General features: G+C 29.8%; 7 protein-coding genes, 1 long non-coding RNA gene and 4 pseudogenes across 32 annotated transcripts in view; 7 read left to right on the top strand and 5 right to left on the bottom strand.

The window, feature by feature from the left end:
- Window positions 1-83115, top strand: part of LOC142326450 (glycine dehydrogenase (decarboxylating), mitochondrial-like) — a 158763-nt gene extending 75648 nt beyond the window's left edge. Inside the window, exons 1-12 of one of the 6 annotated variants that reach the window (XR_012756789.1) lie at window positions 40638-40708; window positions 41812-41887; window positions 45062-45238; window positions 56439-56584; window positions 56759-56900; window positions 58588-58798; window positions 60496-60603; window positions 63838-63983; window positions 66890-67068; window positions 75233-75506; window positions 79546-79646; window positions 82532-83115. Coding sequence is in view for 2 of the 6 variants with exons in the window: in XM_075368975.1 (XP_075225090.1) it covers window positions 45062-45238; window positions 56439-56584; window positions 56759-56900; window positions 58588-58798; window positions 60496-60603; window positions 63838-63983; window positions 66890-67000 (1041 nt within the window). In the remaining 4 variants the exon portion in view is untranslated. Of the gene's footprint in view, window positions 1-40632; window positions 40709-41811; window positions 41888-45061; window positions 45239-56438; window positions 56585-56758; window positions 56901-58587; window positions 58799-60495; window positions 60604-63837; window positions 63984-66889; window positions 67433-67452; window positions 67737-75232; window positions 75507-79545; window positions 79647-82531 lie in introns of those variants that run through there. The other 5 variants (XR_012756790.1, XR_012756787.1, XR_012756788.1 and 2 more) reach the window with 5 other exon arrangements.
- Window positions 23147-37422, top strand: LOC142326457 (uncharacterized). The gene is made up of 3 exons (XR_012756791.1): window positions 23147-23844; window positions 34995-35073; window positions 37380-37422. It is a non-coding gene; the product is annotated as an uncharacterized LOC142326457 (long non-coding RNA).
- A 1777-nt stretch (window positions 83116-84892) lies between the features above and the next one.
- Window positions 84893-97663, top strand: LOC142326555 (glutamate receptor ionotropic, kainate 5-like; the record flags this gene model as incomplete). Its single annotated transcript, XM_075369130.1, is given in 4 exon segments — window positions 84893-84950; window positions 88409-88480; window positions 88483-88572; window positions 97587-97663. Coding segments are annotated over 4 exon segments (297 nt in total), but the record flags the coding sequence as incomplete, so codon positions are not given.
- A 7997-nt stretch (window positions 97664-105660) lies between these two features.
- Window positions 105661-119231, top strand: LOC142326552 (glutamate receptor ionotropic, kainate 2-like; annotated as a pseudogene).
- Window positions 119232-171277: 52046 nt separating this feature from the next.
- On the bottom strand, window positions 171278-196888 carry LOC142326615 (protein cueball-like). Of its 3 annotated transcripts, none has more exons than XR_012756806.1 (5): window positions 196750-196888; window positions 193087-193596; window positions 190709-191057; window positions 173178-173382; window positions 171278-172629 (listed from the first exon to the last, which is right to left on the bottom strand). XR_012756806.1 is itself a non-coding variant. In XM_075369205.1 (5 exons), exons 2-5 carry the CDS (start codon window positions 193539-193541, stop codon window positions 172562-172564), a joined length of 966 nt encoding a protein of 321 aa, XP_075225320.1. In that variant the 5' UTR covers window positions 193542-193596; window positions 196750-196888; the 3' UTR covers window positions 171278-172561. The 3 variants fall into 3 exon arrangements, 2 of the variants coding, with proteins under 2 accessions (XP_075225320.1, XP_075225321.1); XM_075369205.1 differs by having other exon boundaries at window positions 173289-173382; XM_075369206.1 differs by having other exon boundaries at window positions 171278-172602; window positions 173289-173382.
- LOC142326616 (uncharacterized) lies at window positions 196678-201496 on the bottom strand. The gene is made up of 3 exons (XM_075369207.1): window positions 201373-201496; window positions 198670-198832; window positions 196678-196892 (listed from the first exon to the last, which is right to left on the bottom strand). Exons 1-3 carry the CDS (start codon window positions 201458-201460, stop codon window positions 196688-196690), a joined length of 456 nt encoding a protein of 151 aa, XP_075225322.1. The 5' UTR covers window positions 201461-201496; the 3' UTR covers window positions 196678-196687.
- A 2383-nt stretch (window positions 201497-203879) lies between these two features.
- Window positions 203880-365713, bottom strand: LOC142326454 (uncharacterized). 16 transcript variants are annotated; one of them, XM_075368998.1, is made up of 7 exons: window positions 227059-227144; window positions 221804-221954; window positions 220049-220219; window positions 217434-217678; window positions 210865-210954; window positions 205623-205773; window positions 203880-204038 (listed from the first exon to the last, which is right to left on the bottom strand). In XM_075368998.1, exons 2-4 carry the CDS (start codon window positions 221894-221896, stop codon window positions 217562-217564), a joined length of 381 nt encoding a protein of 126 aa, XP_075225113.1. In that variant the 5' UTR covers window positions 221897-221954; window positions 227059-227144; the 3' UTR covers window positions 203880-204038; window positions 205623-205773; window positions 210865-210954; window positions 217434-217561. The 16 variants fall into 16 exon arrangements, with proteins under 16 accessions (XP_075225113.1, XP_075225114.1, XP_075225115.1 ...); XM_075368999.1 differs by lacking the exon at window positions 205623-205773; XM_075368984.1 differs by lacking the exons at window positions 203880-204038; window positions 205623-205773; window positions 210865-210954; ... (2 more) ...; window positions 221804-221954; window positions 227059-227144 and adding exons at window positions 237236-243912; window positions 258356-258606; window positions 262170-262390; ... (1 more) ...; window positions 353232-353611; window positions 365594-365713.
- On the top strand, window positions 230738-273045 carry LOC142326452 (methyl farnesoate epoxidase-like). 2 transcript variants are annotated; one of them, XM_075368981.1, is made up of 5 exons: window positions 230738-230882; window positions 235957-236208; window positions 245708-245859; window positions 249427-249687; window positions 272920-273045. In XM_075368981.1, the coding sequence occupies exons 1-5, from the start codon at window positions 230804-230806 to the stop codon at window positions 272938-272940; spliced, it is 765 nt and encodes a 254-aa protein (XP_075225096.1). In that variant the 5' UTR covers window positions 230738-230803; the 3' UTR covers window positions 272941-273045. The 2 variants fall into 2 exon arrangements, with proteins under 2 accessions (XP_075225096.1, XP_075225094.1); XM_075368979.1 differs by lacking the exon at window positions 272920-273045 and having other exon boundaries at window positions 249427-249786.
- Window positions 308976-309602, bottom strand: LOC142326500 (cytochrome c oxidase subunit 2-like; annotated as a pseudogene).
- Window positions 316258-319289, bottom strand: LOC142326676 (cytochrome b-like; annotated as a pseudogene).
- Window positions 316563-317582, top strand: LOC142326499 (NADH-ubiquinone oxidoreductase chain 1-like; annotated as a pseudogene).
- Window positions 341011-443527, top strand: LOC142326453 (uncharacterized). 2 transcript variants are annotated; one of them, XM_075368982.1, is made up of 6 exons: window positions 341011-341313; window positions 342607-342822; window positions 428251-428508; window positions 436297-436422; window positions 438658-438858; window positions 443288-443527. In XM_075368982.1, the coding sequence occupies exons 3-6, from the start codon at window positions 428287-428289 to the stop codon at window positions 443384-443386; spliced, it is 648 nt and encodes a 215-aa protein (XP_075225097.1). In that variant the 5' UTR covers window positions 341011-341313; window positions 342607-342822; window positions 428251-428286; the 3' UTR covers window positions 443387-443527. The 2 variants fall into 2 exon arrangements, with proteins under 2 accessions (XP_075225097.1, XP_075225098.1); XM_075368983.1 differs by lacking the exons at window positions 341011-341313; window positions 342607-342822; window positions 436297-436422; window positions 438658-438858; window positions 443288-443527 and adding exons at window positions 393445-393649; window positions 409970-410116; window positions 414655-414801; window positions 419340-419486; window positions 421692-421915 and having other exon boundaries at window positions 428251-428385.
- The last annotated feature ends 3652 nt before the right edge of the window (window positions 443528-447179 follow it).

Below are 447179 nucleotides of genomic sequence, written 5' to 3'. Positions count from 1 at the left end.
AGAGGGAGAGAGAATGCGAGAAAGTGTGATAGAGAGACATTACCGATAGAGGGACATTGACATGTGACAATTTACTGTACATACACATTATCTCTCACACACGCAAACACACACACACACACACACACACACACACACACATCCGCAAGCAGAGAGAGAGAGAGAATGCGAGAAGGTGTGATAGAGACATTACCGATAGAGGGACATTGACAATTGACAATTTATTGTACATACACATTATCTCACACACACACACACACACACACACACACACACATCCGCAAGCAGAGAGAGAGAGAGAGAGAATGCGAGAAATTGTGATAGAGAGACATTACCGATAGAGAGACATTGACAGTTGACAATTTACTGTACATATACATTATCACACACACACGCTCACGCGCGTGCACACACACCATCACGCAGTGAGAGAGAGTAAGCGAGAAAGTGTGATAGAGCGACATTACCGATAGGGCGACATTAACAATTGACAATTTACTGTTCATATACATTATAACACACATTCACGCACGCACGCACACACACACACACGCACGCAGAGAGAGAGAGAGAGAGAGCGAACGAGAAAATGTGATAGAGAGACAATGACAATTGACAATTTACTGTACATATACATTATCACACACACACGCACACGCTTACCAAATATTAATCTTATTCCTGTATTCGAACTTGTGACATAAATTTTTATATAAAAATAATAAAATGGCGGACAATGGCAGAACGAAGAAGAAATTGCCGTTACTAAGGATATTTTTCGTTTAGTTTTTCAAGTAAAATCCGAAAAAGTATTCCCAGCCCAGTATTTTAGATACACTCTTTACACTCACGTAATCATCCCTATTAAAATATAAAAATTAAATCTTTATGGTTTAATTTTATTAAAGAGCTCTTTAAATTTTAAACAACCGCGTTTAATAGTATTCTTATCGATGTAAGACAGTTGAGGACATTTAATTTTTAAATATCTGCTATTTCTACAACGTCATAATCCGTTTAAAAATTAAAGCTCTTTGGAAGTTGATTTAATATTTAAATACCACGTAATAATAAATACGATATGTATATATCTTAGTTTGGGAAAAATTTAGTACTTTTTTACCAGATCCGAATTTTCGGAAGAAAATTGCAAATATCTCGAAAACGGTCGGTCCTAGCGCTCTGAAAAATTTCCTCAACCCCATCCGCTCCCGGTAGTTCCCGTCAGATGATATTTTCAAGCGCCCCCGGGACGCCGTTCGGAAATCGGCGAGGGGGTGCAACGGGGTGCCGCCGTAATATCTCGGCAACCGCTGGTCCGATTTTTACGATTTAAAAGACTTAAGTATCAGCAGGTCGAGCGCTAATCGTTTAACTCATCGGGTACACTCTTGATCGACCGGATCTTGGTTATCCGGAAATTAATTCGTTTATAGCCTTGTGTTTTGATCCCACTCACCCGACGTAAAACGTACTGATCCGATATTTCGCTAAATACGCTCAAATCTGTGCGCTAGCGATTACCGCGTCAAGGTGCATCAGAAATGTACAACGAGGCCTCGAGTCATTGTCTGTGATTAGGCATCGACCTCACTCCCAAACACTGATCAGAGCAAAGAGAGAAGGGTATGTTTTTATGAGAGGCTTACTAACTTTGTAAATCTGTTTCGAGGACTTTGAGTAAATTAAATCGTAGGACAAAACTGAGGTTGTTGCAGTCAACACTTGTTTTGTTAGCACGAGGATAGTATTTTTGACGTTTAAAGACACAAACAAAAATGATTTGAGTGCATCGTCTAATTGAAGTTAGATATAGGGAGAATTTTCGTGGAAACCTTCGGTGTTAACAAAGGCCGGACCTAATATATCCCATTTAATATAAAATATTACGTCTGGAAATTAATTTATAACAAAATTCATTTTATATTTAGGTATTTTCACCTATATTAATTAACAAATTAATACCTTATTCTGTGTTAAAGAACATAATTTTACAAAATTTTTTTCTTAACTGAAAAAAAATAAATAACGGTGCAAAAAACGAAAGAAGTCTGTTAATTTTCGACTACATTGGCAATTTTGATGACGTAATTTGTTTTTATTAAATAGTATTTTAATACATGTAAAAGTAAAAAAATCGTTTTGAAATTGGTTCCTTCTTTTATTTTAAATTCAAATATATATTTTAAAGCGATTATATATTAAAGATTACTATGTTACGGCAGGAGGGATTCATTAGAACAATTAAACAACTGTAATACAATTGACCAATCAGAGACACAGAAAAGTAATTAACTTGTTTTCAATTCTTATAACAAAGTTGTTTATCTCTTTAACGACGGATTAAGAGATGTCACGAGGTAGTCGCTCGAGTCTGTAACGAAACTCTCCGATATGATTGACCAATCAGAAACGCAGAACTGTAATTAACTTGTTTTGAATCTATCTTGTGACGTCGTACGAAGTAAGACATCTCTCAGTTCGCCGTTGACCGTTGCTGAGTGCATGTCGTTTATGTGGTAAATATGAACAATCTTCTAGAAAGGTAAACCACATAATTTAGGACATTATTTTAAAGTGAGGGACATTTATTTTATTGCATACAACATAGTTTTATTTTTTTTAATGTATCGGTTTTTAATTAAACATTTTTTTTCTTTATTACAGTTTAATGAAAATTAACATTTAACGTAGAAAGCACGTTGCCACAGTTTATATCTACTTTGCATGAAATTTTGTTTTTTAATGATTTTTTTTTAGTTTAAAATCTATTCTAGATAAATAATAATCTTCCATTTTACAAAATTTGGTTTATTCAAAAAAAAAAAAAGGGGTGATGTAATCTTTTTTGAAATGGATACATCAACGTGGCAAAATTTTTATAAAATTAATTACCGATGAATTTTATGTAGGAACTAAAATGAATTTTATTCAAGAAAATGCTATAAAATGTATTAATATTTTCAATAATTTTATAGGAATTGCCTAATTTTTATATTACATCTGGATAGATTACTTGTATAAATAGTTAAGTGTAATCTATATGTACTGAATAGACAAGTTTTTTCTTGCGCTTGGCTACCTTTAATGTCTACTGAAAATAAGTACAAATACCTTAGTACAATGAATATCTTGTAGGAACTATCAAATTTTATAGTTTCATGTATCAAATACTTTAATTATTATTGCTGAAACAGGAAATATTTTTTAGAAACTGTATTAAAAGAACAGTTTGTATTTTGAATTAGGAAAATAACAATGTGCAGTTTTATATCATATTTAAAATACACTTATTCCTTTTTAGTTTTTCAGATCATAATAATTGTGTTGTCTCCCCGCTAGAACAATCAGAATCTTCTTTCATACAAAATCATTGAACTAAATCTTTTTGGAGATCCACACATGTTCACATCTACGATGTTCAATTTCTTTTTTCTGTAATTCTCTAGAAAATTCTAGAAATAAAAGCCCCAATTCTCACTTGTACAAATATTTTCCATTATTACATAGGTATTCTTCATTTATTTCTCAAGAGTTTATAATAATAAGAAATTATCTTTTATCTTAATTAAAGATAATTTAAAATTTATTTTTGTTTCCCATATTTCTAAATTTTTCCTGGACGTCAGTTGTAGTTAACTGCATTCATTTCTGGGTCTCTCGATTGTAACCTGAAAAAGAAATCTTTTGTAAAGCTGTTTTATTGTGTAATCAACCAAACCTGTTTTAGCTAAATTTATTTTAATTTTTTTCAGCTCACTAATAAATAAAAACAGAATATTCAAATCCAAATAATACTTGTTCTAATCCATTTTCATTTGATCCATTACCATTTGTAGTGAATTGCCAACCGGCACTCAAATTTCTGAATACTGTAATACAATCAAAAAAGTTTAATCTTATTTTTTAATTATTTTCAAGCAGGTGCAAATTTTTTATTTATTCTGATTATACAGATGACTAGGTAGAAAGAAAAAATAAGGGCATAATTTTTTAATTACTCATTTTTCTTCTAAGTGAATTTTATTCTACGCTTTAATATATTTTTTATGTAATTCTTAACTTTGTTAGGTTAGATACTTTAGCGGTTAAGGTACTGATGTCATATATCTCTTTTGTCACCACATTCATATAAAAAAGTTAGCGAATTATTCAAAATAATTTCTTCATTGAAATCATTTACAATTTTTTACTCTGCTTTTTCTTTCAGTTACAATTATTTTACTGAATTTATGTATAGCCATTTGTAAAACTTCATACAGGAAGAAAAATACAATCCCAGTTTATATTCCTACATTTAAGAAAATAGTCAAATGATCATATACTGTAAAGGTTCCATTTATTTTCATAATAACAAGTAGTACACTATAATCTTGTTCTTTATGTGAATTCTCTGTTTTTTAATGAAATGCAAACAATACAATTTTTTTCAAAAATATTAATAAGCATTAGTTTCCTAACCTTTTAATTAAATATTTAAATTTAACCTCTTTGGAGAGAGATAAATGTTTTTACTATGTATATTTCGTATACAAATTATGTTTACACAGTTTTGTTGGCTCAAACAGTAATTTTAATAATATACATAAAATAATTAGGTAGCTTGTAATTGCATGTACTTGTTATGTAGCTAGTAATTTCATGTAGCTTGTAATTGCATGTTCTTTTTATGTAGCTTAGAAATATAACTGTTTTATCATAAAAAATAGTTTTACTAACATTGACTAACATTAATTACACTAATTAATTTAAGTTTAGTTGATGGGTATTTTATGTATATCATTCATTCTGCTGTATTTGAGTTGAATATCTAAATTTAAATGTAATATAAATCGATTATCAATTATTAAATTATAACTGGGTCTTCAAAGAGGTTAAATTATAATTGATTTTAATGAAGAAGATATATTAACCACTTAACAGGCTTTTTATACAATTTTTCCAGTATTCTTTAAATTAATTATTTTTACAGCAATTTTTTTTAAATAAGGAGAAATTTGTGATTTGCTAATTCATAGTATTGGCTTTGTTCAATCGTATTTGATCTGTTTATGTAAAACATCCTTGCATCTTATTTTCTTTGTGGATTCACTTTTATTTTATAATTATCCTAAGTAATTTCTTAAATAAATAACCATATTTAACAAAAAAATTAATTCTAAAATGACCCTTTGATTATCTACATATAAACAAATTTAAGAATACAAATCAGATTTTTTGGCATTCGTTTAAAAAAAACTTTTCACCCTAACCATCTAATGTTAAATAAAACTATTTTTGACACCATCAAACAGTATTTGAAAGTATACTGGACTTCTACAGAGAACCATCAAGGAACTATTACAGTATATCCATCAGGAATCATTTTAGTTCTATTTAAAAGGCCTATCACTATTACCGTTGACATTTTTACAACCTAAAAATACACTATATTAAACCTTTTATATGAGCAAATTATATATATAAACCCCCTGGTTTTAGTCTTCTAGAATATATGCCATATCTTGCCTGGTGGTTATCCACTGAAATTATTAGTTTATTTCTATAAATGTATATTTTTTATAAACAATTTTCCAAAACCATGTAAAACTGAAATCGAGCACATTCTCTATCTTATACGGGATTAGAATTTGTAATTTAATTGGTACCTGTCACCTGCTATTAATCATTCTGCACCTCCCACTGTTCACATATAGAATTTCTTTGTAATTATATTTCATATTGTTGATGAAAAAAGATCTCCTTATTGATTACTGAATAATAAAATTTAATTTTTTTCTATAATCCTACAGATACAGGTAACTTCAATATTACATTTAGTATTTGCATTATTACCCCCTTTTCACTTGCATTGTCATTAATCGTAACTTGATCCATTTGCTATTCATTAGCAACTTTACCTTTTTGTCAATAATATAAATTATAGACTTTTAATTCCAACCAGGATTGGCAATATTATGCTGTGAAAATGCATTCTTAGAGAATCTTAAATGGGATAATCAAGAGGTCTGGATAGTAATGCATACACCTGCACAGGTACAAAAGGGAAAAAAAGAAATATGAAAAATACAAGTAAATTCATTATGATTAAAGACTCTCTGAGTAATTGATTTCTTCGAAAAATCTTCTATTTTTAATATTGAAAATAATAGAAAAATCCCTTAAGATATATTTCTTCAAATCGATAACATTTTTCTGTTGAAATTATGAAACAAAAATCTTCTGGTTAATATTTCCCTAGTTCAGTCTTCTAATACGGTTTCATTTTTAGAAATACAGTTTCAAATTATTTAACTGTAACAACACACAGATTAGATTGTATATACAGACAGAAAATTTGATATGTCATATAGTTAAGGGTGTATTGTTTTAAATTTTTTATCAACTTAGCAAGTCTGATATGCTCTGAAACACTTCAGGGTGTATTGTTATAATTTTTTTATCAACTTAGCAAGTCTAATATGCTCTGAAACAGTTCAGGGTGTATTGTTTTAAATTTTTGATCAACTTAGCAAGTCTGATATGCTCTGAAACACTTCAGGGTGTATTGTTATAAATTGTTTATCAACTTAGCAAGTCTGATATGCTCTGAAACACTTCAGGGTGTATTGTTATAAATTGTTTATCAACTTAGCAAGTCTGATATGCTCTGAAACAGTTCAGGGTGTATTGTTATAAATTTTTGATCAACTTAGCAAGTCTGATATGCTCTGAAATACTTCAGGGTGTATTGTTATAAATTTTTGATCAACTTAGCAAGTCTGATATGCTCTGAAATACTTCAGGGTGTATTGTTATAAATTTTTGATCAACTTAGCAAGTCTGATATGCTCTGAAACACTTCAGGGTGTATTGTTATAAATTGTTTATCAACTTAGCAAGTCTAATATGCTCTGAAACAGTTCAGGGTGTATTGTTTTAAATTGTTTATCAACTTAGCAAGTCTGATATGCTCTGAAACAGTTCAGGGTGTATGGTTTTAAATTTTTGATCAACTTAGCAAGTCTGATATGCTCTGAAACAGTCAGGGTGTATGGTTTTAAATTTTTGATCAACTTAGCAAGTCTGATATGCTCTGAAACACTTCAGGGTGTATTGTTATAATTTTTTTATCAACTTAGCAAGTCTAATATGCTCTGAAACAGTTCAGGGTGTATTGTTTTAAATTTTTGATCAACTTAGCAAGTCTGATATGCTCTGAAACACTTCAGGGTGTATTGTTATACATTTTTTATCAATTTAGCAGTCTGATATGCTCTGAAACACTTCAGGGTGTATTGTTATAAATTGTTTATCAACTTAGCAAGTCTGATATGCTCTGAAACAGTCAGGGTGTATGGTTTTAAATTTTTGATCAACTTAGCAAGTCTGATATGCTCTGAAACACTTCAGGGTGTATTGTTATAATTTTTTTATCAACTTAGCAAGTCTAATATGCTCTGAAACAGTTCAGGGTGTATTATTTTAGATTGTTGCTTCACACGAAGCAAATCTTATATGCTGTGACAGTTCAGGGTATATTATTTCAACGTTTTCCTTAACGGGTAGGAGATTCAATGTGCTCTTGCACAGTTCCGGGTGTATTATTCTCATCTTAGCTTATCAGTTACCTAATATGATACACAATTACTTTTAATTATAATTCTTGATTACATATTGACTTTGTAAATATCTATGTTGTATGCAATGAATAGTTTTCGCAAGTGCCGGGTACATAAAGCATTCGTGCCGCGTCAACCGCGTCGCGACCGTACTTCATCATCCCGATATCGTTCATCGGGTTCGGTTGGGGGGTGCTGTGTATATAAATGTGTCTATATATTGGGGGGTGATATATAAATATGTTAATGTTAGAAATAGTTATTCATATAATTCATAATATTTAGTTATTCTATGTTTATTATGTTTCTTTGTGTTTTCAGCTCATCACTTCACTACCAGTGGCTGAAGTCCTCCTTAACTCAATTTAAATTCATAAAAAATTAAATGTTATAATTTAAATTTATTATTTAATTTTAAATTTAATCACATAAAAATTCCTTTGTATAGTTTAAATTGCTTTATAAAATTTTATTTGAAATATTAATGAGTGGGTTTTTAAATTTCCTTTTTTATAAATTATTTAAACTTTATTCATTTCATTGATAAAATTAATCATTTAAATAAGTCAAGAAATTAAAAAAAATAAGTAAATATATAGAGGCAATTTCTTAATTAAATGCAGCTTTTAAATCTGGTTCATGTAGGATATATGTTTATTTTTATATATATATTTATTTTATTTGATATTAATTATTTTACATAAGTTTTTTCTTAAATTGTTTTAGTAGGTGTTAATCAAATTGAAGGTTAGAGCATTTTTATATCTAATTACAGTTAAAAAAATTTTTTTTTCTCTTATTTGAAATATTTTAAATTAATACCCCTTTGCTTTCCCCAATCAACGTTCAGCCAGCCACCTGCTTCAAAGAAGATGCATGCTTGCATGTTAGTTTAATTTTTTCAAACCAGAGTCAGCTGATTTTAGAGGTGCCATAATAAATTATTTCACTTTATTTGCTTTTTTTTTATTAAAACAATTAACTTAGTTGCAAAATTTACCAATTTTTTGTGGTAAAAACCTAAGTAGAATGATTATTTGAAAAAAATCCATCTACCATAACAGTAATCCAAATTACTTCAAAATTTAATAATTTTTTTATGTAATATATTTGCCTTGCATATTAAAAAGGCGTGTACTGATTCTGGTTTTTAGTGTGTAATTATTTTATTTTCACATATTTTGAAATTGTGGGGTAAATAAAGTGATTGGTGAAAATAAAGTGTGAAATTAAAGTGCGATCAATATCAAAGTGAGAAATTAACGTTATCTTCCTCACTACAAAAATTTACAAACTATAAATAAAAATGAGACTAGAAATAATACAGATTACCAGATTACATTCCACATCTCATCAACTCTTCACTTCATGCTGCATCCTATTTCTTCAGACTACCAGATCGACCGATTCTTTCAGCTGCTCGATGGATTTGATCTTTGGATTAGCCTTGGCGATAAATGTATAGCTGTTACCAAATGGTAAAATATTAAGGTACTACTAATTCTTTACTACACCATATAATTTCATGATAATACTAGTATTTATTAAGACTCCATCCGTTTATGTAATGTTTAGCTTCAGTTAGAGCAACCAAGTATTGGAGATACTCACTCTGTGAATTCAACCGGCCATTATCACTTGCCTTGTACCAGGGGCCAAGGTCAGGGCATTAGCCCACTGTGGCTAGTCTAGTGGTAACTCGTCATTGCAAGTCAAATGATTTCAAAGTCGAGAGTTCTAAGGTTCAAATCCTAGTAAAGACTTTTAAATGGATTTGAATATTAGATTGTGGATATTAGTGTTCTTTCACGGTAGGGTTTCAATTAACCACACATTTCAGGAATAGTCGATGTGAGACTGAACAAAACTACACTTAATTTGCATTCCTACATATCATCTTCTTAAGTAATACCTTATGGTGGTTCCTGAGGCTAAACAGAAAAAGAGCGGGTCAGTCCATTAGTTTAGACTCCAGTTTATATCACTGATAGGTAACTTTCTCTTTTGATACTGCAGGTACTTTTATTTCTAAATTTTTAAAAAATTTTAGGTAGATCTGTCATTAAATGTCATGCGAAACACAGAAATTTTGTGTGGCAAATTACAACATAATGCAATAAAGGAAAAAACAGTATAATAAAGAAAATAAACTTAATAGTGTTACATATCAAGAAATGCCAGTATCTGGTCAATGCCTAATTTGTCTCTGATAAATATTTTATTTGAAATATAAACCACCAAAACACAGTAATTAGATAAGTTACACTTGCCATATTAATTTCCACAGACTGTTTTTTTGCAGTACCCTGCATCTCCAGTATGTATTAAATTCTATTTTTATTACATTAAAACTTATTTGTTTTAATGATATCTATTTTTTATGATAAATTATAATGTTATCTTTTGTGAAATTTTAAATGATATTATGAACATAATTAGGGTATACAACATACCCTATTGTACAGGTACAACGTATACCAAAATGAAACGACTAGCACTAAATAGGGAATCTTAAAGAGCTGCATCAAAAACCAGTCAAATGACCTAAGACAAAAAAATGAACATAAATGTACTGTGAAAATTTATAATTTATAATTATTTAATTAAATAAAATATTTATAATTTACACAAAAATAATACAAATAAATTAAAAAGAATAAGATAGAATATAATAGCAAGTGAAGGTGTAAGATACTGCACAAACCGGTTATTGGAACATAAGTATAAATAATCTAATTACTGTGTTTAGGTGATTTAAATTTCATATAATGTTAAATTTTATATATATATATATGTATATACAAATTTTTATGAATTTTGTTACAGCAATTAAACTTAATAACTTATTATGTACATTTCTTGGCTTACAATATTTAAAGAATATTTTGAGTATTTATCAGTTAACAACTGTACATCATTTGATTTTTTTTCATCATTGTTAATAAAATTGAAATGCAACATGTACTTATAATTTAACTCAATTATTCTTTTTGTAGAAGACAATTATTCTTTTATAATGTAAAGAATAGCCATGAAAAGCAACTGATTTTGTTTGATTTCATGTGTAAAATAAATGAAATAAGAATCAAATTATTGTCGTGACAGTCATCTTTTCACTTAGATACCTCCTTAATTATAATAAAAATGAATTTTATATATGTTTACAGATAGAGAATGGGTTTTGATAGATGAAACAAAGCAATATCTTCATTTAACGTATTATTTTAATAGAAAATATACTGTGTAAAAATTTAGAAGTGATTTCACAAGTTTTTTTGTTTTTGATAATGGAAATTCTGTTTAGTCCTTTATTGTTTTAATTGCTTTGACAATGAATCTCTTGCCTGACGGGGGCTTGAAAATTTAATGAAACCATGCTTGCACCTCTTTGTCAAAATTTGTTGAATATACTTATAAAGTAGATGGCACATAAATATTTCATGAATTTTAAATACCAGAGCAATCAAAGCAAGTGGAAACCTATATAAAATTGTAAAAAATAATGAGAAAATAAATGATGCATTTCATTCTATAAAAATATTAAATATGATTTTAAAAAAATAATATAAAAATTAGTAAAAGGATCAGGTGGTATACCGATATCCTGTATCGATTTTTGTTACCATTCAACATTATTCTTAGCTGAAAATTTTAGCTCGGCCAAGTAGGTTCATATAACACACATTCCTGGATGCGATATAGATTTGTTACCATCTACATCAGTGAACCTTAATTCAGAATAATGTTTTTGCATTTATTCTTGGTAAAGCGCTCTGATCTTGTACGAGAGGAATCCTTGCTGCCTTAAAAGGGGCTTAGAGTTTTTTTGAGCGAGTTGTCTTGTTTAGCAATCTTCCTTTCTCACCTTCTAACTTCAACTTTCTTCCTTTATTTTCTTCTACCTTGATCTATTAAAAGGGTGTTTTTCAATGATTTCTCAATGGATATCTACCCGATGCGGGGTCCGTAAAAAATTCAGTGTTCTTTGTATCTATCTAGTGTGGAAGAAGGTAGGTACACAAGAAAAGTGTACCTACCTAGCTAGTGATTCTATTTCTGTAAAAAATGTCTATATAAATACTTGTACCTCAGGTTAAATATTTAAGAAGTAAAAATGGACCACCTAATCATTCCGAATAAATATTTTTGTTAGAAAAAGTTAAGTGCTATCATACATGAAATGAATAAAGTAACTAAAACAAAACTATTTAATTTCACAACCGCTAATTGAATTTGTCTTATTTTCTTTTGTTTCAGGTAACTCAACGGTTCATTTAATATTCTAAGGGAGAGCTGCCATGTAAGTGGCCCTCCTTACATTGTGGTACTCCCTTTTATTGTAGGATAATTTTCTACTAAAGGTACTTACTTTTGTTATTATTGTTTAATATTATAAATTTTCATGTTAAAAATAAGTTGTGTAGTTTTTAAGTTAATAGTATAATATTCTTATAAAATCGCGGTAGGTGCCTAGTCCCAGTAGGGTCCCCTGATAGGAACTTTCCTTTAGGGAATTTTTTATGTCTATTTTTGTGCATGTTTCTATTTCAGGTTCAACATAAATTTTACATTAAAATTACTTAGATAAGCAGTGTAAATTAAGTTTTATGAAAATAGATATAAATTTTGTATATGCTGTGTATGTTTTTTCAGGTACAATGTAGATATTATTTTATTATTAGTTAAGTCGCGTCCGCGATCCCAATGCCTAGTCCCAGTAGGGTCCCCTGATAGGAACTTTCCTGTAGGAAATTTTTATGTCTATTTTTGTGTATGTTTCTGTTTCAGGTTCAACGTAAATTTTACATTAAAATTACTTAGATAAGCAGTGTAAATTAAGTTTTATGAAAATAGATTTAAATTTTGTATATGCTGTGTATTTTTTTTTTCAGGTACAACGTAGATATTATTTTATTATTAGTTAGTTAAGTCGCGTCCACGATCCCAATCCCTAATAGGGTCCTCCTCCCTAAGGGGGAGGTTTTTAGTCGGTGAGAGCCCGACACTACCGTCTGTTGCGGGCGCAGACGGTGGCTGGTAGAGCTTTTCCTCCTCCTACGCAAAACAAAAAAAAAAAAAAAAAAATTAACAGTTCATATTAAGTGCATTACTAATCTTTTTGCCAAGTGATTTTGAGTTGTAGGTGCTGTACTGGGAGTACTTTTAAATTCATGGAAGCTGTGACAAAAAAAAATGGTTACTGATTCTCAAATATAATATTGAAAGCGGAAAATGGTTATGGAAGATAAAAGAAAATTTTAGTTAAAGTGACTATCAACCGTAGTTTCAAATCTGGATTGAATAAAAAGTAAGTACTGTAAATGTATAATAGAATTTTTAAAACGCAGCAAAATATAAAAATCACATCTAGAATTGGGCATGGTATTTTAACAAATATTGGGTGCTGAATTCAAAACTTATAAAATTTTGTGTAATACATTGCATTTTTAGATACATACGATTTATTTACCAATAAATGCATAATCAGTGTCATACCAATATTTCAAAAAAGTTATTATTTTTATGTATTCATTTGTTTTCAATTTGTTTAAATCAGCTAAGTTTTTGTTATTCAAATACAGATGAATTGAAATATATTCAATAGAGTTTTTAAACGATTAAATCATTGGAACTAAGTTTTTAAAATAAGTTTACAAATGTTTTCTCGCTTATACGATGTTTTATCAGTTTCTCTAAATAAAAACCAACAACAGTCATCAATCATTCTAGCGTCCCATCTTCCTTGGTAGTGATGCTGACGGAAACGGTCTCCTTGCTCATCACTGACAGAGCACAAATTTTCAGGAAAAAAGTCTAGGTGAGACTTTAGGAAATGAATTTTTAATGACATCCTACGTACTAAATATTTGTAGTTTTTTAACAGCTTATTAACCATAAACATAGTTTTCATCTTTTCTGTGGCCTAAAAAACACCAACAATGTCTCTGAAGGACTTCCATGCAGCTAATGCATGATAAATAACAGGGCTCGTCGTTTCCTGTTGAACCGTTCAGTTACTGAGCATCATATAAAAATAACACGAGGCACCCAGATTTTATCTTTATCCCTGAGTGCGCAATCCAGAAATAAGTTTTTCTTTGAGATTTATGCGTACATTTACCTCTAATGTAACAATAATTGTCTGGATGATTTGAGCATCCATCAACTTTTTAGAGGCCATGTAGCAAATAAAAATGAGAAAAAAATCTCTTCAGTATTATAAAGAATTTATGAAAATATAGCAAAACACTAATAACTGTGTGAACACAACACACAGTATAGACAATTGAAGTTTTGACTGAATATAATTTTAAGCTCTGTAGTAGGCAACAACAGATGTCTGTATTATTTGGCTGTCTCAGCGGACAGCCAAATCACCCAGCTTTTGACCCAGTTCTTAAGAATCCTAATATGAGGGAGTATGAGGACCGTCCACGTTGTACTGCGCCTGTGGGTGTCCGTACACGACGTCTGCTGCAGCATATGAGTGTTGACTCTCCCTCGTTCTTTCCATCATGTCCGTGCTCGAACCCCCCGTGGAGAATACACCATGTAAATTTTACGTTTGATCTTACAACATAATATAAGCGTTCCACGCCACCTATTGTTTTCTGGCAGATGTTTCAGTTTCTCCTCGCCAAGTTGAACCCAGGCGTGGTGATATATACTGATGGGTCGAAGCATGGCGGTAACGTTGGTTGTGCTTTTGTTATCAATGAACAGTCCTATATGTTTGGCCTACCCGGTGTTACGAGTGTGTTCACCGCAGAACTACTCGCTGTGGATAGGGCTCTAAGTATCGTTGGCCCTAAATATAGGAGCATTCTTATTTGCAGTGACTCGTACAGTGCTCTCCAGACATTGGAAAACCTTTATTCCAAACATCCTGTCATTGACATTTATGATAAAATCGCTGAGTTAAATAAACGCAACAGGGAGGTAGGTTTTTGCTGGATCCCCAGCCACGTTGAAATTCTAGGTAACGAAAGAACAGATTCTGCTGCCAAGGAAGCGTGTATTCAGCCTCCTTTCACCACCCGAGTTAGTACCTTTGATTTTATCAATCATATAAAACAATCACTGCGAGCGAGGTGGCAAAGTGACTGAACGGCTACCGTCGATAATAAACTCCAATGGATTAAGTGTTGCCATGGGGCTCCTCTTGCAGAAACTCTCGTCGTGAGGAAGTTGTCCTCTGCCGGTTACGGTTGTGACATACGAGGATCACACACGAATATATAGTATAATGTCAGGAGAAATGTTTTAATTATTTAAAACAAATAATTTTTATTGTCTATTTTACATCTACAATGATATTAGAATACAAGAATTAATTACATTTTTAGTAAGTAGAAGCAAAGTATATAATGTGCTAACACCAATCAGCTATGATTAATCTAATTACATATTCATTCATTTAATAGGTAATAGGTAAAAGAGTAGTCGATGAAACACATGATGTTACTGTTCCCAACTGTGAGGTACATTTTGTGAATAATTTTCTTTGACCTAGCAGAAGTCTTATCTTCAGTTATTGAATTACATAATCTGTCGCAATCATAATGTACTGATGCATATAAAGCACAAAAGAGGTAAGAGGTACAATTGCTTTCTATTTCATTAAGAATAATGATTTTCATACACGACCAGTCCCAGTGGTGAACGGAGTGAAGGTGTTGCTTGTAGAGCTGAAAGATTTTCTGCGTTTTAGTGGGCTTGGCCTACTCTGTGTAGAAGATGATGGGCAATTGTTTCAGTCCTCACTTTCCTTACTAAGCCCGGCATGAAATGCTTTTTTCTTGAGAATGCCAATGCTATTTTGTGGGACATGCATCTCGTATCTTGTCGCATTCAATCTTTTGTTTACGGCAAATGACATATATATATCTGATTATAATTATTTTATTGATTTATTTTTTCAAAGTACAATTTCTTTCTAAGTAACTAGAAATAAAAAAAAAAATTATCATAACAGTTCCGGTTCCTCTATCGTTTTTTAAAATAAATATTTAAATATCAATCAGGTTTAAGGTAATTCTTGATTACAAATCAATATTCAGCTGTTCTTCATGATTTTCTGGCACCATGACTATGTCACTCATAATATTAGTATAATCATGAGATTATAATCTACAGATTTTAGTTTAACTGTAAGTTTGCTCACAAAAAATGAATTACAAAACAAATCTCACAGTTGGAAACAGCAATATCATATCTTTCATCAATTGCTCCTTTACCAGCACTAAATAGATTGAAGGAGTGGTTGAACAAGTCATTACATTGTAAATTCCTGATTTGTGAATTCTGTGCTATACAAGTCATGCGAGATACAAGTGATACCATATAAAGTTGATTTCTTTAAATTTACGATGACACTATACAACCAGTCAATGTGATGAACAGAGTGAAAGGACCAATTTCAGGGCTGAATATCAGCTATAGTTTAGTCAGCTTCATGCTGGTATGCAATAATTTTTGTGGGAAAGGCACCAGGAAAACCATTAAAATATCCATTTTCCTCAGAAAGCCTAACTATTGATGTTCAGTTTTTATTAAGATTGGCTCAGCGTTTTTTTGGAAATAGATATGTGTCATGTCAGGTTATCTGTTGAGTTATGACTGCTTCAGAGACATAAAAATATTAATTATTGTGAACTAGATTCCTTGAGTCGATTGGAATCCCTTATTCGTCAAATAGATTCCATGAATATCGATTACATCTTTGAGCTTTGTCTTGGATAAAATTCTGGATTTATCTCTTAGGCTGAGGCAATAGCTACTTTCTTAATCGCCCAAATTATTATATTAAAAGCACAACAGACTAAACTTAGATGTCTTGATGAATTAATTTACACTTCTTATAATTTAATTCACCAAATTTCTTCATAACAAAAAGCATAAAGTTAAATTTTATAATTTTAAGGTGAATTGAATTTTGTGTTAACTAAATATCATTAAACAAAAAATTATACCAATACAACTTATAGACTTTGTTACTTATTTGTAATTTAATAATAACTAAATTGGTAAGTTTTCTTTTTCAGCAATGTCAGATGGAGGACTTTTATCCCAGAATTTAGCATAAATAGAATTGTCATTTTCATCAAATTAGATTGGAGAGGAAACAAAAATCTGTGAGTTTTCAATTTATTTATTACAATATATAAAACGTGCAATGCAATAAGTAAAAACCATTAAAAATTTAATGTAGCAAGCGGTAACATCAATGTACATTTAAGAATGTCCAGCAGCTCTTACAAAGGGGAAGACATGTGTAAGGAAAGACTAGAAGGGCTCTAGCAAAAAGAAAAAAAAAGTTCCATAGGTTTTTTTAAGTTGAGAGAAAACATTAAAAAAATTAGGAAAACTTGGGATTAACTCATCGATTCTTGATTCGATATTATAATATTTAAAGGCTTAACTCTATGTAAAGGCTTAGAATGTAATTAAATTCCATTGTATGAATAACAATTTGTCTTTATAATCAATACAATATTAGTAATGAAGCGATTAATTTGGATAACATCTAAAGTTCCAGGTTGTCTTTCAAATTACTTCATAAAAGAAATGAAGCATATTGTGTGTCGGTTTTAATGTATCTACCAAAGAGAGAAACGATCTGTTTAATTTTCATGAGAAAGTTTTTTATGTTTTTTGGGGTAAGAGTGACATCTTCACTTTCACTGTTGGGAAATGATATTTATAACCCCTGATATTCTTTTGCAGAATTTACTAAATCTGCTATATTATAATTTTCAAACCATACAAAGATCACTTATTTTATTTTTTTTTTGAATAAGTGTTAAGAGAATAAAGCTCACAGAGACGAAAACCCTTTAAATCATTAATTCACTTTCAGGTGTGATTTTTAATTGCAACTTACCTGTAAATTATAGTAGTAAATAATTTACTTTTTTATCCACTAAAACTTTGTGTACCTGCACTTACTCTGCCTTAACTTAAAATTATATTTTAATAAATGATGTCATTTTGTGATAATAAAATTCATAACAGTTAAAATTTATTATTTTTCATTTTACCTTCAAATAACTTTTGTGAACAAAAAGAAAACAAAAACATTCCGATCAGAATAAAGTCGCAAGTTAGGTTAAATAATTCGTTATAATATTAAAAAAAAATCAACCTTACCAACAATTTATATTTTATCCCTAGGGCTTTAGGCCATTTGACAATCCTCAAGAGTAATTTTTTTGTACTTTTAAAAAATTAAAAACATAAATAAAATTTATTAACTATTAATAACCTAACAACAGTCTTCCTTGTTGCAGGGAAATAAGTTAGCCATCGTGATAATTATTAATTTAAATAGAAAATCATCTTCAAATCTGATAATGCTGCTTTATTAATTTATTATTATTACAATATGTATGAAATTTTTGGATATTGCTTGTTTTATAATAATCTGTGGAAAAATCTAATATTTTAATAAAATTATTTGTAATTATTTTTATAATTATCTGTAATTATGTTCATTCTATAAAATGTGATTAGCATGATTGGATTTATCGAAACAATTTTTCTTTATACTATTATTGTTCTTTAGCTCTAAAAGAAAAAGAACGGTTGCTCCTACACATATATTCTGGCCAGCAGTTTTCACGTTTTAAACTATAGCCAATTTGTCTAAGATATTTATTTATTTGGGGTTTATTATTTTAGTAGAATCGCTATTGTTTATAAAATTTAATTTTTTTGAAATATTTAACTTAAAAAGTAATAGAACTTTAAATACATCATTTTTATTTTTTTTGAAATTGATATTATACCCCCTGGGTTGGTCTAGCGGCGAACGCGCGTCTTCACAAATCAGCTGATTTCGAAGCCGCGAGTTTTCCAACATACAAATCCTAGTAAAGGCAGTTACTTTAACACAGATTTGAATATTAGAAAAACGGTATAAAAAATACCGTTGATACGGTATCCAGATTTACTGTTATCTGGATACCGTTATCAACGCTAACCAGATAACGGTACCGTTATCTGGTTAACGGTACCCTTATCGATACTGTTATCGGTGTCTGTACCGGTATCGGTACCGTGGATAACGATGTTCTTTGGTGGTTGGGTTTCAATTACCCACACATCTCAGAAATGGTCGACCTAAAACTGTACTAGACTACACTTCATTTACACTCATACGTATCATCCTCTGAAGTAATCCCTGACTGTGATTCCTGTTAGCAAAACTGTATAAAAAGAAATTGAAATCAAGTTATATACAGAGTGTATAACAAAGTTCAACCAGGATATTTGTAACATATTCCACTTGTGAAATTAATGGAAAAAGTTCAAATAAACATACACCCTTAAATGCTTCGTTTGTGAGTAACGGCTAATGACAGATTTCACTCATGATTTCAGCAACCTCGGTGAAAGAGGTCATTCTGACATTTTTTCGGCATTAATTAGGGGGCAGAATTAGTGATTGCTATGGATTTTTACCTTAAAAATTGAAAACAATACCTACCAAAACTGTATCTACAGTAGTTTTTAAGTAATCTGTGATGAAAATCAATGAATTACAGTAAAAAACCCGTTTTTATGTTTGATGTACAATAACTTTGTTAAATGGGTAATAAACACCTAAAACCTTTAAATAAAACTTGTAGAGAATTTAATTCTGAACAAAATTGTGCAAGATAAATCGAACAAAACAAAAAAAGTTTAGAAAAATTAAAATTTTATTTTAATTTTTTTTAAATTTAAACAGTACAGTAGATTTTACCTACCAGTTTATTAAAATATTAAATAAAACCCAGCAGCTTCAAAACATTTCGTGGCTTGCTTCTGTACTGTTCTTGTAGCTCTTTATAGTTCTTCAGGGCTATCCTTAAGTATGTCAGCAGCATCCATAATGCGAACAATTAATTCCTCACAAGAATGTATTTTTGTTTTTTGTACAATATTTTTCACCCATCCCCAGACGCAAAAAGATCTATAAAAGGTTTTAGATCAGGCGATCTTGGTGGCCAGGAATATGAACCTCCATGACCGCTCCATTTCTTAGGGAAATGATGGATACATTATGCATTAGGTTTATTTATTTTTGTAACGCAGGTATTTAAATGCCTATTTATATATTTTTGCAGATTTCATCAAATGTGGGATCATCATGATTTATCTGTTAAGTTGTTCCCTATCACAGTTGTAAACTTCATCAAATTATGATTATTTTTGTTACCTTCATCAGTCTGTAAATATCAAAGATCTTAATGATTAACTAAAACGCTGTTTACAAGCGTTTACAATATAAAAACCATTTACAAAATAACTAACTTAAGAAGATGCATTAATTTAAGAATACTGTGTAAATTCGAGTGAGTCATAATACAGTAATATTATTAATATTTGAAAATATTGATTCTTTCGAATACTGTTTTTGATATATTGAAAATTACTTGACCTAACATAATTGTATACAACAACATTAGGAAATTATTTAAACATAAAATTATTGGTAAATAATTATTAAAATTAATACAGAAAGTCAGTGTTTCTAGCAAAAAGAAAAAATATCTTAATTTATATTTTGTTTCATTATTAAATGTATTATAATGTTATAAATCCTTATTTGGAAATATTGTGGAGAAATCTTTCATTAAGATTATAATATTTAGTTATATATTATATAAAATTAATCTTTCTTTCTCCATTGAAAGTAATATTGTTAATTATTATTGCAGGAACAATACTTTTTTATATTTATTTGGTTAATTTCTTTCTGATTTTGTTGTGTGTTAAATTTATATTAAGAAATACTTTATTACTGAAAAACTATTATTAACTTATTTACTTTTATTAATTTTTATACTATTTATTTATGTAATTACATTAATTGTTATTTCTTTTACAAAAGAAACTAAATAATTTCCGATAGTTCCTTTTACTTTCTTCATCACTAGCATTCTTATATTTTCTACGTTCATCCATCAGCTGAAATATATCGTCTGAAACCCAAGGTTTTCTACCGGTTCTCTTTATTCTGCCTAAGTTTGCTTCTGCTGATTTAAGAATTTCCTTTTTAACATTCTCCCATTCTTCTTCTACATTTTCTACCTTATCTTTTTTACTCAGACCTCTTGCGATGTCCTCCTCAAAAATCTTCTTTACCTCCTCTTCCTCAAGCTTCTCTAAATTCCACCGATTCATCTGACACCTTTTCTTCAGGTTTTTATATCCCAATCTATATTTATTTATCACTAAATTATGGTCCCTATCAATGTCTGCTCCAGGGTAAGTTTTCCAGTTGACGAGATGATTTCTAAAACATTGCTTAACCATGTATAATCTATCTGATACCTTGCAGTATCACCTGGTTTTTTCCATGTATATATTCTTTTATTTTGATTTTTAAACTGTGTGCAATTACTAAATTATACTTCATGCAAAACTTTGTCCCCTCTTTCATTCCTTTTGCCCAGCCCATATTCACCCATAATATCCTTCCTTGCTTTTTCCAGTGCTTGCATTCCAGTCTCCAAGTATTATTAAATTTTCATCCCCTTTTATGTGCTTAATTGCTTCATCAATTTCTTTGTATAAACTCTCTACATCATCATCATCATCATGAGCACTTGTAGGCATATAGATGTTAACAATCGTTGTCAGCCTAGGTTTTTTATTTTATCCTTATTACAATGATTCTGTCACTATGCATTTTGAAGTACTCTACTCTGTTCCTATCTTATTCTTCATTACGAAACCTACTGCTGCCTGCCCTTTATTTGAAGCTGAGTTAATTATTCTAAAATCATCTGCCCAAAAGCAGTTTTCCTCTTCCCAACGAACCTCACTAATTCCTACTACATCTACATTTAATCTATCCGTTTCCCTCTGTAAATTTCCTGATCTACCTACCCTTTTTTAGATTTCTAACATTCCATGCTCTGACTCGTAGAATGTTATTTTTTAATTTTCTGGTGACCCCTTCCTTAGTAGTCCCCAACCAGAGATATGAACGGGGGACTAGTTTATCTCTGGAATATTTTACCAAGCAAGGCACTTTCATCTTTGTTATGAAAATGCAGACTTAAATTTTTTTGGAAAAGCAGCTGTAGTTTTCTATTGATTTCAACTGCACAGTACTCTGAAGATTGAGTGATGACAATATAGCCGTTTATGTCCTCTTTACCTACGCCCTTAACAACTACTGAAAACTACTGCTGCCCTCTTTCAGGAATCATTCCTTAGTCTGGCTCTCAACAGATGCCTCTACGATATGGTTGCACCTTTGGTCCAGCTATTCTGTATCGCTGAGCACTCAAGCCCCCTCACCACCGGCAAGGTCTCGTGATTTGTAGAGGGATATAAGTTAAAATAACTTTTACTAAAATTGTTACTGATAATTACCAATTTTCTAATCATTTATCAATAATTACTCTAACAAATATAATGAGTAAACCAGGTTCATATAGATTATACCTGTAGTTCAACCTTTACAGGCCCTAATGTGTTTTATTCTGTAATATTAAAAAAAATTGATTGGGGATAATAAATGTATTTAAACCAAACCCAAAAGACAGAAATATCTGCATTTTGTAAGCTATTTTAATTAAAATGAAAATATTTACAAAGATCAATTTAATGCAAGTGAATTTATAATGTACATGTTTATGTCACCAAAAGCATTCTGTATAAATTACGTTTTAAAATATATACAACATTAATACTTATAAAAATCAATGTAATACTATATCATGATTTGTGAAGATTTATATGAATTTATATCGATTTGTGAAGGTCATTATACTAGTTTTATTAAAAGAGGAAAATATATATATTGTGAATGATATGATTCAACAAAAAAAGTTGGCCAAGAAATTTCTCAAATATGGTACTACAGATATTCTAAATAAATAAACAATTAATGAAACCCATCTTACCAGCACGTTGAAATCAATCCATGATCTTTCGGCTTACTTGAAAGCCATCATCAGGAGATAAAATTATTTAATTAAAATTAAAAATTTAAAAGCTCACATGTAAAAGTAATGACTGTATGGTCTTACCAGTATAGCGAAGGAATACTGATGTAGAGAACATGGAATACAGGAATAATCCACCAGAGTACATGTATCTTCCTTCAGTATAGTGGTAGGACCACACAGTTATGACTGTTTTAAATTTTAACTGTGATCTTTTAAATATTTTAAACTTTAATAAAATAATATTATCTCCTGATGATGGCTTTCAAGTAAGCTGAAAGATCTAGTTCATATCAACAAAATTTCTGTAATGTAGATAAAATTGTTTTTAACAAAATGATACTGATATCAAAAAAGATTAAGAGACTACATTTCTTTTATAGCATTAATAATACATAACTCATTGCTATGAATCGAATAGAATCGATTCGTAATTGAGAAAGATTTGGTTTCCCGTCTCCTATCCATTTCATTGTTAAGAATCGTAGAAAGAATCTGTTTCTCCTGCAAACCGATTCTCGATTCTTTCGTTCAGTATAAAGAGTCGAATCGAAGGAACGACTCGTTCACGATTCTTCCCATTACTAGATAGCAGTCGATCGTCAATTCAAATGATCGAAATTTTCAGGTTAATTTTCTAGTATTGTAAATAATGTGAGGGAGAGCCATTTTCCTAGATGAAAAAAATAATTACTGTAAATAATATTGTTTCAGCGTTGTGTATGATTTTTGTCTTTAAATATCATTTTTTGTAATGTATATAGTTTATAAAATGATTTATAAATAACATGTGATTTTTCAAGTATCCTAATTTATGTTGACCGGTAATTCTTATTTAACGGCTACTAATAATGTCACGAGCAATTTTTAGACTTAGTTTAAAAAAAATTACTGGTTTTTTAAACGTTTGTGATGGATTACATAGAAAAGTAATTTTTAATAATAGGACGTGCTTTCATACATTCAATAAGAATTTCTCTTCTAAGAGAGATGATGAAAAACTATCGGCTCCTAACCGTTTTGAAAGAACTGAAGACAAATCAAAAGAAACTTATTTAGAATTATTGAATCATTTCAGGGTTAGGGAGACCCATAAAAGAGGACATGTGGAATTTATATATGCTGCCATGAAAGAATTGCATATGCATATGAATGCATATGAAAGAATTCGGTGTTGAGAAAGATTATGCCTAAAGGAATATTTGTTGCCCAAAATATTCTTCAAGTTGAATTCATGCATTATCCTAAGCAGCAACAGTGTATATTAGTAGATCTTTTAGAGCAGATGGAATACAATAGTAAGTATTTGCTTATTATAATAATGTGTTTTATATTCTTTGTAATGTTTTATTATTTGTTCTCGTGGAATTTGTACAATTCTACAAATCCTAATGTTTCAAAAATAAAATCTAATAGAATTATTAATAAGTTTTAAATTACGAATGGGTTTAGCAATGTTTTCTGTATTTCAGTTTAAACCTGCCCTGACAGTCTTATTTTTGGAAAATATTTTATTGATCTCTATTTAATACCTTGCCTATCTGTCATTGTTAAGATTCATGCTGGTATCTTAGGCAAAATTTATGGCAAATGCAATGCTTTTGTCACATCAAATTCAATAATTTGAAAGTGTGTTTTATTCCTCAAATAGATTGTTAACATATTATCAGTCATTGTTGTAGTGTACATTATTCACTTTTTCGTTTTTTTTTAAATAACACTTTTTATGATTGTTTTCATTTTGAATTTTATTTAATAAAAAAATGTTAATTGAAATATAGTAGATTCAGTTCATTCTGAGCAAGACTGCAAAAATAGAATATAGATTTATGTGTTATGCAGCAGTTTTATTTTGACTTTAATAAGGGAATATTTAATTAAACAAAATAAAAAATATCATTTGATGAGATCACTTGAAGTTAAAGGAATACAGTGAAAGGTAAGTTTGACAGATGGTACAGAAAAAGTTATATGTATGTTATCAAGGTAGTTGTAAATTTTATATCCTGTCTGTGAATGTAGTGATTTAAAACTTATAACCTCTATGTCTACAGCCTCTCAATGTATTATGACATGTTCTTTTAATTTAGTAAAAACTGGGTAAAATTTGCATATTGATGAAAGAGTCCTTCTAAATTACTAATGACTGATCCTTAGCACAATAATGTATACCATCAAAATCATTATCAAGAAAGTATGTCGTTTATTACAATTCACGGGAAGTGTATTGCAGACTTGAAAAAGCTGGATTCTAATCATATTACACTTTTTCTGTTTATGTTTAGCCTCCAAAACCACCATAAGGTATTATTTCAGACGATGGATGATTGAGAGTGATATGTATGAATGTAAATAAAGTGTAGTCTTGTACAGTCTCAGGTAGACCATTCCCGAAATATGTGGTTAATTGAAACCCAACCACCAAAGAACACTGGTATCCACAATTTAGTATTCAAATCCATATAAAAGTAACTGCCTTTACTAGGATTTGAACTTAGAACTCCCAATTTGAAATCAGCTGATTTATGATAAGTTCACATTAGACCAACCCAGTGGTTTAATCATTAAACTTAGATAAAATAACTATGTCGATTCAGCCAGAGTATGATGCTCGTACACAAAACATGGAAAAAGTTGTGGGTAGTTTAAAGTGCTATAATATACTGCACAACAGTACAGTTAGGCACCATTTCGATTTTCATTTAGCAGAGTTCCCTTGTTACAGCATATACCACAGATTATGCTTTCATAGAGATCTCTGGCTGTCATCAGTCGACTAATAACATACTTAAATATCACAAATCAAGTTTGTTAATTATATAACTAATATGAGTATAACTGTAAGTAATTGTCCAATACAATTAGGGGGGAAATTGTACACTTCTTTGTTATGGATAAGTACAAAAAAAAGGTTTTTCAGTAATTATTTAAATACAATGAGTTTTTTTATCTACTTGGCAAAATCATTCTTTTAGCAAAATTGTCTGAGTTGTCAAGTATGGTATGAATGACTGAATCTTGTTGAAATGACTGTTACAGCTTACCAATATGTGATTCATTTAACATTATATGTGCTAATGATGCATTATTGCAAAACTGGGAACGCTACTTAAAGTGTTGCTAAATAAGTACTTCTTATTTTTAAATTAATAATTTACTCATTTTATTAATGCTGTATCCAATAAATTACAAAGTTGCGGATATTCATATAAAAAGTAAAATTTGAAATATTATTGCCATGTTTATAATATTTTTATATGGAGTTTTTTTCTAAATTTCACATTCGGTTTCAGTTTTTATTATCTTAATTAATGCTGTAAAGAAATTTAATATTGAATCTTAATTAGGGCAGGAAACTACATAATATACAATTGGCTAAATACAAAAAATATATAAAAAAATGTAAAGTGCAAAGAAGACAATAAATTCCCTTGGAGCACTTATTTAGTGAGTCAAATTGGTATTGCTTTTAACACGTTTTTCATGATTTTTGAGAGGTTGTTACATTTTTATTAGTATAATACACAAGAAACCTTTTTACTTGCCATAAACACATACAAAAACACTGTAGGTTGTGCAAATTTGAGATTTTTATCACCAGCCCACTCAGTTATTGGAAGCCAAAATTTGAATTTTAAAAAAGTTAGTTTTCAAAAATTCATAACAGTAGGGGTAAGTATATCACCATTAAAATTATTTATGGTAGAACTACTAACATATACCTACATATAAAGAAACATTTTTACTTGCTATAAACATCTACAAAAACATTGTAGGTTGTGCAAATTTGAGATCTTTATCGCCTGCCCAATCAGAGTTATTGGATGCCAAAATTTGAATTAAAAAAAAAAAATTAGTTCTCAAAAATTCTTAAAAAAAGGGGGTAAGTATATCCCATTAAAATTATTTATGTTAGAACTACTAACATATACCTACATATAAAAAAATCTTTCAAACTGTGCATGCCATCCCTGTCTATTGAAAAGAATTACCAAAAGTGAAATTTCACCGTTTTTCATGTTCAACTTTATTAGTAATTTTCTATCTCTCTTCAGTTTACCTATCTAAGATTGATGGACCAATCTTTTACGTTGAGAAAATATGAATAAATTGCTTTTTGTTTCATCCTTCCAGGAACAATAGTTTTTTTAGTTATGATTTTTTCCATAAACCCTTACAATCAGAAAAATAGGTATGCGCATTTAGCAAAAATGGCCGCCACAGATAAACTGCTTAAAAAAATAGTTTTAATGTCCTGAGATATGTAGGAAACAATTGGGTAAGTTTCAATTTTTTTTGAGTTGGTCAAGCAACCACCCTTGGGTCACTTCAAATAGATTGACCCAGTTGCGTTATCCATTCACTGTTCAGAGCAATAGAACAAAACTTTAAAATTAACCTGATAGAAACAGAATAGTTATATAAAGATCTAATTAAAACATGCAAATTTTACTCTTAGTGGATAAAAGCCATGGCCACACTTGTACAATCTGAAATGCATATTAAATTTGAAAAAAATAACAATGAATTAAATGAACTAATACATCATAGATCAAGTATAATATTGTTGTCTGTTTCAAGATGGACATCATTATTCACATGCCACTTAATAACAGCACTTATAAAGGAGTTGCATAATGGTGCTTAGAGAACCTTCTAGTAGTAGTATAATTCTGTATATTAAGAAAGTAAGTTGTTTCTTAAATTTTTTCAAAGAATTTGTAGGGTTATTTTCAGAGATATAGGCTATATTTAATTTATAAACTCAAGAACTTAATTAGCCAATCTCCATGACGGAGTGATAGGATCTTCGCTTTTCATCCTGAGATCCGGGATTCAAATCCTGTCAGGCATGATATTTTTCATACGATACAAAATTCCATTTCCATATTCCATGTAAAAACTTCTAAGTTTCTGTGTTATTTCATCAAACAATAATAATAACCACTATTGGTGGAGAAATTATATTTACTGGAGTTTGATCTTAATAAAATAAGAACTATTCAGCTTTGTATCAAAACAAGTCTCATCACTGTTTAAATAATTTTGTTCATTGTTTAATGGTGTCAAATAGTAACTTTTACTATTTAAAGTACGTTATGTGGTGAAAATGAAAATACTCTATTTTCTGAGTGGCTGTCTCTTGACTTGACTTTGATTGCTTGCCATTAAAAACGTACTGCACATATAACCATGAAATTTTTAATAAATACTTTTTAAATAAAGTAAAAATAAATTTTTAGTTTATCATACGTTAAAGATATCAGATCTAAATCTTAAACTGTTTTAGAGTTGTTATTCAATTTGTAAAATCATTTTATGTTCATTCCTTTTTAACACTGGAATAGGTTCATTGTCTTCATTATTATTTTAAATTCGTTTACATGATATTTTATAAAAGTTAACACTAACTTGAATTTTTTTTAGAGATTTCTATGTATTGAGAAATAGATGTATTAATGAATTACTAAAAATTGTGCTGAGAAGTCAGTTCTTTCCCTCAGTTGTCTTCTTTCCAAACTTATTCTGTTATAAGTTTCAGATAATAGTAGTTGTCGACTTGGTTTTCTTATTGTATTTCCGTTTCTTTTTTAGCGATTCATTTATTTATATATTCTACTTTTCCTGGTTTTGAGAATCTGATTGGAAATGCTTCAAAAATAAAAGAAAAAAGTAGCACTTAAATTAATTATCATCTGGGCATAGTATGCATTCCTTTAGGTAATATACATTCATCCCACATATAATCCCTTAGGAAATCAGAATATTCAGAATGGGATCAGCCTGTAACAGATCACATATTTTGGCATTGATGTACGCAAATATGTGCTGTAAGAAATTGCTTTTCCTTGATTTATTAAAGAACTACTTGAGAAAAGGTGCAGGTCTCCTTAAAAGAAGTTATTCCTTGCCCATTCTTTAATTTACATGATTTGTGAAATGATTGTTTAACAAAATTATCAAGATAACTAGATGCTAGCATATTGTTATACAAAATTATTTTCTTCAAGTCTGTGACATTACAATAACCTATTGCTATTGTAACAATCTATAACAATAGCTCAGGCTATTCCTAAGGTTATTTCATTAACTGAATTTCAGCAACCAAATTGTAACAGTAATATGGGCTTTGTGTCAATCGATAGCGAGTGAGGCCCATATTAACAGTAGTGTATTAACACTGAAAGAGAACATGTGCAGTATATGGGAGTTTTTGTTAGAGTTTGAGTTATTAAAACTACTTTTAGAAGTAAACTGCTGGTCATCAATATGTGTATTTATTAATATTTATTAAAGCACTCAGCAACAGGTTATGGGCCCAGATATGTAACTGTGAACAAAGGTACAGAGGTCATGAAAATTTTGTTTAGTTGTGACCATGTGGGTAAATATGGAATCACAGCAGTTTATGAAGTTAAATGAAAATAACTGGAATATTTGGAAATTCCAGATGAGAGTAGTATTGATAGCTAAAGATCTCTTTGTTATTACCAATGGAGATATACAGAAACCAGATGTTTTGAAAGCTGCAGAATTGAAAAAGTATGAAATTTATAATGTACGTGCACAGGAAGTGTTATTAATGTGCGTGGAATCCAGGCCTTAGTCGCACATTTTAATGTGCAAGACTGCAAATGAAATTTGGACTAAACAGAAAACAATATATGAGCATCAATTAAGTATGAATATTCATTTATTACAGCTACAATTTTTTAATTTGAAGTCTGAAAATGGTGTTATGGACTTTCTATCAAAAATTTAAAATTTAACTGTTTCTCTTAAGCAATAAGGAAGAAATACCTGAAATCTGATCTTTTTGTAATCTGGTTATTACAAAAATAATTTTATCTTTGATCATTTTTTTTGGTTGGAAATCAGTGGGTGAAAATCAGCAAATATTGCTTAAATATATTTATTTTATACTATATTATGACAATTAATACTAACAATAGAGAAATTATAAAAAGAAAAATTAGAAACTACAGTGAATGTTACGTATGAGGAGAAATTTGAAAACTGTTTTCTTCTGTTAGATAAAATAAGATTTAAATTATGAGTTGCATATAAGAAAATTTAAATTATGAGTTACATATAAGAAGATTAAATTTTTATGTAATATACAATATAACAATATATACAATACAATATATACAATATAACAATACAAGAAAATAATCAACTTACTCTAAAACCTAATGAATCAAGCATAGAAGTCTGATCTTGTTCTCTTGGTCCAATATGTCTAGATGGAAATCCTTCAGATTTTGGTATCAATTCATCAAGTTTCGATCTACTATAAAATTTCATACAATTAGAAAATGTTCTATTAATGCCAAGACTTTTAAATAATACACTCCTATTAATTACATTTTTATTATATAAAACAGAATATAATCGTAATTGTTTAAAATTTATTTTGTTTGTCATATTGTTTAGCATTTTTTAAAATAAAAATCACCCACTTTATTAAATTAGATAATATTTAATTAAAACGAATATTAAGTAAAATATAATCAAATAATAACTAGTAATAAAGCAAACCTGAATTACAATAATTAAATTAGAACTAGTACTCAAATATTTGTAACATAACTACTGTTATTTTATACATTTATAATTATATATTATTATCATACTGATAGTTCAAAAGGTTAATATTAAAAAAAAACTACTGATATTAGTCAATTTAAAATACTATAACTGCTGTTTAATCTTTTTTTCATCTAATTTACGTGGTTAAAAATATTGTAAAAAAAAATAATTCACCACTAAACCTCAAACTTTGTACGTGAGAGTATGGAATAGACATTTTTTAGTGTATGAAAAATACCACGCCTGACCAGGGGATTCAAACCTAGGACCTTCTGAATGAAAGACTGAGATGCTACAACTTCTCCATGGAGATCAGTGAACCAATATTTTAATTCACATATATGTAAATAATGCATCATTTTATACAAAAAGAAAAAATATATATATTTTTTTTTGTACTGGATTTTTAGCAGTTTACAACCATTATATGTTTATGTTCAAAAGTATAATAATATATTACATATTCAAAAAGGAAAGCTTTAAAAAACTGGCTCAGTTGTGGTGAGATTACTAAAAGGTAAAATAGCAATAAAAAATAAGGGCTATAATTCAAAATAAATGATAAAATAAAACTTTTATGCATTGTTCTCTTGGTCCAATATGTCTAGATGGAAATCCTTCAGATTTTGGTATCAATTCATCAAGTTTCAATCTACTATAAAATTTCATACAATTAGAAAATGTTCTATTAATGCCAAGACTTTTAAATAATACACTCCTATTAATTACATTTTTATTATATAAAACTTCAAAAAAAAAAAAAAAACTTCAGATAAAGTGACTTAGTACAGTGAATTTTTAGTCTCTGTCTATTGATAAGATTTAAGGGTCTGTCTCCAAGAAAAATTCTTTTAATGGTTCTTCTATATAAAAATTAAAAAGTAAATAAAATAGGGTTCATTTATGACTCATTCCTTACTTCACCTTTTCTACTTTTATTATAATTATTGGATTCTTATACAACTTATATAACTGTTTATATTTCATATTTTAATCCCATCATTCTTGAACATTTTATTTCATTTTAAATAATTTTTTTTAAGATTATAAATGTCACATTCAGATTTATACAAGCTAACCTTCTAAAATTAATCGGTAGACTAAATTTGCATTTTGTTCCCGTGCTTTTCCAGAAACCAATTCGGGTTCATCTTTATTTTGTTCTAATCTTCTATAAATTAAAAAGTTTACTGCAGAGATATTAAACTTACATTCAGATTGTTTACTGTTTCTGCTTACTTTGGTATCTTAAAAAATAGATCATTTGTTAAAATCTGAGAGAACTTTTCAAATCTAATAAATTGCACTTTTTATACTTTTTGCTTACACACTTATTATGTATAAAAACAATTTGTTTGGTTTGTTGGAAAGATTAATATTTTGTTAGAAATTAATAAAAGTTATTTTTAAAATACTGAAAATATTTCTTCCAAAGGTCCTTTCAGAGCAAAATAGTCTTCACTGGAGATAGTCATCTTCACTGGAGATACTGCTGATGTTTATAATGTTGCTCATTTAAAAACTCAGGATACTTCTTAAGTTCATAGTTAAGTCTAAAGAAGTATGAGTACCAGTGCACATTCATATTTATCAGATGACTTTGCAGCTTTTATAAGATCTGGTTGATTTTTCCCATAATTATAACATTCAACACAGGTTTTGTTGAAGTAATACAGACAAATTAGTAAGTTTTAAACTGTTTCACTGAAAGGCCGTTGGCTCATTAGTCCACTGAGATGACATCACTGAAAAAATTCTCTCCACGTTTGCATGTGAGCTGGTATTAAAAATAAGTATTGGAACATTTTCAACAAGTGAGAATACTGATGCTTATCCATACTCTCAAAGCACCTAATCTACTTTTCACTTGAGTTTAAATTCTCCCATTTAGGCTCTCCTTCGTCATGCTGTTTGTCCATTAAAACTGTAACCGTGCTCTTTAGGCAAAGAAACTGATCATAAACCTCACTTTTTGGGAAAGAAATGTTTTTGAGGTAAAATATGTCTGATTTTTTTCTATTTGATCCCAATTAGGGATTGGCTTTAGCATTATCCAGTTAAAGGTGGATAAGTGCTGAAGGGACTCACTCCACTTATCCAATTAACCATAAGCTGTCTGGAAAAATTCCTTACATTCCCCATTAAACATCTTATCACTTTCTTTCTCTTTAACAATTATTTGCTTAATTTTAAACGCAATAAAGAGAGATTCTTTTTGTTCTTTAAGAGCCTTCAAAGTTTTGTCGAGAATTGATTTAACCTCAATAATTGAATATTTGAAGATTCAATTGTTTTTATTTTTTTTTATGAAATAAAGACAGCTGCTTGTAGAGAAATCACATATAAGCCTCACTTAGTGTGGTTGAGAAAAAGTCCATGCGCATTTTAGGGGATTTTTCCTGATTGAGGAACTACACCTTCAAAGCTTCCTGTAAACTTAAAATTCATTCAACTGCAGGCGTAAGAGATACCCATCTTGTTCTTGAGTGGTAAAGCAACTGTTTGTAAGTTATATCAACAAACTCACAGAAACTTCAGTTCTGCTTGTGTAGAGAAGTAGTTGAACAGTTTGACAGCTACTGTGTCAAAATCCATTGCAAGGACATCAGCTGCACAAGAAACTGTATTGTGCAATGTGTGTGCAGGGCACCCAATCCCTTCTATGTCTTTCCGCAAATTACCTTGCAGTTTGTGGAAAATGTTGTTTACCCCTTTGTGGTTCGCACCTCCAAAATTAGCCTTTGTGTTATCACCACAAAATGACGAATATTTATCTAAAGGGAGGTTTACTTCAGTTAGGCTTGCTTGTTAAGCAGTAGATGGTTATGGTATCTGAACTGTTATCTTTCAGTGATGAAACCTTTATTATTTTACTGGTAATATAATCATCTTCTTTAAAATATTGAACAACAACAGGAAATATTTTTCTGCTTTATGGTCACTAGCATCAGTTGAAACTTCATAATATGGAATTTCTTCTAATTCTGAAACCCAAGTACTAACTGAATGTGAAGAAAGCATGTAACTGATAAATGAGTAGCTTTAGTGCGTGCTGTTTATTGTTTTACTGCAACCTTAGAGTCGGGATAAATATTCGGATTTAACTTATTTGAATAATCAACTGATTTAAAAGAGCGATGCTATTTTACAACATGGTACCTGCTGTAAGATCAGCAGTAGCTATGATTATTTCTTCTTTCGAATCCTTTTTCACAAAAAAATTCGCCAATCATCTTAGAAGAATTCACACCGTACATGCTATTTTTATGTTTGTTTTTAAATGGTTTAACAGATCAGCTCTAATGCCGTGACTTACTGAGATGAACTTGTTGCAGAAAGAACAATATGCTTCTTCTTCATTCTTCTCCTTTTTAATAAAAGTTCACCTTAGAATATTGTTCTCTGAAATGACATTTTCATTTTGGCATTGTACATGCAAACGCTACACTAACATGCAGCAACTTAAATATGTGCACAATGAAATAGCCTAAACTCCAAAATAACAGTAATGACACAGACTGTCTGTGAGCAGTGAAGTGACTAACCTTGATTTGGCTTTTGTTTTGGTTTGACATCTGCTGTCTGCTGTCTGCAGGCAGGCGCGCAGGTCAGAAGTTGTCAACCCTCAACGCATAAAATTTCCCTAAATTAGAGTGAAATTTGTCTTCCGAAAAATAATGTTTACATTATTTACCAAACCGGGATAATTTAATATCCTGAAAATCCTTCTCGGGACACCAGGACGTTGAGGATAAAACAAGTGACAGTCTCAAAAAATCAGGACGTACAGCAACTCTATTCATGCAGGATGGAGCCAGACCACTCACAGCTAATGTTGGTTTAGACTTTTTGCATGAAACTTTTAACGCAAATGTCATTTCAAACTGATTTCGTAATCGTTTTGTGTGCGAATAGAACTGCCCCCGAACAGTCCTGATTTGAATCCGTGTGATTATTTTCTTTGGGGATTAAAGAAGGAAAAAAATTTTCCTAAACATCCTTGTACAGTGATGGAACTGTGGGTCCCGATCATCGAGGCGTGCAATGAGATAACTGAGGATATTTGTCGTCGAGTTACTAACAATGTAGGAGTTCATGTTGATGAATTTGCTAGATGTGATGGTGGTCATATTGAACATATGATAAGCAGAACATAATCTCCAGGTATATACTAAACACATTGTATTTTACTTTTCTGTATCGCGATTCAAATAAATATTTTTTAACAAAACCAAATGTTAGATAATTTCTTGCACCACTCTGTATACATACTCGTATATATTAAAAATAACGGCAAAATATTAAAAAAAAAAAATAGATTAACAAAAATTATTAGGTAATGACTGCAAATAGAGTTTCTCAGTATTAAAGTCATATTCTTAATGTCTGTCTATTTTGTCTGTATAGTAATATATGGCTAAAATACGACTGTTTCATTAACTGATAAACATTTTATCCAAATTCATCCTTGCAAAAAGATGAATTAAATTAACTTAAAATCACATATTTGGTCATTTCTTTTATCCTTTTATTTATGTTAGGGCTTTTATTGTATGTACTACTTTTCAATAGCATACTAATATAATGGTGTTCATTACTTTGCTAATGATGTTTTCTTGATCATGTTGTTGCATTCTCCTGGTGGTTTTCTGTAAATTCCTAACTGAAGTTTCTTTTCAATTTTTTTTTGATGTTCATATCCAAAATTATTTTCTATTTCCTTTGTGTGTACTAAATTTTTATGACAGATATTGAGTCTATATCAGTCTGAATTAATTTAGTTTGTAATTTAAACTTTATGAATAAATTGCACTATGAAATAGAATATATTGATTTGTGGTTTATTATTTTTTAGTCATTGGATGAATTAAGCAGTAAGGCGGTTCCTGATAATATAAATCTGAGAAGACCATTACATTTGGATGAGCCTTTAGGTAATACATTTTTAATGGCTTTATGTATTTTTTAAGAATTTTATTTAAATCCTTTTGACAACACAAATGTTTTCAGCAAAAGTGCTGCTGTCATTGTTGCACTATGATTTCAATTAAAATTATTAGTGGTAATTTTTTTTTAAAACCACGTAAATAAGATGTCATCACACACACACACACACACACACACACACACACACACACACACACACACACACACACACACACATACATACATGCATACATTCATACATTCAATCATACATATATATATATATATATATATATATATATATATATATATATATATATATATATATATATATATATATATATAATAATGTTATTTTTAAACAAATAACATTAATTTAGTTGACAAACAGATCTGGTTCAAAGATAATTTGGATGACAACTTATTTTCATATCATTTTCATGACATATATATATATATATAAAAGAGATATTCCAATTAACATTTTATTGTAAAATGTATCTGTTTCATTTTTAGTTAATCATAAAATGATATGAAAATTCTTTATTGGGCTTTATGTTTTAGAGACCTAACAAAATATAATAAGCATTAGTATTGCAATTAGTCAAAATTTTGGGGATCTAACTTCTTTAATTTCTGATTGTTTTGAGTTAAAAAAAAAAGGGTAAAATTCTGTAGGTGTGTATTTGTTTGGGTGTTGGCATTTATCTACCATAATGTGTCTAACATACATTCATGAAATTTCATATGATAACCTGCATATACGTAATATCGATGATGTTAAATTTTAATGAAAATTGAACAAGGTGGTGGAATTAATTACAGCTAAGAAAGTTTTGTAACCGTACTTTCAATTAAAAAGAATTGTAAAACAAAATATAAAAGCACAAACAAACAAAAGCAAATAAAAATTTCACCAACACCGATCAGGATTTTTAACATAAATGTGCAGAGCTGATTTAGTGTAAAAGATTTCAAGCCATCAGTTACTGCTATTACTTTGCTTTGTGATCTTGCTACTACTATAGATATTATTAAAATATTTTAAAGTTATAAAATTGTGAAAATCTTGCAGTTTATTTGAATTTTATCCCATCATATTTTTGTTTGTTTTTTGATGAATCAAATATTTTTTATACTTCTGTTGATGCAACACATAATGTCTCTGGAACTCAAAACTTGTTCCACAAGTGCAATCTGTGAATTGAGATATACAGAATGTTGAGGGGATATCTTGAGATATAGCAGGTTGCAGTTCATATCTGAATAATGTCTTAAATTTTGTGACATAAATGAAATGCCTCACTAAAATCCTACATCCTCCCAGGATAAGTAGGGTATCCTGAGAATGTCTTAAAATTCAAGTAAATATAGAAAATCCCTGAAAATTTTTAAATTTATCTTTTTAATTTATCAATAATAAAATTAATATTATTAAATTTAAGTTTACAGAATCCCTTTGATTCTTTGAACTCCCATTCTCACAGAATTTATGTAGCATAATTTAATTATAGGGAACAGAACTGGTTAACGGGCTATCAATGTTATTATATTGTTATATGCGACTATCCTTGAATATGTTGTCATCTAACAAACAGAATAACATAAATTTTTCCCTTGATCGTTTAAATTTGAGGTGACCATTACTATTTTCTACCCAGCACATTAAATCGAAAATTCCTAATCCAAATTGAAAACAGTTTGTTGGTCTTTTCTTATAGTTAAGGACTCTTTGTAATACTTGAATAACTCCCAAATAAAAGTTCATAATGCTTAAACAGTTAGTTTAATTCTTTTCTTTGTAGAGAGGGGCAATTCCTGCAATACCCTGATTGCAGTATCAGGATGTTGGAAAGTTTTGTAGATTACTTCTTGATTGACACTTAGTACTGATGAACTAATTATTGTTTTAAATGTGTGATTTATTTTATCTATTTGTATATCTTATGTATTGTGGCATTTGCAATGTGAAATATATATTACGCGATGAATTGAAATAATTGTTTATAAAGTATTGTAAAAGAATAATTAATAAAGTGCAACTTTCAAATATATAAAATACTTGTTAGAAAACAACTGACCTTGAAATGGTTCTGACCAATCAGCAGAGATGGATTGGATGTATATAGGTGGTTTATATCTTAAAAATTAATTATATTTAAAATAGTTAATCTGCAAATGAATTAATTCATTTGCAGATTAATTCGATTTAGGGAGGTGCACAAAGAACATTTATTGGGGATGGATATGAAGTGCTTTGTACTTAACTTTATGGGATTAATTTAAAAATTATTATTCATATTTAAATTTACAGGTGAATATGAACTTATAAAAAAAATTAGAAAAATTGCAGAACTTAACCAAGTATGGCGGTCATATATTGGTATGGGATACCATAATTGTTGCGTCCCGCATACTATAATGAGAAATATTTTTGAAAATCCAGGCTGGTAAGTCAATTTATCTCTGTATTAAATGTTCATGGTTTTCTTATTTTTTTAATCAGTACTTGTTATTTTTCTTTTATTACAAACCTATATAATGCAGCATTATAGTAGAAATCTTTTTTCAAAGTATAGAACAAAAATAACTTCTTACAACAAATATGGCCGTAAAATAATTTCCTGAAACATATAAGTCAATGATCCCTAAGATAACACGAAGCATTGTGAATTACTATTAAAATACTTTAAGAAAATGCCACAAATTAAACTTTAAAGATAATAAAAAATAATTTTGACCTTACCTAACAAAAGAATAAACAAAAACATACTTTCAGAATACACCAAGAACAATAGATAATTAACATGCTCATCCACAACATCTTAAGTAATCAGCCTCATAAACTATCTGCTTAAGTATAATCTACTCATGTCCCCTAAAGAGCACATAAGGACTCTTCACTACAGAATGTCTAACACCTAGATTCTCATTCTGTGTAACAGCACACTCATCGATAGTCTTATACAAAATTAATAAAAATACTAAAAAAGGTAAGTGAAACAAAAAATACATCATATTAATATATATAAAACATAAAGAATCGGAGAAAATAGCTTATAAATTAAAAAAATCTGGATGCAGTGTGGCTTTTCAAACATTGATCAGACAAAATAAACAATTTTACACAGAAAAGAAACAACCTGGAATATTTCACTATTCTGTAGTATGTAAACTGAATTGTTCAAACCACACAATTTTCTACATCAGTCAAACAGGGTACAATTTCATTCTAAGATATAATGAATATTATAAAAGCTTTCCACATCAACGTAGAACCAATATTTGCCAGTAATCGACCGACATTAATAATAAACTTGATATTCTTAATTTTCAGAAAAGAATTGCTTATTAACATACTCAAACATTATGAAATAGAAGAAAATTTCATTCATAACTGCATTGCTGGGACTTGAAGATTAAAATGTTTTATTTTAAATAATGAAAAAGACAAACAAATGTTTTAAGACTGAGAGGTGTTGCTATCATCAACCATATCACATATAAAAATGTAATAATTTTAAGAAGTGAAATAAACAAAGGTCAGGGATAGGGGCAATTACTTTTATACCGAGATTTTGAATACTAGATTTTGGATATCGGTACTCTTTGGGAGTTAGGTTTCATCTCAGAAATGGTTGATCTGAGATTGTACAAGACTACATTTCATTTACATTCATACATATCATCCTCATTCATCTTCTTAAGTAATACCTTGTGGTGATTCCGGAGACTAAACAGAAAAGAAAAAAGAGATAAGGGCGGGCAATAATGATCAGATGAGGAAGCGGTTATAATGTTACCAGTTGTAAATAATTACAACCATTGAACTCAGTAAGTCAGGTAAACAAAAAAAGAAGATACTTAAGAAGCAAGAAATTCATCTCCTGAAACCAGAGTTAATGGAAAAAGATGAAGAAGAAACATTGATAAAATCCAGTTTCTCTTCTTCATCTCAGTCTGTATACAAGAAAGGTGACTGCCTCAGCATTTCTTTGCAACTCACTTAAAGAGAGTGTGTTATCCCCTTCATAAACTAAGGCCCCATCAGGTGCATCCCTGCTAGACCAAAAGATACTGCCAAGGCCTTCAGAGAACAGAGGAAGAAAGGATGCAAAAATTTAGCAATTCTCCCAAGGATAACCGTAGTCAAAATTTTCAAACTTACACAATCTAATAAGATCAGAACGCAATACAAAATTCCATCCAGTTTATCTACTGGTTGTAACGAACCAGCATCTACTTGTTGTAACGAATACCATGATTCAATTTCCAGAAAATGTCATTATTTGTATATATATATATATTTCACTTTCTTGTGGACACGATAACTGCCATAGTCTTGTGCCAGTCACTTTCAAATTGACACAAAGTATAATGACCCAAAATTTTGGTCGAGTTGGGGATTTTACCCAAAATGGGTAAAATCAAGCCATGGGGGGAAGCTTTTTCAAAAAAACAAAATATCTCTGTAACTTTCTTATTAAGTAAAATATCAAATTAATTTAAAGTTCCTACTATTCTTTGGATAATGGCCTAAACCTTATCTAAGTAAAGTTTTTTGATATCACCAACCATTGGCCCAGTGGGTGGGAAGAATGGAGTTTCGAAGACAAAAAAAAATCATACCTCCCTTAGTAGATACAGTATCAAATCGGTTGAAAGTGGTCTTCAGTCCTCTAAACATTACTTAAAATATTTGTCTGAAACAATGACCAACCCTTATGACAAGGGATGACCAAAATTTTGCTGGAATTGTAAGATGACGAGGGGGGCTTGTCATATGCTAAACATGTGAAACCTTTTTCACGTGCAACCATTGTCATATTGAGTAAATTTGTAGTTTTTCTTAACTTTAAGGTGGAAATCGTTTTTATCTCTTACTTAGCACCGGTGAAATATACCTCCGCCTTTCAGCATGTCGAAAGGAATTTTTTATAACCTACTCAGCGTAATCTTGAGAGATTTTTGATATGTTTATTTCAGTAGTTAATAGTTATGAAGTACGTATAACTTATTTATTTTTTCCTATCGATATAAATTTGATAGAATACAGAAAAAAATTAGTTTTTATTTAAAAGTGATCTAATCGCATTGCTACAAGCCTTGTAGCAATATGTTTAATCTGCTCAGAAGACCAGTTTTCTCATTATGTAATTAAGATGTAAAAGCTGTAAAAATATACCTTTCAAATAGTGTTGGTGGTTTTCAGTAAGGTTTATAAATACAGATGGTTAATGGCTAAATGCAGATGGTGGGAATAAGTTAATAATGAGTTAATGAAGAAGTTGATGAATGACATATCATGAACTGGTTTGAACCATCAAGAGTATTTACATTATAAATGGTTAAATGTGTTTGTCTCCTACCATAGCAGTTCATAATATTAATAATAATAATCAAATTTTATATCAATTTTGCCATAATATTGATCATCTTAAAATATATTTTTTGATATATTGTTTATATAACTTTTTAAATAAAAAGTTTATCCTATAAAAGTTTTGTTTTATTTTGAGTTAATATTCCTTAAAATGACTTTTTATCTGTGTTTTTTAGGTTGGTATTTCACTTGAAACTGTATCGCATGATGATGTAAGCGATTTGCTTTGGATCTTTGGATGTGAAACATCGTTAGAAGAGGTATAGTATATATTTTTAAACTACATAAACAATATTTGAATTCATTTACTATTATTTTGAAAAAGTGTAAATTTTAATGTAATTTCATAAACATTTTAGTACATTTTATGAATATTTTTTAATGCATTAATCTATAATTCTTATGTTCACACTGAAATTGTTAATGAGTTAACACTTTCAGCCGTACATCTTGCTCTAGTAATATGTTAAAGTAAATATGAATGACAAATTTAGTTCTAAAACTGTGTCAGTGACCATATTTCTTTCTTTCCAGCCAGGAGGGCTGGCTTTACCATTAGTTTGGCTTGTTGTGCAATCCCTTCATAGGAAACAAGAGTCCTTGACTAATTCTTCAGGCAAGGTCTTACTGATACCAATCTGTAGGTGGTAGCATAGTACATAGATGGAACCAGGGCAGCTGACCGTAATACTTACCTAAGTTCCTAAGTAAGAAGGATAAGGATAACAAAAGGGTAGGGAACAGGCAAGGAACAATCAACCGATTGGTCCTGATTTGGTTAGTTTACTGTCTTCTCAGGAATGATAGTTTCTTTTTTTACTATTATAATAAAAATCTTGCAGTAGGGGGCTGCATATGTTGAGAATTTTAAGTGAAGGGGATTTACACAAAATCAGATAGCAAATACGATTGTCATTTTGTGTACGATGTGTGTGCATACGTTAGTACTGTTTAAGATATAAATAAATATTGTTACAAGAAATGTCAAGCAATTTACCTCTTTGTTTCCTTGCTCTACCTTCAATTAATGCTTTTTCCTTCTGGTATACTCTGATCATCCTCTCTATTCCGTACTCTACCCATTAAATAATAATCTATTCAAAAGCATTCAAAATCGTGTTTTATGAAACATAAATAATGTTCAGACATTGTATAGATAATGTTATGTTTTAGTTGTTAAATCTTTGTAGGGTTGTATTTTTAAATAGGTGTTCCAATTTTTTGTTTCTTTTATATAGAAAGAGAGATTGTAAGATTTGTAGATTGTTACCTAACCCAAAATTTAGTTATTTAACACCTATCTAAATAATTTTTTTCATGACTGAACACTAGGAATTGTAATAAATATTTAAAAATTTTTCAGTATTTGGAACCTTCTAAAAAGAATCCATTCCTCACCAAAGCACTATTTCCTCTTCATGCCTGGACCACAAAAAAATGTAAGATTTTATTTATTTTTATTTGTTAACAGGAAAATAAACTGATTATTGATATAACTTATGTCTGAAATTTTTTCAAATCACCAGAAAAATTATATACAATTAACCTAATTCTTGTAGGGATTAGAATCTTATAATTTTTAAGAAAACCTTTTTTTAGAAAATTTCTTTTATTATTCATTAGTGTTATTTTAGAGAAATAAGGGGACATTCATTATGAAAGTACATTTTTAAAATTTTAATATGCTCTAAAGAAATTAGAATAGGACATTTTAAAAGACTTGATTTTTTAACATAAAAGGTTGAAATATTCAAAATTAATAAAATATGCAAATTACTTTAATTAGGTTTCTTAAAAATGTAGTGAAATCCATAGAAGAAATTGGTTACAAAAAAGTAAAAACTGATTGTTGTAATTTTAAACATTATATAATAAGAACATATAATAAACAAGAACTTACTGATCCCTGTCTTTAACCAAATGTGATACACTCCTATTTTGTGGAGTCACATGATCTGACAAATATGTGCTATTAAGTAAACATCAAAATCCTTTTGTAACATATTTTTTATTTAATTGTAGGAATTGTTTATATTAAATAGCGTGTAAATAAAACTATACAAAGTATTCTAAAAAGTTAAAAATATCTTTGAAAATAATTTATTAGGTGTAACAGAGAAGAATCTTTAAAACACAAAGTCTGGTTATATTAAACATATAACCATAAACAAGAAGTAAGATAAACAGTTTCATTTCTAATTATCAAATAAAATTATAAACTAGGTGAAATTAATAAAAAAAAAATTTAATTGCAGTTAAATAAACTATTTTAAAATTCATCTCGTAAATATTACATAATGTTATGAATGATTTGAATAGTATAGTGTACTGCCTAGAAAATCAGGTATATAAAGGAACATATTTACCAACAATATAGGCTATAAGAAAAACTAAAGATTTCTTTCTATAAAGGTTCAGTGTAATTAAAGAAACACATCTGTAACTGAGTAGAGCTGCCCTGGAATTACACCAATCATTCATATTAAACAACATTTTTCTAATTTCCATTTGTTTTTTTTTTTACAAAGATATAGTTATTATGCCATACTCTATGTGCTTAGTAAAGGATGTTTTTTTATCTTGTATGTAAAAAGAATTTTCCTTTTATTTCTTGATACCTGAAGTTTTTTCTGAATATCAGATCATTTTGGTAAAATGCCTCGTTCTTTAAGACAAGTCAGATCAAAGATTAGATACATGCTAAATACAATAAACAGTTTCAATTTGAAACCAAACTCTTTGTATATGGTGTGTGTGTGTGTGTGTTTTGGTGAAATCTGTTCAAAAAGTATCATACCTATCTTTTTCTTGAAAATTACTTGAATGTGATCAGTAAAGTTTGGTAAAAGTGCAGGACTATGTGCCACGTGTATTTTTTGTAATTGCATAGAGGATGTCATTTGTTATTCAGCAGCTATTGCATGCATGAGTTTTGCAGGGCTTGTTGCAATTTTATTTTGTGCATAATGATGATATACACTAAACATTATTATATCAAGTTCTGCCAAAAGCTTAGTGAAACACAAAGAAAAACGATTAAGAAGATTAAGCAGACTTTTGGGAGTGAAGCTACAGGGGTAATAAATATTACAGAATGGAATAATAATTTTCAAAATAGTGACACTTCAGTTGAGAGTGAACAACACACCAATAGGATATTAACAAGCCGAACTCCAAATATCATTAACAATATATGCAATTTGACATGGAAAATCATCTGTTGACTAAGAAATTACAAAGGACATTGGGATTAGTGATGAGTTCACCTGATTTTAAAGGATGAATTGAGCTTGTAGACACAGACCATGAAATTTGTGCCAAAGTTGCTTTACTTGAGCAGAAAAAGATTTGTTTTGATGTTGCATAGTAGTATACCAATGTGATCCTAAATCTGTTAAGACCATGTTGTCGATGAATCTTGGGTATATGGATATAACCCAGAAACGAAAGCTCAGTTGACAGTTATCAGGATTTCCATGCACACTGGAAAACCTGGAATTTGAAAAATCTTTAAGTTCTGGAAATTTCTTGGAATTTGAGCTTATTTGTCATAAAATATTTATTACTGATGTAGAAATTTTGCAAAATTTTACTTATTTTTCCATACTATTATTTTAACCAAGTTCATTTTTTAGTAGAATATATTCTGAAAATAAGGGAGGTTGAAAGATATCTAATTTTATTATTTCTATCATTAGTTTTATTATCTTTGTCAATCAAAAAAAAAAAAATGACAAATAAAAAAAGTATGAGTTTCATAAAATACCTTGAAATTTTTATCTATGTCTCCACATACAACAAACAATTTTTCCACATTCACTAAATGTGTTTCACTGACTTTATTAAATTTAAGTTTCACTGACTCTACTAAATTGAAGTTGTAGAAAAAAATTGATGATCAATATCATTGATGCTTTTTTTATGCTTAACAGATGTGTAGGATTTTGAGTGTAATTTTTTAGCTGTTACTGATCTTTTTAATGCCTAAATAAATCACCATCATTTCCAAGGCCAAAGAAAGCAAGACAAGTGAAAATGAAGCTGACTGTTTTTTTTTTAATTTCCTCAGAGTTGTGCAACCCAAGTATGCCCCAGAATTCTAAACTATCAAGAAACAGAACTCTCTAAAGGATCTCCATTACCTTTGTCATGCAGTTTGGTGCAAGAGATTGGATCTATGGAAATTACATAAATGTCAGTTGCATCATAACACACACGCCTATTTGTCACATGTAATCCAGAACTTCAAATACAGAAAGTATTTATTCTGTATAGCCAAATACAGAAATCCTCAGTTCACTAGAACCTAAGACATATTTTTGAAATCACTACTCACCAGATATGGCTCCTTGTAATTTCTGGTAACTTCAAATGCTTCTGAAAGTGTTCTGATGTCACAGCTGGGAGATATAATGATGAATGTGATAGCACAACTTGTAGAAATATCAAAAGAGATGTACAAAAAATATTTTCAGTATTATGATAAGAGGCTATTTTGTAGGAAACAAAGATTTATAGCCACTTGGTCAATGGTCAGACAGATTTTGAACAAACCTTGTATTTATGTTTTATTTTATAAAGTTTAGTAATAATTATTAATTTTCTGTTTTTAGATTGCTGAAAACAGTGATATATTAAGCAACAGTATTTTGAAGACAGAATTCAAAAGAATGTCACAGTTTATGACTCATCCTATTTTTAACACTTATCATTCTGAAACAAGAATTGTAAGATATATGAAGTCACTAGAAAACAAAGATATTTCTTTAGTTCATTCTATGATTCCACTGGTTTGTATTTTCTGATTTGTCTAAATAAACTTAGAATAGTTAAAAAATTGTTCTATGCAGTTAGGCTCTAGGAAGTGTTTTTTTCATTTTTTCCAGGAATAAAAATATTAACCCACCGGCTTGGTCTAGTGGTGAACGCGTATTCCCAAATCGGCTGATTTGTAAGTCGAGAGTTCGAGCAAACTCGAGAGCCCTAGTAAAGTCTAGAGTCCTAGTAATGTCAGTTATTTTTACACGGATTTGAATAATAGATTGTGGATACCAGTGTTCTTTGGTGGTTGGTTTCAATTAACCACTCATCTCAGGAATAGTTGAACTGAGATTGTACAGGACTACACTTCATTTACCCTCATACATATCATCCTCATTCATCCTCTGAAGTATTATCTGAAAGGTAATTACCGGAAGCTAAACAGGAAAAGAAAGGAATAAAAATTTAAAAAAGTGAACAGAATTAAAATAAAGTTTAGTGCTGTCTCTAACATTATTTTTATCCTCTGTTCAAGATTTTATCTATGTTGGGTCATCTGAAATACTTCTAATTTTTGTCCTGCACTATCTTTCACCTGCTGCTGCACATTTGCAGTGTTCTTTTTTGCAAGTTCTTACATCTTCCACTGCTATCATAAACCATCTTATTGCTCTAACTGTACTTCTCATTGCTTACAGTCTCATGTTTACTCCATCCTTTTTCTCTTCTCTACTATACTTCTCTTAAACTGATTTGGCAACCTCTGCATTACTTTTCTTTTCATTATTCAATATCAATTACTTTTATTATATTTCATTCTAGCCCTGCTAAATGAACCTGTTAGGTTTTCACAATATTTTGTATTTCCTCTAGATTATCATAATTGATTTGGCTGTTATTTTCTGCTTTTCCTAGCATTGTTATTCTTCCCGTTCGTATTTGGCAAATATCAAAGTATCGCCATTCTCAAAACTACTTTTAGCAATCACTTAATGCCAAAAGTAGTTTTTAGAATGGAGGTACTCCATAACGCATCGACTACAAATGAGTGACAGTGCTAGAAAGGGCAAAAAACAATATTCAAATTGACCTGTCAGGTTCATTTTACCTTGTATTTTCTCCGCATAAAAGGACTAATTCTAGCTGAGATTTGTCACCAATAAATTAGTGATTACAGTACGGTAAAGATATTACGAGTAGACAAAGCATGGAAGATCAGTTCATTTAAAGAAAGAACAATGGATGTTAATGATGAACAAAATTCACTGATGAGCTAATAAAGACAATTTCAGTGATAGACATTCAGTAATTAATCGGTATACTTCTTGAGCAGGGCTTGGTAGAATTAAGAACTGTTCTTTATTAGATCTCGACTAAAATTGTAGGCTATTAGAAATATTATGTAGAGTGTACCCAAAAATTTTGCTGACATTTATCTACAAGTTTTTTGTTTTTGTTTTTTTTTTTGCTACGGAAAACAAAGAAAGCTTTCTAAACTTTACAGTAATAGCAGATGAAACAAAGACTATTTTACCTATAAATAAACTATTTAAACATCTTGGCAATTTGACACTTCCTGGCAATTTTTAAACAAATATATTAGGGAATTTGATAAATGTTACAGCTTACAATGAACTAAATAATTTTGATGTATGATTAAAAACGTGTAGTAAGGAATTTTGGTTTAAGGTTAGCCTCCAATTCCATACTCTTATTTACTATACAAAGTTGTTGGAGACCATCAAGTGAGAAATTTTAGACAATTCCTCTAATAGATGTAATCTTATACAAATAACTGTATGTATATACGTGACATAATCTTAGTGGCAAGGTGCAAAAATGAGATATCCAGTCTAAAAAATACTAGGAAGATTAACAGTATATTATGAAAAACAAATCACTTAGATTCAAATCCTGGGAACACCTCATTTTGACCTACATTTTTGTAACAGAGAACACGTCTTAATATAAGTAGATAAATGACATTCAAACACCAAAGTATACGGGTGTTATGATGGACTTGACCCTATTTGTTATGCATCATTGTCTAAGTTCAAGGTAAATTAGTGGAAAAAATTGAATTATTTGTTAAATTAACAGAGGGGAAGTATAATCAGAAGTCCTTTGCTTGATGACTTTAGTGCTTTGTTTTGCAGCAGGTGGTTATCCAACATCCAAACAGCAAGTGTCTGCATATATCATGCATTTGTTTGGTACTGAATAAATACATTTGAATAGTTAGTAGGTGCTTGAGATTGATACAAATTCAGAAAAAATTATTTTTTGGTCAGGGTAGCACTTCTATACTTCAATTACCAATTACATTATTACTAGCAAAGAATAAGATGAGAGATTTAAGACTTGCATTCTACAATCATTTCATTTCTACCTCTCCTTGTTGGCCTAAGAGTGATTTTTTTCTTTGAATGAATATCATTCATCGGATCAATGAGGCTCATGGTTCTGAAAGGCTTATCATATTGAGGCTCTCATGTTGTTATATGGAGAAACTGTTCTGTAGGGTTTGAACTGATGGTTGTAGGGTTATGAATGGATAATGGTACCTTTTATAAAACTCTTCTTTTTTACCTATTACTATTCCTTGGGCAGTAGTGGGCTCCAAGAGAAAATCAGAGTGAATTCCTCCCTGTATTTCTTCTGCCATCTTTGTGTGGATAATTCTGACCGACATCTTTGACATCAAAGCTGTTGGTCTGTAGCATAGTTATCATGATGCCAAGTTCTCTCGGGCATGCTTTACTGTGCTGCAAGAACTGGACACTTGAAAACCATGTGTTCTGCGATATCCTCTCTTCTGCAATAATTACACTTGGCTGAGGGATTCAATGCTTATGTAAACAAGTATGCTTTAAAGTAACTGACCGATCAGGAACTGAGTTAAATAGTACCCCCAGTTTTCCATGCTTTGTGGTCCAGCCATCTCCGTAGATCCAGTATTAGTCCCTATGTCTATCTTTTTTCTTTTTTATTTGCTTCCAGGACTGTTGTTAGATATTGATGTCCAGCTATCTTTTTGTCAACTTATCCTATACCATAAACAATGTCTGGACAGCATTAATTAACTAAGAGCAGACAATTCTGAATGCAGAAACAATATGGTAGAGTGTGATTAAATCTTAAAAGGATGCTGAAGAAGATTACTGTACTACCTGAATGAACAAATGAAAGACTTCTTTGACTGAAGCATAGGTCTGATAGAATAATTTCAAATCCTGACAGCAATTTTCCATGCTCTCAGTTTACATATGCTCTGCTTGAATAGTTCCATGTCACATTATTCAGAGATAAGAAATGGTTTTCAGTATGGATGGGATGGAAAAGTAATTTTGTTGAGTGTATATTTGAACTTGATTTAATAAAATTGTTAAATAGTAGTAATATGCTACTCTCCTCCTAGGAAAAGTCTTTGATCTCCAGAGGGATTATGGGTGGAATGGGCATCTGTTGTACTTTCCTAAGCTTGTGGGTACCAATTTTTTAGTGTTTTATTTTCTTTTTATCTCTTCCTGGGTAAATTCCTATTTATTATCACTCCTTTTTATCATTGATCTTTCCATGTTCTGTGAGTTTAGGACAGGTGCACTTAAGTCTAATATAAAAAAGGTACAGTTCTAAAATTACTCCCCTTCATGTGATTCATGGATTTAACAAAGATGTCGACTTGTGTTTTAAATGCATGATTTATGTTAATAAAAGCATTTTTTAATCTTTTATACAGGGTTCATGCACAATGAAACTGAATAGTACTACTGAAATGATGCCTTGCAGTTTTAAGGAATTTACTGATTTACATCCATTTGTACCAAAAGAACAAGCTCAAGGTTATCAGCTTATGTTTACTGAATTAGAAAAGGATCTTTGTGAAATAACTGGCTATGATAAAATATCCTTTCAACCTAACAGGTAAAATTTCTGTGTATAAATTAAGATTAAGACCAGTTTTCTCAGATTAGAATGCCTTGAATGTTCAATATGCAAATCATTGTTTTTAGTCTTTTATTTTAATTTCAAATTAATTAATTTGTTAATTAATTCATATGTATTTTTCCTCTATACTTACTCTTATGTATTCATATAGATTATTACATTAAAAAATTAATAAATTTAATAATTTAATCTAATAGACCTAATAAATAAAATCTATTTTACTAAAATAAAGCAAATCTAAAAACATAATTACTGAAGTGTTTAAAACTAAAAAAAATCTGACAACACAGGTTTCTGATACACGACTTACACTTACAGTAAAATTTAAAATATTTATTATTTTATTTAAATATAATATTTTTTTCATTTATTTAATTCAATGATTCTAACTAAAGTGCGCACGCAAAACGTATTTAATTTGCGCGGGTGTGGCGATACTAGCTGCGACGGTCGACACTAACTAAACTAATGTTATTTCACAACTTACATAGAGCAAATTTTGCTTGTACTGTCGGCAGACTGGTGTAGCCAAAAGGCTTAACACACCGGTTGTACGAACAGATGAAGTTCGGTGCTGATTTTAAATAATTAAAGTCATAAGTTGATGTTATTGTCAAATTCCATATTATATTTGAAAATACTTATGTATGAATAAATTAAATGTTTAATATACTCGAAATATTAAATGAATTATTTATATATTATTAAATGTTTATTGTAATTGAATTATGAACTGGAACTGCTATTTAATGCAATTATACAAGAATAATGCGATTGCCATTTGTAGGCGCCTGGAACTGAACAAGAGTGATGACTGAAGAATGAATAATGACCACAAGAATGACGATGGACTTGCTTAAATAATGTTGCTGGATCCGCTGCTTTGTCAGGAGTCGAGTGCATTCGAAAGGAGCCGAGTGATGTATAAGGAACTACTGAATTGTCAGCAGCCAAGTGCGTATGAAAGAAGCCGAGTGCTCTGTAAATATTCGAATGAATCTGAACGAAGCCGAAGATATTTAAATTTAAAAATCCTATTAAATACATTAAAGCTCCAACATTTAAACGATAATAACAAAATATGAATTTGTAAAGAATATTTAAAAATTAAAGTAACCTAAGTCTGAATACAAGGTACCGAGTCAACCGGGCGATCAAGTTCCGAGACCCGGCCAGATGAAGTTACTTTTTTACACTTAAATATTATTCATTTATTTAATTCTACCACTCACCTGTGACATCACAACATTGCAGACGACTACAATAGTGATGCTGCAAAAAATTTTTTTTTCAAATATTATTTTTAATTGTTAACAAATGTGTTAGAAAAATATGACCTTAATTAGGCGAAGTCTCGAGGTACTGAGGATGATCTTGTTCTGCAGCATCACCTCTTGACCGTTTAAGTTGAAATTTTGACCAAGTTTTGGTCAAAATCGGTCTGGTAGTACTGGAGATATAATGGTGATTTGGTGATTTAGAGGCCAACACCAAACACACAAAAATTAACGTCTGAAAAATTTCTATCTGGTTTTTAGGTTCCTTAGGTATCAAAATGTTAAGATCCAGTGAAAACTGCATATGCCCAAATTGGACTGATTACAGTACTTTACTTTCTAGAACTACAGCTCTGCTATAGCACTTTCTAGACAGGAAAGTAAAAGATAAAGGACTAAATGTTTTTTAGGGAAATTTTTTAATCCTAATTTATTTTAATATAATTTTGGAATATTTAGCAGTTATTTTTATCTAAAAAATAATTGACTATTATTTATAATAATTGAATATTATTATGTATGTGTTGTTCATTTTTATTTAAGAAAACAAACACTAAACCATGTTCAGGGTTGAATCTGATTATTTCCTTGCAAATTAAACCAGATGCAATGAAGAAATACTCTGAATAAAAGGAGCAGTATTGCTCTTTTGATAGTAGGATAAAATATTCAGAAATAACATTTTTAAGCAAGGATTCCAATGTTCAAAGATGTTTTGAGAGTTTTAGAAGCATACAATATGCTTTTCTGTTGGATGTAGTGTTCAGTGCTTAGGACAGTGCTGTAATGTAGAAGTTTTATGTTGTAGTGTTATATTTGAGTTGTCAAATCTCAAATTCTTTTTAGTATTACTTGTAGGATAAATGTGTTACAGTTTATGGGAAAAAAGGAATATTAAGAAATAATTTTAACTGTTATTTTATTAGTTTTATAAAATTTGACAACTTTGTGAATTGAATGCTTCAGTATTTGTGTAACTCTTTTTTTTTCAAAGTATTACTTTTAATTCTATTGGTCTCCAATTACCTTTGAATATTTTTCATCAAAATTAATTTATTTCCTTTTCAAATTAAATATTGTACTCATATGGTAGATGAGAACTTCATTACAATCCTGCACTTTACAACATGATATTGTCTTTGACAAATGAGACTTGACATATATCTCATTACTTTCCTTTGTCAAATATCTTGTATCGTCATTGACAATACACAAACTGTATTTTTAATTAAAGTTTTTGAAATAATCTGAATAATTCTATTCTAATAGTAGGTTCAGGTAAAATTTTGGATGAAAGAGCAGAAAACTGAATTTTTTAATTTTTAAGAAAAGTTTTATTAACATTTTTTGTTGTTTGTAAAATCAATAATCTTTGAAATATTTGCAAAAAGATCTCATTTTACCTCCGTTTACTGCTCACTCTTTCAACTTCTTTGAACTACATATTGATTAGGAGTCTGCAGAGAATCTTAATAACCTCTAAATTCTTAATAAATATTAAAACTATACTTTTAAAAGAGAAAAGTCAATTTCTCCTAATTATTTCCGTACAATCTCTTTTTGGTCTATTTTTAATGTACTATAATGAATTAGGCAATGTTTAAAATTTCCCTTGTGTCACAAACAGAGAAAGAAAGCCTTATTTAATTTTTACCACACCTATGATGTTGTTTTTAATTTTAAAGGTCAAATGAATTATTTTAGTTTTCAAAGTATATTTAGATATATTTTGTTTTATAATGTTTGTTTACAGTGGTGCCTAGGGTGAATCTGCTGGTCTTAGAGCTATTCAGACATATCATGCATCACTTGGTGAAACTCAGCGTGATGTCTGTTTAATACCAGTTTCAGCTCACGGTACAAATCCTGCGTCTGCACAAATGGCTGGTTTCCAAAGATGGCAGTATTGAAATAGAACAATTAAAAGAAAAGGTTATATTTTTATTTATGTTATATCATTGTTACTTTAAATCATTGCCAGGTCCCTCATTCCTAATCTATTATTTTCAGAAGATTAATTTTTAATGGTGATCAATTTCATAACTGAAATAATTTTAAATTTATTTTATAAACTTTAGCCCCCTATGAACATAAAAACAGTTCTTGTGTGTGTGTTGGCTAGGAGAGAAGAATACTCATCCCCTTCTATGTTATTCCTGAAATCTTCTCTCCTTTTGTCTGTTCTTTTGAGAAACTGTTTTTTGTCTGTGGTACTTCTATTACAAAATGAGACTTCCTGGTTTCCCTCTGGATAACAGATTTATTAAGTAGAAAAAACCTGCAGCTAAAATTCTAAAAAAAAATATTTGTGTGGAAATTGTTTATTTTTAATCTTTTAATTCCTTGTCCCCAAAAAATGGTTACTTAAACATATACACAGCATGTAAATAACAAAAATACCTCCTGCAACATAGGGAAGAAATCCTCATTTAAAATTTAAAAGAGTACAGGTTTACTTTTTATCCTATTTAGAACAGTACATCTTGAGTGAGTAAATGGTAGAAATTCTATTTTTTTTTGTTGAGATGAATAGCCTGTGTTGGTAAATATTTTAAATGAAGAAATAGAAGATATTGTGAAACAGAGGATTTCAACCATGTACATTGTTAAGAATGCAAATACATTAACGAAGCCTTCAATATTCATTAGCTTATATGTCAAATAATGAATATTATTGAATTTGTTAATACAAGTAATGCCATTCATGTGGCACTTGTATAAATAATATAACTGACAAAAATTGAGGTAATGGGCATAAATCAAAATAAATTAAGCCATTACAGCAAAAGCCTTATTTCTTTTAGTTTTATGTGGAATGTAAAGATAATATCGAATAAAATACACCTTAGAAAAATTATTAGTAGACATAACTTTAATTATACTTACAGTATGTAGATAGCACTCACTTCAATGAATTATTCATTCACCTACCTATGAAAATTGTGGTACAATATCATTTTTTATTATGTTGCTGATATCTTGAGAAAAGGTTACTTGATTTGAATAAACGAGATACCGAAATAAAATTTAGTCTCTCTTTTGAAGATTTTACTTGCTAATTATGGCTATGTTGTTACATAATGCGATTTAGTCAGCTTCTCAAAATTCTACTATATGAAAGTGTCATTAAAATGACATGCTCACTATTTATGATTTGCTCATTCCCCAGTTCTAGAGTTACCTGGATAAATTTATGCTTAGAATGATCCTTAAATCAATAATACCATTGATAAAAGGATCATTTAGCTTGGCCCATTGTTTCTTGAATTTTAAGCAAACATCATATAAAAAAATTTTAACACTTACTGTTGTTTGCTGCTTTGGTCTGCTGTACTGTTTCATATTATGCATAAATTGTAGATATATTGTCTCATTTGTAAGCTAATTTGTCATATAATTTCTTTTTAGAATGTAGTGTAATGATGATAAATGTGTCGTAAATGAGTTCATTAGTTTCATCATTAATTAGTACACTAATAAAATGGTTTTTTACAAGCCCGCCGAACTGTGAATGTGTCCAAACACAAGACATATTTTCTAGCAATGTAATCTCTTTGGAGATTTCACTGTACTCAAAAAATCTTAAAGAAAGCACTCTTTTTTGAATTACGTTTGATTCACTCATCACAGTTTGATGAATATTATCACATTTTTGGATTGCTTCTCTTTTAATGCAATTTATAAATGTGGAGATAACATTTTTAAAATAACATCACTGGGTGATTTGGATGATGAAATGATGTATTTCATAACTCTTTTCTTTTTAAAAAATCTCAGCTAATTTAAGAATGGATATTTTCTTGCAACAGAAACACCTATTTCATGAAATTCAGAACTAAGGTAATGAATTTAAGGAATCAATTTCTTTTCATCTGTTTATAAAATCTAGAAGCAGCAGAATTTAGGATGCCCAAGGAACACCGCTATCACTTTCAGGTCTCCACAAATGTTTCTAATACTGAATCATTACCGACACAAGTTTCATATTTTCTTATGACTTCTTCATATGAGCTAAAGAAATTGAGAGGATATTATTTCGAACATGAAGAAGGACTGTTTTCAAACTAGGCTTTGAGGAGTCTGTAAAAAGACGTCATTGATCAGAATTGCGCATATGTTCAAAAGCTTCAAGTAAAAATTCCACATCATTACAGTAAACTTTCTTGACAGCCTTTATATATAAAAGAATAATTCTTTATATTAAAGAAAATACTTGAATTTTTTTTTTATTCTACTTCAATATTTTGTCTAGGTGATGACAAACAATATAATCTAACGTAGTATTTATATAATTTAAATGGAAGGTATTTTAAATATTTATTTGTTACAGTTATGCAAAGATTAATATGAGTATTGTATGTATACACAAATATGAATGTGTATATATATTTCCTAAACAACATTTTTTGATAAAACTAATTGATTTTCTAGAACTCTATTAACAATAATATTTTTTTAATTTTGAATAATCTAATTATTTTACAATTTTTCTTTTCATTTACAGCTGGAAAAATTTAACAAACGAGTTTCCTGTATTATGATCACATATCCATCTACATTTGGTGTGTTTGAAGATAATGTAGCTGAAATTTGTGAAATGGTTCATAATTTCGGAGGACAGATTAGGTTTTATATATATCATTTAATTAAAAGACTTACCGTTTACAAACTTTATCGAGTTGAAAATTAGATGTATAGAAAATTAAAGATATGTATAAAGGACATTAATTGTGAACACATAAAACAAATACATCTATTTATGCATAGTAATAAAGTTTTTATTAAATGGATAACTGTTTTTTGTCGGTCAACATGAAGAAACAATATTTTTGTTTTTATGTGTTTTAAACAGATTAAAAATGCTTATTTTTTAAAAAAATATATTGATTTTTCTCCAAATGATTTTTTTTTAGGGCTATTATGTGAAACTTATTGCCATTTAATGCTGCAGATGGTACTACAATTAACAAATCCATATTGAAGCGGTTAGGACACAATTCTTAGAAGGCTGAGCTTTACTCAATAATACTATAACCATTGGGCTAAATTTTGGCTATCAGATAGGAAACAGAGTCATAGTTCCAGTACATCTACATAGTTGGTCCAAAGGTTATAGCATCTTAACTAGGAGCTCAGACCTTCACCTAATGGACCATTAATGAAAAGGATGGTTTAAGGAAACCCACTTACATATAATAAAATAATAATTTGCAAATATACTGGTAGTTCAGTTTACCATAAATAATTCTGTTTATAGTACAGTCATATTCTAGGTGTAGACCTTATATTTAACGGTACAGTTGTTTTGCTGAGCAGTACTATGAAACAATAATGTTTGTTATTCTCTGCCAGATGGCCAAGATTATCAGCAGTTTTATTTTAATTTTTCTTTCTTTCACACCTTTTATTCACCCCATTGTTAACTGAAATTATGAAAGTAGTTATATACACAGTCATGTTAAAATAGATAATTCAGTTTAAAAATTAATCTAAACATTTTACAAAGTAAATTTATTAAGAAGTACTAAAATAGTAGTTTTTGTAATGGCACATTGAAATTGTTTACCAGAAAAAAATGTTAACACTTAAACAGTAGATAAATAAAAACTTTGTTCTTAAATATGCTTAAACAATAATTTGTTGCATAACCTCTTAATGAAATTTGAAATCACTTTACCTGGAAAAATAGCCAAAAAATTGGTACATTTTATGTTTAATTTGTACAAGTTTTATTCAAATAATTGAAACTCTCAATAATAATACAAAAAAGAACAAGGTTTAATATAATATAAAACTTAATTTATTCCACTGAGTGGTTTTTAAGATATATTTCTTTATAAACAACCTTTTTCTTTTGCAGTAATATATTAGGAAAGTATTTTCACATGCTGTTAAATGCAGGTTTTATTATAAGATATTATAAGATATTATGATATTAGCCACTTCCTGATTCTATTTTATTGAATAATTTGTCTAATTAAATATTTACTGATCTGTTTTATAGGTATATCTAGATGGAGCTAATATGAATGCACAGGTAGGTCTTTGTAGACCAGGGGATTATGGATCGGATGTATCTCATCTTAATTTGCATAAAACATTTTGTATACCTCATGGTGGAGGAGGTCCTGGTATGGGACCTATTGCAGTGTAAGTGATTGAAATTGTAATTTACTAACAAATATGATTGTAATAGCGGGTTAGTAACTAAAATTTAATTCACTGTAGAATACATACTCATACCAATGCATGTAGTGCAGTAATAGTCCATGCATTACACAGATTTATTAAATAATTTTATGCAATTTTTTTTTTTTTTTTTAGTAAAGCTCATTTAGCCCCATTTCTACCCAATCATCCTGTTATTGATTTAACTGGGGAAGAGAAATCACAAAGTTTTGGTGCAGTAAGTGCTGCACCTTTCGGCTCATCTGCAATTTTACCAATATCATGGGCTTACATTAAGGTAATCAATTATTCATACTGTTAAATATATATATATATATATATATATATATATAAAGAATTTAATAAAATAAATAAATTAACTTTAAAGTAATATAAAAATATTACTTTTATATTCATTTAAATTAAAACCAACACAACATAAATTTTTCAAAAAGATTAACTAATTATATATGATTGCTTTAAAACAAAACATTAAAAAAGTAAAATTAATAATAAATCTAATTTTAATACTTATATAGGTAAACACCTGCTTTATAGTACAATGTGGAAAGAAAAAAATTCTATACAGAAATGAGAAATGGGAATTAAAAAAGCCCAATATTTTCAAAAACAATTAAAATTTTATAAATAATATAATTAAAAAAATCTAATTATGCTGATCACATTAGGGAAAATAGACAAATTTTCAAATATAGAAAACATGCAAACATTGATAACAAAATCTAAATCTGTTACTCTCCAAAAAATGTACATCACAAAATTATGATTTTTGTCAGGAGTATGAAACCTCATCATTTATATATGATCTATATATTAAAAAGAAAAAACAGCTAACCACATTTAAAATAAGCAGATAATTTTCTTCAGTTCAGAGGCAATTTGTATCTTACTCAAGATGCTTTATATCTATCTACCTACATACATAATTTACCTTATGCGCTTTAATCTCTATTCATATTTTTACTTTGAACTATTTTGCTATTACGGCTGTGTATGAATGTATCTTTTCAATATAAGTATTTGAAAAATACAATATGTAATTTCTTTGAAGTTTCATTTACGAATTTAAAGACGTTTTCAAATGGAATATTCCTTTTGTTAATTATATTTTCCAATTCAAAGAAAATAATAAACTTGAAGCTCTTTGTACCTGATTGTAATATATTAATTATTGAATGGAAAAAAATCAGACAAATTTTTAAATTAAAAAAAAAAACATGTCTTTTTTGTTTTTACTTCATTCATAGTAATAATAATAATTCCCTGTTCAGAGTTGAAAGAGAGACAGTAACAATTCCTGTCTTTTTTATGGTGGAGACATATGTAAAGCACTAGAGGTATAAAGGCACCCGTAAGAGTTGTTTTCTCTGAAAATAATGATAACTGTACACCAAGTTCATGTGGTAAACAGAGTGAAGGAGTCATTTGTAGGGTTGAATATCGGTAGCAGTTTGATGGGCTTAGTGTATCGATATGCCTTATTTATTTGGCTTGAAGAGAAGGCAGTGGAAAATCACTTCATTCCTCACTTTCCTTAGTAGTAAGCTATGTATGGTATTTTTTTTTTTGGAGAGTGACATTTTTGGGAGAAACTTGAAACTCATGTCAAGTTTTGCCTGTACCCATTTCATTTATGACACCTAAAATTTATTTATTTTAGCAAACAGCCTAATTATAATTACAGTTACAATACTAATGAAAGATGAATTTTGTAGCATATGAAAAATGTCAGGCCTGACTAGGATTAGAATGCAGGGCCTCTATGGTGATGAATGCAGGACTTTCATGGAGATCAGCATAGTGGTAATAATAATGATGATGATAATTATTTAAATCAAGACTGAAGATGCTGTAATTATTGAAATAATACCTTCATTTCATGAGTTCTCTTATGTTATTGTATTATTTTTTCATTAATTTGTATTGATTTATACTTTTATATTATTTTTCACTACTTTTTTCAGATGATGGGTGCAAAAGGTCTTCGTAAAGCAACACAAGTTGCAATTTTAAATGCAAATTATATGAGTAATCAGTTAAAAGAATATTACAAAACTGTTTATCGCAGTCCTAAAAGTGGTTTAGTAGCACATGAATTCATTATTGATGTTAGAGAATTCAAAAAAACTGCCAACATTGAGGCTGTGGATATTGCTGAACGACTTATGGATTATGGTAAGGCATGAATGAAATATTTTTTTTTCTGTATTATAAATGGTCTGCAGCATTACAACTCATTTGTATCGAACACTTTTTAGAACATTTAAAATAGCATAAAATAAAACATATTACATTATAGCACTTAACTGTTAGGTGAAACAAAAAAATGATGATACAAGAATATGCTCTTCATGACATAGAGAGCTACTGAAGAAAACATATTTTTATAGTTTTTTCTTTTGTATTGTCAAAATTCAATAATAATGAAATAAGTATTAGTACAACTGAAACTATACAGGCTTTTAGATTTAAATCTGGTATGAGTGAATCAAGGAAGTTTGCTTTTTATTTTGAAAAGCCAGTCACTTTTTTTCATTTTTATCTTCTTATTTTATAATGATTGCTAATCTTTTTGTATTTCTATGTCTAGAAAGTACTGTTTTTATATTTTATTATTATAATAGGGCTATTGCATATTCTCTTAATCACATTGATCAAAAAATTTTTACCTACATTTTTAAGGACAGGCTGTGTTGGTGTAAGGCTTTTCTATCATCCGCTACGATCGATCTGGCTTAAATTGTATTATACGTTTAGGAAATATAAATCGTGTAATATAGTTTTTGTTTGCAAATATTTAAAAAGGCAGGAATAAAAATTCTGAAGAACTAATGATTTAGTGAAAATTATTGTTATATTTAATGAATTGAAAATATTCATTTGAAGCAACAATACTGATTTATGTTTGATTTCAACAGTTCCATTATTTTTTATTACAGTATGGGAATAATTTGCTTTATATGAAAATAATTTTTAAACATTTTTTTCAAAAGAACATATTCTGTTAATGAAATTTATGAGTTGTAAGCTATTTACAAATGAAAAAAATATATATCATGCTGTTGCATGCTACCAGTTTGATAAAGATATTAGAGGATTACACATATTAAAATTCTTACAAATGCAATTTATTTACTCTTAAGTATCTTACTACTTACAAAATAGATAAATTATATTTCACAAACAATAATTCTGATTATCTGTGAAATTTAGAATAATTAATAAAAATGCATACAAAACTAAAAAGTGAGGTTGCAGCGAGATTACAGTTACAGACTCCAATAAACTTTATACAAAGATATTTTACTTTTACTATTTACATAAGAAAGTGACTTATTTTTATAAACAAATAATGTCTTCTGTACTTGGTGAACAGCTTCTTGTAATCGATTGCAAAACAGATTACTGTTACAATTTCACTCATATGCTCAAATGTTACCGCACATATTCATTGAATGTTATTGCACACTCTCTGTAGCTGGCCTTCAGTAGTATCTATAATGTCAAGCCTAGGGCTTATTCTGATGTAACTGCAGCTGAATCGTATCCCTTGTTCATTCAAGGGTAATGGCTTCAAAACATCTATTGTCCAAACCTTACACACTATTTTATAAGCTTTTTCCATTGTTCCTGTGTTGTTTCTGCATTTTTCTTGATATAAACTATTAAATAATAATAATTTATAAAAACCACTTATCAACAACTTTTAAAGGAAAGTTGTAGGTAAGAGGTTTTTTAAATTATTATTATTATTGTGTAATCATACCAACAGGCCATGTTTAATAGAATTATTATATAAATTATTGTAGGTTTACATTCTTAAACATCTTAAATAATTATTAAAATTAACATTTAATGTTTTTTATTTTTAGGATTTCATGCACCGACTATGTCATGGCCAGTTCCTGGTACTCTTATGATTGAACCGACTGAATCTGAAGACAAAGAAGAATTGGACAGATTCTGTTGCGCACTCATCGGTAAATACAGCATTTCTGATAAATAATTTTTTTTTCATATAAGAAATATTTGAATGTCTTATATAAGATTTGATTTACAAAATTAAACCTTCCTTAATAGTACAAGTTTTAAGCGTGAAACCTGGATAGTAATTATATTACTTAAGTATGGTATAAGAGAAGTGGATCAAAAAATAAGTTACACCCTTGCTGTTCTTGAATTAAAGGGGTATATTAATGTCTTACGGTGGCAGCACTGGTTATGTTGTTGTCTTTACACTCCCTTAGCAGCAATTCTGTATGACATTCGGTACGTGTGTAGTATCATTGTCAATATGGCATGTCCTCTAGAGGTTTCGTCCAGTAGTATGATTTTTGTGGGCAAAAAATTACAGTTGTGAAATTCATTGCCAAATTGTCGAGGTATACGAAGAGAATGCACTGTCACCCCATGATCACAAAATGGTGCCAAATGTTCAGAAATGTAAGAATAAATGGGAGTGACGAACTGTGTGCTGGGCGTCCTTCAACTGTAAGCACGATGGGTAACATGTGAATGCAATGATTTTGAGTAACTGGTGCATTAAAATTAGAGAGATTATAAGTGAACTTAACATCAGTTACGGTCCTGTGTTTGCAATTATTTAGCTTGGTTACCATAAGATGTGTGCATGATGGGTGCCACATCTGTTAGACCGACAACCACAAACATCAACATTCGATTCTGTGGGAGTTGTTTACAGTAAATTTATGTCTCGAGGAACAATGAATGCTGATCTTACTATGAGACTAAAAAAATTGTGTAAAGCCATTAAAGATCAAAGACCGGAAGATTGAGCGATGGGGTAGGTTTTCTTCACGACAATATTACTTCTCATTCAGCTTATGTAACGTAGAGTTACTGCAAAAATTCAAATGAGAAGTGTGGTTTTGGTGATTATGCCAAAAAATAGATAAAAATATGTAGTTTTTTGTTCAAAAAAAAAAGAAAAGTTTTATAAATATGTATTTGTTTCATAGAGGGGGTTGTAACTTACTTTCTGATTGTCCCTTGTATTATAAGAATCCGTTTCACTTTATGATATTTTGGTTTAATACCCCTAATTTAAGAAAGCCTCTCTATCTTTCTTTTTCAATTGTTCTTTATTCCTTCTCTTCTTCCTTGGATGAATGTTAAACACTGGTCACTACGTTGGTTCCTTCTAGTAGCTGTTTCTGTTTCAAGTTTCTTGTGGTGCCTTCTAGTAGCCTGGAGGCCAGCTATTTCTCTACTTGGGCTCAGTAGAGTAGCAAAGCTTTTGCGCCTGTGGATTATGTTTATGTTGAAGTTACATGAAAAGCCAAATTAATTAGACCTAAAATACCCTTCAGTTCAATTTGCCCAGTCTTCTATTTCTCATAAAATCTATCTGATCACTTGGTAATAGTTGAATTACTGTTGCCTGATGAATAAAATTTTTATGTGTTTTGTTGAAAATTATATCTCATAAAATAATGAAATTGATTTTCAGCCCAACAAATTGAAACCATAATGATTATCTTGGGCTTCTAGTGTAAGAACAAAATTACAGAAAATACATGACTATCAGATTGCTTGCTGGTACCCATATGTATAAACAAAAGGACCGATAATTAATAAATAAAAATATTAATTTTGATATATTTATGTTAATACTATCTTTGCTAAATAAAGAAGTCTTATTATTTCTAACAAAAATAACAATATCCATATCAACCAAACCAAACATTTTCCTCTATGCAGCACAGTACTTCAAGAAACAGAAATCAAAATATGCTTTCATTAATAACTCATTAATTATTTTTAAAAAATTCAATTGATGCCTTCTAAATTTTATTTTAATTTCCATTGATTTTTTTACTTTATTATTATCTCATATACACTTAATATTTTGATGTATTAATTGTTTCTAATTTAAAAATAAACAAAAATTACATATTTTTTGATGGGATACTACTTAATCAGACCCTTTATTTGTGAAAATGAGGGCCATTTATTGATCTGAAGCTGCTTTTCATTCATTATATAATAATCATTCAAACTCTAGCTTACAAATTACAAGCTGTTCAATCTGTTGTTAATGTACTGTTGTCAAACTTCAAAACAGTGACTGCAATGCTAGGCATTCAGATGTCAGTGGGAGTACAGTATACCTACGTGCCTGCACAAGTGCCACTCATTCTTCACCAAGTAGCCGACTGTGCAACTCTCCCACCACAGCAGTCCCATCACTCGCAGGCACCTATAAAAGAGCGAATTTTCAATTCATCATCAACCACCGCCTGGAGAAGAGGAAGAAAGAAGTTTGCTGGCTGTCGGGGGCCCAGCATGGGATTGCTCTGGGAGAACCGCCTCAGTGGAAGATGACCGACACTTTGAGGCTGTGTGGGGCCGGGGGGCCATCACTGCTGCTGAGGGAAGAGCTCAGGCAAGCTGCAATTCTCCGACTACATTTGAGCCGAAATTGCTGGAGACCAGCTTTTCCTCAGGCTATCTCACAAAAGACCCCTATCAGGGCCATCATTCCAAAAATCTCAAATGGCACTTTTCAGGACTACCACAAGATTTTAAGGTACCATGCATTGTTGAAGCCATTTGGCGACAGAATATAGCCTGTAAATTTTTAATAGGATAAAAATGGTTATCCAACCATCCATCTAAGCAACCATTTTGTTGCTTATCAAAAGTAAAAAACTCATCTTTTACAGTTTCTCAATATATCAGAAGTGTTTCTTAACTGAGTGGATAATTTAAAAAATAAAATATATTTATTATTTTGTCTTTTACTATTATTAAAGCTATCATGCAACTATAATCAAATAATTTTTTTTTTTTTAAATGAATGAGTAGAAATTTACATTCTTTTTTTGCCCTGCATTGTGATCTAATTATATATACACGTTTGCACACACATCATATTTAATGTTAACATTAATTTATAAAAAATAAATTTAATCTTACATTGATTTAAACTGCAATAATAACATGTTGACATTATTGGTATGCATTCCTCAGTTCACATTTATTAGCAAACATGTCATGGGAGTTGATTTCAATTATCATTTATAATTTTGTGGTTTTTTTTTAATATTATATATTCCCACAAATTTTTAAGTAAAGTTGTACCAGATTTAATGCTAGAGAATGTAGTTGTTCAAAGTAGTAGCACAGTAATACTTTGCAATTTACACTAATGGATTTTCTAAGTTGTTTAAATAAGATGTTTGTTTTAATAGGTATCAGAGAAGAAATTGCTGCAATAGAAAATAAACAAATGGATATAAATCTAAATCTTTTAAAACTATCACCGCACACACAAGAACAAGTTATGGCTGATGAATGGAATCGACCTTATAGCAGGATACAAGCAGCATTTCCAATGGTATATTTTTACTTACTCATAGGAAAAAAAAATATTTTAATTTAAAAATTACTGTAATTAAACATTCACAACACTTACTGTACGATTAGATAACGAAATTCTTATTAATATTTTAGCTAGCTGTGTTATATATATATGCATGTGGGTGTAATAAAAATTTAATTTTAAATACAACTACCTTTTTATATAGTTACTGAAAATAAATAACATTTATGTTTGAAAATATCGCTAGAACACAAAGCCAACAGACAAACTGACTGCCGTTTGATGAACTAAAATTCTTCAAATATATAATCAAACTTCTCATGGAAAATACACAACTTTCTCATAGAAAATAGAGCACCGTAAATTTCTTTTTGTAATGTCTTTCAATAATACAAAGTAATTTCAAATTTAATTATGAGGAGTGTTAAAATTTAAATTATAAATTGAATCTGGTGCGAAATATAAGAAATAAAAGCTGAAGTAGTAGCACATCTAATGGCTGGAAACAAGCATTAACCTATTCCAACAGTTCAGCACTTAGCTGTTATATGTTATTTCGTTATAAGTGGAAAAGTTTATTATTACAAAATTTCTTACAAAAGAAAATATGAAGCTGTCAGAAATTTACATAAGACTTAAAAGATATTATAGTGAAGGAAATGTTGACAAATGTAAGCATTTATAAATGGAGTAAATCTTTTAAGACTGTCGAAACATATAGAGAATAAACCTCACTCTTGTTGTTTGAAAACATCGGCAACACAGGAAATGACTGACAGGGTTAACACAATTATTCAAAATGACTGTCGAATTACAGTGAATATTGCTTCTACATTTGATATCAGTGTTGTCAGTCTGGATAGGTCTATCAAAAATCAACTCGATTATCAGAAAATAGGCACATTGCATTTTACAAATTCTAATGGACAAACACAAACAGATATGCCTGTTTGTTGTTGGTAGCAGTCTACTTACATTATCATTCCTCTTTTTACTTCCTTGGACAAAGTAAGAAAAGTACTGTGATCGCAAAAAATTTCGGTTTTTAGATTTCAACGGAATTATCCATTTTGATCATCCCTAAATCCATTTTAACTAGTTTCGGCGAGACATCTGTATGTAAAAAAGCATGAATGTATCTTGATAACTCAAAAATAATTAGCCTTTTGATTGCAATCGACTGAACCAAAAGTGTAAAAAAAAAAGCCAAAAATCCAAATGTTTTGTATTTTGGACTCTTTCGTAACTGCAGTATTATAAGCCCTCAGAATTTTTCAACGATATATTGTAAGTAGTACTTAATTTTATTGGTTCCACAGTTATAGCCAAATAAAATTTAATTAATGAAATATTTGGATCTTACAAGGGGAAAGCACATCGGTTCAAATCTGAATTCATATACATTTATTCTTTTTTAACTTTTTTTTTTAATTTAAATATATTGATTTATTAATAATTGTTAACCTCTGACTGTAAAAACAAATTGCAATAAAAATTCAATAACAAAAAAAAAAAAATTAAAAATAAATTGGAAGTTATTAGTGAAATAAAACTTTACATTCTTTTCATTTTAATTCAAAAATTTTTACACAGGCTAATAATTATTATTAGCAAATCAATATAATTAAATTTAAAAAAAATGTAAATGAAGTCAAGATTCCAACCGATGTGTCCATGGTTACAGATCTGACACGTTCTCACTTACACTACACAACTACTTGAGTGGCGTGTAACAAAATTAATATATAAACTGAAATAAAATGCTGATATGTACATCACAAAAAAATGTGGTCAGTGTGGTGTCCACCACAATGCAATTCTGTAACTGTTCACTTTATATAAAGTATTGGAGGATTCTATCTACATTCAAATGAAATAAGTTTAAATGAAATGCAGCAAAAAATGTGTAGATATAATTTAATAGGCTTACAAGGAAGTCATGTGGTGTTCACTTTTTTTATTTTTTATCGAGATGAAGTCTCTTACTTTTATATTTCTTGCAAATCGTTTATTTTTTCATATAGCTACATTGTTTACAGGTTTAATTTTAAAAAAAGTAAAGCTAACTTTAAAAATCATACTACAAACCAAAATGACTTTTTGACTTGTTCAAATTTCAGTTTTTGAAGTCGTTATTAAATTATTCTTAATTTGGTACAAAACCTAAGTCATTCTTTAAGGAGTTACAATAATGATTTTTTATTTAATTTTTCACTGTTTCAACCTGTCTCCTTGAATATTTATTAGTTTTCTATGCATTAGACATTAACAGAGGGGGAACAATTCTCTTACCTTATCAAAGAGTTACGAAATGATAAATTCCCTGATAAATGATAAATGCCATGCCTGACGGATTCGAACCCAGGACCTCTGTATGAAAGGCTGAGATGCTACCACTCACACCATGGAGGCCGAGGCCGGCCATTTAGAGATGTAATTTTCAATGAATGTACAGTATGTTATTAGATTCAATTATGTATGTATGTGTGTGGACACATTTTTCTTGGATTTTGATTTTAGATTACTAAATTACACAAATGCAGCCATTCGTTACATGAATTAGCCATTGGGTTTACCTCAACATGGTCACCAAAATATAAATTTTGTAATAATCATTACACAATAACGGGGTAAGCTATCAAGTTGGTTCAAACATGGTAATGTAAGGTTTACTAAAATGCATAAAATATATAAATATCAATTTTGTAGATCAAGTGTTTTGTTCCACCCCCAAAATGGTGGAAAACTAACTTTTTAATAATTGAAAAAAAAGGTATGCCATAAAACCTCCAAAGCAAGAGATAAATAAATTACATTAACTTATTAACAAGTATGTTGTGGCAAAATTAAAAGTTAAGAGATTATAACTTTGTATATTTTGTATATTTGTATATTCATATTTCATTTTAAATTCTGTACAGGAATTTGTTCGACCCGATAATAAAATCTGGCCAACAGTTGGACCTATTGATGATATATATGGAGATAAACACCTTGTATGCACTTGCCCTCCAATATTACCAAGTTTTTAATATTGGGATACTATTCAAAAAGAAATAAGTGCTTGAGAATGGAATATCAAGATGGAAAAATTATAAAAGTGAGAAAAATTGTAAATATTCAATCAATTACAATTTATAACTTTTTACAACATAAATGTTAAAAAATGTTTCAAATCAATTTCAGTGTACTTTATTTAAGGTTAAAATTATAAAAATTTTATCCGAGTCTAAGTTGTATTTTCTTGGTGGTAAAAGCTTCTACAGAGTCTGCCTCTGTCGATGCTGATTGCTGTAGTAATAATGATGTTTGAACTTAATTTTGTAACATTTTTTTTATTAATTACATGCTCAAAATTAAGTTGTGTTTTTGTAAAACCTCTTTTATTATTATATATATTTTGGATTATTCACAAGTGTATTTAATTTGTGTCCTTTATTGTTTATTTAAGATCTTTTTAATTATGAATTCCTGTGCATTTTAGATTTGTTTCAACAAGCCAGTTTGTGAAAGTATACTCAATGGTGGAGTGAAATGTTTTAATGAGCTCTTATTATGAAATACTCCATCTGTTTTGTCAAATGTAAAACTTATTTCAGTCTCAGCAGTCAAAATTTGTACACCACAGGAGAACAAAATTGTTTGATAATTTGTATATTGTTTTATAGTTCTCAATGCGATGTTAACATAAATTATTTTAATGAATTTATCTTTTTTGTAATTTATTTTGTTTTTAATAATAAAATTTGTGTAGGAGTTTGTCTAATAGTGTACTGTAATGGTCATTTGCTTTAATTAAAAATTTTATTCATGTAATTTATCTCTGTTAAGTGGAATGAAGTGTATTAGTCTGAAAGTTAGAAGTTTATGATATTGAGATGACTAAACGTTATGTATGACAAATTTTTTCAGTTATAGTAAGTTTTCCATACATTTTAAATGTACGTTTGCATTCATGTTTTTTGACTGTAGGTCCAAGATGTTTGTACTTTTGTCTAAATAAACACATAAAGGTATATATGTATTGTCTTGCCGAGAGCGAATGAATGTGATGAAGTAAATGTCATGCGGTTAATTTAGAGCAATAGTTGTTAAAGTTGGGTGGTGGAACCACTGTTGGCGGGGCTTGACTGTGCTACTGAGGTTGACTGTGCATGGTAGTCCATGCAGCCATGAGGTGTGGCACTGTGTTGCCAAGGGGCGGTCTTCAGGTATGATGTTTATAATGGGCGATGGGATGTAATCTGAATTTTGTTATTACATGTAACACATTTTGAATGGTATGAGTTTAGCGTTGTAATGACTCATTACTTAGTTGATGGTTGAGGCATTTAGTCACAAGCATTGGTATTAAAATTGGAACTAGACACAGAGTTCGCGCTTCCACGGACTCACTTAGCAGTTCAGAGGGTGATATTGTAGGAAAAAGAGTGAAGCTGTCCGAAAGAAGCCTAAAGCGAAGGTGTTGGCTGATATAATTTTTACTGTTGTAAATGTCTGCCGAGCAATTTGCATCGGTGGCATCCCGACTGATGACTGTGAGATGTAAGAGGGTCTAAAGATAGCCTCCGGTAAAGCCCCTCAGGGCTCAAAATGGAGAGGGTGGTGTGGCGACTGGAATTGCCACAAAGTGGGTGTGTCTTCCCCAATGGGATTGGGATGCAAAAAATTATTCATAAATTACAAATCTTATAGCTTAGCTTGAAATAAAGAGCAAAAATATTGGTTACAGCAAGATGGATGCTCTGTGTCACACTTCCAATTTGGCTATGGAGTTGCATGAATTTTTTTATAACTGTAATTTCTTGTGGAATACGGTATCTGTGGTCTCAAAATTTTTCTCACCACCAAATTTCTATTTTTGGTTCATTTGAAAGTTACTATAACAAGAACAACATACACACTTTGGTGAATTTAAAGAAAATATCAAAAGATAGCATTTCTGCTAGCTGAAGTCAGTGCTGCGGTAACTAAGAAAAATTGAACTGGGCATAAAAACAAGTCGATTTCTCCATCAGTGCTCAAGATGGATATTTTGAACATTTTTATGACATGTAAAAGGAAAAATACTAAAATTATACTATGCTTAGTTTTAAATATTAATAAATTACGCTTGTCATTAAAAAAATTATTTTCAAAACACATTCCTTTCACAAGTCTAAAATTACTAATAACATGGTCTTTGGAAGTTATTTTTATCCTCCTTAGTCCACCTTTGTTGTTCAATCACTTTTTTACAGTTAATTTTAGCTTGCTTAGGTTATAGTTTTGAATATAATTAATATTTTTAATGAAGCGCAGCATAATTTGTATGAAAATGACTATATCAAGGACATCCAGAAAGGTTTGGCTGATGGAAAATTACAGACTTTATTAATAAATAAAATAGAAGTAATTTAAATAAAATTAAATTAGTTTTACTTCCTTGTACGAAGTAAAGAAAGTATTGTGATCATGAAACATTTTGGTTTTCATATTTCAACAGAAATATCAATTTTGACCATCCCTGAATCTATTTTGACTAGTTGCGGCATGACATCTGTATGCACATATGTATTATGTATCTCATATAATTAAAAAATGATTAGCCGTATGATGTTGAAATTTTGGATTTAGGACTGTTGTAACATCTAACTGTGCACCTCTCCTTTTGATTGCCTGAACCAAAAGTGTCAAAAAAAGCCCAAAATAAAAATAAAATTGGTGTTTGGACTTTTTCTTAACTGCAGTAATAAGCCCTCATTGATAGCTTTTTAACGATATATCAAAAGTGGTACTTATTTTCATTGGTTTCAGAGTTATAACCAAATAAAATTTTTATTAATGAAATATTTGGATCTTAGGTTCACATCGGTTCAAAACAGTCTTCATCTCCTTTTTCTTTAACTTTTTTTTAAAATTTAAACACATTTATTTATTAATAATTATGTTAACCTCTCACTGTAAAATTATTTTTATGATGAATAATAATTCAATAACAAAAAAAAGATAAAATATTAGAAGTTTTTTATGAAATAAAATTTTATGTACTTTTCATTTAAAAAAAAAAATGTGTAAATGTAATTTAATTTAATCTGTGTACAAGGAAGTCATGTGTTGTCCACATCAGATATTTCTGTTATGATAAAATACTGACCTATTGCTAGTAAAAAAATTCAAGGATTACATTACTATTAAAATGTAGAATTCTATCTTTAACTTTATCGCACTTCTTAATTTTTTTTCGTGATTGAACACTTTAGGTGTTTGTTCTATTAAATTGAATTTTTTCTCTCTTAAAAATGTATGAAGAATTTTTTAAAAGAAAATAACATCGCATATATAGTATATAAACTTAATTATAACAAAAGTAATAATTTGGGTTTTGTATGTTAGCAAAGATGATGGTCTGAATTATTACTTCAGAATGCATTTCTGTTGCTGAAGTAATTTCAGGATGGCAGTATGAACTTTTACATTGATAACAATATAGTAAAGGTACTGTAAGAATTTAGACTTTGATTAAAGTAACAACCCACCAGAAAGTAATGAACTTAGATTTTATTTTGCAGAAGTTATTGTTTCAACTAATATGCTACCATAATTTATTTTTACATTGAAAATAATCTGAAGTTTTAGGTAAGTAAGCCACTGCTCTAGTACAAAATATAACATTTCAATTTGATTTTAAAAATAAACTTTTGTTTCCACATATTTTTATATTTTAATTTTCCTGGCTTTAAAAAGTTTAATATTATATTTACTTTTTCTGTCATCTGTCACACTGGTTTGATGGTATTCTCCATTTTTTTCTGTACTGTGCAAATCTTTTAACTTTGACGTATTTATACATCCTTAATCTCTGTTTTATATTCAAATATATATTTTTCACAGCTTTTTATGTTCCATACATCTTTCTGTTACTAAATTAATTGAACGTGGATATCTTAATACACAGCCCATCAATCTCTTTAAAAAGTTTTGTCACAAATTTTAAATATGATTAACCTGAAAACCTAACTTTTCACTTTATAGAAGATAATTTTGATAATAATGAGATCTTTATCATGCTGATCTTTATGGGAGCATGAAAAAGTCTTTCTTCTGGAAGGTTCTTGTTTTTAATCCAAGTCAGGGTTGACTTTTTTCATACACAACAAAATTCATCTTTCATCCATAAAAAAGTATAGCAATTAAATTTGGCATCAGCCTGTAATTAAAAGCATAAATAAATTATTCCCTTAAATATAAAAATAAAGGTGGTAAAAGGTATCTAATTTATTAAAGAAAAATTTACTTTTTTGTAACATTTTATCAAACTTATTTAAAAGAAGCATTTCTTTAAAAATAAACTGTTTTTTTTTTTATTAGTCAGAAGTAAGATAAAAAAACAAATTAATATATATCGATAACAAAATAGGAAATAAAACATTAAATTTTTGTTTACAAAATAATAAAACATTTTTTATTTTTTAATATTAAAATACCATTCGAATTTAATTTAAATTAAATGACTTCACACATAAATAAATGCATACACAACAATGTGTATTAAAATATGTGCACGTTTTAATAAATACTATCCAGAATTAAATTTTTTTTCGTCACATTTTTTTGTAATAAATGCATTCATTATTATTTATAAAAAAATTACTTATCTCTGCAGTGTAACATTTGAAAATCTGTAACAACGAAAAGTAATACATATATTTTAAGGATTTCATTATCTTTTTTAAACGTCCTTTTAAGGATGCTGCTCTTTGTGTGAAATAATCATTACAACACAAAATGCATATATGTTGCAAAAAAAAAACCAAACATGCACGGATACACCGGTCGAATTAAAAATCATTCATTCTAAACGAAGGATACATTGATAAAGAAGTACACACAATAATCAGTTTTTATTGTAATCTTATTGCTTTGTAGCTATTAAAAGTTAGCAAAAATGATTTAAAGGAATACAATGTTTATATGAACATCATCTTTTATAGTACATATGATTTTCAGAACCTTCAATCCGATTAGCAGTACAATCTCCCTGTAACACATGGAACAGTACTTTTCATGACATATTGGAACAGTACTCTCACTAACATTTGTTTGCATTTTCATTCATTTGGTTATGTGAACATAATTTATTTTGATATATATTGAAAGGTAAAAAAAAAAAAAAATTAAATCAAATTACTTGCATAGGAAATATATTTACCTTTAAAATATTTGATTATTAACATTGTTTTTATCAGTCAAAAGATGACCTAAAATCATGCCATGCTTGAACAACATATTTACGGTTCTGCCAAATGTAATAATTTCCATAATAATACCATCCTCTGAAAAAGAAGATTATATGCATTCAACACAATATACATAATAACAAATTTATACTAGAAATTACTTATGATTACAATAGTTACTGTTATCAAATCCTCTGCAATAAGTCTGCTAGGAAAAAATTGTATTATGTTAATTACTCTAATAATCAAACCAGCCTGTATATTATATTATTTGATGACACAATATATTACATAATTTGTTGATTTACTATCTTTTTATGCTTATACATATATATATATATATATATGTTACAACTGTACGGTTAACGCATAAAACAGACAGCTTCTTTCAACTCAGCACATTCCCAAATCGGTACCAAAAAACCCCTTCAACTTACTTGTTTTTACCAGTTATCAATGATTTGAATTTTCTGTTTTCTTTTTCCATCATAATTTTTTAATAAACCTTACGCCCCACAAGTATTACATGCTTATGTTATCATGCAATAACACAATGCTCTTTGTTAGGTGTCATTGATTGTATATTCTGGTGTGCAATTTCTATATCATTTGATAGAAGGCTAGCGCAGCATTTGTTATGTGCTTCCTTTTTGAAAGTCGATCAACAATGTACCGAATTGATCCCGAATAACTATGGTGATAAATATGCCTAAAAAGCAAATCCTGCTTATACTTTCAATTGTGACAACAGATGTACTATACAAAAATGATTGGCATTTCATTTCTAAAGTGCTATGCAATACTCATTTTCATTACCATAAACAATCAAATTGAAAAATTCATCATTTCTTCTGTATATTATGACAAAAATGCCACTAGTTTATGGTCTTTTATTAACTAATATGAGTAGTAACATACATAAATTTTGTTATCATCCAACTCTTGATAAATGATTTTATAAAAAATTGCTCTAGAAAGAACTGGACAAATCAATCCAAATCCAAGATACTGACATGAAAGCTTAAAAGATGTAACACTGTCCTTATTTCATGGTGACAATGATAATTATATCATATATACTTTAAAACTAGATTATTTAATTAAAATTCAATATAAATGACCACGTAAAATCATTTCAAGATGGTAAATTAAAATAAACATTGGGGAAAAAACAACCCAACCTTATACTGTAGAAGAAAGTAACATTATAAATGGTCATTCAGTAAAAATTTTAAAGTGAGAAAGTACTATATTTAAATCCTACTCGTGATACTATTTATAGTATAAATTTAAATTTTGGTAAAAAGTACTCATGTGATAATCCACATAATATTACAACAGTTATGCATAAGCATATATTCTACGGATAAAAATCTTATTTAATATAATTAAGCTATATTAATATGATATTTAATATACTACACACAAAAATTAAGATGTTTTTCTCAAAAACACTCGATTGATTTTTATTTCCAATTAATGTACACTACCTTCAATCTTCTAAGAAGAGTACATTTTAATTGTGATGCAGTTTTAATCATTATAGTTTTCTGTGATAGCTCTAGTAATGTTTTAATAATAAGCTGCAATGATTGAAAGAAAACTAAAATACGTACTATGGACAAATCTTCAGTTTAATATATACTTTAGTGGAAATATTAAATGTATTGTTGCCAATATCCACAATATACAATGGAACGCCAATTTCCCAGATGTCCAACTATCTGGACTCCTTACATCTGCACCAGGCAATTTTAAAAAAGTAACACGTTATTAAAAAAAAATCTAAAACATAAATTACAATCACATCCACATCTCATAAAGATTGATTCAATAGTTGTAGCATAAAACAGCAAAAAAAATAATAAATAATTTATTTTTTATCCCTTAAAATGTTAAAATTCAAAAAATCTAAAAATGGTTTTAAGATAATTATCTGAAGAGTATATGTAAGCCCAAATCGAATGAATATCTCGTTTAGTATAATCGGAAATGGGGAAAATTTACAATCATTGTCAACATTTTTTTACCTCTCATCGCTTTCAAGATAGAATTAAAAAAAAATCTGGTTTTTAAATACTTTGCTACCAAGAAATTGAAAAAAAAAAAAAAAAAATTAATATTACCCCATTTTAACTCTTTAAACTCAGAATCTAAAAAAAATACTTTCTTAATGTGATGTGCAGTTACATCATAAGAAGAATGTGTATACAAATTTTCATTAATTTATCTTCTGTAGTTTTTGATTATCAGTAAGTAAGTAAGGACATATTTTATTTATATATATATATATATATATATATATATCGCATGTTTTCAGTTCATATAATAATCTGGTTTGATAATTAAGGATATTGAGAGACAGTACACGTACAAATTTCTTATAAATACAATTTATAATAATGTAACTCTGGTGCTGTTAACATAAGTATCAATATTGTTAGGGATTGTTAATATCATGTCTGCAACAAAACAATTGTTTTATCAATTACAGAAAAAAGAGAGATCTTAGAAAAATTGGATAATGGTAATCAGATGAATATGGTTCAGGAACATCCACTCTTTCAGATATTTAGATAAGTGGAGAAACCATTATGATTAATGTTTTGCAACTCAAAAAAGAATAAAGTATTTCCAGTAAGACAATGAAGAAAGCATCAAATGATGAGGGGAATTGAGCTCTTTTGGTGATTTGTTCAAAAGTGATCTCTTGATAAACCAATTAGTGGATCAATTCCAGTAGAGAAAGCAATTACTTTAATAAGAATCTAAATGGGAATGAAAATATTATTGCAAATACAGGTGGCTTCAAAATTTTAATCAGCATGATGGAATTTGGGAACTTTAAATTCATGGAGAATCATCAGCAAACATCCCAGTAGCAAATGAATTTATTCAACAATTTTCTGATTCTTTTAAAATATTATGATGAATACTTTGCTTATAAAGTACTTTGTAATTAGAAATTAGATTTTTATTTCTTGTACATATATCTTTTGTTATGTTCTTGTATGTTATGTAAATCTTTGTAATTTTTATATCCAGGTCTGAGCACAGGAGGTAACTCTCAGCTGAACTGATTCATTCTATTTATAGAGGTCTATCATGTTACATTTGAGTACCTGAATAAATTGAATTTAATTGAAAATTGTGACAATATGTCCTTGAATGGAAAGCTCTTCCTAAGATAACTTTTTTCCCAGCAAAGAAGAATCAGCTCCAGGCTACAAAATATTTGACACTGTTGGTTGGTAGTAACACAACTTGAGATCATCGATTAAATCTTATACTGATTGGATTAGTCAAAAAGATCATAGAGGTGACCGCAAGAAATTTTTTTTTTTTTCTAGCAAATTTTTTCAGATTGATATGATTATTTCTATTTAATCTTTTCCTGGACAGACAACTAAATGTCTTTATCAACACCTGGACACTATATTACTAGAATGAACAATTAGTTAAAAATACCAAACTTAAAAATTAAATTACAGAGTTATAAAAGAAATAAAATCAGCAATTAAAATGCTCAATATCAAAACAAAAATATTTTTTATACAGTACAGCATAATGTGAAGTGCCTATGTCATATGTTAAAGGCGAAATAAAATCACAATGACACAATATTAAAAATATAAATTTTTTTTGTCTTCAGTCATTTGACTGGTTTGAAGCAGCTTGCCAAGATTCCCTATCTAGTGCCCGTCATTTAATATTGGTAAATCCCCTACATCCTACGTCCCTAACAATTTGTTTTACATATTCAAAGCATTGCCTGCCTGCACAATTTTTTCCCTTCTACTTGTCCCTCCAATATAAAAGCAACTATGCCAGGATGCCTTAAGATGTGGCCTATAAGCCTGTCTCTTCTTTTAACTATATTTTTCAAATGATTCTTTCTTCAATTTGCCGCAACACCTCTTCATTTGTCACTTTATCCAATCATCTGATTTCTAACATTCTCCTATTACACCGCATTTCAAAATCTTTTAATCTTTTCTTCTCAGGTACTCTGATCGTCCAAGTTTCACTTCAATATAAAGCTACACTCCAAACATATACTTTCAAAAATGTTTTCCTGATGTTTAAATTAATTTTTGATGTAAGCAGATTATATTTTTGACTGAAGCTTTTTTCACCAGTGCTATTCGGCATTTTATATCGCTCCACCTATAGTAATTCTACTTCCCAAGTAACAAAATTCTTCTATCTTCATAATCTTTTTCTTGCCCTATTTTTATATTCAGTGGTCCATCAACATTATTTCTACTACATTTCATTACTTTCATTTTGTTCTTGTTTATTTTCATGCGGTAGTTCTTGTGTAGGACTTAATCCATGCTATTCATTGCTTCTTCTAAATCTTTTTTACTCTCAGATATAATTACTATGTCATCAGCAAATCGTAGTATCTTTATCACTTAACCTTGTACTGTTACTCCGGATCAGACTTTTTCTTTAACATCATTAACTGCTAGTTCTATGTAAAGATAAAAGTAACGGGGATAGGGAACATCTTTTTTCAGACTCCCTTTTTTATTACGGTTTCTTTCTTATGCTCTCAACACTAAATTTTTTTAAAATGCAGAACATTTTATTCCAGTCTACATTATCAAATGACTTTTCTATGTCTATAAATGCCATGACAATACAAATATAAATGCCATATATGCGACAAGTTGGTGGATCACACTATACGACTCCTGTTGTATTGCCCAAAGGAATTCTTGCATCCAATCTTTCCCAACTATCCATCTGCTTGGCTGACTCTGAGGCAAATCACAATTAACAACTGAGGTAAAAACTGGTCTATAACTGCTTCTAAAGTTTTAGGACATGTAGTGGATAAGACATGAAAGTAGGGATGTTGAACACAAAGGCAGATCAACAAATGAAAATGTACCAGATGAAGATGACATAAGTGTGTATGACCCATTGTTCAATATGCAGAGATAAAAGTTATGCGTCATTCAATCAACTATAGTACCTAAAGAAGAACATAATGATGAATAGTAAAGGTGTTGAAATCACCAATTATTAGGCAGGACAAAGGTATTTGGGAAAGCAGATTGGAAAGATCGTCTTCACTGATACTGGAATTTGGGGAAAAGTATAAGTTGCAGATATTCATTTTAAATGATGCCAATACTTTCACTGAGCTGCAGGGATGTTTATAGCCAGGGGAATCTGTGCGGCTAATCAACCTCCTTCAGGAAAACAGCCACACCTTCATGTCCTCTACCTACACTTAGCCGCATCTCTTATAGACCTAGCTGCGAGAAGACACTTCATTATGGGGAAGGAGGTGAATTTCCTGCAGACAATGTACCACAGAATTTTCTTCCTTTAGTAAAAAAAAAATATAAACCCTGCATGTAGATTATCAAATACGATCCAGTTTTTCTTTTTGGTGTTTATAACCTTTAGGAAGTAATTTGCTTCTTCAGGCACTTCATTTGTCACCATATCTGTGAAGAGACCTCGAGATGTGGTGGGGACCTGGAAACCTTGTAGGGCAGAGATACCATACCAGGCAACAATTTTTTTTTTTTAATACATCCCTTCATGGGGATTTTGATAGTTTGCTGCATATTTGGTACAGCAGGAATTTTATTTGGTGATGTACTGATTGAGTGATTTTCAATAAACTGCTCACTATCAGTCTTTCCACCAAAAATATCCTCCTTTTTCTTGCCTAAAAAGAATTCAGTGACGAAAAAGCAGACGTAAGGAATTTTATCTGGTCTGACAAAGCCTAGACCAATTTGGTCGGTTCTTTCCATGATGGACATGCATTCTCCTTTTGCACATTATTAGAAAGAGCCTGGACAAAACTTAACAGTGCGTTGTATAGGATTCCTCATGTTGAGGGATTTTCTATATTCCTGACAAGCTACACAAAAGGACACTTTCTGCTCGGTACAAATTTTTAATAAAGCCTGCACAGAAGTGCACACTCTGCACAGAAGTGACTGACTGCGATGATAGATCTTCTGATATTTCAGATAATTCAATACCAGCCAACTCATGGTAAAAGATCACTCTTAGAAAGATACACTCTCCTGCTGGAATTTAGTGTATTATTATTGGGCTCCACTATCACTTTGTCCTTCCCCATGCACCTAAGGGCTAGCAGTTTCCGACTCTTGTTATCATTACTTACCTGGGCACCATTACTAAGTTTTTTAATAAATTTCGAAGCCAGAGCTGTTATTATGCACTTACTTATTACAAAGAGAGAAACCTTAGAAAAGGATTTAACTTCCTTGTTACACTTTACTAAAAGAAACCATACATTAAATAATTTAGCACTCTCTGTTACATTACTTGTTTCTTTATCGTTCGATACCTCTTCAGCTGAAAAGGTTGGTCGAAGTCTTTTCAAACTCCCAGTTTGTTAGTTTTTTCAAGAGGAACAACAAGTACTGAAATATTATTAACTAAAACTGAAATTTTGTTCCCAAAGGACCAGCGATTCAACAGAAGACTCCAGCACAGCGTTCGCATACTGGAGAAGGTAGGGTTATGTACAGTTGGGTTCACCCTGGTTTCAGAGGACATGAAAAGAACTCTTTTGGCTGATAATGAAGATGTACGTGGCATAATTAAGATAATCAAAGACATTAATCTAAAAGATTGCTGTTTTATGTGGCCTATGCATGGAACTCTGACAGAAGGGTGATATTAGCAAAGAATGTGGAATGAAATTTTAAATAAAACAATGCCAACAATACTGATGTAATGCATCGTGAAGATTTTATAACGTAAGGAATTTTACACAAGAGATTTCATATCGGGCAATACAGACTGTGATTTCGAGAATGTTGATGAATGGATCATTAGTGATGACAATAACCCAGGGTACTAAATTTTGTGCAATGATGAGATTGTAGATACCATATATGATCAGCCAACAGCTCAAAAAAAGGCAATGACTTACATCCAGGGCTGTCTCAAAAATACCTTGGCAAGGAAAAATAAATTTTTTCTCTGTTATTTTTCTTTTGAATTTTTTTAAATTGCACAAATTTTATAATTTTAATTTTGATTCCAGACGTGTCTCATGATTAGTTTATTCTTTGATTTTAATTTAAATTGCAAAGGCCTACTAAAATGTATCATCATATGTATTATGGTTTTGTTTTTTTTTTATTTTGATTGCTTTATTAAATAATCATGATATTGATATCAGTTTTTAATAAAAACAGCCACAATTCTGTGAAGCTCAACACTTCCAGTAACCCATCCCAACTCAACTTTATTACATACCTAGTAATTAACCTAGTAATTATATTGCTTAGTATTTAACTAATAATTATTGGATTTACTATATTAACTGTACAACCTTATTTTCTTTGCAGGAGGAGTTTTTGTTGTACTTCTTTGTGGTTTAGCTATAGCAGTCATTGTTGCAATATTTGAATTCTGCTACAATTCAAAACGAATCACAAAAATGGAAAGGGTAAGATAACAAATTAAAATTATACATTGTCAGAGGTATATCTAGCACTTGAAAACAATACTTATATAATGATCACAAAAATATAATGAAAAAATTAATAATGTACACATTCCACATAACATTTTGCATCCATAAATATAACTAATTTCTACACTGTCAAGAAACTACCAGCATACAACATTAATGGCTTAAAACATTCAATTTATTATATCTAATAGTGGATTTACTCATTTGTAGTCTCCCTGCTGAAACGTTTTGAAAAACTTCACACAATACACAATGAAAAACATACAAATAAAATATTATCATTATGTTCATGATAACATAAAAGGAAACTAAAACTGTAAACGTTATCAGTCATCAACAAATTATTGTATATTCTTATCTGGATAAATAAAATATAAATTTTAATAAATTTAAACAAATTATATAAATTAATAAATAGTAATTTATATAATTTAATAATTATATAATAATATATACATATATATAATTATAATATATTTATTATATTAAGTTATATTACACAGAGTGAGCAACATAAAATCGAACCCATGATGAAACCGCTACCCAACACTATTTATGAAAGACTCTCACACAACTAGCGCGACGTGGATGTATATGTTACTATTGATTGTTGCTGCTGTTTTTCAGTTGGTTACGTGTCAGTGCAGTATATGTTTTGTTGCAGTGTAGTTGTGTTTGTGTAAAATGCCCTATTATATTCGTTCTGGATCATTTGAAGATTCACTTCAAGTATTCTTAGGAAAATTTCCGAATGCCTGTATTCCAACGAAGAGTAGCAAACACAATTTAGTTAAAAAATGGCATACAACAGGTTCGGTTTCAAATACAAAACAAAATAGGCAACCTTCTGTTAGGACTCCACAGGCTGTTGCTGATATTGAAATGAGAATTACTGCCAGTCCAAAAAAAATCGCTACGCAAGTTATACCAACAATTTGGTGTTAAATACACATCTTGTCATAAAATTCTTCATGAATTAAAATTGAAACCATACCGCATTACAACTGGAGACAGACAAACCAAAATGACTTGATTATTGCAACTGGCTTCTCGAAAACATTGTTGTTGAGCAGACAGACCTGATGTCATACTTTATGTCAGAAGAGACATGGTTTCATATATCCGGCCATGTTAATTCGCAGAACACCAGGTATTGGATGGCAAAGAATTCTCATGAGATATTCTAGTGCCCACCTCACAATGAGAAAATTGGTGCAATTGAACTGTGCTCCGAATACAAACATAAAAAGCAAACATGATCAATTGACTTATGCAAAAAAAAGTCATTTACAAGCACAATGTTGAAACCAGAACTGTACAGTTTAATAAAACTACAAAGCCACGGGCTACATTATCTAAAATCGTTACTGTTTTAGCCAAGAAGGGTCACAGAGTATTGAAATTACCTCTTCATTCTCTGAAAGTAAATCCGATTAAAAAAAAAATTTTGGCAGTTAAGAGTATGTTGTGAAAAAAATGTTAATTTTAAATTAGGTGATGTTAACTGCATTAATTGAAGAAAGAGCAAATTCATTATTAATGCTAAATAAAAATCGAAGGTACAACCATGTCAAGAAAATAGAAACATCTTGTTTCTGAAAACTAATTGAAAATGTCATTATTAATGTAAATGATGAAAAAAAAACCTGTATAATTTACGTAACTGTGCATTAACAAATATTGAAATTTAATCATCATTTGCAAACTAAAATCAGTAAAAATTCAGTATTCTTCAATGTGTAATTTACATTTTCCAGTTGAAATGTTCCCATTCTTATTGGATTTTCATTTCTGGGGAATGATAAAGGACAAAATTTTCCAGGCAGTAGGATTTAAAGCTAATTTAATTTTTCTAAATACTAACTATGAGAACCCAATAAGCCATAGGAAAGAAATGCAAACGATTAAATTATCAGCACACCTACACACTAAATGTAAATTGTTTTTTACCATGCCAGAAAGTCAGCCCTCTTGGTCCTGAATGTCTACACATTAACATAGATCTTATTGAGGGATGAGAAATCCAGCAATATCTTTTAACAGTCTTAGACTAATAAAAACTGATCTATTCTAGGTTAAAAGCTTTAAATTACTGCCACCGGTTCAAAATTTATTTTCACAATGCATCTAAGAACTGAAAATATCTCAGTTTAAAAGACTAGTATATTCTTTAAGTTCGCAGATGACATTGTCTTAAATGACTCTTATCAAAACTCCTATTTCCACCTTGCCTATAAATACACCTACCAACTGGATAAAGTTAAGTTAAATGATTTCTTGCATCAATTTTGAAGTTATTCAGACAAAACAACTCTGTCTTTGAAGGATTCTAAAAATGAAATCTTTCATGTCATACAAACAGATTTAATATATAAAATGTTTTTTTTTTTTTTAGCACAACTATGAGTAGTTTAATAGTATAGTTTTATACTGAAGGCAACTTCATTAAGGTGATCTCCTATCCAAGAGCTAACAAATGCAACCAATTTCACATAGAACAGTAAGAATAGCAGGTCATTCAAATGGTTAGTACAGTGTACCTTCATGATACCATTCATTCCCTTTTCATCTGTCAAATGCTCTAGTACATTCTTAATAGGATTTACATTTTTACAGCTATTTTAAAAAACCACTACCTGCACAATGTTGTGAAAACAGGCCTAGTAAACCATACTCATCACATGAACAATGTCATACATAGCAAATCAGCCTACCGTGAAATAAATAATATATTTTACCTCTTTTAGCTTCACATCTTTACTTCCTGAATGAGAAATTAACTAGTTTTCTTATGTTTAGTGAATAAAAAATATTAAAACCATGTTTCAAAGCTTTTTTCAGGTTGACTACTGTTTCAGAGAACCAGCATGGCAGTTTCCCTAGAATTACCACCTGATCTACATTTACACCAAAATAACGATCTTGAAATTCCTAAGGTTCATCAGAACTCTTAACTGTTCTTACTGTGATCTTGATCTACAGCTTCAATCTGTTGTGAAAAAACTGAATTACCATATTTGTAAAATATTTGTGAATCCGGTGATAACAGAAATAAAAAAAAATTTTTTAATTTATTTTTATAGCTATTGTGTACTGAGAGTACAGAATTATCCCAGTAGTTAATATATTAATCCAAATTTTAATAATAGTTAATAACCTACTAATTGTTGAAAATGTATACTTTTTAAAACAGTATGTTATATACGTAAATAGAATGTAAAATAGCAAAACAACAGTATACTTATTTTGTAGACAAAGCAATAGAAAACCAAATTTAGCTGCTAAATATTGAAACTGTGTTCACTCTTTTATTTTGTTTGCATTTCTCTGATGAAATCATAAATGTAAATATGCGATTAATTATTAAACAAAAAATGTTCTGTATTTTTAAGTACCATACAGTTTTATAAAAACAAAATTAAAATTTGTAAATATACATTTTATTGAAAATAGAACTTGTGTTATCATTTTTTATATATTAATATAATGTCACTGTTTATGTTTGTAATATTATTTTTTAATGATTTTTATTTATGGAGATAAATAATGCTTATTCAGATGTCCACTAGGAGCACTATGTAAGAAAAAAATACAGTAATATATTAATGGTGAAATACACATTATATATATTACTATTTAATATTATAGCCTAAATTTATATTGTTCATAAAAATTAAATTTATTGCCTTAACTCGCCATAATTAAAAATGTCATATAAAAAAAAATATTACTTATTTACAATACCAGCAGCACCTCTAATTTTTTGTGTGAAACAAATTTATTAATAAAACTACAGCATTATCCCACATTCGATTGTTATACTTTTGAACTGGATCCTTGGTAAGAGATCTTTACCTTTATTTGCTGGAGCAACAGTTTATACAAAATAGCATGAAGTTGCTGTTTACTTATATGGATATCAAATTGACAAGATCACTTGATCCTGTCCACATACTATAATTTTTTTTTTAACAAATTTAGAATTAATTGTGAACAAAAAATTACTCGCTTCTATAATAAACTAAGTATCCACTAGTTTGAAGACATTTGGCAAGTCACTTAAATGTAACAAGTAATTAAAATCCCTCATCTTGTACAAGAATATGCAGTTTTATTTAACTATAATTGAACTTTAAAATAGTTTTATCATAGCAGTTTTATTTTTTAAACAAATTAATTAATGATTTGCTAATATGATCTTAGTACACCAGGTTTGTTTAGTAGGATTGATGTTAGAAACGTAACTCATCTACTTTTTACAGATTAATGACATTTATTTTTTATGGCTTTATCTTTCTAACAAATTAAACAGCAAAGTTTTTGACAATACAAACTAAAATTAAAACAATTATAAGATTCAGTTATGGTAAAAACTGACTAATTATTGTTCTTACTTAGATTTCAGTAACTATAATCTGGTTATTTTTATTGGTGCCACCAATTTATTTTTTATTTTAAAAATTGAATTGCAGTAAACTCTTTATGTTTAATTAACAGATAATTCTCCAACAGTTTAATTTAATTTAATTTCAAAGTGATCCTTTTAAACTACATATGTTTACAGTTGTAATTTTTTTGTAAATTACAATTTCAAACAGGATAGTGGATGAGAGATTATTCGCATTATTCATTAAAAAGAGTGAAACAAGTGAAGGGCTACATCAAATTAAATTAATTTAAGTAAATCAATAATGATGTTAGCATTTGGCTGATTAAGAAAATTATATAAATAGAATTGCTCTTACTTCAAATAACTTATTCAAAATAGTAGGATCAAAACTGAAATCTATAAAAGAATGTAGAAGTTAATATACATAAAATTATAGGTGTAGCAACTATTGTAAATACGAACTAAAAATATTATCATAGAAAAATTTTAAACAGCTATTTTAGATGATATTTTAAAATAATAGAATTCTGGATTAATTTATTTTTATTATGCTTGAGAAGGATACAGTGGCAAACTAATTGTACTGATTCCAAAAAGAAACAAACTCATTATAATAAGTATCCCAAATGTAAGTGTGATTTTATTTTCAGAGATAGGCTCATTTCAAAGCACATCTGACTACATTGAGATACAGATTTTTATTTATGAGGAGCAAAGAAAGGATCTGTTTAAAAGAATAATCCTCACACCCTGGATAAACTGAAAAATAGCATCACTGAATTTGTTAAATATAATTGATCCTTTGGTCCATAAGCATGTATTTTCAAACATGTTGAAATGTGTTCAGGAGAGCATAGAGGAAAATGGTGGCCATATTCAGATTCTTTGTAAATAAAAATTCACTGTTGTTAGTATTATTCCTGTTTCTATTATTATTACTATTATTTGAATACAATTAATTAAATTTTTATAAACACTGGTGTCCAGTTATATAGAGACATCCATTGTATGGTGGGTATCATAAACCTACAGCAGTAAAAGACAAGTCACTCACTAAAATACCATATTTCATTTCCAAAAATAATTACCACCGCATGTTAGGCTTCAAAAGGAAAATCAGTGAAGTGATTTGTCACTAGCTTCTTTACGAAGGTAATATATTGCTGCAGCATGTTAAACTTACCAAAATGCAAGTGATATTTAGCCCTTTACTCATTTCACCACAAAGGATGATCCACCAGAAAAATGAAAGGTGGATTATATGTAGCTTCCATTCAAAATGTTCTTCCATTCATAAAAAAAAAGAATGTGCCAGTATAAGAGCATTAGTGAAACAGGTTCAGTTAGATAACTGAAATTATTGGCAAATTATTGAAATTTATTGGCAAATTTTGAAAGGAAGGTTTGGGAGGTTGTGGATATGAATAAACAGAGCAGAGAGATCATGAGTGAACAACATTTTTGTTTAAAACTTTAACAAAACAGACCCAGTTACATAAAGTGTTTTTAAAAACTTACTTCAAAACTTTTTCAGTCAAATTTGTGACCATCCTCACTGATTGGTTCTGATGTTTTCATATTAGAATCAATTATACTGAATCATACTGAATTACACTGAATACATTAGAATCAGTTTCTAGTGGTAGTATATTTTAATTAGACAGATATTGAGAATGTAGTTCTCAATTATGAAAAGTACATGCAGTTTGAATCATGTTTGTTCATTAAGTATATATTGATTTATGCATTTTTTATGTTTATTCTTTTCATAATGTTCAATTGTGTAAAGATTACATCTTAATAAGGATGATTGAAATTAAAAGAAGACATGAAAAAAAAATGTGTTTTGAGAATAGTCACATAATTTTGTCCCAAGATATTGCGGACACAAAACCAAATGGTTCAGGATATGTAAAAAATTAAAACAAGAAAGTGTTCTATCCAATGCACTACTCACCATCATGATAAAGGAAATGAATAGACATTTTACAAAAATTATTTTCAAATGATATGAAGGAAAAGAATAAAATGTACAGATTAGTCAGAATACTTGGAAAGAGGTTATGAGCAAGCATAAGCCAAAATTGATTTTATCATCAGATAAATGATGATATTTCATACAGTAATATATATTTGTAATGAAATTTCATAGTTAGATTCCCAATCTTGAAATAAACAAATTTTAATATACTTTTTTTAACCTAAAACAACATGTGAAGTGTTGTAAATGTCTATTTTATTTCATTTTTATTTTATAATAGTCAAGTAAAAGATGTTTAAAATTCTAAGATCAAATTTTTTGTCACAACTTATAAGAATTGGTCTTATAAACTTATATTCAAAATCATACTGTTCTACTTTCATGAGATGCTTAAATCTTGGCTCATTCATTTCTCATAAACTTCCAAAACTTAATCTAAGATCTATTGTAACAGATACACTGAACTTTTTGTGACAGAGCAATACTAAATCTTTTTTTGTTTTTATTGTAATATTCAACAATAAAAAATATACTTAATTTCTTTCTATTGTATATTTACTTCCATAAAAAAATCTAGTTGCTAATATCATGACCTAGACAACTTCAACAGAATTTTTCTTTTTGATAAAACATAAATTTAACTTTTATAAGTGATATCATTCTAGGGTAAAGTGCATTGATGGTGTTTTGTGAAAAAATGATGAAATTCTGTTTTCTAAACTGTTTACCAGTTTTAGTTCTTTCACTTATTTTGTATTTGTTTATTTTTTGTTATTGTTTTGCGGAAGATTGAAAACTGCCCTCAGTCAGATTCTTTTTATTTTAAACAACATTTGTTTACTTATTCCACATAATTTTCTAACTTTTCAAACATTAATCTAATGATTATAGATTATCTTGATTAGTTTAATCTAGATGATTATAGGAGTGATATCTCTAAAGTAAAGACCGCTGGAAAATGTCTCTCCTTAAGATTGTCCTTAAGGATGTCTGGATCAGTTGGAAGACCCTTCTAACAAACTGAAACTTCTATAAATCACTAAGCATTAGGGAAAAGCCCAGGAGTGAAGCATTAATTTATCAAAAGAGTGAAAGGTATTGTAAAGGTAAGATAATAGTAACATGTATTGTTTTTTGTTTTTTTTTTCAATTACAAGGAAAGATTGTAAATAATTGGTGATTTTAAATAAGAGAGATTTGTAACACCTTTAAGTACCTCACTTAGTTCATCCTACATATTCAGTGTTGCCTCTTAATGTATTCAGCTGTTGATAAAATATTATTACGAGGGATATCTCTAAAGTAAAGACCGATGGGAATGGGCAATTTCTCTCCTTAAGGTTGGCGAACCTGTGTCATTCATGGCACGCTAGTAATGTACATACTGCAATGTTGTCTATAAGTTGTCGCATTGTAGTACCTTTGATTACATTTGAGTTTTTACGTTATAAAATAAGTTGTAAAATCAATGTTGCTACTGACTGAAATACGTGGAGTCACACATTTTTTAAACCATCAAAACATTAAGCCGGCTGAAATTCATAGGCAGTTGATTGCTGTGTACAATGGTATGGTACTGTAATGAATGAAAGAAACGAAAGAACCTGTAAGTTGAGTTTGAAATGAATATATATCAATAATTTGAATAGGTGTATTAAGATATATATATAAAACCATAATGGTTGTAGGAAACCTGACATATTTATTGATTATGTTATCATAATATTAAAAAATATAATGTTTATTAAAATATAGTAATTTAAATAATAGTCAACTATATTTTTTGTTTTATTTACCAAAGTTAAGTTGTCCTTGATTTTTTTTTCATTAACATCTCCAAACTTTTTTTATTAACTTCTCAGCCATTTCATATGTTGTTTAAGTAAATTTTTAAGTACAGAATTAAGAACAAATGACTAATAATTTTAACAAAAAAAAGTGGAAAATGTATTATTAACGCTGTTAAGCTGTGGGTGTTTTGTGCCTACTGAAAAATTACAGTTGCTGGAGATGTTAAGTTTTACAAAAAAGCTTCTCAAATTCAAACAAAGTTTCAATTTGATAAACCACCAGACAATGTTTGATGAAGGAGCCTTATAAAAACTGCAACAGAAAGCAGCACTTGTTTAAATTAATAGCAACTTTCATTATTTTAGAATTTTTTTTTTTTAATTTTTATTATTCAATAATGGAATTATTTCCATCATAGCTGAGGATGCGGGATCCTGCAAAAGTACTTTCATGGAAAAATTAAGGTAAGATATGTCTAATCTCAATATTCTTTTAATGATCTGATAAATAATCTAAATAAAATGTAATTTATGAAGTCATTTTTAATAATAATAATAATTTTTGATGTTGTAGGTTCTCCATGGCGTGATAAAATTTCCCTTGCAATACTTGAATTACAAGAAAAGAGTGAGATTCAGATGCTTTATATAAGTGGTGGAAGAATCCTGGTGATACTTGCACCAGAAATGAAAAAGGAAAAGAATCTAAAGCAAATGCTTTAGGAGTTGATAATATTGGTATAGTTAATTGAATATTTGTTATTATATTATTCTCAATAAAAAAAATCAATCAATTTTCAGAAATATATATATATATAAAAATGTGTGTGTGTGTGTGTGTGTGTTAATATTACATATATAATATTCACATGTTTTTTTTATCGTTTTATCAAAATTTATTTCAACTAAATAAATGACTTAGTAAATAGTTATTCATCAAACTTAGTAATATCCACTGCACTGAATGTTTATAAATTCATGCAGCCCTAAAATGGTATGGAACTAACTAGTAATGTAATTACATGATTCTAGGTAAGGTTTCTGTTATATAAATGAAGATCAAAACAAGTACGTCTTATGATATATCACACTTAAATCTGATTAGTAGTCTCGTAGTATTAGAACAAACATTAATATTCATAGCACATACCTTTTGTACAACATTATTTGATGATTCAGTCTTATTAAGAATTTCAGAATGAATCCACAGTTAACTTTCTTCCTTGTACAACTATCCACAAAATATCTCAGTAAACATTTTTCAATATTGCTCATAAAGCTACAAAGCAGCTGAAGTTATGTTTATATCAGATTCTAGTAGCATATGAACTTAAAATAAATTGGCAGTTACTAAAGGCAGTTTTAGATCTTTCATTTGTAATAATGTTTATGTTTTGGGCAATGTATTTTATTCAGATGAAGCATGGTTTCAGTCCAAATACAAAACAACTGATTAAGACTTTTTGAGAGTCCCATTATTTTTCAGAAAAAAAACTTATGTAAACTTTGTAAATCATTATGTACTGTACAATTTCTTGGTAACGAGTAGTCAGAACAATTTTTTTCACAGAAATATTAATTGTTGAACATTATCAAGAATTGAATCCTTCAATCTCTGTAAGTGTCTTGTAGAGTCTACTGCTTCATATTCCATGAATCTCTTACCCTCACATTATTATTATAGGAATCATGAAAGGCAGTGTTTTTAAGAAGAGTCCTCATCCAAAGGATGAATTGAAAAATAAATATTGTAATTCACAACTAAACTTCAGAAAATCTATATAAAGTTTCATCAAGCATACAAACAAATTAATACCTGTATTAATGCTCACAGTAAACACTGTATGTTGAGTGATCTAAGGAAATAGTTTAATATTTAATTTATATTTTACTGTGTAATAGAATTGATCTTTTACCAGCAAATGAATTGTTTTAAACTTGGGTGGCTTAATTTTATGAAGACTGTATATAGTTATGACAATTTTGTCAAGTAAAAAAAAAAATGTAGTTTTGAACAAAATAATTATTGTATAATTTTTACTTGATGTTGTAATTGGAGATGTTATCTATTACATAACTAGAAACTACTTTGTAATTTTTTTAATGCTTAATCAATTTATGTAGTCAACATTTTTTCCTAATAAATCCTTGTTTATGAAATTAATGATTTGGCATGTTTTAAGCCTGTTTTAATTTGAGAAAAATGTCTTTGCGTGTAATGTATTTTTAAAAGATAGGTTGTGGATTCAAGAGAAAAATTGTTACATTTGTTCCAAATACCCTCTTTATTTTAATTAAACAACAATATTCACTTTTAATTGAGAGTTAAAATATTTTTTTTTTTAAAAACCAGTATACATCCAATTAAAATATACAAAGATGAGAGAGCAAGTTACTGTCAAAAGGCCTAGATTTGATTCAAAGCTTGAAAATAACAAATTTTCATCATTCATTCTATAATTAATAATTCATTCTACTTTTTGTATAAGAACAGAAATTTTGTTTCATAACTTTTATGTTGAAATTCTATTTTTAATAAAAAAATTCTAAGAAAACATACTAAAACAGAAGCAGTAAAATAAATTTGATGGACAATAAAAAAAAAAGCTGAGTTAGTAGTGAAGTTGTAATCCCCACTTTGAATTTTTTTTGTTTTTTACCCCCATCATGTACCACCATGTTTATGGTGTCATATAATCATTCATTATTATCACCTGTTAATCATTCATTATTAATGGCATAAATATTTTTAACGCAAGAGAAAACAAAGAGTGGCGCAAGAAGTACTATATTACCTACAAGCATTGATCTGAACTGCTACTTACCAAATTAAATCATAATGTTTCAATTCCTGATAACTGATCATCGCTAATATCATCACAGCTAATATTTAAATCATAATTCTCACCTAAATCACTATCTTCAGTATCTCCATTTACGTTAATAACATTTCAATGGCATTAAAGGTTCCAGAAACAAGATATTTCTATTTTCTTGACATAGGTCACACCTTGATTTTCATTAGACATTGGTAATAAATTTGCTCGTTCTTCAATTAATGCAATAGCATCATCTAATTTTAAATTAACTTTTTTTTTTCACGACATACTCTTTTAAAACTGCCAAAAATGTTTCATTCAGATTTAATTCTGGAGAATGAAGAGGTAAGCTCAAACTTTGTGACTTTTCTTGGCTAAAACTGTATCGATCTTAAATAATGTAACACACAACTTTGCAGTTGTTATAAACTGTTCAGTTCTGGTTTCAACATTATACTTGTAAATGACACGTTATTTTGCGTAAGCTAATCAATTATGACTGCTTTTCACGTGTTCAAATTCAGAGTGCAATTTAGATATATGTTATGGTATGAAGCATTATCTCAGATGATGAATGAGTTAGAGGGAATATTAGGAATTAATTGTTTAATTAATGTTCATAATTAACATAATTCATATCATCATGGTAATCTCCTGTTATGTGTGAGATTTAAATATAAGAAGCGGGTTTTTGACAAAACCATTTTCAGAACCAGCATGAAAAATGCAAGAACGCTTGCCCTTAGAAATTTGAACACCAAGGTTGTGGTCAGAGCTATCATTCCACAATATTTTTTTTTGTTATAACTGACATGTAGGATTCATCCGTGTAAACTATAGGTCTATTTCAGTTATAGTACTCTATAATAGCTCTTAAGTAATGTACTCTCAGATCCCAATTTTCTAATTTTTCTACTAAATTTTTACCATTTAAACCAAGTCTTTAATAATGTGCCATAAAGACCACAGACTTCCTTTAAAATTGATTTTCTCTTTTGCGACTGGTAATAGAGATTGAACAATAATGAGTTCACCAGTTCACCTTTATCAGTGTAAAAATTATAAATCGTTTCACGAATGACAGTTTTATCAAAGTTATTCACGGACATTTTGATTTATTATTTTTTTTTTTAGTAGTTGGGATTAGTTTTTGCTTCATTTAAAATCTTTGAATCCTACTGAATGAAATTCTTGTAGCTTGTGCGACATGTTACTGAACTTAAGAAGATCCAGTGCCTCTTCTGTCATAATATTAAAAACATTAAACATGACCTCTCTTGTCTGGTTGTGGATAAGTAATCTTTTTCTTGTATACCCCACTACTTTCACCTTCCATGACAAAGCTCTAATCTTTTAAAGCTAATATAATACATTCACACAGACACAGTAATAAGCACATTACAATAGTGAAGAAGCAACTGAATGAATGCATACCCCCACCTCTGAAAATGTGTTTTGTCTATGGAAACGCTTCAAGGACAAACTTGTTGTTGCTGTATTCAAAATCTGTAAATGCTATGAACATATTTTTGTATTTTTAACTTGCCTTCCAAACTTAATTTGAGAACTAAGATTACTCCTTGTATTCTGTTTTTTCTGAAAGAGAACTGGTCTTCAACCAACATAACTTCCACTTCTAGTCTAGTTTTATCTTCAATAAGTTGTACTTAACTTGGAAGCACGAAATGTTAAATGTTCAACATTTCTCATTTTTATCAGCTTCTGTTTGCTTTTGCAGAATTAACATAATGCTTTACTGAAATCCAAGAGTATTGCTCCAATCTCAAAAATCTTGAATTCAATGTTAACCAACTAATCCAATATTTTTCTTCAGACAGAATTATATACTAGATAATACAATAACATCTGTTACATATAAGATAAGAAGAATTTTGTACATTTAGACACAACCAAACAAAAACATATAAAGTAGAAAAAAAATAAAAATTTAAATAATTTAAATAGAATGTAAAAAACACAATATGATGACTTCAATAGTACCCATGCTTGAACGATTGTATGTGTGCTTTCGCGCATATATGCACGTGCACATATGGAGGATATTCAATAATTAAAGAGACAGATTGATGTAGCAATGAAACAGTTTGTAGGAGGAGTTTTGTACTTTCATGACTTTAGGTTGGCATCGCTGCGATGAGCTGAGAACAGCTGATGGATAAAAATTGTTTTATTTATAACTTCAATATTGCATTTAACGTTGGCATGTCCACTTGAAATTTCCATATAAGTTAAAAAACATTCAGTGATCCATTTTTTTGCTTTCTGAAGGTGAAAAACCAGTCAAAATCTTTTCTCGAATGATTTTACAGTATGGTGAAAGTTGTATCAACTGCGGAAATGTTTATAGGTGGGTAGAACAGTTCAAAAATGGTTGAACCTTAGTGACTGACGAGCATCATCCTGGTCGGCCAGTTGAAGTGTCAACTCGTTCGCTTGAAACCCGCATTGATGATTATTCGTCATGACCGACGTATTACAGTTGAACATATAACAAAAACAGTTGCAGTAATGTTGGCACAGTTCATAACATTATCAGTAACAAGCTCAAGTACAGCAAAACAAGAGCAAGGTGGGTCCTGAAAGAGTTAACACAACAACACAAGGAAACAAGATTCAAAGTGTGTACAGACTTGAAAGAACGCTATGAAAGGGAAGGTGACCCTTTTCTAAACAAGATTTTAACATATGATGAAACTTGAGTTTACCATTTTGAACCAGAGTCCAAAAGACGAAGTATGGGATGGAAGCACACCAGCTCACCTGTCCGAAAGAAATTCAGAATCCAAGCATCAGCGGAAAAAGTCATGTTGACCGTCTTTTGTGATTATTTGGAAAATCAGTTTACAATAAATAGTGTCTACTACTTAGACATGCTGATGAAGTAAAGCCAGTAATGAGAGAAAAACATCATGGATCTCAAAGAAAAGGTGTGATATTGGTATACAATAATGCTCACCCTCATACCACCCAGCGGACCCAAGAAACCATTGGAAAAATGGGTTGGTAGATACTGTCATATCCTCCTTACAGTCCAGATTTGGCTTCCTTGGATTTTATTTGTTTGATCCAGTCAAGGAGGCATTACATGGAAAAATGTTCAGCAACAATGAGGAGGTCAAAGAATTTGTGGGAAAGTGGCTCAAACAAAAGACAAAGACGTCTTTGCATCAGGTATAAAAAACTAGTTCATCGTTGGGACAAGTGTATTAATGTTGGTAGGGATTATGTAGAGAAGTAGTAAAAGTCTCATTTTGTAAAAACACACAGTTTTTTCTACATCAATTTGTCTCTTTAATTATTGAATGTCCCTCATATAAATATATATATATATATATATTACATTTAATCTTATATATTCCACTTAAATTTTCTCCATAATTATTATAATCCCTTAAATATTTTAAAATATGGTTGTTAGGTTTGTATGTTTTCTTATATTTATCTTTATCATAAACATCAATAATCTTTTTCTATGATCTTATTCGTATACATGTATTGTCTGAAATAGTTATTAGTAAGTTCTTTATTATAATTCCACTGAAAAGTAAAACTATTTTGATGTTTGGTTGTTTGTTTTTTATAAATTCTTTCGACAATTCAATTATCAAAGCCATTGGAAACTGCTATTTATTTTATTGTATTTATTTTGTTTTTGAGTTTATCTGGGTTATTTTTGTGTATTGAACACTGAAAATGAAATTTTTATATGTGCCAGTTTTTTGTGAACATAGATGATTAGATTCTTTTTGTGTAGCGGTGTGATTTATGGTTGGTTTCCTGTAAATGGCTGTTTCTATAATACTGTTTCTGTTTATTTCAATTTCAATGTCCAAAATTGTATTTTCCTGTTAATTTCCATTTCAAAGTAAATTTTAAGTTATTATTATATTTATTAAGTACATTTAAAATAGTGATATGTTCACCATTTGTAAATAGATTGAATGTGACCAATATATCCTCCACATAACTAATCTAGAATAATATTCTTGTTCAAAATATCAGCAACTACTATGTTTGCTAAATGTTGTAAGAAAATTTCATTTGGTATTTTGGAGTGATAAAATACTCAAAACTTCTATTGTTATACAATTCTGATGGTATCTAGGTTTATTGGCATAGGTTGGATGTTAATTCTTATTGTAAGTAATAAGTATGATATTATTTCATTTACTTTAGCTATAGGTAACACATTGCCTTTATGTTACTTATTTTTTAAATTTTTTTATTCATTTAATACAATTAAAATAACAAAATAGAAACTCCCATTTAGGTTTTTCTCAGGAGTATCTAATTTCTCTTCACCTTTAAAAGAGCTAGATATAATAGAAACTTTAATAATGTTACTGGTTTTTAAGTACAATTAACAATTTAGTTGATATAAGAATTTTTTTGTCAGGATCCCACACCTTCAGTCATGATTGAATTCATTTAATTAAATTGTACTTAAATAAAGATATTAAAAAAATTAAAAATATACTATATTATTACAATAAACCATGTACATGATGCAATGTTTGTTACATAATTATGTAAAGTCTAATTAAATAAATTCAATCATGACTGAGGATGCGGAATCCTGTGAAAGTACTATCGTAAAATCAAGGTAAGATTTGTTTTATCTCTATGATCTGTACTAGGTGGTTTATGTTAATAAGATCAAAAATATAATTTAACAGTACAGAGAAATAATATGAATCTCAAAAAGATATATGTATATATATATATTTCAATAATAATATATACATATACATATTAAGTATTAGACAAATGTGGTAGTAATTGGTATGTGTATATTATATATTATACATGGCTCAATCAGGATATTGAAAGACTGAAAATTGAAAATGTTTATATAATTACAATTTATTAGTGTAAGAAAATAAATAACATAAGACAAATCATTAATAATGACAATGAAATTAAGAATAAAACAATATTCTAAGACAGTGATTACATTCAAAACAGAATGTATAGTAATTGTCAAGATTTATTTACAGGTCGTTAAATATAATTCAGTCCCATTGACAAAAGACATTAGTATGATCATTAGTCGTAACACTTTTAACTACTAATCTTGTATTGACTACAATAGCACAACAGATAAGACAAGTTTAAAGTTCTTTCACTGTAAATACCTTTGCTATTCACAAACAAAACTACCCTAACAGTTTATGAATAAGATTTAGTACATTATCTCTTTCACTTATAGTCTAACAGTAACTCAGGGAACCATTTCTTTTTTTTAGTGAACTGGAATTACTTGTGACATCACCTTAATCACGTAGAACTTTGTACACACTAAAAATTTGCTCCTTCACTAACCTCCTCGCAAAATACTCTCTCGCAGACTGACATCTTGCAGAAGTCACACACAGACTTGATTCTCTTCTCGCAGATATGTGGTTAATTGAAACCCAACCACCAAATAACACTGGTATCCATGATCTATTACTCAAATCTGAATAAAAGAAACTACCTTAATTAGAATTTGAACCTGGGAACTCTCGACTTCAGAATCAGCTGAGTTACAATGACAAATTTTACCTCTAAACCAACCAGGCAGATTGTTCCACCTCGCAGATATGAATGTCGTATCAGAGGTAATTCCTCTAGAACTTTTCTCTACATAAGATATCTCACACTCTAATAAAGGACTTCCATAGACTACTCGTTCCATTTCTTGTTTTACAATTATGCCTAGATTCCTTTTAAAATTTTTCTATCTATTACTCATTGCTTCATTCATTCTAAAATAATGAAATAATTGATTAATTCAAGTTCTTTAAAATATAATTTACAATTATTTAGATCTAAACAATACTGAGAATTGCATGAAAAAAACATAAAAATTATTAGCCTGCAATAAAGTGCTTTCATCACCAACAAGCTCCTAGTTTTTAATTTTATAGCTACATACATAAATATACTGGTAAGATGAATTTATTTGTCAATCAAAATTTCTTTGAACACATTAAAGACTAACATAAATTAAAATTCAAAACGATCTAATTTCATAAAATCTATTTTTTACAAATACAAAATAACAAACATTAAAAATGATGAACCATCACTCTTAATGAACCAAACAATTTTTTAAGATTTTAAAACACTAAGAGATTTTTTTTTAAAACTATTATCCTGGCTATAATTAATTTGCATTTTTAAACCCAGATCTGAAAATAAAACTTGATACTCAGTCTACTGTTACATGCAAAAATGATCAGGGATAACATTTTTTCTTTTCTTTTAATATTTTTTTTTTTTTTTTTTTTTTTTTTTTTACATTAAATATTTTTGATTGTATAGTAGTGATCCTTATAATCAGTTTTCAAGAACATAATGTTTCATAATACATATCAATTTGACAAATTCTGATGTTAACAGATCTGAAAGTATTTTTCCTTTATGCAGCACTTTGCACCTACTTACACACATTAATCCTAAGTTGAGTTTAAGGCCTAAGCATTAGGAACTAGAAATAAATTTGAATAGGAAATCCAATTATAAAATACCTTGGCAAGGAAAAATAAATTTTTTCTCTGTTATTTTTCTTTTGAATTTATTTAAATTGCACAAATTTTATAATTTTAATTTTGATTCCAGACGTGTCTCATGATTAGTTTATTCTTTGATTTTAATTTAAATTGCAAAAGCCTACTAAAATGTATCATCATGTGTATTATGGTTTTGTTTTTTTTTTTTATTTTGATTGCTTTATTAAATAATCATGATATTGATATCAGTTTTTAATAAAAACAGCCACAATTCTGTGAAGCTCAACACTTCCAGTAACCCATCCCAACTCAACTTTATTACATACCTAGTAATTAACCTAGTAATTATATTGCTTAGTATTTAACTAATAATTATTGGATTTACTATATTAACTGTACAACCTTATTTTCTTTGCAGGAGGAGTTTTTGTTGTACTTCTTTGTGATTTAGCTATAGCAGTCATTGTTGCAATATTTGAATTCTGCTACAATTCAAAACTAATCACAAAAATGGAAAGGGTAAGATAACAAATTAAAATTATACATTGTCAGAGGTATATCTAGCACTTGAAAACAATACTTATATAATGATCACAAAAATATAATGAAAAAATTAATAATGTACACATTCCACATAACATTTTGCATCCATAAATATAACTAATTTCTACACTGTCAAGAAACTACCAGCATACAACATTAATGGCTTAAAACATTCAATTTATTATATCTAATAGTGGATTTACTCATTTGTAGTCTCCCTGCTGAAAGGTTTTGAAAAACTTCACACAATACACAATGAAAAACATACAAATAAAATATTATCATTATGTTCATGATAACATAAAAGGAAACTAAAACTGTAAACGTTATCAGTCATCAACAAATTATTGTATATTCTTATCTGGATAAATAAAATATAAATTTTAATAAATTTAAACAAATTATATAAATTAATAAATAGTAATTTATATAATTTAATAATTATATAATAATATATACATATATATAATTATAATATATTTATTATATTAAGTTATATTACACAGAGTGAGCAACATAAAATCGAACCCATGATGAAACCGCTACCCAACACTATTTATGAAAGACTCTCACACAACTAGCGCGACTAGTGGATGTATATGTTACTATTGATTGTTGCTGCTGTTTTTCAGTTGGTTACGTGTCAGTGCAGTATATGTTTTGATGGAGTGTAGTTGTGTTTGTGTAAAATGCCCTATTATATTCGTTCTGGATCATTTGAAGATTCACCTCAAGTATTCTTAGGAAAATTTCCGAATGCCTGTATTCCAACGAAGAGTAGCAAACACAATTTAGTTAAAAAATGGCATACAACAGGTTCGGTTTCAAATACAAAACAAAATAGGCAACCTTCTGTTAGGACTCCACAGGCTGTTGCTGATATTGAAATGAGAATTACTGCCAGTCCAAAAAAAATCGCTACGCAAGTTATCCCAACAATTTGGTGTTAAATACACATCTTGTCATAAAATTCTTCATGAATTAAAATTGAAACCATACCGCATTACAACTGGAGACAGACAAACCAAAATGACTTGATTATTGCAACTGGCTTCTCGAAAACATTGTTGTTGAGCAGACAGACCTGATGTCATACTTTATGTCAGAAGAGACATGGTTTCATATATCCGGCCATGTTAATTCGCAGAACACCAGGTATTGGATGGCAAAGAATTCTCATGAGATATTCGAGTGCCCACCTCACAATGAGAAAATTGGTGCAATTGAACTGTGCTCCGAATACAAACATAAAAAGCAAACATGATCAATTGACTTATGCAAAAAAAAGTCATTTACAAGCACAATGTTGAAACCAGAACTGTACAGTTTAATAAAACTACAAAGCCACGGGCTACATTATCTAAAATCGTTACTGTTTTAGCCAAGAAGGGTCACAGAGTATTGAAATTACCTCTTCATTCTCTGAAAGTAAATCCGATTAAAAAAAAAATTTTGGCAGTTAAGAGTATGTTGTGAAAAAAATGTTAATTTTAAATTAGGTGATGTTAACTGCATTAATTGAAGAAAGAGCAAATTCATTATTAATGCTAAATAAAAATCGAAGGTACAACCATGTCAAGAAAATAGAAACATCTTGTTTCTGAAAACTAATTGAAAATGTCATTATTAATGTAAATGATGAAAAAAAAACCTGTATAATTTACGTAACTGTGCATTAACAAATATTGAAATTTAATCATCATTTGCAAACTAAAATCAGTAAAAATTCAGTATTCTTCAATGTGTAATTTACATTTTCCAGTTGAAATGTTCCCATTCTTATTGGATTTTCATTTCTGGGGAATGATAAAGGACAAAATTTTCCAGGCAGTAGGATTTAAAGCTAATTTAATTTTTCTAAATACTAACTATGAGAACCCAATAAGCCATAGGAAAGAAATGCAAACGATTAAATTATCAGCACACCTACACACTAAATGTAAATTGTTTTTTACCATGCCAGAAAGTCAGCCCTCTTGGTCCTGAATGTCTACACATTAACATAGATCTTATTGAGGGATGAGAAATCCAGCAATATCTTTTAACAGTCTTAGACTAATAAAAACTGATCTATTCTAGGTTAAAAGCTTTAAATTACTGCCACCGGTTCAAAATTTATTTTCACAATGCATCTAAGAACTGAAAATATCTCAGTTTAAAAGACTAGTATATTCTTTAAGTTCGCAGATGACATTGTCTTAAATGACTCTTATCAAAACTCCTATTTCCACCTTGCCTATAAATACACCTACCAACTGGATAAAGTTAAGTTAAATGATTTCTTGCATCAATTTTGAAGTTATTCAGACAAAACAACTCTGTCTTTGAAGGATTCTAAAAATGAAATCTTTCATGTCATACAAACAGATTTAATATATAAAATGTTTTTTTTTTTTTTAGCACAACTATGAGTAGTTTAATAGTATAGTTTTATACTGAAGGCAACTTCATTAAGGTGATCTCCTATCCAAGAGCTAACAAATGCAACCAATTTCACATAGAACAGTAAGAATAGCAGGTCATTCAAATGGTTAGTACAGTGTACCTTCATGATACCATTCATTCCCTTTTCATCTGTCAAATGCTCTAGTACATTCTTAATAGGATTTACATTTGATACAGCTATTTTAAAAAACCACTACCTGCACAATGTTGTGAAAACAGGCCTAGTAAACCATACTCATCACATGAACAATGTCATACATAGCAAATCAGCCTACCGTGAAATAAATAATATATTTTACCTCTTTTAGCTTCACATCTTTACTTCCTGAATGAGAAATTAACTAGTTTTCTTATGTTTAGTGAATAAAAAATATTAAAACCATGTTTCAAAGCTTTTTTCAGGTTGACTACTGTTTCAGAGAAGCAGCATGGCAGTTTCCCTAGAATTACCACCTGATCTACATTTACACCAAAATAACGATCTTGAAATTCCTAAGGTTCATCAGAACTCTTAACTGTTCTTACTGTGATCTTGATCTACAGCTTCAATCTGTTGTGAAAAAACTGAATTACCATATTTGTAAAATATTTGTGAATCCGGTGATAACAGAAATAAAAAAAAATTTTTTAATTTATTTTTATAGCTATTGTGTACTGAGAGTACAGAATTATCCCAGTAGTTAATATATTAATCCAAATTTTAATAATAGTTAATAACCTACTAATTGTTGAAAATGTATACTTTTTAAAACAGTATGTTATATACGTAAATAGAATGTAAAATAGCAAAACAACAGTATACTTATTTTGTAGACAAAGCAATAGAAAACCAAATTTAGCTGCTAAATATTGAAACTGTGTTCACTCTTTTATTTTGTTTGCATTTCTCTGATGAAATCATAAATGTAAATATGCGATTAATTATTAAACAAAAAATGTTCTGTATTTTTAAGTACCATACAGTTTTATAAAAACAAAATTAAAATTTGTAAATATACATTTTATTGAAAATAGAACTTGTGTTATCATTTTTTATATATTAATATAATGTCACTGTTTATGTTTGTAATATTATTTTTTAATGATTTTTATTTATGGAGATAAATAATGCTTATTCAGATGTCCACTAGGAGCACTATGTAAGAAAAAAAATACAGTAATATATTAATGGTGAAATACACATTATATATATTACTATTTAATATTATAGCCTAAATTTATATTGTTCATAAAAATTAAATTTATTGCCTTAACTCGCCATAATTAAAAATGTCATATAAAAAAAAATATTACTTATTTACAATACCAGCAGCACCTCTAATTTTTTGTGTGAAACAAATTTATTAATAAAACTACAGCATTATCCCACATTCGATTGTTATACTTTTGAACTGGATCCTTGGTAAGAGATCTTTACCTTTATTTGCTGGAGCAACAGTTTATACAAAATAGCATGAAGTTGCTGTTTACTTATATGGATATCAAATTGACAAGATCACTTGATCCTGTCCACATACTATAATTTTTTTTTTAACAAATTTAGAATTAATTGTGAACAAAAAATTACTCGCTTCTATAATAAACTAAGTATCCACTAGTTTGAAGACATTTGGCAAGTCACTTAAATGTAACAAGTAATTAAAATCCCTCATCTTGTACAAGAATATGCAGTTTTATTTAACTATAATTGAACTTTAAAATAGTTTTATCATAGCAGTTTTATTTTTTAAACAAATTAATTAATGATTTGCTAATATGATCTTAGTACACCAGGTTTGTTTAGTAGGATTGATGTTAGAAACGTAACTCATCTACTTTTTACAGATTAATGACATTTATTTTTTATGGCTTTATCTTTCTAACAAATTAAACAGCAAAGTTTTTGACAATACAAACTAAAATTAAAACAATTATAAGATTCAGTTATGGTAAAAACTGACTAATTATTGTTCTTACTTAGATTTCAGTAACTATAATCTGGTTATTTTTATTGGTGCCACCAATTTATTTTTTATTTTAAAAATTGAATTGCAGTAAACTCTTTATGTTTAATTAACAGATAAATTCTCCAACAGTTTAATTTAATTTAATTTCAAAGTGATCCTTTTAAACTACATATGTTTACAGTTGTAATTTTTTTGTAAATTACAATTTTAAACAGGATAGTGGATGAGAGATTATTCGCATTATTCATTAAAAAGAGTGAAACAAGTGAAGGGCTACATCAAATTAAATTAATTTAAGTAAATCAATAATGATGTTAGCATTTGTCTGATTAAGAAAATTATATAAATAGAATTGCTCTTACTTCAAATAACTTATTCAAAATAGTAGGATCAAAACTGAAATCTATAAAAGAATGTAGAAGTTAATATACATAAAATTATAGGTGTAGCAACTATTGTAAATACGAACTAAAAATATTATCATAGAAAAATTTTAAACAGCTATTTTAGATGATATTTTAAAATAATAGAATTCTGGATTAATTTATTTTTATTATGCTTGAGAAGGATACAGTGGCAAACTAATTGTACTGATTCCAAAAAGAAACAAACTCATTATAATAAGTATCCCAAATGTAAGTGTGATTTTATTTTCAGAGATAGGCTCATTTCAAAGCACATCTGACTACATTGAGATACAGATTTTTATTTATGAGGAGCAAAGAAAGGATCTGTTTAAAAGAATAATCCTCACACCCTGGATAAACTGAAAAATAGCATCACTGAATTTGTTAAATATAATTGATCCTTTAGTCCATAAGCATGTATTTTCAAACATGTTGAAATGTGTTCAGGAGAGCATAGAGGAAAATGGTGGCCATATTCAGATTCTTCGTAAATAAAAATTCACTGTTGTTAGTATTATTCCTGTTTCTATTATTATTACTATTATTTGAATACAATTAATTAAATTTTTATAAACACTGGTGTCCAGTTATATAGAGACATCCATTGTATGGTGGGTATCATAAACCTACAGCAGTAAAAGACAAGTCACTCACTAAAATACCATATTTCATTTCCAAAAATAATTACCACCGCATGTTAGGCTTCAAAAGGAAAATCAGTGAAGTGATTTGTCACTAGCTTCTTTACGAAGGTAATATATTGCTGCAGCATGTTAAACTTACCAAAATGCAAGTGATATTTAGCCCTTTACTCATTTCACCACAAAGGATGATCCACCAGAAAAATGAAAGGTGGATTATATGTAGCTTCCATTCAAAATGTTCTTCCATTCATAAAAAAAAAGAATGTGCCAGTATAAGAGCATTAGTGAAACAGGTTCAGTTAGATAACTGAAATTATTGGCAAATTATTGAAATTTATTGGCAAATTTTGAAAGGAAGGTTTGAGAGGTTGTGGATATGAATAAACAGAGCAGAGAGATCATGAGTGAACAACATTTTTGTTTAAAACTTTAACAAAACAGACCCAGTTACATAAAGTGTTTTTAAAAACTTACTTCAAAACTTTTTCAGTCAAATTTGTGACCATCCTCACTGATTGGTTCTGATGTTTTCATATTAGAATCAATTATACTGAATCATACTGAATTACACTGAATACATTAGAATCAGTTTCTAGTGGTAGTATATTTTAATTAGACAGATATTGAGAATGTAGTTCTCAATTATGAAAAGTACATGCAGTTTGAATCATGTTTGTTCATTAAGTATATATTGATTTATGCATTTTTTATGTTTATTCTTTTCATAATGTTCAATTGTGTAAAGATTACATCTTAATAAGGATGATTGAAATTAAAAGAAGACATGAAAAAAAAATGTGTTTTGAGAATAGTCACATAATTTTGTCCCAAGATATTGCGGACACAAAACCAAATGGTTCAGGATATGTAAAAAATTAAAACAAGAAAGTGTTCTATCCAATGCACTACAAACCATCATGATAAAGGAAATGAATAGACATTTTACAAAAATTATTTTCAAATGATATGAAGGAAAAGAATAAAATGTACAGATTAGTCAGAATACTTGGAAAGAGGTTATGAGCAAGCATAAGCCAAAATTGATTTTATCATCAGATAAATGATGATATTTCATACAGTAATATATATTTGTAATGAAATTTCATAGTTAGATTCCCAATCTTGAAATAAACAAATTTTAATATACTTTTTTTAACCTAAAACAACATGTGAAGTGTTGTAAATGTCTATTTTATTTCATTTTTATTTTATAATAGTCAAGTAAAAGATGTTTAAAATTCTAAGATCAAATTTTTTGTCACAACTTATAAGAATTGGTCTTATAAACTTATATTCAAAATCATACTGTTCTACTTTCATGAGATGCTTAAATCTTGGCTCATTCATTTCTCATAAACTTCCAAAACTTAATCTAAGATCTATTGTAACAGATACACTGAACTTTTTGTGACAGAGCAATACTAAATCTTTTTTTGTTTTTATTGTAATATTCAACAATAAAAAATATACTTAATTTCTTTCTATTGTATATTTACTTCCATAAAAAAATCTAGTTGCTAATATCATGACCTAGACAACTTCAACAGAATTTTTCTTTTTGATAAAACATAAATTTAACTTTTATAAGTGATATCATTCTAGGGTAAAGTGCATTGATGGTGTTTTGTGAAAAAATGATGAAATTCTGTTTTCTAAACTGTTTACCAGTTTTAGTTCTTTCACTTATTTTGTATTTGTTTATTTTTTGTTATTGTTTTGCGGAAGATTGAAAACTGCCCTCAGTCAGATTCTTTTTATTTTAAACAACATTTGTTTACTTATTCCACATAATTTTCTAACTTTTCAAACATTAATCTAATGATTATAGATTATCTTGATTAGTTTAATCTAGATGATTATAGGAGTGATATCTCTAAAGTAAAGACCGCTGGAAAATGTCTCTCCTTAAGATTGTCCTTAAGGATGTCTGGATCAGTTGGAAGACCCTTCTAACAAACTGAAACTTCTATAAATCACTAAGCATTAGGGAAAAGCCCAGGAGTGAAGCATTAATTTATCAAAAGAGTGAAAGGTAAGATAATAGTAACATGTATTGTTTTTTGTTTTTTTTTTCAATTACAAGGAAAGATTGTAAATAATTGGTGATTTTAAATAAGAGAGATTTGTAACACCTTTAAGTACCTCACTTAGTTCATCCTACATATTCAGTGTTGCCTCTTAATGTATTCAGCTGTTGATAAAATATTATTACGAGGGATATCTCTAAAGTAAAGACCGATGGGAATGGGCAATTTCTCTCCTTAAGGTTGGCGAACCTGTGTCATTCATGGCACGCTAGTAATGTACATACTGCAATGTTGTCTATAAGTTGTCGCATTGTAGTACCTTTGATTACATTTGAGTTTTTACGTTATAAAATAAGTTGTAAAATCAATGTTGCTACTGACTGAAATACGTGGAGTCACACATTTTTTAAACCATCAAAACATTAAGCCGGCTGAAATTCATAGGCAGTTGATTGCTGTGTACAATGGTATGGTACTGTAATGAATGAAAGAAACGAAAGAACCTGTAAGTTGAGTTTGAAATGAATATATATCAATAATTTGAATAGGTGTATTAAGATATATATATAAAACCATAATGGTTGTAGGAAACCTGACATATTTATTGATTATGTTATCATAATATTAAAAAATATAATGTTTATTAAAATATAGTAATTTAAATAATAGTCAACTATATTTTTTGTTTTATTTACCAAAGTTAAGTTGTCCTTGATTTTTTTTTCATTAACATCTCCAAACTTTTTTTATTAACTTCTCAGCCATTTCATATGTTGTTTAAGTAAATTTTTAAGTACAGAATTAAGAACAAATGACTAATAATTTTAACAAAAAAAAGTGGAAAATGTATTATTAACGCTGTTAAGCTGTGGGTGTTTTGTGCCTACTGAAAAATTACAGTTGCTGGAGATGTTAAGTTTTACAAAAAAGCTTCTCAAATTCAAACAAAGTTTCAATTTGATAAACCACCAGACAATGTTTGATGAAGGAGCCTTATAAAAACTGCAACAGAAAGCAGCACTTGTTTAAATTAATAGCAACTTTCATTATTTTAGAATTTTTTTTTTTTAATTTTTATTATTCAATAATGGAATTATTTCCATCATAGCTGAGGATGCGGGATCCTGCAAAAGTACTTTCATGGAAAAATTAAGGTAAGATATGTCTAATCTCAATATTCTTTTAATGATCTGATAAATAATCTAAATAAAATGTAATTTATGAAGTCATTTTTAATAATAATAATAATTTTTGATGTTGTAGGTTCTCCATGGCGTGATAAAATTTCCCTTGCAATACTTGAATTACAAGAAAAGAGTGAGATTCAGATGCTTTATATAAGTGGTGGAAGAATCCTGGTGATACTTGCACCAGAAATGAAAAAGGAAAAGAATCTAAAGCAAATGCTTTAGGAGTTGATAATATTGGTATAGTTAATTGAATATTTGTTATTATATTATTCTCAATAAAAAAAATCAATCAATTTTCAGAAATATATATATATATATATATATATATAAAAATGTGTGTGTGTGTGTGTGTGTGTGTGTGTGTGTGTGTGTGTGTGTGTGTGTGTTAATATTACATATATAATATTCACATGTTTTTTTTATCGTTTTATCAAAATTTATTTCAACTAAATAAATGACTTAGTAAATAGTTATTCATCAAACTTAGTAATATCCACTGCACTGAATGTTTATAAATTCATGCAGCCCTAAAATGGTATGGAACTAACTAGTAATGTAATTACATGATTCTAGGTAAGGTTTCTGTTATATAAATGAAGATCAAAACAAGTACGTCTTATGATATATCACACTTAAATCTGATTAGTAGTCTCGTAGTATTAGAACAAACATTAATATTCATAGCACATACCTTTTGTACAACATTATTTGATGATTCAGTCTTATTAAGAATTTCAGAATGAATCCACAGTTAACTTTCTTCCTTGTACAACTATCCACAAAATATCTCAGTAAACATTTTTCAATATTGCTCATAAAGCTACAAAGCAGCTGAAGTTATGTTTATATCAGATTCTAGTAGCATATGAACTTAAAATAAATTGGCAGTTACTAAAGGCAGTTTTAGATCTTTCATTTGTAATAATGTTTATGTTTTGGGCAATGTATTTTATTCAGATGAAGCATGGTTTCAGTCCAAATACAAAACAACTGATTAAGACTTTTTGAGAGTCCCATTATTTTTCAGAAAAAAAACTTATGTAAACTTTGTAAATCATTATGTACTGTACAATTTCTTGGTAACGAGTAGTCAGAACAATTTTTTTCACAGAAATATTAATTGTTGAACATTATCAAGAATTGAATCCTTCAATCTCTGTAAGTGTCTTGTAGAGTCTACTGCTTCATATTCCATGAATCTCTTACCCTCACATTATTATTATAGGAATCATGAAAGGCAGTGTTTTTAAGAAGAGTCCTCATCCAAAGGATGAATTGAAAAATAAATATTGTAATTCACAACTAAACTTCAGAAAATCTATATAAAGTTTCATCAAGCATACAAACAAATTAATACCTGTATTAATGCTCACAGTAAACACTGTATGTTGAGTGATCTAAGGAAATAGTTTAATATTTAATTTATATTTTACTGTGTAATAGAATTGATCTTTTACCAGCAAATGAATTGTTTTAAACTTGGGTGGCTTAATTTTATGAAGACTGTATATAGTTATGACAATTTTGTCAAGTAAAAAAAAAAATGTAGTTTTGAACAAAATAATTATTGTATAATTTTTACTTGATGTTGTAATTGGAGATGTTATCTATTACATAACTAGAAACTACTTTGTAATTTTTTTAATGCTTAATCAATTTATGTAGTCAACATTTTTTCCTAATAAATCCTTGTTTATGAAATTAATGATTTGGCATGTTTTAAGCCTGTTTTAATTTGAGAAAAATGTCTTTGCGTGTAATGTATTTTTAAAAGATAGGTTGTGGATTCAAGAGAAAAATTGTTACATTTGTTCCAAATACCCTCTTTATTTTAATTAAACAACAATATTCACTTTTAATTGAGAGTTAAAATATTTTTTTTTTTAAAAACCAGTATACATCCAATTAAAATATACAAAGATGAGAGAGCAAGTTACTGTCAAAAGGCCTAGATTTGATTCAAAGCTTGAAAATAACAAATTTTCATCATTCATTCTATAATTAATAATTCATTCTACTTTTTGTATAAGAACAGAAATTTTGTTTCATAACTTTTATGTTGAAATTCTATTTTTAATAAAAAAATTCTAAGAAAACATACTAAAACAGAAGCAGTAAAATAAATTTGATGGACAATAAAAAAAAAAGCTGAGTTAGTAGTGAAGTTGTAATCCCCACTTTGAATTTTTTTTGTTTTTTACCCCCATCATGTACCACCATGTTTATGGTGTCATATAATCATTCATTATTATCACCTGTTAATCATTCATTATTAATGGCATAAATATTTTTAACGCAAGAGAAAACAAAGAGTGGCGCAAGAAGTACTATATTACCTACAAGCATTGATCTGAACTGCTACTTACCAAATTAAATCATAATGTTTCAATTCCTGATAACTGATCATCGCTAATATCATCACAGCTAATATTTAAATCATAATTCTCACCTAAATCACTATCTTCAGTATCTCCATTTACGTTAATAACATTTCAATGGCATTAAAGGTTCCAGAAACAAGATATTTCTATTTTCTTGACATAGGTCACACCTTGATTTTCATTAGACATTGGTAATAAATTTGCTCGTTCTTCAATTAATGCAATAGCATCATCTAATTTTAAATTAACTTTTTTTTTTCATGACATACTCTTTTAAAACTGCCAAAAATGTTTCATTCAGATTTAATTCTGGAGAATGAAGAGGTAAGCTCAAACTTTGTGACTTTTCTTGGCTAAAACTGTATCGATCTTAAATAATGTAACACACAACTTTGCAGTTGTTATAAACTGTTCAGTTCTGGTTTCAACATTATACTTGTAAATGACACGTTATTTTGCGTAAGCTAATCAATTATGACTGCTTTTCACGTGTTCAAATTCAGAGTGCAATTTAGATATATGTTATGGTATGAAGCATTATCTCAGATGATGAATGAGTTAGAGGGAATATTAGGAATTAATTGTTTAATTAATGTTCATAATTAACATAATTCATATCATCATGGTAATCTCCTGTTATGTGTGAGATTTAAATATAAGAAGCGGGTTTTTGACAAAACCATTTTCAGAACCAGCATGAAAAATGCAAGAACGCTTGCCCTTAGAAATTTGAACACCAAGGTTGTGGTCAGAGCTATCATTCCACAATATTTTTTTTTGTTATAACTGACATGTAGGATTCATCCGTGTAAACTATAGGTCTATTTCAGTTATAGTACTCTATAATAGCTCTTAAGTAATGTACTCTCAGATCCCAATTTTCTAATTTTTCTACTAAATTTTTACCATTTAAACCAAGTCTTTAATAATGTGCCATAAAGACCACAGACTTCCTTTAAAATTGATTTTCTCTTTTGCGACTGGTAATAGAGATTGAACAATAATGAGTTCACCAGTTCACCTTTATCAGTGTAAAAATTATAAATCGTTTCACGAATGACAGTTTTATCAAAGTTATTCACGGACATTTTGATTTATTATTTTTTTTTTTAGTAGTTGGGATTAGTTTTTGCTTCATTTAAAATCTTTGAATCCTACTGAATGAAATTCTTGTAGCTTGTGCGACATGTTACTGAACTTAAGAAGATCCAGTGCCTCTTCTGTCATAATATTAAAAACATTAAACATGACCTCTCTTGTCTGGTTGTGGATAAGTAATCTTTTTCTTGTATACCCCACTACTTTCACCTTCCATGACAAAGCTCTAATCTTTTAAAGCTAATATAATACATTCACACAGACACAGTAATAAGCACATTACAATAGTGAAGAAGCAACTGAACGAATGCATACCCCCACCTCTGAAAATGTGTTTTGTCTATGGAAACGCTTCAAGGACAAACTTGTTGTTGCTGTATTCAAAATCTGTAAATGCTATGAACATATTTTTGTATTTTTAACTTGCCTTCCAAACTTAATTTGAGAACTAAGATTACTCCTTGTATTCTGTTTTTTCTGAAAGAGAACTGGTCTTCAACCAACATAACTTCCACTTCTAGTCTAGTTTTATCTTCAATAAGTTGTACTTAACTTGGAAGCACGAAATGTTAAATGTTCAACATTTCTCATTTTTATCAGCTTCTGTTTGCTTTTGCAGAATTAACATAATGCTTTACTGAAATCCAAGAGTATTGCTCCAATCTCAAAAATCTTGAATTCAATGTTAACCAACTAATCCAATATTTTTCTTCAGACAGAATAGTATACTAGATAATACAATAACATCTGTTACATATAAGATAAGAAGAATTTTGTACATTTAGACACAACCAAACAAAAACATATAAAGTAGAAAAAAAATAAAAATGTAAATAATTTAAATAGAATGTAAAAAACACAATATGATGACTTCAATAGTACCCATGCTTGAACGATTGTATGTGTGCTTTCGCGCATATATGCACGTGCACATATGGAGGATATTCAATAATTAAAGAGACAGATTGATGTAGCAATGAAACAGTTTGTAGGAGGAGTTTTGTACTTTCATGACTTTAGGTTGGCATCGCTGCGATGAGCTGAGAACAGCTGATGGATAAAAATTGTTTTATTTATAACTTCAATATTGCATTTAACGTTGGCATGTCCACTTGAAATTTCCATATAAGTTAAAAAACATTCAGTGATCCATTTTTTTGCTTTCTGAAGGTGAAAAACCAGTCAAAATCTTTTCTCGAATGATTTTACAGTATGGTGAAAGTTGTATCAACTGCGGAAATGTTTATAGGTGGGTAGAACAGTTCAAAAATGGTTGAACCTTAGTGACTGACGAGCATCATCCTGGTCGGCCAGTTGAAGTGTCAACTCGTTCGCTTGAAACCCGCATTGATGATTATTCGTCATGACCGACGTATTACAGTTGAACATATAACAAAAACAGTTGCAGTAATGTTGGCACAGTTCATAACATTATCAGTAACAAGCTCAAGTACAGCAAAACAAGAGCAAGGTGGGTCCTGAAAGAGTTAACACAACAACACAAGGAAACAAGATTCAAAGTGTGTACAGACTTGAAAGAACGCTATGAAAGGGAAGGTGACCCTTTTCTAAACAAGATTTTAACATATGATGAAACTTGAGTTTACCATTTTGAACCAGAGTCCAAAAGACGAAGTATGGGATGGAAGCACACCAGCTCACCTGTCCGAAAGAAATTCAGAATCCAAGCATCAGCGGAAAAAGTCATGTTGACCGTCTTTTGTGATTATTTGGAAAATCAGTTTACAATAAATAGTGTCTACTACTTAGACATGCTGATGAAGTAAAGCCAGTAATGAGAGAAAAACATCGTGGATCTCAAAGAAAAGGTGTGATATTGGTATACAATAATGCTCACCCTCATACCACCCAGCGGACCCAAGAAACCATTGGAAAAATGGGTTGGTAGATACTGTCATATCCTCCTTACAGTCCAGATTTGGCTTCCTTGGATTTTATTTGTTTGATCCAGTCAAGGAGGCATTACATGGAAAAATGTTCAGCAACAATGAGGAGGTCAAAGAATTTGTGGGAAAGTGGCTCAAACAAAAGACAAAGACGTCTTTGCATCAGGTATAAAAAACTAGTTCATCGTTGGGACAAGTGTATTAATGTTGGTAGGGATTATGTAGAGAAGTAGTAAAAGTCTCATTTTGTAAAAACACACAGTTTTTTCTACATCAATTTGTCTCTTTAATTATTGAATGTCCCTCATATAAATATATATATATATATTACATTTAATCTTATATATTCCACTTAAATTTTCTCCATAATTATTATAATCCCTTAAATATTTTAAAATATGGTTGTTAGGTTTGTATGTTTTCTTATATTTATCTTTATCATAAACATCAATAATCTTTTTCTATGATCTTATTCGTATACATGTATTGTCTGAAATAGTTATTAGTAAGTTCTTTATTATAATTCTACTGAAAAGTAAAACTATTTTGATGTTTGGTTGTTTGTTTTTTATAAATTCTTTCGACAATTCAATTATCAAAGCCATTGGAAACTGCTATTTATTTTATTGTATTTATTTTGTTTTTGAGTTTATCTGGGTTATTTTTGTGTATTGAACACTGAAAATGAAATTTTTATATGTGCCAGTTTTTTGTGAACATAGATGATTAGATTCTTTTTGTGTAGCGGTGTGATTTATGGTTGGTTTCCTGTAAATGGCTGTTTCTATAATACTGTTTCTGTTTATTTCAATTTCAATGTCCAAAATTGTATTTTCCTGTTAATTTCCATTTCAAAGTAAATTTTAAGTTATTATTATATTTATTAAGTACATTTAAAATAGTGATATGTTCACCATTTGTAAATAGATTGAATGTGACCAATATATCCTCCACATAACTAATCTAGAATAATATTCTTGTTCAAAATATCAGCAACTACTATGTTTGCTAAATGTTGTAAGAAAATTTCATTTGGTATTTTGGAGTGATAAAATACTCAAAACTTCTATTGTTATACAATTCTGATGGTATCTAGGTTTATTGGCATAGGTTGGATGTTAATTCTTATTGTAAGTAATAAGTATGATATTATTTCATTTACTTTAGCTATAGGTAACACATTGCCTTTATGTTACTTATTTTTTAAATTTTTTTATTCATTTAATACAATTAAAATAACAAAATAGAAACTCCCATTTAGGTTTTTCTCAGGAGTATCTAATTTCTCTTCACCTTTAAAAGAGCTAGATATAATAGAAACTTTAATAATGTTACTGGTTTTTAAGTACAATTAACAATTTAGTTGATATAAGAATTTTTTTGTCAGGATCCCACACCTTCAGTCATGATTGAATTCATTTAATTAAATTGTACTTAAATAAAGATATTAAAAAAATTAAAAATATACTATATTATTACAATAAACCATGTACATGATGCAATGTTTGTTACATAATTATGTAAAGTCTAATTAAATAAATTCAATCATGACTGAGGATGCGGAATCCTGTGAAAGTACTATCGTAAAATCAAGGTAAGATTTGTTTTATCTCTATGATCTGTACTAGGTGGTTTATGTTAATAAGATCAAAAATATAATTTAACAGTACAGAGAAATAATATGAATCTCAAAAAGATATATGTATATATATATATTTCAATAATAATATATACATATACATATTAAGTATTAGACAAATGTGGTAGTAATTGGTATGTGTATATTATATATTATACATGGCTCTATCAGGATATTGAAAGACTGAAAATTGAAAATGTTTATATAATTACAATTTATTAGTGTAAGAAAATAAATAACATAAGACAAATCATTAATAATGACAATGAAATTAAGAATAAAACAATATTCTAAGACAGTGATTACATTCAAAACAGAATGTATAGTAATTGTCAAGATTTATTTACAGGTCGTTAAATATAATTCAGTCCCATTGACAAAAGACATTAGTATGATCATTAGTCGTAACACTTTTAACTACTAATCTTGTATTGACTACAATAGCACAACAGATAAGACAAGTTTAAAGTTCTTTCACTGTAAATACCTTTGCTATTCACAAACAAAACTACCCTAACAGTTTATGAATAAGATTTAGTACATTATCTCTTTCACTTATAGTCTAACAGTAACTCAGGGAACCATTTCTTTTTTTTAGTGAACTGGAATTACTTGTGACATCACCTTAATCACGTAGAACTTTGTACACACTAAAAATTTGCTCCTTCACTAACCTCCTCGCAAAATACTCTCTCGCAGACTGACATCTTGCAGAAGTCACACACAGACTTGATTCTCTTCTCGCAGATATGTGGTTAATTGAAACCCAACCACCAAATAACACTGGTATCCATGATCTATTACTCAAATCTGAATAAAAGAAACTACCTTAATTAGAATTTGAACCTGGGAACTCTCGACTTCAGAATCAGCTGAGTTACAATGACAAATTTTACCTCTAAACCAACCAGGCAGATTGTTCCACCTCGCAGATATGAATGTCGTATCAGAGGTAATTCCTCTAGAACTTTTCTCTACATAAGATATCTCACACTCTAATAAAGGACTTCCATAGACTACTCGTTCCATTTCTTGTTTTACAATTATGCCTAGATTCCTTTTAAAATTTTTCTATCTATTACTCATTGCTTCATTCATTCTAAAATAATGAAATAATTGATTAATTCAAGTTCTTTAAAATATAATTTACAATTATTTAGATCTAAACAATACTGAGAATTGCATGAAAAAAACATAAAAATTATTAGCCTGCAATAAAGTGCTTTCATCACCAACAAGCTCCTAGTTTTTAATTTTATAGCTACATACATAAATATACTGGTAAGATGAATTTATTTGTCAATCAAAATTTCTTTGAACACATTAAAGACTAACATAAATTAAAATTCAAAACGATCTAATTTCATAAAATCTATTTTTTACAAATACAAAATAACAAACATAAAAATGATGAACCATCACTCTTAATGTACCAAACAATTTTTTAAGATTTTAAAACACTAAGAGATTTTTTTTTTAAACTATTATCCTGGCTATAATTAATTTGCATTTTTAAACCCAGATCTGAAAATAAAACTTGATACTCAGTCTACTGTTACATGCAAAAATGATCAGGGATAACATTTTTTCTTTTCTTTTAATATTTTTTTTTTTTTTTTTTTTTTACATTAAATATTTTTGATTGTATAGTAGTGATTAGTGATCCTTATAATCAGTTTTCAAGAACATAATATTTCATAATACATATCAATTTGACAAATTCTGATGTTAACAGATCTGAAAGTATTTTTCCTTTATGCAGCACTTTGCACCTACTTACACACATTAATCCTAAGTTGAGTTTAAGGCCTAAGCATTAGGAACTAGAAATAAATTTGAATAGGAAATCCAATTATAAAATACCTTGGCAAGGAAAAATAAATTTTTTCTCTGTTATTTTTCTTTTGAATTTATTTAAATTGCACAAATTTTATAATTTTAATTTTGATTCCAGACGTGTCTCATGATTAGTTTATTCTTTGATTTTAATTTAAATTGCAAAAGCCTACTAAAATGTATCATCATGTGTATTATGGTTTTGTTTTTTTTTTATTTTGATTGCTTTATTAAATAATCATGATATTGATATCAGTTTTTAATAAAAACAGCCACAATTCTGAGAAGCTCAACATTTCCAGTAACCTATCCCAACTCAACTTTATTACATACCTAGTAATTAACCTAGTAATTATATTGCTTAGTATTTAACTAATAATTATTGGATTTACTATATTAACTGTACAACCTTATTTTCTTTGCAGGAGGAGTTTTTGTTGTACTTCTTTGTGGTTTAGCTATAGCAGTCATTGTTGCAATATTTGAATTCTGCTACAATTCAAAACGAATCACAAAAATGGAAAGGGTAAGATAACAAATTAAAATTATACATTGTCAGAGGTATATCTAGCACTTGAAAACAATACTTATATAATGATCACAAAAATATAATGAAAAAATTAATAATGTACACATTCCACATAACATTTTGCATCCATAAATATAACTAATTTCTACACTGTCAAGAAACTACCAGCATACAACATTAATGGCTTAAAACATTCAATTTATTATATCTAATAGTGGATTTACTCATTTGTAGTCTCCCTGCTGAAACGTTTTGAAAAACTTCACACAATACACAATGAAAAACATACAAATAAAATATTATCATTATGTTCATGATAACATAAAAGGAAACTAAAACTGTAAACGTTATCAGTCATCAACAAATTATTGTATATTCTTATCTGGATAAATAAAATATAAATTTTAATAAATTTAAACAAATTATATAAATTAATAAATAGTAATTTATATAATTTAATAATTATATAATAATATATACATATATATAATTATAATATATTTATTATATTAAGTTATATTACACAGAGTGAGCAACATAAAATCGAACCCATGATGAAACCGCTACCCAACACTATTTATGAAAGACTCTCACACAACTAGCGCGACTAGTGGATGTATATGTTACTATTGATTGTTGCTGCTGTTTTTCAGTTGGTTACGTGTCAGTGCAGTATATGTTTTGTTGCAGTGTAGTTGTGTTTGTGTAAAATGCCCTATTATATTCGTTCTGGATCATTTGAAGATTCACTTCAAGTATTCTTAGGAAAATTTCCGAATGCCTGTATTCCAACGAAGAGTAGCAAACACAATTTAGTTAAAAAATGGCATACAACAGATTCGGTTTCAAATACAAAACAAAATAGGCAACCTTCTGTTAGGACTCCACAGGCTGTTGCTGATATTGAAATGAGAATTACTGCCAGTCCAAAAAAAATCGCTACGCAAGTTATCCCAACAATTTGGTGTTAAATACACATCTTGTCATAAAATTCTTCATGAATTAAAATTGAAACCATACCGCATTACAACTGGAGACAGACAAACCAAAATGACTTGATTATTGCAACTGGCTTCTCGAAAACATTGTTGTTGAGCAGACAGACCTGATGTCATACTTTATGTCAGAAGAGACATGGTTTCATATATCCGGCCATGTTAATTCGCAGAACACCAGGTATTGGATGGCAAAGAATTCTCATGAGATATTCGAGTGCCCACCTCACAATGAGAAAATTGGTGCAATTGAACTGTGCTCCGAATACAAACATAAAAAGCAAACATGATCAATTGACTTATGCAAAACAAATGTCATTTACAAGCACAATGTTGAAACCAGAACTGTACAGTTTAATAAAACTACAAAGCCACGGGCTACATTATCTAAAATCGTTACTGTTTTAGCCAAGAAGGGTCACAGAGTATTGAAATTACCTCTTCATTCTCTGAAAGTAAATCCGATTAAAAAAAAAATTTTGGCAGTTAAGAGTATGTTGTGAAAAAAATGTTAATTTTAAATTAGGTGATGTTAACTGCATTAATTGAAGAAAGAGCAAATTCATTATTAATGCTAAATAAAAATCGAAGGTACAACCATGTCAAGAAAATAGAAACATCTTGTTTCTGAAAACTAATTGAAAATGTCATTATTAATGTAAATGATGAAAAAAAAAACCTGTATAATTTACGTAACTGTGCATTAACAAATATTGAAATTTAATCATCATTTGCAAACTAAAATCAGTAAAAATTCAGTATTCTTCAATGTGTAATTTACATTTTCCAGTTGAAATGTTCCCATTCTTATTGGATTTTCATTTCTGGGGAATGATAAAGGACAAAATTTTCCAGGCAGTAGGATTTAAAGCTAATTTAATTTTTCTAAATACTAACTATGAGAACCCAATAAGCCATAGGAAAGAAATGCAAACGATTAAATTATCAGCACACCTACACACTAAATGTAAATTGTTTTTTACCATGCCAGAAAGTCAGCCCTCTTGGTCCTGAATGTCTACACATTAACATAGATCTTATTGAGGGATGAGAAATCCAGCAATATCTTTTAACAGTCTTAGACTAATAAAAACTGATCTATTCTAGGTTAAAAGCTTTAAATTACTGCCACCGGTTCAAAATTTATTTTCACAATGCATCTAAGAACTGAAAATATCTCAGTTTAAAAGACTAGTATATTCTTTAAGTTCGCAGATGACATTGTCTTAAATGACTCTTATCAAAACTCCTATTTCCACCTTGCCTATAAATACACCTACCAACTGGATAAAGTTAAGTTAAATGATTTCTTGCATCAATTTTGAAGTTATTCAGACAAAACAACTCTGTCTTTGAAGGATTCTAAAAATGAAATCTTTCATGTCATACAAACAGATTTAATATATAAAATGTTTTTTTTTTTTTTAGCACAACTATGAGTAGTTTAATAGTATAGTTTTATACTGAAGGCAACTTCATTAAGGTGATCTCCTATCCAAGAGCTAACAAATGCAACCAATTTCACATAGAACAGTAAGAATAGCAGGTCATTCAAATGGTTAGTACAGTGTACCTTCATGATACCATTCATTCCCTTTTCATCTGTCAAATGCTCTAGTACATTCTTAATAGGATTTACATTTTTACAGCTATTTTAAAAAACCACTACCTGCACAATGTTGTGAAAACAGGCCTAGTAAACCATACTCATCACATGAACAATGTCATACATAGCAAATCAGCCTACCGTGAAATAAATAATATATTTTACCTCTTTTAGCTTCACATCTTTACTTCCTGAATGAGAAATTAACTAGTTTTCTTATGTTTAGTGAATAAAAAATATTAAAACCATGTTTCAAAGCTTTTTTCAGGTTGACTACTGTTTCAGAGAACCAGCATGGCAGTTTCCCTAGAATTACCACCTGATCTACATTTACACCAAAATAACGATCTTGAAATTCCTAAGGTTCATCAGAACTCTTAACTGTTCTTACTGTGATCTTGATCTACAGCTTCAATCTGTTGTGAAAAAACTGAATTACCATATTTGTAAAATATTTGTGAATCCGGTGATAACAGAAATAAAAAAAAATTTTTAAATTTATTTTTATAGCTATTGTGTACTGAGAGTACAGAATTATCCCAGTAGTTAATATATTAATCCAAATTTTAATAATAGTTAATAACCTACTAATTGTTGAAAATGTATACTTTTTAAAACAGTATGTTATATACGTAAATAGAATGTAAAATAGCAAAACAACAGTATACTTATTTTGTAGACAAAGCAATAGAAAACCAAATTTAGCTGCTAAATATTGAAACTGTGTTCACTCTTTTATTTTGTTTGCATTTCTCTGATGAAATCATAAATGTAAATATGCGATTAATTATTAAACAAAAAATGTTCTGTATTTTTAAGTACCATACAGTTTTATAAAAACAAAATTAAAATTTGTAAATATACATTTTATTGAAAATAGAACTTGTGTTATCATTTTTTATATATTAATATAATGTCACTGTTTATGTTTGTAATATTATTTTTTAATGATTTTTATTTATGGAGATAAATAATGCTTATTCAGATGTCCACTAGGAGCACTATGTAAGAAAAAAAATACAGTAATATATTAATGGTGAAATACACATTATATATATTACTATTTAATATTATAGCCTAAATTTATATTGTTCATAAAAATTAAATTTATTGCCTTAACTCGCCATAATTAAAAATGTCATATAAAAAAAAATATTACTTATTTACAATACCAGCAGCACCTCTAATTTTTTGTGTGAAATAAATTTATTAATAAAACTACAGCATTATCCCACATTCGATTGTTATACTTTTGAACTGGATCCTTGGTAAGAGATCTTTACCTTTATTTGCTGGAGCAACAGTTTATACAAAATAGCATGAAGTTGCTGTTTACTTATATGGATATCAAATTGACAAGATCACTTGATCCTGTCCACATACTATAATTTTTTTTTTTAACAAATTTAGAATTAATTGTGAACAAAAAATTACTCACTTCTATAATAAACTAAGTATCCACTAGTTTGAAGACATTTGGCAAGTCACTTAAATGTAACAAGTAATTAAAATCCCTCATCTTGTACAAGAATATGCAGTTTTATTTAACTATAATTGAACTTTAAAATAGTTTTATCATAGCAGTTTTATTTTTTAAACAAATTAATTAATGATTTGCTAATATGATCTTAGTACACCAGGTTTGTTTAGTAGGATTGATGTTAGAAACGTAACTCATCTACTTTTTACAGATTAATGACATTTATTTTTTATGGCTTTATCTTTCTAACAAATTAAACAGCAAAGTTTTTGACAATACAAACTAAAATTAAAACAATTATAAGATTCAGTTATGGTAAAAACTGACTAATTATTGTTCTTACTTAGATTTCAGTAACTATAATCTGGTTATTTTTATTGGTGCCACCAATTTATTTTTTATTTTAAAAATTGAATTGCAGTAAACTCTTTATGTTTAATTAACAGATAAATTCTCCAACAGTTTAATTTAATTTAATTTCAAAGTGATCCTTTTAAACTACATATGTTTACAGTTGTAATTTTTTTGTAAATTACAATTTTAAACAGGATAGTGGATGAGAGATTATTCGCATTATTCATTAAAAAGAGTGAAACAAGTGAAGGGCTACATCAAATTAAATTAATTTAAGTAAATCAATAATGATGTTAGCATTTGGCTGATTAAGAAAATTATATAAATAGAATTGCTCTTACTTCAAATAACTTATTCAAAATAGTAGGATCAAAACTGAAATCTATAAAAGAATGTAGAAGTTAATATACATAAAATTATAGGTGTAGCAACTATTGTAAATACGAACTAAAAATATTATCATAGAAAAATTTTAAACAGCTATTTTAGATGATATTTTAAAATAATAGAATTCTGGATTAATTTATTTTTATTATGCTTGAGAAGGATACAGTGGCAAACTAATTGTACTGATTCCAAAAAGAAACAAACTCATTATAATAAGTATCCCAAATGTAAGTGTGATTTTATTTTCAGAGATAGGCTCATTTCAAAGCACATCTGACTACATTGAGATACAGATTTTTATTTATGAGGAGCAAAGAAAGGATCTGTTTAAAAGAATAATCCTCACACCCTGGATAAACTGAAAAATAGCATCACTGAATTTGTTAAATATAATTGATCCTTTGGTCCATAAGCATGTATTTTCAAACATGTTGAAATGTGTTCAGGAGAGCATAGAGGAAAATGGTGGCCATATTCAGATTCTTTGTAAATAAAAATTCACTGTTGTTAGTATTATTCCTGTTTCTATTATTATTACTATTATTTGAATACAATTAATTAAATTTTTATAAACACTGGTGTCCAGTTATATAGAGACATCCATTGTATGGTGGGTATCATAAACCTACAGCAGTAAAAGACAAGTCACTCACTAAAATACCATATTTCATTTCCAAAAATAATTACCACCGCATGTTAGGCTTCAAAAGGAAAATCAGTGAAGTGATTTGTCACTAGCTTCTTTACGAAGGTAATATATTGCTGCAGCATGTTAAACTTACCAAAATGCAAGTGATATTTAGCCCTTTACTCATTTCACCACAAAGGATGATCCACCAGAAAAATGAAAGGTGGATTATATGTAGCTTCCATTCAAAATGTTCTTCCATTCATAAAAAAAAAGAATGTGCCAGTATAAGAGCATTAGTGAAACAGGTTCAGTTAGATAACTGAAATTATTGGCAAATTATTGAAATTTATTGGCAAATTTTGAAAGGAAGGTTTGGGAGGTTGTGGATATGAATAAACAGAGCAGAGAGATCATGAGTGAACAACATTTTTGTTTAAAACTTTAACAAAACAGACCCAGTTACATAAAGTGTTTTTAAAAACTTACTTCAAAACTTTTTCAGTCAAATTTGTGACCATCCTCACTGATTGGTTCTGATGTTTTCATATTAGAATCAATTATACTGAATCATACTGAATTACACTGAATACATTAGAATCAGTTTCTAGTGGTAGTATATTTTAATTAGACAGATATTGAGAATGTAGTTCTCAATTATGAAAAGTACATGCAGTTTGAATCATGTTTGTTCATTAAGTATATATTGATTTATGCATTTTTTATGTTTATTCTTTTCATAATGTTCAATTGTGTAAAGATTACATCTTAATAAGGATGATTGAAATTAAAAGAAGACATGAAAAAAAAAATGTGTTTTGAGAATAGTCACATAATTTTGTCCCAAGATATTGCGGACACAAAACCAAATGGTTCAGGATATGTAAAAAATTAAAACAAGAAAGTGTTCTATCCAATGCACTACTCACCATCATGATAAAGGAAATGAATAGACATTTTACAAAAATTATTTTCAAATGATATGAAGGAAAAGAATAAAATGTACAGATTAGTCAGAATACTTGGAAAGAGGTTATGAGCAAGCATAAGCCAAAATTGATTTTATCATCAGATAAATGATGATATTTCATACAGTAATATATATTTGTAATGAAATTTCATAGTTAGATTCCCAATCTTGAAATAAACAAATTTTAATATACTTTTTTTAACCTAAAACAACATGTGAAGTGTTGTAAATGTCTATTTTATTTCATTTTTATTTTATAATAGTCAAGTAAAAGATGTTTCAAATTCTAAGATCAAATTTTTTGTCACAACTTATAAGAATTGGTCTTATAAACTTATATTCAAAATCATACTGTTCTACTTTCATGAGATGCTTAAATCTTGGCTCATTCATTTCTCATAAACTTCCAAAACTTAATCTAAGATCTATTGTAACAGATACACTGAACTTTTTGTGACAGAGCAATACTAAATCTTTTTTTGTTTTTATTGTAATATTCAACAATAAAAAATATACTTAATTTCTTTCTATTGTATATTTACTTCCATAAAAAAATCTAGTTGCTAATATCATGACCTAGACAACTTCAACAGAATTTTTCTTTTTGATAAAACATAAATTTAACTTTTATAAGTGATATCATTCTAGGGTAAAGTGCATTGATGGTGTTTTGTGAAAAAATGATGAAATTCTGTTTTCTAAACTGTTTACCAGTTTTAGTTCTTTCACTTATTTTGTATTTGTTTATTTTTTGTTATTGTTTTGCGGAAGATTGAAAACTGCCCTCAGTCAGATTCTTTTTATTTTAAACAACATTTGTTTACTTATTCCACATAATTTTCTAACTTTTCAAACATTAATCTAATGATTATAGATTATCTTGATTAGTTTAATCTAGATGATTATAGGAGTGATATCTCTAAAGTAAAGACCGCTGGAAAATGTCTCTCCTTAAGATTGTCCTTAAGGATGTCTGGATCAGTTGGAAGACCCTTCTAACAAACTGAAACTTCTATAAATCACTAAGCATTAGGGAAAAGCCCAGGAGTGAAGCATTAATTTATCAAAAGAGTGAAAGGTAAGATAATAGTAACATGTATTGTTTTTTGTTTTTTTTTTTTCAATTACAAGGAAAGATTGTAAATAATTGGTGATTTTAAATAAGAGAGATTTGTAACACCTTTAAGTACCTCACTTAGTTCATCCTACATATTCAGTGTTGCCTCTTAATGTATTCAGCTGTTGATAAAATATTATTACGAGGGATATCTCTAAAGTAAAGACCGATGGGAATGGGCAATTTCTCTCCTTAAGGTTGGCGAACCTGTGTCATTCATGGCACGCTAGTAATGTACATACTGCAATGTTGTCTGTAAGTTGTCGCATTGTAGTACCTTTGATTACATGTGAGTTTTTACGTTATAAAATAAGTTGTAAAATCAATGTTGCTACTGACTGAAATACGTGGAGTCACACATTTTTTAAACCATCAAAACATTAAGCCGGCTGAAATTCATAGGCAGTTGATTGCTGTGTACAATGGTATGGTACTGTAATGAATGAAAGAAACGAAAGAACCTGTAAGTTGAGTTTGAAATGAATATATATCAATAATTTGAATAGGTGTATTAAGATATATATATATAACCATAATGGTTGTAGGAAACCTGACATAAGTCACAAGTCACTTAAAAAAATTACTTGGTCATTCCCAAGAATAACAAACATCTCACACCAAACTAGGCAACAGAGAAGTTTTTCTCATAAAATGCAGGCATTATTTAGCCCTACAAGTAACACCTTTATTGTGTTCACCACAAAGACTGGCAGTAAAGTGATTACTCTTTGAGAAAGCAACTCTGGCAGATATCTCTTGTGTTTTAAAAATGCAATAAAAACTGAGACAAATAATTACAAGCAATCAATTATTGTACCACCCACTGCTGTGAAACTGTCCTTTATATTAATTTGAGATATAAAACATTAGTAATGACAACTGAACTAAATTTTATAATAAAATGTTTTCAGTCATCTTGGTGACAACTTCACTAAAAATGGTAATTGTTCAAAAACATATTATACAGTTTGTGGTTTGGTGTGTCACTTTATTACAACAAGTATTCCATGTCAGGCTTACATTAGTGAACCAAAAATACAGTTGCATATATATGGCACATATCAGGTACAATGGGCCAAAACATGAAGTGAAAAACTTGCCAATTCAAAATATGAGAATGAATAAGCAAGCATTGTATATAAATATGTCATGTCCACTTATGGAGCAGGAACTATGTTTCTGAGATTACATAACAGTTTCCAGTTTTAGGGTCAACATCATAAAAAACTGTACTCCTAATAAAACTTATCATCATGAAAACCAATCCCTGGATTGAAATGGATCATGTAGTGATCAATTCACCACTAGAAATTATAAATTCAGACCAACAAACAGAGGTATGAGAAAGAAAGAAATAACTAAATAGGTTAAAAGAATGAGAGGTCGCTAAAACGTAATCCACACTCGCTCATAACTCTCAAAAGTAAAGAAATAGCCAAATAAAATAAATAAGGAAAATAGTACAAAAAAAAATACTACAAAAACCTTAATTTATTTTTCCTCATATCACCAATTACAGCTACAAATTGGTCGATGACTTTTGGATAGTCAGTATAAGCCACGATGCGACACCCACTTAGCAACCTTAACTGCAGAAGTGAATCAAATTCCACCACTCACAATAAGGGACGCAGCACACTGTCCGGTTTGATAAAATGGTTGCTAAAATGCATCCTTTCATCGACTATTTTTCGTGTTCGCGACATCGATACGCCGACTCGCCCCCTCACCATCAAACGGCCTTTGAGAACCATCATAGAGGGGTTCTCTGAGCTAAACGATGTCTTATATTGATGACCCTTTAAACAACATAGAATGCTGCAATAAGGAGGATAAAAATCCTCCTCTATGAATCATGAGACCTTGCCGTTGGTGAGGGGGGGGCTTGAGTGCTCAGGTATACAGAGTAGCTGGACTGAAGGTGCAACCATATCGGAGAGGTATCTGTTGAGAGCCAGACTAAGGAATGATTCCTGAAAGAGGGCAGCAGCTCTTTAAATAGTTGTTAGGGGCGTGAGTCACAATGATTTAAACGGCCATATCAACATCACTCAGTCCTCTGAGTACTGCCCAGCTGAAAGCAATGGAAAACTACAGCTGCTTTTTTTCCAAGAAAATGTGGCTCTCTGCATTTTCATGTAGCAATGATGGAGGCGCCTTCCTTGGTAAAATATTCCGGAGGTAAACTAGTCCCCCGTTCGGATTTCTGGTTGGGGACTACTAAGGAAGGGGTCACCAGAAAATTAAAAAATAACATTCTACGAGTCGGAGCGTGGAATGTTAGAAGTTTAAAAAAGGTTGGTAGGCTAGAAAATTTAAAAAGGGAAATGGATAGGATAAATGTGGATGTAGTAGGAATTAGTGAGGTTCGGTGAGAAGAGGAAGGCGACTTTTGGTCAGGTGATTTTAGAATAATTAACTCAGCTTCAAATAATGGGCAGCAGGAGTAAGTTTCATAATGAACAAGAAGATAGGGAAGAGAGTAGAGTATTTCAAAATGCATAGCGATAGAATCATTTTAATAAGGATAAAATCAAAACCTAAACCGACAATGATTGTTAACGTCTATATGCCTACAAGCGGCCATGATGATGATGAGGTAAAGTGTGTATACGAAGAGATTGATGAAGCAATTAAACACGTAAAAGGGGAAGCTTGAGGAAGAGGAGGTAAAGAAGATTTTTCAGGAGGACATCGCAAGAGGTCTGAGTAAAAAAGATAAGGTAGAAATGTAGAAGAAGAATGGGAGAATGTTAAAAAAGAAATTCTTAAATCAGCAGAAGCAAATTTAGGCGGAATAAATAGAACTGGTAGAAAACCTTGGGTTTCAGATGATATTTGCAGCTGATGGATGGACGTAAAAAATATAAGAATGCTAGTGATGAAGAAAGTAAAAGGAATTTCTTAATTGCCGATAGGCAATTAAGAAATGCTATAAACAAGAAGTGCAAACTGGCGAAAGAAGAGTGGATTATAGAAAAGTGTTCAGAAGTGGAAAGAGAAATGAACATTGGTAAAATAGACGGAGCATACAGGAAAGTTAAGGAAAATTTTTGGGCACATAAATTAAAATCTAATAATGTGTTAAACAAAGATGGTACACCAATATATAATACGAAAGGTAAAGTCGATAGATGGGTTGAATATATTGAAGAGTTATACGGAGGAAATGAATTAGAAAATGGTGTTATAGAGGAAGAAGAGGAAGTTGAGGAGGATGAAATGGGAGAAACAATTCTGAGATCTGAATTTAAGAGAGCATTAAAAGATTTAAATGGCAGAAAGGCTCCTGGAATAGACGGAATACCTGTAGAATACCTGCGCCGTGCAGGTGAGGAAGCGATTGATAGATAATACAAACTGGTGTGTAATATTTATGAAAAAGGGGAATTTCCGCCAGACTTCAAAAAAAGTGTTATAGTAGTGATACCAAAGAAAGCAGGGGTGGTAAAATGTGAAGAATACAGAACAATTAGTTTAACTAGTCGTGCATCAAAAATCTTAACTAGAATTCTATACAGAAGAATTGAGGAGAGAGTGGAGGAAGTGCTAGGAGTAGACCAATTTGGTTTCAGGAAAAGTATAGGGACAAGGGAAGCAATTTTAGGCCTCAGATTAATAGTAGAAGGAAGATTAAAGAAAAACAAACCGACATACTTGGCGTTTATAGACCTAGAAAAGGCATTTGATAAAGTAGACTGGAATAAAATGTTCAGCATTTTAAAAAAATTAGGGTTCAAATACAGAGATAGAAGAACAATTGCTAACATTTACAGGAACCAAACAGCAACAGTAACAACTGAAGAACATAAGAAAGAAGCCGTAATAAGAAAGGGAGTCCGACAAGGATGTTCCCTGTCTCCGTTACTTTTTAATCTTTACATGGAACTAGCAGTTAATGATGTTAAAGAACAATTTAGATTGGGAGTAACAGTACAAAGTGAAAAGATAAGGATGCTACGATTTGATAATGATATAGTAATTCCAGCCGAGAGTAAAAAGGATTTAGAAGAAACAATGAACGGCATAGATGAAGTCCTACGTAAGAACTATCGCATGAAAATAAACAAGAACAAAACAAAAGTAATGAAATGTAGTAGAAATAACAAAGATGGACCACTGAATGTGAAAATAGGAGGAGAAAAGATTATGGAGGTAGAAGAATTTTGTTATTTGGGAAGATGGACGAAGCAGGAGCGATATAAAATGCCGAATAGCACAAGCTAAACGAGCCTTCAGTAAGAAATATAATTTGTTTACATCAAAAATTAATTTAAATGTCAGGAAAAGATTTTTGAAAGTATATGTTTGGTAAATAGTACAATAAAGATATTGTTGTCAAAGATTGAAAACAAGTACTGGATCATTGTTAAAAGTTACACTATTGTTAAAAATTTTGAATACTACCCGGTTAAGAATAGTAGATTTTTATTTTAAACCGATAATCAAGGAGAGAATAATATTCTGTTAGTAAGCCTGGAATTAGCTTGTTGTACATGACAAGGACTTGTACATGAGGAGGGCTATGATACTTTTGGGAGTTACTGGTGTTCTCACATTAGAACACTCATAGTTCTAATGAGGGAACACATAGTTCTCAACTTGGTTGTAGTTTTTATTAAATATGTAGGAATAAACATTGTTCTTTACTTGCTACCCACAAAAGCATCCAAAAAATTAAAGATAAAAGTAAAGAAAGTAGTTTACAGAAATTGTACAATAATTCATTAAGGTTCCTTAAAAGAATATTTTCTTCGGTGGTATCAACATGCAACAAGTAGATGAAGTATAAATACAAATTTAATTCATGGAATGCGATAAGTTCTATATATCCATTATTCAGTTTCTATTATTTTAACACCGTATAATTTTTATTTAATTGTCAAATCTTTATAACAATTTAAAAAAGAAACAATAAAATATACTTGCTATTCCTAAAAATGAGATAAATAACCTAAATCTATCAAAAGCAGATTTTTTCAAGTAAACAGTTTTTAATCAAACATCACATTTTTGGAATAGAAAAGAATTTTTTGAATTATCTTCATCAGAACTGGATTATTTCATACATTTCAGATTCATCTCTCATTTGTAAATGTATTTGGGGTGTTAGTACTTAAGGAAATAAATAAAACTACCTCTTTGATTAATATAATGGTAAATAATATTACTTATCAAAGTTTAGAAAGCTCAGTTGAGCAGGGTTGTAGATGGCTTCTGACTGGCTTCTTGCTACCTATGGTGACCTGTCATGGCACTCTATCCCCTCCAATGTTTTATGAGCAGTTTCAGCTCTACATTAGACACCTCATGTGGAAATACTGCACATTATATGTTAATTTTTTCTAAACTTTGATGGGTAATAAATTACAAAAGAGAAGCATAACAACTATACAAGCAGAAAAAACTAGTGATGTTTTTAAAAGGTGATGTAAAGCAGAATGTTGGAAATTAGATGAAGATGAAATTAGGCTGAAAAAGTATAAACTAAACTGACTTTGATCGACGGAAGAAATTTGATGATTGTGAAAAATATGACGTGATGATGAGATGATACGTGAAAAAGGGTAAGTAAGTTATGGCCTTAACTGAATTCATTCTGATTTTGATTACGTCGGTGCAAGAAGAAATACTGATAGCAAGTTAAACCTTTCTTACTTTTAGGATTCCTGTAAGGGAAGATACAGTCCTGGAGAAAACAATAAATATCCCAACCTAAGGAAATGCCTTTGCGTGTTAATCATATCTTTTCTTCAACCTCAGCCTTCCCTAATCTTAAATTTCTTTTAATCTGGATAAGAGTACAATGGTAAGGTTGATAAGGTCAACTGCAGCACTTCATTATTTGGAGGCCATTGGTAAAGTTGTTTCTGGAATAGTTAGGAAAATACTGACTCTGGGTGTGAGATAATCATTAGAAATCATAAAACAGATTTACAGAAGGAAAATTTGTAGATTTACACCAAAATAGTATACCTAGTTTGGGCTGAAACATATGTTTTTATAATGTTGCTCTCCATTTTACCTGCGAAGGTACAATTGTACAATTAAATAAACTGTTGATTAAAATAAACTGGTTTATAAACCCATTCCTTGGAGAAAATCAGCTAACTATAATAAAATTGATGTACATTTCCATTTGGGTAACTAGAAAATTAAAATATATCCACAGATATTTTAAAAATAAACTCTAATATTTAAAGAGATATATTCTTGATTGTACATTTGTGTATTTGTAAGGTAAGATTTGGATTCACAAAAAGGCAATTAATCACATCTAATACATATTACCAATCTCCTTTTGATGAATCCTTGCAGAATCCCATTTGCAGATCCTGATTAACAGGAGTTGAATAAACCATACAATCATGAAACTTTTTATCTAAAATAAAATAAAGGTATTCAGATAGTACTAGTAGCAATACTTATCATTAAATTGAATATACTAGGGAAACACTTTTTGAATCCTTTGATTCACGAATGATCTCTGGCGACCTGATTTTACAGAATTAATTTTTTACTTTTTGTACTTATAACTTACATGTTAGTGGAAAAGTTAGTACCTTGAGTTGCCTAATGTAAAAATTATATGATTTGTTTGTCTAGTTTTATGTACAAATCAAAGTTTATTTTTCAAGTTATTTCTCTAAATATTTCTATTTTATTTCTTTGAGATACCCAAGATAAAAAATCTTGTATTATGTTTTTAATAAAAATGAGTACCTGTAATTACTAATGTTATTGAGAATAAATCTGCCTTGTTCTTTAATCATGCTGATCTAAATCTTTTGGAAATTTTGAAGAAATGATATGAAGTCCAAAAATTTGCGATGTGCCCTGTTATGTTACAGTGAACGCACGATGCAGAGTTAAATGTAAACACTTTTTATATTTGTTGTTTCTGTTTTGTAATTGTAAATCATTTCTTGGTAGTAATTTGGTACACAGCGATTGTTGCATTATTAATGCACAAAAGAATAATTTGTTAATTTTTTTTACAACTTTTGATGGTTTACTTACTCTGCATATTTTATCTGTAGTTTGTTCATACAAATCGTATTCTTTTTAAAGTAGTTAAAATATTAAAGCAATAAAAACAGAAATTGTATAACATTCTGTTCCTCAAAAGAGTAGCAGACTCTAGACCACATGTTTCAACATTATTTAGATAAAATCTGTTACAAATTGGCCACAGATTTTTGGCACAAATATTGAGTTTTTTGCATTTTCTGACCAAGGGATCCCAAAAAACAAAACAGAAAAAATAGCAGGTAATGCTTATATGTAGAACATTACCCCCTAGCATTAGTAGATATGTTTGACTGAATAAACTGATTTTGATGAACTTTTGTACAGAAATTCGTATATATGGGGCAATTTGTGGGTAAACATTTTGGAGTCAATAAATCCAAGGGTTGGATAGGGGGTTTGGGGGTCAATTAACACCAAATTTTGCAAATATAACTCCACTTTATATTAAGCTCAATATATGATATCTTACAATTTAAAAAACAATTTCCCCAAATTCAAACAGATAGCTTTTTATTTACTGAATATTTTTTAACAGATAATTCACCCCATCCCTAAAAAAAAGAAATCTTATATAACTTTTTATAGGTTGTACATTTTTTTGTAGGTTTTTTTTAGTTTCTTCCATTTAATACAGTAAACGTAGAAGAATCCAAAAAAATGTTTTTGGAAGAAAAAATATAAAAAATACCAATTTTTGAAATCTTTAAAAGTCTTTTTTGGTTTATTAAAATACAAGATGATAAATTTTACAAAAAAACTTCATCATAATTACCTCCAAACCAGAAAACAAATCTTAGGAAACTTTTTTCATGTATAATTATTTTTTCCCTACGTTAGAGTAAATAGCAAATGCAGGAAAGTATTATAACTGTTCTTTTCTTTTTTTTGTTACTTGCATACACCATGCTTGCTTGTTTTTGAAATATCAATCAAATATCCTAGTATTCTAGGAGTGTATTCTAACATAGTGCTAGGAGTTTTCAGCACTCGTCTTCACTACATAATTCAGTCAGTTGTGCACCAATCCTAAGCTTTGTAACAGATTTCAGAGACCCACAGGCTGTTATCAAGCATATATTTATTAGAAAGGGAGGAACCTTTGCAAAGGATTTACCTCCCTCGTTGCATTTAACTACAAGAAACCATACATTTGTTAACTTACCTGGTACATCTCTTGTATCCATTTGATTAGATGGATCTTCAGCTGACGCCAATCGAAGTCTCTTCAAACTCCCTGGTTAGTTGTTTTTTTCAAGTGGACCAATAATCACTAAAAGATTTTTATTTGGAACTACCATGTGGTCTCCATGAGTACCGGTGATTTTACGACCACTTCAGCAGAGCGTGCACATACTGCTGAAGTGGTCGTACTGCTAGGGTTTATTAAACCCCAGCTTCACGCAACTGCCCAGAGAACATCGTTCAAGACTCACTTTTTACTACCTTATACAAAATAAAGGAAATATTGTGATCACAAAAAATTTCAGTTTTCATATTTCAATGGAAATATCCATTTTGACTAGTTTCGGCATGATGTCTGTATGTAGGTACATATGTATCTCGCATAGCTCAAAAACAATTAGCTGTAGGATGTTGAAATTTTGGATTTATAATTGTTACACTATCTAGTGCAACTCCCCTTTTGATTGCAATCGACTGAACCAAAAGTGCCCAAAATTTGGATTTTGGACTTTTTCTTAACTGTAGTAATAAGCCCCATTGAGAGCTTTTCAACGATATATCATAAATGGTATATTTTCATTGGTTCCAGTTATAGCTAAATGAAATTTTAATTAAAGAAATATTATGATCTTAGAAGGGGAAGACACATCTGTTCAAATCAGACATCATCTCCTTTTTTTTAAATTATATTGACAAAAAAATGCCAATGTACAAATAATACTGAACCTAATATTCACATACAATCAGCTGGTCCATCTACTATTGCCATTTCTACATCAAATAAATTTAGTCTTCTTGAAAACAATGCTGACAACGAAGGTTGTCATGCAAAAGTATTAAAACTTGAGCCTATTTTTGCAACAGGCGTTAATGCAATAACTGAATTGAAAAATTTTCTGTCACAATTATTCCCAATTGTAATGTTATTAAATATAAATTGACAACAATGAAATCGAGCCATACGGTAAAAGTTCTGCCAGTTGATATTGAAATACATAAAATTATTATGTCAAAAATGCTAGAAATCAATGTCAGTCACTATACATATAAACTTAAACATGAAAGAGCATATAGAGTGGTCATGTGAGGCATGCATCACATGGAAGATAAATCAGTAATCATTGATGAATTAATGAAGTTAGGCCATGAGGTTAGAAACATTACTAACGTTCTACATTGTCAAACGAAGGAATTGCTGCCACTTTATTTCATAGATTTGGAGCCCAAATCTAATAATAAAGAAATTTTTGACGTGAGATCTCTCAGCTATACAATTGTAAAATTTGAAGCTCTGTATGTTAAAAAGAAGTGATCCAATGCAAACGTTGCTAATGGTTTGGGCATACCAAAAATCTATGCAGTCGTCTACACTGTTGTGTAAAATGTGGTGCAAAACATGCCACAACAGTCTGTTGTTTTATTTTGTAATTTTATTTCTGTAATTTTATTATTATACAACATTTTAAAATTAAACATTAACGTTATTATTATTACCATAAGTAGTAAAAAAAAACCACAGCAATGTTTAATACAAAAATTAGCCAACATTCAAAACTATATCAATAATTAATTAATTAAAGTAAACAAAACTTTTAACTTTATATCTAAGGGAAGTTTCTACCTTGTCAGATAAAAAATTTTTTTAATAAAATATATATATTTACAAAAATAACTGTAAATTTTCAAGTTGAAACTTGTAATATTTCCAACATTATGAATCAATGTAGTAGAGATGCGGGTAAAATTTCAGAGCATGATGAGTGACCTGGCATCTCAAATGTAAGCCTCTTAATAAACAGTACAAGGTTTTGGAAAAGATAGGACAGCCATAACCTAAACAGGTCTGGAGCTGTCCTACCCTTTCCATAATATGTTTTTACTTTGAACAGAATATATCGAGAATATAGTAGAAGTATTAGAATAATGGTTTCAGACACACATTTCAAAGTTTTTATTTCAGTATATTTCAAAAGGTTACTAGCAAAGGACGCTCATTAGAGTTTTTTGTTTATTTTCACGGTTACAACATTTTCTGTTAGTATGAAAGGAAAAAGTGAAGGCAATTCACATTTAGTACAAAAAATAAAATAAATTTTTTTTTACAGAAATCAACACATGAAAGAAAGAACTGTCAGTACTTGGAACAAAAAAAATTAATAAAGATTTGAGGTCACTGTCGACAACATGCATGGAAGTATAATATTACACACTTCACGTTTGTTTATATATTGAAAACATCACTAAAGAGTAAGAAATGTGAAAGTGAGGTGAATCTTTATATAAAAGCAGAACAAGGCTTTGCATTCAAGATCAATTTGACTGTGAACTTTATATGCGTTTTACTCTAAAACATAATCAAACATTTTGAGAAAAAAACAATATTTTTGTTTATAGCCATAACTCCGCAAAATTAATTTTTTAATTCCATTGAAGTCTACTTTTGTGTTGTTTACTTTTTATAAAACTTTGATTTCTTAATTTCAGATAATTCCTTCAATAATTAAAAATTCCACTATCATCCACCACCATCAAGTTCAGCAATAAGCCCACTTTGGCCAGCTCTCCTTACCTTTGTATTGATAAAAAAATTTTGTGAATTTTTTTTAGTCAACTACTTTCATTCAACTATTTTTATTAGTTTTTATATATATATTTTTTAAATTGCCCATTTTTGAGGCATAGAGGTAGAAACATCCCTTAACAATATATGATAAATAAAATTTATTATAACAATATCTTATAGTATTTTCTTTGTCTTTTTTTCTGCATTCATATTTAAAATTACTCAAAAAAATGTATATAACTGACAGGCTAAACGTTCAGGGCTCACTTTGCTCGCCTGACTATCTAGCCAGGATCCTCAATGTATACGTATCCTCATGTTTGTGAGAATATTAAGTATTTTACAGATATTCATTAAAGAAAAAAATATTAGAAACTTTACTTAATTACATTTCTGCTGCCATTGTGACAAAAATATAATGAAGAAAAAGGGTTAATACATTTATAAGTATGTAAATGTATTAATTAAATATGTATGATGTATGTATCATATTAAATACGTTTTAAGAAGCATAGTGCTTCTATACTTATTTTTATGAAATTTAAAAAAAATGTCTACCCATATTTATTTTAACAAAATGCAAATAAAATAAGTATAATAAATGTTAACGTAAATAATGTACTGTTTATAGTACATAATACCCCGCTAGATGGTTACTATTATCATTCACAATAAAAATCTGAGCATAAATAGCAAACCAATGCACAATCATGTTTTTTTTATTGGAGAGACAACTGAATTACTGAGAATTTTGTAATATACATTCTACAGTGCTGCATATTTTGAAAATACAGTTCAAATGAATTAACAATTAATAAGAACTTACTTTAATAATTTTAAATAAAATAAAAATTAATTAAAAAGATTTATTTCAAAAAATGAAACTGAATAACCTGAAAAGTATATTAAGTATATAGCAAAAAATCCTTTAGCAGAAAAATAATCCCTAAAATTGCGTGGAGGTTACATTCTAGTAATCATTAAATAAATTATATTAGTTAAATGAAAATTTGGAATTTAGGTTATCATACTTCAGCAAATATATACAGAGTAAACCATGACACTCACAGATATTATATCAGGTAAAATATAGGCAGTACTGGTAAGGCATACTAATCAAAGGTTAATGGACAAGTAAATCGCTTATTCCTAATAATTATACATCAATATAAATTTGTATAACGTATATATTACATTCAACTCAGAAATAAGTTGAATGAGATCCGAGTTGAACTCAGAAATGAATCGGACTTAAGCACTAAAATATACAGAAGATATTCATTCCTTAAAGATTAGGCATTTTCAGGGATTACCTAAGATTTCATAATTTCTTACTTCAAAAATTAATAGTATATCCTGAATACTAAAAAGCTGATATATCAAGAAGTTATAATTACTTTGTTGAGTCTCCAATGAAATCTTGAAATTCATGAACTTCTTGTAAAATGCAGTTACCTCTAAAGTATGACCAATTAGCGAAAACCTAATGGATATCCACCATTCAGAGGTTATAGCAGAAGTATTGATGTAAATACTTTTGTATTTAATTTGATCTTGTAATATATGATGAGATTAATAGACATCTTTTGAGATTTCCACAGTTTCATCTTTTTTTAAATGTTAGCAAACATAAAATATTTTGACAGATCAAGATTCACAGTTTAACCATTTGTCCCCCTTTCAAGTGAAAAAGAATAATGAAGAGAACCAGTGTATTTAAGTAGAAAGATAAAGAGTAAAGATTTTTTTTCTCTTTTTTCAGGAGAAACAACTGAACATATCTACTGTGTTTTAAAACTTTTAGCATTAGTTACCGATACAGAATACCTGATATCCAATAATTTCTTATTTTAATGTTAAAACTGTAATTCAAATTCTGAAAGGTTTTGAAACATCAGACTGAAAATTTTATATTGTCTTTGTTTAAAGTTTTATACAATTGAAGCCAGAGCCTTATATTTTAAGTTTCTCGGATGAATTAATTTTAAAACTAATTATAGCTCACAAAAATAAATTAAACTGGTAAGAAATTACCTGCCATAAATTACATAAACAAAAGCTGTTTAATACATTAACAAAACTGAGTTCCAGTCAATGAAAGATAAATTATTACATGAAACACACACACAAAAGCAAATATACACAATCAATAGAAAATACCTCATCTAAATCTGAGTTACAAGTCACTATTACACAAAATAAATAATTTTAAGCTCCTTTGCTTCTTAACTTCTTTATTGTAACTAAAACTTTAAAATTAAATATATAAGAATATTCTTTACTTAACAACCATATGTGTTCTAATGAAGTCTGTGACTTGAATTGCATTAACAGCAGATTATCATCTAACTACTACTAAGAATATTAATATAAACAGTATCTGAAAGGACTCCATTAAAGGAACCAATATTAATAAAGACCACGTGTCCTTTATTTTATTAATAAAAAAAAACAGTCAAAAATATTTGTCTTCGTTGTTAACAGTGTAGCATCATAAATTGTATCATTCTTTCATTGTTAGTGAAAGTCTGTAAGAAATTATGAGAGCCTATAAAATTAACAAAATACAGTTGTGAAAAATACATCTATTTCCATGATAAACATATTAATAATTTGATATTAAAGGGCATATTGTTATCATTCATAAAAATAAATCCAATTCTATTTTCAATTTGTCTATTCTTTTATAGCAGTTAACAACTGCATATAAGGTAATGGTATAAAGTAGTCTCCAGAGTTTCTACGCTCCTCTATATCAGAATATTTATCACTGTTAATGATAAATTATCTAAACGAGCGTCAACAAAAGCTTTTAGAAGTTGAAGATACTGCTTTACATCATTATTTTATCGATAAAACATAACTGCTACCAAACAAATTTTAAAAAAGGATTAGAAATATTTTTTCTCAATAATATTATCAGTTAATAAAGTGCGTTTACTCAAACTGTTGCTGATCAAAATTATAACTCACTAAGAGCTGACAACCTACTATTAAGACTGAAAGGGAATGCTACTTTTTATTTGAGTATACAGAGAAATCAATGTTCAGGGATTTGTACTGGAATCACATTTCCGATTTCACATGGCAGATGCTACACAAAGGCTAAACTTTTACGAAGGCAGTAAAGGCAGCTACTTTTATAATGATTTGAATACTAGATAATAGATACCGGTGCTATATGGTGATTGGGTTTCAATTAACCATACATCTAAGGAACGGTCAACCTTCATTTACATTCACATATATCATCCTCATTCATCCTCTGGTTCCAGAGACTAAATGGAAAAAAGAAAAGATGCTTCACAAAGAATCTTTGCAGTGTCAATCTTCATGGGCACTGCTGCTAGAGAAAATAATTAGAAGATAAAATATTTTACATAGGTACTTAAAAAAAAATTTATACATTATTTTAAGATGAAGCGACAACAAATGAATCAAATTATGAACTTATTATATTTTTAAATATAAGAGTAACTGCTATAACTATCTCTCCCAATTATAAGAAAACCTTTCTAATCCTAATAATTTAAAAAAATAATAATAAATACTGAACCATAGTGTTAGTATGTCACAGAATATTCTTTACTTAACAACCTTATGTGTTCTAATGAAGTCTGTAACTTGAATTGCATTAACAGCAGATCATCTAACTACTACTAAGAATATTAATAGAAACAGTATCTGAAATGACTCCAATAAAGGAACCAATATTAATAAAGACAAATGCCAATGAATTAGACAACTTGGGAACTAATATAACTTAAATTCTTCTATGCTTTATTTTATATTTATCTTTGATAGATTAACTAAAAAAAAATTATTGAAAAGGAAAATAAATAGAATACAAATTTTATACACATATTTAATCTGTATGTGTAATTATAAAAATTGAACTACTAAAATGTAAGATACCTCCCTCCTGGTTTAAAAAAGGAAAACTACTATGGGATTTGAAATCCTGAATTACCAATATTTATTACTCGTTATGTTATATTTATTAATAATGGCTACTGGACAAGACTAATTTAAATCACAAGTGGAATTTACTGTATTGTAAGGTGTAGTAAAATTTCAATATAAACTCTTTATTTGAATCAATAATTTATTTATTTGTAATAAAAAAACATTTCTCTATAGAACAGATAACCAACATATTTTCACACTAAAAAAAGTTTATTTAAATAGATGGGAGTGACTTCAGTTTCTGAAATATTAATTATAAACTAATCTGTATTAAATCTACGTAAAGATATTTTATAATAAAAAAAAGTACTTTATATACATATCCAAAATGAAAAAAAATATTTTCAGATAAAGATAATACATAAATTTTAATTATTCATACAATATTACAGTACTAGCTGGCCCAACAAGTAGTATATTTTGTTATCCTATTTAATTTTAATTTTATCATAAGACGTCATATATGTAAATTATAAATTTGAATATTTTTATATTAAATTTTATATGTTATATATTTTTTTATTATTATTTTAAGTTTAATATGTAATTTGATAATAAAAATTTTATGAAGAAGAATTACAACAATTACAATTACTGTAAACATTATGAAAAAATAAGGTGAGTGTCATTTTACTTTAATTCTGTACTTACGTGGATAAAGTTGAATTATGTACACATGTGTATATAAGTTTACCATATGCGACTTATTTGTTGAAATATAAAAATTTCACTACAATTGTGTTAGTTCAGTATAAATAGTATAACAATAAAATAAGAATTCAAAAGTCACTGATGGGCTTATACATATGTAAAAGGCATACTATAGTCGATTTTTCATGTTTTTCAAATTATATTCATTTCTCTAATATTACATAGCAAAAAATAAATTTGATATTAAATTTTTTTTAAGTACTGATATAACTGTTGATACAGTGGTAAAACAGTAATTTTACATGTTTATAAAGAAATGAATTGAAAAAAAAATTTTAATACGTTACCAATAAAATTGATAAGTAAAATATATGTAACCATCTTTTTCTTAAAATTAAAAATTTCACATCAACATAATAAATGAGAAATTCATCAACATAATATATGAGAAATTGTTGGGAACTGTACATATTAAAATTAAAAATTAAGTTAATTTTAAAAAAGAATTTGTAGTACAATATTAATTGAAAAGTATATGATCATTCATGCCAACTGTTTTTCTTTTTAATCAATACTCTTTTTTTATTTTTATATATATGAAACAGAAATTTATTCATATTTTTATAAACAATTATAATTATTTTTCATTAAATCACAGCCTGTATTTTTTTTTAATATTAATTTAAAATACAATCTAATATTAATTAAACAATTATCCTAAAATAAGTTAATAAGTAATTCAATAAACACACGTTTACATGAAAATTAATTTTAAAAATACACTACTTATATCCACATCAGAAAATGTGGATATGTTCTTGTAAAAATAAAAGTCCTCCTTATCAGTAAATATTTTATAAATCTTACATTAAATACTAGACCTGTCAACAAAATTTAATTAAAAACTAAAAAAGAAGAAATTTACATTAAACACAGAAAACCTACAACAATAGTTTAAAATATATATAAAGAAATATGTATACATGTTTATTATTTGTCTGTTTTTAAAGGCTTTTAATTTTTTTGGTTATACATAATTAAATACAAACAAGATAAGTTTCCCTTGCAAATTTTTCAATATTTTTTTACATACAAGTGATTTCTTGAAAGAAAAACAGGTTAATTATAAAAATTAGAAACATGTAAATATTATCGATGAACCTTTATTGTTTTTTTTTTTTTTTACCAAAACCAGAACACATTCATTAGTCATCTCCTCTTGATAATAGCAACCAATATCGAGGCGTGTGTCAAACTTATTCATGAACTTTGATAATAGTCTTGTTGCACTTCTACTCCAGTAGATCATTTAACCACCATGAAAAAGCTTATTTTAAATAATAATCACCTACTTAACTGTTACCACCCAAAAATTTCTATAATTATGTGAATGGATGGTTGCAGTCTTCAGAACTGTAATATACACTATGATAAATGTCTGATAACATTCCATGAGAGTCAAAAAGCTAATATATAACTATTCTAAGTTAAGATAGTACAAAAACATTATTGGTCTTCCTCCCGTCTCTAAATGATCATTTTCTGTAGATAAGTTACTTAACAAAATATAGGTATTAAACATATATTTTGTTTTTCTACTAAAATGTTCCTTTAATTTTTTGTTTTTTTCCCTTACTCCTCACAATTTTCCTTAAGAGTTTTCTGATTACAATTCATTAGCAGATTTGGGTGTTCATCTTCAGAAACTCGATTGGCATAAGTGAAGTGGTATGGGCAATGCTAGTAGGGTGATGGTGTGATGCGTTCAAGGACTGATTAGAAGCAGAAATTCAGTTGCCTTATTGTATTCGTGTAGTTACATTGATTCACTGTTCATTGTTACTGATATTTATTATCAGTATTTTTCAATACTAATTATTTTTATGAACGGTATTTTTTAATACTTTTATTATAAAGTTTTTTCAATATTAATTTTTTTCATTAACCAAATTTTCAAATACTGTATCTTACTGATTCATCCAAGATGCAGCTTAGATTGGGAAAAGCAATACCTCTAAAAACCAAAGTAAATGTATAATAAAATGTCTACAGCAAACTAGTCAAAGAAATCATATACCAGCACATGCAAATACCAGTACATGCAGAAATCAAGCTCGCATACGAGACCTTTTTGAAGTATCTGATCATATTAAATACCAAGTGATAACAGAATCAAACTGGCAGAAAATGAGAATTTTAGTACACCGGGAAAAACTCGTAATAGAATGAAAATGAAAATTAACATCGACATCTTCCAAAGATGTGCATTATGTAAAATCATATGCAATTTTCAAATACAACATAAAGCCCTACCGACATTGAAAAACAATTATTAGTTTTAAAACCAAACACTCATATCTGCAGATAAATTGCAATAATGAAAGTTTAAGAAAAATTCTTAGTAGGATAGGAAAACTTATACTTTACTTTCATCTAAAAAGATGAAAGTAAACTGAAAATAAAAGGAAAATTTTAATAAAAAAATAAAAACATATTAAATATATACATACTAAATGAATAGACTGTCTAAAGAAAATAAACATTTACAAATGGGAAGGAAGACCGATTCGGATGAATCTTATATTCACTTACTTATGGGAAAAGTTATGGTTGCACCAATGGCTCAAACAAAAAGGCTCTAACACAGGAGAAATTCAAAATGCTCTTTAACATTGTGCCAAAGAAAAAGGAGAATACCAGAACTATATGAATGCCGATAATTACAAAAAAATGACAGAATAAAGCTAATCCCAAATCTTCCACATCGATCGGTTTTTATAATAGATAATGCTTGGTACCGAACATAAAGTTGTACAAGGTGTCAAATTCAATCGGCTAAAAACATAAACTGTTATAGTGGTTTCGAGAGAGAAATGTTCTGTACTCAGCAGATATGTTAAAAATATAACTGTACGAATTAGTGCAAATTAACAAACCCAGTACGGAGTACTACTTCGATAAAATATTGCAGGATCACGGTCACAACATAATAAATAAGATTGCCACCCTACCGTCCTGAAATTAACCCAATTGAGTTGGTTTGAGCGAACATAAAGTCAGGTAGCGAACAAAAATGTCTTTCATTGGAGAAATATAAATGATATAAAAGAAATTCCTGAGAAAAAGTTTCTGAACTGCCAGCGGAATGTTGGAAGCAATGTTGCAAACATGGACTAACAATAGAAAAAAATTATGAAATAGATAGGGAGTTGCCGACATGCAAACTGACAGCACCAATGAGTCATACTCATCGAACAATGTGAGATCTGATGATATAGATGGGATTGAGCCGCTTGATTAAAAAATCCTGATCTACCCTAATTACCTGTTAACTAAATAAACAAACAAAAAATTGTAAAGAATAAATGAAATTTCAAAAAGAAATAAAAATTGTAATTGTATAACTAAAAAACTAAATAGTCTAGCAATTTAAAAAAAAAAAAAAAAAAATTTAGTTGATTGAACAACAATAAATATAAATAAAAATATCAAAAGGGAAATAGTTATGTATCTGTGAGCATTCAGTGCACTGTTGAGCATATGCATGTACACAATACATACTTGTGTATGTATGTGTGTGTGGTCGACCCTTTGTTCCACCTAGCAGTACATACCAACCATCACCACCCTGCGCATTGACTTGTATGTTTATGCTTTCTTAACTTACAACACTTGTAAATTTTATATTAATTTATTTGTAGTCGATAAAAAACCACAATATGACCACAGTGCTAATGAAATTTTTTACCTTATTTTACAATCTCTGCACATCAAGTCATTGGTTATGATTGAGGATCATCCTAAAAGGTGTTTTATCATATTTATTAATTCTACTGTAATAAAACTTATAATTCTTTAAATAATCATAACACAAAACCTCAAAATCGTGCCTCTGTGTTTTCGTTCAAATACATTTTATAAATTCATAAACTATACCAGAGTAAAATTTCAACATTAGTTAGTAATTCTGTTTTATCTTCTTAAAAATAACAAAACACATAGAAAGTGGTAATCTACAATAAAACAAACTGGCTGACCATGAATCCAAAGATTTAAATTAAATTTACCAAATTCTACAAAATAATTTACTAACAGCTGTTACTTCCTTCTAAGATAACCCTTGTATGTTGGTCGAGTTTTATCATATATTTACAAAAAGGTATATGTATATATATATATATATACTATAAACATATAATATATAGTATAACATACTATATATTACAAAATGTAGTTAGTGTGTTATAAAAAGGGAAATAGATATGACATCTACAAATAATATAAACAATTCATTCTAAGCAAATAGATGATAGTTTTAAGCAAAATACAAAAGTTTTTTTCTTAATGTAATTTCTTTTTCTTCCTATTTTTTTTATAGTATTTCAATATTTGTTAGTGTAATATAAACTCAAGGGATAGTTTAAAACAAAACATTTAAATTATGTTGACAAAAACTGAATTATTAATATCTTTTTGGTTAATGTTGGCTACTGGTTAATACAGGAGTTTTTTTTTTTATTTACTTTAAAAGTAAACTAATAACTTGCAATTAATTTTATAATTTCACGACTGCTGGAATTATAATACTTCTATCTAATATAATTAAATATAATTGTTACGTTTCAGAAGGAAAAGGATTTTACATGCCAACTGAAAAATTAAAAACAATTATTTTTTTCTAATGGCTTTCCATTACTTAATATTACTTGTCAAATGAGTGTCCAGTATTACTTAAGAATGAGAAAAATATTTCTAGTACAGTTCTGCTAGTTAACCACGAGAAATAAGTATTTTAAAATGTATCCTTTATACTTCAAATTTTTAATGTCAAATTTTTCTTCATAAAATAGCTTATCATTGACATAAAAGGACTATGCAATTTATGAAGTGAAATATTTTTGAAACTAAAAAGAATTGATAATTCTAACAAGATTTACCAAGCGCAATTTTTCCAATAACAATCTGTTATAGTTACCAAAAAACATGTGCTCTATTCTAAACAAGTAATCAGTGTACTTGTACATTCTTTATGGAAGAAGCTAAAAAAATCCATTAGACTTAAATAGGAAGACTAAATGAGAAAAAAGTGGTATTCTATTCAGAAGAAATATAAATATAAAATTAAAGCCACAAAACTCAGAAACATATAGTAGTATATCTATAACATAACTTGATATAACTTAGAATCTAATTAGATAAATCTATATATTCTATGACTTCTAAATCATATATTCAGTATTTTTAATTGAATTATAGTTGAAATTTGGCTTTACCAAATAAGTATGTTATCTATTTGGTTTTTTGTGGAGCCACAAGATACTAAACAATAATTAAACAAGCCCTTAAATTAGTCCTCAAGCAGTTCCCCTCTCCACCAGATCACACTAAGAATGCACCGGCTTCATAAGTCCTAGCAACCTCTACGATAGAGTAGGGTCCAACATACATGAACAGAACACAAAATTAAGAATAAGAAAAAGAGTCGATGGATGCAGAAAAAACAATCTTTTCATAGATGATAGCTTAAGATTCCCTTCAAGTCGCGCACAGACATCCCATACACGACATCCTTGGACGATCAGAAAGTTTCACCCAAAATAGAATTTATGCTATAAAAAAATGTATATTCCTCCAGATATTAAACAGCCACACAAAACAAATAGGATTTGACAAACATATGATTTTTCCGATCCCAGAATTTGTGAACAGTCGAAGTAACAGATCTAACTATAAACTATTCATTGAGAAGATCATTAAAGTGATTCCATTCAAATAGAATCGAATAACAATAATTAAGACCGATAACAGTAGATATCATCAGCACAATACTAACTACAAGAAATGAAAAAATATAAATAATACCTTTAAAAACAGTAATTTTTACAATATTTTTAACTGCATAAAAAGAGGCGATTCAAATTAATATAATTAATCCCGTACTTCTTAACATTACTTTCTTGTTTAAATTAGACAAAAAAATTAGATCTTTCAATTAAATATAACTACTACAATAATTAAATCATAAATCTATATAACTAAAATTATATCAAAGTTTATACAGCAGTAGGCTTATTAACTACAGACATTCATAAGCCAAGTAGTAACAGATTAAATGTAAAAATAAACAAGTATTTATTTAGTTCAATTTTAATAATTAACAAAATGAACAATTTACGTAAATAAAATGAAAAAAAAGAAAAGTAACAAAATAGCTGATTATGATCGATTGGAACTGAAACTAAAATTTTTGAAATGAATGTTTATAAAATTCACATCGATGTAAAGTAGTTTTTAGAAAAATAAATAACAGACATTTGTTTAAGAAAAATTTTTGTTCAATAAATCAATAAATATTGTTAGGAAGATCCTGAAATTCAAATCAGTAGATAGAACAAACTGCACAAGTGAAACTTTGACAGCTAAGTTTATTTTTTTAATAACAAACACGGGATTCTTCTACCCTTCTTCCTGTCAGCCACTTTTATAAATTTTTACTTTACTTAGAAATAATTTCTCTTCAAGCGATACGCAGACATCCCATACCTGATATCCTTGGACGATCACAAAGTTTCACCCAAATCTATACATTATCTTCAACTCATAAGTTATTTCAAACAAGAACTGATCCTAAATAATTAATGATAACTAATATTTTATTATTCACTTACTAACAAATAAAGAATTGTTGATTTTTGGAAGTTCCTAATCATTCTTTCAATCTAAAAGCAAATCCATTATTTTTAAGATATAAACGTATTTGCAAACCTTTTTCAGTATAACTAGTTTCAAGGCCACAAGGGAAAAATGTAAATGTACACTTTTTGATCTCGACTAAATGATATTTGTCATATGCAAGTTTTAATGTAGAATTTTTCTCTATATTTTGAAATGGGAAAAGAGATGAGAGTCCTTTTTAATAATATATTTAAAGGAAAGAAAGATGGGCAACCACCACACCTGTGAATGTCAGTAAGAAAGATGAAGGTCCAACTGCTTTTCAGTTAGTAAAGTCAGCTTCCTCCTACTTCTGTTTTGTTTTAATGTTATTTATTGTTATATTTGTCTGGCATGAAAGCGAGTTAGTTTATTTTTTCTTCTATATTCTTTTATATTATAGTTAGCTTTTTGTTTATTTTTTAACGGTATAATTTATTTTTATGACAGATAACTATGAAAAATATACAGGCGCTAGTACCAAGGAAAGGAAACTGATTAGGAAAATTACAAGATATGTAAAAAAAAAAAAAGGTTAACTAGAGCTTGATACTGCTAAAGTGTTTTGAAATACCATTTCTACTGAAAGACATAAGCTTATTTCAGAATTTAAGAAAATAGCCCCTGATGATGAACAGTCTATATATCTGGATAGCTAAATATTATGTAAACCTATTGCGTGCCATCATTCCTTTTTTTACTTAAGAATTTTCATTAGTATAAAAATTATTTAAGAACAGAGAGGTGATTATTTTCAATATCAAGTACATGCTCTTAATGTAACTTTAATACCTCATTTGTTACATATTATGGACACTCACTTTTATGCGTCATTTTTCATGTTATTGGTAAATTAATTATATTCATTTAACTCTTGTTTATAACAAATAATAAACTTCAACTGTATATTAATATTTAATTCAACTATTAATAAATATTTTTATTATAATTATCCAATAATAATAATAATAATAAAATAATAGCTAAAAATACTAATTTCATGTCTCGTAACAATAATTTTCTCAACATTTTGATTTTCAGACCATTATAGCATTACTCCTCTGCACTCTCTATATAATGAAGTATACCTTTTGTTTAATTTAACCAAAACATTCCTTCTAAAAAGAAAATATTTGCTTGGTAGTAAAACTATTTAGTGATGCAGCTTAAAAAAAACACATAAAAAAAATTAGACAGACCAAATTCCCATAAATAAGAATTTTACTGTATTCATAAAGGTGATTCAAAGCACATCTTGTTGGAGGTTTCTCAGCTTGCAGACTCAATAAGTGTGGTTGTATAACAAATAATAGATGTTACGGACAAGTTAATAACAAAAACATTATTCAGTGTGTACAGAAATAAGTAAACATGGATGGAAATCTTTATACTTTCAGAAAAACATCAAATTTGGCTTTTTGAAATTTATTTTATTATTAAACTAATAAAAATCATTATTTAAAAAAAATAAATAAATGAATTCTGTCATCGACCAAGGATCAAATAATATATTGCTACCTGACACTTTCAAATTAACATTTTTGTTGTCTGATTTAATAGTATTTAAAGTCTGCAGCTTAGGAGGCAAAAATAGAAATACCATAACCTTATAAATTTGGTAGATAACCATAATCATATTTAAATTCAGGAAACTAACATAACTTTACTTCCTTTAAAAGAGATTAACTAAAGTTAAACTTATAGTACTAAAATATAAACTTAGTTTAAGCACTCAGATTCTAAGCGCAAATGCCCAAGAGTTAAATATCCTAACATTATTAAGATCGCCAAATAGAAATAAAATATGAATAAAAACATTTATTGTTATTTTCCATCAGAAATAGTAGTTATACTGTTATATTTTTTTTTTTTTGTTAAATAAAAAATCAGTAACTTATACAACTTTTGAGAACTATAAAATTTGCTGTTGTAAAGATTCCTTTATAATACTTTACCTTGATTTTTACAAAGTTACACAAATTTTTAATTATCAATTAAATTAAATTAGCAGATAAATAAAATTGTTTTTTATAATTTTTTTTTTTATTGTCTACATACTAAATCGGCATATATTTCGTTAAAATAAATAAACACTATCTTAAATTATAACAATCACAAAAGTCAATCATTTTTTGTTTTAAATGATTTTAAGTTTTAATCGTCTAAGTACACAGAATAATACTCATTAAGTAGTTACTTCGATTTTATAAGACAAATTGCCTATTATTGCTGCCATGGGTAAAAATTAAACCTAGTACAGTCTTTAAGTACTACTACATTAAACAAATACTAAGGCCTCATTACAATGTATCTTTTGTTTCGACCAACTTATTTTTAGCACCAAACCACTTTTATATAAATAAAAACGCGAAAACACATTAACACTTCACTCCACGGTCTTAATAGTATTTTATAGTAAACTTTCACAGAAAATAGGAACAGGCTTACATACACCTCTATCTATGTTTGCATTGTCTTAACTTTGTTGAATTTAAGGCTAAAATATTTAAAAATATAATTTTACCTAAAAAAAAAAAAAAAAATTATATTAACTTACGAAAAAATCCTCCTCTATGAATCATGAGACCTTGCCGTTGGTGAGGGGGGAGCTTGAGTGCTCAGGTATACAGAGCAGCTGGACTGAAGGTGCAACCATATCGGAGAGGTATCTGTTGAGAGCCAGACTAAGGAATGATTCCTGAAAGAGGGCAGCAGCTCTTTCAGTAGTTGTTAGGGGCGTGAGTCACAATGATTTAAACGGCCATATCAACATCACTCAGTCCTCTGAGTACTGCCCAGCTGAAAGCAATGGAAAACTACAGCTGCTTTTTTTCCAAGAAAATGTGGCTCTCTGCATTTTCATGTAGCAATGATGGAGGCGCCTTCCTTGGTAAAATATTCCGGAGGTAAACTAGTCCCCCGTTCGGATTTCCGGGTGGGGACTACTAAGGAAGGGGTCACCAGAAAATTAAAAAATAACATTCTACGAGTCGGAGCGTGGAATGTTAGAAGTTTAAAAAAGGTTGGTAGGCTAGAAAATTTAAAAAGGGAAATGGATAGGATAAATGTGGATGTAGTAGGAATTAGTGAGGTTCGGTGAGAAGAGGAAGGCGACTTTTGGTCAGGTGATTTTAGAATAATTAACTCAGCTTCAAATAATGGGCAGGCAGGAGTAAGTTTCATAATGAACAAGAAGATAGGGAAGAGAGTAGAGTATTTCAAAATGCATAGCGATAGAATCATTTTAATAAGGATAAAATCAAAACCTAAACTGACAATGATTGTTAACGTCTATATGCCTACAAGCGCCCATGATGATGATGAGGTAAAGTGTGTATACGAAGAAATTGATGAAGCAATTAAACACGTAAAAGGAGAAGCTTGAGGAAGAGGAGGTAAAGAAGATTTTTCAGGAGGACATCGCAAGAGGTCTGAGTAAAAAAGATAAGGTAGAAATGTAGAAGAAGAATGGGAGAATGTTAAAAAAGAAATTGTTAAATCAGCAGAAGCAAATTTAGGCGGAATAAATAGAACTGGTAGAAAACCTTGGGTTTCAGATGATATTTGCAGCTGATGGATGAACGTAGAAAATATAAGAATGCTAGTGATGAAGAAAGTAAAAGGAATTTCTTAATTGCCGATAGGCAATTAAGAAATGCTATAAACAAGAAGTGCAAACTGGCGAAAGAAGAGTGGATTATAGAAAAGTGTTCAGAAGTGGAAAGAGAAATGAACATTGGTAAAATAGACGGGCATACAGGAAAGTTAAGGAAAATTTTTGGGTACATAAATTAAAATCTAATAATGTGTTAAACAAAGATGGTACACCAATATATAATACGAAAGGTAAAGTCGATAGATGGGTTGAATATATTGAAGAGTTATACAGAGGAAATGAATTAGAAAATGGTGTTATAGAGGAAGTTGAGGAGGATGAAATGGGAGAAACAATTCTGAGATGTGAATTTAAGAGAGCATTAAAAGATTTAAATGGCAGAAAGGCTCCTGGAATAGACGGAATACCTGTAGAATTACTGCGCTGTGCAGGTGAGGAAGCGATTGATAGATAATACAAACTGGTGTGTAATATTTATGAAAAAGGGGAATTTCCGCCAGACTTCAAAAAAAGTGTTATAGTAGTGATACCAAAGAAAGCAGGGGCAGATAAATGTGAAGAATACAGAACAATTAGTTTAACTAGTCGTGCATCAAAAATCTTAACTAGAATTCTATACAGAAGAATTGAGGGGAGAGTGGAGGAAGTGCTAGGAGAAGACCAATTTGGTTTCAGGAAAAGTATAGGGACAAGGGAAGCAATTTTAGGCCTCAGATTAATAGTAGAAGGAAGATTAAAGAAAAACAAACCGACATACTTGGCGTTTATAGACCTAGAAAAGGCATTTGATAAAGTAGACTGGAATAAAATGTTCAGCATTTTAAAAAAATTAGGGTTCAAATACAGAGATAGAAGAACAATTGCTAACATTTACAGAAACCAAACAGCAACAGTAACAACTGAAGAACATAAGAAAGAAGCCGTAATAAGAAAGGGAGTCCGACAAGGATGTTCCCTGTCTCCGTTACTTTTTAATCTTTACATGGAACTAGCAGTTAATGATGTTAAAGAACAATTTAGATTCGGAGTAACAGTACAAGGTGAAAAGATAAGGATGCTACGATTTGCTGATGATATAGTAATTCCAGCCGAGAGTAAAAAGGATTTAGAAGAAACAATGAACGGCATAGATGAAGTCCTACGTAAGAACTATTGCATGAAAATAAACAAGAACAAAACAAAAGTAATTAAATGTAGTAGAAATAACAAAGATGGACCACTGAATGTGAAAATAGGAGGAGAAAAGATTATGGAGGTAGAAGAATTTTGTTATTTGGGAAGATGGACGAAGCAGGAGCGATATAAAATGCCGAATAGCACAAGCTAAACGAGCCTTCAGTAAGAAATATAATTTGTTTACATCAAAAATTAATTTAAATGTAAGGAAACGATTTTTGAAAGTATATGTTTGGTAAATAGTACAATAAAGATATTGTTGTCAAAGATTGAAAACAAGTACTGGATCATTGTTAAAAGTTACACTATTGTTAAAAATTTTGAATACTACCTGGTTAAGAATAGTAGATTTTTATTTTAAACCGATAATCAAGGAGAGAATAATATTCTGTTAGTAAGCCTGGAATGAGTTTGTTGTACATGACAAGGACTTGTACATGAGGAGGGCTATGATACTTTTGGGAGTTACTGGTGTTCTCACATTAGAACACTCTTAGTTCTAATGAGAGAACACATAGTTCTCAACTTGGTTGTAGTTTTTATTAAATATGTAGGAATAAACATTGTTCTTTACTTGCTACCCACAAAAGCATCCAAAAAATTAAAGATAAAAGTAAAGAAAGTAGTTTACAGAAATTGTACAATAATTCATTAAGGTTCCTTAAAAGAATATTTTCTTCGGTGGTATCAACATGCAACAAGTAGATGAAGTATAAATACAAATTTAATTCATGGAATGCGATAAGTTCTATATATCCATTATTCAGTTTCTATTATTTTAACACCGTATAATTTTTATTTAATTGTCAAATCTTTATAACAATTTAAAAAAGAAACAATAAAATATACTTGCTATTCCTAAAAATGAGATAAATAACCTAAATCTATCAAAAGCAGATTTTTTCAAGTAAACAGTTTTTAATCAAACATCACATTTTTGGAATAGAAAAGAATTTTTTGAATTATCTTCATCAGAACTGGATTATTTCATACATTTCAGATTCATCTCTCATTTGTAAATGTATTTGGGGTGTTAGTACTTAAGGAAATAAATAAAACTACCTCTTTGATTAATATAATGGTAAATAATATTACTTATCAAAGTTTAGAAAGCTCAGTTGAGCAGGGTTGTAGATGGCTTCTGACTGGCTTCTTGCTACCTATGGTGACCTGTCATGGCACTCTATCCCCTCCAATGTTTTATGAGCAGTTTCAGCTCTACATTAGACACCTCATGTGGAAATACTGCACATTATATGTTAATTTTTTCTAAACTTTGATGGGTAATAAATTACAAAAGAGAAGCATAACAACTATACAAGCAGAAAAAACTAGTGATGTTTTTAAAAGGTGATGTAAAGCAGAATGTTGGAAATTAGATGAAGATGAAATTAGGCTGAAAAAGTATAAACTAAACTGACTTTGATCGACGGAAGAAATTTGATGATTGTGAAAAATATGACGTGATGATGAGATGATACGTGAAAAAGGGTAAGTAAGTTATGGCCTTAACTGAATTCATTCTGATTTTGATTACGTCGGTGCAAGAAGAAATACTGATAGCAAGTTAAACCTTTCTTACTTTTAGGATTCCTGTAAGGGAAGATACAGTCCTGGAGAAAACAATAAATATCCCAACCTAAGGAAATGCCTTTGCGTGTTAATCATATCTTTTCTTCAACCTCAGCCTTCCCTAATCTTAAATTTCTTTTAATCTGGATAAGAGTACAATGGTAAGGTTGATAAGGTCAACTGCAGCACTTCATTATTTGGAGGCCATTGGTAAAGTTGTTTCTGGAATAGTTAGGAAAATACTGACTCTGGGTGTGAGATAATCATTAGAAATCATAAAACAGATTTACAGAAGGAAAATTTGTAGATTTACACCAAAATAGTATACCTAGTTTGGGCTGAAACATATGTTTTTATAATGTTGCTCTCCATTTTACCTGCGAAGGTACAATTGTACAATTAAATAAACTGTTGATTAAAATAAACTGGTTTATAAACCCATTCCTTGGAGAAAATCAGCTAACTATAATAAAATTGATGTACATTTCCATTTGGGTAACTAGAAAATTAAAATATATCCACAGATATTTTAAAAATAAACTCTAATATTTAAAGAGATATATTCTTGATTGTACATTTGTGTATTTGTAAGGTAAGATTTGGATTCACAAAAAGGCAATTAATCACATCTAATACATATTACCAATCTCCTTTTGATGAATCCTTGCAGAATCCCATTTGCAGATCCTGATTAACAGGAGTTGAATAAACCATACAATCATGAAACTTTTTATCTAAAATAAAATAAAGGTATTCAGATAGTACTAGTAGCAATACTTATCATTAAATTGAATATACTAGGGAAACACTTTTTGAATCCTTTGATTCACGAATGATCTCTGGCGACCTGATTTTACAGAATTAATTTTTTACTTTTTGTACTTATAACTTACATGTTAGTGGAAAAGTTAGTACCTTGAGTTGCCTAATGTAAAAATTATATGATTTGTTTGTCTAGTTTTATGTACAAATCAAAGTTTATTTTTCAAGTTATTTCTCTAAATATTTCTATTTTATTTCTTTGAGATACCCAAGATAAAAAATCTTGTATTATGTTTTTAATAAAAATGAGTACCTGTAATTACTAATGTTATTGAGAATAAATCTGCCTTGTTCTTTAATCATGCTGATCTAAATCTTTTGGAAATTTTGAAGAAATGATATGAAGTCCAAAAATTTGCGATGTGCCCTGTTATGTTACAGTGAACGCACGATGCAGAGTTAAATGTAAATACTTTTTATATTTGTTGTTTCTGTTTTGTAATTGTAAATCATTTCTTGGTAGTAATTTGGTACACAGCGATTGTTGCATTATTAATGCACAAAAGAATAATTTGTTAATTTTTTTTACAACTTTTGATGGTTTACTTACTCTGCATATTTTATCTGTAGTTTGTTCATACAAATCGTATTCTTTTTAAAGTAGTTAAAATATTAAAGCAATAAAAACAGAAATTGTATAACATTCTATTCCTCAAAAGAGTAGCAGACTCTAGACCACATGTTTCAACATTATTTAGATAAAATCTGTTACAAATTGGCCACAGATTTTTTGGCACAAATATTGAGTTTTTTGCATTTTCTGACCAAGGGATCCCAAAAAACAAAACAGAAAAAATAGCAGGTAATGCTTATATGTAGAACATTACCCCCTAGCATTAGTAGATATGTTTGACTGAATAAACTGATTTTGATGAACTTTTGTACAGAAATTCGTATATATGGGGCAATTTGTGGGTAAACATTTTGGAGTCAATAAATCCAAGGGTTGGATAGGGGGTTTGGGGGTCAATTAACACCAAATTTTGCAAATATAACTCCACTTATTAAGCTCAATATATGATATCTTACAATTTAAAAAACAATTTCCCCAAATTCAAACAGATAGCTTTTTATTTACTGAATATTTTTTAACAGATAATTCACCCCATCCCTAAAAAAAAGAAATCTTATATAACTTTTTATAGGTTGTACATTTTTTTGTAGGTTTTTTTTTAGTTTCTTCCATTTAATACAGTAAACGTAGAAGAATCCAAAAAAATGTTTTTGGAAGAAAAAATATAAAAAATACCAATTTTTGAAATCTTTAAAAGTCTTTTTTTGGTTTATTAAAATACAAGATGATAAATTTTACAAAAAAACTTCATCATAATTACCTCCAAACCAGAAAACAAATCTTAGGAAACTTTTTTCATGTATAATTATTTTTTCCCTACGTTAGAGTAAATAGCAAATGCAGGAAAGTATTATAACTGTTCTTTTCTTTTTTTTGTTACTTGCATACACCATGCTTGCTTGTTTTTGAAATATCAATCAAATATCCTAGTATTCTAGGAGTGTATTCTAACATAGTGCTAGGAGTTTTCAGCACTCGTCTTCACTACATAATTCAGTCAGTTGTGCACCAATCCTAAGCTTTGTAACAGATTTCAGAGACCCACAGGCTGTTATCAAGCATATATTTATTAGAAAGGGAGGAACCTTTGCAAAGGATTTACCTCCCTCGTTGCATTTAACTACAAGAAACCATACATTTGTTAACTTACCTGGTACATCTCTTGTATCCATTTGATTAGATGGATCTTCAGCTGACGCCAATCGAAGTCTCTTCAAACTCCCTGGTTAGTTGTTTTTCTCAAGTGGACCAATAATCACTAAAAGATTTTTATTTGGAACTACCATGTGGTCTCCATGAGTACCGGTGATTTTACGACCACTTCAGCAAAGCGTGCACATACTGCTGAAGTGGTCGTACTGCTAGGGTTTATTAAACCCCAGAGAACATCGTTCAAGACTCACTTTTTACTACCTTATACAAAATAAAGGAAATATTGTGATCACAAAAAATTTCAGTTTTCATATTTCAATGGAAATATCCATTTTGACTAGTTTCGGCATGATGTCTGTATGTAGGTACATATGTATCTCGCATAGCTCAAAAACAATTAGCTGTAGGATGTTGAAATTTTGGATTTATAATTGTTACACTATCTAGTGCAACTCCCCTTTTGATTGCAATCGACTGAACCAAAAGTGCCCAAAATTTGGATTTTGGACTTTTTCTTAACTGTAGTAATAAGCCCCATTGAGAGCTTTTCAACGATATATCATAAATGGTATATTTTCATTGGTTCCAGTTATAGCTAAATGAAATTTTAATAAAAGAAATATTTTGATCTTAGAAGGGGAAGACACATCTGTTCAAATCAGACATCATCTCCTTTTTTTTTAATTATATTGACAAAAAAATGCCAATGTACAAATAATACTGAACCTAATACTCACATACAATCAGCTGGTCCATCTACTTTTGCCATTTCTACATCAAATAAATTTAGTCTTCTTGAAAACAATGCTGACAACGAAGGTTGTCATGCAAAAGTATTAAAACTTGAGCCTATTTTTGAAAACAGGCGTTAATGCAATAACTGAATTGAAAAATTTTCTGTCACAATTATTTCCCAATTGTAATGTTATTAAATATAAATTGACAACAATGAAATCGAGCCATACGGTAAAAGTTCTGCCAGTTGATATTGAAATACATAAAATTATTATGTCAAAAATGCTAGAAATCAATGTCAGTCACTATACATATAAACTTAAACATGAAAGAGCATATAGAGTGGTCATGTGAGGCATGCATCACATGGAAGATAAATCAGTAATCATTGATGAATTAATGAAGTTAGGCCATGAGGTTAGAAACATTACTAACGTTCTACATTGTCAAACGAAGGAATTGCTGCCACTTTATTTCATAGATTTGGAGCCCAAATCTAATAATAAAGAAATTTTTGACGTGAGATCTCTCAGCTATACAATTGTAAAATTTGAAGCTCTGTATGTTAAAAAGAAGTGATCCAATGCAAACGTTGCTAATGGTTTGGGCATACCAAAAATCTATGCAGTTTACACTGCAGTTTACACAACAGTTTACACTGTTGTGTAAAATGTGGTGCAAAACATGCCACAACAGTCTGTTCTAAGGCTCCACAGGTTCAAACCTTCTGCATCAACTGCGGCGATCAACACCCAGCAAGTTACAAAGGGTGTAAAATCTATCAACAGAAACTAAGGTCTATTCTCCCAAACTCGCCCTATCTTCCAGAATTGCAACTAATAGCTATTCTACTGATAGTAATAATTATACTAACATCAGTAATAACAATTTGAGAATTAAAAGAGATGTTTGTGTAACGAACTCTAGTAACAATGGTTTTCATAATTATAATAATAGTAATATTAGCGATAACAATAATAATAGGGTGAATATTTCTGGTCTACCTATGCTGAAAAAGTTAAAATGAAAAGTCCCTATGATCAAAAAACTATTGATAACCAACATTTTCATCAGCTCATAAATGTCGTGTACCATATGTTTCAAAGATTTGAGCAAATGCTTGAAAATATGATGGATAGAATAATTGGACTATTCATGAATCATCTTGAGAAAAAATGAACAACTATCTCAGATAGCAATCTGGAATGCTAATGAGTTGTCTGATAAAATTCTGAATATACTTTATGGAAAGTTACAAAGACATTCAAGAGACCCTGGCAGTTTATTCCTCCTCTCCATAGAAATAACAGAGCGTGGGCAAGTTTTCAAGATAAGGCGAACTTCTTTGCTGAGCACTTTTCAGGCGTGTTCCAGCCCAATAATAATGAATCGGATCCAAATGAAATTAGGAAAATTCCCAGAATTTTTAATTTCTTCCTTTCAAATGTCCTTACCAATTAAACGTTTTACAATCCAGGAGGTTTCTTCAGTGATTAACAATGAAGTACAACCAACAAAAGTGCCGGGATATGATGTAATCACCGGTCAGGTTCTTCAAGCATTACGTCGACAAGCAATTTGTTTAGTCACTGTAATTTTTAATGCTGTTATTTGAATTGGTCATCAATTTCACAAATAATTATTATACCAAAACCGGGTAAAGAACCAACAGGTGTTAAATCTTATAGGCCTCTTGAGAAACAATATCCTGATTTGACATATCGATTCAATTAAGTGGTTTTATAATCCAGCGTTATGAAATTCTCCTCAATTTCATTACTTTTCATCGTTAACTTTTAAGTAACAAACTACTGGGTTTGTAGCTTCTTAATGTTCATTCTAAATTTAGCTTATTTACTTATTGCTCAATTTTATCTCTGAACAGATTGTAAAGTTACTGTAACATTATAATAAAAAAAAATTATATTGATTTATTACTAATTATTAACCTCCGATTGTAACAATATGACAAATAACAATTCAATAAAAACAATTTAAAAAAATATGAGAAGTTATTAATGAAATAAAATTTTATGTACTTTTCATTTAAAAAAAATGTGTATATGTAATTTAATAAGCGTACAAGGAAGTCATCTGGTGCCCACATCAGATTTTTTTCCAATGTGGGAATAGTACATAAATTATACAACAATTTGAGAGCTGACCAACAATTTGTTTCATGTTACTGAAACAAAAATTCTTATACCTTCCAAAATTAAAAACACATCTGAAAAAGGTAGAGATTCCTAAAGGAAACCACCCAGACACCTATCCTCGTATTGAAGGTACAGAAGAGAAAAGGCAAATTGCTGAAATATTTAACGAAATTCAATAATAAAAAAATTATATTGTTAACAGTAACTTACCGAGCAAATGTAAATTGTGCACACACACACACACACACACATACATATATATATATATATATACATATAGTATAATATAAAAAATGATATACTAGAGAAAATCATCATCTTCATTTATGCATTTTTTTATATTTTGTTCATATCATATAAAAACAAGACAAATCATAGCTACAAGTGGTAACTGCAAAATATAACAACAGAACAATAAAAACATGATAAACAATTATTTTATCAGGAAATAGGCATAATACAATTGCAAAGAAATGCAATTTAAAACAATATATAACTAATACTATAAATAAACAAATATGTCCAAATACAAAACATTTAATTCAGAAGTAAAAATAGAAATGAAAATGTTAACCTTAAATTAACAAGTTTTTTCTCAAAATTGTTAAAATATCTGGAATGGTTACTTTCTTTTATTAATTTCTTAAAGTAAAAAAAAAAATTGCATCATATATTAAGCAAACTTATGTTGAAGAAAATTTTAATTTTTAGGACAATAATTTTTAAACTATTGTCCTTAAAATTAAAATTTTCTTATATTATTAAATTAAACTTTAATACATTAGTTACTACATAAAACAGTTCAGATATTAAATAAATGGAAGACAAATTATTAAAAATAATACTAAGATGCATTATGATTACTTTAAAAATGAAAAAATAAGTTATTAATAATTAAAATAAAAATTTAAAGAATTAAGTACTTGCATGAACAGAAATGTTAATATAAAATATTTTTCCAAATAAACACAATCAAATATTAACTTTGGCACAAAGCCCTGTACAATGATACTAAGAGTTGCATTAGACTAAGAATTTTATTAGCCAGAGCATTTCCTATCAGAGTCCTACATTATACCAGTTTTACTGAAGACATCGCTTAATAATATCAAAATACTCTTAATAAATACAATTAAATTTATTTGAAATAAATACATACTTAGAAAGTATAACTTAAATAAAAACTTCTAATTACAAATGTAGAATTAATGAAATAGTAATAAATAATAAAAAAAGTAATTTTGATAATAAAAAAATACAACCTTATTTTTCCTGATATTACTCTGTTATTAAACCATATTTGTAAATGTATTTACTGACTATTATTATTTAACCAGTCATTAATATAAAATTAATGATCATGTCAATCAGCAATTACTGAAATTTAATACTTGAAAAATATATATATATATTTAAAATTATTTACAAAAATCTTACATACACAGCAATAATTTAGTTTTTATTATTATACAACATTTTAAAATTAAACATTAACGTTATTATTATTACCATAAGTAGTAAAAAAAAACCACAGCAATGTTTAATACAAAAATTAGCCAACATTCAAAACTATATCAATAATTAATTAATTAAAGTAAACAAAACTTTTAACTTTATATCTAAGGGAAGTTTCTACCTTGTCAGATAAAAAATTTTTTTTATAAAATATATATATTTACAAAAATAACTGTAAATTTTCAAGTTGAAACTTGTAATATTTCCAACATTATGAATCAATGTAGTAGAGATGCGGGTAAAATTTCAGAGCATGATGAGTGACCTGGCATCTCAAATGTAAGCCTCTTAATAAACAGTACAAGGTTTTGGAAAAGATAGGACAGCCATAACCTAAACAGGTCTGGAGCTGTCCTACCCTTTCCATAATATGTTTTTACTTTGAACAGAATATATCGAGAATATAGTAGAAGTATTAGAATAATGGTTTCAGACACACATTTCAAAGTTTTTATTTCAGTATATTTCAAAAGGTTACTAGCAAAGGACGCTCATTAGAGTTTTTTGTTTATTTTCACGGTTACAACATTTTCTGTTAGTATGAAAGGAAAAAGTGAAGGCAATTCACATTTAGTACAAAAAATAAAATAAATTTTTTTTTACAGAAATCAACACATGAAAGAAAGAACTGTCAGTACTTGGAACAAAAAAAATTAATAAAGATTTGAGGTCACTGTTGATAACATGCATGGAAGTATAATATTACACACTTCACGTTTGTTTATATATTGAAAACATCACTAAAGAGTAAGAAATGTGAAAGTGAGGTGAATCTTTATATAAAAGCAGAACAAGGCTTTGCATTCAAGATCAATTTGACTGTGAACTTTATATGCGTTTTACTCTAAAACATAATCAAACATTTTGAGAAAAAAACAATATTTTTGTTTATAGCCATAACTCCGCAAAATTAATTTTTTAATTCCATTGAAGTCTACTTTTGTGTTGTTTACTTTTTATAAAACTTTGATTTCTTAATTTCAGATAATTCCTTCAATAATTAAAAATTCCACTATCATCCACCACCATCAAGTTCAGCAATAAGCCCACTTTGGCCAGCTCTCCTTACCTTTGTATTGATAAAAAAATTTTGTGAATTTTTTTTAGTCAACTACTTTCATTCAACTATTTTTATTAGTTTTTATATATATATTTTTTAAATTGCCCATTTTTGAGGCATAGAGGTAGAAACATCCCTTAACAATATATGATAAATAAAATTTATTATAACAATATCTTATAGTATTTTCTTTGTCTTTTTTTCTGCATTCATATTTAAAATTACTCAAAAAAATGTATATAACTGACAGGCTAAACGTTCAGGGCTCACTTTGCTCGCCTGACTATCTAGCCAGGATCCTCAATGTATACGTATCCTCATGTTTGTGAGAATATTAAGTATTTTACAGATATTCATTAAAGAAAAAAATATTAGAAACTTTACTTAATTACATTTCTGCTGCCATTGTGACAAAAATATAATGAAGAAAAAGGGTTAATACATTTATAAGTATGTAAATGTATTAATTAAATATGTATGATGTATGTATCATATTAAATACGTTTTAAGAAGCATAGTGCTTCTATACTTATTTTTATGAAATTTAAAAAAAATGTCTACCCATATTTATTTTAACAAAATGCAAATAAAATAAGTATAATAAATGTTAACGTAAATAATGTACTGTTTATAGTACATAATACCCCGCTAGATGGTTACTATTATCATTCACAATAAAAATCTGAGCATAAATAGCAAACCAATGCACAATCATGTTTTTTTTATTGGAGAGACAACTGAATTACTGAGAATTTTGTAATATACATTCTACAGTGCTGCATATTTTGAAAATACAGTTCAAATGAATTAACAATTAATAAGAACTTACTTTAATAATTTTAAATAAAATAAAAATTAATTAAAAAGATTTATTTCAAAAAATGAAACTGAATAACCTGAAAAGTATATTAAGTATATAGCAAAAAATCCTTTAGCAGAAAAATAATCCCTAAAATTGCGTGGAGGTTACATTCTAGTAATCATTAAATAAATTATATTAGTTAAATGAAAATTTGGAATTTAGGTTATCATACTTCAGCAAATATATACAGAGTAAACCATGACACTCACAGATATTATATCAGGTAAAATATAGGCAGTACTGGTAAGGCATACTAATCAAAGGTTAATACTTGCCCATTAGGGCAAGTAAATCGCTTATTCCTAATAATTATACATCAATATAAATTTGTATAACGTATATATTACATTCAACTCAGAAATAAGTTGAATGAGATCCGAGTTGAACTCAGAAATGAATCGGACCTAAGCACTAAAATATACAGAAGATATTCATTCCTTAAAGATTAGGCATTTTCAGGGATTACCTAAGATTTCATAATTTCTTACTTCAAAAATTAATAGTATATCCTGAATACTAAAAAGCTGATATATCAAGAAGTTATAATTACTTTGTTGAGTCTCCAATGAAATCTTGAAATTCATGAACTTCTTGTAAAATGCAGTTACCTCTAAAGTATGACCAATTAGCGAAAACCTAATGGATATCCACCATTCAGAGGTTATAGCAGAAGTATTGATGTAAATACTTTTGTATTTACTTTAATCTTGTAATATATGATGACATTAATAGACATCTTTTGAGATTTCCACAGTTTCATCTTTTTTTAAATGTTAGCAAACATAAAATATTTTGACAGATCAAGATTCACAGTTTAACCATTTGTCCCCCTTTCAAGTGAAAAAGAATAATGAAGAGAACCAGTGTATTTAAGTAGAAAGATAAAGAGTAAAGATTTTTTTTCTCTTTTTTCAGGAGAAACAACTGAACATATCTACTGTGTTTTAAAACTTTTAGCATTAGTTACCGATACAGAATACCTGATATCCAATAATTTCTTATTTTAATGTTAAAACTGTAATTCAAATTCTGAAAGGTTTTGAAACATCAGACTGAAAATTTTATATTGTCTTTGTTTAAAGTTTTATACAATTGAAGCCAGAGCCTTATATTTTAAGTTTCTCGGATGAATTAATTTTAAAACTAATTATAGCTCACAAAAATAAATTAAACTGGTAAGAAATTACCTGCCATAAATTACATAAACAAAAGCTGTTTAATACATTAACAAAACTAAGTTCCAGTCAATGAAAGATAAATTATTACATGAAACACACACACAAAAGCAAATATACACAATCAATAGAAAATACCTCATCTAAATCTGAGTTACAAGTCAGTATTACACAAAATAAATAATTTTAAGCTCCTTTGCTTCTTAACTTCTTTATTGTAACTAAAACTTTAAAATTAAATATATAAGAATATTCTTTACTTAACAACCATATGTGTTCTAATGAAGTCTGTGACTTGAATTGCATTAACAGCAGATTATCATCTAACTACTACTAAGAATATTAATATAAACAGTATCTGAAAGGACTCCATTAAAGGAACCAATATTAATAAAGACCACGTGTCCTTTATTTTATTAATAAAAAAAAACAGTCAAAAATATTTGTCTTCGTTGTTAACAGTGTAGCATCATAAATTGTATCATTCTTTCATTGTTAGTGAAAGTCTGTAAGAAATTATGAGAGCCTATAAAATTAACAAAATACAGTTGTGAAAAATACATCTATTTCCATGATAAACATATTAATAATTTGATATTAAAGGGCATATTGTTATCATTCATAAAAATAAATCCAATTCTATTTTCAATTTGTCTATTCTTTTATAGCAGTTAACAACTGCATATAAGGTAATGGTATAAAGTAGTCTCCAGAGTTTCTACGCTCCTCTATATCAGAATATTTATCACTGTTAATGATAAATTATCTAAACGAGCGTCAACAAAAGCTTATAGAAGTTGAAGATACTGCTTTACATCATTATTTTATCGATAAAACATAACTGCTACCAAACAAATTTTAAAAAAGGATTAGAAATATTTTTTCTCAATAATATTATCAGTTAATAAAGTGCGTTTACTCAAACTGTTGCTGATCAAAATTATAACTCACTAAGAGCTGACAACCTACTATTAAGACTGAAAGGGAATGCTACTTTTTATTTGAGTATACAGAGAAATCAATGTTCAGGGATTTGTACTGGAATCACATTTCCGATTTCACATGGCAGATGCTACACAAAGGCTAAACTTTTACGAAGGCAGTAAAGGCAGCTACTTTTATAATGATTTAAATACTAGATAATCTATACCGGTGCTATATGGTGATTGGGTTTCAATTAACCATACATCTAAGGAACGGTCAACCTTCATTTACATTCACATATATCATCCTCATTCATCCTCTGGTTCCAGAGACTAAATGGAAAAAAGAAAAGATGCTTCACAAAGAATCTTTGCAGTGTCAATCTTCATGGGCACTGCTGCTAGAGAAAATAATTAGAAGATAAAATATTTTACATAGGTACTTAAAAAAAAATTTATACATTATTTTAAGATGAAGCGACAACAAATGAATCAAATTATGAACTTATTATATTTTTAAATATAAGAGTAACTGCTATAACTATCTCTCCCAATTATAAGAAAACCTTTCTAATCCTAATAATTTAAAAAAATAATAATAAATACTGAACCATAGTGTTAGTATGTCACAGAATATTCTTTACTTAACAACCTTATGTGTTCTAATGAAGTCTGTAACTTGAATTGCATTAACAGCAGATCATCTAACTACTACTAAGAATATTAATAGAAACAGTATCTGAAATGACTCCAATAAAGGAACCAATATTAATAAAGACAAATGCCAATGAATTAGACAACTTGGAAACCAATATAAATTAAATTCTTCTATGCTTTATTTTATATTTATCTTTGATAGATTAACCAAAAAAAAATTATTGAAAAGGAAAATAAATAGAATACAAATTTTATACACATATTTAATCTGTATGTGTAATTATAAAAATTGAACTACTAAAATGTAAGATACCTCCCTCCTGGTTTAAAAAAGGAAAACTACTATGGGATTTGAAATCCTGAATTACCAATATTTATTACTCGTTATGTTATATTTATTAATAATGGCTACTGGACAAGACTAATTTAAATCACAAGTGGAATTTACTGTATTGTAAGGTGTAGTAAAATTTCAATATAAACTCTTTATTTGAATCAATAATTTATTTATTTGTAATAAAAAAACATTTCTCTATAGAACAGATAACCAACATATTTTCACACTAAAAAAAGTTTATTTAAATAGATGGGAGTGACTTCAGTTTCTGAAATATTAATTATAAACTAATCTGTATTAAATCTACGTAAAGATATTTTATAATAAAAAAAAGTACTTTATATACATATCCAAAATGAAAAAAAAATATTTTCAGATAAAGATAATACATAAATTTTAATTATTCATACAATATTACAGTACTAGCTGGCCCAACAAGTAGTATATTTTGTTATCCTATTTAATTTTAATTTTATCATAAGACGTCATATATGTAAATTATAAATTTGAAAATTGTTATATTAAATTTTATATGTTATATATTTTTTTATTATTATTTTAAGTTTAATATGTAATTTGATAATAAAAATTTTATGAAGAATTACAACTTAGAATGTGGGTTGCCACGAAGGTACTACTGTAAACATTATGAAAAAATAAGGTGAGTGTCATTTTACTTTAATTCTGTACTTACGTGGATAAAGTTGAATTATATACACACTATTTAGTTCAGTATAAATAGTATAATAATAAAATATGAATTCAGAAGTCACTGATGGGCTTATACATATGTAAAACTGGCATACTTTAGTCGATTTTTCATGTTTTTCAAATTATATTCATTTCTCTAATATTACATAGCAAAAAATAAATTTGATATTTAAAAAAAAATTTAATTATATTTTTTTTAAGTACTGATATAACCGTTGATACACAGTGGTAAAACAGTAATTTTACATGTTTATAAATAAATGAATTGAAAAAAAATATTTTAATACGTCACCAATAAAATTGATAAGTAAAATATATGTAACCATCTTTTTCTTAAAATTAAAAATTTCACATCAACATAATAAATGAGAAATTCATCAACATAATAAATGAGAAATTGTTGGGAACTGTACATATTAAAATTAAAAATTAAGTTAATTTTAAAAAAAAATTTGTAAGTACAATATTAATTGAAAAGTATATGATCATTCATGCCAACTGTTTTTCTTTTTAATCAATACTCTTTTTTTATTTTTATATATATGAAACAAAAATTTATTCATATTTTTATAAACAATTATAATTATTTTTCATTAAATCACAGCCTGTATTTTTTTTTAATATTAATTTAAAATACAATCTAATATTAATTAAACAATTATCCTAAAATAAGTTAATAAGTAATTCAATAAACACACGTTTACATGAAAATTAATTTTAAAAATACACTACTTATATCCACATCAGAAAATGTGGATATGTTCTTGTAAAAATAAAAGTCCTCCTTATCAGTAAATATTTTATAAATCTTACATTAAATACTAGACCTGTCAACAAAATTTAATTAAAAACAAAAAAAGAAGAAATTTACATTAAACACAGAAAACCTACAACAATAGTTTAAAATATATATAAAGAAATATGTATACATGTTTATTTGCCTGTTTTTAAAGGCTTTTAATTTTTTTGGTTATACATAATTAAATACAAACAAAATAAGTTTCCCTTGCAAATTTTTCAATATTTTTTTACATACAAGGGATTTCTTGAAAGAAAAACAGGTTAATTATAAAAGTTAAAAACATGTAAATATTATCGATCAACCTTTATTGTTTTTTTTTTTTTTTACCAAAACCAAAACACATTCATTAGTCATCTCCTCTTGATAATAGCAACCAATATCGAGGCGTGTGTCAAACTTATTCATGAACTTTGATAATAGTCTTGTTGCACTTCTACTCCAGTAGATCATTTAACCACCATGAAAAAGCTTATTTTAAATAATCATCACCTACTTAACTGTTACCACCCAAAAATTTCTATAATTATGTGAATGGATAGTTGCAGTCTTCAGAACTGTAATATACACTATGATAAATGTTTGATAACATTCCATGAGAATCAAAAAGCTAATATATAACTATTCTAAGTTAAGATAGTACAAAAACATTATTGGTGTTTCTCCCGTCTCCAAATGCTCATTTTCTGTAGATAAGTTATTTGTTTAATACATATATTTTGTTTTTCTACTAAAATGTTCCTTAAACTTTCAGTTTTCTTCCCTTACTCCTCAGAATTTTCCTTAGAGTTTTCTGATTACAATTCATCTGCAGATTTGGGTGTTCATCTTCAGAAACTCGATTGGCATATGTGAAGTGGTATGGGCAATGCTAGTAGGGTGATGGTGTGCTGCGTTCAAGGACTGATTAGAAGCAGGAATTTGGTTGGCTTATTGTATTCGTGTAGTTACGTTGATTCACTGTACATTGTTACTGATATTTATTAAACGAAATATAACATCGACATCTTCCAAAGATGTGCATTATGTAAAATCATATGCAATTTTCAAATACAACATAAACCCCTACCGACATTGAAAAACAATTATTAGTTTTAAAACCAAACACTCATATCTGCAGATAAATTGCAATAATGAAAATCTAAGAAAAATTCTTAGTAGTATAGGAAACCTATACTTTACTTTCATCTAAAAAGATGAAAGTAAACTGAAAATAAAAGGAAAATTTTAATAAAAAAATAAAAACATATTAAATATATACATATTAAATGAATAGACTGTCTGAAATATTTTTGAAACTAAAAAGAATTGATAATTCTAACAAGATTTACCAAGCGCAATTTTTCCAATAACAATCTGTTATAGTTACCAAAAAACATGTGCTGTATTCTGAACAAGTAATCAGTGTACTTGTACATTTTTTATGGAAGAAGCTAAAAAAATCCATTAGACTTAAATAGGAAGACTAAATGAGAAAAAAGTGGTATTCTATTCAGAAGAAATATAAATATAAAATTAAAGCCACAAAACTCAGAAACATATAGTAGTATATCTATAACATAACTTGATATAACTTAGAATCTAATTAGATAAATCTATATATTCTATGACTTCTAAATCATATATTCAGTATTTTTAATTGAATTATAATTGAAATTGGGAGGTCTGGCTTTACCAAATAAGTATGTCATCTATTTGGTTTTTTGTGGAGCCACAAGATACTAAACAATAATTAAACAAGCCCTTAAATTAGTCCACAAGCAGTTCCCCTCTCCTCCAGATCACACTAAGAATGCACCGGCTTCATAAGTCCTAGCAACCTCTACGATAGAGTAGGGTCCAACATACATGAACAGAACACAAAATTAAGAATAAGAAAAAGAGTCGATGGATGCAGAAAAGACAATCTTTTCATAGATGATAGCTTAAGATTCCCTTCAAGTCACGCACAGACATCCCATACACGACATCCTTGGACGATCAGAAAGTTTCACCCAAAACAGGATTTATGCTATAAAAAAATGTATATTCCTCCAGATATTAAACAGCCACACAAAACAAATAGGATTTGACAAACATATGATTTTTCCGATCCCAGAATTTGTGAACAGTCGAAGTAACAGATCTAACTATAAACTATTCATTGAGAAGATCAGTAAAGTGATTCCATTCAAATAGAATCGAATAACAATAATTAAGACCGATAACAGTAGATATCATCAGCACAATACTAACTACAAGAAATGAAAAAATATAAATAATACCTTTAAAAACAGTAATTTTTACAATATTTTTAACTGCATAAAAAAAGCGATTCAAATTAATATAATTAATCCCGTACTTCTTAACATTACTTTCTTGTTTAAATTAGACAAAAAAATTAGATCTTTCAATTAAATATAACTACTACAATAATTAAATCATAAATCTTTTTTTTTTTTTTTTGTCTTCAGTCACTTGACTGGTTTGATGCAGCTCTCCAAGATTCCCTATCTAGTGCTAGTCGTTTCATTTCAGTATACCCTCTACATCCTACATCCCTAACAATTTGTTTTACATATTCCAAACGTGGCCTGCCTACACAATTTTTCCCTTCTACCTGTCCTTCCAAAATTAAAGCGACTATTCCAGGATGCCTTAGTATGTGGCCTATAAGTCTGTCTCTTCTTTTAACTATATTTTTCCAAATGCTTCTTTCTTCATCTATTTGCCGCAATACCTCCTCATTTGTCACTTTATCCACCCACCTGATTTTTAACATTCTCCTATAGCACCACATTTCAAAAGCTTCTAACCTTTTCTTCTCAGATACTCCGATTGTCCAAGTTTCACTTCCATATAAAGCGACACTCCAAACATACACTTTCAAAAATCTTTTCCTGACATTTAAATTAATTTTTGATGTAAACAACTTATATTTCTTACTGAAGGCTCGTTTAGCTTGTGCTATTCGGCATTTTATATCGCTCCTGCTTCGTCCATCTTTAGTAATTCTACTTCCCAAATAACAAAATTCTTCTACCTCCATAATCTTTTCTCTTCCTATTTTCACATTCAGTGGTCCATCTTTGTTATTTCTACTACATTTCATTACTTTTGTTTTGTTCTTGTTTATTTTCATGCGATAGTTCTTGCGTAGGACTTCATCTATGCCGTTCATTGTTTCTTCTAAATCCTTTTTATTCTCGGCTAGAATTACTATATCATCAGCAAATCGTAGCATCTTTATCTTTTCACCTTGTACTGTTACTCCGAATCTAAATTGTTCTTTAACATCATTAACTGCTAGTTCCATGTAAAGATTAAAAAGTAACGGAGATAGAGAACATCCTTGTCGGACTCCCTTTCTTATTATGGCTTCTTTCTTATGTTCTTCAATTGCTACTGTTGCTGTTTGGTTCCTGTACATGTTAGCAATTGTTCTTCTATCTCTGTATTTGAACCCTAATTTTTTTAAAATGCTGAACATTTTATTCCAGTCTACGTTATCGAATGCCTTTTCTAGGTCTATAAACGCCAAGTATGTTGGTTTGTTTTTCTGTAATCTTCCTTCTACTATTAATCTGAGGCCTAAAATTGCTTCCCGTGTCCCTATACTTTTCCTGAAACCAAATTGGTCTTCTCCTAACACTTCCTCCACTCTCCTCTCAATTCTTCTGTATAGAATTCTAGTCTATCATAAATCTATGTAACTAAAATTATATCAAAGTTTATACAGCAGTAGGTTTATTAACTACAGACATTCATAAGCCAAGTAGTAACAGATTAAATGTAAAAATAAACAAGTGATTTTTTTAAGATTACAAATAGTCTTTTGTCTACATAAACTACACAACACTCAATGAAGGAAAAATTAATAACTGCAGTGATATTTACTAAATGTAATACAAATTTTTACAAATATAATGCATACAATATAATACAAACATTTCATTGTACGTACAGAATATCAGACGAGATCCGACTTTAACGTCAGGTCTTACTCGTGTTACAAAGCATTATCTCAACTAACAAACTATATTAATACATGAACATAATTTGCAACTTCTTGGAAGTATTCAGGTCAGTACACAGACACATTTATTTGTAAATAAAAAATTAAACTATAAAATTTGAACAAGTACTTAGAAATATTTCGTACTGAAATATGTAATTTAAAACATAATGAATATTTTATTTATTTAGTTCAATTTTAATAATTAACAAAATTAACAATTTACATAAATAAAATGAAAAAAGAAGAAAAGTAACAAAATAGCTGATTGTGATCGACTGGAACTGAAACTAAAATTTTTGAAATGAATGTTTATAAAATTCACATCGATGTAAAGTAGTTTTTGGAAAAATAAATAACAGACATTTCTTTAAGAAAAAATTTTGTTCAATAAATCAATTAATATTGTTAGGAAGATCCTGAAATTCAAATCAGTAGATAGAACAAACTGCACAAGTGAAACTTTGACAGTTAAGTTTATTTTTTTAATAACAAACACGGGATTCTTCTACCCTTCTTCCTGTCAGCCACTTTTATAAATTTTTACTTTACTTAGAAATAATTTCTCTTCAAGCGATACGCAGACATCCCATACCTGATATCCTTGGACGATCACAAAGTTTCACCCAAATCTATACATTATCTTCAACTCATAAGTTATTTCAAACAAGAACTGATCCTAAATAATTAATGATAACTAATATTTTATTATTCACTTACTAACAAATAAAGAATTGTTGATTTTTGGAAGTTCCTAATCATTCTTTCAATCTAAAAGCAAATCCATTATTTTTAAGATATAAACGTATTCGTAAACCTTTTTCAGTATAACTAGTTTCAAGGCCACAAGGGAAAAATGTAAATGTACACTTTTTGATCTCGACTAAAAGATATTTGTGATATGCAAGTTTTAATGTCGAATCTTTCTCTATAATTTGAAATGGGAAAAGAGATGAGAATCTTAAGTTGTCCTTTTTAATAATACCTTTAAAGGAAAGAAAGATGGGCAACCACCATACCTGTGAATGTCAGTAAGAAAGATGAAGGTCCAACTGCTTTTCAGTTAGTAAAGTCAGCTTTTGTTTTAATGTTATTTACTGTTATATTGTCTGGCATAAAAGCGAGTTAGTTTATTTTTTCTTCTATATTCTTTTATATTACAGTTAGCTTTTTGTTTATTTTTTAACGGCATAATTTATTTTTATGACAGATAACTATGAAAAATACACAGGCGCAAGTACCAAGGAAAGGAAATTCATTAGGAAAATTACAAGATATGTAAAAAAAAATTGAGGTTAACTAGAGCTTGATACTGCTAAAGTGTTTTGAAATACCATTTCTACTGAAAGACATAAGCTTATTTCAGAATTTAAGAAAATAGCCCCTGATGATGAACAGTCTATATATCTGGATAGCTAAATATTATGTAAACCTATTGCGTGCCATCATTCCTTTTTTTACTTAAGAATTTTCATTAGTATAACAATTATTTAAGAACAGAGAGGTGATTATTTTCAATATCAAGTACATGCTCTTAATGTAACTTTAATACCTCATTTGTTACATATTATGGACACTCACTTTTATTCATCACTTTTCATGTTATTGGTTAATAATTTATTTTCATTTAACTCTTTGTGTATAACAAATAATAAACTTCAACTGGATATTAATATTTAATTCAACTATTAATTAATATTTTTATTATAATTATCCAATAATAATAATAATAATAATAATAAAATAATAGCTAAAAATACTAATTTCATGTCTCGTAATAATAATTTTCTCAACATTTTAATTTTGACCATTATAGCATTAATCCTCTGCACTCTCTATTTAATGAAGTATACCTTTTGTTTAATTTAACCAAAACATTCCTTCTAAAAAGAAAATATTTGCTTGGTAGTAAAACTATTCAGTGATGCGGCATAAAAAAAAACATAAAAAAAATTAGACAGACCAAATTCCCATAAATAATAATTTTACTGTATTAATAAAGGTGATTCAAAGCTCATACCAAAGAAAAAACAAAATATAACTTAATTGTTTATTAATCAAGTACATTTCATAATAATCTTCAAGTTACAATTTAGCATGTAACCCTTCTTAGCTAACATTAACATCTTGTTGGAGGTTTCTAAGCTTGCAGACTCAATAAGTGTGGTTGTATAACAAATAATAGATGTTACGGACAAGTTAATAACAAAAAAATTATTCAGTGTGTACAGAAATAAGTAAACATGGATGGAAATCTTTATACTTTCAGAAAAACATCAAATTTGGCTTTTTGAAATTTATTTTATTATTAAACTAATAAAAATCATTATTTAAAAAAAATAAATAAATGAATTCTGTCATCGACCAAGGATCGAACAATATATTGCTACCTGACACTTTCAAATTAACATTTTTGTTGTCTGATTTAATAGTATTTAAAGTCTGCAGCTTAGGAGGCAAAAATAGAAATACCATAACCTTATAAATTTGGTAGATAACCATAATCATATTTAAATTCAGGAAACTAACATAACTTTACTTCCTTTAAAAGAGATTAACTAAAGTTAAACTTATAGTACTAAAATATAAACTTAGTTTAAGCACTCAGATTCTAAGCGCAAATGCCCAAGGGTTAAATATCCTAACATTATTAAGATCACCAAATAGAAATAAAATATGAATAAAGACATTTATTGTTGTTTTGCATCACAAATAGTAGTTATACTGTTATTTTTTATTTCTTATTGTTAAATAAAAAATCAGTAACTTTAAACAACTTTTTTGAGAACTATCAAAATTGCTGTTGTAAAGATTCCTTTATAATACTTTACCTTGATTTTTACAAAGTTACACAAATGTTTAATTATCAATTAAATTAAATTAGCAGATAAATAAAATTGTTTTTTCATAATTTTTTTTTTTTATTGTCTACATACTAAATCGGCATATATTTCTTTAAAATAAATAAACACTATCTTAAATTATAACAATCACAAAAGTCAATCATTTTTTGTTTTAAATGATTTTAAGTTTTAATCGTCTAAGTACACAGAATAATACTCAATAAGTAGTTACTTCGATTTTATAAGACAAATTGCCTATTATTGCTGCCATGGATAAAAATTAAACCTAGTACAGTCTTTAAGTACTACTACATTAAACAAATACTAAGGCCTCATTACAATGTATCTTTTGTTTCGACCAACTTATTTTTAGCACCAAACCACTTTTATATAAACACATTAACACTTCATTCCATGGTCTTAATAGTATTTTATAGTAAACTTTCACAGAAAATAGGAACAGGCTTACATACACCTCTATCTATATTTGCATTGTCTTATCTTTGTTGAATTTAGGGCTAAAATATTTAAAAATATAATTTTATCTAAAAAAAAAAAAAAAAAAATTATATTAACTTACATAATAAATATTAATCTACTTTCTTATAAATGTTGCACTAAAATAACGCAAGAATTCTAGAAAAATAAATACCTAACAGATTTTCTTCAAGGTTAGTGCATTCAAATTGATCCGATTAATTACTTGATTTTAAAAAATAAGCCTATTGGAATAAAACTAAAAACATACTACAAACATTCAAACACATTTATAAATACACACCCATACACCAGTTGCACGCACTAAGAATATGCACACACATTCACATAAAATAAACACATTAAAAGCGCATTAGGTATCATGACTCTCATTAGTATGGCAGTTGGCAAATATCAAATTACTTCTTTTCTTTGTAAAGGCAGTATAAATTATACATATACATATATAATTTTAAAAGAATACAGCATACAATCTGGAATGTACAAGGAAAATAAAATGCTGTATTTGAGACACTTGCTTTGGTATAACAGCCTGATTTCTGTAAGAATCAGATCTATTAAAATAAAATAATTAAAGATAAGACAAGCAACATACAATCCAGCAAAATTCACTCTCTCAAAAATTAATAACAAATTAAATTCCAACAATAACAATTGCAAGCTCAAATGCTGCAGAATTTCAATTTTCATCAGTATAAATCATCACCAGGAAGATCAATTCCTGACAAAAGATTTCTGTTTTCTTCTTTTTTATATTTTTCAACACTACGAGGTTTCCGAAAATCAGGCTCAAAACAAGGCTGAAACAAACAACAGTGGAATTCTTAATTATTACTTTTATAAAATAAAAACTAATTTTTCAATTTCCATACAAAATAAAAAATTATAATGATCATTTTCAAAAAACTTAATTTACATAATAATATAGCTAATAGATTACACATATACTACAATTGGAAATATGACTGCTAAACTGGACTTAAGGACAACTGGTTTGTTCATCTTACTTGCTGTTCCTTAAAATCATTAAAACAAGAATCATAAAATTTTTAAATAACAAGACAATCATAGTCACCACTTTTTAATATTCAGAAAGCAATAAAGCTTTTGGATTTACAAAATATAATTCCAGTGAAACTGAAAAACTGAACGACTAGTAAGAATTGAAATTCACCAAAAGAGTTGAAAATCTAATATGAGAATAGTGTAAATATACCAGGAGAAAAATAAAAATGTTTTGATTTATTGACAGCATTGTTTCTGGCAGAAACCAAAAATTCAATTTCATAAGGAAAGAAATTCAGTTTGGGAAAAATGAGAATAAAACAAATATACTGAAATAAATGAGGAATTAAATAATAATACAAGAAAACATAATACACCAAAAATTCTAGAATTTTGCTATTTAGGGTATAAAACTATGAAGATGGACAGAGTAATGCACACTTCGAAAGCAGAATGAGACCAGCAATGAGAGTTTTTAAAAAGAATTAAATATAAACCTAAGAATTAGAGACGATTTTGAAAATATTTTTGTGTGGAATGAAACACTGCATGGCAGTGAATCATGGGTAGTAAGATAGCAAAAGGAAAAGAATAGAAGCATTTGAAATTTTGTGTTTACAAGAACTTAATCCTTGTCTCCCAAAACCATGCAGCAGATATATATATTATATACGAATTCAAAATGTACAAGCAATATCTCAGTAGTTAAACCCTGAGGGATTCTGTCACTCTCATGTGCAAATGCAATTGTTGCTTTAAGGGTATAGTACATACCCTTAAAGCAACAATTGCATTTGCAAACTATCACTGTAAACTATCACTTGCCTGGCACTGTGGCATGCCAATGATAAGCAATTAAAACAATTAAAAATTTTATTGCGCCTTTCTTAGTGATGCTTAATAATGACAGCATCATTTGTAATGCTTTGTACCATTATTCAGTTCAGGGAAAGATGGTATTTCAGTATAAGTTATCTTGTTGCTCAATACGGTACACAATACAGTTTTATAACTCATTTTGTAACAATTTTATTCAGTTTATTTTCATCAGTTTTAATTAACTAATTAATCCTGTGTTTTTGTACCAATCAGGTTTAGTAATGAATGATTCTGTCGTGAAACATAAACCAGTAAAGTAGCTCTGAAAAAAAAAATCAGCATTGTATACAAAACCTTAAAACAAGAAAATCCTGAAATTGCAGTCAGAGACATTGCTTGGAAAGCAAGTAGTACAACAGGCGTTAGCGAAAGAACACTTTTTAATACAATAAAGAAACTCAAATTGATGGTAAACATGTTACCCGTAAAAAGATTCGAAAGTGTCCAAAAATGATTGAAAAGTTAGACAATTTTATTAAAATCCTATCAGGAAAAAAGTTAATACATTTTATTTCAATAACGAGCTTCCTAAATTGAATAAAATATTAAATTCTGTGAATACTGATTCTGAACTGCTGAATCTTTCTAGAGGTACATCACTACATCGTGTTTTAAACTCAATGAATTTTCAAAAAAAAGAAGCGAGCAGACGACAGTAGTATGAAAATATTACTGTAGATAATATACTGATAAATTTGGGAAACCAAGACAGTAGTTCAACAGAAAGCAACTTATTATGTATTAAAGAAATATATTGAGAGGTGAACTATTTTTTCCTCTTTTACTTGATGAAATTTTAATATAATGATAATGTACTTTTTAAAAATTGTTTATTTTTAAGATAAATATATCACTATCACAATTTTCTAATTTCCTTATTTCAGGTTTTTTTACTCGGCAAGTATTTTTTTCAGACGGATTGCGCTAAATTAAATTAGTATCATCATACTGTTATGCAAGTATATATATATATATATATATATGTTTGTTACGTTAAAAAATTTTCTTACAAATTTCTTTCTTCTTCTATTTGTCTTTAGAAAGCTTAATTTCAGATTTTATTTTAGGAAACTTAATTTCAGATCTAATATTCAATAAAATCTGAAATTAAGCTTTCTAAAAACAAACAGAAGAAAAATTAAATTTATGAGAGAATTTGATGAGAAAACTATGTAGGTAGATCAAGAAGATAAAACGAAAATAAAAACTAGAATATTATATAATAAATAATATCATTAACAAAAATGCTGCTGTGTTGCCAGTGATTACGTAGAGAACCAGATAAAATATATATTAAAAAATTTAACCTAATCTTGTCATATTATAAGTTTTTATAATCAGATGACCATATTTTCAAGTTAGCCACTGCAATACAAGGTTGCTTACCAGCCAGTTCTGTATAAGAATTAAAATTTAACATGATCAAGGATTTTGTAATTACAAAATGGGGCTTAGTTCAGTAAGTAGATATAAATTAAAATAAAAAATAATAAATTTCATTTAACTATAAAAAAATAAAATACTGTAGATCTAAATGAAATTTTAAAAATACAAAAATTAATGACGAAGCAATAAAAACAGTTAAATTAAAACTTAGCCACTAAAGTTGTCAGCAGAAATGGCAAAGTTTTATACAAAGAGAAATATATACTTAAAAGGTAACAGGTACTTAAAAGGTAACAGGTATACAGTAATCTAACAGAAAGTCAAATGACGTTCCCATAGATCAGGTTGAGGTGGAAGAGTATATAGTAGGGACTGCAATTGTAAAATCTTAAGTTAAATAAACAAATATATAGATGGACAATAGAAAGCTGTAGGAATAGATAGCACTGTCAATAAAATAAATTAAGTGTCTTAATGGAGGGATTACAAGAGATGGTGAAATTATACAATGTAATCTACAACAGTGGGGTGTGGCCGCAAGACTTTCTTAATTAACAGATTCCAATTTTCAAAAAACAGTATTAAAGTTTCAAAATTTATGTGGCAATTAATTTTATTTTTCATTCAGCAAAGATTTTTCTGTAAATTCTGATCAAAAGACTGAAGGAAAAATTATGTAAATTGTTACACAACAATCTGAATTCAGGAAGGAAAGAAAGCAAGGGATGCAATCCGGCTACTAAGAATTATTGTTGAAAAGTATTTGGAGATTGGTAAAGGATATATTTAAGATATAAAAACAGCATGTGACTGTCAAATGGAAATATTAAGAACTCAAAGTACAGATTAAAAGACAAAAGATAAAAGAACTAACCGAATCAGAAAATGGCCATAAAAATAAACACAAAAACTTATAAACAAATACATTCATAAGAGAGGAAAAAATTGTATAAGGTTGGCAAGATGATAGATGGTTATTTTTTTTTTTTTGTTAGGAAATAAAACTATCTGTGTTTTAACTTCTACATGAAGCACAGAACATTCGAACAGATGATTATAAAATTAGAAGATGCTACGGCAAATTATTGAACAAAAATGAATGTTAGGAAAGCTAAAGTAATGACAATAGGAGACACAATAAGCTACCAATAACTGCACAGTAGAAGTAAAGATTTAATAAATTAAGCAATAGTTACGAGGCAGCATGGTTAACAGAAGATTGCAAAGTTGAAAACAAGATAACAATGACTAAGTATGTGTTTAATAGAAATCGTTATTACATAGTAAGAATGAAAGAAGAGGTTTTTTTGGATTTTTTTTATTTTGAGTGTTCTTCAGTACAGATGTGAAAGATATGCACTAGAAAAAAAGAAAAGGTACAGGCATTTAAAATGTGGGCATGGTGTTAGGAGAAGATTAAATGAGTAGAAAAGTGAAGAATGAAGAATAATAAGGAGAGTTAATGAAACTAGCAATAATGTTCTTAATAAGAACATTTCAAAATGGGAAAGCTATAGCTTGGGACCTTACATCAGAGGAGGAGTACTGATTAAAGCAGTGCTAGAAGGATTAGTAGAAGATGCAGAATAAAGGAAGGAAATCAGAAAATAGTAAAAATTCAAGATAATTTAAAAGGAAATGGGAGCTATCAGGATCTTAAAACTTTTGGAGGAAATAGGAGCAAATGATATAAGTAATTTAAGTTAAAATCAAAAATATAAACATAAGAAACTAAAGAAAATTAAAAAAATTATGTTATAATTTAACAGAAACAGTTAAGAGTTATATTAGATATTATTTTAACTGATGACTTGAGATTTAATTGTTTTTAAGTAACAAAAGCAAATAATAAATAAATATATTTAAAATAAATGTTTAATAAATACATTTTTACAGTTATCCATATCTACTATTCATGCAAGACAAGTGTGTGTATTATATGTATGTGCACTCACTCATGCATACACATATGTATGAACATGTGCATATCCAAAAACACATGTTTTTTGACAGAAAATACACATAATTACATGTAACACAATAAGAAAAACACATAATAAACAAGAATAAGAAAAACACATAATAAACACTTAAAAATTCTAAGCAAAGTAAGGATCTTTTAAGCAATCTCAAAAATTACACCAATCAGTAATCTTCAATTAATATTAAATAAAAAAACTGCTGTATTACTCACGTCACCAAGAACATTTTTAATTATAAATAATAAATTTATACTTTAAACAAAATTAAAAATAGCGGAGGAGAATTTTGATTTCTAAGTCCACAGACCCTTTTGACAATATATACTGATAGTTTGTCTTCTGGTTACTGGTTTTACTATTATGTGAGCTTATTTGGTAACATGTAAGGTGGTTAACCATGAGAAAAAGTAGATTCAATCATGGTAGACTCTAAGGTATATTTTTTTAAATTTCTGCAAAGCACATCCAATATAGTTAAATTGTAATATCCAATGAGTGATGTAATGTGGGAAAATTAAATTTCAGATACAAGGAAATTCTGGAAATGAAAATGACACTATTTCATTTTACAATTAGTAATAGACTTTAAAATTATTTCTGATGGAAATGCAAAAATACGAATACACTTGAACAAAAAATAATTATTATCATTATCTTCTTCACATAACAAATTCTACAACATTTCTAGGTTAAATCACCAACTTTATTGTCCAATATTTTCACTTCTCTTTATACCTTCAAATAATTCTAACCCTATATACTTCAAGTGAACTTTCCCTTTTCACATACACTTGTCCAAATGAAAATTAATTATTGATTTTATCCCCACCCTTGCCAAAAAAAAAAAATCATTATATAGATCATATACCAATACACTGATTTTATTTTACTATTTCAATTCGCCAACGATTCCAAAAGCTCTCTGTTGAAAGTTCTTCAACTTTCTAAAGTTTCTAATCAATAAAGTACATTATAAACAATAACTTAATCCAGAATTTACACAATAAACCTACTGCACAATTTACAAAATAAATACAATTTTATATCACAAGTAAAGATACAGAATTAAGAAAGAAACTTAAGCAAACAGAAAAAAGTATCCCATTAAGACAAAATGTGCCGAAAAGTCAAAATAGTCAAATAGAAAGGTGCTTCATTATGCTGTGTGGCATTCATTTATATAAACATTTATTTTACACTTAAATAAATAAATATGTTAGTAATTTTTTACATAAATAGATATATTTCAAAGAAGTAAAACAGTTTCAAACATATTGTGAAATGATTAGTCTTAATAATTAAGAAACTACTTCATAAACTTTTATGAATGAAGCTTTTATACCTTAGTATTATATATATAAACTTATCTTAGTGATAAAAAATAGTGTTTTAACTGCTATCCATAGTTACCATATACATCAGTTTTAGAAAATTTAAAATTCATTAATTAATAACTTTCCTTGAATTATAATTACGATATTTACATTTCCTTTAATAAGATATTTTATGTAAATAGTTTCATCGTATTAGGTTTGTTCAAAAGGTTTTTAACTAGTTGCACACCACACAATACTACTGTAACAAAAGGCAATTGCTATCATTATGTATCCTATTGAAGCTGTGTAAACTGTTTTACTTCTTTGCTTTGTATTTTCCACCATGTAAGAACTATACAATATATTACAAAACATCATAAGAAGAGTAGAAAGCGACAGAAACCAAAAGAAATAAACCCAAAAAGTCTAACTTTCTTTTATCTATAGCTCTGCGCTTACCAAGAAAAAATAACAATTTTCTTTGTTATATTGCATTCTATGACCTGTCAGTACTTAAAAGTCTGGCTCCCCTATTCTTGCCTAAACAATTAAAAAGAATAAATGCAAAAAAAAAATAATTAGAAAATAGTTTTCTTTGGGATAACTTGATAAATATCACTTAATATAATAAATTTTGAAGCAAATATTTTACAACAGTGATACTGACTCCCATGAATATTAGATACTAAAATCAACACCATCCAATCACCCAAAGTAATTCCATAAGTACAATTGAAAAATTCAATGTTCTAAGAGAATTAAAAACAGAATATTCCTCAAAAAATTGGTAATGATTCATGTTACTTCAAATTTCAGTATTAAAATTCCTGTATTTTATTTTTTCAAATTCCAACAATATTTCAGAAGTAATGGAATCATAAAATCACTGTCTTGCCTGAGATTTAATAATAAATTAAATCAACGTTATTATTTTGAATAGATTTTGTTTGATGTTACTCAGGCAATTACATCTCTCATATTTATTACTATAATGAACCATAGTTCATAATAGTAATAAATATAAAACCATATCCTACCCTACTAAACGGCATTTGTATGTGTGTGTTCCTTAGCTTAGCACTGAAATGTACTAATCACTAGTGGAAAATTCATTAATTCATTAGTACATGTCTCGTAGTGGTCAGGTGTATACTTGTTATATTATTACATATCAAAATACATATGTATATAAATATATATATATATATATATATATATATATATATGCAAAATATATATTGAAGGTTTGGGAAAATTTAGTACTTTTTAACGAGATCCGAATTTTTGGAAAAAAATTGCAAATATTTTGAAAACGGTCGGTCCTAGTGCTGTGAAAATTTTTTTTGACCCCTCTTGTTATTACCCAATCACACCCAGTGGTACAGTCAGATGATAATATTTTCAAGGGCACTGTTCAGAAATCGGGGAGAGGGTGCCACTGTAATATCTCGGCAATCGCTCATCCGATGTTCACGATTCAAATGGCATATGTATCCGCAGGTGTTTTAACTATTGTTAACTATTTAACACATCAGGTACACTCTTGATCAACCAGTTCTTGGTTATCTGAAACTTAAATCATTTAGCCATATGTTTTGACTGCATTCAGCCAGCAAAAAAACCTACTGATCCGATCTTTCGCTAAATACACTCAAACCAGTGCGCTAGCACAGCTGTAAAGTATAAACTTATAAAGACTAAACAATAGAAAAAATATATATATAAAAAACTTTTTTAAAACCACTCATATTTTAAGTAGAAAATAAAAAATATTTTTAAAACACCACTCTTAAATTAAATGCACCAAAATGTAAAAAATAATTTTAATATGTGGTATCTCAGAATAGAATTGACAACAAGCTTTCGTAGTGATATGTAAGATTATGTGAATGTCATAGCTTCAAATTAAAAAATTTGACGTTTTCGCCAATTTTTTCTTATGCATGATGAATGGCCTAAAGACTTGGTTGCAAATACGCATACAAAAAAATTGGCAAAAACATCAAATTTTAAATTTGAAGTTATGATTTTCACATAAGCTTACAATATCACTATCAAAGATTTTTATCAAATCCATTCTAAAATACCGTCCTAAAATTATTTTTTAACTTTTAGTGCGTTTAATTTAAGTGGTGTTTTAAAAAACTTCACATATTTTTTATTTATGCGATTGTTTTTCTTCATAGAATAGTGAAATATAACCAAAAAGTAGGGACCAGAATGTACCGATCACTAGCGGAAAATCCCGATTCGTTAGTATCAATTTCTAGAGTTAAATTTCTAATCTAACTTTCGTTATATCAATTTTCATCATTAAAAAAAAAAAATTTTACACATGAGATAATCAATTTTGGAGATGCCACCTGTCCATAAAGCCTTGCTGCAGAGGCGTGCTGTAGGCACAGCCAGCAGCTAGTATCTTACATAAAACCAGCCCACCTTTAATAAAGATTCAAAGCTTTCTGTTCAGAGTGGAGGCTCAAACGTTAAATGACAGTATCAATGTCCTTAAATCTATTGAATGTACAACATTCAGTCAAGGCGCCATTTGTTCATAAAATTTTTCTGAGTTGTGTTACTCAACACTAATAGACAAAAAAGGAGTAATCAAGAATAATATTGTTTTGAATTCTATTAAAAAAAATAGTGAACAACTGATTCTATTTTCAATGTTAATATAATCATCTGCTTTCCGTTCAAATTTCCAAAGTGTCAGAAAATTATGGCAAGAATATATACATTTTCATTCATAAATAAACTGGTCGAGTTCAATAAAAAAAAAATAATAAACCTCACAATTCTTAACATGTTCCTTTTTGTAAGTGAAAATAATGACTAAAATAAAAACATTCTAAATGTTGGAAGATTTCATTTGTAAAAATTCATGAGCTATACTCTTACACCTGTCAGCTGTTATAATTTGGGCTTCAAATTGGGCACAAAAGTGTCACAATTTTTCCTCATAGAAAACATGGAGATTTTTGTATGGTGCTTTGCAAAATTGTATTAATGATCTTATTCACAAGTAAAATTTGATCTTATTCAGATAAAAATTTGGGAAATCTGTTAAATTTAATGTAAGTATCAGACCTGTCCACTCCATTAATCACAATTAGCTAAATTAGAACAAAATGTGTTTGAACTGAGTTTCAAGACAGTTGACTGAAAATGCCTTGAACACTTGAATTTACATTTGTAGTGAATTTAAACAACAGTTTTCACTGGAAAGCAATGTTTTTTTAAATCGAATAATAATTTGTGATGAAATCTGGCTTCATCATTTTAAGCTAGAATACAAGGCCCAAATTATTGCAATTATTTGGAAGAACATGTGAGTACTAGTGTAACATGCTACAAAAAGTCAAATTTGCAATACGGAAGTAGCATCCTGGTTCTCTCAAAAGATGTAATTCTTCAGCACAATAAAGCACATCTCCAACCACTAAAAAGACATGGGAAGCTATTCAAAAGTTGGCTAACGAGATGTTGCCACATTTACCTTACAATCCGAATCTTACATCTTTTTTGTCCTCACAAAGAGTTTTGTGAGTTTACCGAATACAGCAACAATGAACAAAATACAATAATGAATATGTTCATTATTAAAATAAATGAACAAAGTCAAAGAATGATTTTAATCAAGAATGTGTTACAAGAATGGTTAAAGCACTGAGGCGAACAATTATTTATTATTGGAATAAGAAAGTTCACAGAAAAATAGTTTAAGTAGCTTATGTAGCTGGGGATATGTATAAAAAAAAAAACAGGATCAGTTTCATAATACTTAAATAAATAATAATTTTCTAGTCATTTATCTGTTTAATTATTGAACACCCTTCAATATACAGAACACTAAAAAAAAAATTGAAGTAAAGATACACAACAGAGCACAGAGTGTTCACAACAATTAAAATGAGTAATTTATCTGTGCACATGATGCAAAGATTCAAGAATTTTCCAAATGAATTTTTTTACAACCAAATATAAACATCAATATATATTCACAGTACAAACATTAAAAAAGCTGCATACTAATTCAATGATTTAAAATAAAGAGATAGCATATGTCCTAGGTTTGTCTTGCTTAGCTCCACAAACTCGCATGCATAACTAACAAAGGACTAATTAAGATTTCAAAAAGCAAACAACTATGGGAACTATGGGAAATTTTTATAGAAAAATTACAGAAAAAAGTTTTCAAAGCACAGAATACAATAAATCACAATAACAAAGGTTTGTTAAGGGACTAACCAACATACAAACATAAACAAAAAAAAAAAACCCGAAAAGAGAAAAAAAATAAAAGTAAAAATCCATTATTAGAAATAATGAATAAAACAAATAGTGAATGTATGTGTGTATGTGTGTGTGTGTATATATATAAACTCAGCAAAAACAATTCTTTTGTTACTGTATTTGTCCATATTCCCCTCTGTACTAATATCTCAAAGAGACATGAAAACAAACTGTTACCACCAAGAACAGTACAGAATACGATGACGCTTCCTATCTTATTTGGAAGAAAAATTTTAACTGATGATCAGGGAAAACCACAAAAGCACTATTAGAAAAAAAATAATAAGCATAAGGTAGGAAGCACTATCGAATTCTGTACTCTTGGTGGTAAATGATCTTTATACTTTTGTCTTTGATATATATATATATAAATATATTAATATAGGCAATTAATAAAGGTCATATTTTTAAGTAAAATATGTTTTTTGATTATATTTAATTCTGTCCAATCACAAGGAAAATAAACTTAAAAAAATTACATTTAAATTAATTATTCACATATATATATATGTGAATTAATTAATATATATGGTATATATATATATATTAATTTAGTAAAATTGATTTTTAAATTGTCCATATTTTCCTCTGTACTAATTAACTCAAAACAAAAACAAAATTCAGCAATTTACCACAGTACAGAACCAAATAAGAGTTCTTACTTTATTTTTCATTTTTATTATTCTCCCTTACGTATCATTTTTGATGAATTCCTAATCATCAGTTGATTAAAATTAAATTTCAAAATTACACATTAAAATACAAAGTTATTACATGTATAAAACATGTGGTCGAATAATTAATTGTCTTTTTAAACATATTTGTGGCTAGCCGCTGGCAGAGTATAGTGCTGTATTTAGCAAGTGAGTACCAGTGGTGTACAGAGAATTTTGTTACGGGAGTGTCATTATTAAAACTGTTTACAATTGACATCAGTATTTTAAATTTTGTGTGTTATTTTATTATTATTATTACTATGATCATTATTATTATATCATGCTATGATATATTCATTTTGATATGTTCAAACATATCATAATCATAAATACTCTAATAAAATCTATAAATTATTTTTTTTACAGTCTTAGGCTACAATTTTTTTTAACAACTTTTAACATCTATTTCATTCTGAATAATAAAAATGCTTGTGCCAATGCCACATGTCATTACTACACTTAGACTACACAATAATTATAGATTTTAGTCAATGGTTATTTGTATACGATAGATAAGACACTTTACATAACATATAAAATCCATGGAAGCAATCAAATATAATGAAATACATTTAATTAAACACAATTTGGACTCACTGAGGTTGAAGAATGAAACTGGCACTGATGAATTCACATTGTATGAAGGAATTTGAATAAATTATTGAATGCGGTTGTCTTAAAAGTTCAAATCAGTACTCTACTATAGTGTATTATTGTTTTGAAAAATCATTGTTCAAAAAGAGTACTGGTAGTTAAATATAGCATTTATAATGTATGTGGCTTACAGTATGTACATTACAAATGTTACATTTGGAAATTTCAGCACTCACAATATAATGTCAAAACAACATTTCTTTTAAATTAGTTCATTTAACACATCTTCTGCAATTGGAGTGTAGTTTCTATATAAGTTGAGGAGTGCTAATCCATACAAATATGTATTTCCAGTAGAATTACGCATTGAGAAACATCGTTCATTTATATATGTGAACAATGGAAGTGCAGCTAATATTTCTAGCAAAGTGAATATATTTGGTATTATGTTGGGACTGCACATAGTTAACCCATCTATGGCCGTTTTCAGTTGGTCTCCCTTTTCAAGACATGCAATTCTTCCTTACCGTAATTTTAATCCATTACTCGGATCTTCCTGGCAACCACTTCTTATGCCACTGGTGTAGAATTCTGTGAGCGAAGTGAAAGCAGAAACCTGAGACAGAAAGTCTGGGTTTGTAGGTAAAAGGTACTGAAAGTCTTTCAATATTTCCATTTTGATATGCTTTGAAGGGTTGCAATAATAGGGTTATACAATTCCATCACTGCGGTCACAGAATTATACCTTTCCAACCAACGTGTTGCGAAAACTTGAGTTTTTCACTGCATAAAGCTGTAGTTTCCATTTCACATCACCGATTTTAAAACATGTTTGCCTTTTAGGGGTATTAAGATATTTGTACAGACTCAATATTGTACCCATACAGTTTTTAATTGCAGTTACTTCATAAGCACTGGATACAGCTAAGTTGAGGCTGTGTGCTAAGCAGTGGACATATAGACGACATTATTTCCTTTACATGTGCCTGGACTCAGTTTACTTTTCCTGACATGGACATAGCTCCATCATACCCCTGACCACAAATCTTATTTATGTCTACATTTAATAACGCAACTTGTCCAATATTGCCTTTATGATTCCTTTTCTGGTCACATCATACAATGATATGAATTGTAAAAAGTTTTCCTTCACAGTGAAATTTTCATTATCAACGTAACTAATACACAGAGATAATTCTTCTAAGCCTGATATGTCTGACGTCTTATCGGTGAGAACAGAGAAGCAACTGGAGGTATTAAGTTCTTTCACGAAATTTTGAACAATCAGGTCGTTGCACTCTTCAATTATTTCATTCTGTATTCTAGGTCTGGTGTACTGTGCATTTCCAACACATAACACATTTTTTAATACAGTATCAGTCTTACTTGAAAAGTGAAGAAGACCCCTGAAATTGCTATCATTTTCTTCTAGTTCTTGGTCGACCTCGACTTCTATTCATCCTAAATCCCTCTGGCCTCGCACAGCGATACAATATTTCCCGCAAAACAAAAAATACTCTCAGTAATAAGAATAAGTTTTTTCCTGTTCTCCAGTTTCTTTTGAGTTGTTGAAGTATATATTAGCACATCTATAGACTTTTTCTTCCCGCATGAAATTTCGGTTAAGTACCGGCTACCTCCAAACTTTCTTTGCGATAAAGACACTTCTCATGTTCTGAAAATCGCTTGATGGCATCCTTCCAGTTGTCAAATTTCTCACTACAAAGTTGACCTAAGGGTTACTTGCCAGATTCAACACCGCTTCTTGGAGCAAAAAGTATACAAAATTTACAAAACTCCATTCCTTAAATTTGGAATATGCAAGCCACTTCCAACAGTAAAGCCATTTAAACCGAAATGGCAGATTTCTCTTTCCTTTTGTTAGAAAAATAAACCTGGATTTGGTTCCTAGATATTTTTCAAGACATCCAGTTTTTTCATTAGACAAGTCTCTTCCTATGTAAACACCAATATCATAAGCGTGTGGTTCACTGGAACTTGAAATGTTGAAGCTTCCAAAAACCAGAACAATACACTTATCACTTCTAAATGATTCAACAGGTATATCAACATTATTGAGCGATGGTGATGTACATTCAACACAAGCTGAGTTTTCACAGAAGGGTTACTAGTTTCGAGAAGAACATTTGCGACAGCATCATCACGTTGTAGCAGCAAAGAAATATTTGGCAATGTGAAATTTTCACTAACATTACAACAATCGCTACTGATACATGACATTTTGCTAAAAAATTGTAAAACTGAACTTAATATCGGTCGCTTAGACATATTAAAGAACATGGAACGATAATGTGAAGTTTATATTTAAAAATATGAACTGCATAATGCACAAAACGTTAAACGAATGTTCCACAACACAATCTGAACTCAGACTAATGAGCGAATACCACTCGACAATGTACAATATTTCATATATGCATTGCTGCCAATGCAGAGCTGTCCCGACAATATGTTTTACAACAAGTAATTTTATATGGTGTCGGCCTTATTTTATTACAAGGTCAGCATTACTATTGTACCTTCTTAATAAGTGGCACAGCTTTGATGGTCTTTCCTCTCTTTCAGTAGATGAGGAGGGGTATATGCTGACACCCACTGCGCCAGTGAGAGTACTGCCACCTTCTAAGAATGCTGAATGAAGGCTACTATGTTGTACATAGAGTGATGTACTGAACGTGTTATAGCTCCAAGTACAGGGATTAAATTATTGAAGATGCAAGAGCGGCAGACTGGATCTTATGTCAACAGATTTTGTTACTCTGAGTGAGAAATACAAGGAGAGAATTCAATGGATTTTTAAAAAGATACTCAAATACATATGTGTAAATCTATAGTATGTTTATTTTACAGGCCTAATATTAAAAAGTACTTAAATCTTCAAAAGGGGGAGTTCAAACCCAGTAACCCCCCTTATGTACACCCCTGGTGAGTATAGTGCTGTATTTAGTGGTGACCACAAAGATGTTTAAAAAATTTTAATTATCTGTAATAACATGGTATTTTAATGTGTAATCTTGAAATTTTAATTTTAATCGACTGATGATGAGCAATCCTTGAAAGCAGTAGCGATACATAAGGGAGAATTAAAAAATGAAAAAAAAAGGTAATAGTAAGAGCACTGAACTTTGTTTTTGCTTTTGAATATATACATACTGCATATAAAGTAACAAAATTAAAAGAAAAGCATAATTATGAAATACAGTATATCATTCATCGAAGTAAATCCAGGTGGGATTAAAGGTGGAAAAATCCTTATTTCAATAAAATCCATGACTCATAAAAAAATTAAAAATCTGAATTGGAGTTGAACAGCTTTTAAAAATTTCTCCACCAGTCACACCATCATCTACAACACTACAAATGCTATGTGCCAGTTTGAACTTTCCTTAAATGTATTTAATTAATTAGAATGTGGCAAACATGGCAGTTACCTAGCAAAAATTATCTTTTTTTAGTTTGATGACAAAATCTTTGTAAAATTATTTACTAACAAGAAAAATATATAAACAATAAAAATGAAGTTAAGAGAAAATACTGGTTTCCTTTATACAACAAACATGCTTTAATTCCAGGTGTTTTTCTTCTTTAAAAATTATACATGGAGTATCAACCAAATTGCTGTTAATACTAATGGATATTATTACTCCATCAATGAATTTTAAATTAATAAAACAAAAAAAAAAATTGATGGGTCTCTTGTTTATTAAGTATGATTAACAATATTTTAAACATATTTACGTGTATATTTTTAAACTCATTCAGATTGTATTAATTTAAAAAATTAGAAAATCGTACTGAATTTTATATGATAAAAAATACTTCATACTGATAAGTTCATTTTAAATCAAATAGTATTGTTTAGTTATAAAAATATATTATTATGATTATATATTGCTTTTAATTATAGATAAAACACAGAAAAAATAGGACAGTAACACTAAAACTACATAAGTGACCGAAAGTATTGTCACTGAAATACAAAAAAATCTGACGAGAAAATTGTAATATTTTCCTGGCATTGGTTACTTACTTAATCTTATATAGTAGAAAAACAATTAAATATGAAAAAGTTACCGAAATTTCTTTTTTGGGGTGCAGGTAATTAATGATCAAGTTTTACTGTAAAATTATCATTATAAATTTAAATAAACCAAAAAAACTTTAAAAAACCCAAAACTTTTTCTGCTCCCCACCACCAAAATCACCTTCAAAGAATTTTTCTTGATTTTCTGTTTACTGTGTTAAATGGACAAAAACAAAATTCCACTAAATTGTAAACCAATAATAAAAATAAAACGTTACCTAAGATTTCTTTTATGGGGATCGGGATGAATTATGAAAAGTTAAAACTGTATTAAAAGTTTATTAACTTTTAATAGTATTAAAGTTTAAATAAACACAAAAAAGTTTTAAAAATTAAAAAAAAAAATTTAAACTTTGATCGGCTCCCTCCCCAATATCGCCACCAAAGTATTTGTTTTCTTCTTTTTTTTTTTGATCGCTTGCACTACTCCTAATCCTAGGAAGACAAAAAAGCTAAGCTAAGCCAGAAAAAAATTCTATCATTACTACTGAACAATAATAATATACAAAATATCAAATATATAAAAATGCAAAGTCAAAGTCACGGTGCAATAAAAAGTTTCTTTATTTAAAAAAGAAAAATCCATTACCATGATCGATAACAAACAACCATTACTGCACAAGATAAACACCTCTTTATCAATTTAACAAAAACAACAAACAAAAATTTGAAATAAATAATTATCCAAACACCACCAAATCATACAAACGTATGAAATTAAATCCAATAACTGAACATGAAGCGACTAAAATATTATCATAGATGTAGCATAAAATTATTAAAAAATTTGATTATTTTCGTAATACGTAATTACAGCTAACTGTTAAAAAGTAAAAGAAAAAAAACCAAAAAAATTAGAATAAATGCAACCAGATCCTTAATGATCTTAATGATACAAACAAAAAAGGCCCTTTTCATTATACACTTTTAATTAATAATTTCATTACAGGTATTAAATTTTTTTTTGTTTTTTATTACTATTTTTTTTATAGTTTTTAATAGAAAGAGTATTAATTATCAATTACATAAAATCTTAATCAAACAAGACATCATTATGTTATGTTACAGTAAATGCAACTCTTAGCAAAAAAAAACATCATTACAACATCATCTATAACATCATTACCAAAACTAAAATGCAGCACAATGATGCTAGATATTAGAGAATAAGTATTTTAAGTTCTTAATTTTAAGATTATAATAAAAATAAAATATATAACTTCGCATAATAAACATTTTGCTTCATAAAACCAGATATCAGTACACGGACAGTAAGTCTATGTACAGTAAATTTATGAGCAACAGGCCCAACTTTACCATGTAAGCACCTCAGCTATTAGTTTGGTTTTATTTGCAATCCTTAGTCCTTTGACAGTTTCTCGGGCAAAGAAGGTCACTGCTCTGCTAAGTCCCAACAAAGAAATGGATACTTTTCTGGCCAAGAGATGGTTGGATAAACTGAGAGATGGTTCTACCATTACAAATGAAAGCAACCGATCCAATTTCAATAATACTCGCGCAAAAAAGAAAGAATAAAAAACAAAAAGGAGAAAAGCAAAAGGTTAAGCAACCATGAGATTTTACCTTTGTTCAAGGTAGATAGATAGTTTACAATCTTACCATGATCCTGCTGCAGGATAAAAAAAATACTTTTTAAAGTGAAGGAAAATCATTAAAATATAGCATGTATACCATCTATTGTATTTGATTAAAGCAAATGTAAATGAACAGTTATTTTGTAATTATAGAATAAACACAACAAAGGGATAATTAAAGCACCCGTGTTATTCTTAGAACTTAAAAAAAATTATTACAATTATACATATACATAAAACAAAAAACCTTACCGTTTCACAAATGTTCATATTACAACAATTCTCAATAGTGATTTCACACTGTTCAGTATTTTGTGGTAGTGACGTTAATGGTGTAACATTCTTGTTCACAATAATTCTTTTCTTAATACGAGGACGTTTTCTTAATGACAAAACCTTAAATCCAAGTACAGCTGACAATCCCATTAAAATCAGGCATACCAAAGCAAGAATACCTATAGAAATTTCATATAACTTTGTATTACATTTTACATATTCGCTACTCACTGACGGCAACAGTTCCATTTTAGTAGTATTATTATTTCTATCACTACTTACAAATTTATCTGAAGGACTCTTCAAATTCATAAAATCTGAACACCTGCAAAATAATGAATAAATAATGGGTTATTTTACAGACCGTAAACATTTTCACATAAGTTAAGCAAAGTTTTTGTTTAATATTGATAAATTAGCTACAAGAACAAATTTTATTTATGCGGTGGATAAATTACATAAATATGTGCACAAGTATAGAACGAGGGATATCTGTAAAGTAAAGACCACTGGGAAATTGCTCTCCTTAAGGTCGGTGAACCTGTGTATTTCATAGCCATGCTACTAATGAGCACACTGCATTGTTGTCTGTAAGTTGTCGCTTTGTAGTATAATCGATGTTACAGCCAACTGTGAAATACATCGAGTCATATGTTTTTTAAACCATCAAAACATTAAGCCGGCTGAAATTCATAGGCAGTTGGTGCTGTGTAAGGTTATAATGTAATGGATGAAAGAAACGTTCAAAAATGGTGTGAAAGGATTAGAAATATCAGAATTAATGTGCACGATGAAGAATGTCTGAGGAGGCCCTCGATAATAACAGAGGACCTGTTGAAATTTGTCAATGATGGAATCAGAAAAGATCATTGCTCAACGATTTCTGACCTGGCCCTTCTTTTTCCTGGTGTTTCAAAGTGGCGATTATATAGAGAAGTAAAATAAAGTATGTAGTTTAAGAGAAATAAAAATATTTAAAGTTTACAGAATAAGTTTTTTTAATAATGAAACTGTCTTTACTTTAGAGATAACCTCTCGTATAAAGCATAATAAAATCTTTCAAAAATTTCATGTTTTATTTTTTTATTATAAAAAAATAAAAATAAGTTAACTTTATCAAACCAGACAAGAGAACTATGTTACACAGCTAACATAAGATCTTATTGTGCTTCTTTCCTTTAATAATATTATTATTTAATAATCTAAATGATTTATTAAAGATTACTTTAAAAAGGTTGTTTTATAAAAAAAAGGCACTTTTGCAAAAAAAATTTCTTAATAAAAATATGTACTCAAATCTTTTCCACTTTTCTTTTTATTTACTACTTTTTTTGCTCTGACCAAAATTTTTTTCAGTTTTCATCTATCTATCCAGGCAAATGCTGAAGTATTTCCCTTTTTGTTTTCAATGAAATAAGCTTATCAACAATTCGATCGATATAATTTTTCTTTTCTAACCTGTATAAAGTATTTTTATGTTTACTGAAATATCATATTTCAAAATAATATTATATTATCAGAATGCTGTATAATATAAGGTAGAGCTCTCTAAAAGCCAGGTAGCTATGTTCATACCTTCAAGTACTCAAAGCTCAATCTCACAGTGTGTGTATCACCCCTAACAAGTATTAAGTCACACCCTTAACATTAAGACACGTAAAGAACGATTTAAATCTGAGAAATATTATAACTTAACCTCAAGTTGAGCAATAAAAATAAACAAATAAATAGAAAAATGTTACTATAAACAAAAATTACATATATTCTCATGTTACTTTTTGACAAAGACCTGCACAAATTCATGTATTTGACATCAGTTTGTCTATTTCCTCTACAAAGAATGGCGTCGCTGAAGTACCTATCTGTCATCACTTTTGAAGTATCAAGTAGCCAGCCAATTCTTCAATTTTGTGACCAGATGAAAATCAGACAGTGCCAAATCTGGGGCTTGAAAGGGGGATGGTAAGAAGCATGCAAATTAAATTTGTTTAGTAAACCCTTAGCGGTAGAGATGTCATATAAAAAAATTAATTCCCTTCATTAGCATCCATTACTATTTATTACGTATCACTCTCCCAAGCTATGTTAATGTTTCACAATAAACATCTGCTGTTATTTTCATCTTCATATAAACAAAATTCTTTTGATCCTATCTTGTTTTGTTTTGAATTTTTTGAACTTGTTTTTCGAGTACATTCGCACATAAAAAACCTTTTTTTTTTGTAGCTGTGTAGTGATTAAAATAAAATAGTTTAAATTTCATATGCATTTATTTAAATTTGTTCTCATACTTCATATTGCTTACTGCTTAGAAAGAAAATCAACTTTTAACAAAAGAAGAAAAAGTACTATACCTGCAAGGTGAAGGAGGTTTTGCTAAAACTTCGGGAATTTCATGACTAGATGACATATCAATTATTTGTTGTTCATCAAAACCAGCTACCATTAAACTACAATGTGCAATACAAAGATGCTGCATTTTCACATGTTTATCACAGCGCTCTCCAGTGAATTCATCACTACAATTACACCTCGATATCTTTTTATTATCAACTGAACAATCACCACCGTTATAACAATAACCAAGACACACATCGATATCACATCTTTCTCCCTTCCATGTTGAATTGCATTTACATACAGGTTTATTATTTATAATAACACAATCTTCTCCATGTAAACAATAATTATGACAAAGAGATAATTCACAATGATCTCCACTAAAGCCTGGTTTACATATACATTCACCGGATGATTCTATTCCGTTATTGAAACATAATAATTCTCCTTTTTCAACACTTTCACTCATACCCTCCAAAAGCTTATTTTTTTTTATCTACAACCTCTAATATGTCTTCTTCAACCTAAGGAAGAAATAAGATCAATTAACACAATATATAATAAAAATAAATTTAATGCAAAGAGTAATAAAGAATAAATACACTAAGTCCTTTAATATCATGGTTTCAACTGCATATGAGGTCTGTTCAGAAAATAACAGAACTTTATTTTTTTAATCTTTATTATTAATTTTACAAATAATTAGTCCTTGTCCCCTTCAAAGTACTACCGTCACCTATTCACACACTTTTCCCAGCGTTGTTTCCACTTCACGAATTGTTAAGCTTCATTTGAAATGGCCTTTAAGGTGTGTGACAAATTTGTATTAATGTCATTAACAGTCACAAAACAGCATCATTTCATAACAGATTTTAATTTCAGAAATAAGCAAAAATCACAAGGAGCCAGGTCTGGCAAGTAGGGAGGCTGAAGGAAGACTGATTTTTGGCATAACACTGACAAATTGACAAAGCTGAGTGTGCGGGAGCATTGTCATACTGAAGGAACAATCAGTCATCTCACCACAACTCTGATCTATTTTTGCAAATTTTTTCACATAACCATTGTAAAACACCTTGACAGTATGCATGGTTCAGTATTGCAACTTCGAGGCGAGAATTCAAAATCCATGATTCCATTAAAATTGAACAGCCCTAGTATTAACTAAACGTAAACCAGATTTTCTCATTAGAAAATGTGATATATGAATCTTAGAATATGACTGAAATATTTGGAAATTAAATATATGAAGCTCACTTAATAAAGCCACATCACCTTAAGAAAAAATATTTTTGATAAAACTTACAGACACAAATCACATAATAATGATACACACAGAACTTTAATTAAGAACATGATCATCAATGTAGGCATGATATAATATAATGACATTAACCAAGGTCTTACAGGTACATTTAATAGCAATACTGACTTATTTATTTTAAGACTAAGAACATATCAAGTGAATGGTTTGATTCTAAAATAAGAACAATGAAATACTAAAAAGTTCTGTTTAAAACACTATTTATACTAAAAAAGTTAAAATGGATTACAGTAAGCATTAATAATATAATACTAGACTTATTAAAATGAACAGAATTTGATTTGTAGTAGATCAGATGATATAAAATTAATAGTTAACAGTCTACAAAAAATTACACAAGAACTCATCGATAAGAAAGATAAGCATGAAATAAAAGATGAATATCAATTTTAAGTTATTAAAAAAAAAACAGAAATATAAATTTAAAAAAAAAAAGAAATATAAAATGTCGTTAAAAAAACTAAAGCCAAAACTGCACAAATAATGAATTGTACATTTTTCTTCATAGGGATAGTAATTCACCAAAGGAGAAAACAACATTTGAAATGAAACTCTACTAGTTGCTCGCATAAAAACATACTAGAGGATCAACTGAATCACTTGTCAGTCTGTATACATCAAATCATTGAGTTAACTGAAAATGATATGTTCAAGAATGGCTTAATCAGCATTTTTTCAGAAGACACATAGATTATACCAACAAGGCAATGAAAATGAAAGATATTTAGTCCTGTAATATGAAATCCTTCTAAGCCAAAGGAACATGTAGCATTCTCGTTCTCTCTTCTCTTGAGTATAGGATTTGTTAGGCCAGGTTTCGCATCTTACTAAGGAAACAACCGGGCATTAAGAATTGGAACAGTAGTACTGTAAAAAAAAAACCGAACATAAGAAGAGTACATTAAATAGGAACAGTAGGCATTTGGCAAGTCTTTCAAGGTCAATTGCGTAAATGCCTGACCTAAGATATTTTAAATAAACTTTTTTTTAAATTTCTGAACCTGATGCAGTCTACAACACAAAGAATGTCTCAAGGAATAGTATGTAGGAAACAAGGTGTAACATAAAATGCCTGTCATGCTTAATAAACCGGTTTCTATATTACTAAACTTCAACATTCTATGGAGTCACACAGCAAGCCACTGACATTAGTGGCTAATGTCCAAAAAGTAGTTGATATAAGCATTAAAAAAAAAACAAATTATGTTTCTAGCATAGTCCTTTGTTGGTAAGAAATCTACTTAGTTCATGGCAATCATAGCACAATGAAATTCAGACAATACCGGTTAGTGAAGGCATCATTTATCTTGCAGGAGGCATGATAAATGATGTGGACAGTTTTTGTTATGTATGACCCATTTGGTGTTTCTAAGGGGTGGCATAAACCATAAAACCACATTAACGATTGTTATTTTAATCTAATCAACGTAACAAAGGCGAGATATAATGTTCTGTAGTAGTCTCTCTGCTGTGACTGTTGAACAGGACATAATATATATAGCAAAATCATCAACAAATAACGAACATGAAACAGGTGGCTGCACACATTTAGTAATACTGTTGATTGCTATAGAAAATAAGATGGCACTTAAAACACTTCCTGAGGTACTCCATTCTCTAAGATTATGCTACCTAATAAGAGAATCTCCAACAATAACGTGGAAAGTTCAGTCATTTAAGAAACCTCTGATAAAAGCAAGCATGTTGCCCATGACTCCCCATTCTTTGAGGGTGTATAGAATATTACATCGCCAGGCCGTGTAATACACCTTTCTGATATCAAAGAATATAGCAACGAGGAGCTGGCATAGTAGGAAAGCGTTTTGAATGACTGTTTCCAATGACACTAAATGGTCAATGGAAAATCATCCTGCTCGGAAACCGTTCTGAAGATAAAAGGCCATGCCTCTCTAAATACCATGCTAGCCTGCGGGTCACCATTCTCTCCACCATGGTAGCTTGGAGGGGCTTCATTTGTCTTACCAGGTTTATGTACTGGTACGACAATGGCTTCTGACCAGTCTGAAAGGAAAACTTGTGAGGAGAATATTATAAATATATAATAGGTGTTGTAGCGCCAAATTAGGTGCATCCCATGGCGATGCCAACCCCAAGTCTTAAACGGGATGTAAGACATCCCGTTGGGTACAAATAAATAAAATTTATTTAAAAAATAAGTCTAAAAAAAGGAAAAAATTATATTTAAAAAATACGATTTCATCCTTTTTTTAATTTAAAATTAAAATTCTTTCAATTAAATTTTTTTTTTAGGTAAGCAATATATTAAAGGTTTAAGAGAAGCTACTAATACACACAATTTTTTTTTTTAAGTCTGGTGTATTTTTTTTTATACCTTTAAGAGCATCATCTATTTCATCACTATTTATTCTCCTTTTTAAATGCTGATCGATATCTTTTTCTTCAATTAATTTTTTTAAGTGTAATTCAGCATCTTTTCTTTCTTTTTCAATTTTTAATAAATCTTGATGCAATTTCCTACAAGTAATGCATAAATAATTTAATAAAAATTAAGAGAAAAAAATATAATATATGAATAAATGAAAAGATAAGATAAATTTGCATCATTAAATGTAAAAGAATTTTTAAAAAATTGCTAAACCAATTTAAATATAACTTATGGAATAAATTTACAATTTCCGTAACTGAGATCAAGGCTACACCTTACATTAAATCATTCACAGGCTCCTATTCCTTCCCTTAAGAAAATAAAGATAGTTTTTGGCTATTAACTTGTCTAGATCAATTTTATTATATATAACTTTATTATATTTCACTATAGAAATTCATAACATATAGAATTGTAAACATAAAAAATTTTTACAAATTTTGCAGTTAGCATTTCTCTTTTTAATATTACAACCCCCTTTGGCAGGAGAAACTTTTCATACTCAACTGCTATCATACCTCAACAAAAAAAAATTTTAATAAAAATTAAGAGAATAAATTTGCAAACATTACGTCCTGGAAATTTTTTAAAATTTCAAATGGCGTAGTGCTCCTCTCATATTTACTAATTCTTTACAGTTTAAGGAAAAATCTGAAATCAGTAAAAAGAAAAAACACTGAAAATAATGAGAACTTCATTGTAATATATTTTATAAGAAACGTATAAGGAAGTGTAGAACGATATAAGATAGTAAGTATGGCTTGGCTTAGTCTAGAATTTGCCAACCTATTTCTAAGTATGTTATATTGTATATGTTTCATACTTCATTATACATTACTACTGGCAATTTCCTTCCCACCTCTCTTTTGCTGTTTAGCCTCTAAAACCATCGTAAGGTATTACTTCAGAGAATGAATGAGGATGATATGTATGAATGTAAATAAGGTACAGTCTTGTGCAGTCTCAGGCAGACCATTCCTGAGATGTGTGGTTAATTGAAATCCAACCACCAAACAACACTGGTATCCATGATCTAGTATTCAAATCCATATAAAAATAACTTTACAAAGATTTGAACATTAGAACTCTTGACATAAAAATCAGCTGACTTGCAATGAGTTCACCACTAGACCAACCTGGTGGGGTCCTTCCCACCTAACCAGTTCCAAAACTAAAAAATACAACGCCATCAAGTGATCTTGTCGGTAGCTAATTCTCAAGACTGACACGTTTGTGCTTTTTAACTATTAGTTTTTTAAGTACATGCATTTCTATTTGATGTCAAAAAAAGACGAATAAACAACTAATACATTCTATCTCTTCTTGGAAAAATTGTTTTTGATATTATTATAAGGATTTTTTTTTAAACTGTAACAGACAAAATAAAAAGCAAATAAATTTTAAACAAAACATTTTTCAGAATTCTGGCTAAAGATTAACCGATGTTATTAGCAAAAATATTGATAAAATTAATCAGTAATAGAACTAAAAACACCAGCATGAAAAAATGTAAAACTGTTAATGCAAATATCACAACTAACGGGTACATTAATATCATATCTGAATAATAGTTCTGTATCTTGCAATCACAAAATAATATGATATAAATAAAAAAATTAACGATTCACTTTCAAAATAAAACAATACTTACGATGCAGTTAATTTATAAAGTAATTATTTTATAATACATCATTAGAAAAATACTAACTTCATATTAATATTTCATCAGTGATGAAGAAACAGTTCTAAAAGATCTGAAAATGTATGTATTTCCAAGTATTTAAAAAGTGTTTTATTTACATGCTAAGTCCTACTTTTTAATGAATAAAAGTTTTGAATTACATACATTATACAAATTATACCAACCTTGAAAGTTTTAACATGTAACTAACATACTGTCGATGCTCATCGAGTTGACTAATTACACTATCAACATTAAAATAAAATGGCATAAGAAATACTGCCATTATTCGTGCTTTTATTATAAGAGGATGAAGACTTGTCTGATCAATATATGGAATTTCAATACCTGCAACACATGTAAAGTATATTAGAACATAAAAATATACATCATTATCTATTAAACTTTTAGATTTATTAACATTATTTCAATTCATGACAACTTAGACGTAAGCTTATTTCACGTTTTGTTATTTATAGCATATATTAAAAAAAGAAAAACTGAATTACTATTAATAAAACTTTTCAATAATAATAAATCGGTAGTTTCATATTCTTTCACAAAAAAATTTGATGTGTACATGAAATGATTTCCTTTTTTTTTATTTTTTTTTTAAATTTCCGGGTCCACAGTTAAGAGGATGAGGTGAATGATTTGTAGCGTGTGAAAATGCCATGCCTGACCGGGATTCAAACCCGGTACGTTCGGGTGAAAGGCCAAGACACTATCACTTGTGTCACGGAGGCCGGCACAGAACTTCTTTGTACGCCTATTAAATTACATATACACATTTTTTGCTGCACTTCATTTAAACTTACTTCATTTGAAAGTGAGATACGATTCTCCAATTCTTTAATAAAGCGGACAGTTACACAATTGCAATGTGGTGGAACCAAATTGCATCACATTTTTTGTGCTGTCCGTATCACTATTTTATATATAATGATTTTGTTTCACATCACTCAAGTAGTTATGCGATGCAAGTGAGAACGTGTCGGATCTGTAACCGTGCACACATCAGTTCAAATCCCAACTTCACATACATTTTTTTTTATAACTTAAATATATTGATTTATTAACAATTATTAACCGCTGTAAAAATTTTTGAATTAAAATGAAACGTACATAAAATTCTATTCCACTAATAACTTACGATTATTTTCATTTTTATTTTATTATTGTTGAATTATTATTTATTGTAAAACTTTTTTTACAAAGTTAATAATTATAAATAAATCACTGCAGTTAAATTAAAAAAAAAGTTAAAAAAATATAAGTACATGCAGTCTGATTGAAACCGATTTCATTAATTAAAATTTTATTTGGCTATAATTCTGGAATCAATGAAAGTAAGTACCACTTATAATATACCGTTGAAAAGCTCTCAAAAAAAAACTTATTACTAAAGTTAAGAAAAAGTCCAAAATCCAAATTTTCTGGATTCACCCCAAAACTAGTCAAAATGGATACTTCCGTTGAAATCTGAAAACCGAAATTTTTCACGATCACAATCCTTCCTTTACTTCATACAAGGAAGTAAAAACATTCCCTTCTTTTTAAAATACGGCAAATCTGTAAACAAGAATTCTGAAATAATGGTTAAAGTTGTGAAAATGATTCTTAAGTATGTATGTAAAAGATTCTCACCCATCATACAGCCAAGTCTGGGCTGTATGATGGGTGATTAAACACTTCCCGACAAAAACGCTGCAGAGGCTTTTGTTACAGCTGCAGTGTGCGGCCGAGCATTGTCATGGAGAAAGACAATGCCTGATGAAAACATTCCTCCCCGCTTAATCTGAATTGCCCTTCATAGACGTTGAAGATACCTTTTTTACACCTCTTTGCTCACATGAAACGCTAGCTAGGAGGACAACATTTTGGCACAGACATCAAGCTGCAGAGCAGCGTAGAAACATGGCTGAAAACACAGGCGGTGACGAGGGTATTGGAAAGTTGGAACCACGCTACGACAAACGTCTAAATCGGAGTGGTGATTATGTAGAGAAATAGTGTAACTATGTAAGTACTTGTTACAAATAAAAAAACTTTTATTTTCACTGTGGTATTAATTTTGTGATCGATCGGACCTTGAAAAAAAAATAACCCTTGTATTTGCTAAGTTATACTGCACAATCCACGTTAAAATCTAGTTTTATGTAAATATATTCTCTTTTAACTGGATTTGAGTGTCCAAGTTACTGCAATTCTTTGGATTTTGGAGCTCATCATTATCGATACATTTTATGATCGGTCTGGACAATAAAAAATGTTTACTTTTAGAGATAGTTGGAAAAGAAAGATGAACATTTTCACTGGTCAGAGCTGGTGACACGCATCATTTTTGTGGTTCTATGTATTTTAAATTATCCTACACAATAAAATTAACACATTTTCTAAATTATCACATATTCGTTGATTATCACATATCAACGAATATGTGATAAAATAAAAAAAAAATGCATAATATTAAAAATGCATATAAAAAAATATGCATTTTTAATTATATATTTAAAAGAACTTTTCCACCCGTTCATTTGTCCACAAGAGAACTTGAACGTATTTAAAAAAATAAAATAAAACTTTGTATCTTAATTTTATTTAAAAACCTGAATTTTGATCCGTCTAATACCTGAAATGATTCAAACAAAAATATTTTTTTGCTTATAAGAAACTGATTTTATTACCCGTAACTGCTTCTTCTGTTTACAAGAACTTTGTACTTTTTCTGCATCGGTTCACTCCAGTACAAGTAATAAATTAATATGAGATAGGCTCAATCTCAGAAATCAGCTGAGCAAATACTGATGTCGGATTAATTGGATTTTTGTCTTAAGAAGTAATATAATCTCAAAATAAAGAATACATAAATAATTTAGCTTCCTTACCGTATTTCCTTTTGGTAATCACCATGAGAGCATAAAGTGACAATCTCCACACAAAATTGACAACTTGAGGATCACCAGGTGCCAACATTAATGATGAATTTAAAGGAGTAACCAAATTATGTTCTGTGATCTAAAATAAAGAATGACAATTATAAGAATTATAAAAATGACAAAGAATTAACAAAATTATACAATTATGTAAATTACACATTGGTATAATAAGGACAATAGACAAAATACAAAAATATAATTTTTTACTTTCAAAAATTACATTTTGATAACTTTTATTAAAAAAATGTATCATAAAGTTTTCCCCCCTTTTGAATGACAAATATGCAAGCATTTTTATTTTTATTATAAAATGTACCCTGATATTCAGTTAACAATCACATCCATTGTAACAGACTACATGCTACGGTGAATGGCTAACTTTTACAAATGAGATAGCGTTTTATTCTTCAAGCTGGAATTTGAGTATCTTGCTGAAGAGTTACCAAATTCTGCAAATTTGTGGGAGGCTACTTGTCCAATCTGAAAACAGTTTTTAAAATACCACCTAAATGTGGAAAAATACTTCACCAGGGAAAGTTCATAAGGCTTTTCTTGTCCCTGGCATTAAAGCTCACTTGCTCTTCTGTTTCTGCTCTAAAAAGGCAACAGTATAAAACTTCTTTTAATGGAAGGAAGGGATGAGATGAAATTAGTTCTCATGGAAAGCTAAGTGAATCAGTAGAATTTTAATCTTCCTGTGACTAAAACAAAATTTGTACTTCTAAAAGGTACCGCCTGTACTTTTACTTTGAAAGGTAAAGTACTTTTTAAATTTTACCTTCAATATTTAGTTATGTTACTCTACTTCCCCTGTAAAAGAGTTCATGCTCTTGCTTTGAAGATTTACTTCAAAGTAAGGTTTACCTTCACTTAATGAAGATATATGAATGTGAGGTCTTCATGCCAAACTGAAAGGTGGAACGCCTGTAATATCTTTAATACAGCCTGTTCATTCACGAGATTTCATCCAACACTTAGCGAGGCATAACCCTGTTGTATTGAATTTATGGAAGTGATCCCATCAAATTATATTTTGAAATATGCTGTCCTGCTCTAAGAAGACTTAGAGAACATATCATCCTGAAGCTGCAAAGTCAGGTAAACTGGTATCTAATTAATAAAGCATTGTGGCACAAGCATGCTTTGGTGAATGAACTGTGTGAAAGTTTCTCAATAAAGTTACAATGATCAACTATATCAGTTTATTTAGTGAAACCCTTTGTTGTATACAAATATGGCCTTACACAGCAGGTAATATTTCCGGTTTATAAACATTTTTCTTATTAATTTCTAGAATTTATTCAGCCCTATTTTGCCAGAACATAATATAGTTGTGATGGCATATCATCAATTTTTACAGCTTCATATAGTTAGGATCTTACAAACCTGCTCAGAATTCATATTCCAGTACACTCTTCTCTAAAATGATTAACTACTTTCTTCTTCTCAAATTCATAACATTTTTCCCTTCTGTATAAACCTACAAGTTTGTTTTTATATACACATGTATATTATTAGATTTTAGATCAACCTCTAAATGAAACAGAACTTCTCTAGCCTCAAAATCTGCATACAGCTGTACAAAGTTTATTCAGTCCTAATTTGCCCAAAAGGCATAGTAATCAGGGTCAACCATTAAATAATGATCTTTCTACAGAAATAAATAAAAAATATATTTACTCATCGCAGCAGAATGTTCTTTATTTTTCTACACACTTACAATTCAAATGGCATAACATTGTGTCATTAGTTTTTTATCCTTCTTTATAGTAATCTATCAATAATTTGTCACTCGGCTACACAGTGAAAATAATTTAGACCTCTCATGATTTTTAAAGTAACTGTCATTTTAAAATTCTTTTATTCAGTAAATGGATCAGTAGAGGAGAATAGTACAAAACATTTTTGTCATATATTAGTATATAACCAAATTTTAATAGTATTATGCTATTACTAATCTCCTATTTTCTTTTTCTTCTTCCAAGGAAAATAATGTAAGTACTCCTTCTTCATTTGATGAATACATTTTCCACAACCATTGGGATGGTATTGACACTGGTATGAAAAAATTGTGGCTTAAATACAGGTACACATAATTTTTCATTGCCACTACATCTTTAAGAGGTGCATATATTTTGTGAAAGATCTTATTCTGAAGAATTTATTTTATATAAAGGGACTGATGCAAGTCCAAGACATATTAGAAATAATGTCCTCATTATCTACAGATCCACTACAATTAATGGGGAGATACAAAAGCACTTAAGCATGTCGATGCTTACTGACTAACATTTTTTTCCTAAAAATAAAAAAAAGATTTCATCTAAATAAGAAAGAGATTACGAGATATAATAACTAAGAGATTACTAGTGCAGTTTTTTGAAGTTTGAGATACAAAAAAGAAATATAAATAAAAATAATTTTTGAAATAACTACACACTTACTTCACTGATAAAAGCAATAAACTTAGCAACATCTGATCTAAACTTCATTTCATCCTTCCTACTGAGACAAGGCCACACTAATGTTTCTTTACATTTCGCTGGATAAATTATATTTAGTAAATGATAGACAACTTCATTAAATCCCATTTTATTTGGAACTGCAAACATTCCCTAAAAAGAAAAAGAAAAGTAATATAAGATTTTAAATATGTGTACTTCCAAAGATCAAATGGTCTTTCAAGTGAATTTTCTCAGTATTATATGCCACAGTACAGTTGTTCTGCCCCCAAAAAAAAAAGTAGTAAAAAATGTTTTTAAGAATGTATCACAACACACTGCTGAACCTCAATCCAGGATAATGATCGCACAATCACTCATATCCAGAAGACATTTTTACCCTCAACAATAAAACAAACCCAACTACCTACATATTTTACCTTATCCAAAATAGACAAACACAGATTCAAAACACAAATATCCTAATTATTCTTAATATGTCTTGATGCATGTTGTGTAGATATCCTAAGTAGCATAAGCATATAGCATTTTGTAGATATTATCCAAAACAGACGTTTGTGTCAGCAGATAATTGAATGAACTCGCAATAACCAAAGAAATGAATAATTGTTAATGTTTTCAGGAAAAAGGTAAATCTTTTATACACCACAAACAAAATACCCAAGATCCACAAACTAAAAAAGAACACATCAGTCTAAAAGTATAAGTTTAACTGCTTCAAATGCACTGAATACAACTGTGTAACTTTTTTTAAACAAGTGCATCAGAAGTTGTGGATCTGTCAATGGCCTCCAAGGTAGCCTGACTTAACATCTTTTGACTAATTCCAGCGGAAATCATTAGTATATGAACAAAAGTATAATACAAGAGAAGAGTTGGTTAATAGAATTCTCTGTGTAGTACAACTAATACAAAACAACCCAGTTCAAATGCACAAAGCCACCAAAAAGATTGTTAGTAAAAATTTGCCACATTTTGGTATGTTTTCTTTTTATTAAACTTCTAAATTCCTGTATTTGTATTTAATTAATGTATCCTGTAATTTGTATTTAGTTTCTGTGGACTATATTCACACTATTTTGCTCAGAATAAAATTTTCTACAACTTTTATATGTTTACTAACCATTTAACAAGATTACTTACATGTTATGCCAAACATAGTATAATGTATTTTCAACATAAAACATCTAAATTTAAACCTTAATTTCGTTCCTAATAATTACAGTCTGGGTTAACTTTTTACCCAAAGTAAAAAAAAAAAATCAGATGAAATCTTTCGCCAGCCAATACTCACCAACGAAGGAAGCACTTCTGAACGTATGTTTATAAGAACTTTCTTCTTATTTTCACCAGTAGAAGTTTGTTACATCCTTCGTGAATCACTCTCTCTCCACTCACACACACACACACATCTATGTAATTAACATGCCTTGATTTTTCCAATCTCCTGTAATTAGTTTTAGCTTAACACACAATCACGTAAATGTTGCTAATAATAAATGTTCCATAAATATTTTCAAAAATATAAGAAATAAGCACTGAATTCATGAAAAATCATTCTCATGAATTCAGATTGTTGTCACAAAGTTAAACTTGTCAACTAGCTGATACCCAATTAACTATTTTAGGCCAATATTTAAGACCTTAATGTAGATATTAAGTGGCTATTGAACTACAAGATATAATTAGTAATAGTGTGTGATATAATTAGTAATAATGTGTGTGAGTATTACTTACCTTTCTGAAGACATTTTCTAAGCCAGGATTAAATGGAACAATGAAACTAAGCAATGTAATATTATCATGTATTAGTTCATGCGGATTATTCATTATTATATTTATTCCGTTATATATATATAAGTAATTAAGATATTCAACTGATATTGTCCTAAAAAGAAGAAAGTTGTTCACAATAGGAAAAATTAGCTATTACTGATGAAGACTAATCATTTATTTACTACAACAGGTTGACACATAATTATAGTTTCATGATGTTACATGAATTTTACAATGTAATTAATCAAGCTGAACAAATGATAAAATAGCAACATATAACTTATTAGATATATAACCTTATTTAACTGATTTATATATATATATATATATATATATATGTATACCAACTTAGCAAAAAAATATTACATAACATTACAGTACTGTATGTGTGACTAGCCACATAATGAAAAATTTTTTTAATCTTTTAATATTTATGACTACATATTTTTATATGTTATAATTTTAATGGTTGAATTTAATGTGTGATTTGGAAGAAAAAGTTAACTGATGATGAGGGAAAATATCGAAAGTGCTATTAGTAAAAAATAATAATCCTTATCGAATTCTGTACTCTGGGTGGCAAACGGTTTTTATACTTTTGTCTGTCTATCTGTCCGTCCGTCTGACACAGACAGACGGACAACTAAAATTATACAATAATAGTAAATACAACTAAAATTAATAAAAATAATATCTCACAGTTGTTGTCAAATAAATAAATTTAATCACAAGAAAGGTTTTCTACATTTTAATAAATTACCTTAATATACTCTTCATACAAAGAATATTAGAAGGAAATAAATTACAAAAAAAAGTCGATTGTATTCTTAATTGTTAAAACCCCTAAAACTTAACTTTTTGAACCGTAACAGAGTTCCCACCGAATTCTAAGAATCATTTTTCCTGACCAATTTAGTGAACATTTCCTGACTCTCATAATGTTATGTTACTGCTATTTACTCCACAAAATATATACATATTTTATTTTTTTACAGCCTCCCTTTTAAAAATAGATTTTTTAAAATATACATTTAAAATTAAGCTATTTTTTGTGATAAATTGTTTCAGTAAATTACACTGCGAAGTAAAAAAAAAACAATGACAATATTTAATAAGTTTCTTGCAAAAAAACAAATATCATGGTAACTAAAAGTAACACAGATAAGAAATAAAAGCTAACTAAAGCAAGTTTTAAAAATAATTGGCTTGCACCTAAGATTGTTAAAAATTTTTTCACAAAAACTAGGCTACATTATTTAACAAAGTAAACAAAAAACAATATTTAATAACTTAATTTGCATAAAAATGCGAAGAAACACAGATTTCAATTTAACTGAGAATATATGTACAACCACAACTTAAAGGAAAGCTAAAATCACTGTGACTAAAATTAACAGAAAAGAAAACTGAAACAGAACAAATAAAAATTTTAAAAGCTACACCAAAATCTTCACACGAACTTAAGGATAACTTAATTTGTACAACATTGAGAACCCACATAAACTCCGCCTTAGAAACATCATCTTTATAAAAAAATAAGTAATTGTGTTGTCATTTTGCACAAATGAAGTCAAGGATTCAAATGTATGATTTACTACTGAAATGCTATTACTCTGATCAGAAGATCCAGGTAAAGAACACACAGATGTATTACAATCACCGTTCTCACAACTGTTGATCAAAGTTTTAGTCTGTTGATTTAAAGAGATAAAAAACTTTTCAAAAGCTAAGAATTCCTTATATTAATTATTTTATTATGCTGGTTTCTTTTATTGTGTGAAGTTACTGCCTTTTGGACCATACTGCCCAGCCCAAAATGTTTTTTACACATCTAACCAACTTAATTTTGGGTGTAAGTTTATATCTAACCAATAGTCATTAAAAAGTTATTTTAGATGCCATTTAAAGCAATTAATAACCTTAAAAAAATATAAAAAATTCACGGTGGTTGAGAGAAATTCCAAGAAAACTTTTAACAACCTTTAAATTTTCCAATGGTAACGTTATGTTAAAATTTCACCAGTGAAAAAATTAACTGCAATTTGGAAATTTCTGTTTTTATATAAAAGAATAATTGGAGAATGTAAGTAAAAACAGGACATGTCAATGGCTACTTACAGCACATAGTTGCAATGTGCTGGGCGATGGGGTTGCCACTTCCTGATGCCAGGAAAGTATAACAAATACATTTTGGCATTACTTAAAAAATACTTTAATAACTAACATAATCTTAATTTGGCAACAAAAATGCAATTCTATGATTTTTCTTGCAATATTTCCTGACTTTTTCCAAAAATTCTTGATTAAATCTATATTTACTGCTTGTGGGAACCATATGTAATTTATAGTATAATAATTGTTATTTATAGTATTTAATATATATAATGTAAATAGTTATTTATTTCATTTTTGTAATTACTTATTTCTATTAATTATGAATTTATAACCGATTAATTAGTAACTGTTTTTAGTTGTACTAATTACTTTTTTACTAACACATGAGCACTTTATTTATCATAATATATGACAATTGTTTCCAAAAATTTTTTGATTCTCAGTGCCCTTATCGATTCCAGATTTTTTGATGGTACCCTTGTCAAATTTTAAAATAACCAATCTTTTGGAAGGGTTAGGTAAATATAAATATAACAACCTTTAAATTGTAGTAATTTAACAAATTCAACTAATATAATAATTAGTTTGATGGATGAGCTTGTTGGTTGCTGCATTTTGTCAAATTGTGGAATTAAACAAGCCACTTCCTTCTACACAATGACTTGCTCGTAATACTTGGATTTTATCAAGGCAACGGTTGAAAATCCAGCTTTTCACAAATAAGAAGTCACAAATGGAATTCAAATTTTCTGGGCTATACAACTTTACAAGTGGGTATTCATCTTTTACTGACATTCAAAATGCAATTAATTTCACACTGCCAAATATTGTTTTCAACATATTATGACAAGACAACTCGATCAGATTCTCTTCTTCTGCACGAGTAAATTTAAACGGATCTGGAATTCACGCAAATTCATCAACATAATCATTCTGAAAATATTTCTCAAAGCGTTGATAAGCTGTGATAAGTGTTTTCAAAAATGGATATCATATAAGACAAATCGACTTCATTGGAGGTCAACAAGTTGTAACAGGGAGAAACATTAATTGTCTTCATCTTCATTAATTTTACTTTTCCGCGCTTTAGTTTTTTTATAAAACCATACAGAATGACCACCATCAGCACAGACACCAACATACATAGTCTACTCCACCATTCCAAACTGTTTTCGAATATGAAATTATCAAGAATCTTCTCAAACAAGCCTTGACTCTGCACAAGCAGTGATACTTTAACAGAAGAGAAGGTCTTCTAGAATGTTACTACCATCTATAAACCGCATATACCAAATCAAGTGAAACCATTATTATAATTTTCATCTGTGGCCTAATGCAGATTTAATAGAAAAATACCTTCCCTTTTAATTTTTCAATTAATCAATTATCGAGATCCTCCACTATGAGCTGATTCTGTATCTGATGATTTTTACTTTTGAAAGTAACTTCCCAACAGACTTGCTGATCATAATCTTCACAGACTAGTAGAATGAATTCTGCGATTCTATGTGCTACCTAGTAAGGTGCTAGCAAAGTACCTTACTCCTACCTTCCTGCAAAGTAGTCATGAGATTTACTATGTTGGGATAAGTGGCTTCTAAAAGGTGTTTCAACTTACTTGGTAGCATGCAATCTAGTTACAAAATACTATCTCCAAAAACTAATTCAAGGTTAAAACTGTGCAAAACTAATATATATTTATTTATATATAAACATAAAATATCAGAAAATTCAACACTAATGTCATGTCATCTAGAAACCATTTACAAAGGCTTCTGTAAACAGTAACTAAGTAGTTTGCACCAACTCCACTAGATGCTGCATCCTGTGACACTGAATTGAAAATAAAATTACAAATTTTGTAATATTCCACGGCACCCCTATGATAAAAGTTGCAGCTTCCTAGAGCCACAACTTAAAATTTAAAAAAAAATTATTAATAAAGTTACTGCTATTTCTTCTCTTAACATTTTTTTAATGATATGGTCATTCAAATATTTTCAAACTAATACAAAAATGGTAGCAGTTTCAAAGTAGCATAAAAAATAATAAAAATAAACAATTTCTGAAGAGACAAACAATAATAGGGAAATGCAAGAAAAAATAATAGAGCAGTAGGCATTTCAATAATACATTACATTAATATATATGACAAACAAAAATAAACAATTACAGATTAAACCTTATACATAATTTCATTTAGTATTGAAGGAAAGGTAAATAAACTCTGACAAAGTTGCATATAACTAATATTGAAAGTTTTTTAGTGTATTTTCTTGCTAGTTATACAAGTATTTTATATTATCTTTACTACTATATATTCTAAACCGTACATTGTTTTGTATACTATAATGGATCAAAAGTTGAGACTTTAGTCATGTGTTACAAACTGGCAACATTTGCATATTTTACGTTATTATAACTACATTAACATAAAATGTGCAAAGTCTTGAGAAATTTTTTAAGTAAGAGGAAGCAATTCTTGGGATTAAAAGTTGCTGTTTATGTATGTTTGTACAATAACTTCCCAAATATTTATAAAATTTGTCAGGCTCTATTCCTTCCCAGAAGAAATACTTCATGTACAAATCTTGCCATGTTCATTTGCATGGCTAGATTGTACCAAATGTTGGTCCTGTTAAATGAATGTAAGAAGTATATTTTAACATTAATTGATATTTATTTCCACAACACATAAATAAGTAGAATGTTTAGAAGACCTGTGCCTATGATCTTTATGAATTAATTTAATACATACATTTGAATTATAAAATAGATTGACTATATATAACTATTACATCATACCTGAATAGAAAAATAAGATAAATAACCGTTTATGTTTAGGATCTTACATTTTGAATGAATGCGCTCCAAATCTGAACTGAACAATACATGTCAGAATAATCTATATTGTGAGAAAGAAGAAAATTATAGGTTCATAGTATTCTTACAAGAATAAAGAAGAGATAAATTTGATTTCATGTTTTAACACATCCCTAAAAATGAAAGTTTTGTAGAAAAATTAATAACTATTTGCTAAATTTTCATCCTTAATTCTTAAGTAAAGGTAAAATTCCTTCTCACTTACTTCTATTCCTTTATTTGTAGAATATATTGCTTTTAATTGCACAACAGCACTACTACAAATAGAAGAGAGAAATTTACATTTCTGTGAGCCCTGGAAAAGATAAAAATTGATGCTGTGTGAATACTATATATTACTGATTCATAAAACATCTAATAATGTAATGCAGAAAATTGTTATTCCAATTTACAACATGTAAGAGTAATTGTATAAAAAATCAAATTAAAAAATACAACACTGGACGACAAAATATTGATTGCTAATAACTGATTAAAGAACACAATTCAATCAATATTTAAAAAATTACAATTTTATTAAGCTTAGAAAAAAAAATTTTTTTTTTTTTCTTAGATGTAATAGGTCTATTAATGTTTGTAACTCAACTACCTACAAAAAGCTGAATTTATAAGTTACTCCTGATCAATACATAAATAGCAATTTGCTTTAAAAATCACAAAATTCATATAAATTTACCTTAAGACTACTAAGACACCAAATTATTTCTACTAATTTCTTTTATTTGCACAAACACATTCATTACAAAAATCGCAACTAAATATGTAAAATTATTATTTAACCAAATTATACATGCACTAACAGAAAGTTTAATAATTTGATGAATAAACAGAATAATACAATATCAAATATAATTAATCATAAACACAAGTTTGGAGCAGATAAGGTCAATACCAAAGATATTTGAATTTAACGATAACAAAATTAACATTATTAAACATGCATATAAATTTAATATACCAACATTAAATATGAATAAAATTATCAAAAATACCATTATAAAAAATTGTTGGCAAGCTGAACTTTCATTTATATTTTATTTATAAAATACTAACGGTGCCACGTTATGAAAATTTAACCTAAATTATTATAATTATAGGGCACAGTTCGTTTTCATCGTAATTAATTTTTTTGTGTATACATTTTAAATTATAAAAAATTGCTTTAATAAATGGATGGAGGTATTAACTTAAAACTAGAATACTAAGAATTTAAAAGTATCGATGAGCTACTTAAACTTACGACCGATTTCTCATAACTGATCATTAATTGTTAGCATTTGACTACTTTATGAAAAATTCAAATAATCCAAAGACTGCTAAACACAAATCACACAGATCTTAACCAACAAACATTACTTGCACACTATTTCCTGCTAAAACAACTTGGTTTATAAAATTAATTTAAACGTAAAATTGCGATATGACATTTGGAACAAAGTTTGAAGTTAGATATCAGAAAATTGAAGTATTAAGTAAAACAACTCATGAAATCATAAAATCCTTAGTAAAGATGATCAACAGTAATATTTTTATTGCGTAATAATTCATCTTACAACCTGTTGTGAAGCATTATAACTTACGAAACAAAATGTCTTGCACTCAGAAATATATATACAAGTTTTTTTCATAAATACTGTTTTTTTTATATAAATTATTTTATTAGATTGCATTCTACATTCTATTATTTTTTAACTCTTTAAAATATATTGTATCTAGTACTTCGATTCCAAAAACCACAGTCTCTGTAAGCTGGCTCTCTGTGTAAAACAGTGGTGGGAAATGGAAACAATCTTGTAGTTTAATTACCGGTCTGTACGCTGTGGTCGAATATGAGTGTTTTGGAAACCTTCCACATATTTTAATTTAAACATGCCTCTATCACAGATCTAACTGCGGTAAACGCTTTTGGTTACAATTATTAAATATTGAGTTTATTTTTATGAATTTGTACGTATTAATTAAGATTTACGTCATCTTTAAAAGAAATTGCAGTATTCAGAGTTGGTCTTGAATGCTATTACTTTAAAAAAAAAACTTCATTATATTTTTAATAATTACATAAACGCGTTAATTTAAATTTCCTTTAAATTTTTCAATAGATAAACTATTAGTAAATATAATGATACTAAACATTTTAATGATTTAAATTTGTTTGAAAAAATCATCCACCTTTAAGACAGAACAATAGCATAACTTGTGCTTGTCTGAAACTCCATTGAGATGAATGCACACAATAGTTAAAAAATAGTAAATGCCTTTGTCTAGTATTGTAAAGTTTTTTTGGATGGATGATAGTAAAAATAGATGATTAAAACTAGAATAATTAAAAACATAATAGTCATGGTTATGACTTGTTTTATTCAATTTGAACAGCTGTTTACACACATCAGTCACACTTCATCTTTTCAGTATTTTTAAACAAGCTTTTTAATAATAATATTTCTATTAAGTTATACCTAAATGCATGTTGAATGGATTGCTCAACCGAATGAAGAATCACGTGAGGAGGTAGTCTGCTATTCATTGAACTGTGCTTGTAGTTATTTGTTCACAGACAAGAGACTTTTTTTTATTCAATTTGATCTACTTAGAAGAATACTACGAATAGGTATAAACATTAAACTGTAACGGGTAATTTTAATATTAACTAGCTGACTCAACAATGCTTTGCTATTGCTAGATTTGATTTATTATATAGATTAAATTAACACAATTTAAAGTTTGATAAAACATTGAACATTACGGAACTTCATAAAATTTAACCTTTCCCTTTTTCCCTTCTCCTCCGTTTCTTCTCACGTAAATAATATATATTCTGAATAAGAGCCAAATACAATTTTTCGAAATATCTAGAGCCCAGCGTCACCTAGCGGGTCCAAACTAATTCAGAAACCTTCACAGGCATGCGCACAATTCTCCAAAGTTTCATCGCAGCCGTGTTGAGTGGTATAGGAACGCAAACGGGACAGACAGACAAACATCCGTTCTTTTATATACATATATATATATAATGAAACGACTAGTTTAATAAAATAGTATACTATATTATTTTCTATATATTTTATAGAAGCAAAATGGCAGCTTTCAAATAAAAACAATTTCAGACAAACCACATTTTTTATTCATTTCAAAATAGCTGGTAAAAATTATTAAACAGATGATTTAGAACAAGATTAATTAAAAACAATTAATTAGTCAGACTAATTATTAACTTGTTTTATTCAACTTGAACAGCTGTTTAACAATACAGCAGTCATATTTCATTTTTTCAATATTTTTAAACTAATCTCTTCTAAACTAATTATTTTTTATATAAATATAATTAATTTAATTTTATAATTAATTTTTCTATAAATTTTTCCCATACAATCAGGAGGCCTCTAAAATCGAAAATCTTTTATTCAAAATTTGGAAATTTTGATGCTTGTCTTATTTTGGTAATAATCATATCAATAAATAAGCTTCCTTGATACTTCCGAATTTCAAAAAATTCGGAAATAAACTAATTTTGTTAAGTATTAACCTTATTTAAGAGATTGTGAAAAAGTTAGGTTTTTGCAATAATAAGAATTTCACAATAAGGTTTTCAGAATTCAATGGAAATATCCATAGTATATATGTACCTATGTGCATACGTATACATCTCTAATAACTCAAAATCGATTAACTGTAGGATGTTGAAATCTCAGATTTAGGAATTTTGTAATATCTAGCTGTGCACCTCTCCTTTTAATTGCAATCGACTGGACCAAAAATCTCCAAAAAAGCTCAAATTCAAAAAATTTGGATTCTGGACTTGCCTTAACTGCAGTAATAAACCGTAACCGAGAGCTTTTCAACGATATATCATAAGAAACTTCTGAATTAATTTTAACATTTAGCAGATGTTTAACAGTAGATACTGAAAGTCTCTACCCCTTTCTGCAGACCAAATGTTCCCTGTATTTGAAAAACTCAACTGGAGCAGATGTCCCAGGCAAAGACATTGCAAACTCAACAGAGTAAACTGTTCGCAGCTACCCTGTCTTTGAGTGAAATTCATTCACAGTTCGCCTTTTCAACATCATGTAATATGATAACCGGTTTAGAAAGTTTCTTTTTCAGAGTGATGAACGAACATTCTGGTCTCTCGGATCAAAGAAGTTTTTTTATTTTTGTGTAGCGAATAAAATGTTGTCATTTCTCAATTTTCCTACAGCTAAAGATTCTTTCTTCATGAAATCATACACGTAGTTTACAATTTCGCGCACCTGTCTTTGAAGTTTTTTAACTATTCGCACGTAAACGAACTACTTTAAAAAGTTTGAATGGTAAACCACGATTAAAAACTTTTTATAAAATATCGTATCGTACATCGATTAACAAATACACGACATGCCAAAAGAACCGTAGAACTTAACTTTATGTATATGGAAAAGCAAAAGAAGAACAAAAATAAAATGAAACATGTCACTTTCTTAAAACTGTAATTACACAAAAATACATTGCTACTAAGAGAAGACTAACCATGGTGTGCCAGTGTTAGAGAACAACAGAACAGCAGTGACGTATGCGGGCTGATTATCCAAGCTCGCTCTTTCTGTATTGGGGGTTACTGTACGTTACGAAATTATTAAATATTAATGCAGTATTGCACATTGTTGATCAACTGTTATTATACTGCCAACTTTGAAATAATAATATTTCAAATAATTTGTTGTACTTCTGTCATTAATAAAAAAAAAAAAAAACAACAAAAAACTATTAAATAAGTACTTTACTCACAAACGTAGTAATGTATTGTTTTTAAAAATAATTCTAATTTTTTTTACAAGTTTTGTTTAAAAGTTAATGTGTTTTATTACCCACTTAACAAAGTTATTGTACATCAAACATAAAAAACAGGGGGGTTTTAACCCAGTTTATTGGTTTTCATCCCAGATTTCTCATAACGTAGTGCAGATACGGTTCTGGGATCCATTCTATTCTATATTTCAGTTCAAAAATCACCAGAAATCACTAATTCTGCCATTTAATTAACGTTCTAAAAATTTCAGAACTACCTCATTTACCGAGAAATCCGAGCGATATATTTCACTAGCAGTAACTCGCTAACGAAGCATTTTAGGACATATGTTTATATATGAATTTTTTTTCATTATTTTTACGAGTAGAATAGGTTACGAAAGTCCCAGGAGAACATAATCCAACAATATTTGTAGTGCTTGTGTGAAACATAACTTAGTTAAAATCATCCTGCTGACGTCTAACCCACCGGGTTGGTCTAGTGGTGAACGCGTCTAACCATATCAGCTGATTTGGAAGTCGAGTGTTCCAGCGTTCAAGTCCTAGTAAAGTCAGTTATTTTTACACGGATTTGAATACTAGATTGTGGATACCAGTGTTCTTTGGTGGTTGGGTTTAATTAACCACACATCTCAGGTTGGTCAAACTGAGATGGTACAAGACTACACTTCATTTGAACTCACATATCATACTCTCATACTCACATCCTCTAAAGCATTATCTGAAAGGTAATTACTGGAGGTTAAACAGGAAAAAGAAAGAAGGTGGTTTCATGTTTAAACCTAAATCAGCTGATTTCGAAGTCGAGAGTTCCAACGTTCAAATCATAGAAACACGTTACTTCTATACGGATTTGAATACTACGTCGTGGATATCGGTGTTCTTTGGTGGTTGATTTCAATTATCCACAGATCTCAGAAATGGTCACTGTACAAGACTACAATTCACCTACACTCATACATATCATCGTCTGAAGTATAATACCTGACTGATTCCCTGAGGCTAAAAAAACCTTTTCTTAAATTTTACCTTTTATTACCTTTTTTTCGCTGACAGGAAAAAAGGGTAATTTCATATTTGTCTGAATTTAGAAGGAATTTATCAGTGGTTGCCCTTCATAGACGTTGAAGATACCTTTACACCTCTTTGCTCACATGAAACGCTAGCTAGGAGGACAACATTTTGGCACAGACATCAAGCTGCAGAGCAGCGTAGAAACATGGCTGAAAACACAGGCGGTGACGAGGGTATTGGAAAGTTGGAACCACGCTACGACAAACGTCTAAATCGGAGTGGTGATTATGTAGAGAAATAGTGTAACTATGTAAGTACTTGTTACAAATAAAAAAACTTTTATTTTCACTGTGGTATTAATTTTGTGATCGATCGGAACTTGAAAAAAAAATAACCCTTGTATTTGCTAAGTTATACTGCACAATCCACGTTAAAATCTAGTTTTATGTAAATATATTCTCTTTTAACTGGATTTGAGTGTCCAAGTTACTGCAATTCTTTGAATTTTGGAGCTCATCATTATCGATATATTTTATGATCGGTCTGGACAATAAAAAATGTTTACTTTTAGAGATAGTTGGAAAAGAAATATGAACATTTTCACTGGACAGAGCTGGTGACACGCATCATTTTTGTGGTTCTATGTATTTTAAATTATCCTACACAATAAAATTAACACATTTTCTAAATTATCACATATTCGTTGATTATCACACATCAACGAATATGTGATAAAATAAAAAAAAAATGCATAATATTAAAAATGCATATAAAAAAATATGCATTTTTAATTATATATTTAAAAGAACTTTTCCACCCGTTCATTTGTCCACAAGAGAACTTGAACGTATTTAAAAAAATAAAATAAAACTTTGTATCTTAATTTTATTTAAAAACCTGAATTTTGATCCGTCTAATACCTGAAATGATTCAAACAAAAATATTTTTTTGCTTATAAGATACTGATTTTATTACCCGTAACTGCTTCTTCTGTTTACAAGAACTTTGTACTTTTTCTGCATCGGTTCACTCCAGTACAAGTAATAAATTAATATGAGATAGGCTCAATCTCAGAAATCAGCTGAGCAAATACTGATGTCGGATTAATTGGATTTTTGTCTTAAGAAGTAATATAATCTCACAAAATTGACAACTTGAGGATCACCAGGTGCCAACATTAATGATGAATTTAAAGGAGTAACCAAATTATGTTCTGTGATCTAAAATAAAGACTGACAATTATAAGAATTACAATAAGAATTATAAAAATGACAAAGAATTAACAAAATTATACAATTATGTAAATTACACATTGGTATAATAAGGACAATAGACAAAATACAAAAATATAATTTTTTACTTTCAAAAATTACATTTTGATAACTTTTATTAAAAAAGTGTATCATAAAGTTTTCCCCCCTTTTGAATGACAAATGTGCAAGCATTTTTATTTTTATTATAAAATGTACCCTGATATTCAGTTAACAATCACATCCATTGTAACAGACTACATGCTACGGTGAATGGCTGACTTTTACAAATGAGATAGCGTTTTATTCTTCAAGCTGGAATTTGAGTATCTTGCTGAAGAGTTACCAAATTCTGCAAATTTGTGGGAGGCTACTTGTCCAATCTGAAAACAGTTTTTAAAATACCACCTAAATGTGGAAAAATACTTCACCAGGGAAAGTTCATAAGGCTTTTCTTGGCCCTGGCATTAAAGCTCACTTGCTCTTCTGTTTCTGCTCTAAAAAGGCAACAGTATAAAACTTCTTTTAATGGAAGGAAGGGATGAGATGAAATTAGTTCTCATGGAAAGCTAAGTGAATCAGTAGAATTTTAATCTTCCTGTGAGTAAAACAAAATTTGTACTTCTAAAAGGTACCGCCTGTACTTTTACTTTGAAAGGTAAAGTACCTTTTAAATTTTACCTTCAATATTTAGTTATGTTGCTCTACTTCCCCTGTAAAAGAGTTCATGCTCTTGCTTTGAAGTCAAAGTAAGGTTTACCTTCACTTAATGAAGATATATGAATGTGAGGTCTTCATGCCAAACTGAAAGGTGGAACGCCTGTAATATCTTTAATACAGCCTGTTCATTCACGAGATTTCATCCAACACTTAGCGAGGCATAACCCTGTTGTATTGAATTTATGGAAGTGATCCCATCAAATTATATTTTGAAATATGCTGTCCTGCTCTAAGAAGACTTAGAGAACATATCATCCTGAAGCTGCAAAGTCAGGTAAACTGGTATCTAATTAATAAAGCATTGTGGCACAAGCATGCTTTGGTGAATGAACTGTGTGAAAGTTTCTCAATAAAGTTACAATGATCAACTATATCAGTTTATTTAGTGAAACCCTTTGTTGTATACAAATATGGCCTTACACAGCAGGTAATATTTCCGGTTTATAAACATTTTTCTTATTAATTTCTAGAATTTATTCAGCCCTATTTTGCCAGAACATAATATAGTTGTGATGGCATATCATCAATTTTTACAGCTTCATATAGTTAGGATCTTACAAACCTGCTCAGAATTCATATTCCAGTACACTCTTCTCTAAAATGATTAACTACTTTCTTCTTCTCAAATTCATAACATTTTTCCCTTCTGTATAAACCTACAAGTTTGTTTTTATATACACATGTATATTATTAGATTTTAGATCAACCTCTAAATGAAACAGAACTTCTCTAGCCTCAAAATCTGCATACAGCTGTACAAAGTTTATTCAGTCCTAATTTGCCCAAAAGGCATAGTAATCAGGGTCAACCATTAAATAATGATCTTTCTACAGAAATAAATAAAAAATATATTTACTCATCGCAGCAGAATGTTCTTTATTTTTCTACACACTTACAATTCAAATGGCATAACATTGTGTCATTAGTTTTTTATCCTTCTTTATAGTAATCTATCAATAATTTGTCACTCGGCTACACAGTGAAAATAATTTAGACCTCTCATGATTTTTAAAGTAACTGTCATTTTAAAATTCTTTTATTCAGTAAATGGATCAGTAGAGGAGAATAGTACAAAACATTTTTGTCATATATTAGTATATAACCAAATTTTAATAGTATTATGCTATTACTAATCTCCTATTTTCTTTTTCTTCTTCCAAGGAAAATAATGTAAGTACTCCTTCTTCATTTGATGAATACATTTTCCACAACCATTGGGATGGTATTGACACTGGTATGAAAAAATTGTGGCTTAAATACAGGTACACATAATTTTTCATTGCCACTACATCTTTAAGAGGTGCATATATTTTGTGAAAGATCTTATTCTGAAGAATTTATTTTATATAAAGGGACTGATGCAAGTCCAAGACATATTAGAAATAATGTCCTCATTATCTACAGATCCACTACAATTAATGGGGAGATACAAAAGCACTTAAGCATGTCGATGCTTACTGACTAACATTTTTTTCCTAAAAATAAAAAAAAGATTTCATCTAAATAAGAAAGAGATTACGAGATATAATAACTAAGAGATTACTAGTGCAGTTTTTTGAAGTTTGAGATACAAAAAAGAAATATAAATAAAAATAATTTTTGAAATAACTACACACTTACTTCATTGATAAAAGCAATAAACTTAGCAACATCTGATCTAAACTTCATTTCATCCTTCCTACTGAGACAAGGCCACACTAATGTTTCTTTACATTTCGCTGGATAAATTATATTTAGTAAATGATAGACAACTTCATTAAATCCCATTTTATTTGGAACTGCAAACATTCCCTAAAAAGAAAAAGAAAAGTAATATAAGATTTTAAATATGTGTACTTCCAAAGATCAAATGGTCTTTCAAGTGAATTTTCTCAGTATTATATGCCACAGTACAGTTGTTCTGCCCCCAAAAAAAAAAGTAGTAAAAAATGTTTTTAAGAATGTATCACAACACACTGCTGAACCTCAATCCAGGATAATGATCGCACAATCACTCATATCCAGAAGACATTTTTACCCTCAACAATAAAACAAACCCAACTACCTACATATTTTACCTTATCCAAAATAGACAAACACAGATTCAAAACACAAATATCCTAATTATTCTTAATATGTCTTGATGCATGTTGTGTAGATATCCTAAGTAGCATAAGCATATAGCATTTTGTAGATATTATCCAAAACAGACGTTTGTGTCAGCAGATAATTGAATGAACTCGCAATAACCAAAGAAATGAATAATTGTTAATGTTTTCAGGAAAAAGGTAAATCTTTTATACACCACAAACAAAATACCCAAGATCCACAAACTAAAAAAGAACACATCAGTCTAAAAGTATAAGTTTAACTGCTTCAAATGCACTGAATACAACTGTGTAACTTTTTTTAAACAAGTGCATCAGAAGTTGTGGATCTGTCAATGGCCTCCAAGGTAGCCTGACTTAACATCTTTTGACTAATTCCAGCGGAAATCATTAGTATATGAACAAAAGTATAATACAAGAGAAGAGTTGGTTAATAGAATTCTCTGTGTAGTACAACTAATACAAAACAACCCAGTTCAAATGCACAAAGCCACCAAAAAGATTGTTAGTAAAAATTTGCCACATTTTGGTATGTTTTCTTTTTATTAAACTTCTAAATTCCTGTATTTGTATTTAATTAATGTATCCTGTAATTTGTATTTAGTTTCTGTGGACTATATTCACACTATTTTGCTCAGAATAAAATTTTCTACAACTTTTATATGTTTACTAACCATTTAACAAGATTACTTACATGTTATGCCAAACATAGTATAATGTATTTTCAACATAAAACATCTAAATTTAAACCTTAATTTCGTTCCTAATAATTACAGTCTGGGTTAACTTTTTACCCAAAGTAAAAAAAAAAAATCAGATGAAATCTTTCGCCAGCCAATACTCACCAACGAAGGAAGCACTTCTGAACGTATGTTTATAAGAACTTTCTTCTTATTTTCACCAGTAGAAGTTTGTTACATCCTTCGTGAATCACTCTCTCTCCACTCACACACACACACACATCTATGTAATTAACATGCCTTGATTTTTCCAATCTCCTGTAATTAGTTTTAGCTTAACACACAATCACGTAAATGTTGCTAATAATAAATGTTCCATAAATATTTTCAAAAATATAAGAAATAAGCACTGAATTCATGAAAAATCATTCTCATGAATTCAGATTGTTGTCACAAAGTTAAACTTGTCAACTAGCTGATACCCAATTAACTATTTTAGGCCAATATTTAAGACCTTAATGTAGATATTAAGTGGCTATTGAACTACAAGATATAATTAGTAATAGTGTGTGATATAATTAGTAATAATGTGTGTGAGTATTACTTACCTTTCTGAAGACATTTTCTAAGCCAGGATTAAATGGAACAATGAAACTAAGCAATGTAATATTATCATGTATTAGTTCATGCGGATTATTCATTATTATATTTATTCCGTTATATATATATAAGTAATTAAGATATTCAACTGATATTGTCCTAAAAAGAAGAAAGTTGTTCACAATAGGAAAAATTAGCTATTACTGATGAAGACTAATCATTTATTTACTACAACAGGTTGACACATAATTATAGTTTCATGATGTTACATGAATTTTACAATGTAATTAATCAAGCTGAACAAATGATAAAATAGCAACATATAACTTATTAGATATATAACCTTATTTAACTGATTTATATATATATATATATATATATATATATATATATATATATGTATACCAACTTAGCAAAAAAATATTACATAACATTACAGTACTGTATGTGTGACTAGCCACATAATGAAAAATTTTTTTAATCTTTTAATATTTATGACTACATATTTTTATATGTTATAATTTTAATGGTTGAATTTAATGTGTGATTTGGAAGAAAAAGTTAACTGATGATGAGGGAAAATATCGAAAGTGCTATTAGTAAAAAATAATAATCCTTATCGAATTCTGTACTCTGGGTGGCAAACGGTTTTTATACTTTTGTCTGTCTATCTGTCCGTCCGTCTGACACAGACAGACGGACAACTAAAATTATACAATAATAGTAAATACAACTAAAATTAATAAAAATAATATCTCACAGTTGTTGTCAAATAAATAAATTTAATCACAAGAAAGGTTTTCTACATTTTAATAAATTACCTTAATATACTCTTCATACAAAGAATATTAGAAGGAAATAAATTACAAAAAAAAGTCGATTGTATTCTTAATTGTTAAAACCCCTAAAACTTAACTTTTTGAACCGTAACAGAGTTCCCACCGAATTCTAAGAATCATTTTTCCTGACCAATTTAGTGAACATTTCCTGACTCTCATAATGTTATGTTACTGCTATTTACTCCACAAAATATATACATATTTTATTTTTTTACAGCCTCCCTTTTAAAAATAGATTTTTTAAAATATACATTTAAAATTAAGCTATTTTTTGTGATAAATTGTTTCAGTAAATTACACTGCGAAGTAAAAAAAAAACAATGACAATATTTAATAAGTTTCTTGCAAAAAAACAAATATCATGGTAACTAAAAGTAACACAGATAAGAAATAAAAGCTAACTAAAGCAAGTTTTAAAAATAATTGGCTTGCACCTAAGATTGTTAAAAATTTTTTCACAAAAACTAGGCTACATTATTTAACAAAGTAAACAAAAAACAATATTTAATAACTTAATTTGCATAAAAATGCGAAGAAACACAGATTTCAATTTAACTGAGAATATATGTACAACCACAACTTAAAGGAAAGCTAAAATCACTGTGACTAAAATTAACAGAAAAGAAAACTGAAACAGAACAAATAAAAATTTTAAAAGCTACACCAAAATCTTCACACGAACTTAAGGATAACTTAATTTGTACAACATAAACTCCCACATAAACTCCGCCTTAGAAACATCATCTTTATAAAAAAATAAGTAATTGTGTTGTCATTTTGCACAAATGAAGTCAAGGATTCAAATGTATGATTTACTACTGAAATGCTATTACTCTGATCAGAAGATCCAGGTAAAGAACACACAGATGTATTACAATCACCGTTCTCACAACTGTTGATCAAAGTTTTAGTCTGTTGATTTAAAGAGATAAAAAACTTTTCAAAAGCTAAGAATTCCTTATATTAATTATTTTATTATGCTGGTTTCTTTTATTGTGTGAAGTTACTGCCTTTTGGACCATACTGCCCAGCCCAAAATGTTTTTTACACATCTAACCAACTTAATTTTGGGTGTAAGTTTATATCTAACCAATAGTCATTAAAAAGTTATTTTAGATGCCATTTAAAGCAATTAATAACCTTAAAAAAATATAAAAAATTCACGGTGGTTGAGAGAAATTCCAAGAAAACTTTTAACAACCTTTAAATTTTCCAATGGTAACGTTATGTTAAAATTTCACCAGTGAAAAAATTAACTGCAATTTGGAAATTTCTGTTTTTATATAAAAGAATAATTGGAGAATGTAAGTAAAAACAGGACATGTCAATGGCTACTTACAGCACATAGTTGCAATGTGCTGGGCGATGGGGTTGCCACTTCCTGATGCCAGGAAAGTATAACAAATACATTTTGGCATTACTTAAAAAATACTTTAATAACTAACATAATCTTAATTTGGCAACAAAAATGCAATTCTATGATTTTTCTTGCAATATTTCCTGACTTTTTCCAAAAATTCTTGATTAAATCTATATTTACTGCTTGTGGGAACCATATGTAATTTATAGTATAATAATTGTTATTTATAGTATTTAATATATATAATGTAAATAGTTATTTATTTCATTTTTGTAATTACTTATTTCTATTAATTATGAATTTATAACCGATTAATTAGTAACTGTTTTTAGTTGTACTAATTACTTTTTTACTAACACATGAGCACTTTATTTATCATAATATATGACAATTGTTTCCAAAAATTTTTTGATTCTCAGTGCCCTTATCGATTCCAGATTTTTTGATGGTACCCTTGTCAAATTTTAAAATAACCAATCTTTTGGAAGGGTTAGGTAAATATAAATATAACAACCTTTAAATTGTAGTAATTTAACAAATTCAACTAATATAATAATTAGTTTGATGGATGAGCTTGTTGGTTGCTGCATTTTGTCAAATTGTGGAATTAAACAAGCCACTTCCTTCTACACAATGACTTGCTCGTAATACTTGGATTTTATCAAGGCAACGGTTGAAAATCCAGCTTTTCACAAATAAGAAGTCACAAATGGAATTCAAATTTTCTGGGCTATACAACTTTACAAGTGGGTATTCATCTTTTACTGACATTCAAAATGCAATTAATTTCACACTGCCAAATATTGTTTTCAACATATTATGACAAGACAACTCGATCAGATTCTCTTCTTCTGCACGAGTAAATTTAAACGGATCTGGAATTCACGCAAATTCATCAACATAATCATTCTGAAAATATTTCTCAAAGCGTTGATAAGCTGTGATAAGTGTTTTCAAAAATGGATATCATATAAGACAAATCGACTTCATTGGAGGTCAACAAGTTGTAACAGGGAGAAACATTAATTGTCTTCATCTTCATTAATTTTACTTTTCCGCGCTTTAGTTTTTTTATAAAACCATACAGAATGACCACCATCAGCACAGACACCAACATACATAGTCTACTCCACCATTCCAAACTGTTTTCGAATATGAAATTATCAAGAATCTTCTCAAACAAGCCTTGACTCTGCACAAGCAGTGATACTTTAACAGAAGAGAAGGTCTTCTAGAATGTTACTACCATCTATAAACCGCATATACCAAATCAAGTGAAACCATTATTATAATTTTCATCTGTGGCCTAATGCAGATTTAATAGAAAAATACCTTCCCTTTTAATTTTTCAATTAATCAATTATCGAGATCCTCCACTATGAGCTGATTCTGTATCTGATGATTTTTACTTTTGAAAGTAACTTCCCAACAGACTTGCTGATCATAATCTTCACAGACTAGTAGAATGAATTCTGCGATTCTATGTGCTACCTAGTAAGGTGCTAGCAAAGTACCTTACTCCTACCTTCCTGCAAAGTAGTCATGAGATTTACTATGTTGGGATAAGTGGCTTCTAAAAGGTGTTTCAACTTACTTGGTAGCATGCAATCTAGTTACAAAATACTATCTCCAAAAACTAATTCAAGGTTAAAACTGTGCAAAACTAATATATATTTATTTATATATAAACATAAAATATCAGAAAATTCAACACTAATGTCATGTCATCTAGAAACCATTTACAAAGGCTTCTGTAAACAGTAACTAAGTAGTTTGCACCAACTCCACTAGATGCTGCATCCTGTGACACTGAATTGAAAATAAAATTACAAATTTTGTAATATTCCACGGCACCCCTATGATAAAAGTTGCAGCTTCCTAGAGCCACAACTTAAAATTAAAAAAAAAATTATTAATAAAGTTACTGCTATTTCTTCTCTTAACATTTTTTTAATGATATGGTCATTCAAATATTTTCAAACTAATACAAAAATGGTAGCAGTTTCAAAGTAGCATAAAAAATAATAAAAATAAACAATTTCTGAAGAGACAAACAATAATAGGGAAATGCAAGAAAAAATAATAGAGCAGTAGGCATTTCAATAATACATTACATTAATATATATGACAAACAAAAATAAACAATTACAGATTAAACCTTATACATAATTTCATTTAGTATTGAAGGAAAGGTAAATAAACTCTGACAAAGTTGCATATAACTAATATTGAAAGTTTTTTAGTGTATTTTCTTGCTAGTTATACAAGTATTTTATATTATCTTTACTACTATATATTCTAAACCGTACATTGTTTTGTATACTATAATGGATCAAAAGTTGAGACTTTAGTCATGTGTTACAAACTGGCAACATTTGCATATTTTACGTTATTATAACTACATTAACATAAAATGTGCAAAGTCTTGAGAAATTTTTTAAGTAAGAGGAAGCAATTCTTGGGATTAAAAGTTGCTGTTTATGTATGTTTGTACAATAACTTCCCAAATATTTATAAAATTTGTCAGGCTCTATTCCTTCCCAGAAGAAATACTTCATGTACAAATCTTGCCATGTTCATTTGCATGGCTAGATTGTACCAAATGTTGGTCCTGTTAAATGAATGTAAGAAGTATATTTTAACATTAATTGATATTTATTTCCACAACACATAAATAAGTAGAATGTTTAGAAGACCTGTGCCTATGATCTTTATGAATTAATTTAATACATACATTTGAATTATAAAATAGATTGACTATATATAACTATTACATCATACCTGAATAGAAAAATAAGATAAATAACCGTTTATGTTTAGGATCTTACATTTTGAATGAATGCGCTCCAAATCTGAACTGAACAATACATGTCAGAATAATCTATATTGTGAGAAAGAAGAAAATTATAGGTTCATAGTATTCTTACAAGAATAAAGAAGAGATAAATTTGATTTCATGTTTTAACACATCCCTAAAAATGAAAGTTTTGTAGAAAAATTAATAACTATTTGCTAAATTTTCATCCTTAATTCTTAAGTAAAGGTAAAATTCCTTCTCACTTACTTCTATCCCTTTATTTGTAGAATATATTGCTTTTAATTGCACAACAGCACTACTACAAATAGAAGAGAGAAATTTACATTTCTGTGAGCCCTGGAAAAGATAAAAATTGATGCTGTGTGAATACTATATATTACTGATTCATAAAACATCTAATAATGTAATGCAGAAAATTGTTATTCCAATTTACAACATGTAAGAGTAATTGTATAAAAAATCAAATTAAAAAATACAACACTGGACGACAAAATATTGATTGCTAATAACTGATTAAAGAACACAATTCAATCAATATTTAAAAAATTACAATTTTATTAAGCTTAGAAAAAAATTTTTTTTTTTTTTCCTTAGATGTAATAGGTCTATTAATGTTTGTAACTCAACTACCTACAAAAAGCTGAATTTATACGTTACTCCTGATCAATACATAAATAGCAATTTGCTTTAAAAATCACAAAATTCATATAAATTTACCTTAAGACTACTAAGACACAAATTATTTCTACTAATTTCTTTTATTTGCACAAACACATTCATTACAAAAATCGCAACTAAATATGTAAAATTATTATTTAACCAAATTATACATGCACTAACAGAAAGTTTAATAATTTGATGAATAAACAGAATAATACAATATCAAATATAATTAATCATAAACACAAGTTTGGAGCAGATAAGGTCAATACCAAAGATATTTGAATTTAACGATAACAAAATTAACATTATTAAACATGCATATAAATTTAATATACCAACATTAAATATGAATAAAATTATCAAAAATACCATTATAAAAAATTGTTGGCAAGCTGAACTTTCATTTATATTTTATTTATAAAATACTAACGGTGCCACGTTATGAAAATTTAACCTAAATTATTATAATTATAGGGCACAGTTCGTTTTCATCGTAATTAATTTTTTTGTGTATACATTTTAAATCATAAAAAATTGCTTTAATAAATGGATGGAGGTATTAACTTAAAACTAGAATACTAAGAATTTAAAAGTATCGATGAGCTACTTAAACTTACGACCGATTTCTCATAACTGATCATTAATTGTTAGCATTTGACTACTTTATGAAAAATTCAAATAATCCAAAGACTGCTAAACACAAATCACACAGATCTTAACCAACAAACATTACTTGCACACTATTTCCTGCTAAAACAACTTGGTTTATAAAATTAATTTAAACGTAAAATTGCGATATGACATTTGGAACAAAGTTTGAAGTTAGATATCAGAAAATTGAAGTATTAAGTAAAACAACTCATGAAATCATAAAATCCTTAGTAAAGATGATCAACAGTAATATTTTTATTGCGTAATAATTCATCTTACAACCTGTTGTGAAGCATTATAACTTACGAAACAAAATGTCTTGCACTCAGAAATATATATACAAGTTTTTTTCATAAATACTGCCAGTGTTAGAGAACAACAGAACAGCAGTGACGTATGCGGGCTGATTATCCAAGCTCGCTCTTTCTGTATTGGGGGTTACTGTACGTTACGAAATTATTAAATATTAATGCAGTATTGCACATTGTTGATCAACTGTTATTATACTGCCAACTTTGAAATAATAATATTTCAAATAATTTGTTGTACTTCTGTCATTAATAAAAAAAAAAACAACAAAAAACTATTAAATAAGTACTTTACTCACAAACATAGTAAGTAATGTATTGTTTTTAAAAATAATTCTAATTTTTTTTACAAGTTTTGTTTAAAAGTTAATGTGTTTTATTACCCACTTAACAAAGTTATTGTACATCAAACATAAAAAACAGGGGGGTTTTAACCCAGTTTATTGGTTTTCATCCCAGATTTCTCATAACGTACTGCAGATACGGTTCTGGGATCCATTCTATTCTATATTTCAGTTCAAAAATCACCAGAAATCACTAATTCTGCCATTTAATTAACGTTCTAAAAATTTCAGAACGACCTCATTTACCGAGAAATCCGAGCGATATATTTCACTAGCAGTAACTCGCTAACGAAGCATTTTAGGACATATGTTTATATATGAATTTTTTTTCATTATTTTTACGAGTAGAATAGGTTACGAAAGTCCCAGGAGAACATAATCCAACAATATTTGTAGTGCTTGTGTGAAACATAACTTAGTTAAAATCATCCTGCTCAGGTAGTTACATGTCTAACCCACCGGGTTGGTCTAGTGGTGAACGCGTCTAACCATATCAGCTGATTTGGAAGTCGAGTGTTCCAGCGTTCAAGTCCTAGTAAAGTCAGTTATTTTTACACGGATTTGAATACTAGATTGTGGATACCAGTGTTCTTTGGTGGTTGGGTTTAATTAACCACACATCTCAGGTTGGTCAAACTGAGATGGTACAAGACTACACTTCATTTGAACTCGCATATCATACTCTCATACTCACATCCTCTAAAGCATTATCTGAAAGGTAATTACTGGAGGTTAAACAGGAAAAAGAAAGAAGGCGGTTTCATGTTTAAACCTAAATCAGCTGATTTCGAAGTCGAGAGTTCCAACGTTCAAATCATAGAAACACGTTACTTCTATACGGATTTGAATACTACGTCGTGGATATCGGTGTTCTTTGGTGGTTGATTTCAATTATCCACAGATCTCAGAAATGGTCACTGTACAAGACTACAATTCACCTACACTCATACATATCATCGTCTGAAGTATAATACCTGACTGATTCCCTGAGGCTAAAAAAACCTTTTCTTAAATTTTACCTTTTATTACCTTTTTTCGCTGACAGGGAAAAAAGGTAATTTCATATTTGTCTGAATTTAGAAGGAATTTATCAGTGGTACTTACCACTGATAAATTGTCAACACTTGTTGACAGTTTGTTTGGTGTTTAATTTTTAATATTAATTGAAATGGTTAATGAAACTGCAGTACAGTTGGTGATGCCTGACCTGTTTTTATAATAATTTTCTAATTCCTAAGCAGAAATAACAGTGTTTTAATACAGAACTTTTATTTCAAAATTAGAAATTTTTTAAATAAAATAAATTTTATTGCATTCTTTATTATTAATGAAGCAATAAAAATGATTCAGCAATAACAAAATTCAACAATTTTTGCTACATTCAACAGTTCTTAATATAATATAATCTTAATTCTTCCAAACAAATTATCAAAACTGCCGTTTGGTCATCATAAATAATGGTTGAACCTACATGAAAAATGTCATATTTCAGTTTCAATTATTGTTAATTTTATTTCACCAGTATTGTAGAAAATCATTTAAGTTAATATTCAAAATGTTGAATGCTGCCTTATTTAAAGATATACTTTAAAGAGTAATGTGTTTGTATTTAAAATTCTGAATATATATATATATAATTACTATAATATATAATATAATATATAATATATATAATTACTATTTTTAACCTATTCACATATATTTTTATTATTCCTACCTGTGATATTTTATTCATAGTTTTGTCTTTTCTTTTTTTTTTAAGTGTCCCTTTCAAATATTAACATTTGAAAAAGATGGTGAAATCGTTCCTCTAAAATAAGAACAATTAAAATACAAGGGTGTGACCTCTAGCTATTCAAATTTGAAACCATTTATGCTACTATTAATAATCTTCTTACTTATCTATGTATACACATTGTATATAAGATATGCTTTTTAACTATTTAACAATTAGTTTATATTTAGCTGTTGTGACCGGTAATTTATTTTCTTTGCTCATAATCTAAAATTTGTTTTTCAGTCAACATGATATTTTATATAGTTCTTGTTATATTTATTTTATTGATATACATTGATACCAGGAAACCTGCTTATTATCCCCCAGGTAAATTTATTATTGTTGTTATGAAAATTTAATAAATGTATATAACACAACATGCATATAGATTTTAATTTTTTGTCAACATGAGTTAATTTTCTGATTTAACATTGGTTTAAGCTGTTAATAATTATTAAAATAGTATAACCAAATACATGTTAAAAACTGTAAACCTAATATCACAGGTTCGTAGAAAAGTTGCATAAAAATAATGTGATAAAAAAGGCTAAAATGTTTGACATGCTCTTTTGTATATGTATGTCCCTAGATTTAGAATTAAAAAATTCCATGCATGATTGATAGTTTTATTTGTAATAGTCTTTGTGTAGATTCTTCCTTTAATAGTTGGAAATAATTGATCAATAGTCTTGTTTTCAGTTGAAACTAAAAAATAAAGCCTTTTTGTTCCTGAAACCTGTTTTTTTCCACTTCCTGATTCTGTATCTATGATGCTGGGATCATTCTGTCCCATATAGGAATCGTGAATGCTAGAGATTTTCAGAATAGGCTTCCTTTTACAATTATTCTGTATAATGCTGGCAGATACATTTAATGTATATAGTTAGTGTTAATTAAAAAAAAAGGATTTGATGAGTTGGAATATTTAGAGTGTCTGAAGCATAATTAATGAATTAATAATACATTACTTTATTACCATTAGTCAAATGAAACAGGATACAAGTTGTTATAATTAAAAATAGTTTTATTTAGTGGCGAAATTAATTAAAAATAGTATTTTTTATCTATCATGCCAAATTTTACTGGATTTTATGTGATTAAGTAACAATCCTTCTTGTAGCCTAATGCCACTTCTGACATCAGTCTAATAAAGGGAATATGATATAGAAGTTTAAAGCATTTAAAAAATCAAGTGATAGGGTTCTTAACTGAATCTTCTAAAATTATAATTTTTACATTGAATTATTACATTGAACTAGAATTCTAATGTTTTGTACACTGAAAAACAAGATTAGGATGTTTACAGGCATATGTATGTAGAAGAGGGTTAGATGCAATACAGTATGAAGACAATTTAAATTTCAAAAACCGCTTGAAAGGCATCCTTAAGACAAAGCTGTCTACATAGCTTTTGAAAATATTGAGATATCAATTAATGTAGAGTGGAAAAACTTTTCAAAATTTTATGAAAAATTAGTCTGAAATATAGGGAAAGAGGACTATGTAGTTGGTTGAAGAACTACAAGGGTAAGTCAATTATTATCTGCAATGTAGTTATAAATCTTATTGACAAATAGGAAACTTACATGTATATCATCTTTCAACATATTCCCCTTGCAATTCAATACATTTGGTCCATTGTTGCACAAGCTTCCTGATGCCCTTATAAAAGAAGGTTTTCGGTCGAGCTGCGAGCCAGGAATGCACCGCCTCTTTCACTGTTTTGTCCGAGGTAAATAGACGCCCCTTAATGCCTCTTTGAGTGGACCAAACAAGTGGTAGTCAGAAGGGGCAAGATCAGGACTATACGGAGGATGGGCCAGTACTTCAAAGTTGAGTTTCTGAAGCGTTTCAGCAGTGCGGGCAGCACTATGTGGACGGGTATTGTCGTGCAACAACACAACACTTTTCGACATCAGTCCTCGGCGTTTGCAGGCTTCAGCTTGGCAGTAAGCATCTTACTGTAACGCGCACTGTTTATTGTTTTGCCCCTTTCCTCATAATGTTCCAGTACTGGGCCTTGTGAGTCCCAAAAAACCATAAGCATCAGTTTTCCTGCGGACAGTTGGGTCTTCAACTTTTTTTTGCAGGGCAAATTTGGATGTTTTCATTCCATACTCTGCCTGCCGTCTACTCTCCGACTCATAATGCTGGATCCGTATTTCGTCGCCGGAGATGATTCTGTCTAAGATGTCCCGTTCATTACCACAGTGATCCAAATGTTTTTGGCAGATGTCCAAGCGCGTTTGTTTATGCAACTGTGTGAGTTGTTTTGGGACCCATCTAGCACAGACTTTATGAAACCCAAGTCTGTTATGGATGATTTCGTAGGCAGAACAGTGACTAATTTGCAGATGATCTGCCACTTCATCAATAGTTACTCGTCTGTCTAAGAAAACCATGTCACGTGCATGCTCAATGTTTTCCTCATTTGTGGCAGTAAACGGTCGTCCGGCTCCTTCATCGTACGTAACACTTGTACGACTGTTTTTGAATTTTTCAATCCATTCGTAGACACTCTGTTGTGGCAACACACTATTCCCGTACTGTACCGATAGTCTTCGATGAATTTTGGCCCCTGATGCACCTTCCGGCCACAAAAAACTGATCACTGAATCTTCTTTGGTGCAAACTGAAAGTGGAGCAGCCATGGTTAACGGCAGGGCAGTGATAATGGAACTAACCTATGTTGTTATGTCTGTGCATCAAACCTGCACAGACATAACAACAATTAAACCACGCATGCGTCATCTACGCAACATGACAGTACTATCAACATAAACAAAAATATAACTAAATTGTGAATAATAATTGACATCCTCAAATATAGTAATGATATGAGTATAAAATGAAGACAAATTTCGATTTGGAAAAGAGTTAGATGTATATAAATTGCCCCATTTGTTTCTCAACTGTGTGTAAAACCAATATAAGAAATTGAAGGAAACTTAATTTTAAACTAAAATTTGTTGATTGTATTATTTTGGGGGAAAAAAAGTTAAAAAGAATTCCTGAATGAAATGAATTTATTGCTAGGATCAATTTAAAATTAAGTAAGATTAAATCAAAGGTAATAAAATGTGTTAGGAAATATTTTAATAAAGAAGTAAGTGTAAAGAGAATGTATTGTACCAAAAATTATAAAATATTATTATTTTGGTAGTCAAAAGATGGATAAAGTAAGGCAGGCATTGAAATCAGAATAAGACAAGCAAGGAGAGCTTTTCTGCAAACATTTTTTTTAGTAGAGTGATTCAGGGAAAGTTAAATCTTACAAAAAATTATATTATTATTTATAACATTTAAATAGAAAAAGACATGCCATTTATGAATACAAATACAAAATTTATTTATTGAGATCACATCTTGTAGGTGAGCTCCATCTCTGCGTAGACATTCCTCCCTCTCTTAGTGAAATTGCATGGTTCAATGCAACATTTCAACAGGAATTTAACAAATGTTGTTTGGATCTTTGCTTTTAGTTCTTCTGTTGTAGTAGGTTGATTATATCACACACCAGACCATGTAATGTCACCAGTTCTTAAAATTATACAGTTGCCAAAAAAATTGGTGTACAGAAGCCATCGATATTCATGTGCGTGATGTTAATCCATCATGTTGAAACCAAATGATGTCAATATTTATGAAATGTTTTGAGTTTTTGTGCAACAAAATTTTTCAGCATGACAATGTATCAATCTGATGTGACTGTAGTCGTGAAGCCATACTCATTTTCAAAAAAAATAAGGTCCTAGTATTACACCACACGATGAAACTGCACATTAAAGAGTAACCTTGAAAATTGCTGTGTAGGATTATCTTGTGCCCAAAACCTGAAGTATAATTCATTTACAAATCTGTTAAGATGTAAATGGGCTTCATCTGACATCCAAAGTTTAGTAATTGACCTCATTTCTCTTTACAACTATTTGTTCAAATAATTGATACCACATTTTACGATTGTTTGGTTTCTCCTGGCAACTTTGTACAGATGGTAAAATAAGTACTCAACAGTACTTTTCAAACACTTTTAACCATTATGGTAATCTAGCATAGCAGAATTTCTCTGTTGATTTTCTGTGTATTAATTACAACAATTTAAAGTGTCCAGATTTTATATAACTGTAGATTATTAATTGTAAGTTATATTTTCTTAATCTATTATAAATATAAACAAAAAAAATTACTGAATTAACAGAAGAAAATTACTAGAACAGAGGTTTTCAAATTTTTTACAGTTCCATTCAATCTTTAGAATTATAAATGGTTCACTGTCATTAGTCTGGAAAATGATTATACATAGTATTTTTCATCTTATGTAATGCATTGCGTCTCAACAAAAATGAAACGGCCAAATAAGTATGATAAATGTAAAAACATCAGAGTACAAGAGTTACTAGTCAGAATTATTTTCTTTGAGAATAGTATTTATTCATTATACAGCCAATATTTTGGTGAACATAATGAAGCTGTCACTTGTAGTGTTGAATATTACCTGCCGTTTAATAAACTTAGAATGCTGATGTACAACAGTTTATTGGCTCATCAAAAAAGGTAATGGGAAATCACTTCACTTGCCACTTTCTGTAGAAAACCTGTGATGGGTTGCTTATTGTTATTGAAAATGATTACATTCCTTAAATTCAAATATTTCTTATGTCTCATGCTATATTGCCTATAGACATCTTTTTCTTATTTTGCATGAGAAATGAAGTGAATCCCTACAGTTACTTAGAACTTTTACGTATCTTTTAACCCAAAGACAAATAAAAAAGCAATATAGAATTAAAAGTAATTTCATTACTTTTAATAAATAACTTCATTTCTTGGATGTTTATTATTACATTATAAACATCAAAAGTTTATTATCCCATTAAATATGTACATGAATATTTTATAACAAAATTTGAACATTTATCAAATTATAAAAATTTGATAAATTAAAAAATGTGTTATTTTCTAAATGAATTATGAAATTAATAATTAAATGAAGAGTTACAGTAAATATATAAATACATATGACATTATCTTTTAATGTAGGTAATCTGTGAGTTTCTTCATCAATGAGAAATGTATTAAAAAAGGGGGGGGAAACAGTTGAAAGCGTTTAGAACATAGTTAAGATATTCTACCATAAAGAATTCCAACATTATTATAATTTTTTGACATTTCACTTTCTCAGTTTTTAACTTTTATTTAGTTTTTAACCTTTAACCTTTTCATTTATTAAGTTTAAGTACTTTTGATTATTAAAATATTGTACATGAACAAAGAACAAAGAAGAACAGAAAACTGGCTTGTTATACATTTAAAAAAATTGTTATTACTTTATTCAGTATCTACTGAAATTATTACACTTTGCATGGTGTATTTCTATTCTAGAATTGTGTATTTATTTTAGGACCTCAATGGATGCCATTGGTTGGTAATTATTTGCAGTTTCGTCAATTACTAAAACAGTATAAATTGACTCATCGGATCTGGGAAAAATTAGCAAGCAAGTATGGATCATTACTTGGTTTGCGTTTAGGTTCTGATCGTCTAGTTATTGTATCTGGTTATAAAATGATCCGTGAAGTACTTAACAAAGAAGAATTTGAAGGAAGACCAGATGGATTTTTTTTTAGACTTCATGCTTTTGGTCAAAAACTTGGTAATATATCTATCTATATACATTTTTTTGTTACAATTTATAATAACTGTTTTTTTTACAACGATTTTTTTACAAATTTGTTCAATTTCAGCTCATCTACGCTATTTTAACTTCATGCTATAAAATGTCACCGACAAGATTTTATCAGCTTTTAACTATTCTTGCATTATTTTTTTTTATATTAATAATGTTCAGTTCAGTAAGGACTCTCTGAGTCCTTACATAAGGATTGTAACACTTATGTAATGACGCTATTGGTCTTAGCAGTCAGGTGTTTTCAAAAAATATATAAAATTGGCTTCCTCCAATCCTAAACCTGACTGAGTAATGGTTTATAAATTACAATACTGTGGAGAATAGTAATTTCATAAAGTACATTTTTATAATTTCAGATAATTTTTATTATTATCTAATACTATCATCATTCCCTGAGCTACAGAATCAAGATTTGAATTTTTGTCCAGTTTATTCTAAATCTAATTGAAAGCACACTTACTTTTGATTTTAATTGAAATCTAATTAATGAAGTAACTTCTACTCTTGAAGCATTTGGATAAATACATTCTGACCCCGTAGGAGAAGACTGCCTTGTGACGTTCTGGTCACCACACCGCTCCACCCCCTCCACTCTTAGCCTGATGGGCTTTACCAAAGGTCAACTTTTAGACCCTCTAAACCTGATAACACATCACAGTCATCAGTTTGGCTTCTGTCCACTTATGCAAATGCTTCTGCAGATATTTCCATCAGTGTAATTACACAATTTACTATCACCTTTGTATGGCCCCTTTCAACCATGACCACCTATGATAACTTACAACCGTCAACAATCAGATTAACCAATTAACAGAAGTGTGATCCTCATGCCTTCCTCTTACACCAAAGGTTTCACACAAAAACTCTTCCCATATCTGTCGAATCATATGCCGCCTTGGTTCAATACCTCGATTAGGTTTAATTATTCTAAATATTTTATTATTTGGTGGTTCATTCAAATAATAAGTCTTTATTTCCTTTATAATATAGATTATTTTTATTATAATCTTTGGACTTGTAATTCATATATATAACATAATTATATTAATTAATATACATTACATTCGTAACAAACACAAGTTGAGTCTTTGAAGGGTGGAACAACATTGATTAAAAATAAAGCATTAGACAAATTCAATTAATAAGAGCAATAAAAAAGGCGAGAATTTAAAAGTCCTCCTTTAATAAAATTTAAAGTTCCTCCTTTTAATAAAAAAGGAGCAAATGAAACCTGAGTCTTAACATGCCAAAAATCATATCCTGCCAAAAATTACATCATATTAGTAGTTTAACATTATAAATGAAACTTAAATAACACGAATCATATGAATTTCGCAATTATAATAAGTTACATACTTGATACAATCCATAATGTTACAATTCAACAGAATAACAAACAAGTTTAGTTATGAATAAATGAACAATAATATAATTAAATTGTTAATACTTATGTTTAGTTGAAATGTTATTTACATTCATTTGTGATCTATTAATAGTACTCATATAAATGTATAATAAATTAATTAAAAAGCTATAATAGTATTATGAATAATAATAATCAGCATATTGCTTAAATAAATAATAATACAATTGAATATTTTAACCTATAATAGTTTGAAATTACATTCACATTAATCTTAAATAATAAATAAATCTAGAGAACCTTAATCCTCGATCAGTAAACTATTACTGTTGTCTTATTGCACCTAATATATAAATCCAATACATAATCATATAATGTGTAATATAAATGTGAAATCATAATTAAATTAATACAAAATGTAAATTAGGTTATTAAAATATTAATAAATATTTAAGCATGTTAAATTATATTATAAGAATATAACTCAAATGAAATTACAAGAACAATAGTATGAAAATAATTAAATCAATAAAAAATATTACTTAATATTATTATTTAAATCAGTCATTTTAAATTGGTAATAGACATAATTTATGCACAGGTCTTTTTAATCAACATTAACTACAAGTAAATCAACAACCCTTACTAGGCAGAGCCTAGGTAAACCTGGGTGATAATTCCATGTTTCCAATACATGGGTGAAGAATTTTCATTGGTAACTAATACTAAATTCGAACACAAAGATTGCGAGATGGAAAACGCCATTTATTGTGTTGCTGTAAATACTCCTTAGACCATCATCTCCAGATAGATTGTATAGATTTTTGGAATAATTGCCAACAGCCTGAGCAATTAATTTTAATTTATTGGTAATTGGGTTCAGGCAGGGAAGTGAGCGGATATCCTATGAGAAAGTGTCCAGTGGATAGAGATTCTGGGTCTCTATGATCTATTGAAATAACAAAGATAGGATGCAAATATTCCTCAAAATTAAGGATTGTTTGTACAATTACACGATGCATATGAATTTTAACGCTTTTGATTGTGCTTTTCCATAAACCACCAAGATGTGCTGAAGAGGGAGGAATAAATGAGGCTATATGTGTAGTTGTGAATGCTTGAATGTCTGATTTTAGTTTTTCTGAATTTAAAAATTGATACAAATTATAAAGTATATTTTTGGTGCAACAGAAGTTGGAACTTTATCAGAAAAGACTTGAATGGGAATACCCCTAGTGATATAAATCTTTTAAATGTTACAGTAAATGACTGTGTAGTCATATCAGAAACTAATTCTAAATGAATAGCTTTAGTAATGAGACATATGAAAAAAGCTGTATAAGATTTACTAAGGTCTTAAACCTCTGCCTGCCATGACAAATCATAATTGGACTGCTGTAGTCTACTATGCATGTAGAGAGAGAATGATCAGGAAGGAATAACACTGGAAGATGGTAACTGATCAAGCTGTTACCTAGCTTTTTGCATTATATCAAACGCATATCATACATTTACAAATGATAGAAGAAATAATTCTCACCAATAATTCTATTTAAAATCCAATATTTCCGACATAAAGAGTGATGTGTTAATTGAACACTCGATTGCAAAAGAAGCAAACGCTCAGCATTATAATCAGTTTTGTAACATTTGGATGTAAAATAAGAGGATATTTAACATGATGATGTAATACAGAATGTTGAATCTGTCTCCTACAAGAAGTAAGCCTACATTATCCAGAAATGGATCAAGTGATATAAGTTTGCTACGACTAGATATAGTTTGATTGTTTCTAACATTATTTATTTTGTTACTAAAATGCATGTGTTGTGATTGCTGAATAAAACAATTAAAGAGTATGATCTAATTCCTTTGTAGTTAGGGAACTAATGATTTGTTCTATTTTAATTGATTTAGTATTATGAAAAAATCTTTAAAAAAAACTAAATGTGCGAATTAAAGTGTGTAATGAAGAAAATTGTTCTATGTAATCGAATACAAATGTAGTAAATACAAATGAAGTTACTAAATTTTTGCATTTTTCTATTAAACATTGAGAATTCATATTACAGTTTAATAAAGTAATATTATTTTCTGGCCAATGGAAAGAAGATTGTGAAAGACATTGAGGACCATGTCATCAAAGTGACATGTCAAGTAATTTACTTGGTGTACAACCTTCCAATTAGATGGTTGTTCATGAATCCAATGTAGTGCTGTTGTAGAATCTGTGTATATCTCATCAAACTGTATGTTTAAGTCAGTAACTACCTTACATAATAAATGACTAAGTAGTAAACAACCACAAAGTTCATGTCTTGGTAGTGTAATTTGTTTTAAGAGTGCTAATTTTGATTTAGAACAAAGTAAATTGGAAGAAGTTGTGTGGTTGGTGTATACAATTCATATATAAATGCAACAGTCACAGCCTTTTATAGAGGCATTGGAAAATCCATTTATTTGAATAGAATTAATTCTATAATCAATGTTAGGTTTGATGGAACAATCTATTTTAATTGATTCAATCAAATGCAGCTGATTGTATAAATTGAGCCATTCTGTCAGTAACGTGTTTGGTAATATTTCATCCCAATTAATTTTAAGTTGCACAACGATTGCATAAAACATTTATGTGAGAAAGCCCTAAAGGATCAAACATACTTGCTGTAATGGACAAAATATTTTTTTAGTGTTTTTTTTTAGGATGAGTAATTTGGAAAAGTAGCATGTCTGAAGAATTATTCAGTAATAATTTAAAAATATAAATTTTCAATTGAATAACTTCATTTAAGTTATCTGAACCTGTTATGAGATCATCATTAAAATCATTTCAAATGGCCTTAGTGGTTTGTGGAAAATAATTCTCATTTTCATTAACCATTTGAATTAGACATCTAGTGGCTAAATATGATGCACAAGTGGTCCCATACATAATGGTTTGTAATGCAAAGTATTTTATTTCTTAATCTGAATTACTAGGTTTAACTAATACCTATGATACATTGTAGCTATGTCAAACGTAATTATGGATACTCAATCTAAGCAACGTGGAAAATAGGTCTTGTTGGATTACAGGTTCAACCAATAAAGTATCATTAAGGGATAGGCCATTAGTAATTTTAGCTGAACCGTCAAAGACAATTCAAATTTTAGTAGTTGAATACTGGATAGTGAGGTAAATAGCACACATTCGATTTGTTAACAAATCATTGGAATTGAGTAATGACATGTGACCTAATTCTAAATATTCCTGAATGAAAGCAAAGTAGTCCTTTTAAGGTTGGCGGCATTGTTAATTAGTTTTCTATCTTAAGATAAGAATCTATTTTTAGTATTAACAAAAGAATCACCTAGTTGAATGTTACTATCTTTGCACAGTAACAACGTGACAAATTTGCGTTGATTATTTTGGTAGTGTTGGATTGAACATTTTTTTCACATGTAAAGGTTTCATTAACTGAAGAATTTTTCCCAAAATTCTTGAGTATAGTTGAGAGATTTTTATGAGTGTTACGAGCAAGAAATGATGTGACAGTATTGTTGCCTTTACGTTATCAGTAAGATGACCACTACGTATTTGTCCTAATTTAGTTTCCTTAGGATATCTGGAATTTTGAATGAATTTCCAGGCAAGATAAGACTCAAATAGAATTGAGCTCCAGTTAGTATGTCAATGTTATTTTCTATGTTGAACTTGGGATCTGCTAGAAATATATTATGAGGAAGATTAAGATTAGAATTGTCAAATGTGGTTGACGGAAGGCTGTCTGATATATCAGATAAAACAGCACATAGCACTTTGAATGAAAGTTCTTATGTCAAGAGTGATGTAAGTGTAACATTGTGTTTGAATTGAGATAATGAGTTATTTATGCATGAAATGGGGAGATCATTTTTAATAAGTTTTAGGTCCTAATTTTCAGGTAAATTTATATGTGCAAAAATTTGCCTGGCTACCAGAATCTAATAAGATTCTACATGAATGGTGAATCTTTTTTGAATCACCATTGAAAAAAGATTCTTACATTAATTCTTAAGATTCTTTACATTGCTAAATTTTGAATAAAAAGTGACATTATTTCCTTTAAATTGCTTGTTATGATTCAAGATAAAGCATTTGTTAAAAGCTTTGGTTAAATTGTTATAACACTATTTTTGTTTTGTTTTCTGTTTTCACTTGGATGTTTGAAGTGAATGCATTAAAGATTGTGTGGAATTAAGAAATTCGATAGTCTTTAAAAGCTGGAAATATTTGATTTGACAACTTTTCCTTCCATAATTTTGAGGTATTGTAGTCCAATTTAGATGTTAGAAATTGGACAACAATAAATTCATATGTGTTTACATGAAGTTGCATTGCTGCAAGCAAATTCATATACGAGGAAATTTCATTAATAAATTTGGATAAAGTATCTATGGATTCTCTTTTTATAGAATCTGACCCTTAAAATGCACTCAGCATTATGAAATGCAATTGTATATTTGTTGTCAAATCGTGTTTTTAATAATTCTAGAGCATTAACATAATTTTCACTTGTTATTGGCAAATTTTTAATGATAATTAAGACTTCATCCTTCAAAGAGGAATGTAAATAGTGTAATTTCTGAATATTAGATAAATCTCTATTATGTACTAAATCAATAAATATATTAAAATAGTGTTACCACTCTAACACATTACCTCTAAATAAAGGTATATTAATGGGTTGTAATTGTGTTTGTTTAAATGTATTTGAACTAAATTCTTGATTAGATGATTTTTTACTATTGTTTATTAAATGTTGCAATTTGGACTTTACAGTTCAATGGACTTTACATTGTGTACAATGCGAAGCTAAAACCTTATCAACAAATTCCAATTTAATTTCTGATTGAATGATGTCATATTTGCTTTCCAATTCAAGAAGATTCCTTATTTTAATTTGTAAGGTAGGAAATTCTCCTTATGAAGAATCATAATTGTGAGTAAATGTGACAATCCTAGTTATAGCGGCCTTTATTAACCCTTTTTATCTAATTAATTTTTCCCTATCCATATTAATAGTAATAACATAAATTATTAATATTATTAAGTAAATTAAATATGAAATGAATCAAATGATATTACATAAATGATGAGACAATGTAAATTAATGTATTAATAAATTAAAAAAAGATATTATATAAATGATATAGATCAAATTGCTGCGAGCCCTATTAATGTAGTAATTTGTTGAAGATTAAAATTCTTCAAAATTTCAGATTTTATCCATAGTTCTGGAAGACTGAAATGATGATTCTTCAAAGTTACAAATTATATATGTCCTGGAGAACCATAAATGTTGAATAAATGCCACTTTGGTTTAATACCTAAGTTAGGTTTAATTATTCTAAATATTCTATTATTTGCTGGTTCATTCAAATAAATAAAAGTCTTTATTTCATTTATAATATAAATTATTTTTATTATAATCTTTGAACTTTTAATTCATATATATAAAACATTATATTAATTAATTATACATTTGTAACAAACACAAGTTGAGTCTTTGGAGGATGGAACAAAAGTGATTAAAAATATAGAGCATTAGACAAATTCAATTAATAACAATAAAAAAGGTAACAATTTATAAAGAGTAACAAAAAAAGTGAGAATTATAAGTAAGAAAAAGGTAAAAATTTTAATTTTAAAATTTAAAGTTCCTCCTTTTAATAAAAAAGGAGCAAATGAAACTGAGTCTTAACACCAACTTCAATTAGACTACGCACTCAGATCATTAATTGATGAGTGCTTAAACACTAAAAATCCTATCCTCATTCGAACAAAACAAGTTTTGATTGCAACAACAATAATTTTGTCCTGCAATTCAATTACACAGCCCTCCTGATTTACTTAAAAATCAAAAAACAGATTCACAAATTTAATAAGCCTCTAATGAAAACATGGCCTACTTATTTCTACTTTGGTCTACTTTAGGGAACGAGGTCAGTGCCTAGACCCTCCCATATCCTTCACAGGTTTCTTCACATATCTATTCTTATCCTAATAGCGAATATCTCCGCTAACTGGGACTTGATGCCAAAATACCTGTCTTGGCAAAGTAAGCATCCAGACAAGCCCGTAGCCACCCATATATCTATTCTATCCATACATTTTGTAACAGCATCAGACCCCTCAGTCATACTCCACAAGGCTAAGAATCTAAGGAAGCCAGTAACTACGTTCCATTGCCTTTTGGTTTTCTAATTAGATGAATACAACAAAAAATGTGGTAGTCGCTGAAAAAAACCCTTTCCTTTATAAAAAAAAAAACAGTCGCACCTACCTGTAATGTACAAATAAAACAAAAATGTTAATGAAACATTCATGTGAATACATATGAAAACTTTTTATTGTACGAGTATAGTATGTTATTATAGTATATTAAACACCAAAAATACTTATGATGAAGTACAGTCTATAAATAAATGATATATTTTTAATTAATAATAAATAATATATATTTATCTATTTAATAATGCATACTGCTAATCATAAAGTACTAATAGAATTAAAGAAAGAATTGAAAATCATTTGGTACAAAATCTAGACAATGTGGTCACCATAAACAAATGTTTTATTTAAATTCTCTTTGTTTAGACAATCCTGGATCTCTCTAGATGAGTGTTGCTGTACAGTAAGAATAATTTTCAAGCCATAAGTTCTGGATATTTTCATTCAATTGTAAAATTTACTTTTTAATTAAGAATTTACAATATTTCTCAGCCTTAATTGTAGTTCCACAGGTGCATAATGTACCAGTTAAACCCTGTAATACTTTTAAAACATATTTGCCATATCATTTGTTGTCTGTATGAGTCTTGTTTGTTTAGGAACTATTAGATGTGTTCCAAATTATACTGTCATGTTTTGTTCTGCAAGTTGAATTTCACACCTGAATTTTATTTACTAATAACTATCTCTACATTCAAGCATGTTTAATCGATACATTCTGTTCTTTGTTACTAGTAATCATCACTGAGTGAACATTGTATCCATCTCAGGCAATTTTTTCAGTAAAATGATGGTTTGTCAATTTTTTTTTATGCTAAAGCACGTATTATAATCTTAAAGGGTATCTGTAAAAAACATTTCATATATAACAATTTCTTCAATATTGTGAACTTCAGAAATGCCTTCATTTACAACTGTCATTACTAGCTCCTACTTCTTGCATTTTATTTCTTAAGTGATTTAGATTGTATTTATTAATTTAAAATATTATTTTTGTGTTGTAGACTATTTGTGAATTTAAAATTTCACAAGTGTGTCAAAGGGCACAAGTTGTTTAATAATCTGTTCACTTTGTATTTTATACACATCTGGTATTTATATTTAAAAAAAAACTGCTGTATGATGCAATGTAATTTATAAATAAATAATACAATATATTTTAAATGAACTATAAATAATATATTTATCTGTGTAAAATGTACTACTAACCGTAAACTATTAATAAGTTTGAAGGAAGAATTGAAAATCTCTTGGCACAAGATTGTGGACAATGCAGTGGACATAAAAAATATTTTATTTAAATTTCCTTAGTTTAGACAATTCTGTATCTTTCAAGAGAGTGTTTCATAAATGCTGATTGAACAGAAATATTCATTGAGTATTTTATTTAACTAATTGGATCTGTTTGAGCAATAAAATGAGATCTAAGAATATTCTAGATCATAGAATATTGTAAGATCTTGCTAAGACTTAGGGAAAAGAGAATGTAGCTTTTTGTAAAAACGACACAGAAAATAAACAAAATTTTCATGTTATCTCAATGAAACAAGGGAAACATGCATAACCATAAGTAACAATGTGAAAATAATAATAAATAACAAAGGATACAAGTTTGACACACATGCGAAACTTAAAATATATAAATAGACTATAACACATAAAAATAACATTTTAAATGAAGAACTACAATCTAACTCTAAAAGTGCTCTCAGTGGCAGTCTCTGAAGAAGCTTAACCTAGAGTAAAAACTAATTCAGACCCAGGTTAAGTTTTTCAACTTTCACATTTAGCAAAAGGTGCAGTGGAATAGATTTAAAAAGTTTCCAATCAAATTTAATTTTGTTTAGGTGTTGCATTTATTGATGGGCCTATCGGTCAAGACCAACGTCGTTTCTGTTTACAAAATTTAAAATCATTTGGATTTGGAAGAAGTGCAATGGAACAAAGGATCATCTTAGAAACATCAGAGCTTGTTTCAGGGTTGAAAATAAAATGCAAGGTTTGTACATTAATTCTCATATACACAAGATTTCTTCAACATTAATATGTAAATTATAAAGTAAATAATATAGGAGATATACATACTTGAATAAAAAAGTAAACTACAAACTTTAGCATCTGATGTTTCATTATATTTGTGTAATGTCTCTTACACTTATTTATTGTCCTGGGAGTAGCCTTATTCAGAAAAATAAATATTATGTAAAGACGAATGTCAAGGCTAAAATTACTTTTAATATACTTCTATTGTGATCAGATCTAGGCAATAAATGAAAGTGGCACATGAGGTCTGTAAATAAAGTAATGAGACTGATTCAGAAAAACTTTTTATTTACGATGGACTCTATCACCTTCGAAATAGTTCCCTTGGGAAGCGACACAACACTTCAAACAGTTTTCCCACTCTTCATAGCAGTGTTGGAACTCAGAAACTGGAATATCCTTCAGATGGTCAGTTACATATTCTTTTTAATGTTTTGTACTGTTGCAAAATGGTGTCCTTGAAGTGTTTTTTTTAAAAGTTGGGAACAGGAAAAAGTCGCAGGGACTTAAGTCAGGTGGTTAAGGTAGTTGAGGAACTACAGGAATGTTTTTCTTTGTCAAAAACTCATTAATTGAGGGTGCAGTGTGACAAGGTGTATTGTCATGATGCACCATCCAATTATCTTTTATGGCTGATCTCATGCAGGCAACTCTTTTCCATAGTCTTTCAAGAATTTCTTGGTAAACACATTAATTTTCTGTAGGCAAAAACAACTTATGGACAATGCCATTACTATCAAAGAAACAAATTAACATGGCTTGATTTTTGAATTGCTCATTTTTTTTTTGTTTTAGCTTTTTTGGTACGTGGTGAGTTTGGAGTATGCTACTTCTTGTTCTGACGTTTTGTTTCTGGGTTATACTCAAATATCCAAGATTCATCACCAGTAATAACATTTTTTTAGAAAATCAGAATCGGTTTCAATTCACCCTAGAAGATCATGGCACATTTCCACCCTGTTATTTTTCTGTTCAACAGTGAGGTTTTTAGGATCAATTTTGCACAGATTTTTTTACGTCCAATTCATTTGTCAAAATTTGATGGACTGTGGTATGGTTAGATTCAATTGTTCTGCAGTCATTCAGACAGTTAGTCGCTGGTCGTACCATATCAAGTCTCTGATTCACACAACATCGTCATCTTTGACGTTAACGGTCTTCCAGAATGTGGATCATCCGCAACTGATTTCCGGCCATCTGAAAATGCTTTAAACCACCTAAAAATATGGTCTTGTGACAGAGTGTTATCTCCATATGCCCTTTTCAATTTTGAAAAAGTTTCAGTAGCATTCTCACCGTAACACAGCTTGATTGCACAACACTGCTCATAATTGGTATCACTCATTTTTATAACGTACAACAAAAACTCATTTCATGAAAAGTTTGTTTATGTCTCACGTGGCAAAAATAGACTAAAAATATTAATACCTAATATAAATCAGCTGTTCATATAACCATATATTTACTTGTAACTTTACAGTGTTGCCACTTTGGCTGCCAAAAAAAATTAGTCTCATTACTTTATTTACAGACCTTGTATATGCTGCTTGTATATGTTTCTTATAATAATAGCAAAACTGATATGATAAGCAGGTTCTTCAGCCTTGATTGCTACTGCTACTGCTATTACTACTGTAACCATCTTTCCTTAAATGGAAAGTATTTATTGTAATAAATTACAATCATCAATTGCAAGTGAGCAGTGTTATTAAGGTAACAGATATAATTCCCTTGCATACTTTCTGAAAGATTACTCTACACATTTCTCAAGCACATTTTGCTTTCATACTTTATTAGTGAGGGGGAGTGGCTCTGTCTGTGGAGCTGTTTCCTTCTCATGAAGGGAGTACAAATTGTAATTGTAAATAGGTAATTGACATTTGTGACTAAATGTAGTGGAGGTCAGTGTCTTAGCTGATGTAAGTAGATGCAAAGGTCAACCATGATGATACTCCATGGCTGTCATTATAAAAATCAATATGCAAGAACACATAATTAGAGCATTTAATTGATGTTCTAGAGGTATACAATATGTAACTATGATCATCCTGTAGGTTTGCTGACTTATTCTCTCAGACCCCTCTTCAACACTTCATCTCATGCATTGTGTAAGGTGGAAGTATTATATTCTTGATTCCTTAAATATCAGTTTGTTTTTTAAGTTATAAAAATTGTTATGATTGAAATATCTATTGCGTGAGTGAGTTTTTTTCTAAAAACTAATCTAAGGTAAAAATTCACACCTAATCTAAATAAAATTTATCAGAAATTAAGGAGAATAAATTTATTAGAGAGTTCTCACTAATGATTCTAAATAACATATTAACCATTTAATCATTAGTCAAAGACTCAAAATAGGTTATTGGTGAATATTACCTTCCTTTTTCCTGTTTAGCCTGATTCCTGATTCTGGGAATTACAATCAGGTATTACTTCAGAGGATGTTATGTATGACCAAGTACTACCATTTTTTTTTCATCTTTTATGATGGCAAATGATCACTTTAGTCCGTCCATTATCCAAGTCCCTTCAAAGGGACTGTTCCGGCCTTGCAAACCTACCAGTACATTTTCATACATTCCAATCTCCATGCGTTTTTTGGTGTTGAAAATATTCATGTTGAATTAGTATCTTTCTTATGAGTATGAAGCGATTGTTTTTGCCCTTGATTTTTTCATTTAATCTTATTTTGTCTGTAGTGTTTTCTGGTTAAGGTCAATTTCCTTCAGATTCTCAGTTATTTCTCTGATCCATCTGCATCCTGTCTTGGTATTTTTTGAGTTGAGATTGTACTGTACCTGCTGTTTCAGAAGTCTGGAATCTTGCGTTCTCATGATGTGTCCAAAGAATCCTAGTCTCCTCTTATGCATGCTATCAGGATGAGTTCTAATTCTTTGCACACAACTTTGTCGGGCACGATGGAGTTTGTCGGTTTTTGATTGTTTCTTTAGGTGAAAGAGTGTTTCTGCTGCATATGTGGCTTCCAGTTTTATAACTGTGTTCTAGTATCTTATTTTGGCATTTCTGGATAGACTTTTTTACTCTACGTGTACCAGGTTAATTTTTGTACTTTAGCTAGTTTGGTTGTTCTGGTTTGGACTGAGGTTATTTGTTTAGGTTGTTTATTGTTATTTTTCCAAGGTATTTAAAGTGGGTTACTATTATGATTTTACTGCTATGTTTACTTCTTTTAATTGTGTTGGTTTTTGGGGCATAATTTCTGTCTTTTTGAATGATATTTTGAGACCAGTATTATTTACAATGTTTTGAAGTTCTAATATCTGTGTTTCAGCTTCATTGATGTCATTTGTTAGCATTAACTGATGAAGTTAGTGGCAAGAGTGACTGAGATACTGCTATCATGTAAAGTTTGAAAACATATTTATTGAATGGTTTAATATATCATTTAAAATTTATAGTTTTAAGTAATTAATTTTTACTATTTTAAATAGTAATCTATATTGCAATTCATGTCTTATATGAAAACGTAAAACCTAAATTAAACAAACAATTATTTTATTAGGATGAAAAGTCGCTAAGAACGGATTGCATGTTTGGAACATCAATTCTTAATACAATCTGGACAATGTTAGCTGGTCAACGTTATGACCTGGATGATGAACGTTTGAAAGAACTGTTACTCAGTATCACTAAACTTTTTCGTATAGTGGATATGTCTGGAGGTCTTATAAATAAAATGCCATTCATCCGTTTTATAGCACCTGGAAAAATGAAATATTATGAATTTGTCAATATTTCAAACAAACTAAATGGATTTCTAAGGGTATGTATTTTAATAAATCACTACATGAAATTATAATTAGAGTTGAAGTTATTCCAATCATAATATTAATTACAGGATACTTTAAACCTTTTACATTCATTTACAAATGCAAAACTTATCTTTGTCCATTAATGTAATTTTTTCTCTGTAATTTTTCTTTTTACATACAGATTTTCTTGTATAGATTTAAAATCAAATAATCTAAAATTTAGATAAAATTCTCTTTTATAGATGTAATCAAAAATCTTTTTACTATTAAAAAAAAAAACGAGAATGAAGTTTAATAGTTTTTAGAATTTTCAGTAATATATCATAATTTTGATTATCTCATAACTAAAAAAAAATTAAACATCAAATATAAGCTTTTCAGACAAAAATCAGTCACTACTGATTTCCATAATGCCTTGGTCTACTGATTTGGAAATTGGGAAAATGCTGTTTTGGGATTTGGATCTCCAAGAGAAGGAATTTTTATAAACTCATCCCCAATGCATTATGAAGGAATGATTCATTTATTCCATTCATTGGCTCAGTTCTTAGGCAATTTTTGTTATTAGTTGATGTTAAATCCTTTGTACCAGTTTAAGAAACTCTCCTACCAATAGATTTCTTCATTTCATACAAATGTTAAACTGCATCCAATTCCATATTGTTGACCTAATTTTTGAAAATGCAGCACTTTTGACGCTGAAATCTACAGTACAAATGACATTTATCTCATTATTACAGCTGTAGTAAAGAGTACTTTTATTCTCTTTGAATAGAGTTATGGAATGGAGCATATAGTCATACCAGCTAAATCTACCACCCTTTACTCTATATTCTTGTTTTTACTTTGAATTTGTATTTTATTCTATTTAATTAATGCACACTTATCATTAGAAAAATTACTTTTATTTAAAAGCTACTGTGCTAATATTAATAAATCAGAGAGTTTTAAATATTAAATCCATGTGAAATTTCTCTTTTCAAAATGTAAATAATGTTTTAGGTTTGTATAACAGGCAGTATGTAATTTTGATATCTTATTATTACAAAACTGCCCAAAAAGGAGTGTGATGTATTTAGGGTATATGTACGAGGGTTATTTTTTATTCAAGATCCGTTCGGTCACAAAATTAAAACCACAGTGAAAATAAAAAAAATTTTTATTTGTAACAAGTACTTACATAGTTACGCTATTTCTCTACATAGTCACCACTCCGATTTAGAAATTTGTTGTAGCATAGTACCAACTTTCCAATACCCTCGTCATAGAACGGAGCCGCCTGTGTTTTCAGCCATGTTTATACGCTGGTCTGCAGCTCGATATTTGTGCCAAAATGTTGAAACGCTGGCTAGGAGAGAACTTTGTGAAAAAGCCACAATTCAGAATAAGTGGAGAGGAATGTTGTCTTCAGGCATTGTCTTTCTCCATGACAATGCTTGGCCGCACATTGCAGCTGTAACAAAGAAGCTTCTGCAGCGTTTTTGTTGGGAAGTGTTTAATCACCCATCATACAGCCCAGACTTGATTTTCACCTCTTTGCTCACATGAAATGCCGGCTAGGAGGACAACATTTTGGCACAGACATCGAGCTGCAGACCAATGTAGAAACACAGCTGAAAACACAGGCAGCTCTGTTCTACGATGAGGGTATTGGAAAGTTGTACCGATACCCTCATGAGGGTACATTTGTTGTTCCATGCTACAACAAATATCTACCACAACAAATGTTGTACCACTGTACAAGCCCAATGGCCGAACAGAATTAAATGTATGACTCCGCATTGGAATCCTTACATTATAAAAAGTGTCACAGGCTATGTAAATATGTATATATATTTATATATATGTATATATATAAATATATATGTAGTAGTGAAGATTTTCCGGTTGAAGCACAAACTTTAATGAATTGACTTAATGAACTCCGAGTCTCTATCACTGTGTTTGCTGGGTTTGAACTGAATAACTCAAATCAATAGAATGAATATTAAAAAATAATAGAATTAAATTGATAAGTAAAATAAGACAATATTAAATAAATTAAAAGAATTTCTGTTTAATAATAATCGGCTCCCGTGAGGACTGCGTGTGAGGCTACAGTGGTAAGGTGATCTGAGCACCTCTCGAGAGGCTGACTGATCATCATCATCAACTGGTAACAAATGAGTTGCCTCTGAGGTGCTATTTTGGGAGGTGCTCTTATAATATCTCTGCAGTCACCTAATTTTCAAAATTTGAATGGTGATTTTGTTAGTATAATACAAAATCATGATGGAACCAAACCAGAACAAAAATTAACTGATATACTCAGAGAATTTGGCCCTCACTATGTCAAGACCAGCATGACATTGATGAGCTCACACAAATGATCTGTGTAGACTTTGATGACAGTAAGATTACAGGTAATGCTGTTGTCATCGGATTGAGCCCATATTGTTGAATTTGATGCTTTAGCGAGACAGGGCAAAGTAGAACGGCATATGTGCCACTAATATTGTGCCGGGCTGTGACTGTGTATAAACTAAAAGGGACTACCTTAGATAGAGCTGTCGTAGATCTGAGCACTCGCATCTTTTTGCCACGGGCCAGCCTACATAGCACAGAATTGCATGAGACAATTGGAGATTTTAGCCATTAGTTATTTGGATTCCAGAAAATTGCTGTGTAATCCACATGGTAAAAGATTTCTCAATGAACTCACTCATTTGAGAAATCTGTAAGTTTAAATTGGTGTATGTCAATTAAATAAATAAAGTGAAATGTTTACAATTCTCTTATTTTGCTCAGAATGTTAATACATTATATCCAAAAGTTTTTTAACTGTAAATTTTTCTCGATGATAACTAAACAGTATTAAATAATAAAAACAATTATAAAAATTAAAAAACACAACTACCAAAAAATAAAAAATAGAGCTAAAAAATAGAGGTGATGTTAAAGTTAATATAAAATCATAATGAGGCTTTAGATTCAATCAAGATCAGCGTTATTTGAGAAAAAAAAAGTTCAAGAAAACCACATTTAAACTTGTGATTTGGACAAAAGTCTCATTTGAGAACTTTACACATCTTTTTTACACCAAATTTTCTGACTGCCATGGTTCAGGGCTTAAAATGTTCATAAACATACTTCATCATATATTATAATCTACAGTAATATAAAAATCTGCGTTTGAGGCAAACAAGATAGAAATTCCCGGCCTTAAGTTGTAACATACAAAAATGAGAAAAATACATTGCATTATAAACATTAGAAAACTTTTGTCATACTAGTTTTAAATTATACACATATTAAAGAATGCTATTACTTTTTTCCTTAATCAATTTTCTTAAAAGGTCAAAACAATTCTCTAAGAAGGATATTGTTAAGATGTATTCCAAAATACAAATCTGATTAAAAGATTTTTGATAAATGTTACAAATATTAATTTATTTCTTTATGTGGAAATTAAAATTAATTGCGGTAAAAAATGATCCTTTAAGTTTGGATAAAAACTGTAACTGTGAAGGTTTGATGTTTATAAAAAAGGAAGAACAATATAAAATTAAACAGGAAGAATTGGTAAAGTTGTTTATTTAAAAATATAATGTGTTCAATCGTTTTTAATTTAACTTATTAGTGTTATAATTTGGATTGTTTGCTTAATTCTTACTCTTAATTACGCATGTTTTTTTAATCTAAACATTTCCAGGTTATCAACCTGTGGTAATACAGAGTGATTAGAATTGAAATATACATTTTTGATAGCTTATAAAAATTAAACTAGTGTATGTGAATACAATAAATGATATGGTTTTACAGGGAATCTTTTTAAAGTTTATCTTGGTATATCTTTCTTTCTTTTTCCTGTTTAGCCTCTGGTAACTACCGTTTAGATAATTCTTCAGACGATGATATGTATGAGTGTAAAGGAAGTGTAGTCATGTACAATTGAAACCCAACCACCAAAGAACACCGGTATCCACGATCTAGTATTCAAATCCGTGTAAAAATAACTGGCTTTACTAGGACTTGAACATTGGAACTCTTGACTTCCAAATCAGCTGATTTGGGAAGACGCATTCACCACTAGACCAACCCGGTGCTCTGTCTTGGTATATCTGCTCAGCTGATTGATGTGTCATGTTACCAGACTGGTAAGGTGGCCACTACTACTGCTGTAGAGAAAGTTTTTTGTGTGTTCGAATTAGCCAAAACATACTCTGTTACTGCCGTGCAGTGGCATTTTAGAACAAAATATGGTAAATCAACGTATGGTGAAAGTGTTGGCCACCAAGTAGTCCAGAATTGACACCTTGCAACTACTTTTTATGGGGTTATGTAAAAGACAAAGTTTTTGTACCGCCTCTTCCTGTTGATATCGGCGACTTAATATGACGTATTAGAAATGCTGTTGCTACCATTGACCAATATATGCTTGCACATGTTTGGGACGAATACAATAAATTGATATCTGTCGTGTTAAAAATGGTGTACACATTAAACATTTATAAATAAGAACTTAAAGAATTCTATATAATTATGTAAGCGATCATCTCATCTCTTAAAAATAAATTTTTAATAAAGCTGTTGAAAGTATATATTTTATTTGTAATCACCTGTATATAAAATAATGTATGACAATTAGAAATATTTCTATATTTATTTTGATAAAATAGCGGCAGAAACTCACACAATGTTAGTGCGGATATTCAGTTGATGCTTTTTTTCTTTTTTTTCTTTTTTTTTTTTTTGGGCGAAAAACGGTTGAACGTTATCATCGCCCGGAAAATAAATAAATAGAAAAATAAATAAAAATAATTTAAGGTTTTTAGATAACATTAAAACTTAAAACTACTATCACAGAAACAAAATCCGGAATGGGTGTAAAAGGCCCATTCTCAGATAACAAAAACACTAATATGCAACTTAAAACTATGTTAAAAACTATCACATTAAAAATAAATAAAACTTAAAACTAAAAAAGGAGATAAAACTTAAAACTATTACGTTTACAGTCTTACAACTAATATCACAAAAATCTTACAACTAATATCACAGACGAATTTAAAAAACAAACAAAAAAAAAAATGAATATATACATATAGGAAAAAAAAAAAATCCGATAGGGAGTGTAAAAGGCTCCCTACTCGGATAACAAAAACAATACATAGGACAATACATACAATTACGAAAGAATACATACTTATTAAATTTTTTGTATTAACCCTATACTACGTAAAAATATAAACATCCGGTTTAAAACCTCCTTATCGTCACGCAAGATACCACGGATGTTACTAGGAATTTTAAATTTACGACGCAATGCCGCATAACATATGCAGTCCACGAGTATGTGGCGCACAGTCACGCGGCAGTTGCATCTTGCGCATAGAGGTGGTTGTCCTCTTGTAAACAGGTACTCGTGTGTGACTCTCGTGTGTCCTATCCGCAATCGACAGAGAACTACTTCCTCACGCCGGGGTTTTCTGTATGAGGAGTTCCATGGTAACACAGAATCTTTAATCTGACGGAGTTTATTATCAACGGTAGCTGTCCAATCACCTTGCCACCTTGTTCTTAATAATTGTTTTACATAGTTAATGAAATCAGAAGTAGCAACTCGGGTGGTGAAAGGAGGCTGGTTACATGCTTCTTTGGCAGCGGAATCTGCATGTTCATTACCTGGAATCCCTACGTGGCTAGGGACCCAGCAAAAACTTAATTCTGTGTTGCGATTATTCAACTCAGCGATTGCGTTGTAAATTTCAATGACGATAGGATGTTTGGGATAAAAGTTTTTTAAGGCTTGGAGAGCACTACACGAGTCACTGCAAATAAGAATTTTTCTATATTTAGGGTTAATGATGTTTAGAGCCTTATTTATAGCGTATAGTTCAGCGGTAAACACACTCATAATACCGGGTAGACCAAACATATAAGTTCTCTCATTAACAACAAATGCACACCCAACTGTATCATTTTGTTTCGATCCATCAGTGTATACAACCGCGTCTGGTTTCATCTTGGAGAGAACACACTGAAACATTTGCTGAAAGACAATAGATGGTGTTGATTGTTTATTGTATGTGGTCAGGTCAAAATTAAAATTTATAAGGTTTATTTTCCACGGAGGATATGAGCAAGGATATATAGGAAAGAATGACGGTTTGTCAACATTTATATGCTGCAGCAGACGCCAGGTACGGATACCTACCGGTGCAGTACGACGTGGATGGTCCTCATACTTTCTTAGATTAGGATTTCTAAAGACTGACTCAAGAGCCGGGTGATTTGGTTGTCTTCTGAGACGAGCAAAATACGATAATAAAAGCTGGTCTCGTCTATCCCAAAGTGATGGTTCACCACAGTCTACCAGTAAGCTTGTGACAGGACTAGATCTAAACGCGCCTGTGGCAAGCCGAAGGAAAGCATGATGTACACTATCCAGCATTTTAAGCACGGTTTGACGAGCTGATGAGTAGGCCACACAACCGTAATCTAAACGGGAGCGAACAAAGGAATAGTAAAAACGTATCATACATGATCTATCGGCTCCCCAGTTGGTGTTAGTAAGGACTCGCATCATATCTAGAATTTTGGAACATTTTGTTTTCAATTCTTTTAAATGTTTGACCCAAGTAAGACGGCTATCAAAAATTAAACCTAAAAACTTAACGTAATTAGAGATAGTAATAGTCTCACCGTTCAGAAAAATTTGCGGAATAGAGGGGTTTCGTAGCCGAGAAAAAACTACACATTTTGTTTTTTCGGATGAAAATGTGAAACCCGTAATCCTGGACCAAGCTTCAAGGTGATATATAGTGTTCTGCAGTAGTCTCTCTGCTGTAGGTGTTTTAGAAAATGTCGAGGATAATATTCAGAATATGAAATATATGATTCTCAAGAAGCGCAAAGATAACGTTTTACGTAATCGCTTATGTAAAAAATCAATGAAATCGACAGTGTTAGTACTGATGGATTTAATAACGATAAAACATTCGAATTTGAACACGATATAAAAATTAATAACAATGATGTAAGCGATAGATTAGTGGAGTGTAATAAACAAAATATTAATGACGCTAAGAAATATACGTGTAATCATTGTGAAAAAACATTCAAGTCAAAATATAATCTGATGCATCACAATAATATTCATGTCAGTGAAAAAAGTTACCGTCGTACATTGTCAAAATTCATTTTATCGAAGCGGTGATTTAAACAGACATTTTTCTATTCATATTGGTGAAAAACTTTTAAAAATAATGGTAATTTGAAGAAACACCTTATAATTCATACAGGTGTGAAGAAATTTACGTGTAATATTTGTCAAAAGTCTTTTAATAGTAAAGATAGATTAGAAAAACACGTTATTGTTCATAAAGAAGAAATTTCTATAAAATTATCTTCATAATAGTTAATATTTATATAACTTCTAAGATTTACTAATGGTACGTAGTATAAAATTTAGATTATGTGTTTGTATTATTTTTTTAAATGTTTGTAAGAAGTTAGTGTATTATTTGATGTACAGTATTATTAAATTTTGTTTTTAAGAATTACTTATTTAGTTTTGTTCTACTTGTTAAGAAGTAAGTTGTTCTCGTTACTCATGTACTTGGAAGTACATACGTAACTCATATTTTTCATCAAAATGATTAAAAAATGTTTTACTGAAATAAATCATATTCAACAAAAAAATGGTAGTTTGGTAGTTAATATATACTAATTCTGTTCTAAAGGTATCTGATCATAAATAAGGTAAAAAGTAACTTACCTGTTATAGCTTCTTATACTAATTTATTTCAAAGCTGTGAATTCATGTAATCCAGCAGTTTTGTTGCATTAAGTATTTTTGTTTTGGTTGTCTTCTTTAAAAAGAAAAACAAGAACTGTCTGTACAAGGTACGGTAAAAGATTACATGGGGAGTGTTTTCCTACACATAATTTTAAAGAAAACATTTACCCAAAATGAAATATTTTATCCAAAAACAAATACGAATTGATTTGTTGGTAACAAATTAATATTTATAAAATATTAATAATTTGATAATATGGATGGATTTATTTATAACATGGATACTGTAGGCTATGTACTATCGGGCTTCTGGAAGCAATTATTTTGTAAACAATGATCCAATTTTCATAATTTATGTTTTATTTTATCAAGAAATTCATGGACATTCATTAGTGAATGTGAAAATTAAAAGAAAATACATGTATAAATATGAATGCAAATTCATGTTTCTGGATTAGACCACCTAACATCATGCATTATTTTACGTTAAATCATAGAATATTATTACTTCACATCAGTCAATATTATTTCCTTAAAATGTAGCATCAGTGTTATTTGAAGACAAAAGCTGGTTAAGCTTCTGTCACTTTCACTTTAGAAAAAACTGTTGAATTTTTATTTTTAACATCGTATTCCTAGCATTTAAAAAAAATACTACCTAGAAATATGAACCAAGAATTTCGCTCTTTTAAACTCACCAATTTGTGAGGTTATGTTTGTATTCATATTAAATGTGATCACCGCAAAAGTACCTCTATTTTTATGTATATATATTCTTACATAAAATTAAACTTTTTTATATACCGAGATAAACACGTTGATGCATGCAATCGGTCAATTACAACTTCATATGTAACACTACATAATTTCAAATTAAACTAACATTACAGAAAACCCACCAGGTTGGTCTAGTGGTGAACACATCTTCCCAAATAAGTTGATTTAGAAGTCCAGAAGTTGATTTAGAGTTCCAGCGTTCAAATCCTAGTAAAGGCAGTTACTTTTGTATATATTTGAATACTAACTAGATCATGGATACTGGTGTTCTTTGGTGGTTGGATTTCAAGCCGCACATCTAAGGAATGGTTGAACTGAAACTGTACAAGATTACACTTCGCTTAAACACACATATCACCCTCTGAAGTAATGCCTAAACAGGAATAAGAAAGAACATTACAGAAAAAAATGAATTTTTTTCCTTCATTAAATTTTATTGCTTTCCATAAATAAAATCATTTATTTTCATGGTTATGTATATTTAATTATGAATATGAAGATGTGACTATCCACTACAAAAATAAAACAAAAAGGTATTTCTTCAATGAATTTTATTAGTTAACGTATGAAATTACTGAATTCAAAAAAAAAATTTATGTTTTTTAAAAATAAAATACAGAAATGATAATTTAGATTCACCTACTTCAATGCAACACCTTATTGATTGGAATGTCATTTCATATTCAGTCATCAACATCAAATGTTATGTTAAAATCTTATTGGTCGCCTGAGCTTTCTTAATCTGTCATTTTTAATATAGATTAGTAAGAATGAAATTTTTTCAAATGGCTGAGAAAAAAATCTTAGACTAACTTAGTCATAATATTAACTTAGACTTAACATTAATTTTAATATAATTTTTAGAAATAAAACTGATAGCATTACTAATCAATCATGTTATCGGTTGAAGTATCTTTGCTTAATCATTTATAAAAGATGTTTGAGTAATTTTAGTCGTTCTGATTCTTTCAATTTTTGAATACGGTAATTATTGTTAATACTCTGTATTAAGATTCTGTATGCCGTCCTCCCTAGTCTTAACTAATCATTATTCTGCTGTCACATCTCTTGAGCTTGCAATCTGTTGAACTCAATGTCAAGGTTTCACTTTAGAAAAACACCACTGAAATACATGTGGATCTCAAATTAATCGATTCTTCTTTCAACATAGAATTCTCTTATTCAGAGGACTTGTTTCAATATAACTTGTTTCTGTAACTTATTCTTTTATTTATCTCTCTTTTCATTCTGTCTAATATCAGGCCCGATTAGATCTGTTTCATTCCCAATATGTAAGGTTCTACTGAAGCAAGGATAAAGTTTTTTATTTAGGTTTATTTTCACCTTTATTTTTGCAGCTAAGGTTAAATTTCAGATTTTTGACAAGTAGGCTAAGCTTTGAGTTCTTTTATTTATCTCTCTTTCCATTCCATCTAATATATCAGGACTAATTACATCTTAAATGCCTTAGGTTTAATGGAAGTAAGGATATAGTTTTTATTTAGATTTATCTTCACCTTTTTTTTTTCATAAGGTTGCAGTTAAGATTTTTTACAAGTAGGTTAGCTTTGGGATTTGTAAACTATACTTTCCACCGGTAAATAACTTTTTTCGATACAATTTTATCACACTGTCTATAAAACTTAAGAAAAGATATACGAATTATGTAGAGCAATATTTTTTCACTAAATAAACTATTTGGAATGGCTCTGAGATTACATTCGAAATTCTGAAATAGTTTCAACAAAAAAAATTTAATCAAAGAATTAAAGTTTTTAGCCAAACTACTAATAACTGTAAATTTAAAGGAAATGAATGAAGGTTTTGCAAATTAAATCTTCATCCCTTCTATCACCGACATTGGTATTAAGGGAATAATCGTCTTTATCATCTTTCCTGGATGCCATTACCTTTTATCAGCCGATCAAATTTACATTTCTTTATTGAAGTTATAATTGTTGTAATATACAAGTATGTATAATTTCTCCCTCTCCATATTTAATCTGGACTCAGGTATGTTTCTTAGTAAAAGTTACATTTGTCTGCTTGACCGGTTAATCAGTCTTTCATACTTATTCGGTGTACAATGGATTACAAATATTATAATTGCTACAATTCATGTTTTTAATGTTCAATGGACTCTTACAGCATTTTTCTAGTCAATTGTGTTAGTTTTTTTTTTATTAAAAATTGTATCAGCTGTGGGATAGATGAGGTGAAATAAAATCATTACTGACTTCTTATTAAAAATTAATCTGTATTAACTGATAGAAAATAAGGCTGGAACTAGCAGTTTATAGAGGCATTGGCAAGACCCCAATTCATATTTCACAGCAAATGGAAACCGATGAATTTCGAGTGCGCATGCAACAAAAGAGAATCCCAATATTATTGTCCATTGTGTCCTTCGCAACCGGCTCTTAATTTAACTCCTTGTATTGATGAAATCTACCATAAGTACATTTAGGCTGGTTTACATTTAGTTTCAATTTTTTATTGTAATTATTTCCATTTTAATATTTTATTATATTTACTACTGTTTATGTTATTCCTTTGAACTTTTTCAGTACTGTAATGTATTACGATTGTATTTGATAAAATATTAACATTTTGTTTGGTTATTATAATAAAATTAATAATTATCAATTCTGATATTTGTGTTTTTATTTTATGTCTCGTCCAGTATAACAATTTACTTTGTTAAGTCTACAAAGTTCATAATATAATGCTACTATTACTGTAGATTGTACAGTATGAATGAAACTAATGAAAATATAACACGATAATTATTTTGTTGTTTGGTGGAGAACGCGTCTTCCCAAATCAGTTGATTTAGAATTCGAGAGTTCCAGCGGTCAAGTCCTAGTAAAGCCAGTTATTTTTATATGTATTTGTACTAGATCGTGGATATTGATGTTCTTTAGCGGTTGGGTTTCAATTAACCAAAAATAAAATATGAGTTTTCAAAAGGAAAACAAAAATATCGATTTTTCATAAGTTTCACTTAAATTTGTCTAAATAATTCTCAATTGAATTCTATTTATTGTAATTGAAATACTACTAGTTGGAATATACTTACATGGGATATTTTTGATTTAAAAAAAGAAAGTATTTTTGAGAATTGTTACTGTTTTCAGAAGCGATTTGACACTTTATGTCTGGTTGTAAAAAATGAGAAAATCTAAAAATCTGATTTTTTCTTTTAGATTAAAGTAGTACCAGAGTTAATTTTAAAAGCCAATAAAAAACAGTTATTTGCTGAAGATAAAAATTGAAAATGTTAAATTAAAAATATCAGCTGGTTTGATAGAGCTGAGTTTTAAAAGATATATATTTCCACCATAGATAATTTGAGAATAAATAACGTAAAAATCTAAAAAACTAGTTTCTGCAAAAAAAATAATTATAAGATGATAATAATCATACCAAAAAATTAGAGATCCGGAATTAACATTTATATTTCTAAGATTACTAAAGGAATATTCAATAGAAGCTCTGGTTAAAATATTGAAAGAATTTGTCAATAACACTAAAGCATTATAAAATAAACATACTCAAAAGTTAAAATTTAAGGTTGAATTTCGAAACCCATTCAAATAAAAATGACAGTAAGACAAGATGATGGTCTCTCACATCGTTCAATTTCGCTCTGGAAAAATCGATTGAAGAATAGAATATGAAAATACAAATACTTGTAAAAAAAAATACAAAAGTCAACATCTAAATGTTTACATTTTACCATTAGCTGATGACATGGTAACTTCGGAAAAAACTTTAGATGGGAGAATGAAATTTCAATAATCAGAAAAAAGTGCAAACAAAATCAAGCTATAAATTTAATATAATGGATTCGAATACTATGTATAGTTTACTGACATACCGTTATGTTTCAGTCCACTGCCGCCTTTCACAAAATATAATAGTAGTATAAATTACCTTAATTTTATTGCCATGCGATGGTGCAGCCCATGATAATAGCCAGGTTGATTCGTATTCTTTCTTCTAATTCGTTATTAAAATGTAATCGATCGGCGCTTTAATGAACCAACAGGACATAAAGATATGGACTTGGCGCCGGTGGATAGATGCTGAAGAACCGCAAAGAAAACCGCTGTAACAGCGAACAAACCGGATAATGATGGCTTCATCTAAAACAACTTAATGTATTTTGAACCGATTAAAATAATTAAAATTAAATTATCGCATATTTATAATAATCTTATTTGGGGAAACAAAAGCGATAAAAAATAAAAACATTATATTATACACTTTTTAATAAATTTCAATATTCTGCACATAGATGATGACTGGTGTTCGCAGACAACAATAAGAAAAAGGGTAGACTATAACCCCATTAATGAAAAGAAAATATATATATACATATATATAAAGAAATTAATTTTCATTAATCGAACTAATTGTAAAATTATTTTCAAGAAACCAATTAAACTAATTTGCATAATCTAAACTTAAAAAAAAGGTTTTACATAACGAAAAAGTCTCTTAACTTTAAAAATTTTACTATAACATTTTAGTTCGGTTAATAAAATAAAATTAATATATATAAAACGAGCTTTTATTTTATTTTATTTATAAAGAAAATTTAGTGTAAATTAAATGCGGTATAAATATTGAAAAATTATCATTTAGATAAAATAGTGTGTTCCCTCGGGTGGATAACCGGGAGACTGATGCTGATGATCTGCTACAGCGAGACCTGTAACGAAACAACACGTATCGAAAAAATCTCGAGAGTAAAAGGACTTGAGAAACTTTTGATGTCAAAATTTTTTTCAGTTTGTTGCGTTAAGTAATTTATAACTGAAAATATGAAACTAAATTTTTTAATTAAATATGATAATTAAAGTAAATACCTCGGTTGACCGGGCCGTTTAATTAGGGTCTGGGCCATAATTCCAACATTATTTGTTTTAAGTTTGTTTCGGGTGTAATTCTAAAGGTACGTAATAAGAAAGTTACAACGAGGGGGTTTTAACTCGTTTTATATCCATCGCGATTTTTACGTCCCTCCAACTTTCAGTGCTCATAAATAAAAAAAAAGAGTAGATGATAAGTGGTTTCGCCATTATTTCCACAAAACATTACATTAAAACACGTATCGTTTACTATTAAAAAAAAAAATTGATTCGATATGAGATCCAAGACGGTAGGTAAACGTGAAAGACCCGTATTTTTGGTAAGAGCCATAACTTTTACAGCATTGTATTCTGAAGAAGAAAATAAACAGCGTTGTAAGATGAATCGAACAAAGAAAAACCTTTTTGCTTCTCTTTCATCAGTCGTAAATCGGAAACTCGTACATATTTTATATTAAATTTCTCCGTTATTTTCACGTGTAGAAAATTTTATAAAAGATCCGGCAGAACAACGTGTACACCTGTTATTCTTTCGTCCAAATCTACTCGACCGATACAAGTTAAATTTTGCACTAACAAAGGTTTTATACCTGTAAAGAATTTACGATATAATATTTGAACGAGTTGGAGCGGGAGAATAAAAAGTAAAAATAAATAAACTGAATAACGATTTTCTTTTAAAACGAAATCGCTCTAAAAAGTAGAACATAATTTTTGTTTATTATAAGATAATCAAAATAATTTTCAATATTTATAAGAATTCTGAGCTCGTAAAATATTTACTGAAGAATTCGAATAGGTAATCTGCGATAATTAATAAAGTTAAAAATGTGAACGTAAATTAAATCGATAAGACAAAATAATATTTTTTCGGCGCACAACGGGTTATTTTTTACAAATGCTGAAAATTATTTTCATTATCTTAAAATCACCAGAAAATTTATTTTCTACTTTTTAGAGCGATTTCGTTTTAAAAGTAAACCGTTATTGTTTTTAAACTTTATTTAATTTTATTTTTTGTATACGTAAATATTTTTAAAAAAATATATAAACCCTTTAGGAGCAAAACTATATTGCTGTAGAAGTAATATGAAATTTTATAATCTATTTTTTTTTTTGAGAAATTAATTCAGACGGAAAACGCGAGCGCGCGAATACACAGTGAGACATTAAAAATCGGTATTTTCAGCTATTTTATTACTTTCATCATTATTCTTGACGTATTTTGGTACTTTTCGTTTGATTTTTTGCGAAAATTACTGGAAAGAAGGATCTGTTTAAATATACGTGTACGACAAGAACACCGTACGATAAGCTACGTCATCCTTGAAAATTGCATATTGTGAAATGTCAGGTCCCACTTATATTTTTATAGGACAATACGTTTCCCACCTGAAACTTATTATTTCGCGTCGTGCGTGCCTGCACAATGTAACTTTTTTTTTTTTAATGTTCTCCCTGCATTTCTCGATTTGTATTAAAATAATGTACAGGAGTTATTATATTTATGCACGATAATTCATTATTTACAAAGTCTAAACTAATTTTCACCCTTTCCTTCCTAATACCGATTCAAAATTTCTATGAAAATAAAATAATATTTATTATTACTTATTTATTATAATTACAAATTTATATTTATCGGTTATTTCCTAATAATTATACTAACTTAAGAAATTCTTCTTTCGAAATGCGACGGCCGTGGTTTCTTCGAAACGGTTTTTACATAGTTTTGTAGTCTCAGGTCGACCGTTCGTGAGATGTGTTTAATTGAATCTCAACCACCAAAGAACACCGGTATCCGCTATCTAATGAAATCGGTAAAAAAGTTATTCTTAACCTTGCTAGGATTTGAACCTTAAAACTCTCGACTTCGAAATCAGCCGATTTGCAATGACGAGTTAACCGCTAGACCAAACCGGTGAGTTCCGATTACGCCTGCTACTCTTCAAGATTTGCGAAATAGAATCGTTACAGCAGTGAATTAAATAATTTGGGACCGGTTATCAATAAAAATAATTTGGGACGAATTAGAATAACTGTTATTTATAAATATCGACTTTTACATCCTTGTACGAAATAAAGGAAGTATTGTGATCGCGCGATTAAGTTCGCGCGATCGTGTTATTTGTGTATCCACCTAATAAAGTGAAGAAATATTTTTAAGTTAATTATTTTAACAACGAACAATTATTTTTTTTTACAATTTATATTTCTTACTTCCGCGCGCGCGCAAACACACAAAACACAATTTATGTTCGTTTTTATATGAAACTCAACGCATATGTTTTAGATCATATTTCAGATACAAATTCAGCGTAGATTGATAATTTTATATTAATTTAGAAAAATAATATAATTTACGTATTTAAAAAGCTAACTCGAAAGTATAATAAATATTTACTAATTTGATAATTCTTTTTTTATTATTTACTATCTCCCCCGTCTTATATTTATAATAACCGTTAGTACATTTTTATTTTAAACGAAATAAATTAGAGAAAAATAAACCGTTTAGAAAAACACCTGTATGTGTTATTCTAAACGGTTTATTCTTTGCATTTATAGATTATTAATTAACACTGACATATTTAAAAGATTTAAATACGATAAAAAACTAGCTGCAGCTAGGCGGTTCCTCTGGCGGGCAGCATCTCAGAATGGGATTATTACGAGTCTAAAATTGATAACCTCTTGTGTGAAATTTTTTTTTTAATGATGAAAATCGATCAAAGAAAAGCGAAGTCACCAAATCTATGCAATTAAATTTGGTTTAGGCGTCTTTTAATGATCGCACATTAAACGTTTTCAATATTCACAATATACATATGCAAATTCACTCGATACGAGAACCGGAAAGCTTAAATATAAATCAAATTAACTTATTTATTATTTATTAAATTAAATTTAAGAAAAAAATTCGTAATAAATAATACGCTACATATTTGAGTGTACTCCATAGCGCTCTTTTTCCCGCATCATTACTAACTCTGATCGTTCCTAGAGGGAGTATTTACTTATATTTTCACTTTCTTCTACGGATATATCGGCGATAAATTTTTATTTTATTATTTTAATGTAAGCGTTTCTTGTACTGTTTCTTTGATTTACAGACACCGAATGATGTTGTGAATTACACGGTAATGCTTTTGCAGTAGATGTTGGTAACTAAGGATATCATACAAGTAAAATCAAAGCGGCCGGTTCTACGCCCTGAAATATTTTTTTTAAATAATAAGAAATATAGTAAATTAAAAATTGTATTTACACACGGTAAATTAATTATAGAAATATTAATGCATTCGTTTGTAACTATTGTAATCCTAAGGATTATATTCGTACACTTTTTATATAAATTAATTTAACACACCGCTTGAATAAAGTAACTTCCTTTTTTAAAAAAAAAAAATAGTATTCATAAATATTGTCAGAATTTGCACGCATTTAACATATATATATATATATATCTGCACATTCTTATAAGTAGACATATATGAAACTTAACATGTAAGGTAATAATGTAATTTACGTTACGTTATTACAATGTAAATTACAACTTAAAACTTACGTAACTTAATAAAAAGAAATATATCTTAACAAGAAATAATTATTGGATTTTACGCTTTCTCTCGATCGGTTCTCAAATATACGTTTCTCCTTGGCTGTTGCTGTGTTATTTTAAATATTCAAATTTTCATCAATTTAAAACTCGCAAAGAGGGCAATATGATTATATCATTTATTTTTTATAACTACAATTGTATCGTTGTCAGTGTTTAACGGAAGGAGAGGAATTATGTTTGCGTTAAAATGAATAGCATTTTTAAAAGACAAAAAAGTTTTTCGATCGAACAGAGTTTTTGTTCGACTAAAAACAAACAAAGATTAATTTTTAAATAAATGATTTATAACGATTCCTATATATATACTTGCTATCTCATTATTATGGGTTATGGGGAGAAAAAAATGTTTACGATAACTATATTTTACATGCCACACCCTATTCCGCCATAAACAATGGTTCATGGTTCAAAACTAGCCGTTTTGTTATAGGGTTTTTCTACAGTACCATTTGTCCTTGAAATCAGTACGTGTAATATCGTTTTTGTTAAAACATTATAAGATTAATAAAACTTTCTTTGTTTGAACACAAGCAGCGGTATAAATATTAAAAGAATTTTAGATTTTTACGCAAAACCCTTTAAATAAGAATGACATTAGAAAATGAATCCTCCCGCTATAAAAATCCAACGATAATGCCGATTACATTAAAATCGTTTACTTAGACTAAATAATTTACCGTTCAAATAAGTTATGAAAAAAACTTTTCTCAGGATTATCGGTGGAATTACCTCAACAAAATCGATGAAATTATCATTAACATCGTTCAGTTTAATGAAGAGTAAACCTTGAACATCTATCGTTTTTACTTTTCCGGGAAACGGGCCAGATTTGAACTCCTTGATCAAATTATGTTTTTAATTTACAAATGACGCGGTATTAAAAGCGTTAATCAGAATAAAAAAAAAACAATAATTTGTAATAAAACATTTTGCGTCTAAGTTTATCCTCTTGACCAAATAATGTTTTTACCGTCAAATTTATATCGTATTTAGAATTTAATTACTAAAAGAAAAAGCTGAAAACACATTTGTACGACTTTACCCTTCAGCCGGCTTTTTTCTGATGCACAGCTTACACAAACAACTTAATTTAAAATATTTATCGATTTAGTGAAATATAATATTTTTTGTTCAGGAGTTAAGCTTCCCTCATCGCCCCTGCCGCATGGACAAAAGATATCAGTCGGTAGGTAAGGATTTTCAAATAACAGCCTATTATGATGACAAATTGTTTGTACTAATAAAATTTATTGCTACTTCAGCAACCGTTTCGTAGCCCTAACAAAATAATAAAGCGATTGGTTATCGCGTACATTTACTGACACATCGTTATTTCTATTGTAATGCGTTTAACCTTGACATGCCGGCACAATCATCAATAACGTGTATCAAACAAATTATTTTTAATTTGTGTTTGTTATCAAGATGTATTAAAAATTACGTAATCGTTAATAAAAATTACGAAATTCTAATAATGTGAGAACTATTGAAAGATCTGTAAATAAATCAAACTGTTAAACCGATACAGCCATATTAAATGGCTGTGCAGGCATTAGGAAATTGATCGTTAATATCATTGGTGTTATTAAGAGAATCACCAAGTTTGATGTTATCTGATTTAAGAGAGGTAACATAACTAAAAATCTACCATCCTTGTTTCTAATTGTATTTTCTATGAAATTCCTTTCGCATATTGAGTTATCATGAGAGGTTTGTTTGATTAAAATAGGTTCTTCTACTTCCCAGAATTTTTCTATCTGTGATGAAAGAAGTTTATCGTCATTACGAATGAAAAAAGAAGAAACGGAATTGTTGCGTGTAACATTTAAAGGAAGGTTTCCAGCTAATATATATCCTAGTCTTGTTTCTTGTATCAAGGGAAAATGATGGTTACGTATAAATTTATTCGGCAGAATAAGGTTTAGGAAGTACTGTGCACCTAAAAGGACATCAGTATTAGAAGAAATGTTAAAGTTTGGGTCCGCAAGAAATAAGTTTTCAGGTAAATTAAGATGAGATGAACAAAATGATTCAGCAGGAAGATTGTCACTTAGGTTCGGTAATACAGCATAAACAATGTCTAATGTGAAGTTTTCATAGCGAGAGTATAGTTTAACTGTGACACTGTAATTTGATTGACATAACGAGTTATTAATTACAGAAATTGGAAGATTATTTTTTGTTAAGGTTAGCCCAAGTTTATGAGCAAATTCCATTGCGCAGAAATTGGCTACTGCCTGAATCAAGCAACACTACATGTCTGATAATTTCCATGTTTGTTTACAGTATTGCACCGCAGCAGTAGACAATAGAACATTTTTGTTTGTTTGTAATTTTAATGCACAATAAGTATTATTTTCAGGTTTAGAGCTAGATTTATTAATTTCCTCTGTATGCATTAAGGAATGATGCTTTTTGGAACATGTTTTACATACAATTATCAACATAGTGACCTGTTCGAAAACAATTAAAACATCACTTATTCTGGACTAAAAATTCCTTGCGTTTATCTACTGTTAAATGAAGAAATTTTTTACATGCTTATTCATACAATTATCGGATTTACACATAGTACATTGAATAATTTTTGAATTTGCATGGTAACTAACTAAATTTCTTCTGTAATTTTTATTTGTATTGTTATATTTCCTTTGATCTTTAAAGGGTTTGTTAAATATTTGTTTGTTAATAGAGTGGGTGTTATTTGATTGCAAATTATACTCAAGTTTAGCTGTAACATTTTCAAGTATTTGTCTTCTATTGTTAAGAAACTCAACGGATTTACAGGTAAATTCATTGAGTTAATTAATAAAATGATCTAAATTATCTGCAGATTCTTTTTCAATGAAACCAATTTTAAAAATATTTTCAATAACATGAACAGAGATTATGTATTTATTATCAAATATTTTTTTAAGAAGATTTAAAGCGACTGAATAGTTTTCCCTTGTAATTGGTAAATTTTTGATAATATTAAGGGCCTCATCCCTCAAAGATGACTGTGAGTAATGTAATTTTTGAATATCAGAAAGGTCATTTCTAGAATGAATTAAGTCATTAAATGTATTAAAATAATGCTGCCATTCAAGTAAATTTCCACTAAAACATGGCAAATTAATTGGCTGTAAAAACTGCATTTGATTATTAATAATTGGTTTAATATCAGTAACGTCTGATTTATCAGGAGGTTTTATAGACATCTTATCTAATAAAGATTTTAATTTACATTCTATGTTGCATAGATTATTTTCAGTTTGTATTCTATCGTCAGTCCCATCATAAACAATAGTTTCCAACTGAGACTGAATGTCATCATATTTAACTTGTAATTCTAATAATTTTTTTAATTTTATTTGTAAAGAATATATTTCATTTTTGCGGGATTGAAATTATCAACAAAAGTGTTTATTCGGGTGATTGATGACTTAATTATACTACGTTTTTTTAATAAGTTCCTGACTATTAGTCTTTCTTTTTCCTGTTTAGCCTCCGATAACTACCGTTTAGATAATTCTTCAGAGGATGATACGTATGAGTGTGAATGAAGTGTAGTCTTGTACATTCTCAGTTCAACCGTTCCTGAGATGTGTGGTTAATTGAAACCCAACCACCAAAGAACACCGGTATCGACGATCTAGTATTCAAGTCCGTGTAAAAATAGCTGACTTTACTAGGACTTGAACGCTGGAACTCTCGACTTCCAAATCAGCTGATTTGGGAAGACGCGTTCACCACTAGACCAACCAGGTGGGTTCCTGACTATTAGTCTGCAAATGCAAAGTCTTACTATTGACAGATTCCTCGTCAGTCATTTTGAATTTAATTATATTTACTTAAATTATATTAATGTAAACATTAATGATAATAAGAAATTAAACATAATAATAAGGTAAACAAATTAATTAATAAGATGAACAATGGGTTACGCATATGATGAATGTTGATACTCGTAGCTTGTAGATTGTCGTAATCGTAGATAGTTGAACTTGGCCGTGATATATTTGTCTAGCCAAAGTGACGTAGTTGTACGTGCATGTAGGTTACACTCGGTGACATAAGATAATATATGAAAACCAATATCCAGTTCAATCTGGAAATTTCCGCCACATCGATTCCAATAGAAAGTAACAAAGAAAGAAACGTACAATTTGGAAGTCACAGTTACATATCACTATTACTTACACTTTTATAGTTAAATTTCACTGCGTATAATGTTTGTACGCATTACAGTTTTTGGAGTAGCTTGTATAACTATACGAATGAATGTCTATACGAATTAAGTCCATTTTGAAGCTTATAATTTACCATAATATGTGTGTTGATTAGGTTTGAAGATTGAATAAGTAGACGAATCCATATTGAGTTTATGTAGTATTTATTCATTTGTAGAATACATTTTTGATTGAGTATATCTGGTAGTATTGTTTGTTGTAGTTTGATTTCAGTTTAGTAATAACACACTGAATATTAATAATATAGAGTACTTGAAGTATATTGAATCTTAATGAACGTAAACGAACGATTGAATAACTAAATGCATTGTATGTTACCGACCCACTACACCATCTTGCAACGTGTCCACACTCCGAATGTGTAACAAAGAAGTGCACGTGTCTGGTCAGCCATAGCGGCGTGAAATGCAACTATAACAACAAGCTACCATTACAATATTTGAATAAAAAAAATATTTAATATGATCATGAAGACAGACTTCTCTTACAAAAATCAGGAAAAACTTTATTTAATTGTAACATTTTTACAGTATATGTGGTTTACAGCCGTAGGTAATATATATTACTATAATATTTTTCCAGTGTACTTTCCTTTACTATGTCTGCAGTCTGGTAACTACCTCATATTATGAAACACAAGTTACAACAAGATTTTCTACGCATACATATACGAATATTAATAAACAGTATTTAATAATGAATATTCATAACAGATTGCTATGCCTCAATACAATTAAAATATTCACATGTAAATAAAAAAACTTCAAAAATTATTTTTTAAAAACCACTCCATGCAATGTTCAGATAAACAACTGAAATGAATGATGTTTAAATATATCAGGATCTACAAATATTAATACTTACAACATAAAAAATAATTACTTAATGAATAATAACAACAAAAACATGCATGACTGTTGCTGGTCAGCATAGTTATTACTAACCATTCAAATTAAATCGACTTACTATTTGGCAACCATATAAAAAATTGAATATTTCACACATAAAAATTATACTTTTACTTTATAAACTACATGCAAACATTTTTTTCTTTATATTAAAACAGACAAGCAATTTCAATAAATGGACCTAATCAGTCAAGTTAAAAAAAAAGTTAACTATAGTATTTTTCCAAGATGAAGAAATTTGAGATGAGAAATAAAATTAAGAGAAAGATATGATACTTAAAACAATCCGTTCATTCAATGATGAGATCTACTTCTACATCCTGAGACCAAAAGCAGAGGTTTCCCTATTTTACATAATTTTAATGACCTCAATAACGATTAAATCATATTTGCAAGTAATTTCACCAAATTATCTCTATATTGTAAGTTTTTAAATATGAAAATTAACCTTCATTTTTGCACCACTAAAAATGATTTGATTGCAATATTTTACTTAAAATGTTCTTAAAATTTTGATAACGTAATTTTGCAACATTTGTTGCCAGAAATAGAACAGTAAATTAAAAATAAATAATAGAAACAAGAACAGTAACAATTCTCTGGAACAAAATTTGATTTTATTCTGATAATTGAAAAATAGATAATAGTTTGCAGCCATAGATAATAGATATCACTGCATATGTCTGTTAGCTATTAAACTACACAATTTTAAAACTTCTTTGCTTCTTCCGCAGAGAAAACACTATTATCTTAAAATACATTTTGAAATGTAGTTGTATATATTATAGAATGACCTTACTATTGTAATTTTAGTAAATCAGATTAATAAATCACTACAATTATAATTATTAATAACTATTTTAAAACCAAGGTCCTAATTTTTTTTTCAAATTAGTTCTTTATATTCATAAGAAATAATTATAGAAAAATTATATATAAAAAGAAAACTGAGGTAAAATAAAAAAATAAATCTTGCTTATTAAGTAAAATAATCATTTTAACATGTAATATTGTCTTTTAAAACTAATCTGTATTTTTTAATTACAGAATAATCACTTTATCACATAAGTAACATTTTCCAAGGATTTAAACTGCTTCAAAATCATTAAATTAAATACTTTTACAGTTTCAAGCACAGAAATCCAAGTAGAAGACTACTTTAGTTAATCTGACCGCTATTAATTTTTTTTATTTAAAAATTTATTCATCAGTCTTTTTTCAAAATTAGCTGGAAACTGCACTTCCATAAGATCTTTTCAGAGGTAACTGTACAGCTTCTTCAGTGGAATTAAAAATTAGTAGTTGTTAATAGTTCTCTAGAATTGATTATAAAATGCATTTTATAAATAGTTGAATAATAAAAAAACCTTTCTAAAAGAAAAAACTGTCAGAACTCTTGCTAATATTCCTAAAAAGTTCAATAAATAAATAAATAAACCAACAATCTTTTATTTTGATCAATATATAATGATACATTATACAGATCACTTCATTATAATACAGATAATAAATATAAAAACATACATTATAAATAAAAAATAAATATGATTAAAATCCAGTTTATTACCTAAATATAAACTCATGAAATAATGTTAATGTAAATATATTAAACATGAATCCTCATCTATGAATCATGAGACCTTGCTGTTGGTGAGGGGGCTTGAGTGCTCAGGGATACAGAGTAGCTGGACCGAAGGTGCAACCATATCGGAGAGGTATCTGTTGAGAGCCAGACTAAGGAATGATTCCTGAAAGAGGGCAGCAGCTCTTTCAGTAATTGTTAGGGGCGTGAATCAGGACGACTTAAACGGCCGTATCAACATCACTCAGTCCTCAGTACTGCGCAGCTGAAAGCAATGGAAAACTACAGCTGCTTTTTTTCCAAGAAAATGTGGCTCTGCATTTTCACATAGCAATAATGGAGGCGCCTTCCTTGGTAAAATAGTCCCCCGTTCGGATCTCCGGGTGGGGACTACTAAGGAAGGGGGTCACCAGAAAATTAAAAAATAACATTCTACGAGTCGGAGCGTGGAATGTTAGAAGCTTGAAAAAGGTTGGTAGGCTAGAAAATTTAAAAAGGGAAATGGGTAGGACAAATGTGGATATAGTAGGAATTAGTGAGGTTCGGTGGGAAGAGGAAGGCGACTTTTGGTCAGGTGATTTTAGAGTAATTAACTCAGCGTCAAATAATGGGCAGGCAGGAGTAGGTTTCGTGATGAACAAGAAGATAGGGAGGAAAGTGGAGTATTTCAAAACCCATAGCGATAGAATCATTGTAATAAGGATAAAATCAAAACCTAAACCGACAACGATTGTTAACGTCTATATGCCTACAAGCGCCCATGATGATGATGAGGTAGAGTGTGTATACGAAGAGATTGATGAAGCAATTAAACACGTAAAAGGAGATGAAAATTTAATAATAGTTGGAGATTGGAATGCAAGCATTGGAAAAGGCAAGGAAGGAAATATAGTGGGTGAATACGGGCTGGGCAAAAGGAATGAAAGAGGGACCGACTTATAGAATTTTGCACGAAGTATAATTTAGTAACTGCCAACACCCAATTTAAAAATAATAATAGAAGAATATACACTTGGAAAAAGCCAGGCGATACTGGAAGGTATCAGATAGATTATATCATGGTTAAGCAAAGATTTAGAAATCAACTCGTTGACTGCAAAACTTACCCTGGAGCAGACATTGATAGCGACCATAATTTGGTGATAATGAAATGTAGATTGGGGTTTAAAAACCTGAAGAAAAGGTGTCAGATGAATCGGTGGAATTTAGAGACGCTTGAGGAAGAGGAGGTAAAGATTTTTGAGGAGGACATCGCAAGAGGTCTGAGTAAAAAAGATAAGGTAGAAAATGTAGAAGAAGAATGGGAGAATGTTAAAAAGGAAATTCGTAAATCAGCAGAAGCAAACTTAGGTGGAATAAAGAGAACCGGTAGAAAACCTTGGGTTTCAGACGATATATTGCAGCTGATGGATGAACGTAGGAATGCTAGTGATGAAGAAAGTAAAAGGAACTATCGGAAATTAAGAAATGCTATAAACAGGAAGTGCAAACTGGTGAAAGAAGAGTGGATTAAAGATAAGTGTTCAGAAGTGGAAAGAGAAATGAACATTGGTAAAATAGACGGAGCATACTGGAAAGTTAAGGAAAATTTTGGGGTACATAAATTAAAATCTAATAATGTGTTAAACAATGATGGTACACCAATATATAATACGAAAGGTAAAGTCGATAGATGGGTGGAATATATTGAAGAGTTATACGGAGGAAATGAATTAGAAAATGGTGTTATAGAGGAAGAAGAGGAAGTTGAGGAGGATGAAATGGGAGAAACAATACTGAGATCTGAATTTAAGAGAGCATTAAAAGATTTAAATGGCAGAAAGGCTCCTGGAATAGACGGAATACCTGTAGAATTACTGCGCAGTGCAGGTGAGGAAGCGATTGATAGATTATACAAACTGGTGTGTAATATTTATGAAAATGGGGAATTTCCATCAGACTTCAAAAAAAGTGTTATAGTTATGATACCAAAGAAAGCAGGGGCAGATAAATGTGAAGAATACAGAACAATTAGTTTAACTAGTCATGCATCAAAAATCTTAACTAGAATTTTATACAGAAGAATTGAGAGGAGAGTGGAAGAAGAGTTAGGAGAAGACCAATTTGGTTTCAGGAAAAATATAGGGACAAGGGAAGCAATTTTAGGCCTCAGATTAATAGTAGAAGGAAGATTAAAAAAAAACAAACCAAACTACTTGACGTTTATAGACCTAGAAAAGGCTTTCGATAACGTAGACTGGAATAAAATGTTCAGCATTTTAAAAAAATTAGGGTTCAAATACAGAGATACAAGAACAATTGCTAACATGTACAGGAACCAAACAGCAACAATAACAATCGAAGAACATAAGAAAGAAGCCCTAATAAGAAAGGGAGTCCGACAAGGATGTTCCCTATCTCCGTTACTTTTTAATCTTTACATGGAACTAGCAGTTAATGATGTTAAAGAACAATTTAGATTCGGAGTAACAGTACAAGGTGAAAAGATAAAGATGCTACGATTTGCTGATGATATAGTAATTCTAGCCGAGAGTAAAAAGGATTTAGAAGAAACAATGAACGGCATAGATGAAGTCCTACGCAAGAACTATCGCATGAAAATAAACAAGAACAAAACAAAAGTAATGAAATGTAGTAGAAATAACAAAGATGGACAGCTGAATGTGAAAATAGGAGAAAAAAAGATTATGGAGGTAGAAGAATTTTGTTATTTGGGAAGTAGAATTACTAAAGATGGACGAAGCAGGAGCGATATAAAATGCCGAATAGCACAAGCTAAATGAGCCTTCAGTAAGAAATATAATTTGTTTACATCAAAAATGAATTTAAATGTCAGGAAAAGATTTTTGAAAGTATATGTTTGGAGTGTCGCTTTATATGGAAGTGAAACTTGGACAATCGGAGTATCTGAGAAGAAAAGATTAGAAGTTTTTGAAATGTGGTGCTATAGGAGAATGTTAAAAATCAGATGGGTGGATAAAGTGACAAATGAAGAGGTATTGCGGCAAATAGATGAAGAAAGAAGCATTTGGAAAAATATAGTTAAAAGAAGAGACAGACTTATAGGCCACATACTAAGGCATCCTGGAATAGTCGCTTTAATATTGGAAGGACAGGTAGAAGGGAAAAATTGTGTAGGCAGGCCACGTTTGGAGTATGTAAAACAAATTTTTGGGGATGTAGGATGTAGAGGGTATACTGAAATGAAACGACTAGCACTAGATAGGGAATCTTGGAGAGCTGCATCAAATCAGTCAAATGACTGAAGACAAAAAAAAAAAAAAATTAAACATGAAAAATTATTACAAAATAATTCACATTACAGAAGGGACTATTGAAAATAATTTTAAGGACATATTTACAATATATGCTCGTTAACAGGATCCAGAGTTGTTTTTTTTTTTTTTAATTAGTATTACAGTAGCACCCCCCATATCCGACCAACTTACACCTGAGACACTACAGTACTGCATGTACGTGCATGCAGTACACACATACTTGTCTGTGTGTTGAATCACCAAAACATATCATTGCATCATATTGGAAGATGTGCATACTGTACACTACTTTCCCTTAGGTGAATAAAAATTCATTTTAATTTAAGCAGCATAGTATAACAGTGCGTGTTTATCCATTACTGCACAAGCATATTGATAGTGACGCTGTTATCGTGAATTTTGTGCGTGCGCGCGCGCGTGCGTGTGTGCTCATATACTTTTCCATACCATAGATAAAATTTAAAAACAGACTGGTAAATTCTTGAATATTTATAATACATATTTTAAACTTATTTCTTAAAAGTAAGTAGTTTTACATACATACAAAAAGGTTATATATATATATATATATATGTATCACAAGTTTTTTATCTATTGAAAAAACCTTGAATTGAGACGACTTTGATCTGGCTTGAAATCAAAAATTCTGAAATAAAAAAAATCCTTTTCTTGTAATAACTCAAACTAAACTAAACATAAATAATTATCTATTCCTGTTAATAAAAAAAAAACCTGTAATATATGCAGTTATTAATAAGACCAAAAACTACAACATTAGTTTTATTTTGGAATATAATTTGTTTTTAGAAGTTAACTGATTAATTAAATTGTATAAAAGCAACTCTTAACATTAGATTATAAATTAAAAATGTGTAAAATTTGGTATAACATGCTATGTATTAATATCATTCCATTTTATCACTCTTCAGTATAACTGAATTATATTAATCAGTATATATCATAATCTGTGTCCCCTCCTCCAAATACAAATGTATAATAAATTTTCTTATCTCTTCTCTTTTTGTTTTCAGTAAAAAAAGGAAACATTAAATTGTAATTTTCTGGTATCTGAATCTCTATTTCTTGTAACTGTGATATGTGAAACCGACTGAGGAATTATAAGCATTAATTAAAGATGCTTTCTTTGTTTTTAATGATGTTCATAATATAGTCGGTCCTTCTGATGAAAGAATGTTTCAGTTCTAGAACTTCTAGGAATATCATCTACATTTTAGCGGGTTTGGCAAATGGTGTTTTAGTGATACACACAAAATATTCAGCTCAGTAAGGAAGACAATAGAAACTGCTTTATTTCCTGGTTGATGCTATTATTCCATTAAAGTATATACTCTAATCTGAATTCAGGGGCATTTTTAATCCTCAGAAAATTGTCATCACGGTTTGAGTCGCTCAATCTTGATATTACTCTGCCAGTTAAGATGTTTCTTCACCGATGATATCACTACCACCAGCAGAGGTAAGGAGAATGGAACTACTGATCGATAGTGATCTCACCGGCGAAGATACATTTTTTTAACTGATAACTGATAACTCTGAATAAAAGCATTTAAAAAATAATACACAGAAAAAAAAGGGTTATGCTAAATAGTTATTGAAATGTTTTTGTTAAATAGATTAGTAATATATCTTAGTATAAATGAAAGAAGATTCAGAAAACTACGTTTTATAAATATTCCCGCCACTCAAAAGGCTATTCATATTGGCAAAAAAAACATGCGTTACATGTTTACCGATATCGTTTGTCGGAAAATATATTTATAGACATCAAGTAAAAGTGACGTATTTATGATCACAAATTCCTTCTTTTTTTTTGTGTGTGCAGGATATGTTTTATCGGTATGTTGCTAGTAAGAGCTATTTAATAAATCCCTAACCCTCATAGTAATTATAATGCACAAGCCACACACACACACACACACAAGCAGATTTCTGAGAGAAAAATGGTCATATTCTTTCTAGTCTAAATAAAACATTTTACATCGTTCAAATTGTGTGTAATAAAACCGATTCCTTTGTGAATATAAAACAGAATAACCGACAAAGATATATAAAATGATTTTGTAACAGCGTTTTAAAACTGACACCGTACATATCCAGTTTAATGGCTGCATGATCAGAAAAGGTTACAAACAATAACTAACTAAATAAAAATACAAGATTTTTGTATCGTGATATATAATCTAAAAAACATAAAAATTAAAATTCGGAAATTAAGTTGAGAAATATACATTAAACTAAAATGTAAAATTACTTAAGTTTACATTGAAATCGTATAAAATAAAATACATTTTGCAGAAATTAAAAGAAATACATTGTAAGATAACGTACGATGATAAGACAACTGAATTCACTAGATATTCAGTTTTATATATGTAGGTTTTTTAAATGTATTTTGTTGTATATTATTCGTTATAATAATACGTTAAATTAATTGTTATTAGTGTGGGTTATTTTTGCGTTTCGGTTTTGTATTTTAAAATTTAGATTGTGTTTCTCCCGTTCGTCTATTTGTTTGATTATATTACTATTTATTATTAGGACGTTAAAACGGTCGGGGACTTTGTTAGAAAATACACTGGCGTAATACAAAAATTGACGTTTGAAACGGTTAATTTTGAAAAGAATGCGGTATAAGCATTTTTCCCTGCCGAACGAGTATTGTACGGTGTATTTTTATATTCAAATTAATTTTTATATTTGTTAAGTGTAGTATTACTTTCTTGACATATATTTGTCTCAAAGTAGGTACATTAAATTCTTAAAATAAGCGTGTACCGGGATATAACTTACAGGAACCTCAACAGTAATAATCAAACAACATAAGAAAAAGTTTTCACAAAAAAGGGAGTCTGACAGGGATGTTCCCTATTCTTGCTGCTTTGTAATATTTACATAGAACCGGCAGTTAATGATGTTTTTATAGAACAAGCGGGGAAACCGATGAAGAGAGAAGGCGTTTGGAAAAATACGGCTTCAAGAGACAGACGTATGGCCACATATTAAGGCATCCTAGAATAGTCGCTTTAATATTGGACGGAACATGTACGCGGGATGAAATGTGCAGGTAGGTGAGGCTGCATCAAACCAGTCAAATGACCGAAGACAAAAGAGAAACAGATATTTTTGGTATTAATAGATAACTTGATAAAATGTCAGCTTAAAAACACCATAGACCGACGGCTAAATTTAAATTTCTGTGTACACAGAAAGCGGTTTGTAGTAATCAATTACATTCTCTTTCGCCCTGTCAGCGTATTTTTGTAGAGTTGACGATCGAAGAGCCCTTTGTTTACGCCATCCTCTCATCGGTACTGAAAAAACAATTAAATCGCTTTCATACTCTTTCCACCGACTAAATTAGAAAAGGAAACGAACAAAGATCGTTACACATTAACCCGCGAAGTAAAAAAAAAAAACTACCTTCAGCACGCCAGGGTCGGCACTACGGTATAGACTGCTTTCTCCCTCGCCGTCTCGCGTGCAGCTTCCTATACGCACACGTGCGAAACAGCAAAACATCACGCCGCTGGAACTGTGAAGCGCACGATTCCGTACAAAGAATTTTGTATCTTTTTCATAAACCGGCGATGGCTACTGACATTAGCCGTTTGATTAAGTATAAAGAAAGAATTAATCAAAAAAGATTAATTATATTAATTGTTATCGAAAATATCAGGGGGAAATGTGGCGTGCTCCAGTTCCACTGCTTATAACAGTTATAATAATCTACATCCAAACTGCATTATTTAATAATTTTTTTTTCTTTCATATAAAATATAATGGACCTTATCCGATATAGAACTGCACGGTTTAAACGTTTTTCTTTACATCTGACCCGTTAAAATAACTCGACTGTTAGCAGTAATTAGTGAATTAACAAAAATGTAGGATAATGTTAATTAGATGAGGTTAGGGAGCGAAGCCAGCGTAGGTAATGTACGGATAGATTATGTTGATCCGGTGTACTAACGAACCGTACGTACTTTAAAACCAGAGGTTCCCAAACTTATTTTTCAAGATTTTGCTGGTTCCGGTGGACCTCCTGCAGCTACATTTCTACCGTATTTCCGGTCGACGAAAAATGTGAAGATTAGATTTAACTATAAAAATTTGCGTTACGGCTGAGTTCCACTAGAGTGAACTAACAGCTTCCGAAAAAGTGAGAATCGATCGGTTAATTCTTGATCGACTGTGCTGCTAGTGGATGTCAAAAAAGTAAAGTTGGCCGATGACAAAAAAATATTTATATTAGTGAAGAATCAAACAAGTTCATGCAAGATCGCTAACGCGCACATCACAAGTCGTATTTCGTCCTTTTGCGCGTCTGAACAAGCGATGCGGACGGCGGCGTCGGCGCTTTGCAAGTCTCGACACGTTCGTTGTACTCGATATGGAATACGCAAGTTTTTAAAGTAACAGTCGCTGAGCTTCTCAAAACATTATCTGCCTAGATCGATAAGCAAAGTCAAGCCGACATTTTAGTTCTTCACTATCGAAACCAGATGAATTTTCGTGGACCCCCGCTTACGAATTGCGAACCCCCATTTTTTTGTCACGCCAACGTAGACCCCGTAGAGTCTCCCGTGGACCCCTGGGGGTCCACCTGGACCGCTATGGGAATCAACGGTCTATATAAATAAACACACTACGGTTCAAATTGAAAGTATTTCACGTATCGATCGTATTTTCCTTAAAAGTAAGAACGTAAATACTATTCTGAAAATGGGAATAACAGATCGCTTTTCCACTTCGATACGTACATATTGATGTCGAAGAACTAAACGTGCTTAAAAGTAATTCAATCGATAACGTAACCAAACTTAATTATGAAAATTTACAATCTAATTCAGAACAAAACGGATCGAACAACATTTACGACTCTAATAATATAGCAGACTCGGTGAAAAATTTCACTACCCCGCTGACGCAATACATAAGAGAATACACTTATACATTTAAGATATCCAATAAATAAAAAAAACCGGTTAAAAATGACAACCCCAGGCATAGTCAATTTCATTAGGAAGAAAGACATAAGGTTTACCAAACTAAACGACTATTTAATATCAAAATGAAAAAGAACTATAAAAAAATACAAATATTTCGAATATATTTTTAAAAAATCAAAAATTGGCTGTATAATAAATAATATAATAATAAATCCGAACATATAGGTATCGCAAAGAAACCTTGGCAATGTAGTACACGAATGATAAACTCGATAAAACATGAACGTCAACCGAAAATCGACTCTGAATCTTAAATAATCACTTTGTGAGGCGACAAATTATTGAACGATAATATAAATATAATATTAAAATTCCAATTCATGTCCTGCAGGTAGCTTCGCTATCGAACCGACTATACTAATGAAACCTATAACATTATTCGTAATTAAAAAAGTAATTTTTTATCGCCAGGGATAGAGAATTTAACTGAAATCTACCTAAAAAAATTCATATTTATTGTAAATATGTTGGAATGCTAGACAGTTTTTTTTTTATGTAGAGTAGTAAATCTGCATTTTCAATTTAATAAATTGATCAGAATAAAAAATCGATTACACGTCCTTAGTTTTTTTTTTAAGGTGTTCCTCAGTCAGATTTTCGTTGGAATGTTAAAACCCTGTTTTAATAATGAACCGATAACGGAAAGAAAATATTATCGCTAACTTGAAGTATTTATTTCATAATCATAACAAAATAATAAATTCGGTACTGTGTCGCGTACAAACTACTGACAGTCGTTATTTGTTTATGTACTCTGCGCTTGACAAGACGCCACCATCAACAAGTCTATACGATAACAAAATATATCAAACAAATTATTTTTCGTTCAAGATTTATTATAAAAATTATCGCGATTCAAATAAAGTGTCGACTACTGAAATAAATCAAACGGTTAAATCGACACGACTACGTATAACAATTTAATTTACGCGTAAAAATGTCTCGATGAAAATTATTTTACATATTGATAATTTTGATTTTAATACTTTTAAACTGAAGTAGAATTTTTCCCGATGATGGTCGAACGACAGAAAGTACATGAAAAAGCACAGACGAATTGTCGGTAAGGTTGAATTTTGACAGATTTTATTAATACATAAATAATCTTATATACCGAAGTTGTCACGATTGTAACATCAAACATTATTTGAATCTCTATCCCTCTTGACAAACCGTTTTCTTTGTTACTTATTTAGAAATGACCGTGGAATTAAACCCGTTAAAATAATAAGAGACCTTGAAAAAAAAACTATTTTTTCCTTTTTTTTAAAATTCCTTTAAACATATTTTCACACACACCCACTGACAGAGAGAGATAGCGCAAAATTGAAAGGTTTCTTGGGTTTACGTACTAAAAACACAAAAGGTACTTTTGGCCGCATGAACTGGAATACCAGTGAAAAATATGTTTATATTACTTTTATTGCGGTATTAAAACCTTTTCAGAAACTACATATTTAAAGATGAAGAAGAAATACATAAAAGGATATATGAAATAAATGTCAGAACTTGCCGGGAATCGAACAACAGTTATAAGGTAACTGTGCCGGTTTTAACGATGGAACTATTGTACTCTTTATTTTCACACATAAGGTTTTTACAATAATTTTCTTAAAAATCGCTAAAAATATTCCTACATGTTCTATTCAATTTTTAGGTAAAAATCCGTATGAAACATACCGATTTTGTACGGCTTCAACTCGATTGTATGTCAACGGAGTTTTACAAGCGATGTGTCATTTTATTCAAAATAAAACGCTTTAATAAGTAAAAATTATATCAAACCGTTATAAAGATATGGAAGAATAAAAAATGAAATTTTCCAAATTTAATTAATCTAGGTTTACCGGTTTCTGAGAAATAATTTTTTTGTTGAAATTCACAAAACGGAGTCCAGAAGGAAAATAAATTATTTTAATGTTAGGTGGTTCGGATAACTGAGCCAAAGTGCACGTTTTGTTATTCAAAACTTATGCCGCAGGATCATTAACACCCTCGTTAGTCCGATCGATATATATTTAATTTAGATAATTTAGTAAACAATCTCGCACTGTTAAGTTTAAAACGGTGCACGTGTAAATTATTAATGCTTAAGAGTATTATAATTAGGGTATTTACATTTTAAGTTAAATCTTTTACAGTTTCGTTTACACTAGCGATACTATTCCAAAGACAAAATATATAATATAAAACAGCTGTTGAACTTTACGTATTTTGTTTTAACCGATTTGGTTTAACATTATAGGGTTAGGTAGAAGGTAAAAAAGTAATACGAAGATAAATATATATATATATATATATATATATATATATATATATATAAAACAATTCATTAAGAATGTAGAATTTAGAAAATACATACATGAAGGTCCAAAAAAAAGGCGAACAGTAACATCACACCAGTCAATCGAAGTGATGATGACAAAAAATAAAAGAAGTTATCGGAGTATATAGCAATATTAAACGAGATAAGAGAGCGATAACACAGTCATCAGTTTTTTCTTTCAAGAAAGGTTTTTTTATAAAAAAAGGCCAAAATAAAAAATAATACTATTCATAAATTCTTTAAATTTCGACTTTGTGAAATTCGGTTGATTCAGAAACTTTTTCAAATTGTTTATTTGGCGGAGATTATTTATTAGTTTTTTATAAGCGTTCATCAATTTAAAAAAAAAAAATTATTTTTATCTGTAATATAATCAGTATTAAAAATAAAAATGTCCGTATAGACCGTTCTCAAGAAACGTAAAAGTGAAGCGAGCGTTCCGATTAAAATAAAAAGAATATCGCTCAAGGTAGTCGGTTAACTTCTACTAAACTTTAAGGAAGTCAGAAAATATTTCTTATGGCTTTGAAACAATTTGCCTTTTAACTTTCCACAAAAAAATACTTCAATACCGGAGAAAACAGTCAAAATGATACTCTTATAAATATTTTAAACGAATGATGTACAAAAAAGCATATATAAAAGAGAAAAACCCCACTTACGAAACCTAGAATCGTTAATCGCCCCGGTATATCACAAAGCCCGCGCTATTTAAAACACAATAGATTTATTTCGGAGCAAAAATAATTCAAACTTCAAAAAACTCCTAACTTAGACGTAAATAAAATTACTTTTAACGTAAGTAGAAAATACGTAGTTTGTTTATGTTGAAATAAAAATCACGGTTCAAGGAGTTTAATTTAATTAACTAGCTGTAATAACCGAAGGATATTTACGTTTTTAAAAAGTAAATATTTAAAATATAAATAAAATTAATGTAACTAATTAATTCCCCAATAATTCCGATTAAGAAAATTATAACCTAAAAACCATACGGACAAAAACGTTTTAAAAGAGTAAGAATGATTTTTACGATCGGTGGGATTTTATTGTGTTAATAAAAGTTTTTCGTGGAGTGCATGTTCAGCCAAAAAAGATACATCAAAGTCGCAAATTTTCTCATCTATTAGACGCACAGGAATGAAAAATTGTAACCGCAAAATGGAGGCTTCTAGAAAACTATTATTCTTTATCGACAAAATATTTTAGGTTAAAACCACAAAATCAAACTATACGGACGATTCCCTCGATATATTATGTAATTAAGACGAATCTGAGGTCATACTCGGCTTTAATTTCTTTGTCGTATATTATCCGCATTTGAAATTACTTTTTACGGGTGAAGACAATCCTTTATATGCCCGCTTGCAAATAAATTAAATATTAATAGAATTTTTTTGTTACTATTATTAAATAATTCGATTTAAAGTAATTTAATTTTAGACTGAATTAATTAAAAAATTTTTTAATTATTTTCACGGCCTTCGAAACAACTAAATAATTAACCGATATTAATTTGTACTCATATTAATACAGTAAAATAAGCTTCAACACGATCGCCCCCTACCACTCTAGCAAATCTATAAAAATGATTATTCTACTGAATAATCGTGAAAATTTTTCCGTCAAATCTGATACAGAAAGAAGTATAACAAATAATTTGATTTTATCAAATATTATTAGTTTTACGCTCTTCTACACGCTTTTGTTTCTGCGCTAATCTTTTCATTTCAGAGGACTTCTTACAGTTTCTAGATCTACCTTGGCATATTAACTACATCTAATGCGTTTACGGAAATACGCAATAGAAACTAATCGACAGCCTGCCTGCCTACGACGACTGTTCGAAGACTAATACGCTAAATTTTCAAACGGCATGAAATAAGCGTGTCAAGTGTAGGGTAAATTGTTCTACAACCGAAGAAAAATTGAGATTTTTTGTTGGTTTTTTTCTCAGTCGATAATAAATACAAAACTCGAAAGCTTGTGGATGGTGGATGGTAGTGAAGAATGGAAAACATTTTAGCATATTCCGGCGGCTAATATATATATATATGTTTGTATATTATTGAAAAATGGAACAAACTATAAAGCTAGAAAGAAATGGCCTATATTTGAATTCGATTTAAATTGCGATAAAAAAATTCCTAAAGGTTTATGCACGAATGGACTGAAAAAATATTTTTAAGTTAATTACTTTAACAACGAACTATTATTTAATTTCTTTACATAAAACTAATTCTTTACCAATATCGCGCGCGCGCAACACACACGTAATCTCATTCGATAGATTTAATAATTTTTTCTGAATGTTTACTTTCCCCTTATATTTATGACCGTTATTACGAAAAATACATTGCCGTTGCGTAATTTCTTTGTAATAAGAATTTAAGATATAAATCCACACGGATATGTTATAAATTAATAAATGAAATAAAAGATTTTCTTTTATTTAATAATAAAAAAAATACATTTTGACACATTAGGTCATCGTCAAAGAACATTGGTAAAATAGACGGAGCATACAGGAAAGTTAAGGAAAATTTTGGGGTACATAAATTAAAATGTAATAATGTGTTAAACAAAGATGGTACACCAATATATAATACGAAAGGTAAAGTCGATAGATGGGTGGAATATATTGAAGAGTTATATGGAGGAAATGAATTAGAAAATGGAGTTATAGAGGAAGAAGAGGTAGTTGAGGAGGATGAAATGGGAGAAACAATACTGAGATCTGAATTTAAGAGAGCATTAAAAGATTTAAATGGCAGAAAGGCTCCTGGAATAGACGGAATACCAGTAGAATTACTGCGCAGTGCAGGTGAGGAAGCGATTGATAGATTATACAAACTGGTGTGTAATATTTATGAAAATGGGGAATTTCCATCAGACTTCAAAAAAAGTGTTATAGTTATGACACCAAAGAAAGCAGGGGCAGATAAATGTGAAGAATACAGAACAATTAGTTTAACTAGTCGTGCATCAAAAATCTTAACTAGAATTTTATACAGAAGAATTGAGAGGAGAGTGGAAGAAGAGTTAGGAGAAGACCAATTTGGTTTCAGGAAAAATATAGGGACAAGGGAAGCAATTTTAGGCCTCAGATTAATAGTAGAAGGAAGATTAAAGAAAAAAAAACCAACATACTTGGCGTTTATAGACCTAGAAAAGGCTTTCGATAACGTAGACTGGAATAAAATGTTCAGCATTTTAAAAAAATTAGGGTTCAAATACAGAGATAGAAGAACAATTGCTAACATGTACAGGAACCAAACAGCAACAATAACAATTGAAGAACATAAGAAAGAAGCCCTAATAAGAAAGGGAGTCCGACAAGGATGTTCCCTATCGCCGTTACTTTTTAATCTTTACATGGAACTAGCAGTTAATGATGTTAAAGAACAATTTAGATTCGGAGTAACAGTACAAGGTGAAAAGATAAAGATGCTACGATTTGCTGATGATATAGTAATTCTAGCCTAGGGCTTTGCTGGTTGAAGCAAAAACTTTCATGAATTGAATTAATGAACTGTGAGTCTTTACTGTGTGGGTTGATTTTGAACTAAATGATTTTATTCAATCGAATGAATAATATTACAAAAATAATAAAATTAAATTTACATTATATAAAATAATATTAAATAAATTTAAGAAATTTTGTTTAACAATAATGAGCTTCCCGTGGAGATCGCCTGTGAGGTTGGAGTTGTAAGGTACCTCGTTGCAAGCTAAACTTATCATCACCATCAACTAATAATAAATGGGGTGCTCCTGTGGTGCTGTTTTGGGAGCACCTTCAATGTGCTGTCCACTGTCACAACATATTTAATTTCTAACTTGTTCAGTACAAACAAATAACATACCCTGTACTACATCAGAGCATATCATATTCCCTAAGCGCTCAAAAAACCTGAATAACACATCATTAACTATGTCATAGCATATTAAATTTTTTCTAATTTTTCAGATAAATAAATAATACATCCTGAATGTATTACTACTTGCTCAATTCCTTGCCCAAATCCTACTTGCTCGACAAAAAATTAAATACAGCACGCAATACGATAGCTTACAAGATATGCTGCTAAATCAACAAGAAGCTTGATAATGCATCCGTAACTGTGTCAAAGTATATAGCATTTGCTGCCTCATCAATAAAAGTAGTTATTACACCCTGTACTATGTTAGAGCAATATAACATTTTCTCTCGTTCAGTAAAATCATAAATAATATATAAATTATTTATATAACAGTTACCACTTACCGACAATCTTTAATAGTAATGTTCCAGCGCTTTAAGATTATTAATCCATCCTCAGGAACAATGATGTGTTATACTTTATTTACGTCACATATCATTAATTATACTGAATTGAATTTTATAAAACTTTGAATACTTGTTTGATTAATATAATTCAAACATATATTAAACAATAATTTTAATTCTCAGGACAGTAATACTGCTTCATACTAATAAACATAACAATTGAGATCTTCATACTGACATGATGGATAATGTTGACTTTATTTTACCTTTTGACGATCGATTGTTATAATTACATTTTTATAAAATTTAATTTATTATAATTAATGACATGTAAAGTAAATAATTATAGAGCATAACACATCATTGTTCATGAGGATAGATTAATAATCTGAAAGCGCTGGAACATTACTATTAAAATTTGTCGGGAAGTGGAAACTATTATATAAATAATTTATATATTAATACCAACGGGTCTTGCTTAATAAAATTCATATAACTAATATACTCTGTGTACTAAACCTAAGTGAGCTTATTACATTTCTAACTTTTTTTGTAAAAATATAAATAATATACTCTGCAATATGTCAGAGAATAAATAGGATGTACTTGCTGCTTGAACTGCAAGATTTGAAAGAATAAATCCTGTAATTTGCCAGAGCATACCGTACTTCCTACTTCTTCAAAAAAGTTAAAAGAAAAATTAAATACTATTTAATTTTTCTTTTCACTGTGTCGAAATATAACATGTCGATTACCAAAAAATGTTAGTAATATACTTTGTACGATATCTAACCGCAAGACAATTTTAACTTGTTTAATAAAACCCTACATAATAACCCTGCACTGTGAAAAACTAACCGATTTACCAACGACAAAGAAAACAGAACTCAGATTCAAAGTAAGTAACTTTCAGAACCACTCAGGCTAAAATCAGAATTCAATTACTAAGCGAATTTGCAAGCAAATTGGTCTTCAAATTTCTTATGAAAAAAAACTAATTAATTTTCCAAAGAAAAAGAAAAAAGAACTAAATTCCTTAAAATTTCTGACATCAACGAAGTAAGTAGAGTACAAAAATGTAAATATTTGAGAGAAATCATAACATCAAATATAATTGAAAAATGTGTGGGATGAGGAATACAGTACAAAAAATCGAAACTGCCTATCATCTCATAAAGAAAGTTTATCATAAAAATTCCCTGTTATATAACTCCAAATTGAGGCGCTAAGAAACTGCAGTTCTATCAGAAGCACTGTATGGGGCAGAATATATACATTTTTTTTTAGAACAAAAAATAGCAAAAGTAGAAATAAAAATCTTAAGAAAACTCAGGGACAAAAATATGTAAATGAAATTTATAAATTGAAAAGTAATATAGAAATTTACAAATGTACAGTAAAATTTAAGGTTCTTAATCTGAGAAAGAAGATTTTAGTTTTATGGTCATTTATACAGAATGAAAACCAAAGATTAGACAAAAATGTATGTAAAAGTATGAAGTAATAAAATCATATATAACTGAAATTATGGCAACTTTACCTGGCAACTCTCCATTGGTCTTATTGCTCTGGTTTAGTACTTTTTTTTCATTTAAGTACCATTCTTCTTACGATAAAGAAATTAATTGTAAATTTTCAGAATAATTCTGATAAAATACTATGCGATGTAAATTTTAAACTAAATTCATATAAAAGTTATGAATGCAATCGTTTCCTAAAGTATATTTTATTTCAGCAGCCATAAAAATAAACAGATTCAAATGTTCAAGTATTTGTAATTTTCAAGTATAATCAAATTGAAGTATTTTTCAATATATTTTTGTGCCAGAAAATATTTTTGTATAATTATTAATATTTTCATTTACATTCATATGAAAATTCGATTTTAGTTCCTATAAAATAGTATAGTAGAGACAAAAACAACTGCATTCTGTGCTTCATTAGAACAGCTTTTAAAAAGCAGGCTAAACATGCCTAGACAAATTTTTTCTTGTCAATTTCAAATACTCAGATTTGCTATTCAGTACCCGCTATATATGTATTGTTACAAAACTTAAAATCAAAACAATTCTCATAGGGTCATTTAAAAGAATAAAGTATTTTGTTTTTTAGTTCTCAAAACTCATTGCAGTTCCTATATAAAATTTAATTTTATAAAAATAACGCCGCCATATTGGTTAATCAAGCTAATGTAAAATGCATTATTTTTTTACTAAATAAAATGTATGTCTGAAAATAATTATTAAATAAAATTAAATGTTAGAATAGACCTTAATAAAATATAAAAATCATTCTACATATCAATAACTCTAACAAAATATAACAGTTTAAGATTCCTGATAATAAGCTTTATAAAATCATCCGATTACATTTTCAACTCGTTTAAATTTAGTTAAAGTATTATTAGCTTATATATATATATATATATATAAAAGAGTAATAAAGTTATTACTTACTTTAAATAACGTCCTAAATTGTGTTCAACAGTTATTTTTCTAGAATATTCTATAAAAAAAGTTTATCATTATAATCCCACGTACATACACCAAAACGTTAACGACGAAAGTGAAATTGATATCGGTAGATGTCATCGTAAATACTTTAAAAGAAATTATTCATAATTTTACATATAAGAAATTTAATAATAATTAAAAAAATTATATAGCTTGAAACACACACTTTTTGCCACTGTTTGTTCAAAAAATATTTATGATAATTAATAAATAAACAGAATGAAATTGTCTCTAAATCGTATTAAGAGATTGAAAAATTTATATACATTTTTAATTATGATGCGTTTACAACAAATTATTCCTCGAATTAAGATTATTTTAAGTCAGCTAAAAATTATTGATATCAAACAAAAACAAGATCGATAAGTAATAATGTATTAGTTGTCAGCTAATTAAAAATATCGTTCAATTCAGCTTGGGCATAATTATAACAATTATTTACTAGCACAGTAAAAGTAAGAACGTGTAAAATTTTTGATTTATTAATCATGAGGTTTAATAAATTTTTGAATTTCACTCGTTAAATTGCCGTTCAATAAGTCTTAATAAAAACAAACTTGGTTTTGTTTTTCTAGGTTAAAAAATTTAATCACTATCTTCCGTACAACTTAATCTTGAATTCTTAATAATATTTAAAAATGCATTCACAAAATATACAAATTTTTATAGTTAATTTTTCTTAAAGAATGTGTGTGTGTGTTAAACTTTTAAAACTGTGTAATAAAAAGTCCTATTCTATACCGTAGCAGAAGTTAAACCTTCAACACGCAGCCAATCGTCTTGCCATCCCTCCCCATTTCTAACCGCAGCATGCACGTATATTTTATATAACGTACTTTTTGCCCTTGAAAATTAACTAGACCATTTTTTTGTTTAGTCTGTTATGACTTACTTATTTCAACTACTTTTTAAAATTTGAAAACCGAAAGTTTTTGCGATCACAATACTTTCTTTACTTCGTATAAGAAAGTAAAAATTCTCAGTATAAATATGACTAAAACAACAATACAAAATATTAGATACCGATATAATCAGTTTTGAAACTGTACAATTTTTTTTTATATTTCAAATTAGTTAGATAACCTTACTTGTCAATTTATCTTATCCATGAAACTGTACGACTCTGTGCATTTGTCATTCTTTAATCAGACCAACTTTAAAGCACAACTTGAAGTACAAGATTACAGTTCATCGTTAGCTTAAACGAATACCTTTATAAAATTAACAAAAAATTGTGAATATTTCTCTCTTAACTCAATGACAGAAATTTTCACAAATTCATTATGAAAATTTACCGATCAATTTTTTTTTTGCAATGCGTTCCCGTACATCGATCGGTCTAAAAATCAATTTTCTCCAATTACTAATAGGAAAGTAGTTAAAAAGAAAATGTTAACAATAAAAAGGGTTTTTATAATTACATATTTAATGAATATGTTCAAAGATCTTGCTTTCCCCCTTATGCAATCACGATGGCATTTACTACAAAATTACACATTTTTCCCCTAAAACTTTTGTCCGATTTATGAAATCAAATAAATGAGTTTTCAATCGACTGTGAGTGGTAATTCAGGATGTTTGGATCTGAAGAAAATTCAAATTCGTCTCTGAAGATTACCTGACCAAAAATCATACGAATGCGGTTACCGTTCCAAGTTGTTTCTCGACATCCTAAACATTCAAAAAAATTTTGATCGATGTCGTCTGTAATTTTTAAGATCGTAGCGAGTTATATTTGAAAGACACACGACTATTTCTCATGAATTGTCAAAAATATAAACCGAAATAAAAAATATGAAATTTGCGTTATACTTTTAAAAGAAAATAAAAAATTATGGATAAAATACGAAACGTTTGAATAATTTAAATAAATTCTTGCACAACTGAAAGGACCTGTCACGTTACCCCAAGTGCCAGAAAATAATTAATTATAATGTATATTCATTATTTAACTATAATATTTTGATTTTTACGTGTCAATTTTGGGATGTACCGTTCTTATTTTACGAGTTTATTTGCTTCTATTTAAATTTTACACGTAAATAATGTTATTTATTTGTGTAAGCATCGTGACAATTCAGTTGTACACTAACGTCTACATTTCACGACAAAGAAAGTCACTGGCAGATCTCTGTTCTTCCTTCTACCAGAAAAACTAATCGTATTAATCGTAAGGGTTTAAGCGAGTGCACGACAGGTTTCAGCGTTACAGAAGAACATGATGGCAGACGGGATTACAGTCATTGCTGGCCGTTACCGTTTACTCTTTGTCGAATTAATGTGCAAAACATTTTCAACAGTTAGAAGGCAATTTTTAAACGGTTCTAGTGTGTATTTTGTTTCGTTTTTTGTTAGTATTATCATAATAAACGTAAAATCAATGCAAAATATAAATTAAAAACTTACTTGCAACGCGATCGAGTGAGGTACGTGCTATTTCATTCTCTGCTCTGAGCATACTCTACGACAGAAAAAGAAAATTATAACAGATCTAATAGTAACATGGTTTTTTTTTTTTTGTATTTGTTCGTACAAGAGTTATGTATATATGATATATGTACTGTAAAGTAAAACTCTTTTTATAATTACATTGCCGCTTGTGCTAAACAAAAACGAAATTTCAGTTAAAAGTGACAGTAGTCAAAACAAAAAAAAGACGCTATTAAATGTAATGATTTCAACAAAGTGACCACTGTTCATACTTGTTTGATACTAGCACACCCGGCAATGCTTATGTATATATATATATATATATATATATATATAGAGAGAGAGAGAGAGAGAGAGAGAGAGAGAGAGATTTACTTTAACCACCTACGGCGATATTATAAAATTAATATTTACAGAGGTCGAGAAAAGTTTTAAATAAAATAAATCGGTAATAAAATTTAAACATTTATATTTCTCTAAAGTAAACAGTTTATACAAAATAGAAAACAATCATTTTACCAGTTCATGGACATTTACTTTGTAAATCGCTGAATATTTTCAAATAAATTTACTTTTGTTAGTTATTTTAATTAAAGGATCCTTTATACTAGTATTATTGGAATAAAATTTTGTTCAAACAAAATGAAATGAAGTATTTATTTTTTTTACATTACATTTATATTGCAGCGTAGACAACAGATGCGTAGCTTATAAGTCCGTACGGGTAACCGCTCGATACAGTCCATCATACATTTATCCGTCTGGTTACAGGAGCGTTTCATTAAAGCCCTGTAGTAAGTCTATTAGTTATTATTATGGCAAAAGATACCAGAATTGTAGGTAGTACTGGTAGACAGAAAGTTCTGGGTTCGAATTCCGGTCAGAATTGGCTTTTATATACGCTTTATTAAAATTGAAAATAAACGTAAGTGAAGAACTGGATGTCTGTCTATTGCCGATACAAATCAATAAATATAAAAATGTATTAGGTACTAATACGTGTAAGGAAAGATAATGTGGAGCGACTTATCAACCGTTGGTAGCCGTGATACTGTCGAGGTAACACCGACCTTCCTCTACAAAAGACTACGCTAAACGTTTCACTACACATGCTGCAACATAACTCATATTTTGATAAATAATTAAATCTATAACGTACATTATATTAAATTAAGTTAAAAATTCCAACGGCGACTGAGATTCGGACCCGGGACCTTCCGGAAGATTCCATTTAGGAGATCAGTCGGCAAACGGTTTAGTTGATGTTTGTTGAAGAATTAAATAACATTATATTTTCTGTTCTTATAAACATAAAAGGATTACATAAATGTAGGTCGATTACGTAAATGTTGCTATAAGCAACATTGTTGTATTTATGTGGACGTCTCTTACTTTTATTATTAGAACCTTAAATATAATCGAGTTAATTACAAGTTTTACATTTTTTTTTTATCTTCAGTCATTTGACTGGTTTGATGCAGCTCTCCAAGATTCCCTATCTAGTGCTAGTCGTTTCATTTCAGTATACCCTCTACATCCTACATCCCTTACGATTTGTTTTACGTATTCCAAACGTGGCCTGCCTACACAATTTTTCCCTTCTACCTGTCCTTCCGATATTAAAGCGACTATTCCAGGATGCCTTAGTATGTAGCCTATAAGTCTGTCTCTTCTTTTAACTATATTTTTCCAAACGCTTCTTTCTTCATCTATTTGCCGCAATACCTCTTCATTTGTCACTTTATCCACCCATCTGATTTTTAACATTCTCCTATAGCACCGCATTTCAAAAGTTTTACATATTCATTTTTTTTACCCTTTAATGCTGTATTCCATTTTATAAATAAGTTCATAAAACGGATAAACTTTATCGTAATATTTTTATTTAATTTATTAAAATTTAAGGTGATTAATTATTATTTTAAATAAAATGTAATAAATATAAAATAATCGACAAATCTTGATTTAATTTAATTATATCGAATGTCTATATAAGAAATGTCTTTATAAGAAAACGTCTATATTAACGTGTTACTCGCACAGCAATACTCATACGTACGCACACACACGTGTACACATGTTTACGGTTGAATTTGAATTGTACAACGCTTGTTCAGTACTGTCTGACGGCAGCCAATCACAGCGAAGGAAGCCAGCTGCGTTTGTTAAAACTCCCGTCCCTCTCTCGCCCCTCGACGCATTAGTTAGACTGATTTTGCCTCATCCCAAAAAAATTAAATAAAAAAAGATTTACCTCTAAAATTCCTCTTAGCTAAAGTCCTCTGTCACCAAATAAAATAAACAATTTTATAAATTATGTTATTTTATCATTAACTCTTGAACTATTTAATTATTTATTTATTTTATTTTATTAAAGCATTTGTTACTATAAGAAATTTGTTTTATTAAATTTATTTATCATCAGACATTTCGCTTTAATCAACTGTTTTTTTTTTAAATCTAGCACAAATGAAGTATTACAATAAATAAAAATACCTTAAAAACTAGAATGTTCAATCTTGATAGTAAGAATGTTCGTAATTTTCTTTCAAAAAACGGCCTCAAAATCATCTTCATCTTTATTACCAAAGTAAAATGTAATGCACCCAATCGTGAAATAACTTTAACAATGTGTGCGTTGTGTGCTTACAGATGAAATGATATTCCGTTCCCGTTCTGTTTTTCTGTACATTTTTATAGTACAGATAAGAACCAAGATAAGAAGTTATCGACGAGTGTTGTCTTATCATCGTCGATAAATTTATCGTTGAGAAGTGCAAGAGTAATTCCGTAAATGCATTCGGTAAAATTGTTTCGACAGTGTTTAGCTCTGTGAATTGTACGTTTCTCAGATGTACAAATATTCGGGCAGATGTTCAAATTATTTATTACGTAGTTTTTTCTTTTTCGTATTTAGCCTCCGGGAATTACCGTTCAGGTATTACTTCAGAGGATGATATGTATGAATTTAAATGAAGTGTAGTCTTGTACAGTCTCAGTTCTCAACCTTTCCTGAGAAGTGTGGTTAATCGAATCCAACCACCAAAAAACACCGGTATCCACGATCTAGTATTTAAATCCGTATAAAAGTAACTAACTGCCATTACTAGGATTTGAACGCTCGAACTCTCGACTTCCAAGTCGGCTTACTTGGGAAGACGCGTACACCACTAGACCGACCCGGTGGGTTTATTACTCGGTTTGATCAAATTATTTATTACGTATTCAATATTATTATTACATTATTACGCATGTAAGATTCGTCGCAAAGATTACAAACGGTTTGAAGGTAAACACAACACATTGGCAACATCATACATCACATACATACATCAATGACTGTGATGTATGTAAAATATGTTCAACACAATAATATTACTAATTAAGAGTAATATTTACTATGAAAGTAATGATGTTTATTAATTAGATAACCATTTGGCGATCATTATAAACATTTCGAATCGGTATATCAGTATATAAAATATATATTCGTGTTTTCGTGAAGACAGGAATCTATTTAATTTCTCATTCTATATTCCCTATTAAGCCTGAAAAAAAGTTTTATTTATTGAAATATTTTTTGTATTTGTTCGTACAAGAGTTACGTATATCTATAAAGGAATTGATGACAACCATAAAACGTTAACATATATGTTATAGTCTAATATAATTACACTGCCGCTTGTGCTAAAAAAAAAAGAATTCAGTTAAAACTGACAATAGTTTAAAACAAAAAGACAGACGCTATTATTTGTAATGCTTTCAAGGACAAGTGATACTATAGAAAAACACTTAACAAATGGTGTGTACGTGCCGCTGTTCATGTCGATTAGAGGGTAAGGCATGAAAATATTAGTCATCGTAAAAGTTTTTTTTTTATCAGCCCGTAATGCTGTCTAAAGAGAGAGAACTAGAATTAAGTTGTATATAGTTAGCAAAGATAAATCATTAATATTAATTTTAAAATTAATCTTTTTCTTTTTTTTGTAACAGCCTTTAATTAATTAAATTAAAATTTATGTATTTAAAATGAAGTAAAATAAGAATTTTAAGTTTTTAATAATAAGTTTTTTTTAATATGTTTAATTTTCATTAGCGTATTTCCTTCATTAATGCGATATACTGCGGTGAAACAAAGTTTTGTGATGAAATGTTTTAATAAGTAACAAATAAAATTGTATAAATGGATATCAGGCAAAACACGACTTTAATAATGTAAGTAGAGTATACGAAATATTTTGATTTTATTTATTAAGAAAATATTTATTACGTAAATGTATGTATTAATTTAATTTATTGATTCGTACGATTTCCTCCTACTGACGACACTCAGTCGTGTCACACAGCATCGAGATATATCCTTTTGATTTATTAAATCGGAAAACAAATACGATCCATTATTTTGGAAATTATGAACACCGTTTCCAGTATATGCCATAATAATTTTTAATTACCATTTTTATCGCTAATACAGTAAGTTGGCTTTTTATCGCATAAGTATTATTGTTTAGTGAAAATATCCTTGTATATTCATTAGTCGGAATAAGAGCTAACTTTTATAGTTTGTGATCTGTTTTTTAATCTTTAATTAAAATTATTAATTTTAATTATGAACGTCTAATTTTGAAAAAATAATAAAAAGGTAGAAGAATTTGAAATTTGTTTACTTATACTCAAAATGTCGTTATCGTATCAAATTACACTAACGCAAATCCATTTATCGAAATATACGTAGTCAATTTATAAATTTGCCTTTTGATTTTGAAACGAATTCATAGGTTACAGATTGTTTAACTAATACGCGATTGTTTTGTGCCGTTGAACCTAAATAAATAGTTCCTTGAAATATCAAAATCCTTTACCGGTCTCGTAATAAAATCGATTTAATATTACACGTTTGTTTTTTATTTTATTTGAAATCTAAATATTATCCCAAAAAACAATATAATAATATACACCAGAATTAGAAATACTACAATAAAATATGCCACATTTTTTTTTTTTTTTATCGGTAGATTGTATACGGATAGATTAATTAAATATTTTAAATTGAACTATTAATTTTTACCAGTTATTATTTTATTATATAAAGCTACCGCAAACATTAAAAAGTACAGTATAAGTTGACCGATCAATAAATATATCTGTAACAAAATGCAAAAAGGAGCCCTTAAAAATACAATTAAATTAAATAGTAAAATAATTTTTGCGTCTAATTATAGACATCATATAACACATTCGCTCGTAGACACACTCTCTCTCTTCTACCGAATAGATTTAATAAAATAAACGATGCTAGTATTTGGCCAGAAGGTATTTTAATTTCCACCTTTTTTGGGCTCTTGAAAAATAAGACAAATACAAGTTCACCAGGGAAGGATGGTAATACTAATACTATTGGCTAAGATGTGTATACTGTATCAAAATGTTCGCGGTCTACGTACTAAGTCTTCCAAGGTTTACGCAGCTTTTACAGATTCTGATTACGACTCCATTGCACTGACGGAAACTTGGCTATCGGACGTTCATAGTAATGTAAACTTCTTCCCGGAATCATATAAAGTGTTTCGTTCAGACAGAAACTATGAATCTTCCGTCGCTGACCGTGGCGGAGGCACTTTAATCGCCGTTAAAAACTATATTAAATGTGTTCGACGCAAGGATATGGAGATGAACTGCCAAATCGGTCTGGATCGAGGTACCAAGAACTGCGTCTAAAAACCTAATACTCGGTGTTTATTATTTTCCACAATCTGTGCACCCATCTGTTGTAGAACACTATTTTAATGATTTAATTTTACAAATAGATTCCGTAAAATACGACATAATAATAACTGGTGACTTCATTACCCCCGGGGTGTGGTCTGGAATGATCGCACTTTTCTTTCCGGTTGCAATTACTATTCTAAATGTCGATCTAACCGCATCTTCAATCTAGTAGATTTTTGAACCTAGGTTTTTATAACCATAACTTTGCACAAGGAACTAGCCTAGATCTTGTATTGACGAATGTAACTGTGTCAACTCTTTCTTCGGACGGTGTTGTGCACCCGGATAAACATCATCCTCGGTTCTCAATAATCTTACATGACTCTTCGTTCATTCACGATCATGTTACAAATCGTCCCACGTATAATTTCAGAAAGGGAGACTTTAAATCTTTCTTTAAAATGTGACGAACGCAGATCGGGGCAATGTTCTTCTGTGTCCTAACCTAGACGAAGCTGTGACGAATTTTCGTCAGGTGTTCAGTAAAGCTGTAGCCAAGAATGTTCCTATCACTCGTCGTCGATCTCCTAAGTTTCCGTTCTGGTTTTCAGCCGAACTTATAGCGCTGATTAAGAAGAAAAAAGTAGCACATCGACGATTTAAATTAACGAGACTTACTTCTGACTATCGCTCGTTTTCAGAGCTACGAAAGAAAGTTAAACTTATGGTTTCTAGGGATAATTATAACCACGCAAGCTTCATCGAAAGCGATCTAACGTTTAAGCCCTCAAGGTTTTGGAAATACGTCTCACAACACAGATCTAACCAAGAAAGAGTAGTTGCACCTCTGATCAATAATGAACTAGAACCTCTCGTGTGGTATGTACTCGTTTTGGGGAGTACTTTCAATCTGTGTTTCAGACTTTTCCAGAGGATGTAAGAGCGGATACTTCTTCAACGTCCAAAGATCGGATGAACTGTGCTGAGCTTGATATACCCTATGTAAGCGTCGAATTAGTATTAACCACCATTAACGGAATTAATCAAAGCAGCCAGTGGACCTGATGGCATACCACCATTTATTATTAAAGGCGTCAGCAGCGTGATCGCTCCTATTCTGGCCTCATTGTGCAACTAGAGCTTGAAATCAGGTACCTTCCCCAGCCTATGGAAAAAGGCGATCGTTACTCCAATTCCCAAACCTGGTGTCCCCCTTATTCCTAATTTCCGCCCTATTTCCGTCCTATCCTTCTTTTCTAAAATGTTTGAATCGATCCTAACATCTCATATATCTCAAAACATCAAACGTAAAATCTCCGCTTCCAAACACGGCTTCATGCAATCCCGTTCCACAACCACAAACCTCAATTGTTTCCTTGATAAAATCGGTCCTGTTGTTGAATCTCAAGGTCAGGTGGATGCTATCTATTTTGATTTTCAAAAAGCATTTGACAAAATGCCCCATTACCTGCTCCAAAAGAAGTTGGCTGAATTTGGGTTCAGTGAGCGTCTTGTCAAGTGGATCTCTTCATACTTGAATAACAGAACTTTTGCTGTTAGGTATGCTGGATGCAGTTCCCAAAGAGAATTCTCTGCAATCTCTGGAGTTCCACAGAGTTCCAACCTTGGCCCGTTGCTGTTTCTACTTTTTATAAATGATATTACTGAATCCGACTCTGTTGGTCTGAGTGTGTATGCCGATGACCTTAAATTATTTCTTCAGATTAAAAGCTTACACGATCACCTAATGTTACAACACAATATTAACCGTATTTACCAGTGGGCAATGAGAAATCACATGCAGCTAAATTTCTCAAAAATTAAACATATTCCGTTCTCGCGAAAAACTAACATCGCTTGGTATAATTATACAATAAACTCTCTTCTCATTAATACTGTGAACTCCGTCACCGATCTAGGCATACTCCTTGACTCCAAGCTATACCTTTCTTAACACGCAGACATGATTGTGAGCCGAGCGAAGAGAAATCTTGGTCTGTTGAAATGGATTGCGAGACCTTTTGTTGATCCTCGAACTAGTGTCTTACTCTTCAAGTCACTTGTTCAAAGCCGGCTTGAATATTCCACCTCAACCTGGAATTCTCGAAGACTATACATCGATTAAAATTGAATCCATTCAGAACAACTTTCTATCTTGGCCGACTCACAAATTTAAACTTCACCAACTTGGAAAACAACAGCTTCAATTACTACATAATTTACCATCTCTTGTATGTCGAAGAGAATACTTTGATTTACTGTTTTTTTCATAAAGCATTACACGGGTGTAATCCTACGGAAAACAAAATACAGTTACGTACACCCGGACGCAATATTCGAAACTTTTGTCCTCTTGCATACTCTACACAACTTATCTCACCCACAGAGAGATGCGCTTTAACTGCTGTAAAAAAATATGATAAAATAGACTTTTTTCAATCGAGGAAGAATTTTGTTTTTGAACTGAGTTTAACTCCGATATATTATAGATATTAAAAGTATAAAAACCCATAATACTGGATTACTACAGAACTTCACTAACCCTCTTCTGCTTGACCTTAGTTAAGTTATATAAATTAAAACAATTTTCTATTAATAAATAAATAAATATTTTAATAATTAAAATCAATTATATTGTAAAACAATGACGTAAATTTCTTTTGTGTCCATTTTACCTGCACACACACACACACACATATATATATATATATATATATATATATATACACGCGTGTGTGTGTGTGTGTGTGTGTGTGTGTGTGTGTGTGTGTATGCTCATATACTTTTCCATACCATAGATAAAATTTAAAAACAGACTGGTAAATTCTTGAATATTTATAATACATATTTTAAACTTATTTCTTAAAATGTCAGTAGTTTTACATACATACAAAAAGGTTATATATATATATATATATATATATATATATATCACAAGTTTTTTATCTATTGAAAAAACCTTGAATTGAGACTTTGATCTGGCTTGAAATCAAAAATTCTGAAATAAAAAAAATCCTTTTCTTGTAATAACTCAAACTAAACTAAACATAAATAATTATCTATTCCTGTTAATAAAAAAAAAAACCTGTAATATATGCAGTTATTAATAAGACCAAAAACTACAACATTAGTTTTATTTTGGAATATAATTTGTTTTTAGAAGTTAACTGATTAATTAAATTGTATAAAAGCAGCAACTATTAACATTAGATTATAAATTAAAAATGTGTAAAATTTGGTATAACATGCTATGTATTAATATCATTCCATTTTATCACTCTTCAGTATAACTGAATTATATTAATCAGTATATATCATAATCTGTGTCCCCTCCTCCAAATACAAATGTATAATAAACTTTCTTATCTCTTCTCTTTTTGTTTTCAGTAAAAAAAGGAAACATTAAATTGTAATTTTCTGGCATCTGAATCTGTATTTCTTGTAACTGTGATATGTGAAACCGACTGAGGAACTATAAGCATTAATTAAAGATGCTTTCTTTGTTTTTAATGATGTTCATAATATAGTCGGTCCTTCTGATGAAAGAATGTTTCAGTTCTAGAACTTCTAGGAATATCATCTACATTTTAGCGGGTTTGGCAAATGGTGTTTTAGTGATACACACAAAATATTCAGCTCAGTAAGGAAGACAATAGAAACTGCTTTATTTCCTGGTTGATGCTATTATTCCATTAAAGTATATACTCTAATCTGAATTCAGGGGCATTTTTAATCCTCAGAAAATTGTCATCACGGTTTGAGTCGCTCAATCTTGATATTACTCTGCCAGTTAAGATGTTTCTTCACCGATGATATCACTACCACCAGCAGAGGTAAGGAGAATGGAACTACTGATCGATAGTGATCTCACCGGCGAAGATACATTTCTTAACTGATAACTGATAACTCTGAATAAAAGCATTTAAAAAATAATACAAGGGAAAAAAAGGGTTATGCTAAATAGTTATTGAAATGTTTTTGTTAAATAGATTAGTAATATATCTTAGTATAAATGAAAGAAGATTCAGAAAACTACGTTTTATAAATATTCCCGCCACTCAAAAGGCTATTCATATTGGCAAAAAAAAACATGCGTTACATGTTTACCGATATCGTTTGTCGGAAAATATATTTATAGACATCAAGTAAAAATGACGTATTTATGATCACAAATTCCTTCGTTTCTTTTGTGTGTGCAGGATATGTATGTTTTTCGGTATGTTGCTAGTAAGAGCTATTTAATAAATCCCTAACCCTCATAGTAATTATAATGCATAAGTCACACACACACACACACACTCACTCACTCACTCACTCACTCACACACACACACACACACACACACACACACAAAGCAGATTTCTGAGAGAAAAATGGTCATATTCTTTCTAGTCTAAATAAAACATTTTACATCGTTCAAATTGTGTGTAATAAAACCGATTCCTTTGTGAATATAAAACAGAATAACCGACAAAGATATATAAAATGATTTTGTAACAGCGTTTTAAAACTGACACCGTACATATCCAGTTTAATGGCTGCATGATCAGAAAAGGTTAAAAACAATAATTAACTAAATAAAAATACAAGATTTTTGTATCGTGATATATAATCTAAAAAACATAAAAATTAAAATTCGGAAATTAAGTTGAGAAATATACATTAAACTAAAATGTAAAATCACTTAAGTTTACATTGAAATCGTATAAAATAAAATACATTTTGCAGAAATTAAAAGAAATACATTGTAAGATAACGTACGATAAGACAACTGAATTCACTAGATATTCAGTTTTATATATGTAGGTTTTTTAAATGTATTTTGTTGTATATTATTCGTTATAATAATAAGTTAAATTAATTGTTATTAGTGTGGGTTATTTTTGCGTTTCGGTTTTGTATTTTAAAATTTAGATTGTGTTTCTCCCGTTCGTCTATTTTTTTGATTATATTACTATTTATTATTAGGACGTTAAAACGGTCGGGGACTTTGTTAGAAAATACACTGGCGTAATACAAAAATTGACGTTTGAAACGGTTAATTTTGAAAAGAATGCGGTATAAGCATTTTTCCCTGCCGAACGAGTATTGTACGGTGTATTTTTAACTTCAAATTAATTTTTATATTTGTTAAGTGTAGTATTACTTTCTTGACATAAAGGAATCGGATTTTGGACTTTTTCTTACTGCAGTGATAAGCCCTCGTCGAGAACTTTTCAACGATACGTCATAAACGGTACTTATTTTCATCGTTTCCAGAGTTAAAGCCAAATAAAGTTTTAATTAATAAAATATTTGGATGTTAGGAGAAACCACATCGGTTCAAATCAGAATTAATATCTTTTTTTAATTTAAATATACTGATTTATTAACGATTAACCTCTGATCGCAAACAAAAGATTACGATAAATAATAATTCAATAACAACAAAAAAATAAAAAATAAGAAAACATATCAGAAGTTATTAATGAAAAAAAATTATATCAACTTTTCAATTTAAAATGTGTATGTAATTTAATAGGCGTACAAGGAAGTCGTATGGTGCCCACATCAATTTTTTTATTTACGCGATTGTTTTTCTTCAAAAAATAATAAACTACAATTAGAAAAAAGAACCAGAATGTACCGTTCACTACCGCGAAAATCCCTATTCGTTAGTACATTATTCTACAGTTAAAATTTCAATCTAACTTTCGTTAAATTAATATTCATCATTCAAAAAAAAAATTAAAAAAAAATGACAAGAGGTATTTCAATAATTTCACTTTATTTTAGCCACCTAATAACCCATTCCGAGACACCGCCCTCACGGAGGGACTGACTAGTAATGTAATAAAAATGTAAACCGTTATTACAATATTATAGTTTACTTTTTAAGTAAAAGAAAACATATTAAGTAAATATTACTAATAAAATACTTGGAAACATAATGGTAAAAGTCAGTTTTATGGAGATAATCTCAGTAGAGACTGAAATATTTTATTCTTTCATTTAATTTATGTATATATATATATATATATATATATATATATATATATTAACTTAGCAAAATCAATTCTTTTGTTATTGCATTTGCTATATTCCTCTCTATACTAATCATGTCAAAGATAAAATTATAAAAATATTTTACTAACAAGAGTACAGAATTCAATAATGCTTCTACTTTTGCTTATTGTTATTTCATAATAGCGCTTTCAAGGTTTCCTTCATCATCAGTTAATAAAACATTTTCTTTTTAAAAAATCACACGTTAAAATTGTAAACGTGTAAAAATATGTAGTCGTAAAAATTAAAAATATTAAACATTTTTTGTTATGTGGCGGGCCACACATAAAGTACTGTACATAAACTTGATTTTGAGACTAAGATACCCAGAGATAACGTATTTTATCGATTATAAAACTTCTTATACAAAAATTATAGTTTACTGACATACCATTATGTTTCAGTCCACTGCCGCCTCTCACAAAATACAATAGTAGTATAAATTACCTTAATTTTATTGCCATGCGATGGTGCAGCCCATGATAATAGCCAGGTTGATTCAAATTCTTTCTTCTAATTCGTTATTAGAATGCAATCGATCAGCGCTTTTATGAACTAACAGTTCATCAAGATATAGACTTGGCACCGGTGGATAGTGATGCTGAAGAACCGCAAAGAAAACCACTGTAACAGCGAACAAACTGGATAATGATGGCTTCTTAAAACTAAAGTTCAAATCAGGTTTAGCTGTTTCTGGTATTATCCTAAGCTTTATACTTTCACGAAATATATATGCCTATTATGTTAAGTTATGAACACTCTCGCGGTTATAAATCGATATAATATTATTTGTAAATAATGACGTTGAACTCGCAGCTGAATGTAGCGCATTTTATTGTAATTTTAGAAAATAAGCTTAGATTAAAATCCATGCAAAATTATAAACAAAAAATAATTAAATAAATTTATAAGCGTAAAATTATGTAAGGTCCGATTTCAGCTCAACAAACCGATTGCTGAAGTGTAATTGGATCCACATCCTTTTATAAGTCAATATCTTAAATAAAAATGAAGTACATATTAAAAAATTAATTTACATATTATCAAAAAGAAATTACTTGACTTAATGGTGGTCGGTGCCTCTGTGCTGCTTGTTCCGCCATTTTACAGAGCCTAACAGTCTTCAATGGTTTGTGTGCGGGCGCGTGTAATTGAATCGACCAAGTTAAAACGGCGGTTCAATTGTAAGCGCTTCAATTTCGCTTCTTCGATTTCGTTCCTTATATACGCAATCCGCCGATTCGTGTACGATACGTCCAGCACATATTTTTTTGAAAATGAACGATCGGGAAGGCAAACGAGAAAGCGTTCCTCGGTTTCTCGAATGTACCGGAAAAAAAACACTGTTGCAGCAAAATCCGCCCGGCATTGTTTTTGCGCCTTGTAAACAAGCTTTAGTCCGATTTAACGATTATCAAAACACCACTGATAAAGGTAACAACAAAAAGAAAGATTATTTATTAGTTTTTTATAAGCGTTCATCAATTTAAAAAAAAAAATTATTTTTATCTGTAATATAATCAGTATTAAAAATAAAAATGTCCGTATAGACCGTTCTCAAGAAACGTAAAAGTGAAGCGAGCGTTCCGATTAAAGTAAAAAGAATATCGCTCAAGATAGTCGGTTAACTTCTACTAAACTTTAAGGAAGTCAGAAAATATTTCTTATTGCTTTTAAACAATTTGCCTTTTAACTTTCCACAAAAAAATACTTCAATACCGGAGAAAACAGTCAAAATGAGACTCTTATAAATATTTTAAACGAATGATGTACAAAAAAGCATATATAAAAGAGAAAAACCCCACTTACGAAACCTAGAATCGTTAATCGCCCCGGTATATCACAAAGCCCGCGCTATTTAAAACACAATAGATTTATTTCGGAGCAAAAATAATTCAAACTTCAAAAAACTCCTAACTTACACGTAAATAAAATTACTTTTAACGTAAGTAGAAAATACGTAGTTTGTTTATGTTGAAATAAAAATCACGGTTCAAGGAGTTTAATTTAATTAACTAGCTGTAATAACCGAAGGATATATTTACGTTTTTAAAAAGTAAATATTTAAAATATAAATAATATTAATGTAACTAATTAATTCCCCAATAATTCCGATTAAGAAAATTATAACCTAAAAACCATACGGACAAAAACGTTTTAAAAGAGTAAGAATGATTTTTACGATCGGTGGGATTTTATTGTGTTAATAAAAGTTTTACGTGGAATACGTAAAAAGATATAGGAATAATCAAATTACGTCTACAAAAATCAGATTGCTGCTTCTAAGCCTAGGTGATGATGTCTGGCTGGAAAATGTATCTTTATGCATCGTACCATTGAGATTATAATGAAGGTTGTTCCCACAATTACATGAATACCGTGGAATCCTGTAGTTAGAAAGAATGATGATCCGTAAATTGAGTCTGCTATTGTGAAGGTGGATTGTTGATATTCTCATTTTTGTAGAAATGTAAAGTATAATCCTAAAATGACGGTTAGTATTAATGATTTGTTTGATATTGATAGTTTATTTAATAGGATTCTATGATGCGCTCATGTTACTGTAATTCCTGATGAGATTAAAATAATTGTGTTTAATAGGGGAACTTCTAATGGATTAAATGGTTGAATAGATTTTGGTGGTCAATTTATTCCGATTTCAATTGATGGTGAAAGAATATTCAGAAAAATGATACAAAGAATATTATTTCTGAGACAATGAATATAATTATTCCTATTTTTATTAGTGATTTTACTTTATTTGTATGATTTCCTTGAAATGTTGCTTCTCGTGTGATGTCTCGTCATCATAATATTATTGACATTGTTGATAAGGTTAATCCTAATATTATTCAGTTATATTCTTTTGTTTGAGTTCATTTTACAGTTCCTGTTAATATTGTTATTACGTTTATAGATAACATAATTGGACACGGTCTTTTTGTTACTATGTGAAACGGATGATTTTTTTTCATAAGGTACTTCTCTAGAATAAAGAGTTACAAATGTGGCAAATACGTATGCTTGAATTATTGAAATTGCTGTTTCAAATGCTGTTAAGCTTATTTGAATCGGTATAATGAATACTAAGATTTTAATGGATGATGTGTTTCCTAATAGGGTTATTAGTAGGTGACCTGCAATTATATTAGCCGTTAGTCGAACTGCTAGTGAGATTGGTCGAATAAGATTTCCTGTGGTTTCGATTAGAATTATTATTGGTGAAATGGCTGAGGGTGTTCCTTTTGGAAGTATGTGTTTGAATATATCATTTGTGAAGTTTTTTCATCTGTATGCTGTAATTATGATTCATCTTGGTAATGCGATTGAAATTGATACTACTAAATGACTTGTGGATGTGAATACATAAGGGATTAATCCTACTATATTTCTGATTATGATAAATATAAAGATTGATATTACTATGATTAAAATTTCTTTTTGGTGAGTTATTAATTTAAATTCATTTATTAGTTTTTTTTCTATTATTTTTATTATTATATTTATTCGAGATTTTTTGGTTCAGTATCATTTTAGTAAAATTATTGTTGTTGTTATTATAATTATTCAGTTTCTTTGTAAAAGTTTAGTTATCGGATCAAATGTTGAGAATAGTCTAGTTATCATTTTCAGCTAATATAAAATTTTCTTTTTTTTATTTGTATTTAGGTTAGTTATAAAGAATAATTTTGTTATGTTTATTATGATTGTGGCTGTTGTTATTATTAATATGATGTTTCATATAATAGGAGATATTTGTGGAATCAAGATGCACATAAAATGTATTTTTTATTTGGCAGTTAAATGTTTTTTTTAAACTAGCTTCTTTCATTAAGAGTATTCGATGTTTACTATATTTTGGTTTAAGAGACCATTACTTTCTTTCAGTCGCTTAATGTTTATTAGTTTTATGATTTTATTCATTTAATGAATGATTTTATATTAATTCTTTCTATAGTGATTGGTATAAATCTGTGATTTATTCCACAGATTTCTGAACATTGTCCAAAAAATATTCCTGGGTTTTTAGTTATTAGTCTGATTTGGTTAAGTCGTCCTGGGATTGCGTCTATTTTTACTCCTATTGATGGAATTGTTCAAGAGTGGATTACGTCAGATGATGATACGATTATTCGAATTTGTGTTGAGAATGGGATAATTATTCGGTTATCTACTTCGATTAGTCGAAATGATGATAAGTCATTTTGTGGTTTTATATATGATTCAAATTCTATTTTCTTGGAATCAGAATATTCATAAGATCAGTATCATTGATGTCCAATTGTTTTAATAGTAATTGATGGTTTGATTACTTCTATTAGGTATAAGGTTTTAATTGATGGAATAGCGATAAAAATTAAAATGATTGCCGGTATTGTTGTTCAGATTGTTTCTATTATTTGATTTTCTGTTAATATATTATTTGATAATTTATTTTTTGTTATTGTTGCTATTATAATTGTTACTGTTACTGTAATAGATAATAGAATTATTATAGTGTGATCGTGGAAATTTAATAGTTGTTCTATAGTTGGTCTGGCTCTATTTATTATGTTAAATTTTATTCATGATGATATTTCTAAGGAAATTTTTTTAATTTATTAATGAATTTTAAGTTCATGGCAATTTTCTGCCACTCTTAGAACGGCTTAGATACTAGTGGTAGTTCATTAAAAGAGTCTTCAGGTGGTGGTGTAATTGAAAATCATTCAATTGAGGATGATTTATTGTTTTTAAAGATTGTAATTCGTTTAAATGCTATGGCTTCTCGTATGATGAATATGAATATTATAATTCTGATTATTGAAATTAATGATCCCACGGATGAAATTGTGTTTCATGTCATGTAATTGTCTGGGTAATCTGAATATCGTCGTGGTATTCCCGCTACGCCTAAAAAGTGTTGCGGGAAGAATGTTAGGTTTACTCCTAAAAATATGGTTGAAAATTGAATTTTTAATCATTTTTTATTTATTCTTATACCTGTTATTAGTGGAAATCAGTGAATGATTCTTGCTATAATGGCAAATACTGCTCCTATCGATAATACGTAATGAAAATGGGCTACAACATAGTATGTATCGTGTAAAATGACATCAATTTAAGAAGAGTCGGCTAGAATTACTCCTGTTAATCCTCCGATAGTGAATAGGAATACGAATCCTATAGATCAAATTATTTGCGGTGATTTTTTTTTTGTTATTCCTTGTATAGTGGTCATTCATCTAAAGATTTTAATTCCTGTTGGTACTGCAATAATTATAGTTGCAGAAGTGAAGTACGCTCGTGTGTCAATATCTATACCTACAGTAAATATGTGGTGTGCTCATACAATAAATCCTAAAATACCAATTGCTAATATCGCATAAATTATTCCTAGATGACCGAATGTTATTATTTTTCCTCTTTCGTTAGTAATAATGTGGGAGATTAATCCGAATCCTGGAAGGATTAAAATATATACTTCTGGATGTCCAAAGAATCAAAATAAGTGTTGATATAAAATTGGGTCTCCCCCTCCTGTGGGGTCAAAAAATGAAGTATTAAAGTTTCGATCTGTTAATAGTATTGCGATTGCTCCGGCTAATACTGATAATGATACTCGCAGTAAAACTGCTGTAATTAGGACTGATCAACAGAAAAGGGGTATTTTTTCTATAGTTATTCCTTTTGGTCGTATATTTATTGTTGTCGAAATAAAATTAATTTCTCCTATGATTGATCTTAATCCTGCAATGTGAAGAGAAAAAATATTTAGGTCTACTGAAGGTCCTGAATGTGCAATTTGGGCTGAGAGAGGAGGGTAAACAGTTCATCCTGTTCCTGATCCTGACCCTACGATTGATCTTGCAATTAAAAGTGTAATTGATGGTGGTAGTAATCAAAATCTTATGTTATTTATTCGTGGGAATGCCATGTCTGGTGCACCGATTATAATAGGGACTAGTCAGTTTCCAAATCCTCCGATTATAATTGGTATAACCATAAAGAAAATTATAATGAATGCGTGTGATGTTACGATGGTATTATAAATTTGGTCATTTTTAATTATCGATCCTGGTTGTATTAGTTCTAATCGGATAATTATTCTTCTTATTGTTCCAAGTAGTTTAGCTCAGAGCCCAAAAATAAAATAAAGAGTTCCGATATCTTTATGATTTGTTGAAAATATTCATTTATTCATTGAGAATGGGATGGCTGATTTAGGCGATAGATTGTAAATTTATTTAAGGTTTTAAACCTCTCATTATTTGTCTTGTATTCAATTATGATTTTATATTGCAAATATAGAGGTGCATTACTTGCTAAGGCTTATTTATAATAATAATTTTAACTTTGAAGGTTAATAGTTTTTCAACTTAAATCCTTCTTTTTAGTTTAATTTAAAAATTATTATTATTGGAATTCCTATTAAATTTAGGATAATCGGGATAGTTGATTTTTTTTTTATTATTTTTTTTATTTTTTATTTATTTGATTTGGTTATTGTAGGGATTATTATGTTCAAGTATATGTATGTTGATATAATTGATGAAATTAGTATAATTAATGGAATTGTTGGTGCTATACAAATTGTTGATTTTATAATTATTCATTTTATTAAAAATCCTGTAGTTGGAGGTATACCTCTTATTGATAATGATGAAATTATTAGGGATGTTTTTGTTAAATTTGTTTGAGTATTGATTTGGTTTAAAAAATTGATATTATTTTTTTTGAACGTGTTTATTATAGTTAAGTTGATTATGGTGTATATAATTAATAGAAGAGTAAATTGTTGTTTTGAAATTATTAATGAAAAGATTATTACTGGTGAATTTGAGATTGATGAGTACGCTATTAATTTTTTTAGCGATGTTTGTTTTATTCCTGAGATTGGTGCCATAATTATTGATGTTATTATTAGTTTAATTCTGGTTATTTGGGTTGCAATAATTGTGGGAATGATTTTTTGTATAGTTATTATAATACATATTTCTCATCTTATTATTTGCATGATTCTTGGTACTCATAGGTGGAATGGGATTATACCTATTTTTATTAAAATTCTTTCATTAATGGGGCAGTTAATGATAGCATTAATAATTATTGAGGTTATTATAATTGATGACGATATTCTTTGAATAATTAAATATTTTATAGATTGTTCATTTATTTTTTTTAAAAGGGGTAGAAAAGAAATTAAATTAATTTCTATAGATATTCATGAGAATATTATTCTGTTGGAGGATATTGTTATGATAATTCTTACGGTTATTGTGATAAATATTGTTTTTGATAAATTTATTTTAATTAAAAAGAGAATTTATTCATAGATGGGGTATGAACCCGTAAGCTTAATTTAGCTTATCTTTTTGTAAAAGGATGTGTGATGCATTAAGAATTTTGATTTCTTCAGTTTCAGTTTAATTCTGGATTTTACAATTTAGCATGAGTGAGGTTTCACTTAATTTACTTCATCAAAGTAATCCTTTAATCAGGCATCTTGCTTGAGTATAAAAATCCATTGTTTTTTTTTCCTTTTTTTTTATATATCATTTTTTTTATGCGGTACATTATTTGCTTATTTAATTTTTTTGCAATTTTTGAGTTTAATTTTTCAACAAAAATTTTTTTGTTATAATAAGATATTTATATAATATCATTCAATTGATTAATTATTATGTTACAAAAAAGAAAAAAGATAGTTATATTATAATATATATATTATATATAGTAATATATTTATTTAAATATAGCTATTTCTCCCTTTAATATTTAATCTTATTAAGTATAATATTTTAATTCATAAGTGTTATATAAATTAAAAAATTTATTATATAATAGATAACCTCTTATATTTAAATAAAGATTTTAATATAATATAGATTTTTAGTTTAATGTAAAATAGTTTTTGTAAAGATAATCATCTAAAATAAATTATTTAATTAAATGCATCAATAAGATATTTAATTAAAATCAACTTTTAATTAAATTAAATAGGATTTTATTAAAAATAATTTTATTCATTCAAACAAATTTTAAAGTTTAAAAAACCTAAGGAATATAATTATATTATGATAAGTGTATTTAAAAATATATAATTATTAAAAAAAAAAAAAAAAAAAAAAACCTCATGGTTTAATTCCTATCTTAAGGTTTAGTTTAGTAAAATAATTACATATGTTTTATTTAAGTATTTATTTTGGTTCTTTAAAAACAAATTTATTATTATACTATTGTTATTTGTGATGTTAAGATTATTGTTGTTTAAGTTTACTTTCATATATTTTGAACCATTGTTTTTTTTTTATAGAAAATTATGATAATGTTAGGGGTAGCTTTATCTTATATTTGTGTGGCTTTTAGATATCAACTTTTAAGTTTACTTTTATTTATTTTAACTACTGTTTTTTATTTAAATTAGATAATGTTAGGAGTAGCTTTATTTAATATTTCTTTTTCTTAAATTATTAGCTTTTGATTTTATTGACTGGTTTAAGCTATAATTTTATTTAACTTCAGTTAGGGGTAGCTTGAAGTTATGTTTGCTCGAGGGAGGAGATCCTTTTTTGAATGTAATTTGTTGTTTAAAATTTTGGAGTTAAGGTCCCCTTTAAATATAGTTTTAAAAAAAATTTGATTTTTGTTTTAAAATTTGGCTTTAAATTTATAACACATGTAAATTTTTGTTAGGTTAAATATCCTTAATGGTTAATTTTTATTTTCAGTGTTAAGGTTTTTTAATTTAATTTTTTAATTTAAGTTATATTTTTTAGAACCAAAAAATGTTGTGCCAGCATTTGCGGTTATTCCTCAGGTTCAAGTTAATTTTTTTTAGAATTTAGTCTTATTTGGTTTTAATATTTTGTATTTAGGTGAAATTTATACAATAAATTTTTTTTTCTATGTAAATTTGAATTTAAACCGGGATTAGATACCCTGTTATTCTTAATTAGTAATTTTTTTCTAAGGTAGTATATTTTTTATAATTGAAATTTAATAGATCTGGCGGTTTTTAAATCTTTTTAGGGGAACCTGTAATTTAAACGATATTCCACGATTTTTTGTACCTTTTTTTCTTGTATATCTCTGTCGTTGAGTGTAATGAAAATTTATTTTCTTTTTCTTTTTAAAGATTTATGTTAGGTCAAGATGCAGTTATAAAGAGGTTATTATGGGTTACATTAATTTTTGTTTTTTTGATTTTTTAATTTGATTAAATCTGAATTAGGATTTAATAGTAATTTTTTTAATAATTTTTTTGAATTTTGCTCTTAATTATGTACATATCGCCAGTCACTCTCATAAATTGAGATAAGTCGTAACAAAGTAGATGTACTGGAAAGTGTATCTAGAATCGGACTTCTGTTTATTCATATTTACAATAAGATTTGTTACTGTTCAATTCAGTTGAGTCTGATAGGTTTTTTTTTTATTTGATTTTCTTTAATTTAGTTATATATAACAGTTATATTCCTGTTATATTTAGTTATATTCCTGTCGCCCTATGAGACATAGGGCGACAGGAAATATCTACAATAAACAAAGTTAACATCATATATAATCTTCCACTTGTATATACGTACAAATATGCATACGTATACGAAAAATTTGGACTTTAATAAATTTTATATAATCCAAATTTATAAACATTTCAAGACATAATATAAGGAAGCTCCGAGTGTTTTGTCATTCTCCTAAATTATTACAGTAAATAAAGTAACGTTGAAATTTAAAAATATTTATCTTACAGATAAAATAATATCGTTAAAAAAAGACAAAAAAATGTAAAATTTAATTTATCATTTTATATTATTTTATTCACTCTTTCGTAAGATTTATTCGAGCAATAATAAACACACTTTTGTCCTTGAAAAATGACGTAGTCGACACAATAGAGACGAATACTGGTTTATACTGGTTTAGCACTAGCATATAAGACGAAGGACATTTAAACTGTTACAAGCTGCGCTAACCTTGAGTACAGTGTTGCCAACTGACATAATACGGAGAAATAAAATTTATTTATGCGTGACTTCTACCTTCTTAATTTTAGGGTTGCGTCCTTTTTGAAACACCTAATATAGTATATTAGATTGACTTATACCTGATAAAAGATATTCATTCTCATGAACCTATGAATCAAACGAATCAATTCTTTCAACAATTGCATTTATCACGTCTTCCTGTTTTATAGTAAAATTTTTAAATTTAATTAATTCCTAAGTACATCTAATTTGCTTAAGCAAATTCAACATGAGCAAGTGTACCTCTATTATTATCTCTTAACGTGAAGATGTACCTTTTATCTAGTAATTGACTGGTTAATTCTTTATATTCATTTAATTGTTAATTTAGTATTGGATAAATAAATTTTATTTTAGAATAATAATTTTTTTTAGTACCTTTTGTATCAGGGTTAATTAATTTTTTTAATTTATTTTTTTTTCCCCGAATAGTGAAGATCTATCTTAATCTGTATTTTATTGTGGAATGATTATTTATAAGTTTGGGATTGTTTCGATATGAAATTCATTTCTTTTTATATGTGGTTATCTGGTAGATTGATTTAATCGAGAATTTCTTTTTGTTAATTTTTTTTTTCATTTTGAAATTTTATATTAAGGGTGGATAAGCTCTTTTTTTATATATAATTTTTTTTTTTTTTTCTTGTTGGATTAGAATCTTTCATCATTTAAAGTTCGTTGTAGATTAAATTGGGTTTTTTTATATTTATTTTTTTACTGGATTTTAATTAATTTTTTGATTTTTAATTATGATTAAATTAGTAGATTTAAAAATTTTATTTATGAATTAGGCAAGAAATAATTTCGCCTGTTTATCAAAAACATGTCCTTTTGTGATTTATTTAAGGTTTGGCCTGCTCAATGATTTAAATAGCCGCAGTATTTTGACTGTGCTAAGGTAGCATAATAATTAGTCTTTTAATTGAGGTCTGGAATGATTGGTTTGACGAGAATTATACTTTATTTTTGAAATTTAGTTTGAATTTTATTTTTAAGTTAAAAAGCTTAAATTTAGGAAGGGGACGATAAGACCCTATAGATCTTTATTTTATTTAAAATTGTTTTTTTTCTTTAGTTTATTTTTTAAATTTTTATTAATTAAATTTTGTTGGGGTGACAAATAAAATTTTAATCTTTATTTTTTTTTTTACATTTTTTTATGTGTATTTGATCCTTTATTTTGATTAAAAGATTAAGATACCTTAAGGATAACAGCGTTATAAATCTGGAGAGTTCTTATTGATAGATTTGTTTGCGACCTCGATGTTGGATTAAAAGTTTTTGTGGGGTAGGTTTTACAGTTTTGGGTCTGTTCGACCTTTGAAATTTTACATGATCTCAGTTCAAGCCGGCGTGAGCCAGGTTGGTTTCTATCTTCTTTAAATTTATTTTAATTGGTACGAAAGGATTTTTGGTAATATAATAATTTATTTACTAATTTGGCAGATTCAAGTGCTTTAAATTTAGAATTTAATAATGTATTTTTACAGTTAGTAAATGTTTATTCTTAGTTCTTTTTTTTTATTTATTTTTATTCTTTTGGGTGTTGCTTTTTTTACTTTATTTGAACGTAGGATTTTAGGTTACATTCAATTCCGCAAGGGTCCTAATAGGGTTGGTTTATTTGGTTTGTTGCAGCCTTTTAGAGATGCTTTAAAGTTATTTAGAAGGGAATTTTATTTTCTTGTTTTTGGAAATTATTTGATTTATTTTTTTGTACCTATTCTGGGTCTTTCTGTTTCTTTAATTTTTTGGTTAATATTTCCTTTTAGTTTTAATTTTGTTGGATTTCCTTATTGTCTTTTTTTTTTTGTTGTTCTGGTTTGGGGGTTTATTTTATTATAATTCCAGGTTGGTCATCTAATTCTCTTTATTGGGTTGTATACGTAGAATTTCTCAAAGAATTTCTTATGAAGTTGTTTTTTTTTTTAGTTATTTTTTGTTTTATTTTATATTGCGAGTCTTTTAATTTGAATTATTTTTGTTATTTTCAGTTGGATGTTTGGTTTATTTTTTTTTCTTTTCCTTTATTTATAATTTTTCTTTCTTGTATTTTGGCTGAAACTAATCGTTCTCCATTTGATTTTTCTGAGGGTGAGTCAGAGTTGGTTTCTGGATTTAATGTTGAATACAGATCATTTAGATTCTCTTTATTTTTTTATCTGAATATAGAAATATAATATTTATGAGATTTTTTACTTGTTTAGTTTTTTTGGGGGGTGATTGTATAAATTTTTTTTTTTATTAGGGTTGTTTTTCTTATTTATTTTTTTGTATGGGTTCGTGGTTCCTTTCCTCGTTATCGTTATGATAAATTAATATATATGTGTTGAAGGAGCTATTTACCTATTACTTTAAATTATATTTTGGTTTTTATTTTTTTTAGGATTTTTTTGTTTTTCATTATTTTAAGGTGAAAAAAAAGTTAATAGTATTTTATACTTTCCTATAATTTCAAGTTATATTGCTTTGAGCTTATTAACTTATCTCATTTCTTTGCAGACATGGGATGAATAATAAAAAATGAAAAGTAAATTGCGGTTAAGATTTGTCCTGTAATAATATATGGTTCTTCTACTGGTCGTGCGCCGATTCATGCGAGTAAAATAAATGTATTTACTATAGTTCAAAATATTATTTTATTTATCGGGTAAAATGATCTTGTTTGGAATTTTATTTTTATTGAGAATGGTATCGATATAATAATTATAATCGATATTATTAGTGCTACTACTACTCCTAATTTTCTAGGGATAGATCGTAGAATTGCATATGCGAATAGAAAGTATCATTCTGGTTGAATGTGTGGAGGTGTTCTTAGTGGATTTGCTGGTGTAAAATTTTCTGGGTCTATAGTGAGGAATGGATTTAAATTAATTATTATTGTAAAAATTATTATTGTTATTGCTATTCCTAAGATATCCTTTGTTGTAAAGTAGGGGTGAAATGGAATTTTGTCAATATTGTTTTCCATACCTAGTGGGTTGGATGATCCGGATTCGTGTAGGAATATTAGGTGTAACATTACTATTATTGATAAGATGAATGGTAAAATAAAGTGGAATGTGAAGAATCGATTTAGCGTAGGATTGTCTACAGCAAATCCCCCCCCCCCCCCACTCATACTCATTGTACTACTATTTCTCCTATGTAAGGAATTGCTGAAATTAAGTTTGTAATTACTGTTGCTCCTCAGAAGGATATTTGACCTCACGGTAGTACATATCCTATGAATGCGGTTGCCATTAACGTTAAAAGAATTAATGATCCTGATATTCATGTTTTCTTTTATTTAAATGATCCATAATATATACCTCGTCCTGCGTGTATAAAAATTAAAATGAAGAATAATGATGCACCATTTGCGTGAATATTTCGAATTATTCATCCGTAATTCACCTCTCGGGTAATATGTACAATTCTTTTAAAAGCTTTATCAATTCTTGGTGAATAATGTATCGCTAGGAATAATCCTGAAATAATTTGAATTATTAAGCGTATTCCTAGAAGCGATCCAAAGTTTCATCGTAATGAAATATTTGATGGTCTTGGTAAATCAATTAAGAAGGAATTAATCGGTCTTAATTTACGTATCGATTTAAACATAAGTTTTTTTAAGTGGTCCTTCAAATGTTCTTACGATGTTGTTTACTGAGTTTATTGTAATAATTAGGATTAATATTATTATAATTGTAATATTTATTTTATATATTCTAAAAAATTTTCTTGTTGATTTTTCTTCAGTTAGTTCGGTTGTCATTTCCTTTATTTCATTAAGTTTAGTAATTATTTCTGTTGTTGGATCTAAATTTCTTATTATAACAGAAATTAATGCGACTAATATTCAGATTAAAAAAATTTTTGTTGTTTGTTTGAATTTTTAATTTGATACAATTCTTGATATATATATATATGAATATAATTATTAGTCCTCCTACTGTTGTTAAGAATATAATATAAAGATATCATATCATGATGATTTAATTATTATTGAATTATTTCTGCACATTAGGGCTGTTTGGAAAATTAGTATTGATCCTAGTGATATAGGGTGTTTAAGTATTGGAGATATAATAATGTTTGATAAAATTAATTCCTTTGTTTTTGTTTTTTGATGTTTTGAGTTTTTTATATTTTTATTTTGGTTTAATTTATTTTTATTTGTTCAGATCTATGTGATTTTTAAGATTTTATTCTTCAGGGTTTTTTTAAATCGGTTTTTTAGTTTTTGTTATTTTAGTTATAGATTAGTTGATTAGGATATTTTGTTTCGGGTGGTTTAGTTGGATTTTTGCAATGGTTAGGTTTTTTTTTGATAGGTTTACTTTAAATATTCTTAAGTTTTTTTTGTTTTTTCTTGTTCGGATAGCATAATTAAAAGCCTAACATTGAAATTGTTATTATGAATTTTTTCTCTGGACATTTATAAAATTTATTTATTCATACATTGAAAGTGTATTGTTTTTTTTTTAAACTATATAAATAAGAATAAAGTGATTTCACTTGAAAGGTAGTTAGCGGCTCCTTTACTTTTTATTCTTTTAACTGGATATAATCAATTTTTTCATTAACAGTGAATAGCTTCTATTTAGCTTCAGTTAAATTGAGTATGAGGATTATCCTTAAAATTAAGTCGAAATTAATTGTAATTTTACTTCTTTACTCTATTTAAGAGAAATTGATTATTCAATAATTTTTATTTGCAAAGTAAATGTTATATTTAACTATTCTCCTTAATTTCTTCATTCTAGTATTCCTATTTTTCATTCATGGATAAGTCCTATAATTAGGATTAAGATTGTAACTGTTGATGAAATTAGTCATTCTTCTATAATTATTATTTTTGTTGAGAATATTGGTATGATTATTGAAATTTCAATGTCAAAGATTAAGAAGATTGTTGCAATTAAAAAGAAGTGAGTAGAAAACGATTTTCGTGTTGATATTTTTGAAAATCCGCATTCGAATGGTGAATTTTTTTCTCGTCTTATTTTATTTTTTTTAGAGATTAATATTGTGAATATTATCATTATAATAATGATTGATCTTAGTGAAATTATTGTTATTGTAATTTGGATTATCTTTTTAATTTTATTTAATCTATTAGTTGGAGGCTAATTATACTTTTTGTACTAAAAAGATTATTATTATTTTCCTCATCAGTAAATTGAAAGATATAGGAATAATCAAATTACGTCTACAAAATGTCAGTATCAAATTGCTGCTTGTAAGCCTAGGTGATGTCTGGTGAAAAATGTATCTTTATGCATCGTACCGTTGAGATTATAATGAAGGTTGTTCCCACAATTACATGAATACTGTTCAGGTAAAAAAGATACACGAAAGTCGCAAATTTGCTCATCTATTAGACGCACAGGAATGAAAAATTGTAACCGCAAAATGGAGGCTTCTAGAAAACTATTATTCTTTATCGACAAAATATTTTAGGTTAAAACCACAAAATCAAACTATACGGACGATTCCCTCTATATTATGTAATTAAGACGAATCTGAGGTCATACTCGGCTTTAATTTCTTTGTCGTATAGTATCCGCATTTGAAATTACTTTTTACGGGTGAAGACAATCCTTTATATGCCCGCTGGCAAATAAATTAAATATTAATAAATTTTTTTGTTACTATTATTAAATAATTCGATTTAAAGTAATTTAATTTTAGACTGAATTAATTTAAAAATTTTTTAATTATTTTCACGGCCTTCGAAACAACTAAATAATTAACCGATATTAATTTGTACTCATATTAATACAGTAAAATAAGCTTCAACACGATCGCCCCCTACCACTCTAGCAAATCTATAAAAATGATTATTCTACTGAATAATCGTGAAAATTTTTCCGTCAAATCTGATACAGAAAGAAGTATAACAAATAATTTGATTTTATCAAATATTATTAGTTTTACGCTCTTCTACACGCTTTTGTTTCTGCGCTAATCTTTTCATTTCAGAGGACTTCTTACAGTTTCTAGATCTACCTTGGCATATTAACTACATCTAATGCGTTTACGGAAATACGCAATAGAAACTAATCGACAGCCTGCCTACGACGACTGTTCGAAGACTAATACGCTAAATTTTCAAACGGCATGAAATAAGCGTGTCAAGTGTAGGGTAAATTGTTCTACAACCTAAGAAAAAATTGAGATTTTTTGTTGGTTTTTTTCTCAGTCGATAATAAATACAAAACTCGAAAGCTTGTGAATGGTGGATGGTAGTGAAGAATGGAAAACATTTTAGCATATTCCGGCGGCTAATATATATATATATATATATATATATATATATATATATGTTTGTATATTATTGAAAAATGGAACAAACTAAAGCTAGAAAGAAATGGCCTATTTGAATTCGATTTAAATTGCGATAAAAAAAAATTCCTAAAGGTTTATGCACGAATGGACTGAAAAAATATTTTTAAGTTAATTACTTTAACAACGAACTATTATTTAATTTCTTTACATAAAACTAATTCTTTACCAATATCGCGCGCGCGCAACACACACGTAATCTCATTCGATAGATTTAATAATTTTTTCTGAATGTTTACTTTCCCCTTATATTTATGACCGTTATTACGAAAAATACATTGACGTTGCGTAATTTCTTTGTAATAAGAATTTAGAAAAAAATCACACGGATATGTTATAAATTAATAAATGAAATAAACGATTTATTTAATAATAAAAAAAATACATTTTGACGCATTAGGTCATCATAAATAATTTATGGCTAACAACTACGCGTTTTTGATTTGTTTTTTTTTTTTTGCTTCATCTGAAAACAAACTATCATTCTTTTGATTATATTTTAAACTAACTTTACCCATCGTACGTATATGTTATAAGGAGATCTATAGATTATCAACTATTAGTGAAGCGAATAAAAACCATTATTTACTTTTACTTGCAATTATACAAGTGTTTACTTGCAGTTCTGTGAATAAACAACGGTAAACCAAATACTTGACAAGTATTCTCTTTACTTGTAAAATAGGGAAGTGAATAACCTTTACTTATCAAGCGTTTACTTGTAACTATACGCAATTACTGATTCCGGTCAGACTTTACTTAAAACGAGTGAATAAAATCCAAGTTCGGAAGAGTATTCAAGTATTTACCGGTAGAATTTCAAGGTAGCTATTTAATAACCTTATCAAACATTCTAGATTAACTTTTTAGATAGGGAATCTTGGAGAGCTGCATCAAACCAGTCAAATCACTGGCATCTGAGTGGATTCGCTTCCCGCAGAATGCTCATGAGTTAAATGAAGCCAAGAGAAAATGGAGATCACGCTTTAAAATGCCGAGCGTAATAGGTGCTGTGGATTGCACGCACTTAGAAATAAATACGTCACTTTATTTGAGGTCTATAAATATCTTTTCTGACAAATGATATCGGTAAACATGTAACACATAACGATTCGTAATGAATAAGAGTTTACAGTAAAAATGGGTTTTTGTCAATATGAATAGCCTTTTGAGTGGTGGGAATTTTTATAAAACGTAGTTTTCTGAATCTACGTTCACTTATACTAACATATGTTAATAATCTGTGATTTATGACACGGGTTTTTCATCATATTTTGCCCAATTTTCAACCGATTTGCTTGAAAGTATTATTTTTAAAATCAGCAAACTATGTTTCATAACAGAAAGCAAAAAAAAAAAAAAAATTCGCTAATAAAAAACGCGTTAGAAATGCGCAAAATAATTCTCCAATTAATCAGATACCAACATATTTTCGCGGATCATTGTGATGGGAAAAGTTTAAAACAAATGAAACGTTTGATGTATTGACAAACGTGTCTGAACATGATGATGTACAGGATATTAATCGTATAAGTGTTTACTGGATAAGTAAAAGCAAAATGGGAAAACTACGAATGTTACAAGTGTTTACTTATAAGTATAAGTAAAAGGTTATTCACTTAGTCTCAAGGGTTTACTTTACTTGACCGGTATTTATTTTAAAGTAAAAAGTATAGTTTAAATATCTGTAATCGGTTCAATCGATGATATAATAGGTAATTTCTCCACTATCTTAAGTACTTGTGTTCTGTTCCATCAAATAATAATAATAATACTGTATTTGCATTTTTAACAAAATATTTTCTTAAAATCATGCGTATTAATTTGACTTTAGTATATCAAATATTATCTACAAAAGAATAAGAGGGAATCAGCTTAATAGCATTAGAAAGAGGAAACGTAAGCTTTTACACGACACTTTTTTGAAGATAAAACGCAGGATATTCAACAGATGATTTCAAAATTAAAAACGAAGAAGCAGTAAGAAAATGAATCTTGATAAAAAAATAAATTAATTAAAAGCGATTGAATATATCCGTCAAGAAAAAAGTACAGATACTTTGATAAAATGCTAAAAAAATATTAAAAAAGTGAAATTAAATAATAAATATTAGAATAGCAGTAGTAAAGGAAATATACGAACGGAAAAAAGCGTATCCTAAAAAAAATCGTGCGATCTGAATCTTTTACATTTTGAAAAATATCGAATATAAAAACTTAAGATTAATTTTATATTACGTGTTATTCGTGAAATTTTTACGTCCCCCCGCGGGATACACAAGGTTCACTGCTAGCACACGGTGGTGGTTATGCGGTTCCACAGTTCGACCGCTGTAGCCTGAAGAGGAGGCGCTTACACGGATTCTTTACGATATCCCACACAAAGAGATCTGGCGATCTCGGAGGCCTCTAATCGAGAGAAAAAAGCCGGTTTTCACACATCGAGATCGGTTTGTTTCCGTAACGGTGTTCTCTAAAAACAAAAAGAAGTGGACCGTACTTCTCCCTGGAAATTGCAGAAAAACATTATGTTTGGAAGAGGAAAACAATTCAGCGGTTATTCAAAAATATTTTAAGCGTATATTTATGTATAGACTGAAAGGGATGCGGAAAATCATTTGTAAAACTTCATCGACAAACAAAATTTTTTGATTGTATTTTAATCGAATCGGTGGGATATTTTTAAGTCTTTCAATTTATTAAAAAAGGCAGTAGAAACGTAATACGGCCCTTCTCATAAGCCGAAGTATTGCGTTGAGACACACGAAAATATTTTCTTTGTCTGGTTATATATATATAAATGCTGTACTTGTATATGTTGAAGCCAAATTGAGAAGTTTATAATTCGCACCGTACTAAAATAACAACCGATTTACCTTCTAAATCTGTAATAAATTTTTGAAACTTCAAAATTGTTTAAATTTTTTCAAAATTTGTTGACTTTAGAACTGAAAATATGAAGGTAAATTTTTAAATTAAATATGATAATTAAAGTAAACAATACCTCAGTTGACCGGGCCGTTTAATTTGTAGTATTGCAAATTAGTTTTTATTATAATTATCGGAAGGCTGTTATTATTAGGGTTTGGGCCATAATTTCAACATTATTTGTTTCCGATGTAACTTTAAATTTTGCACTAACAAATGTTTATACCTGAAAAGAATTTACGGTTATCGCCCTACCGAAATATTTCAGGTAGGTATGGGGTAACAAAAAGATGAAACTAATCGCTTACCGACCTTCCAAAACGTTATGAACATATTACTTGGAATTCAAAATAATATTAACCCTTATTCGACAGGCTTGGACATATATTAAGACTTAAACGTGTTTTCGATAGATCGGGGGATTCCATCCTTGGTTTCCGTAGTGAGATTGTATAGTTACCGTTACGGTACCTGCCCGCATAGCAGGCCATTGTCTACAATCAGCTAAGATTAGAATAAGTTTTTATTAAATAGAAAAGAAAAGGAAGCTTTTCTTTTCTATTTATCGTATAGTTTTGTGAATGAGAAATTTTAAAGTCGTTATTCCTAAAATTGTATAGCCTATACAAATTTTGAATCGAACAAAGAAAAACCTTTTCGCTGCTATTTCACCAGTCGTAAATAGGAAACCGGTCGGTAACCGTTTAATATTCACGCATTTTTTTTTACAAGAGGGTTTATTATTTACGAATTTTGAAAATAATATAACATAATTCCAAGCCTAACCCTGAAATCGAACCCAGAATTATTTACTGTACAAAAAGAACGGATTTCTGTTTTAAAAATATGTACGAGTAAGAGATTCCTCCGTTCTTTAATTACGCAAAAAACTCGAAACTTAACAAAATATTTTTTCATCGCGGATTCATTATTTTGATTTCATCGATCGATAAAATGTACGGGATGAGTAATTTTTCACAGAAAATTTACTCCATTGGAAATTGTTAGGTCGATTGACACACGCTTAACAGCCGACACGTATAATACGTATTACAATTGAAAGAGGACATAATTTTCTGGTTAATTTTTTACTACTACCGTTCTGGTTGACAAAAAAAATGTACATTTCAGTTTACATTCTCAGATTAAAATGTATCGCGTAACCGACTTATATCCGAAACGTGTTGGTTCCAAATGCCGTTAATTTTTTACGTACGAAAATATTTATCTACTTAACCGTCATATTATTAAAAAAAAATTGTAATTTGGGCATGAGCCTTTAGGCGTCAAACGAAAAAATAAATATCGAACTTTGATATTGTAAAAAAAGAAATGCGAAGACAGTTTAACCAAGTCGGTTTTCCGTTTCTTATACATTCCCGTAAGAAATTTTATTATGTTGCATTCTTTTACAGATTGAATATTTTTCAAAAATGTTACCCCGCAGCTGACGTAAACGCATCGATTAAAATAAAAGTAATCAAACCGTTACATACAGGTAAAATAAAATAAAAATACTAAACGACAATCGAAGTCGCCTGAATTTACATCCTTGTTGGCTCCATTCACAAATAAAAAAGGAAACGTTAAATATTTTAACTATTTATATTTAACAAGACCTGCTTGCAACAGATCGAGTAAGAAGACGCCAAAAAAGGCATATGCACCGGGCTCCGTAAAAAAAATACTATCGATGGCGACGGATCATAATTTTGAAAGTTTGATTCGCTTTTTGTAAAACAACTAAAAAAATTTTAGACTTTCAAATTACTTTCCTATAATATTCATTGTTTATAGAGCCTGAGGGTGTAAATGCAGGAAAACGTTTTTGCGAGAGCTAATTGAACGGCAGTCGATCGACAGGTTCTTCTAATAATCATTTATCCAACACCGTATGTCGTTTTCAATTTTGAAATTACCGCTAACATCTAAGAATTTTATTACGACCAAAATAACGAATGAAATCATTTTATATATATAAAAATTAAAAAAATACGGTGCCAAGCTTTCTGTTAAAAAATTTACATTTGATTACTTTACTTGTTGAAAAAAAAAATACATTTATTTTAACAATAAATTTGAAGTAACTTTCAGTTATAATAAATTCTTACGCGATAAATAGCTAAAAAAAAATGAACACAAGCTGGGAATCGAACCGAAATCCCGGTATCTAACCCTCTGATGAAATTACTTACGTTTTTAATTTATAACTCCTGCGCGATCGTTTACTTACGCGTTATTGTTTAGATGAATTACGGGCTGTTGAAGAAGACAAACTTACGCCTGAAATCGACATATACACGGTATGAAAGATAGGAATACTAGAACGAAGTAAAGAAGGAGAATAGTTAAATATAACATTTACTTTGCAAATAAAAATTATTGAAAAATCAATTTCTCTTAAATAGAGTAATGAAGAAGATTACAATTAATTTCGACTTAATATTAAGGATAATCCTCATACTCAAATTAGCCGAAGCTAAAATAGAAGCTATTCCACTGTTAACGAAAAAATTGATAATATCCAGTCAAGAGAATTAAAAGAAAAGGAGCCGCTAATTACCTTTCAAGTGAAAGACTTTATTCTTATTTATATAGTTTAAAAAAAACAACAATACTTTCAACGTATAAATAAATAAATTTTGTAAATGTCCAGAGAAAAAATTCATAATAACAATTTCAATGTTAAGCTTTAAATTAAGCTATCCGAACAAAAAAAGTAAAACCTAAGAACGTTCAAGTACACCTATAAAAAAAAATCCTAACCACCTCAAAAACCCAATTAAGCCACCTGAAACAAAATACTCTACAAGTAATCCATATATAAAATAACAAAATTTAAAAAAAAAACAGAAGAATAAAAACCCAAAAACCATACATAAATCAAACCAAAGTAAAAATATAAACTCACTACATCCAAAAACAAACAAAAAATAAATAAATATAAAAAAATTAACCTAAAATCAACAGGCTAAACAAAAAAAAATCATCCTTAAATAATCAAAACATAAAAAAACCAACAAATAAACAAAAAATATATAAAAAAGAGAAATATTCAGATATAAACTAAAAGAAAAATTAATATAAGGGAAAAAAGAATTAGAAGAAAACAAATAATAAATTAAACGTAAATTATAAATAAAAGTAACCCCCGCCACCGCCCTAAAAAAAACTAAATATTTAAAAAAAATCTAAAATAAAATCCCTTGAATAAAACCCAGAAAAAAAGGAAATCCACATAAACAAACTAAAGAAACAAAAAATGCTTAACTAAGCCTCCTATAAATCGGATATCTTGACTACCTAAAAAACAATGAATAAAAATAATACCGGAACACAAAAAAGTAACGATTTAAACACAGCGTGAATTAATAAATGAATAAAACAAAGAGATGAAGACCCAAGAGAAAGAATAAAAAATATAAATCCCAACCGTCTAAGAGTAGAAAAAGCAATAATCTTCATCAAATCATTTTCTAAACGAGCGGCACAAGTATCGCAAAAATAAATAAAATAATTAAATAAACACCAGAAGTCACCAAAGTAGAAACAGGGGTAGGAGCTGCCGTCGCCGAAGGCAACCAAACACAAAAGGGGAACCGAGCGCTTTTAGTAAAAGAAGCAGCAAATAAAACCAAATTAATAAAATCACCGTCAAAAAAATATAATGAAAAGAACCAAAATTAATAAATAAACCGATACACAAAATTAAAAATACATCGCCTGCACGATTTATTAATAAAGTAATAAGACCAGAACATAAAGAAACTCTATTTTGATAATAAATAACTAAACAATAAAAAATTAACCCGAGACCATCTCAGCCTAATAATAAACAAATAAAATCAGGTATTAAAATAAAAAAAACCGTACTTAGAATAAATAAAACAACCAAATAATAAAACCGAACTAAATTTAAATCACCAAGACTATAAAATAAAACACAACTTCTAATTAAAAATACAAGACATAAAAAAACAAGAAATTCAATCAAAAACAAACGAAATCATATTCAAACAAATAAATACCAAAGAAAAAAAAAAGATTGTAACAGAAAAACATAGCCTATTCTCGAAAAGATCTTTGACATCACAAATCAAAATTTTAAATTAAAATAAATAAATCAAATATTATATAAAAAAATAAAGAAACAATGACGAAGCAAAACATAAAATTCACGAACATAACAAGAACTAATTAAAATTTAATCACCGGAAGAAAGACCGTGCTGAGTTAAAGAAAAAATTATTACTTTATAACAAGCAGGAAAAATAAAAAATAAAATCTTCATCTTAAAATAGAAATAATTAAACTAATCTCAGAAAATAAATTCATTCTAGGAGGACCAGAAGACGCAAAACAAAAATAAAAAAAAACTAAGTAAAGGTAAATAATTAAGCAATCCCTTAACGAGAAAGAATCTTCGTCTTCCCGATCGATCGTAAATAACCCCGACATATGTAAATAACAAAAGCAGGAGCGACCATAAAACACGATGAACCGATTAATCCCAAACCAGTTATAGTAAATAACCAGACTTATGTGACAAACAGACGAAGAATAAGCAACAAGAACCTTTAAATCTCTTTGAATTATACAAAATATTCTAACGACCAAATAAACAACTACTAACAAAAAAATAACCGTAATTAAATAAAAAAAAATAAATATAACCTAATCGACGAATCCAACCATACCCCCATACTTTACTGGGGGTAAAGCCCCCCATACTGGGGGTAACCATACCCCCCAACTTTAATATTACACCGGCTAAAATTATAGAACCTGAAGTAGGGGCCTCTACATGAGCCCGTTAATACCCCGACTAAACCTAAAGTCAAAACAAAGAATTCAAAATAGATAAAAATAATCTTAAAAGCTAACAATTTAAACCATCAAAATTAGAACTTAAAGCTACCCCTAACCTTAAATAAATTTAATATAAAAAACAAGGGTTCAAAATATAAGAAAATAAACTTAAAAGCTAACAATTTAAAGCATCAAAACCAGACCGTAAAGCTACCCCTTATGCTAATTCAATACAACAAAAAAAATCAAGAATCCAAAATAGATGAAAATAAACCCGGAAGCTTAATAAAATATTCTCAATTTAAATTCAAAAGATTAACTCTTATAATAATAAATTTGTTTTTAAGAAACCAAATATAAATATTTAAATAAGCGCATCTTATTAAACTGAAACTTAAAATTAAAGTTAAACCATGAGGGTTTTTTTTTGTATAAAAAAAAATTGGTAAGAATTGACTCAACGCTTGGAGTCAAACCAAAACCGTCATGTTAGTAGGTTGTTTGATCCAGCAAATTGATGTTTTTGTGCCTCGTAATAAATTTAAAACAGAAAAATTCAATTAAAAAAATTAACGGTAAATATCTTTTAAATGTTACGAAGAAAATTTAAACACGGTGAATAATTATTTATTTTTTTAAATTAATGAGTGTAAATTCGGACTATTAACATTTTTAATTTAATAAATTATTTGAATACATACATAGAAAGAGAAAACATCTGCAGATTATTGTTTCAAAAATTGTAAAAAAAATTAAAAAAGTAATTACTCACCTTAATCAGTAATATCTCGACAAAAAGAAGAAAACTGGATGACGTTCACTCGAGTCAGTAACAAGTCTTACAAATTGAGTCTACGAACACACGTACTACACTTTCCCGTACACTTATACAGCACAACTGCGGGACACACATATTTCTCTGTCAACCCCCACTATGGCAACGAATGTCACGACATCTTTACCGTTACTTTTGTGAAGTGTGCAATTTAGAAAACGGTTTTACACGAAAGATGTTTCTTTTATAATCGTTCACAAATTAACTTAAAAGAATGCAACGAAAATCACCCCTTATACTACCGTCTATAACTCTTCAAAATTAAAATAATTTTTACGGGTGGGGGTGAAATTTTGAAATTTTTTTTACAACAGTTGTTTGTTTATTTATAATCACAAAATTATCGACAAAAACCTGCAACGAAAATCACCCCTTGTACTGCTTTCAATAACTTCAGAATAAAAAAAAAAATCCGTTCTGGAGTTACGAGTATAAGGTGATTTATAGGCCGCACCGAAAACTATTTTTAGAGGTGGTGGTAATTTAGCAAAAACTTTTTTTACAAAATTGTTTATTGATATTCACAAAATTATAAAAAAATATATATATAACTTTAATTATGCAAAATCGGGAGACGATTTCGTTTTTCCCCCTGTATCTCCCATCCGCTGACCTTCTTAATTGAAAATTTAATAGCGCCGATGTCCCTTCTATAATAATATTATAGTCAAGTTTGGTGAAAATCGGTCAAGTATTTCTGGAGATATAAGGCGATTTACACACCAACATGCATACATATATGCGCACATTTTATCGCGGAAATTTCGGTTTTACGGAAGTTTCGATGCCATCTTTCGGTTTTCTGGTATCCTTAGGGGTCACTTCGTCAAGACTCGGTGAGAACCGGATATGCCCGGTGTTGACCGATTATTATACTTTCGCTTCTATATAGCTATAGCTGCTATACAGACGGGAAAGAAAAAATTAATTAAAATCTAAAACTACATTTTTTGGTTGCTGAACAGTAACCGTAAAAAAAATTAAATAAGTACTATACAGTACTTATTTACCGACTTGACCCGGATATTTTTTACCATCTACTGCCTGTCATAAGAGAACCGCTTGGCAGACTGTTCACGGGATGCCTAAGCTGCTTGAAAGGTGGCCTTGTTAAGGGTACTCCTGAAACCTGGAAAGGATCCTGGTGAGGTCGGCAGTTATCGACCCATCAGCCTCTTGCCGGTTCTCGGCGAGTTGCTTGAAAGGCTGGTTGTGGAACGGCTCGAGGAAAGCATCGATATAAGCTGTTTTCTAAATCGAGGCCGATACGGTTTCATTACAGGGGTTGGCACCGAGGACTGCATCTTAAATGCTCTTGCCGAGGTGGAAAGCGCCGACTGCAAATATGTTTTGGCTATTTTTATTTATATAGAGGCGGCATTTCCTTCCTTGTGTTGGCGTTCTGTCCTCTATGCTTTGGCACGCCGCAATGTTCCCGAATCCCTGCAAGCCGTGGTAACAGTAATTTGTCTAACCGTACGGCTCTGTTTAAAGATGCGCACCTAGTTGTGGAAAAGTCCGTCACCAGGGGAAGCCCGAAGGGTTCCGTTCCGAGTCAATCTGGCGAGAGCCGCATTGTCGGACCGTGTGTGAGTTCCTCGATGAGGTTGCTATGTTCAACCGTCATCGTTAATTTTAAGGGTTGTGTAATGTAATAATGACTCCTAAGCTCTGTTGTAGGAATCCTTCCTTGAGATAATGGCTGGCCACCAGCCAAAATAGCTCCAAGCGCTGTTAAATGGTGGACAGGTACTAGCTGGCATACAGCGACCGAGGCGTGGCAGCCTAAATTGCTACCTTTTAGATATAAGAACTTCAATAGTTTTAATTGTAACAAGGGGTGCGCCTCCCCGATTTAGTTTTATTGTTGACAAGTGAGCGACAAGGTCACTTGTCAAGTTTCTATCTTATATGGTGAATTAATCATAAAAAATCTGATGCGGACACTACATGACTTCCTTGTTCGCCTATTAAATTACATATACACAGTTTTTTAAATGAAAAGTACGTAAAATTTTATTTCATTAATAACTTTTGAAAGGTTTTAATTTTTTTTTATTTTATTGTTATTACTGAATTATTATTTATCGTAATTTTTTTTTACAATCAGATGTTAATAATTATTAACAAATCAATTTTAAAAAATGATTAAAAAAAAGGAGACGAAGTCGGATTCGTACCGAATTTAATTATTTCATTAATTAAAATTTAATTTTTCTATAACTCTGGAACCGATGAAAATAATTACCACTTATCATATATCATTGAAAAGCTATCGATGAGGACTTTTTACTGCAGTAAAAGTCCAAAATCCAAATTTTATTGATCTTGCGTTTTTTTGAACGCTTTTGGTCCAGTCGATTGCAATCAAAAGAGGAGGTAGACGTTACAACAGTCCTAAATCCAAAACTTCAACATCCTACAGCTAATCGTTTTTGAGTTATTCGAGATACATACGTACGTACAGACGTCACGCCAAAACTAGTCAAAATGAATATTTCCGTTGAAATATGAAAACCGAAATTTGTTCTGATCGTTATACTTCCTTTACTTCGTACAAGGAGTAAAAATTAGAAGGACACCTATGTGTCACGATAAAAAATGATTCTGATCAAACTACTTTAATTTTGCAACCGACAGGTCTAAAATGGCGAATAAATAAAAAATTAAAGCTTGAATAATCTTCTTGACCGTATACTTCAGATTTAAAAAAATAATCAAATTAAAAAAAAAGATCGGCGAGAAAAAACATTTAAAAAAATTTTAAAGTATTTCTCCGCGTTTGATCGAGCCCATAGGGGAAATAAAGTTTATCAGCGACTGCAATAACCCACCGGGTTGGTCTAGCGCTGAACGCGTCTTCCCAAATCAGCTGATTTGGAAATCGAGAGTTCTAGCGTTCAAATCCTACTTTTTTTTTTTTTTTTTTTGTCTTCAGTCATTTGACTGGTTTGATGCAGCTCTCCAAGATTCCCTATCTAGTGCTAGTCGTTTCATTTCAGTATACCCTCTACATCCTACATCCCTAACAATTTGTTTTACATATTCCAAACGTGGCCTGCCTACACAATTTTTCCCTTCTACCTGTCCTTCCAAAATTAAAGCAACTATTCCAGGATGCCTTAGTATGTGGCCTATAAGTCTGTCTCTTCTTTTAACTATATTTTTCCAAATGCTTCTTTCTTCATCTATTTGGCGCAATACCTCCTCATTTGTCACTTTATCCACCCATCTGATTTTTAACATTCTCCTATAGCACCACATTTCAAAAGCTTCTAACCTTTTCTTCTCAGATACTCCGATTGTCCAAGTTTCACTTCCATATAAAGCGACACTCCAAACATACACTTTCAAAAATCTTTTCCTGACATTTAAATTAATTTTTGATGTAAACAACTTATATTTCTTACTGAAGGCTCGTTTAGCTTGTGCTATTCGGCATTTTATATCGCTCCTGCTTCGTCCATCTTTAGTAATTCTACTTCCCAAATAACAAAATTCTTCTACCTCCATAATCTTTTCTCCTCCTATTTTCACATTCAGTGGTCCATCTTTGTTATTTCTCCTACATTTCATTACTTTTGTTTTGTTCTTGTTTATTTTCACGCGATAGTTCTTGCGTAGGACTTCATCTATGCCGTTCATTGTTTCTTCTAAATCCTTTTTATTCTCGGCTAGAATTACTATATCATCAGCAAATCGTAGCATCTTTATCTTTTCACCTTGTACTGTTACTCCGAATCTAAATTGTTCTTTAACATCATTAACTGCTAGTTCCATGTAAAGATTAAAAAGTAACGGAGATAGAGAACATCCTTGTCGGACTCTTTCTTATTATGGCTTCTTTCTTATGTTCTTCAATATCTACTGTTGCTGTTTGGTTCCTGTACATGTTAGCAATTGTTCTTCTATCTCTGTATTTGAACCCTAATTTTTTTAAAATGCTGAACATTTTATTCCAGTCTACGTTATCGAATGCCTTTTCTAGGTCTATAAACGCCAAGTATGTTGGTTTGTTTTTCTTTAATCTTCCTTCTACTATTAATCTGAGGCCTAAAATTGCTTCCCTTGTCCCTATACTTTTCCTGAAACCAAATTGGTTTTCTCCTAACACTTCCTCCACTCGCCTCTCAATTCTTCTGTATAGAATTCTAGTTAAGATTTTTGATGCATGACTAGTTAAACTAATTGTTCTGTATTCTTCACCTTTATCTGCCCCTGATTTCTTTGGTATCATTACTATAACACTTTTTTTGAAGTCTGACGGAAATTCCCCTTTTTCATAAATATTACATACCAGTTTGTATAATCTATCAATCGCCTCCTCCCCTGCACTGCGCAGTAATTCTACAGGTATTCCGTCTATTCCAGGAGTCTTTCTGCCATTTAAATCTTTTAATGCTCTCTTAAATTCAGATCTCAGTATTGTTTCTCCCATTTCATCCTCCTCAACTTCCTCTTCTTCCTCTATAAAACCATTTTCTAATTCATTTCCTCCGTATAACTCTTCAATATATTCCACCCATCTATCGACTTTACCTTTCGTATTATATATTGGTGTACCATCTTTGTTTAACACATTATTACATTTTAATTTATGTACCCCAAAATTTTCCTTAACTTTCCTGTATGCTCCGTCTATTTTACCAATGTTCATTTCTCTTTCCACTTCTGAACACTTTTCTTTAATCCACTCTTCTTTCGCCAGTTTACACTTCCTGTTTATAGCATTTCTTAATTGCCGATAGTTCTTTTTACTATCCTTTTTACAAATCCTACTAAAGTAAGTTATTTTTACACGGATTTGGATACCGGATCGTAGATACCGGGTGTTCTTTGGTGGTCGGGTTTCAATTAACACATCACAGGAACGGTCGAACTGAGACTGTAAAAGACTACATACACTTCATGTACACTCATACATATCATCCTCATTCATCCTCTGAAGTATTATCTGAAAAGTAGTTACCGGAGGCTAAACAGGAAAAAGAAAGAAGTGAACTGCAATAAAATAGTTTAAATCTTAAAATTTTACATTTAATTTCTTTTTTCCGATTTTGTTAAACGGAAATGTTCCATTTTAAAGGTAAAAGGCCACTTTTGTCTTTAACGCTGCATATCTCCCTATCTAAGCAACGTAGCGATAAAATAAATAAAAAAAGGGTTTTCATCTAGACGATTTAGCTTTAATGATAAATTGTGAAGTCTTTAATGTAGCGTCACAGTTTTTGGCTTTTCTTCATTTTGTGCCGAGGCATTGAAATCTATTGAAAGACTGTGACCGGACCGAGTATCATCCGCTCTCAGCTTAACCTAAGATATGCAACGTTTAAAAATAATAATTGCAATTGCCGTTTAGAAAAAAAGCATCTTAAAAACAGTAATTGTAATTATTGTTTTTAACAGATGGTAAATTTAAAAATTTTAGGAGGCTCTCTAGTAACACGGGAACGGCCAGCAAAGCGGTTCCTGACCGTCTTGTTATATTTTTTTATGTGCGATAACACTTGCATCATAATTTTTCATCCTAGTAATATATTTATATAGCTTCGTTTCCTTCCCGTAAAGATTTTATTACAATCTATTTTTTTTTATTTTAATGGATTTATTTTTAATAAGTTAAATAAGAATCTTTTTTTTTTTTAATTACTTTACAAAACAGATAAACTTTATCGTAATATTTAAAAAAAAAAATTATAAATATTAAGGGAGATTAATTATTATTTTAAATAAAATGTAATAAATATAAAATAATCGACAAATCTTGATTTAATTTAATTATATCGAACGTCTATATAAGAAATGTCTTTATAAGAAAACGTCTATATTAACGTGTTACTCGCACAGCAATATACTCATACGTACGCACACACACATGTACACATGTTTTCGGTTGTATTTGAATTGTACAACGCTTGTTCAGTACTGTCTGACGGTAGCCAATCAGAGCGAAGGAAGTTTTGTTAAAACTCCCGTCCCTCTCTCCCCCTCGACGCATTAGTTAGACTGATTTTGCCTCATCCCAAAAAAATTAAATAAAAAAAGATTTACCTCTAAAATTCCTCTTAGCAAAAGTCCTCTGTCAACGTATAAACTATACAATTTCATAAATTATGTTATGGTATTATTTTATCATTATCTCTTGAACTATTTAATTATTATTTTTTTATTTTTATTTATTATTAAAGCATTTGTTACTACAAGAAATTTATTTTATTTCGCTCTTCTCCATCATCGCTCACCCAGTTTCCTTTTTAGCCTTTCCCGTTTTCCCCTTTTCTCTTTTCCCCGTTTTCCCGCGCGTAAATCGGTCCATTAGTGTTTTTATCTTTAGCGGACACACATACGAACATGCATTTTTTATATATATATAGAATAAAAAAGTCTATTTGAATATTTGTTTGTTTCGTAAATATGTCGACACCGGCCCCACCTAGCGGGTACAGTTTTTGCAAAAATATTTATTTTCACGTAACTAATATTCATATTCTGAATACGAACCAAATCGGTCCATAAATATAATTTTTCTAAATATCTCAACCCCGGCGCCAACTAGCGGGACCATTTTTTGCGGAGATAATTCTTTCCATTTAAGTAACACGTATTCTGAATACGAGGCAAATCGGACCATAAATACAATTTTTCAAAATATCTCGACCAAAGCGCTACCTAGCGGGTCCAAACTAATTCAGAAACCTTCCCTGGCATGCGTCCAACCGTTCCCTAAATTTTCATGCTATCGGATGAACGGTTTAGAAAGGCTTAAGAGACACACAGACAGACAAACATTCAATTATATATATATATATATATATATATATATATATATAATTACTTACTTAATAAACTTCTTATCAAATGTTACAACCCTCAGTATCGATGAACTGAAGGCGAACGTTCGACAGAAATCAATGCCCTTGACAACAATGTGCAAAACGTTGCTGTCAAAGTTCTTGCGACACCTGACGCAAATTCAGGTGAGACAGTCAGTATCATCGCTTGGAACATTTTTTACAAATATAAAACATATATTACAAAAATATAGTATATATCCCCAACGACAAATGTTTTCCAGCGATTCATCTCAAAGCTACCTCCAAAAATTTTAATAAATAATAATTACCTCTAAAAGTTTTTTTCTCTATTTTCTTTTTATATGATAGATTTTAATCATTATGTAATTATTTCAACGAATATTACGCTACTGGCTTTTTTCATCTACAATACTAACCGGTCACTACACCGAATACTTAGTACAGGATTCGAAACTTTTAATAATTTGAAGTATACGGGTTTCAAAAAAGTCGGTTTCCATCTTAACGGTTACCTGTCTTCCGTACGGGTAAAAAAATATTTCCTACTATTTGAGATATTTCCATGCAAGAAACTTGCAAACTTATGGACGGAAGGGCAAGAAACGAAAAGGACCTAATCCGGTTGTTACCGTAAGTTAGTTAATCCCCCACAATTTTGAAACGGTGAAACATTCGTGATTACAGTAATCATATGGTCCTTCCAGGTTACGTAACATTTCAGAAAAGTCGGTTTAGTAGTTTTTTGCGTGAAAAACAGACTCTCAGAAACTACTAGATTTTTAAATACGGTATAATAGAATTTAAGTTAAACTCTACAAGTTTGTTTAATAGAGTTATTCTACTTCAAACCTAAAAAAACGTGTTTTTCGTCACTGAACTTTTCTGTTCTACGCTGGATATCGTGAAAATAAGGGATGATGGTACTGTTTTTTTTTAATTCTATTTTACAGGTCAAAAAACATAAGAAACCATCAATTTTACCCCTTATATAACGCCTTAAAAATTTCAGTATGACTTATTTCACAGGGGAACTGAAATCCGAGCGAAATTTACGCTAGCCGTAACTTTACAAAGAAGCGTTTTCGGACATATGTTTGTACGTGAACTTTTTCCTTTATTTCAAGATCTAGAATCGGTTCCCAAATTATTTCCCTTTCTTCCTAAATCACCCTGTATTTACGATAAATAAAATAGAACTGATAGTTACCGTTTATTTAATGTTCCATTTCGGACAAACCTCAAATCAGGTGACTTTTTATTAATACAAAAGTGCACGTTAAAACAATCGCACGCGCGCGAATAGAAATTTGATATCGCATATCACTAAATATTTAAAATTAAATAAGTAAAACGAATGAAAATTGCAACAACGGGAAAAGACCCGTTGTTGTTTTTTGGGATTCCTCAGACATAAAACTTCGAGAAATTAAAAAAAAGACCATACCCCTTTTTGACTGATTATCATACTTTTCCTTCTTGCAGTATACCTTTAGATCTATGCCAGGAAAATAGAATGAAAAATATTTTCGATCGATTTATACATATATTCTGTGTATTTTTAAATTAAAAAAATTATAATAAAAAGTCATTTAATAAAAATTTCCGAAAAAACTTATAAGATGATCATTAGAGAGAATTTATCTTAAAAAATAAAAAAAAAAACGTAAAAAGTGATCCATTTTGTTAATAAATAAATAATTCAAAATGCATGAAAAAATAGTTTCTTAATACCCGTTTTAATTTTAGTTCATTTTTACTTCCTTGTACGAAGTAAGAAATTATTGTGATCGCGAAAAATTTCGATATTCAGATTTAAACTGAAATATCCATTTTGACCATCCCTGAATCCAATTTGACTACTTTCGGCGTGACGTCTTTACGTACGTATGTACTTTTAAGTATTTGGCATAAGTCAAAAACGATTAGCCGTAGGACGTTAAAATTTTGTGTTTAGGACTGTTGTAACATCTCGTTGTGCACCTCCCCTTTTGATTGCAATCCACTGAACCAAAAGTGTCCAAAAAACCCCAAAATCTTGTTTCTAACTGCAGTAATAAGCCCACATTGAAAGGATTTCAACGATATATCGTAAATGGTATTTATTTTCATTTGTTCCAGTTATAGCCAAAAAAAATTTTAATTAATGAAATATTTGAAAGAGGAAAGCACATCGGTTAAAATCTCCTTTTTCATCTACATTTTTTTTATTTTTTTTTTTTATTTATTAATAATTATTAACCTTTCATTATAAAAAAAAATTACAATGAATAATAAATCAATAGCAAAAAAAAAGAAAAAATATCTACAATTATTAATGAGATAAAATTTTAGGTATTTACATTTAAAAAAAGTGTAAGTGTAATTTAATAGGCGTACAAAAAATCATGTGTTGTCAACATCAGATTCCATGTTGTTAAAAATTAATAATATTTTTACATTAATCATAAATTTTTAATTATTATTTTTTTTTAATCATTTAATGGTATTAAATTGTAAATTTATTACAATTTTTATACTCGTTCATTAAAACAAGATTAATTTTATCTTGTGGTTTATGTTCAGCGCAAATAAAAAAATTGGTTATTTAATGTTTAAAGAGCATTCTTATTTAAAATTTCCTTTTAATTTCATGGAACAAGGATTATTTTTTTTTGCACTGTGAGTATGAGTGTGTGTTTGTGTGTATGTAATATATATATGAAATAAGAGAAATACATTTATCTGACAAATATTCGCTCCAGTGAATTTTATACGTGTTTATTCTCTCAAAGAATCGGACTTGTAAAACATATAACAGTATGAACGCATCAGGAACAAATGGTAACATAACACGCGCACACGCACATATATATATATATATATATATATATATATATATATATAAAACCAAACAACACGAACGAAGATCGCATCTTCGTTCGTGTTGTTTGGTTTACTTGTGTTTCCCGTCACGATTTTCAGTAGTTTTTAATGGGCGTTCATTATGATTGACTTACGTCATGTTTTTTATATGTGTGTATGTACATATATATATATATATAAAACAAGATTTATTGAAATCTGATACCGACCGACTGAAATGTGCTGGGTCTCCATCGTGGTGAAACCACATATTTCCTCTTAATTGGAGAGTTTCAAAAAAAATATGATAATTTTCTCCATTTAAACGATTTGGTAGAAAGAAAGAAATTTAGATCCAAAGTATATGCACATTAGAATATTTTACACGCGATTAAAAATCTGTTATGAGAATTTGTAAACAAATTATTTTGAATACTGTGTACTTACAAATATATAATTTGTGTAAACTTCTTTTTTAAATTACTGTATAAAAACTCATATTGGATAGCCCACAGAACTGACTAACTCACCACAAATCAGTTGTTTAATAGCTGATTCTCAAAGTCAAAGGTTATGAGATTCAAAGCCTAGTACAAGTTAGCTACTTTTATATGAAACTGAGTACTAGACAGTAAATGCCAGAATACTTGACGGTTGAAATTCAATTAACCACAGGTCTAGGGAATTGTCAGCCTAAGTCACCTCATTTACATGTCATAAATATCATTGGGTCATAATTGTATAATAGGAAATGTACGTTACATAGACTATATTTATACTTAAAGTGTAAGTTAAGAAAATATTAAAAGCTTAGTACAAGATTTTTTTAAAATGAACAGTTACACTAAAATATTTTACAAGATTTACAAATATAACTAAAATGAAATGTGGATGATAGTATAGAAAAAGTTATTTTATGTACTAATATTTAGTTGTAAGAAACATTTCATCTAGTATTACTAATTGTAATCATGTGGATAAATAAAGGTTATTTATATATAAAACACACACACACACACACACACACACACACACAGACAGACAGACACACAAATATATAAACTAGGTAATTTGCTGCATTGAACTTTTATCAAAACCCGATTAATTTTGTACTTACCTTACATACAAGTTTAGTTTTAATTACAAATTAATAGTAATACCACTGTTAAACATATTCCTGAATAATATTTCACATTATAATAAATATAATAAAACCAATTTATGATGTTTCAAACGAACGCAAGATTTAATAAAAATGTACATGTTTTAACGCACCAACAAGCGTCTAGAAAGGTTGTCCTTCAGTCTGACGTTCGTTAATTTCCGCGTACATTCGTTCAAGCCCGAAGCTGGCTACATACGACATCTGTTGTTACATCAGAATTCATAAACTACGTCGGAGAGATATTTTTACAGACTACCTTTTTATAAAGTAACATATTATAAAACGGATTTTTTTTAATATATGCATTACTATTAAGTTAAATTTATCTTTATTTTTTTTTAATTACTTATTTTTTTATTTCATGAATTAATTTACTACGACGTTTTATAGAGAAGCTTATGTATGGGAATATGGAAATGGAATTTAGTAGCGTATAAAAAATGCCATGCCTGACGGGATTTCGAACTCGGGACCTCCGGATAAAAAACCGAGACGCTACCACTCCACCACGGAAATCGACGGGTAAATATATATATTTTTAAATTATATAAATAATTAAAATATTATTATTATTATTATAAGTATTATTATTACTTCGTTTAATTTTATGTATTTGTTTGAAACATTATATTAGCGTAAATTTTATTTACTTTTTTAGGGTTACTATTAGATAACATAGAACCCCATTATTTGAGTAATTTCATCTGTGTCTGGGGTAATGTTTATAAAAAATAATTAAAGCCTCGAGCCAACAGTTTAACATAACCTAATTCACTTGTAACGCATCAAATGTAAATCTTTTTATTACTTATTACTGATTAAATAATTAGTTTTATTTACTTTTTTAATATTAATACAATTTTTGAAACGATAACTTCCAGTGGTTTTATTATTTGTTTGTATTATTCAAATAAAATAAGAGTAAATTAAACAATCTTTTTAACTAAAAATCCTTACGTGTAAAGATTAAACTTACTTAAACTAACTTAGAGAGGAACGTACTTCAGTATGATGTAAATGCACTTCAAGGTACCTTAAATAAAATTTCACGTAAACCCACATAATACATACACAAAAGATTTTATTAACCCTCCCCTTTGAGATAATGAGTGCGATGTAACACTCGAAAACCGTCTTTATTCCGTTGGTTCACAAACGATAACTTAACTACCTATCATTGTATTTACTAAATTAGTGTCTACTCAAATATTCCTTATTTACAGATGTTTGTTACGTAAGTAAACTAGAAAATCCAAAAATAATACGATTTTCAATTAATATTAAATAATCAGATGTTTCACGAACATCAATTACATATACACACGTATGTAATACCTATTAAATTAAATTTACACATTTTTAAAAGTATGTAAAATTTTATTTCGCTAATTATTTTTTCTTTTTTTTTTATTATCATTGAATTATTATGTATCGTAATTTTTTTTTTAGAATCACGGGTTAATAATTATTAAATCAGTATATTTAAATTAAAATAAATAGTTGAAAAAAAAAATAAAAGGAGATGAAGTCTGATTCAAACCGATGAGTCTTCCCTTTAAAGATCAAAATATTTTATATTTTTACGTCACGCCGAAACTAGTCAAAATGGATTTAGGGATGGTCAAAATGTGTATTTCCATTTAAATCTGGAAACCGAAACGTATCGCAATCACAACTAAAATAAGTAAAAATAATTTAATATTAGACAACGTATAATGTAAAAAAAAAAATTGATGGTGATTGAAACTAAATTGATGGTCTGTAAACTAAATTTTAGATGGAATAATTTTTCATTATTTTTTTTTTGTTTAAAAGTAGGGTAGTTGGAAGATGTTATCGGTGAAGATCGTTGCCGTACTGAGATGAAGCAGAGAAAAGTGAATATAGAGAAAAAATTGATGAAATCCGACAACACTGTTGTCGGGAAGTCATGGTATATTACGCAATGCTTCCAGGGAAGTGGTAACCTAATCCATTCGTAACCATCCAATTTACATATTTTTATCGAGATATTTATTATAACTGATTAAGGTGAGTTTATTTAAATTTTTAATATAATTACAATTTTTGAAACGATAATTTGTATCCTTTGTTTGTATTATTCAAATAAAATATGACTAAATTAAACAATCTTTTTAACAGAAATTCTTTCGTAAAAAGGTTAGAATTATTGTAAAGACACGTACTGTAAATGAACAGCTAAGTTAAATAAAATTTCAGACACCGAAGATTTTATTAAGTGCGATATTACACCCACATAAACACGATAAAAAAACTACATGTCATTGTAATTACTAAATTAGTGTCTACTCAAATATTCCATTTTTTAAATATTTATTAGATTAAAAATGTTAGAAATCAGTTTACACTAGTTTATTTTTACAAAATAAATGATCGACTCCTAAATAGCTTACCGTCTATTACACGAAGATTAATTTTTACTTGAAAATATTCGGAACGAGCGTTAAAATATTTTTAATTCTATTCGTAACATTTAAAAAATATTTACCGATAATCTTTTAATTGAATTTTCCTTTTAAAGTGTATTATAAGGCATAAAAAAATCGGTTTAGTAGGTCGACTGGATCAAACAACCTGCTAACATGTCGAAGGTTCTGGTTTGATTCCAGGTACGAATTTAGCGATTCTTATTAGCCGTGATTCATCTAGTTAATTATGTGTTTAAGAAGGAATAAAAATCTGAGGTTAAAAAAAAAATCTTGAGATTATCCAGGATAAACTAATTGTGTCTTCAAATAACTTACATAATGGTGTAAATTAAATGTAAATCCAACAATTAATATGTAGACTGAAATTTTTCGTTACGATTTTTTAAATGAATCTAAGAGAAAAAAAAAATCACATTAGTTGTCGGGTTCTATAACAATCGTCTGATGTTCCTGTGTTCGATTCTGAACTTGGGTTCGGTATTTTTATGCGATTACCATTTCATTTCATTCATTACATACAATAATAAACGACGCGAAATAAAAAAATTACAAAAAAACTATGTTTCTTTGGCTGATCAAAGGAGCACCGAAATTTAAAAAAAATGTAATTAACAATTTAACGATGTACTTGTATTTTCGAAATAAAATTCTATACGCGTAATTTTTTATTACTAAAAACGACGTAGCGCTTTTCTTTTTAGTTCATCCGCTTTTCTAGAACTACCCTGGCAAAAGAGCTTGAAAACCTTTTGAAGATTCTTGGAACGCCGTCTAGCTGCCTACCCGTGTGATTGGAATGCGATAAGCAAGTGTTGCATTTCTGGCTTAAGAAAAATCCCCAATAATCGGTTATTTTTATTAATCCTTAAGCTTAATGTCAGTAGCCATCCCCCAGTTTATGAAAAAGATACGAAAATCTTTGTACGGAATTGTGCGCTTCACAGTTCCAGCGGCGTGGTGTTTAGCTGTTGTGCGCATGCGCACATAGGAAACTGCCAGGAAGAGAAAGCACTGTCGCTCCCGCAGAGCCCACCCTGGCGTGCCGGCGGAAAATAGTTTTCTTTTACGCCACGTGTTTACGGAAACTTCCTTTTTCGTTCGCTTCTCTACTTCGATCATCTGCGGAAGGAATACGAAAGTGTTTATTTGTCTTTTCAGTAGCTATCAGAAGACTGCTGAAAGCAAGGACTCTTTGATCGCCAAATCAAGGTAAATTACCTAAAGAGAAGGTAATTAGTAAAAACTAATAACGTATTTGTTTCTGCGTACATAGAAATTGAAATTAACCGCCGTTGGAGTATAGTGTTTTTAAGCGGAGATTTTATCGCCTAATATTACTAAAAAAATATTATCTGTTGACATTTTATTATTTATTCGATTAATTATGGAAGTGAAACTTGGACAATCGGAGTATCTGAGAAGAAAAGATTAGAAGCTTTTGAAATGCGGTGCTATAGGAAAATGTTAAAAATCAGATGGGTGGATAAAGTGACAAATGAAGAGGTATTGCGGGAAATAGATGAAGAAAGTAGCATTTGGAAAAATATAGTTAAAAGAAGAGACAGACTTATAGGCCACATACTAAGGCATCCTGGAATAGTCGCTTTAATATTGGAAGGACAGGTAGAAGGAAAAAATTGTGTAGGCAGGCCACGTTTGGAGTATGTAAAACAAATTGTTGGGGATGTAGGATGTAGAGGGTATACTGAAATGAAACGACTAGCACTAGATAGGTAATCTTGGAGAGCTGCATCAAACCAGTCAAATGACTGAAGACAAAAAAAAAAAATTCGATTAAACCGAATAGGCCTTTTAAGCGTAATATGCTTAGAAACGGTGGGCCGTATTCTTGAATCTAATAAAGTGTAGAATTAGATTATTATCCTGCTTTCTGCTATCGATTCATTCTTGTTTTCGGTTCTTTTATTTTACAGAAAACTTTAACCGCGGCCTTGAAAAGGCTAAGAAAATCAACCTCGTTAAATTTAGCTACGAACCGCTACCGTTCATGTCTGTTTCTAACCAAACGACACGATTTCAGCGATGAAGAATTCGAGAAACCGGGTATCTCTCGATCGGATGGACCGATTTGGATGAAATCGGCACGATGATTTTTTGTACGTGACGGCGATTAATTTGTCACGATAGGTGTAGCAGGCAAGGAGATATGGACCTTAAGGGTCCTGTATCTCAAAATTTTATTGAAAGGGCAGAAATGTTTCCCAGCGAACATATTTTCCGGTATTATTCAATCCCCTATAAAGGGATAAAAATATCCTTTTTTCGGTTTCTCGCGCGGTTGGCGAAAGGACCTGTTGGTCTGCCTAAATTATATTTGAACTTTATTTCGACGAAGTAGACTTTTCCGTTATCGGTCTAGAAATGTTAATCGCTGAAATTACTTAATTTTTCATATTTACTTATAATTCTAACGTTACATATTTGTTAAACTGTTTACGCCGTATCAAAACAGTACATACTGAGAATATTATTAAGCGACGTCAGGAACTGGGTGGAGCGAAAGCACGGGAACACAGGCTACGAATTTACCCGGCTCCTGTCTGGACATAGATGTTTTCGGGAGTCGTCGCTCCTCGATCGCCCCCTGGGGACGCCTTCCGGTCATACGGATTCGGATAGTAGAGTGCCTGTATCGTATCTCGTTAAATTTATTATTTTTATTTATGTTTTTTTAGTAAATTAACCGGAGGCAGGGGCAATTTTTTTTTTCTTTACCTTCCTTCACCCCTTTTGAAAAATCGAAGTCTGTTGTTATTTATTCGCGTGAAAATTACACACATCAGAGAACCAATAGATTTACCGCTGAAAGAAAAATCTGAAAAATTGTAAATACGGATTCTATTATTTATTATAAAAAAATGTTACGCGCTTTTTAAGTATGTTAATATTTTCCGTTCGAAAATACATTTTTTTTAAATAATAAACGTCCTTCTGGTAGCGAGTGATCTTTATTTTAATATTCTACGTTACATTACACAATTAACGATTACCAAAATTAAATGCGTTAACAAAATTCTAATAGATATTTCACTAGTAATAATTTTTTTTTTCTTTTTAACAGGTGACTAATTAATTTTATCTAAATCTAATGTTTTTAAATTCATATAAAATTCTGTGCGTCGAGTCTTATCAAAACTTAGTTCATTATCGTTTTGGATGCCCGCGACTTTCATCGCATACTGTGAGTTATTTGTTTATATAATTTTACCGTTATTAAGATGGATAAGATATATTCCTTAAAGTGTTTTAGTTATTTTTTACTTATAATTTACAACTTTTATTTTTACGTAAAAGGAAGTATTGTAATCGCGAATAATTTCGGTATTCAGATTTCAACGGAAATATCCATTTTGATTTGTTTCTGGTGACGTCTGTACATATGTATGTGCTGCGTACGTAATTACCTCGCGTAGCTCAAAAACGATTAGCCGTAGAATGTTGGATTTAAAACTGTTGTAACAGATCTAGTTGTGCACCTCCCCTTTTGATTAGAATCGGATGAACCAAAAGCGTAAAAAAAGCCAATATTTAAAAAAATTGGATTTTGGACTTTTTCTTAAATGCAGTAATAAGCTCTGATCGAGAGGTTTTCTACGATATATCGTAAGCGGTACTTGTTTTCATCGGTTCCAGAGTTATAGCCCCCGATAAAATTTTAATTAATGAAAGAAAGCGACCCCACGCACTCGTGGGTAAGATTACCCTTTGCGGGCCCAGTTAAGGGTTAAATTAAAAAGTTGATTATATATTTAATAATGTGTACATCACGCGAATTTATTTTATTTGTTTTTCCGATTTACATTTAAATTACGGGTTCGTTTATTAACTTCATGTAGTTTTTAACTCTTAAGTAATTAACCGTTTAAAACAATATCTTTTTCACGTGTAAAGAAGGATATATTTTAGGTAAGAGGGCCGTATTAAAACCACGTGTTATCGCGTCCCTCAGTTTTCTGTTTTTATTAAATATTTATTAATTAAATATTTACTTGATTAGTTGATTAGGACATAGAGTATATTTTTGTGAACATTTTCAAGTGATTTGATCAATTTTAGGACGATTCTGTGATTTATTGTAGAATTTTACGGTTTTTAATTTTAATATTAATTTTTAATAGCCATTTAAATGTCGCCATAAATGACGTTTGGCTAGTTCGATGACGCCATCTTTCTCGTTGAGAGTGTGTATGTGTGCTGCCAGGCCAGCTGCGCTTCCCTACTCTGTTGCTATTGGTGCAGATGGGACACGTGATGCGCCATGCTGCTCTGCGCATCTCAGTCATTGCTATGTAGTTAGTGCAAGAATTATATAAAATAAAAAACCTAGACTTTAACGTAATATCTGTTAGAATTACTACTATTCCAGGAGTACGCTTGCATATGCTAAATACTAACTCCTCCTTCCCCCAAAAATACCCGGGAGCTGCTGATTACAATACAATACAAAAATACGAGCCTTATAAAAATTTAATTCGCTAACGTCTAAAAATCTGGATTCCTGCAACTCTTTCTTGCGTAAAGTAGTGGGTTATTTCTATATAAAATTTTACTATTATTGGGGTCGATGAGATACGTTCCTATTCCTTAAAGTCTTTTCGTTATCGTTTCCTGATGGTCTGATCGGGTAGCGGTTACGTAAGATAAAAGAAAAACATAATAAATCGCATAAACGCTATTTAAAGTTTGTTAAATTTATAATTATATACCAGAATCGCAAGAAGAGTTTACGCGTCAACTATAATAAAGGAAAACAATACGGTAAATAACATTTACGCTACAAGAACAGAAGACTAAACTGAAAATATTACGCTCTGCATCGAACACACATTATATTTGCAAATACAAAAATAATAAAATCTAATTTTACCTTTTTTTATTACATTCCGACAACACAGAAACAGCCGCGAACAGGAAGTCAGAATTAAATAAAATATTTAGATACTTTAATCTTGTAAAGAGCTTAGCGCAATGATTTATCGATAACAAAACATTTACACTGCACAACGTACTCGTATTACAACGTTTATTATATTTGTTGACAAATTCTAGCCCGGTATTGCGAAATCGACAACTCTGCTGGCGACGTTGCTGTCTGCGACGTGTGTCCTTGACCACAAAATCTAATAATTTTTATTTTTTCCTTTTGCGGCACACTCGACAAAAAATACTGCATCTCTGTTATATCCGTTTAATTAAATTTTCATTAACATCTAAAGAAACATATTTACAATTCTTATTTGTATCGCTAGATTAAATAATAAAATCTTCACAATTTATTTCTCGATCGATATTATTTCAAATGAACATAAATATTTCCATTACTTTTTGTTAGCACTAGACTAGATAGGGAATCTTGGAGAGCTGCATCAAACCCGTCAAATGACTGAAGACAAAAAAAACTTGTTTTTCCTTATTCTAATTTTTGTTGATACTATTCCAGTCGCATAAAATATCAGTTACATATTATTCATACAGTCGATTATCCTACTCTCTTAGCCCTCCTTTTTCTAAATAAGATACATCCCATATATCGTTTATTTTTTGAATTTTTAGAACTCAAAATCGTATTTTGAAATTTTAAAAACTAACTGAGATTATTAATTTTCCCTACTCCATACCCTGATGTTAGAATATTCCTGATCTGTGCTTTTCCCCTTATCGACCTAGTATCTATTAACTCTCTCTCCTGATCGAGCGATTTTTCATCCGCGTGTTTGTTACCGATGTACTGAAGCTTCATTTCTTCAAAATTTTCTGTTAGTTTTCGTTGCGGTACATCATTATGGCCGATAATGATATTTTTCTGTCGATTATCGTTTCACCTTGGACGATCTTTAAATAAAATAACGGTGTAGTAACATTGAATAGAATAGTAATTCTATACGATAAAATTAAACACAGAACTGTGATGCCATATGTCCCAATACATATCTATATTTACATCTATACTATTATATAGACAGGAAGAGGGTTTTTGTTTGTTCAGGATAAACAAAAAGAGAAAACTACTCGATCAATCACAACCAAATTTTTACCGATGTTTCTTGGCACAACTGAAAAAATTTTTCGATATATTTTATCTCAAAAAATCTCTAAAATATATATATAGATATATAGTAGTGGAGATTTGCCGGCTGAAGCGTAAACTTTAATGAACTATGAACTTGATCATCTATCACCGCGTGAACCGGGTTGGAACTGAATGATTTGAATCGATCGATTGAATAATATTACAAAAAGAACAGAATTATTAATAGAATTTACGTTAAATAAAATAATATTAAATAAATTTTAAAAGTTTCTGTTTAACAATAATGGGCATGCCATAAGGACTGTGTCTGAGGCTAGAGAGGTGAAGTATGCAAGCACCTCATGGGAGGCTAGACCAATCATCACCATCAACTGTAACAAACAGGGTGCCTGTTTTGGGAGGTGCAACAGGGTGCTCTTATAATATCTCTGCAAACAATTATCCGATTTTCAAAATTTTAACCGGCTATCTGATAGTATGTTGAATACTAACTTTTGCATGCACCAGGTACACTCTTGATCTAAGAAATCACGGTTATTCGGAAATGTGTATATATAGAGTTTGTCTGTTTTCTCATCACATGAGAACCAACCGACCGATTACTTTCAAATTTTGAGAATACACTTGTATTCGAGTTATCCCAGGGAAGGTTTTAAGCTGTCGACCGAGGCTCTAGCTCCTTTGAAGGTAAATATATTAAAAATATTCATTATTTCTTCTCGCCCGACGAGGGTGAAGTTGTGAATTAAGGATATTCATTAAGGAAAAAGTAGATTAATCCTTTTACTTCATTTTTATATTTCTGCTACAGTGACGAAGAAATAAGTTATGAATTCTTTGCCGTACAGGCATATAAAGCCTGAATACTATATTATTTATCGGTATTATTATAACAACCATGAGGATAACGTACTGTGTAGGGGTCCAGGAAGTGGCGCCCTCTGGGTAGATGGGAATGGCGATTTAAGCAAGCTGTGCAGGTGTCCAGGGCAAAAATTGGTCCTTCTCAAAAATTGGTAATGGCAAGTGAAGCAAGCTCTGCGGCCATGGAGGTAGGTTCCTTGGCCTACCCGAAAGCCACAAACCCAAGTTAGCTCGTGGTTCATCCAAGGGTCCAGGTTCCGGTTAGACAGGCTAGCTAGTATATTATACAGAACATACCAGAAATGAGTAGATGCTACTTCACAAATTAAAAAATAGAACTTCTTCAATATTTTCATGGATGGATCAAGGGAAACCATGGTAAAACCTTGATTAGACCACCATCATAAGACTAGTTAATTAAAAAATTTTTAATTTATAATAATTTTATATTAACTATAAAATAAAATAATATGTGATTTTAATCGCATCTATAAAATATATGCGATTAAAATCTATATTAATTATTTAAAATATAAACACTAAATAATGTTAAAGTAAACACATGATGGTACTAAATATAAAAACAATTAAAAAGAAATCGGAGTTCAGAAGGTATTAATTAAAATTGTTTAAGCACACACTGAATGGGATCATTGTTTAACGCTTTGAGGACCAGACCTTTTTTGGAGATGGTTAAAAAAAAACACATGCTCATATTATTGTTGTTAAAAAAACTCACAGTGCCTTACGGTGAGTATTTGTAAGCGTGTGCTAAAATATTTATAAATTTTTTTATTATTAATACTTTTTAATTGTTTTTTTTAATAGTAGGAAAACCAATGCACTATCAACTAGAAATATTTTTGTGGTCATATCTTATTCAAAAAGTTTTCTAAACATTAAAGAAACCAAAAAATGAAAAAAAATGAGTTTGAAAACTCAAAATCAAGAAACAATTTTACGATGGGAATCATAATTTTTAGAATTGTTGTCCTGTTTTGTGTTAAACCTGAAAATTCCATGATCTTTAGAGAGAAATTGATAAATTTTAATCAAATTTATAAAATTTTTAGAAGTCGGTACACAAATCACTATCAGGTTGAACTTTCCTAAGTTCCCGATCTATTTCACTCTGTGTTCTAAGTACACCGCACATTTTGCGTATTATAGCAACACGCTAATAAATACTACTGGGAAAAAGAAAATAAAACAATAAGATGAAATACGTATACAATGATAAACGCACAATGTTCTCGGCTCATTTACGTACTATTCGATACACCAATAAATACAGTATTGTAAAAAACTAAATAAATAAAATAAAGCATTCCTTTTCACTCTGAAAGTACTATGATTTCACGGCCGATGTAAAACAATAACGATGAACAACATTTACATATTACACGACGAACACGATTAAATGTTCTCTAAAATAAAAACACAAACGGTCGTCAAGTGCAAAATAATAATTATTTTTGTTTACCATCTGAATATTAATTGTAATGTCACGTCGATTTTAAACAGTAATAAACGTAACCTCTATCAAGCAGACTTCCATGTCTACATGACAACCAAACATGTGATCAGCACAAACATCATTTTGATGCTGACAAAATTTTGCAAAATCATCTTTCTCATGTAAAATGAGATTGACGAAAAATTGCCGGTCGGTTTCTTTACCGTAAAACTGACCTTAACAAAAAATCAGCTGGTCTTCAAAGGGTTAATTACTATTATTTTTAAATTCATACGCAGATAATATTGTTTCTATAAAAGAAACTCTTTTAATTGTACTTTAAATAAATCGGTGTAAAGATTTTTTTAGATAGTTCAGTAATTTAGTAAAGTTGGCAATCGAAGAATAATAAGCTACTTTCACATAAACTGTAGTATTATGTTTCATCACGTGAAAACAGTTCAGCTGTCTGGTTTGATAGAGGTGGATAATCGTTTTAAAACTAAGAAATTATTGAATTTTAACAAAGAATGTAAATTTATAAATATAAACACAATATCGATTTACATAACACTTATTAATCATCTGGTGTTCTGCCTAACGGTGTAGGTCCCTTACTGCAACCAGTCTCCATCCAAATCTATCCCAAACCCTCTTTCACTTGCTGTAGTTCCGATTTTCAACTTACCTATTAACCACATCCTTCTTCTTCCTCCCCTTTCTTTCTCCTTCTTCCAATTCTTTTGATGCGGTTGTTAAGATTCCATTTCCTGTAACTGCATATCCTCTCCTTATTCGTCCATCTTATTTTTCCCATCCTTCTTCCTATTCGCATCTCAAAAAACTCAATCTAGTCCCTCTCCCTTTTCCTTATCACCCGTGTTTCACTTCCGATCAACAAGACACTTCACACATAGCGTTTGACTAACCTCTTCCTTAACTCAAAATTCAGACTTTTAACTGCACAGTAATTTCCTGTTCTTATTGAAAGCTTCCACTGCCACTGCTATCCTTCCTTTTACTTCTGTTGTGCTTTCCTGTTCTCTTACACCATATTTCCCAAATGTCAGTAATTTTTTTACTTTTTCTATTCTTCCTTCGCTTATCTTTGCCGTTTACTTCCGTTACTTTAGTTTTTCCTATATTTCATTCCTTCCTCCAGGACTTTAAAATCTTTGAAGCACATGCGTGTTATCGGCTAAAATTACCGTCTCATCGGCAACTCTTATTCTTCATTCTCCTTTACATATTTTTTCTTCTAATAAATTCCTAATCGTATCTTCAATGTCAACGATTAAGTGTCAATAAGAGACATATTTTATATAGTAAATCACGTATATTTTTGGGTGCCAAATATTGATCTGATAGCCTAATTTTGTATCTTGAAAACTCACCCTTATGACACATTTTTAATAATAATATTCTGTCGAGATCTCTTTTATAATGTCACCAAGACATAACATCAGAATTTAATAAAGCTAAAACCAAGGTGCATACTGTAAATAATTAAAAAAAATAAGTTAAAAAGAAAAAACATGTTTATATAAACCAACCTACGCAAACAAATAAAAATTTAATTTTATAATAGAAAAAACAAAATAAATTAATTAATACGTACACTTGAGAAGGTGCCAGAGCCTCTAAAGCTGCTATCGCATCATCGACCGTATCATTTTCATTGTATAATTTTTTCATTTTCTTACTTTTCTTTTTACTATGGCCATCGTCATCGTTATCTTCAATCTTATCTTTATCAATTTTATGTTTCCCTTTACTCTTTTTATCGTTATCGTTTTCATCATCATTATTATCATTGTCTTTACTATCTAATATCGATTTAAATGAATCATTAGGTATAGCAAGACCTGGAAATTTTTTCGCTAGTTTATCGGCACTCATTAATGGAGGTGTTTTATCTATATCATTATTAATATTTGATGATGACTTATTTGGTCTCATATGTTGTATGATACGTAAAAGATTTGAAATAAATGAATCCTACAACAACAAAAAAAACCAAAAATTAAACAAACATTAATAAAAATATGAAATGTATACATACAATCTCAAATATACAATTGAGAATGTTATAAAGATACAAAATAAATATATTTACAGTAGAGATCGGTCGGGTATTCCTTTATCGACGAATAGCACGCAACCTTATAAGCACCAATGGTAAATATTTTCAATTCCACCTATTAAAAAGCAACATCGATTTCTTAATGCGTACTACTTTGTCTCAAAATGAAGTTAACTATATGAAATACAGCTTACAAGATGTATGTTCACTACAATATCTTTATATAACAGAAACTACCTCCTCTATGATACATGAGACCTTGCCGTTGGTGAGGGGGCTTGAGTGCTCAGGGATACAGAGTAGCTGGACCGAAGGTGCAACCATATCGGAGAGGTATCTGTTGAGAGCCAGACTAAGGAATGATTCCTGAAAGAGGGCAGCAGCTCTTTCAGTAGTTGTTAGGGGCGTAAGTCACAATGACTTAAACGGCCATATCAACATCACTCAGTCCTCTGAGTACTGCGCAGCTGAAAGCAATGGAAAACTACAGCTGTTTTTTTTTCCAAGAAAATGTGGCTCTGCATTTTCAAAAGCAATAATGGAGGCGCCTTCCTTGGTAAAATATTCCGGAGGTAAAATAGTCCCCCGTTCGGATCTCCGGGTGGGGACTACTAAGGAAGGGGTCACCAGAAAAGTAAAAAATAACATTCTACGAGTCGGAGCGTGGAATGTTAGAAGCTTAAAAAAGGTTGGTAGGCTAGAGAATTTAAAAAGGGAAATGGATAGGGTAAACGTGGATATAGTAGGAATTAGTGAGGTTCGGTGGGAAGAGGAAGGCGACTTTTGGTCAGGTGATTTTAGAGTAATTAACTCAGCGTCAAATAATGGGCAGGCAGGAGTAGGTTTCGTGATGAACAAGAAGATAGGGAGGAAAGTGGAGTATTTCAAAACGCATAGCGATAGAATCATTGTAATAAGGATAAAATCAAAACCTAAACCGACAACGATTGTTAACGTCTATATGCCTACAAGCGCCCATGATGATGATGAGGTAGTGTGTATACGAAGAGATTGATGAAGCAATTAAACACGTAAAAGGAGATGAAAATTTAATAATAGTTGGAGATTGGAATGCAAGCATTGGAAAAGGCAAGGAAGGAAATATAGTGGGTGAATACGGGCTGGGCAAAAGGAATGAAAGAGGGGACCGACTTATAGAGTTTTGCACGAAGTATAATTTAGTAATTGCCAACACCCAATTTAAAAATAATAATAGAAGAATATACACTTGGAAAAAGCCAGGCGATACTGGAAGGTATCAGATAGATTATATCATGGTTAAGCAAAGATTTAGAAATCAACTCGTTGACTGCAAAACTTACCCTGGAGCAGACATTGATAGCGACCATAATTTGGTGATAATGAAATGTAGATTGGGGTTTAAAAACCTGAAGAAAAGGTGTCAGATGAATCGGTGGAATTTAGAGAAGCTTGAGGAAGAGGAGGTAAAAAAGATTTTTGAGGAGGACATCGCAAGAGGTCTGAGTAAAAAAGATAAGGTAGAAAATGTAGAAGAAGAATGGGAGAATGTTAAAAAGGAAATTCTTAAATCAGCAGAAGCAAACTTAGGTGGAATAAAGAGAACCGGTAGAAAATCTTGGGTTTCAGACGATATATTGCAGCTGATGGATGAACGTAGGAATGCTAGTGATGAAGAAAGTAAAAGGAACTATCGGAAATTAAGAAATGCTATAAACAGGAAGTGCAAACTGGTGAAAGAAGAGTGGATTAAAGAAAAGTGTTCAGAAGTGGAAAGAGAAATGAACATTGGTAAAATAGACGGAGCAAACAGGAAAGTTAAGGAAAATTTTGGGGTACATAAATTAAAATCTAATAATGTATTAAACAAAGATGGTACACCTATATATAATACGAAAGGTAAAGTCGATAGATGGGTGGAATATATTGAAGAGTTATACGGAGGAAATGAATTAGAAAATGGTTTTATAGAGGAAGAAGAGGAAGTTGAGGAGGATGAAATGGGAGAAACAATACTGAGATCTGAATTTAAGAGAGCATTAAAAGATTTAAATGGCAGAAAGGCTCCTGGAATAGACGGAATACCTGTAGAATTACTGCGCAGTGCAGGGGAGGAGGCGATTGATAGATTATACAAACTGGTGTGTAATATTTATGAAAAAGGGGAATTTCCGTCAGACTTCAAAAAAAGTGTTATAGTAATGATACCAAAGAAAGCAGGGACAGATAAATGTGAAGAATACAGAACAATTAGTTTAACTAGTCATGCATCAAAAATCTTAACTAGAATTCTATACAGAAGAATTGAGAGGAGAGTGGAGGAAGTGTTAGGAGAAAACCAATTTGGTTTCAGGAAAAGTATAGGGACAAGGGAAGCAATTTTAGGCCTCAGATTAATAGTAGAAGGAAGATTAAAGAAAAACAAACCAACATACTTGGCGTTTATAGACCTAGAAAAGGCATTCGATAACGTAGACTGGAATAAAATGTTCAGCATTTTAAAAAAATTAGGGTTCAAATACAGAGATAGAAGAACAATTGCTAACATGTACAGGAACCAAACAGCAACAGTAGCAATTGAAGAACATAAGAAAGAAGCCATAATAAGAAAGGGAGTCCGACAAGGATGTTCTCTATCTCCGTTACTTTTTAATCTTTACATGGAACTAGCAGTTAATGATGTTAAAGAACAATTTAGATTCGGATTAACAGTACAAGGTGAAAAGATAAAGATGCTACGATTTGCTGATGATATAGTAATTCTAGCCGAGAATAAAAAGGATTTAGAAGAAACAATGAACGGCATAGATGAAGTCCTACGCAAGAACTATCGCATGAAAATAAACAAGAACAAAACAAAAGCAATGAAATGTAGTAGAAATAACAAAGATGGACCGCTGAATGTGAAAATAGGAGGAGAAAAGATTATGGAGGTAGAAGAATTTTGTTATTTGGGAAGCAGAATTACTAAAGATGGACGAAGCAGGAGCGATATAAAATGCCGAATAGCACAAGCTAAACGAGCCTTCAGTAAGAAATATAAGTTGTTTACATCAAAAATTAATTTAAATGTCAGGAAAAGATTTTTGAAAGTGTATGTTTGGAGTGCCGCTTTATATGGAAGTGAAACTTGGACAATCGGAGTATCTGAGAAGAAAAGGTTAGAAGCTTTTGAAATGTGGTGCTATAGGAGAATGTTAAAAATCAGATGGGTGGATAAAGTGACAAATGAGGAGGTATTGCGGCAAATAGATGAAGAAAGAAGCATTTTGAAAAATATAGTTAAAAGAAGAGACAGACTTATAGGCCACATACTAAGGCATCCTGGAATAGTCGCTTTAATTTTGGAAGGACAGGTAGAAGGGAAAAATTGTGTAGGCAGGCCACGTTTGGAATATGTAAAACAAATTGTTAGGGATGTAGGATGTAGAGGGTATACTGAAATGAAACGACTAGCACTAGATAGGGATTCTTGGAGAGTTGCATCAAACCAGTCAAAGGACTGAAGACAAAAAAAAAAAAAAAAAAAAAAAAACAGAAACTAAATACAAATACAAAGTAGCAATATCTATTGATATGTTTTAGTGTAACCTGAACTTTTAAAATGTAGCTTTTAAATAAAGTATAATTCTATTACGTTATACCCATTTATTAACTAGTAGCTGAGCAAATGGTAGAACTCTCATTTTAGTTTGTTAAATTTAGTAAACTAAGGACACATGATAGGGAAAGGCTCAGTGAGTGAAAAACAGTTGTACAGAGTACTATTTTGAAATTGAAAATTTAACGAACAATTGTTACACATAAATTGTTCAATGTTATTTAAAAATTTAATAGAAATTAATTTTTTTTTTAAATAAAAAAATATATAAAATTATTTTTTTATTTTTTTTCATTTGATTTATCTGTTTTACAAACACACAAAGATTAAAAAAATTTAAGTAAGAATAAGACTTCATTTGGCCAGTAATTTATTATATTTATTTCACAGTAAAAGGTTTGTAAATAATAAAGCATATGGAAAAGAATTATAATTAAAGAAATAATATTAGGATGATCAGAGATAGAAGTAAATTGTTTGGCTGATGAGGAAGGTGATGTGATCCTATCAAAAAAATACAGATAAAATATTACGGGAAATAGCTGGTAAAGTTGGATTACAAATTTTTTTGAAAAGATAAAAGTTATGATTAAAGATAGAAAAAATAACAGCAGAGAGATGAAAATAAATTATGGAAACATTACAATTATTGATAAATCTAAACATCTAGAAGAATATTTAATACCAACACGAAAACCTATTATTATTCCTTTGAAAGAAAGAGTAAGAAAGATATAAACTGCTTTAGGATCTACCAAAATACGACATCTGTTCAGAAAATAATCAAACATTTTTAATAACACACCAAGCAAGATATTTAGTGATGTGCGGTTGGCAGTATTATGTTCCACATAATCTCCTCTGTAACCACACGTTCTAGGATTGTTGATATCTCACTTACTTCTCTTGTTATTGTTATTTGAGTGTAACGTGTTTAAGCAATAGTAGTGATTTTTGTAATGTGCGTTTTTCAGGAGCAACGATGTAACCTAAAATTTTGCGTCAAACCGGGGAAAACTTTCACAGAAACATTTCAACTTTTGAAACAAGTTTACGGAAATGATGTTCTGGATCGTATGCGATGTTACGAATGGTTTTCACAATTTAAAAGCAATCATCAATCGATTAAAGATGATCGTCGATCAGGAAGGCATTCAACTTCAACCGATGGCATCAACGATCTGGTCCTATTGACCGTCAGAGAACTTACAGAAGAGATTAGCATCTTGATCGAATCATACTGAGACAGACATTTTGACTGAAAAACTGAACGCGCATAGAGTCGCAACAAAGTTTTTTCCTAATTTAATGTCTGAACAGCAGAAAGAACATCGAGTGGACATTTCTCTGCAACTTATTGAACAAGTAGATGACCTTGAAACATTCACGCAAAGGATCATAACGGGAGTTGGGTTTACAACTACAACATCGACACAAAAGTTCAATCAGTCGAATTGGCAAAGAGTTTCCACACACCAAGAAAGCACGTCAGCCTCATTCCGATGTCTGTGATGCTCTCTGTTTTTTCGATTTTAATGGAAGTGTGCATTTTGAATTCTTCCCTCAAAGTGAAACGGTGAATTGTGCATACTATCAAGGCATTTTACAATGGTTATGTGAAAAAAATCCCTGAAAAGAGACTGGACTGGTGGCGAGACAACTCATGGTTCCTTGGTTCATGGATGTTCTGGATCGTATGCGATGTTACGAATGGTTTTCACAATTTAAAAGCAATCATCAATCGATTAAAGATGATCGTCGATCAGGAAGGCATTCAACTTCAACCGATGGCATCAACGATCTGGTCCTATTGACCGTCAGAGAACTTACAGAAGAGATTAGCATCTTGATCGAATCATACTGAGACATTTTGACTGAAAAACTGAACGCGCATAGAGTCGCAACAAAGTTTTTTCCTAATTTAATGTCTGAACAGCAGAAAGAACATCGAGTGGACATTTCTCTGCAACTTATTGAACAAGTAGATGACCTTGAAACATTCACGCAAAGGATCATAACGGGAGTTGGGTTTACAACTACAACATCGACACAAAAGTTCAATCAGTCGAATTGGCAAAGAGTTTCCACACACCAAGAAAGCACGTCAGCCTCATTCCGATGTCTGTGATGCTCTCTGTTTTTTCGATTTTAATGGAAGTGTGCATTTTGAATTCTTCCCTCAAAGTGAAACGGTGAATTGTGCATACTATCAAGGCATTTTACAATGGTTATGTGAAAAAATCCCTGAAAAGAGACTGGACTGGTGGCGAGACAACTCATGGTTCCTTCACTGCAATGCACGCTCAGCTTTGTCAATTCGTCAGTCTTGTGCCAAAAATCAGATGACTGTCCTCCCTCACCCTCCCATCTTGCCAGACCTGGCTTCTTATGACTTTTTTTTCTAAAATTAAAATCAGCGATGAAATATGCCGTTTTGAGACTATTGATGACGTTAAAGCAAATTCATCACATACCAAAAAGCCATTTCGAATGAAGCAGAAACAATACTCAGAAAAGAGTGTGAATAAGGAAGGGAGTACTTTGAAGGGGACAAGAACCAATAATCTGTAAAATTAATAATAAAGATTAAAAAAATAAAGTTTGATTATTTTCTGAGGAGACCTTGTGTGTACAACAAGAAAGCACTCTTCATCATTGTTAAAATAATGCTATAGAATGTTTAGCACAAAGAAAGAAGATGGTGATGGAGGTGATTGAAAAGAAAAGAATGAAAGGAAAATTTTGAGGAAGATTCTAGGATTAATTAGAGTAAATGGAGAATACAAGTTAAGAAACAATAAAATTTATACAAAAGAAGTTGAAAAGATTTCAACAATATTCAAGATGAAAAGATTAATATTCTGTCACATTAAATTGAGGATGATTAGTGACGAAACTAGAGGACAATTCTGAAAGAAAAAAAACCAGTTTAAAGTAGTTAAGGAAGACATGGGAAAAGGAAATATCAAAATTAAAGGTGTAAAAACACAAGAGATTATAGCGATATGATAAAACAAATAATGAAACCTCAGGTTGAACAGAAAAAAATCAAATCCAAATTTAAAATTGAGTGAAGATTGAAAGAATGCACATGCGCTTAGAAAATATTGGGAGAAAAGAAAAGAGAAACATCTGAAAAAGAAGAAATCATAATTGCAAATATACAATGAAATCATAAAAACCATTACCAACTTAGGCTAACATAAAAATGTTTCATTATTGCCTAAAATAACAGCATAACCAGAAAATTGTAACAATGGAACAAAGAGCTTTAAAATGTATATAAGATTTAAAAATGCCATAACTTTCAAAATAGTCCCCTTGGAAACTCAGATACAAATTCTAGAGCTCTGCTATAAATATAATGCATCCTGAAACTCTTTTTTGGTAATTGTAATCAGCACCACCTGCAATTACCCTTGAATTTCGTCTACTGGCAAATCTTGGCGCCTTTAGCTTGATTTATAATCTGGAGAAGAAAAAGCAGTCATACAGAACTGTCAGGCAAACACAGTGAATGAGGAACAACCGCTAAGTTTTTTTCACCAAATATTGCGGCACAATGAAATTAATATGCAGCCTTGCATTATTGGATGAAGGACTCGGCCCATCCTTTACCGCTTTTCTGGACGTTTCCTTCAGAGAATTTTCTATTAACCATCTGACCAGGAGGTACAAACTTGGGGATAATTCCATCAGTATCAAAGAAACAGATGAATAAGGGTTTCATATTGTAATTTCACTTAATGAGATTTCTTTGGCGCAAATGAAACTGGGTTCTTCCAATGGGACGATTGCTGCTTAATTTCAGTATCGTATCTGTAAACCCAACTTTTGTCACCTGTAATGATCTTGGTAAGAATCTAAGTCAGTTTAACATTCTTTCAGTTCACTACAGACATTTATACGTTGCTGTTTCTCATTACTCAGCGTCCTAATGTTGAATTCTTGTGAAAAAATTTACTAACACATCCCATATGATAATCCCGCACTACATTACAGATGTTTTCAATAATCTATGATCTTTCATAATCACATTCTGAATAGAAATTACATTTTCCGGTGTAATACCAGTTATCCTGAATGTTTGTTTATAATCAACATTAAATGTTTGACCGTTTTTAAAATAAATATTTTATCCAGTTATACATTTATACCTGGCCTAAATCACGGTTAACAAATGCTTGAGTTAATATTTTATAAATATTTACGACTGTTTTTATCAACTTTAAAATAGAACTTGATACAGATATATTGTTCTCTCCTGATCGGTCACTGAAAAATCACAACTAAACAATGGACAATGGAAAACTGCCTGTCAACAACAAACACTTAGATAAAAGCCACTAAACATACAGACTTGTGAAGGACATATTACACTGCTATCAGTGGTGTTCTGACCACCGAGGTTGTGGTTGTAAGAGATCATACGAAGGCAAAAATAGGTTGAGTAAATACACTGATGGAAATGTCTGCTGAGGCATTTACATCGGTGACAACCTGACAGAGGCCAAACATGACTATTTTTTGTTACCAAGTTTAGAGGATCTAAAAGATGACCTCTGGTATAGGGCTATGATAGTGGAGAGGCTTCCTCTATCCAGTAGTTGTGGGGGGAGGGGTAGTCAGGATGTACTAGCCACTCATTCATACAAATTTCTAGAAGTTTTGGGTAGAAACTAGTATCACATCAACAAATTAAGAAAAGACTTCAAATGGAATTATAGGGCAATATATTTTAGACAATAACAACCGCCATGTGGTAACTATGATTTCAGAATAATGCAACAACATAAATCAGACGTTTCTCAACAATAAACTGAAAAATTATTCAATGAATGACACCATAAGGTTTCACAGCAGGATGGGTCTACACAGCAGGATGGGTCTTACCCATAATGTGAGAATGTCCATTACTGCTTTAAAAGATCTTTTAGAAACATTCTAAAAAGGTGATATGTTTTGGTGAAACCAATAGATATTTTGTATGTAATTTTTCTTTACTGAGATTTTTAAATGCCGAATTATTCTACCGTCATTCTCACAGCACTAATGAACTGAAAGCTAGGATTCATGATGCGATCTCCACTAAGATGTTGATGCGAGATAAAGAAAATTTGCATTTAAGAATATAAGAATATGTATTCATGAGTGATAGTCTCTACAGGAAGTTATCTTTAGGAAATGGATTTTTTTAACAAAATTGTGATTCATAATATCAGACAGCAACTTTTCAATAATAATGTTAAAATAAGAATAACTTTAAATGACATTATATATTTATTTAAATTAATTATATAAATGAATAATTAATTATACAATCTTTTATAGATTGTTTTAAAACATTTTAAAAGGATGGATAATTTACTTTAAAAAATAATACAGAATTTCACAATCCAAAGGAAGTATTACATAAATACAGTTCTGTCTCCTTTGTCAGAGATAAATTTTGTTAATTTTTAGGAATAAATGTTTCTTTTTAGTATTTAGAAAGTTGAATAATTGATTAATTTTCACCAAAGAGTCATACAAATGTGGATTAATGTCTAAATTTGCCATGATGTGAGGGATGAATTCAAACGCATCATAGATCAAATTACATTTTAAGCAGAAAAAACAACCGTCAATTATGATAACTGTACTTTCCAATTGTTGGATTTCAGGTCAAATTCATTTAGAGGTTCTGAGTTAAACTAGATTTAGTTGCTGGTCATCGACTAATTGGGAATAGGATTAAAAGACCTGCTTTTACCCCACAGGCAGCTCCATCACTAATTCAGCTTTTTTTTTCTCCAAGCCTCGGACGGGAAGTAGAATCATTGGAAGTTGCACAGCTGAACTACCCGCTTACTTAGCTCAAATACGTTTGCTTCACCAGTAGATTTTTAATCACGAGGGCAAACATTTCCTTATGATTATTTAACTATACAATATTATAACCAGTTTTATTATAGGGCATAATTGAAATGAAAAATAATATATGTGTAATTCATGCTAAAAAACTTTTAAAACAATTTTTTTAAAAGGTAGCAAGAGGGTACTTATATATTAACGCCACCGCAGCTATAGCTGCTGTTTAGGTTATGTTGACTTCGTGTACTGACAAATCGTACGTATATAAAAATGACCTAACTAAATATAACCTACGCTTGCTTTGCTTGCTAACCTTTTACATATTAACGCCACCGCAGCTTCAGCTTTAAAAATAAAGTAGGTCAATCGGATTTCAGTGCTATAACATTAAGGTTATATTATTAATAAGTTGTATATATTATGCATATTTAATGTTAATTATAAGAGGTTAGCGAGCAAAGCGAGCATAGGTTATATTTAGTTAGGTTATTTTGATATACGTACGATTTGTCAGTACACGAAGTCAACATATACGTACAAAGTCAACATAACCTAAACAGCAGCTGTAGCTGCGGTGGCGTTAATACGTAAGTAGGCAAGAGATTTTAAGTTTTTTGTAAATTACTTCTTACTTCTCATATCATACAAAAAGATTAGGAGTCTTATGTCAGTCGAATTAAAACCCACTATGAGTAATATTGTTTCTGCAAAAAGGAAATTGATTAATTGTGTTTCAAATACATTGGTTTTTTTAAAATAATTTGGTAATTAACTAAAAATTCCAATAGAAATATAATAAGGCTTTTCTCCTATAAATATAAACCCATGAAAAAATTAACAAGTTTAATTTTCTAATTATTATTGGTCGGCATATTTATCGTCACCAAAAAATATTCTGACAGCCATTTTGTATCTTAAGTCCAAATAGGTGTTGTTATACTTCTGATGAGAATATATGTAAGCATAGTAAATATTTAATAACAATGAAGTGCTTAGCGTTTTTATTAAGGCGATTCAAAACAAAACAATACGGTTTGATTTTGTCATAAAAAATAATCAATTTGCTCATCTAATAAATCACCCACAAATTTCTCTTCATGGAATACACAAATAATATTATCAATAATGAGAATTCTATCTCAGAGAAACGATATTTCTATCTAAGAAGCACAATGTAATATTTTTATCCATATTTAGTCATACGCTTAACATTTTCTAGCTCAACCTGTAAACTCCTGAATAAAAAAACTGTACATTATCAAAATTCACCACTTTTTAAACAATGAACATTAGTTTTTCAAGCATTTATGACTGTAATCGAATTACTGAATTCATTGAAATGTTATAAGGGTGTAAGCTAAGGGCAAATTATATATTCAACTGAAATGAAATAACATAGTGAGAAAATTAATTAACTTAATTTTAGTATTTAGTAAGTTACAATACCAATCACTATTTTTTCTGTCTTTTAACAAATAAAAATAAATTATTCAATTTTTGGAATTCGTAGGAGTTAATTTTTAGGTTAATAATTTTGCATAAGTTGCCATAAGCTTTCCTTGCTCTGCCAAGCAGTACTAAAGAATCTCTTAACTCTAATAAAATTCTAAAGTATAACAACACAAAGTTGCTCACAATTTTTGTAACCATAACCAACATAGAATATCGTTTCAAATTGCAAATGAGGTGCAAATAACAGCCTATGCAAATTGGAAAAAAGATTACCACCATGGTATTGCAATTTAACATGTAGATTTCTGATCATCTGACATTAGTCTGTAAGAGACAAGAGGACCAGTTTGTTTTTTTTAAAGAAATCATAAAATTTACCTTTTTAAGTAAATAAAATATATCAAAAATTCTTTATGAAAATTACATTTATTTATGAATATGCTACTTTTAGAAGCAATCACACACAGGCTTTAATCAACTCAAGACTCATTCAAAGTTGTTTTTGCTGTAAAATTTTTATAACCATGAAATAGAATAGAAAAAATAAGTTCAGAAAACAACCGTATCAATAAAACGAACTGGTTAATCTTAAAATTCACAAATTGAACAAAATGTTATTTTGGTTACCAATAAAATTTTAATTATGTATAACGCAAACCTGGTTTACAATGGGGTGTGAAAATAAAATACAACTAAATCTGAAAGACTAAAAAACCTTAATAAAGATAGGTCGTACAACAAAACGAACTGCTAATAAAACTTTAGTTAACTGAAGTACTGACAAAATGCAATACGTTTGATAAACCACATAATATATAAAACTGCATAGAATAAAGTTAAAAGAGGAGAATAATAAATACTATCAAAAATCAGATAAGAAAATAAATAAATAATCTTTTATATAGTATAAATGTAAACAATCAAAAATTAGTTAGTACTGTAGTATAAATTACTCTAAAATAAACATATTTAAAACAATTACTTTTAATAATATATCTAGCAAATTACATACCGAGATCTTTATCATTTAATCCTAAATGATTCTCCAGTTCCGTGCATATTTTTGAAACTAAAGAAAGATGTTCTAGCTTCTGTACCTCATCCATTAGGTGCGTTTTTAACTATTCCCGAGTCCACCACTACATAACGATAATTTATCTTCGATAGTTCAAAAAAAGAATCGATAGCCAAATATCGATTTTTTTTAATTAAAAAGGTTACACTATGAAAAGTTATCGGTTGCTGTTAGTTCATTCATAGTTTTAAGCTCCTCTGTCTTTCAAGTTTTTATTTTCTTATGAGAAAATAATTTAATCAAGTTACCGATTGTAGGGTTAATTTATAATCAATAAATTACACCTACACTTAGTTGCGATTTGACTGGTTGGAAACGTTTTTAATTAATCTGGTCCGCGAAACTCAAAGCAGAAAAAATATAAAATATTGAATATATATTTTTTGTAAGACCTTAATAAAAGGTCTTACTTAATATTTTTTTGTATATACATGAGTAGATTGTCACATGGTTTTTATTTTCATTTTACTAGTTTCAAACTTACTTCTTTACTATCTTTTTTTTTACCTCTGGGACCACCGTTAGGTATTGCTTCAGAGGATAAGATGAGTGACAATTTTTGTAACGTGTGGAAATGCCATGCGCGACCGGGATTCGAACCCGGGACCTCGAATGAAAGCCAAGATGCTAACATTCCCGCCAGAGGCCGGCCAAGCCAAATATTTTATCGACTGATAAGATACTTCTTTTGGCTGAAATGATGACATAAATTAAATGGGTTGAATAACAAGCTACTTTCTGTTGGTTTTATTAGACGTTTTTAAATAATGCTAGACTTCTTTTTTAAAAAAAAAACCTGAATTCTCTATTATATTAATAACTATAGCAAAAAATTTGGCGGCAGCAGTTTTGTAGTGAAAATTGATAAAAGCATATTTACAAAGAAAAAAGAATAATATTTGGATGGTAGATATTTGATGAAAATGAAAAAAATAGAACTTCCTTTACACGATTCCTAACAAATTTCTTGTCTAGATAACAGACAGTCAAAACCGATATTATCAAGGAACAATTAATCATTTATTCTGAATCATAGTAGTTATATTGAATAAACATTTGTCTTTCTAAAATTTTAGTTTAGAAAATGTATAACTTCTAGACAAAGAGAACATTATACATACGCAAAGTGCATAATGGTAAAACAATCAACAGTACAAAGAGACTCCATATGCTAATATCAGCAGCACATCACAACCATTGATTCTTTCATAAACCCGATGGTTTATTAAGAGCTTCTGGCCAAAATTAAGTAAACTTCAATTCCATTAACAAAAAAAAAGATCGATCACTGCAAGGAAAAGCCGCCTGAAAATTCAAATACTTTTTTCAAGACTTATTTTTAACAAAATGAATTGACTTTTATAATTCTTTTGTTGCAAGAGAAAGGTACACTGGTTTCACACAACTTACGTGAAAGATTTTTTAAACTGAAAATTACATTATTATATTTTTAAGTACTTTTCATTTTTTGTAGACTTCACAGTTAATTATCCTGTTATTAAAGCACAGTGTTATTTTCATGTAAAATTTCAAGAAAATTAATGGGTAAAAATAATACATATTTCTGGATAGCAGTCTCTTTACATTTTTTTCCTGATCATAAGTTTTTCCTGATATATATTTTTGGCAAGTTTCTTTCCTTTGAATTTTTGCGAATGGCTTTTTAAAAATAAGTAGCAGTTTTTGACCAAACCAAATGAAAAAAAATCAACTTCAAAAACAAAACTCCATTAAAATTTAAAAAGGGATCTTGGGAATTTACTATCTCTGGAAATATAAGTGTGATCCATTGCCCTTTTAAATTATGCAACTGCTTGCACTAAACAGGGCATGTTTTTATTATAACAATAAAAAAATTTCTGTTAGAAGTAAATCATCTGGTTTATGCAGATAACATGGCAATTCTATTAGAAGTCAGAGACAAAAAAAATATAGATATTAATATTACAGGAAATAGCTGGTAAAGTTGGATTATAAATCTCTTTTGGAAAGACTAAAGTTAAAGATAGAAAATATAATGCCAGAGAGATGAAAACAAATTATGGAAAAATTAAAAGGGTAGAAATTTAAATACATATACTGAAGAACGGTTAACATCAACAGGAAAACCTACTATAACTCTAAAAACGGCAAGAAAGATAGAACAGCTTATCAGATCTGCTAGAATACATGTAAAATAGCACTAACCATACGTACCAAATAAGGCATTATTAAACTGGTTAAACCAGAAGCATTATATACTATTGAACATTCACCACAAAAAAAAAGTTGGCATCCAAAACTCTGTAGGGGAAGATCGACTTGTGACGATCCTGGTCGCCAAACTACCCTCTCCATTCCTAGCCCTGATGGACTTAACTAAAGGTCGTCTTTTAGATCCTCTAAACTTGATAGCATAACACAGTCATCAGTTTGGCCTCTGTCAAGATGCCACTGATTTAAATGCCTCGGCAGACATTATCATCAGTGTATTTACACAACCTACTAATATTGCTTTTGTATAACCTCTTCCAACCTTGACCACCTACTATAACTTCAGTGTATTTGATTTAATAAACTTCATTTGAAATGTAAAAAAAAAAAAAACTTGTATTTCATAAAAACATATCTACTACTCGTACATCATATGAAGTAATTTATAAATACAAGGGCTGTTTAAAAAGTAATGATAATAGTGACCTTGAGGGAAAATGTGTTGCAAAGGTTGGTAATACTACATACATCATGTATCCCATTCTTTTAGCCATGTATAACGATCAGTTTCAAGTCGATCGGTGCCATGTGTGGACCTATGTGACGATTCTCCTAACGTGTGTTAGATACTCGCCTACCATGTCCAGCATAGATAAAAAGTTAGAACAACGTTGTAACGTAAAATTTTAGTGAAACTCGGGAAGAACCGAAAAGACGCGTATGAATTATTAACTACGGTGAAGATGTTTTAACCAGGTGACCTTCTACAACTCACCGGCTTGGTCTAGTGGTGAACGCTTCTTCCCAAATCAGCTGATTTGGAAGTCGAGAGTTCCAGCGTTCAAATCCTAATAAAGGCAGTTATTTTTGTACGGATTTGAATAATAAATCGTAGATATCGCTGTTCTTTGATGGTTGGGTTTCAATTAACCACACATCTCAGAAATGGTCGGCCTGAGACTGTACAAGACTACACTTCACTTACACTCATATATATCATTCTCATTCCTCCTCTGAAGTAATAACAGATGGTTTGGTGGGGAAGCAAACAAAAAAATGAATCTTGAATGTATAACTACGATCCGGAACTGAAACAACAAATTTTCCAATGGAAAAGGGCGCAGTCACCTCTGAATAAAGCAAAGAGGAGTCGCAGCGCCGGTAAGGTTATGATGATAAACTTCTTCGATTTTGGAGTTTTTTTGTACCAAAATGCTGTCCCTCAAGGCCAGACGGACACAACATTTTATTACAAATTGTTTTGATCCTGATGTTGCGTAATTTTAAGAAAAAACGGCCGCACAAGAACACTAACGAAATTTTATTCCATAATGACAATGCACGGCTCACATTGTAGTCGATTTCTTCAACGCTCGCGGCATTGCAACTGTACCCCACCCACCTTACAGTCCAGATTTGGCCCCTTTCGACTTCTGGCTGTTCCCTGAAGTCAAGTTTCCGCTCTGGGGACGGAAATTCATGACCAATCATGAGGTCATCAAAGCTGTGCAGGCTCGCTGCAACGAGCCCGAGAAAGTTGGTCTGGGGTTCGTATTTAAAAAGTGACAGGAACGGTAGGAAAAGCGTATTATAACTGAGGGGAGTTACTTTGAAAAAGAGCATGTAAATTTGGACTGAATAAATATTTTTTTCTGTAGAGCATTATTATATTTACTTTTTGAACAGCCTCCGTATAATAGCAAACTACATGAAGAAAAATACATTTTTTGGATATAATTTTCAATTGTATTCTAAAAATAAATCTTTCTAACTCAAGGAATCATTCATAACATCAGCTAATACTATATTTGGTAGCACCAGTCATATCATATAGGCAATATATGAATTATTAAGATATTATTTTTAATTAATTTAAATTGATCGGTTAAATAAATATTTTTCAAAATTTGTATGAAAATGCTGTCACCCGATTATCTGACCGTAATCAGAAACAAGATAAGTTAACAATTCAGATTTATATGCCAACAAATAACTTTGTTCATACAATCGCAATACAATTATAAATTAGACATCTTATATCTCTATTAAAATTGGTAATATAAGACGATGGTTAAATATCTATTTCTATGCTACTTATTTGTTCAGTGGTTCATTTAGAACTTTTTAGTAGGGTTTTAATTCTAGTAAAGGCAGTTACTTTTATACAGATTTGAATACTAGGTAGTGGATAGTGTTCTTTGGTAGTTGGTTTCAATTAACCACACATCTCAGCAATAGTTGACCTGAGACTGTATAAGATTACGCTTCATTTACATTCATACATAACATCCTTTGAAATAATACCTCACAATGGTTCTGGAGGCTAAACAGAGAAAGAAAGAAGTACGTATGGTTTTCAGCACTATCTAGGAGATATTTTTGGAAAAAAAATTTTTTTTGAACTGATTTTATAGTATTTAAGGTTATAGGTTACTCTTAAACATTTATTTATTTTATTTAATTCATATTTTTGTTCATTTATTGTCATAAAAGTTTTATATTAGAACACAAAAAATTGCATAGAGAAAATTAAGTGAACAGATATTGTGGAAGTGAATAAAAATGAGGAGAGCGAATGAAAATTAGAACATAAGTTCAAAAGCTTTGAGAATAGTAAAACCAAATTTATTTTTTTTAAATTTAAAACAAATAGAAGTTGTATTAAAATATGTCTACCTAATCTCAAACATAATTTTGCTTAAGGATGTTGGTCTTACAAATTTTCATCTACGAGAATGAATTATGGTTACAATTATGTTGATATTAAGGGCTAGACTTTATATAATAATTAATAACTAAATTGGTGAGAACAAATTCATATTCAAGTTTACAGGTTATAAATAATAAACAAGTACAAGGATTTCAGAAAAACAGAGCAATTTTGGAACAGACTATACATCTCCTTTTTACTTTCCCATCTAGATAGTGCTACAGCTCTAGAGGGGAAAGTATTGTAATTGGTCCAATTTGGGCATATGCGGTTTTCACCGGATCTTGACGTTTTGACACCTAAGGAACCCAAAAAACCGGATCTAAATTTTCCGGATGTTCGTATGGATGTGTGTATGTTTGGTGTTAGCCTCTAAATCTCCAACACTGGCCCAAACTTGGTCAGATTACTTCTATGCATTAAATTTTCAGATTGAAAGATCAATTTTCAGGGTGAGGCAGAGCAAGGTCACCCTCATTATCTTGAGATTTCACCTAATTAAAGTCATATTTTTGTTAGGCACATTTTTGTGCAACAATTAAAGAATAACGATACTTGCAAAAAAGGTTTTTTCAGTCACACCCCACCCCAAACAATGCTGTTTTAGTCATTTGCTATGTTGTGATGTCACAGGTGAGCGGTAGAATTAAATAAATTAATAATATTTAAAGTGTAAAAAATAATTCGGTCTGCCTAGGACTTGAACTTGATCACCCAGTTGACTTGGTACCTGGTGTGTTAAGCCTCGCAGCTTCACCAGTCTGTCGACCGTACAAGTAAAATTTGTTCTGTGTAAGTTGTGAAATTACATTAGTTAGTTTCAACCGTCGCCGCTAGTACCACCACATCTCCACAAATTAAATACGGTATGCGTGTGCGCTATAGTTAGAATCATTGAATTAAACAAAAAAATATTACATTTAAATAAAATGATAAATATTTTATATTAAGTTGTGTATATAAGCCGTGCATCAGAAACAACACAGTTGTAGGACTTTTCTGGAACTAGGCTGTAGCTGCGTGTGGCGGCAAAGTCCTACAACTGAATTATCAACTTTTTTTTTAATAGGATGAGCTAATGCAATACCTTAATACACCTCACTGTATGCCATTATAGTTATAATGGGATTCTACAGTCAAATTTGGTAGTTATATCACTTGGAAGCAATTTTGGTAGACATACTAAGATATCTAGTCACAATGTAATTACGGACTGAGTTAATTTTAGAGAAATAGAATCACCTTTAAAAAAAGAATGTACAATAATTCATATACTTCTCATAAGTTTTAAAATGTTGCAAGAGTTGATTAACAACTTCTATTGTAGAATGATAGCATCTCAGCCTTTCGTTTGGAAAGTCCTTGGTCCAAATCCCAGTCATTATTGGCATTTTTCATATTCTACAAAATTTTCATTCTATTATCCCAAGTAAGCTTCGAGCTTTTGTGGTGAATTAAAATAAAAAAATAGTCAAACAATGGAGCCACATCAATCTGTAATTCAACATATCACTGGTTCATCACTTAGTTCTTCATATTTTCTAAAATAAATCTGTAATAATGCAAGAACTAAACGTACACGATCAGAAATATGAAAACCAGTTTGCCGATTCAATTCTGAACATTCTCTGATGAAACAATCATTGCTATCTTAGATAAAGCCAAGTTTTATCTTTCCAGGTGTGAGAAAAAGCAAAATTTTCATTATTGGGCTGTTATCAGTTCCCGTAAATTTCATGACAGGACATATTATTGTGAATTTGTAATAATTTATTGTGCTGCAGCTAATTATGGAATGATAAGCCCGTATTTTATAAGAGAACAGACAAGTAGTCTTAATAACTTCAATTTGTTATGCAAAAATTCTAATAACTTCTTCATATCAGAATTAGCTTATCATGAAATTAATTTTGTTATTTAATATCAAATAGATGAATACAATGTACAAACAAGAGCACCGACAAACATAGCAAGGAAAATGTCTCTGGAATGCATTATTTCAAGAAATTACGAACTCACTATTTGGTTACTTGGTCCACAGGTTTGTGAATGAATATTTTCTCGGAGGGTAAATAAAATTAAAATTCTAGTGTTCAAAAAGTGACGCAACCTTATAGAAGAATGTTTCCTTCTTTTGTTGCAGGTTTAATTGAGGAAAAATAGGTTACACAATGCAGTAGAGAATATTCATTGTCTCTCAATACACTAAATGCACCAGTTACACCCAGACTGCCTTCACAGAAAAGTACGGTGAGGATGCTCCAAATAAATCCTCAATCAAGTGACCGTACGAGTTCCAAGAGACAGGGAATATGGCAGATGCAGCTGAAAGTGCTAATACCAGAAAAGTTATTGATGTGCAAACTGTATTTTCTGTTAGTACCAAGAAGTTTTGCAACACCTATCTAATCAGACTGGTCTTTCTGTTGGTAGTGCCCACATGGCATTCCACAAGAGCTTAAAGATGCAACCATACAGAATTTGCATTGTTCACTGCAGAAACTGGAAAACATGTAGTTTTCTGTCAGCAGTTCAGATCATCTATAACACCAGATCAGGAAGAACTTGATGATCGGTTTTGGTCTGACGTCGCACGGTTCCATCTTGATAGGTAAGTAAATGCACAGAATTCACGCATTTTGTGTATGGAAAATCCACGTCAGCTGCACAAATCTCCTCTGCACGAGCAAAAAGTGGGTGTTTGGTGTGCGATGTCACATAGGTGAATCTTCATGGCACTCTCTCAAGACACAGTGAACAGTGAGCACTACATAAAGATAGTGGAACAATGTGTAACATTATATCTGTAGGACCAGCTAGAGTACATATGTTTCAGCAGGACAATACTATGACATTTTTGAATCGGTGTTCACGGATAAGTGATAAGTTCATGGATAAGTCTCCTGATTTATTCACTCCTGACTTTTTCTTGTGAGGATACCTTAAGGATGCTCCTTACAAAACTCATTCTCTCACCATTCCTGAATTGCAGAGAAAAATTGAACGATGTCTTGCTGCAATTCCCCAACAAACATTACATGTGTTTAAGAATATGCAACATCATAGTCGGTTACATGAACCCCGCATAATGGAGGCTACTTTCAACACCTACTGTAACTTACTCATTTTCCCGTAAGGTTGCATCACTTTTTGAACACCTGTATAATAAAAAGGTACACATAACCGTCTAAAATAAAGCGTCTAAAATTTGGTTTAGTAGTGACAATCAGATGGAACTTTTAACAAATTTTAATTTAAACTATTTTGTGACTCTTTTTGTGACTAAAGTTTAAGTGATTTAAAACTTTAACCTTTTAAAATGACAATTACAATTTTAAACTTGAAGTAACATTTACATAAATATATACCGATTGGTGGTCATTTATTGAATGTAATTTAAAGATAAAATTCTTGTACAGTTCTATGCAAGAAGACCAACTTTTCATAATTTTATTTTTTATAATCTTCAGCACAAGAAATATGCAAAACATAAATTAAATGAGAAAACTAAAAGAGATATAATCTCTTTTTTATTTGATATTAAAATATTTTTTTTATTAATAAGAAAATTAAATTATTACAACTGCAATTTGATGAAATAGTTAAATATAATGTACACACTATATTCAAGCAAAAATTTCAAACTCACTATATAGGCATATATGAAAAATATACGATACAAAGTCAACAAAACCTCAGATTGGAGTTAGGTTGTTATCTATTGTCAACCATAAATTGAGGATAACTGAAGAACAACTCAACCAATCCTCACAAAATTTTTTCACGTAGAATTTCAGATAAACTACTACAGAATATCTAAATTTTAATGAAATTGATCAAATAGTTTTGGAGATTTTCGAGCCACAACATTTTTAAACTTTTTATAACAATTGAGCGTTACTTAAGAATGACTCGACCAATGTTCATCAAATTTTCACATGTACAACTTCAGTTACACTACCACAGCATATCCAAATTTCAATCAAATTGATAGATTAGATTTGAAGATTTTCAAGCCATGAATTTTATATATGAGCTTATACGTGTGTGTGTGTGTATATATAAATATATATATATGTATAATATATAAAAGGAAATTCCATTTTAAATGAATGATATTTTCATACCTCAAACCATAAAGAAAATTCAATTTCACCCCCCAATCAGACATGACTGAATGTATTACTGTACTTTTTTCAAAGTCCGTAAAAAAAAATATTTTAGTATGTAGATGGAACAAATAAAAAAGGAAATGAATACATCAAAATTTGTTAATAAATATATTTACTTTTATATATTTCCGATTTCCTTTACTCATTTCAAAACTGTCATATTTTTCTGCCATTTCCTGTACATGCATACATACAATTAGATTTGAATAATTTTTTATTACATATAATTATTTTTTTAAATATTAAAGATAAATATTTTATAATATATATACGTAGCATATATAAAATTACAATTACACACGTAACATATATAAAATATCAATGTTAACAAAAAATGTGTAATACAATAGGTATATTTATAATTAGAATTACCTGATTAATACAAAGGACAACTGAAATGTAATGCACACTGTAACATAATAAGAGAACAAAATGTTGTATAAAGGGACAGGTGCTGCCATCTTATAGTTTCATTCTCTTATTACTAACATCTCAATACTCGTTAACCCATGCCTTTTTATTCTCTGTCAGCCACCATTATAAAGTTGAGTACCTGTTATGTCAACACATATAAAACAACATGCAGAGATGGAATTTTTAATGTCATTGTTAATGACATTCATTGTCATTTAAACACTGTTTATGGTAATGAAACCGTTGATTGAAGCAGTTTAAGTAGGTAATAAAATTATATGGGTTTCTGTTACTCATGAGAAGCACCAAAAGGAGATGGATGAATCGATTCAAAATTACTGTGTAATTATACAGTGATGCATTGCCACACAGATAGATATCAAAAGAACAAGTAAGACACATTAATGCACAACTGAACTACATAAAATTTGTTCACAGTCAACCTTATACAAACTCAGAAAAAAACAAACAATGAAAGCAATCTTATAAACAGCTTATGAAGTTTTACCACGATGAGGTAAATGTATTCCTTTTCAACACTTCAATGAAACTCGGGGCAACATTGCGATCATGAGGAAAAACGACCAACCACAAAAAAATTCCAAACACAACCCTCTACAAAAAAAATTCTTTTGATAGTGTGTTGGGATTACAGACATATGTACATGACTGACTACCTGAAAGCTGAATCAACTTTAAATTCTGAGTTGATAAAACACCTTGGGAGATGTTTGTGTTGAGTTCAACAAGAGCCGATAATGCTCAAAGATGGTAATGCTTGACCATACACATTGCAAACAACCACTCTTTTTTCTGTTTAGCCTCCGGAACCAATGTAAGGTATTACGAGGATGATATGTATGAATGTAAATGAAGTGTAGTCTTGTACAGTCTCAGGTCGACCATTCCTCGGATTTGAATACTAGATCGTGGATACCGGTGTTCTTTGGTGGTTGGGTTACAATTAACCACACATCTCAGAAATGGTTGAACTGAGACTGTACAAAACTACACATCATTTACACTCATACATATCATCCTCTGAAGTATTATCTGAAAGGTAATTACCAGAGGCTAAACAGGAAAAAAAAAGTCTGTGCGGACAGTTTACTCCAGTTGTGTAAGCGCAACTCCAATTCTGAAAAGGTCAATAAAAAGCATAAATATTTGAAAAACAGAAAAATGCTAACCGAATGGAAATCTGCCGTAATTCATGTTATCCACCGCATAAAAAAGTAAAGAACAAAATGTTAACAACTACAGAGGCGTTTCACTTTTACCTATCAGATATAAAATATCAAGATGAATGTTGATTAAGAAAAATTTACCGATCTGCAGTTAGATGAAAATCTGGATGGATTCAGAAAAGTTGTTTTGCATTGAAAAAATTATGGAACTAAAATGTAGTAAAAAAAAAAAATAAAGTAAAGAATAATCATAACTTTCATGGATTTAAAAAAATAAGCATGTGAATTTATCAATTGGCAAAATTATAAAAGTATAAATACTTCTAAACTTCATTAAAGAAACATTTTATCAGACACATTTTCAACAGTAAAGAATTTATGGGATAAATCTCAAAACTTTTAGAGGTTAAAACCTTTCCAGGATTAAGATATCTCAACCTCTCTTTAACACAATTTTTAGACAAAATTATGAAAATCTGACATACAAAATTGAATGAAAGTAAAATAAATTTTTAAATCGGAAAAAGATAGAATTTTATTAATTATATGACCTTTGGAGATGATGATCTTATAATTTTAGAACACAATGAAAAAGAGGCCAAAATTCAAATTACTATTAAGAAAATGCACAACAAAAAAAATTTCAAATATTTGAAAAACTGAATTTTTTTTCTAATAAAGAAGATTCACAGAAGTTTTTAAACATACAATATGGAAAAAGTATACCATTTTAAACATCTGGGAAAAACAATTCAATAGAGGCTAATGCAATGCATTTACAACAAAAAAAAAACTTTATCATTAACACAAAATTACAGCATTATAACTCAAACTATAAAACTGGAAAGTTTGTACGCATTTGAATGTTCAACACTTCATAAAGCTGAATAAATAGAAAATAATATGAAGGAAAAATCCTAGGCCCAAAAATCAAAGATGGAATTCGATTATAAAATCTAATAATGAAATTTACAAAAAAAAAGAAAATATTTCACAAAGCATTTTAAAAAGCGAAGATTATGTTTTTACAGACTCATTTTCTGAATGAATAATAATAAATTAATAAAATAAGTTTTGAGATTTACAGTAGCAAAACAGTTAAACCAAACTTTGGTCATATTTGGTTTATAAAAAGAGAAGTCCTAGAAGAATTAAATATTTTTGCTGATGATATATTAGAAAGAGATTATTAAGGAAAAGAATTTATAATTTTGAATTCTGGAAAATTGAAAGAAGAAAAAAATCACAGAAGAACATCATGAAAGATAGAGTTTTGCAGAAATGCTGAAAAAACAGTGCAATAAGGGATTTTAACTGCAAACATAAAAAAAAAAAAATTGAATGAAATAAATTTTTTTTTATTCAAACTTCATAACTGTAGATATATTACTACGTTTCCTTGTCATGATTTCATTTCTTTATTTACAAGATCTAATGGGTGGCCAATAAGTCACAACAGGGTTTGGATCAGTAACAACTTTTCTGATTAAAATCTTTTCTTTTGTTTTAGAATTTGGGGCCAGAAGTGTGAAAACTCACAATGGAAAAATTAACAACCCTACAATGCACCGAAATCTTTCAGTTTTTTTTTTGAAAAAACATTCAATTGTTAGAACGCAGCAAACATATTGTCAACATTTTAATGTTATTTGCCCTAGGAATTAATGTTTTGTTGCTTAACAGATAGTTTCCAGCAACAGGGTTCAGTTGCTGAACTTCTACATATCAGATCACAGTCAGCTAGGACAGAGTGAATAAGGAATGTACGCAAGAAAGTGTTAAAGAACAAGAGGCGTCAACCAGGAGATGTGACTCAACGTCGCATCTCTTGTATGTAGGTGCAGCTCATTTTACATGGATTACACCTTTCCCCGTACAAGATTCGACGGGTACAGGATTAAAACCTGCATATTATTTGCGACGGCTGAATTATACAGTCCGATTTCAAAAACCGGCAAGGGAAGTAAACAAATTTATTTACAGTCTGATTATATTTGATGAGGCTCATTTCCACCTTTACAGTTTTTTAAATAGATAGAAAATTACAATTTGAAGCACCAAAAATCAAGGAATTACACAGCAGTATGAACTGTACTGTTTCAAAAGCATCACAGGACATCATCAGGCCGTTCTTCAAAAACAACAACAGTGATACTGTGAGAGTCAATGGAGAATGAATAAGGAGCTGCTTCAAAATTTCATAAGATTTACATTGAGAAAAACAGACCTGGAAAGTGGTTTTCACGAGATGAATCCACTTGCAATAGCCACAATGTATAAATTTAATAGAAACATTTTTGGTGAACAAATAATTTCCAAAAAATCTGCAGCGAACAGGCTGCTACAGTTTCCAGATTTAACGGTCGCTGACTCTGTTTTATGAGGACATCTAAGAAAAGAAAACAACTACAAGAAAACATTCATGTAGAAATTAGAGACTACAACCATCGACACTTAACAAAAATTATGGAACATGCTACAGAAAGAGCTTGTCTGTATAACATCAAAACTAGAAGACTTTTAAAAACTGTAATTTTGTGTTCATAGTATACTCTCCAAGATGTATTCTTTATTATAATCATAAATAAATAAATATTAGCAAACAAAAAAAATAATAATAGTTTCAACGCTGTCATGATTTACAGGCCAGCCAGCAGAAATTTCTGACAAATATTTTTTGTCATGTTTACTCAAAATATATGGAACAAAACTAGGTTGTAAACTGATACATAGAAAATCTTACAATTAATGATAACAATAGTAATTTGCATGTAAATCCAGAATTAATACTTTCATATATTATCTGAATAATTGGTTAGTTATTTCAATATATTTTATACAGTAACTTAACATTAAAAAAACGTTTTTTGTTCATTTACATACATTTTTTAAAGAAATGATTATAAAACAAAAATGAAAAAGAATAGCATATAATTTAATAATATAAAAATTAAAATTATGTACAAATAACAAATTAATATATTTACAAATATCAGTCCAATTAATATACATAACAATTGTTATAATAATTAATTCATTAATTACGGTAATTGCGATTCATTCTCGAATGAGATATAGGTAAATGCTGTGTAGCATTTAATACTTCTTGTAAAAACGTTTGTGAATTATGTATTGTCGTACCGCCTAGTATAACACGAACAGGTATTGTACTAGTATGATTTAATTGATGTATAGCTAAAGATTCTTCATACGTAACTCCACCGATTATGAATACAATAATATCTTGAACTCTGTTAAAAGAAAAACAAAAAAAAACAGTATTAATAAATAAAAAAAACTGTAGTAAAAATAAATGCATTCTTTACGATCTGAATATTCTGCAACAACTAGAATCTCTTGAGGAGTAAAATACTTTAAATTAAATATGTGATGTGAGATAACAAATATTATATTTTAAATTATTTTCCGTATATTCTACCAAAGGTAAAAAAAAATTGTTTTATTTTATTTCCTATTGCTGGCATTTATTAATGAGTAATAATTATAGGAGTCAATGTCATTTAAAAATAAAAATATAGATTATTTTTTTATGTAGATCTCTTATAAATTCTGGTTTTCAAAATATATCAGTTTCAGAGTTTTAATTTTTTTCCTTTTTCAAAAAATTGATTGAGTGATGTTAATGATACGATGCTTTTATGACAGGTAGGAGAAACACCGTGCGGTTACTCTATCCCCTTCCCCTTTTGACCTTCTCAGAGGTCAAGCAGAGAAGTTTCAAAGCTTAAGCTTTTCCAGCTTAATGTTTTTAGCTAGATATAACATATATCCAGCGTTGTTCAGAAAGTTCTTGGGCTGACACAGAGGTGGCACAAATATCAACAATTGATGAAATGTGAAGTTTCAAATATAAGCATTTAATTGCTCATTTGTAGTACTAAGTTAACAAGTTTTGACATTTTTGAAAAAAATGATGATATTGAAGTTCAATTTATTACAAAGGGTTAACCTCAACAGATATAAAAAAAGTTGTATTCCACTTTAAAGGATTCTTCCTCTTGTTTTAGATGGTAAAAAAGCGGGCTGCTGAACTTAAATGTAATCATAGATCTGTCAATGAACAATCCCGATACCCGGAAAGAAAATTCTCACAAAATTTCATATGCTGTATTAAATGATCATCAATGAAGTTATGTGAGCTTGCTGACAGCAAACATCTTGATAGACCTCTGTGTAAACATATATAACAAAAAAAAACTACGACAATTGGACTTATACAGTCAGATAAGGGTCAATCAAATATTTTTTCTTTTTTTTTTACCTCCAGATTCATTGTTAGGCATTCTTCAGAGGATGAGATGAATGATTTGTAGCGTGTGAAAATGCCATGCCTGACTGGGATTAGAACCCGGTTTTATCAAACCTTGTGTATATACATATACATATTTAATTATGATATATATATAATATTAATCCAATCAACCCAAGTTCAGAATAAATAATTAAAAAACTATTATTGGGTTGATCAGATTAATATAATTTGTACAGTGCAGAGGAATATGATTCCTGAAAGGATCAATTTTAGAAATCGATTTCACAGAATTTAATTATCTACATGTTTTGTTTAAATCTTTTATGTGTTTATCACACATTAAACAAAGTTATTGTCAACTTAAACATAAAAACAAGGTTCTTTATCCCAATTTATTGGTTTTCACTCGAGTTCTCAAAAAATTGTGCATAATCAGTTCTGGGACACATTTTATTTGATTTCTTTGGTAAAAAACCATAACAAATCACTAATTCTGCCCCTTAATTAAGTCCTAAAAATTTCAGTATGACCTTATTAACCGAGATTGCTGCAATTCAAGTGACAGTTTTCACTAGCCATAACTTGCAAACGACGCATTCCAGAACATATGTTTATATGAACTGTTTTCATTATTTTCATGCATAGAATAGATTATGAAAGACCTGAGAGAACTTCATGATACACCCAATATAAATATATATTATTGTCGAATGGCTTCGATGGCACTTGATACTTTAAAACTTTGTGGTAGTCCTGAAAAGGGCTGTTTGAGTTTTTTGAGTGATGGCTCTGAAAAGGGTCGTTTGTGCATTTTGTGAGGTAGCCCTGACAAGTATTGTTGGGTCTGGAAGCTGTACTCCAGTGATGTTGGCTTGGCTGTAGGCGGAGAGTTGCGGCTCATATATACTGGAATCTGACTGAACTTCCTCTCAGCGGTAGTTGGGTCCCAGCTACAGCGTGGTAGTGGTAGCCCCCAGAGCCCCGCAGCATTGGATCGGCATTGGTCGTCTTCTGCTGGTATGACCGAGGCAGTTCTCCCCAGGCCTGCCAGCCAGGGAGCTTGAAGTGTGGCAAGCTGAGGCTGCGTGGTAGCGTCCGCGCCCAGCGGCTCCCAGCGAGCTGGCCAGGCCTGCTGCTCCGGTAGGGATGTTGGCATCTGCTGGGAGGTTCTTCTTCTTCAGGTGATGGTTGGTGACAAATTGAAAATTTGATTTGTCATTTGTTCATTTAAAGGAGCCTGTGAATGGTAGGGGAGCAGCACCACTGTAGTGGGAGAGTTGCGGAATCAGCTACCTTAGCGGGTATGTATACTGTACTCCCACTGACATCTGAGCATATGCAGTTACTCAGTTACTGACAAGTTGACAAAGACCTTACAGATATAGTATATATCTGTAAGGTCTATATGTCTATATCTATTTAAGACAAGAAAAATGGTATTATTAAAACTTGGTATGATGCCTGTAACCAAAATAGCAGCGGGATAAAGAATGGATTTTGAAAAATTAATAAATTTAGTAGTTCAAATAATAAAACTAAATAAAATGAAATTAAACTGAATTAAATTCAAATTTAATCTAGTTTGATTAAAATTTATTTTAAAGGTAAACTTTACATTTGAACAAATTTATATTGTTTAACACAAAAAATTGTTTTTGTTCCAATTTAATGAATGAATAAATAAAAATACTGTCACCTAATCATACTGATCAGTTGATCATTAATGGTTTCTTACCGCTGTTGTAAAAATGTAGCTTATTTCATTGTCGTATAATATTCCATTTAGAGTCTTTCATTATTACTTTAGTTCATGAGAATTTATTGTGATAGGTTAGCTATGTTCATTACCATTTACATCTGTGGTTTCCCCTACCCCTTCAGTAGCATCTACTCGTCTTGTTACCCCCATTATGACCCAACTCTCCTACTTTGCATGACCATGTACAAGTTTCCGCAGTAACAGCGAGAAAAACATCGCTTACTGTTTTATACATCTTGTGTGTGAGAGCATAAGTGTGTATGAACTGAGATCCTATGGTGGAGACTGTAAGCTGCGTGCACAACCTGCCTATATTAATGGTAATGAGTATAATTGATTTTTTCTACCTTTACTGGATTTGTTATTTACATTTTTTCCCTATTTTGTAACTGTTTTTTACTGAATTAATTTTTTCTGTATCTGCTAACATTGCTATCAGCAGGTCACTTAGTGAACAGGAAAGGGTCACACCTTTAGTTATGTAGAGGTTTGCAGTAGAGTTATGTCGGAGAGTGAAGTCTGTGAATTGTTCAACGCAACATTTAATAATCATAACCGCATTTCAAAAGGTACAGTATCAAAAACCATCAAACAATTTGAAGAAACGAGGAGCATTAATAATAGGGGAAAACCAGGGAGGCCCAAATCTGCAATAAAATAACAAATCGTTAAGAGATTATGCAAGAATTTATTGAGAATCCTCATTCCTTGACTCAAACAGCAACGCAAGAATATAACATTAACTAAAGTTCAGAGATTCGTAGATTATGAAGGATTAGGAAACCAAAAAATAATGCGGCCTATAGGACCAAAAATAATGAATAGGGAACCAAAGAAAATAATGAAATCATAGAAATGTTGGGTAAAATGAATGATAAGATGATACCATGTAAGTAGAAAAATTATGTTGATTTGGAGATAGTGGACTGTATAAGATAATGCTTGGGCTGGAACAATCCCTTGGACCAGTATGAGAATAAAGATACTTGATAAATAAGATAAACAATACTTAATTTATAATAAGATTCACTAAACTACAAGACATATAGTAAATGCACATAATGAAACACTTGCTGACGGAATGGAACCGTGCTACTTATGACAAATGCTAATCATGACTGACTTGCGGGTGGAGGTGATCTTGCTCTCAACAAGTGCTAAAACACGACTGCTCGCTGTTGGAGTGAACATGATGTTGCTCCCCAACAAATGCTATGCACGACTGATTTAATGATCGGTTACAACCAAACCCCATTACGAGTTCTCCCACCACTTCTCAACTTCTCAATGTCCAACACATTAAATAGTGAAAATTTCAAACCCTTCAAAATTTGTTCGGTGCAAGATGACTATGATCAAAGATTTGAGTTCTGTGAAATTATAAAGAACAATATTTATGTAGATCCTAATTTATTAAACAACATACTGGACTGATATTAATCCACACTAGTATCGTGAGGCAAATACTAAGTATCCGGTCCAAAGTAAATTGTACAGGCAGGTATTGTTGGTGGACGATCAATATTTAATGATTTAAATACAGTGAAATATGAGACTTTGCTTTTCGACTAGATCATTCCAAACATTCAAAACATTGTTGGTCCCGACTTCCAAAATATTTGGTTTCAACAATGTGGTGGAGATCCGCTTCATTTCAGTCTTCAGGTACATGAAATTTTAAATGCATTTTTTCCTGGAAGACGGATTGGCTAAAGGGGTCAAATAGAATCGCCAGCGAGATCAACTGAATTGTCACCAATGGATTACTTTCTATGGGGCCGTTTAAAAAGTATTGTTTATCATAGTAAGCCCCAAGATATCGATGATTTACAAACTAGAATTCAAGAAGCGGCAAAAACTATCATTAGGGAATCATTGGATAATACAGTATCATCCTCTTACAACTGACTGGTACACTGTCAAACAACGGATGGATAACATTTCGAACATTTATTAAAATAAAGTGTAAGTAAATAAGTAAACAATACGCTTAACAAATAATTTTTTTAAATAAATTTATTCGATAATATCCAATTAATCAAATCTCTGTAAATTTATTTATTTGCAGTAACAGTTCCTTAGATTATCAACGTAATATTTTTCAAATATAAATTTTATCCTACCGCCATTTTTGGTACAGACATCGTACCAACTTTTTATTTATACCATATTTCTTGTCTTAAAGAGACCTTTAAAATGATTGACCGCACAAAAACTGTTACCATTTAAAATATTTGAGCTACAACCTAGAAATTCAGTCGCCGGTCTTTGATTGAAATTACGCAAAGCCCTGAGCCGATTCCTTAGTGACGCCTGCAGTTTTCATCCCACCAAGAACAGAACTGGCTTTCCAGATGATTTAGGGATGAATTTTTTTGCGCTACCGAGAATCAGGTGAGTAAACTTGGCTAGTCGGTGGATCACGCTACCACTCTTGTCATATTGAACAAAGGAATACTTATATCCGATCCAGTCCGCTTTTTGAACCACCCATCTGCGTGGCTGACTCTGAGACAAATCACTGTTACCAGCCGGCCTATAATCTCTACCAAAGAGGTTTTCAGAAACGTACCAGATAAGACGTGGGAGTAAGGTAACTGAACACAAGGATAATCGATAATACGAAAACGTACCTGATGAAGACATAAATGTATACCATCCATCCTTCAATATGCAGACATCTTAGTCCTGGCTCTGTCGATATATGTTTAACATACTGTCTAGCTAGAACAGATGTAAAATTAGTAATGTTTTGTAACATTTTAAAGGTGAAGTTATAAGTTATTAATTGCTTAACAATATTTAATTAAGCTCAGTTGATTCATGATATGCTTATACTTATCAAGATTAGAAGAAAACACATTAATCTGAACAAATTGGATTCGATTCAGATCTTTTCAGGATCATATTTACAGGATTGGCAGCAATTTACGCAGAGTGTTAAAAGATATTTCTGATCTTGAGGTTAAATCCAAAATTAATTTTCAATGAGTATGTAAGTAGGATAATCTTCAAGTCCAGAAGGAATCTTGGTTTACTTGTTTGGCTTGGTCGGCATTTCCAATATGCAAATACAATCTTGGACCTATATAAGATTATTGTTAGACCTATTCTCTAATATTGTGCTGTCATCTGGAATTGTGATAGGGACTGTACCTGCAGTAGTATAGAAGCATTACGGAAGTGACTACTCTATATACATTTTAGTATCTCTTCTTTGAAAACTACAAGGATGAGTGCTGATTATGGAAGATGCTGTGGCTCAAGGTCAGGCACACTGTGCAAGAAGTTGTCTTTGCCCATAAAACTATCAGTGGGGTTGTTGAGTGATATAAAAAATATAACCTTATGTATTCCTTTTATTCGTTCTTGTAGGTACTACCTGTTTAAATGGTTTAACAACAGCAGTTGGATCCCTTTATGTATTATCAGGCTAAATGAGTATGGTTTGCTGGTAGATATATTTCATATTAAATCCAGTGATGTAATGAGTATATCTGAATAGCCTTTCTTTCTAGTGACTTGCATTTAATGTTTTTGGTTTGCCACATTACCAAGTAAGTCTTTTGTAGTTTGTAGTATATTGTAGTTTAGTATCATACTTATATTCAATGTTCCTCTGTTATATACATTCCCTGATAGAACTAGTCCATACAGCATGGTTTTATTTACTGTTCTGTGCACTTACTTCACATTAAAATATGTCACTCAGCTCCCCTGTTAGTTAGGGTTTTTTCATGGAGCTGAAAGCGGAAATCTGGAGGCCATCCTTATTTTTTTCTTGTGGGTGTACAGGAATCGATTGATTACTATAGATGTTAGTCCCCTTTTCCCAAACAAAAAAAAAGAAAAGAGATTTCTTTTCTTCCTGATGAAATCATCAGTGAACTATTCAGAAAACTAGTTTTGTTAGACAGTTCATCCAGAAATAGACTTGTCATAGCACATTAAAAACCCCAAAAGAACACAAGATGACAAGGGACCTTACCTCTTGAAAAACAACAATCCATTTCTAAAGAAATGTCAAATTTATCAAAACAATTGCAGTCATACAATTATTTACATTCTTATTTTCTATTGCCTAGATTTACCTTTAGGCTCTCCTTTTTTGCTTCTTTTTTCCATCATCCTGAAGGTTTCTATGTCAAATTCTGAAATTTCTTATTAGGCCTCGGAGATGGAATTCTCTGCATTAAATTACAGAGGATATTTTGCTACTGACATGAGATTATACCGGCTCAGATGGTGCGGTGAGCAATGCATCAGAGTTGATACTCAATGCACTTCCTGCTAAAGCGATGGGTGGCTGAAATGCTTGCTCTCTCACTTAAAGGCCTTGGGGTCTACATTTTTGGTCATCCAATATCCTCTTTTTGAAATATTTCATCTTTTCTTCTCAGTTCCCTGGATTGGAAATTTTTTCAATTTTTACTTTTTCTTCTGGTTTCTGTATTTTCGTTTCGCTTTATTTTGCCTTGGGATTGGTTGAAGGCTCATTTTTCGGTTGAGAAGAGCTCTTTTGTTTTATCATATCTATTTTTATCTGTGATGGCTTTGGGCTGCTATCCCTAATTGGTCGATTAATGATGCGTTCAACTATATTTACTAATGCTGACACCACTTCAGAGATCACATTCTTTGGTTTAAAGGAGACTGCAGGAGTGGCAGCATCCTGTACATAAGATGTGATCTTTGGCAATTTGCTAAGCATGATTTTTCTAGCTTCAAAGTAGCTGACCTTTGAATGGTCTTTATCTCCTGGGTTGCTACTTCTTTCTTATATTTCAGACAGATTCATGATCTCACAGTATGATGTACACTACAGTTTACACAAATCGGTGGTTCCCTGCACGAGTCATCAGGATGTAATGAGTAATAAGCACAGATTTGTTTTCTTGTGCATCGCACTGCTTTGTGTCTAAATTTCTGACATCCAAAACACTGTAATCATATTGGGATGAATGGACAAATATCTAGCCTATGAAATTACCCTTTTTTTTTTTCCAGGACACCTAAGTTTGTTAAACCTCAGGACATGTGACATGGATGGTAAGACTTCAACCTTGCGTTGGGTATTTAATTGTCAACATGCACTAGCTCCTTGATGATTTCTTCTTTTCTGTGGTCCCTGCACACAGCGACACCCTTGGAAGTATTTAGCATACCTGTGTTGCAACCTTAGTGTCGTTGAGTCCCATCTTAGCTTTGAGTAGCCAGAGCTACTCAGATCACTGTTGACTATCCACATCTGTAGATCATTGACAGGTCTCAACAAACAGTCCCATAGCAGTCTTCATTCTCTCCTTTAAAGGTCCTCCTTCAGGTTCCGTGATCCCTCGAGGAGTCACAAAAGAACTGATTTTAGAAAAATTCCCTTCTTTCTTCTTTATTACCAAATATTTTGGAATTGGTCCATAGCTCTTAGGTGGAAACATAGTTCAATACTTCTTTTCTATATCACAAAACTTGACTCTCTGAATCTCTTCACTTGCTAAGACAAAGGCCTTCCTGGATGAGGGTTTTCATGTGTATTATCATGTGTATCTGCAACAAATTGTGGAAGGAGATGTTTTTATGAAAAGGTAACTATTGGGATCGATCAGATTTTTATCTTTTTTTGGAATTGGAACAATATATGCTTTCTTCCACTGCTGCAAGTACATTCCATCCTGCCATATCAAGTTATATGGTTATAGCAATCTAAGTTCTGCAGCAATGCTTAGCATTCTGATGTATTTCATAATGTTTTTCATCTGGACCTGATGCTGTATTACCATTTTTCTCCAACGCTTTCACAAATCTATTTAGAAAGGTACATTGTAAAAAAATTCACTTTGGTTCCAACATTTAGGTGACAAAGTTCTGTTTTATTTTTTATTTTTGAAGCCTTCGTCTTAAATTGCCGTTTTATTAGCTTTTTCAAATTGATTGGCTAATAATTCTGCAATTTCACGTGGAGTATCTGTTAGCTCATGTTCATATTGAAGGCAACTTATGGGAGTATAGTTTGTATGCCCACAGATAGCCTTCAATTTCTTCCAAATATCAATACGGTTGTATTTCTGCTAATATATGGCATGTATTGTTGCTAGGATCAGGTGGCTTCTTGAGTTTTCCAGATGTTCTGGGTATTTATCTTAATCCCAAGTCAAATATAACATTGGTTGTATCAAAGACATCATTTTCAATAACTCCAGTTACTTCTGGAGTGGAGTGTTGTATTAGCAGTGAAGCTAGTCCAATCTGCCTTATTGCGCTTTCATTTGTTGGAGATGGGATATTATTTTATTGTAGTATCAGTTATAATTTTCACCAGAGAATGGTCACTAAAAGATCCGTAAAGATCTTGTAAAACCTTGAAAGAGAATTTCAATGCAATTGAAGCACTAATAAAAGTTAAATTTATACAGAACTTCAATCCGTTTCTGACATTAAAATAAGTTCTTGAGTCATCATTTAAAATAATAGTCAGAATTTAAAAGGAACTTTTCTAATTCTCTTCCCTGAAGATATGTTCGATTCAACCCCAAAATAGGGTTGTGTTCATTAAAGTTACCCATTGATAGAATGGTTGGGAGAAGCTGAGCGATTTATTGCATTATTTCATCCTCCTTATCAAAATTTGGTAAGTATATGCTACAGATAATAATCTGTAGTGAGCACTTCTTTCTGATTGCGATCACTTTTATGTTTCAGTTGCTTCAGTGGTAGCTCTAGGCGATGCTAATATTGCTACTCCACCTCTAACTTATATTTGGCCGTTGGTCTTGTCGATAAAAACATATTATCACTGATGTAAATATTTTTGTTATATCTTCTTAAGTTGGAATTTTCATCTCGGTGGAAGTATATTTCTTGCAGACATATACAAATTGGGTCTACATCATGTACCAAGTGTTGAAGGTCTAGAGTGTTTGACAATCATCCTTGAGCTCCATTAATCTATCCTTTCATTGATGTTCCGTTGAAGAATTGACTTGATTATATTAGCCAGTTAATCTCAGTGTTTGCCCATTCCTTTTTTCTCTTCTTCATTCTCTGAACAGCTTTACATTCTAAAATTATGTCATACCCTCTGTAGCTCCCATCGTCTGAGTTGGAGACGAAGGAAATGGTGGACAACAACAGGCATGACTTGGTGCTCAGTTTAGGCGCTGATTCAGACAGGAATTGGAGACACCCACAAAAGAAGCACATCAGCCACTGTTTCAGCAAATGGGGAAATAGGGGTTCCCCTTGTGGCTTCATGAGACCACAGATGGTTTCAGAGCCTCTTTAGAGGGCTTTCTCTGAAGCTTTTACCCTCGTAACATGCTCATCCGACAGGTTATGTAGATGAACTTGATCCCAGATTTATTTTCCTTCTTACAAGGTCTATTCAGAAAATAATTGAACATTTTTAATTATGTGCCAACGGAGATATTTCTCAGATTATTTAGTGTCATTCAACTGGCTGCATTGTGTTCCACATAACCTCCTTTGCAATCACATATTCTTGGATTATTGGTGTTTCATTTAGTTTTTGTGTTATAAACAAATGTATGGAGAAGATGCTCTGACTTGTACGCAATGTTACGAATGGTTTTCACAATTTAAAAGCGGTCATCAGTCAGTTGAAGATGACTCGTGACTAGGAAGGCCTTTGATTTTAACTGACAATACCCACATTGAGAAAATCAATGATCTGGTGCTTACAAATTGCCAATTTACTGTCAGAGAACTTGCAGAAGAGGTTAGCATTTCAAATGGTTCTTGCCATGACATTTTGACTGAAAAATTGAACATGCATCAAGTTGTAGTGAAGTTTGTTCCTCATTTAATGACCAATCAGCAGAAAGAACATCAAGTAGACGTTTGTCTGCAACTTCTTGAACAAGCCAATGACAGTGAAATATTTATGCAAAGGATCATAACAGGAGACAGAAACTGGGTTTACAGCTATGACATTGAGACAAAAGTTCAATCATCACAACAGATTGGCAAAGGATCTCCACGCCTCAAGAAAGCATGTCAGACTCAATCCAATCTCAAACTAATGCTCTCTATTTCTTTTTTTTCCTTTTTATTTTAATGGGTTATGCATTATGAATTCTTCCCATAAGGTCCATGCTATGAAGGCATTTTGCAATGCTTACATAAAAAAATCCACAAAAAGGGACCAGAATTGTTCCTCCAAAAAGAGACAAATCATGGTCCCTTCACCATGACAATGCGCCTTCACACTCAGCTTTGTCAATTCATAAGTTTTGTGCCAAAAATCAGATGACTGATTTTTGGCACAGACCTGGCTGCTTGCAATTTTTTTCTTATTTCCGTAATTAAATCAGTGATGAAAGGATGCCGTTTTGAGACTATTGGTGACATTAAAGCAAATTCGTCACGAACCTTAAAGGCCATTTCAAATGACACTATCCATTACTGCTTTGCAAAGTGGAAACATGCCAGGAAAAGTGTGTGAATAGAGAAGGGGAGTACTTTGAAGGGGACAAGGACCAATAATCTGTAAATTAATAATAAAGATAAAAAAATAAAGTTGAGTTATTTTCTGAACAGACATCATATTCTGCTCATATGCACTTTATGTTTGCTTGATACATTATCTGGTGGCTTTATCTTGGACAGTCTCTTAGCTTCCTTTTGAGAGAGAGATTTCGTTTTACCTATTATTCTAACTATCATTTTAGCTAACATTAGAACGAGTTTACTGAGAAGTTGATTTCCATTAACTTGCAGTAGAAACAGTAGCTGCTGTTTCAGCATATGTTGTTGCATATGTTGTTCAGCGTTGTTGTTGCTCTACATTTTTGGCTGTTTACAATTTTTTTAGCTTCAAAATAGCCGACCTCTATGGTTTTAACTTCTTGAGCAGCTACTTCATATTTGTAAACAGGACAGTTTCTTGACTGGCACGAATGCTTTCCTTTGCAGTAGATGCAGACAGGAGATTTCTTACATCATTCCCCTTATGGGTCTCTTCATCATACATGCATATTTTTAGTCTCTCATATCAAACCACAGTGTAGCCAAATTGTTTGCATCTGAAGCATTACATGGGTTGCAACAAGAATGCAATGCACACATATCCAGACAGCATATACCAGCATGCACTTTCTCCAGCAAGGTTGGTTTATTAAAAGTGATTACATGAGAGGCAGAAGTTAGAACTTCATCATTCCTTCCCATGTTCAACCTTCAGCACTATATTATTCCCTGAGGTGACAACTCCTACAAAATTTCTTGCTCAGAATAGGTTGAATAGATCTTGACAAACCACAACTCCTTTGAGGTATTAAGAGTGCTGTGAGGATCTACACGTACAGCAAACTCTTCTATTTTCTTTATTCAAAGAATCTGCAACTGGATATCGTTGGTCATCTGGATGTAAAGACTGTTGAAAATTTTTTGTATTTCCTTTACCGGCCCTCCAGTGCAATAGTTATTTCACGAGCAATTAGAAATTAGTTATTACCGTTACATAATTTCCACCTTCATTTATAATCACCAGATATTTAGATCTGGATGAACAGTTCTTGATAGCAGTTCTCTGCAGATCCTTCAGACTACTATGAATTCTTCCTCCTCAAAAACTCTTCTGCAATTTCACTTGTCGTCACACGGCTGGTTCCAAACGAGGATGTTTACATAAACCCTCTGCCACGATAAATAGTTCAACTTGCATGAAATTTTGATCCCCTCCATAGCAAGCTAGCTGCCAGGGTATAACCCCCATTCCAGAGCTACTGACCCTGGAGATCTGTCCTGGTACTCTGGTGGAACAAGAATATGTCCTGGTAGAGAGAGGATGCGCAGTCTCTACACTGACTCCAGTCCTCTACTCACCAAAGTTTTCAGGGCTCCCATGCATTGACACACATGGGCACCTTACTACATGCTTACCATTGCAGGGAGCATGTGTACAACAGAAGGGTCTCTTTTACACCTACTATCACATTGACCCCGGCCATCACATCCCTCAGCTCTAAAGGTGGTTTAAGTCCATTTCCATTGTTCATGATCTGCAGGTAGCCTGCTGATCATATAGTGTTTTAGTGTGATCAAAATTCCAGTTCATATAGTGACCTGAAGATGGAAGTCAAAAGAATGATTATATTTTCAAGAAAAATACTTGGAATCCCATTGCTACCTGTATGTATTGAACTTACGTATAGCTGTTACCACCCTGGACGTGGAACATAGATGGTACGTTCTGGTTGTAAGGATTATCTACCTCAGGGCATTATTATAATTATTATTATATTATTGCTGTCATTTATGCTGATCAATTTGTGACATATCTGGATGTTGTACAAAGCAAGTTGCATATCGCAGGAAAGAATCTTCAGATCAGACAGTGGTGGTGGTAATGAAATCAAACACAAAAAATTTAAGAAATCTATTTTTATTGAACAAAATAAATTTAATTTACAACAATGCTACTGGATTTAAATCTAAGCAAGGTGAATTAAATTACAAATTTTATATGATGTCTTGGGGAATCAATCTCAGAATTTTGTAGTCATCTTTAACAGCAGGCATGCATAATCATTTCCGCTAATGAGATTAAGAAATAGTTACACAATTAATATAATCCATTTATAAGGAGAAAAATAAATTATAAGTAACGATTATTAATAGATTTATAAGGAGAAAAAGAATATTATTTCTTATATTAATGTTCCAAATAAGCTTCTGAAGTATTGCTGTGCAATTTTGAGTTGCCTATATATTTACTTGTAAGTGCTGTGTTTATGAGTATATGTGATTTTTTCCTTACACCAGTTATTTCTTTCTTTAAAAAAAAAAAAACATTTATGGAAGATTAAAATGCTTAGAGAAACGGAAAGAGGTGTCTATAATAGCGTAGCCGCTAATTTGTTGCAATGTAAGCGTAAGTATTACTGATTATAAAAATAATTTTAAAAAATTTGAAATTTTTTACAACAGTAAAAAATGAGTATGCTTGAAAAATATTATATTTATAAATTTAAACAAAAGTGTGAAATAATTAATCAACAGATCGTTGTTGAAGATGATGTTTTAATTGAAGATATAGTGGATTGTAGCAGTTGGCAAATGTTTATGAACGTTCTTGTGTTCCGGTACAATTAGTTACAATGGCGCTGTGTTTACGAGGTTTGTGGTGTCGGAGTGTTTATGTTTTTTAAGCTTTTATTTCTTGTTGGATTTGTTGTATTAAATGTAGAATTATGTACCTATTGATGATACGAGATCTCGCGAAAGTCGAATTTTTCTATTACTTTTTATCTGTGTTAACGAGTTTGGTGGTAAGTTTGATATGTATATTTATATAAGATAATCTATCCATTCCTGATATATATTTATAAGAAGTCTACCAAAATACTTATAACATTAAGTTTACATTACATAAATATGCTCTAAGGCAGTTGTAACGATATTAATTAGTTTATGAAGGATTTTCCAGACTTACGACGTTGGCAGTTTTTAAACAGAATTCTCTTTCCGTAAAACCGGACGTTGGTATTATAAGGGTTTAAGTTTACATTATTGTATTCGTAAATATGCTGTATATCATCACCAGGCAGAATATGTTCTAGGCTCAATCAACTTCTAATAAAATATCTGTTGTCGTAATTTACCATTCTATCTTAATTAAATTATTCTTAAGTTATCTGTGATCAACCTGTATGGTCAACTTGTTTATTCTAAAGTTTAGAATCTATTCTTTGTTTATAATAAACATGTTTATTTTGAAACTATCAAAATAGTTTTCTCAACTTAGGTTGATTGGTTAGGAAATTTTAGAAATATGATCCAACTTTCAAATGTCCACATTTCATCCATTTTTTACAATGTCAAAACCATTTTTTGTAACCTTTATCCCTTAATTGCAATGAAAAGAGTTTTTTTTTAATCCATTCTAGTTTCTTTAGACTATACTGTAATAATATTACTTTAAGGAAAAAGAAAATAATGAAAATATAAGACATTTGTAATTCCATGAATGATGTTATAAATCAATTTAAACAAGAATTGTGATTTACTGTTTACAGAAATATATCTGTTAGCTTGTTTCTTGAAATTTCATTAAAATCTCTTAATTTTGAATTTTATCAATTCACTAATTGTAAAAATATTTTAGAAGACTAATTTACTTTTCTAAATTAGTTTTTTTTGTTGTTTAAACGATTTTCCAATTGCTTAATTAGGACCATGTCTGCCTATTCTTCTCTATTCCCAGTTAAAATTTTATTACCTTAATATTTCCCATTTCCTTTTAGGTTGTCTATAATCTTTGCTTGTTTCCAGCCTTTCTCTTTTGCACCTTCTAGCATCACTTGCGATTGTACTTTTTTCTCATTATGTTTTGCGCCAGTTGGTTTTTTATTCTGAATTAATGAGTTAATAATATACAGTTTCCCCTTGATCGTTCCCGATAAATGCTAAATATGCCCTATTATTCCTGATGGTTCATGTTAGGTCCTATTATTCATGAATCTTTTTGAACGTATGTAAATAATGATACCTTACTCCTTCTCCTAGGCCAAACGAATCTGTTAGAGCGCTTTACATTCTTGGCGTAGTCTATGTAACTTCTATTCTTGATATTATGTGCTTGTTATGTGTAACATTTTATTATGTAACATATGTTCTTGTTAACTCAGCTCATTACATCTTCATTTTTCACTCTGTCTTAATATCTCCTTCTCCAATCTTCTTCACATCCACATTTTAAATGCCTCCAGCACTTTTCACTGTTTTATAAATGTGACAATGTTTTATATCTAAACAGAAGTACCTTCCAAATATACCGCTTAACAAGACTGCTTTTTCAAGTTTAACTCTTCTTTGCTATCTAATAACAATTTTTTTTCTATTAAATACTTCCTCAGCAATTGCTGTTCTAATTTTTGGCTCATTTTCACTTATCCTATTCTCTGCACTGTTTTAAATATGACTGGTGTTTCTACTTGCCCAATTCTTCCTTCTTTTGAGCAGCGAGTCATTGATTTATCGTCTTCTATTCTAATTATTTTAATTTTCCTAACATTAATTTTCATTAAATATTCTAGTATATTATCATGTCATTTGCCACATATATTGTGCTTTCTCTCCTAAAAAGAAAAAATCATTTATGAACCGTGAAATCATTCTCCTTGCTTCTACACTCATTCCTTCATAATCATGTAGAACGTTTTTGAACATATGTAAATAATGTTACCTTACTCCCTCTCCTAGGCCAAACCAATCTGTTAGAGCACCTTAGCAGGTAATTGAAATAATGAAGAATATGTACAGATATTATAAATTTCTACATACATAAAACACATTACTGTAGAAACTTTTCCATGCTTTGAATATAAGCCAGAAAAATCAATTTTACAATATAGTAATTTTGGAATTGATTCTTTTTTTCCAATATGATTTAATAAATAATGTAATACTTATTTTTAAAAAAAATAACTTAATTGCAACAACAAAAAAGTATATTTTTTTATACATATGTATATATAATGTTATAAATAAATACAAACGGCAAAGTTAAAAAAATTAGACTAAAGAAAAGTGAACCACCATTAAGACATTATTTATATTAAAAATCTTGTAATCTTTCAAAAAGTTGAAAAAAGGAATACCGATAATGAAGGAATTAGCTGAAATATTAAACTTGAAATTCATTTTGCATGTTTATCGTGTGTGTTTGTAGTCCATGGAACTGAATAAAACTTTTTGCTGTTTCTTAGATCCTGAACAGAAGGATGTTAGAAATTTTTGAATTTTTTTAATAATTTATCTCACCATTTTCTGTATTTTAATTTTTTATTTTGGGGGATGTACAAAGGGAAGTCATATATATTTAAAAACATTTATACATAATGTAATATATTTAAAAACCGTATTACTCTGTTGAATTAAAAAAAAAATTTTATAGTGGCTTCCTAATTGTAAACAACCAATTTTTTATATTTAATGTACTGTATTTACCTTAACATTCACGAGTTTGTATTTAAATAATTAATATCATATCTATTTTTACACGACTGCCCAAAAAGGAGTTTAATGTTTTTAGGGTGTATGTATGCATGTATGTATCTTTGTTTCACCTTAGCAGCTCAACAACCCAACCAATTTAGATGTGTGACCATGCTTTGGAATCCTTATGTTACGGAGAGTGTCAGGCTGTATAATTACAGTCTATGACACATTATACAGCCTATGACACATGTATGTTTAATTTAATACAAACATGTTAAACATACATTTAATACATGTATGTTAAATTGTAACTAAAAGGCCACAAAAAATCATTTTTACGAATCTAAATCTGATTGTGCACGATGATTGGAAAAGACTTTTTGATTGAAGACAGATTGATTTAGGAGGAAAGTGAAGTAATTTGGGAACTGATCCTAGGGCTTGAAATAAGGAAAAAACTTCATAGAAACTTAAGGGTCAGAAAATGCTTTGTTATCAAGTTACGGTTAGTGGAAAATTTTGCCTGGATTTTAGTATCCTCAGTGAAATGAGGTCATTCAGATATTTTTAAGGTTTGACATACAGTAGCTTTGTTAAATCACTATTAAATGCGTAAATGAAATTATCAAAATGTGTAGAGAATTTAATTTTGAGAAAATTTAAGTCATTAAATCAGTGAAAAACAAAAATAAAGATCAAATTTTATTATTAAAAAGAAAACGTAACAGAAAAATGTTATGAATATAAAAATTAAAAGCGGCTGTTTTTAGTGCAGTAGAGTTTGATCTTCAAAAGATTAGGTTGGCAACAGTAACTGTGTGTATGTTTTGAAGAAATATTTGAATACTACTCGTAAGATTGTGGTCATGTGTTAATAAAACCCACCGGTTGGTCTAGTGGTAAAACTCGTGGTAAAAACCAATTTCCAAGTCGAGAGTTCTAAGGTTCAAATCTAATAAAGTTAGTTAGTTAAGAATAGTTAGTTGCTTTTATTCCGGATTTGAATACTAGATCATGGATATCTTGTTCTTTGGTAGTTGGGTGTCAATTAACCACGCGTCTCAGGAATGGTCGGCCTGAGTCTGATAAAAATCAACGTTTACCTATATATTTACACAGATATTGATGAGTTGCTAATGACTTTAATTGTTGATGCGACTATAAATGAAAAATACGTGCTAATAATAAACATCACCATGTTAAGGTTTTAATTATTCTTTTACATGTAACTGAAGTAAATATACTTGTCTATAATCGGTTTAAATATTTTTTTGTTAAGTGTGAAATCAGATAGATATATAAATTTGTCTTATACAGATTTATTTTCTCTCTTTCAATTGCTGTTTTTTAACTTTTCCTACGGGATTTTATTCTTATATCAGAAATATAAAAATTGTAATCGGTTGATTATTTATCTATAAATGAAAAGTAAACTAAGTGTTTCTGTCACTTTCCATTAAACATTTTTATTAGTGCTTGTTCGCACACAATGTTTTTAGTATTAATGCGTTATTCGATTGAAATAAATCTTGTTACAATCGACGCAACTGCTTTTCGCGGTAGTTACTAGAGATTGAGTCTTCAGTCATTTGACTGGTTTGATGCAGCTCTCCAAGATTCCCTATCTAGTGCTAGTCGTTTGATTTCAGTATACCCTCTACATCCTACATCCCCAACAATTTGTTTTACATACTCCAAACGTGGCCTGCCTACACAATTTTTCCCTTCTACCTGTCCTTCCAATATTAAAGCGGCTATTCCAGGATGCCTTAGTATGTGGCCTATAGTCTGTCTCTTCTTTTAACTATATTTTTCCAAACGCTTCTTTCTTCATCTATTTGCCGCAATACCTCTTCATTTGTCACTTTATCCACCCATCTGATTTTTAACATTCTCCTATAGCACCACATTTCAAAAGCTTCTAATCTTTTCTTCTCAGATACTCCGATTGTCCAAGTTTCACTTCCATATAAAGCGACACTCCAAACATACACTTTCAAAAATCTTTTCCTGAGATTTAAATTAATTTTTGATGTAAACAAATTATATTTCTTACTGAAGGCTCGTTTAGCTTGTGCTATTCGGCATTTTATATCGCTCCTGCTTCGTCCATCTTTAGTAATTTTACTTCCCAAATAACAAAATTCTTCTACCTCCATAATCTTTTCTCCTCCTATTTTCACATTCAGTGGTCCATCTTTGTTATTTCTACTACATTTCATTACTTTTGTTTTGTTCTTGTTTATTTTCATGCGATAGTTCTTGCGTAGGACTTCATCTATGCCGTTCATTGTTTCTTCTAATTCCTTTTTACTCTCTGCTAGAATAACTATATCATCAGCAAATCGTAGCATCTTTATCTTTTCACCTTGTACTGTTACTCCGAATCTAAATTGTTCTAACATCATTAACTGCTAGTTCCATGTAAAGATTAAAAAGTAACGGAGACAGGGAACATCCTTGTCGGACTCCCTTTCTTATTAGGGCTTCTTTCTTATGTTCTTCAATTGTTATTGTTGCTGTTTGGTTCCTGTACATGTTAGCAATTGTTCTTCTATCTCTGTATTTGAACCCTAATTTTTTTAAAATGCTGAACATTTTATTCCAATCTACGTTATCGAAAGCCTTTTCTAGGTCTATAAACGCCAAGTATGTTGGTTTGTTTTTCTTTAATCTTCCTTCTACTATTAATCTGAGGCCTAAAATTGCTTCCCTTGTCCCTATACTTTTCCTGAAACCAAATTGGTCTTCTCCTAACACTTCTTCCACTCTCCTCTCAATTTTTCTGTATAAAATTCTAGTTAAGATTTTTGATGCATGACTAGTTAAACTAATTGTTCTATATTCTTCACATTTATCTGCCCCTGCTTTCTTTGGTATCATAACTATAACACTTTTTTTGAAGTCTGACAGAAATTCCCCTTTTTCATAAATATTACACGCCAGTTTGTATAATCTATCAATCGCTTCCTCACCTGCACTGCGCAGTAATTCTACAGGTATTCCGTCTATTCCAGGAGCCTTTCTGCCATTTAAATCTTTTAATGCTCTCTTAAATTCAGATCTCAGTATTGTTTCTCCCATTTCATCCTCCTCGACTTCCTCTTCTTCCTCTATAACACCATTTTCTAATTCATTTCCTCCGTATAACTCTTCAATATATTCCACCCATCTATCGACTTTACCTTTCGTATTATATATTGGTGTACCATCTTTGTTTAACACATTATTAGATTTTAATTTATGTACCCCAAACTTTTCCTTAACTTTCCTGTATGCTCCGTCTATTTTACCAATGTTCATTTCTCTTTCCACTTCTGAACACTTTTCTTTAATCCACTCTTCTTTCGCCAGTTTGCACTTCCTGTTTATAGCATTTCTTAATTGCCGATAGTTCCTTTTACTTTCTTCATCATTAGCATTCTTATATTTTCTACATTCATCCATCAGCTGCAATATATCGTCTGAAACCCAAGGTTTTCTACCAGTTCTCTTTATTCCGCCTAAGTTTGCTTCTGCTGATTTAAGAATTTCCTTTTTAACATTCTCCCATTCTTCTTCTACATTTTCTACCTTATCTTTTTTACTCAGACCTCTTGCGATGTCCTCCTCAAAAATCTTTTTTACCTCCTCTTCCTCAAGCTTCTCTAAATTCCACCGATTCATCTGACACCTTTTCTTCAGGTTTTTAAACCCCAATCTACATTTCATTATCACCAAATTATGGTCGCTATCAATGTCTGCTCCAGGGTAAGTTTTGCAGTCAACGAGTTGATTTCTAAATCTTTGCTTAACCATGATATAATCTATCTGATACCTTGCAGTATCGCCTGGCTTTTTCCAAGTGTATATTCTTCTATTATGATTTTTAAATTGGGTGTTGGCAATTACTAAATTATACTTCGTGCAAAACTCTATAAGTCGGTCCCCTCTTTCATTCCTTTTGCCCAGCCCGTATTCACCCACTACATTTCCTTCCTTGCCTTTTCCAATGCTTGCATTCCAATCTCCAACTATTATTAAATTTTCATCTCCTTTTACGTGTTTAATTGCTTCATCAATCTCTTCGTATACACACTCTACCTCATCATCATCATGGGCGCTTGTAGGCATATAAACGTTAACAATCGTTGTCGGTTTAGGTTTTGATTTTATCCTTATTACAATGATTCTATCGCTATGCGTTTTGACTGAGATTGAGGAGATAACTAATTTATTTTTTATAAACTTGATGTCACCAAAATAATTACTTTTTGAAATTTATTAAGTAATAATTTGGTTGTTTATGTCTGTACAAAATTTTAAATTATATAGCTCATATTTGATGTATGTACTGACGTCGACAACACTTACTTATTGATGTAACTGCAGGCCTAAAATCTTTTAACGTTTTTAAATTTCTGTGATTTTTTTTTTCCATAAATTAAATGACAAAAAGAAAGATCAGCGACTAAGCTTCCAGAGATTATCAGTTATTTACTTTATGAAAAAAATGTTTACATAAACTCTATCTCACTTCCTTGAGATTTCTATTTATCCTAAACTACAAATTTTAAAATATTTAACCTCCACTACCTTTGTATTTTATCCATTTTGTTGTCACTAAATGTGCCTTGAGTAACTTGAGGTTACTCTTTAATTAAAAGTGCGGTGTTTAACAATGACATAGGTTTATTTCTATCCAGAAGAATTAATGTGCTTCTCTGAAGGTCTGTGCGTACTTGATGCTTCTAACCTTGCACACGTCAGCACAAAAGCTTATTTACTTTAAATGTTCATTTTGTTTTTCATAATTTGGTTAAATCATGTATTTTTTTAAACATGTACATCTATGTACTACGTATTTGTTTAACATGTGCATCTGATAAAGCAGATGACATTTAAATCGCATTCAGTAGTCGCCTTGGGTTTGGAAACTAACCCTAAGTACAGTAATTCTCGCTGCTTGAAGCATATTTTTTTGTTCACATATTGTTAATTTTCTTTTACATTATTATTCTTCCATTATGCTAGTTTAAATCTACAAGGCAATGCTGCAAAATATATCATTAAATAGACCATTATAAACTATTCCCGTGGCAGTTGTCCAAGCGGAATATTGTTCAATCACCAGACAGGTGAATTAAGAAATGGGTTGAAGTGTTGAATCCCAAATGCTAATAAATATGATGACGTTACGTTCTGCAATAATTACTTGTAGAGCAATACTATTTTACGTTATTTTCAATGAGATGATGTAGCTATTAAAGCATATATCAGATATCTTCTGCTATCACAAACTAGAAAAAAAATGTTTTGTGGCTGTTTCAGGTTTGTACATTACTTCAAGTAGATTGTGTATTGAAAAATAATGAATTTTGTTCAATCTCATTTCCTCCTTATTTATGTTAACCAAAGTACGTAACTCTTTTCTTCTTATTTATGTAAGCCATAGAAATATTTTAATTAAGTTGAGTTCAACAGCTGTTATAATATATATTTTTCCTTTATAAATACTATTTTTAAGTATTACATTGGGTTTAAAGATGTAAAACAAATAAGTTTTTTAAAGATGTAAATAAATCAGTTCTTAAAAAGATATTATAAATGCACTTATTATTTAAGTTCAATAAGACACATATTCGAACACTTTTTTTTGGTCATCCAGGCTGGATATGTGAAGACTTAATTTATTGTGGCATTCTTCAGTTAAAGACCAACCGGGTTATGTCTTACAAATCTTTTAACATATCAATTTATGGCTCAATAAAAGGAGTTTTACGGTTGCCTATTATCCAATGAAAGCAGCCTACAACTTAACTTTTTCATTATCAACATGTAATTTTATTTAATTCTTATTATATTTATCATTGTTAATTAAGACTGTTAATTTATAATGAACAGAAAACAATTAATTAGACAGAGAAGATCAATTAAATCCTTTATAACAAGAATCTGTACTTTTTAGAAAAATATAATGTTTCTCAACTTGATATTGATATTCATCTTTTACAAATTAAATTAAGAAATCTTCAAGAGTTGCAAGGCAAATATGATGCCATTCAAATGCAACTTGAAATTGAAGATGATTTGTGCAGATTGTGTACAGGTTGAAGACAATTTATACAGTTTTGAATGTAAATTGCAATTTGTAATAGATAATTTTAAGCAATCGACCATCGATCAAGAAATTAATGTAGTTACAGCAACTAAGCAAACGCAACTACAACTGATTAATTTACCATCTTTCAGAGGTAATTTTCTTGACTGGCAACATTATTAAGGTTTATTTAGTCATTTAGTATGTAATAGAAATCATTTAAGTAACCTACAAAAACTTGATTATTTACATACCTCCTTAAAGGATGTAATTTTACCAATTACGAATGAAAATTATGCAATTGCCAATAGATCTATTAAAAAGGCCATTTTGACAATAAATATTTAATTGCATCCCATAATGTAGATTGTATTTTACTACTAAATTCTATTAAGTGAGAATCATTGGAGAATTTATCCAAATTCATCATTGAAGTATCTTCATATGTCAGTGCCCTTGAACCGATGAATAATCCAATCGATACGTATGTATTTATTGTTAAATTGTTAACATCAAAGTTAGATTACAATACTTCCAGATTACGGAAGGAGAAACTTTCAACTCAAAACAATTTCCCATTCTCAAAGATTGCATAGAATTCCTTGAATTTTAGAAGACAGATGGTTGAAAATATTAATGCAAATAAGTCAAACCAGCAAGACATTTCAAGACATATTTCCAAGGGACCAACGAGATACAATAATGGAACTAAATCCTATACAAATGTTTTAATATAAATGCTAATAAGAAATTCAAGGAAAATAATTTTAGTTATTCAAAATTTAATTATAAACAATGTCTAATTTGTAATTCTAATCATTATTTACATTGTAGTAAGAAATTTTTAAGCTTTCTTATTGAAGAACTGAAGGAATTTCTGGAACATCATAATTGTTTGGTAAAGTTTCAAATGTTTAGTTCAGTTCGTCTTTCATTTGACGAATATTATTTTCTAAACATGTATGTGAGATTTTTTCTCATAAACATAACACACTTATTCATATAGATAATATTAATTCTAAATTAAAAGACTGACAATAATCATACTTCATTTAAATTGCGATCAAATAAAAACATAATTAATTTTATCTACTGTATTATGTATTACCAATGATGTACATGGTAATACTCATACATGTCGAATTTACTAGATTCTGGCAGTCAAGCAAATCTTTGTACTTAGGAATTCATATGAAGCTTAGAACTTCCATTTATGGAAATATTCCTATGTTAGGAATGAATAACATGCTTTCTCATTCTGAATATTGTCTTGAATTGACACTGCATTCCTTATATATGAATTTTTCATTCCAATTGCAACGTGCTATTTTAACAGAAATAACAGATAGCCTACCGACACATATACCTTTGATATATTGCATTTTAATTTGCTTCATAATGTGTTTCTTGCAGTTTCTAAATTTAATATAACAAATAAAATTTACATCCTTATTGAAGCACAATTTTACTTAAATTTTATTTTACCTACAAAATTTATTTGAAACTTTAAATATCCTGTTTTCCAAGAAAAAAAATGGGAATATATTCTTAGTGGTTGTTTTCCTATTAACTCTAAGAGCAATAATACTATTACATCTTTTATTTTTCTAGAAAGGATTCTACAAACCTTTCTACTGTACTTAGGAACTTAGGAAAATTGAGGAATTTAATACTGATATTCCATTTAATGAAAGTTATATTTGTGAAAAAAGCTTTTCAATTCAATTCTACTTGAAACAATCAAGGTAGATTTGTAGTGACATTACCGTGTAAACCCAACAATATAAGGTTAGGTAATTCATAAGTGGAAAGAAGCAATTTTTATCGTTGGAAAGAAGGGTAAACAATGATCTCAATCTTAAGCATGACTATTATGACTTGGGTCATATGTTATTACTTAACTCTGATAACATGTTAATCGACAAATCAAATGTATGTTATTTACCTCATCATCCGGTATTTAAATCTACTAGTCTTAACAACCAAACTTTGTGTGGTCTTTGATGGTTCTCTAAAATCACTAGCGGTTTATCTCTAGTGATTTTAGAGATAAACGATACTCTATTTTAGATTTTAACGATAATCTATCAGGTGGACCTGTTGTCCAACAAAATTTATTTTCTATTTTAAGATTCAGATTCATAATTATTTCATTACCTCAGACATAAAAAAGATGTATCGACAGGTACTAGTTAAATCCAGTGATTCTAATTTGCAACGGCTTCTCTGGCATAATTCTCCAAAACAAGAGATAAAGCATTACGCACTACAAACCGTAACTTGTGGACCTCTAGGTTCAGATAACCTAAATGAAGTTATTCAGTTAAAGAATGATATCTCCAAATTATTACAACAGTATGGGTTTTCACTTCACAGATGGTATTCTAACAACTGCAGTACTTCTATGTCTAAACATAATTCATCCATACCATCTAATCAAGATCACAACATATGTACTGTATGGAACAACAAGTCATATACACTAAATTTCCAAATCGCTCATTCTAACAGTTTTAAAATTTATACTAAAAGTGATATTCTTTCCATCATAGCAGGTGTCTGTGATCCTCTACGACTCATTGGCCCTATTATATTTTCATATAACCAGTTTATGCAATCATTATGTCAACTCACAATTGACTGGGACAAAATATTACCCAAACCATTAATACAGTGGCTTTCACTGTATAATCAATTACATCTAATCGAGTCATTTAAGATAAATAGATCCAAAGTTTAATAACAGTAAAATTCATTCTATTAAATTACATGGATTTTCTGATGCCTCTATTAAGGGCTACGGTTGTTAATCTTTATATATGCACTTTATACACTCCAACCTTCTAATTACATCTAATTTACTATGTTCTAAATCAAAGTTAGCCCCTTGATCAAAGTTACTCAGTGATTGTTTACTACTTTCACATTTATTCATGAAGGTATCTACTGCATTAAAGATACACTTTGACGAGGTACACTTCTATTCTAAATATTAAAACTCCTATTGTACAAAAAAGTAACCAAAATGGTAAAGGGTCTTTTAGACTAAGTAAAGTCCCACACATCTGCTATTGCAACATTGAGCACAGGCAAGGAGAATGGTTACTTCTGCTACTAAGACTGGTTTACTGAAAACGACTTCAATCAATCGCTATCATATAAAATTCAATACACCAATTAACGCAGCAAACAACCATGATCTTTGTGAAGGGATCTATTAAAACATTGCCTGTTTTGCCAGAGAAAACAAAATGCATCTGCTTTTCTCGGTTGAGGGAAGATGTTGACCTCATCTGTTTTTATGTGGTGAACCATTTGAACCATGCACCCAGATTAGAATTTTAAGATTTTGTTTTGAAACAAATTGTCACATTTAAAGGAGCTGAAGGTAAAATATGTAAAAATGCTAGACAGCTGAGACTTCTGTCTAATACTTGTTGGATGGCTGATCAAGTATGAATGTTACGATTCTACCAAGCTGTGGTCATATTTGTCTGCACGAGCCACCGCTCAAACGAGAATGCTCACTGCAGTCCATCATTCATTTGCCCATCTTGTTACTGGTGTGTTCGGTTCAAGCACTGTTGCATGCATTTTAGTGAACAGTAGTAAGCCAACTCTTTTGTATAGACAGGCTTAATGATGTGCTCCCATGTAGCTTAAATTAAAGTGCAACCAAATTATCCAACCCCTTTGACATGGTGTTCTCCATCCCACATCGTAATCAAGATGAGGAACACCCCAGACTAGTGCCATGCTAGGCATCAGAGCTTAGCGCCTAGGTTTCTATAGACATATAATTATCTACAGATCTCAATATTATTCTCTTTGGCAGCTCACTCACTCTCTCCTTTTTTTTATAAATTACTGTTTTAGTTTTTGTCAGTAACATAAATAGTTATGCGAATCAGATTATCTTACAACAAGAATTTTATATTATTTTAAATAATATGAATCCGGATGCTATAGTTTATACAGATGGCTCTAAACACTGTAATTCTGTTGGATGTGCTTTGTAGTTTTCAAACTACAAAAGCATATCTATTGACATAGAACATACATGTTTGGCCTTACCAGCATCGTCAGTGTTTTTTTGCAGAGCTGTATGCTATTAATAAGGCTTAAATATAATTACAAACATATCGTCACATACTTTTCTGTTCAGATTCCACGAGTTCCTTTCAGACAATTAGTAACTTGTACTTTCGACTATATGTTCCCTGTGAGATTCAGTCTGTTATTTCTACGATGATTTAATGTAATACAAGTGTGAGCTTCTGCTGGATCCCTAGCTATAACAGCGAGTCTTCGAAAGCATGACCTCATACGCGGCGCCAGTTTGGGCGCATAGGCTGGATATGAATAGAGAGAGCACTTGTCAGAATTAAAGGAATGCCCAGCGCAGAGCCTTAATTGTATGCACTGGTGTTTTTAAAACAATCTCCTACCAGGGTACCACCATTTGGGAAAGGATCTTCTAGTCGATTTAGTGGTGAAAGTTCGGGCAGCTATGTGGAGATTGCGAAGAGGTCGGGAGCCGAAGTACTTGGATGCGGTTTCAAGCCGGGCCAGTACCGGAGCGGAACGGTGATCACAATGCACCGGATCTAAATTTTGTTCATTTAAACCCGTCTCCCGCCTGTGGAAGAAGCTGCGAGCCTCGTGATGGAAGCATGGCAGCTGGAATGGCACACTACGACTAAGGGAAGATCGTTGTATAAGTTTATACAGGATCTGGGGGGATGATTTGCCTGGAGCGTGTTTTTAAGGGCAACGGGTGCCCGGGTCCTCACCAACCATGTTAATTTAAACCAATATCTGTTTCGGTTGCGTCTGGCAGCTGATGAGTTATGTGTCTGCGTGGAGGTCGAGTCAAATGAACACCTGATGTTTGATTGCCCTGCTCTTGTTGGTTGGGGGGGGGGGGGGCAGAGAACGGGCCACCCTGGAACTTACAGGTCAAGAGGAAAATTGGCCACTCACAAGCGGCAAGAGCCGCATTGTCGGACCGTGTGTAAGTTCCTTGGTGCGGTTGCTACGTTGAACCGACATCAGTAGTTTACCTAAGGGTAAACTTCAATTTTTCAGTCAAAACATCACGGCATGATCCAATTGAGATGCTAACCTCTTCTGCTTCTTTAACAATCGATCGGTGATTTGCACATACCAGATCATTGATTTTCTAAACACGGGTGTCATCAATTGAAGTAGAAGGGCTTCCTGGTCGAAGGTCATCTTCAGCTGACTGACGACCACTTTTAAATCGTGAAAACCATTTGTAAAATCACGTACGACCCAGAGCATCATCTCTGTAAGCTGTTTCAAAAGTTGAAATGTCATGTGAAAGTTTTCCCCGATTTCACGCAAAACTTTACGTTATGTCGTTGCTCTCGAAAATCACACATTACAAAAATCACTACTAGCACTTAAACACGATCCACTCAAATAATAATAACATGAAAACTAAACGAGATATCAGCATTTCAAGAACATATGGTTATAGAGGAGATTATACGGAACACAATGGTGCCAACTGCTCATCACTAAATATATTCCTTGGCGTGTAATTGAAAATGTTCAGTTATTTTCTGAACAGACTTCATAAGCCACCGTAACTGCCCTTTTATACAGATTCTCTTGTTATAATTTTTATAATCAGCATAATTTAGAATGAATTGTGTCTCCGTTATAGAATTATTGTATTCTCTGTTGGTTGGTAGAAAATTTCTCATTTCTTTCTTTTTTTATTATTGAAATTTATTTTGCTTATTACAGTTTTTTTTTTTTTTTTACATTAATTGCAACATATTGATTGTTTTTCCATGATCGGTGGTAATTAATATCTATTGACATTTTTGATGGCAAATCAAACAGACCTTATTAAATTAAGTTTTGAAACTTTTATCGTAACATTTTCAGTTTTAAAACTTAAATCATAACATTAAGTTATGTCATAGCTTAATTAAGAAAATGCTATAGTGGCATTTTTAATGTCTGACACTGCTGTTTGCAAGCTTCAGTTGATGTTATCGGTAGGAATTTTCTTTTGTGTTAGCCAGATACACTTTAGAAATCGGTCAGAAAGTGTGTTGGATCTGCGCTCGTTTAGTTGTATGGTGTGTTTTTGTATATTTATATATTAGTTAAAGCACGTTTTAGTGTGGTCTTTTTGTAGTTAATGTGAAGGTTCTTGTTAACGTCGGTAGATTCATGTTATGCATCTACGAGACAGTTCTCAAATGATGATTGTTATATTCCAAGGAGGACTTTTAATATTCATTACACCTCTGAAGCTGGATCTTGTTTCAGTAAAATGTGCTGTCAGAGCAGTTCTATTTTCAGAGATGTTATATTTAATTGGTGATTGTGTTTAATATTTAACTTATTGTTTCCCTTTACGTTCTGAATGGTATATGAAAGCGAGCTATTTTCTCCAGTCTTTGTTTTTTGTGATGTATTTTTGTTTTATTATTTTTATTTAATTTATGCAATAGTGAGTCAATGAGTAAGATGAGATGTTGTTACTGTGTGGGGTAAATAAGTAAAATGTTATCTGATTGTTACATAATAATATATGGATCACATCATTAAAGATAAATTATAAATGTAGAAAAAAATGATTAAAGTCTATTAATATTTTAATAAAAATACATGAAATTTTTAATTAAATACTAGAAGTTACTAAATATTAAAAAAAAACTTCAAAATTCAGAATATGCTATTGAAAATTTTTTTGATCACATATTATGTACACATTGAATGGGGTGTAGATAGATCATCATGCTTTTATTTTTAAATAGTACTATTTAAAAGTTTATCGACAGAGTAATACTTTTTGTGTGAAAGAAAATCTTTTATTTGCATTCCAAATAAATAGGTTGGAAATTTTTCAAACGGTTTGGTAATCTATTAAAAATGGTAACAGAAATATAATAAAGCCATTTCTCTTATGCTGAAATTTTGTGTTGAGTTACATGAAAACAGTTTTTTGTCTGGTTTGCTAAAGGCGGTTGTTATTGTTCTTCTTTCTTTTTTTTTAAGAATAATTGAACATTCTTTTTAACAAGGATAAAGTAACATATTTAATTTTCTAAATATCGGTCTATATAATTCATAAGTACAGGTGCCACTCACAAGTTAATGGTCTGACAGCCCATTTCTATCTTAAAAACTCATTCTGACTTTTTGAGGGAGGTCCAAGAGATGACAGTATACTTTTATGAGAATATATGTAGGCATAATAAATATTTAATAATCATGACAAGTTAAGCGGAAAGTGTGTTTTTATCAGTTACTTTTTGTGTTAATAAGATCTTTCTTCTCCAGCTTCTTAAGCCTTGTAGTTTTATGTTTATATTTGATCGATGAATCTGTCTTTGATCCTTGCTGTTTTCAGAATGTTTGTTGCAAAAATAGAAAAGAATTTATAATATTCTGATGCGAAGCAATATTTTTGATACGATGTAAATCTAATTTTGTTTTCTTCTAGACAAAGATTATGGATAACTTGTACTCAAATGAAATTAAAAATAAAAACTTGGGAGTTATTAATTAAAAATTTTTGTTTTAGGTCTCAAAGAAAACTAATGGAAATAGTTAAAAAGTTAATGGTACATATGGATAAAGCTAAAGGTACAACGTATAGAGATGAATTACTTTCTAAAATAATTGACATCTGCTCACAAAACAATTACCAATACATTACTAATTTTGAATGGTAGGTATGTTTATTTATGGTAGTTTAATTTTAATTATTTTAATTGACTGTCTTACATAATGATTTTTACTAGTTTGTACAATAATAGCAGTAACTAAATGGTGGTTTGATGATATTTAATTTTTTATCTGTAAGTAACTCTGTAGACATTTTAATTGTGTTCCATGTATCTGTTATTGAAAACTGAACATTTATTATTATTATAATGTAATTATGCTAAAACAAATTTGATTTGTGGCATTTTCATTTGAATAATCTGCTGTTCTAATTCTTTATGGTTTGTTTATGTTGTTGAGCTCTAAAGATGTTTAAAAATTAATTTGTAATCCAATTATTTTCTGAGAATTATGTGTTCCAACTGGAATACCTGAAAATTTATTGTTTGAAGGTGCTAGTTAGATATTAATAATTAACCTGCTCTATTTGACTGATATACATTGTGTTCAAAAAGTAACTATACACCCGTCATACACTAATGCACCTGGAAATAATTTTTATGAACAGCCAGATATATCTGCACTCATTTCTTCTTGTTGTCAAAGACTGTCACGGTTTTGTTTAGTGGATTGTTCTTGCTGAAATCACGAATAGCAGTTTGAAGTTCCAAGAAGGTGTGGAGGTTTTCCTTGACAAACATTACTGTATATATCTGAAATACTTATAACTGTATACTTATAACCCCAGAAATAAAAATCCAGCATGCTTAAGTCCGTAGAATGTAGTGGCCACAAGCCCTTAGAAATGATTCAATCTCCAAAAACCTACTTCAGCAACTTAATGGATTGCCTGGCTGTATGTGTAGCTGTGCCAACATGTTGAATCTAAACTTTATAAATTTCATCCTTGCTTACCTTCCTGTTATCTGGTGAACTGTTTCACAATAACGAGCTGAATTATTGTTTCTAGAAAAATATTGTAATGACTATTCTTCTCATGGATATTGTTATCTACACCTCAATCTTCTGATCACGTAGAGGACTTTCATGTATGGTTGTGGGTTGTTGGCAGACCATAAATACGAGTTCTCTGTGTACGTATATCATGATAAATAAAACCATGCCTCTTCAGTGTAGAAAACATAATCCAAAACATCGTTAGAATTGTCTGTAGGAACAGTTTAAACCATTCACAGAATTGAGTTCATTTTCCACAGTCTGAAGTTGATAAATTTGAACCGGTTTCACTTTATATGAGATGAGACTGAGCTTCTTATGAACTGCCTTATGTGTTGTGTGCAGTTGTAACTTGCAGTTTTTCTGTTAGAGCGACTTTCACATGGACTTGTTGGGACTATGTCACATACTAGTTTGGGCGCATAGGCTGGATATGAATAGAGAGAGCACTTGTCAGAATTAAAGGAATGCCCAGCGCAGAGCCTTAATTGTATGCACTGGTGTTTTTAAAACAATCTCCTACCAGGGTACCACCATTTGGGAAAGGATCTTCTAGTCGATTTAGTGGTGAAAGTTCGGGCAGCTATGTGGAGATTGCGAAGAGGTCGGGAGCCGAAGTACTTGGATGCGGTTTCAAGCCGGGCCAGTACCGGAGCGGAACGGTGATCACAATGCACCGGATCTAAATTTTGTTCATTTAAACCCGTCTCCCGCCTGTGGAAGAAGCTGCGAGCCTCGTGATGGAAGCATGGCAGCTGGAATGGCACACTACGACTAAGGGAAGATCGTTGTATAAGTTTATACAGGATCTGGGGGGATGATTTGCCTGGAGCGTGTTTTTAAGGGCAACGGGTGCCCGGGTCCTCACCAACCATGTTAATTTAAACCAATATCTGTTTCGGTTGCGTCTGGCAGCTGATGAGTTATGTGTCTGCGTGGAGGTCGAGTCAAATGAACACCTGATGTTTGATTGCCCTGCTCTTGTTGGTTGGGGGGGGGGGGGCAGAGAACGGGCCACCCTGGAACTTACAGGTCAAGAGGAAAATTGGCCACTCACAAGCGGCAAGAGCCGCATTGTCGGACCGTGTGTAAGTTCCTTGGTGCGGTTGCTACGTTGAACCGACATCAGTAGTTTACCTAAGGGTAAACTTCAATTTTTCAGTCAAAACATCACGGCATGATCCAATTGAGATGCTAACCTCTTCTGCTTCTTTAACAATCGATCGGTGATTTGCACATACCAGATCATTGATTTTCTAAACACGGGTGTCATCAATTGAAGTAGAAGGGCTTCCTGGTCGAAGGTCATCTTCAGCTGACTGACGACCACTTTTAAATCGTGAAAACCATTTGTAAAATCACGTACGACCCAGAGCATCATCTCTGTAAGCTGTTTCAAAAGTTGAAATGTCATGTGAAAGTTTTCCCCGATTTCACGCAAAACTTTACGTTATGTCGTTGCTCTCGAAAATCACACATTACAAAAATCACTACTAGCACTTAAACACGATCCACTCAAATAATAATAACATGAAAACTAAACGAGATATCAGCATTTCAAGAACATATGGTTATAGAGGAGATTATACGGAACACAATGGTGCCAACTGCTCATCACTAAATATATTCCTTGGCGTGTAATTGAAAATGTTCAGTTATTTTCTGAACAGACTTCATAAGCCACCGTAACTGCCCTTTTATACAGATTCTCTTGTTATAATTTTTATAATCAGCATAATTTAGAATGAATTGTGTCTCCGTTATAGAATTATTGTATTCTCTGTTGGTTGGTAGAAAATTTCTCATTTCTTTCTTTTTTTATTATTGAAATTTATTTTGCTTATTACAGTTTTTTTTTTTTTTTTTACATTAATTGCAACATATTGATTGTTTTTCCATGATCGGTGGTAATTAATATCTATTGACATTTTTGATGGCAAATCAAACAGACCTTATTAAATTAAGTTTTGAAACTTTTATCGTAACATTTTCAGTTTTAAAACTTAAATCATAACATTAAGTTATGTCATAGCTTAATTAAGAAAATGCTATAGTGGCATTTTTAATGTCTGACACTGCTGTTTGCAAGCTTCAGTTGATGTTATCGGTAGGAATTTTCTTTTGTGTTAGCCAGATACACTTTAGAAATCGGTCAGAAAGTGTGTTGGATCTGCGCTCGTTTAGTTGTATGGTGTGTTTTTGTATATTTATATATTAGTTAAAGCACGTTTTAGTGTGGTCTTTTTGTAGTTAATGTGAAGGTTCTTGTTAACGTCGGTAGATTCATGTTATGCATCTACGAGACAGTTCTCAAATGATGATTGTTATATTCCAAGGAGGACTTTTAATATTCATTACACCTCTGAAGCTGGATCTTGTTTCAGTAAAATGTGCTGTCAGAGCAGTTCTATTTTCAGAGATGTTATATTTAATTGGTGATTGTGTTTAATATTTAACTTATTGTTTCCCTTTACGTTCTGAATGGTATATGAAAGCGAGCTATTTTCTCCAGTCTTTGTTTTTTGTGATGTATTTTTGTTTTATTATTTTTATTTAATTTATGCAATAGTGAGTCAATGAGTAAGATGAGATGTTGTTACTGTGTGGGGTAAATAAGTAAAATGTTATCTGATTGTTACATAATAATATATGGATCACATCATTAAAGATAAATTATAAATGTAGAAAAAAATGATTAAAGTCTATTAATATTTTAATAAAAATACATGAAATTTTTAATTAAATACTAGAAGTTACTAAATATTAAAAAAAAACTTCAAAATTCAGAATATGCTATTGAAAATTTTTTTGATCACATATTATGTACACATTGAATGGGGTGTAGATAGATCATCATGCTTTTATTTTTAAATAGTACTATTTAAAAGTTTATCGACAGAGTAATACTTTTTGTGTGAAAGAAAATCTTTTATTTGCATTCCAAATAAATAGGTTGGAAATTTTTCAAACGGTTTGGTAATCTATTAAAAATGGTAACAGAAATATAATAAAGCCATTTCTCTTATGCTGAAATTTTGTGTTGAGTTACATGAAAACAGTTTTTTGTCTGGTTTGCTAAAGGCGGTTGTTATTGTTCTTCTTTCTTTTTTTTTAAGAATAATTGAACATTCTTTTTAACAAGGATAAAGTAACATATTTAATTTTCTAAATATCGGTCTATATAATTCATAAGTACAGGTGCCACTCACAAGTTAATGGTCTGACAGCCCATTTCTATCTTAAAAACTCATTCTGACTTTTTGAGGGAGGTCCAAGAGATGACAGTATACTTTTATGAGAATATATGTAGGCATAATAAATATTTAATAATCATGACAAGTTAAGCGGAAAGTGTGTTTTTATCAGTTACTTTTTGTGTTAATAAGATCTTTCTTCTCCAGCTTCTTAAGCCTTGTAGTTTTATGTTTATATTTGATCGATGAATCTGTCTTTGATCCTTGCTGTTTTCAGAATGTTTGTTGCAAAAATAGAAAAGAATTTATAATATTCTGATGCGAAGCAATATTTTTGATACGATGTAAATCTAATTTTGTTTTCTTCTAGACAAAGATTATGGATAACTTGTACTCAAATGAAATTAAAAATAAAAACTTGGGAGTTATTAATTAAAAATTTTTGTTTTAGGTCTCAAAGAAAACTAATGGAAATAGTTAAAAAGTTAATGGTACATATGGATAAAGCTAAAGGTACAACGTATAGAGATGAATTACTTTCTAAAATAATTGACATCTGCTCACAAAACAATTACCAATACATTACTAATTTTGAATGGTAGGTATGTTTATTTATGGTAGTTTAATTTTAATTATTTTAATTGACTGTCTTACATAATGATTTTTACTAGTTTGTACAATAATAGCAGTAACTAAATGGTGGTTTGATGATATTTAATTTTTTATCTGTAAGTAACTCTGTAGACATTTTAATTGTGTTCCATGTATCTGTTATTGAAAACTGAACATTTATTATTATTATAATGTAATTATGCTAAAACAAATTTGATTTGTGGCATTTTCATTTGAATAATCTGCTGTTCTAATTCTTTATGGTTTGTTTATGTTGTTGAGCTCTAAAGATGTTTAAAAATTAATTTGTAATCCAATTATTTTCTGAGAATTATGTGTTCCAACTGGAATACCTGAAAATTTATTGTTTGAAGGTGCTAGTTAGATATTAATAATTAACCTGCTCTATTTGACTGATATACATTGTGTTCAAAAAGTAACTATACACCCGTCATACACTAATGCACCTGGAAATAATTTTTATGAACAGCCAGATATATCTGCACTCATTTCTTCTTGTTGTCAAAGACTGTCACGGTTTTGTTTAGTGGATTGTTCTTGCTGAAATCACGAATAGCAGTTTGAAGTTCCAAGAAGGTGTGGAGGTTTTCCTTGACAAACATTACTGTATATATCTGAAATACTTATAACTGTATACTTATAACCCCAGAAATAAAAATCCAGCATGCTTAAGTCCGTAGAATGTAGTGGCCACAAGCCCTTAGAAATGATTCAATCTCCAAAAACCTACTTCAGCAACTTAATGGATTGCCTGGCTGTATGTGTAGCTGTGCCAACATGTTGAATCTAAACTTTATAAATTTCATCCTTGCTTACCTTCCTGTTATCTGGTGAACTGTTTCACAATAACGAGCTGAATTATTGTTTCTAGAAAAATATTGTAATGACTATTCTTCTCATGGATATTGTTATCTACACCTCAATCTTCTGATCACGTAGAGGACTTTCATGTATGGTTGTGGGTTGTTGGCAGACCATAAATACGAGTTCTCTGTGTACGTATATCATGATAAATAAAACCATGCCTCTTCAGTGTAGAAAACATAATCCAAAACATCGTTAGAATTGTCTGTAGGAACAGTTTAAACCATTCACAGAATTGAGTTCATTTTCCACAGTCTGAAGTTGATAAATTTGAACCGGTTTCACTTTATATGAGATGAGACTGAGCTTCTTATGAACTGCCTTATGTGTTGTGTGCAGTTGTAACTTGCAGTTTTTCTGTTAGAGCGACTTTCACATGGACTTGTTGGGACTATGTCACATACTAGTTTGGGCGCATAGGCTGGATATGAATAGAGAGAGCACTTGTCAGAATTAAAGGAATGCCCAGCGCAGAGCCTTAATTGTATGCACTGGTGTTTTTAAAACAATCTCCTACCAGGGTACCACCATTTGGGAAAGGATCTTCTAGTCGATTTAGTGGTGAAAGTTCGGGCAGCTATGTGGAGATTGCGAAGAGGTCGGGAGCCGAAGTACTTGGATGCGGTTTCAAGCCGGGCCAGTACCGGAGCGGAACGGTGATCACAATGCACCGGATCTAAATTTTGTTCATTTAAACCCGTCTCCCGCCTGTGGAAGAAGCTGCGAGCCTCGTGATGGAAGCATGGCAGCTGGAATGGCACACTACGACTAAGGGAAGATCGTTGTATAAGTTTATACAGGATCTGGGGGGATGATTTGCCTGGAGCGTGTTTTTAAGGGCAACGGGTGCCCGGGTCCTCACCAACCATGTTAATTTAAACCAATATCTGTTTCGGTTGCGTCTGGCAGCTGATGAGTTATGTGTCTGCGTGGAGGTCGAGTCAAATGAACACCTGATGTTTGATTGCCCTGCTCTTGTTGGTTGGGGGGGGGGGGGGCAGAGAACGGGCCACCCTGGAACTTACAGGTCAAGAGGAAAATTGGCCACTCACAAGCGGCAAGAGCCGCATTGTCGGACCGTGTGTAAGTTCCTTGGTGCGGTTGCTACGTTGAACCGACATCAGTAGTTTACCTAAGGGTAAACTTCAATTTTTCAGTCAAAACATCACGGCATGATCCAATTGAGATGCTAACCTCTTCTGCTTCTTTAACAATCGATCGGTGATTTGCACATACCAGATCATTGATTTTCTAAACACGGGTGTCATCAATTGAAGTAGAAGGGCTTCCTGGTCGAAGGTCATCTTCAGCTGACTGACGACCACTTTTAAATCGTGAAAACCATTTGTAAAATCACGTACGACCCAGAGCATCATCTCTGTAAGCTGTTTCAAAAGTTGAAATGTCATGTGAAAGTTTTCCCCGATTTCACGCAAAACTTTACGTTATGTCGTTGCTCTCGAAAATCACACATTACAAAAATCACTACTAGCACTTAAACACGATCCACTCAAATAATAATAACATGAAAACTAAACGAGATATCAGCATTTCAAGAACATATGGTTATAGAGGAGATTATACGGAACACAATGGTGCCAACTGCTCATCACTAAATATATTCCTTGGCGTGTAATTGAAAATGTTCAGTTATTTTCTGAACAGACTTCATAAGCCACCGTAACTGCCCTTTTATACAGATTCTCTTGTTATAATTTTTATAATCAGCATAATTTAGAATGAATTGTGTCTCCGTTATAGAATTATTGTATTCTCTGTTGGTTGGTAGAAAATTTCTCATTTCTTTCTTTTTTTATTATTGAAATTTATTTTGCTTATTACAGTTTTTTTTTTTTTTTTACATTAATTGCAACATATTGATTGTTTTTCCATGATCGGTGGTAATTAATATCTATTGACATTTTTGATGGCAAATCAAACAGACCTTATTAAATTAAGTTTTGAAACTTTTATCGTAACATTTTCAGTTTTAAAACTTAAATCATAACATTAAGTTATGTCATAGCTTAATTAAGAAAATGCTATAGTGGCATTTTTAATGTCTGACACTGCTGTTTGCAAGCTTCAGTTGATGTTATCGGTAGGAATTTTCTTTTGTGTTAGCCAGATACACTTTAGAAATCGGTCAGAAAGTGTGTTGGATCTGCGCTCGTTTAGTTGTATGGTGTGTTTTTGTATATTTATATATTAGTTAAAGCACGTTTTAGTGTGGTCTTTTTGTAGTTAATGTGAAGGTTCTTGTTAACGTCGGTAGATTCATGTTATGCATCTACGAGACAGTTCTCAAATGATGATTGTTATATTCCAAGGAGGACTTTTAATATTCATTACACCTCTGAAGCTGGATCTTGTTTCAGTAAAATGTGCTGTCAGAGCAGTTCTATTTTCAGAGATGTTATATTTAATTGGTGATTGTGTTTAATATTTAACTTATTGTTTCCCTTTACGTTCTGAATGGTATATGAAAGCGAGCTATTTTCTCCAGTCTTTGTTTTTTGTGATGTATTTTTGTTTTATTATTTTTATTTAATTTATGCAATAGTGAGTCAATGAGTAAGATGAGATGTTGTTACTGTGTGGGGTAAATAAGTAAAATGTTATCTGATTGTTACATAATAATATATGGATCACATCATTAAAGATAAATTATAAATGTAGAAAAAAATGATTAAAGTCTATTAATATTTTAATAAAAATACATGAAATTTTTAATTAAATACTAGAAGTTACTAAATATTAAAAAAAAACTTCAAAATTCAGAATATGCTATTGAAAATTTTTTTGATCACATATTATGTACACATTGAATGGGGTGTAGATAGATCATCATGCTTTTATTTTTAAATAGTACTATTTAAAAGTTTATCGACAGAGTAATACTTTTTGTGTGAAAGAAAATCTTTTATTTGCATTCCAAATAAATAGGTTGGAAATTTTTCAAACGGTTTGGTAATCTATTAAAAATGGTAACAGAAATATAATAAAGCCATTTCTCTTATGCTGAAATTTTGTGTTGAGTTACATGAAAACAGTTTTTTGTCTGGTTTGCTAAAGGCGGTTGTTATTGTTCTTCTTTCTTTTTTTTTAAGAATAATTGAACATTCTTTTTAACAAGGATAAAGTAACATATTTAATTTTCTAAATATCGGTCTATATAATTCATAAGTACAGGTGCCACTCACAAGTTAATGGTCTGACAGCCCATTTCTATCTTAAAAACTCATTCTGACTTTTTGAGGGAGGTCCAAGAGATGACAGTATACTTTTATGAGAATATATGTAGGCATAATAAATATTTAATAATCATGACAAGTTAAGCGGAAAGTGTGTTTTTATCAGTTACTTTTTGTGTTAATAAGATCTTTCTTCTCCAGCTTCTTAAGCCTTGTAGTTTTATGTTTATATTTGATCGATGAATCTGTCTTTGATCCTTGCTGTTTTCAGAATGTTTGTTGCAAAAATAGAAAAGAATTTATAATATTCTGATGCGAAGCAATATTTTTGATACGATGTAAATCTAATTTTGTTTTCTTCTAGACAAAGATTATGGATAACTTGTACTCAAATGAAATTAAAAATAAAAACTTGGGAGTTATTAATTAAAAATTTTTGTTTTAGGTCTCAAAGAAAACTAATGGAAATAGTTAAAAAGTTAATGGTACATATGGATAAAGCTAAAGGTACAACGTATAGAGATGAATTACTTTCTAAAATAATTGACATCTGCTCACAAAACAATTACCAATACATTACTAATTTTGAATGGTAGGTATGTTTATTTATGGTAGTTTAATTTTAATTATTTTAATTGACTGTCTTACATAATGATTTTTACTAGTTTGTACAATAATAGCAGTAACTAAATGGTGGTTTGATGATATTTAATTTTTTATCTGTAAGTAACTCTGTAGACATTTTAATTGTGTTCCATGTATCTGTTATTGAAAACTGAACATTTATTATTATTATAATGTAATTATGCTAAAACAAATTTGATTTGTGGCATTTTCATTTGAATAATCTGCTGTTCTAATTCTTTATGGTTTGTTTATGTTATTGAGCTCTAAAGATGTTTAAAAATTAATTTGTAATCCAATTATTTTCTGAGAATTATGTGTTCCAACTGGAATACCTGAAAATTTATTGTTTGAAGGTGCTAGTTAGATATTAATAATTAACCTGCTCTATTTGACTGATATACATTGTGTTCAAAAAGTAACTATACACCCGTCATACACTAATGCACCTGGAAATAATTTTTATGAACAGCCAGATATATCTGCACTCATTTCTTCTTGTTGTCAAAGACTGTCACGGTTTTGTTTAGTGGATTGTTCTTGCTGAAATCACGAATAGCAGTTTGAAGTTCCAAGAAGGTGTGGAGGTTTTCCTTGACAAACATTACTGTATATATCTGAAATACTTATAACTGTATACTTATAACCCCAGAAATAAAAATCCAGCATGCTTAAGTCCGTAGAATGTAGTGGCCACAAGCCCTTAGAAATGATTCAATCTCCAAAAACCTACTTCAGCAACTTAATGGATTGCCTGGCTGTATGTGTAGCTGTGCCAACATGTTGAATCTAAACTTTATAAATTTCATCCTTGCTTACCTTCCTGTTATCTGGTGAACTGTTTCACAATAACGAGCTGAATTATTGTTTCTAGAAAAATATTGTAATGACTATTCTTCTCATGGATATTGCTATCTACACCTCAATCTTCTGATCACGTAGAGGACTTTCATGTATGGTTGTGGGTTGTTGGCAGACCATAAATACGAGTTCTCTGTGTACGTATATCATGATAAATAAAACCATGCCTCTTCAGTGTAGAAAACATAATCCAAAACATCGTTAGAATTGTCTGTAGGAACAGTTTAAACCATTCACAGAATTGAGTTCATTTTCCACAGTCTGAAGTTGATAAATTTGAACCGGTTTCACTTTATATGAGATGAGACTGAGCTTCTTATGAACTGCCTTATGTGTTGTGTGCAGTTGTAACTTGCAGTTTTTCTGTTAGAGCGACTTTCACATGGATTTGTTGGGACTATGTCACATACTAGCTGATATGTCTTACAGTTTTTCTTCATTGAGTACTGTAATTCTACTGATTTACTTATATTCCTTTACTTCTCCTGTCTTCCTAAATTTCTCGATTAATACCCTTATACTATATTGATTAGGAACTGGTGTACCTGGAATTCAAACAGAATACTGGTCTACTGTTCTCACAGAAGATGTAGTTAACAAGAAATATTCATTGTTATAAAACAGAAAAAAAAAACGGTTTCAGTCATTTAAAGGTGGACGTTCGTCCACCTTCATTCATTGTGTGTTCACACAATGAATAACGAAGAACATGACAAACATTCTCATTTCAAGGTCATCGGCCTGACTGGCTCACAGAAGCAAATTGCACACAACGCAGTATAACCAAACTACAAAAAAACATTAATCGCAGTACAAGGAAAAAAATTGCCTCAGTATATATGTTTATATAGATGCATGGATAGTTATTTTTCAAATGCACTTTTGTAAAGAAAAATTAAGATGAAACCATTATTAAAAGTCTGGCATTAAAAAAACTATTATTGAGGCTTATGTTCTGAAAACTAGTAGGCTAGTTACCGGTACAGTATTGCTCTGATTAATTAGAATACAAGGGAAACTTTGCAATATACTTCGTTTTAACAGTATTGTGTCAAGACTGCAACATTTTTTTTGCTAATTGTAGCCTCAAAACTAGTAAGTCTACTCTTAAGCATCGTGTTTCCTATATTGTTCATTTAATAAACTGGTTCCAGTAGATTGCTGACATTAAATTACCTGATTATAGTTTCCATACTTGCTATTGGCATTTAGGATCTTATATTTAAGATTGTTTTTGTGGAACGATTCAATATCATTTTTTAATTCATATCGGTATTGTTATGGTATTTACTTGTTTAATTTTTTTTAACAGGTACGTAAGTGTACTGGTAGATTTAACTAGAATGGAAGGTACACAACATGGCCCATTAGTAGCTGCTCAAATGTTAGTTGTTGCAGTGCGTGTACGGCTATAAGAGGATTTGCTGTACAAAAAATGGCTCAGTTGTTAGAGGATGCACACATACTTACACAACCAGGATCAAAAATGACTGATGTACTTTATGCTGCTACTTGGATTTGTGGAGAGTTTGCTTTGTAAGTAAATTTTTTTATGTATTCTTTTAATTGTAGTGTTTTTTCCTAATTGTTGTTACTATTGTTATTATTTTTTTGTTAATGATAACATGACTTATGAGATTATGCAAATATTAAGTGTAAGTCTTATCCGCTACCATTAAGTTTGGTGTTGCACATACAGTTCCTAAATTCTATTTACAGATGTTATTATGTAGATTGGCTTATATACCTTCAGCTAATTCATTTCCATTCCAATTCAGTTAGTTTCTGAAACTGTTATATGATTTATATCTGTTAGTTAGATATGTTGGTTTATTGCAGTTGTAGGTTTATTGAAGAATATAGAAGTACGTATTTCATCCTTGGTAATCTTCCATTGCAGTTCACTTTTTTTTACCTCTAATTTTTGTCTTCCTTTATGGTTTCTATAACCAAATTAATATAATCAGTATGCTTTAATGTTCAACTGTATTCTAAATTTTTTCTCATGGATTCTTTTTAAAACCTCTGTAGATAATGCTATCAAAAAACATATTTCTGAAGATTATCATTATCGCCAGATTACAAGAACCTTTATTCTTAGTTGTTAATATTTTTCATGTATTTTTGTATATACTACTGATAAGTATTTTGTTGCCATGCTCTAAATGAATATTGTTAATTTTTTTTTTGAGTTTATCTCATTATTTTCCTCATCATCAAATTTTTATTATTTTTTCAGATTGAATTTCTCCCTGACAATGAATCCCTGACATTGAACCTATTCTTATTAATATTTAAATCATTTCCAGAACCAGTCAGCTAGAACAGTATCATTGATGAAATTAAGTATTTTTATTTTTTGTCCTGTGAGTGTACTCCAAGCTAAAAATCTTTTAAATTATTCTATTACTTCATCCATGCATTTTGTTTTGTGTAATTGTGAATAGAAACAACCTCAATTTCATAATTTAGCAGCATTTGTAAAATCAGATTGCGGTCAGCGTTATGTTCTTGTTTACTGTAATAATAGCTACTTATTCTAGAAAGTCTCGTACTGTTGACGAACTGAAAGATTACATTTGCGACGCATTCAATGATTTGGACAGTGTTTAGAGAACTTTGTCTTACAATGTGTAACAGTAATCCCAAAAGATTGCAAAAACGTATTAATGAAGATTGAAAATATTTTGAACATAAAGTATAATTGTCTATAATAAATAAAATGAAATAAATTCAGTACTTTTATAAATAAGTGTCAAGTGATTTTTGTGCCACCTGTATTTCTGCCAAAGGAAACTTCTTTAAAGAAAATTTTAGTTGAATTTTAATATGCACAATTTTTTAAGGTAAATATATTCCAAGAAAGAACTTTTGTACAGTCTGTCTGGCATGATATTATTTTTGTGTGTTGGTATGATCGGTAATGTATAGTTGCTTATCCTCTTAAGCATTTCCTAGTGCGGCTTACCCACAGATTTGCATATTAGAGAGAGTACTACTTCCTGTCTGCTTCTTACTGTCACACAAATTCTTCCCCACTTACCAAAGTAATGTGCCATAGTTAGAGAGATACACCCAATATATATTTTTCTTATATGTATTTATTTATTTAATTACAAGTAATATCCTAATATTAATTACGTTAGTGATGGGATATGAATTTGATAATATGGGAAAAATGGAATGGAATCCAGTGTGTGTCTTCAATTCAAACTGGGAAATTTACTATTTAAAGAAGATATTGTAATAAGGATAAAATCAAAACCTAAACCGACAACGATTGTTAACGTTTATATGCCTACAAGCGCCCATGATGATGATGAGGTAGAGTGTCTATACGAAGATATTGATGAAGCAATTAAACACGTAAAAGGAGATGAAAATTTAATAATAGTTGGAGATTGGAATGCAAGCATTGGAAAAGGCAAGGAAGGAAATATAGTGGGTGAATACGGGCTGGGCAGAAGTAATGAAAGAGGGGACCGACTTATAGAGTTTTGCACGAAGTATAATTTAGTAATTGCCAACACCCAATTTAAAAATCATAATAGAAGAATATACACTTGGAAAAAGCCAGGCGATACTGCAAGGTATCAGATAGATTATATCATGGTTAAGCAAAGATTTAGAAATCAACTCGTGGACTGCAAAACTTACCCTGGAGCAGACATTGATAGCGACCATAATTTGGTGATAATAAAATGTAGATTGGGGTTTAAAAACCTGAAGAAAAGGTGTCAGATGAATTGGTGGAATTTAGAGAAGCTTGAGGAAGAGGAGGTAAAGAAGATTTTTGAGGAGGACATCGCAAGAGGTCTGAGTAAAAAAGATAAGGTAGAAAATGTAGAAGAAGAATGGGAGAATGTTAAAAAGGAAATTCTTAAATCAGCAGAAGCAAACTTAGGCGGAATAAAGAGAACCGGTAGAAAACCTTGGGTTTCAGACGATATATTGCAGCTGATGGATGAACGTAGAAAATATAAGAATGCTAATGATGAAGAAAGTAAAAGGAACTATCGGCAATTAAGAAATGCTATAAATAGGAAGTGCAAACTGGCGAAAGAAGAGTGGATTAAAGAAAAGTGTTCAGAAGTGGAAAGAGAAATGAACATTGGTAAAATAGACGGAGCATACAGGAAAGTTAAGGAAAATTTTGGGGTACATAAATTAAAATCTAATAATGTGTTAAACAAAGATGGTACACCAATACATAATACGAAAGGTAAAGTCGATAGATGGGTGGAATATATTGAAGAGTTATACAGAGGAAATGAATTAGAAAATGGTTTTATAGAGGAAGGAAAGGAAGTTGAGGAGGATGAAATGGGAGAAACAATACTGAGATCTGAATTTAAGAGAGCATTAAAAGATTTAAATGGCAGAAAGGCTCCTGGAATAGACGGAATACCTGTAGAATTACTGCGCAGTGCAGGTGAGGAAGCGATTGATAGATTATACAAACTGGTGTGTAATATTTATGAAAAAGGGGAATTTCCGTCAGACTTCAAAAAAAGTGTTATAGTTATGATACCAAAGAAAGCAGGGGCAGATAAATGTGAAGAATATAGAACAATTAGTTTAACTAGTCATGCATCAAAAATCTTAACTAGAATTTTATACAGAAGAATTGAGAGGAGAGTGGAAGAAGTGTTAGGAGAAGACCAATTTGGTTTCAGGAAAAGTATAGGGACAAGGGAAGCAATTTTAGTCCTCAGATTAATAGTAGAAGGAAGATTAAAGAAAAACAAACCAACATACTTGGCGTTTATAGACCTAGAAAAGGCTTTCGATAACGTAGATTGGAATAAAATGTTCAGCATTTTAAAAAAATTAGGGTTCAAATACAGAGATAGAAGAACAATTGCTAACATGTACAGGAACCAAACAGCAACAATAACAATTGAAGAACATAAGAAAGAAGCCCTAATAAGAAAGGGAGTCCGACAAGGATGTTCCCTATCTCCGTTACTTTTTAATCTTTACATGGAACTAGCAGTTAATGATGTTAAAGAACAATTTAGATTCGGAGTAACAGTACAAGGTGAAAAGATAAAGATGCTACGATTTGCTGATGATATAGTAATTCTAGCCGAGAGTAAAAAGGATTTAGAAGAAACAATGAACGGCATAGATGAAGTCCTACGCAAGAACTATCGCATGAAAATAAACAAGAACAAAACAAAAGTAATGAAATGTAGTAGAAATAACAAAGATGGACCACTGAATGTGAAAATAGGAGGAGAAAAGATTATGGAGGTAGAAGAATTTTGTTATTTGGGAAGTAAAATTACTAAAGATGGACGAAGCAGGAGCGATATAAAATGCCGAATAGCACAAGCTAAACGAGCCTTCAGTAAGAAATATAATTTGTTTACATCAAAAATTAATTTAAATCTCAGGAAAAGATGTTTGAAAGTGTATGTTTGGAGTGTCGCTTTATATGGAAGTGAAACTTGGACAATCGGAGTATCTGAGAAGAAAAGATTAGAAGCTTTTGAAATGTGGTGCTATAGGAGAATGTTAAAAATCAGATGGGTGGATAAAGTGACAAATAAAGAGGTATTGCGGCAAATAGATGAAGAAAGAAGCGTTTGGAAAAATATAGTTAAAAGAAGAGACAGACTTATAGGCCACATACTAAGGCATCCTGGAATAGTCGCTTTAATATTGGAAGGACAGGTAGAAGGGAAAAATTGTGTAGGCAGGCCACGTTTGGAGTATGTAAAACAAATTGTTGGGGATCTAGGATGTAGAGGGTATACTGAAATGAAACGACTAGCACTAGATAGGGAATCTTGAAGAGCTGCATCAAACCAGTCAAATGACTGAAGACAAAAAAAAAAAAAAGAAGAAGATATTTGTGCAAATGTAGGATATTCAATGAAATTTACTTTAAATTGCACAAAAAGCACTTTTTTTATGGTATAATTTCTATGAAACTGTGTAAGTTACTCGACCGTAACAAAATCATTCTTTTGTGTTAAAACAAATCTCCATGTTTATTCATATTCACTTTTTATTTATTGCCTTTCAGCTAATTTTGATTTCTCTTGAGCACCTTTATGTATTTTATTTTTCTATAAATGATTTTCACCTCTGAAATATTGTTTTGTTGACTACAATTACAGTAACAGTGGCTTTAGTAAAATCTTTATTCATAAATTTTTTTTTACTTTATTTTATTAAAAGGAAATTTAATAATTTGACTTCATTTTTATTTTCATAGGGAATTAGATAAAGTTAGGAGTTGGATAATGCTGAATCTTGTAGAGCTGCATAGAACCAGTCAAAGGACTAAAATAATGATATTAGGCAAGTAGGGCACTTTTAGACTATGTAAAACAAATTGTTAGGGATCTACAATGTAAACTGTTTACTAAAATGAAACAATTGACACTAGATAGTGAATCTTGTAGAGCTGCATAGAACCAGTCAATGGACTTAAAAAACATATTAGGCAAGTAGGGCACTTTTAGACTATGTAAAACAAATTGTTAGGGATCTACAATGTAAACTGTTTACTAAAATGAAACAATTGACACTAGATAGTGAATCTTGTAGAGCTGCATAGAACCAGTCAATGGACTTAAATAACATATTAGGCAAGTAGGGCAATTTTAGACTATGTAAAACAAATTGTTAGGGATCTACAATGTAAGTTGAATATACTACTTGAGTACAAACTAAAAATGTTTACTAATCACTTTAACATAAGCATCATTAAAAGCAGTCCATCATCGGTGACCCTTCTTTAGAAGGAATTGTGTAATTAGCTGCAAAAGATCCTCTGGAAGAACAATTTCGATGTAATTTGAAAAATATTCATTTATAATCTATCTTCTTCTTTAGTTGTTTCCCTGTTCCTAGTAGGCTGTCAAAAATTTATTCTAATGTTTTCCTCTGCAGAAACTATTTGTTTATTCTCAAAAACACTTTCAGAAAAAACAAACTTTGAGAAGTCTTGGAAGACTTTGTTTAGTCTTCCAAGGTAACTTCTATGCATTTCCTCCTTAACTGAATCCATGCAAATCCTTCTTCTGTTCCCCATCTCATTTGGTATCCATCCATTTGGTCTAAGTAGCTGCACCACCTTAACTGAATTTAAACAACTCCTTCCAGAAAACTATATTTACACAACTTCTGTCTTACCTCTTAATATTTTACTATTTCTTCTGTTTTTTTTTCTGTTTTTCCCAAAAAAGTTAATCTTTACATGTTGTAGTTTACAAGAAGCAGAAATGCAGGTATGTGCTGTTTAGAGACTATGCCCTCCCCTCCAATGAATACTTCAAGTTGGGCATGTAGTTTTCATATAAGAACTGCTCACACTTATTTATAATTTTTAATAATTCTAAAGTGTTTTCATACTTTATCATGCTGCTCAACATTTTATTTTAACCTAAAAATATACTGTTCATCATTTATAATCCACGTAATCATTCTTTCATACATGTTGATTCTTAAAAGCAGTTCTAAAATTTACAAAACAAATTAAACTGCTAAACTGTTATTACTGTAGAAGTTAAAACACTTTTAATCTACCATGAATATACAAGGAAAATTATAAACATTTAAAGTTGTAGTGATTATTTTGTTTTCCTATTTTATCCTTAACTGATGATATTAGTCACACTCTTGTGTTTCTCAAAGGTTTTATCAATATTAACTTCAGTTATATTCAATGTACACAGTTGTTGCTGCATTTTCTTTTCTACTAACTGAATAAATTATAAATTTTTATAACTCTAATTATGTCTTCTTCAGCTACTCAAAAACGGAAATGCTGAGTTCCTAGAGCAAATCAAGTACTTGATTGTTTTAAAATCATCATTAAAACTATTTTATAATTTATTTAATGAAATTTATTTTAGGTGCCGACTTCTCAGCCAACAAGATTATTTTCTTTTATGAATCCTTTGGCTGTTGAAATTTGGTTGTATGTGTTAGCGGCTTACATACTTGTTTCCATAACAATGTTCATCGTTGCCAGATTTTCTCCATATGAATGGCAAAATCCACATCTATGCGATATTGAAAATGACCTGATAGAAAATCCATTTTCTCTCGCCAACAGCTTTTGGTTTACTATTGGAACTATTATGCAACAAGGGTCTGATTTGAATCCTAAGGTAATGACTATTTATGTGCTGTGTCCTGCTTTCTTATCAATAAAACATGTGCATTAATTATAACAAAATACTACTACTTATAAATTATTTTTATTTTCTGACATTAAAAAACAAAGTTTATTTATTTAGCAAAGATAGTTACAATTTATTACATCATTACAGAACAATTAATTATTAAACAGTCAAATGTCAGTAAGATGCGCTGTTATTAGTTATATTTTTCTGAACTGAAATTGTTTTCAGTGTTTAAAACCATATACAGCAGAAGATTTGCCTGTATGTTCCTGAGATTAGTATCTGGGGTTTTTTTTAAAGCGATTGCTACACTTTTTTTTCCATTTATACATTATATTTTATAAATAGTCGTATTTGTGTATGTTTATGTAAATATGATCACTTTCTTTGAAAGCAAGAATTGAAAACTTTAAAGATTACCCACAGATACAGTAAAATAAATAAAAACTGGTTTAATTAATTAAAAGTTTAATCAGCAAAAGAAAAAGTCAAGTGAATCAACTGCATCTGTATACTAACATAACTTGAACATTTTACTTGTATCACATTAAAGTCACACATATATATACTAGCAAGTCAGGGCTCCACCCCCTGGACCTCTGATGTGTTTGCATAATCCTCTTGGTTGTGAAAATAATACTGATAAATAACTTAAAGCCTGAAAATTTCTCTTTCTTCTAACACTTCCCTGGTTCTTGACATAGAAGTTCTGATGTGCTCCTGCTGTAGATGAACATATTTCTTTTGATTCCCCTTTCCTTTACCCTAGAATTTCCTATCTCTTGGGAAGGGACCAAGATAGAGAGCTGAAAATCAAATATACTTCAAAATGCATAGTCTATTATTTTTATGTGGAAAAATGAAATCAAAAATGGTGTTAGGTCGTCTTCCAAGAAGAAAATTCTCAAGTTCACCCCCAAGGAGGCCGGGGCTCAGTCTATGGCTTAAAAGCTTAACTGGGAAAACACAAATGTATCCTCAAAGGTCGATTGATTCTCATGTGATCCTGTTGCAAACGAACAGAACCGCAATAAACTTTCACATTTATGTATATGAGTATATAATTTCTAGAACCATCTTAATGTAATAAGTGTAATTGCAATTCATTTGAACTACTTTAAATTTATAAACGCATTGAAAAATGTCTTTATTAGACATACACAAATCAAATACAACTATTTGAATGATACTAAATGGATTTCTCAAAAATTAGTATTATTTCTAATTTGTAACATCATGGTGGAAACAAACTGCATTACAGTTCTAACAGTACATTTCATGTATCTGAATTGTATTAATTTTTTTTCTTTTATAATAGTATAACCTCATTTGCATATCAGAGAACTGGATGCTCAAGACTGAATTTGCTACATGATTGTATGTGGCTTTATAGAACCGCATAGTGTTAAGTCCAGGTTCAGTTATTGTTTGTTTGCCTTACTCATTCACATGGGGAGTTCACAAGTATTTGCATTCAGCTAATATAGTGATAATTCAACTAATTAATAAAAAAATAATTGATTCACTTTCATCAATGAGTGAAAATAAGTTCAATAGTTTATTATTGAAAATTCAAACATATAACTAATTATGTAGAAAAGCATTTTCCATACTACTAAAAAATTCCCTATAAGATAAATGTATTCTCTTTTAACTATAGAATACATATAACGTTTTAAATCTCTATTTAAAATATGATTTATTAATATGGTTGACTGTTATCCACTTATTACATAAGTCTTCTGATATCCAGTGGAGCTTTTTTGATTTAAGACTCACTGGCAACAAAAATATTACTATTATTAATAGTCATACCAACAATCAAAAATTGTATGCTATAATTATCAAAATTTTAGCTTTAAGTTTTGATATGCATAGCTCATTTAATACAGAAGCATTTTGAGGTTTCGGATATTTGTTTAATACAGTTTATCTTATTATTTTCAGCAATTTAAGTAAAAGTTTATTATTTACAAGTGTTATCTGGTTGTACATAATCTACTTTTATTTTTAAACTTATACATTTAAAATTGCTATAAATGTCATCATTTCATAGTAACAAAATTTCAGTTACCTAAATAATTACCATTATGTGATATATCATATATTAGTTACTGTGTACAGTTGAGGGAATTTCTGACTCGTACATATAATAAAGTTAAAGAAATAACCTCATGTGGAAAAAAGCAGATTTATTAATTATTATTTGGAAATTTTTTCTCTAATTTGAAGGATACTGCTCCTAAAAATGTGCTTTACATATTCAAAGCGTAGGTATTTTTTAATGCACTTTGCATAGTTTAGAAAGCACTGTGTTGTATAAATATTTATAAAACACCGTGCTTTCTAAAATATGGCAATTGCATAACTGTTTGGTAAAGTCCTTTAAGTCATTTCTCTATTATATTTCTGTTTTTAGTAAAAAAAGATACATGTTTTACCTATTGGTATGAATAATTATTGTAAACTAAAGTTAACTATCAGTTACTAAAATGCACTGAAAAAAAATAGGAATTTATTCATATTAAAAAAAAAATAAAAAAAGTTTAAATCCTAATCCAGCTGAACATGTTGTTTGTACCTGCTGAAAATTCAACTGATCCTCTAGGTAAAAAACTGAATTTGATTAGGTATATTTCTTTAGTCACTGAAATAGTAAATTAAATATAAATTAGGTCATGAGAAAAGAGCTTATTACAATCCAGTTTTCATTTTTAACAAATTAAATAACAATGCAAAAGATCGTCTGATCTATTTATTTAAAATTATATTAAGATTCCCTTTAACAAAAGTAGTATTATTCTGTAAATAAGTGTTTAGCAGAAATGATTACATGAATTAATTATTTCATCCTTTTCATTACCTAGGCTCTTAATTACTAATTTTCTGTAACAGGCTTCATTACAAGTTCACTGAAATTCATAATTATTAGAAAAAGTAAAGTTTTTTTTAAGCACAGTAAATGGTAACTTATATATATAATAATAATATTATATTATAGTAATTTATATATATATTTAGTTATTTATTTATTAATAAATACTATTAAAATAAGCAAAAATTAATTTTTTATTTCTGAAAATAAATTTACCCTCTTTGTACTATTTCTCTGACATGATTGCTTTTCCTGATGCCTGGTTAAACTTCATATATCCAATATTTTGAAGGTGAATCACATCATCTATAATTTTAGTATATTTTGGCTTGTCTTGTTGAACTGGATCAGGTAAATCATCATCCAAATCTTCTTCAGAATCTTCTGATGAACCTTGGTATTCTGTTTTATCTAAATCTGGCTGTTTTGAATCAATCTCGTTACTCTACCTCTCTCTTCCAAGGCTTTTATTAGAGCAAGATATGTGTTTCTCATTACATCCCCTATTGATTTTGAGGTCAATAATTAAGAATTTTTTCCTCTTTTTCAAAAGCTGTCAGAACTTTGCTTGAAGTCACATATTCTTTGTCTTGGGTTCCTTTTGCTCAACTTTATTTTTTCTGTTGTGCTCATTTCATTTTATTGAATATCTGTAAAAAATAGAAATATAAAATTAATAACCGATCAAGTAAAATTGTGATTCACTTTGGAACTTAATTATTGTTATTCATTATGTTTTTAACGAGTATAATTTGAAATTTGTTCCATATGTTAACCTACGAATGGACAAACATTAATTTCAAAATGAAACTGCAAGTGCATTTAAGCAGGGAAAATATTCCATTCTGAAGTTATGTAACATTGATTTGACATCCCCAGATGCTGCCCTCAGTGACAGATGTCCACTCTTACCGGTTTAGTGTAGTAGTTAAAGTATTAGGTTACAGAAAAACTAGTGTTGTAATCAATTCCTGGCAAAGATTAAATTTCTTTTCACCTCACATTTTATCATCGCATATCTTGTTAAATTCATGTGTAACATATCCCCAAGTACAACAAGCTAAAATAAAAAATGACATACTTACTGTTATCTTTATTTTGATTTTATTTGGCACTTGATAATCTATAATCCAGAAATAAGTAAATTGTTGAGCGGCATCGGTTCTTATTATGTTTCTCCAAAAACAGTATATTGTTTTCACAAATATCATGTATGGCAATAATCATCCTTGCAGACTACTTCAAGCTATACCTGTTTAGGCAATACAGCAAGAAAAAATGTTTCAGAAGTGTTTTTAAAGTAGGAAATAGTTCTGAAAGACGACAAGATTCTTATCAATGCTTTGTTTCCTATATTTCTGGAGCAAAGAAATTGTTAATCTAGAGTGGGAAATCAACATAGCTTGATAGGATTTATGAAATGTATCGATGTACCATAGTGAAATTTTATTTTGGCCCTGGAACCAGTAATTATGTTAAAAATATGGTATGGTGTATGGATAAATTTGTTAAGATTGATGAAATCATGCATGCAAAATGCAAAGATAAAACTTTGGACATTTTTTACACAAGTGAGTTTTCAGAAAAATCTGTCAGAGACTAAGTAAGCATTCATTTGAAAAGGACTTGACTGAAACATTAAGAGGGTAATTTAAATGATTAATCGAACCATGTTCCTTCCATAAAATGAATTCAAAATGCCTGGGTGCTTGCAAACTGTAGGTCGCCAGTTATGATAAAAAAATGGCCGGATCCAACTGATGGTACCCACAGTCAGCATAAAAAGCAAATATGGCGACCACACATAAAGAAATAAAAATTAAGGTACGCTTATATAGCACCTCAATAGTCTGGTTCAGGTAGAGCGGCAAGTGAAAACCAAGAATGCTTATCTGTTTGACACATTTGCCAAATTGCCACCACAATAAATAAGTAGACATATTTATTTAACAATATTAAAAATAATGAAAAAATTCATATTACGAGTTTAAGATTTTTCAATGGGATTGTTCAATCTATAAGAACCCACAGCATTATATTTATTTTGAAAGCTAATCTGTAACAATCTCTGGATGATCACCTTTCTCCACTAAAAATAATGAAAAGTTGACAAAATATTATTTAAGCATATGCTAATTTAGTTTTTACACGACTGCTCAAAATGGATTGTAATGTATTTAGGGTGTGTGAGTGTATATATTTATCAGGCTGAACTGATTTAGATGTATGACAGCGCATTAGAATTCTTATGTTACTGGAAGTGTCATAGGCTATATAAGTAAATAAATATATATATATATATATATATAAATTTAGGGGCTCTGGAATTCTGCATAACACTTTCGTTTAATGATCTGCTCTGGCCGGGCCATTTTTTTTTTTTGCAGTCGAGTTTTTTAACTTTTAACAGATATAAAACTTGTGTTATCTCTTAAAGGTGGATAATTTCGATAACGTCTTCTGTGAGTATATTTCCACACATTTAAGCAGTACCGGTAAGTCGGCTAAACATTTTTTTTATTCATTTCTTCTTTTTATTTTAAACTATTTAAAACGTTGTTTTATAATGTAATAATTTTTGTTATGTCTTCAATTCCCGAATTCCACACGTTTTCTCTAATCGTTCTCATACTAACACTTAGACACTATTCTTGTTGCCAACACACACTCTCTTAGGTCTGCCTAGGTTTGGTTTCCCCCTCTTTTCACTTACGCCATTTTTTCGGCAGAGTAGATCAGACTTTCACCATGTGCGATCGACTGTGACCTTTCTCTCTCATACTTCATGTTTTTAAATACGTTTGTCGTCTTCGTACTCTCATAAACGTTGTGGTATTTCTCCGTCGAAATATTCTGTAGTTCAACTCGTCAGTGTTTCGTGACTTCACCGATCTCTATGTTTTGTTTTGCCTCGTTTCTTTGTTAAGTTCAAATTCTGTATATTACGTCTCTCCGGAAAGTGTTTCAATCGCTACAAACTGCCGACTCTTCTCCAGCTGCTGATTTCTTTTTTCATCGATGCAGATTCTCTCCAAATTCGTTGCTACATATCTGAGGTGCTACGTAATTCAACTTCTAATCACAAATTGTTACCTCTGTTATTTTTTATTCGCCATCACAGACTACGCCAAGGAAAACTATGTATGTATATGTGCACTTTAATTTCACGAGTTCATTTTTTACCGATATTCGTGTGTTATTAAGGGATGTTCAAATCCTTCATTATTTATTATAGTAAACAGTTACGCTATTAGTAAAATTTGTGAAACATTCAGTAAATCGTACATTATGTTTTTCAAGTTGGGTTTAAAAACCCATTTATTCACTTAAGTGCACTCAGTACAGGCAGCCCAGGTGGCTTATATAAGGTTATGTTATTATGTCATGTGCAAACATATTTTATGTGCTTACTTATTACAATTTGTTTATATTTGTACTTGACTCTATCATTCAGTTTAATGTAATTCGTTAATCGCAGAGATTAATTATTATCTATTCATGAACTGAATTCATATTACTTCTCTTAGATTAATCTAAAGAAAATAACTCCTGATGTGAAGTTACGTTTTTGGACTTCTTTGTAATTTTATATTTTCAAGTAAGCTTGTTTACTAAAATAAACTCTATTTATATGTTCACTTTTTTCAATTTGATTATTGTAATTAACTCTTTTTTTATACTGAAATATAATCGTGGCCTTTTTTCTATACTAAACTAGAATTACATGCTTTAATTATTTAATGTTAAGTTTGATGATTGTTCATAATTCAGAAAAGGCCAGTGCCAATAATAAGATGTACTGTAGTTTATTTTTCTAAGTTAATGACATTTGTTCATTGCTAATTTTTCAATATTACAGCATATGTCAGTAATGCAAATAGTTTTCCAGTCATACTATGTTTATTGATGTCATGTTTTTCTAAGTATATAATTGTAAATAGGGTGTTTTATGTTCTCTTGTTTTCAGGCTTTGTTAAATTGTTGATTTTCAAAATGTGTATTTGAAAAATGCATATTCATCTATTTTCTCATTTAATATCATTATTCATATGTTGATTCAGCTGACATTTCTTATATAGAATTAAGTTATGTTTATTTCATAATTTCTTTTAATTTTTTAAGGTTATGATTTAACATAAGTTCAGTTGTTTTCTTTCTAATTAAAGTCCAATTTCTTTTGGCAAATACGAGCTGTGTGTTCTTTTATTTTTGTTAACTTTACCCAACAATAAATGCAAATGAATTGAAGAAAAGTCTGTTAAAAAACCCAGTAAAATAAAGATTGATAAAAACCTTCCCATTGAAGCAAAGATCGATTTGAATAGTGTTAAAATTTTCAAATAATGTATTTGTTTTTTTTTTAAATTGCCGAGTCTGAATTTAAAAAGTCCAGTTAGTTTGACGTCTGGAAATTTGGGGCCTCACTGTTTATCTTTTCATTACATATATATCATCCGCGTTTCATTTGGCCTTGGTGGTGTTGATTTTATGTTCTGTAGTTAAACAAATTGCAACCTACACATTAAGAAAATAAAACCTGTATACATTTTTAATAACTAGTTATATTATATTATAACTATTTATATTATAAGTAGTATTATATATACTAGTATATAACTAGTATTATAACTAGTTTAAAATTTATATAAAAATTAATTAAAACAACTTTTTTCTTTTTTTTTGGTCTATTTCTGTCTTAATTCTTGATTTTTGTATCATTTTTAGCAATTAGACTTAGATTTTTAATGGTATTTGTTACCAAAAATATCTATTTTAAATTGAATCTTATGATGTATATAATGGTATTATTAAGTTGCAGGTAGAATAAAAAAAATGATTTAATATTAGTTCGTTTTCATATTTTTTTTAAGGTTTTTCATTATCCTTTTTTTTTAAAGGAATCTGAGAACTTGTTGAATGATGACCTTTCATCACAACCTAATCTTAATATGAGAACCAATGAACAAATAAATGATTTATGCATGATGAAGATAGAAGAAGAGATGTGGTTTTATCCAGGTTATGTAAGTATTAATTACTGGATCATGTAATAAACATGATTTCTCTCTTGTTTATTTCATAAATATATGTATGTAATTTGTATATATGTATATTTTATTACTTTTACTGTTATAAAAAAAAATTGTTTTTATTTCTATTAGTTCTATTTAATTAATACTGACTTATGCTATGTGTAAATGATAAATTATCAGTGTGTGAGAGTAAATTTTTGTTTGAAAATTTGGTGATAACTAAATGTATGTATTATAATCTGTTGATACAATTCACATTTCAATAAGCTCCAGGTGATTTGTTTTTAATTGTTCCGGTTGTAAAATTTGAATATTTTACCAGGTAAGCAATTTAAAATGGACCTGACACAGAGAGAAACACACAACGCCAGCGGAAACAGTCTGGTTTGTGTGGGTTCCACCTAGTTGGTTACTATTTGCTATGTTTCTGAAAATATTCAGAAGTTATTATACTAGGTTGTTTGTAAGGGTTTGGCATTTGTTTTTGGTTTCTATCTTTGGGTATTTTATTTCAAATTTTTGGGAGTGGGTGGGTTTATTTTCATTGAACTACTCTATTGGCACAGGGACTGTCTATTAGTCAGTTTTTATTTATTGTTATTGGTTTTTGTTATCTTTAATAATTTGTGGTCTGTTAATTTTGAATTTGTTGAAATTTCATACATTTGTTTAATTTGAACAGCTGTCATATTGGCAACTGTTTGTGTTGATAGTTTTTATTTGTATTGTGTGTTTATTATTGTGCACCCACTTTGTTTAGCAAAAGATAATGACTGTTTGTATGTCTATTAGACTTTAATCTGAGATTTTACGTGAAAATTTTCTTACCTGAATTTTCATGTAGTCAATCCAACACGGGTTAAGTGGTGTGAATTTCTTGTACTTGTGGATTTACCCATTTAGTTCACTGTATAGTGGATTGTTGATCGAGGGTATGTCTGACACAGTTGACATTAAGAAACAGGGTAAGCCTAAGTGGGTTAAACCTGGTGAGGTGTTGCAGCTTGCTGGCTCTTCCTCCTCTTCTGGGGAGGATAAGTCGCAAGTTGAGCCATCGACCTGGGCTGGAAAGGTTAAGGTTTTGGTTCAAGAATCAGGGAAAACCGTTAGAAAGGCAGGTACCTTTGCTCCCTTTCAGACTTCATGAACGAAACTGCCCAATGATGCCATCTTTTCTCATCATAACAGATACTGACTTTCGGTATGTCTCATTAATTTTTTATTCCTGTGTGGTGTTTTCACTATACCAAATTTGACAATTGTGTCTTTAACTATCCCAAATGTATGAAAAGTTGCCTCATCTCTAAATAAAATATCATTATAATTAGGATTGTTTTCAGTATGATGATTGCCTCTGCTACAAGCTGATATTGGCAACGAACGTTTGGTTTAATGTGATGTATTTGTAACTTGTACACTTGCAAATGGAGGAATTTGCAGTCCATAACTAGACCACCTAATAGACTTACCTAGACTGGCAGTGAACTCATTGCTTACTTGATTCACAGTCTCTTGGAATTAAAAAAACCTTTTGATTTCCAGTTTGTGAAACCAAGCTTCCAGTCTCTCTTGAAGTCATATGTTTGGAATATGATGTCTTGGATGTAGGAGAATTGATATTTAATTCAGTTTGTACAAGCTGTTGAACATGCATAACTAATTGAAACTACTAACCAAAGCATGTATCTTGACAGTTGCATTGGAGTTGGCTTGTCTGCATTTGTGTATTCTGCTGAATCTGAGAGTATACTGAACAAATCTTGGGGATATATCCTGTCGTTTGAGCTTATGTTGTAAGAGATTTCAAGAACTGGTTTCCTGAATAGGGCCATTAGTTTTAGATACCTTCACCCCAGACATTGTGTATATAAAATGTGTGGGTTTGTAGATGTAATCAATATGAATGTAGAAGTAATAAATATATTGACCTGTTATAAATTTGCTAAATAATTAGTTTTGTTGGTTTTCTTAAAACATGCATTTCATAATAAAGCTTCACTCAAGATTATAAACATACTATAAAATAAGTAAAGTTCCTTATTATACTGAAGTTAACTCTGATTAATTAATATTCAATACCATGTTGATTATGAATATATGTTTAAATTATTCAATTTTTTATACATATTTTGTGGTTTTTTGAAAGATAACACTTATTAATGTTATTGTAATTAAAATAATTTTTTATTAATTTATAATTATAATAAAAAATAACTTAATTTACAGGTTGCTATGGACAAAGGAACCATCAAGGGAAGTACCAAGAATTTTATTACTTATAAGAGCATAAATAATTCGTTAAATGATGGAATTATAAATGAAAACTCCATTGAATGTAATTGTGCATACGGTGATGTAACGATAGAAAATTTAATAGAGAATATAAGTAGTGAAAACAAGTTGTTCGAGCAAAAAGGAAAAGAATTGGTTTGTGAATATTGCAATGAAAGATTCAGATGTAACTGTTATTTAAAGAGACACATTAACATTCATACTAAACAAAAAAAAAATAGTAACTTTTGTCAAAAGTCATTTAATTTTGAAAATGTTTTAAAGAGACATCTTAATAATATTAATACAACAGAGGAAAATTATGTTTGTAACTTCTGTCAAAAGTCATTTAATAGTAAATCCCGTTTAGTGAGATCTTAATATTCATAAAAAAGAGAAAAATTATATTTGTAAGTTTTGTCAAAAGTCATTTAATCGCAAAAGCTCTTTAAACAGACATATTAATATTCATTCAAAAGAGAAAAAATATATTTATAACTTTTGTCAGAAGTCTTTTCATCATAGTTTTACTTTAAAATTACATTTAAATATTCATACTAAGGAGAAAAATTATATTTGTACCTTTTGTCAAAAGTCATTTAATAATAAAAGCGCTTTAAACAAACATATTAATATTCATACAAAAGAGAAAAATTATATTTGTAACTTTTGTCAGAAGTCTTTTAATACTAAATACAATTTAGTGAGACATCTTAATATTCATACAAAAGAGAAAAATTAATTTATAACTTCTGTCAGAAGATGTTTAATCATTTTTCTAATTTAAAGCTGCGTATTAATTTACATCCCAAAAGGAAAAGTATGTATGTAAATTTTCCCAGAAGTCTTTTAATTGCAGTTGTGATTTTAAAACACATATTAATTTCCACTTAAAGAAAAAAAATAATATTTGTAACATTTATCAAAAATCTTTTGATCAGATTTATATTTTGGAAAGACATCTTAACAATATCCTTATTAGAGAATCATTATGACCTTTTAAGAAAATTGATTAAGGAAAAAAGTAATAGCATTCTTTAATATGTGTATAATTTAAAACTAGTATGACAAAATTTTTCTAATGTTTATAATTTAACGTTACATTTTTCTCATTTTTGTATATTACAACTTAAGGCGGGGAATTTCTATCTTGTTTGCCTCAAACGCAGATTTGTATATTACTGTAGTTTATAGTATATGATGAGTATGTTTATGAACATTTTAAGCCCTGAACCATGGCAGTCAGAAAATTTGGCGTAAAAAAGTTGTGTAAAGTTCTCAAGTGAGACTTTTGTCCAAATCACAAGTTTAAATGTGTTTTTCTTGAACATTTTTTTTTCAAGTTTATATTTAATTTTATATTAAATTTAATATTAACTTAATTTTTTTATATTAATTTAATATTATATTTAATTTTATATTAACTTCACATCATGTGTCTTATATTTGAGTAATGTTTTCAAATATTAAAACCAAACAAGCTTGAACAAACAATAATATTCAGATATAAATATTATTAAGAATATTTTTTTTTTGGATATGAAAAGCTTTTGTTCATTAAGACTAAAAAGTAAAAGATAAAAAAAAAAATTACAATAATATATTTGATTACATATAAAAAATTATTTTTTAAAAAAGCTTTTATTTAACTAATATTAATATTAACATTAATAAAAAAAGGCAAACAAATTAGACAACCCTCTAAAAAGTAAAAAATAAGAATTAAATCAAATTGAGAATTTTAAACAAAAAAATATAATATATTAACAAATATAAAAATGCACTGAAAAGTAAAAAATGAGTTATATAAATGTCTAATAAATAACCAATAAATAAATGTAATAATTATTAAATTTTAAAATGAAAAGTAATGAAAATATTTAGTTAAAATAAAAGCGTGCATAAACACTAAATAAAAATATCGTGCATAAAAATATCCCTACTGCTATGACCCATAATTGCTTGAGTCTACCAGGCAGACTAAATTGGTCCTGCCTTGTAACAGTTTTACTAGAATATCACTTTAAACTCTTAAAACATTTTATCAAAGATTTGTATATTTCATCAACGTAATACGTAACGAAGTAATATAATCTCATATTACTTCATTACACTCTAAGCATTTTATTGTTTATATATCAAAATGTTCTTTATAATTTTAACCTGTATTGCTTATGTAAATAAATTATTGGCAATAATGCTTGAATTAAAATTAATTTTAATAAAATTTTATGAAATTTAATTTAAAAATAAATTTGTCATAAAAATGTGTATATAATGTACATATATAAGTTTAAAATATATATCTACTTACTACTGTGTTGATAAAAATATAATCAACTTGCTCTGTTGATCACCTTACTGGTGTATGAGGTGTGTTCATAAAGTACGAGAATTTTTGTTTTTTGGAAAGAATTTTATTTATTTGTCTACAATAATGTTATCCCCTTCAAAATAATCCCCATTAGATATATACTTATTCCAGTGCTTTTTTCAATCCCCGAAACACTTCTGGAACCTGGAACTCAATCTTTGGAATAGTGTTTAGCTCTTTCAGCTATTTACTTTCAATCTCATCTATGCTTGTAAAACGATGGCCCTTTAAGGTTCTCTTTATCTTTGGAAATAGAAAAAAAGTCATACGGGGCCATGTCTGGCAAATATGGTGGCTGGGGTATCATTACAGTGTTGTTTTTGCTAAAAATTGATGAACAAACCATGAATTGTGAGCAGGCGCATTATTGTGGTGCAAAAGCCATGAATTGTTTCGCCACATCTGGGTGTTTTTTTCAGATTGCTTCATGCAAACGGCATTATGTAATACTCGTTGATTGTTTGAACTTGTGACAAGAACTCATCATGCACTATGCCGTTAAAATCGAAGAACACTGTGAGCATAACATTCACATTCGACCGTACTTGTCGAGCTTTTTTCGGTCTTGATCCAGAAAGCCTCCATTGGAATGATTGAGCCTTAGTTTTGACATGATATCTGTAAACCCATGTTTCATTACCTGTTGTGACACGTTTCAGTAGTTCTTCATTGTTGTTGACTTCATTTAGCAACTCCTGAGCAACTTCTATTCGCCATTGTTTTGGTTCAAAATTCAACAATTTTGGAACAAATTTCGCTGTCACGTTTCATACCCAAAACATCTGAAAAAATTTCATGGCATGAGCCAGTTGATATCCCAACATCATCAGCTACTTCTCTGATTGTGATTCGGTGATGATTCATAATCATTTCTTTTACTTTTTCCATGTTTTCATCGGTTGTTGATGTTCTGGGGCACCCAGGGCATTTGTCTTCTTCAAACGCTCTTCTTCAAAGAGCATTTTAAGTTGAAGGAAGGTCTCACGATCTTCTTGGAAATGCTTATACTACTCATAAACCCTTGCTTTACTCACAGCAGACTCACCAAAAGTAATATTTAATATTTTTAAAACATTGCTACATTTTAATCCATTCTAATAGCAAAATTTAACACAAATTCTCTGATCAATTATCTATAAAAATAAAAAATCTTTGATTGTACCAAAACATGTGTTATCCTTTTGACAGCTTACAACAGACTAAACATCCAGTATGGCTAAAAATTTACAGATACTTTTCAGACGTGTTTACTAATACAACAGTGAAAAAATGCAGAGAATCTGACTAATACATCCAGTGAAATTTCAAAATTCTCATTACTTTTTGAACACACTTTGTAAATTCCGGAAATTTATATCAGTTCTGTATAAATTATTATTAGTAATAATGAAGTGTAATTAATTGTTCAGAACATTCTAATTCAACTTATATAAATTCTAATAACACATTCTTATTCCAATTTGCATTCATTATTACAATGAATTCACATTCATTTTCTTTCAGAGTTATTCCAATCAACTTAACTTAAAATTGGAAATGAATCGCTGTGGTTGTCTTTAGTCCTTCAACTTTTCTATATTTTTTCCAATTTTGTACACTTTCATGAACTTTTTGTTGAGCTTAGTACAGTAATTGAAAAGATTTTATTGCTGCAGTGCAATTTTTTTTTATTTTAGTCTGTATAAGTCTTTCTCAGGATAGAAATAGAGGAAGTTGCAATTAAAATTTTGTCTATTTCATGTTTTTTGTGTTACTATCTCTTATTATTGTAATGAACATAGAAAAACTGATATCACTCTTATAAAGCAGTTTTTTTTTTTACTGCTAATAATAAATTGGTTATGGATAAAACTAAACTATTAACTCCTATTCACTTCTTTACATGTTTCTTTAGTCTGGCCTATATGACAGTCGCCTTCTACTGGGATGCTTGATCCCTTCAGATATCTACTGTAGAACAATTCTAACCCACTTGTGTTCCAAGTTATGTAACCCACCTAACTATTGACTTGCTAAAATAGCTTCATAAAAAATATGTTTGTATACATTTTCCTGCTGTTTATTTTTTATTGTATGATAAATGTGGTTTATAGAAAATGTTAGTAGGATAAAAAGGGAAAGGTTTTGATAAGTGAATTTTAAGTGTTTTAGAATTTAGAATTATATTTTTATGTACTTGTGTATGATTATTTTTTAAATCGTATGTTTTAGTTATTGAAGCTTTGGTCATCACTGAAAGGGATCCTGTTAAAGCTAAAAAGAAATTATTGGAAATACTTTACAGTTTTAAAAAAATTAATGAAATCATAGATTGTGCTGCTGAAACATCTGATTTAAATTTAAAGGAATTAGCTTGCAAAATGTTTGGTGAACTGAGCATTGAAGAACCTAATATTATACGTAATGTTGAGAGTGATATTACGCCTTGGTGTGATGAACTTCTTAAAGGAAATCCTGCATCTTATTCTGGTTTATTAGCTAAAGCTGCACAATTAATAAGAAATTCTGATGCCAGAGATCTATTAGAAACAGGTGATTGTATTTTTTTGTTATCTAGCTGTATTTTTTAACTTACATTAATATTGCTTATTTTTTCATTATTATTTATTTATATTTACACAATATAAATGTGTTGTTTCATTTTAAAAAAAAAATTTGTTAAATCTTGAGGGGCCAAACAGAATTATAATTTTTAGATTCTTTTCCCACTATGTGAGAGTGTCAGATTTTAAAAGACTCTTCCCTGGTTCTTTTTTTTATTTTATAAGGGATCTTTCTTATAATTGAGTCTGATTCTCTGACATGGAAAATGTAGAGAGGAAAATTTTCTTCAAGTATCTTCTGACTAGAACCAAAATGGCTTCATATGGTGATCCTGGGTTGAAAAAGAAAGAAATTTCTGACTTAACAAGAGTAGAGTAATCTGTAGGACTCAGTTTTATTTGTAAACTTTAGGTAGAATAAATTCTGTTTTTCCAAACAAGAAAAACAGCTTAAAATAACTCAAGATGCTTGTGATATTTGTGATAATGGAGTTAGCCAGGTGGTAAATTTGCTAATATATATAAGAAAATAACTCAAGAATTGAAATCCACCATCTCATAAGTGGTGCAACAAGGCCAGTGGATTCTGGCGATCTCAGATCACATGCAAAGAGAAATTGGAACCTCTTGAAAACACACAATAATTAAATTAATCAAAACACAAGAATTCTTTGAAACTTTAAACACAAACTCTCTTCTTAAAGTAGGAAAATTAAAATACTAACTAAAATTTTTTATGAAGAACAAATTCTAATTATAGCAATTTTGGAAACTGTATTTACAGATGAAAATACAATAGAATCAGAAAATTACAGCATTTTAAAAGGAATTTAACGTTAAAAAATTTAAACGTAGTCAAAAACTTCTCCTCTTCTGAAAGGCTTTTTCTTCTGACAATAGTTGTGAAACAAAAACTACACTCTGATCAACTGCCTTACCCCAAACAGCCCAGCAAAAGAAAATCATAGAGAAGGTCAAAGAATTCTGGAAACTTCCTGAACAAGAAATATACAAATTTCTAGAACAAAATGCTAAAATTCTACTTTTGAGACTTAAAAATGCAGGTCAGAAAAGAAAAGACCTTGTGGAAAACCTTCAAGCTCATTTTAGAATGGACAAGAATGGTGTGAGGTTGATTAGCCTGTACAGTGTCTTCAATTTTGAGTTATTTTCCAGAAATTTCAAAAACATTGTATGCAAACGAAGATCCAGGAGATCTCCCAACCAAAACCTTGAAGAATTTCAAATGGATCACTTAACAGTTTCCTACAAATGGAGGAAAGAATAATGAAGGTAAAAGTAATTAAACTCACAAATATCGAGACATTATATGAGCAAGGTCTATCATAAAAGTCATTCCAAAACAGAAAGAGAGCATAATTCTCAGAACAGATTGAAGAAAACTCAAACAAAACAGAGAAGTTCTTTACTCTAGTCAATAGAATAGAAAACCTTTCTTTTTTCCTGTTTAGCCTCCAGGAATTGCCATCAGGTATTACTTCAGAGGATGATATGTATGAGTGTAAATGAAGTGTGAAGTCTTGTAGAGTCTCAGACCGACTATTTCTGAGATGTGTGGTTAATTGAAACTCAACCACCAAAGATACCACACTGGTATCCATGATCTAGTATTCAAATCCGTATAAAAGTAACTGTCTTTACTAGGACTTGAACACTGGAACTTTCGACTTCAAAATCAGCTGATTTGTAAAGACGCGTTTACCACTAGATCAACCCAGTGGGTTAGAATAGAAAAACCTAAATTCAGAGAATTTACAAGACAAAATCACAGAACCAGTAAATTGAAGTCATGGCAAACAGGCGAACAAAAAATCATTGGTGCTGGAATGAAGTTTGTGGAGATCAACTTGACAAATAAATTAAAACTTGAAAAAAATAGTATTTGATCGCAAAATAAGAACATTACCTCAGATGATAGAGAAAGGAAAACAACCTAGGTTGTAAGATACAAAAAGTACAGGCAAAATCAGTTAACACAGAGTGACTAGAATAAACAACACCAGAAACCTTTTTTAAATCTTATAAATTGACTTTCAAAATACCAACCACCAAGTCTGTGCTTCAAGAAATAAAATGGAGAAATTGTACTAAACAGTGAAGAAAACTGTGGAATTATCGAAAGTTTCAGAATCTACTAAACTCTGAAGAACCAAAATACGAATTTGATAAGATAAAACCTACTTCCACTAACCTGGCTAATCCTTCAGACAAGCAGGAAATTCAATATATCGTAAGAAAATTAAAAAAGTAAGAAATCAAAGTGAAAACATGCTAATAGCTAGAATGTGGATGGGGAGATATTAGAAAAACTGATTGAGAAGTTGAGAAAAATTTGGTTTGAAGATAAGATTCCAGAAGATTGGAAAGATCTGTTGCTTCAGTTTACACAAGAAAGAGGTTAACATCTAAAGAAGGATTGCCTGTAACTTACAAGGTTCTCTATGTAGTTCTTTTGAACACACTGTAACAACAGGTTGAACTAAAAATTGGAAAGTAGAGGATTTCAGAAAGGGAAGTTAACGTGCTTAACAAATTGCAATCTGAAAGTAATATTATTACTTTTAGACTTGAAAGTCTGAAACTAAATAACATCAGTGAATTTTAAAAAAGCATGACTCTTGACGGGGAAATATTATTTAAGATCTAGAGGAATTTGGTGTTGACAGGAGAATAAGGGAAATCATAAAATGAATTTTAATAGAAACTAAATCCAAAATTATTCAGAATTAGAACAGGAATGAAGTAAGGTGGTGAACTTTCACCAATGTTTTTAAACTCGTGTTCTCAAGAAGATTATGAAGGAGTGGAGGAAAAGGTCAGAAATTCTTGGTTAAATTCTAGAATTTAACCAAGGTTACTTGTAACCTAGGTTACAAGTAAGATTGGATTACAAAAGTACAATTAAACTGTAGACTATTTAGCCTTTGTAGATGATTTGGTTTTACTGGCAGAAAATGAAAAAAATATGATAATTCAGAAGATCACATTAAAAAAAGTAGAGGCAAAAAAGAGGATAGTTTATATCTTTTGAGAAAACATGATTAACTTTAAAAACTCAGGAAACAGCAAACAAATAAGGAAAAATCCAGTTAAGAAATATAAGTATTTAAGCAAAATCATTTAGCCCATTAAGTTTAATTAAAGAAGGGAACACAGTAAGATCAAGAAAAATGGAAATGTAACTAATAATCTAAAAAAAAACAGAAGCTCTTTCAGTAAAATCCAAAATTTGGCATTACAACTCTCACATTATAAAGTCTACGCAGCTGCATGCCTGACTTTGAATAAGGTTCTGGAAGAAATGGAAAAAAGAAAGAAGGATTCTTGAATTAAGAAAAATTGAAGATGAATGAAAAACTCAGGAAAGTCATCAAACTTATAAGGAAACAGAAAAATTATCAGATACGGTAAGGAAAAAGAGAATCTGTTTTTATAGGTACTACATTAGAATGATTCCATAAAGGTTGATAAAAAGAATCTTTGACTGCTAAAAAAAACTAAACCAAAATGGAAAACAGATGTCAAACAAAACCTGGAAG

This window comes from Lycorma delicatula, chromosome 6 (genome assembly GCF_047948215.1).
Source record: "Lycorma delicatula isolate Av1 chromosome 6, ASM4794821v1, whole genome shotgun sequence".
NCBI classification, from domain to species: domain Eukaryota; kingdom Metazoa; phylum Arthropoda; class Insecta; order Hemiptera; family Fulgoridae; genus Lycorma; species Lycorma delicatula.
The sequence above is the reverse complement of the archived record's forward strand: the minus strand, read 5'-3'. Positions and strand labels throughout refer to the sequence as shown.

What these genes read in the sequence shown, in the direction of transcription:
- LOC142326615 (XM_075369205.1), bottom strand. Translation starts at nt 193,541, where the DNA reads ATGAGTGAAAGTGTTGAAAAAGGAGAATTATTATGTTTCAATAACGGA. An exon ending in AAACCTCCTTCACCTTGCAG is followed by an intron (nt 191,058 to 193,086) that starts GTATAGTACTTT and finishes ATTATTTTGCAG; the next exon opens with GTGTTCAGATTTTATGAATT. An exon ending in GTCAGGAATTGATCTTCCTG is followed by an intron (nt 172,630 to 173,288) that starts GTGATGATTTAT and finishes TTTTTTTTTTAG; the next exon opens with ATAAAATTATATTTTTAAAT.
- LOC142326452 (XM_075368979.1), top strand. Translation starts at nt 230,804, where the DNA reads ATGATATTTTATATAGTTCTTGTTATATTTATTTTATTGATATACATT. An exon ending in TGCTTTTGGTCAAAAACTTG is followed by an intron (nt 236,209 to 245,707) that starts GTAATATATCTA and finishes AATTTTGTTTAG; the next exon opens with GTGTTGCATTTATTGATGGG. An exon ending in GGTTGAAAATAAAATGCAAG is followed by an intron (nt 245,860 to 249,426) that starts GTTTGTACATTA and finishes TTATTTTATTAG; the next exon opens with GATGAAAAGTCGCTAAGAAC.
- LOC142326616 (XM_075369207.1), bottom strand. Translation starts at nt 201,460, where the DNA reads ATGTTGGCACCTGGTGATCCTCAAGTTGTCAATTTTGTGTGGAGATTG. An exon ending in GATTACCAAAAGGAAATACG is followed by an intron (nt 198,833 to 201,372) that starts GTAAGGAAGCTA and finishes CATGTGTTGCAG; the next exon opens with GTATTGAAATTCCATATATT. An exon ending in TACATGTTAAAACTTTCAAG is followed by an intron (nt 196,893 to 198,669) that starts GTTGGTATAATT and finishes CATTACTTGTAG; the next exon opens with GAAATTGCATCAAGATTTAT.
- LOC142326453 (XM_075368982.1), top strand. Translation starts at nt 428,287, where the DNA reads ATGAATCCTTTGGCTGTTGAAATTTGGTTGTATGTGTTAGCGGCTTAC. An exon ending in GGTCTGATTTGAATCCTAAG is followed by an intron (nt 428,509 to 436,296) that starts GTAATGACTATT and finishes TTTTTTTTAAAG; the next exon opens with GAATCTGAGAACTTGTTGAA. An exon ending in AGCAAAAAGGAAAAGAATTG is followed by an intron (nt 438,859 to 443,287) that starts GTTTGTGAATAT and finishes CGTATGTTTTAG; the next exon opens with TTATTGAAGCTTTGGTCATC.
- LOC142326454 (XM_075368984.1), bottom strand. An exon ending in GCTCTGGCACCTTCTCAAGT is followed by an intron (nt 293,331 to 353,231) that starts GTACGTATTAAT and finishes TCTGTCGTAGAG; the next exon opens with TATGCTCAGAGCAGAGAATG. An exon ending in CTCACTCGATCGCGTTGCAA is followed by an intron (nt 262,391 to 293,277) that starts GTAAGTTTTTAA and finishes AAATACATTAAG; the next exon opens with TTGTTTTAGATGAAGCCATC.